We start from the raw sequence: 460,132 nt of genomic DNA on the forward strand, positions 1-460,132 counted from the left end.
AGCTCACCAATTAATATGTTACATCTCATTTGTTTAATTCATACAAAAAAGTATAAAAATGACAAATTGTATTTTTCGGGTGTTTGTGTCAGACTTTTTCTTGGCTGGGAGCTATAAGTCATGTTGGCAGTGGAGCCTTCAGTTGATGGTAGGTGGATTTTGTTACCTTCTGACATAGTCAGGCTAGATGTTTCCTCCTGTTTCCTGCCTTTATGCTAAGCTAACGTCTGCTGGCAGTGCTTTATATTTAATGGACAGACATGAGAGTTGTATTCATATCCCCACATAACTCTTGGCAAATAATAAGTGTATTTTCCAAAATGCTATTGCCTTAAATTGTTGATTTGAGTTCCTAGCATATGTGATAATAAAAAGCTTTCATTATTTCACAAATCACAAAAAATGAGAGGATTGTGAGCCACACAGCAGTGGTGTCAACCTCCAGATTGACAGAGTGGCCTGATTTTCTTCTTCGGGTGTTTTGGAACTGGAGGCTCAGGGGGAGGCAGCAAGCCCTGACAGAGAACTGCCATTGCACACAGCAGAAACCTACCCACAAACCCTTGCCTGTGGCTTGCCCTTTGAAGGTGCATGTCTCTTCTTGACATTTCTTGTCAACTTGCCTTGGGAACATTGGATTCCATCCTCTTGGTCCAAAGTTTGTGTTCAAACTGTCTGGGATGATGCAGAAGATATAAACCACTTCAATGTCATTCAAGGTAGGTACAAAGTCTTTAATCCTCAAAGTCAATATTAAACCAATCCAAAAAAAATGAATCAGCCTGGTCTCCCCATATACTGGTTTGACGTCTTTAGGTGAGGATCAAAGTGCTATGATGCAATGTCTTTACAAGTCAGACTTGAAAATAAAGATGATTCAGTGCATAGCACTTTAAAGGTTTTTATTTACACCTGCCTTTTATACAATAGCATGCCATCCTAGATTCTCTCTCCATGCTGCACACCTGAGCAAATACATACACACCAGGGCTGACAGTGAACATGGCATATTTGTGTCACTGCAGCAATTGGAACAGAACAGCATTAATAGACCATGCGGCTTGTAATACAATTAAAACATAAATATGCAAAGTACACAGGGGTTCTTCTGCTATGCAGTATCTGCAGAGACAGGTGCCAGCCATCTTTAGTGTTTACGACAAAGATCCTCCAGCAAATGGCATCACGCTGATCATACTGGATTAATAGATGATGTCTGAGAACTTGAATTTCAGCACGACTTCAGCCTAAAACAATCTAAAACAGTAAATGATCTCAGCAGGAGGAGCCTTGTTCTAAAACAATAAACTAATCTGAGGGCAATGTGTAGAAATAACTCACATTTCTAGATCACCATGCATCTTGAGAAGGGTTCATACTGTAATGAATTATTTTTTTACACTGGGTGGCAAAATTAGATTTACAAATCTATAATATCTTCCTTCTCCGTCATCACACAAACCAAATTAGTTAATGATCATTGTCTGTCCTCTGCTCTACAGTATTGCTTTGATATGAAATGAGGTTGGAAAAGCATTCTGCATGTCTGAACAAAACGTTTTGTTTGCTCCGAGTCAAGTGCAACAGAAAGCCAGCATGTTCAAGGTAGTGAAAGCTGACAGAGTCCTGGCTGTTGAACTGATTCTGGCCTACTGACATGTCCTGTCTTCTTGTAAAGTATTTACTTTCTTCTTCATCAGTTTCAGTCTTGAGTTCAATCGGCTGATTGAGTGGATGGTTCCAGTTGCAGCCTGATGTACACAAATTGTCAGTCAAGAACTGACTGTTCAATAATATAGCCTTTACAGCCTATGCCCAAGGACCTGTAGGCCATTACAGGGCCATTACCAGTGAAAGCCTTGTCTGGACAAGTGGAGGGAAACTAATGTGTTGCTGAGACGAAAGGTTCTTATTGTGAGGATTGCGGCAGGAGCCAAACAAGGGAGATAGAATCAATTACAAATTTAAGCAAGTAGCTGTGGGTGTAGTCAGTATGTTGCCATGGCATATATTCTCATCATTAAAAAACAGAAAGCTGTTGGTCGGCATGGGTCCATTGGTTTAAATAGGGCTGAACATTCTCATATTAATTCCTCAGAAATGTTGCAATAGCTCCCTCAAACTACGCCAACAGCTGTATTTGTTCACATTTGTTACAAAAGGTTCAGATCTGCAAAAGCATTTACAATGCTAATGAACATATCATGGCACAGAGATTTGTTTACACACTTAAGGTTTTGCATTGACTGTGTGATGAATGTGTTTGAGAGTAAAGATTTACACAGTGGCTCATACACACTTAAGTTTGGTTAAGAAACACTCAGCCTTGTGTTGACAGCTGATGACAGCTGGCACTAACGGTAGACTTATGAATTACATCATTATAATTGATTTTTTAAAATTAAAATGACAACAAATCTTGTCGCAGATTCAGAAAACTATACAGTTTGTGAAATGTAACTCCTGAGTACTTCTATAGGTTTTACAAATTTGGTTTCAATCAATATGCCGCATTAATATCTAGTTTTTCATCATAAAAATTAGACGTCCAGACAACTTCATTGCTGCCGCTGTTTCTGACAAACTTAATTCTAGACTTCCACATCTGTCTTCATTTTCCTATGGGTTTTGACTGTCTATCACAATGTGGTTTCCAAAATTTGCTGGGTGTTTCTCAATGCACCCACACAAACCTTTCCAACTCTTATAATAAATTTATTTTCATTTTTTTTTCTGCGGTTAACCATATATACTTTAGTCTTTCTTTCAGATATTTTTTTAAATAAACACAAAAACAAATGTTTCAGTTCTTTTTGTCCTTTTTTTGTTTGTTTGTTTGTATAAAACTATAAATTCCACTAACAAGCAACCATTGATGAATTTATGATCAATTCATGATCAATCAATTAAATCAATTTATGAGCTGATTTGAAGCTTTAAAACTCAGCCTGCTTCAAATTAGGCCTGATCAAATTTAATCAAAATGTACAACATAGCCAAAAAATGTCTACAAGCTAAGTGACCATGACCATTAAAGTGTGTTAGCATTCGCTGCTCTGTGGAGTGAAGCACAAATCTTTGTTTGGGTGTGTGGGGGGGTCTTGTGTCTTGGATTAATTAAGCTGAGGAACTCCCAGTTTGGGGAGCTTAGCATGTGCAGGGTGATGTTTTCTTCTGAGTCTTTTCCACAGGGATAGGTTTGCACTCATCTTTGATAGTTAACCCCATGTGACCCTTCCCTAGAGCCAGTCCCCACTCCCACCTCACTGCTCCTGCTTCTCATTAGAGCCTGTCCACTGCTCTGCCTGAGTCTAAGTAGGCCGCCACCCAAGCCACTGACTCACTGGTTCCACCAAAAAAACATGAAATGCTGTGTGACTGCATACTCGCTGTATGACTGTATGAGATTCCAAGGAAGTTTATCTGTGATATAGACATCGCTGTTTAATTCAGATATGAAAGAAATCTTAATTTAAAATCAGATTAATATGCATGTGTGCATATTTCACTGAAATTACCATTCCCCTAATTAAACTGTTTATTGTGGCATGTGGCAGCATTAGAGAGTCGAGTAAATATTTTCCAGCTTTTCAGAAAAAATGTACATAAAAAATAATCATTTGTCAAATCAATGGATCGAACAGAACAGCAGCAAATTGATTTGTTTCTTACATAAACATGCACAACCACTATCTTTGTAATATTTGTACACGTTACTTAAAATTAATGAAATGAAAAATTGCTGTTGTTTGATTTTTTCCAAATGAGGTCATAGTTAATTTATAATTTATTTCACCTATAACAAATCTATATTAGCTGATTGAGCTGCAAGAGATAAGCTGTTTTGATGAACATTTCTTACAGCGGAGGATTGAAATTGCAGCTGAGTCATTACCCTGTATCATTGCTATCTCAGTGTATGATGAGACGTGAATTTGTCTGACCTCCCCAGGGCAGCACAAAGGGCTGAATTCAAAGCAGGGCACCCAGGGGCCAAGCTGGCGGCGGGCCCAGCTGAGGAGCACCAGCCAGCCACCACCTGCATACTGCTGCTCGCCCAGTCTCCCTGGATATGAAACCACCCCCTCCCTCCCTCAACCACTACCATGCCCCCCCCCGCCCATCCAATCCCCTCCCCTCCCCTGCCCTGACAAGCCTTATCTGCATCCCAGTCATATCCTACTCCCACTCCTAATATCTGCCCAGTCCATCTCATCTGTCCATCACACGGCCCAAATTCTATGTGACGGCAACACTGTGGCCTCAGCTGTGAACACTCCTTTCATTCTGTCGCTGTGCTGTTGCCGAGCTGATTGTTCAGATCAAGCGGTGACAAAGATTTGTGCAATCTCTTTTTTTTTTTTCTCCTCCCAGATTGTGAATGCCAAATTGTTCCCAAGATATAGATTACGATTTGGTGTTGGTGGCTTGTTTTATCTTTGTTTATACAATAAATCATGGTTGCTTTTGTGGACAAAATCTCCTGCACCACCCTTGCCCTTTCCTTTACCCTGCTAAATCTTCAAAGAGAAGAAATGTCAAAGTGCTTTTAACTGTTCCAAAAAATTCATCTTCAGAGATTTTGTCATGCATGTCAAAATAGCAATTATCTTATTAAGCCCTGAGAGTAACATTTGGCGTCACTTCACTGTGAAATGAATGCGGTTCATCTGATCCCTCTGCCCAGAAATATACAATCTCACCCAGACGTTTTACCTCACAAACAAAAGGTGCTGTATGAAAACAAGCCAGGTTTCTATTTCACCAAAAGTTGTTTCAGTCAAATGGTGGCTGCTATCTGGTGACAAAATTAACTTTGACACTTATTTCAGCTGCCGGATCAATTTAAATGTTTACAAAAATATCCAAGGTTGGGGGTCTGAGTTATCAATACCAGTTGGATTATTTGCGTTTAACTTCCATGTGTTCAAACTACACCGAGCTCAAGTGTTTCTCTCTGGCTCAGCAGTTGCAAACTTGTATTTCTCTATTTTAGTTCAATAGTGCCCCCTGGAAAATAGTCTCTTGTACTGCAGTCAACAAAGCTGCATCAGAGTGGAAAAAGATGGCAGCCCCCTGGACTGATCATTTAGTCCTCTCATGTCTCTACTGAAGCTCTAAACTGGCAACATTAACATCAAAAACACTCAAAAGTGTTGTTTTTTTTGTGGGACTCAATGATGGTAAACTTCTCATATATATCTAGAAAACTAATCATGTACTTATAATGACTCATTGTGAGGATCGTTGCTAATAACTGCGGGGGTGATATCGTTATGATTAGCTGACCACAAAAAGCTCTCTATCTACTCTGTTTTTCTGTTTGAGTCACCCAAAGTTTAAATTTTCACCTTTCATTATGATCACTGTTTGCAATTCATTTCCCGTCAAACTCAGATGTCACAACCCACATGACCCTTGCCCTTGAGCAAAAACAATATCAAAACACTGAGCTGGGAAGACAACAGAGCCAGACAGGGAGCACTGGGGATGCCAGCCCCAGACAATAAGAGGGTGAAACGGAGGATGGTCGAAATTCTCCTCCCAGCTGTAGACCTTGTCGGATCCCTATCCTGAATTCCTGAGCTGTCTGGAGGAGCCCTCGGGGCTGGCAGAATGGCAGGGTGCGTTGTGGGAGTCTGTCCTGTTTCTGTAAGCCCAGGTGGGGGGTCTGGGGCAGGAGGGGCTGCTTTCTGGGGATTGTTTGATAACGCTGCATTTTTGACCCCCTCACGCTCCTTCTGTCTCTGCTGCAGCGTCTGATTCAAGTGGAGGCACCGGCAGCCCTTTAGACCTGTCTCTTAGATTCATGCCAAGACTAATTCATCGGCTTGTTGCGGGCGACAGTGTTTGACACCGTGCATCAGCTTCCAAGGTGGACTATAATGGGAGAGTTCACAGAAGGTTAAAGGGTTAGTGTGCTTTACTACTGCTCTAACCTTGATCACCAAAGTAATTATGAGGAGGGAGGAACCAAGAACATGCCTGAGGGGATGGACGTGGCAGAGTAGAAGAGCACATGCGTGCATAAACATTTATGTGTGTGTGAATGGTGTGGGTGTGTGCACATATTTATATATTTGTTAGAGCACAAGTAACACCCAAACACCGTTTAAATATTTCACACATTAACCAGGATCATACATGACGGCAAAATGCTGTAATGTAAGGTTATGTAATGTCATGACTTATCCAAGTGCAACGTTTAAAGAACTACTTAGAAAACTTTTTTTTTTTCAAAGTTGACAATGACACCACATTTGGCTTTAGAATAATCCGTGGCTCTAAATAAAATAAAGCAGAATTTAAAGCACTGAGCGGTCACAGATGTGGAGTGAAAAAATAGCTCTGATGGAAACCAAATCCTGTGCATTGCTGCTTCAGCAGAAATATCAAACAACTGGAAGGAACTCTCTCAGAACTCACCAAAACTTGGCGATTGTTCTTTTGCTTTGAAGTTCAACGCAGTCCTGCATTACAATAAATACATAGTTGTGGAAAACGAGTAGATTAGAATGGATGGTGAAGGTATACTACTATGGAATCAAATTCACATACATAGACAGATCTAACAGTCACATTCTTGCAAGGAGACACTGATTAAAAAAAAAAAAAAAAAGCTTCACATTGCTCCTAATCTGTTTGAGGCTGTCACACTGCATGAAAGTTGACATGTCATATCATGTGTGTTCATCAACATGCCGAAGCTCTCCTCTGAGCGCAGACCGCAACTCTGTGTGTAGGACCAGTTCGGCCTCTGAGGGGGCGGTTCTGGAGGCGATCCATTATCAGTAATGGGTCAGGGTCACACAATGGGGGCACTTTGTCAGATCTGTTGGGGATGCACTGCGGTAGGCAAAGGGGTCGCTTTGATCTCTGTGCATATGTTCACCGGAGTGTGCCATGTCTGAAAACTGATCCTCTCTCTGACATTTCCCTCCCATAACCATCTGAGGATCTATATCTCTTCTCTGCAAAAAAAAAAAAATCACATTGGAAAAAAAGATGAATATTGCGGAGAATTGACTATGACTTTCAGGGGCGAAATTACAGACCCGTGCTACTAACAACTGATGCAGATAATATCTTTGTCTTTACTATTGTCTCTCCATTGTATCAAAGATAAATGGACTGTTAACAGTTGGTGTGTGTGTGTGCCTGTGCGTGAATGTGTGCATCAGTGTGTCTCAGATAGGAGCCTGGACAGCCCAGTGTTTGTAGTTTTTGTAGTCCTGAGGGCCTCTGGTGGGTGTGCTCACTTTAAAGGGCCCAGTGAACTGTGAGGACTTGAGACATGAGACCGTGCCGCCCAACTGGCCCCAGGACACGGGTTCACCCAGAGAATGTGAGCTGAGCAGGGGAACTGGGCCGAGACGGGCTCCCACAAACCTCCACTCCATTCCACAAGACAGCAATCCCATCTGAGAGACTCCGTTCATGCTGAGGGAAACTAAACCTTTGCTGTGGTTACTTGTTGATATCTGATTTACATCTAAATCTACCTTTCTGGTCACAATTGCTATGTGTGTTATGTGTTTCTTCACATTTGAAGTGCACAGTTAAAATGGGCTAAATCAGTCATGACTTGGGAGCTGCTACATATTTCATCTAACTGTTAACAATATTTTGGGAAAAAAATGAGCAGCGAATTTACAAAGTTGTATCAGCTCTTATGTCATTGAAGATTCACAGTCACCCATGTCATCAAATATTAAGAAATCTGACTGTTTGGTCTTAACAGGATAATGAGGGAGATATCCTATATTTTTATTATTGTCAACAAATTCCATGAAAGGACCAAAACCAACAATGAATTGATCCTGCTAATGAGTGTTGTCTGTGTTGCTAGAGCTTAATCTAGCTTATTACTCCACTGTTGCCCAAAAACTATAAAAAAACACATCAGTGAGCCACACTGTTGTACTGGGTGATGGTGGTTTTTCGTTACAATGAACAGGGCCACTGTAGTTTATTTTCAGACAATTTTGTATACTGTACACCTTCCTACTGCTGTAAATACTTGCTAGCAGCACATCAGATCTGTGGCCAAAAATAGTGTAAAAAAAAAAAGCTCTATTTATTCCTGTTTGAGTAACATTTGCCAAACACTACAGTAACCAGCTGTTTTTGTGAAATGATTTAGTACATCTTTAAAAATGTATTTGTGACCTGTTGTAAAGATTTTCATCTTCAAACCAGACCTGGAGAGAGAAGTTGTGAAAGAAGTTGTACAAAGCCTTTTGGGGCTCCAGAGGAAGCTACGTGAAGATAAATTGCCCCAAGTGACGTAACTTAAGGCAAAGTTAGTTGGTGCTGATGACAACAGGTTTGAAGATGAAAAATGTTAGTGCAGTTCGAAAGAGGTGGGTTTACCAGCTCTGTAGCCCGCTCCTCATCTCTGCTTGAGGCTAGCACCTCAAGGCTCCATTAGCCGCTACTAGCATAACACACTTGAATCTACAACTGAATTGCCAGCAGTTGGGTTGCACTGTGAGCAGTGTCGGTGCCAGGTTTCAACAAGGAGGAAGAATACATGGTTTTGTTTTGTTTTTTTACTGTCAATTGTGAGTCTGACAATGTTTTAGGAGTGCGATGCTAAATTGGTCGTGCAGACTTTTAAGACTGATGGGGAAATTAGTGGCAAACTTCAAAGACCAAACAGCAATTCTAGTTAAAACTGACTTAATAATTGGATAAAACCGTTAAACCAACCATAAAATTTAAAAGCTGCCACTGTTTTATTATCAGCTTTTGTTGACCAAAATGTATTATTTCATCTGAGGATAAAAGAAAAGAATGCACTTTCCAGTCCACTGTAGCAATTAATGGTTAAAACACAGCCAGTATTATGTGGGATAGACATTTTACAAACATTTAATGTACTAGGCCATAACTGACTGAACCAACTGGCTAATTGTGCAAAGCCTAAATTTAAAATGAAATAAATGACTTACAATCACAATTTATTACTGATTTTTTTAAAAGATACTTTCACAGCATACATATGCAACAGTGAAGTTTTTTATGCCATGAAAAAAATACTTATGATAGAAACAGGGCTAATAATCCACTTAATGGCATCAGAATAATGTCTTTATTTCCGCCAGATCAGTTTTTAAACTCCTGACACCAGCGTACTGTATGTGTGATTTATTTTTAGCCATGGAGATAGTATGAGGAAGCCCTTATAGATTGCACCCTCCCAGGAGAGAAAAACAGAGACTGCAGAAGTAAAGCGAACCCCAGCTGAGTGTCGATATCAGGTTATGATGTTTGCTGTTTTAACATGAGCCTCTTTTCTCTTTTCTCCTGTTGTTTCTTCTCCTCTTCAAGGGTAGACAGGCAGACAGAGCCTGGGGGCTGTATCTCCCCAGCTGGGATCTTAGGTTAAGCTCCGAAGAGAAAAATACCACAGTTGTTGTCTTTTTTGGTGCATTTCCTTCGATTCAACTCTATTTTACATTATCCACTGACAAGTCCCATCACATAGCTTTGTTGTTGTAATTTGGATTGAGGTCCCTTTAATTAAACCTTTTCTCTCTTTTTTTTAAAAACGCCAGTTCATTCTAAGGTCAGAGGTTATGAAAACAATGTCAGTGCAAGCTGCTGCGCTGTGTACGTATGATACACAGTTTGTGTCAGTCAAGAAACAAACTTTTTTCCTCCTGCATGTTACCAGTCAAAAGCTATTTCCTGTTACAAAGTATATTGACTTTAAAGAAGCACTACAAAGAAAATACAGATCGTTTTGCAGTGATGAATTGTGGCTTTGGATATTTAATCTATGACCAGTAAACTGCTGATCTATTACAGGCTTGGAAAAAAATGAGCACTCTTTAATCTAATCTCTGCAAGACTAGGAGACATTAAGTGAAAAAAAAGAAGAAGAAGAAAACAAAAAACACTGCCACCATTTTGTTTTTGTTCACAGAGCAGCATTCAGGTTGTGCTCTGGGTGAGGTCTGACGGATGTCAATTAAAGGGCTATTTAAATATTTAAGCAACAAAGTTTGCCACTCGTCCCCTGGGTGCAGTTATATGGGGTGGGGTGGGGGGGGGGTTATGCAGCCTCAGCTCTCCAAGGAGCAGCTGAAAGTCAGGCAGGCGGCGTGGATAGTTGGGAGGCATCACGGCTAGGGTTACAGTGTGAATTAAAGCTGACACTAAGAAGCGCTCCTCACAATGACCTGCAGAAAACAGCAGACAAAAGAGCCTATTTTAAAGCAGGACAAAGGGGAGGTTAGTGGAGATACCTGAGCCTGGCCTGGCCTAGTCAGCGTGTCTGTGGACGAATGGCTGGTGCCGCAGGACCACCGCAGCCAGACCCGGCAGGAGAAGAAACACATTGAAAAGCACATTCCTGCACAGCCATAACACCAGGACAGACATATGACACACACACACACACACATGCATGCATGCACACACAGGAATACCCTGAGCACAAGCTACAATTTGTAAGACATCATTTTCATCGTATTAATATCAGTGTTGTCAGTAGCTCGACTGGTGGTGTACTGGGTTTCTGGTCTCACACACACACAGACACACACACAGACACACACACACACACGGTACATGATTTCATGACAGTTCAAAACAGAGAGAGATTGTCAGCAATCTGTTATGCTCCCCAGAGGACTTTGTCATCTGAAAAGCATATTTAACCTTTCAGATCTTTCCAGAAATATAATTTTCTCTGCGGCGGAACTCACTCAATCATCACTATAGACATTTTGTGATGAAATTTACATTACCAAAAATACTTCTGGGTGCACTTCAGTGCTCTCGTAGCAACGCTCCAACCCACCCCTCTCTGCCTGAATGCTTGTGAATTCCACAAGAGTTTGCGCTATCTCCCTTCATCTGCTGTCACCATGGTCCTCAGCATGCTTTCACCTCTATCCTAATCCCCCACTTCATCTGAAAGTCAGGATGACAGCTCTGGCTCTTGTCCTCTCTCGCTGTGTGTTTGTTTGCATCCACCTGTTCTTGAAGTGGGGAGGCTGCAGGTAGGTGCCTGATTGAAGTAACCAGCATCTCCATGCAGTTTATCCCATGCTGAAACATTTTATTAATTTGTGGTTACGCATTTCAAAAGGAATTACCAATATCCTCCCCTACTACTTCCAATCTGAGTTGTCTAAATAATTGATATACTAACTTTTTTTGTTTTCAGACAAAAGATCATTTGCTTCTAGCCAAGCTGACAGCATTCTGGTTGAAGTAATTACTTTCTGCAGACATCTCCCAGGGTGTAAAATGTCCAGACGACAGCCGCATTCTTAAATTGGCACTCTGAGGGTCACAGCTCACTCTGGTACCAAACTGGACTTGTTCAGAATACCATTTGAAACGCTATTTCTATATTCACATGTGTCGCTCTCTTTCTCTTGAAGCATTCAGTATCAACACTTTATGGAAAATAGAGGAGGAGCTGCTGTCTTTAAGATCCTTTACAATGATTGCCACATGCTATCACGCTAACCACATAGGCTTGGTAGGAAAGTTTGCTGTCAGATTGTGAAAATAACAAGACCATGACACAACTTGTCACAACGTGGAAGGGTAAGGAAATGTGCGCTAACGTCAAAAGAAACTAAAGGAGCTTCTTCATTTAAATTTACAATTAAATTGGATATAAGGCAGCAACACAAACAACAATTTTAAGCTTAAATGATGCATAAGTGAGTGTTGCATAATGGATTGTCAGTATGGACTAAATGATGTCATGACCACCTGACTCATTAAAAGAAATGCTTAAAATAAAAGTGATGTATTTTGCCACTTTACGTGGGGTAATAAAAAATGTGATTTATTAATTTATTGGGATAAGGCTATTTTATCCTATACTCAACCTTCAGAAAAAAAATATATTTTATAATATAGTAATTGATAATACTTACTTTATGATATGGTAAGTAAAGATTCATGGATCACTGACTCACTCTGAATGGCATGGCAAATAATCCATTAATTTATTAAATACATAAACATTTATGTAATACATTTTATAGAATCTGTCCAGAGTGCATAATTACACATATTTTATTGTTAGTAAATCTTACTTACGATTGCATTGGATGATTATGTTATATTGATAACAAAAGAACTTTATATATAATTTGACAATTTCCAATTTATTTATATACAATATCTAACATTTGCTCCATATCAATAATAATTAAATAAATCAGTAAAAAAAAACTCTCAACATATTGAAACTGCATTTTAAAGAAACAAAAGGTCTGCCAATAATTTATAAATCAATACTGATGAAATCATGAATGCCTTACATGAGTAATAGTTAATATTTTAAAACTTAGGTTTAAATAATCATTCCTAAATGACATGCATGTATAATGGTGAGTTTGTATTGACACAACTTTTCATATTAAATGCAAACCGTGGTAACACACTGCACAGTCAGACAGAGGAGCCCCAGCAGGAAACCAGCAGCTTATATGTCTCCGGTCTCTACTGATTAACATGGATAACTTTGACCCACAGAACGGGTGAGGATTCCTGTCTAATTGAATTACTGTCAGTCTCCTAGCCTCCAAATATTGTCTTGAACTTATACCCCTCTCTGTTGCCAGAAACTATTTACATTATATATATGTATATATATAGCTATATGGAGCTTTTTTGTTTTAGACTCTGGTACAGAAAATGATTGTTTTATTTTGTCAACAATCAACAATTAGACAACTGGGCTGCAAGTTCTTGCACCATAAACATGAACCATAAAATATCCTGTTGTTTAATAGTTTTCATGAAATAAAGGCCAAATGACAGAGCCCTCTTATGATGCATACTATAAAAGTACTGTGCATGCTGTTTTTTGGGAAAGAAAATCAAAGCGTCTGAAGATGCAGTCAGTTTGGACATGCACAGTAGGCTTTCTTCTTGATTATACAGGACTAAGCACCTGCTGTGTTTTGGCCCCGAAATATACTGCTTTAAAGGGCAGACAATATGTATTCAATAAAGCTTAACTCATAAGGGCATACAGTACTGTAACGCAGACCTCTGATCTAGAGGAGAGGGAGGACAGAGGTTGAAGGGAGAGAGCTCGTCTTTGAGTGCAAGTCTCATTCTTACGTTAAGACCAGAGTTATGTCACTTATTGCATTGCTCTGGAATGAGGTGCAAAAACATGGCTGCCAGCTCTCTTTCCCCCCAGGCCTTTCGAAACCCAAAGGCAGGACTTATGTGCCGTTTTACGCATGTTATCCATTTTGCATCACAGGAAAACACAAGATAAGGATCCCTCAGCAATAAGGATCCCCTGCGGATATGCAGCTTTGTTCTCACTTGTTAGCATCTAGCAACAGTTCTCTTCATATAAAATGCATTTCACTTGGACATTCAAGTCACACTGACATGAATGTTCTATTAAATATGCATATCTCAAGTGTCCATGTCAGATTCCAAAGTTGACAGTCTAAGATTTATGGCGCCATTGACCCTCATTGCTTTGCTGCTTCCTCAAGAGAAACCTGCCACAGGCTGCGTGCCAAATGCTTTAAAATTTAAAGAGGTGATGAAGAAACTATCCAGAGGAGACAAAAACACATCAGTTTTGCCACAATAAGACTTTTCTCTTCCTGCCTTCCTTCACTTCCTTCCGTCCTTCCTTCCTTCCTCCTTTCCTTCCTTCTTTCCTTCCTTCAGTTCCTTCCGTCCTTCCTTTCTTCTTTCCTTCCTTCCAGCCACTTCTTTCCAGTTGATCGGTTTTACCCTGAATGCTCATTGCCAGCCGTTTGAACTAGTTTTGAAATTAAGACAACTGGCCATTCAAACTTACAGCCAAGGTTATAAGAAGCCTGGGAAAATCAGATAAACCATTCTCTGTAAAATCCCTACAGAACCTCCTGCATACAGTTTTGGATGAAATGAAGAAATCCTTGGCTTAGCTTCCAATAGATTTTTCTTTGATATAATGATGTGTAAATGACCAATAAGTTTTACATGCCAAGATTGCAAAGCAGAGATATTGGAAAATTCATCATAGCGATTGCCATGTGAACAGCTTTGCCTGTGCACAGGCTGCAGGATAAACAAGGCTCAGGGATGGTGAAGGGAGACTGTTTTTTTTTTCCTTTCTCCGGGCCGTTTGCTGCAGGCAGAACACCTGCATTCTTTCCAGGCTCTCTGGAGGATTCAGAACTTGACCTTAGTGTATAGTAACAGGGTATCCAACTTTTTCAAAATGTCAGAATGCTACATAACTCTATTGTTTCTGACATGCTCTCTCCACAGAGGCTCAGATAAAGAAACACCTTTCTAAAAGTGGCAGGGCTGACATACTTTTCTAAGAGCAATGGAGGAAACGAGAACTCCCATATTCTCACAGCGACTCTCTGATTTGTCCACACTTACTGGTAAACTGATAAAGTACTGTGACAATACCTCTGGAGTGTCTCATAAATGTTTTGTATTGACCTTAAAGCATTTGCTGACCACAAACAGAACCGCGAACAGGAGAGCATTTCTCCTGTGGGTAGGAGATGATTTTCTCTGGCAGGCACACAGGATCACTGTCTGCTACTCTGAGCCGGCCTTCCACAGCAGCACCTTCCATTGCTCTAGGCCCTCAGCCTGAAAATCTCTCCTCTGCAGGATGGATTGGGTTCCAGGACCCTCTCCTCTCCTGGGACTGACCCAACCCGGGGAACAGGGGGCTTTCATGGGAGATCACAGGTGCTTATATACAAAATGGCAATTTTCTTCTTCCATAATTCCATGTTACTGCATTACCAGATCTTATCGTGAGGCCAGTATCTCATTCCTGAGGTTTTAGATGTTAATGAAAGATGCTTTGCCTCCGGCCACTGGGGGCTAAATCAACAAGCCTAGGATTCCTGTTGGCCTTTGTTGGGAAATACCAAGGCTGAGCTGAGGTCAGAGACAAAGCATAGAGCTGAAGATGGAAATGCTGGGCCCAAAACAAGCTTGTATGCAATCTAGTACACTTGCAAGCTGACTTAAATATATTACCTTTTTTATCTTTCCTGGGCCAAACATGGTAATCCTCTGATGCTGTCATACCTTACAATTATATAAAACAGCTAAATATTAAAATGAATGCGCTGGATCCTTGTACACTTCGGTATAATAATACAAAATGAATGGCATATTATTCTTTTCATTGGAGAGTTGAAACATTTCGATAATTACTTTTTATGCCCTTAGTGTGCCCTGGAATAAAACTGAAACAAGCTCAACAATATGTGTTGAGGATATGTAATTTCAGCCACTTAGGATCATTAAAAAGAGATCATATTGAATATCACTTCTAGAGAGGGAAAGAGAAAGCGAGAAAGAAATAAAGAAGAGATTTGTTTGTCAGTCAATTCCGACCCACTCAATCTCCTTAGCCTTGTGAAAGAGGGGGAGAGAAAGGGTCGGGGTCAGCTTTCTGTAAATCTTCTGATGAAATGTTGACAAAACAGCCAATTTTCTGTAATTTTCCTGCAGCCCTCTTTCAGCAGCTTACTCACTCAGAACCCCTTCATTTCAAACAGCAGCACACTGCGACCTCTGACATGTATCTCGTCCCCGACTTCTTTGGCCTGGCAGAAAGACGTAACAGTTGTGCCTTTTAGGTCAGGTGGATGCCGTTTAAGAAGCCAGTCTCATAAAGGATGCCTTTGTCTCTCTAACAGGCTCTCTTGGGCCCCAGTAAAAGGATAAGAAATGTAGTTAATAGCTCAGGAGTGGCCTAATCATCAGCTGCCATTACTGCTCCAATATCAGCAGAGATGACAGACTTATCAATAACAAAGGCCCAGCTGAAGCCTCCACCGCTCTGTCATTTTGATCTTTGCTCCACTAATCAGAGCTTTCATTTGAGCTAAGCACCGGGCAGCACACCTCTCATTCTCTTCATGCTGTGCCAGATATCACTCATCTTTACAAGCCACTCTGTATTCCCTCAACCCCAGGCCACCATTTCCACAAATTGGCTTAATTTCTCAGGCAAATATATGACACATCTGAGAGCTCATTATCCTTGCAATGCAAGCGCTTATTGTACTTACTGGTAAAACTCTCTTTTGCTTTTGACGTTTTGTCTTGATTGGCTACGGTTGGAGCCCAGCTGATTTCAAAATGAAATGAAGATATGTCAAACTGACTATGATTGTAGAATATAAAAATTTCATAAGCTTGCGTTTGTGCTTGCTTTTATAGTTTTATAGCAGGTTGTTTCGACTCTCTGTCCAATACCAAGCACGGACTGAAAAGCGAAACTGTCACTTACATGGTTACCTACACATGTCACTCCTAATGATAATTGTCATTAGCTTCAGAGAGCAGATAGCCCTCGTCATATTTAGAAGTGAATGATGCATATGCTTTTTAATGGTAATACACATAGTTTAATGTCAATATTTCTCTTGTTCATTCTTCTACAAAAAGCTCAAGGAGAAACCTGAGAGGGCCAAAGAGGTGCTCCCGCACCTGGACGAGCTGGCCCTTTCATTTACAGTCACGGTGAGGATCAGGCACTGACTGACTCAGACACCTGCTATTGGGAAATATGTTCTCCATCAGTGAACTATAGACTATTTCTGGACGGGAGCACTGGGAGACCATTGTTCTCCCTGGCACTGACAGCCAAGGTATTCTGGGACTCTTGGCACACGTAGAAGACAATGTGTTATTCATGTTAAGCTTAAAAATTGGGCTACTTATTCTACATTACCAAACAAACCACAGTTAGGATGGTATTTGTTGACTGCAGTGGACTTTTTCTATGTTTAATATTGCAATAAAACTGCAAAAACTACATACTCCATAGAAGATGCTATTATGTGATTTAAAAAAAAAGAAAAAAGAATTTTAGTTAATGGAAAAAAATCAGAGAAACTGTGATTCACAATACAAAATCTGAATTTACAATAAACAAATTATTATAGAATATGACCAGAATCAAATAAATCTCCTTTGCAGACAATGGACAAATTCATATCAAATATAACCTATGGTCTCAGGCTTAGCATTAAACAGTGGAGCTCCTTATTCCCTCAGTTTGATACATGATATGTGCTCTTTAAACAAATCATCTGGTCTCTGCTCCTATACAGTCTTATACAGGAGCAGGGGGTTTGGGGATTTTGCAATGTCATCTGGGATTAAAAAGGAGCAGCACATCAGAGCCCCAGGCCACACCACCTGGAGCCCCTATACGATCCCTGGCGCTGCACCACTCAGAACCAGCCCCATTAGCTTACCACCAAATAATTCCTGGTCAACCAAATGACACTGAGGTAACAAAGCCCCATTTGAGGAAAGATTACAACTTCAACAGGAAACCCTTTGATTATGAGTTTGTTTGAAATGTTATCAATACCATGATCATTCTCGCGGATCAACAAAACCATCTCTAATCACCATACCTTGGCTGCACCTTCAGTTGTGCATCAATCTCCTGAAAAAAAAAAAAAGCAAAAAAAAAAAAAAAAGCGAATCACGGTCGAGAATACAGGGGTGACTTGTTTAACAAGAAGCACGTGCAATGACAAAGCGATTCCTTTCTCTATGCTGATCACCCACCTGCACACAGATTAGGTCAGATATTCACCTGAGCTGCCAACCTGTCACTCACACTCGATAAAAAAAAGAAACACACACAGCACACATTCATTCCTCTCCACTACAAGTATTGCTGATAAAGTGCCCATAACAGTAGACAGCAGACAAGAGTTTACCTGTTCCTTCTACCAACAGAAAAACACACACCCTAAAATATATAAAAACAATGCTCGGTCAAATAAAACATTACATATACAATTTTTTTTAAAAGAGCTATTATACTGTAAGAGTAAAAATAAAATGAAATGTGGACATGAACTATAGTTACTGGTTGAGGTCAAAATAAAAAACAAGCCTGCACACTGGTTTAAAACATTATGAAATGTACAATATTATTATTATTATTATTATTATTATTATTATTATTATTATTATTATTATTATTATTATTATTATTATTATATTAATATGTGTAAGTCTAACTTTTGCTAAAGTGCAAAGTGCTTATAAATAATGATATTTACAGTGCTCTATATTTTTATTCAGAGCTTTAAGGTTTACATAAAAGAGATTACTACAGCAAACAAGCATCTTTGCCTACATGGAGTGATGGTCAAACATGACCATGAAGCTAAATTTAGGTCCTGTTTTTTCTCAAGATCCTGCATGCAGCTTACACTTACAGTATTTCCATTGTGTTATTTTTTGTAGTTTTATTGGATTAAGGGAACAACTATGCAGATGATCAGATTAGAATATTTTTCCCACTGTCTGGAGGAAACACTTCCTCATAAAGTCCTGCATTTAATCCTGCAAAATGTTACTTATTTTCCAGTGCTCAGTCAATTGTTGTGCACAAAGTTAATATACAAATCGTAACCAACGTTTTAAAGACCTGACAACCAAAGACCACACAAACAGGTGGCTCATTGTGTTGAAAAAATAAATAAATAAATACATATGTTTTTCTTCACCACTTAAATTTATTTTTCACTTTATTGTGTGATGACATCTGATTGGTTGAATAGCATATTTTCTGTGTGACTCTCAACCTTTTGAGAGCTGTTAATTTTAATGAAAGGGTGGAATCTGATGCAAAGTTTATGTTTTTATCATCAGTTTAGTCTCTGGCGCCCCTTTGTGGTGTCTTTGCAGAAGTGAGAGACAGAATGTGTCCATAAAAACAGCTTATACAACTCCTTTCCAAAAAAGTTTTATCAACCACAGCACATGACTGAAAAACCAAACTAATATGTGACTATCAAAGCTGCTCATGAGGTCATACTTAACCAACGCCTTTGAAAGTGTAACAGTGACTTAACTCAACTCAATTTTTTTTATGGGGTGCAACAGCACAGTTCTGGTTGTCTCGTGTTGATAACCAAATGCTGCCCTCAGGCCCTTGCAGGGTGTATTGCTTTGAAATTAAGGCTGCAAGTAACAATTATTTTCATTATTGGTTAATGTCAGTTATTTTTTCAATTAACCAATTAATTGTTTGGTCATTAAAATAGTAAAAAGTGCCTGTCAATTTCATAAAGCCTGAGGTGACTTCTTCAAATGACTTGTTATTCAGTTTACTATCATATATGACAAAGAAAAACAGAAAATATTCAATATAAAGAAGCTGGAAACAGACAATGTTCAGCATTTTTGCTAGAAAAAATGAATTGAATGATTAATTGGTTATCAGAATAGTTGCAAATATCTTTCAATCGACTAATCGATTAGCTGTAATAAATAAAAACAGTTCCTATTAGAAAGATAAATGTGTGTGTGTGGTTGTTGTGGGGGTCATGGTGCACAAGCTGGCAATAAGGATTTATGTCAACCCAGATTTCAATGAAGAATAGTCCATTTTATTTGTATAGCACCTTTCATGGTGCTAACATCAGCATGAAAGCATTTTATCAACATGATAAAAATCGTTTTAAAGCAAAGTTTAAAGATACAGAAATACAACAACCGAAAATGAACATCAAATCAAGCACACACATATACACGCACACGCACGCGCGCGCGCACACAACGAAAATAGTGTTACAGTAAGTAGAACATTAACAAAACAGGAGAACAAATATATTTGATAACCCGCACTAGTTTTAGTGCTTTCTCCCGCCATCAGTGTTGTAAAGTGAAAGCAGACGTATACTAGGATGGGTGTAGTCAGGAGATAAGACTGTAACCACGTTATTTGTTGAAACAATTTGGAGACCGGCTACTTCACATTTAAGTCCTCCCATCACGTCGTGCATTAAGAACATTATGTCTCAGTACATTACACTGACATGAGCATGGGAGGGGCTGCTGCAAAACACATTGATAGAATGAATGCAAAGAGCCAAAAGAACACTTCCTGTTGATGCAAAAAATTGCAGCAGCAACTGTCTGACACATCTGGACTGGAGAGGGGGGGAGGCCTGGCTGTAGTGTTAGCGAGCTACTGAGGGGAATGGACAACGTTTAATGCTAATCTGCAAGACGGTGAGTTTGGTGGACTTCAACCTTGACTTGGACTGGTGACCATAATGTGTTTGTAATGTCAGTGTATTCTTCTCTTATTGTTAGTAATTGGGAAATGACTACCAGCGGTCGTACGCTAGCAACTAATTGCTAGCTAATGTTAGCCGCTAGCGCTAGCCTGGACCACTGGTTAACACGGGATGGTTGATAGCTAAGATAGCGCTAACTGTTAGCATAAGCTAGCTAGCGTTAGCATCGTAGCAATTTCATAGTTTGTACCTGCGTTCGACGTTGTAACTTCTCTACCAAACGATAAAATATTGTCAAGCTTTGGTATATTTAGAAGAACACGAACAAAGTGTAAACAAACTAATCCAGCATGCGTGAAAACAGCGAAGTCTGTGTGAAAGTTTGCGGTTTTTTTCTGAAATGCTTACTCGATTTCAGGCTAGCTGATATAGTTAGCCAATGCTTGTGCTGCTTGATAGTGGGGCGGTTCGGCCCTGTGAGCCGATGCAGTTTTCTAAATTTAATATAAATGTACACGTTGCCACAGAAAAGATAAACAGTGGAGATAAGAGACAAAGGGCAGGTGGATGTACTGGTCAAGCTAACGCTAACGCTTAGCTGCTCCATTAAACATAAATAGCTAACGTAGCTAGCTAACTAACTTACCAACAGAATGGTTTGCAATAAAGTTTGAGAGACTGCACATTTGTTCCTCAATATATCTGCAGTGTACGATGGGTATAACAGTAGGTGCAAATGTCCTCCAGGGTCCATGCATAATGAACTATCAGTGAATAAGTTCAGACACTAAATGTGTAACAAATACTTTTAATAATTTTAATAATAATAAATCCTATTTCATTTCTGCTGTTCATGTATGAGGTGGCAGCAGGCCTGTCTCTATTCAGTCTATAAACCTGTAATGTTACCCACAGGGTTTCGCAGGACATCTGTTTACCTGAAAAATGGATTAAGATACTAGTGTTAGCAACACTCTTGGTAACTACTGTACTTGTAAACTAATTGGATACAATGTTATGGCAGGAAAGGACAAAGTGCAGGGACATGGCAGGTTATTCAATACACCTGGGTTCACCTAGGACCCAAGCTTTGTGTTTACTAGCATCACTGTGACATCCATTTACATAGCGTTTAACTGTGTGGTGTTTAAAAGCCCAGTGTGAAAACAACAGAATTGGTCCCCCCCCCCACCTAGACTATTGCATTTGAAGCCTGGCTGAATATTTTAACTACAAGGCATGTCAGAACAGAGTGGAGCCAAACCAATTACGACCTTTGCATGAGTAGGCTTATGGCTTTGCACCCATCCAACCTTCTTTTTTATAGTCCTGGTTCTGTTTGGGATAAGCTGTAAAACTACATTGGTGTGAACCGCCTGTTGAAATCCGTAGTGATTGTGAAAGACAAAGCCTTTGAATACTAGATGCATAAAGTGATGTTTTGTGTGGTCTGTTGTGTTTATCTGGTAATTCTTGGGAGTTTTAGGACAGTGTCAGAGGTTATTGTTTGTACTCATTTTGTCTGAGGCAGTTACCAGGCCATACTATAAATTTGGAGAGGGTCATTTTCCCTGATATTTGTGGCAACTGTTGAAAATAAAATTTTGGTTTTAGCTCATGATATTGTGATAATAATCACTTTGAATATTGATAAACGGTAGATTTGACTATATTTTCTAATGTATTGTTGATCACATGGTAAAAGGTGTTCTCAAGTATTTACTTGCTAGCTGTGGGATATGTTTCATAGTTTTAGGAAATGTAGGAAGCTGTTACCCGAAGTAAAGAGAGAAAAACTGATAATACATGTAGGCATTTACTGTTGAAATGCAGGGTTCCTCTTCATTTCAACAGCAACAGCAGCTGCCTTGCTTGATTTCTATGCCACCTTTTGCAAAAACCTAACCATTTGGCGATAATAAAACTTGTTTTAAGAGCACTGTGTCAAATGTGTCACTGCCAACTGTAACTGAAATAGTGGAATAACTGCAATGTGGCTCTTGGGGAAAAGACAATGTAGTGGGATAATATCCAAGCTAATTAGTGCTGGTCATCAAAAGCACTGTAAACGCTGCGAACAAGATACGTCAAATTTGTCAAGGTTGACAGCAGACAGAACATCTGGTGCAGGAGGAAAGGAACAGTTATGGAGGGAAGAGTCAGAGTGCTGGTATTGTCAGTCACCTAGGTTCCCTATCAACTACTTACTTTCATCTGAATGGAAATCAGTTGTTGCCTGTCGTGACTACAGATACTTGAAACAGAGAAGATATCATCTGGCTGTTCTTGTGGATGCCTTAGTGCTACCTTTTTGTGTCATTAAAATTCCTAGACGCACCAATCAGATTCCCTCTCAGCCTTGAGTGACACCATGTCACCAAGAAGAACTTGATTGTTTGACCATGGCAAATTTACTTCACTTACGATTTACTGTATGAAACACTTTATAATTCTGTCTGTAATGATTTCTGTTCAGCCTTTTTCTAGCTGGATGTTATTCTTCTATAACCGCAAGTTTTAGAGTGAATATGTTGTTGAAAGAGGGACTCAAGTCTTTAAGACTTCCGCTTGGGTTCATCTGATAAGCACATGGGTCAGCTGAAATGAAAGGTGAGCATTTTCTGGTTTTCCAGTTGTTTACTCTTAAGAAATCAAATAAGAGAAAACACCCAAGGGCTACAGATACAGACAGTGCTTAGCTCTGCATACTGAGCTCCCACCAAGCTTAACAATTTCAGTAACCCATGTTATTCTCAGTTCTTCACATCATACCTACCCTGTAATGTATCAAAATCAAATCTATTTTTATCTTCTTTTTTACCATCTGTCTAAACTGCTCTCCCAACCTTTGCTTGTTAAGCAACTCTGTGCTGGGTCTGGTCTGCCCCACAAGCTGTTTTTTCAAAGTAGGTTAAATGCTGCTGATGTTGAAGAAAGCATACAATGCACGCCTGCTGACTTAGATTTTTCTTCTAATGGTTGTTTTTTTTTTTTTTTTGGGTTTGTTTGTTTAGGTTTTTTGCGTGACATGCTAAAGTTATTGACTTGAAAGCTCTAAGTGATGCGTGTCCACCAGAGTTGTGCTGACCTTATGGTCAGACAAACAATCACAATATATGTAGCATCTTTCATACTTACCCAAATGAAGCAGCTGTATCAAATAGGTTTATTACCAGGCGAGGAACTTGAGCCACAGATGGAATTTTTGAGCTGAGTTTAAACATTTTGGGTTTTCTCACGTGAGTTAAGCATGTGACCCTCACCCAGCATGTGCATCTCAACCACTGAGCATGCATTCTTTGGCTGCCCTTCAGCTTGGCTCCAGTATGCATGCTGTTGGCAGCCATCACTGAAATGTTTTAGTGTATGAACATGCTGTATTTTAAGGCTGGTAAAGAGGGAGTGAAAGTAATGTACACCTTAAGATTCTCCCTGTTTTGCTACATCTCTTGTCTCTTCTGTGCCAGGATGAGAACATATGGTTTGTTGGACAGGTGTCTTGGCAAGCCTTGGCAACTGGAGAAAGTGTTTACGTTCCCAAAGTGCTGACAGGGACTCAGTATGCAGAAGATCATGCTGAATTGCCAGTGAGGGGCAGGGAGGGAGGTGCAGTGGGAGAGATGGAATAAGGGCAGATGGAGTGGGGGGAGAGGAAGGTTAAGCTGGAGAACTGAAACATGCTCTGTTTTTAGCAACAGAAATATTTGCCTTTACAATCAGAATTGTAGTAGGTACAGTAAAATTTGATTTCGATGTCGTGGTGTTCCAAAATGTGGTTTAACCAGTTTTGCTGAGAAAGCAGGGCCTTATATCTGTAAATATTTTATCAACCAGCTCAAGTCAGTATATTATTGTGAAAAGGTGGTATGTGAGTACTTGTGCGGCAGTTCCCTGTATGGGGTGTTTTGATCTATTATTTTGCCAAAATGTGTTTCAATGCTGGGAGAGGCAATCATCAGGTATGCTCATCAGCAGGAATGAGAAGGTCAACAAACCTTATCAACAATTAAGTAGTTACAGAAACGGTTACCTCAGTGTCATTACTGACACTCATTTATTCAGATATATCCATAAAGCCTCAAATGGCTTCATGCAAGACTTTTTAGGAACATTTGGTGCATGCTCACTTTCCAAGCAGAACCAGATTTTCTTCTTTCCCTGCCAAATGTAGTGTAGGCTATACCCTCATATGTTATGCTTCACCACAGCCAGTCTATGTAGGGTACTGGTACATTATGTTATCAGTTGCAATCAGTTAATCTACTTTCCTTTCAGTTTCCTGCTTAACAATAATGGTAATGAATGAACAAAGAATAACAAATTCAATGAATAAATGACAATGAAATGAAGGATGAAATAGTGTGGAATTGAATTTTCAGATTCTGAATTTCATCATCGACCTTGTCTTTTTTTGTTCTCACACTCTTGTAATACTTGCCCTTGATCCTGTTTATGTTGTGGTACCCCAAGAAAACAACCAGATTGCATACTTTACTTGCACAATATATGCATATATGCATATATATATATATATATATATATACACACACACATACATACATTTGTGTTTGGTAGATTATTTCTTTGTTGTAACAATGCTTCTTGGCAATAAATCTTATACCGTTGGAAAGCCTGTTTATTCCCCTTTTACATGGTGCCACATTTGTAAGGAACATGCATTTGTGGGATGAGCAGCAGAGCTGAGTATGTGGGTTGTGCCCATGAAAAATATGCCAAATCTTCTCTGCCAATGCCAAACAGCTTATTCTGCCATTGACTCCTGTTTGGTGGATTGGATGATTGAAGTTTGAAGAAACAAGACATATTGGCAATTTAACAATTTATTCATTTAACAAACAGGAGCCTCAGTAGCGTGTGGAAGACCGATACACAGCCACAACAGCTTGGCACCTCCTCCACATGCTGGTCACCAGCCTGGTCACACACTGCTGTGGGATGGCATCCCATTCTTCAACCAGCATTTGTCGGTTTGTGGGGTTAATCAGAGACCACCTCCAGAATTTGGGAGTGGAGAGGATGGAATGGCCTGCGAGCAGTCCCGACCTCAACCCCATTGAACACTTGTGGGATCAGCTTGGGCATGCTGTTCGTGCCAGAGTGACCAACACAACCACGTTGACTGACTTGCGACAAATGCTGGTTGAAGAATGGGATGCCATCCCACAGCAGTGTGTGACCAGGCTGGTGACCAGCATGAGGAGGAGGTGCTAGGCTGTTGTAGCTGTGTATGGTCCTTCCACACACTACTGAGGCTCCTGTTTGTTAAATGAATAAATTGTTAAAAGTGCCAAAATGTCTTGTTTCTTCAAACTTCAATCATCCAATCCACCAAACAGGAGTCAATGGCAGAATAAGCTGTTTGGCATTGGCAGAGAAGATTTGGCATATTTTTCATGGGTGAAACCCACATACTCAGCTCTGCTGCTCATCCCACAAATGCGTGTTCCTTACAAATGTGGCACCATTTAAAAGGGGAATAAACAGGCTTTCTAAGGGTATAAGATTTATTGCCAAGAAGCATTGTTACAACAAAGAAATAATCTACCAAACACAAATTTCCTTACTTTTTGTGCCAAATTTATACATATATATATATATATGTGTGTGTGTGTGTCTGTGTGTGTGTGTGTGTGTGTGTGTGTGTGTGTGTGTGTGTGTGTCAGAATGTATGTTTGTGCATGAGTATGCACAGGCGGGTGACAAATAAAAGGAAAAACTGGTACAGGTCTGAATGCTTGACCCCTACAGTGAGGGGATCTGGTGGCTCTGTTAAGCTTTGGAGGATTTTGTTGGCACAGTTTGAGTCCACTTGTCCCTTTAGAGGGAAGGGTCACTGCAAATCAATACAAAGTTGTTCTGAGTCATCACCTTTATCCTATGATGAAACATTTCTATCCTGATGGAAGTGGTCTCTTCCAGGATGACAATACCTCCATCCATGGGGCACAAGGGGTCACTGAATGGTTTGATTAGCATGAAAATGATGTGAATCATATGCTATGGCCCTCACAGTCACCAGATCTCAACCCAGTTGGACACTTATGGGTGATTTTGGACTGATGTATTAGACAGCACTCTCCACCACCATCATCAAAACACCAAATGAGGGAATATCTTTTGGAAGAAATGTGTTCATTCCTCCAGTACAGTTCAGAGACTTGTTGAATCAATACCAAGGCACATTGAAGCTGTTCTGGTGGCCCAACACCTTATCAAGACATTTTATGATTGTTTTTCCTTTTATTTGTCACCTGTCTGTATATATGCTTTTGCCTGGTATGTATGTGTGTTTGCATAAGTATGCATGTATGTGTGTGGTAGGGCTGTGCAGTATGATGATATAAATCATGTGATGATAGAAAAAGTCTGTCGTTTCATATTATGCTCTATTGTTTATTTCGTTGTGTCACAAATCACACACTATAGCAATATTTTTCATCATTGGAATTACTCTTCTTGGTTGTTTTTTTTACTTGCAAAGCTTTTATTGCACTTACAGTAACGTAATGAGTGTAGTTGTTGTCAGCTCTCCAACTCTCCACCGCTGTCATGGACCAACTATTTATTCATTGAATTAAAATGTGCTTTATCGGGATAGGTATCGTTATCGGGATATGAAATGACCTATATCAGGATATAAGATTTTGGTCATATCGCCCAGCCCTAGTGTGTGGTTGAGTATGAATGTATGTATCTGGAAGGCAATGTACTTTAAACGGAAGTTGCTATCACAAGGTGGCACACCAACCACCAGCAGCAGCTTCAGAATCTGCTTACATCTCCTTCTGTGATCAATGCCATTGCAACAGTTGTGGAAAACAACAGAAGTCAAGAATCAAGCACTATTTATCCAAATGCGGAAAGAGAGCTAACTGGGTTATTTCAACTATTGGGATCACACAGCATCATGCAACCCAGCAGCTCCAAACTCAGCAGGGAATTCTCAAATTCTGTCATCCAGTCTGCTCAACACAACACGTGCCTGTATTTCGGGGCATGGAAGCCCAGAAGAAGACAAAGGTGAGTTTTTTTCTACAATGTTCAAAGGTTATGTTCTTTGATGCTTCAGAAAAGTGTCCCCCTTCAAACCCTGTTAGTATTAAAATAGCCAAGGAATGTAATATAGCCTACATTAGCCTGCTAAAAACCCAATGTTAGTAAGTAGCTAGCTAGCCAAGTATTAGCCTTCTACAATAACAAAAACGATGGTAATGTTACAGGGTCAGATTTTGTTTTATTGTTATTATACAACACATGCAGCATGAATTAAATCTTTGAGTACAGCAATCAGTTATACATAGCAAAATATGGCCTTGTGATCACCCTTTTTGAAGAATGTTATTTTGCCATCCTCTCACTATTTTTGCTGTACTGGATACTATCTTGATGGCCCCTTTCATTACTGTTAGCCTCTCAGACTTCTGCCATTGGGTTGCATCCTAACCTGGTTAGCTGTGTTTAAAAATAACTGCCTAAATCCACTCAAATAAGGTTTAAGTAAACAATAGAAAATGAGAAGCCATGTAATATAGTATATGACAGTGTTTATGTTTTTGAACTAAATATTTAAAAAAAAAAAAAAAAAAAACAACTCGATTTTAATGATTCATAACAAAATGTTTTCTTTTTCTTACCTCTGTCATCAAAGATGGGTGGATGTTGTTATGTTTTTGCCTCTGTTTTTTTTTTTTTTGTCAGCAAGGTAACTAAAAACTAATGGAGGAATTTGGGATGAAACTTCATGGAGGGACTGTTAATGAGTGAAGAATGAGCTGATTAAATTTTGGAGTATGAAGGTCAAGGTCACTCAAAGTTCAAAAATCACATTTTGGCCAATATCTCCAAAATGAAGCATTGTAGAAAGATACAGCAATGTGAGCTATGTTGATGTGGGGGACTGTGTAGTGTGGTGGAGGCTGCGGTCTCTGTTTTTACTTGGCTTGCTCTCAACCCTCTCACTGTCTTGCCTAAAACTCTGTAGGTGGACATACCAGTGAGTTGCACTTGAACTGGAATCACAAAAACATGACTCAGATTTCAGTTAACATTTGCAAACAACTTGCTGGTAGCAAGTGTTTTATTTGGGCTAGTATTCATTGTTACGCAGTACTGGCACTTATGAGTCAATACCCACACCAACATGCAAATCGCAAATAAGGGGAGTATTGGCACTTTTTTCACTTAAACCACTGCTTACTACTTGGTTACAATAATTTTGTTAACTTTCTGACTCTGACCTGGGTGTTTTCCTGGAGAAAGCTGTTCTGCATTATTTGTAACCTGATGGAAAACAACAGAATCTGTCTGTGTTCTACTACCTAGCCAAATTTGTATCTGAAGACACCACTTAAAGACTAAAATGTTTTAGATATATTTTATTCATTTTGAACTTGGTGGTCAGAAAAAAACAAACACTTAGGGGACCCACCTTATAGAATTACAAAGGCAAGGAAAACCATGCATAAGCTGGAGTGCCCTCATGCTACATTCACACTCTGACCAGGACCTACAAATATCTAATTCTAACAGATTATCATAAAGGTTAAGTTCGTTCATGTACTCAGTGGTACCAATGTATTTAATTGTTTTGTAGACTTTCTTGCATCCACTGCTAGATAGCAAAACAATGATACCGATTTCTGCATGAAGCTGTGCATCATCATCAATATTTGAAATGAGACATTTTTTTCACAGCTTGTGGGGCGAGCTCCTTAAACATAGAAAGTAGGCTACTGATAAGTTGTATGTGTTTTTCACAAATACCCCCACGATAGCATAATGGACTTTGGCTTGAAAATTGATATTTGCATTTATGTTACTCCTACTTATCTTTTTATTACAATTGCATTTTCAGAAAAGCCAATTCATCTGAAGAGATTCCTGTTGAATAAATTTTGTCTGAGATTGCTGCAAAGATCAACACTGAGATGCATGCAGGCTTAACATAAACTGCATCTGTATTGGATGGAGCTCTCTGGAGATTTAAATTAACGACTTACAACCCCTACCACAGGATGTCTGTGAAGATTTCAAATGACAAAGGCATGAGTGAAGAGGCTGTGGACCTTGGTGGGCCTAAAAGAGAATTTCTCCATCTGGCAATGGAAGCACTTGTACAGTCTGAAATGTTTGAACGAAGAGAGGGAAGCCTCAAATTGGCACTGAATTGAACAGGTATGTTTTCAAATACATGATACATGTGAGTCGTAATTTTTGCATAACTTCCGAATATTATGCACACATGAACTTCCCTATTTTTGGCATGGATGTTGCAGTCTGAGATGTTATTTACATGGTGATACTCCTGACTATTCAGTTAGGTTCTCTATGGCCATTAATGTCACCAGAAAAACTTTCTTTTTTTTCACAACTGGGCCTCATCAAAAATCAAGCGAACACCTAGAATCACAAATTTGCATAGCCCACCCCTGCTTTGGCAGGCTTGTGGGGCAGCAGCCGTTATTGATGCCAGGAAAGATGGAAGGGCTCCTAATACTACAAGCCATTTAAAAGCCAGTGGCTCATTTAATGATGAATAATGAATGAATTCCTTCAAAATGGCGTCTTAGATTATAGTTACAAGATGAGCCATGTAAAAAAAAAAAAAGTAACTTTCATCACTTTTTTTTTCATTTGAATGTCATATTTGTGTTTTATAGACCATGGTTCAAACAGATAAACATTAAGTGAACACCCAACTGTTAATGGTGTACCATTAACAGCTTAAAATGATCATTTACCTGAAAATCTCTCTACACCGACAGCACAAACCCCAGTCAAGTGCACAAAGGCCAAAGGTTGTATTCATGTTTGGTGCAAATTTACATGGTTTTAAAAATGGAAGCAACAGTCTGTGTAAAAAGTATCTTCTGTGTTAAGGCCAAAAATCACCCAAGAACTAATAGAAATTCAAACTAAGAAGAAATAATTATGTGCTAGACTTCCGGATAAAATGTGGAGATGCTGCAAATTATGTAGTCTGTCTCACCCTTAATACAGAAAATATTAGCAAAAACCTTACAAAAATGAAAAGAATGTTGTTTTCTTCTGCTGTGACAAGTACTGGCAGCTAGTATTACTCCTGTGATGTTTCCCACTTCCTTTTGGGGCACAACTGTGTGTAAGTGTCCAACTGTACGTAGGAAAGTGGGATAGTTCATTACCCTGCTTTTCACCATTAGATGAAAATATTGAAAGCAAACCTATTTGGATTTGGGATTTAGTTGCTTTTTAATGTGATTTTGCAGAAACACCTCTGCTGACTGTAATTTTTAAGGTCTCGGATTGTCAATGTATTCAGTGTTCTGTTTGGGTGCAAGCTGTTACATGCTCTAATGTATTCTTTTGCTTTATTTTCTTTTTCCAGCTATTAAAGAAGACAAATACTTTATTGCTGGGAGGGCTGTTGCTGTTTGCCTGGTTCATGGTGGAACCAAATTTCCTGTCCAAAACCCTGTTTGGCAGCATAGTGGAAGGGCCAGACAGGTCCTCCAAAACCTGTTTTGGAGGACATAGCAGATTTTAAGATTCATGAAAAATTGAAATAAGTTAGTTTGATTGTAATGTCTCAATTTTTGGATTAAATCACTTTTATTTATCTTGTTTTGATGGTAAATTCAGGAACATTGTGATTTTGAATAATTTCACCATGTGGGCCATCATTTCTCTTTCTCAGTTCTTAAATAATGATATACTTATTGTCTAATTGAACATTAAGCTATTTTCTTGTTTTAAACAACCTTATTTCTATGCCTCTAGAGGAAGAACGAAAGAAGCTGGGAGACATCTTAGCATTTGTAACGGGCTCAAATGATGTCCCCCCAGTTGGATTCTCTCCCTGTCCCTCCATTGAGTTTCTACATGACAGTGACACAGATAGGAGGTTCCCAATAGATAATACCTGCATTGCCTCTGACTCCCCATCTACAACTCCTACAGTGGTTTTAAGATTAACATGGACTTCGCAATTCAAAACACCCAAGGGTTTGGCATGGAGTAGCTGGAATGAACTGAAAATGTTGATTGTAGGTTACTTGATACAGGCTTCCAACAAACACACTATCAAAGCATACTCTTGCCATTATTCTTATTTGGACATACAGAATATTGTCATTGAGAAGAGAATTTTTTCATACCTCAAAGAAACAGAAGGTTAATAGTCATACACAGTGTTAGTCTGATTAAGACACACTTGCACCACCACAAAACTTTTACATCACCAGACATCAAAACTTCAAAAAGTTCATTTGATACAGGGAATGCAAGTGACACTGCAATTCCGAATAGCTCCACAAGTAACTTTTGGGGCTGCTGGCAGGGCTTAAAGGCCAACCTCAAGCATGTCAAACATGCATTAAGCTAGTGAGGCACCAGTGGTAGAAGCCCAGTTCTAGTTATAGGTTATGTTTTAAAATGCACTTAAGCTGTTAAGGTAATCAGCAATGTTATTGTGTTTAATGTTTGTATAACTTTAAAATGGAATATATTTCAAAAAAGTAAATAAGTACTGTGTTGTGTATACATTTACATGTATATTTCACTCAACTACAGCACTGTTCAGCTTTTTTGGTCATTTGTTTTTCTGTTCTAAGGCAGATGCAAGGGCACATTTGTTATGTTTCTATATAAATGTGTCACATCTTAACTGACAGCTTTCATTTATCTCAATGCGTTGAATTTAAACCTGAAGCAATGTTATTAAATATAATCTGTTTGACCATTTCTTGTGTTATTGAGTCAGACTGAATTCATAAGGTGAAGTAAATGAGTGAAAAGCAATAGTCTCTAGTCCATATTAATGGCAATAGATTGGTGATTGCTCTTGAAGCATTTTGGACAGTGAAGGTGCCATTTATTGGTGTATTCACTTGGCTTTCTAATGCATATTGATAAAGCTCAAATATGATCACAAAACTGCTTGCTTTGAAAGAATTTTTTGATTTCTTGTAGCATTTGAATTTGACTTGGAGTTTGACAGTATAAGATCAAAACTGTGAATTCTGTGTCAAGGGACAGTGATGGAGGTGGTGTATGTGGGGACACAGGCATGTTTAGCTCAAAATGAAAAAAAGGATCTAAACCTGCTATTTTGGGATCCAGGATGCTGACATCAAATTAAATGTTTATAGGCATGGAGCTGGCACTTTGATTGTGTATAACATACTAAAATTGGTTTAGGCCAGAGTGAAAGAACCATCTAAAAGTCCATGTCTTTGATAGTGTAATAGGTTGCACAAGATGGTTTACCCCATTAAAATCTTGCCTGAATTGTTGACACCCATTTTGAGAATGGCACAGGCAAAATAATGTTAGGGGATGGTGACATGGTTTAAAGTTAGCAGCAACCATGCTTGACACAGAGCCGTTTAATTTCAACTAACTCCATGGCAAACAAACTCGATATCAAGCTCGATATCTAATATCAAGCTCATTTGTTTCCATCAAAGGGGTAAACGTCCCTATCAAGCCCACATACCATGTAAGCCCACTTGCAACTTCTGAGTCAAATTTTTAAAAAAAAACATAATTTTTTGCTGTTTGATGTTTCTTCCAATGAAGCTGCTTGTTACACTTTTTCAATGACACTTTTCATTGTAAGTCAATCAGATTTGTCAATATTGAGTTATCGAAGCATATGTATGACATGTGCCTGCTGATCCCAAAGGAAGTTGCAAAAAACCTTTGGTGATTTTGGTACCCTCAGAAAATAACATTTTTGCATATTTCTACTCCTATTTTTGGTAAATACTCAATTGTTGTCAAAATTTTAAGAGATTAGTGACTTGAATAAGACATATGTTAAAATATTACTTGAATTAGAAATATTGTGTCTTTTGAAATCAAAATATGAGTTTTAGCATGCTAGCAAACAGACCACATGCTGCATCAATACAGTAGCTGCATAGTATGGTTCATTGCAAAGACATAAAGCATGATAAGTATGTATAGTTTACATTTTTGTATGCAGTTTATATTATTGTACTGTTAAATAGATAATAAACGTGATGTTTATCTTTATTTATTTTTTAATTAACATTTTTATCTGGGTGGTTTAAAGGGGACGCTACCAAAAAACATTACACTGTTTGGGGTGGATATAAATGAGTATAACTAATTATTTCTCTGCATGATCAATTAATACTGTTGATGTTATATTAGCACACCATGTATAGATTTATTGCATATAGTTGTTTTTTTTTAATATCATGTGCGTAGAATAAAATATTGTCTTTTAACCATAGATTCAGTGAATCTATGGTTAAAAGACTGATGACAACACAGCAAAATGGCTGGTCACGCCCATTTCAAATGCCATTTACAGGCCATAAAATTGAAGTGGAGACAAATTGAAAATAGCTATTGAGAGCTAAGAGATTACAGATTTAAATAGAACAGATTTTTTCATATATATTTATTTATCAACAAGTCATGAAGTGGGCTTATTTGGAACACCCATGGGCTTAAAGGTTACAATAGGTACCCATTAAGCCCATGCCATACTTTTGACATATTTTGACAAATTACACAACAAAAACATTAGAAATTGTTATAAATAAATTAGAGATTAGACTTTCATTTTAATGAAAATGTTCACACTTAAATTGGAGCATTATATATTAAAAATGTCTGAAAAGCGGATTTGGTGGGCTTAATAGGGATGTTTACCCTACATAGCAATGAAAAAAACTAGTCTCTAAATTGAAAAAACATAAATACATAACATAACATATACTAATACATAATTTTCAGATGTGTCAGCACTATACTGTACTAAAGAAAACTGTGGCAGGTTTCTCAGGCCATGTTGTAAAAACAAATTTTTGTATAGCCTATAAAGCTTTCATGGTTTTTACTTGATACTCAAACCGATTGCTTGTCAGCATGGTGGTCATTTGGTGGTGCCATATTTCTATCAAAATTTCTTCAAGCAATAACGTTCTAGACTGCATTTTGTCGGTGTCATTATGGAGTCTAACATTGCTTCTATCATGTCTATACCTAAATCTCTACACCTGTTCTCATCCTCCCTTCAGGTTACACCATTATAACCCACTTCTCTTTAATTTCTTGAACTAAAATATGCTGACTGTCTACTTAATACAAATTTACAAGGGCCAAAAAGGGCCCATGATTTCCTTCATCCATTAATGGATCAACAAAGTGTTGAATCGCTTCTATAGCTGTGTCATTTGCACTGAAAGTATTTTCAGGAACAACAACATTATTAGTCTGTTGTTCAGGCAAAGGTCCATCATCATCAATTCCAAAGTTTTCATCAACTTGAAATATGCTTTGTATAACTATGTTAAATCCGGTGTGACTAACAATATCCCAGAGCCAGAACTGTAAAGGACTGCAACCTCCTTGGGTAGATAACCCATGGTTATTCCACTGGTTTCTGAATTCTTGGATTGATCTTTGAACATGTGGTAGGTAAATGTAGTGTAAACAAAAAAAGTTCACAAAGGGAGTTGAGTATGCCACCTTGTTCCATGAAGCTGAACAAATCACTGTAGTAGCATGCCATGACCCTATTAAGATCTGCCCCCAACCTTTCAATTCTCTGAATGTGTACACTTTGACCAGTGATGATGGTCCCTGTTCAGTCCTCTTCTGTTCAGCATAAATTGGGCAACCTCTATATTTTCCATGCCATGGTCACACCTCACTCTAGATGGCAAGCCAAAGCTCTGCACTCCTTGTTGGAACAGGCACGCTATACTGGAGGCTCTGTTGTTATCAAGACATTCCAGATAAACAATGGTGCGACTGTAGCCATCGATGCAGCCATGGAATACCATTCTCTGTCTCACAAGCTTGTGATTACTGTCGATGTGCCTGTCAAGAAGATGACATTTTACACAGAATTGTGTGGATCAATTTTCTTGTGGGCCTACCTTTTAAATAACACGGCTACTGGTATCACTCTGTGTGCTCTCGATGCATCTTAATAAACTTTGGAAAAATTTAATAACAAAGTCTCTATTGCTGTTTCAGAGATGGACTTGGAAGCTAATCAAAACAATTAAAATAACATGCTCATTCTTCATGTTTGTGCCTGTCTGCACCTTCACGAGTAGTCATCATCACCGTAGCGCCATGTTGTGGTAGCAACTTCCTGTTAAAGTATAGTGTCTTCCGGACACATACATACTCAACCACACACATGCATACATACGTATGCACAAACACATACTAAACACAAGCATATATACATACTCAAGCACAAATATAAATACAGTGACACACATACATACATACATTCTCATGCTCGTATACATACTTACATGAACACGTTCTCACATTCATACATACTGAAATGCACACATACATACTCACACACCCTCATACTCATACACACATATTCTCATGTTATGCATGCATGCATGTGTATGTATCGGTTTATGTGTTATATGCATGCATGTATATGTATGTATGTGCATGCCTGTATTTATGTACATATGTATATGCACGTATATATGTATATATATTCATGAGAGTATTCATATATGTGGAAGTGCTTAGTACCAGTATATATGTATGTGCAAGTGAAGAATTCAGTTATGGCTTAGGCGCCTTCTCATACTTTTGCACTTTTTGTATGTTACACTGAAAGAAATTTGTCTGCCAAATGGTGGCTATTATGAAAGCATATCTGAATGCCATATGCATGTTAGTATGATTATAAATCACCAACATGAGTTTTGGGTTTCCAGTTGTGGGTTAACAGATGTCTGTTGTTTTTTAGCTTGTGAAGAACATCTCAATACTTTAATGAGGCAGTTGACAGTCATTCCACCAGAAAACTGCTGCGAAATTGCTGCTGGGTCTTATTCCAGATCCACATTCCCCACACAAGACCATTTTTTACTCATGTATATTATAGGCCAGTGTGTGAAATTGTGAATGTGTAATTGAATTTGGTCACATGAGCTATGCACGACAGGACAGTCTATAGCCTAAACTTTATGCCATTATAATCAGGGTACCTAAGCAATTCTTTAAAGATTTCTGTATTGTTTCCTTTTCCCTCCTCAACAATAGAGCCTGGCTGGTACCGGATTATTGAGGCTGAGGTCAATATCAACATATGAGAGTTCATGGCAATTATGGCAAGTTACTTTTGGACACATTATCATGAATAATTAATAGGACTGAGCAATACGGACAAAATTATCTATTATGTTTGCAACATAATGTACAATGGCTGAATACAAAAAGATATTGAAGGGATAGCTACCATGGAATAAACTGAAATCTTGAAGGTTGATGTATGTATATTGTCACACAATGTCATCATATCACCCAACCCTATATCTAAAGATAAAAATACGAGTATATATTAAACATAAGAAAAATATACACTACCTGTAATTCATTTATGTTCTGAACAGGTAACAATTAAATAATGGCTTTTAATTTGTATATTTTTTTAATTTGCTAACATTAATGTAAATACCATTATATCTGTTATCTGCTGATAATATTGGAGTTATACTGAATGTATAATGTTTACAGTTTGCCTAGTCTGGATATGAAATGCTGTTTTTGCTGCATTTCATGTTTCTTTTGGCCTATATTTTCTTACAAACTGTACAAAGTAACCCTTGTGTTTTTGTCAATTTTATTCAAAAAACAAATGAATTGGGTGTATTTGGGGATTGCTTAGATGAAGCTGAGTTGTTTAAAATGTTGCAATTTTAATCAACCATTTAATTAATATTATTATTATTATTTTTTTGTCTTTTATCATTAGGCTGTCGACAAACTGGAGAAACATATCCAAGACATGGACGACGGCAGCTACATCGAGTTTGATGTGCCGGAGTTCAGCAACACGGTTCTGACCCAGCTCAATGAGCTGCGGCTGCAAGGGAAGTTGTGTGACATCATCGTTCACATTCAGGGCCAGCCATTTCGAGCCCACAAGGCTGTGCTGGCAGCCAGCTCACCCTACTTTCGTGATCACTCAGCTCTCAGCACAATGAGTGGCCTTTCCATCTCGGTCATCAAGAGCCCTGAGGTTTTTGAGCAGCTTCTTGCATTCTGCTATACAGGTCATATGTCCCTGCAGCTCAAGGATATTATCAGTTTCCTCACTGCTGCCAGCTTTCTGCAGATGCAGGCCATCATTGATAAATGTACCCAAATCCTTGAGAGCATCCACTCCAAAATCAGCCTCCCAGTTAGTGTCTGCAGCCCAGACAAGGACGACTCGCAGACCAGCCGCAATGGGGTCAATGACAGCAACCTCTTTGTAAACCCTACCCAGATCTCCCCCCCTTACTACTCCCGGCAGAGTCAGGCAGGACACGAAGCACGCTTGGAGCTCGCAGGAAAAGGCCTGGGTCGGGGGCGACAGCATCAAGAGGAAGGCCAGTCGGACCGTGGCAGTAGTGATAGCGTGTCAGAGCATGATGCTCCCATGGAGGGAGAAACGGAGCAAGTGGAACTTATTGGCAAAGATGGGCAAGTAACAGATGTGCATGTGAAGATAGAGAAGATCGACAGGCCCACTTACTCAGATAGTTCCTCAGCTGGTGATGATGGCTACCACACAGAGTTGGTAGATGGAGAACAGATATTGGCTGTTAGTGTGGGTTCTTATGGTCCTGTCATCCAGCCTGCTGCCTATTCTTACTCAGGGCTGTCTTCCCCATGCTTTGTCAACCTTAGCAGCTCCAGTCCATCCCGCTCCATGCTCAGTGGGTTCAGAGGTGGGCGAACCAGGGCAAAGCGCCCCCTGGGCATCCCAGCAGGAGTGCTGAGTCATATCAAACAAGGCTCAGATGACGGCGAATCAGCTGTGGGACCCACAGGGTTGGAAAACGATGTGCGAGAGCGTAGTCTTCGGAGTCAGTGGTACCCCTACAATGAAAGACTCATTTGCATCTACTGTGGAAAGACCTTCAATCAGAAAGGGAGCCTGGACCGCCACATGCGCCTGCACATGGGAATTACCCCATTTGTTTGTAAATTCTGTGGCAAGAAGTACACAAGGAAAGACCAGCTGGAGTACCATATCCGTGGCCACACAGACAACAAGCCCTTCCACTGTCAGATCTGTGGCAAATGCTTCCCATTTCAGGGCACCCTTAACCAGCACCTGAGGAAGAAGCACATAGGAGCATCAGAGGGCAGCAATCACATGGACTCTCCAGAGACGACGGAGGGAAGCTCGGGTCAGAAGGACCAAGAGGATACATCTGAGGGGATGGCCTTTGAGGCACAATATGCAGAAGAGGCGCCAGCCAGTGAAATGGAGGAGAGTTCAAAATGCAGTCCAGAGGAGGCTCAAGCATCGAGATGTGATTTTTAGGTCCTGCTTCAGGTTAAGGAAGCTTTAAGAAATGTTTATTTCAACTCAACTTAAAGGACTTTTTTTCTTTTTAATCGGCTCCCTCTACTAAGGACATTTCTTCCTTCAAGGGTTTCTGTCCATTTTGTGAAAGTTAGGTGTTGAATGCAGAGAGCAAATGGGTGCTTTGTAGAAATTTGATTCTTTCAAGCAAAGGGAGTTACTTAGGGAGCTACAACTTACTATTTTTGAGGAGGTCCCAATAATCAAGACCCCCTAAATGATTTCTCTTTTTATCTTTCCATGTTTTTTTTTAAACATATTTACAGAGTTATATAGGCATGTTGCAATAATTGATAATGTGAAAGCTCTGGTAAGATGCTTGTCATATCACCTTTTTACCTGACCTGTTTTTGCACATGTGGCCACAGGAGGTCACTTACTCACAAGGAATGATTTTTCTGCCAGTGCAAAGCTTCGTGTGACATATCCGTTCAATACCTCATGATGCAACTACATACTCATAACAGACAGTATTTTAACTTAAATGAAACTCACCAGGTTCTACCTCATAGCCAAGAACCTACCAGGCACAGACGCGTTCACCGTTTGAAATCCATTTTCAGTTGTATGTACAGTATCTTATTGCCAAACCCTGTAAAGAATATTCTCTCAACACAAAGCCTTGATACTTAGGGGAAATATTCCTTGCTGATTGTATGGATTAGGGACAAAGTCCATGTCAAATGTTTCATGATCAGCCAGGTTAAAATGATGATTAAGAAGGTGCTATGTTAGGAGTGCATTAAATTTGCTAGCTTACTTATGTGTTTGTTTTTGGCAAATGCAGAGATTAGAGAAAAAGAATGGCCCTGTATACTTTAATGATTTTGCTGTCTTATAATGTTTGTTCCACAAAACACTTAAGGATTTTATATTTAATCACTACTCTCACTCTGTTGGCCAAGGTGCGGTTTTAGATGCTGTCATCCATGAAATGGGTGAATTACGTCCATACAGTGAAGTCATTTGTATTCCTCTATACTCTGATGGCAGATTTATATTGAACTATTATATGTGTAACATGTTTTGTCCTGAGGTAGGCTTCTATGTTCAAACTCAGTGTCTAACAGAAACAAGAGTACTCATTGTCAACTCAGCACATTAGGAACAGCTCTAGATCTGTTCACATAAATCAATATAGTATGCTAGTCTCAATAATATGCAAACAGAAAGAACAAAGGAATCTCAGCCATTCTGAAATGGTTTTTCTTCCATTATTTGAAAGAGCTATTGTTTTTTTTTTTTTTCCTTTTTTTTCATTCTGTCCTGCATTTTATGATGGGACGAATGATCTGTGATCTTTGTTCTCTGCATTGGTTGGGGTCAAATGCAGAATTGGAACATGTTTTCCTCATTTGTCAATCCTACTTTATGGTGTTGGCATAGATGTGGCTAGATTAAGGCTAAGAGGTAAATGTTGTTAGAGATAGCTGGTGATCCAAAGTATTGATGCACTTTGCAGAGTTAGTGGGCGGGATGGGAGTTGTCCCAGTGATAAAATTTGCTAATCTCTGTCTTAAATCTGATGCGGCAGTGTCAGAGTAGTACTTGCCTCACAGAAGTGATTTTTCCTCTGGGTAAAAAGTCAGTACTACATGATGTGAACTCAAATGAGACTCTGCAACCACATTAATACTATTGGCTACAAGTCATGCGTATGACAACATTGTATTTTATCAATACTATTTGAACCATAGGGGATGGGGAAGCTGTTAGTATATAAAGACTTGGTTTTATTTCCATTGTGATTTAAAAGAATCTGCATTCACAGTAAATGCATAAAAAGGCACTTATAAGGCCTGATTGATTATCCTATCATAGCATTTTGCAAATTTAAAGCTCAGCTGGGTGGTCCCTTTCGTGCTATCCTGCTTTCTTATTTGCCATCCAGCTGTTTATTGACTTTTTTGAAGAGCACCTCCTATATGCTTCTATTTTGCTCCATCTGGTCCATGCTGAATTTGTGTCAATGAATTGAGTTTGATTATTTTCCAGTCTTCATATAATTTTCTACTTTGTGTGCATTTTGTGGGAGAATATTGTCTTTTGTCAATTATGTCTTACGTCAAGATTGCAGTCCTTTTTATTCCACTGAATGTGCCGTCATTGTCGTCTTCACTCATTGACAGTTAAGATAGCAAACCAAATTTTAGGGAATTTTGCAAGAATCGGTATAGCTAGCTTTTCATTATCTTTTTTTGTACGGATTTATCACTAACACTTTTGGTCATCGTCACCCACAGTCTGTCAAGCTATACAGTACTTTTTAGATGAATGTTTACTTACGTCAAGTTTATTTCTGCCAGCTGCTGATGTGATGTGCAGATTTGACAGCTGATCTGACCTCACCAAAATCAGCCGCTGACTAATTATAATCTGCCTATGATGACTCTTGCCCTTCATATACAGTAGAGGAAAGGAGGAAATGCGTACCCTCTGGTGATATTGTCAGTACTGTTTTGTGAGTAAAAGGTACAAACTGCTAAAACAATTTTGTGCCAAGAGTTCACACCAAAGACTAATAGGTGATTTTTAGCAGTACATTTTTGAGTGTATTTCATAATTTAATGCTTATTAAGGAAAATGGGTTCTTAATTTTAATGTAGGCCTAGTTCATTGCTATTTGCAAGGAATGTACGTTCCCAGCTTAAAACAATCACTTGTGTAAAATTTGAACAATTTGCTAAGAAGGCATTAAGCAGCTAAGTCATAATTAGCATAATCTATTAAGCCATAAACAGTGGACAATATAAAAGTTGTGCAATAGGTATTGTAATTGTCTAAAGCCAATGTAAACAAAAGAGAGAATACTTCACAAAAAGTGGCATCTTAAACTTAGTGCCTTGCCACAAGCTTTACATTTTAGATCCTGGCACTTCGATTTCTGTGCCTCTTTACTTTTTAAATTGATTGAATAGAGAGATTATAATCAAATATGGCCACATCAGTTATTGTTAAGTGGTACTAGGAATGAATAGAAATTATACAAAGTCATTCTCGTCCATTTTGTACTTTCTCAGCTTCAGTCCTGCTCCCCGCTTTTATCGCTTTTTATCATTTGATTAGTTTTTGTTTTTGTCATGGGGCGGACAACTGATTATAAAGTAGCAATTGATTACAGTCAAATGAGGCAGACTTGTTCCCTGCAAGCTGTTGCCACATGTTCAGAGACTATACTGTATCCCTCCTCTCTAACCACTGAGGACAATTTTTGCAATGTACTGTAGTTTTAGACATTTCAATGAAGGAAGGAGATGCATGAGAAACATAAATCTACTTCCTCTCTGTTCTCTCAGAGCATCTGGCAAGGTAACAGCTGCTTTGGTTTTTAGCAGATAATAAACAGAATATTTGTGGAGAAAAAAAAAAAAAAACAAGCTTACCCTCATATACTGTAGCTGAATTGCACGTTGCTCAACCACAAAATTGTATAAAATTGCCAATGGATAAATTTAAAACTTGAGTTCTTGTCATCAGTTGTGCACTTAGTTTTTCGTTGATTATACATAAGAATTCCATCCGGGCAGTCTAGTTAATCTCTGTAGTTACCCTTAAGGAACTCAGCTATAATGGCCTCAATCACTCGGTTAGGGACCTTTTCCCCTTAAATGGTGCTTTTAGACTAGTCAGGTTATTTTTTTCTTATCAAATGAGTATACAAGTCCGTGTATTCATCATAGATGAATGGAGGGGAAATTGTTGAAATGCTTTTCATGAACTATAGTTAGTTATGTCATAGTACACACACATACAGATCCAACTGAACTTGACACACACACTCGAAATGACTCTTTGTCAACTCTTTGTTCCACACTTCTGAGAGGAACAGGAGATGCATTATGGGCCACAAGTAATCAAAAGGAAGTGTTTACAGGGAAGGCTGTCAGACTACTTTTTGAAATTGCAGCTCGTCCTTATTCCTTTTATAATAAACTCACTTCAGGTAGTTTACGAACACTGATACAGGCTTAGAAAAAAATCTTAAGTCTTCCATAGCTTTTCTGTCAGTTTCTGTCCACTGTGTATTATTTTAAAAAAAGCAATAACCTTTTTAAAAGTGGTGTATTGGGATCATCAAGTATATTAAATATTGGCCTGTCATATATCAAACAAACTGAATGTCAGGGAGCTGTTGAATTGAAGTTGGACCAGGACAATTTGATATTGATTTATTTTTTATATATTTTCTGAAACTTTGGACAGGTTGACTTCCTCTTCCGAAAAAAAAATCTATATATAAATGAACAACGGGTGTTGCTTGCTGGTGATCTAAAAAGCTCATCAAAATCCAGTGGTAGTCAGTGAACTGCAACACAAGAACTGAGCGTGTGGTTCAGTCATCAACTCAGTGGCACTGTTCAGAGTTGCACCTCCAGCTGTGTCAAATAATGAAAGGGATTTTGGGCTGTATAGCCACTGTTTTGGGAGTGGGTTATCTGTTGTCATGTTGAGGTTCAGTGGTCTTCTTTGGCTCCTCAGGCACTGAGACTGTAGTTGTAGTTGTTCAGGATCAGATGGGAAGTTTTCAGTCTAGCTATTGTTCCTTTTTTCCTTTTACAACTCCCTAAACTCTGCACTATAATGTCTCTGGCTCATATGTATTGGTGACAAGGCAAAAAAAAAACTTAGTACTCAGGGTATATAGTGTTAAAAGTGGTCTCATTGGACATGCATTTTATGTCCATAGTATAATTGTGCACTTCTTTTCAGGTGGGGAAACAAGTCCTCAGTCAGTGGTTCCCATTCCCAAACATTCTGCCTCAAGGTCTCAATGAGCCCATATTTTCCACAGAGCTGAAGCTCGAGGACCAGTGGAGACCATGAACTGAACCATGACAACAGATCTGCTCTAACTCCTGTTTTGTCCACTCTACATACAACCTCACAACCCAACTGTGAACCTCAGAACTCTACTGTTTTGTACAACTATGAAGTAAATGAAGCTAGCTAGAGCTGATGTTGTATCTATTGCCATTTATGAATTTATTTTATAGCATGAAATAAAATATATTTATTCAAATTATATATTTTACTCATAATCATTCTGTGCTGCTTCATTTTGGTTCTTAAGCTTGTAAATTGCTTTTTTATTATATAAAAAATGTCAATAGAATAATGCGTTTGTTTGTAAAATAAAGACGCTGATTTGGCTCTGATTTGTCTTTTGTGTGTCTCACAAGTGGATTGATTTTATTCATGTTAATGTGCATGAAAACTCAGATTATCCAGATGGGGGGGGGGGGGTGTAATGCACTATTCAGCCACCCTTTAAACAGGAAGATTACAGTATGTTATGTGAATAAGATTTAGTGAAATATATATTTATGCGTTATTAACATTCAAGTATGTTCAAACTGTGTTGCCGGCATGCATGAAATTCACGTCAACTGGAGTGATGTATGAATTCCATCTGGAGAAGTGTGATGTATGTGCGACTTTACCCTCCAGAGGGAGCTAGAGAATAACAAATACATCTTCAAAGGTCACCCATCTCCAGTCCCATAACCTCTGCTATTTTATGTCTAAATGAGAAGCATATTTATTTCAGAGTTAAAAGGCCATTTTGGCCTAAAACTCAGGGCTGTCTAACTTCACTCGAAAAACATTTCCGAAATAAACAGCCTAGGCAACTGGTGTGAAAATTAAAACACATTTTGATAGATGACTATGAGATAACCAGATGTCGGAAGACATCTCTTCCTCTTTTATGTTCTTTTGACATGAATGATCTTTGTCTTGTTTGGAGCTGTTACACTGCTTGCAGTGCTTGTGGAAAATAGGCCATTCATAAAGTCACAGAGGCCAAGTAGTAGAATATAAAATAATAAAGTGCTTTAGTCTCAAATGGCTGGTAATAAAATTAATTTATCACATAACAGGCCCCTTTTCCTGCTGGATCTCCACTCAAATTCTCTGCCTAATCCTCAGCAGTGTTATTGCTCCTGTCCCCACTGTGTTAAAAAATGCATCCAAAGGGAGAAATCTATTCATTGAGTGGCACAGCTGCGCAACAGCCTCCTAAATTACCACTGCATGTGGGTTTTACAAAAGTAAGACCACAAGGGAGCCAAATGACTAATAAACCACTGAATTGGCTCTGCAGACATTTTCTTGAATTAGTTTACAACTTTACTTTCAGGCTGCTCATTGCAGATTGCCACCAACTTTCAATGAAGAGAATTCAACAGTGTTTCCTACCTAATTCCACCTCTCTGAAATATATTCTTAGTTACTGATAACCTACATGATATTTGGCAATATGTGATTTGGAAGAAGTATCACTCGTCACTGAATATTCTAATAAACTGGGTGGATTGTTTAAGTGACAGCATTATAAGACTGCACAGACATCTGATCCTAAAATAATATGCTAAATTGCTTTGTACAGTGGAATATGAGAATAAAAAGAACCACAGAATACAAGGCCAGGAAACCCGAGGTAGTTGTGTTTCCACAAGGGGTCTTTAACTGCATTCTAAAGGGATGATGTATTGTGGCTTTGTAACACAGATTCTACCAGTTGGATCGGTGTAAATGACTGATAGGTATAGCTGTTTCACACATTTGTTAATATGTACTTTCAGAATGTTCATTAGTTTTGTTGTAAACTTGTTGTAACAGTTCTGCAACTATAACATGACCAGTGGTGCTTAAACTCCCTTCAAACTTGTGCTGGTCTTTGGCTGAGTCTGTCTCATGCAGTAATGCACCCGCAGTCCTGAAACTACAAACCTTTTATCACCTAACAGTTTAATTCATGCCCTAGTAAGCAGAAACTCTTGTCACATTAGTGCTGCTGGAGCACAGAGAAGTTACCGTACCTTCAGGCTTGTAGTTTGATACTGTAACCCATTAAGTAATTAAATGGGAAGTAGATGTTAGAAAATATGTGTTCTGAAATTTAAATTTAACTATCCCTCATTTTAAATAGTTCTAATGAGAAACATGTAATTGTAACAAGCTTTTTTTTTTTTTTTTTAGAAAGTTTAAATGCCACCTTCTTATGTGGCATCGTTGTAAAAGTCGACATGTTGGGCTGATGTGGAAGTGATTAAAGCCATTTCCTCATTTTGACTCTAACTACAGATGATCTCAATGTTAGGCCTGCTACGATACAAGTATCCATTATACATGACTGCTTTTTTAAAAAGCTCAATGCTGCCTGCTAACCTGGACAGTAATCTACAGAGAAGACTGTAATTGAATCAGAATGGACCGGCCCTCACATACTATATTGTTGTATAATGTTGTTATCGTTCTGCTTTGTTAATGGAATAATTCAAGCACCTCACAGGAATTTGAGAGAAAGGAGTATTGCTTAGGGAAGAAGAGGAAAACCGGTGAGAGTTTCCCACCTACACAAGATGAAAATACAGTCATGTGGTTAAAAGGCTCATTCTTTGTTCCAGGAGGAATTTCTACTCAAGGAAAAAAGGAACTGGAAACTTACTTTAACAGAGTAGGGAAGGCCTGTCCTCACCATAAGAGTGCTAAATCAATACAGGAAATATTTAAAGTGACAATTTGGGAAAGTTAGCCTATGACCTTTAGCTTGTCACACAATCCTCCACATGCGGAGCACAGGTGTGCTCCACATGTGCTCCACGTGTGAAGGCTCCCAACGTCCTGACAGAATGGAAAAAAAAAAGAGAAGGAAAATGAAGCAAGCGAAGCATAGCAGGCAAGGAAATGTAATCTTTCTCTCACAATAGCTAAATGTTGTCATTCTGTTCCTATGACTGACCAACTGTTATAAAGAAAGGTAAGTTCAAGAATGATTTCACTGCTGAACTTTACTAATGTTAAAATAAGTAGTTTCCTCCACTAACTGACATAAGGAACATTTTCACTGTTGTGTTGCAGCTCATTTTTGTTTTTACCGTAAGCAGACATCGTCATTTCACTGCTTGCGGTTTAAATAGTCTGTGAACACTTGTTGGTTGATATGTGATAAATTGTGTGACTAAAACATCCTAAACATGTAAGTATGTTTACAACAGGCCTTTGACATGACACTATTGTGCCTGTTGGCTCAATGGGACACTTGAATAGAGCATTGTTAATGTTATCAGTAACACTTGTGCTTTTCCTACCTGACAAGTCAAAATGTCTGCTGTGAAAAAGACAAGATGGCTGGACACTGCATGTTTGCCTGATAGCCATTGTTATCTCCAGCAGTGAAAAATCAGGTAAGCTTACACTTGTGAAAAAATAAATAATTACCATATGACTTTATGCTGGTGTCTTAGGGCATTTATGGCTTTAGTAGAAAGGGATAGAAGATCAGGGAGCACATAAAATGCCTCAAAGCTTTAATATCATGTCAGTATTTTCAGAGATGGTGGTGTTGGTACTGTAATTTTTCACCTTTTTACTATTCTTTTTTACAGTATGACAAATTAACCAAAAAGTAACTAAAACACATACAGAATACATCTGTTAAACATTGAATAATTTGTGTGTATCTAAGTGCAGTACATGTTTCTATTCCACCTAGTAGTACAGCAAATGAATACACTTACTGTAGCCGAAGTGACTTTCTATGTGTAGCCACTAAAGCTAAATCTGAAATGTGTCACATATGTTGCTTAAAAGATCTGTACAATTTACTCACACATCTATAAGTCTGAATATTATATTTGTTGGTTCCAGAAATGAACCTCTCTATCATTAGGCACACATCTACAGCTAGTTACAGCCAAAACCTTTCTAATGCTAGTGACCCACAAACTCAACCAAGTGTATGGTAAAGTAAAATCTGTATTCTTGAGTGAATTGTGCATCTCTCCATAACGTAACACCTACAGTTAAGTGAACTTAGGTCTGGCAAAGGCTCAGTTGGGTTCGGGTAAGTATTTTGGCATGACAAACTAACCGATGCTCCTGAGAAACTGGAACATCTGTCAGATTCTGAGAAAACACTTCTTTTTCCCAACATAAACCCTTTCATGTAGTTCATATTTTCCTTTATAGAAACTGGGTCAGTCTGTTGTACTGGAGTTGATCCATGCTCCAGTAATTTTGACTCACAGATGAGTAACAGTTTAGAGGCCCTCAGTGTACTGCTGTTTCTGTGTTGAGCTGTTAGATGACAGTTTGTTTCCTGTATGGCACGCATTAACAGTAACTGATAAAAATTCATTAGCAGCAAGAGGTGAATGATTTTTGTTTCTTGCCATGCTGCTATCCGTTGTACTCAGAACTGGGAAAAAAAACAACCTCTGACACACAAAAGTGCAACGAGACAGTCATTCAAGTCAGGAATCCAAGTCGGAAACTCGGGCAAGATCCATCTAACCGAATTCGCTGACAGAAACAAACCTGACATCACAGCAATATGGCAGCACACACAGTGAACAATAAGCAGAATTAGCTTTTCATCAATTTTTACTTTATGTAGTGTTTGTGAAACGTGCTGTAACAACTTTGTAGTCGCCATTTCCATCCAGTTGATTTGTGCTTGATAGAAGTCTCTGTGTGTCTTGATGCTTGTGAAGTTCAGAGACTTGCCATACAAACATCAATTGCTGGAGGAGTCCATGTTTTCCCAATGGGACACATTTAAATTGGAAGTTGGAAATATCGGGAATACAGGCTCAGACTTCCAACTTCCAATGGATTACAGCACCAGTCCTGAGTCATGGGGTATACCCGCCCAAGACAGCTGCCTAGGAGAGGACAGGCCTCACGTTTCTCATCTAGATGATGAGGAATCCATTATTATCTATTATTATCTATTATCTCAATAGATGTTATGTCAGAGGAACTGGGATTAGGTTATATATTGAGTTTATTTCATCATCAAGAAAGGAATTATACTTTCTTCTTTCACCCACATTCTACTTACTCCAGAATAGATCATTTTCTCGTTCTCTGGTGAACCAGATTCTTTGTGCTACAATTGGTAACATAGTTTTAACTGACCACAACTCAGCGGACATAACTATATTAGCTAAAGGAAGCACAAAATGTTCACTGAGGTGGTGCTTAAATAATTCATTACTAAATAATGAATGCTGCTGTGAATATATCAGAGCAGTAATAAAGGAATTTTGGGAATTAATGAGGGTTCTATTGATGACGTTGAAATAACTTGGGATGTCTTTAAAGCTTTTGTACGGGGGCGTCTTATCCAATATAGCTCTCTGATTAAAAAAGCTGAGAGGGATAAATTATTGACGTTTGAACAAGACATCAAAGAACTTGAGAAACCGCACGTACGTCACCCTGAGCAAGAAATATGGAATAAGCTAAATAAATTAAAACATGAGATAAACATCATTTTACAAAAAGTTGAACTTGCATTATTCTGTACTAATAAAAAATGTTATGATTATGGTAAAGTTTTAGCACATAGGGTGAAACAGATGCAAACTTGAAATATCATTCTCTCTATATTTGATAGAAATAAACTAATTACAAATAAAAGTGATATTAATGAAGTATTTAAGACATTTTATCAGGAACTATACACATCTCAAGGAAATGTGGTGGAATAAAAACTGACAATCTTTTTTTCTTCTTTTAAAATTCCTCCTCTAACTGAGGAACAAAGAAACTCATTAGGAGAGATTACATTAGCAGAAGTTAAACAGGCAATTCATAGTCTTAGGTTAGGTCAGTCTCCAGGAAATGATGGATTTCCATTAGATTTCTATAAAAAATGTGTGGAAGATGTTGCTCCAAGGCTATTAGGACGCCTACTACCAGGACGCCTGACAGGAAGGTAGATTGCCAGCAAGTATGAGATCAGCTGTTATTACCTAACTGAATAAAAAGGGAAGAGACATATTGTGGAAACTACTGGCCAATTTCGTTAATTAATGTAGATGGAAAAGATCATTTCCAAGGTACTTGCAGCTGGATTAGAGAGGGTACTTCCTACTCTGGTACACGCAGACCAAATTGGATTTGTCAGGAATAGGTATTCAGCTGACAATCTATGCAGGTTATTACATATTATGTGGAAGAGTAGGAATAATGTTGATTTCTCTCTAAGATATGTCCCCCATTAGAGAGTCATGGCAATTCAAGTGGATGCTGTCAGGTTTGACATATTTAGGGATTAAATTAACATTGGGTTTCGAAATGATAATGCAAACTGATATCTCTCCAGTTATTCAAGCTATTCAGCCTGTCCTATATACCTGGGCTAAAATGAATATATCTTTATTAGATAGGATTCATTTGGTTGAAATGATCATCTCTCCCAAGATTAATTATATTTTATATATGCTACCTTAAACTTTTCCACCTAACCTTTTGAAATTGTATAACACTATTATAGATAGTTATATGTGGGAAAGCAAAAAACCAAGCTTTAGACGTACTAAATTATATGTGGCTAAAGAAAGTGGAGGTCTACCGCTGTCTAAAATAGACTTGTATCACTACACATTTTCACTTTCCCAGTTATGTAAGATGAATAATCCCCTCAATCGGGTGCTGACCTGAGTAAGGTAAAGATTGAAGAATTAGTAGCCTCAGCTTCTTTGGAGGCTTTCCTGACTCAAATGGGAAGGCTAGTACCTTTTAAGAATCCAGTATGTTTGTCAAAGAAACTTGGACTCACCAGATGAGAGAAGCTAGTCCATATCTTACCCCTAAAGCCTCTGTCTGGTATAACAATAAAACATTGATAGGCAAGAAAACTATCATGTGGGATAAATGGGCCAGATCTGGAATCAATCTTCTTGGTGACTTGGTGAGGGAAGCTGGAATGAGGTCATTTGATGAAACCGAGAGTGAATATAATCTTAGTCAAGAGGATTTTTTGGAAATTTGCACAGATCAGGCACTGTGTTCTGACCAATAGAAAAAATAATTGTGACCCTCCAACTAGGATTCAGGAGTTGTTCCACATAACTTGGCATAAATAAGGTGGAGCTTCCAAGTTTTATGTGCTTACTGGAGATGTACATTCATCCTGACTGGAAGGGTTGAGAACGAGTTGGGAAAAATATGTGGGTGAAAAAACTGCAGAGGACAGATGGAAAAAGTTTGTTGCCTCTTGGCATACTTGTTCATGTGAAGCACAATCTTAATTTATTCAGTATAAACTGCTTAATAGAAGCTACTGGACCCCAAATAAATTAGCCAAACTAAAACTAAGGAACAGTGACACCTGCTGGAGATGTGAGAAAGAAGCTGATACTCTTGTACAGATGTTGTATTTCAGTAAAAAAAAAAAGAAAAAGAAGAAAAAAAAAGAGCACCTATGGGAGGATAGGATGTTATTACTCTCCTGAATAAATTGTTTCAATTACTGTTGATTAAATCTCCAGCTTTATGTATTCTGGATCTGTTACCAGACAACATCATTGTGAATGAACGAAAGAGGTTATGAGTTCGTCTGGCACAACAACAGGATGTAGAATAATATTGAGACACTGGAAATCATTTAGCCTATGTTGTTTTAAGGAATGGATTGAGCTGATGACAAATGTGGCTACATTTGAACGAGTAACATACAGAGTAATGGAGAAAGAAGATATTTTTGACCAAGTGTGGGGCTCCTTTCTGGCCTTGATTGAGGGAATATCTGACTAAATTTGTACTGGCACCTGGTTTAATGAATCAGTAGATTCAGATGTAACTGGCATACTCAAGGCTTTTTTTTTGTCTTTACTGGAGTGTTCGTTTTGTGTTGTCCACAGTTGTGTCTCATGTTGAACCTGTATTGAATGGCTGTGTTCAGTTGCCAGTCCTGCATGACAGTACATGTCTTTTTAATGCTTTTAGTGCTGAACATAGCGTTTCCATGATTTCTTTGGGGATGACCTCTGCTTTCTTTCCTCAAAAGACAGTTTTACACATTGATGTTGTTGTAATGCTCATCTGCTGTGTGATAAGAGAATTTGCCAAACTTGTGTATATATTTTTTGCTGAAATAGGCTGTTATTATTTATCTAATAGATCCATTAAACAAATGGTTTGTACATGTGTCTTTCTGTCACGTTTGTTGGAAAGCAACTGTGTCTGTGTGCAATTATTGATACAGAGAGCTGTGGGATGAAAACACAGAATGAACCAAGTTTGGCTCTTTAAGATCACAAGGTCCACATGGAGGAAAAAGTAAATGTACCAGTAATAGTAAAGATATCTTCCTAATAAAGTTTTTGTTGAAGCGGTGGGATGCTGCAACAGTAGAATAGACACACTAATACCATACAAAATACAATTTCCATTGTGCTAAGGAAAATTCCATTTGTCCATCCCAAAGAGATTTCCTGTAAGTTCCCTGCAGAAGACTCACAAACGTATTTGGAAGAACATGAAACAGTGTTCATGGCAAGTAGCTGTAAATCTATAAGCGAAGCTGCACATCTTCACAGTTGGAAATTGGGTCAAATGCAGATTAGAAAATGGAAAAAAACCTGAATTCAATAGTTCCACTTTGTAAGTAATAAACATGAAGTGACTATTCTCCCATAGACAAGCTTCACCACATTATTATGTGTTCCTATTTTTAAGCATCTCTAATAACTCCCATATGCATCACAATAATTTTACAGCAGCAATGGGGAGTGGTTTGAATAAATGACTTGGAAAAAAGGTGATTGTTACTTTTTTATTGCGTAGCTTTTTCATTTGTTATAGTGTTCAGAGTTGTATTTTGCTGACTTGCAGCATGACAATGGCAATGATAGGTTGTGTCACCTCAGTGGAATGCTCCATTACATAAATGTGACCGAGACAAAGAAGTGATCCAGACACTGAAATTATAGCATGTTACCTCAGTATGTCTTTACAGGCCGACAGATGACAGAGCGATCACACTGAAGAAGAGAATGGAGCGAGTACAAGGACATGACATATCTTGAAAGATGAAAGATTGATGGGATTTCTTTGCAGATCTGATGACTGCCTCTTTACAGGAGGGAGAATTCTGTTTAAATGTAGAAGTTAGTCTCAGTGGATCCTAATAATTGCACTTCACTGATCATTATCTTATTTAATTTTATTTCCCAGTTTTACTGACTTCTTGCAGGAAAATATTTTAAAATGAGCCTGGTTCATTAACCACTGGAAAATGGGAAAAAGATATAGAGAAAAAGTCCCCTCCTCCCCAACCCTACACAGTCCTTTCTTAGTGCTAGATGTCAAAATACTAACCATATCCTGAACACAAGTGCTGACATCTCAAATTCAAGGATGTTGTAAGCTCTGAATGCTTTTTAAATAGGAGTTGTAGTAGTTATCCAAGAGTCACATATTGTTTTTTTTAATCCTTAATGTCTACCCTAATTAATTCATCATATTATAATAGGTAACAGTAATTTATACGTTATGTGGTATGTCATTTTGTTGTTTTTAAGCATGAAATGTGGGTGGTTAAAGCTCCCAGTGAAAAATTTGTATGGTGGTTTCTGCTGGTACGACTAAATTTACCAAAAAATTGGAGTGAAAGGGGATTTGATAGAGTACAGGAAAGGTAAAATGGTTCTATTAAAAGTACAAAGACATGGACTTTTACAGATGTGAAACAACAATACGGGGCAGTTTGAAGGTTCAGGTTTGAAGGCTCAGGAAATGCGGTTCTCTTTGTGCTGAGTTAGCACTATGTCAGATCATGGTTTTCCACGTTGGTTGAAGAGTGGGGGCTGCACAGGCCACCCTTACTGAAGGTTTTCCATCGTGGTGAGTCCTCAGACATACACGGCATCCAAAGAGTCTGTCGTCTTTGTTTATGGAGACGATGAAACATCGTCCTCTGTTTTACCACGATTAGGTGAATTGACAAAGCAGACATAAACTGCTTTTAAGAAGAAATTGCTATAAAAAATATTTTGACCGATCTGGGAAGGCAGGAGATTTTGGAGCAAAGTGCATTTTACTGTCCCATCAGTCTTTAGTAAAAAACAAAGCTGACAAGAGTAACAGTTTAAGTGATGAATGTCTTCCTTTGTCCTGTCCAGAGCCTCTTTGTCATAGAGAAGAATGCTTTTTAGCTTTTGAATTATGAGCCGGTTTGAGAAGCCAATGTTTGTCAGTATAATGTAGGACAAGTGTTTTGGCTACTGTCACATAAGCATCCATCTTTACTTTGGCAGTGCAAAATGCTAACATGGTAAGTTGACTTTTATATGGAGCAAGGGATTTTAAATAGCACACGTCATGTTTTGCTCTGTTGATAATTGGTCTCTTTAGACAATCCCAGATTGTCTTTAAAGTTGTCAGTCACAGGAATTCAAACATACATTCATTTCAAATGCAAAACTGTCTAAACCTTCTCCAACTCAAGCCAGGTCAGAAAATAGGACATTAATAGAGCTTTGTTCATTGCACTGTGAAGTCATTTTTGCTTCATTTTCCAGCTGTCTTTGGAAATCTCATTGACACAAAGTGAAGTAAAGGTGGTTTCTGCTGTCACTGGATGGGACTGCTGGATGCATTAGTTTAACAAGCCTGTCACATTTCATTCATCATTCCCTGGTGTGCTAAATCTATACATGGAGCTTGATAGTTTTCTGCAATGAGTTGTCATAACTTGCGGTCATTATGATAAGGGGTAACACTTACCGTAATATAACTTTTCATGAGGCATGTCATTATTTTCTGCACTTAAAACTTTTCATTGTGTCACTTTTGTTTTCCAGTCAAATTCTTACATTTTTAGCTACTTTAGTTAAAGGACCAGTGTGTAAGATTTAGTAGCATCTAGCAGTGAGGTTGCAGTTTGCAACCAAATGAAGCATTTAGGAAAACCTACGATGGCCACGAAATGCGAAAGGCCCTCTCTAGAGCCAGTGTTTGGTTTGTCTTTCTCGGCTACTGTAGAAACATGGCGGTGCAACATGGTAGCGTCCGTGGAAGAGGACCCACTCCCTATGTAGATATAAATAGCTCATTCTAAGGTAACAGAAACACAACACACACACAACAATTCTTATTTTCAGGTGAATGTACACTAATTAAAACATACATGAATATTATATTCCATTTCTGCCAAGTTTGTTCCGCTAGATGCCACTAAATTCTACACACTGGTCCTTTAAAGCGAAAAACCAAGGTATTGCACTACATGACATCATTGACCCCTCCCCCACACTCCTCCCACCCTCAACCATGATGTAAAGCAATGACTCTGAAGTGTGTTTAATTCGGTGACACCCCAACTGTACTAACAGCCATGCCAATTATCTACACCACCTTGCCAGTGGAGACACAGAAGGCCCAACAGTAGCTACATACAGCTGATTAGCTCTGACAACTGGCACCGTGGCCACACACGTTATGTCCATGCTACACTCTGCTCTGTACTCTACAAGTGTCATTTGGTTAATATTGTCACTTTCAATACAATGTTGACACTGTTTTAGAGTCATGACAATATAACATTAGCCAAAAGTCATCAACATTTCATGGCAGTTGTTATTAAAGTGTAATTGTACTGTCAAATGAGTTTACTACCATGAGTAATGTCCTCACAGTAAATTGGTAGAGTTGGCACAATATTTACACAGTTTATACCGTCATATGTAAAAGAACTGAAATACTGAAATACTTATAATATTTCCATCAGCCTCAGCTATACTTTGTGTTTAGTGCTAATTAATTGTGAGCACATTGCCATGCTGACGGCAGCATTTAGCGTATCTAAGTACAGTGTCACAGAGCTGCTAATGGATCTGTAGACTTGTTTTAATAAAACACTGCTATAAACCTGATATGTTTATTACAGGCTATGTCCACATGGCCAATGTCAAGATGTCTTGACAGAGATCTGTGTAAACTTTTTATTGAAATCCAAACATGACATGCAGTCATAAACACTCTTAAGGTTGATTCATTTCAGTTTCCTTGATATATTTATATCAATGTTGTGTCAGTGTAGAAAATAGTTCAGTTACCTTAGAGTCGGTTGTTGTGACTGCTTGTTAACTAGAGGCACATAAGAAAGAGACATTAGCTGTACATGTTTTATTGCAACTTAATAATGACATAATAGGTTTTAATACATTATATTACAAATATCTTATGTACAAACGCAATGTGTTGGCTCTATTGACATCAACAAACCACTAAATTTATACAGTAAATACAGTGCTTGATTCATACAAGCAAATTGGTTGATACCTGTTCAAGCAATGGATGATTTCAAAACAAGTACTTAAAAAAAACAACAAAAACAGGACTTTGAAGAGAGAGTATCTCTTCAAACTTTTGGTAGATCTTAAATGTTGCATAAACAAACAGTTCATAAAGTCAAGTATTGGTATTGACAGTTACGATTTGTATTTGCAAAACTGTGGGTTTTATGTTAGAAAAGAAAATGTCAATATTTTGTATAGTATATTTTATTATAATTGACCAGAATATCAGCCCTGTAGAAAGCCTGCAAATGTTCCTATAAATTACACATTTTGAAAAAAAATGTATTTAGAATGAAATTAAAAGACAGTCACTTTGGATACGTTTCCTGTGTCATCGTCATTTGCTTGTAACTGCAAAGTACTATACATACAGTATATACTAAATACATATTGTAGGGTTCCTACCTCAAAGCTACATAATTGAATGATTGTAATCTGTCATTTTCATGTCAAATTAAAATGTCATTTTCTATCTCACACAGATCAAAATAAGGCACTATCAGTATCCAGAGACAGTGTACACAACTCCTGAGCAATGAGCACATCTTTACTGAGTCATATGTAAAAGGGAAAATGGTACAGACAGCTAGATAACAGTGCACAAATTCTTTGTCAGGAGGTACCAAAATATTGGCCTGATGTTTTGATATTGCACTTTCAACATCGTCTTCCTTTTAGTCACCTGGCTTGGTATGGTGGTGATGACATGGATTTTAGAACCTGTAAAGTTTTTTGTTTTGTGAGAGATATGGCATTTGTTGTTTTGATGCCTAGTGGAAGGTGTTTGGGTTTGGACGGATCATCATGACCACTTTCTTTAAAGAATAGGCTCCTCCTCTGAACTCAGCCCAGTAGACTCCATCTTGGTAGCGGCTACGATAGTGTCCTCCTCTGTACCAAACTCCATTCAAGTTAGAATGGGCACAAGAGTTGTACCACCAGCCTCCCTTCTGGTAGTGGGCACAATTACCTAGAAAGATTTAAAAAAAAAACACAAAAAGACAGTCACAGTGTGTACACAACCATAAATTGCTTTTGGATTGCAGACATTTCATTTGAGCACTTTGTAACGTTATGATTTCTACCTGTATAGGCATCATGGTCTCTGTCCAGTGTTGTGAACTGTTTGCCGTTATGCCAGGTGAGGGAGTCACCAGCGTTGCCATGGTAACGACCCACCCGTAGCTTGTAGAAGTCAGCTTCAGGCTCCACTCTGAAGCTGGCATACTCAGCAAACACCTTCCTGCCGGACCAGTCTTCTAGCGTGACCAGCAGTTTGTAGTTTGCCTGGTTAGTCAGCCAGTAGATGTTCTCCAGACCTAGCCAGTACTCGCCGTCAATATTGCCAAAACCTTGCTGTGAAGTGCAACGATAAGAAAGAAAACATTATTGGTTTAATTAGAAAATCCTCTCTGAATGCTCTTTGAACATTTAGTTTGGATGTCTGGTGGATGATTCAGGGTCACTGGTTATGCTCTGGAGGTAATTATGACTTTAGCTCTTCTGTGGGGTTGTTTATCGCCAAGGAACATTATAATAAATGGACCCTCTGAGTCAAGTTTATGGCTAGCATCGGGTGTCCAGATTTCCACTATTATTTTCTTATTGAAACACAGCAGGATACCATGCATATAGAAATCCGACATACTGGATGCTGTCTTACTGCTTTGTTATGGCTCTGGTCATACTTTGAGTTGGTTTGTGGTATTCCCTAACATACACATGCTTTGAATCATGGAAACACCCCTTCTGATGAGCATACAAATGTAATTTCAGATCTCGTGTGGTTTAAAGGCTTTCGCAAAAGTCTTGGAAAGATCTCTATTGTTGCACTTAGCTAAGATTTAATCAGGGCCTCTGTGAATTGTTGGCAAACAGTCAACTTTTGACGTAGTATTTAGAAAATAAGGTTTTTCCTGAGCATCAGAAATGTTTACACAAACAACTCTTGTGACATTTAAGTCCAGTATTACAACATTCTTTTTTTCATGTGAAATCACCTCACAAAGACCAACAGATGTAGCTGGAATTAATGAGTCATAAGGCTGTGGCAGTGATTCAAACAGGTACTACTTTAAACACTCTGAAAGCTTAACAATTACCTATTCATTACTTGTTCACATCTGGTCAGTGTCATAACAACCTACATAAGCCACCAGTTTCCCTCTAAACTATGAGGTCCTTGATTTGGTGTGAGGTTGTTGCACCTTGTATGTCTCCCAGTTCCTGAAAAAGTTGACAGAGCCGTCCACCCTCCTCTGGATCACGGTCCAGCCACCTGGGTCGTGTCTCTGGTCACACCACACCTGCATAAGTCGGTTGGCATTCTCTGGCTTCACCAGGTACATGCCACTGTTAGTGTGGCCATCTTCCAGAGCCTGCAGACAATCCTTAAATGGACCTGAGTAGAAAATAAGGCAACTTGTAAAGCATGTAAAATTCTGTCCATTAAACCCCTGCTATACCCTTTAGTACAACAGTGTCTCAAAAATTAACAAAAGGAAATGGTACCACAGAGAGTTTTTATACTCTTGACATAGGGAATCCCATTTTTCAACAGGAGCGCTTCTCATTTTAACAGTAAAATTGACTTTGGCTGCTCCTCTCAGAAGGGAAATGGCTACAGGCTGTGCAGCCAAAAGAAACACTGGCATGAGGGCAAAGGGAATCCTGACTATTGAATGATGAAACAGTAGCAAAAACTTTCGATCATCTGTAATGCTTTACAGTGCAGGGCTATTATTTTACTTACTTTCACTTAGGTTTCTGTGTTTTATATTAGACAGACACATCATTTTCAGTGGAGGCATACCCATCTAGGCCTTAGATCATGTGGATTGTCGGAACTAAATTAGTTTAAGAACAGCTTGTAAAACCTTGTCATAAGCTGCACTCCGTTGCCAAGAAGTCTGCTAGATTTTTTTTCCAGTATTATAATAAGTTATGTGAAGTAACATGATAGCCTCTACTGTATGCTTATAAACATGTGTTATCTGTTTGCAGCTGAAAAAAAGGCCTAATTTGACAGTTTGTCTAAGAAGAGCGACCATAAAGTAATGCAGTATCAACCCTACTGTATTCAGCAGTAGCAGAATTCATGCTTCAAAGGCTTTGTAGGTTCTGTGCACGCTCAGGTTATTTTATTAGATTTTATGGTGCAAATCGGTGAAAACTAATGTTCCTCTGTGCCATTATGATTGCGCCCTAAATTTCTGACCCCAGTAGATATGGAAAAACACTAATGGGTCAACTGTCTCCCCTGTTTCAATTGGCTGTGAAAGTGTTTAAATTCTCAAGATTTCACACTTGTATGGTTTTCCAACTGGCCCAGTCTACAAAGTGCTCGGACACAACGAAGACAAATGCAAAAAGAATACATTAGGGGGTCACACAGAGACGTAGAGGTGGGGAGCGTCAACAGTTTGCAAGATAAATTCTGAAAATTACAGAAGAAGTATATGGAAGACAAAACAAAGCACCTTAGTTATTGTACATATGTTAAAAGGTCTTGCTCAGCTGACAATCCAAGCATATAACAGTAAAATGTTTTAATTATGTGATCAGCAAGAAGTTCTTCCGTTGGTAAAAAGGTTGTTTTTGGTTTTGTTTAATTATTCTGTGGTGATATCTCTCTCTACCCACTCTGTGCCATCCATTTACTCTCAGGAATGTCTCTGTTGAGCAGATACAAGCCAGAGAGCTGCCCTGCCCTGCCCTGTTCTGCCTGATAAAGTCTGCTGCTTTGGTGGAACATATGACTGATTCTTGCCTGGTGCAGATGGAACAAATGACATCATTGACTCTCAGTATCTCTTTCTGTTCGTATTTCAACCCCTCCGCCCCCCTTTTTTAAAACTCCATCCCTTTGTCTCTCTCCGTTGCTCATTCCTGTCAAGATTCTCTCTTCTTCCCTCTATTCCTGCATTGTGTGGAGTTCTCTCTTCGTGTTAAGGGTTTATGTAACTTTTAGGGTGTTAGTTGCGTGGCTGTGGGCAGGAAATTACTTGCCTCCTTTCAAACATTCCATACAAAGGCTACTGTTCACATGTAGCTTAGTGAAAATGGCAAGCAATCACACAAAATATCAATGGAAAAACCTCCAAGTAGTCATGTTGGGAATGATTTGTTCTTTTTTCCACCATTTTAAAACAGACGTCTTCTAATGAAAGGGAATGGCAATAGATTATTCACTGGAACTGATACCACAAAAACAGCCTTCACATCAATTTTAAAGCTTTATCCTCAACTAACATGTGTTCAAGAGAACATTGGGCTCGGATCCAACTATCCATTTAGGCACATGTATTTACCTCGCTAATATACTTTGTGTTGTTGTGTGGGTTGAATCATGGCAATTACATGATATGCATCTCCAAAAGGCTGTAGACAACAGCGTTTCTGTGCTCACCGAGAGCCATTTGGGAATGTGTGGGACTTGAATAGAACTTATTTAAATTTGCTATGACTGGAAGAATGCATGCTTGGTGTTGTTATATGATTAATGATTCAGAAGTTAAAATATACAGTAGCTACGTCAAACACACAATACTTTGTTTGTGACCAGGATTAGTGATGGCAACTGGTGTGTTTGGAAAGAATGCGTCAAAAATAGAAAAATAGAAATGGACTTTGTTAGACTCACCAGAGGGCTTATCAGTGGTGGACGGGCTGTGTGTGCCAGCAGGCATCGTTGGAAGGACAGGTGGTAGAGACTTCTGGTCGCTCTGGATCTCGTTGCTGATTGGGTTGTTAGCACGTGGAAGGACTGGTGGCTGGTAAGGCTTGTTGAGAGGTGGTGATGGTGGAGGTGGCTGAGGCCGCGGCTGGGGGACAGGGACATGACGGGGGGGAGGACGACTCTGGCACTGCTCTTCCAACAGGACAATAAGAGCTGATTGGTTAGTGGCCAGAGAGGCCAGGTGCTGGTACTTGTGCTCTAGGTCTTTGTATCGACTGGTTAGCTGTTGCATCTCAGAGGTTTGGTTCAGGATCTTGTTCTCCATCTGAGCCAACTCTAGGGCATTGTCTCTCTTCCTGATGATCTCATGGAGCAACTGCATGTACAACTGGGTGACTCTGGAGTTCATGTTTCGGCTCTCCTTCCTCAGAAGCTTGACCTCATTGACGATGCCTCCATCCACCTCTACCAATTGCTGAAGGGTCTCAATCTGCCTCTTCTGTTTCTGTAGCTCCACATTTAGCAGCTCTAGCTCCTGCTTGTTGACCCGATTCTCCAGCATGGCCTCTGGCTCCTTGGAGTTGACACATATAGCTCCTGTCACTTTTTGTTGGGGCACAATGAAAGTGTAAGAGCACTTGTCCTGTGGTTGGTCAGCTGGAGCACGTTTGCTCCTTCTTGTATAGAGAAACTCTTTCTCTAGTCCATCATCACTACTCTGAAATTCTTGGGCCCTTTCCCTGCCACGGCTGTTGTCGGACGGACTCCCCTGAGTCTGGTGGACACCACAGACTAGTCCATAAACTAGAAGGAGCCCCAGCAGGACCATTGAACGGGGCTCCATGACTTTTTTCAACTCACCAAAGCCTGAGGAGAAGAAAATAGAGAACATGATCGTATTGTAGAGAAATGTTATCACTGACTCACTTTTGACTCGCTTCTGTCTGTAGCCAGTGAGCATGCTTTAACTTATTTTTTCCCTTACTATTGTAGTTACAAGCCCTCAGGATCGGGCTCCATGCTCATTTTGACAGGACATCAATGGAGTCCTTCACATCTATACTGATTGAGACCAGAAGCACGCTGCCCATCAGGGTACACTAGTCCTATCCTCCATTACCTGTCACGATCAGGCAGGCAGCCTCGAGCACACACATCTCAACCTAGGCACGTCTGCAGGCCATTAAAGCTCCGAAAATATGGGCTACTGTATAAGATTAGATCTGCAGGGAAATTGCCCACTTGCCCCGCTGAGCACCCCAATGGCTGCTGTGACTTTCCATGATAGGAAACGCATATATTCATGTATATAAATCAAGAATCTCACGGTTTGTACATTGTTCATACTGCATCAATACTGGCATGAACACACACTGCTGTTTTTCCCAGTGGCTTTTATGTGTAACTCACTAAATACATCTGGCTATCCCAGTTTGTTTAAATCCATTTTCTGCTATCAAATGTACACAGTACATGCTGTTTGGATGTTACTAATCCCCTCTCTGCCCCGAAGAAAAATATTTCTTTTGTCTAATGATGTGCTGATCTCTGTAGTCAGATAGATTGGTGTTAGGGGAGTGTGTTTAGCTTAGTTTGCAGTCCTGGCTCCGGTTCTCTTTGGGTGACTGCCACTGTTAGTCCTTGACAGACAGAAACACTCCTATCTGCTCCTCTCTGCAGGCCTGGACATCTTTGCTTATGGAAAATTTGATACACTACCGGATGATGCTATTCATGAAACTGTTTTAAATATTGATTTTGTTGCATCAGTCCTTTCCAATAACCCTTACCAAAAGAGGGAAATAAGTTACATTCAGACACTGAAAGAGCATTGTCATAGTCATAATTTATTATTATATCCTTTTTTTTATGTCTGTTTCTGTTTTGACTGTTTGACTAAATGCTCTCTTTAGCCATCTAGCATGCTAAATATGATAACATCTGAGGTATTACCTCTTTAGTTCAGTCTCAAGTTCAAATTCTGCTTTCTCCATAAATGGCCCATCATGCACAGCTTATTACTTTCCTTAGAAGAAAATGAAAATTAGATGCCTAGCTGTTTGCCCTACAATCCAAAGTGTAGACATTTATTAGAAAAATAAGTGCAGGCAGTTTTTGGAGATGATGTGCTGTTATTAAAAGCGGAGCAGATGCCACTGAGGAGAGTGTGAGGAGAATGTAACTCCTGTGTAAGGATAACAAGGCCTTGAACTCCCGGGGCACCTTAATTGAAAGCTGCTGCATATTGGATTACAGAGGGGTCCTGTGTAACACCTCCCAAGAGTCAGAAGGGGCCTGTCTAATCAGAAAGCATTATGGAGAGGCCTATATTGGCTTGAGTTTGAAGAGCCCTGTAAGGGTCGCCCGTGTACTCCCCTCCCACAATTGTTTTAGCTCATCACTGTGTGAAAGATAACCTACCAAATAATGTTCAGCAAAGATTGGGAAGAGAGCAGAACTGTTTTTGTCTTGTTAATCTGGGCGTGCTGCCAGCACATTAGGTTGGAGACATGGAGAAGAGAAATGCAGCGCTCTCCAAGAACATGACCCTTGGCACATTCGACCCTTCTGGTTTTATCTGTCTAGAATAGAATGTGTAAACACCTTCTAACTGAAAAAAAAAAAAAAAAATGTACATAGAAAAGACACTTGTGTAACAAGTCAGTCTTATTGATATTATAGTTTACCTTTACAAGAAAAAAATCACCTACAGTAAAGAAGAACGTAAGATCTGTTATGAATTAAAAAAAACCCTCAAAGAGGAGTGTTGTTTCTGTTTCATTTACCATGAAACTGTCTTCTGACAGCACAGTATGAGGTCTTTCATAGTACTAATCCTGCTAACAAAGCCTGGCTGTATGACGTCACTTTGGCAAATGCTGATTGATGTGAATGTAGGGTCATAAATATTCTTTACACTATGCAAAGAAAAACTTATTTTCAATTATCACTGAAAATAATCTTATAGTCAAATAGATCGAGTCCTGAATGAATCAGGAATAGCTTACAAGTAAGCTCATACCAAGATAGTAAAGCAGCCCAGAGCCTGTCCCTTGTAATGTGCTGATGACTGTATTTGGCTAGTGGCTCCTGCGGTTTCTCCCCCTGGAACATGAGCTCTGTCTCTGAGAAATGCTGTGTGATTTGCCCCTGCTGCGGAGGAGTCCCATGTTGGACATCGTTAGCCCGGAATCTCCTGCTCTAGGCTTCACTACACTTCAAAGCTGAGGGGAAAAATGTCTGCAGCTTGTGATGAAATGTGTGTTTGTGTGAGTGTATGCGGTATGTGCGTGTCTGTGAGTATTTTTTCCGTTAATGCGTGTTTTCAAATAACAACACTTGCTGGGCTCGGCTCAGTCCCAGGGACCGGAGAGAGTCCCATCTGCCCCGCCAGAGACAGCCTGTTATTAACCCATCCGCAGTCTGCCAGAGGGAACAACAGAGAACCTCCTCCTCCTTCTTCACTGTTAACAGCCGCCACAGCTCATTATTGTACTAACATCAGTTCACTTTAACAGGCTGCTATTGACTGGCCAATAGCTGCAATGATTAACTGGTGTTGAGAAGTGTCATATATGTCTACACTGCTCAGGGCCTAAAGACGAATGACAGAGGTGCAGTGAATAACCACTCTATCCTAATTTGATTGGCAGCTCCCCTTGAGTAATTCCTTCAAGTCTGCTTCACACTAAAATGTTTTGGTTTTACTGTCTTCAGGTGGTAAGTCTGTGTTTACACGACTCCTTTACTCAATGTTAAATCAAGTGTGATAGGTGGGTGCAGCGGTTAGGTCAGTGTGCCTCTGACCAGTGCTGCGCTCCAGCCTTTTGGTAATGCTCAGCACATATTAATTAGAAGGTGGGCAGCCTCTCTCAGACTGGTTGATGTCTCTCACCCCAGCCCCTCTCATTTCAGCATGAGCATGGCATTCCTCACATTCTTCGTCACCTCATTAGAGTGAGCTGCCATACACACATGGAGAGTCAATGGCAGTGGCAGAAGGGAGAAAGCTAGACCTTCAAGATGCAGGACCACTACATCCCTTATGCCCGCCGCACCTACAAACCATACTGCATCTACTGAGTACTGACCCATTTCATTTGCGGTGTCCTACTTTCTATGTGAATGCTTCATAATCACATCATCATCATCATCTGCAACAGGAGATCACAACACAACTACACAACACCTCATTTGTCAGTAGCTGAAAAGAAGTGGGCACTTTGCAGGACGGCTTTGTACTGCATGTTCAAATTAGCGTCAACTCTACTGAGAACTGGCAGAGTCTCCTGCATGATACCCAATATGTGTTGGATCAGAGTCAAATTCAATTTGCTCATGGTAATCTTCACTATTACATTACCTTGAGAGTGACCTAATTTTTTCCTCAAGCATGTTATCCTTGTAAGCGCGTAACATGACATTTAGAACATGATTAGCCTCAACTACCGGCTCAGTTTGATGTTAAAGGACAGTATTTGTTTTGACTCTCCATGGAGCAGGAGAGTTCAGGTTTTAGTTCAATTCTAGGTTTCGTTCTGTGTCTCTTGCCTCTTGGTGCGTTCTTCCGTACCTCACTTGTGATCTGAATCTGACAGGGAGGCAGGGGGTCTCACGAATTGTTTCGATAAGTTCCAGCATTCTACCTCAAAGCCCCCTTATCCAAACACTACCCTGGCAACAGAAACAAAGACAGGATTCAAGTGCCTGCTTCACTGTCCTCTTGAGCCCAGGGGAACATCCTGAAGCTGCAGACTGCTTGACATAGTCAGGTTGTCTTATTTCCTTTTTAGAAGTGAATAGTGCTTTTTAGATGCTAGAAAAGAAATATCTTATGACAGCATGTATACAAGGCTCTTGTTGTTATCATCTTCTACGCACCATCTTCACCGCCCACGTGCCTTCTTTTTACATCTTTAGGGTCTTGTGTTTTGACAAGCTGAGTGTTTTTTTATCAGTAGTGAAGAAGCACTTAGTGTAGAGAGCCCGCTCTCCAGCATCACCCTGCGCTGAATTAACCCCCCTCGACCGAGTCTATCAGAGTCATCTGTCTGGTTAGTCATCAGCGAGTAGAGTAACCCTTCGGTAACAAACAGAGAGTCGGACAATAGATGCTGCATGACGCCTGCTGAATTTAAGATAAGACATTATGTGAAGTGCAGGAGATTGAAAGGAGAAATATCACTGGGCTGACTCGTTCTGAGCTCACTCGCTTTGTATGTGTTACAAATGATTTAACAACGCAAAAGTGCATTAACGTGCACTGTCCTTGTTAATGAACCAATAAATAAAACAGATAAGTCAAAAGTTGCACAATTCTTACGAGATAATTGTAGAGTATTGATGAGGCTCCCTCAGTTGCCTTGCCCTCCTACAGCAGAGTTGATTGAAGTTTCTCCAGGTAGAAAGTCATCCCAAGTGTGACGGCTGCACCCCTGCGTCCTCCTCTCCCCCTTCAACGCTCTGCCCGTCTAGTTACTCACTCTTTGTCACCTTAGTCCATTCCAGCAGTGGAGAGGTAGACGTGTTTTAAAGCCTATGATTTAAAAGACTGTCATTAGCCCAACAGAGGTTCAACTTGTCAGAAACTCTTCAGTAAACATTTAGGAGATTGTTCCAAAAATCCAATTAGAAAAAGTTTAAACACTGTCAAGAGACAATAATTGTAACTCTAGTTAGATGTTGGAGGTAGTTTCCTGATAAATGGTGAGAGTCCAGGGCAGGTTGTGTACTGCCTGTGGCCCGTTAGGAAAAGACTGTCACTTTTTTGTGGGCTGAATCCATCACTTCTGCCTCACAGCTCTAAGAGGCTGTCTCTCTCAACTGCACCTCTCTCTCTCTCTCTCTCTCTCTCTCTCTCTCTCCCCCTCCTTGGTGCTTTTAAATGATGAAAAATCCTCTAGCAGTGTTTCAGTAGGCCGACAAATTGAGCTCAGGGCCTCCCCCTCTCCCTTAAAATGAACACATTCTTGTTTAAAGCAACAGCCTTCTTTCTCCACCCCTCCTCCCTATGGCACAAAAGAGATCCACAAGCATACACAACACAAGCCCAACACACACACACACACACACACATACACACATACACACACACACACACACACACACACACACACACACACACACACAAACTACTCAAATTTCCAACCCCCTGCCCCCTGGCCACTGGTTCACCACCACTACCACTATTTCTGGCTGGGACTGGATGGTTTTACTGATGTTACACTGATCAGATCCTAATTAGGCATGAATGAACACTTGGCCCGAGAGAGACGGAAAGAGGCTGACAGATAGGAAGCAGATTCAGGTGTTTGACTTAGACCAGGTCTTGGTGAGCAACTGCTGACCCTGGTTTATATCCTGAAGGTGAGATGTCTAAATCTTGCTGGATCTCTCTGTGTAGAGCAGCACACTTGAACTACATCTTGCTAGGCGATAATTACGTAATAACTTCAAAGGCAGATGTGTACTCACTTGAGTCCATGTGCTTATTAGACAAGTGGATATGAAACACATTGTCATGTTAGAGTGTGGACAGTCCTGCTAATGCTCTATAAATTTCTCAAGCTAAGACTTGGCTTTGGATACTGTTGCCTTGGCTGTTGGCTGTTGTTTTTGTGTTGTCTTTCTGTTTTCAATGAGCGTAATATAGTTTTTGCCCAGCCAATAATGTTGTCATTTGGTTTCATTTTTCCACTGAGGTTACTTAATATTTAATAGTTTACTCGAAAGTACCCGCACTGACTGCTGATATGCTAGAAAAGCATACTGGACACTTGTTTCGTGTGTTGTATGTTTATAATGTATTCCCCTTCCTTGGTCCTATTCTCATTAAGCTGTCACACACAATTTTCTTCTTACAACTTTTTTTTGTTGTTCAGCCAGATACACCAAACTCTTCCTCTTGCTGTTATGAGGTCACCACCTTGTTTTCTAGTGCACATGTGTGGAATGTGTCTGCAGTTGCAGACCCACGATTATAGTATGTATAGAAGCGTGTGCATGTCTGCTGTCTGTGTGCAAGTCTCCAGCTGTCCGCGTACACAGATGTGTCAACCTTGAATTGGGCTTGAGTGCCTGCAGCCATGCTAGCAGCTCTGTGACATTGTAATTAGGTACAGTGGTGCTTTGAGCTAAATGCTAACGTCAGGATGCTCACATGACAATGACAATTCTAAGCTGATGTGTTTACCATCTTCACCATCTTAGTTTAGCATGTTAACATGCTAACATTTACTACACAAAACACAAAGTACAGTGGGGGCTGATGGTAAAGTTATTAGTTTTGTAGTGGTGGTAGTAGTAGTAGTAGTAGTTTTGCAGGTATTTGGTCACAATCTCTTGTAATCAAGATTATACATGTCGAGGGCATTATCACGATATAATAAATTAGCATCATAAACCAAAGTATTGGTCAAAGTGAAATTTTGACCTGATGGTGGCACTAGATCAAAAGTCAGTGGATCACTACAGTGATTACAATTTATACTGATGGGGTAAAGAATGTCTGTACCAATTCATCCAACAGTTGTTGAGACATTTCACTTGAAACCACATGCCAACCTCATGTAGAGGAAAAATCAGGTGATCACCAAAGTCACTAGGATTCATCCTCTGGGCATCATGAATGTCTTTGCAACATTTTATGGCAATCCATCCAGTAGTTGATGAGAAATTGCAGTCTGGAAGTGGTGGACCTGACCAAGTGACAGACCAACTGACTTCTATCACTAGAGCCAAGATACTAGCCAGACTAAAAATTAGGCAGCTTGTCGAGCTACAGTTTCTCATAGGCTACAGTATATCCCAAAAGACTGTGCAAACAATCACCTCAATGTTTTATTGTGGCTTTGTGTGTAATAAATGTCTATGTTTGGCTATAGAGTTTGTTTTACAGTGAACAGGATTTGTGATTCTCCCCTGTGCTGTATAAACAATAAATATGTTACAGATGGTGACTAACTTTTATGTGTGTTAACAATAAACTCTAAAAATGTTGGGATGTATATAAAATAGTAAAAGGAAAGAATGAGTGAATGAGAATGAGTTGCATGTCTCTATTTACTGCACCACTTATTTACTTTGTACCAATATTTCAGCTTTATCACTTTAATGAAGGTGTGAAATACTATGCAATTACACGATTAGCCATTTATTAAGCTGTTAAAAGGCAACTTAAAATTTCCAAATGTTCACGAGTCAATAGTTGAAGTCATACAGTGTGCAACTATTTATATATACAAACAGTATTTTCCATGGTATTGTTTTAAAGTGTTCTCTAAAATCCAGACTGCTATACAGTTTGCATTCATGTGTTTTTTATCAAGGAATCCTCCAATCATGAAACAATCATACTTCCACTTAGTTCCCATGCACTATTAACCAAAGATTTGAAAAGCTATTTGCAATGGGTAGAATTTAACCTTTCTAATGGCAGTTGCTGGAACATCCTCAGGGCATAACATAATAACGTAACTGAAAGAAAATATTGTAAATTACAAAGTGCTGAAGATTCAACCAGCTGCAGTGAAAACAACAGCTGGCTGCAGTTTCCAAGAATTAAACATGTATAATGAAGAGCCTCATCACTACAGTAAACATAGTCCTTGTGGATATTACATGAAGGAATATATTTGTTTCATGTATCAATGTATGATTTCTTTGTTCAGACCATGTGTGGTTTGATATTTGAAGGCAGCCAGCCATCGATTTCTTCCACGTTGATTCCATTTCTTCCTAAAATGAATAGAACTGTCTAAATGTTTCCCCTGATCACACAGCGAAAATGTGCAACCAGGTTTATGAGACAAAGTTCCTGGCAGAAGGTCCTTGAGCAGAAAGAACTGGACAAATTTATTTCATAACATCTAAGATTAAGCCAGACTGAAGGACCGGTCACATATTTGACAAGTTAATCCCTTAAAGAGACTTTTGATCAAAGCAACACTAACTCCCATGCATCACATGTTATACAGAACTGGCACAGTATTTTTCAATTGTTCTTGCTATTCTTATGCTCTTTCCTCTATTAAATGACAACTGCAGCTGACTTTGTGGCTAACTGATGAATGGCGCTCTTACTCAGCGGCCGGGAAGTCGAGCTGCTTTTGAATCTTGTTGAGTGTTTGAGTGACTCATTGGGTCTCATCCAAAACCACGGTGTTGGTGCAATGATTAGTTCTCTTTCCATCTCTAATCCTCAGCAGGTGGAGGAACATAGGATCATAAAAATGTCAGGGGGAAAATGTTCCTCCCATATTGAAATAGTAACCAATCAATGCATTTTAAAGCTGCTTGCACCACGGGGGAGCTCATGGAAAGTGGATTCATGTTGGAAATGTTTCACAGATGGGTTTCTATGTCGGTGAATGAATGAGCATGTTGAGAAAGGTGTCTGGTCGTTTACCAGTTCATCTGGTATTAAAAGGAGTAAAGCTTCTGTTTTGAGTACAATTTGTTACCAGTTGAATAAGAACATAACGTACTGTTGGACAAATTTCAACTTCACTATGACGAACAGGGTTCACCTGAGTGGTAAGAAAATATCATAAAATCATAAAAGCCTGATCAGAATTGGGTAGATAGTACAAAATGATAAAATGAATAAAGATATTCAGTAAATCATAGTTTGCCATCCCTGACCTTAATAATATCTAGGCTAGCTACTATTACTCACCAAAACGCATTGTGAGTATCCTTGAGGTCTAACAAACGTGTTGAATGCATTTCTATCCTCCCTTCCTCCCTCTGCATTTCCAAAGCCAATTTGTTGAAAAGTTTGAAATGTTTGCTGGCAGTGTTGTTCCTCTCTGCCTTTTACTGGCTATGAAGACTGTTCATACTACTAAAGCTATAATTCACTTTTGAGATATATGTCCCACAATATTCAACTCACTCCGTGTGACCATTACAACAAGATTGTGTTTTGGTTGTCAGTGGGTACCTAATATGAGTGCCTAACTGTGTGAGACCACCATAGTGACCTTTGTTTAAACACGGGTATGTACAAGGCCAGCATGTCTCCCTGTCTGCCAGCCATGATGGATGGTTCTCTGGTGACCTATATTGACCTTGCCACCCCTGGCCTACTGTTGCTTGCTGTTTGTTTTGCATGTTTGATTGACAAGCCTCTTCAAAATGTGAAATCACTTTTGTAAATCATTGCTGTAATTGGCCTTTTTTTCCCACATTTATTCTGTGTGGCTATACTGTAACAAATAATCAATATATTATTATATTCTTCTGTGATGTGGCATGGAAAGAGTTAGCTTAATTATTCCATGGCCTTGCTGTGTAGGACGCACTGTGCCTGGTGGCTAGACCTACAAGGACTGTTCTGTTGGGAGGAAAATTTTGAGTTTTATGATCTGAGTGGAAAGAATGGGACTGGCTCAGGATTTTGTCAAGCTCACCCCAACTGTTGCAGAAACCACCAAATGAGACCAGTAAATATGGAACGTGTGAGAATTCAGAGGAAAAGGATTTCATTCAGACTCCATTAGTCTGATGCTGAAAGCATGAGCAGCCTGTGTGGCCTCCTCTGAAATTCACACAACGTAAATCACACAGTGATTTTAACAATTTATTGCTAATAGTGCTGGATCTGCAAACAGCATTAAGCAGATTTGGCCATATGCAGTATGTGACTAACCGGTATTTGTGGAGATACTACAGATTCAGAGTATTTTCCTGTTCATCCTTTTGCAGCTTGTTTGTTAACAAGCATTAAATCAGCTCAGTGTCCTACATATATTACATTTGACATCATGCCTTGTACCATGGAATTTAAAGATCAAGGTTACAGTACCTATTTGTCAGGAATGCCAAAGATTTACCGTATGGTTTCCAGACATGTTTTACAAGACAGCCTTCTTTACATCATTTGGAAAGAATCCAAAGGAACATACTTGCTAGGTAAAGGCTTCTTAACAGGTGCTGTGATTTGGGATCCATGGAAGCAGGATAGAAAAACAAATAAAGGCCTGTTTTATATAGGAAACACTTGAAAATATTATCGTTCTATATGGGTATTATACATGACTGAATTTCAAGGGTGGCAGCCTTATGGCCTGTCATAGACTCGGGAGGAAAGAGTAGTAATACAGGAGAGTCCCGGAGTTTTCATGGAAAACATGTATGGCTCAATCATCGGCAGGGCTGTCAGTAGTAGAGTTCAGGTTTCAAAAAACTCAGCTTTCAGCAAAGTTTGTGACTCTCTGTGTGGATTATGTCAGCAGCATATTTGACCTACTTTTTCTGCTCAATGACCATCGCTTGTGCAAATACAAAGAAGTCCCTACAAAACTGTTGAACTGTAGAGACTACTGCGTATGACAAATTCAATGCAATATGTACTGCCCACTAGGTGCCTAATGTTCTTGGTACACTATGTTCTGAAATTGTGATACAAATACATTAAATTACGATGCCAACAGGGCATCCTTAGCAGAGAAAGTTTGAATCTGCGTGTCACACTTGGAGCTAATGGCTCCGTTATGTGAATATGGTCATCCCACATGTTTATGTGACAGGTTTGTTTTTATAGCAGAAGGAGTCATTCTTATAATGTCATCTTTTTGGCACCATCAAATCTTCATGGACATTTATTAGGCAAAAATATAATTTTTGAACAAGTCATCCTCCAAGTAAGGTATGAAATGGAGTAAAGTCAGGTCAGTGCAGGAACTGGAGCCTCTTTCTCTCTGTTGTCAGCCACTGGCCTGTGGAGAACAAGGTGCATTCTGTAGCTGTATATTTAGGTTTAGGTCTGCTAGCTTTAATGACTGATGTCCTGGGGAAAGGACAACCTAGGGAATGATTGTCACGGCACCCCGGCTCAGGGTAGACCATAGCTCATTTCCCTGCTGTTTTATGGAATTACTGATGGCAGCAGGGACACCCCCAAGCCCACAGCTCAGCCCAACTTTTAACACTCTTACTATAGTGCTATACCAGACTGCCTGAAACTGACCCAAGTAGCATTAGAGAGGCATTGTTTGGAAGACACCATAAATTTCTGGACATCATAAATAGTCTGCAAAATTTGAATAGTGTAAGTGTTGAAAACCTAAACTGAGAAATTTTGGTGCAAATAATCTCATCAGAGAATACAGTATGTCTTTGTTCTTAATGGGACTCTATAGACTCTCAGGCCTGTGTGAGCAGTTCTGTTTGATAATTTCCTGTGTGAGGAAACCAATAGGAAGTACAGCAGTGCAAAAATAATACTTCCATTATGTATGAGGACTGGTCTTGGACTAGTATAGGTATCACTTAACATTTTCCGAAATGATTTTTGTGCAGTGATTACATTTTGCTTTATCACCTTATTGTAAATAGTATACATGACAGATGTAAACGCAAGACTGTACATCCAAACTTCACTTTCAGTAAGGATCTACAACACTAAGTATAAAACTTTAGTTTCAAGCACACCTGTATTCAATATTCCATAGATAAAAGGCATATAAAAAGCATCCACTGCGCATAATAGAATCATTCTCTTTGCCAATTAGCATCAAATAGAATAGGTCACTCTTGACTTGAAATTTTAGCACCCCAATCAGTATGATTCTAAAAGAACAGCATGGTGGGATGAATCTTTTGTCTTGCTTTCATCAAAAATCTGATTCCTGGCATCTTTGAGTACTTTATGTAATGAACAAGGGAAATACACTAATCAAAACTGATCCGTGAATTGTGTCTTTTGTTCTCAATTTTATCCATCTTTGCTTTTTATTTTTAAAAAATCTCACTTAATGAGCAGGTTTCCAAGTGAAAGCCATTGACCTGAAACTCCCAGGGAGTACTCGCTCCAGTTTATGTGACCAAATTCAGTCAAGTGTGGCCTTTTCCATCTCCGTGTTACAACAAACCATGTGTTTGTGTGACCGTGCCATAAATATTGAATCTGCTGCATGTGAACAATAAATCTTAACTGTTTTGCAAAGACTTTAAATATATTAGGCTAATCAGTTACTCTGTTAATTGGCTCAGGATTACAACACACCTTTTAATATATTCCTTTTAGCCCCTGGCTTTTTAGTGTACTGGTATTGGGTGGAAAAAAAACATCACTAAGGGTGTTGAGCCAACATAAGCCTCCAGAATAGCTTCAGTGTTCCTCTGCATAGATTATGCAGGTGTTTTGATGAAGGTGTGGAGTGCTGTCTAACACGGTGGTCCAAAATCAACCATAAGCGTTCAGTAGGGTTGAGACTGTGATTTTACACACATTATTCAGGTTTTCCCTTCAATTTGTTACCCACGGAGACAAATAAATAAAATAAAACCAACAAAGGCCATTGCTGTGTGGCATTTAACAAACTATTTTTGTGAAGCTTTTGGGGACTGAATGCTGGCAGGCTGAGCCAATGCCTTCTTCCCAAATACCCACTACCATGAGTTCCTGCCACCATACAGACCAAGACTGATGTGCATTTGATAGGCTTTGACAACTTGTGAAATCAGACATTTTCAAGTTGTCAACTGGATCATTGACCTCGAACAGCTGACAAAACACTTAATCCCAGCGGCAAATGTTGGCAAATTCCTCAATACCTCAACTTAATGTAATACTATGAAAATAACTGTATAAGAAAAATAATCATCTATTATACAGTGGAAAATATCACAGATTAATATTAAGAAAGCAGAAGTATAACTGTTTAAATGATGTAACATCCTGTGTAGTGATTAACAACATATTCAGGCCTCCAACAATAACAGTGGATTTTATGCCTTTTTTAATTGGTCTCTTTCATCTAATATATTTACCAGTGATTGCTGACCACCTGAATACAAACACCTGGCAAATACAACATGCTCACATGATATTTCCACATTTAACAAGTTGATGGGGATCATATAAACACACCATTAAACAAGTGACTGGCATGCAGTGGATTTTGGGTTCGATGCACAATCTGAACAAAAGGGGCCAGCATTTCTAGGCTGCGTCTCTCTGAGCATGGGGAATTGGACAAGTTTGTTCTGTAACGATATATTAGTTCATGAAATTCAGATTTCAAATGAAGCATGATGCACAAGTAAAGTTTTGAGCCATGCTAGCAGCATGGTTTTATGGATAGTAGTTGGCCTATTTGAATTGAATGGATTGCCATGAAATTTTGTATAGACATTCATGGTTGCCAGAGGATGAATCCTAATGATTTTATCACAGTTTTTCTGCTGCGTCACTATGAGGTTGGCTTAACAACTATGGATTTGTTAGGCTACAGATATTCATGTCCCCCTTAGGATGAGGGGGGACTTTTGCAATCACCTGACTTTTCACCTAGCATTATCATCAGGTCAAAGTTTAATTTTGTACACAACTTTGGTTTAAGACTAAATATTTGCTAAACTAATCACATTCCCATTGGAAGAAGGCTCTGGGACGAAACGCGTAAGCGTTTTTCTATTGTAATGTGAGCTAAATAAACAAGTGAAATGTTATTATTTTGTCCTCCTTGAAAAGAAAATTTGAGATGTGCTACCTTTTTATATTTTTGGAACATGCTCACTGGATCTTGGGTTTAGCACTCCACTGATAATCTCATTGTTGAAGCGCAACCTCCTTCTCCAATTCAGACATTCCCATTAGCTTTGGCTGTACTAGTGCTAATTAGCAATATTAGCATGCTAACATCCTAAACTAAGATGGTAAACATCAGCATGTTAGCATTGTCATTGTGAGCTTGTTAGCATGCTCGTTAGCGACATTAGCATTGAGCTCAAGTCACTCTCTCTACAGGCACATAGAGCCACTAGCATGGCTGTAGACTCTCATTGTAATTCACATCTACAATATGGTAATTTGACCTCAAATGATAGACAAATAGTTGATTTAGTCCTAGCACTGTCAGTTCTGTATGAATGTAATTCATTGGTAAGAGCAATGGAATCCCTCCCGGATGAAATTTGTTGTAAAATGCTCAATGCTCAATAAATTCCTTTGATCCTGAAATCCTAAAACTGGCAGTTGGTCATACACCAGTTAAGGTTAAGTTGTTAATATGAGACTCTATGACTGAGTATACCTGTTTCTATGACTAAGCTAATGTTCATAACATTCTTGTTCCAAGTATGGTATCCCTCTCAGACTGAATGAGCAACCTGTATCAATTTACAGAAGGCTCAGCTGCCAGCTACCTTCACTGCATGTGCAAATGGTCCTTTTGATATAGTAGAGGGAAAACAAACTCAATACTGGCACTAAAAAATAGCCATTTTTGCTGACATCAAAATGCAATCTTAACTATGCATTTAATTTTGGAATAAGTGATGTCTTAATTAAGTTTTGAGGTAGACTTCAAGTTTATCCAAGTTATTCTAACCAGGTTATAATATTGACATGCATCAACATGCTTCTTGCAGTAACCGTCCAAGAATTATTCATGCATGGACACCCGGCCAGCATTTTTGTTCAGTATTATTTGTGAATCAAGTGACCTAAATGTTCAGTGTACTTTAGAAGGCCGTATGTAAGAGATTTTATGAGTATAATATGGTTACATAGGGAGAAACAGACCACACAGCCAGTAGAGCTATACTTTGAAGCTTCAGACTGTTTGTCTTGGATCCTTCTTGCTCAAATAAGCAAAGTTTTGTTTTAGTACTTTTCTGCCACCTTAGTGCACAGTAGCTTCCTAAAATAGGCCTACCAGAACCAGACTTCCCTCATATGCAGATTTGCAGCACAAATCACCTCTGTTAAACTTGTAAGGACCTTCGTGACTGTGCCACATCCACAAATATGCAAACAATCAACTGGCATTCAATAATTTCCATGAAGACATTAAAGACGGGACTGTTTTGAATTGTTTTGTAGTACAACTTTCCACCGTCAGTAGCCTCACCTTTTTTATGAGGTGTTTTACATAATTCATCTCAGTAGGAAGAGAATGCAGATTAGATGTTCCATTTACTGTCCCTGAGGTGATCTTTGTTAGACAACAGCTTACAAATCATTTGTTATGGTTTCCTCTGTGAAAACAGTAGTTAATCAGTCGCCGGAGGGCTTTGGCTGTTTCAATGTCAAAAACAGAAGGGAATCATTCTGCTTTGAAGGAAGACCTACTTGCTCCATTTGCCTCTGTGTTTTGATTACTTCTCCATGTGTGAAGAGGAAGTCCTTGACTGACCACGGGGCTTTCCATGCAGGACGGCAAAACCTCATAACACATCAGTGTCATCTATTACAACTCTGCTGGTAGAAGGATGGTAGAATCACCTGAAGGCTCAAAGCCGAATGAACATTCATCTTTGAAACGACTGCAAAGCCAAGTTATTGTAGTGCTGAATTCCCAAACCGTTACCTGATGGATTAGCCCTTTTCCTGTGCCGCTTTCCAGTCATTCTACTTCATGGGTCACCCCCAGACAAAAACCCCACTTTACAGGGAGGTGGAAAAAGAGTAGCAGAAAATGGGGGCCAAGCGGGTAGTTGTGGTGAGCTAAAATTGCAGACTAAAGCATATCTCCCAATAACAGAGCCCAGAGGATGGAAGAGGATTCCTCCTTGTGTTATTGTTTCCCATGTTCTTCCACCCCCAGTAATATTTTCCAGATTAAAGCATGCTCCCTGCCCTTACTCCAAAGACAGACCCCCAATTTCACAGGAGAAAACCAAAGGAACCACAGAATGGGAGTTGTATTTTCCACTGCACGAGATAATGTGTTGCAAATTGTGTTGCGCCTGCATTCAGCTGCCAAAGTAGAGAATTATTTCGATCTTTCACGGATCATTCATTAAAAGAATCAATGTCTGCTGGAGACTGAAACAATAATTAAATATCATCAGACTTTCAGAAATGATCTATTGATGGAGAACTGACGATATCTTCCTTAGTTTATTAGATTCTACAGCTTACAGTGACGTTATATGATTTCAAGTTATATAGTTAATGAGTAGATGCCTTCGGAAAGATTTTTATAAGGGTCTTATACCATCTGGCTGCAAAATGTTTACAGCTATAACCTAAACATGGCTTAAGTGGAGCAGTGAGGCATTTCCTGGACCACATCAGAAAACTAGACAAGCTTAATAGTCCCACACTTCTGAACAAACACATGTGTACAGTTAGTATCCTCTCAGCGCAAGCTGCTCACAGAGGCCAGTGTTGAGCTCATAATTTGGCAGAGTGTCTGCAGGCTCTTTGTACTGTAAGGTCAGACTACAACAGAAGACCAGCTCTGCACTCCCACTTTGAACACCAGCAATCTTTGTCTGTTTAGTTTGGAAATGTACCTTGGAAACTTTCTGTACACGTAAGCTGGTCTTTCAGTTCCACCTCTTCGGTTCCAGCCATGATTATGAAAGAGATGACCCTTGGATTTTATTTACCTGGTTAGATCATTGAGCTGAATAGAGAAGATGCATGGACAAAACTACAGCAGTAATTGATTGTTTGGGTTCCACTTGAATGAAGGCCTGGGAAAGTTATCCTGATTCCCCCCAACTTTCCTGGTTGGAGCCCCTGGCAAATGCATGTTCATCTGTGTAAGACATAATGTGAAACTGGGGTCAAATCTGAAGCGTGCACTGTTCACTACTGAAACCTCTGTGCCACTGGCTCCCTGCAGATGGGTGTGTGCAGCGCCCATTTGAGAGTGTCAATTGTTTAATTTCCTCCACGTGGCAGAGCACTTAGTCATAATTATTGTCCATTTGACAGATCGTTAATGTCACATGTCATTGGTGAGGACTCGACGATGGGACATAAAATGCCTGCTGAAACTATTCAAAAGTTACATTCATCCGGTAACACCATTCAAATGAAACATTTTATTGGTTTCCCTTCGTAAAACTGGCAGCCAGTTTCACTTTGGAACAATAGGGTGCCTGTCGATTGAATTGTCTCATCAGTAAAACTTTATAACATTAGCTGTTCCTCCAGCGCAATCAGGCAGATTTCTTTTCCAAAAGCCCCGTTCCTGTACCCCTGCCTGGATGATCTTAAGGTAGTGGTTTGCTAAATATTCACTCAAAAGCTTTTTTGTTCTGCACATTGCTGTAGTCAGACACTTAATCAAGCCTTAGCTCTCATTTGTGTGGCTATTTATGGTAGATGCCATACTTGATTATAGCCCCATTTGTAGAGAAGAAGAACACAGTCTGTTAATTACCGAGTTACTCAATTACAGAGAAAACAACTGGAGACCCTTTACCTTGAAGATTATGTTAAGTTCTGAGCATTATGCTCATTTTAAATTACCTCTCTGTCTAAATACCTCAAATAAAAAGAGAATAACAACAGTTACCTAATGTTTGTCTGTCATAACGTCCATGTACCTCAAGCAAATATTTAGTCTTGACAGTTTTGCCAGTATTTAGTCAGCTATTTCCACTGGCCGGGCTAAGCATTACATATTAAAAGGCCAAAGCCCCAGACAGACATTATTACACTAGTCTGTCTGTCCAGTCTGCCCAGATGATGTAAATGGTGTTGAGTGTTATATCAACATACAACCTTAAATGTTTACAGCAGATTTATCTTTAATGTGATTAGGCACAAGGCCAGATTGGCTAATTTACTGACTCTAGATTCAGTCCAAAGTTTGCATCCTCTCTGCTTATGTCTATATATTACGCAGATAATGTTGGACCTCTGCCATCAAACCTTACACAATCCTCTACACTGGCTGAATATCCCTATTGTGATATAAATGAATTATTATCTACTGTATGTTTTACAGCTACTTCACAAACCACAGTCAGTGTATTCCCAGGCACTTAAATAACCTGTTATTGCCAACTCTCTGTAGCAACCTGATTTATTAAGCATTCTTAAACCCAGCTTCCTCTTTTCCTTTGAGGTAAGGATTCTTACACATCAAGCTGACAGTCAGTTTGGCCACATTTGACTGACAATCACTTGTAGTTTTTGTAGTCTGTCCAACATTGTTGGCTTTAGATGGTCCCTATCAGTAGCTGTTTGACATATTCAGCATGCTGAGTTAGAGTCAGAGGAAATCGCTGAGAATGAGCTGTCTGACTGGCTGTTCCTTTTCCTTTGCATGTGCCTTTTCTTCTTCCACATGCAAAACACCATGGACTGACACACCAGTCCAAAGCAAAGCAAACCTCGGTGAGGAAGCGTTTCAGACACTACCCAGAGCAGAAGAAAAACACTGTTCAGTGTGGAAAAAACTACTTTTCCCTCCACCACATGTGTCTGGTTTAAAAAAAATTGTTTGACTTATGACATTGTGATCTTACATCAGATTCCTAAAATAATGCTAGAATTTAACTTTCAGTGAAAGCAAGAGAAGTAAACAACAGTGCTCCTAGTGATATTCAGTAGAGTTAGTGCATTTATAATATAGAATTTACACAGCCTGAAAGTCAACATTAGTATAAAGGCAAACATAAATGTAAATACATACAGTAAACAGCAATCACATGTTTTTTTCTTTCTTTTTTCCTGTGGTAAAAGAACCCCTGACTTCACTGTGTTCCCCCCACATTTGAAACCAGACCTACACTCATGCATTGTAAACATGTCAGTGGCAGTTGTTAATGTCAATGTATTTTGTGAATAAGCAAACATGCAAAAAAATATGTCTCAAGTTCTACTTTCTGTTTGTTTAAAGGTAGGCAAGAAAAAATACATGTGGTCCATGCACACTATGCTGTGATATATCAGTTTTGGTCATAACAGTGGCAGTAGGTTGCAGGGATAATATAGACATTTTTGTAGATAAAAAAATTTAAAATGCCTAAAAATTCTCAAGAACAGAATGTTCTTGCCGGTCTGTGTAAAGTTAACAAAGGCTAGTACTAGAAATATGCTATGTCTGTGCCATGAGATTTTGATTTGAAGCCTGACGTTTTTTGTGCCTGCTTTTAATACTTCTTGCTCACAAAAGTTAACAAAAAACACTTAATACACTTTATAGGAATTGTTGTTTTTGAGAGTGATTCTTGCATTCCCATTCTCAATATTCTTTTGACAGATAACAGCCTCACTGCTTTGTAATCTTCTCTCTTTTCCTGTGCATCTAAACTGTTGGCATGTGGTAGCTAATCTTTAACCTGTAGAGTGCTATAAAGTTAGCCCGCAATGACTATAATGTTATGAGTATAAAATGTGAGAGTTTATACCTACAGTAAGTAGTGTAAGTTGTTACGACCTATTGCCCCTATCCTTGGAGTTGCCATAGGGGTCACAGACAGCACGTTTGAACCTCGGCCCTGAACAATGAAGCCGGAGAGCTGATGGAAAAGTCATCTCCAGTGAGACAGATTTTATTGCTTTCCAGGCTTGCTGTCCTCTATGAGGTCATTTTAGTGGAATGTACCAGAGTGTAAAGTAAAAGTCAGGTCAGAGTACTTGACCTGTTTGTTTTTAGTCTTACACTTAAAACTTTCCGTTTCTTTAAACATGCAGAAAATCAGCTTGAATTTCTTTACTCTCAGCCTTACTGGAGCTGGAACTCTGTACTAACCAGCATGGAGCTTGTAAAAGAACAAGGCTTGTGTCAGCATCCGTGGTGTATATTAAAAGAATGCAGAAGACTCTGCTTCAGGAAAGCCTTCATTGCAAAATGAAAACCAATTAGGGTAGTAAAGTTGTCGGAGATGGTACAGCGAGCTTTGGCAAAAACAGTTCTGTATCAGGTTTTACAGACTGATCAAAGTCTGCCAGTTTTCTGTGTGAAATATGACAATTTGGACTTGTGGCAATCTACTTCGCTGTAAATTCCGTACAGTTTACAGTTTTGTTTTGTTCTCAGTAATGAGTAAAACGGGGAACAATGTCTCTCTGGACCTTTTAAAAGTCTCCTGATAAGAATCATAGTCTGCTTTTGCTGCTTGAGCAAAGGTGAGATTTGCGGCAGACTGGCTTAACTAGTGCTCACAACTCTGCCAAAGTTTCTGATCCAGTGATTTTCAAACTAAGCCAGTGATATGGGAGGAAAAGTGCTTACAATATAATTTACCAAGTTGGGATGTACTGACTAACTCTGGAATATATTATAATAACATAAACTGTTTGTCCCCAAGATGCATCTGTGGTAACTTGATTTTCTGACCAATCCAGAAGATCCAAGAATCCAGATTAGGTAACTCCAAATATTAGACTAATATTTTATTGATTTTGCCTTTTTATAAGGGACAAAAACATTACTTTTACTTTTGAGGCTTGTCTCACAGCAGAGGCTGAATATTTTATGTGGAATTCATATTTTAAGTCACATTTTGTGCCACAGCACCTGTTATACGGCAACGAGTCAACCCTCTGAAAATTATGCCTACTTCTCTGATTTTCTGAAATTAGGACAAATCATCTGAAACTACATGAAAACAGTGTTGAAGGTTTTCGGTTTCTGACAAAAAAAATTTTTTCCCTTCAGTCCCTGTATGGTGTGTGGTTGTACAAGGCTTGCCATGTCTCAACCACGGTGGCAAAGCCAAGCCTAGACTTTGTTCCCCTAAATGACTGACTGTATGTCCTAAACCTACACTGCAGCTCATTTGTGGTAATTTCTGTTTTGGAAGGATGCTGCTCATCCAAGTTTTGATCAAAACTTTAGATTTCACCAACAGATGTGAATAGTTTGCCAGATAACATATTGCACATGCCAAATGTTCCACAATTATTGAGGTGTAATTCACTCAAGCGCTTGCTCCTCAGCTGCTCTGGTGGCTGCAAATATGATCAAACAAATGGCTTTACCTGGAGTGTGCAGTGTCTTGACATGTATAAAGGGGACACAGTAAATACATTGTGTGCAGCTGTAAAAAGGACTTGCTTACACACTTTGTGCAATAGAGTGTGTCTCCCTTTTCAAATGATCCTCTGGTGCTTACAATTGATGGGCTGACCCTGATAGATGATAGAGTTGATGAAAGCTTCTCGGCACTAGCCATAGCTATTCGCTGGTCTTTTTAAAATATAAAATTCCAACATCATTTCCTGAGTGTCTTGATTTATTATCCACAGCTGACTTCCATTTATGATTACTTTTTTTTGCAGCTCATGTCTGTGGTCACTTATCTCCAAGGGTTATTTGCAACAACAAAGAAACAGCAAAGCAGTTACAGTTTGTTGCCTGGGACAGTACAGCCATGAATTGTTATGTCTCATTCTAAAGTCATGGGCATTTGTTGGCTCAGTCTGTGTTGTAGAATGTAGAGAGGACAAGCTAAATATAAGTATGTATTGGATTTCAAGAAGCATGAAATGGTCAGTGCTGAGAGGAAAGCACACTGTAGCAGTGCTCCACAGGATGTCGCAGGGCACTACTGGTTGTGATGGATGGCATTCAGCCCCCCACCCCCAGTACCACCCCATTTCCTGGGGTCACACCACTGGAGGTCACGTCTCTCTGGAAGCCAGCCACCAGCGTTCTCAATTCCAGGAAGAAAAACTCTGATCTAATACATCCTAGACACTCATAAACTGTCAAACGGAGCCAAAGCAGAAAATGTGAATGTTGGACTGACGATAACTTAATGATGATTCTGCCAAGACAAACAGCGTTCATAGCGTGGGATGCTGTCTTTTGGTTTCCTCCAAAATTTCTGCTAAAAAATATACCACACTGACTAAGTCTTAGAAGTGGTAAAACATGTCTTTATTGGACTCCTTTTTAGTTTTACCATAAAGGCTCATTCTTTTGTTGTGAGGTAATTCTGTGTTTGTAGTTATATAGACGGTATATCCTGATGTCAGCCTGCAATTCGCTCTATGTTCCCTTCACAGATATGTGGATCTGTTTAGTGTCTGACTTCTTATCAGAAGCTGGAAATAACCGGTTGCAGCTACAGCTGTTATGGTGCATAAATAGAATCTTTGAAGATTATTACTGTATCTAATCCTTAAGCATAAATACGTATACAATATTATGAACAATACCTTCTATAATTGATTTAAAATCTTTGTTAATATCTGAAATGCAGCCTCCTGTTGATGAGATTTGACATCTCCTCTTGAGTCGAATCATTACTCAACAGGTCATTCAAAGTCATGACCACAGTTACTCCATAGCCACTGTGTGGGAGGATCAAGACACTGCCAGGGCCGTTTTTGGCTTTCCCTTTACCTCTGTGTCTCTCTGCTATTTATGACTATGATATTTCCATCTCTACTCTGCTGCCTGTGCCATTCCAGAGCTGTGAATGAGGTGTTGGGAGTGTTGTACTAAGCCAGTTTCAACTTGCTGGTGTTGATGTATTGAAGGTATTTGTGTATTAAATCTTATCTTGAAAATGAGAAACACTAGTGTCACAAACGTCTGCAGATCCTAGAACAGCTGTCAACAACACTTAAAGGGAACAACTTGAACTTTAAAAAGTCATTTTACTGCTCTGTGATTACAGACGTAGGCTAGCAAGGCATCTGGTTGAAAACAGGGAACACAAGTGTGGTTCATGTTTTTTCAAGTTTAGAGCATGGGTTCTGTCTTTTCTCTGTTTTACATACAGTGCATGGTCTATTCTTTTAAAGCAGCATAAATCTGTTGGATATCTGTGAAATATCTACGAAAGGTCTTTTGCCATTTACCCAGATAGCGATCCTTGATTTTCACTGCTATTCTCAGACGCTGCATCTCTATAACAAAGACCCCACCCGAGAGTTTAAATCTGAAAAATGATATTCATGGAACAGTTTATCTTCTACATAACATGGTCTTATTTTATCTTGCGGTGTAGCATGTGGCTCGTCGCCACAGTGGTATTTTTGTAGATAGCCTACGGTGCTCACCTTGCTGTAACTGCCTCTAGCTTTGGCGTGAGAAAGTACTTCTTTACTACCAGTTCTACACAGCATGGGTTGTGTCTGAGAGTAATCACTGGAGCAAGATTGACAATTACCTGTCCACCAGGGCAGTAAATCTCAGCAGAGTGATTAGTGAACAACTGCAGGTCTGGCAAATGGAGGCTTTGGACCCACTAATGGAGGAGGCACGAAATATCCTGAGGGGGCAGCAAACTTGCTTGCTCTGCCAAATGTTTAGCACGGTGGTGGAGGGGGAAGTTGCAGAGCTGCTGATGCAATGATCATATTATCAGGAGCTTATTCATTTACTCGAACCTGCTGTAACTGATTTTTTGGTCACATGGAGGCGTCAGAAACAAGCTGTAAAAGCAACATGACATATTTTCACCCTGTTCAATTTGTGTCCACCTAATGAAATATTCCCTCTCCTTTTACTTCTGTTTTACTCACCACCAACATCAAGGGGAAATATCTGACTCTTCGCTGCTAAATGCTTCATTATGCTCACCAGCTAGTCGCTAACTTTGACTGTCTGCTGTTGTGCACTGGACAAGTAGCTGACAGATGGCTTTTAGAGCTATTTTGATGAAAACAGCTGGCGTCTGAAAACTGTGCTGACTAAATTTGGTGAGAGCAAACCAAAACATTAAAGTTGCTGGCCAGAAAACCAAAACTGTGAGCTCAAATTCTATATAAAACTCTGTAAAGCTGAGGGGAACTGCAGAGACGGGTGATAATTATGTGTGGGTTCGTCACTATGAGCAACCCTTTACTTATTACACATAGAATTTTGAGCCATTGTCAATATAAAAGTATGTATTATAGCAGCTTTAGATTGTTTTTGTTTATAGTTTTATTCAGTTTCAGGTTTTAATGTAATTCAGTTTGCACACTAGTTATGTATGCTTAATTTTCTCAATGTACTTCAGTATTTGCAACTACTGCTACCAGTATATTGTCATTAACTTTCTTGAACCTTTTTATATAATAGATTTTATGCATTTAAGCCTGCAAAGTCATTTTGCTTGGAATAAAAAGTGAGAGTGTGAGGAAAAAGAAAATCTGGCATCAGTGGGTCTGCCGTAATTCCTGGGCCGATGTGAATGATATTAACTGTAAAACCGAACCCAAAACAGTAGCTTTGAGACTTTATGGAATGCAACCAAAAAGCTGTGTGGGTTCTCTCTCTTTTTTCAGTAGTGGTAGTCTTTTTACCTCTTTCCATCCGTTGCTACAAAATGTTAGGATTTGATACTAGTCTCTTTTTTCCCCCCATCTGCAGTCCCAGGGAGTAATGGAAGGAAGCAGGGCTTGGCTGGCGGACTGGGAAGCAGGATGGATGGAACTACTGTGGTAAGCGTTGTGGTGATGAAGTCAGTGTCTGGCTCACATTAAAACTCAACCAGGCGCATGTACTCGCACAACAGCTACATCTCAGCCAACATGTTTAGAACACATGAAAGTCTTACCATGCATATCGACAAGCTGGTTTAGTTCTGCATCTCCTGTCTGCAGGTATTTATAATGAGGGAGAATTGAGGATGGTTGGCAGAGCGAGATTGTCCCAGTAACAGTCAGTGATGATATCACTGGCTGCACATTCTACAGACAGTCATATTAAGTCTTCTACAGGGCTGTAAAAGGTTAACACCGGTCCAAAACTCATTGATGTTTTTGGCAAGCTATTCCCTTACGTGTGCAGGAAATATTGTCAAGCTGGCTGAAAAGAATGATGTCAAGGAATATACCACACAGTGTGATTGTTTTTTATTACCCCACTGAGAGGGGCGATAGCTTGGAGGGGAGTTCTTCATTTAAGCAGTATTTCATGTTGGTACAGGCGTTTGTGCATATTGCCATGAGCTCATGCACACTCTGACACCTCTGACCCAGATATGAGCCTCTACCAATTTTCAGACCAAATATTCAAATATTTGGTCAAACAAAAAAAATACAGTAGTGCAATCGAGAACACAAAGGTAAAAAGTCAGGGAACATGCATTACAAATGATCTTTCTGTTTTTAACACACAAATTAACCCAGATGAACATTTGCGTGCCATTTCTGAATGGTCCAAACTTCTGTGGGTTTTCACTTACTTTTTAAGATTTTTATATATGTATATTTCACCGCTGCTATGGCGACAAGTAAATATTACCATCTCATCCTTTTTCATCTGTGCACAAGTAATTTCCAGTGGGGCATAGGGTAATGCTCTGGGTAAGAACATGCTGCATACGTTGATTATCACATTTATTGGCAGTACAGCCATATGGGGAGAGAAACTTAATATGTCATCTGGAAAATACGCTACACTTTCATAAATTTCTCTCCACACTTGAGTGTAATGTTGACAAAGTGTGTGCTAGCAAATTCTATTAATGGTTTTTAAACTTGTTGCCAACATCATCAACTGCAGTGTGCAGCCTGATTACATTTACATTTTTGGCATTAAGCGGGCCTCATCCTGTGCGAATTAATAAGGAGGCATGGCTCGAGCACAAGCACACGCAGAGGGGACGTAGTACTGTTGAAGGGAATAGACCAGTCTAACTAGTACTCAAAACTCCGCTTTACCTTCAGTAACTGATTCTATGCAAGAGAAATGATTCAAAACTCGACATTTTTAACAATCCGGCAATAAAATAAAACTGTCCTGTATGACCTTGCTTGTGGAGTCTTGTCAAGCTGTCCACATCCTCCCCTACTGCTTCACCATTAACTTTAGTCACCACATCATAATTACTCATCCTTCCCACACAAAGTTACAGACAGTATAAGCCTCTGTCGTTGAAGCATTACTCATGTTCATTACTGGTTCCAGCTGAAAAAAAGAGTTTGTGTTCTTTTTCAGTCTTTGTGCTGTGTCAAAGAAAAATATTTGGGAAATTTAATTCAACTTCTTGGTTGAACAAAAACTGACCTCATGTAATGATTTTATGACGTAAGTTAATAAAATCATGTTAGTATTGTTGTAACTTGGCCTATCTGTGGCTGTTGCATGACAACAGATAATTAACGATGCTTAAAAGACACCCACCATCCAAATTCAAAACACTCGAGTGTAGCATGCTGCAGTATCACTTATAAACTGATGGACTGATCTTCTAATATGTTTACCAGCATTAGACTATAAACTGTTGGATTACCTGGATTAATTGATTGTTTTGGCCCAATTGTTGGCAGCACACAAAATTGATAAATTATCACCTCATAAAGTTGTTAATGTCAAAAGTGTTCGCAAACAGCTGCATATTTATGCATCCAGCAGATACGGAACACATTATCACCCGACCAAGTCCAACATTACTTCTCCTTTTAGCTCAGTTTTGGATTTTCACCAACTCCTGATGGGAATATCTGACTCTTCAGCTGCCAAACGCTCCACGTTACCTTGTCGCTCACTTTATGTGTCTCTCCTGCCTGGTGCAAAGCAGGTAGTGTACAATAGGTTTAGCAGAACATTTTTGCTACAAAGAGCTGCCTGCTGTGTTTGGGAACAATGTGAGACTGAACCAAAACAGTAAAGTTGTGGGCCATAAAGCCAAAACAATGCGCTGAAAGATGCCAAATAGCTCCATAAACAGAATTACGTGGTATTTCTCTGTGGGTTAGTCGGCACGAGTGACACCTTTCCCATCATGCATACGAATTTGAGTCATTGTTCATAATAAAAATATTGATTAGTGCTGTTTTACGTCTTTAGTGTTTTGTGATGCTGGGAAACAATGACTGATTTGGCCTCTAAAGGCGCATTAGATCAGGCAGAATCTAGGACATTGTGAAATGTTTGACAAAACTTTGACTTGAAGCATTCTTTTGTTTGCAGGTTTAATTTGTTCATGATGGTTATGGTCTGAGCTCCATTGCTTATACCTACTAACAGGCAGTGGTGTTGTGCTCATTAGTGAGCGGAGCACAGCGAGTCCCCATTTCTCCTGACATCCTGACTGTGTAAAGCAGTAGGGGAGATGGTACTGGTAGCCATCGCTCAGCCTTAAGCATTCATTTCCACTAATGCTTTGTGTTTTATAGTAAAGGGGAAAAGGCCTCAAGTCTGCCTTACACTATATTGCACATGTTGCTGGGAATTGTGAAAGTTTACGAAACCTTAATGAATGACTCGCTTCCAGTTTGGTGTGCAGTCCTGCTGTTTTTCTCAGAAAGTGATGTTGTTTCTTTTTCTTTTTTTTTTTCTTTTTTTTGTTGTTTTAATGTTATATGCTACCACTACTCGTTCTATTTACATGTATCTGTTGAAGTCTTAATGGTACTGCTGCTTTATTTATTCTCATGGTTCAGAAATATTAAAGATGCAGCACAGATTGCTTTAATTAGCTTCACATGTACCATAGTTGAAAAGAATTACGTTTAATAGCTGTTTGTTTAGAAACAGGCCTTTCAGGAAGTTGTTCTTGGGGTCATTACTTCCATGGAAAAAATGATGTTAAACTGTTTATGGTCTATATTACAAAAAAGATTTAAATATTTAGTAAATTAATTTTGTTATGTGATGATAGCATCATATGATGGAGGTTTTTACATTTGTACAGCTGGTCAAAACTATGGTAGCTGACCAGTATTTGATAAATTACTAACAATGAGTACCATGTAAACATCCACTCACTAATGTCAACTGTCCATTCACAGTGACCAGTAACTTCTGTCTTCCAAGATGACCACATCACCAAAACAGCAAAAAGCAAAACAACCCCAGGCAGCCTCCCACACACACACACACAACACCGGTGTCAACAATCACAAACACTCAGCTCAGCTCAGCTCAGGCCGCCTTGACCCTCTCTATTACTCATATCCAGGAAATGAACTGCAAAAAAATGTATTACAGATGAGATGCATCAACTTTTCAACCTTGTCAGTTACATGGCAACAGTGCCAAACGTAAACTAATCCCATATAAAGGTGTTTACGTAGGTCAGTTTTGTAGTCACTTCTCTGCCAACAGCCACGTGTCTGTTTATAAGTGGGGTAATGTTGAAGCAGTAGATTGAACTGCTCTGCTTTATTTTTGTTTTTCTCCTTAAGTCTAACTTAGTTATTACAACCAGCAGCATAATGTATGACAGTGATGACAGCTAAGAGACCAGCAATACCCAGCACTGAAAGCAAAGCAGTTCTGAAAGTCAGTCTAAAAATTAAGAGAACAATCTAAAACCTGCTCCATCTGCTGAGCAGCTGAGGTATTACTTGAGCTAACTACCATAGATTTACTCCAGATTACATGTACCCAAAGTGAACAAAAAACATCATTTTAAAAGACTGTTGATTTGAGGCACTTTATAACATCAGATTTCAGTCTTATTTTTAGGCTTAACAGTGATGGTACCTATTCATGTTGTGCCAAATTTATCAACGTTCATGGATTTTGTGATACTTTTCATAAGGTAGTAGATATCCCCCTTTTAGATTTCTAGTTGTAGTGCATTGTGGCAGTGTTGTAAATCACTGAGCAGTGCTGTGTTATAGTATTCCCTCCTGATGATTTTGTCTATAAACAATTTCTCAGTTGAATTTCCAGATAATTACTATATCATGATACACAACATATCAATATTATGATATACAATATACATAATCCACAACAGATTTTATCCATCCGTCCATTTTTATCACCCACTTCTACTACCTGTGTTCGCTGCAGTTTCAAGTCTTCAAGATTCAAGTTCTTGGAAACAGTAATGTATTTTTTCCCCCTTAAGTATCAGTTTTCCTTCTTTTTATTGTTCCTTGCTTTTCTGAGTATAAATCCTTGCACTGGAGATGATGGATCTGGTGTGGAGTTTCATATAACCCCCACCTCCCTTCAGTGATGACCAGCCAGTAGAAGTTACGAGTGCAGCAGCAAGGACTAGGTCAGAGACGCGACCGATTTCTACTTGATTGAAGGCAAATGTTTTGTGTTTGTGCACTCATGCTTTTGTTGTTATTAGATTGGACTGCTGCAATGTTTCCTCACCTTCCTTCCTCGACCTTTTACCAAAGCATATCAAATGTTTTCAGATTGATTTCTTACCTTTAGATACAGCTATTAGTTTTACATTAATTCAGCTTCATTCTCCTGTTACTGATATGACTAAAATCACTGTTACTGTTTACTGTTAAGTATGGTTCAATCAGAGTAAATCTATGGTAATCTTTAAACTACTGTAGTTACTGTAGTGCATTTACATATCCATGAACAGGGTCATGGTTTTTCACTTGTTGACTCACTCATACCAGAAAAAAAAGTATTAATGGAGTATTAATGGTAGGAGAACAAACAGTTGTTTTAGTAAGATGAAGATATTTTGAAGATGAAGAAAGATGTGATTGTCAATATTAGAATAATTAAATGTAGTTGAACCAAACAAGTCTTAAAAGCATACAAATATGCAATGCTATATTTATCACGAGCAGCTGAGCTACTGTATTTATGTTATTGTTCACTCAACACACTGAAGAAACAGATAACAATAAGCGACACATATAAGTAGAGAAAATAGTCAGACAGAGTGAGAAAGATTATTTTGGGTTTCTGTTAAAGTAAGCTGCAGTAAAAATAATAAAAGCTTGTTCATACGATGCCATGAAGATTTTGCTTGCATACAGTTCATGTTCACTGTCAGATTGATATCTAATCTTAGGATTAATCTGTTATTTACTAATGTTGGGGCACATTTTTGTTAAAATATTATTGTCAGCTACAAAATGCTGTTTGACAAATGTTAGTTCAGGTTCTACAATATAATAAAGGTTAAATTAGAACTGCAGAAGGGTAATAACATAGACATTTACAAAAGTGTTGTCCATTTTATTTCTACAAATATGAGACACTCATTTACAGCAACAAGGATTTATTTGTTCAATCTGTAAGAGTAGGGCAAACATTTTACTGCACTTCTGATGCAACTTCCTTCCTCAGGTTTGTATATTGACAGCACAAGATTGATTTTGTTAAATTATTCCAAAGGTGGAAATGAAAATATGACAATGTTGTGTATGTTGTCATGGAAAGGCAGGAAAGGCGTTTGTAGCTAACGCCTCACTGCACAAACTCTTAAGTGCAGTCAAACTCTGTGATCAGTGTCTCTTAACTGCCTGAAAACATTCTTGTTTTTACTTGTAACAGCAGCACCAGTTGTATCACTGCCTCAGTGAAGGCAATGGTATCCACTTAGACACTCGAGTACATTCAGAAAGGCACCTTTAAACTTTTTTACATGATAAAAAAAAATATATAAAAGAGTACAAAAACACTTTAGATAAAACACTGTCACACTTATGTTTTCACAACATAAATAGCTACAAGCCACTGTTACAGGTTCGTCATTACAAACATGACAGAAGGTTGTTTGAATCAGTGACGTGTTGAAGTGGCTTAAATAAATTAAAATAAGGGGGGAAACCGAAATCCTGCAATTGTTTGTCAAAACATACAATTTCATTGCTGTTGAAAAAACTGGCTTATACCTCCAAATGAGGGCTGCAAACACATTTTCATATGAGAATACATATGACCCAGAATTAGATATTCATCATCTGAAACTAACACACACACATACTAAATGATACTAGAACATTAACATTTCTGATAGTTTCTGATGGATAGTAAATAACTTCAGTGCTTGGTTGACAAATTAATTACACTTTTCCAGACTGCATTTTCTGTATACGACATATTGATTAAAAAGAGGCACTCTAGGCATTTTCCCCAGATAAGGTTTCTGGTCAAAAGATGAACAAGATAATTAGTTCATCCAGCATGTGTCAGTCACTTCTCATCCTGGATATTTTCAGTCACAGATTAGGGTACACATCTTCATGAAATCCACTGATTGACCATGTCCTCTTTATCTTGTATTTTAGAGCTTCTTTGCAGGATCTAATGTGTCCAAGGCACAGGGTTTTGGTGTAATTGCCTTGTGGTTAAGAAGCACCCAGAGGCCACTGGGAGGCAGAGTCATCTGTAAAGCAGCACAGCAGCTCAGTAGGGGTACGTTGAGATGGAGATGTAGATGATGAAGATGCTCTGGTAGGTAATGCGGCCCTGCAGCGAGATGGTGGTGGCCTGCACCTTGAGTCGCACTAGTCCTGGTCTGTCAAGCACCCGCAGTGTGAAGATTATTCCCCTGCCTGCTTCATCTCTGATGCCAAACACACGGCCCACCATACCCACCTCCGATTCTTGCTCGAGTATGGTAAAGGATGTACGATCTTGTAGGACACCTGACTCTGAGAAAGCTGACAGTCGTACTACGTTGTGATTGGCTGGTATGCCTGAGGGAAGAGTGAGCAGCTTGTACTGCAGGAGCAGAGGAGAGCCTCCTGTGGCGCAGTCCAGAGAACAAGGCCTATAGCATGTCCTTTAAAAGATCAACATGAAGGAGGAAAGTGTCACCATCACATCAGCATTAAAATATCTTCTAGCGGCTAATATTTGCATGCCTGCAGTATCTTAAGCCTAATATTTGTGTTTAAACAATGTAGAACATGCAGTTTACCCTGGACTTCTGCCACTCTGGTAGGATGCAGGGCAGGGCGTATCCAGGCACTGGTATCCTCCTCTGGTGTTAAAACACATCTGATTGTGTCCACATTGAATGCCTTGTTCTACACACTCATCGATATCTAATGGTAGAGAAAAGGAATAAGAGGTTAGCTGTAATAACAGAAGCAAGTACGAAAGTTATGTAGTTAGGAACAGTTTAGTGAAACTCACCTTTACAGCTCCTGCCGTTGGGTAACAGCTGGTAACCTTGGGGACACGAGCATTGGAAACTGCCAATTGTGTTTCGACACTCATGTTGGCACGGCTTCCTGAGCAGACACTCATCCACATCTGTGCAGAGAATAACAAGATGGTAAATGTGAGACTCAGGAATCTTATTGAAATAAAGGCTGATGTTTTTGAATGCTGTATATGACTTATTTGTAAAACTACTGTTGATGCACACTCACCAACACATGTGCCGTCTCTGTTGGTGTATCCTACAGGGCAGCTCTGTCTGGTAATGCGGGATACTCCATGAGAACGAGACAGGATTGGCCTGCCTAGAGATGACACTAGTTGTGGACGAAGTCTTGCCCTCACTCTGGTCCCATTGGTGAAGGTTTGTCCTCTCTCCAACCCCGCACAAGAACGCCCATCCCCAAGCAGCACAGTACCAGGGGGACAAAGGCACCTGAAGCTGCCGGGCACATTGCGGCACTGGTAGGCACAAGGGTTTGGCATCTGAAGGCATTCATCAATGTCTGAAAGGTAAAACAAAACTCTAATTAATTCATTATAATGAGTCCCCATTAGTTCATTCATTCATTAGTCCCCATTAGATTCTCGTTAGTGCAGTGTATTATGAAACAGACACAGCAAATGTCCTACCCAGACATGGGAGGCCCACTCCCTGGGTTCGGTAACCCCTGGGACACACACAGCCATAACCTCCGATTGTGTTCTGACAGATCTGAGTGTAGCGACACATGTGACTTCCATCCTGACACTCGTCAATATCTGAAAAATACGCAGTCGACAAAAGCATATCAACTTAATCAAATTTTGGAAATGAGTTTCATTTTTAAAAATCAATATAACTGATACCATATTACCAAAACGCTTAATAGTAACAAATGAACCATGGTAAAGATGTTTTTAAGCCTCCATCGCATGCTTGTGGTGTTATTAGGACTAAAGAGTTTCTTAAAATTAAGACCACATTACTATAAACTTTGTTACATCCTGTTATAAAAAAGATCTCGGTTTCTTCAGTCAGAGGTGTTCTCTTTGTTCTAATTAATAGTCTTTTTAAAAAAGCTTCCTTTGCTTCCTTTGTGAAGGAGAAGCAGTGACCTCTCGCTATTTAGTGCCTTTGAGCAATCCAGCAGGTTTCCTTTGAAATCTGACCTGGTGTTACACGTCAAATGCAGTGTAGACGGTTGGTGGAGGCTGCCAATGTTATCAACATTGGTGATATCGTCATTTCCCAAAAGGCAAAAAAACAAAAGAATCATTGTCGTCATCTTTGAAGTTCTCTCACTCCAATGTCATGCTAATGTCTCAAAATGAATGTAGTAATGATTTATGTCTCCTCATATGCTACCATTTAACACCTTCTAAATAAATAAAGAAAAGAAAAGTATAACAGTCACTAACCCATGCAGGCTCCATTCTCTGATTTGGTCATGCCAGCTGGACAGCTGTCAAAACACTGGTATCCTCCCTCTGTGTTACGGCATTGCTGGTGAGCTGGGCACACATTTCTCATGCACTCATTGATGTCTGTAAAAGTGCAACCATTACAGCAGAGCTGTTATTGATTGTCAATTATCCCCTGGCTGAAAAAGTGTTCCAGATGTGCTCATAAGGTTTATTAAACAATAAACAGAATTCAGTTATTTAGTTTCAAACAGTTTCATAAATCTAACAAGCCTTGATTTGAAAATTTGAATTTCCATGACTTTTGTATGCTCTTTCGGACCTGTGGAAGTCTAACTATGTTAGCTGACTGACCAATGCAGCGGTGTCCTGACAGCTGGTATCCAGGGTGGCAGATGCAACGGTACGAGCCCAGAGTGTTGAGACACTGATGCTGACATGGGGAGAGAGCGGACTCTTGGCACTCATCCACATCTGAAACACACGATTTGACACATCTGGTTTCATCAATCTACCATGGACATCAATTGTATAAATGTGTATAAGATAAGAAACAACATTTATCTTTATTGATTACTGCAGGAGTAAATAATTTGATTCAACAGGGAAAGGGAAAGAATAACTTAATCTCTGTTAAACTATCTGCTCAACATTTGGTTAACAGTGACTTGCCTTCACAGCTGGTTCCTGTGATGCTGGGCTTAAATCCTGGTCCACATTTGGCCTGGCAGCGATATGTGCCCAATGTGTTGACACATTGCTGGTTGTAGTGGCACATGTGGGAGCCCTGGGCACACTCATCAATATCTGCATGATATTAAAAATGTAGTTAGCCAAAGGCTGAGGTTACATGGGGGAACGGGGATAGAGGCTTAAAGAAAGATTAAGTTGTATATAGTACCTGCTACTTAATATTTTCCATCGGGACATTAACAGAGTTTGTCTGGTAATTAATCACACAAATTCCAGCGAGTGTGTTGTTTTTGTCTCACCTTGGCATGTGTTGGTGTCTGTGGAGATGGTAAAGCCAGAGGGACAGGTACAGGAAAATCCTCCCATGATGTTATTACACGAGTGAGAGCAGGGAGACTGCAGTGCACACTCGTCCTCATCTAATAACAACATATTTAATCACAATAATAAAACTGGTACAGTGACAACTGCCCAAATATAAATGTTGCCAAAAGATAAATGAGGCAGAAAAAGGGAAAGCAGCATACCAGCACAGTAGGAGGCCGTGTCAAGAATGAAACCTTTAGGGCATGTTTCTCCATAACCGTCTGCAAATAGAAAAGTTCAGTCAGTGTTACATGTTTCAACATTCAAGTCCAGCATGTGATGCTGAAGTTTTATTTCTTGTAGAAACCTGGTATATGAAGGCTGGCAGTGATATGGAAGTCCAAAGTGAGAGTGAACATGTTGTAAACGCTGTTCATCCCGGAGACATTCAGCAGCTGGAGCAGAGGGCCCTGGCGCTCCTCCTGGCCCTCATAAATAATGGTGTGATTGCAGCGCAGCACCATGGGGTTTCCTCCTCTCTGGTGGGTCTGCGATGACCACGAGTACAGCTGCCCTTGGCCCGTCTGCACATATGACTCGTCAAACTCCTACGGGAGGAGACAACAAATCAGGTCAGGGAGATTGAAGAAGAGCTCAAGTGTGTCAGTGACACATTCTCTGGAGAGATATGTTTGAGGTCTTTTAAATACACATTGTGATGACAGTAGTGAACAAACCTGTAGGCTCAGATGAGAAGTTGATAATGAAGGAGGAACAAATCCGTTAATTACGATGTCAATTAGTAAAACTCCCTCAGAATCCACACCTCTGGCGACATGGGTCAAACGAAGAATCTCCCCTGGTTAAAAAGATTAAAAAAGGTAAGATCATCATTCATTTACAAGCACAAGATAACATGCTGACATTGTTAAGAAATAATAGCTTTCATGAATGTCAGTGGTAGTAAGTGATGCCATCTGCTGGTTGTTTTGAAAACTACAAAAAGTGAAAGTAGTCATGGAGGGAATCACTGGTCACATAAAAACTTCTAAACTAAAGCCTTTCTTTTTAGTTTGTCTGTATGTCTGTATATTTTCTCTGCAGTCACTCAACATTGTTTATACAAAACTTGGTATGAATGCATCAATAAAGTATCTACCTGCCTGCATGATTTTATTATCAGTATTTTAATCTCCTAACAGGTGAGCAACAGGCCTGTCTCCCAACCACTTTCTTAAGATTTGCATCACCATAAAATAAAAGACATTCACATATGAATGATGTGCACACATGTATAAAACTGATCTTACCAGACTCAAACTCCAGCTGAGACTCTTGTCTGAATTGGCCCTGAGTGAAGGAGTAACCGTTCTTGGCTCCTCCGTTCTGCAGCACAGTGGTCCAGTAGATGGGAGCAAACACAGACACCAGCACCCGGAGCAAGGGACCTACAACAGAACAGCATCAATAAGCTCCTGACCTGTTACAGCACAATAGAAATACAGTATGTGCAGGTTACAAGATTAAAAGCGTATTCCACAAAAAATGTCATAAAAGAAACCAAAAACTGAATTCACTCTACCTGAATTCACCTTCATCACTTACAGTGTTTAGTGACTTTGTTGTAAATAAACAGGCAAATAAGACATTAACCTGGGTGATGTAATGTGCGACAACTCACCCACACTGGGAGGGATGTTGTCTAGGCGGGCCTGCAGAGTGCTGCTGCCCTCTTCCATATTATCTGTAATGTTGGCCTCCAGGAAGGACACTCCAAACTCTCTCTCATTCACCATTCCTATCAGGCTGCCTCTGGTCTTGCGAGGAGTTTCACCTTTCACCAACAACCACACCACATGAGTCGATACATTTACATTTAATGCCATATCCCTGTACATACCAAAAAGCATGCGTTGTATTTATGGGAGATGTCCTTTTCAAATCATATCTACAAATTAAATGAGAAAGTCAGTCCTACCTGGACAGAGACCGGCTTGACATTTCCTAGAGTCGATACTGGGGCCGCTGCATGATCGGCCACCATTGACTGGTTCTGGGTTGTTGCATAGTCTGATCCGTTCTTGGAAACCTTGTCCACAGGTACTACTACAGGGGCCCCACTCCTCCCAGTTAGAGTAGCCTCCATTGACTGAGTCACAGAGAAAAGAAGAGAAGTTTTGGTTCTTAGTAGCTCATTTGCAGAAATAGTGTGTATATAACCAAGACAACCCTCAATGACCTTACGATAATGTCTTCTCTAAGGGAGAAGGAAAAGGAGAAAATCAAAGAAGAGACACAGAGAAATCAAAACTTCCATCAAATGAAAGAAATATGCTAAATTAGTTATTTGAAATAGTTCTTAGACAGGGAAGCCAGGCTGTGTGAGAGGTCCAATGTGTTACTAATGTGTTATTAATTTCATTCCCTATTACAATGTGTGTAATTATAAAGACAGAACTCACTCTGAACCTTGAGAGTAATGGTCCTCTCAGCTGTTCCAGCTTCACTCTCAGCCACACACTGGTATTCCCCTTCATCTGCAGCCTGTAGATCAAACAGGTAGACGAGGAGAGTTTGATTTAATTGGCACTCTGAGGAACAATTATCCTCTCTGCCAAAAACCTTCAGGACAAAACTGCGTCTTAGATCACATATAATTTTTATGATAAAAGAATGCTGACTTTATAGTAGAAAAACTGACAATTTCCACTGGGCAGTCAAGAGTTTATCCCATTGAATTCTTTGTCATAATAGATATTGTTGGGCTAGAGAAAGGAAATTTCACATTAGAGCGCTCTGTGGGAAGGACAGTCATCTGTCTGTGAGAAAGTCTCAGCTGCAGGCTGTGCAATTACAGCAGCAGTTAGATACATAACAAGGTTATGGGCAAAGGAAAGGAGGGCAGAGTCTGGGAACATCCAGCTCTCTCTGTTCGTCTCCTCCCTCTGTTGCTAATGCTGTTAGCCTCTCCGACTGAAGCGCTTCCAATCTGATTTAGGTGGGAGCAGGACGCTGCAGGACAGTCACACACTGTTCCTCCACCCAAGGGGACTGCAGATGAAGCTTGGTTTGGCTGAATACTGTTCCATTGTTCTCCAAAACAAGAAACATTTGTTGATATAAGTAGTTTGCTCAAGGGGGCTAAATAATTCAAACTTGAGTGACTTAGTATAACAAAACTTGTCTAGAGAGAGGGTAACTGCTGCAACATGAAAGAACTAAAGGGGTAAAGTGAAATTTGTATTTACAGTGATGCTGTAAATGACCAAGGATCCGTTGTGAAGTGTTTGCATCCGGAGGGAGCGGAGAACTGGTTTCCCATTTCGGAGCCAGCGAAGGGCTGGGCTGGGGTCTCCATGGACTGGACAGTCGAGCACAGCAGAGCCACCCTGGATGACTGTCTGAGACATGTGGGCTTCACCTTTCAACACTGGAGGCTCTGAAGAAACAGCACATATTTATAAAATGGCAAACATCAAGTTGATGTCACTATCTGTAGAAAGTTACATTTATGGTCCCCTGTCAAGAAGCTCACCTCTGATGCGGACAAATGAGAGCGCTCGGATGGAGCCCACACTGTTTTCTGCTATACACACGTATGTCCCGGCATCAGTCATAGTAATGTTCTCAATGATGACTGAGCTCCTGCCGGCATCATCTACAGTTGCACCTGGAGCATATTTGATAAATCAGTGCCAACTGAATCAACATGGTTGCATCAGGAAGAACATGGTTCAATTTTAACTCACAATATATTAGATTGAATATCACAAAACTAAAGTTGTTTACTATTTCATATCATTGTGATCAGCAGAAGCTGCCATCCTGAATAACATGTGAATTTAGTAACAATGTCACTGTGATACTTAGATAGTACTGAGGTGCTGTGATGCCCTGGGCAATACCTGGGTAGGGACTGTTGTTGACAGTCCAGGAGATGACAGGAGAAGGTGTTCCCTGAGCGTGGCAGGACAAGGCCAGGCTCTGCCCTTTGTTCAGAGTGACATCACCTGGCAGCTCCTTGAAGACAGGCCTCATGTTGATGGACAGGTGGATGTCTTGTCTCACAGAGCCTGCTGCATTGGTGGCCACACATGTGAACACACCAGCATCTCCCGGCTGTGTGAAGAAATCAATTAGAACTCATTCTTAGACCCAATCCTGCACAGAGATTGTAGCTCATAATGCAGAGGAAACCATGGACTTTATTTAGGCTCACCTCAGCCCTCTCGATAATCAGCTCTCCTGATCGCAGGACAGTGAATTTGCCTGGAAAGTTGGGCACAATGGCACCATCCTTCTCCCATGATACTCTGGGTTCTGGTGAACCCTGAGCAGCACAGGGCAGCAACGCCTGAAATCCTTGAATGACTGATAGTTCTGTCTGCGTAGGAGGAATCATGGGTGGGACTGAAATGCAACAACATCATTATTTTAATTGAACATGTTATAGTCTGTCTTTAAAAAACTGTAAAAGAGCCATAACTCACCTTGAATAACCAGTCTCATGTCGTGGCTGGCTCTGCCGGCAAGATTTTTGGCAGTACATGTGTACAGGCCTGCGTCACTGCGCTGGGTAGATGTAATTGCCAAGGTTCCATTGGCAAAGACGTGTATATGAGCACCGTCGACCAGAGGCCTCCTCTCCTTGTGCCAGTTAACTTCAGGTTGGGGCTGCCCATCAGCGACACACTCCAGGCTGACTGGCTGGCCCAGCACAGCAGTGTACTCCACACGAGGCACACTCAGCACCGGTGGAACTGGAGAAACAGGAGGTGAACAGGTATTCATTGTCATAAATGTCAAAAATGGATAGCAGGGATCAATTAAGACCAGTTAAAATATTAGCATGACACACAATTTGATCACAAGGAGTAAACATGGAGAATCAGCCAATTCCTGGGCAACTGGTGCAATATGGAGCATCTCTCTAAATGTGTGTTCATCAATTCAATTCAATTTTATTTATATAGCGCCAAATCACAACAACAATCATCTCAGGGCACTTTTCACATGGAGCAGGTCTAGACCATAATCTTTAATTTACAAAGAGAGAGACCCAACAATTCCCCCATGAGCAAGCAATTGGCGACAGCGGTAAGGAAAAACTCCCCTTTAACGGGAAGAAACCTCAAGCAGAACCTGGCTCTAGGTGGGCAGCCATCTGCTTTGACCGGTTGGGTTGAGACAGAGAAGGGGGGGGGGGGGGGGGGACACAGAGAAGCAGAACAGCAACAGCTACAACAACAACAACACAAATATATACATGACTAGCAGCAACAAACAGCAACAACAGCAAGAACAGCTGGTGAAGGACAGAAGGACAAGATAAGGGTGAAGATATTGGTTGTTAGGTTAATTAAATCTGCAGCAGCCTGATTATGCAGTGCTTTCTCTAACCACCAACACGCTCTGAGAGCAAAAGTCCATATTACCTTGAAGGACTAGTTTGGTTCTGCCCACAGCCACACCAGCTTCATTTTTTGCCAGGCACTGGTAGGTCCCCGCATCACCAAGCGTGACACGAGAAAACTTCAGGGCTCCATTTGAGAGCACAGCCAACCTGTGACCTGTAAAACAAGTCACATTCACATGAGAATGAAAATTTGCAGTTTGACAGTTTGATAAAGCTGACTGCATGGCAATATTGCTATTCAGTCATTGATGAAAAATTAACTAAATACTTTTTTTTTTTTTTTACAGAGCACAGTCATCTACTATTGGATGTTGTCAAAGTGATTGTGAATGTTAGGAGAAAAAACACACAATACAGGGTGTCCAAGTCTGTGGCAGCATCTACAGTACAGTATTTGTCTGATACAGCATTTATGATTGATGTTAAAACTTGTGCTTGTATTTATATATTGTTACCTGCTGCTATGGGAACCCCCTCTCTTTGCCAGGTGATGGAAGGTCTCGGGAATCCTTGAACCTCACAGGGCAGAACCGTCCCATGATGCAACACCACTTGTACTTCCTCAGCCATTGGCCTGATCTCTGGGGGCTCTAAGTTCACAGGAGAACAAATACTTTGTTATATGTGTTGTTATGTTTTACCAGAAGTTTTCTAAAAGATAACGTTAACACAGTGACTTGCAGCTACTCCATGAGAGTTCACCTTGCACAGTGAGAGTGATATGTTTGTGAGCAACTCCAGCTGGGTTTCGGGCTGAGCAAGTGTACCTGCCAGCATGACTTGGCACAGCAGCAGTTATCTCCAACACTCCTGGATACACATAAGTAGAAACATAAATAATTTAATGTCACATATGATGAATTATATTCCTTGCCTTGTGGCATTATTATTTCAGTAGACCATGATGTATGATAATATGAAAAGGCCACAACACTTCCTTTGACACCTTGTCTTACCAGTAGGAAGCACACGATAACTTCCTCCTCTGGAGCCCAGTTTGGCTCCACCTTTTGTCCAGGTGACAGTGGGCTGAGGGCGCCCTTGTACATGACAAGGCAACACCACCGGAGACATTTTCACAGCCGTGATTGTCGTGACATCATCTTCAATAGATGGTGGGACTACAAGAGCAAAGAGAAAATTCATCAATTAAATTATTTGAAATCATTCTTTAAAGTCAATAACCTCAATATAAATTAATACCTTGCAGGTTGACCTCAATGACCCTGCGCTCCTCTCCAACTTCATTAACGGCTGTACACTCAAAGTAACCTTCATCCTCATTGGATGGTGACAAAAGAACCAGGGACCCAGAGGACAGTAACCTGGACAGAAGAGCACGACTGTGTCAGGCTTTAAGTTCTTATGGCTATGGGATTTGTGATGCGTGCTTATTGTGTATTCAAGGAAGCAATAGCCATATACATGTAGCTCTGTCTTTACCTGTACACAGCAGGCTGATGGCTGATATCTAATGGAGTCCCATTCCTTTTCCAGGATACTTTAGGTGGGGGAATACCTGTAGTCTCACAGCTCAGCACGGCTCTAATCCCTGTGGTTACTGTCACATTGAATGAGCCTGGACTGATTGAAGGACCCACTAATAGAAGACAGAAGAGATTCAGAAATGTTGACTACAGTCACTGTATCTCTGTGTTTAAGCATAGCAAATTTAGCTGAAATCAGAACAGGGACTATGCGTAATAAAAACAAAAATCTCTTTAACTCTTAAGTTCTTTTGCTATATTTACCAAACACCCGAAGATCCATCCCTCGGTGATCTGATCCAGCCTGGTTTGACACAGTGCAGTAGTAGCGACCAGCATCGCTCAGCTGAACCTCATGTATACGCAAGGAGCCCTCTGCTAACATAGTGTACCTGAAAGAAATACACAGCATGCTGACTTTAGAGTAGTTAAACTTCATGGTCCCTTATTGTGATCCATAAATTCACTTTTCACAAGTGAAACCAACTTCATAGCTGCAGCACAGTGTGTAGCTGTGTTTGTGTTTGAACAATTGAAAATAAAAAAGGACAGATCACCCTTTAGATGTGTTGAAGCAAAACCAAAAAAATTAGGACCTACTTCTTGTTATCCTGATTTATGGGGAAGCCGTCTTTTCTCCACATGATTGTAGGAGACGAATCACCCTCAACTTCACATGGTAAAACTGCATCCTGGCCGACATGTGCTGTCACCATTGAGCTGCTCTCCTTTATTATTGGTGGTACTAGAGAAGTATAAAAGTATATCCATGTTGTCATTTGCGTTAAACATGTAGAACTATTTTTAACAATCAGTGTATTGTTGTACTGACAGGCTGACTTACAGAGAATCTCCACTGTGAAAAAGAGACTGTTGCTTCCAGCCATGTTGGTGACCACACAGCTGTACTGGCCGCTGTCCTCAGGCCTGACTTCCTGTATCTCCAGGTACTGTCCCCCTGCCAGCCGCTGAATACGACCACCCAGCTGATGAATGGAAGGAAAAGAAACAACGTGTTTGAGTCAGAGGAGATGGTTTTTAGTTCATCTGTTTTTTGAATTTTTGCTGACCCTGTACCTGAATTTTGACCTCATCCTTGTACCACTCTATATCAGGAGGGGGGTCACTGTCAGCCAGGCACTCCAGGGTCAGGTGTCCACTAACTGGCACTGTCAGTGTCCTCACATCACCAGAGCCAAGGAGGGTCGGTGGGACTAAAACACAACCATATATTATTAGGTGATGGATATAAGTATGTGATACAAAGTATGTGGTGATTCTCATGTGAATAAATAGATTTATACAGTATAATCACCCAAACAATGGGAATAAGAATGTTGCACAGTATATAATAAACCTATCTGTGAAATCCATCAATAGACTATATAACTCACTATATGTACATTATGTCACATTGCGTGCAAGATACCACAGCTGGAAAATGCTATTGCCAGACCAAGTCTGTTTTTACTTTTGTGCATACACAGACATGATATATTTCCTCTTGAACAATACACAAGAACAGCTTGTGTCACCTTGGACTCGGACCCAGTGGTTTTTTCCATCCTCTCCTGCTGGGCTGCTGGCCAAGCAGGTATACAGACCTGCATCCTCGACCTTTAAAGACACAACATTAATCAGCTTGAGTGCTTCTTACATAACACTGGTGTATCTGAAAGGACTGATGCTGTTAAAACTTCAGTTTTCCATTCTTATGCTTTTTTTGCATCTTTTACTTTATATCTATGATGAAGATAAGGTTAAATTAGAGGTAAACCCAATTCTTGAGCTTCATATCATGTACTTTTGGTTCTTGTATGAAAAGAGTTGACATGTTAAAGTTGCAACAGGCAACTTTGCACTTAATACTCCCTGTCATTCAGGGACTGGAATGGATTTCCAAAAAATGACAATTGAGTCAACAGAATCCACCTTTTTGTTTATAAAGCAAAGATGCATTTTGAGTTTCCCTCTTTTGAGGTGCATCTCCTTGGACTTTAGTTTTCTCTTCACAGAAAGGTTCACCATTACTTATTATGAATGGAGCACAGGCTTACAGCTAGTTTATGCAGTCTTTTACAATAAAATCTACTGTAGCTTCAACTTTGCAAAATTATCAGACTATTGTTGGTTTGCAATTTACCTGAATTTTGCTAATCCTGACAAAGTGTCCATCCTCCTGAACAATGTCACTCCGTTCCAAAGGGCGACCATCCTTGAGCCAGCTAAGGGTGGGAGGTGGGACTCCTACAGCGGAGCACTCCAGCTCCAGTGGGCTGTTTACTGCTATGGTCCGCTCCTCTGGAGAGCTGGAGCTGGATATCTTTGGAGGCTCTGGATTAGAAAGAAAGAGTGTTTTGGCTAAATTGTTCAAGGAGTTTACACCGACTTTAATTTAGAGATTAATTAAATATATAGATGGTTTTGGGATTACCGAGAATGGTGAGATTAAAACTCTTTGTGCTGCTTCCAGCCTGGTTACTGGCCACACAGCTGTAGAGGCCTGCATCTGAAGGTGCCACGTCAGGCAGCTGCAGCCGTGTCTCCTGTCCATCCAGCAGCAGGTTGCGATGAAGTGACAGCGGCTGGCTGTCCTTCATCCAAGTCAGTGTCGGAGGTGGAACGCCACGAGCCTCACAGGTTAACGTCACCAAGGACCCCTGGACCACTGTAACCGGCTCCACTGGTTCAACATGATCCACACCCGGGGGCACTACAGAGCGTACACACACACACACACACACACATCTTTGTGAAACCCTGTAAAATGCTACATATAAACTCTAGGAAAATTCTTGTAACCAAAGACCCATGTTATGTTAGGTAGTGCTATAATTTGTTTGAGTTTTGTGAGACTGGAGGCAACTACTCCAGCAAAGCAAACAGTTTATCAGGTTTACTCAGCTGTTAGGGATTAGATTTATGCTATAACTACAGTAGGTGGTGTGTTATGATGGTACCTTGGACCTGGACATCATAGTTGAGCTCAGCAAGACCAGCTCGACTGCGTGCTACACATGTGTACACTCCAGAATCAGACAGCTGCACGGGAGAAATCCTAAATCATGAAAAAAGGGGAAACTCAGCATTAACTCACCTGTAAATATATAACATCTTTATGAATAATCATGATTCTATTCAGCTTTCTCTATGTATTTTAAACTGACCTCAGCACAGAGTTGCCAGAGAGGAGGCGTGTACGGGGAGAGAGAAGCAGGGCTTGTCCATTCTTCAGCCAGCTGATCTGAGGCGGAGGGTTTCCTGTTGCGTGACACTCCAGAGTCACAGCGCTGTCCTGCGTGACCTGGACCTCTCTGGGGACGGTGGTCTCACCAGAGATAGATGGTGGGACTGTGATGAAGCAAATTAAACCACTATTATGATAATCAAATAGTTGTTTTAGTCATTTTTCAATCAAAAGTGTAAAAGGTTATCTGGTTCCAGCTTCTCACATGTGAAGATCTGTATTTGCACAATTTGGTACAGTAAACTGAATGTCTTTGTGTTTTGAATCAAAAAATCAAAAATCATTAGTTGCATTAGTTTTGACCATCAACAAAAAAAGAAAAAGAAATGGAACTTGGGCAGTAGCACAGATACACAATTAAATGTTGAAACTGACCTAGCACAAAGAGTGTGTAGATCTTGCTCTCCTGGCCAGCAGGGCTGACAGCCAAACAGGTGTATGTCCCAGAATCCTCAGGACTCAGTCTCAGTAAGGTTAACGTGCTGCCATCAGGGGTCACACTGCCAAATTACAAATACACAGCATGTTTTCACATTAATACAGTGTATTTCAGCATCAAATTTTCCATATAAACTGATTTCCATTATTTGTCTGCCCTACCTCTGAACCTCAAAATTACTTTCCCATCATCATTATCATCACCGTCCCACGTCTTTCTCACAGTCACACACATAGAAACACACACACACACACAGACAGACAGACAGACATTTGTCTCCTGCTTTCTCTGGCTGGTGCAGTTTCAGTGACCATATAAACTGCTGAGCAGCTGTAAAACAGCTGTTCTTACTGTTCCCCATGATGAAATTAGGCAAGGGACTGTAAATGACTTCATTTGTCTGTCAACAGATCGCTCTGTCATGCTCATAAGCTTGATTGCTGATGCTTAGTATTTAATTTCCCAAACATTTAGGGAATGACAAGTATTGATTATTGCTTGTAAAACAAACTGAGCTGCTTTCATTGAGCAAAAGGTGCGAAATGAAGTTATACATTATATACACAATTGTAATAACATTATTATTACTATTACTTCATACAGTTCTGTCTGCATTTAAACCCTGGCATTAAATGAGGACTGTGAATGACTTACGCAATGTGACGAGTGTCTGATCCCTCTAAAGTCACTCCATCTTTCAGCCAGCTGAGGAGGGGTGTGGGGATTCCAGTTGCTCTGCACTCCAAGGTCAGCTCCTCTCCCATGGGTGCACTCACATCAGATGGGTGGTCAGAGTCCAGGATGGTAGGCGATACTGAGTAGGGTAAAAATTACTGTTAAATGCAAATAAAAATAATTCCTTTTCTTGATGATATGTATAATTTTCTAAGGTGACTGTCCCTCATTTTGCTCAAATTTCAAATAACTCTTTACCCTGCACTGTGAGTGTGTAGTCTTTCTGTGTTTGTCCCTCGCTGTTCTTGGCCACACAGGTGTACATCCCAGCATGAGACAGGGTGAGAGGTCCCAGCTCAAGCCGGTTCCCTCGAATGGACCACTGCCACTGTAGACTGCTCTCTGGAAAGCAAACATGTTCACTTATACCAACTGTCACACATGACAGGTTTATACTATTCAAATTACTCCTATCATTGCATTCTTCTTACCGATAGGAGTTCCATCTTTGAGCCAGGTGATGCTGGGCACAGGGACCCCTGAGGCCTCACACAGCAGGGCCACATGGGAGCCCAGGGTGTAGTTTAGAGACTCCTGGAGAGGCCCATCCAGGACAGGTGGAACTGTGAAAAAATATTTGTATTATAATTTGAAAAATTATTACCACTCTCTTTTGAAGACAAAGTGTTACTTTGAGAACACTGCAGAGGTATTCTCACCATAAACTGTCAGCCTGAATGTCCTGTCGATCTGACCAGCCACATTGGATACTTTGCAGGTGTAGGTGCCACCATCGGCCATCTAGGAACCAAAAAGGGAAGGCAGTGTGGTGAGGGTGGGCATGTAAGTGAAAAGGGGACTTGGATCCTTCCTGCATTGCCAGCTGACGCATGAATTAAGAGTTAAGTGGAATAACTTGGAATAGGGTTAAAACACTCCCTCAAAGCAAGGGTGAGCTGGCGCCTTGACATGTATGCAACTGTCTCCAATTTTCTGAGTTGTTTCCAGTCGGTGTATTTTATGGGATGAGTATGTGAACACTGAATAACGCACAAAGGGCTTTGGACATTTAATAAGTTAAGTGTGTATAAAACTGGAAAGTGAAGTCAATGTGGGCCCTGTAAAAAAACAGTTTGAGTCATCAAAAGACTTTTATGCTTTGTTTGCAGCCTCAAGCATGTATGACGTAAGGACATTTTTCCTGACCTGAACTCCTATGATCTCCAGCTGGTGACGATCCATCTTCAGTCCATTCCCTGCAACCAGTTGCAGCCCATTTTTATACCATGTGACCTCAGGCTCAGGGACACCGTGGGCCTCGCATCGTAGGGTGACAGAGGAGCCAACCTGCGGGGTCACCAGGTCTGACTCAGCATCAAGACGGGGCTTGAGGGTGGGCAGTACTGTTGGTTTGTACATATAAAGAGGGCATGATCTCAGTGTGATTATTCCAAATTGGTATGATTCACTTCTAAACCATACTCGGTCACAGCTGGCTTGCAGAAAACTAATTTTTTTTGTTGAGACACTGTGTTGAGATTTGATCATCTGTATATCTAGCTGAATTGTGCAGATGGGTCACCATGTGTTCCCTCACCATAAACCCTGAGGAGGATACTCTTTTGGTCCTGGCCAGCTGAGTTGGTGGCTGTGCATACGTATTGTCCTGCATCTTCCAGCCTCGCCTGGGGCAACTGCAGCATCTGGCTACCTAAAGTATTAAAAAATAAAAGAATAATATAAAATTTGAAATGTACAACAGCATCTGTGCCATAATTAGATTCAAACAAAAGCAATTCTTCTAATTAAATCGGGTCAAAGTTGAGAAACAAGAATTATTTGAGTATTGCTGGTTCCTGAGGTCTGACCTGGCAGAATGTGGATACCAGTGCTGAACTGGAGAACCTGTCCGTCTCTGGTCCAGGTGATCTCTGGTGGAGGGTATGCTTGGACATCACAGAGCAATGACACCATGTGGCCCTCGATCACACTAACCTCCTCCTCCTTCTGGCCTGTTATCCTAGGAGGCACTGAAAGACAAACCGACAGTTGCATTGTGCATGTGGAGGGCACGTCATCATAAAAGTGTTTGGATTTTGGGCTTTTCATCTCACCTTGCACTTTCAGACTGAAGAGCTTCTCAACTGTTCCAACCTTGTTTTCAGCTACACACAGGTACCCCGCCATGTCTGAAACCTGGACACTGAGGAACTGAATGATAGGATAGGATTGTTATTCCTCAATACAGCATGTCACAGTTGGATCTATTGGTATGCTGGTATTTGTCTAGATGTCATCACTGGCTCACCTGGAGTTGTGTCCCATCCTCACTAATGAAGTGCTGTGAGTCTGTGTGCATTGGCTGCCTGTCTCTCAGCCAGGATATGACTGGAGCTGGGTGCCCAGTCACATCACAGTGGAGGACCACAGTGCTGTTGACCACTGCTCCTATTTCCTCCATAAACTCCTCTGATGCCCCCATGATCACAGGAGGTACTGAGGAGGTGAAACAACAGACGTCAGAAATTATTTTGTATCATTTCCAAATACATACCTTTAATTTAAAACTAAAATATGCACATGTGCTTGCTTACCCAGGACCTCCAGTCCAAAGTGCATGCGGTCCTCTCCTGCCTCATTGACAGCCTGACATGTATACTTTCCAGCATCTTCTTTCTGCACTCGGGCAATTTGTAGCACCTGTCCACCTGAGGGGACAAACCCACAAAACAGAAGATTTACTCATGAATATGAAGTCTCAGTCACATGTCTGGTTTAAATGAGATCACACAGGAAGGAGTTTCTGAAGACCTGGAAGTAGTATCACTCCATCAGCAGTGGTGAGCTTTCGGCCATCCTTATACCAGCTGAGCTTGGGTGGGGGTATGGCGTTACTCTCACAGGACAGGCTGATGGGATGACCCAGGACCACTTCCCGCTTTTCTACCATGTCATCGTTGTTATCATCATCCTCATGTCCCAGACCCCAGGCTGCTTCCCTGTTAGTCACGCGGTGGAAGACTGGAGGAACTAGAGAGGGGAGCATGTTTTTGTCAGTGCAGTTTATATTATTTCAAAATTTTCAATTCCTAAAATATAAATCATAATTATACTATGAAAGAAGTCTTGTATCACATCTGCAACTAACAGAAAATTAAGACAAGTTTTTTATTAGATGTTTTCTTTTAAAGTAAAATTTCTTGAAGCACAATTCTGAGGATAAATACACATATTTAACTGAACACACCATGAATGGTGACATGAAAGTCTCTCTTGTCCTCCCCTGCAGAGTTAGTGACCACACAGGTGTACTGCCCTTCATGGGAGAGCATGGCGTTCTCTATGTGGAGGAAGTGGCCACTTTCCTGAATGCCGGCATGGGAGTTTCCGGTGAGCAACTAAAGGATAAATAAATGAATAAAACATCAGATGATATCATCTAGGTGAAATATTGCGCCTAGTGTCTGTGAGTTTCTAAGAGGCATTTAGATTTAAATGTTGTAATGTTACTACATGAATGGACATTCAATATCATGGTGGGTTTGACAGGTCAGACAATCATAATGCCTTTAGCAGGTGCTCAAATGTCTGGCTTTTAAAACTTCCAGCCTGTATTGTGTTTTGAAAAAAAAATAACACCTCCAACCCCATTTTAAAAATTCAAACATGAATCTAAATGTTATAAAACATGTAATCCCTTCACCTAATCCTCCCTAATGGAGGCCCTGCAGAACATACATATACAACACACACACACACACTGAACGATGGATGTGGCAAAATATTTCAGCTGCACATGAAAATACTGTAGGTCAAGCCAAAAACAAACAAAGCACTATTATTACAGTGTTTTACGTCATCACATTCCTTCACTTTATGCTTCTTTTAGTCATTTGCTATAATTAACCGGCTTACTCATGGCTCAAAATCTGGAGTGGAGGTGGCTTGTGCAAGCGGATGTAAGTCCTATTGAGGTTGTTGTAATTCGTACTGGTTGCCAGTAGAGGCTGATAGAGGCTGGAACATGCACGTGAAAGCCACTTGAGAAAGAAACGTTTGCGGTTTTAAGAGATGCAGAGCTTGTAAGGATGATACACCAACCTGTCCATCTTTGAACCATGCAACCTTGGGCTCAGGGAAACCTTTAGTGAGGCAGGAAAGAGTTAAACTGCCATTGATCCGTACTTTCTCTTCCTGACCACCAAAGGTCAAGGATGTAGAGTCACCTTCTATCTGTGGTGGGACTGATTAAGAACAACAGACATATCATTACAAGTTTGGTTTAAGCCATTTCAACTTGTAAGTGTGTGAATGTGTCTTACCCAGAACACTGAGAGAATAGTGCTTGACAGCAGTGCCGGCTGGATTAGTGGCCCGACAGGTGTAGAGGCCAGTGCTGTCTCCCTGTGCTGATCCCAGTCGTAGAGCCTGCCCACCACGGGTGTATGTCAGCTGGGGACTGGACACAATGGGCTGGTTGTCCTTCAACCAGGTGATACTGGGTGTGGGTGAGCCCTCAACATCACAGGGCAGGACGGTGGGGAAACCCAGAACCACTGACACCTCTGAGGTCTCACTGGGGCCCTTGATGGTAGGGGGGGCTGGAGAGAAAGACCGACAATACATCAATGTGTAACAGCCAGTAAGATTTATACTGAGGGACCCTAAATACCCTAAAAAAGCCTCCAAAAAATTAAAAATATATTATGTTCAATACAGCTCTTTCCTAAAACAACTCTGCTACCACGGCACTTCTGGAACAGTAATCAACTCAAAAACCCACTAACTTTAGTTAGTGGGTTATTGGGTTATTACTAAGAGATTTTTTATTTTCTTGGTATTTTTCTTTCTTTTGATTTTCTATATAGAAAGAAAATACAAATGCTGAATTCAGGTCAATGTTGTTACTGTACAGTTTGTCATTAGGCTGTCTACACTTTATTGTAGTCAAATAGAATCAGGGGAAAGGTAGACACCTTGCACTGTGAGTCTGAACTGGCGCATCTGAGTTCCTGCATTGTTACTGGCCAGACACTGGTATAGCCCCTGGTCCCTCAGCCGTACTGATTTGACTTTCAACACTTGGCCATCTTCCAGAAACTCCACATGTGGGTCTCCGTCACGGGACAGAACCCTAGAGAGAGGAAGGAACGACAGATCAGATCAATACAACGGGTACTACATCCTGTGTGTAGTGCTGAATGTCACATCAATAAACAGTGATGCTTACTCTCCATCGCGGCTCCATTCCACCCTGGGTGCTGGTTTCCCGCTTACTCTGCACTGAAACTCCACTTCCTGGCCCAGCACTACAGTTAACTCCTGCAGCCGGGATGTTCCTGAGATCACTGGCGGAGCTGTGACAGTACACACACAACAAGGACAATGAAAAGTGAACAGATTACATTGTTAACAGTGTTCATTCCAGATAGTTAAGCTGTTAATGAGGTAATTGTCATTGACAAAATGCAAGTTTCATTAATTAAACTGCTAAAAGTTCCTTGGAGCTTTTATGTTTGCTTATGGTAAGTACTTTCCTGAGCAGTTATATGTTTTGTTACACTCAATACATGTACTCTATTATTATATATCTTAAATATAAGTGTGCTTGCTGGTTAATAACCTCACCTTGCACCACTATGTGATATTCTCTTCGGGCTTCTCCGGCTGAGTTTTGAGCTGTACAGGCAAACTGCCCTGCATGTTCTTGCTGGACTCTATAGATTCTGAGCAGCCTATTCCCATTCTGCAGATACACCCCAGGACTGTCCACCTGGACATACAGAAATCAGCACAATGATTGCATAGTGTTACATTGTAATTACAGTGATGACCACTTGGTGGCATTGTACAGCTAGATATAGTCAAGATACTGTATGTTAACAAGTTTTACATGTACTGTTAATGTGAAGACAAAACTCACAGGATGACCATCTTTACTCCAGGTAATTATTGGTGAGGGGATCCCAAAGGCATCGCAGCCAAGAGTGAGAGGCTGCTTCAAGGTGACAGTGAGGTTCAGTGACTCGCCATCATCTTGGATCTCTGGGGGAACTGAAACAGCACGGGGAGAGAAGGAACATTTGTGTTTTCAGTGTTTCACAGTGACATTTATCAACTGTGGGTATTTCGTTAAATCTCACCATTCACTTTCAGCCTGGTCTTTCTCTCCACAGAGCCTGCCTCATTGGTCGCCACACACTTGAAGTCCCCACTGTGACTGGCAGATGCTTTGCTAATTACAAGAGCGCCATCCCTCGCCACAGAAAATTCTGATTGTTCAGGGTGTATCTCCAGGCCATTCTTAAACCAGCGTACCTTGGGATGAGGTGAACCTGCAGGTGCAGGAACAAGAAGAGATTTTGGAGTGAGTTAAAAGTTAGCTTTATTGATTACTGACAGAGAGAAAAGTTACTTCCACCTCTCTGCTCCTCTATAAGAGAACTTAATGGGCAAGCGTCCCAGACTAGAAAAAGTCAGGGCAGCAGGGGAGACCATGCCAAAATGGTTAGAGTCCTCTCTGCATGCAAGCTTGAGAGTCACATAAAAAAGTAAGATATGGTATTTGGAATTAATGTACGATGAAAGATTTAAAATGCTAGCATCAAGATTTATTACCAAACAGAGTCTTGAGCAGTAAGAATAGGGGTGGTTCAAAAAGCAGTTCAAAGGCACTGATGCGTACACCCAGGAGCCTGAAACAGATGTGTTCTGTGGATTACTGGGTGAAAAAGAGCCGGAAATGGTCAAGAGGCGAATGGTGGAACTGGGAAAAGGTGGAGGGGCGGATCTTGCACCCAACACAGTTGACTCCCAGGTCAAGGACAGAACAGCAATCAAAGAGAACACAGTGGAGTGAACCAAATGCCATGGCTCTGTCTATTTACAGAGGTGTTACATATAGAAACACCACAGACGAGGAAGGGACATCAAACACAGCACCCTTCCCCAATCCAGAAAATAATAATAACCACAGCAGATGTAGCACAACCAAAGGTGATGTTATCGTCTGTTGCCTCTCTGAACACATGTTTATAGTTAAGAAGCTCTGAAGTAAATTCATTATCTCATTGCTGGGAGGAAATGCATACAGATGTTCTGTTTTATATGTTAACAGATCTCATTAGTAGACTTTGAATTTATTTGCCGGGGCTGACGAAGTCTGAGATTATCTCTTCCATGTGTTTCTCAAATAATTACCTTTATCAAATGCAATGCGCTTGTTGGTGAATTAATAATATCTTTCTGGTAGAGAGTGCGTTTTATCTCTCTCATACAGATAAATCTCTTGAGAACAATGAGGGGATCCTTGTTTCCTGCTGCCGGCTGCCTCTCTTGAGTGTCAAGAGCATCAAGCATTTCTGTGTGAGCCCTCTGAGGCTTGGTACAGTCTCCCTGCCTGCCTGTCAGGAGGTATGACTTGGATGGATTGAGGGCTAGTGTGGCTTCTCCTTCCTCTTCCTGTGCTTCACGGTGCACCTCAGACATCTCTGTCCTTTATCTGCCAGCAGCAGCCTGTAATTAGGATTCCTCTCCCAGCAGGCCCTGACGCAGAGGAAAGCAGATGTGGCTCACTGAGGCAGCAGGCAGACTGATGTTCCAGCTGTTGCTCCACATTAGACGCAGTCCTCACCTTCTCTCACCAAGCTGGTTACCATGGCACAGCCCCACACAAACAATACCTGTTTGCATGGGCTGTCAGAGGGTAAGTATCCATCAGTGCATCTGCAGACATTCACCAACACTCACTGTCTTTTTGAGAAACAGCAAGCTCTCCACAGCCCTCCCGGATGCTACCTTGTTCGCACAGAGATGTTAAAATATGTAGACAAGAACTTGTCTCTGGGTGCCAGGATGAAAAGAAGCTGTACCTTTTATGATGGCAGGAATTGTTTTTTTTTCCCCAATGTGACAACTAAAAGTCTATGGTGACAGTGAAACATTCCTTTGATGGTGCACAAATACACATATCTGTCCTACATTTAAAGTGGAGTTTTCTTTTGCTACATCATAAAGACAATCCTAAATAAAAGACAACACTGCATCAATTTTAGGGTTTCAGTCACACTGTGAATTGTGTTTCATCTGAACACCAAACCTTTCACTGCCCAGTTCTTTTCTGTCAGTCCAAGGCTGACTCATGTGTGAATCATTTTGTACCTTCAGCTGGGCAAGGGATGATGACCTTGCTGTTTGCTACTTTCTCCATGATGGCATCTCCAGGTTCTGCAAAGGATGGGGCCTCTGTGAAGATAAAAAAACATGTGAACTACTGGTTCAAAGTGGAAGGGCAGTTGATATAGTGAACTTGAAGTGAAAGGTGTAATGAGAATTAGTCAGACAGGTTGTGTTATCAATAGCAGTTCCATTGTCAGTAAAGAAGTGAGTGAAGAGAAGCCTTTTAGTGCATCTAAGCGTCTGCTGTAGGTGTATGATTTTAGACTTCTCACATGCATACTACAAATCAGCTAATACCAACCTCAGGCTAAGTGTTAGTGAAAATGGATCATCTTTTCGTTACGGGGAAATTATGCTCATAAAGTGACTCTTGGGGTTCTGACTTGTGTGTCCCCAAATTCCTAATTAACACGTTAATTAATCCATTGAAAAAACAGGCAGACCTCTTATACAAGTTAATAGAGGCTTACATGACTGCTTATCCTCTTGCAGCATGGAGCTGCTGTACTGTACCTCAAGGGAATGAACCTCTAAAGACGAAGAGAGTCTAAAACTGGGGCACTGTCAGCGTATATAAATGTTCAAATCACCAGTGCTAAGAAATCTTACAATGCAAGCATGATTTAAAATATATTGTATATATTGCAGGGTTTTGTTAATTTCTGATTACTCTTAAGGTGAAAATCAGAGCTGCAATGGAAGAGAAGAACTGAGGTGCAGGTATTCACCGAGAACTTCCAGCTTGATCTCCAAGGTCTCCTGTCCAGCACTGTTCCTGGCTACACATCGGTAGGTGCCCTGGTCAGCAAGACTGACCTGCTGGATCCTGAGGGGCAAAGTGTTCTTGACCCCAACAGGAAGTCCATTGTGAAACCAACTGACCTCAGGGCTTGGTTCTCCCTGGACCACACATGGCAGAGTCACTGTTTGGCCGATCAGGGCTTTCAGGAGGGAAGGTGCCGGCTGAATCCTGGGTTTAGCTGAGGACAAACAAACAAAGCAAATACATATCTTACCACATCTGTTAAGCTATTTAGATATTTTACATATCTGACATAGTTTACATACTGTAAGTTAGAAGTGATGTATTCACATGACAGTGTTTTGAAAAGGGAAGTTTTAAGGTTTCTGACTTTCTAATGAAACCCCACAGACTTACCTTGAATGTGTAAATTGTAGCTTAGGGATATGTTGCCTGCTGGGTTTTCTGCAGTGCAGGTGTACAGTTTACTATCAATCAGGCGCACATCAGTGATCTTCAGAGAGCCTGAAGGCAAAACAGTGAACCTGGGAAGTGGTTAGGGGTCAAGGGCAAAGAGATGGAGAAAACACAACACTTTGAGTCACTGAAGATCTACAGCCTGTTTTGGGACAATAGGCGTTCCTGTTTTGAAGTAATATTTTCCTCTACTGTCCCATTTTCACCTCAGAACATGCATACATCTGTAAGACCACAAATATCACAAAATATTTACACTGGTTGTCCAGTGTCAATAGTATTGGGCAGCCAGTATTATGTACTATATGACACTAATATATATTTTGATATCAACCTTGAGAGTTGTGTATGTCTGTGAGGACACATTTCCAGATGCAATTTTGCATCTGTTACTATTTTTAGTAGAGGAGGATGAGTTGATGAACAGATTGAGACAGTGAATTCCCAGTGCGGCTTCTGCCAGAGGCTGACTGATTAAGTGGTACAGTAGTATGTAAAATGGTAAGTTAATATGTACAATTGTTTAAGTATGGAGGAAGGAATAGGGCCTAATGATACTGTAAATTTGCCAGGGTGTTTTTGATTTTAAATTAGGATATTTTCTTCACTTTAAGAATGAGTCAGTAAGCTCTAAATACAAAACAAAAGTTGCAATACATTGTAAAGCTGTTGATGGTGTCTTTGCATTTGCTTTGTTTGGTTGCATTGAAGAAAAATGGTAAATTGTCAATGTTAAATGGATCTGTGATGGATGAAAGCTAGGAACTAGAAAGCATTCAGTGTCAGAGTCAAGACTTCTGCCAGGGTCTAGTAATCTCCCCAATGAGTTGTTAGTTTCACAATTACCATTGTCTGGGGTAATTACAGTATGAAAGGGTAGCTGAAGTTTGACCTGATGATGTCACTGTAGGAAAGGTCAGAAGCTTGCCAAAATCAATGGATTTCTTCCTGTTGGGAACAATAATGTTGCACAGCAACTACTGTTTGTTATATCTAAACAGATCATTTCAAAATCAAAAGGTTAGCCTGATGGTGGTGCTAGATGAAAGGTCATGCAGGTCACTGTGTATGTTTCATCCTCTTGGAAACAACAATGTGGACAGCAAAGTTTATCCCAATCCAGCCATTAGTTTTTAAGATGTTTGTCACAGACAAACAAGTGGACAGATGGAGGCGATCACATTCACTAACCTCCACTCCAAAAATATGCTTTGTATGAAAAACAACAGCAGTTAAATGTAGGTAAAAATTAGTTAAATGTAGGTCAGCAACTTTAAAAGGGTGTGTGGTAACTTGAATTGCACCAGAAGCTATCCAGCTGTATAAATGCATACTTATTATTTACACAAATGTGAACACACCTCTGTGATTTATCTGAGATAAGTATGTCTCCTAAGCAACTGAATTATAACAATAACATGTTCATGTAAGTGGAAATGAGCTGGAAGCACAAAGGGCTCTCTATTTCAGCTGCACATATGGTGTAATACGGCTCCCCCACCTCCTCAAACAGCCTTAGGAGAGGCAGCAACATTCAACATCAGAACCAAATGACTGTCTCTGCAGTGGTCAATCTGTGGTCAGACTGCAGTGTTGTTGCTCGGCAGTGCTGTGCTGACGACTGACACAAGCTAAAGCACACAAGACATGAAACACCCCTCTCGCCTATCCATCAGTCCCCACATTGGTGTCAAGTCATCTGTTTACACAGTCTGACATAAGGACTAACTGGGACAAATTGGCCTCATCAGGATTAGAGTGAGTCTGGAGTGAACAAATCCACTGACCCAGTGAAGAACAGCTCTTTTGTCTTAACCCTCTTCTGTCTTTTTGCTAGTAACCTAAATGCATGGTTATAGCAGAAATCTGGCCGCCCACTGATTCAAGTTATTTCAACAATCAGCACCCCCTGGTCATTTCTTCTGACCCACAGAGTGTAGCGGGAGAGAATGAGTCTCCCTTTACACAGCTTGCTTGTTTCCGCAGGTCCCACATATGTAAAGCATGGGCTGATGTGGGGGTTGTTCACAGAGATGTGTTATTCTCATCAGTAAAGAGTCAGCATGTTGTTTTACTGCTGAAGCACCCCAGGGAATCCAAACATCAGGCAGACAAGGCTTGTATCTTCCTCTGTCAGTTAGTTTTCCTCCCCTCTTCCTGGCATCCCCTACGCCAACCCCACCTTTTCCTTCTTCCTGGCCCCCACGCAAGTCATGCTATATCTGAGTCAGTCACCACCACAGCTTTCAACTCCCTCCGTCATTCTTCTCTCTACCCAAAACCAATTCGGTCTGGTGTCTGGCCCAAAGAGTCTGTCTGTCATCTATCCAGTCTGTGTCCCGAGACAGCCCGCCTGTCTGCACCCAGAGTGACCACACATGAACATCTGGGACCAGATGTTCTTCTTCAGTTTAGCCGACAAGTGAAGCCCGCACACAGCTCTCTGGCAGATTGTTGCTGTTGCTGCTTCTGCCTAGCTGCCCTTCAAAAGGAATCACTAAATGAACTCCAAACTTTAGCAGCAGCTTTGAATGGCAGCCAGTCCCTCATTAAAGCTGAGTCACATGTTAAATCAGGGGTAAGGTATGGTGAGAACTTTTGCCTTTAGTTACATGTTTAACTAATTTTACTACATCATTGCCAGAGTGAGGTAAGACTTCCTCTTACCCAGCTGTGACGGGGGGTATGGGATGCCCATTTCTGCTCCATGTGACGAGTGGAGAGGGACTCCCCTGGGCCTCACAAGGTAGAACAACCTCTGTCCCCACCTCTGCAGCCATTTTCACTGTGTTGTCATGGCCACTCACTCCCATTATCTTGGGCATGGCTGTAAAAGAGGGAAAACCAGAGGGAATATCATCTAGGCTCTTGTTCAACTAATACAGACATTTTGACTCAGAACATGATCTGCAGACATCAAACACTGGAAAACACTGCTCTGTTTGGGTGACTGTGGTCAAACATTTATTTGCCTTACTGTTAACACTGAGCTTGATTTCTCGGCTAGCATAGCCCACAGAGCTGGTGGCAGTGCATATGTAAATGCCTGCATCATCGGCGGTGGGGTGGGGGATGTGGAGGTATCCATCAGGGTCAGACTGGAGAGAGGCGCGGTTCCCGGGCAGAGGCTGCCTCCCCTGGAGGAACGGCAGGCATTAGACCAGAATATACTGTAGATAAAAGCTGTCCACACAAGAGCGTAGGGACTCTAAGCTTAGTTTAAGGTTTACAGCCCAACCTTTGATGTCTGATATAATTACAGAGCTCCCCTTTAGCTCACTCTCTATCTCAAATAGGCGCACACAAGAATGCAGCCTGCTGCACACGCACTTGCTTTGAACATAAAATTGCTTTTACAGATTCACTTTTATCTGACAAGAAAATAAATTTACTTGACTAGAGCACTACTCTGAAAATGTTTGGGGAAAAAGCAAAGAAGAAAAATTTGGCTCACATCAACAATATGTACGAAACAACAGCATGTTGACCCAACTTAGCAATGCTGACTATGTAATGTGTTTATTTTGCTGTGTTTATTTTTTCATGAGCAAAGTTTGTGCTCTTCTATAAATGACTATTAGGGATGACAACAGTTTATAGAAAAGGCATTTGATTGTGCCTGACAGGATCATATTGTGTCATAACATCCTCTGACTACCTCTGCATTATTTATAGCATTTCTGCTGTAATTTTAACACAATGTCTGTGAAAACTAGGCAGATGTGTAGTATGACACATGCAGTCTGAAGATAAGGTTCCTGGGTGGGTAAATGATGTTGTCTTTGGCCTGGTGCAACAAGCTTGAAGGTTTTCTCCTCAAGATATGATTACTGAAGTTTTGTATTAGAAGGTGCTGTGAGAAAGGTTTTAAATAGCTTCCTGGGGTATAATAAAAAACGAGTGATTTCTCACAGTCAAGCCGCAGTATGGTAAAGTTGCCATGGTTACATCCTTCCTGGTCAGGTTAATCAAATCTTGATTGCAATGCAAAATGTTATTGTTGGTGGTGTTTTTAGAGTGTTCTAATAATATTCTTACAAATCAGAGAAAAATAAGGCCAAACTGGACTGAGGAAGAGAAACTTTAATTAGATAATTATTAGAAGATAATGTATCCATAAAAATAATCGTATTTAATTATATCAATAAGGAAGGAATCTTAAGGAATATTAAGTAATTCATTAGAGCCTTAAAATTCACATTAAGTTGATTACCTTTTTTTATTTATGAATATTTCTTAAGGACATGACTGACGAGAATGCATTATTAGATGAAGATGAATACTCTTTTACAGTCAAGCACCATTATGCTAGTGTTGATTACATTGAGAGCGTGCTGACAACTTGTTTGGCTCAAAGTTGCACTGAGCACCATATGAAAAATCTAGATCCCATCACCATTGCAGGACTGTATACTGATCTTTGCTTAATGTCTTAATGATGATTCATTTTCAGAGGAATGGACGCCAAGTGTGATCTTCTGTGTAGGATGTCGTGGGAATCAGAACTAACCCATTAGTCACGCATGGATTCATGAGATACAGCCAAATAATCATAGAGAAAAGTAAATTTGGTCTGCGATTGTGACATCCTTACCTTGGACCAGGCAATAGCTGGCTTGGGAACTCCGCTAGCCTCACATGATAGTGTGATGGCTACACCCTCGTTGGCTATGTAGTGGTAAGGACCAGCGTTGATCTCAGGGGGCACTGTGAAGGAAGTAGGTCACAAAACACAGCTGTCTGACTGGCCGTGAAGAAGCGGGCCCACAGCATTATCGCTGGCCTTAGCTAGCCAGCAGTATCAGCGCTCCAGGCATTTCTTCATTACAAACTGATGATGAACCATAATCTGGCCTGTCTGTCATTACTCTCCCATGAACAAAATGACCCCATTCATCAAAGCATGCAGTAAATTGAACCCTCTCACTATGATGACAGCAGGTGGTCAAGTCATTGACGAATTATTGTTTTCCACGCTTAGTCAGCACATTGTTTTCCTGACTGTCTAAACCTGCCAGTGTTGGACAGTGTGGACTTACCATGGACCTCCAGGCTGACTGTGATGTTCGTGGAGCCTGCTACATTCACCGCGGTGCAGACATATGTCCCAGCATCTTCTGGGACGGTTCTTTCAATGTACAAACTACCATCACTCCTCAGGAACATTCGCCCATTCAGCTGAACCTGTGCAAAGGGAAAAAAAGGACTGCTGTCACACAGAAACGTGGAGATTATTGATAAAATGATCCATATTCAAGAGTTAATTACCAGCCAGGCTTACAGGTTTTCCATTTTGGGACCAGTGTCTTTCTGGAAGAGGTATTCCATCCAACAGCATGCAAGGAATACTCAGGGACTGGCCGATACCAGTGGTGATGATCGGGGGACCTTGGGCCAAGAGAGGGGGCTCTGCAGAAACATGCAAAGTAAAGACAGAAATACTAACAGCAGGAACGCATGAAAGAATTTAAAGGCCAAACTCAGCTTTGAAGTTGCTGCCATTGTTTCTAAACTATGTGCTAGTGCAGAGATATAAAAGAGCCTAAACAAGCCTACCCAGTCCAGTGACACTAACTCTGGCTTCAGTTTTGATGGTTCCAAACGGGTTCTTTGCCTCGCAGATGTACAGCCCTTCATCATCCAGCCAGACACCTGAAGTCAAACACACAGTAAAACATCAATGAGGACACTTCATCTACAGACATCCAACACACTCTATACCGCTGAGATGAGCAATATCTCTACACATTGAGAAACAGACCAGTTTATCTAGAAGAATTAGTCCACACTAGCAGCAGTTAAGTCCTCTGCTCAATAACAAGTGGTATTATTGGTTTGACTGCGCTGTAATTAGGAGTTAAAAATAGAAAATAACGGGATTAATAGGTTTGGCCCAGCTGCTAGCCTGCTGACACACATGTCCTGCTCAGTAAATTCTCTGAACATCACATGTTGCAAGATCAACATATGATTCAATTCTTGTGTTTAGATAGTTAGGCTGATGTTTAAGTGGGTGATGACAAGACATTAAGCATTAAAGCAAAAAGTGAGGAGCAGGAGGGTGAGGGAAGATGGAAGTTTGTGAGTGACACACTATGGACAGACATGTTTGGTAAGACAAAAACAAAAAATAAAGCCCTCTGCAACAGATTGAGCTAATTAGGTCAGACGGCATTCATAAATGGAAACAGTGACAGAAGCAGCCCATGCAAATATGTCTGTTCCTCTCCAATATAATATTAGGCACACTATAAACATTTAGTCATTTAGAAGGAGCACAAAGGATCTCCTTCAGTGGCTAAGATTAAACATATTGCAGGCGGGAAGGCCTCCAGAGTTCACAACTTAAATTCCCTTCAGCCTGATGAAAACACAGTGAAAGAGAAATGAATGAACAATGGATACTTAGTGTCTTAGTGAGAGCTATCTAACTTAGTAATGGCAATGATATCTTGTTGCAACTCTCTCAAGAAAATGTTTTGAATTTGATATGAAAGGCTGCACCTGTTCTATGTATAATCACTGAGAAAATTTCAGTCATGCCAGTCAGTGAAAGGCAACCATGAAGTTGTATTAGCCAGCAGTGCAGACCAAAGCTCAGTGTTGTTATAGTGCTCCGTGAATAACTCACTCTGGATTAGAAGGAGTCCGTTCTCTAGCTGCATTGTTCGACTGTGGCTGTCTGTCCTTGTAAGAATCTGCCTGCCGTCCTGTCTACGCCAGGTCACTGTTGGCTGCGGGAAGCCTCGGGCAACGCAGGGGAGGGTGATGTTCTCCCCTACGTTGGCCGTTACATCAACTGGTGCCTCAGAGAACAATGGGCCCGCTGTGGAGGGGAGAGTGGTAAAAGATGAATTTTCCTTTGTTTAAATGGAAGAGAAAAGAGAAAAAATAAGCTCTGTCTAACATCTTAGTATGCAGACGCTCTCACCTCCAACCTCCACACTGACAGTGCCAGACGAGGTTCCGGCAGGGCTGCTGGCTACACAGTTGTACTGACCAGCATCCACTTCCTGCACCCCTCGAATGTGCAGAGTCCCGCGGTGTACATCCTGCTCAACAAAAGGAGCAGAGCCCACCTCAAGCTCACCTGCAAACACAAACAAAATAAGCCTGCTGGTCTCTGACATGTCATATTCATGTACGCACTGTGTTTGACCTTAACTTACCTTTGAACCAGTGGACAAGAGGCGAGGGAATGCCCTCGGCTTGGCACTCCAGAGTAGCATCACCCCCAACAGCTACAAGCACAACCTGCTGTACCACTGTTATTCTAGGCACCTCTGAAGGAAAAAATGGAAATCTTAAGATGCAGATCAACTTTGAATTTTTTAAAGGATTCTTATCTTACAGAACATTTGTATGCAATTCTACTATATGTTGAAATAATGGTAAAGTATTATTGGCCAGCAAAAGCTGCAGAAAAATCTGCAGTAATTATAAAAACTACGTTTACATTTCACACACATTCTGTTTCAAGAGAGCAGGGATAGATGCTTTTAGAGCAGGCAGACAGCTGAGCTGACAGGATTAGATGATCTACAGTATCTTACAAGGCTCTCGCTGCCTTGACAGATCAATGTTGTTAAAAATGACATTCAGAGACAAAAGTGTGTATAATACCAGCACGCCCCAGGAAGAGGCTGCCACAGTCCATCAGTGTTGAGGTTTGTGTCAACCACTAACTGACAGCCGTGACTGAAACTTCAGGCCTACAACTGTCAGCACTCACAAAACAATGAGAGAAATATCCTATTGTGTGAGACAGGCCAACATGTGGCCACACTCACTCAAAGCAAGTGCACAACTCATGCTGGATATTATTCACAGATTTATTCAAATTGAAAGAAATAGAAGCAACACAGACAAGCAAAATGTGTTGCCTTATTTGAAGTCTGAAAATTAATGCTTGCATAAATTATTACTCTGAACAGAAATTTTAAAAAATGTAAATGAGATGTGGTAAGAAGAACAGTTTGGGCAAATGTCAGCCTGAAATCTGCAGCAATATGTTGACTTACCTGCATAAGTGAGTGACACAGACTGAGAGGCAGTCCCAGCCTCATTGGTTGCTAGACATGTGTAGCTCCCAGCATCCTCTGGGAGAGCCCCTCTAATGGTCAGAACTCCAGGTTGGTGTAGACTAAACCTGTATCACGCAATCAACAGAATTCATGTTTGTTGGCTCTTCATGATTGCATGTGCAGATGTAAAAATTAAATTCATCTCTAAACCTTTCTGCTGTTCTTGGGCATCATGAGACAGATGTTTCTTTGAATATGCATTTACACAGACACATAAAGTCCTTGTGGCCTGAGAAAAAAAGATTTTACATCAATAGATGTAAATCTCCAAAATGAAGCAAACAAGATGTGGCATTCGCGCATGTAGTTAAAGTGGAAAGTAATGATTCTCAGAGTCCTCTGTGCCAGAGGTGTTGAGTGGGCTGAGAGTTCCCTTACCTCGGCTGATTAGTGAGGAACATGTTTCCATGGCTCCAGAAAAGTTGGGGAGGGGGGGAGCCGGACGCTGAGCAGACGAGGCGGATCTCATCCCCTCGGGAGAAAGCCTGGCGCTGGGGGTGAACTACCACAGACGGAGCCTCTACAGTTGGAGTGAAGCACAGGCAAAAGGCTGACGATGACTCAGGGTTTTGTCACTGCTGCATGATGTCATTTATAACTTCCCATAACAAGTTTAACAACAGTAAACATCACTGACGTGGGCTACAAAGCAGTTAGCAGTACTCCATGTGTGAGATTACAACTGGCGGACCATAGTGAGGACAAGTTTCACATTTGCTATTTTTGAAATTCATCACAATCATCTGACGCCATGCCCACAATAGAGGCCTCAATTTTCTACAAGCATCAACTCTGGCTGATGAGAAACATTTTCTGACAAGGAAGTGGCTCAATCCGACTGTGGGGAGGTTAAGCCAATAATGGAAACCAGATGACGGGGGCCTGAGAGGAGCCATGAGGCCCCGGTGAGTTAAGTGTTTAAGCAGATGACCAGTGGGGTTTCATCCTACTGTACCTGGGACGAGAAGCCACACGGTGATTCTGGTGTCTCCGTGGGTGTTGGTGGCCACACAGTGGTACTCTCCAGCATCTTGAGTCCGCACCCCGCTGATCTGCAGGGATGAGTCGGACAGCAGCTTCACCCTCCCTGTGCGGGCTCGGATGGTATGACCCGCTCGATGCCAGGTCAGGTTGTGGCGCATGGAGCCCTCCACCTGACAGGACAGCACAGCCATGCCTCCCACTGAGGAAGTCACATTCACTGCTGGCTTTAGAACCGGAGGAGGCTCTGTTTTAGTGGAGAAACAACCAAAACATAAAACTGGTGTTATCAGCGGTGAACAAACATTGCAGAAATAGTTTACTTTTAATACAAATGTTTATGCTGGCATACTTTGAAGCAAGTTGATGTTTTAGCCATGAATCTGTGATAAAAAATGTCTGGAACTGATTTCAAAGCTTTGCCATGACTGTGATATATATGCATATACAATGACTGAGGAAGTGTATGCGCTCGCATGTTGTTTGTGTGTGTATGACAAACCTCTGACAGTCAACTGGGTTAAGGCATGTCCCTGTCCCGCACTGCTCTGTGCTATGCACTCATATAGGCCTTCATCCTCAGCTGAAGTGTGGGCAATCTCCCATGATGCCTTGGCAGAAGTCCTGATACAAAGACACACTTGTTTCATTTGTTGAGCATGACAATAGCCACACAATAATATTTTATGTCAAATTCAACACGTATCTCTGGCACATACACACTGGGAATAGTTTTCACCACAAGTCAGCTCCATTTCATGAATGTAATTCAAAGCAGAGCGTCAACACCAAGAAAGAATAGGTGCTTTGTTAATTTTTCAACATGACACAATCGAATATGTAATGTTGTTAAAATTGACTGTGTATACCTGTTTCCTGACAGATGAGACAATAAAATACAAGCATCAACCAGCACTAATGCTTTACAGACATGCTTACTGCTAAGAGTGCACAACATGTAGTGAGTGACCTAATTAGTGTTTTTTACAGCAGGTAATGGGCACATGAAGCTGCAGCATTTGAAGGTGGGAGAGCCAAATGTTACATAGTGTAAACAGAGGAAAGACTCACTGAAAGAACTTTTCCTCTCCCAGGGTAATCCCACCTCTGATGAATCTTAGCCTGAAGGGAATGTCACTCTCCACCGAGCAGCCAATTGCAGCGGGCTGCATGTAGAAGCCCTTCACCACATCAGGCATGCTCACAGCTGGGGGATCTACACAAGGGAGGAAACAGGTTACAGGTCACGAGAGAGATTGATGAGGTGCAAGAGACATGGCAGAGTGGCTTTGGAGATGTGTCTGAGGGGAGAAGTTGTCTTGCCTGGAACAATGTTGGTGTACGAGACACTGGATAGCCTCTGGAAGCGGTAGCCCTCCTCGTCTTTGCCGGTCACCTTGATGAAGAAGCTCTGGGAGGGGGTGCGGAACTCCGGGAGACTCCACAGCCCTTGCTGGCCGAGGTCAGAGGGCAGAGGCACCGTGATCGTGCGCAGAGAGCGCCCTGAGCCAGACATCAGCTCCACATGACTCAGCTGTCCTGGAGGCTTCAGGCCTGTGCATTTCAGCAAAACATGGGCTGGAAGTCCTGAAAGACAAAGAAAAGCCATCATGAAGTCTTCATCTGCATGTGGTCTCAGTCAAATGACATTCAAGACACTGACAGAGACATGAAAAGCACCTTTTATTGGCCTCTCCCTGGTGTGGTTGAACTCTGAAACAGGTACACTTGAAAAGCCAGCCCGGAAGTCTAGATTGCTGACTCCTGTGACCCTCAGAGTATGGCGTCCACTGCAGCTCACCTTTAGGAAGGAAGCAAAAGTATGAGCCCACTGCAATAAAATAGTGAGAAAGCTATAATTATGAATTATTCACCAGAGCAGTACCTTCAGTTTCCAGGCTCCAGGTCTGGGAAACTTCAGGTTGACAACACGAGCAGAGTTGGGAATGTTCAACAGCTCTTTAAGGCCCTGATCCACACCAACTACACGACCTAAAAGAAGTAAATGAGGGAGTAACTTTTTAATGTGAAATACATGTCATCCCCTGTGTGGGGGACTAATAGTATTGTTAGGTAATATGGAAGAAAGAAAACAGAATTAATGTGTTGTCTACCGAGGGGATCGCTGAGCTCGATTTGTGGTGCCGGTCCACTGAGCGACACGGTGACCTCTCGGAGGCTGGGGTCAAAGGGCACTTCCCATTGGTTTTCCTGGGCACTGTCATGGTTGGACGACAGCAGGTGGACCTTTAGGGCCTGAACTGTCTCTTCTACCCACTTTAAAACCTAGCAGGAGCAGACAAAACGCCATCAATGAACTGTAACGGAGCGACATCTCACACTAGGGGAGACACATTCGCTGGTAGATGAGGCTGGAAACCATCAAACTGTCAGAGATCCCCTCTTAACTTAGAAAGACAGGACGAGGACAGGAAGGACGTGACTGTGACCTTTCTCCAAAAGCACCCCCCCCCCTTTCCCAAGCAGCGAGCTGGTCTTTATCTTTGGACTATTCTTTCATTGCAAAAGTATTCCTCAGAGGGATTTTGCCTAAACAAAGGAAAAGTGAAACAGCTCAACTGTCAAACTGATAACATGCAGTTTTCTGCACTCTCAAGCATGTATTCCCAGAAGAGTGTCTCTCACAGTGGAAGTCTGTCATGCAGCAGTCTCCCTCCTGCAACACAGCTTTCATGAATCATAAGACTTTCTTCAGAATAGAAAGCAGTGGTGGATGTGGGGGGATGTGCCTTTGTTTCAGAAATACACTTTAATTGTATATTACACAGTATCAACCTGACTCATGTGCGGGATCAGTAATGGACAGAGATACTGTTTCTCACTTTTCTGTTGAACTGTTTAAGCTTAAGAGGCCAGATGAAGAGGCTCACTTCTTAAATGAGACATTCCACCACTCAGAGCAAAGATTACCCAAAGTCTGAAATAATAGTAGACAGTTTGATTATATTTAATGGCAAAAACAGTCATCACTTAGACTATAATATCCCTTGGTGGCTCTCCAGAGATATATCTGATGATATAGAATTTCAGTTTAGACAGGTGCTTGACCCTTTGGTTATAATCATTATCATGTTATTGACTAAGAATACAGTTTTCCTTTTGTTTTCACTAAAATGAAAACAGAAGCAGCAAAACCCACTGACATTTCACAGAGTTTCATTTCAGTGGCCACAATGGACCAAATGTCTTCCATCTTCCAAATGCTTAACAAGCAACTGCTGTCTACTATTTGTTTTGACCTCAGAGAGGCATTATGGCTGAGCTGCTCGTGTAATGAAAAAAACTGAAAAACTGTAGTTATCTGCATGTCAGTCCAGTTCTATGAGTATGTCCATAGCCCTCTAACAGGCTTCACTATTGGTTTGCCCTGTGAGGCTCTACCCTGGCACCTGAGAAAGATCTTTGCACTCACTGCCCAATCGAGGGTTACCAACCATACAGCACCCTCCCCCTATAAAGCGCAGCACACTCGCTGTTCATCTCCCTTTGGAATTCAGCAACAACAACTGGGACCAGCTGGGCTTGTAGTTAGAGGGCTACACACATACTCATTGAACTGGAGTTACTTTCAGGCAACTACTATTTCTATGTCATACGTGCTCGGCCCTCTAACAGGATTTACTATTGGTTAAAACCTAAGGCAAAGGCAATTAGGGATGAGATGTATTCCCAGCTGGGCCCTAACCGACACTAGTCCAAACCCAGTCATAACCAAGAAACAGCAGCAGCCCAGCAGTCAAGCACCACCTGCCTGAGGGTCTTGCACCGGACTACGGAAAGCCAGCAACAACCTGGATGCTTGTCAAGACACCTCAGTCTGCTCCAAACAAGGTCCCCCCCAGACAGTGCAACAAGCACTGAATGAGACACCAAACAGACACCCCTGAACAGCACTGTAGAGGACCCAGTACCCCTGGTGGAGTGTGCCCTCAAACCCCCTGGTGGAGGGCAACCCACTGCCTCATAACTTCAGTGGATCACATCACAGATTCAGTGAGCGAGCCATTGCACAGACAAAGGGGCCCCCTGAGCCTGACCCCTGTGGCAAAAGAACAACCCATCAGACTTCCTGAAAATCACCTTATGTTCCACATAACAGCAGAGTGCGTAGACAGGGAACAGGGTGTGAAGACACTCCTCCTCCTCATCAGTGTGAGGAGGGGGGAAAAAAGCCCTCAGGTGATTGACCCTCAACCTGAACAAGGAGGTGATGACCTTGGGCCATAAGGACAGATATGGATGTAGTTCCACCAACCCCTTATCACCACTGATCACTCGTAGAGGCCACCGCGGCTGGGAGACCCAAGCCACTCAGTCTCACCCTCCCTCTCATCCTCCAGACCATGAGGCGTTGTCCCAGAATTGGATGCGAGAGGATCCACAGACCAACACCGCTATTCTAACCAGGTCTGGGAACCTGGACGGACACCACCATGATGTGCTTCCCACTCAGCTATGAGGCGAAGAGGTGCAACAACAGGTTGATGTGGCAGGGGGAGCTCTACCACATGCCTCCCACACTAGTCTGGCCGAGGGTCCTGCCCCAACTGGCCAGGGAGGTGTCCGTGAAGACCTAGACATAATGAGGATGCATCCCAGCCACAACCCTCAAAGAGGTGGCTGGGTGAGTCCCAGAACACCATGTCTCTCCATGCCAGTGCGAGGATACGGAGCTTGCACTGCTTTTTTCTGGTTTGTGTGCAGTTGGAGCTGTGCAAACCAGCGTTGGCGATTTCTCATGTGGAGCAGCCCCAGGCACACCACCGGGTGGGCTGCTGACATCATCCTGAGGAGGGACATGACGCTTCCCACCGGCACCAAGGCTGCGGACCTCACACATCAGGTCAGCCTCTGACAGTTGTGCAGTCATAGCGTGGGAGTCGAAGTGCAACCCGAGGTAGGGCATCTGCTGGCTCAGGCTGCAGGGCACCCTTGCTGGGGTTGATGGTGAAGCCCAGCTGCGTAATATGCTGGATGAACAGCTGTATGAGCTTCCACCTCCTGCCTGGATATGGCGAGAATCAGCCAGTCGTCTATTTAGGTCAAGATTCTCACGCCCCTCTCCCTGAGCGGGGCCAGCACCATCTTCACACATTTAGAGAATGTGCACGGGGCCAGAGAGTATCCGAATGGGAGGTGGCAGTATTGGAAGATCTGTCCTCCCACCATGAAGTGCAGGTACTTCCTGTGGCACGGCATTAGTTAGCGTGTTGGTACGTGGTCATCTGGCTCGATGCATTTCAGAAGCTGTCTGACCATCAGCATGCAAAATGGTCTCTGTGTTATGTGGCCATTCAGGACGCACCAGTATTGGTCTCATGTCCCCTGATTTCTTGGGCACCAAGAAATACGGGGAGAAGAAGCTTGTGCGTGCCTCTAAGTGGAGAACTGCAGATATGCAGCTATTTCCTCCTCCAAGGCTGCCCTCTTGGTGGGGAAGGAGAGCGAGGTCTGAAGTATGCCACTGAATGGAGGGTGTTGGTGGCAGAATGGCAGTGTGTAGCCCCACCGCAGAGTTCTGTCCAGCCAGGTGAAGAGAGGGCCGCAGAGCTGCACCCACATCAGGTGACAGTCTGTGAGTGGCAGGGCAATGGGTTTGGCGGGGAGAACTAGAACAGGCCCGCCCATCCTGACTCTCCTGCCCCAGGATGGAGTGGGTCCCCTGCAGAAAGTGCTGAAAGGCAGCCAAGGTTAACAGTGATGCTGCCGCATCCCTCACTTCATCCCCAATGAGCTGTATGATGGCGGAGAAAACTTCTTTTTGGGGCTAGGTTAAGCCCTCACCTCTCACTTAGGCCTACCGCACACACTCGGTGAAGAGAAAACACTCATCTTCACTAGCTGCGGGCTATTTTGCCTGGAAAGTTGCTCTGCTGCCATCATGTTTTGGCCACCATCTTCCTTCAGAGCCACAAGACTAGTTGGGATAGCCTGTAGTCCGCTCCCACCTCTGATGTCACATGTAAACACAGAGGTGGCCAGGCCATCATGGCAGTGTTGTTATGGATGCCACGACTTTTCTTGGCAAGACACACCCTGCATAGCATTCAAGCACTAGGATTGGCCAGGCGTCCATGCTCGTGCCGCTAACCTGCTATTGCCTACCTGTATGCCTAACTGTACAGTCTCTATGCTTGACTCAAACTGTTAAATAATGGTCCTTCAGATTTAAAGAGTTAATAGCTGGGAAAAGAGTTAATAGCAGACTAGCAGCGTGAGCATGGACGCCTGGCCAATCCTAGTGCTTGAATGCTACGCAGGGCATGTCTTGCCAAGAAAAGCAATGGGATCCATAATAACTTATCATGGCTGTAATTATCAGTGGGTTTGGGAGGGAACAGCTGTTCATCCTGGGGCTGCTTCACTAGGGCGACCTGAGGGGGAACCAGAGGGTGGGAGCTACATTCCCACAACAAAGTGAAGCTGTAATGGTGGCAGCTACCAGTGCTTACAGTGGGTTCTGGAGAGGATAGCGGCTCAACCTTGAGCCACTTACTCACCCACCACCGTGGGTCAGGACAGCGTGATTAGCGGTAAATGCTGTATGAGCAGCACCGCTCATGAGGAATGGTGGCAATTAGCTAGCCAATGAGACATGAATAGCCAATTAGCTGCTATCACAGGGTGTGGGAGCCCTGCTCATGGTGTGGAGGCTGAGGAAGAGTGAGCGTCACGTAGCGTCTTCCCTTTATTCACCTCACCTGTGGAGGACAAGGGAACATCCCGTCTGGTCCAGGTGGGACGCCTCTGATGTCTATCAGTGCTAATGTCTGAAACAACCTGTGTGTCAGAGTGTGTAGTGCTAGAATAATTTCTCTTTAGAGCTATGTAATGAGTGGAGAAATGCCCTTTATTGTAAAATGGTTGCTGCCTCTGGCTGGAGGCAGCAGTACGGACAGGTCCGACACCCCCGCCGTGGCCAGGTTCGCAATGGGAGGTGGGAATGGCTGGGCAGACCCAGGATGGCTTGCACTGGCGGTGGACCTGATGCTGGACCTCTCCCCATGGTGATGACGTTGGTGATTCTGCTGCTGGTGCTGGTGCTGCTGGTGCTGGTGACAGAGATGCAAGCCCAGCTCCTCTGATGCTTTCCGGGCTGTCTCCAGCCGGTCAATCATGGTCTGGATGTCCGGGCAGAGCAAGAGTCAACCTCAGCCTGATGTCACTAACCCAGGCAGCAGAAACAGGATTCGTGCACATCTGCCGGGAGCATAGCAGAGGCACATGAGACGCAGGGTTTGCTAGTAGACATGACTTCTTCTGCAACACCAGATGGTGAAACACGTTCATAGGTGATGATCCGTTCTCAAGGTGGCTGAGTGAAAAAGGGAGATGAGCAGCGAATGCGCTGGCGCTTTATAGGGTGAGGGTGCTGCATGGTTGCTACCCCCCGATTGAGTGGTGAGTGCAAAGAGCTTTCTCGGGTGCCAAGGTGGAGCCTCATAGGGTAAACCAATGGTGAAGCCCATTAGAAGGAAGAGCATGTACAAACATAGAGCATTTCTTCAGCGGGCTCTTAGAGACATCGGCAACATGTTTTAAGACATTTACAAAAATGGGCAAAGACTAAAACAAGGAAAGCCTTTGATAATTTAATTATCAGGCCTCCACTTTTTGTCTTTTGGGTCCGCTGGGTGCTGACAGCAGCTGGTTCCTCTTGCCATTTTACAACTGGAAACAGCTGTAATGTCTGCCACATGTGCAGCCATCACCAGCAGAGCAGGAAACTGCTAAGAAGTGACCTATATCTGCCCCAGGATAGTGTCTATTGCTTATGCAAGAGAGCAGAGAGGAGTGGGCATTAGTCTGGCTTCAGACCTCAGATAAAAGGAAGTGGAGCACAGAGATGGGATGACTGCTGCTGTCCAGAAAATAGTGGGTCTTGGGGAGCATGCTGAGCTCTGCAGCCACTCCCTGTCTCAGCCACAGGGAATGCAGAGGATCTAAAGTCCTGTGAAACATCATCCGGCGTGTCTCAGTTGAACGGGCTTACAGGGCTGTTACAGGAAGGACCCCCCTCTGCTATTCATAGACGCGTGACAGATGGGCCAAAGAAGAAGGGTTAGCTAAGGCCTGGGGCGATACTGTATTGCTCTCACTTTGCCAGGTACATTACCTGCTTCCTTTTAGACGATCTGAGCAGCAAAAGAAATAGGTGCTTGTGCTGTGGTTTAAGCAGAACAGCATGACTCCAGACCTCCCAGTGGGCAGGGGTCAGCTTAGTCCTTACCCAGGTTTAAACACCATAACCGCCAACATTTGCAGGAAGATGTCCCACTACAAATCAAGGTTATTAGAGCGAATCAGTCCCAGATGGACCCCCTACTCCTTCTCAGTGGGAGTTTTGACACACCTGCTGAGTCCACCTGTATTTGAGAGAAGCAGTTTTACCATAGATGGAGCCTTTGTTTAGCACACTGAGGAAGATGACTAAAGATAAATGTTACTTTGGTTTTATTTTATGTCTAACAACTGTTACCAGCCCACTACTGCATCCATCTAATGAGAAAACCACAAGGACAATTTTATAAATGACTCTTCAAGGACCTTAAGTGTATGAACAGAATGCTGAGTGAAAACACACAACAACTGGCCAGATCCTGTGCAGAAAAAACTACATCTTAATTACATGATTCTTTAAAGCCCGGAAAGCTGACATCACAGCAGACATTATCTGGAGGCTAAAGCTTCACAGCCCTCATTTTTGATCAGTGCTCCAGGCTACTGATGACTAAGGATGGCATCATCGCCATGAAGAGCACAGATCATGGTCCAAGTTCGACAGAACATTAGTAGGGTTCTCTTGTAAACGGTCTTGTTAGCAGATCCTCTCGTCGATTGTAACCAGTCAAATTTAAAGTGTGTAAAGAATGTGATACGTAGAGCTGACAATGAGCTGTTGTGTGAGGAGTTGGAGCCAACTCCACTGGGCAGCTGTGTTGGAAGGAGGGAAGCCATGACAGATCATATCCTGGGATTAGAGAGTAAAATAAGCAGTCTGTTTTCCCTCCACTCCCCTCCCCACCCCTCCTCGCCGGAGACCACAAAAAGACCCTGTATATTTGATTTGGCTGCACTTTATTAAACTGCTATTAAGAGGGAATATTTTGGTTAGATTTGTAGTACTTCTGAGGTTTTTAAGGATTAAAGGATTTGCATTAATTTGGTAAAAGCATGCCATCCAAGAGCTATAATCACATAGGTCTAAAAAGGACTGACATACATTCAATGTGGATCCAAGAAAAAGTAGTCCTGAGTATGCAGATGTTTACATGTAACAGTACACTAAGAACATGTCAAGATACTACAGGCTAGTTTAGCAAAAGCCATCTGGGGTTGAATGTGAGGGCTAGAGTAAATTTAGTCTCCTATTCCTTTATACTACTGCAACACAAAAATGACATTCAAACACTCCTTAAACAGCTGGCAGGATTATTGAGTGATAATGAACTGAGCTGCCCCACACACAGGCATTGTATGTTTAGCTACATGCAAGCATGACTTGACAGGAAACAGACCTACACACACACAAACACATTAGAGTTCAGAGGTTCAGTGGGCCACCAGTGCACAGAGCTGCTGGCTCCAGCTCCACGCTGCCCAGCCATCTCCTGTGTTGACATGCAGGATACCAGTGTCTCTTCCAGAGGAAACTCTGGCTTCTTTTACGTCTGCCTGGGAAGTGAGTCCCGCTGTCTTTGGCTTCTTAGACAGGGCTTGTGTTACATGCTGCTTCCGATATAAAAGAGTCACTCATCCGTATCATATGACCAGGAAGTTTAATATCAGCTTTGGAATCATTTGACTGCACTGAATGAAATTGCTATTATTACATCAATGAGTCAAACATGGTTTGTTGTTTTTTTGCTCCTGCTTATCTTGAGATATGACTCTTTTCATATTTATATAAACCACTAAATTCTACTTAAGGAAATAATTTATTGTGGATATAAGGTTTTGAGGAAAGTAACAGTCACTGCAGTGATCTCATTTAAATTGCAATGTCCTACTGTCATTCTCTCACCTCATTAACCTGCTGCTTGTCCAGGTGAAAGATTTGCCCAGAGGAGGTGGCAGCGATCTCCTCATAGGCTCTGTAGCCAGGCTGAGAGCGGTCCCCACAGTCTCCAGTCAACACAAATACCACCTGAGAACGAAGAGGGCAGGAAAGTTAAGAGGATTAATAGTGTTCAGTGTTTGCTTTCTACAGACTCCCTTTCAGTTGGCTCCAGAGTGACGCTAATGCTCATTGTCACGTAGAGCCTGAGACTGAGCAACTTTGAAGAAACTTTCCCCCAGTTCAGCTGAGCACTGGGGAACTTCATTGGAATGTAGATTTTTCACAGCATGCCATTGTATTTCTTTTGTTACATCATGTGATGAGATAAATGAGAGATACTCAAAAACACTGCAGACCTATTGTGACTTGTAATTAAAAGTTGGCTGAACAACTTCTTTGAGCAACGCCTACAGTATTCAGTAGTAATATCGACTTTCAAAGGCATTTCAAGGAATGATCAATTCCAAAAGTTTTTATAAATCTAAATAGATTGTATGTTTTTATACGTTATGTATCATATGATCATATAGGCAATGGATGACACTGATATTTTACATTTAGTAAAAGGCCAACATGAGATATACTATAAAGTATATACAGTATAATATCAGTCAGTATATACAGTATACAGTATATGAGTCTAGCCGTGATCTGTGACATCCACACAACCCTGTACAGTTTTTGGGACTTCACCTGTGATTGGCGAAGCTGTATCAGCTGGAGAACATCTCTTTTGAGGCGGTAGTCTTTGGCCCTGGCATCGGTAAAGACATAGATGAAGGATCCAGGCAGGGAAACCTCCAAGGCTTTCTTTATGGCTCCTATACTCATCTCAGGGCAGTCGCCCCCACCCTGGGTGACAGAATCACACATGTGCCTCATCAAATACTGCTGGAAGAAATCAACTCTAAACTTCATTCAGACTTATTTTATACTTGAATAACTGTTATGGTTCAGCTTTTGGGATTGAGTTTCCATTTAGGGCAAACATTACATATAAATATTTAAAACATGGTACTCATTAAAGCAACACTATGTAATTTTTGAACGAAGCAATACAACAATATATCTTTTAAATTTGAAAAAAACACACCATTGCCTCCCCTCTAATTGCACTACTGTTACACAATGTTATAGCATTTACCATTATCAAATAAAGTCCCTTGTGACCTTGTCTGTTAAAAGTTACATAATTAATAGTCTGGATTAGTGTGGAACAAAACAGTGGTCCCAGTTCTATAGAATAATTCATTAATATGTTCTGTTTCCCACCTGGACAAACAGTTCTTGCAGATCCTGCTGGAACTTTTTGGGGTCAGTGGTGACGGACACAGGGCCAATATCTGCAAGGTTGGAAATGTATGTCATCAAAGATGCCAAACAGAAAGTAAAGTGAACAAAATTGAATTAGCTAACCTGAGCATTTCTGGTTGCTATACAGAGGTGTACACCTAAGAATATTACTCACATCCTAATAAGGGCTTAGGTCTAACTTCAAACAAAACAAAACAAATAAATCAGAACAAAGGATTTAGCTGTCCCCCCTCAGGGAGTCCAGAATCTGTGAAGAGAAAAGTCATCTACAGTATCAAAATTCCTAACAAGCAACAGCCTAATCTATGAGGACCACAGTGATGCCCTGCAGTTGTTGTGTTGGACATGAATATCAATCACACACGCCATAAAACAATAGAGGTTAGATTCACGTACTGACAAAATTACAGTGTACAGGTTTTGTTTTACACAAATCCTTGAAATTTTGCCAAAGTTTGGATGATGGCAGAATAATCATTTTCTGCAGCTGTAGTCAGCATGTTCTACTCGGCAACTTCCTCTGCTCTCAAGCCGCAGCAGACCCCAGCATGATGGATAAGAGTCTGTCAGAGCTTGGCACTTACTTGGACGCCTTCTGGGGCCAATCGATGGAACAGTAAACATTGTACAAAAGACAGAGAACACACTGTTTTTGCTAGAAAACATTGCTGGCCATAAAACAAGCTTTTCATTATAGTTATTATAGAGAAGACGCGCATCAGGTAGGGTGGAGCCTTGTGACTTATGTGTCTGTTTGTTATTCAGACTGTCAAATACCATTTCAAAGTATCTTTGTGAGACTAATGACACAGACCTTGCAGACATGTGTCAAGCTGATGACATTTCTAACTCATTCTCAATCTATTTTCCAACAGAGAACAGCTTTCAAGTCCTCGTCTCATGAGTGCCTGTAAAACACTGACAGCCCTGTCACGCCTCTTTGTCAGCCACCACAGCTTCTTTGCAATCTTGGAAGTTTACAAGGTCCCCAAGGGCAGGGCACATTAAACACAGACAAAATGTGTGGTGTTAGTGAAGCCCACCATCCCCCCTGGCTGGCTAAACTGGGGGCTGTGAGGGTTTTCCGGAGGGTAGGATGGAGGAGAGGGAGGGGTGGGGAGGGTGAGTGGGGTAGGGTGGGGTGGGGGGGTGATTGGGGTAATTACACACAAGCAGACAGCATATGCTTCTCATCAGTGCTCAAACACCCTCCCCCATTAGAGCACTCTTATTTTCAAGCTCCAGTTTTCCCATATAGGAGGGCAGATGCAGGGGGCGAGGAGCCTTACCTGTCCCCCTACCTCCTCACTTTGAAAGTTCATACAGTGCGTCTGTCTGCTTGAGTAGTCTTCTATCAGTTAGAGTTCTTGTGCTGCTCCACAAACCTCTTTAAGAAGCAGCTATGGGCTACAACATGTATAACAAGATGTGACATTTGCTGCAACTTGTTTCAGTGATCTTTTCAAGTTAAATAGTGTAAATGACAGCCACAGGGAACACTATCATATCAGGGGCAATGTAACCCACAATGTTGTCATGTGAAGTTTGTGATAATGCAAAAAAAAACAGAAGCCTGTAGGATGCTGTGTTGCACAGGCATGGTCACATAGTGGCAACTTTGGCTGATTTGTTAAATATCCAATAAATATTAATTATGTGCATTAATTGGCAAAGAACATTCAACATGTAAGACTAACAGAGTAACAAAAATGTGGCTGATTGTTTCAAGAACATAGTGTGTTTGATCAAAAAGTACCTGGGTCATGAAACGGCACCAGAACAAAGTTTTTGATGGGTCTTGTCCTCCGGTTGAGGGTCTTCTCCAGGATCCGTGAGGCGCCCTCTATCACCTGTTTCAGATCGTCGTACATGGAGCCGGTAACATCGAACACAAAGGCCAGGGTCGAGGCGCTGTCACCGGATCCATCATCCTCCTCAACACGGGGGACTGCCAAGAGCCTGTGCGCGCTGATACAGAGCGCCAAAACTAGGCACTTTAATAAGACACCGTTCATTTTTTTTTTTAAATTTACTGCATCTGTCTGCTGGAATGAGGCGAATCAAATAAAAGAGAAAACTTGAAATTTAAGTTTGAAAAAGTTTTGATTTCAGAGCAACTCAAACAAGTCTGGGATTGTTTCCAAACGGCAAGAAAGAAATCTGGAACAATACGCCTCAACTGGAACACATCAAAATCCAGTGTAAAATACTTCCACAGCAGTACATCCGTGCGTAAAGTTTGGAGGAACGTGTGGACTGGCTCTGTGTTGGAGAGCCCCTGGAGAGCTGGTGCTCTGACGCTTCAAACGGGGGCGGAGATGGGTATTAAAAGGTTCCCGAGACCCAACCTGATTTTTTTTTGTGTGTGTGTGTGTGTGCGTGTGAGAGAGTGTGTAACTCGACCCCACTGTGATTTCCAAGCTTTAACCCTATCCAACTTTCCCCTCCGATTCGATTTTCTCCGTAATCGCGGTGGGCCCCTAGAGACGCGGTTTTTAACAGCTTTACGCACATTACCAACAGAGTCTGGAGCCTGTATTTTGGACATGGCCAGAACATTGTCTCAGCAACAGCCTCGTTTTTATAAATAGCCATCGTTTATATTCAGCTGACACCAATCTAATTTTATACATAGCCCACCCTGAGAAATATCCCCTTGCCATATGAATGGGAGGAATAGCTTTACATGCCACACAGAAATGTCCTCTTTTACTTTATGGCTGATCTAGATAGAAACACTGTGTGTAATTTATCATTAAACATTATTCATATGCACTTGTCTGGCCATGATAAATCAAATCTAGTCCAGGGAGATCAGACCTCCCGAAAGAAGGCAGCCGTGATCTTCTGAATGTAAATAATTCAGTGTCTTCTTCCAAAGGTTTTAGAGGCCCAGAATAATTCTCTGACAAGAACCACTTATCTTTTACTGCACTTAGTTTCTACATTTGAAAACATCTAAGAATAAATAAATCAAGGATGTACCCAAAAGACAGAACAGTCTCCGGGCAAAGCTCTGGCCTTTCTGACCTTCTCCGCTTGATATTACTTGTTCTTGATGAGAAGAGAACAGAGAGCAGGTCTGAGCAGGCCCGGCGAACAGACAGACCCAGCCGCTTCCACACAAAAGCCACCGAGCCTCATTAACCCACCCATCAATGCCTAGACATCACCATTTTATGCAGTTCATTGTACATTATACATCCATACAGTGCAAGCTTACACCACAGAGCAAGTTGGCAAGTAAGATTCTGTGTTTTAAAACATAACAGGCACTAAAGCTCAACATAACAGTGCTTCTTCATAGTGGAGTATCTCAGTGCAATACTGGATTGATAATGTAGTAAATTTGACATACAATGCAAGAGGATGTGTGCAGTCTTGGATTATTTTCTTGAAACTTGAAAGTCATTGTGAAGGATCAACATTTTACAAATAGACATTCGAGCAACAGTCCACTTATGCATTAAAAAAGCAGCTTCTTAAAATGATCCAAAACTAGTATGTAAAAAAAAAAAAAAAATCAAACACATATATTCTATCCATTTCTTATACAAAGACTAAGAATACAAGCAATAGAAAAGTTAGTCACTTAAATGCATTTTATTCTGTGCTCTTATACTGTTAATCAACAGGTAAATGACATTTATCATTTAGTAAATTATCATTTGCATAAGGCCTAAAATCAGTGAAGCAGATAAAACATCTTAATGCTCTAACTAAAATAATCAAGAATGATAAAAAGGTATCATCACATGCTCTGGCCTCACACAGGACAAATACAAAGTGGACAATTGCAACCACAGAGCTCGCAAAAGCTTTACAACCAGAATTGATGTCTGTTTGTGCCTCTCAATGACCAGGGCTTTGTGTGTGCTGAGGGTGGAGTACGATGCTCTCAAAAGAAATAATGAGCCTCAATTCAGATGTAAGCTGGGAGAATTGGCTGTGTTGCTTGGTCATGTCATTCAGGATGTGGCAGTGCAACACCGCAGACACTAGACGCTCGTGCTAACGAGGAAGTGAAAACACAATAGGATGCACAGACTGCAAACATAGTAAAATAATCCATAGAAAACTTCCGGCTCCTTTGACACTCTTCTTCAAATAAAAACCCTGTTTTCTCAGGAAAGGAAACCTCCGAACGTGAGAAAAAAACAAAAACAATCCCACAATAATAATGAAAAATACAGTGCAATACATTTCAACAACTTTGATAAAAATAAAACTTCATTCCATATTTATGAGGAAATTCCCATAAACGCAGCAAAGCAGAAAATAAATTACCATTATATTTACATTATACAATATACACTATACTGCTTTGTAATTAAGTTAGTGTTCATGTAACACATTTTTCCAGATTCTTCCGGGTTTAGTCTCTCCATGTGGTGATGAAGCAGCAGCACAGTTCCTCTGAGCAGTTCATGTGCATCCCCTGGATTACAGTATGTGAACAACACACACACTAACACTCTGAGGGAATTCGGTTCCTTTGTCTGTCCATGGTGAAACCACAACACTGCGCTTGCAGAGATGCTACACAGTCCACAACACTAAACAGTGTACGCGGTGCCACATAGCTGCAGAAGCACGGATAAATGACTGAGGGTTTGAATTCTCCATCACATCAGAAGATATAGATTTGTTCACAATCCTTAGTGGAAATGTAGACAAACAGCTACTGACACAAATGTCGTGCGACAAAAGTTGGCAGTCCACTTCTGAGTGAGCAAGTTAAATGGGAGACCGTGTGGCCTCCTTCCGTTACAGGTGTGATGGTGCTGGATTGGCGTGTTACGCGCAGGAGGATGCTCCGTTGGATCCATCTGAGAAGGTTTGAGAATGATCACCATTGAATAGACGACAGTGAGTGGTGTCATGATACCTGGGTGTTTTCAGAGCATGTGGAATAATCGCTAAACAGTGCTACTGCATGATCAAAATATGTATTCACAAGCTCACTTCACAGTTGACAAAACACTGAGCAGGATGTCAGCAACAATTGGCAGCGGCCGGTGCATTACAGTAGGCAGTGAGAGGAGAGGGCTGTCTCGCTCTTCACTCAGCACTGCAAGACTATTTGATTGCCAGCAAACAAGTGGGCCATTTGAATAATTCATAAGAACAAACTGAGAGCAGAAAGAAGGTTCTTCACTTTGGTTTCAGCCCACAGACTGAATTTCCTTTCTTTTATTCTTTGCTTGGATGAAATGAGAATTACACAATATTATCTTTGAGTCAAACCTGGGACTGAAAATCATGCAAGCTTAGGAATATGCAGGGACATGCTCATTAATAACCCACTCACCTTACATTCCTACACAAGTCCATCATAGAGTGACAATGCTTGAACAATAGAGGGGTCTGCCTTTGAGCCCTCCTGAAACTCCTGCAGAGTCAGCTTCCCATCTGCATTCTGGAAGAAGAATATGAGACAGAATGAAACTGAAGCCCATTAATGCTTTCACACAGAGGCACCAGCAGGGGGCAAAAGAGGCTCTTCCAGCAAAATCATGTTACTTCTGTTCAGTGCTGTTGGACTGATCTTGGTTCGGTGCACTTGGATGGTGGCCACTCTTTGCCAACACAAGTCACTAAGTGCTGCTGTGCTGCACAGCTAGTTCAGCGGGCTGATCTGGCAGTAGTGGGCTGACAAAAAAGCCCATGCAGGCTGCATCTTATCTTTCAGTAAAGCAGAGTAGATTCCTGGAGCTGAGGGAATGGGCATTAGTACCAAGGACTAGTGGTGGAGGAGACTATATATGATGTTTATAGACTGCAGGCAGTGTTAGTGATGCTGCGATGGCTACAGCTAACAGCCCTAAACTTAACAATGTCCATGTCAAAGCCTCAAGGGTGGCAACAAAGGCACATTCAGTTCAATGATAAACTAGCAATCATTTTGGCTCTTATACCAGCGTCTGGAAAAGTTAACTGATACACTGTAGAAAGTAACATCAATACTGCATCATCTTTATGTATTAAGATATTTAAATACTAACCTTGTCCATCATCGCAAAGATACGGTCCACTCGCTTTTCTGGGGTGTTTTCTTCTTCAGGCAGCTCCACAGTGTTCCCCTAAAATATCAAATCATTACACTTTGCACCATTCAAACAATTCAGGTTCAAGTGTCTGATGAAAACTTACCACCATCTGATATATGGCATCTACAATGTTCAACATCTCATCGCGGGTGATGTAGCCATCATTATCAAGGTCGTATAATTTAAAAGCCCCTGTATAGAGAGAGATGTTAAAATATATGGGTTTTACTACAGCTCTTAGTAAGATCAGAAAGTTACTGTGACCTCAAAAGGTAAAAACAAATGATTATATTCAATTATATATTTACACGGATTACAAAGCACAGTGTTTTGTTTCTGTGGATCTGATTCAAACGGTGAAAGTAGTGATTCTGGATTTAAATAATGACCTCACTTTGTCAAAAGTTTAGAACTATGGATAAAGCTAAAAGTTAAAGTTACAAGTTTTTCTAAGGTGTTCTATTTTGAAAAAAGGTTGGCAACATGTTGGGTCATGACCCCCAGCACGCAGGAACCTGCTGTATCTTGCAAATAATCTTTTATTTGCTGTTCTCTAGGAGCCAACCAGTCCTCTTTCATATGCAATGCATAGCAGTCAATCCTGAATCCTGTCATTTGAATGTCAAAAATAGGGGTGGAGGGTGCATCTTCTTACATCTCAGCTTCTCATCCAGAGTCCCCCGAGAAGTCACTGACAAGGCCTGGATGAACTCAGAGAACTCGATGCGTCCATCCTACAGAGAGGCAAAGGGAGAGAAAGAGAGAGGAAATGGCCCAGAGACAAGATGAGCATCGAACTTCGCACTTGCTGTAGCTTTACTTTCATGAACTCCTTGCTTTTCTTTCAAGATGTCCTTGCTTCATTCTGCTGAAAATGGGGCCAGACATTTGCTCCAAGTCAGCTGCTATTTTTGCCCTGCACCTGGCTCTCTCCTGAGGCAGAAATATGTCACCTCTGGTCATTAGGAAGATGGATGCTACTGGCTCATAGTCTAAAAGTTAAAGCACACAAACATTCAACCACTGTATATTCTATAAATCATTTTTCCAATGATTCAACATCAAGAATAGGCTTGGCAGACAATTCTGTCCAACAAGGTAGAAAATACTATTTTTTGACATTTATTTCTTCTCAGCTTTGTTAGAATGCAAAATCTCACCATAGCAGCTCAAAATTTCCAATTATCCTCCCAAAGTTGTGGCCTTCAGCGCTGTACTGTGCAGCCATGCATTGTGCAGTGGATAAAAACATCTGCTAACATGGATAACAATCAAATTTAAATCGAAAGCACAAAGTGGCTCAAACGCTGCTAATTCAGACTAACTCATCAAGTTATGGCCTCCAGCTTCAAGTGACTTCATGAGACTTACTCACATCAAACTTTAGCACTGCAGGCAAGAAATAACATTCATATGACAAGTGAAAACAACAGCTTGTGGACAACAAGCAATGCATATAAATGAGCGTCCTGGTAGTGGAGCCATCAGCCTCTTGTTAGTTCATATTCTCACCAGGTTTTTCCGACATTCTGCTACAACACTTCCCTTAATGTAAGCGCTATGAGTCCAGCCACAGCTCTTCTATCAGATGAAAAGTCAAGCACTCTTCGTTGGCCTTAGGGTCGGGTGACTTTATCTCAACCAGACATCTGACCAGCCAGACAAAGCTGAAGTCATGCATTGCTGATTACATAAGTCATAAAAACTGTTAAGATCAATGCATTCTCTAACTACGGGGTGCCTAACGCTAATGAAGGTCATAGATAAACATCAGACAGAGGGGTTGTCTGATCTTCCTGACACAAAGCCTCTTAACCAAAGTCAATAAACCTCCAGGGGCTCATCAGCATCCCAGGAGCTGCTCATCTACAGTTGGTCTTCCAAAACACAATTTGAATTATCTTGTACAACTGCAATGTGGTGAATTATTTTTGACATATCCCGCTTGTACAGTTTGGCCTTGTTAAAACTTGCTTTATGTTCATATCCTCAAGTCCTTTGAGGATGCGCCCACATAGCAGATACAAGGAAGAGCTTCATTCTAAAAAATACATGTGGACCTTTTGAAAAAATTGGCAACCACACTAAAAGCTCATTTCTGGCATGAAAGCGAGGGTTACAATTAAGCTACGACTCTGTTCTTTGTTTACAAAGTACCAATTTTTGAGGACAGAATAATCTGTGCTGTGGAAATACCGACTGACAATTTTCAGGCAGAGATTGATTTTAAAGTCCTCCAAAATGTGCAAAACATAGAAGAATTCTGTTATACAAAGAACAAAAATAGAGCAATAATTACACATAGAATCATTTGTAGGGTACAGAAATGTATATAGCATGTCCTTATTACATATTTTGATTATACAGAACTGCAGTTCTAAAAAAAGTAAAAAGGGCTCTGGAATAATAACAGCAGCAAAATTAATATGATTTTTATACCATGTTGCCCTTTTATTCTGTGCAAAGCTCTGACTGAAAGAAGGAGCTGTTGTTTTCACACACTGGCTTGAACTGAATAAGACTGAAAAAGATCTTCAGAGGAAGCTGCAGCCTCAAAAGCTTTACAGACAGTCATTTTTAACATAACTTTCCAAATCTGGTTCCAGACAACCAACCAGTCTCAAACTATTCTTTTTGAAGTAACAAAGGTAGATTATATTGTGCCTAATAATAATAATAAGATAACAGAGCATATTCATTTCATTACAAACCTTATTTTCATCAAATACATTGAAGACAAAAGAGGCAAACTTCGTTGGATCTCCAAAAGGAAAGAACTGCTTATATATCTTCTGAAAGCCCACGGCATCGAGCTGCCCACTTGGACAATCTTTAATGAAGCCTTTGTACCTGACAAGAAAAAAAAAACACAGATATAGAGAATCATTTAAAGAGTTAACAAATATACAAATGTAAAGACAAACTAGGGAGCAATGATGATAAACTGGAGTCACCTCTTCACTTCTACAGTAGGCATTACTGATTCAGTTTGAAAGAGAGGGCTAGATCAAAAAGGTAAAGTGCAAAGCTATTTGTCTCATTCACAGATAAGACGATCGACCTAATCCAATAGCAAGCCCAGAGTGGTTAACTCTAATCAAATTACTCTCTAGTCCTCTTTTGATAATATGCGTGGCTGATAGATAAGTCTGAGAGTTTCCTCTCGCCCCTGGAAATGGCATATCAAGAGAGCGACTTAACATCTCTATTAGCCTAAATATAGAAGCATTTCATAAGCAATTTCAAGTGCAGTCACTCAAAGGTAGGCAGTTTCCTTGTATATATCCATAAAGGAACACATCAGCCTCAGAGTCTAACTAAACTGTAATAGGTCAAGGAGCAAGTAAGAGAGTGCTAGCCTTTACAAAAATAAAGGAGGAAATAGCAGGGAAATAATAACACTGTAGTTATAAAAGGCATTGCAAAAAGCTTTTGCTCTTGATCAACAGCAAAAATGATGCAAGTTCACACAAGGGAGCACTGCGTGTTCATCTGTGATTCAGTTAAGGCTGCTCGAAATAAGGCTGGGCTGTAATTAAGGCCAGAGAGAGTGTTCTGATGAAGAATGAAGGCCAGGACAGATATTTTCCACTCACACGCTGGCTCCTCACTCCTCTTAAACTCTTTACTTTTAATCTGCCTCGGAGATAATGAAGCAAGCCCCATATAGTCAAAGAGAAAGAGAATCTGTTTGAGGAGCAGCTGGGAAAAGTTCAGCAAGAAGAGAAGCGAGAAGGGAGTAGAAGCATGTAATTCTCACATTTGAATTATCTGCATATGCAGGGGAATGAAAGCCTCACGCGCTATAATGCAGAATTGGTATTCAAAGTGCAGAACACACAATGTGTATCATAATCCAAAGCCAACCCATTTCACCTGAATTCTTTAGTCGTTTTTTAATGTGCAACTATATCATATCCAGCAATATAAAAAGGTTCAGTTGTATTGTAACATACCGTATAGCTCTATGCATATTTAAGAATACAGTATAAAATTGCATACATTGTATCTATCTATACAGTATATGTGCACTAGAGTTCCCAATAAAGAGACCTTTCTCTTGGTGCCACAGGTTCAGCCAAAGCACATGAAAGGCTGCTGTCACTGAAAAATCCTATCATCCACAATAAATACTTTCATCTGTTAAGTAAGTGGTGTCTCCTTTGCTCGTATTCAATAATTTCATAATCAGACAATTTTAGTTTATCACAGAAAAACTAGAATTAAAATGATACTCCAATACTCACGTACAGTTTCTACTTACAGATATATTTCAATGAGAGTATATGTTTAGAGGGCAGAATTGAACCATTATGAACCAGAAACCATTACGTCTGACTAAATAAAAGCTTTTAATATAGCTTTTCCCTTTGACTACTTCTCTGTGACCATTCTTTTCCACTTAGAGAGCACCTTAAGAGTCCCTGGACTTACCGCATGTGAAACTGATTAAGCAGTTGGTCTCTGCATTTATTTTGTGTAAAGTTTTTAGTGACAGGTTATTTCAACTATCAAATAATTGTTTCCTGTTCATAATACAGGCTTGGCCACAACATACACTACTTCACCTAATGTTCATAATAGTTCAGCAGAGTTTAGGCCTATTACATATTTGTGTCATTTGTTGTAATTGTTTACAGCTGTTATTTTACAGTTTTCAACCAAATTTATGGGAATCTTGTCAAAACCATTTCTTTGTTATGTGCTTAAGTTAAAAAACAAATAGCTGCTAGATTGTTATTGGATTTTTATAAATTCTCAAGTTAAAAAAATCTAGTATTGGTTAGGCTCTAGTCAAAGTCTTCAATATGTACTTTAAGTTTTGATTTACTAAATTATGTCACTGAAATGTTATTATTCCTCTAGCCAGTCAATAGTCACATGAATTTGCTTTATTGGACAACTAAGGCCGACTACTGCATTTAACAGAGTATCAGCAGAGTTACATAAGCAGAACACATATATATGTACAGTACATTGGTACAGTACAAAGGCAGTGTACCAGTGTCAAGTTCGCCCAGTGTCAGCAAATCATAAGAGCCATGATCAGAATCACCTTCATTTGCCAAGAACACATCATGTACAAGAAATCTGACTTGATGACACTGGTGCTAAGACACATACACAGTCAGATAGTACTTGAAATAGTGTAACAATGCAACTACATGCAGTACTTGTAGGGACATAGCAGACGTGACATTGTGCATCAGACCACACTGGGGAGCCAGCATGAAGATAAAGTATTCATTACTGGCACTGGCTCCTTCTCCTTGGCATCTACCATGGTGGCTTGCTAAGGATGTTTCTCTTGCTCCTGCCTAGCTGGCAGGAACATCACTGCGCTATGGCATTTTGTTATTGATTTCAGGTGAGCCTCGAGCATACTAATGATGTTCCCTTAGAGGAGAATTAGAAAGGGGAACAAATTTAATGCACAACACAGGCATTTATCTAACCCTGCTAATTCTTCTGTGTCTGTGCCTTTGCTCTAATTACACGCCATCTGGCATTTCCCCTGGTAAAATTCCCTCTCATCCCTCACACTCAGCCGTGTTGATTGCTGCTGATCTTCAAGTGAGGAATCATGCAAAGTTTCCTGTGAAAGACAGTGAGAGTGATGGTGAGCAGCCGGGGCAGCGGGGGGGTATTCCACCCCAGTGCACTCAGGCAGCCCCAGAGACAGGCCAGCTCCGAGGCACCGGACCTGCCGATGCCCAATGATATCTAATGCTGCTGCTGTTACTGTGTGGCTGTGAATGTGCCCTGGCCCCTTAGCCCCCCCCCCGGTAAACCCCCTAACTGGAGACATGAGCAGCGACTAGCTCCCGAGGCGGAGCTCTTTTCATGCATGCAGAATTAGGTTGTGAAATGCAAAACCAAAGCAGGAGAACTGAAGTGCACATGAACATGGAAGAGTGATCACTTTATTACAGTGCTCTCCTTTTTCGATATACACTACTCTTTGTTTTTCATTTCCAAAGAAACAATAGCCCAGCAGCACCATGCAGCGAACAAAAGCAATGACTACGCTCATGCTTGAATCATCTCTGTAATGAAGATGCATCGTTTCTTATCCTCATGCCCTTGGCTGTCAAACTGTGACTTCAGAAAAACACTCAAAAATTCACACCTTAACGGCGATGATCACTCTCACCGTGTAGTGTGACTTATCCTGGCCTGAGGTATCTCTGCTTCATGAATGTGTTTCATTTTGATATGTGTAAGTACATGTTACAACACTCTAAGTACAGGCTGAGATCAGACAAAAGATAGACCTCTGCAAGATGATGCAGGTGTGGGTCACACTGACTAATAGGTAGAGAATATGACAGGGAGGATTACTAATCGCCAGCTTTGTGGAGGCTCTGTGGCCATGTAGTCATTAAGTGCTTGGAAGTGAAACAACCTTATACCCCCGCATTCTTCTGTTATCATACATCCCTTTTACAAATAGAGCAAAAATGTTGTTGAGGAATGCATCATGGAAATGTTTGTATCAGTGTTATCAGGTTTGAAAGCCATTCAGTCTCAGTAAGGCTTCAAAGTCGTTCTATTTTCAGAACTCATCTGTCTTCAGGGTTGTGTGAAGGAGATGGCTTCAAATTAACTATCAAACCAATTGTAAATACACCATTCATGGATTTCTGAAACTAAATCCTGGGCGAAACACATCAAAGTGGCTTTTGCAAGTGGGTCAAGATAAGGCCCCCTGTTTCTTACGAGCGTCGCCGGTAAAATCACAAATGCTCGTCTTTTGACTAGCCTCACATCAAGAATGGAAAAATTTTCATTAAAAATGAATGCACACACTTACCACTGCTGCACCTCTTTCTCTGTAACTGTAAGAGAAAAAAAAAAAAAAAGTGGCATTAGCTTAGATGAAAACTTTGGTTGCCCTAGAAAAAAGTAGCTTACTTTTGGATACACAGAGGAGCCAAGTAGTGGCATCATTTATCATCCTGGCTCAATCCTTTCTAACACATATCTTCTCACTTGACCAAAACTGTTCAACAATATCAACATGCAATTAAAAGAAATTAGCCATGTTTAGTTTAGTGTACAATGCATCGATTCTAGTATATTATCAAAGGGGGTGAAGAGCAATGATTTATCCAGGCCAGTAAGTACAGAACAAGTGGGAGTAAACCCCAGGGAACTGCAAAAAGACAAGAAAGGCTGAGGGAATGAAGGTCAGCCACCGATTTAAGAAAGAGAATAGTTTAGAAGACAGGATGTGTTATCAAGCCCACACAAGCACCATCATCTACCAGTATCTAATCAACCAATCCCTCATGGCTCTGCTCTTTACTTTCTCTCAAGTAACCGAAGCAATTTTCAGCCTCTGGGATTACTAATGAAAACAGGGGGTGAAATCAATAGCATTAGTTTAACCAGGTAGTCCTTTGAGAGAGACTTTCTGAATTCCTGCTGCTCCGTCTACTACCACCTCTGTTGGGCCTGCGGCAAAGCAAAACCACAAACAGCTGGTTAGTTAATCGATAACTTCTTCTACTGTAATGTTTACCTGTTGAGCAGCTCGCAGTCATACTACAAAGGCATAGTCTACATCCGGAGAAAACGAACTAAAGCTAAACATTTACTTGCCACAACTAAGAATTCAATTACTATTAACCAACACCCTCACATTGCAGGAGAGAATCATACAGAGGCTATCAATAAGGAGGCCAAGTCAGGTAGACCTCGCCCGCATTCATCTCGGCCTCAATTTGTACTGCTCGGCGTTTCACAGAGAAACCCATCATGTGACCCGTTGCCTGGCACTAAATGTCAGGGTCAATCTCACGACTGTCAGCCAAGCCAAGCTACCATTAAATTGGCCTCGAAAGTCAATGAAGTCAAAAATTGAGGCAATTTACCATGGCTACGATTTAATAAAAAATTATGACATAACTCAGTCAAGAGGCAATGGGCAATAATGCAATCAGCCCATGCAGGAGAGTGCAGGATCCACTCAGCCGGTTGGCCCTGCAGGCTTTGCTAGAACACATCCAGCTTGCGCTCTGTCACTGCAAGCCTTTTCATGGCTTTAACAACTTACAAATTGTCATACTACTACCCAGGCCTAGCCTTCACCTACAGAGATTTTAATACGACTGCTGGTCTTTCCATGTGATACCAGAGCACTCATTTGGAAAACCATTTCTGGGTTGAAATGGGATTTTTTCAAGCATAGGTGAGGCAAGTCTTTTCCACTGTTTTCACTTAGAGAAGGGAAAACACTGGCTAGTTACCGAGTCTTTGCACAGCTTCATATTGTCTTTGGCCAGGAAAAGTGTTTTATTGAGCGTACAATGTCATAATGATTTACTTATGAAGACGTCTCTGCATTTTCAAACCTGCTACAAAGCAGAAGACAGACATATAAAGATATTCTGTTGAACTAACAGGCCTTATTTCTGGCCTGGCCTTGTTAGTTGTCGACACAGTGGGCATTATCTGCGAGGAAAAAAAGAAACCTACTTCTTTTACCACTGAAACAAATAGACACATAGGCAGAGAAATTTACTAAGTCCCCAATCTGTCAAGAACTAAAAGAAAGCGACGATTAAAATGGCAGACAAAGCTTCTCATGGGAGGGCAAGAGTGAGAGAGAGAGAGAGAGAGAGGCAACAAGATGAAGGAAAGCAGAAATGATAGTGTCTCAGTCAAAAAAATAACAACGAGGGAGAATGATCATACTGAGAGAGAAAGCTTGGTACCCCTCTCAGTGATGCTAACCAGATAAGATCCTAATTATACTATTCCATTCCCTGCTCAAAGAGGGCAATTAGGGGATGAAGCGAGAGAGACAGGGTGAAAGGGTAAGAGAGAGAGAGACACCGAGAGAGAGAGACACAGAGAGAGAGACAGAGAGAGAGAGAGAGAGAGAGAGTGAGTGTAAAGGACAGCAGCAAGCAGCCCAGCCCAGCACGAAGCCCAATCTTCCTCCACAGCAATTTCCTGCCACAACAGCCTTCCTTGGTTCTGCTGTGGAGAAACCCACCACACAAATAACACTGTCATTAAGCAGCCAATGGATGTCAACTCCCACCCACACCTGCACACTGTACTGCTCAAATAATAATAATGCTGGGCTCCAGAAATAACACACAAATGATTAATATAGTGTTTTTCAAGCAGACATTGTTCTGGTAATTATCCATGTGATCTCTGTTCAAATTTGATTGAAAACTGTGGGGGAACAAATCTTTTTTTTTTTGTTCAGCAGGAGATTATTATTAATAAGCTTGCACTGGCAGGGTGAGAAGACTGAATGCTTTCAATCTGTGATGTCCTGATAACAGGACAACAGGAGCAAGATGAATGCGTGCACTTGCAATGTTGTGAACGGACAGACTCAATAGCTTTCGACTTTGGTCGTTTCCTCCCATGATCCCCTCATTTCTGTCAGTCTCTGTGCAGGAGTGCCATTTATAATTGTGGCATGTAAAGCCTAGCATGTATTAATTTAGACTCTCTTTATATTCTATATCCATCTATCTCTGTATTCATATAAACATATTTACACATACAGGGGGTCCATGAATTGCACGTCTATCTATAAAACCTGCAGCTTGATAGCTGATACAAACTCAGCATCTCCATATTCATAAATCCCTTCAGCGTGACTTAAAGATGCTGATTACAACTTTTGCCAGACCTTAACCAATTGCAATTTGCCACACAACATTTAAATGTAAATTAAGATCAAACGGGGAGCTGATTCCCAGCTGACATTTAGTTGTAGCTCTGTTCCGTCGATAATGAGAAACTGGTGTGGAATCCCAATATACATATAGTACCAGCAGGCAGGACCATTTACTGTACAGCCTGTATGGAACACAGTGGGTGGAAAATATGATTTGAAAACCACAGCAGTAAAACTAATATTAGGCATTCCTGTCACATACTGTTTATAATTCACATGATGATGACTTTTAACTTTGGCCAGGATGTTCCCGAATTGGCATACAGGCTAGCTGCAAAGAGTTTCTGCACAATTCCTTTCTAAAGACGAGCAAAAAGAAAAAGATCTGAAGACACTCACAGTAGGTTTTCCTTGTCAACTCCTCCACCACCTCTGGCTTGAGCTTGCTGTTTGATTTACCCATGATCTTCAGCTCTCCTCCACACCTTCAAATCCACCTTGGCACGCAGCACCTGTCACTACCCCCTCTCCAGTCTGCTCCTCTGCCAAAAACACACATAAACGTAGGCCGGTTTAAGAGCAATGACACCGGTGAAATTGGTAGAAACACGCTTTTGTTTTGTTTTGGTTTGGTTTGGAGAAAAAAGAAAATGCAGCTCCCATTCAAGCTAAGTGAGTCTATCGTTCTGTGTAGTTCACTCTAGCTGTGGTCATGATCTGTTCACTCATCAGCCCTGGCGCTCCAGACAGACGAGTCAAACTCCAGGGGCCCTGAGATGAAAGGCCGGCAGGTTGTTGAGTCTATAAGAGCGCTGAGTGCCTATGTGTCCGCCTCATTTCTTCACAGCAGTCCGTGGGCGAAGAGTGGCGTTTGGATGCGTTGCTACCTTCGTCCTTGGATACAAGAGTCACTCAGTGGCTGGGTTAAGCACGCTCACTCCCTCACAGTCATCCTCTGTTCTTCTCACTCCTCCCACCCCTCCTTTCCCACCACTATCTCTATTGCTCTGGGTAAGTTACTGTAGAAAAGAATCCTCCCTCTTGACAGCTGAGATAAGGAGGTGTGTAAACTAAAATACAATGAACAGAGCTCGCCTTGGATGCACCCTCATGCACTCTGTTCTCACTCAAAGTGTTAAGTCTAATCCCTGGAATTTAGATAGATATAACAGTTCAAGAAAAAGTAAAAAAGGTTCCAGTAATAATTTATGGAAAGCAAAAAGAAACCGGGTTTCTACATAGTTGTACAATTATAGATGCCAAATGAACAGCGAAAAAGGAGATCTGGTCTTGCTCTTAAAATAAGCATGTGAGTTGTCTACCAAGCTTATAGGCGGATTTGAAGAGTGACAGTTTTCTTTTCTCCTCCATTCTGACTCATAATTCTCCCTCCTTCCTGTCCTCACGACAGCATGCTATGGTGATTTCCTCCTCTCTGTCGCAGCAGACAGGAGATGAAGGATAATGGAATTTCTTTGTATCATGGGCCTGGTGCTGGCATGCACTGATGCCTAACCACAGCAGCTGTTTGAGCCACAGAATAGGGGAAGATACAATGTGTAATAGGCACCTTCACTGCAAACATCTGGTCTCTGTGTCCATGGCCAGTGATGTCCTTCTGAGGGATGCCACGCTGGTAATCATCATCTTCTGTACACTCAAGCCTTGTGGTCCTGGGTATGACTATGAAAATAAACAGAATACAGACAGACAACATTACAAAGGGAATGACAAGCATGTGCTGTGTTTTAGTAGAAACTGACTGTGTTGTCACCTAGGGCCACACACTCTTGACTGGAAAAATACTCAAAAACACACAACGACCTTTCTAGAGTCTGCCAAAGCTGCTGAGAGTAGCCAACAAGCATAGCAGAATGTGGAGCAAGAGGGAAGAAAAAAACAGCACAACTTCAAGCTAAATTAATATTAAATGAATGGCTGAATTAACGCACGTGAAAAAGCGCTTTGTTTCATGTAGTCATAGCTGTTATGGGAGAAACGCATGCAGTCGCGGCGGCAGCAGGTGGGATGTTGCCTGGCAATGCCATAGCAACACACAGTTTATGGCTACAGTACAACGGCTACAGTGCGAGAAGCTTGCTAGTCATTGTACGCGCAACATTTGGTACCCATGCTGTTCCTTGTAGCTAGTTGACTTTAAAAAAAAAAAAACTAAACCGAAAATACACATGAAAATGAATAAAAGCTCTTCCTTGTAAAGCGACTGAAAGGTTTACCAGAGCAGGAGAAGTGGAAAGCACAGCCGTCCAGTCAGCCCCCCAAACAAAGCACAGAAGCCGCTGTCCAACGTTGTCTTCCTCCTCCTCCTCCGCCGCCGAGTTCCGGAGCGACTCGCTGCTGCGCGGATGGCCGTCCGTGCTGCTCTGATGCCGCCGTCAGGGAGTGACGTTGCTGCTGGCTCCGACCAGCTCAGCTCAGTCAGTGCTTGAGAGGAGAGACACTGACGTCGCGGCAGCGTTGGTCATACACTAACTCTTTGTATGCTTGAACGGCCTTTATACGTGTCATCTCGGACACAAACTTGACTGCCTAATTCATATAAACTCACTTTTTCACCCGCACTGCATTTTCGGGAGAGAGTTTAGAGGAAGATATGTCGCCAATGTTACTGGCTGAGATAGTGTTTTAAAGATTGCTTAAATGAGGTTCAAGCATGGGCGTAGATTTGGGTATAGACAGTAGGGACATGACCCAACCAATATCAAGGTGTTGTTGGAATGTCCCTACCATTATTTTAACCGATCTCAAACAATCTAACGTGTAACTACACGTAATGTTCTGCAGAGTTGCCAGATGTGTGTGTTTTCCGCAAAAAAGTGCGCCATTATTATAAGGAGTGAAAGAGCAGGGTATGGGGGATACTCGACCTGATGATCTGGCAACCTTCAACTTCAAGCTGTGCATTGTTGACTAGTAGCAGCCCGACAGCAGCAGTAGCAGTGGAGTCAGTGAGGTGGAGAATCTGAAGCAGTTAGTATTTATAGTTTAAACGTTTCAAATGTCACAGGACTGAAAACGACTTCACTGGATCAAACTAAGATCATTTGATAATATATTTAATTAGGTGTTGTAAGCTAATGTGTGATTGTTGCTCAGACATGCTGTTTAATTAAACAACTTTATTACTATTGGTAAAAAAAAATTCCTCCCAAAAGCAAATTAAGACAGCTGGTCCTTTTTTAAAGAAGAACCAATGTGTCAGTAATAGTTAAGCTTAGTTAATAAGAAGGTTCTGTAATCAATCTTTGAAATTAGTGGGAGAAATATTTACAATTTAATGCCATCTCTCCTTTTCACCTTGAGTGGATCAAGAGTAGAGTTATTATTGCATGTGTGTCATTAAGATATGAAGACATTATTTATAAGCTACATTAGCCACAGCTTGTCCAACTGATTTATGACTGTCAGGCATCATTTCGTTATGAAAATCCTGTCAGCAGCAGCCTGAGCAGCACAGAGATACACAGACAGGTGAGCTGCAGCCTCTCAGGTGAGCTCTGGGGTCATAGTGAGAGATCTAGCCAAAAGTTCAGGACCTGAATGAAATACAAATAGAAGTTTTTGAGATGATTTAAAAGAAGGACAGAATCTCAGGTGAGATTTGAAAACCTTACAGCAGCTAGTTACAGAGCAGCACATTACCTACAGGTTTCTATACATTTATTTTATTGTAACATTTATTGTGACAGTCTATGATATGTTATTTTAAAATATTACTTTTGGTCTCTGATTTATACTTAAGTAGTCTATCAATAAAATAAAATGCAAAAATCAGAGAAAAAATCATGATACAATGGTTCAGGCAAGTCAGCAAATGCATATTCAGCAAAGTAAACATTTAGCAGAGTCAGGCTGTTAATGTATGTGTGTGTGCACATGTGCCTATGAAAGAGAAAAGAGTGATAGAGAGCAACTACGCATACACAATTATCTTGGCCGTCCGACAAAAAAGGTCCCTACCAAGGTTAAAACCAAACCTATGCCCTTGAAGGTCTTATAAATAGCTGCTTTTTGTTTGTTATATTATGAGTGGGCATTCTTTGTAATAAGGCAATCACTGTACCACTGTGTGTAATTAATTTTATGATGCATTTGAAGCCTTGTTTTACAGGCTCATTATACAGCAATATTTTTATGGATATTAATGGCTTCATGTCAAAACTCCAGTAATTAATCGCTAGATTATTGTAGGGCATTGAGTATGTCCACTTAATGTGTTTTATCTCTAATGATTGGGGTAGTTAGCAATTTACTGTTATTTTTTATGACATGTTATTAAAATTCAAAGCAATTTAGCAATACACTTTTCATAAGTTATGTGGACTCAGATGAGACCAATTTTCCAAAACTGACCAAAACTGATGCAGCAGAGGCCAATATAGTGTATCTTGACTTTTAGTCCTTGGTAAGGGTCAAGCTCCAAAAATCCATCCTAGCATTCCCATGATGCAACAGTAGCATGTTTTGTTACACCCTGTCTGTTAAATGTCTTTCAACACACAGGGTGTAACACAGTTTGTGAAACAGACTTGATGTTAAAAAAAATGAAGTCTCCAGCCCAGTTTTGAGATTTTGGCAGAATTTTAAAAAGCTCCCTGAAGAGCCACAGAAGAGACACCACAGTCTTCATGACAATTAGACTGATATTCTCTGGAAAACTGAAGAGTGCCTTTCAGTAATTTTCTGTTATTTCAAAGTTTTGCTTTGAAATATTGCTGTAATAGTTATTTACGCATAGGCTATATCATTTTACAATGCATTTGCGACAATACAGAATTTGTTGAACGTCTTGTAAGTCCTAGAAAATAAGTCTAAAAGGTTCAAAGTAGGATGTCAAATGGAGAGAGTATAGCAGGAAAATTCAGGTTGAGTCCATCCAAACATCCAAACATAGCCCACTATAATTACTGATCTGGAGAGCACAGGGTCAAGTGAGAAACAGTGCAACATGGCAATGCAGAAAAGTGATTTCAGATATACAACTTGCTAGAGGAGAAGGGAGGTAAGGAGCTGAATGGTTTAAAGCAAATGATTAATGTTCTTCAATCTTCACATGTATTGATTGCTTATTAGGCTACAAGCAGGAGGCAAGGACGAGTCATTTTCCCACGAGTCTCAATTTATCACATTTGTTACTCATGCTCGTTACTCATGTTGCTCGTGGTCGGTTGCAAACTTTGCAGTAAGACCTTTTCATGTGCAGCTTATTAAAATTCTGGTCCTTTCAGCAGCCTGCCAACAGATGTTCAGTCATAGGATTTGTTCATTAACAACCGCCACATCATCAATCTATAGCCCAATAGGAGTTTTCTGCCCATTCATGAGAGGGTTGGATCTAAATGTAGGCTGTGACTTGGCCAGTTTAGTATTCAGTGCCCTTCCCCGCAGTCCCTTATTGCAGTCAGCTGCAGTTACAGTAGTCTCATAGGAATAGGGGCAACAAGGCTGAGCACAGGAGAAACAGGCCATGTTAAAATGGGCTAAATTAATGCAAGATTTACTAATCTTTTCATGCTGTAGATCTGAGAGCAGGTGGAGCTTGAGTAAAAGCTTGATTCTATTTAGAAACAGAAGTTAAGTTCGACTCTGGCTGTGTGAATTGATTACTCGTGTTATTTGCGGAACACAGTTTACCACAAACCACTTAGTCCAATATAGAGCTTGACTACATAAATTCTTACTTAACTTTAGACATTAACCTTTCACTACACACAAATTTGGGTGTTTTGAATAGCAAGGGCATCAATTAAGGCATTTTTCTAAGTATGATTGACTTTTATTTTAGTGTGTTTTAAATAATAATCACCTTAGGACATAGTTTATATTCTTTTTTTAGCTGTGTCACTGATGAAAGAAAGAAAATGCAACACATTTTAGGTCAACTCATTCTTATAGATCACAAAACAGTGTTTCTAGAAACAGAGACATCAAGAATGAAACATTTCATGGTTGCTACTAACTCCCATTTGTTTTATGCTTAGCATCTAAAAGTCTTTTAAATTAGAAAGTGTGGACTTTCATTTGCAGACTAATGCAGAGCATCATCATTGACACAATCATCTCTCTCCTTCCCATCAAAATGCACATTACAAAAGCACTTCCCTTGAAAACGATTATGTGTAATTACTTACACAGATATTTGTACATTTATCAGAAACCACACACCATGATCATTAAGTCATCATCAGTGCAGGGGCATCATTAAATGCCCCTGCAGCGTCTTTGCATCACTGTGATATGCTGACATATGCTAAAACAGCTGGAAGAAAACCACTGCCTGGAAAATGTGTGTGTATTTTGTTGTGCCACTGAGTGTCAGCTACCACAGTATTGCACTACAGGCTGGAAAGTCATCATCTCAGGGCTGACAATATACCATCAACACAGTATTTGTCTTAATTAGCAGAAAAAAACCCACAAGAAAGTCCATCACCAGGAGGAAATATTGTTGAGTTTCTTAGGATACAACTTGCAGAGAGAGTCACTCATATATAAACAAAGCACATAATGATTTAGAGAAACATCCATATATTTGAAAAACTGATGTTACGAGGCCATTTAGTGGTGATATTTTTATGTATGGCTGTAACTTTGATTCAACATCTGATCCATCACAATGACAGTTTTATAAATAGTCACATACCTAACTTCGAACAAAAAGCTTCCATGAGTCAGACATGGAAAGTGTGCTGGATTTAAGCAATGTCCTCTGGTTATAATAAGTGATTACTGCCAAGATTAAAAATAGCACGGTCAAGCCAATAAGAGATTTGGTTATTTTACTGGTTGTGACTCAGCCTGACACATCTGTGCCTAGTAAGCAAGATTTCCATGCCACCTATTGAAATGAATATCCTCGTAAATAAAAATTCATAAAAATTATCCAAGCATCAACGCTTATCATCCATACAGTTAAAGATAAAGAGTTCAGATGATGGGCTGTCATAAACAAGAAGGTGAACATTTATAGTTTTTGCACACATGAATCTTTTAACAACAGTGTGACAGATGGAGAGAGCTACAAAGAGCAGCAGATGAACAAGATACAAGCCAGAGCCACTCTACATATATGCATCTCAAAATGAAACACTGAGAGGTTGGTCTTCACAATACAAAATCTAGTTAGCCACATGTCTATCTAAGATGGTAACAAGTAACATATTATTTGGCATATTTGAAATGATATTCCTAATAGATTTTCACATTTATATGAGAAGCAATTCCCAAAATCATTGCAGGGACAACAAAACTTCTTTCCATCTAACAGAGCAACAAAGATAATCAGTTTTCTGTGATGAACTTAATTCCATAAAGAACTTCCTCCTTCTTGCAACCAAACATTTTCCCGAGGCATCATCTGTTGTGCCCACTCGAATATCCCATATGGCTAGATATATATAATTTAAGACATCATAAATATACAATGCCTAACCTCCTCTGAACAGACATGGGTATGAGGATCCAACAGTGCTTATCACAGTCTGTTGTGCTCAGTAAATCCAGCAGGGCAGTGAGGTTTTAGTGGAGCAGCGATGCTGGTGGAATGCCTGTGACACCCAGCTGTTAATTCAGACTGACAACAGACAGATATCTGGCAGACTAATAGCAGATGGGGCTTGAATCCTAGCTTTATGGAGATAAACTATACCCCCTCAGGAAGGAAGGGAATGAACAGGAGGAGAGGAAATCACTTTTTCCCAGTATGGTGAAACAACATTTTATCTGAAAGGTTTAAAAAAAAAAAAATCTGCCTGTTGCTGGGTGCTGATATGATATATCATTATCATACTGAGGTTTGATTGGGAACAGGGGGGAAATGTTGCCTATTAAGCAATAAAACTAGACTAACAGAGCCAGCCAGCATTGTTGTAGAAGTAGGACACAATCTGTAGAGCCCAGTTTTACTCTATTTGTATCATCAAATGCACAGAAAGTAGAAAAGCTTGGATAAATCATAAGACAATGTTTAAAATCACTACTAAAAATTGGATCGGGGGGGTCCCTAGGAAGAAAAAGAAAACTTTTCAGTTCACACTTTAATTTTGTTATTGTTAGCCCCATTTCCACTGTGTATCCCCTGCACTACATACAACTGTAAGAAACTTAGCATTAGATGAAGTTTTATGTCTGTGTGGACACAAGGGATGTGATTTTGTTACACTCTTGTGAAAGGTGTGTGCTGATTATTTCTCCAGTGTCTTTATGTAAGTCCATCTACAGGATCGTGTCTGCCCTCTAATGGTTACAAAAGGCAACAACACACTAGTTTTTTTTATGATAATAAGGATTAATTCATCAGTGATTGCAGCTGTGAAAGGACTAAATATAAATATGGGATCCAAAAGGTGGATTTTGGTTACTAATTCAAGCATGCAGCTGCAATCACTGATTCTCTCTCATCATCAAAGTATTTCAAATACAAAAAGTCTTTTAATAGTTTGCTCAGTGATGAAAGGCAAGAAATTACACAAACTAGTCATAGTACACACAAACACACACACACGAAAAAGTCAACCAATGAGAGCTGGCCTCTTGGTCCCACAGCAAATGACGTGTATCACTCATCAACTTTGTCCCTACTGTTTACCTAAACACATGTTACTCTTACCCTCTCGGCTGGGTCCCGTCCTGCTGAGTAGGAGTATCATATATTGTCCTAGTGCTAAAGCAGATCAGGTAGACGCACAGGAAGAGGGGAAACATGGGTTTTATGACTCTCTTCTGTCTGCTGCTGCTGCGGCCTGGCTTCGCCGCTCTAATGAGATCTCCATTGGACGAAGTAGGAGGAAAGCTGCGGGTGAACAGGAGCACTGCGGTTAGTGATTTCACTGCTCGGGACTTCTGCAAAGTACATTGAACTCTCCAGCTCTAAACTGTTTATCATCTTGTGAAAACACACTAACCTGCAGAGAGTCATAACCATGTTTTACTGGATTTACATGATGACTACTAAAAAACAAAAGCCTTAAAATATGTTTGTATTTTCATCCAGTGTTTGGGCCACATAAATTTAGTTACAAGTCCAACACAGTTGTTTATAAAGGACCTAAAAATGGTGTAATTGTGTCATTCCACAGCTTTTTCATCACTCTTACAGTCAAATGGACATAGTTTCTTATCCGGGTTCTTCTCCTGATGCCTCAGGTATGAGTGTCTATGGCTGAGCTGTAAAAATAGTTGAGGTACATTTTTAACTACAAAACAATATATACATAAGCAGCTGCTCTGCTCTCTGCTCTGCTCTGTACTGTGTCTTCTCTTTGTTCACAGAGAGTGGTCGGCAGCGTCGGTCAGCTCTGTTACCTGATATCACCCATCTGGAAATGCTGGTGGTGGTAGGACCTGATGTCCAGCAGGTCCACAAGCAGGACACAGAACGATACATCCTCACCAACCTCAACATTGTAAGTGTGAGCACAGACATTACAGTAAATAGTCAATGATGGTTTTCTGGATTGATTGCCATGAGTGTGTATGAAAACCTCAAACATACTGGGTAGTAAATTGAAGTATAGATAGAAACTATTAACAGCATTGTAAGGCTGCAATGAGGAGTAATCAATAAATAATGAGGGCAAGTAAAAAGCAACACAAGTGAGAGGGCAAAATCTGATGTATGTTGAAATGTTTACATAACCAGCCATAGAGAGTGCGCTGTCATACTATAGCCCTCTTACACACTGAACATCCTGAAATGTATTAATCTTACTTGTATTCCAATTTCCACCCAGGCCTCAGAGCTGTTGAGAGACATGACGCTGGGCGCCAACATGAGGGTGCACCTGGTCCGCATGATCATCCTGTCAGAGCCAGAGGTCAGCAGCTCCTTGTTACAGTGAATGTTCAGTTGACAAGAACCTGATTGTGTGGGATTTAAGCTTACTCTTCAAATGGATGAGATAAAAATGGTGGATAGAAGATTAGAGAGGAGTCCATTTGGATTTATTTGCAGCCCCTGTGTTCCCTTTTCTAGCCAGAGATCCAAATGTCTACCAACATCACCTCTTCTCTTAGAAGTGTGTGCGACTGGGGCAGAAGGATAAACCCCTCTAACGATACAGACCCACTACATGCTGATCTTCTTTTGTACATTACAAGGTTTGCTGCATGTAGCTTCTGTACTATAATTACATCTTTCAAATTTTACGGATAAGCAAAAAGTGTTTTATAATAAATGTGTCTTCCATCACACACAGGTATGACCTGGTGTTGCCTAATGGGAACAAGCAGGTCAGAGGAGTAGCACAGCTGGGTGGGGCTTGCTCCAGTGAATGGAGCTGTGTGATCACAGAGGACACAGGGTTTGACCTGGGGATCACTATCGCTCATGAAATTGGCCACAGGTAAAGTAAAGTCAAACAAGTGTGACCACAGAAACACCTATATCTGTTTTACGCTTTACAGTATGGGAAAATATAAACATTATTTATTTGTTTTTGCCTTCTGCTCAGGACATTAATAAGAAATGCATAAGATTGCATGACATTTTTCAGTTAGATATAGTATACTGAATTACTATAGTAGTATATTGAGTCTTTAGAGTTGCAATACTAAACCCTAATTGACAGAAAACACCAGGTCTTCAAATTTAAATGGGCAAGTGAGTGGAAATTCTGTAATCTGCAAATGTATTTATTATTTAGTCATTTATTCATCAATTAGAGAAAGAACAAGTATAGTGCATACTCTAAAACAGACTGCAAAACAAGATAAAGATTGAGAAATAAGAAATAGCAAACCTTCATAATCCTAAATATCACCAATCAAGCAAAAATCACTGCATAAAATCTCGATTATGAATGCTTTATATGTGTCTGAATAGAAGAAACTTTAAATGTTTATAATAAGTGAGGTTCAACTTATTTTTTACTTAATTTTACCCAGTTTTGGAATAAACCATGACGGAGTGGGAAACACCTGCAGCAGGAGTGGGTTCATGATGGCCTCTGATGGGGGCTACAACAGTGTGGATCTGACCTGGTCGCCGTGCAGCAGACAACAGCTGCTCACATTCTTCAGGTGGGCCAACCTGTTCAGAGCAGCTGGGCTTGAAAATGTCTCTCATTCATCATGCAGATCGGGCACTGTTGAAAGGGCATTTCATCTATAAGTCATATCTTAATGTTTTCCTCTTAGGGTGATGGAACTGATTCCTGTTTTACATGAGAATGAGAGAATGTCCAATGTAATATTTGGTTTTGGATTTGAAATTCTTTAAAACTGCATTACATGTTAAAATACACATTGGACTGGACTATTTTCCTTTTTTCTCCCTGAGCTGCTGTTGACACAAAGGCTCAGTGTCTTCAGTATGACATCACTTACCTCACTGGTTAACTTGCATCACTGGCTAATTTAGTCACTCTCAAACTCCAACACCGTCTATACTTTTCAAAGCTTATGAGAAACAAAGAAATGCATTATATTATGTGGTGCACCAGTTGAATATAGTATTTCTTGCTGTTACTTTTGAGACAAAGAATTGTCCTTTTATTTGTGCATCATCTGTAATAACCATCAAAGAATCATTCTGTAAATCTATCAGTGTGTAATATTATAGGTATAATGTTATGTGTTTAATGTCTGTGGAATTGGGAATGAGATATTACATGCACTTGTGTTCCCAGTGAAGGGAAAGCTGAATGTGTTAAAGACCTTCCTGCCCTGGGAGGCACCCTACAGGACTGGAAGCCTGGTCTGTACTATGGAGTTGATGACCAGTGTCGAATAGCTTTTGGAAGCACTGCAAGAGCCTGCTCTTTCACCAATCCGGACTTGGTAAATCACCTGTTATTACAGCTTGATACCACAAGGTGGCAATACATACAGCATGTTATTACATCTGTAGTCATGTTTAAAACATTTGTTTCCTTCTCCATCAGCCGGCTTGTCGTGTTCTGTCCTGTCACATTAACCCTAATGATGACAGCTCCTGCAAACGCCTCCTGGTTCCACTGCTGGATGGGACAGAGTGTGCACCAAATCAAGTACTGCTCTATGACTATTGAGCAATTTTGGTGCAATCATTGACATTGTCATTATTTACTAGGCCCAAGCATGTTTCTCACAAGGTGCAATCCCCTCTTTTGCAGTGGTGTTTAAAAGGGCGCTGTGTGTCCCCAGACGAGCTCAGCTCCTCTGCGGTGGTGGTGCATGGCTCGTGGTCAAGCTGGTCTGAATTCTCCCCCTGCTCACGGACATGTGGTGGGGGAGTCACTCACCGCACACGCCAATGCACCAACCCAAGGTAACAGATGTCATGCAAACATCCGTCATAGTCAGACACAATGCTGAAGATGATGCATGATGACACAATATGCTTAAAGTTTTACCACAAAACTATTTGTCATGTCTAATTTTTCAGACCTGCTTTTGGAGGGAATGATTGCGAGGGTCCGGATATTGGGGCTGAACTTTGTCACCAACAAGTGAGTTCTCACTGGCTATGTTTACAGTGAGCCTCCATACAGTAGGTCAATACTATTTACTCAGTGGCTGATTTTGTTCGTAGTTCCAAACGTGACGCTCCCATAAAAACCCTCAACACATATTAGCTTTGATCGGATGACTTGCAATATACAGAAAAGGAAGTTTAAAGTAAAACTATGATCAATTTTAGGTGAAGAGAAATACAAAACCCTGAAAGTCATAACAGCCGTTTGCGGCTGTGGGTGCAAACCTGTGAGTTTTTAAAAATCTGTGTTTTTACCATCTGTGTTGTTGTAGCCATGTGAGAACACCCAGTTGGATTTCATGTCAGAGCAGTGTTCTCAAACAGACCGCCACCCTCTCTACCTGATACCAAACACTGCCTCCTTCTACACCTGGATCCCTGCCATAGGCTTTGTACAAGGTGGGCCTACAGAAAAAACAAAACATTTTCCATCTGAAAACCTATATTTCTGAAAACATTCTTTCCTGTGAACTGCTCTTGTCATAACCAGGGGATGAGCAATGCAGGTATATGTGCCAGTCGGATGGAGAAAACTTCATAGTGAGCCGCGGCTCTCAGTTTGTGGATGGAACTCGTTGTGAGTCAGACAGCCCGCCTCCCTTTGGCTCTACAGCTGCTTGTCTCAGAGGGAAATGCCAGGTAGAGATGACTAAACTAGATGAAACACACACCAGAGAACAGATGAAATGTTACTGTTATATAGTTCATGTTTTAAAACAAACCGGTTGTCTCTGATCAGCTGTTTGGCTGCGATGGTGTGCTGCACTCTGGGAAAGTGAGGGATGTGTGTGGGGTGTGTGGCGGAGATGGATCATCCTGCAGTTTGACTTCTGACTCCTACACTGGTGGTCAGGCCAAAGGTAGTAAACAACAGCATATTTTTATTGTACACATTCAATGGCGGAAAATTCATTCACTTTTATCAAGCAAAAATATGGACACTTCACTATTTTTAATACATGTACATGTACTGTCCTCTATTCATTCTGTGATAACTCCATGCTTTCTGTTTCAGAGTACACCACCTTTCTCACTCTGCCAGTGAATGCCACACAGGTTCATATTGTGAACAGGGCACCTCTGTTCACTCATATGGGTGAGTGGCATCACTTCAGGTTTAGGTTTTACAACAGAATTAACAGGGCCAAAACTCTGAATTGTTTTTGCCATTTGCGTCCACAGCTGTAACAACTGGGGATCGGTACATTGTGTCTGGAATGGAAAGCATGGCACTCAATATGACCCACCCATCCCTACTGGATGATAACCGGCTAGAGTACCACCTGCACCTGACCCCTGACCTTTTGCCTGAGATGGAGGAGTTGCTGCTGCCTGGACCGGTGCAACAGGAGATAAATATACAGGTCAGGAATTTTGAATAGAAAAAATACAAATTGTACAAATATAATAAAATAAATAATATAATAAAAATATTTCACATATAACTTTTGAGAAAAAATAGTCAGAAATTTAATGTGGAAGACTTTATGTGCAATATCTGACATTTAGAACTAGTTTTCTCTTGCCAGGTTTATCGCAAATATGGAAAAGAATATGGAGAGAAAACAAATCCAAACATTAGCTACCAGTTCCATGTTCCTACCAGAAATTACATGAAAGACATCACACCTAAAGGCAAATGGGTTGTCTTCACAACACCCTGCTCTGTCTCATGTGGATCGGGTATGTAATTGTTATTCACATCAAGTCATACAGAAAAGCACAAAAAAGAAAGAAGCGGTGTTCCTAAACCGAGCTGTGGTTTCTGCTCATATTACCTTTTCTTACAGGTGTACAGAAGCACATATATGTCTGTGTAGACAGAGACACCAATGACCATTTGGAGGAACATAATTGTGATGCATCTCCTCCAGCCGTACCACTTCAAATAACCTGTCAGCTCCCACCCTGTCCACCTAGGTTAGGTTCTGTAGCACTGACATACACATACACCTCTGCACAAAGGGACATACAAAAATATTTTACTGTTTTACAGGTGGGAGACAGGCATGTTTGGCCCCTGTAGTGCCTCCTGTGGTGGAGGAGAGAGAGTGCGTCCTGTAGGATGTGTTCAGAAACAGGGAGCCGATGTTCTGAAGGTTCCAGATTCTGAATGCCCTCCTGATTCAGCTCCAAATGCTGTTGAAAAATGTAATCTTCAACTCTGTCCAGCCAGGTATAAAATCTAGTTTATTAATTAGTATTTATTGATCACCAAGACTGCATTTGTGAGGATCAAATAACCTCCTGTCCTGCTGCCTCAATTTCAACACTAACATTATTTGCATTTTGGAAAAAGGTTTTTATGTGAAAACCCACTTATGTTTGCTCACAGATGGCGTGTGTCAGAGCCAGGGGAATGTTCAGCAGTGTGCGGGCCAGGAGAGGCCAAACGCGTTGTGTCATGTGTCCGGTCAGAGGAGGGTCAGGATGTTGAAGTGGATCAAGGCTTCTGTTCAAATCAAATAAAACCACCCGATTCTGTGCGCTGTGTGGTAGACGTTTGTCCAATTGGATGGGAGTCGAAGGGAGAGGTAAAGTGGAAAAAGACTAAAATCTCACTCTTATTTCAAAATGTGATGTCTAAACATTGTTTTTCTTCAGCAGGACCAGCCTGGTCCAAAGTCTGGTTTGTTGCCACGCTCTAGACAAGCTCCCGTGTATGTCTGGAGTCCCGTTATCAGCCAGTGCTCAAAGACCTGTGGCAATGGTAAGTGAAGACATACACCCACCTTCAGTCAGAAACAGCATGTCTTCATCAGATAAGGTCACCCAAAGTCTGATGCTTGTTTAGGAACCCTGCAGGTGTGGTTTTCCTGTGTGGACCACCAGACCAGACTGGGGGTGCCTGACTTCCACTGTGATGCTTCTACCAAACCTCCCCCTCAGTCTGAGACCTGCAACACGTCTCCCTGCCCTCTCATGTGAGACACACCGTAAAAAATTAACATACAGTATTTGTGTATAATGTAATGCAGTAGATATGATATTTGCCTGTAGTCTACAATATATCCATTTTGAGAAAGAAGTTATGTTGTTGAATATAATAAGCATCTGAAAAATGACACACCGTAAAAAATTAACATACAGTATTTGTGTATAATGTAATGCAGTAGATATGATATTTGCCTGTAGTCTACAATATATCCATTTTGAGAAAGAAGTTATGTTGTTGAATATAATAAGCATCTGAAAAATGATGGCAGAATGATATTTTTGACAACCAGGTGGCGCTCTAAGCTAGGAGTCTGCAGTGTAACGTGTGGAGGAGGGGTTGCCAAGCGGGTGCTGTACTGCGCTGGAGAGACAGAAGAGGGGGAGGAGGAGGTGGTGGAGGATGCACAGTGCAGTGACTTTCCCAAACCCACAGCAGTAGTGTCATGTAACACCCACAGTTGCCCAGCAAGGTAACTCAAACAGAAAGACACATTTCAGTTTTTGCAAAGGCAAAAATCCTCTCACCATCACTGTCCTTTGTCCAGGTGGAAGGTTCTGAGGACATCGCCCTGCTCTGTGTCTTGTGACCTGGGTGTAGCTCAGAGGACTGTGTCTTGTGTCCAGTTCGTCCACAGCAAGGAGAGCGTGGTGCCAGAGGAAACCTGCCATGCAGCTGTCAAACCGGCCACCACAGTGCCTTGCCTGGTGCAGGTCTGCACCTTCAGATGGGAGGTGAAGCCGTGGATCCAGGTACATTTCACAAAATGGATTGGAATATGAAGAACTGATTAGATTAGTTAACAAACAGCAGAACACACGGACAAAGACAAATGAGTAGAAAATGTGGAATGAAAATACAAGCAAATATAAAATTGTTAAAACATTGCTGCATCATTACTAGTGATAGTACAAGTAATATTCTTTACATTTGTGTGGATTATTAGTGTTAATTACTAATTCAAGATCCCACTTTAAAGGCCATATCTGTGATTTTACACGTTTTAGCCCTTTTACTGTACTTCAGGTCATGTCTACTTTATATCACAGGCAATTATTTTGTAAACCATGCTACCATGTTTTAAAATTTTGAATGTACTTCTCTACCATGCCAGGTTGGTGTCCATTCATGTTTGTAAAGTATAAAAATTAATTTGCAGACTCTTCTTCTTTGAGTTATATAATCCGTCATAGCAAAGATCACGTTTGCAAAATTGTGTTCAAAGCTTTATTATTGTTGTGAGGTAATGTAGAGCAGACTTTTCAAATCAGATGCAAACAAATGTCGGAAAAATAACATTATATATATATATATATATATATATATATATATATATATATATATATATATATATATATATATGTGTGTGTGTGTGTTTATGTATAAAAGAAATGAATCAAGGAGCTAAAACTTGTAACATACTGGTCAGTCATTTAGGAGCAGTATCTTTCAAACCACATTACTACCAACTTCCTTCCTTGACCCCAGACATACACCTCTTTACTTAAAGATCACCGCAAGACTTGTTTTAAGATGGTTATAAAATACTTAACTTTGAATATGGTTTTTCCACATAAAAGTGTAATTACCACGTTAAAATCCTTAAAATTACATCAACTCCTATTCATTAACAATTCCAGAATCTATGAATATGCAAGTATCTCTCATTTCAAAAGTTTAACAGCTGGACACAAGATGTCTCCTACTTCACCAAAAAGTCAATTTCTCAGTGTATATGTACTGGAGGTTTCAAGTTTCCACATCAGATTTGTTCTAGTTGAATACTGGCCCATGATTGGCTCCAAACTACTTTTCTCCTTCAGCAGACTCATGTAAAAACAGTTTTAGTGTCAAACTCTGTACATACATCATTCTGCACAGAGAAGCTAAAACAGGCAAAAGAGATTTTTGAGTGGATGGGGACTTTAAATAATGTATTACTTGAACATTCAGTTATTTGACGTGTGTGTGAATACTGTTTACGCATATTGTCGCTGATATCACTGTTTTTTTCTTGCTCTCCAGTGCTCCGTACCCTGCGGATACGGGATCCAGTCCAGAGCTGTGTCCTGCATGGGCCCCTCTAAGCCTGAACCCCTCAGCCCTCTGCTTTGTATGCACATGCCTAAGCCCATCACCATCCAGGGTTGCTACATGGGCAGCTGCAGAGACATACCTTCTACCTCAGATGTCACCCCTGCTGTACGTACAGAGAGACCTCTCCCGTCTCCCACCCCGAGCCACAAAGATACACCACAGCACCGCGCAGGCCATATTACTCCAAGTCCAACAGAGACAATCACATATCCGCAGACCACAACAACAAACACTGTGACACCCAAACCCAGTTAGTAGGCACAAACATTCTGACTCTTTACCCATTCTCATTAAGAGCTGAAGGCAGCTACAGTATAATCATTACAGTGTGTATGCTCTTTATCAGGCGCATGTGGAAGGCTACTCCTGGAACAATCAGGCACAGTGGACTTGAAAGACGTAACTGGCCGCTGCACAGTATCCATAGGTCGACCCCTGGATGAGGTCATTCACATCAAAGTAGAGTCCAGCTCCTTGAACTGCAGAAAGAGTGAGCATTATCCAATATGTAAAGGATTTCCTGTTCCATGAGTATTAAAGCAAAATGAATGCCTGCAACAGTGTGAATGTGTTCCCTACAGAGGAGTATGTGGCATTTTATGACCGACTGGCATTAGTGAGAAGGTGCGAGCAGGTAGCAGGTAGTGAGTTGACCACCAGAACCAACGTCCTGCTCGTGCGTCAGCATCTGCTCACACCCGGAGACGGGGTTGTACTCACCTACAACTCTCAAAAAAACACGAAGAAGACTCATCATCAGGGTAAGACATCTGATGGTGTATATCCAAAATGTATTCCATAATATCTCAAGATAGGATGGTGACTAATGATAATAAAATAATAAAATAATCACTTGCTATTTAAAATGAGTGCAACTATAAGGGAATTGTGCCCAATGTCAGAGCATATTACAACATAAAGACTGAAGTTTGAATCTAGGGAGGATGTACACAATATTGTGAATACTTGCACAGTATAATGCGATCCAATACAAACACATACAACAATTACATTGGAGGCAAAAATAATGTGAAGCATAAAAGGTTCTTATTTTGTGGAGATTGCCACTGATTCTGCTCAATTGTATGTTTTTTTTTTTTGGTTGTACAGTTGTGTTGGATTTTGTTGTATTGTGCTGTTATTTTGTTTCCCTTCATTTCCCTTATGAATTTGCAGGGGACAATAGTTTATCTACACCTTACACTAAAATGCAAACCAACAAACTAAAGCCTAAAAACTTACTAGAGTTGACTCCACAGCTGACACAAACTCAACAGTTTCAGTATCACAACTGTAGTATCCGTTTCTGGACTATCAAATTGGATTGCATTTGACTGTACAGGTGTTCATGATATTGTGTCTACCTCTGTATTTACCAAGACTTTATGTCTTTGCCCCACAGATTGTGACATACAGCTGTTTTCTCCCAGCGGTGAATTCGAGAATCCGACAACATCCAGCACAAACCACACCTGTCGAGTCCTCATCAACGCCCCGCCTTCAGTGAAGATCAGAATCCAAGCACTACACATAGGATTAGTATTCAACACCACCAACTTCCAGTCTACATACATTATGGTGCCAACAAGCTTTTTTAGCATATGCTGTTGTTCCAATAATCTTGTGGGATGAAAAAAAGGTGCAAGTGTATTAATTACTGCAACATCTTGTCTTGTGTGTCTTGTTCAGATCCGGGACATAGATGTCTTGAAGACCAACGTGTTTAAAGGCCAGCAGCTGTTTCAGTGGCACTCCTCTGGAAATATGGCGGAGATTGAATTTCATGGAGATTACCTATATTCCAAAGGGAGCTTCAGAGCTGAATATTCCTTTATACGTCCTTGATGCTAAATATGAACAATGTCGAGGTGGTTTGGATGCAAACTTTTGAAGTTTCTTTACCTGAAACATACTTGAGTTTTTTAACATAAAATAAATACCATGAAGCCATTCGCTTCTATTCTGTTGAATAGAAAAGTAGAAAAAGAGACTTCGTTTTCATACCTGTATGTACTAATTATGTTGACCCGAAATAAATGATAAACAAATTAAAGCACTCTTAACTCAATCTTTAAGTCAAGAATGACATTATCATTCTGAAAACTGCACAATGACCTGCAAGGGTATAAACAAACAAACAAACAAAACATACAATTAGCAGATTATGTTCATGTAGTGGTTTTTATATATATATATATATAACACAATATATTAAAATATAGAATTACCATCATAGAGAATTGTTTTTCATCTCAAAGGCAGTGCATTCACAGTCACACATTTCACTCCTTAGAACCTTTCCATAACAGGTTTTCCCTCAGTTCAAACACACTCAGTACATTGTGCGTCTATGCCAGCGTGGCATTCTGCCACAACTCCGGCACCAGTTCAGTTCCAGCTCAAATACATCCCGGTGGGACACAAACACCATACCATGCTACTGTGTAGGATCACTGCTTGGCTGTAGCTGTGTCTTCCAGGAGAGCTCTCATGTCCAACAGAGCATCCTCTACAGCTTGGGCAAACTTGGCAGCATTAGTCTCCTCACAGCTGTTGAAGGCCGTGATGGCGATGTTGATGTGCTCATCCATGGGATTGTAACACACTCCATAGCCATCTGGCACCATTGGACCAAAGCACATCACACAGTCTGTCTTGGAGCCAACCTGGACACAGAGACGGGAGAGATGAGGGCAAATACGCAAGCAAACAAATATGATGAAAAAAGAATCATTTGCTCAGTAATAACAGAATGTTGATTTTTGTATATAAATATACCTGGCTGGTGGAGAGATTGTAGTGGTGAGCCACAGCAAAAGAGGTATCCATGAATATCTCAGGCAGAGAGGTCAGGTCTTCAATACCCTGCATCCTCAGCCCGAGAAGGTGTCTGTCTATGGCTTGTCCATGGATGGCCTAAAAAAGGGAAGTTGAATGTGTCAAACTGAGATGAATCAGATGATGTAAAAAAAGGATTTATATGTTGATGAACACCAGTCCTCACATCGTATGTGTTGTCCTTATGTGTCTGAACAGCGTTCTGCAGCAGTTCCAGCCTCTCTGTGTTCTGTTGGTGACATTAAGTGTTCAGTCAGACAGCTTACATGCTGTATACTTTACATTTACTGTCAACTCCTAATGGTTTAACAGTACCTGTTTAGCTGGGTCTTGCATTGCGTGGACGAATTTAGATGACTGTACAGTAGTTACACGGATTGCATCTGTTCGCCCATATTTGAACATTCGTAATGATGCACTCTCATAGGTAGAGCAGCACATATTATACATCCTACAATGCAAAAACAGTATACACAATATATGAATGAAAGTACACTCGATGGCTATGTGCACCATCATTTCTGACTATAAAAGGGATTTCTTACCTGAAGTAGGCAAGTTGAAGAGCCATTTGCACAAAGGCATCCGGACTCAGCTTGTGTTGTTTTGGCACATTTTTTCCAAAATGAGAGAACATAAGCACCTTCACGTCCAAGTCATGTACCATTCTAATGAAACAAAGAAAGGAGTTAGTTACTCCAAATGTCTGACATCAAAGCAGAAACAATAATAATAATGATGATAATAATAATAACTACACTTGACATACATGTTCATATTTTGTTTGGCTTTCTCAATGTCTCTCTTGACCTCAGGTGTAATGTTAAAACGAAGTTTCTGAGGCATGGACAGAGGAATCATGGGGGAGCGGACTATTTCAGTCCTTTGCCTGTTGAGAAAATGTTAAAAACTCAACTCCAGTTCATTTAAAAAATTGAGAAAACAAGCATCTAAAAATGGATAGTAAACTTACATGAATTTGACAACATAATCAATGAGAAACACAATGGGTGGTCCCTCAGCAGGCGCATGTTCATACACCAGTCCACATGTACCGTCTTCACCGACAATGAACTGAGGACCATTTACAAATACATTCAAATTCTCAACCATTACCACAGTCCTGTTTATTATTTTAAATGTAAAGTTTGTTTGACTCAAACTTACCTGTATAGTCTTATCAAACCAGCGGTTGCCGCTGTTCCAGCGAGCCCCTCCTCCGTGCAGCATCTGGGCAGCCACACGACTCTGGTACAGCTCATCTGACACCCGTGGCATTGGAGCATCCAAACACACTGTGAAGATGCTTTTCTGGATGGCACGGACTGACTCTTTATTCGTCTTATCTGAGGGGAAAAAATGCAAAATGAACTATTCACCGAGGCCTTTATGATGATTTTTGATACTGATATACCATTTCGAGTTAGAGAATAAATCTAGCTGGGCTCTCTGCTCCATTTTTGTGTCTCGTCTCCTCACCCTTGATCAGATTGTTATAGGCTTTTCCCCAAGTGTTGCGGTGCTGTGATGTTAGGATGCCAATAGGCTCCTTGTTGGTCTGCAAAGAAGAGTTCCAGATCTTCTCCAGCTGCATGTAAATCTGATCCACTGTCAGCGGAGTGCCATCGCTGTTGTACACATCCAAGACAAAGAACTGGGAGAGAAAAGCCAGACAGGATCATTTAGCATAGGTCCACTGTTCTTTTCTCGCCATTGCACCAATAATGACGTTGTAAAATGAGTTTCTGTTAAAATATTTAACTGAAATATTGAGAAGTAAAAGAAGGGGAAGAACAGCAGTGCCACCTAGAGTACCTGGAAGTTGTGGACCACAGTGATGTGGGTGGGAGGTGTTTTCCCGATGGACTGATTTACAACAATATCTCTCTTTGGTCCAGGGATACGACAGGAGGACAGGATTTGGTAATACTGGTCCATACACAGCGGCTTCTTACTCAAATACTCTACAGGCAGAGTCTCACTGTGACACAGTTTCATAAATTAAATGCAAATCATGATGATGACAAGCTTTTTGTTATAACAGTATGATATTTGGTTTATTCTTAGTCAAACTCACGTGTCAATCATTTTTTTAAATTCCAAAACTCCAGCGATCAGTTTGGCAGCAAACCTGCAGAAGAGACATTGCTGTGTTACAGACAAACATGATCATTCTCTGCTTTACTGATGTCACTGAGAAGAGAAAAAAAAAATTCAGTAATCAGCTCTGACTGGAGACACTTTCAAGCAAATGTCGTCCCACATTACCTAAAAGTGCTACTGGCTGACACATTATAACATTATAACAGCCCACTGTACCCGCACACTTAAAACTGGCTTTGCTGGAGTATTTCTCCATGGGGCCACTATGTTGACGGCATATCCCATAGGTCGCAGTAGTCAAAAACAGCTGAGCAATGCTATGAGCCGCCACAGTGCTTTAAATAGCCAGCATGCAGAGGGAAGCCTGTGCAAGGGTCGGCTTGAAACTCCAGCTTCATATGAGCTTGTTTATACTGTACTTCAACAGAAACGAATCACTTCTGGGAACAACTTTATTAATGTGCTTATTAAGTGACTATTCAGGTTTAGCAGATATTGTGGGAACAACATAACACTACAGGTACTTTAAAGCATACATTAAAAGTACCGACTCTTCTTTTTCATGAATGTAGAAATGTGTTTAATAGGAACAGCTTAGTAACTGTGGCAGTTTCTAGATGTGCTTCCTGGTTTCTCACCTCATCTGTCCTTGGCGATCGTGGAAGTGCATGCGTGGCAGGACAACACCGGGGCTGGTGTAGACTGCCACCGGCATGCGGCAATCTAGATAAGCTGTTTGCATCCACCATTCTGATAGCTACATAAACACAGTAGAAAACAGTAGTAGTGAGAGATTTGCATTGCAAACAAATACTACAAATACATACAATACACCGAAAGATCCAGACTACTTCCTGAAATGAACTTCACATTAAGTCACCATGCAAATATTTCTATTATTTCTATAAGTGTGAATTCATGCTTTAGTTGAGTTTGAAGTGTCAGGCAAATACTCAAATAACTTCCTCCACTGGTATAAAGAAATTGAAATTGAAACCTTCCATGGTGCATTTAATTATGGAGGACCTTGATTCATACCTGACCTTTACGCTGAGTGTGTCCACCCTGCTACATAAAAGCTAAATAAAACCAAATATCTACCCAGTTGTCTGTCTTTCGGGCCCGACGCTCCAGGCCTCTCTGCAGCCTTTCCCCAACACCACCCTTGAGGAACTCTTCCACCAGTTGCCGTGTGTGTTCCAGCTCCTCCTCGCTTACGATAGGCTCCAGCATGGCCAGGTAGCGCTCAAAGGTCTGCTTCAAGGGTGGCACAGGCAGCTTAGGTAAACCCTCCTGATGAACCAGGGACCTCTCTGGGATCTGTGTTACCGGTCTGAGCAGGCGACATGGCTTCACCATGCCTGGCCGCAGCTGGAAAACATGTTGGTCAGATTAGGACATCTGTGATATTCAGCACTATGATTGAATATCACATAAACAAAATATTACTAAAGGAAGCCTAACATTTACAACTATGATTTATAACTTTGATCAAATATTGCAACTGACTAGGTGGCAATACTGCAAGCTCACTGCTGTGATATGATAGTGTAATGACTGACATTTAATCTCAATATCTCACTAGTTGAATCAGAAGATGAATTGAACTACAGAGTTGAATGATGCTGACTCATAAATCCAGTGTCAACATGTTGTTAAATATGAAGTGTGTGCAACAGAAGCCTTGGATAGTAAATGATTAAGTGTACATGGGTTCAAGTAAGAAGTGGATTTAGTGCTGTAAACAACATTTCAAATTATTCACAAAGACAGTAAGATGACTTGGTCAGTGTAACTGACACCAAAACAACTAAGTGAAGGAGTCATACTATTTGTTTGTACCCGCTGGTGTAACCTCTGCCAGCTTATAAATAGAAGGTTGACACAGTTGAACCTTTGGAATGAAAGCTAAAACAAACAGACATGAAAGCAAGAAATCTATCTGTGTGGTTATCAATTAAATAGTTGATCTGATACGATGGTAAAATTTCAAAAAAAAAATTGGAAGAACTTTAATCAAATTTTAGATTATTATTTATGAACTCAGCAGCAGCAGGAATGTGCATAAATTCTGCAGCAGTAATATAAGTCATTCTCACTTACGGTCATATAAATTTAATTAATGTCAAGAAAGTGTGAATGCAATACAGAACTTCTAGTAGACGTTTTTAAAGTAAAACTGTTATGAACATTAGTATAAAAACATTGTTGTGTGTTGTTTTTAGCAACACATGACACAGCAGTGAATATAAAGAGAATGATCTCTATTTCCTCTATATCTTTCACACAGAAAACCCACCCACACAAACACACACACACACCTACCTTAACACATGCGTGCTACAATAATAAAATCTAAGCCAAACATGATGCCTTTTTCATTTGTTTGTTTGCCCTTTCGTCATTCTTGTTATTGTTGCTGCTGTTTTGTCTTTTTTCTCTCTTTTTAGTTCGGTTTGTTTGAGTCTAGTTTTCCCTATAGTCTTGTGCTCTGTCATATGTTGCTCATTTTCCTATCAGTTACTTGTATTGCACTATAAACAATGCATTTTTAAAAAAAGAAGAGAGAATGATCAACCTAAAGGGGCTTTGAAGCGAATAAAACTACTAGTGTCGTGCTGTTTCCTGGGTCCTTTTTGTAGCATGCACATTAACCCTCGTCCTACTAACATATTAACCCTCATCCTACAGGCTCAAGGGGTAGAGTGGGTCGTCCACTAATCGTAAGATCGTCGGTTCAATCCCCAGATCCTCCAGTCTGCATGTCGAAGTGTCCTTGGGCAAGATACTGAATCCCAAATTGTTTGAGTGTTTGTGTGTGAATGATTAGACTCCTCCTGTTGAGCATGTTGGCACCTTGCATGGCAGCCTCTGCCATCAGCATGTGAATATGTGTGTTAATGGGTGAATGTGGCATGTAGTATTAAAGTGCTTTGAGTAGTAAGAAGACTAAAGAGGCGCTATATAAATGCAGCCCATATACCATTTACCAACATATTAACCCTCATCCTACCAACATATTTAACATACAGGGACTACCGACTTGGGCCCCCGTGGACCCCAAGAATAAATTGTTGTAAGAAACAACCAACATAGCAAAATGTTGACTTATTTCTTCTCAAAACATTATCAGTTATGTAATTAATGTCATCTGATAAAACAGATTATTATTATTTTATGAAAGTTACAGTTAATTTGTATATTGTGTAAAATGAAAATATATACTTTTCTTTGATACAAATTGCAGCATTTATCCGAAGTACAATCTTTCCACAAAGCCTTTTAACAGAGTGCCCCAGCCTCCGTACCCCGATAGTGTGTGGCACTTTAAATTAGGTCCCATGGCAAACATGAACTCAATAAATAGTTCCATCTATTAAAATTGCAGAGGCGGAATTAGGTGCTTTTGACTGGGGTCCCCGCGACCCCAATACATTGTTATTTATAAAAAGCGTTAATTGAGTCAGACAGAAAAAATGATATGACGTTATTAGGAACAAACTGACTGACACCGTGATGAAAAGTTGCCGGAATAGAATAAAGCACCTGTGAGATAAAGTTTACCTCTGGGGTCTGCGGGTGCCCCAGTCAGTAGCATTAAGGTTAAGCTAACGTCAACGTTATGCTATCGGCTAAAGCTAGCTAACGCTATGCAAACTAGCACAACGACACGCTGCTAAACGCTGAAAACGAATAGTTTGCCATAACAAATAACGTGCAGGACATTTTGCCAGCCAACAGCGTTGAGGCATGAGTTACATTTTAACCTAATATTGTCACATTGTTGCTGTCCTGCACAAGCGCCCCACCCCCTTCACACAGCCTGATCTGACGCTGTAAAACCAAACGTGGCGACTGTTATTACGCACTTAAAAACACATTTAGACTGAAAAACAACACACTCACCACGGCTCTGACAAAAACACTCAACATCTTGTCAGATAGACGCGCATAAGTCTTTATAGATGGAAAACCTTCGGGCAGTCATGTCTCAAGGACAAGCGCACTGTCTATTCTCAGCTGCCCGCCCCCCCTCGGACCCACCGAGACAAGACAACTGCGAGCTCTTTAAAGTCTTGTTTTTCCAAGCAGAGTTTGGTCCTGTACATGCGTGCATGCTGTTTCACAAGTATTTCACAAACATTTTGTAGAAATAAAGGCTGCCTCATATCATTACCCTATTTATTTTATTAGCTAGAGGAAAATGGATTCCAGTGATCCATAACAACTATTAATAACTAGGTTATGTTTTAGTTTTAGTTATAGTAGAGTCATACATTAGGTTAAGTCTATATGATATTCATAATCTTAAAATTATAGTCTACCTATGGAATAAAAAACACGGCAAGGTCATTATAAACCCTATATGTAAATATATGATATACTCACTATTACACACTTCACTATAGTGTTATAAGTCACCAGGAGAGATTCAGTTTAAAGCCAATACATCAGTGATGTTTAATTATTTCAGTTTTATTGATAAATGAAAGCAGGCCCTGATATAAATAATACATTTACAAAATAACATTCTGCGTTGATCTGGTGCATGAGGCTGTACAGATCTGTACGAGCCACATGATGGAGCTCGTCCAACATCTTTCCAGAGAAACAGCGTTAACTTATTTCTTAAGGAAATACAAACCAAAGACAGACTCCAGCAGCCCAAGCGAATCACCAGAAAATAAGATCTAAAGAACAATTAATTCATACTGTGTGAAGAAATGATATCAATTGGCACTACACATGTGAGTGTGCAAATGTGAAGTGGACATGATTTCTCTATATAATCACATTTCATCAACATGTTTCAATAACAGAGCATAGAGAGAACTGCAGTCGTGTCGAGGTTTATTTGAAAGCAATAAAATAAAACGATACAAAGAAAAACAATCATACAAATCAAAATGCTTCGATTGCTCTGGTCCAACCGCTGCCTGTTAACAGTGTATGTTTTAAACAAATTGTTTGAACGGCGAATATTTGCTCAAGGTCCGTCTGCTGCCAACCCACAAACTCAGATAGTCCACCTGAACCCAGCACCGAGATCAGGTTGGAGATGTTTGTGGTGTCCAACTGGTCTGAGTCTGAGTGTGTGTCATCATCAGTCCTCATCCTTTTACATGGCACTGGCCCAAAGTCTGGCAAATAAAACTCTGGATCAACAATATGATAACTTGTGTCCATCTTTCGCTTTTTAGTGTAGCACTGCGCGCCCTGCGGCTGTTTTGGCTGCGCGCAACAGTCTGAGTGGAAGTATCCATTCGTGACAGTAGTCACCACATGCGTGTCCAGGTCCAGGACAGTCTTTTGGTTGGCTTGTGTGTTTGGGATAGGTAACTCCCAGGAGGATTTGTCTGCACAACTCCAACAGGCTGCCGAAACCATGAGCTCAGAGTCACTTGGAGAAACCATTGCGCAGGCAGATGCGTCTTGGTGCGCCAGCTCTGCAGGCTGGCCGTTGGGCTGGTGCGCTCCGCAGTGCCAAGTGTCCGACTCAACCCCAGTAAAGTTGCAGTAGAAGTCATCGGCCAACTCCGTAAAGCTCCCAGTCAATTCAAGGTATTCTTGCTTTTCACGGACTGCAGCTACATCCTCATACTGATGCGTCCTCTGCGTTTGCGACAAGTTTTTGCTCATATAAAACTGCCTGGCGTTTCTCAGAACGTACGTTACCAGCAAGTTCTTGTGGAGCTTGATGCCTCCTCTCTGCGTCCTGGAGCTTTGGATTTTCCTCAAAGAAATGGAGATCAGATTCTGTGCGTCAAATGCACACTCCATCCTCAACCGGGCCACCCTTTCTTTCCTTTCAGTCTCTCAAATCGTTTGTTTCCTAACTGAAGAAATATGTATGTCTTTAGTTGAGATTCCTACTTGATTCGTGTAGACTGTGTCCATAGCGCTCCATGTCTTCCCAGTAAGGGCATGGATTTGCAACTCTCATCTTTCCTTGCCACGCCCTCACATAGACATTGTCCAATGGGAGGGAGGCGGTGCTTCTGTTATACGCAAATATCACTACTAGCCTCATTCAGAATGCACGTAGGAGCAGGCATGCTGCATTTCACTAAATGTGTTCTGGGCTTTTTAAATCTCAGTGCGGACAAAAATCAGCAGACTTTACTGTCCATATAGAATAGAACAGAATAGAATATAGTGGAGAGGAATAGAATATAATGGATTGAGTGGAGACTAGTAAAGTAGAATAGAATGGAGCAGAACAGAACAGGATATAGTGGAGAGCAAGAAAAGAAAAGAAAAACAGAATAGAATCTATGGAAAGCAATAGAATAGAACAGAATAAAAAATAGTGGGATAGAACAGAGTGTAATACAATAGAATAGAACAGAGTATAATAGATGGAATAGAATAGAATAGAATGTAGTGGAGACTGGTATATAATAGAATGGAGTAGAACAGGATATAACAGGATATATAGGAGATATATATAAGATATCAAACTTATTAATGGAGCTACAATTCAAATTCAACTTCAAACAGCTTTCTAGAGCGATAAATGACAGACGTATTCTAAAAGCCAAAATAAAATAAGTCAGCACCACAATGTAAAACTAGACAGGAAAAGTAGAATATAAGTAATGGAGAATAAACAAGTTAATAGGGTGAAAACCAGACAACTTTGGCACTTGCATTTGAAAATGTCAACATTTTCCACTTTCCTCAGATCCTCTGGATGGCTGTTCCATGAAGCACACAGCGTCTGAGGCTTCTCAGCTTCAGTGCTTCTATCCAAGAGGCATAAACCCCAACCCTAACCCCAAAGTCAAACAGAGGGGAAGAGAAAGGGAATCTAGTTCTATTCACTGCTATACAATACTATAACACACTATATACTATGCTACACTATACTTTAAGTATACTATAATTACAGTATATCCTGTGTTCACTAACATATTTCCTCAAAAGCCAATTTAGTTACACTCACAAGCACATACTGCACACACACATACATATACAGTAAATTATGAATGTACTGTCTGAAGCTGACAATGATGTCATTATGACTGCCTCTGATAATAGAAATATTGTCACGAGGTAAAAGCTCTTTGCAGAGAGATTATCTGTCATCCGTGCCCCACATCTGTTTGTGTGTACACACACAGATGGCTGACATCATACTGAACACCTGGATATGACTTTGATTTCCTGCCAAATAGGTAAATCAGGAGGACAGCCACTATTATGGTTATCATGCTTTGATAATAGTGTAAATTGGAGCCTGACATATGTGCACTCTCAGGAATTTAGTTTAAAGGGCAAAGAACAGATTGATATCATGTTTTATGGTACAGAATGGTATGGCATAGCTTTGTAGTTTATGGTATGGTTCAGCACTTTGTAGTATAGTATAGTACGGTATAGCACTAATGAATAAATTAGCTTAATTTTACAAAGTAGGCTTAATTATATTAAGTAAGGAAGATGTTGAACTTTTGGTGTAAATTTTTGTGTCTAAAGTAATAAAAACAGGTATAGGAAAGCTGATAGCAACTAAATGTAATGATGTTCTTATGACTTAACAGTGGCTTGATCTGATGGATAGATGCTTTTCTCCATGCTGTTTACAGTATTCCTATATTACAATCACTTGACCTAAGTAATAATTAAATAATGTTCTTGATTATTAACACTGCCTTAATGCCAGCAGTGTAAAGGGTAGAGATTTGGTAAAGAATATAGTGTTGTAAGATCCGATGCTGTTTAGTATAGTTTAGTGTATATTACAGTATATTGTATAATGTAGTAGTATAGAGTGAAAGTGATGTTTGGCACAAAACTACATATTTGGAAACCCATCGCTGTGTTTTTTCTAATAATCATAAATATATTTCTAATTATTATAACAACATACATAAAAAACCTAAATATTCAAGTGGGGATTACATTTCACCTTTAGAGCAAAAAGGATAAAAGTGTACAGTTTTGTATATTATGTTTTGAATTAAGTGATGAATTAGAGGTATCTGGCTAAAGAGCAATACTAGAGGGAAAATGTTAACACAAAAAAGTAAGGGGAAGGTGCCAAAATGTCACAATGAAAAAAACAATACAACAACAACTGTAGAGCAGGTTTTATTGAGCATCACTGGAGAGAAACCACAACCTACAATCTGTGAGAAGAGGAAGAACCAAAGGTCAGACAGAATGTCAAATGGACCTACCAGTTTTGAAAGCATTGCTACACTTGCAGTCACTCGTGTTGACTTGTGGAATATGAAAGTGAAAGCTTTGCTGGTTAAAAGACATGATATTAATGGAGAGATTAAGGGTATTCATTTGACCAGTCTTTTACTACTATTAATACAGATCACTTGCAATACAAAATATCAATTAAGGTTAAACTGTGTTGAAAATTGCTCTATGTTAATATCATAAATACAGTCAACAAATCATAAGCATGATTATTGTGTGGCTATTTACAACAAAACTGCATATGTCATGTACTGTTCATCAACTAAAACACACAAACCTATGAGAGCTTCCTTGTTTTTAATATATCTCTGTCTGACATGGCCACTTGACTTAAGTAAACAGTAACAAGTTGACCAGGATTGTTAAGACAACAGAGAAGACAGTAGACCGCCAACAGAAGTCATTAGATGACCTTTACAGCACAGTTGTACACATGAAAGCTCTGTCAATCATCAATGACAAAACACATCCCCTCCACTCTGAGTTTGAGTTGCTCCCCTAAGGGTGATGCTATAGAAAAACTCCCGGCAAAGAAAAAGATCTGCAAGGGTTCTTTTATCCCAAATGCAATTAATGTGGTCAAAAAACTACAGTAAACTTAAATATGGGAGTGTAGCTCTTCACTATGGGTACGAATGCACTGATGAGAGATCTTTGCTCCGTTAATGCTCCGTTAATGTGACGTCTTTATCTTGTGGACATGTTTGGGTGAGACCAAGGACAATTTTTCTGCTCCTCCTCGGCTGGACAATAAAGTTTATTCTATTCTATTCTAATCTATGATTAATTTACACCTCTAGCCTAAAAATATGCAATGCCCAAACCTATAAACTGCAAAAACTGCAAAAAAGGTACACCTACATTTTCAGATAACTGTAATTGTTGATCTTTTAACTCTCATTGAACATTAAATATTCATGAAACTTTGTAAACTCAAATTAATAATATTTATCTTTACAACATACATGTACTGGTTACTCTTATTTATATAGTATAGTATATGTAGTATACTAAAGTATATTGCCATTGTTGGGAAGGTAAGTATCAAGTTGAATGTTGTGTATAAAATTGAACGTTTGCACATAAAAACTGAGGGAAGATAACACCACCGACACCATTATTATTAATATTATTATTATTAATCTTTTCCAGTGGTTTGTTCTTTTTTATTTACTTTCTCTCCATACTGCTACATTGTAACCCTGTTATTACTGACACCAAATGAAATTGAAACTATGACTATGACTGCAACTTGGATTTAGTAGTAATAGAATAGTATAGTATAGTATAGTATAGTATAGTATAGTATAGTATAGTATAGTATAGAATAGTATAGTATGATATAGTATAGTATGGTAGTGTACTGTTACAGAAGTGACCAGAAGTGTTGTAATATAAAGCAATCCAATAAAACAGTTCTGTAATAATTCCTACTTTTCTGAAAGTTATAATTGTGGATTGTTGATGACATGGTATTAAAGAGGTACTGATTCATACAAATATATGGTGATCTATGAGGCTATTGGATTACGTTATATTGTAAGGTGTTTCTGATATGTTTACTGCTCCATACATCTAAATAAGGTGAAACAAAAATGTAGAAACATCTTTGAACCTCCCCCATTACAGCCTCAGCAGGATCGAGTTAACAAACAACTAAAACTTCACAAAACCTGAAAATTTAAGAGTGTAAGTTCAGAGTATATTTTAGGTGGTATAACTGTGCTGGAATCATCTCTATCTGAATTTGAACCAAACAAATCCTTGTTTTAGGACATCCCTGCTGAAAGTTACCATGAAATTCTTGCAGTATTTTTTCAGAGAAAAAAAAGAAACTAAGTGCTCTAGTGAATGAGGACTTGGGATATTTACACATATTGTTTAAGAAGAGAACACTCTTACACATACATATACACTGTATATAAAGTAGCAGTCAAAAGTTTGGACACACCTTCCCATTCACTTGAATGAGAAAGTGTGTCCAAACTTTTGACTGTTACTGTACATTTGTTTCACCATAGAAGAAATAATAAATAATAAAAGTATAAAGAGAGAGTTAACATTATACAGCTTTAAATTTCATAGTTTGAGATATTAGCAGGTGTAATGTTGCAAAACAAAAATTGAAATATTTTAACACTTACCTGAACCACAGACCTCATTTTCTGCATAAGTTGAAACGCCTGCAGGCGAAAACTTTTCTATTTTTTAAGGACAACAAAGTGAACACATTGAAATGAGGCAGTAGTCACAAAACTCAAGTGGTGGAAATACTTTTTATTTGTTTGTTTGAGATCAGAAATATATCTTAGCAATTCCAACAAAAACAATAAATGATTATATAATGATAATGATAATGATATAATAATGATTTCATATTTCCCTGTTAAATTACTAATTAGTTAAGTAATACATGTGTTCTTAGCTGAAATGAACAAAAAAAATTGGTAACAGAAGATGCTAGTGTGATAATCCAACTCATCCTCATCTAACCTTTTTTTTTTTTACACTTAAACTATGTTTCTAAACATCCTAAGTATTATAAGTCAGTCAATTCAAACTCTTTGTGTTAATAAATTACTTTAAGTGCAAGATTAACTGACTGAAATCCTGGATAAGGGACTCAGCCCCGCCCATAACCCACTCCTCCCTAACTCTAAAACGGAGAGTTGTAAAAATTACACTTATGGTGCTTTGCTTATTAAGAAATGTATTGTTTTTGAGTTGGTGGATGAGTCCTTAAAGAAAAAAAATCTCTACAAACAAAGAGAATTCAGTCTTTCCATAATGTGTCCTCTTAAACACAGAGCTGAGATATGCAGCTCCGTAGAAGATGCACACAATTACTTCAGAGGCGGGGTGCTTTATTTACATATGCAATATGCATAAGCAAGGTTACTGTGAGGGTGAAATAACCGCGAGATAGAGGGAGAGAAAGAAGGAGGGGTTTGGTATGTGTGTGTGTGATGTGTGTGTGTACGTGTTTGTGTGTGTGGTGGTGATGGAGAGAGAGGGTGCGTGGGGTGGGTGGAAGGGGGGTGGGGGGTTGCAGAAAATTGGTGTTATCAATATTTAACCAACCCTTCCAGCATATTTATGGCAGACAATAGAGCAGACATGCAGCTGTCTCATGTGAGTGGAAGTGTATTTATTACAGACTGAAATCGAGGCTGTAAATAGGATGTTCATTGATATATCCCTGCCACACTTGCGTGGAATCAGGGATGAGCCCACCACTTGGTATGCCACTCTAATAGTTGATTCCTGTTAAAACAAACTATTAACATACTGTATCTACTAATTGCTCGTCACAACCCCGAGTGCATCACAAATATTCATTAGGGGGCTATTTCTACATATGGCAAGCAGATGTATGTAATTCAATCAGTTACAAAAAAAAAGAACCCAAAAAGCTATGAAAAGAGGGAGAAAGAAATAAAATGTCTGGAGCTTTTTTTTTTTTCTTTTTTTTTTTTCACAGACCCATGGCCTCTCAGAAAATGTTTCCATGTGTTGTGTCTGAGCACACTGAGAGCAAAGAAGGAAAACATTCTCTCCTCCAAACCACATGCAACAGATTCTTTCTGAAGCCAAATAAATCAACACTGTGTTTCAGATCATGTGACACTTTTTGTGCTTTGTGTTATTCCCAACATATCCTGTTTCAACCCCCAACCCCCCACCCCTCTCCCCCCACCCCCCCTCATATTCCAGCACTCTCTCACACGCACGCACAAACAAGGCACACACATACGCAAGACAACACATGCACATTCAGAGTTTCCATTTCCTGTGCGTAAGATCACCTGTACAGACAGAATGGCGTGCTCCAATGCGACATGCTCAGGCAGGAAAACAGGAAAGGGAGTTCAAGGGTGTCCAACATGAAATACTCACAGAGTTAGGGGAAACCCAGAGCTCATGGCAGTGCTCCAGTTTTTCTGAAGACAGTAAGTAAAGTTTCACTAGTGCACTTTTTTTTCCCTTCTTGCTTTAGCACTGCCATCATGCGCTCTACTTTTGCTTGTGCAAAAATGTTTTAGAAATGTTCTGCTGGTTTGAGGACTGTACACACTTTTCAGTACAAGTTGATGGGATCATGCCGCATACATACAGTATACTTTTGGAACGCATGTTGTCTTTTTCAAGTAAAAGTTTGACATTTTGGGATGTGTCTGATTATTCCCTTTCTTCTTGAGAGAGAGATGAGAAGATTGATACGACTTTTATGTACGCGTGTATGGTAAATGTGACGCTGCAGCTAGCAGCTAGTTAGCTTAGCATAGCATTAAGAATGGAAACAGAGGGAAATAGCTAGCCTGGCTCTGTCCAAAGGTAACAAAATCCACCTGCCAGCTAAAACTCGCTAATTAACACATTATATCTTTCATCATTCATCAAAATTTAACTCTTGGCAAGAAACCAAATAACTGTATTTTTCAAAATGTCTGACTACTCCTTTATGTATTCCATATTTCCCAACTATTCCTAACATACTCTCCTCTATGCATCCTCTTTTCCCTCTAATTTTATCCATAGGTTTTACTTAGCATGTGCTATTGTTACCATGTAGTTCTTGCTATATGTGACATGACATACTGATCAATGGCCCTGTTCTCTGTGGGGTAACACAGTATTCTCCTGTGCATCTGACAGCAATCCCTAGCCCATTTACTGTCAAATGGGCTCCACTCTCTTTGCCTGAGCTCAGATGCAGATTTATGCCAGAGCAATGCCGGTTCTTGCATATTAGATGAAAGCCTTGTTTGCATATACCCGCTCTCTCTCTCCCCCCCTCCTCCTCCTCCTCCTCCTCCCCTCCTCCCCTCTTTCTCTCTCTTCCTTTTTTCTGAGGCGTCACTTTAATATGTATGCAAATGGGCTGCGCTCCACGGGCAGATATGTGTGGAGTCCTGTCCTGCAGTCAGGAGGTGTAGGAGAGATTGTGTTTGTATTTATGAGGCATGGGCCCTGCCGCTCTTGGGAGAAAAACGCTGCGAGTAGTGTGGTGGAGGCTCTGCAGTGCAGGCAGAATGCAGATATGCCAATAACAGAGGTCATGGTTGTCACTAATGATAAGAGGAGACAATTAGACAATAGCATAGCTGTAATATAACCCCCCCACACCCTCTTATACACACACACAAACAAACACACAACAAGCCCTCATATCCCTGCTCTGGCATGAAGAGCAGAACAAGCCAACAAGCTGAGGAGGAGACGCTTCTTCTGGAATGTTCTATTTATTGCAGCGACTCCTCTCCTCAGCTCTCGACTCGGATGGGGAGTCCTGGGTGATTGGTGCGGGTAAAAGACCGATCTATTGATCCCATGCATCCCTCAGGGGTTGAGGATCACTGTCAGGGGCTGAGGCAGAGGAGACAAGGTCAGGTCACTTATGAGAGAGGTACCCTTAACCCATTTCATCAGTCTGATGCTTCCCAGACAGGCCTCAAAAGCCTGAGATCAATAACGTCCCTGTAACAGCAGAAACAGAAATAAATGAACAACATACAGTATCAGTCAAAAGTTTGGACACTCTTTCTCATTGAAGTGAATGGGAAGGTGTGTCCAAACTTTGACAGGTACTGTATGTGGCAAATTTCTCCTGTTCTGTGGATAGTATTGTCTTTATGTTACCATGTGTGCTGGAAAATTTACTGTTATGTATGTATTACAAAATCACGGGGAAGATCTAGTTTCAAATAAAAGGAATTCATTTCAGATGTGTATTGTAAAATTATAAGAAAAAAGCTCACATCAAAATAACAATGAATGCCCAGTGTTATGTTCAAGACATAATAATATCTTGGCTTGGTGCCAATCAGTGATCTACTAAGGCAACACATGCACGCACACACACACACACACACACACACACACACACACACACACACATCCCCTTCCTCCATCATGAATAAACCATACTGTGTCTATGAGTCATATACCACCCCCACATCCCTCTAACCCACTCCCCCTATTCAGCGCTGCTAGAGTAAAAACGCTAATTAACGTGATGGCTAGCTCCAGCTCCTGTCAGCAGCTTGTGGGGGCCTCTCAACCAGCCAGGCTCCACTGGTCTCTGGTTTTAGCAGCTCTCTCCCCAGCCGCCATCTCTGGAGAACCGGGGCCCCTCATTCATATTCAGCCCCAGTCACAGGCACCTGGAAGCAGCCAGCACCACCATCACCACCACCACCACAGCCTCACAACCCCCATAGTGTCTATCACCAGCCCCCCAGTCGAGCCCACCTCCTGTCAATGCTGGATCCCCCCACTTCTAGTAAAAAAAAAACAAAAAAAAAACCCACAACACCCACCCATTTACCCCACCCATCCACACACACGTATACACAATTATTCCATTTTTTCAAGCTACAACCCAATTGGAATACAAGCCCAAGCTGAAAAACTCCATTTAGAAGATGTGAGAGCTAGAAACTCCATCTAGGAGATGACACAACCCAACTGATGGGTTGAATCACCCAACGGTGGAGAGAGAGGGAGACAGAGAGAGAGAGAGAGAGAGAGAGAGTGTGTGTGTGTGTGTGTGAGAGAGAGAGAGAGAGAGAGAGAGAGAGAGAGGAGCTGCGTGCCTTGGTGGACTAGCTCGGTAACCATGACAACGCAGCCGGGAGAGCAAGAAACAGGAACATACAGAATCTGTTTCTGCTGAGACTTGCACATGTGGCACAGTGCTGCTTTTCCTCCGAGAAGAAATGAAGGGGAGGTGTGTGAGTGTGTGTGTGTGTGTGTGTGTGTGTGTGTGTGTGTGTGGAGGCCCTTATGAAACATACATGCCTGCTGCCTCTCCAACCAAACTCACTCGCCTGTTCCAGTCACTGAGTGAGTCACAAAAGATATTATGGTGTAACTGAGGCACACAACCCAGTGTTTAGTGGCAGGCCTTTGTCTTTTTTTCTCCAAATGCTGCATATGGTGAGGCGCAGGCGTTCCATACGAAGAGAGAGACTTAAAATATAAAATATGAAGGCAAAGCACAACTATATTTTCCCTCTGCAGCCGTTGTTTTTGCCTATTTTCTTTCCCTGTGCCTCTACGCCGCTCCCCTTCTGCCTGTCTTTTCTCTTTCCTCTTGCTCCCTCTTTCTACAGGCTCAGTCTAACCTCCCCCTCCCCTTTCCTCAAGGGAATAAAGGTCGTAACGCAAATGATTACTCAAACCCGAGTTGCCATAGAAACGCAGTCATGTGACTAGAGCAGGCATGCATAGACCACAACAAAGAGGTGGATCAGGAACCAGCGCTGGAAAGAGCTGTAGCTCGCCTTACTGGTGCCTCAGTGCATTTCACTCAAATTCAGGCTTTAAAAATAGGCGAGCAGCATGAAGCGCAGGAGAGAAATGCAGAGAAAACGACACTGAAAAGAGCTAGAAGCTAGGACGAGAGAGTGTAATGAATCTAGGCTATAACACTGCAGTGTGCCATATATTCTACCATTCACTAGCATACCAAGGGTGTGTCCTATTCATCATGTCCTTCTTGGAGGCAGAGCTCAGGCGCCAGTTGTCTGGAATTTCTGTGAAATGGCGTCAGTTGTAGAAGTGTAGAGGGTGGTGGATTTGTGTGCTTCTAAAATAGGAGCTGGAGTATGGAACTGTAACTTTTTGGTGCGCTACACTTTCAAATCATCCCCCTCTCAAAGGGCAAAAACAGATTTGTGTTAATACTTGTACGTAGCAATATGCTTACTTGTTGGAGATATTTTCTTTTCAGAGAGATTTAGAAAAAAAGGCACTTAAATGTAACAAAAAACTACCAGCATGTGGTAAAACACATTCGGGCTTGGTATGTGACCAATATAACATCTAAGAGATATCATTGCTAAGACAGTGATAAAAAACAGGAAAAAAGTAGAAAAATAAAGTGATTAAATCCTTAAATGTCAACATATTTCCCCCTTAGTGAATAAGAGAACACACATAAATATGATCTTACAGCTTAAAGCTGAATGAAACTGTACAGGCTATGCACAAGAGTCAGTTTGTATCAATCTAAAGTAGGAACCAACACCTGGAGTAGAGGGTGAAGGTGGCCTGTCCCAACAGGATTCAGTTATCCTGCATCCAATCCACCCCCACTGAGATTAGTCCTATGCCCTGGGTGAACCCGGCGACCTGTGACCATCTCTCAGAGCTCAGAGACCAACCAACACCCCCCACAACACACACACACACCCCCAGTCAAAGCTCCACATTCAGTAATCAACAATAATCTTATGGGAGATAAAATATGCTGTCTGTAAACCAACATAAGTACAAATTGTATTGATATCCAGCAAAAATGTCCTTTTATTCGTCTTAGCATTAGCAGCCATTAATTTTGGTGCACTCCATCAACACTAGCAGAGCAAAAGGACGGGGTACATTTTTTTCTGATGAAGTCACCACATCTGCGGTTATGAACACTTGGTACTGTGTGTTTCAACGTCTATGCTCCCTTTCCCTCTTGCTTTCCCTCTCTCCCACACACGCTCAATTCCACGCTTGCCTTCACACCAGCGAACACATACTGTAGAGTTCGTAGATGTATACGACACAAGCGCATAAACACAATATCTAAAAGGGGTGTGAGCGGCATGACCCCCTTCACTGACTGCTGGCCATTTCTCTCAAAGTCCACCTCAACTCCCATGAGGTTTCAGGCAGCAGCTGAGTGTTCAGTGATGTCTGCAATTATCCTGTGTCTAGACAATGTCTAGTGAAAGACAAGGAGATAGACATTCTGCACGGGCTGCGCTCTAGAAGAAAAGGCCTGGAATAGACTACAATGTCTCTCAGTTGGTGACGTGGTGGTGAATGAAAAGGTTACGGCCAGGCTAGGAACTCAGCTAACAAGCATCAACATAAACAAACAAAAAACAGTATTCATTTGTAATTCTAGTTCATTTCAAATTAGCATTTATTAACTAAAGAAGAAATAAGAAAAAAAAGATTAAAAAAAAGAAGATTTATTCTCTGGGTTTATACTCATGGTACACAGGCAGGAAAAATGCAGTTCAGTATTTCTTGAAAGAAGTTCATTTCTATGTTGCTCATGAGACTGGTACCTCTAACTTTTCTGAGTTTATATCAATAAAATGAATTTCTAGTTAGAATCAATCAAATTAAATGAAAGTTTTGTGGGCGTATCACTCAAAACATTTAATCTACTATGTGCTGTTAAATGCGCATGTACTGCATGTTATTATTAAGTACATGAACCAGGCTTCCATATTCTTTAGTCTGTGGTGCTGAAGATGATCAGATGAAAACAGAGAAGATGGAGCCGGGGTGAAGAAGACTGGTGAATGGAAAATAACATGCACATGGTTTAATGTGGGAAGAGTTTACATAAAACTAATTCAAAGAATTAATCTTAAATAAAGAGGACAACATAGCATGCATGAGGGTTTGTTTCATATCAAATTGCTAAAGGTGAATTTGGGAATGATTGCGATTACTTTGTAGACCATAAAGCATTAAAAAGTGTTTGCTGCCCCTCCAAAAAACATTTAGATTTTTGAATATAAAACTTTCAAATTGATGTCACATTATTAGTAGGATCTCATTTTGGAATCAACTCTCCTGTATGAAAAAAAAGATGATTTGAAGAAACTAAAAGAACTACAAAACAAGCAAAAACACGTCGAAGCTCGAAGCGAAGGTTGAAAGAAACAACGGGTTGCAGTGAAAGAAAAGGCTATGAGAGAATGAGCAGGTGTGGTGGGAAAGACCCATGGGCTTCAGGGAGAGAATAGATCAATAACTAATTTCAGTACCAAGCTTCACTCGCACTGTTTTCCAATAAATGCTGGATGGAGAGTACTGGCTTAGCCCTCCCCCCACTATCTCTATTCTATCAGCTTCTACAAGCAGGGATTGGAGTCTATGGAAGAAGGCTGCTTTTTTTTCTACATCATTGTGTGATTGTTGGTTGGGTGGATTCTGTTCCTACAGCATGTGTATTGTATAAATGTAATCCAACATTGCCATTTCCATTTCCATGTGTCCTCCATGAGTGCTCCCACAACCAGTCCACATATGTTGTCTCTGTATCTTTAAAGTGGAGGCTTTTTTTCCCTCCACTGTTCTGCCTCCTGCAACCCCCTCCCTCCCTCCCTCCCTCATTCGACCAGGGCCAGTGTTGAGGTTTTGTCAAGAGTATGCAGGGAGATTCAGACAGACAGGAGAGTGAAGCGTGTGTCATGCAGGGCTGCTGCTGCTGCTGCTGAGGCTCTTCTCCTCAGAGGCTGTGACCTAGATAACCAAGAGGAGCTGGAGCGCCTGCAAGCCTTGGAGCCACTCCAGCTTCAGCAATGTCAGGAAGGGGTTAGTTGTATAACACAATGTCCTATTTAGTTTGCTTGTCACACACACATGGACGCAAACACATATGTACCCTATGGTGTTCCCATACGATCACAGTACGTTTCCTGTAAGCATCGTTTGTTTATTAGTGATTATTTGTGAAGACGGGATGCACAGAATGGGGTTTTTGAAAATGTGAGGGAGTGAAAGACGGGGAAGAAAGGGGCCCTAAATTCATCTGAATTTAAACATAAGCATTAAGAATGCTTGGTAAAACTTTCCACGCCAGCAGCCACTGCAGCTACATTATGTCACAGTAAAAAACATGTCAAAACGTCTACAGGCACACTCTTTCTGCAGTGTTGTAGTCTACAAATTTGAACATTTTATTCTTTATTTTAGCATAGACTCCACTGATGTTTGATGTATGAACACAACCTAGGGGTAAATGTATAGCACCATTTACATTATTCCCCTATAACAGGTAGCCAGTGAGTGTAACAAAGTGATATGAAGCGCTGCACTGCCACTACCTGGTCAGCTATAAAACAGAAATCTGTTGACAAACAGAAAATAATGTCAAGCTATCAGGACACTGTTGGCAACACACGCATGTTTTATTTGTCCACCTTCATGCAAAGCAAGATGATACACAAATTCCACTATATATCACCATCACATCATGTTGAGGAGATAAAATATAAATGGGTTCTACTGCGCTTGAAACAAATTCAATGGGCTGCACTGTGAATAACTAAATCTTTGACCCTGACATCTGAGCTGCTTCTAATATGCAAGAGCAACACTGCCATCTGGTGGCTTTCAGTTTGTACTGCAACTTTCTTTTACACAATATGGTTCAGCCAGCTGTGCAGCTGTTTAATCACAACAGTGATGACTCAAAGGCTGATTGCACAGACACAACTTTGAATCTTGTAGTAAACATACACACACGTGTCTGTAAATTTGGCACAGACAACACAGGATAAGGATTTAACAAAGGCCTCAGTGGTTTGTTCAGTTGAAGTTGCATTTAAGGATAAGTGCACAGATGTTTTACAAAAATTATTAGAGGCCTGTTCAGTCTTTCATTTCAAATCGAAGGTACAACAGCAACAAAAATGACAGTAGTGTGTATCATCAGCGCTGGCTATGCTGGGGCTTGAAGCAGTCCCAGCCAGGCTTTGGGGTGTATGTGTGTTCAGGAAGAAGAAAGTCTTTCAGTCTGTCTGGTAATGGCAAAGCTTTGACTCTGTCTTCCAATGGCCAGGGCTGTAGGTGGCTCCTTATGAATGCCCTGCAAAGGCATCGCAGAGCAGGAGGACTTGTGTCACGCTCTACTACCCGGCTGTGCAGGTCAAGCAGAGCCTGAGCATACGGGTGAGGGTCCTGCCCTGCCGCAGGGAGCTCCAGTCTGGAAGGCAAGTTCAATGTGGGGACGTTGACCCTCGCTAAGTCAAGCAACACCTCAGCCTGCTCCAGGAGCTCAGAGGCGTGACTTTGATCAGAGCACTGCGGCAGGGCTGTTTGGAGCCGCTGGAAAAGGAGGCTGTCACCCGACCAACAGGAGTCGCCGTGATAGGTGCAAACCAAAGAGGCTCCACTCTGGATCAAGAGCACAGCCAGAGGGAAGAGAAGGTCAAAGTGCTCCAGGCTCGTCTGGGTCAGGGAGGGTTCGCCATCATCATTCAGACAGCAGCTGGGGTCCACACCGTGGGCTAGCAGGAGCTGTGTGGTTTTCAAGCAGAAGTTGCCGATCTCAGCAGCATCCTCCGCATTGGCCTCAAGAGCCTCCTTAACCAGAAACACCAGTGAGGACTCAACAGTTTCACCATCTACAGTGGCAGCATTCACGTCAGCACCTGTACAGAGGAGGGAATCACTCAGAACCACATCTGTGACCAATAGTCAATAGATCACATTTGTCAATTACTCTTTTGACACTAGAGTAATCATTTATCATTTATGAAATTAACAAAACTAAGGAGCATTTGCTGGTTGCAGTTTTTAAAATTAGCCTCCACTGCTTTCCTGTGTCTCATGTCATTGTAAACGGAACGCTTTCTGGTTTTTGACTGGTGGTCAGACAAAATAAGCACTTGAGCTAAACATTCAAAGGGTACTCCAGTGATTTAATAGTTCTTTTTTTAAATCTGTCTCTCCCTACTGTCCCCAACTTTATGGAGGTACAATGTCAAATTCAAAGCAGCAGGCAATGAGATATCCTGACTTTTAGTTCCCAGTCCCTATAAAAAAACCTGGTTCCTACTTTTCCCATAATGCAACTCGAAAGCATCTTTTATTAGACCCTATGTGCCTGGTAAACGTCCATGTCTTTCAGCTACACACCTCTGCTTTATTACCCCGGCTTTTTCTTCAAAATGTGTTTCCAAGTCAAAGCTGTGATACCCTGATGACATCACTATGACATCATCAAGGTCATTTTCTCACTTGACAAACCTCCAGACCAACAGAAGACTACTAATTTGTGTCTTTTTTCAAAGATTTTTCCACAGTCACTACTGACCTACTTAAACTAACATACTCAAAGTTGAGTTAAATAAAGTCTTAGTTTAACTACAGAAAACATTATGACTGTGACATGCTCATCTTTTTATTTACTGTAGTCCATTATTTCTTAAATACTGGGGGGGTACATCTTCCATTGGGTTTCTTATATTTATGGCAGAAAGATGTATGAGTATGGCAATTTGGTTCTTTTGACTGTTTGGAAGCTGCCTTTTAATGTACAGAAATGTGTTGGGATCCTGAAGAAATGGAAATCTGTCTTTCCACCTATTTTGGAAAGACATTTTATTCAACACTTGGCTGAATAAAATATCTCCCTCATTACACCCGGAGAAAGTTCACTATGACAAAACTGGTTCTGGTGGAAAAAAGCAGTAAAAAAAAAGTGTCTTTCTTGTAATGAGGAATATTATATATATTTAAATATTTGGACTGAGGAGATTGCTGATACTGTAGTACTGTGCTAGAAGACAGACTTTCTGTCTTTAACATCCTGAAGTTAAAAATTAGTTTCTTCATGCCTCGATCACAGGATTGGTTCTGCTCCATTTCCAGTTGAGTTATAAACTTTACATGCATATTTTATCCTAACAGCCGACAGTTTACTTTGATCTCAAAACGCGTACGGGTGAGCAGGTAGGATAGCAACACTACGTTTCTGAATGTAGCGGGATAGCTGTGATGCTGCTTGAAAAAGTTTTTGAACGACCGAAAGTGGACAAGAAGGCAAAGTGAAGATGACGGCTGTTTCACAGTCGGTACCTCTCTCAAGTAGTAGCTGGATGTTTCCTGTGTTGTGTACAGTGAGTCCATCGCTGCTTGCCAAGGCATGGAGCAAAGGTGTTTTTCCTTTGGAGACAAGACCAAAACAGTCACTTTCCTAAACAAATGAATCAAATCAACATTTTTATATTAGGCTGGCAAACATAAATTTACCATGTTTATCCCTTGCATTCACGTCAGCACCCAGGTCCAGCAGGGTGAGCAGGCAGGGCAGTCTCTCTGACTCCTCACTGGAAAGATCCAAAGGACTGCTCTCATGGATCTACCAAGTAATAGATACAATATATTCATCTCCACAAACTCGTAAGAAAGCAAGAAGGACAAGGTGTGAACAAGTGAGTGCATACATATTTCTTCATTCTGTTTCATTTTCATTGCCTCACCCTGTCCCTCTTTTCAATGTCTGCTCCGTGCCCGACCAGCAACCTCACCATGTTCGGCCTGTTCCTCAAAACTGCTATATGTAGTGGATTGTAGTAAGACACTGGGTCTGGGGGGTGAAAACAAACATCCACATAGAAATGAAATATTAATGAGATAGATGAGGTTTTCTTGCTAATGCTACATCTTCTTTAAGTGTGTGAGCAAAGGTTTATAACTTTGTAAAAGTGGCATAAAGTGTACACAGTGTATTCTGGCATGTTGGCACTGATGGCTTGAAAGAGCACAATGCAAAGCAAATGGAGAAAAAACCTTCACCAGGTGCATTTAAGTAGTTTTCACACCTGATGTGAACCGTACCCGAGTACACCTTTTCAAGTAGACCAGTGTTCACACTAATCAAACGAACTGGACTTTGGGCTCAAGTGTACTCGGATCCGGGCCCGGGTCCCTAATGTGAAAACGTCCTTAGAAACATACTGAAACTACAAATATTACAGAGAGGACACTCAATAACAAAAACACTGCTATTTGCAGACATCAAAAGGATCGAGTTACATCATGACAGACAAACTGATGCAAGTGACAAATGTGAAGCAATACTTTAGTTTCCTAGCAGGGAGCATCTGAGATAAAGGTGTCTGCACATTAGGGAGGCAAAGAGATGAAAAATGAGCGCTGCTTCACTGGCAGAAAAAAATTATATTTGTGACATTTTTATTAGAGATTGATTGCAGGTATTAGTTTTTTGTATGTTTAAGTAATTTATGTCCCTATAAAATATGTATGTTGTGTTGTAGCTCAGTTCGGATGTGTGCGTGTTTTATAGTGTTTCTGTTCTGTTCTCTATTTGCGGAGTGTATGCATTGACAGTTAGAGGCCGCAACTAATGATTATCTTCATTATCGATTAATCTGTTGATTATTTTCTCAACTAATTTGTTGTTTGGTCCATAAAATGTCATAAAAATAGTGAAAAATGTTTCTCAAAGCCCAAGATGCATCCTAAACTTGTTTTGTCCCAACTAACAGTTCACAACCCAAACATATTCAGTTTAATAAGCCCAGAAAATAATCACATTTAAGAAGCTGGAACCAGAGAAATTGGGCATGCTTCCTTAAAAAATGAGTGACAATGATTAATTAATTATCAAAATAATTGGCGATTAATTTTCTGTCAATCAACTAATCAATTAATTGTTGCAGCTCTACTGACAATTAAATACATATCTATTGAATTTGCTTGTGTTTTTCAAATTTCTGTGTGTTGAGCTTTCTTAAAAGCAGATACTTAACATTAGATGATATCTTAGTTTGACATAACGCCTATACCAGACTATGGTTTTCAAGTGGCACACAAACTGATTTTCACTTACAGCATACATCCATGTATTACTGACACATTCACTCAAAGTTAAAGAATATAAACTGCAAAGACTATTGTGTGCACTGCCCCATTTACAGAATCACAACTATATATTCTCATGCTTCAGCACAGGGCTCGTCTGATCGCTGGCACATCATTTTAAATGTGAAGGCAAAGGATGACAAATACTTGGGGAATAATGGAGAAACCCGAACATTACTGCATGCTATGTGGGAGCATTTGTCAGTGTTGACTTTCTGGAAAGAGGCATTTAAGAAATGTGAAAGATTGACAAATCAGTTTCTACCAGGTCCCCAAATTATGTCCCTGGGGAGAGAAATTTTCGCAACCACCAGAGGTCACCACAGCTGGGTTTGGCTGAGCCCTGGCAGGTTATATCGCAGCAGCAAGACATGCTGCACTTTCCACTGCAGTTCGCTAAAAGGGAGACCTATTCCTTCAAGTGTATATGAATGACAACTTCCTGTGTGTGAGAAAAGCGGTTCAACTACTGTTTCGTAATGCAATCTGTCATTATGTGCTCTTTGTAAATTTAAAGTACATTTCCAAGTAATTCACCTGCTGACACAGGAGCAGGTGCTAAATATAGTGGATTTCAGGTTTTCACAGACAATTTCACTAAAAGATCGTGGGGTAGGGAAAAAAACAAAACACTTAACTAATAGTATTTGAATCTCCCTTTTTATTTCTCACCTTCAAAGTTTAGATCAGCTCCGAAGCGTAGAAGGATTTCAGCTGCGTACACCAGTCCCCGTTCTGCCACCTTGAACAGAGCGTAGCTGATTCCTTCCAAAAACACTTCTGACTGGGACTCTCGCTCCAGAAGCTCCACCAGAGATCTAGACAGACCGCTCTCATCCTCAGGACTTCTGACTCTGGACACAAGAGCAGAAAGTAGCCATGTTTCATTCAAACTGTACAAAATGACACCAGTGTTTCTATCATTTATCTCATTGTTTGTGCATTCTGCAGTGGAGGTGGTTATAATTCTGTAGTGCAACAAACAACTGACCGTTAACTGAGCTAAATTTTCCAGTTGTGAATTATTAGGAAAAGTTAGTTTTGTCACAGTCAATTATAAAATAAAAATTACCTCAGCAAAACTTAATTATTATGCTCCCTGGTACAAAAACTGCTTACTAAAGCGACTCAGTTATATTAAACAATTGATTCCGGCTTCAGTATTACCTGTCATCGTGACTACCTTGTCCTTCCTTCAGCCCAATAACAGACATTACAGCATCCACCAGCGGCTGATACTCATAGATGATTCTTCGAAACCCATGGAGGAAAGGCATGGCTCCTCCGATCTTCACAGCACTCTTAAGTTAATACCCTAAAACCCGAAAAACAAATGAACAAAGTAAGAACTGAGGGCGTGTTAATGTCTGAGAGACTGCGGGTCATATCAGGAGTTTCATCTCAGCTCAACTTGTTTAAAACGTAATCTGTAGCGTTCAGCTGACAAATGTCCTCAGAAAAAGGGCGTCACTTCTCGCCAACTTGTTAACATAGACGCTTTGCAACGCTTAAAATAATATCTTATTATCCTAATCAATGTATTTAGCGTTAAATCAGTTCTGCGAGTTCGACTTTGCTCGTTAAGTTTTTTTAAAAAAGTTACATTTTTAGCTAGCAGGCAAACGTTCAACGTGTCAGTCCAAGCTAGCATTAGTGGCTAACATTTTCACTCATTTACTTGCTTTTTTTATAATCCGTTAATGAAAGTATTTGGGAAAAGCGACAGGCAAAGCATGTTGGTTAAAATTCACTCAGATACTCACGCCAGTCGTTTTCTTCAAAACAGGAAGTGTCTGTCACGCCGACAGTGTTTTCATTCCCCTTAAGAACACAATGAGCTAACAAAGGTTCCTCTTTACGCGCTGTCCTTCAACAGTTGAAACTTCCTGCACTAAGCGAGATGTGTCCAGTTTACAACTTTAAAAAAGAATCGCTGATAAATGAGTAGGCAAATAAACATCTATGGTATTTCTCTAGTTTTTAATGTACTATGATAGTCGTTACATATTGGGATGCTGGATGCAGAAGTGTTTTGTTTTTTCTTTTTTCCAAGTGACCAGCAGTTTTCTATTGAACTTTGGGAACACCAGGGTGTGCCAGTTTTTCTTTTCAAAATGTGTAAATTATTTGTATCTAAAATAAAATATGTAGTGGAAAAATATTGTAACTCCCATTACTTTATAATTGTACCTATAAGTCATAATAATGTGAATATTTACTCAGCTGTCTACTACTTCCTGTCGGTAGTTGAACCCTAACCCCTGTGAGGAAGTGACAAAGTGTCTATGGCACATGAAAAATTCAACGCCATCTGGCAGTGCAGCACAAAGTATAGGACCCTAAACTACACAGCTGAAATCGTGATGATGATCTTTGATAATTGGAGGTCACTCACAAACAGGTGAGTAACAGGTGTCCTTTTAAATAGAAATCCCAATTGTAAACTATGAACATGCATCTGACAATGAATGTCAGTAATTAATTTGTATTCTTTTTTTCTCCCAATTTTATAGATTATAATTTCAATAAACTCTTTGTAACTGACATGTTTTGTCATGTATTTGGCAAACTGCACTAACAGACTGACATTTTCATAATGTCCGTTTCTTCCAGATTGGAAGTTATTGATTAGCATTTGGCATTGTGATTTCAGTTAAATGTTCTTACTGGAAAAATGTGACCAACAAAATATTTCACCACCAACACAGTGTTTAAAAAATTACTTTTGTCCATATGGCGCATTAGTCTGAGACAGCAGCTTTTGACAACTACTCCATTATGCTGACAGCATCTGGCTGCCAACAGTCGCCTTTGTCCTGTTTAGCAAAAAAAAAAAAAAAAAACCCTGCCGTGTCTGGGTGTGGTGACAGATGGCTCACTTTGAGAACCGTTGAGGAGAACACACTTACAAAAGATGTCACTTTAACACATCTGTGTGTCTGATTTTGAACATAACACAAGACATTGACAGTGCATTTTAACACAGCATATGTTGTGACTGACACACTGTATCATGAAAGTAATGCAAATGTCTTACTAAGAAAGACAAACAAGTTAAAATGACACATCATTTCCAAGAATGCAAGACTACCAGTCAAATACATAAAATTCATCTTGTTTAAATGGTGAATTGTATGAAAATAAAGAGGATGTGTTTAATATGGGATGTTTGGACAGTGAGGTTTGAGGGTGGAGATAAAAGTTGCCAAACCAAGTAGGCATTTGTGAAATTGCTTCAAATAATTGACATTTAATAACAAGAAAATCTGAAACATGCCCATTGTTTTTGCAGCTGTTTTGGTTACTATAGCAATAGCACTTCATATGATGCTCATACAATGTACAACAATGTAACAATGTACCGATAAGACATGCAAACCAGAGATTCTCTTGAGTAAGATGTATTCAAATTATATAAGTCACTAAATAGTAAATAAGATTGGATGGCTTCATAATTTGAAAACTGAGTGTATTATGGAGGAAAATTAAGCTAACATTGTTGTGCCATGTTTATAGTATTATGTATGGATGCCGATTCCAACTCTGTCTTTAGGTGGCAGCAGTGCTGCACAGGCCTACAGACCAGCTCTCTGAGCTTGGAATCAGTAGTACACATCTGTTATTATACAGCACCTGCATGAGTGCAGTTTTACACATGCATGAAAGCATACATAATCCATCATGTAAATGTAGATATGGGCAGAAACACAAACAAACAACACTGAGAGAATACTGAGTTCTCCTCTGCTGAAGTGGAAAACAGAATGCAGTAATTTAATAAAGGTTTGATTGATTCTAATTTTGTGACTTTAGAAACAATTATTGTTTTCACATCCAAGTCACCCGATCAATAAAGCATTCTGCTCAGAATCCCTCTAAAGTAACTGAGGTCTCTTTCGCCATTTTCCAACGACACTCAATTTACCCTCGATTTTCGAGCCATGTGCTCATGAATAATCTAGTTTACTTCTCCTGTTAATAATCTGCCAGTGATTAGTTCTTAAGTCTTTGTGCACACCTGTCAAGGTTCCTCGGTGAAGCAGGCGATCTCTTTTGATTTTAGTTAATTTGTACCTTTTCCACCATGTGGTCACAAGAGCATATTGTTTCTTGTCAGACAACAGTAACAGCAGGTTGCACGGCGCATCCGATGTTTGGCCATGAAAAAAGAAAAAAAGAAACTGCTCATTTTAGCTGCCGGGTCCCCTCCCAGGCTGAAAGCTCAGCATTAATGCAGGTTCTTGAGGAAGTTTATGAACATCACTGTGGCACAGAGTGTCAACGTTGTTCACAAAGCGTTGCAGTTCAAGTGCCTGTGGTCATCAAAACATGTTTGCCTCTGTTTTTGCAAAAATCCTCTAAGCCACTGTGATATCTTGTCCCTCTGAAGAAATAGAGGAAAGTTCAAATAACTTGATCTACCAAGCTGGTTTACTGTTTTCTACTCTTCTGTTAAGCTTAAAATTCAACACCACTAACAAAAAACAAACCCACAATGTCACACACATTTCACATTGATACAGTAATTTGTGTGAGGAAACAACTCACTGGGATTATAGCTATCAAAGAGTAATGGTGGTAGGTAAGGACAAAGCTTTGTCAAAAATATCAGCCTTTGCACTGTATGTTCTTTTCTTGCCATCTAATTTTGAGCTGGATTGGAGGATGGAGGCAAAAAGGGGAAAAAAGAGGGAAGATAACTGTAGTTCCATTCCTATACCCCTATACCCCTTACGAGTAAATAGGCTCTTTATTAAATTTAGGCCCCATCTATCAATACAAAGAATGGTATCGAAATTACTTTGTTGGCCACAAATCGTTGGCAATAGATTGAGCCTCTTTTGAAACAAGGCCATCATTTATCTGGTTCGCATTTCCTCTTGAGGTGAAAGAAAGCAGGACACAATAAGACTTTTATTTGTTCCCTGAGTGATAGATGTGACCCTCTGAACCTCTGATTACGAGATTACCACAAGTAAAATAAGAATCTATTAAACATTTAGACCTGTTGGTCCCCTTTGGATTCCCTCTATTTTTATCAAATAGTGCTGTCAGGGGAGCTGGAGGCATGGGAGTCTCCCAACACCAAGGAGATTTACACAGCTGCAAAGCATTCTGGGCTATGCAAAGCTGCGTAATTTGTCCCGGGAGGGTGATGCATAAAGGAGAAGTTAATTACCGTGGATACGAAGTACTTTTAAGATGTGATAAAAAACAGAACACACACACAGAACTCTTCGGCTCTAGAAAAAGCTGCACACTCTGAGGTGAAAGGTGATAGAATACCAATGGTGAGGTGAAGGTGAAGGCAGAGAAATGATAATAGAGTGGCAGAGCATTGTGGTTTGGGTTCCCTCAGTTCCATACCGAGAGCTGGAATTATCAGACCAGCAGGTCTGGGCCTAATATCCTTTTGTGCTGGCAGCGTATTGCTGAGTGAAGATTGTGGGTGGAAATAATCAGCCCCTTTAAAGGTCAGGGGAAGTTAAGCACACCCAAAGTAGACCATGACACATTCCAGCTGATAAGAAATAACTGTCTGTGTAAGGAAGAATGAGGAGAGTTCACCTTGTCCCATTTATTCAACTGTCAGTCTAAAATAATGACACATTTCTAGTCAACCCAACCACAACTATAGGAAACTCTTTGCTTCAGCTAACATACTCTTAAGCAAGTAATGCATTAAAAAACTTGTGTGGTCACTTTATAACTTGGCAGCACTAGGACATTTGCCTTATATAAGCATTTCAGCATGATAATATATCTGTAGCTGTAGTAACAGTCAGCATATCAATGGCTTACTAAATTAAAGCTGCAATAACAGTTTTTTGGCCTCTTGGGGGCAGTTTTAAGTTAATATGGTGAACTTGTTAGCATACAGTTGTTCGCCAATTTACACATCGAACAGACAGGGAGCAACATTAGCATTCATTTGGAGTCGTGTTGCTGGTCACTTGGCAAATGTAAGTCCAATATTCACTCTTCTTTTAGCTCTATGTTTGGTCTCCACCAACTCGTGAGGGAAATATCTGGCTCTTAAGATGCAAAATTAACTGCTGCAAGCTAGTAACTAATTTTGCTTGTTTGTCGTTTGGAGCTGGACAAGTAGTGAACAGTTGGTTTATAGAGCTTTAGTGCTGGAAACAGCTGCCTGCTGTGACTGAAAACGACACTGTGGGAGCGGTGAGGGTGAACCAAAAGTTTTTAAAAAAAGTTCATTTGTGGACCCTTAAACCAAAACAATGGGCTGAAAGACACTGTAACATTCTGTAGAGCTGAGGGGAAAATTGATAATCGTCTGTGGGCTCATCACTATGAGTGACTCCATTTACATAAAAGTACTCATATGATCCATTGTTAATATAAAGATGTTACTCATAGCTGCTTTAAGGAAATATCCTTTTTTGACATGTTCTATTTACAGAGTTGTTAAACTCTTTATGTCTTGTCATTGAAAGGCACAAACATTGCTTTCAGTAGAGTTTAGGGTGCAAAATAAAAGAGAAATCATGTGGGACCAGTGACTTACTGCACTGTAGGCTATAGGAAGGTCACTCTTTGCCTTCCCTCTGGGCATCAGTCTTAAAAACAGAGTGACGGCCCCAGAGAGGCCGATAAGTAAATACAGTTTTAATGGGCTGTGAATAGCTGGTGGTAATCTGCACAGACCGGGAGTGGGCAAGGCACAGAGGGCGACAGGGCATTCTGCAGCGGTTATTATTAATGCTATCATAGATCAGATAGGCCAGGGGAGGAGAATGAAAGGTGGTGATGAATTTGGGCCTCCTGTCTACCAACTGACTGGAGGACAAGCTACTGAGGCTGGTTAAGGTCATGGATGAAGGATACCACCCAAAAGAAGACACAAGGGACAATTCATTATGTATAATATAGAGGGTAGGATAGTATATACCCCAGAGACTTCCTGAAGGTCATAGGGTGACAAAGGGAAACTTCAAAAAGGCAGCCTCTATTGTGCTTGCACCTATTCATTTGGTATTCTTAATGTCTGAATATCCAACAGATGCTACAGACATTGACAAAAATAAAAATCTGCAGGAAACTAAACTACTGAACGTTCCAAAGTGAACATGCAAAAATACCTTAATAGTTGCCTGAAAGTGGAAATACAGTTTGTTGTATCTTCATGAGTCTGGCATTTCAGTCTTCGGTCTATTTTCAAGGCATGAAAGCTTCCAGATCTTTTTCAACACATCAAAGACTTGAGACCTTTCTCCAGACATCAAAGTCTCAAGATCTGTCCTTGGAGAGGTCTGCAGATCTAAACGCCACATCTGTCAAGACACAATCACCTGTATTTTTCACCCCTCAATATCTCTTTAAATATCGCCTGGAATTGCTCTGCCTGTTTTGTTTAACTCTGGTATTTTGGAATGTATATATGTGTCTATCATCCATGGGAGGGAGATGGATGGTGTGTGTGTTTTTACAGCAGCCAATGTCTCAGTAATTTGGCCTGGAAAATGGACTTCCCATGTGCAGAAGTGAAAGGAGTTCAGCTACTTTTTTTTAATGACTTGCAGCCACAGACGATGTAACCTAAGCCACTTGGACTGTGTCTGGTGCTCTCTCTGATTTCCAGCAGTTGAATGGACTTCAGTGTAGCATGGGCTTCAAGGGATTTGTCTGCCTGTCGGGCTCTAGAGGGGCTACTTTTGGACGGCTACCAGCCTTTGTGTGAGTGATGTTCCAGTCTTCCATTACAGCTCGGGAAGTGACTGCTCTACATCAACACTTTTGTCCCCCCACCTCTAATGCTTTTTCCAGCTGTACAAGAGTGAATTTGTTTCCAGGATCAAATTGCACACATTGGGGAGGAAGCAAAAGGCTTCGCTTCTTGAGGCAAAAAATGGAATTTAAAGTCAACCAGAAAAGACGTGTTAAAATTAGGACAAATGCAGTAGCTGTATGATTTAGTGGTCAAGCCAATTTCAGACTCCTTGCAATCTTCACAACAAGCAACTAAAGTAGCACCTGAATACTCTAGTGTAGGTGATTTCCTTTGTCTTTGTCCTTTTCAGATATACCTGCTGCACACACCTCATAAAGAGTAAAAGTACAGGTTGTGATACCATATGTAGTTTACAGCTTCCTGTGCTTAAAGCGATATTTGACATATATTATTAACTCACTGACAGCATGTGGCATGAATTTCATACATAAAACTGCTTTTGCTGTAAGCAGCGTGTAGTGTTCTTGTTGTCAGAAAACACATTTAATCTCCACATAAAGTATTATTGTATTGTGTACACATACAACTTCAGTTCTACAAAATTAAAACGATTATATTAGTATTTGGCAGCTTACTGTGTAATTCACTTTTCATTAATAAACATTGCCTTCCTTAGAAAAATCTTATCAAGTATTAATTACATTAATTTCATCTCAAAACGGCATGACTATCTCTTCTGTGAACTGAACTACCGGGAGGTCCTTACTTTACACTGATCACAGCACAGGAACCCAAGCAGAGCGATGAAGCAGATCATCGGGAAAAGAATGATTAGGCCGTGGGTGACTCATCTGATATTTCTGTATTTAGTGTTCATGGATCCTCCTTTATCTTTCCTTCACAACACCATCTGGACCGCACAGGGGGGAAAAATCAGTTTGGCTCACAGTTTAATCAGTTATCAGATTACAGTAATTATTTCATTTCATTTCCTGTTTCAGTTTTAAATAATTCATCAGCAGCAACACTTTTGTTTTTATGAATGATTTCAAGCAAACTGCAAACATAACCAAGGTCACTATATATGGTCAGGTATGAAATAAGCCATAGTTTTTCGATGGCAGTATTAACCATGTAATCTTACAATGAAGTCTGCTAGAACATATTGGAAATGTTGGAAATAGACCTTTGTCCCTCAAGGCCCTGTATAGGAATATGTATGGAGAGTAAGACGAATTGATGAGTGAATGAATGAATGAAGATGTCCCCGTGGAAACTGTGTGAAAATGCAATAAGAGCTCAGTGTTGAGCCCTACAAATACACCTGACCATACTGCATATTGCATCTCCCTCAGGGTAACCTGGCACAATCAAGATATCCATTGACATGCTTTCATCAAACTGGTGATATTTCTGAAGTCAGTTCTCTTAATCATCATTTTCTAATGGTGTTAAATGTCTATTACCTTTTATCCATCACCTCCACACCTGAGCAGGACAGTTCTTTTCAGTTCAATTGCGATGCCACACGGGGTCGCTAGTGCCTTCCAAGTGGCTCAATCACGCAATCAGATGGACGGATGGATGTCCTAACAACTATATAAACAACTTTTAAAGTTATTCTGTAAAGAGTGATAGAGTCGATAGTAAACTATGACATTCAGTAAAGATGTGAATGTATTACTTTGGTAAAAAGACGCTCTGACAATCCTATCTGGAGATATAGGCTACAGTATTTAGAAGTATATGTTTCGAGTTGAGTGTGAATTCAACTCATAAGTTGTTTGATCAAATGTTTATGTTGTCCGTCTCACCACCTATGTATGTGTTGCTGGAGCGTCACACGCCTCCCGATGTGTGCCAGTGCCAGTTATTGTCACAGCTGTAGGCTTTCTTCTCTCTCTCGACGCGCATTGGACGGGCTGACAATGCGTAAGCTTCACTGAAACTGTAGCCTGTGGTCTACCTACATAAACATGGAAAGATAAAGGGCTGAAATCGGACTTTCGCAGAGTATTTGAACCACCTGGTACCAAAGCCTAATTGGAGGTGGCAGCTGAACATTTGGCTCCGGAGGCAGAGCACTGCGCGTTCCTCGGCTGCCGGGTGTTGCTGGAGTTGCGCTCATCAGGACTTCACAAAACGTCAAGGTTGCCTGGGTGTGGATTTATGCTGACCTATATTGCGACTTGAACTTCTCTACTTTCACGTCTTTTCCATACACGATGCCGGGCGGGAACTGCTCATTCGTCCCGAAGTGCAGGACTTTACGCACTACACAGCAGCCAACTTCAGGAGCTTGGTGATGCGAAGGATACAGAGTTGACAAACTGATCTGAGGAGGAGGGATTAAATACGCTTTTAATTTGGCTGTTATTTGGATAAATTGCTTTTGGAATTCGTTCATGAGCTTAGTGAAAATGTATCACGACAAAAAAATCACCGAGATCTTAAACATTTTACCAGGCGCCTGAATCGTTTTCGCTTCCAAAAATGCTGGAAAGAGTGATAAAGCTGCGCGCAAGTTCCTTCTCTTCAATTCCTGAATTTTCCAGACAAAACACCGACAAGCAAGTAGATGGGACACTAGTTAAAAGGCTTGCAAAACATTTTTCACACACACTATGATTTTTTTTTAGCGTTTGTATATAACTGGATGGGGCTGACATTTTACCAGAAAAGATGCTTTTCCCGTTTGTGTGTGTGTTTTTTTTTTTTTTTTTTTGTACTAAAGATGCATCAAGTAGGATTTTTTCTTTGATTTAAGCCATTTCGGCTTCCATACAATTTTTTGGGAGATTCTTGTTTTCCTGACGGCTCAAAGAAACATGTTGCATATCCTTGCGCTTCAGTCGGTGGTGTTACTTTTGGGAGGTAAGCACAATTTCAGCCTATTTGCTTGTGTGTCTTCTGGTCCACTCTTTCAACTAAGGACATGGTCTTACAAAGAACAGGGGAACAAATCCTACCCGACAAACACTGAGATGAAGGGCAGTAACATCCTGTGAGGGTGCTATAATTCATACAATAGCCTATATGAATACAATGTCATCTGGTAACACTGTCTGACCATAATTAGAGTTCCTGTCTGTTCAGTCATGCGTTATATGTTATGTGGAACTCAGTGCAGTCAGTGCTCTGTGGCTTTGCACCTGTACAACATAACCAGAGCAGCTCTGGCCTTAAAAAACATTTATTTCATGAATATTTCAATATGACAGGGATTCTCGTGTGCAACAGAAGCTTTGGGGTTTTATTACCTCTTGGCTTGTCAAGTTGTTTCATCAAAATTCATTGCAAAGCCCATAATTATTTTATGGGAAAAATTACTGAGACGTGCAGTGGTGAGAGATCTTCATATAGCTCAAATCACTACGTGTCAGTAACACAATAATAGCATCACTGCATGTCATGGGAGAAAACATGATTCTTGCTGAAACAATGACAATGTTCATTTCAGTTTCTGTGTTCATGACTTTGCTTCAGTCATTTGGAGCCACAAGGAGGAGAGTAGCATTTAGTCTGGCTGACATACAGTACAGCCGTGCAGCCAGAATGTACAGATCTGAGGGCAGCTGGTGGTCTGGCTAATGATTCCCTTCTTCTGTCTTGTGGGAAAAAGGTTTAAACTAAAGATTTGTCTTGTTCACTATAACCAATATTTTCACCAGACAATATCTGGATTTAGCAGCTTTCGAGGGAACTTTTCATGTTGCATCTATAAATAAAATGATCAGTTTAGCTGTGCAGTTGCAAATAATCAATTTGATGTCAACTACAGTTGAACGACATCGTTGCTATTCGGTCACTACCGTCACTTCTCTTGCCCTTTTTACTTTAGGAGGAGACCAAGAATCATCTTTTTGTATTCTAATGAAAGCCTTCAGCCAATCATGTATAATTTATGGTCAAAATAAACGAAACACCTGCACTGATTCCCTACGGATCAAAAGGTCATCGGTTTTCCAGATGTTCACTCACAATGCTGAACACTCAGACTGCATCTTACGGGTTGATTGTGCATGTACACCTTGATGACGCATCTTTCTTGGAGCTCAGAGGAAGCTTTATTTGACAGCGCCTCTATTACGAGTGCTGACTCACTGGCTTGAAGTGTTCAGTAATGATGTTTGCCATATGCCAAGGCCTTCTCAGTAACCATACACAGTATGATCCTAATTGAGCATTGTGTGCCATAAAGCTGCAGGACACAGATTCTCACTGTGAATAGTGATGAAAATTGATAACACACTCCAGGAAATGAGAGGATCAAATCCATGCTAGAAAAATGCCTGCACAGCATAATGAAGCCGTAATTAGGGAGGGAAAATTTCTGGTGCGATTCTGACTATAACCTTTGTTTTGAAAAGCAAAAATATTATCAGGCCAGTGAGTTTGCAGACATATATATGTTATAAAGTGATAGACTGAAGTTCTTTTTCCCGTTTTCAGAGAACTGGCCTTATTTCCTATATTTTAAAACCTTCTGTCCTCTCTTCTATTAATTGAAGCCCCTAGGTGCGTTCCAGTGAGATGCCTCAGTGGGATTCCTGAGAGGAATATCCAATCTTCCCTCCCTTCATCTTATCCATGAGCTTAACAAGATCCAAAAGGGGATCAAGCAAGGATAGCCCTCAGTCTACATCTTTAAGTACTAAGCACACAGCCCATGCTGTCTCTTGTCTCAGCCATGTGTCTGTCCTTATGTGACTATATCCCTGTCAAGGAATGCAGCTCGTCCTGTTGGATGTTTTATGAGATTCTTAGACTCTCACTTAGTGGAGAGTTTTTATCTGTATTTGTCTTCAGAAAGATCCACTGCTGTGGTCCTGTAGCCTACCCCCTGTGATGTGGCACATATCCAGCTTCTCTTCTTTGTCCCTGGCAGTCCTTTAAGCCTTGCAACTCATGTCCTTGAGTGAGCAAGGACTGAGAAATGAGAGGGAGAGGTGATATACTGCATGTGCAGAAAATGGTGTGTTTTTAAAACTTACTGCACAGGGAAACATGTCTCAAATCAATTAACTAAAAGACAGCTGTATAAGTTGATCTGTATGAGGACAACTGTGCCTTCAGTTCAACATCTCAACTGTGCAAAAACATCCATCTGATATTGGTAGACTGATCATTTTTGTCGTCATGCTTTGCCACATATATTGTGTAGAATGTGTTTGTTTACACCCTGACATACGTCAGTGTCTCATTTATTTAGGTTGTACAATGTCAAATCAAAATTAACAATAGCATTACTCAACCAAAAGGCCTGTGGATATTTCAATTTGGACTCTACTCCTCATCATATTTTTTCATTCCACTGGAAGATTTTTAATCAAGTCTAGGAAGTCTCATTGACAACCCCTATCCTAAATTCTTTTTCAAATCATTGACAGCTCATCAATTATGCTTGTATCAGGAGTCTATGGCTGTTAGGATTTAAATTAGTCTCTTAGTCTTAACTGAGCTTAATTGGACAAAGACTTGTAATGTCATTTTGCTTGTTTCTAGGCTTTAACTCAGTTATGGTGTTTATTTACGGATCAGAAAACATGAAAAGAGCAGAAGAAATCCCCGGCTTGGTGGTATTTTTTATCAAGGCTATCTTACAGCTGTGCTTTGAGCACACTGTGGTGCACTTCTGAGATTTGTGACCGAGGACACTGATAAAAAGAGGCAGATTTTTCACTTCTCCTAAATCCAATTTGGCCGGGCTTTTCCATAGTTTCTCCTTGTCGAAAGAGAGAGGAAAAGAGAATTGCTGAAGCTCAGTAGTAGCATGGTATAAGCTGGGGTTTGAACTTCCTCGCTGCTTAATTACTAACCATCACAAATGTTTAATACTATAGGTTTATATGTCAATCTGTGTGTCTTTGTTTGTTTAATGACCATTTTATGAAACACACTGAGTAGGTGGAATCTCATCTAAATCCCTTGTACTGCTCGTTCATGCTCATTATACTTAAAGTGCATGTGGGAGGCATACATTCTAGCTCTCCAATCACTGAGTCAAAAGAGAGTTTTTGCCCTCATAAATTCATATATCATCAGTATAATGTCCTGTAATATTTCCACAAAGCACATCTGCCCTATGTTAATTGGCTCTTTATAACAGCCGTAATCTTACACTCAATTTAATCAAATTTCATGATCAGGGAAGGTGAATGAATGAAATCTGTGTAAAAGCTTTAAAGGGAGAGCTGGTGAAGGTGTGTGTCAGCCTGGGAAGGGGAGGGTGGGTCATTGTAATAATTGACAAGCATGCTGATGCAGTATTTGTGCACTCTCTCATCAGTTGATAGTTGTGTCTGTACAGAAGACCTCCTCCTCATAAATCTGTCGGGGAGTTCACAGCCAGACCGTATGCTCCAGCCACGCTGCGTCGACTAGGTGTGGTGCAGCAGAGGGAAAGCAGCATCTCGCATCAGGCTGCACAATGTTCAGAATCATATTGTAATGTAAAGAAATCAATTAATCAAAAACACATGGTAGAATAAAGTTTTAAAAAGGTGACTAAACAGATTATATGAAAGTTTCTAGAGAAATATTTTTATCAGAATTAAGAGGCACTTATTTTACTTTGAATACAGAAAAAAATGAACAGCTATGCTATGTGAGATTGTACTTAGAGCTAAATGCTAATGTCAGCATGCTAACATGCTCAAAATTACAATGACAACATGCTGATGTTTAGCAGGCATAATGTTTACCATGTTCATCACTGTAGTTCATCATGTTAGTATGCTAACATTTACTCAATAGCACTAAACATAGGGTACAGCTGAGGCTGATGGGAATGTCATTATTTTTACCGGTATTTGGTCATAAACCAAAGTATTGGACAAGTTAAAATTTTCACTTGATGTTGCCGCTAAATGAAAAGTCGGGAGATCAGCAAAATTAACACATTTCAATAAAAACCCAAAAGTGTCGTGGTGTCAGTAGAGTCAGAGTAGAGTCAGTCAGTAAAATCAGGGATTTGAATTAGAGCAACAGTTCTCTGGTTGACATGACTACATCTTGATGTGACCTCCTCTTAATGCAGAATCAAGTGCAATCTTTATGCCACATGATGTAATATTTTTGTGACACAAAAACTGACACTACTAGACTCCTGCTCACTCAGGAGAGAGTAAAAACACTGTAATGCTGTTCATTAGTAACAATTTCAGCTCTTAAACATATGCCTTCATGTTTTCTTCTGTTTTCTCAATTTGCTTAGTGATCTGTAATACACCAGGACTAATGCAACTACATCCCAACGATACAGAACAATTTTAACCAACTTATGATTTTAAGGGTGCAAAGAAACTCATCCCAAGTTCTCCTGTGCACACAGTCCATCTTAACAGTGTTGAGATATGACGCAGTATTTCTTGCAAATAACATGCATTTACTCTCATTATATTGTAACCAATTTCTTTACTGTAAATTTTTGTTTCTCGTTTTATTACAGCTGAACATTTTTACTCGGCGTTAAAGGAGGATGGATAAAAATAGATATGCACTGTTTACTGTGATGTGAAAGCTACTGAATTATGGGATATTAAAAAAAAGCCACCAGACTAAGAAGTGGATTATGTTTTTATTACTTCAATACATTAATAAAATGTCATTAGCCTGGGAGCTTTCTCTGGAAACAAAAACTGCTAAGACTGCATCCCACAATATTAGATATTTATGTAATATAAGCTGCATTAAGGCTTAAACAATATGAATACACTGAAGAACTTTATTTGCCTGTAACTATTGTGACTTCCCTGCAAGTACTAACATGAGGACAAAAATAAGATGAGTATTTTTTCAAAAACTTTAACAAGAAATTAAAATCTCAACACAGTAAACGTAGTTTACACAGTCTATAAAGAATCATTTTGTATTGCAAATGTCTATTTTCTGTTTTCAGCCTGTTACACTATAGCTTTTTATATGCAGTTTCTTAGCTATTGCTTCCTTCCTGTCAGTGGAGATGCATCTATAAATCCAATTCGTTATGCATTTTTGATTTGAGTAATCATAGACAGGTGGCTGGACAAAAGGCTGTCACTGCATCTGAGAGAGTGGAGCACTTGGTTGTGTGCGGAGCTGTTTCTGTCTATCAGACACATTAGAGCCTAATGCATTAGAGGCAATGATCTGACAGGTACATATTGTCAAGGCCCATTGACTTCTTTGTGGTGTGGCTGATTGATTGTCGAGATTATGTTAAAATGGGAGTCGTGCGCCTCTTTGTGATTCAGAGTGGTGTGCTCATGCAGTAGAATGCTGAACAGCAGCCTTAAAACTACCATTGAATTTTAATTTTGAAATATATTAGTTCTTTCCCTTGAGCAGTCTGTTCTGTTTGTGAATAATCACTATTGTCTGCTGTAGCCGGAACAAGACCGAAGAGTTTGTTGTGTCCTCTCAGCTGTGACAGCAAACTGATGTACAGTTGCATAAAGAATGAATTATGGCAGATGGAAAGGTGCCTCTGACACAGCACATTTTATCATTTGAAACAAAAAGCGTTACCCTAATATAAAACTTTTGGATATAAAAAGGAAACACTATTAAATCAACATATTTATTGTTAGTGAGGCAGCTCTGGGATTTACATCAGCATGACACAGATTAAAATTTTAGCTCTGTGGGGGCTAACTTTTGACTGAGGTTTGTTTTCTGTTCAAACTAATGGCAGTGTTTTTATTAATATACAGTGTTTTTATTAATATTCATTCTAATAAGGCTTTAATGGGTAGTCGAGAGCAACATTGTAAGTATTGCTTTGATTTTAGAGCCGATACTCAACAGAAATACCTCTGTAGAATAATCATTTGTTCATTCACTATAACTCAGTTAATTATAAATGGCCTGAATTACACTTTGACCATTGGCTAGATGGTATTTGGTGTTATTGGAATGCCAGTGTATGCGTATCAACAATCAGTCTTGACACAATCACCAGCTTCTAATCATCAGCGTGAGAGTAATGGCCACCTCAGAGTACAATCAGGGTACAAGTTAGTCTGGCAGGAGTGCTTCTAACTTAATGAACTCCCTTGAGTGAACTCACTGAGTCGGCGTGACTGTGTTCATAGACAAAGAGCACAAAAGTATGTGAAAGCACTGTAACACCCTGGATCTAAAAAACATTGTCCTGATATTTATTCAGTTTCTGCGCAGTTCAATGCGCACATACATGTGTGCTTAGCAGTGAGATGTTTTCACGCTGTCATCTTGCCCTTGCTGTCCAGCAGCCTCCAGTCCTCAGCTTTTGGCAGCCTGGAGCGTTCATGCTGCTTTGTTTCTCTTACACTAGGGGACACTGAGCTGATGATGAGGGAGGATTAGATTTGTCCAGTCACAACATAGACAGCGTGGCAATAGTGAGTCATTGGCCATGTGGTGCTCAGTGGTGTCACCCAGGCCAGGAGGGCCAGCCCTGGCAGTTAACACATTCCTACTACAGCTCTCTCTGAACCACTATCTGCTCCTGCAGATTCTCCTCTTAACCCTGAGGCCCTCAATTTCACACAAATTGGAAGGAGCCACACTAAGCTGAGCGGAATGACCCCAATGATAACGAAGGATTATCCTAAAAAAATATTACAGTTTAATTCAAATTGGGAATAAAACTGTATAAGGATGTTAATGCTGTCTGTTAGTGCTGTCTTTTACACCTGCTCAGATTTATAATTTGGATTAGCTAGGCTATATCAGTCATTTTATTCATGTAGCACTTTTTCTAAGAATCAAACAAACAAAAAGAAGGTTATAAAGCGCCATAAAAATGCACCACCATGCAAGATGACATGAGAAAATGATTTAAGAGAAACAAGGAAAAAGTAACAATTAACACAATAAATAAATAAAAAACAGCAATAACTTACAGTATACCAGCTGCCAGACCCAAGGGTGCAGGCTAGTATCACCAAAAAGGCGTATGAATAACACGCCAATTTTTTAAGTCATTTCACATGTTATGACAATGTATTTTTTGCTTTTCCTGTGGCATTTCACACCATTTAGGTTGTAAATTCAGTTGCTAAAAATGACCTGTAGTTACATTTGATTGACGGGGAAGTGACGCATTTCCAACCAACGGCATTACATGACATGTGAAAAGCTAAAAATGCGTAGACCTGACATGTGAAATGTCCTTAAAAGTAGTGTGCTATTTATATGCCATCCCATTAGATCAAGTTAAAGGGTGCTTACTGACATGGGTTAAATGTTATAATTGTTGTCTGGAAGCAGGCGTTTGAATGCATTGAAGGTGATGAGTAAAACTAAGGTTATCTCAGCATTAATTAAAAGCCCAACAGCATTTCTTTTCCTACAGCAGTATAGTATAGATAGTATAGAGCTGTATGTATTTGAATAATGATATATGCATTTTGTCAGCATATAATTCATATGGTGCTTTGTATGCGGCAAGTACCACGTGTCAAAACCCACACAATATTAAAATTTGATTTGAGTCTTTTTTGGCTCAGAATTATTTTTAGCAGAGTGATACACAGAAGTACTTTACCCCAGTGTGACACAACTACCTCCGCTCCATCGCGTGTTTTTGATTCACAGTAATCCCAGTGATGTGCTGAAATTATTTTTTGTGTTGAAACAGTAGCAAGCAGTTGCCCTCTCACATTTCACTCTAGCCTCCTCCACTTCTGGCACAGATCCACTGACAATGATGGGGGCCTTGATATGATTTGCTCAGAGGACATGCTAACTATTCTCATGCACAAGCCTGAGATAAGTGCAAACAAGCACTTGGCACGTGGTTCTTTGCCCTGCTGGGCTGCATTTTTTACTATTGCTGTCTTGTTTCATGTTGTTTTTGTGCATTCTCAGAGAACCTTGAAGATTGTTGTGTGAAGGCCCTGTAATTAGATGTTCTGGGACTGTGGCAATCGCTGAAATCCAGAGTGATGTAATCTGTCCTCCATCCTTAATTGCACATGCCATGTGTAGGATGGCTAATTTAGCCGGCGAGAGTGAAGAAACAGCAAGCCTTTTTGCCAGTTGGTACTTTCCAAAATCAGCCCATACATTGGATTTCTCTGTTGGGTTGCACTTTTTACAGCCTATCTGGAACTAACACAAGAGTATATTGCTTTGACAGAGGAGTAACAGTGCTACCCGGCATTCTTGAGGTAAGCATGACCGGTTCAACAATATCTGCGCCAAAGGACATGGAAAAGCAGTGAGAAAAAGTACAGTGTGATAAGGATGAGGGACCTATAAAACAACTCAGCATTTCAGGTGTTGTACTTATCTGGTCTTTTCAGAGATGGAAGCCAGTGTGATTCAGCCAAAGAAACGTGCATGGTCTGACCTGCATGTCAAGAAGGTAACTTTTGTCCGAATGAGAAATTTGTCTCGAAATATATTGTGAGCTGACCAGCAGAGAGAGGTGGAGTTGATCTCTGAGACAGCAGGTTCCTGTGAATGATGACAGATGAGAAGTGAGGAAGAATTTTCTGTTCCCACGATATGGTACAGTAAACATGGACTCACCTCTGAGACAAATACTGCAAAACTAAAAACATAAGTACAGATACTCTCTCACACAAAAGCATACAAAGTACATAAAACCTGAAAGCATATTATATAGGGGCATTCTATCAATTATTTGATAAGAGATCTGGAGTCGCACACAATTTCACAGAGGGAAAGGGGAAGTGAACTTGTGATTCATTTTTGGTATATCTCTTGTAGAAATAGAGCAATGCTATAACAACTTGGCATTGGTGATACCATGAAAACCAGGATCCCGGTGATAAAGTGGGGTTTAATCATATTAATGGTATAGTACTATGACTGAGCCGGTGCAGCACGTTTTTCCATAAACTCAACATAAGATCTTCTGTCTCCTTTTTGCTTCTTCCCAAACACTGGTACAAATGATGCCTTTACCTGAATAAAAGCTGCACAAATCAGAAACAAGACTAACCTTTTTGGTACTGTTTGAGCAAAATCATGTGCCTTTTCCAATTTAATCTGGTTCATTTAGGCTGAATGGTGCTAATTTCAACCCCGATGCTGGCCAAATAACCCACATTAAAACCACCAGAAAAGGTTGGGCTTTATCCATTTTCATACACACCCCGGTGTAGTGTGTTTTTAGAAGGCGGCATTGACCAACGACCAAGGATTTATTGATATTAAATATTAAAGAGGACATATAATGCACATAATGCAGCCCCTCAGTTCAGCCTTTGTCTCACACGGGCTGTTTAGCTCCTGTCTCTTTAAGGTCTCCCTCCTGTTTAGCCCACTCCGTTCTGATTGGCTTGTTCCCTGAAGCTGCTCCTTAGCAGACTTCCACCAGATCTGGAGGCAACGTAAACAAGAAATAGTAATCGGACTTTGCTTCTTTTTCTCATTCTTTACTTGAAATACAAAACTTCTCAAATACATCTGTACATGTTGGAGCCCAAATCTGATCTAAAATATGTCAGTGGACAACGTGAACAATCCGTAGAACAACCTTAGCAACAAAGGCTACAGAACAGACAGCTGTTTGTGGGCATGAGAGAATAATCTGATGTAAATTTGATGGGGCAGTAGAGTTAACTTTGTGAATGGAGCGGGTAGAGCAGGCTGAAGCAGTGGCTTTTGACTTGAAGGCGGCATCTTTACATACAATCATGTTTTCGAAGTTTGACCATGTTTACATAGACGATCAACATTTTAACAGTATATAAATGACAGAAAATCACAAAAAGCAGGATATGTTCCCTTTAATATGCGACATCTTTGAAAGCTAATCCAGACAAATTCACCTGATTTACTCTGATCACAGCAACAATTTCCTTTATCATATCATTCTTTAAATTTATGATGCATGATGTCCAGTTGCTCGTTCAACTAAAGCTCATATCAAACTTTTTCTTCATTAGCTCATTGTTGAAATCCCCAGAGAAAATAAAGCCTTCTAGCACTTTAGTAAAGTGTCGAATGACTTTCTGTCAGTCTCTTGAATAAGGTTTGTTTTGTTTTTTCCCAATGGGTTTTTGTAGCGCTGCTTACAAAGAATGACAAGTCACCAGAATCATCCAATAAGCAGGTTACCTGTCAGTCCATGTGATTTCATGCTTGGCTTGTTTATGAAAATGGCAGTGTGAACCCTCAATGCACTTACCTGAAATGCTGCATTCTTTGGTTTGGAGCAAGGGAACCAAATTACAAATTCTGCCGACAGCCCCAAAAGGCCACTAAATGTAAAAAGGAAATATTCTTGGAGGTCAAGTTGATACACCTTTTACTCAAATATTAACAGCTGTCTTCCCTTGTGCACGGTAGGCATACAGTATTTTTTTTTTAATATGATTGTGTTTTATAGTATATTTTCATTGCACAACCTAATTTATGAAGGGAAGCAGCTGTGTCAAAGTTATACAGTCAGACATATTTTACACCTGTAACCTCAGCTGTCTTTTGAAGGCTGAGGCACTCCACTGGAGCAATAAAAAGTTCATCAGCAATAGATGATACCATACTGTCCCAGCTGAGTATTTACTGTCTTCCAGAGTATTGACAGAGCATGTGAAAGATGTGTGGAGACAGCTAAAAAGGCCAGAGGTCTTTGCTCTCAGCAGTAACACTGCTACACATCACAAATTGCTATGAAGTTTATTTTTGGACATCTATTTTGGATGTGTAGAAAATATCACTGATTGAGTTTAATCTACATGGGCGGAGTCAATTAAATTTAAGGACGCAGCCAATGGACAGCGTATTAGCTAATTGACGCCTCCTTTGCTAAGCCCCATCTCCTTCAGTTACTGTTGATACGCCTGTCAAGTTTTCCAATCTAGCATGGCACACATGCAGTTTAACAGTGGCAGATTTACCACTTGAAACTCATTGTACATTTTTGAAACAATTGGTCCTTGATGTAGGTAATAAAGATTAAGTTTGGGAAATATATACTGTCTCAGGTTATGGGTTTGGCTGGAGCTGACAGAGTGTAAAGGTCTCCGAACCAAATAAAGAGCAGAACAGAGCTGCTAACAGTGAGTTGCTACTAAACTCTATCATAGTAGCATCTTGGCTCCCACACAATGGATGTGTCGGTCATGATTGGGGCTTTTTTGTAAAGTAATCTGTAACCCGACATAATAATGTAGTTAGCTGATAATATACTCCTTGGCTTTGTAAGTAATGTTAGTTACTAGTTGCAGGTAATAGTTACGGTTGCTAAAGCTATGATTAGGCAATTACTGTGAGGAGGGGTTTAGCGAATGCTACAATGATAAATATTGCTGAGACAATGACATTATACTGTGCAATGACATTGAAGGATCTCAGGTAAGAAAGAGTGACCTTTCTTTCTTGTGCGTAACAACAGCATTTATTATCTTTAAATAATAGCTAGCAACCAGCTGCACATCACAGCTAAGATGATAGTTAAACTAGGTGTACCAGCTAACATAGATAATTTAATATGGCTAGACTGCATTCCCTTTTCTCTTTTTCACAGTAAGAGTATTCATAATAAGGTTTCATAATGTTGGCTGCCCCCTCCCTTCTCTGCTTTTCACTAGGGTTCAGTCTAACATTAGTCAGCCTGTAAAAAATGTGGTTCGTTAGCTTGGCCTATTGAGGATTAACTCAGTGAGAGATTTTTTTTTCTGCCTGCAGAGCAGCTCTGCATCCAAGAAATGTTTGTAGAACTAAAATTATAATTAGCTTCTGTTTTCTTGCCTATTTTTTGAACACATTAAAAAGCTTGTATAGCTGGCCCAAGAGGAATTGTGTAGTCTTCTAGGATTCCTACAGACGAATTTGCCTGAGCGCGGAGTGAGATGTTGTCAATCACCGGAAGAAAGTCCATCTTGGAAGCCGGACGGGAATGCCTTGAAAAAAAATGTGCCCTGTGTTGCTAGTTGGAAATATTTCTTTAAAACTAACATATTTTGTCAGTGGTGTGAAAGCAGACCGCCTTCCGCTCTAATCTAGTCTGAAATAACAGCATTTCTCTCCCCCCTGCTTTAATAGCTTTCTTTCCCTGGCTCAAAATAGAGCTACTTGTTCATGGAGTTATTTCCTACTCTCACCAGTTTTAGGTTAAACTGCAAATTTAAAGCCAGTCCATCTGGAGCCACAATAAAATCTCTCCTCAGAAAGGAACAAGGCAATGTGGGGCTACAGAGGGAAAGAAACATTGTATTTTTATAGGCCCAAAGGATTAACAATTTCAAATTATACATTACCAGTGACTATCACTGACCTTGCCGTATGTATTGATGTACACAACCCGTTGGGATATTTGTTCTGCATTTAGAAGCTACGGATTACCTACCTCGATATGTCAGTGTCAAATTAATTTAGTGTTTCTTTGTGCTGTACGTGTTTATTTATTTTGTCCCCCGGTACAGTTTAGTACAGAATGTGCAGCACTGAGTAAGGAAGGACCTTGACCTGTTTTCAAAGATGAGAAGGCAAGTACAGAGTCAACATTATCTGTGCTATCTCTTTCTATTGTTGTACAAAATACTAAAAATAATGAGGATAAGCATAATATTTACCAAAGTATTTTCAAAAGCAATATAATAAAACTGTATTGTTTATTCTACTACTATATACTTCTATATATTGATATGCTCTGGTAGGTTAACTGTCTGTTTTATATTCTACTTCATGGAATTTATATATATAGATTTGTTAAGACAGTTGAAAATAGTGTAAAAATAAAAAACCCACTGGAAGCATGGAAGCATGACTTAACCTGAGGTGACACCAATCTGATGAATTTCCAACCTGTACCATGCCAATCATGCCAATCATGCCAAAAACATATAGACACCAGAGACTACAGTGTTGGTTGCTGGACAGAGAACTTTATGATGCCACTAAACTGACATTTGTACGATGTCTGTGTTTGGTTTAATTGGTTAAATTTTCTGTTGACACACAGTAGCTTGTGCCTTCATAGCTGTATCCCACTTTATCTAAGTATACACTACGTACCAACCTTCAGAATATACCATTTTAGCAGAGAACAAACCATTTTATACGGACAGGAAATGATACAAGATGTGCACTGATGTAATTTGATGTCTGACTATTGCAATACCAATTTCTAATTATAAACTTACCAAAGAGAAAGCAAAATGTCATTCGAGATTTAATATTTTATGCTCCTGGAGTCTTCTGACCAACATCTAAAATTAGTTGGGTTTTTTTTTCAGTTATAAGCATCTCCTCCATTTCTGCTGTGCATTGCCTTGTTGGACAATTAAGTCCACAATACCAGTCAAAATTCAAGCAGATTTAGTATGCATACTGTCATCTTGGACTTAATCTTGTTACTCTTTCAGTGTGAATGTACAGTGTGGACTTGAATGTACCAACAAGAAAAATGGTCCAAAGCAATCCATTGTTTTCAAGTGCAACCATTCAGATACAAACACATTTTGTCTGTATTCGTGTGGATTTAACCACTCAAATGCTTTGGCAGTCCATGTTTATTCACCAAAAACAGCCATTTTTCCATTAGCATGACAGTTCAAAAACAGTACAGCCATATCAGTAACAACCTACCAAATCTGTCTGTGTATTTGTTTGACTGACAGCTGAGACTGATTTTATAACTTACAAGGAACTCATCAGTTGTTTCATTTATTCTCCACCAGACCCTTTCCTTTTGGCTGCTGTCTTTGTGCATTAATGAAGTGGTATGGTGTAACCTGGGAAAACGATGAATTTCTTGCTCAACTTGAAACAGTTGCAATTTAAGCAGACGGATCTTTACCTCAGTTTGCACAGCCTAGAGTGAATGTGCACCTGTGTCTCTCCATTCACATATTTCTAATGATTCTGAATGCGTTTGTACCGCCTCCAAATTTTGCTTTTCAATTTGTCTGCATCATTAATTTTCAAATGAAGACATCCATATTAAGCATTTATAGTCTACAAGTACTGCAAGGTATTAGCCAGTCAAGGTCAATTATCAGCATAATTATCGTTCACTCATTGCCAATCACCCTATGGTCAGATGCTGTAGAACATAGAAAAGAAAGCTTAGAAAAGAACTATAATAGATTCATAAACATAGCATAGCCATGATTCATTGCATTGTGGCTGCATGTATAGGAATACAGTCTTGTCAGGAGAGCTTCAGGCAGAATTTATCATCCTATATGTGTGTGACCTTGGGGAGAGGTTTACCAGTAGATTTGGGGAGGGTGCAGGGTTGGATAAGGAGGCACTTAAGAATGCACAGACACTGTGCTACAGAAGTCTTTCATTTACTACAGTAGCTCTGTTTTTCACACCTTGCTATAAATAAAGGGATTTGGGGGAAAATCTTCCCTCCGTACCGACTATATAAACTGATTTAATTAACTTAAGGATTTCACTGCTATCATCCCCTGGCTCCTCAGCATCCCTCGAGAAGCCTCGCAATTTTGGCTTAAACATATTCTAGGTAAGAAAAGTTTACTGTGAGACTGTTTTTAGTTGATGCATACTTGAACTGCAAAGTTGCATTTGCTTGGTTTGGGAGAGTTTTTATTAATGCATCCTGACCCCAAGAGGAGAAAAACATGTTATGGCTTGATTCACACCCATTTCCATTATCAGCCTTGTACTCCTCACACTCAGTCAGACAGGGACAACACTTCATTTTTGAGCAGCAAAATCACAGACAGGCGTTACCATTCTTAATCAATCTTCCTTGCTTGTGTTGAACATTTGGTTAATTTGATTTTCTTCGGTTCCTTGATTTGGTGTAGTGTTAACGTGATTTCCTGGTGATCAACTATGAACTATGATAGAGTATTAGAACATAGAAATTACAGTAACATGTCACAATAAGAAATTACAGATATGAATGTCTACTTTTTCTGTGATACACTGATTATTATCAATAGTGATGTAATCCTACCCTTAATCCTATTTGCTGTGTAATTGTAATATAATTTCTAACCAATCTGAGCTCTCTTCTGTAGTGCCAATAAGTCTTGTTGGATTTGTGTCCACTTGTTCCCGTGTCCTAACAGAGCTCACTCACCATTAAATATCCTTGCACTATCACACAGAGGCCAACTGACTCTGCCTTGCGAATGCCTGTGTATTGAGCCTGATTTACGATATCGTTTTGCCATAAAGGCCAGTGTGAGGGGAAGAGATTCGTTAAGAAACCCAGTTTATGTTTTAGCAAAGTCCGGAGGGGCCATGGGAATACTGATTGGCACACAGATATGTGCTTGTCTCATCCCACCCAGCCCAAGCCAAAAGCTCTCAGCCCCTTTCCCCTCCAGCCATGTGCACTGGAAGGCACAAAGGATGTGTTGTTCTCTGCCCGCAGGATACCCAGAATGCCCAGGGTTCTTGCCACTCACTCTGCAGTCCCCTGCTGTGATAACACTGTTCCAGACATATCAGGCCTCCTCACAGCACCTGGAGGCCCTTCTCAGCATCCCTTAATGACTTCCCCACTGACCCGCCCAGCCACTAACAGTGACGCCTATTTGGGTTCGTCTTCTCTATCCGCAGATTTACCAAATAGGCCAGCGGCAAGGCATTGCAGTGTTTACTCTTCATCGGTCGATACTCTTTAATCCCCGAGATGATGCTTTCTCTCATGAACTCAAAATAGCTCTTCCTCCTCCCCAGTGAAGCCACAGGCCCATTACTCTTTATTAGCTCTTAGCGTCTTAAATGTGGCCATCCATTAGAGGCAAAGCAACAAACATCCCCAGCAGGTCCCTCAGTCGCCCGCCAGCACTCACACACACACGCACACACACGCACAGATTAATTTAAACTGACCCTTAATCAAGAGCAATAATTGCACATTGAATTCAACACATGTCAGAGATAAAGAAGAGTCACCTGCGTAGCATATTCCCCTTTAAAAAGTTTTCATTTATGGCGGCACCCTCCTCCTTCATGACTCTTACTTATCAGCCAGGCGGACTCCACAGACCTCTATCTGCCTGAATGATTCCTTTTCTATGGAGGATGGCATGAAGTAATACCATACTGTGTCATGTATTGATTCTTTTTCCAGTCCCTCTTTCTTGAATTTCTTGGTGACTCAAAAGCATAAATCATCCACAAATGATCCTTGAAGGAAATATTGTATTTATTATTCTTGACGCATGGTCACAAATTCAATAGCCCCTATTAATTGAACATGGTGAGAAATATGATGTGGGTAATTCAATGGGACTAGAGAGCTTTCTCTCATCCCTCATGTTTAAGACTGTCCTGTTTGGCATTCATGGCAAAGCTGAGAATGATTCAGAGTCAGGATGAGGGTCAAAGGGAGTGTAATCGTAGACCTTGACAAAGAGCGTTTCTCTGTCAGCTTTGCAATATGATCTGCATGTTCCTAGAAAAACACATCCAGACTGCCAGTGTTTCATATGTAAACCTTGCATGAGTGATCATTAAAAAAAATCTGAATCCCCAGGAATTACAGAAACACCACGCAACCTTTTCTCTATTACTTCTCTATTGCATTGTTGCTTCTCATTTACCTCTGCTACTTCCTATTGAGCTTTCTGCCCTTGTTCCTTATTTCTTGTCTGTCTTGACATGTGTGATGAAGCAGAAACACGGGCAACCGACCAGCCAGCCACCTAGACAGCCATTCACTTCTGTGTCCACCCATATTATTACAAGAGTGGACAGCAGGAACGTGGTCGCTCCTTCCCTGGTGTCCTCTATTGTGGCTGTTCATTTACTCGGCCTCTGTGAGTGTGAAGGCTGATCTTCGCTCTGCCAATCCTATTCCAGCTCTACATAACCTTGCGTGGAGCCCCAGTGGTAGGATGAGTGAGCCTGTATGAGGCTTGGTATAGGAGGGGTGTTGCTTGGCTAGTTAGCACTCATCTGGGACATGCCTTTCTCCCTGAACACCTCTGCCTAGCCTTGCCTGACAGAAAACTTCTGAATGGCCACCTCAGAAACTGGAAATCTTAAATTGACTGTATGTGCAAGAGTGGCATCAGATATTTTTAAGTGACAACCAAACTAATTGGAACTAAAATATTTTGCAAGGCTATTACATGCTGTATGCATATTGCTTTAGAATCTAGATTAAATTTACAATAGACCAGTGCTAACAGAGATTACACATTTACTCCAAAAGATTTTAAGATTGTGTGAAATCTTGCTGGGAAAATCTGGTCACAGCAAGTAAATGTGAAGTAGACACCCTGCCCGTCCCTCATTTAATACTGCCAGTGTGCCTTTGACCTCAGTGATTAACCTGTAACTTCCTTAGCAGAGCTGTGTTCTGGCCGGCACTAAAGTCTCTGCATGTTAAGTCCTAGTGGGACTATATTTACAGAATGTGTGAAGTCCTTACACGTCATCCAAATACAACATATCTTAGTTATAGGTTTTATAGGTTATAGGTAGGTTTAAGGCACAGTGGTGGTTTGAGCTATGTGTAGAGTGTTAGCATGCTAACATTTGTTAATTAGCAGTAAACACAAAGTACAGCTGAGGCTGATGGGAATATCATTAGTTTTGCAGGTATTTGGTCATAAACCAAAGTATTGTACACATTATTTTAACTAATACTGGCACCAGAGATAAAATTAGGAGATCACCAAAGTGATTACAATTCATGTTGTGGGGAACATGAATATCGGTACTATATTTCAAGGCTATCCATCCAATAATTGTTAAAATACACAGATTACACAGATTGACTGACTGACATTATAATCCCTAGTGCAACCCAGCTAGTGTGGCTAAAACCTTACAATAATCACTTATGTGCCGACATACACTCTCAGTATTTGTGGTGTGCTGCAATCACTGAGGTCTCATCAGCGAGAGGTCCTGACAGCTGTTCCATGAGGAAAACACAGCCTCGGCAGCATTTCCATATAGAGAGGGGAAAAATCCTTTTTATTAAAACTTGGAAATGAAGAGATTTAAACATTTGAATTTATCTGGCTCAGCATAATGCTGGCTATCCTTTTACAATTTAATGCCACACAATAGGGAAATTTAATTATACATGATGTGCATCATGAAGTGTATGCTGAAATAGACATTTTTCTCAGTTGAATTATCATTATTTTTCTTTTGTCTCTGCATTTCTCTGCCAGTTGGAAGTAATGTGTATTCCTTAATCCCTCATCTTCCCCCTTTTGTTAAAGAAATATGATAAGCAAATGTGGTATACTTTAACATTCCTTATTAATACATCAACTACTACAGTACAACTGCAGTTATTAATACACTTATTGTTGCTAAGACAATTGACATTTGATACTATCACACAACTCATTGTGACAGGTTTTTGTAATTGACAAAGGTTGACTTGAGAGTGGATCTGATATGGTGGTGACTGCTGATGAAAACTAAAGGTATTAAATACTGTAAATTCTAATAGTAGACTACCAATTTTAGGCAAGTTACCTTGAAAAAATGATCAATTTCTCAACAGTAAAAGTAATTGCATACATTACTGGTTACTTTACTTTTGTTACTCAGCACAGCTCCATCACATGTGTCTTTAAACAACTCCAAATCTTCCACACCAAAATATTCACACATCTTATGTATTAACGTTTAGAAATGGAGCTCACACACTCCCACTCTGAAGCAAACCAAGAGATTCCTGAATGTAGGCTTACCAGTCAATTGGCAATTGCATTGTCAAAACAACAGAGTGGTACTGGGATCAGTAACTGTAATGTAATTACTGAATTTCAAATTCTAATCCCTTTTTATGCTAAACCAGCCTCCCGCTGGATATACTGTAGCTTTATATCTACTGCACAGAAATGAGAGCAATATCAATCCTCTCATCTAACTCTCATGGAGGGAAAGCAAACAAGCATATTTCCCAAAATGTTTAACTCCCTTAACAAAGATAATTTTGCTGTACACCATTATTATAGTACGCTGCTTATATACAGTGATAACTGGCCTAAGGGACACTATAACCAGAGGAAATTCTGTATAGTTTTGAATAAGGTTTTGTAATATGGATGCTTATACGCCCCACTGAATCTACCTGAAAGGTTGTAATAGTGTCATCCAAATATCTAGTCGCATCATGTCTGGTTTCTGATGCATAGCTGTAAAATTGCTGGTGGTCAGAATGTTGGGGACAGTAATAGGGGTCACAGCTGCAGATAGCCCACACAAATTCCAGAAGAATGATTTTATTAAACAGGAGCGCCTTGCATTGTAATTGCAAACAGTTGGAAACTCATTCATTTTGTCTGTATTCATGTTTTCTTTTTTTAGTTTGTTGTTATAAAATATGATCAGAGCAGCCTTGCAGAGTTTTAACAAAATCATCCAACCTTTAAGAATTTCATTACAGTTGTAATACAATTTTTCGGGGGTCACATCCTGAATAGTGGATATTCTGGTTCACACAGATAAAAGAGTTTTTGCCCTCAAAATGTAATTGTTTTATTTCTTTGTAACCAAAAATATTAAAATTGCCTCTTGTTGCTGCACAATGTAATGCATTTATTTCATTATTTACTGATAAGGAGTGAGCAGTAGTCTAAGCCTGCAATCTTATTTTCCAGCTTGTGTGTATAAGCACAAATATGAGCACATTTTAATCCTTTATGTCAGCTGTGAAGACAATAAATCACATTACAACACAGAGAGTGAGGTGCTCAAGCCTGTGGAGAGAGCACTTGCTTTGGCTTTACTTGATACATGACAGTGGTAACATTACTACCCAGAGACCAGAGGATGACTTTGTTCCTGACTGTTCTGTCTTGCTTTGCTCTTGCTGGACTATCAAGCTTTTCATTTGTCAGCAGCGTAACACTGCGTACACAACAATGCCTCGTCCCAACAAACAGCACAGAACTCCTGCTTGTTCAGGAAAAATACAAATTGCTCTGTGGTACTCTGTTGCTCACAAGTCTATGTTCCCTGTCGAATAAAGCCAGAGTCTGAATCAGGGTGTTTACTCTGAATCAGCTAACTGATGCTCTGAGTAGCAGTGATGCTGCACCTGTGGGTTGAGGGTTGCAGCTCGCCTGCACCCTTGCATCCTTCAGTGGGACAGCAATGAGGTCAAGAGGGGCACCATGACTCACAAAGCCCTGTATGATTTGTAAACCGTCAGGACATTGATTTACACAGGTGATGAGAGGAAAGAAATCCTCTGGCAGCTAGCATGAAGATGGAAGTGTGGTGTGGGAGTATAATCACACAGCAGACTGCTCTTGAGAAGAAGGTCAAAGCCCACTCTCATTGTGATTAAAATCTTTTTTTGTGTGTGTGTGCTGTGCAGTTCCTCAACCAGTGGGGCCATAGGTGATAACAAAGGAACTGCCAGTCTGTTGTATCAGCACATGATTTTTTTTGCTCTTGAACATTGGAGGGCAAAAATGCACAGTGGGCTGTATTGTAATTGGGCTAAATGGGCTAATTTTGGCTAAATTTTTAATTATGATAACATATTTAGTTGATTTAATAGTCATACCAGTTGTCTATACATCTAAACATGATTGAAAACTCCTGCTTGCAGCAGAAATATTGTCTTTTGTCCCAGCCTACCTCACTATTCTTAGTCCACTCACTGCTATAATACACATGTTGAAGTGGCTGTAAACCTTCAGTATGCAACACTGGGATACCAGGGTATCAGAACTTATACAAATGTAAATGTGATACAAAAACCAACCAACCACTTTTTTTAATACCTTATTTTGAGAAATATAGACATGTTTTTCCCCCTCAAAAGCAAAAATTCTCAAATGTTGCACAAAAAGACATGCAAGAACTTTGCCTAAATACAATAAAATTGCCAAAGTTGTGATTAGAATCAGGAATTATTTGATCAAAGAATAAGTAAACAGGATTACAAATGCTAAGGATTCAGTGCCAACATTTAATGGTTGACCATTTTTGACATTTGGTGCGGACACATTTCAGTCAGTTCCAGTATTAATTTGAATACAAATACTCAGAAACCTTGCGGCTATGTAGTATTATTCCATCATAGAAGTATTGGTTGGTACATAAACAATGCACAGAGTGGGTGGTCAAAAGGGGTCCCACTGCAAATTTTTTCCCCTGGGGCCCTGTAACAAATTGATCCAGCAATGGCTTTTGATACCCAGCCATAACTGATACTATATGATGATATTACACCACAACACCCTCAAAATTAAATTCATGATGTGGAGCAATTTCTAATTTGAGAAGCTGGAAGCAGTGAACATACTTGGTTCCAGCTTCAACATTTTGGTTTGGGTTTTGGTTAATGTTAATTGTTTCAACTCTAATTAGAATGCAATGTCTTGGAGGACCAGGCAATGGAAAATATATTAGTCACAATCATCATTCCAGATGTGTGGGCCTTCTGTTTGATGTGTTTTATACTTTTCACAGTTACACTAGATAAACACTCAGGGAACTAACCTGCAACATTCTCACAACCTAATGTCCATTGCCAACAACAATACATAGTGTATGGACAAAGTCAAAGATGATTAAGGGCATGAAAACATATGTGACGAATGAATGTAACGCAATACGATCAGTATAGAGCACCAGAGCTCAACATAGAGGGATTTTACTGCTTCAAATGGCTGTCACTGGCTACTAGCTTCTAGTTTCACTGAAAGCTTGTCCTGATTCAACTCTTCTCTTCTCTTTTGCAGTAGCCAACTGTCGAGTCTTAGAGGGATTACCGAGATATTCCTCCATCCCCACATACCTGCCTGTCAACTACCAGGTGCTCAACGCTGACTTGTCGTTCTTCCTGAAGGAAACCAACCAGGACTTCATGAGGAACTCTAGCCTATTGTCGCGGACTGAGCCCTTCTTCATCTACCAGGCCAGAAGTTTGCCCTCACTGAACGCTAGCTATGGGCCTCTGTCTGTGGAGCAGCCTGTCCCTTTGGAGCTCCTACAGAGCCCAGGCACCTTTCCTGCTTCCTCTGTTTTTACCTTCAACTGGAAGGTGCAGACCTTTATCATGAATAACAGGATTCACCTGGCTAAGCCAAAAGTCCAGGTTCTGTTCTATGTTGCAGGCAGAGACTGGGACGATTACAGTGCCATCGACAAGCTGCCCTGCGTGCACATGTTTGCTTTCCATGAGACCCAGGAGGTGCGTGGCACTTGCCAGCTGAAGGGGGAGCTGGGGCTGTGTGTGGCTGAGCTGGAGCCGTTGGCTAGCTGGTTCAGCCCACCCAGCGTAGTGCCAGGACGCCAGAGGAACCTCGAAGTGTCTGAGGGCACCCCAGTGGAGCTCTACTATATGCTACAGTCCATGGAAGCAGGGGAGTGCCATTCAGAGGAGGCCAGGAAGGAAAGCTTCATCCGCTCAAGCCAGGAAGGGCTGTTTGGGTCCTATACCTCCACACCTCTGAAGAGGATCGGCGGTGTGAGGCTCTACCAGAACCCCACTCCTCCCCCCCTCGCTGAACACAGGCTGGATAATAACTTTATGGTCATGGTGCCAGCCACACCCATGAGACAGAGGGAAACCGTCTCTGCTTTTATCACAGTGTCAGCCTACTCTCCTGTGGAGATGTTTACTCTCAGGTAAGAACGCATTACTTTTTATTCTTCCATGTCATGTCTGGCTGTAGACTTTCTCTGCCAGGGTCAGACAGTAGAAGTCTGTAGCCAGTGTCTGACAGCTGTATATTATTTCATATTCTGTATTTGTCCTTAAAGATTTATGTACACACCACGTTTTTTTTTTTTTTAAATTTCCGTTAGCACACACTAAACATCTGTTCTATCCCTTCCTGTTCTCCATGGTCACTTATATTCTGTTTCATTATGAACAGACATTTTTTTCTCATTGACGTAATTTTTCTTATTGCAGTCAGATAACTGAGTGGTTATAAAATATTGATTTGCTCAGAAATGCTCTCTGTTAAACAAGGTGAACAGTAATTCTTGCAATGCTGCATTGAGACCATTGATCAAAACATTATCAATTGTGAAGTCTCTTGACTAAAATAAAACACAGGTGAATGATAACACCTTTATTGTTTGATGGACTTTATAGACATTCAAAAAGACTGATCAAAAAGAAAGTTGGAAAAGTGATCTTTATCATCAGTTGTATTCAGACAGGTGCGTAGGAGAATAAGTGATGAGTCATTGTCATGAAATCAGCCCTGCAACACTTAAATGTTTTCAATAGCTGCGCAAAGTTCACGGAAGCGTCCTTCGTCAAGCATTTCATATAAAATCATATAAAAAGAAGCCTTCACATACAGTATATGTACTTGTACATTCTCACAGGGAACAACAACCAGTCCTCCACAAATATTCTTAACGTGTATTGTTAACATGTAGCACCATCACATCCTTGACTTGAGAATATCATGCTTTGTGACTTTATATCAACATATCAACAGAACAACAATACCAAACTTGTGGTGTATATTATATACGAGTTCTTTGTGCTTTGTAAAAATTTAGAGCCATTTCCATAGTAACCTGATTATAAAGTTCTTTGTTTGTTTTTATCTTGCTACCTTAAACATCATAACTTCAGTCATATAACCAAGCATGTCTTCCATGGCGCGATAGAGGGAGAGAAGGGTTATCTCATGGAAATGGCTTGATTCAGTGAAGCTGCTGATAGGTAGTAATTACAGTGAACAGATGAGACAAAATGATTTAGATAATTAACATGCAATGCAAATGAGGATGTCATTAATTAAAATGCATGTCCATTAGTGTAATGACTGAAGCCGATCTTAATCACACTGGTTCAGAACATTTATAAACCTTACGAGATGCTGCAATAAGGGGTCAAACCAATTTGTCAACCCGCGTAAGGGAAAACAAGCTGTATGCTGAATAGGAGAGTTTCCTGCTTGGGCAAGGTGAAAAGCACAGACGCAATTTCAAAATGAGACATATTAACGTTTATGTAAAGCCCTTCCACTCCTGTTTTCTTTTTCCAGTTGTGTACTAATGAAGATCATTTTCCTAGCTAACAATAAAGACACACAGTGTGTGTGCTTTAGGCTGAAAATTGGAGGCAAGGTAAACAAGTTCACAAAAGCTGTGAAGTTTTAACAAGCCAAACAAATTTGCCAGATTTCTATCCTCCCTGTGCTTCATTTAATTAGGACTAGTTGTCCTGAAGTGATAAGACATTCAAAACTTTTTCTTTTTCTAAATTGAGCAACTCTGAATGGTTTCTTTCATCAGTCAAATGAGCAGGCCAGGCTGGCCACAGAGGCAATGCCTGTGGTGCTTTTATTTGGCAGCGTAGCACATGGCAGGCGCAGGTTGGCCATCTGAGAGCGACAGATATGGAAAGGCCTCTGTGTGGTCCTAGGTGATAAGGCTGTCCTCATACATGCATTTGTTAGGACGCTTAATCACCAGAGCGAGAAGACTTTGATCTCTATATTCACAACATCATTATCATCTGTGTACTACACACTTCTGTGTCAGCCATTGTTGGCTGTGTAGCCCTGAATGCAGGATGAGCTTATGATCCTGTGAAATCTGTCAAACAGACCTTTCACTACTTTAGTTTTAAATGTTTATTAGATCCCCAGTTTGGTTTAATAACAAAATCCAAGGCCGAATTCCTCATTTTCCATTTCGTAGTTTTTCACTGTATTCAGCGTGTAAACAACATATCTGTTAAAATCCTCACTTTCTTTATACAAGTGGATGAAAAACAGTACATTTAAAAAGAAATTAAAATGGCCAGTGAGCCTTTCAGTAATTTTTCCCTCTTCTACAAGTCAGTTTTCACCTTCGTCTCATCCATTATACTGAAAGGCTCATGCTGTGATAGATGTTATGCAATGAAAGCTAATTTCACATATTTTTAATAGCCAATCATCCGACCAATTTATTGCTTTGTGGATGCCCAGCGTGGTACGCATTGCTGGGGTATATTCTGTCTTGACATGTTACTTTTAATTTGATGGGCTCTGATTTGATTTGACCTCCTCTGCGTTAATAGGCTGTGTCACTCAGAAACAGAAAAGTTTTTCTTATTTTAGTTTACTTTCCTCATATTTAAGAGGGATTTTGGTGTGGGGCATTAAATAGATGCTGCTTTTAGTCACTATCATGAGTCATCCTAACATATGAGTACATTTCCATTTCCTGTCTCCTCTGCCTTTGATATGCCATCATTCACTGGAGAGACATGATTTAGATGTGAGTTGAAGGAGAAATCTGTATAAATTAAATTATATAACAGAGATTATTAGGTTTGTGGTTAAGAATGTTTATTTTTACATTTTTAAAGATGCATCATCACCACAACCTGCATGACACTAAGGTGAAAATTGGAGGTGGAGGGATCACCAATGTTCAAAAACATGTCCCTGATAGTGTAAGGTACTTTGGAATAAGAGTGACAATGTTCAGCAAATGTTTATAAGTCAAACTTATTTTAATTCGATGATACAAGCTATCTCTTATTTCTCTTTTTTTTTCTTTTTAATGAACTGTGACAGCATTTGTTATTATCCTGTTACCTTGCCCTAGCTGCGGTTGCCCATTGGATGACAATCCATTTCAGGAAGTCATATGTCCTTGGACCTTGGTATGATCTAATGTCTGTGTGTTTGTTACCTTTCATCTTATTTCTCTGTGAAGAGCGGTGCCTCAGTGTGACACGGTGATTATGGGAGACAGTAGCAGAAATTCACATAGACAGAGAGGGGCTATCTCTGAATAACATACACTAATAACATATTTTAAACCAGTTTGGTTGCATTCTAGTGAGTTTTGTTTAATTGTTTTCTACAGCTGCCTGCAGTGAGCACATTCTGAGAGTGCTACTTTATTTGCATACAGCAGACCATATCTATAAAGGCTGGACATCACTTACACCTGTTTTCATCATACAGTGCACATGTGCAACAGCTGATAATGATGTAGTAGCGGCTTGATTATAGTCAATTTGGCTAATTAATTATTACCTCAAAAGGAAAGTTGTAGCATTTTCAAGTGATAATGGACAAATCCTGCAGGGCTTAACACTGGATTTTAAAGCAGATGTGGGACACATTGCTTGACATAAAACACACATCCTAAACATCATAAAAAATGTTTTATTAAATAAAAAATGATGTGTCAGGATCTGTGTGTCTGACCCAACCTTGTTTTCTAGAAGTTATGTTTGCGTTCTGAGAGAGATGCTTCATCAACACAGTGAGGAAAGGTTTTTAATGAATATACGATATCTGCCAAGTGTCATACTATTCATACTGAGCATATCTCTGCAAAATGCTCACTCACTTACACAGTATGTTTAATTTGTTTTCCCTAAAATATCTTCTCTTGCAATAAAATATCCACTCTATCAACTATAGCATTATTAATGTTTTTTTATAGTTGTGTTTAGGAACTCAAAGCACTTGGTTAAGGTTAGAGAAAAATTATTGTCTTAGATATTAAAAAGTCAAGAGGTACTTGAAGCATGACACTCAACGTGTTCACTTTATTATCATTTACCTCCAACTAAAACCTTTCCCAAACCTTTAAACAACATGTTTTTTTTGGGGGGGTTTTGGGGTTTTTTTTTTTGCCTCAACCTGACCTGACCCCAGTCTATGGTATCAGAGTCCTCCTGAGCTTTGTACATCCAGCATCCACTCTGACCACCTCCATATGACTCATATGACTTGATGCATAAATATAACGCTTTATTTACTCAAAAAAAACCATCTCATGTGAACATAATGGAGACAGTTTGTCATGTACGTAACTGGGAAAACAAATTGTTACTATATAAATGTAATTTCTAGGAAACAGGGTTGTTACAGATTAGCCTCTGATTCATCTCAACAATGCACACTTCTTTCCCTATTTTCCTCCTTCTTATCTCTGTATGTCCGTTAATTGGAGTCATAATACACATTTTCACTAAAGCTGAAAAACCTTGAACTCATGCCGACATGTCTACGCCTAAATTGGCGCCGCCTACGGTGCATTTGCCTCCACTTGCATTATACTTTATGCAATTTTTATTTGTCTCAAACTGTCATTACATTATCAAGCAGTTTATCACATACATACAACAGATGTTTCATTTTTATATACAATCCTTTAGACATTTAATTACAAGGTGATGTGAATTTAGAGAGTTTCCGTGGAGATACTAAAGACACTGGAAATCATAAAATATATAACATCTAGATGATGATTTAGAAATGTGTTTTCAATATCAAACGACATCATCTTGATGTAATTTATTTTGAACAAAACTGGATTAGGCAAGATTAACTCTTTGATTGCAGTGTGTTCTGTGGTGCAATTCTACATGTAGTCCTTTGCTGTACTCCTGCTTTGATATTTCTCTGCTTTGTTGTGCTGGATGAGAAACAGTATCAAATCATAGTCTACTGTAGGGCTGTTTTATCATGAGCAGGAGTTACTCCTTGTAATAGCTTCAAAGAATAAAGACATTTCTGCACACCAGCAGATTCTGCAGTGTTGCAAGGGAGTCGAATGAAGGGGAAGACATCGAAAAGGCACTTAGGACTTTAATGCCATTAAATTTAATATGCAAGTAATGTATATGCTGGAGTCATTATTATAATATGTTTTCTGGTATCACTGTGTGAGCAATTTAGATTGTTATATGTCATTGATAATTCATTATTATCTCTCAGCATTAGATGGTTCATATGCAAATCAAATGCAATGAAGGAAATGATTTTTAAAAGATATTTTCCTCTTGCAGTCTCCAGTGGCATAAAAAATGAAAACCCAGAGCACAAAAGGAAATTGCTCTATTTTCTGTCTTGGTGCAGTGCTGCCATACAGCAGGACTCACTGTACAGTGAGGGTCATTACATGTACATTATCCTCTCTGACTGTGCTCAGCCACACACACACACACACACACACACACACACACACACACACACACACACACACACACACACACACACACAAAACAAAACACTGAAAACCTTTGTTGCACATATAGTGCTGATTTAAAGATTTGCAGAAAGTTAAAATTCCTGCTACTTTATGCCTTACAGTAAGAGCTTTGCATCTTCATCACAGTATTACATCTGTGCAGCACTTTTATTTTGCAATATCAAGTGTGTCATGATCAATGATCATTTCCAGCTTGAGGCCATATATTTAGTTCTTACAATTGCCCCCTAAGAATTCTTTGTTTGATCTTGCTCCCTTGGGTGTCATTTGCCTTGCCTTTAAAAGGCGCTCAAATGGGAAAGATTGGACTAAAATTGGTTGCAATTACACAAAATTCAGTGTTGTCATCAGTGCAGCTGTTATTGCTGTGGTTGTACTTTCATCTACTTTTTATACATCTGTGTGTAATAAAAGGATGTGGATGGGTTAACATGCTCTTTGTGTGTCCTTGTGTGTGATGCAGATGTGTGGCAGATGCAAGTGTGTTGTGTGTATGCTTCCATGACTGTCCGTGTGTTTCAACACTGCTGGTCCTCTGCATGCAGTTTGTTTAATCGTTTGCCTCCCGTGGAGAACATTCTACCAAACGTTTGTTTGCAAACAGATTTCAGTAAAACTGTCAGCCTTTTGCAATCTCATTGTGTATGCATGTGTGTGTCCGTGTGTGTTTGTTTGTATGTGCGCAGAATAGTTTGTGCACATGTGTTTGCATGTGTGTACAGGAGTGCTGAGCTCACACTGTGAATACCAAAAGCACTGTATGAGCTACTGTGATGGAATCATCTTTAAAAGGCAGTGCATCAGTGAACAAATTATCCACCATTACGCTTCATTATGTGTGCTGATGGACAACAGCGACTAATGTATGCAAGAAGCAAAGGCCTAAAATATCAGCAGGGCTGGGATAGAATAGAAATGTTTTGTCCTCAGAAGGTTCAAATGTGTTTCCACTTTGATCTAACTTTACAGGCATTTCAACACAGACATTTATACCAACAAAGATGCTGTTTTTACAGCTGGGATTTTAAATATTTAAACCAGAGGGATATTTTTATTTACTTTTGGTTGCATGCTGTTTGGAAAGAATTGCACAGAATATCATTGCTCCTACTGTACTACACTAACTGTGGTGACACATATGGGACAAGTGACCATTTTCACACAAACACATTTCTCTGAATTGCTCTTCATTTCTGACCTGGCACAGCAACAGAATCACCAAGCAAACAAGTGTGTTCTCTAAACCAGGGCTTTCCGACCATTTCAGCAGTGCTGACCATTTCAGAGGGTTTGTAATTCCAGAGTTTAAGTCTTCTTGACACCACTTTAGTACGAACACTGGAAGATGACATTAGGACACATATTCTGGTTGCACGAGGCTACATGCTTGTCAGCAAATCGTGTATGTTTTTTTTTTGGCTGAGGTATGATCTTGCTCTGTTTATTCTCCCAAAACACAAGTAAGCTTTGATATGAGAGGATTCTCTGGATTTTATGAGTTTCTAAACAGAAACCAAAACTTAACTTTATGTGCTCTGTATTTCCTTTTAGTTTTTTACTAAATAAAAAATACAAACATTTAGTGGCCTACCTTGATAACCTATTTTTATTAAAAATCTGGTAAGTCATATCCATAAATATTTTGGGGAATTATGAGGTATAATGCAACACAGAATGTGCTTAGTTCAAGATAATTACTGCAGATTAGTCTATGATAACTTATAAAGTTATATAAGTATCATTCAGCCTTTTTTTTTGCAGAATCATATTGTTTCCTTGCAGCCAGTAGGAAATGCTCTGTGTCCCAGTACCGGTCTGCAGCAAGGAAGTTTGGGAAACTCTGCTTTAAACTTACGGGTAGTCATATAAACAAGTGAGGGGTGAACATGATGTCTCAGCTCCAAGCTTGTAGCTGCTGGCCACTCATGGCTGGAGGCATGTCAACTGTGGTAAAAAGTCCCAATAAACTAATACTTTGTGGAAATTAATGAATAACAACAACCCAGGTTGAGAAACTGACAAGAACATGTGTATTGTGGTCTTCTCATAAGACCACAATACACAGATCAACTCAGTGGTCACACTCGTATCTGATTCATTATAATATTGTATAGTATTATATTGTAATCTCATTTGAGAGCTGCCATCGCTGGCTATAAACAGGCACAGAATCAGCTGCCACTGGGGTGCTTCTGCAGGGGAGAATATGCGATGAAAGACTAAGAAAATGCCTTGTTGTTTCATTGGCATTGAAGCCATAAGCTATTTTCCTAAAACAGCTCCTACATTTGAAAGTGGGAGAAAGAAGCACTCCAGGGAGCAGATATAGATGATTAAGAAACATATCTGAGAAAGCAGATTTGAACATGTATTAAATAAATCTTGTCAGATGTCTCCTAGTCATTATGAATAATGTCTTTGTAGTTTGTTTATATTTATTTATATGTGAGAAGTTTCAGTTTGATTTGGCATCCTGCAGAAGATTACTTGTGAATTTCAAAAGCAAACTGTCTTTCCCTGTTAAAGTGGCTAATAGTGTCAACAGCAAGAGACTTTCTGGAGCCCTCCTGGATGTCATGATACACATTCCTGCAAAAAAAAAAAAACACCAACACAGCACTTGTGAATGTTGCAGAGCTATTTTGTTTTTAGGAGTCTCCTCACGTTTTCATTAAGGCAGTGCGGGGGGTGCTACAAGGTGTCAAACCTTGATGTCTCTTATGTTGAGCTTGCTGATTTAAATTTTCCCCATTATGTTTGTTACATTTTTATTAGCTGGTAGATGTGTGGCCCTGCCAGTAGCTGACTGAGGTCCCGTTAACAAACACTGCTGCCAAAAGCTGAGCACACAGAGCTGCAGCAGCGCTGTAATAGAGCAGAGCAAGGCTCCCACATCTAGTTCCCACTCAGCTCCATGGGGGGGGGTCCTATCATAAGCCTAGGCTCCTGCTCAGTGAAAATACACTATTGCACACCCAGGAATAGCATTCATATGCAATTAGACTGTAACACAGATATTATACTGCTTGTTTACTCATCAGGAGGGTTTTATTTCTCCCTTGCAGCTCAATGTTTTCATTCAGACATATGAGATTTATATTTGTGTCTCAATTCTGAACAATTGATGAGACGTTTTCAAAGTCTTAGTTTGGTGTTTTTGAATATGCACATAATTCAGTAGTTTTCACATCCCAGTAAACAATGCAAATCTAAATTTCTTTTATGCAGAATAAAATATGTCCATCTGGTATAAAAAAAGAGGGACAAAATTGAACACAGAAGAAATAAGATACAATGTCAAGACAGTAAATGCACGAGAGGCCATTAAATGTAGGAAATACTGAATCATACTGATATAAGATGTCAGTGTTCATGGGAGAGTTGCGAGAACATGCATCAGTTTGAATTTAATGACAAGCTTCAAAACGTCCCTGGCTGCTCTCTAAGAACATTTTTTGTGAAGACTTTTTTTGCAGCCTTACAATCATAAACTGACTGAAATTGTTCCGTGTAGTTGCAGATGTGGTTACATTTCTCCTAATTTAAAGCTCACTGAACAAACTGAGTGAACAGAGGAAAACATTGAGGGATACAGTATGTTTAAGACCTAGAACCATTACTAATTAATTTCATCCCAGTGTTTGTATGGAATTATATTCGTGCCTCAATCCTGAGCATGCAGTGTGGCATTTTGGGCACAGAAGAAATATTTTTTGCAGGCACATAAATTATACTTTAAGGAGAAAGTATATGCTCAGTAAATTTATTTGCGTGTTTACTGCTAAAATATCTGCTCAAAATATCCCATCGCTCGCTCAGAACTGAAACGTGGCTTTTAAAAAGGTAGGTGAATAATCATTGCTCTTTGATTTTAACATCTGTTTGAGCATCTGCGGTCACCAGTTGTATCACATTTACTTTATAGATAGTTTATCTTTCTGTTTCATCCATTCATTAGATTTCCAACCACCGTGGTCTACTGTTACAGGTAAGATTAGCATGCTAATTGAATGTTGACGAATATTAAATACATTGAACCTCACAATCAAATACCCTGTTTGAAGGCTAATAGAGGCCAAGCCCTCACCACTGATGAATATATTGACAAGATCAGTGCCTCGGAGATCACAATACATTTCCCCCTCTCTACATTATACATGCAACAGTAATTATTTCTTTGTAGGATGACTGAATTAAATTACAATAATTCATCTGTTATTCAGTGCTAATTAATGGGTCATCTTATTCAATCCCCAGTCTTTTACTTACACTATCTTTTGCCCCCCACACTATTATTCCCTTCTAAGCATAAACATGATCAAAGAGTTTTTCTTCTAATTAATTACAGTCCCTAAGCTAGACCCTTACTGTTTCATGTTTAATTTAGGGTCAGTATTTTATGGATTCTTCCGGGCTAATAATAATAGTTGTCCATCTCCTTATACATTTGCCCTCTCTTATGAAGGGCTTCTTATTACAGATGAGCATTCTTAAATAAAAAACAAATGATAGTTTGACGTATCTAGATTTTTGTACACTTATCTTTGTTTTTATCAATTATGTACCACAGTAAAGCAGATATAGATCAGAAAGGCAGAAGTAGAGTTTTTTTTTAAAAATATTAAAAGAACCATCCATCCAAATCGCTCCTGATTCTCGTAGAAATATAGACGACTCTTAAACATGGACTCTTTGGCTCAGTTTGAATATGTCGTCCATTAGACCTTGAATGATGCTCACTTTATTAGCACTCGGGAAGTACGGAGATATGATTTAATGCTGTTTCTTGGACGGAGCACAATAAGACTAAATTGAATGGTTTCCTTATTCATTTTCATTGACTTTAATGTGCCCTTAAAACTCTGTAACTGGCACTACAACTGGTTGTATTATATCTTCTCTGACACATGTAGCCACTTGTTCACTGACACTGGCTAATTATATCAGTTAGTTGCATTCTTGCTGTTATGGCAAATGAATAAAAAGTAGTCAGCAGTTAGAAACATGAGTCTGAAGGGCTCTCTCACTCCTCAATTTTTATGACATCCAGATGAGAAGAGACTCAAATAAAAAGATCTTTCCACCACACATAAATTATCACATGATGAGTGGATCTGTTTTTTTTTATTATATTAACAACACAGAAAATAAAACGTAACAACAAAAAACGTAATTGTTGAAGAACAGCTGCTTGTAAAACTGCCTGCTACAGTTTCTCAAATCAAAACAAAACAATTTGTACACTTGTTTATTACCCATCTGCTCATTAAGAATATGAACTACATTTTACATGGTGTTGTCAGTCCTGTCTAGGGAAAAAATCTGCAGGTGGCCTGTAGTTCTTTTTTATGTGTAATGAAATCTGACAGGACAAGATGTTATCTCTAGTGAAGATTGATGCAAGAATGTCTATATTTGTGCATTCTGTCATTGTCCTTTATCTGTGAACCAAAACAAGACTAAAGAGCCATACTCGCTACCCTGTGAGGCTGTAGGCACAGTGGGGTTTTAAGCTAAATGCTAACATACTGACAATGATAATGCCAACATGCTGGCACAGGTATAATGTTAACCATATTCACCATTTTAGTTTAGCGTGTTAGCATGCTAACATTTGCTAATTAGCACTTATCACAAAGTGCAGGTCTTGCTGATGGGAATGTCATTAGGTTTGCAGATGTTCAGTCATAAACCAAAGCATAGAACATATTTAAATTTTGACCTAAGGATGGCACTAGATGAAAAGTTAAGGGATCACTTAAGTGATTAACATTCATCCTGAGGGGGACATGAATGTCTGCAAAAAATGTAATGGTAATCCATCCAGTGGACATTTCTGTGAATCCACAAATGTCAGCCTCATGGTGGCGCTGGAGGAAAAGTCAGGGGATCACTAAAGTCATTAGGATACATCGCTTGGGAACCATTAATGTCTGTACAAAATTTTATGCCAATCTGTGAATCCAAGAGAACATTTTGACTCGCTGGTGGTACTAGAGTAAAGTCAAGGGATCTCTAAAGTCATTAGGATTCATCCTCTGGGCACCATAATGTCCCTACAAAATTCCACAGCAGTCCATCTAATAGTTGAAATATTTCAGTCTGGAAAAAAGTGGTTGACTGACAAACCACCAACTCAGGAGCCTTGTTGCTAGCTTCGCTAAAAACATCATGACACTGTAAACAGATTTATTTACTTTAATCCTTTCTTAAGTCTTTAAGCTACATCCGAGCGATTATGTGCATTTGAATATAGATTATACATATACAGATGAGAGTGCTATACATTTGAAATTCCCTCCTCACAAGTTTTTCAACCTACTAGTTCCCAAATAATGCAAATACTTTTAGAGCTACATTCTCGCCACCAGACAGCTTAAAAAGACAAATGTCTGCAATTCCAAGTTCTAATTTTCCTTGCCATGGCTGTCCTGTTATTTAAATTTGACTTAGTGATTTGGCCTTTCAGGATGCATAATGGCGTGCAATGTGTGAAAAGCCCAAAGACACAAGCTCAACTGGGACCAGTGTAATCAGTGTTTCTCTATTAATTTTAAATTCTCAAAAGCACTGGAAGCCTAGCCAAAAGGCAAAGAGGGACATATTACATTTATTTTTGCCTATTTTAACCTCAATATAATAGGTTATATTTTTGTGACTGTAAAATCAGCATAGTTTTGCACAGTTTTGTTCACCATTACATTTTGTTGTATAAGTTTGTATGACTCATCTATTTTTATCTTGCTCAGGCAGGAGCGCTTTAGTATTTAGAGATGATGTGCCTCTCTTACCCTTTCATGATCCTCAGGTTGGATTTCTTTGGCCTACAGGTTGCCTTGCCAATCTAACACTTTACACATAATCTCTGTCCTGATTCTGATGACCTCTGTGAAAAACCCTGTTGGAAACCACTTCAAATGTAGGATTTACTCTGTTTATCCCTACCTTGTGTGTCATCTAGTGCATCTCTAGCTGGCTGCATTCAGGGATCAGGACAGTAAAATGTGTACCTAGCAACAGCTCTGCTCTCCACAGACAGTGCTACTGTTGTACAGCCCCCTGTGATCACAGTCCCCCAGTGCAGCCCAGCCCCCTCAGACCTGCAACAAATCAATGGTTTCAGGCAGAGCGCCATTATACCTCTATACAATAGGCAGAATTTTCCCTCCCTTTAGTCCTCCCTAGCTACTGTGTAATGGTGGTTACAAGCATATCATGATTTAAGTATTATACTATGCAACAGAAATACATCAATTTCTACTGTATATGTATAGATCTACTGTACAACATCATGTAGTGGCCCTGAAACAATGTGCCCATATCCACATTCATATGTTAATTAGGGTGCAGTAAACCCTTTGTGTTAATTCAAACCTTTTAATTAAAAACAAATGCCAAATACTTGTAAATCCAAACATACTGGGTATTTTTTTTTTCCTGTTTCCATAGCTACCGACTCATCTCCTTGCCACAGGTGAAACGGGTCATTGTTCTGAGAACTATTCTTTCACCTGTGACTGACCATCAATCATGACCAGTGTTTCTACGCTGTCTGATGATGTTGCACTGGTACTGAAAGCTTAGGCAAGGGAGTGCAACTTTCCAGATTTCAAACTCAACACTGCACAACTCTATGGAATGAATAAATAAGTATTCAAGTAACCACAACATAAACAACACAAAATGTTGAAGAAAAAGAAACTCTCACTATTAATTGTAATAATTCAGATCCTTTACTTACAGTAAACGTAAAAGTGGCAATACCACAGTAAAACAAGTGCTCAATTACATGTAAAAGCCAACATTGAAAACATTACTTAAAGCAGCTATAATCACTATTTCAATGGGTCACGTGACTCAACTCTTTGTTTTGAATTTCTAGTTCCCAAAACTGCTCTCATACCAACGTTTCCAGTTGCAGCAGGCAGCTGTGTTCTGTGTTACCTTGCAGAAACTACTTGAACTTTATCCTTCACTACTGGGCTCAAAGATCACATAATTTTAAGTCATATTACAGCTGAACATGAAGCTTAAGCACAGAAGAATAGCCTCTCTGAGTTTTCAGAGATGTATTATCAATCTATTTTTAAAATACATCTCTGTATCAGCTTTTGTTCATATTGATATTAACAGTTCTTGTGTATGAAACAATTATGGTTCTTGTTTATAAAATTATATGTGAAATACATGATGACATATTGGCACTGAGCTAAACTCAGCCCTGACCCAGTGGCAACCTCGACCTCCGATCATATATAGACAGCCTGACAATCTTAACCTGACTGCATAAAATGAGAAATGCTCCTTGACCTCCAAACCAGATCAGTGAGGGATAATCCTGCCTGCACTCTAATGCTAACAGAACACAATGAAGGCAAAGGAGGAGAAACACTTAAAACCTCTCTGAGAGAACTTCACATACCAGAGTGCATCTGAGGATTTCTATTAACAGATCCAAGAAAAATTGGGGGAGTCTCCACCTGAGTTTTACATCAACAATCCTCAAGACACCAACATCATTGCTCGGTTTTACTAAGTCATAACATTAGAAACAGCCACCTGAACAGAGGCTTGTTACACAATTAACAGTACAACAACTTCAATAATTGAATGTAACCTTTGCACACATTTGGGTTTGGTAGATAGTGAGATATTTCATTGGATAAGTGAAAAGTTTGACCTGCTGGTGGTGCTAGATGAAAAGTCTCGGGACAGCATGAATATCTGTAGCACATTTTACAGCAATCCATCCATCAATGATTGTTGAGATATTTCAGTCTGGACCTAAATGATTGACCAACATTGCCATCCACAGAGCCACACCTAAAAATAATTCCTGCCTCGTTATTAACGAAGGCAAGCGTTTGGACAAAGTTCAAATTCACACAAGTCAGGTGTATAGGAGAATGAAAAATATGTGTAAACCTGCACACTGTGAAATTAATGGATTTTGTATTTTTCTTTTAGGATTCATACTATATGCAGCTTTTCTATCTTCAGGCTTTTATTACAGAGCTGTGTGCTAACACAATATAGATTTACATTACTCATTACAAACCACTCCAGTGCAGTACATCCTCTCCTCTATTGCTGTATTGATGCAACTTACCCATAAGCCCCTCTCTCTGTTGGGACATGTCGTTCTTGTGATGTTTTTCTTGTGTCAATATCTCTATATTCTGTTGTGTTTACCTCTGTTAAATCACCTATCGTGAAAAAAGAGAGTTCTTTTTGGCTTTCAGACATAGGTCTCCATTATGGAAAGCTCCATGCTGACTCTGTAAAAACATGACAGGGCCGCTGCTGATAGAGCCACAACGCTTGCAAATCTATAACCTTTTTCCTCCTCAAAACAGTGGCAGCCCCGCTGGAGAGCAGCAGTGACTTGAGAAATAATGTCATCAAGGAAGAAGAGCGTTCACACTCGTCTGCCTCTGTGATTAAAATGACAAACTGTTTATTCTCACAGCTTGATTGCTGACCATCTACAGCACTAGGGAAGTCTTTCCCAGGCGTCAGTAACCCCACTAGTAGTTGTTGAAGGACTATATAACCCTCCAAGTAAATTTTCTTGAAAAGTATGTCTTTAATTATATTTGGAGTATAGTTTTCTGCTGCCTGTTTTACATAGTCTGACAGCATCCAAGCCACTACCATTGCAGCAAAGGGCTTTTGATTTCTCATTTTATTCCTCTTTTCCTCACATGCTGTTGAATTAGTGGGTAATGATGGATTTTCATCCTCTCCTTGCATTGCAAGTAAAAACACGGACTGTCTGTTTTAAATATGACTTGCACATTTCCGGAGGGAAGTACTTGTCTGGAAAGGCCTACAGATAGCACCGTCCTGGGCATATGTTTGTTTCCAGTAGCAACGTACAGTACTGTGTACTTATGGAATTGATATGGAAAAGAACTGAAACACATTGAATGAGAAAAAAAGCAGGGTATTCCACTTTTAAGGAGCGAAATTGCACATTTTCTTAATGTGTTTGTGTGAAATTTAATCAAGGAGGGTTTACGGTATCTGTATGAATGTGTGGAAAACATATCCATTTCTTTTTTTGTCAAGTGTACGATTTTGATAAACCCCTTTCACATTCAGCCATGTAGCCCTAGATGGAAATGGAGCAGAGCTCTGCATTATCAAAATGCAGCTCGCTTCTTTACATTTCATCCTCTTCCTCCTGTAATAATCTTAGGAAGAAACTGTTATTAACCTGAGGAGACCCTGTTCTCGTAAAAGGAAAACGTGAAAAGACTTATAGATTAGATTTTATGCCAGGAAGTTGCGGTGGGATAATGTAATATTTGGCTTGCACTTACAGTATGGAGCTTGGGGTTCTTGTTTCAATGACTGATTTGATGGAGATGTTGTACTTCACGACTAAATCATATCTCGATAATGCTAACATATGCTCTGACTGCAAATCAAACAATGTTATGCTTTTAGTTTGTCAGTCTACAGGAGGTATTCTGCTCAACATTTACTGCCCATCTCACTCTCATTCAAACACCTAGGGATTTGACCACTCAGATGCCGTACTCTGGCATTTCACATGCACTTCCAAATTTGGTTATGTTATTCAACTGTCTGGCATTTCCAAAGGTCACAACCTTTACTTGTTCATTTGGCGCCTTCGATGTCAATGTTTCTGTGTTCAACATGAGTTTTTCCTGGGCAGATGTCAGAGGTCTGGGCCTTGTTAGGGCTGCAGAAGGGGCTGATCGGCACAACCAATCAATTCTCTGCAGGTCCTCAGTGATCTTTTCTGCCTGCCTCTCCCTCCTTGATCTCCCAGACCTAATCAATGCACCTACGGTTTACCCAACAGGCTGCAGAATTACAGTTCCAGCAGGACTGTTAAGAGATGTGCTGCTCCGCTGCAAGGACTCTTTGACAAGCCCATTGGCACCAAAGCAAGAGAAAATAACACAGTAAAAGAGCTGACCCCAACTTTCTCACTGTCACATTAAAAATTCAAATCGCTCTCTTGTTTCACTGCGGTTTAGCTCTTTACAGTGCACTCTACAGTATGTGTTCTCCCGCAGAGAGCAGGCATGTCCTCTGCAGTATGTATTTAGCTTAGACAGACATTGAGAATATGACAACTCCTCTTGGAGCATTAGGCACTATCTAACAGTGGGGAAGGGGAAGCAGAGCAAAGAGGTTGGTCTGAGTGGCTAAAGACTGAGAGACATGAACCATGGTGGCCTCTTTCTCTCCTGTGAGAGGAGCTTGCAGGCCCATCCTGCAGCAGGAAGGTTAGGGATTCATCATTGACCAGAAAATTAAAGTGTGTGTGTGATCAGGGTGGCTGGCCCAGCGCTGGGCTAAATGGAAGACTAATGGGTAGTGGGAGCAGGCCTGACGGGCTCTGAGGAGCCCTGTTCTCTCTCCCTCCACCTGTCATCCATCACATTTCCAGCTGATACTGGGAGATAGCTGTGGCACACTGGTGGGAGGGGGGCCAAAGGAACAGGCAGGGAGGGGGGCACCAGCTGGCTTCGGGATGGGGACAGGGATGCGGCGACTGTATGCCATTCGGAGCAGTCAGTGTTTAGCGGCCATTCTTATCCACAGATTGAGGCAAAGAGGAGCCTGTCTGTTCAGGTCACAATGATACCAGAGGCTGCGCTCAGACTAAAAGTAGTACCAACAATTCAGAGCATTCTGTGCACATCTTCTGAGCTAATTAGAATTTTCAAAATGTTAATGAAGTATTTTGATTTTATTATGAAACACCAAAGGGATGAAAGAGGGATAAAGTGACTGACAGTACCAGAGAAGGCAAAGAATGGCTTAGTGACCATCGTGATTAGCATTGCAGCTTACGTAAGTATTGTAGATTAGAGCATTTTGTGTCATTGTCAGTATAAAAGACATAATGATATTCATAAAACAGGGTGAAGGTTCAGCTGTGGAGGCTTCAGAGGAACCTTTTCACATAATCATTGGCTCTGCTTTTTTCTCTATGGGACAGAGGACACCAGAGGAAGTTCAACAAAAGCCAGTGAAATGGCTTTTGAAAGTCTTTTTATATCAGCCCAGATTAGGGTTCTTTTAAAACAGATGTCACCTTGAGGGCAAAGAAAAGAGATTATGGATTTTTTTGATCACCTTTCTACTAGTGAGTCCTTCACCGCAGCAAAGCATCGAGACTCCCCATGCAGGCACAATGGTCCTTAGATTGAATAACAATAATCTAAAAAGGTATCCTTTTACTGTACCAGTGTGAATAGAATAGGGAACAAATCATCAAAAAATAAAGAACAGAGCAATATGAGTAGAATATAAAATGATGTTATGTGGATTTAATGGATGGCAAGCCGAAGCATCAGTATCAACACAGAAGAAGCTGGTAACTTGCCAAAATTTTGTTGTGTAATTGTCTTGGCAAAAGTTATTGCTAATTATTTCACAGTACATGTTGGTGCCATTACGGTTGAGGTGCCTTTGTATCAGCATGTCAGAATAACACATAACTATGATGACAGATTATTGTTCCTCCTACTGCTGGGATAAATGTGAATTTAAATGGCACCCTGCTGTGCCAAGTTCACAGCTGTATGTAGCGTAACAGGGGCTCTATTTGTGTTTCTTGTCAGAAGTGATACTCCCCTGTATATTACATTGTAATGCAGGTCTACAGTCCTATAAATGTATAATTTTAGATTGTTGATTGGACTCTATGGTAATCATTGAGGCTGCTTTTTGTGATTTTTTGGATTGTAGTTTTTAAAATGATCACTTTCCCATTTACAGTATGCCAATGTAAAGTAATAGATGCTTAACACAAGCAACTATAGAGGTATTCTCAGCAAGAACTGATTATGATTTCATTTATTTGGCTCCGCCAACACAAATGGTTCCGTGACTGGACTGTTGCCAAGCAACACATAAACATTTTCCTGCACACTAGCTTGCTACTTTGTGTAGATCTACCATGGATGTATAATAAGAACTGGGTAGGGCGCTGCTGCTCAGCCTTGCAGCCAATTTTTCCCAGTGGCCACTCATGGTATTGCAGTGAAAAATCCCCACCAAAAACCATTTTCCCCATAGACCACCATTATAAATGAGACGTCTGTAAAACTGTTGATCCATTTTTGAGCCATGGAGGTTTTATATTCATAAAATTTTCCTCGAGCTGAAAAAAGCGATTTGAAAATCTGTGATGTCATCACAACGTAAAATCTGTGGGCCAAGCGGGAACTCGAGGGCGGGGCCAGCGGGGGGAAACACTGCTGCGCATATTCAGTGGGCCACACAACATGGAAACTAACCCAGAAGCTAGAAACTTTTTTTGTTGTATGCACCAGCTGAGCAATTCTTATAGGACTGAATGGGCGCCATTTTTAGTTTGGTATCCAGCTCTTATAATACATCCATGAGGTCTACACATTACTGCAGGCCAGATACTTTGTATTGTGTACATTTATCTGTCTATTTCCATTTATTGTGCAACCAGTGAAATAAGAGTCTGTTGACAGTCACTTTGGTGGCATGTGTGATTCTGATGAGTTAACAGCTTGATCAGACAGTGCGTCGCTCCATCATCTCCTGCTCTCCATGGATGGTGTCCTGTAACTTTTTAGCAAGCTTTTCAGACCTGCAAGACAAACAAGTTTTTTGTTTATCTGTATATTTTTTATGCTCAGTGACTCATTATATATCACAATTCACATTGTAGTCTCTGTATGTTTATATAAAGCATCTCACCTTCTGTATACCCACTCACTGACATGATCTCCCTTGCCTCAAGTCCCGCATTAGACAGTTTCTGTATGGTAGTGACTCTCAGGCTGCGGTTGTTGTAAGACGTGTGTGTCCCTACCTCTTTGCACATCCTGGGTAACATCTGTGACAGCAGGTTTACTCCCAGGGGAATGGCGGTATACCAGAAGCTGTCTGTCGGAGCTGTTACCCTCCTGGGCTGCAGATAGAGGGCTTTTGCACCAGGCGGAATTTTTCTCAGGAATTTTTCAAAAGATGCTACCCAGCAGAGGGGATTTCCTCGCCCCTCAAACATAGCGGCCCTCCGATTTTCTCTGTCTCTCTCCAGTAGGTCTTTATGATTTCGGTTTCGTCGTTGAATGTCATGGTGAAATGCTTTGCTGCATTCTCGTCACGTTTTATGATGAATAAGTCAGGGTTGAGATCCCGATTCCCCTTTTTACCCCTGCGTCCAAAGTCCAATTGAATATTGTACCAGACCTTGTTCATTAAACTTTTCGGATTGTCTGGACTTAGTGTTGCAGAATAGAGTCTTCAGGTGAAATTGGGGGATGGTGTGTTGTTTCGTCTTTCCCTACCCTTCTAATCTCTTTTACAACACCTTTGAAAGCATTATTAGCTGATATGAATCCTGAGTCCTGCATTAAATTCCATGAACGGCTAACCGGAGGCTCATTGATATAACGATTTAAACCAGCCCGAAGTCCAAGGTAGCTGCTGATGCTGTAGAACTCCACTTTAGTTGTCCAGATGGATCCATAAAACTGCCTCAAGACTGTATTCAGCTCAGTCTTCTTAACAGACTGAATGTCGATGTTTATATTTTTGAGATTTAGCCAAGTCTGAAAGCAGTTCAAAGCCCATGTTGTTTGCCTTACAGTGTTAGCCTCACTTTTGCTCTTTAACTTATCTATGTCAGCTGATGCCATATGAGCACATCTGGAGGTTTGCATTGAAGCATCCAGACTTCTTTCCTTTCCTTCGTCCTCTTCTGACGACCATTCATAATTTGACTCAAATGTTATTTGTGGAAATATGTTCATCTGTATAGTACAAAGTTTGTTACAATCTTAGCTAGGTAACAACCGTTAATGTAATTAACAGTCATTAGAACACCTGTAAAGCAGAGGGATACATGTTTAATTAAAAGTTTATTTAAAAGTCCCAGTACTGTTATATTCTACATCAGCTCTCATGGAAAGCCTCTTATCCAATCAAATTACTTGGCCTGAACTAACTGTTGTATAAAACTGCAATAATAGCTAATGGATAGTTCTGCTCTAGTTCTAGTTCTCAATGAAGGCAAATGTTTCAAGTCCCCCTCCACTCCAAAATATGTTTTTCTCCTTGTTCCTACTGTTGGATGTTTGAGCGTCACTGTGCAGAATGATGTATGTGCAGAGTTTGATGCTAGAGGGCTGTTCTCACATTCGTCTGCTGGAAGTAGAAAGTTTCTCTGTGTTCGTTTAAAGTCTGATGTTAAAGGGTGGGCCAATAAACACAATTTGTGACATTATAACTAGTTAGGAGCCAATTGTGATCCAGTACACAACTTACACAAACGTGATGTGGAAACTTGAAGCCTCCAGTGCACATACACTGAGAATGGACTTTTCAGTGAAATAGGAGACATATTGTGTCCCACAATTAAACTTTTAAAATGAAAAATATTTGCATATTCATGGGTTCTGGAATTTTTAATGAGGGAGAAGGAGTAGATGCCATTTTAAGGATTTTAACAGGATAATTATACTTAAATGCGTGAAAATCATATCTAACACACATTATTTTTCCCAGCAAAGCATTTTTATATATCATAATACATGTCAGGAGGGGATCCTTAAGTATATATATGATGGTCACCAAGCCATGTATGTTCTCCACAGCATATTGATGCTTGTGAGGAACACTGTAACGTTTACATCACAGTTCCACTGGGTTTTCATAAGTGATGTATTGGTTTTCACAAATGGCACACCCACCAAATTAAAGCAAATGGATCTCAAAGGCTGTTGCAACCATTGCACACCCCTGGGAGGGAACATACAGTTAACTGGCAAAATATTTTCACATTCATTGATTGTACAGCAGCTTTTCTTGCTCTTATATCTCACCCACTGCAGGAGGACGGAAGACAAATGAAATGCCTGCTCCATTCAGTCTCGTTGGTTATTTTACCAGCTGCTCAGCAGGGCAGTAATGAGTAGTAAGGGGCATCCATATACCAGAATTAGTCAGTGTGGGCCCCATTCCTGATTTCATTCACCTGTGCAAACAATTTAGATTATCTTTGGTTATGCCAAAATTTGTCCAGATGTGAACCTAATATCAAACTGTGTGCTAGCTTCAAAGAGGAATGTTATGCTAGAGGAAGATATAGAACAGGGCTAACAGCTGCTTCTCCATCCAATCAGATAATCAAAATATTTTTACATTTGACAGTGGCACAGAATGACATGTCTTAACACTAGCACCTAGTGCTAGTGTTAAAAGTTTGTGACTGACAAAGGAAAACAATGGTTGCCTCAGGTTGCCTTTCAATTCCTCAGAGCCCACTACTTCCTTAGTCCACTGAAAATAATTGGATCAAGAGGTTAATTATTCATCTCACCTTTGATGCCTTGAATAGGTGACTCAAGGGGGCTGAATTTTGAATCACCAAAATAAAAACACTTAATGTTGACAGCCTTGAATACGTTAATTGATTAGATCTTGATTAAATTTTCATAACACACCTTTATGTGTATTTGTAATTTTGGTGAAAGGGCATTGAAATTTTCTAGGGACTGGCAAGGGAGGGGAAAAATAACCTCCCTAAGCCAGGCCTAAAACAGTATTGTGATGAGAGGAGCAGAACACGCTGCAAATTAACTTAGATGAGATGAGTGAGTAAGATACGATACGATACCTTATTCAAAAAGAAGCTCTAATTTTCTCTGCATTAATTTTTGACTTACTAATGAGTAAAAATTTATTCAAGTACCTGACAATTAATTTCCTCGTATAATTCATGTACATCATGATATGGAGCCTTGTAGGGTCCTATATGACAGATCAACTTCAGTGATTATAGCACCCGGTTGATTTAATGACTGTTATGAGAAGTTAACATGGGACAGTTTGGCGTGTAAAAGTGTAAAATTGCCAACATTGCCATACAGTAAAAAGTTCTTCGATATGTTTCTTTATGTGATTTCTGCTGTCCTCTCCTCACATATTCCCTCCCTCATCTCTTCCTGGTTTTCAGTGTATCATCTTGTACGGCAGTGGCTCTTGACACTTTTGTGTACTGTAGCTGTTAAAATGCAAATTTCACAGGATTCAGCTTTCCCGTTCTGTTGGCAATTTACTGTCTGACGTCCCCATCTCCTTGCTGCTGAGCAGAAGACGCGAGTGTCAGCTACATCCATCCTCCTGAGCCTTGGTAAAATGCCACAATATCTTTTTGCACAAACTGCAGCACTCCACTCCCGCTGCAAAGCACGGAGACCCGTATGGTTACAAGCAGCTCGTTTCAGGTCTCTCATATGCTGAGGCCTCGACATTGTTTGTCTGTTGTATGTGTTTTAAGCTGATGGCAGCTCAGGGAAAACCTTGAACTGTGCTGTTTCCTCGCTGCAGACAGACAGCAGAGAAGGTATCGCGTATAAATATTGTGGGGAGGTGATTTCAAGCTCCTTTTATAACGGGAATGAGGCGAGAATGAAATTCAAACAAAGCAAGTCTCTAAAAGGCAGACGGTTGATAGTGTATTCATGTCACACATGAGCATTACGCAGGGCACCTTGCCATCTTTAGATATCATACAAGAAGGGCAGGTCGGTATCTTGCTGCTAGTTTGTAATGTGAATCTACTGCAGTCATTAGACAAACAGAGGCGTGTTTGCTCTTTGCAAATTTTCTGATAGAATCTGATCTGTTCACAAAAAAAAATCTCTTCTGTGGCCTTTCCTTTAACTGTGGTGTGGTGTGTTATTTGCAGACATGTGTGCGCAGATCTACACACATACAAGCTATAAGCTATAATACCTCTCTTTCATAGTTCAAGGTTGTCACTGTATGGAAGAATTTCAGCACAGACATTTCAGCAGTGACAGCATTGGCACTTTGTAAACAAGTAGTATTAATTGTCACAGTCTCATTAACTCACAGTGTATGCCGAGTAAACAGCCTTAGTTAAGGTGAAATGAAGCATACCGCAAATAATGTGCACTTAGCAGTGAGTGGAGAGAGAGTGTGGGTGTGTATGTGTGTGTTTGTGGGTGTTCTACCTCAAATGGATTGACTCACAGATGCTTACAGACAACAAGTGGAAATGACAATTGAATGTCAGAGAGCAAGAGAAGGGGATGAACAAAGAAGATGAAAGAGAATGGATAAATAACCTAAAAAAGAAAGAGGCAGAAGGAAGTAGAAACTCAACACTTTGAACACTATTCCTCTTTCATTTCCTTCCCTTTCTCTTTTTCTGCTCAGCCCTATTCTGACATTGAGACAATTGAGACAAATGGTTATAAATCACCTCCTTTACTATCACAATTCATTTTACAGCCATTTTGTGCCCCCTTAATCCACATAGTACATGACATCCACTTACTAACAGACATGTATGGTGCATGGGTGCATCACCAAGCTTCTAGCACGACATATTTAGCTTGGACACATGGATAAACTATGCTGTGCCACTGCCAGGGCTCTAATTTTTAGTTGAATAAACATATTGTTATTTTCTGCCCCTTCAGGACAGTGGAAACATGCTATAAACACAACATTGATATATAATCACCTTTAAAAGTTGATATGTCAACACTGTTAGCAAACATTTTACACATTCGGCAGATATGAAGCAACATTAGCATTTATTTTGAATCATGTTTCTTGCCTCAGGATGAATGCAAGCCCGCTTTTGGCTCTGTTTTGGTCTCCACCAACTCTAGAAGGAAATATTTGGTCCTTTAGCTGCTAAATACTTCAGCTAGTTGCTAACATTGCTAACTTTGAAATACTGATTATAGCAGCTTTAGTAATATGTATGGTACTGTGACGTACTATGCCTTAGTCAAGATAATTTGTCTACTGTCACCTCAGTCAGTGTTTTCTACATTTCCCAAAATGCCTTGCAACTACCATCTGATCTTGTAGTGAACGAGAAACCCATGTACCTTCTTGAAAATTCGATGTGTGTCAGGCTGCTGCCGTTGGAGGAGAAATTGGTCGAATGCCTCTTTCATGGTGGAATTCTCTGTGTACGGGCCTACAAAGACGCCCTCATTCTTTGATTCTGCAGAGCTTTTATGCAAGATGTGTAAGATTTTAAATGCTTTAGGGCAGATGTTTCTTTTAAAGATATTCAGAAACCTGGTGGTGGTGATTACCTTTGTTTCAGCTGTGTTTTTTTTTTTATGACCCACTGTATGTTGTCATACTTCAGTCAATTTTAACAAAGCAAGAGTTGATTCATATCTGCAACACTGATTATAAAAAATCAAATGCAAGTGAAACACACACACGAACACATGTGAGTCCAGATGGAGCTTTCTCCTTTTATGATGGCACTGCAGTATCAATGTGTGTGTGAGGGTGTATGTTAGAGTGAGAAACCTGAAGGACACTTGTCCCTGGTGGGATGGTACAAGAGCCTTGAGCCTTAAGACCTCTAGGGTTGCTGCTCTGACAGCTGAGTCTATCAGCTATCCTCAGCTCTCTGACTACATACACATACACAGACAAGAATACAACTTCCACTGCCCACTTCAATACAGTGTCACCTGGCCTGTCATGGGCTCTGTCACCTGTCATTCACAGCTGAGTAATGTATTGTCAAGTGCACAGGCCAAGGGCACCGGCAGCTGTGGTGATAATTAACTCTGCGGATGACCTTTGAGACATATAATAGGGGTCAGCACACCCCACTGTAATTCTGGCATTAGGAAAGAATTGGAACAATGTGATTAAAATAACATACTATAGGTTTCCAGGCAGTTTAACAAATGTTATTTTTGTGATGTAGAAAAATATCAAAATCACAACTAATACAATTTGAAATGTCAAATTTAAAGAGCTCAGTTTTTGTGGTATCATGTTGGCCCAACAAGTCAATGGTTATCATTACCTACTTGACCAGTGCACGTTGTGACTGTGAATTGCAGTCTTTCATACGTAGCTGGCATTACTGACATTTTATCACGTTAGAGAACATTACTCATTGTTTACACAACAGGTGTAGGTCAACTGTGTTTTGGCAGCGCTCAGCCTTACGAACATGAAAAGGAAGAAAAAAGACTTGAAGTGTAAAAATACCCTACTGTGTAGACAAGCCTTTAGCCTTTATGACGGACACATTTGATGATAGCCAATCACAGTCTAGTATTGTATGCTGTAGCACTCTCACATCACCACGAGGATTGGGACAAGAGTCTAAAACAGCAATAACATGATACTGGTGCTTCTGATGTAGCAGTAGTGCTGTTAGCAATGCAGTCACAGACATCATCATCACCGAGGAAGGTGACAGAATCAAGACCAATTATTTCACTCATCTCAAGATCACTTATGGTATTTCTTTTGCAACAACTTACAGACCAAATTAGCAACTAACTGGTGAAAATAATAGAGCATTTAGAAGCTGAATATATAGCATATATACTTATACAGTATATATGTTTCCTTCAGTAGTTGTCAGAGACCAAAACCAGAGCTAAAAGGAGGAGAAATATTGGACAACTGTGCAGCTATAAGCTAATGTTGCTTTGTGTCTGCTGGATGTGTAAATAACAGACATGTGTGCCACAACAATCTCATATGTTGATTACATGTCAGTGTTGTGTTTTCAGCTTGGTCTGCTCCCCCCAAGCATCCAAAAAAATGTTTTTTTTCAATTGTAAAGAGTGAAGATCATTTATGTGTAGCAGTAACAAGAAGTCTCGTGTTCACATAGTTAATTTCTAGGTGAAGAAAAATGTCCTTAACCCAACTAATTCTCTACTTGAACAAGTACCAGTTGGATGACAGAGTTGCAGCAGTTTAGGTGCCAATTCTGCAGATACGAATTGAGTCTTTAATAGACTGCACTACTACTTTCTCTCTTTGCTATATTTGGGTGTTAGTGGCTCTCTGTGGTTTTGCATGATTTGAAAAGTTGTGTCGTTACATTAGCGGCCCTTGTCTCCTTCTAATCCTATTTGCCTTGTGGTTGCAAACAAGGTGTCAGCATAGCCACTCAGCTGAAAGAGCAGGGAATCCATGCTTTATAAGAAGCAGCCTTAATTCAATTGATGTTACTGGCTGGCTTCAATGGATTTTACCTGGTGAGTGTAAATTAAATATTTTAAGGCATATCAACTGGCTGCAGCCAAAGGAGCAGGTGCAATTTTCATTTTGTGAGCATTTGGTAACGAGACGGTGACCTACAGGAAATTATAATTTATTTCTTGAGTTCGATTTGTCCCTCTTGCCTGTAGTTTGGGCTGTAGTGGTTCTTAACCACTGCTGTTCATTGCAAGAACACAGACTCACACACACTACATACACATAACAGCATCCTTTTCTACGCCTCAGCCCTCTCGGCTCCAGTCTCGTCTTTCTCATAGAGAGGTAGAACTCTTTGCTGTGTCATCTCATTGAGCCTCTGAGGTTGTTATTGTTCTATCTCTCAGTGTGTCGATCTCTGTGCAAGGTGGGTGGGCTGTCCTTCCCCTGCTTTCTCTGCAAAGGTCAGTGAGCCATGAATGAAGTTGTGTCGATCAGATGACTGACAGCTACTTTTCATCAAAGCAGCTGTGGGCGAGTGGGGCGAGTCCTGGGGCACCCGAGAGCCTCCTGTTTCTCTGAGGATTCTCCAATACTTATCAGACTTACTGACTCATTGTGTGGAGATATGACCCTGCAGCCTGCACTGATCTAGACTCTACTAGTCTTGTGATGAGATGCAATATACTTGTAACAGTAGTTTATTAGGCCTTGGAGAGAGGGGAAACAAAAACAAAAAAAAGTTGTCAACACAACAGTGTTCTAGAGCAGCCTCGTCTGATGATCCACACACTCCAGCCTTTGTTCCTCTCTGTTCATTTTTTGCCCTCTCTCCTCTCCTCTTCCCCTTTGCCAGTTTTATAAACATGGTTTGCATTGATTTATTCTCTTCCACCAATTAAAAGCAATTTTGTGAGCATTAGAGTAAGCCATGCCGGGGGCCGTTTACTGCGGCAGGCTGTTCATTACCTCATAGTGTATGTGTGTGTGTGTGTGTGTGTGTGTGTGTGTGTGCGTGTGCATCTCTTTGCGGGTGTAAGCGTGCCAGCTTGTCTCTGTGTGAACTCCTGGGTGCCTCTGTTATGCTTATTCCACTCTGTGAATATGTCTGCACAAGCATGCGTGCGTGTGCAAACGTGTGCCTTTCCATTCATGTTTGGGTATCCATAAGCAGATGGATGCGGGTGTGTTTAAGAGATTCCCTGCACGTGCAGGGCATTAGTTCTCTGTTTGCAGGCTAAATCCTCATGTTGTTGAAGCGGTGTCAGTTGCCTCTGCTATGACACAAAGCATATCTTTTACCAACTCCCGTACCCCCTTGGGAAGGGGAGATATGGGGACGGGGCGGGGGATGAGGGGATGTGTGAAAGAAGGCAGGAAGCTACTGGCTGGTGTAAATAACCCTGGGCTCAGGGGGAAGGTTAAGAATCCAATGCCATGCTGAATACTAAGTGCTATCCCTGAAGGACCCAGTGCCCCAGCACCCACCCTGTCCTCCCCACTCTGGCAGAGCTCTGTGCCACCATGCCAGTCATCACATCGACGTGTCAGTGCTTACAGGTCACTATTTGTCAGGCTGTATGACCGCCATCCACCCTGTTGATGGACACTTGCTGTGTTAATATTGCATTGGTGTACCACAGGTTGCAGACTGAATGTTTTTTGGTTTCAGTCGGAGAACATTTTTAATCTGAAGTAAAAAAACAGGCAAAACCTGGTCATTGAAATCACATTTTTCTGTATTTTTTCCCTTAAGTGTGACATTAAATGGAAATAACAAATCACCTTGGTGGTTGGAATCCGTCAATTCAGTTTAAAGATTCGTAGTCACTGATTGTGTCATGTGTTCACTTTATTCTAAGCTAGGCATCGCAGTTCAAATGCACTTCAATAAATACAACAGTAAGTGAACACATCGGCTTTCATATCGCTGTGACATTCAGTGCTGATTCTGTTCAGTAATTTGTTCAGTCTGTTGCTGGTTCAAGCTGTTATGTTCAGTTCAGTACAAATCATCATGATTGTTTCTGGGGCTTTTGCAGTCTTTTAATAAGCTTTTAACGAGGGAGTAATGTACTGTGTACCATGGCTGAGCTGACAATGGTTCTCTCAGCCATCGGGAAGTGGAGCTCTTCTGCTAAAAGCTACATTCAGTGACAATGGTGACAGTCAGTTGAGATGGAAGATTCAGTGTTTAAGATCTGTTTGTACATGCACTGTACACCTGTAGTGTGAGAATAAAGACAAAACAGATGTCAAAAACTCAGCACTTTTCAGGCTTCAGTCTACTGTTGAATTGAGGACGAATAAGGTGTGTCACCAAATTGTGTGTCAGCTATCGGCAGTCACTGTGTAGCCACCCATTCATAATAATTTATAATAATCAGTAAAATATAATAAAAATAACACAACCTTTCACTGCATCAAAGTATATCAAATGATAATATGGAAATGTTTCAAAACCCAATAAATACATTTGAATTTTTAAAAAAGTACATTGAATAATTACACCTTATTTTTGTCAAATTAATCATTGCAGTGTACTAGTTTGCTGTTGCGGTTATGTGCAAATAGAGTATGCTTGTTTACAAACTATTTTTTATCACGTGATGTAACTATGGTAACACATTGTAGCTCTGAAAGCATTTAGACAACTTAGATAGATAGATATTCTTTTGAAAATGCCTTTCAAGGCTTCCACCTTTCACTTAACACTGACACGGAGTATAGTACTACTATGGGAACAGGTCTGTATGGGGGCATTTGTCCATACAGAGCCATTTTAAAAAGTATGGTCTTTCACTAAATCAGCTGAAGTAACCTTATTATTCAGGATCCTCACCTTGGTCACCTTCATGTACACACCACATGAAGCCAGAGATGAGACATCCATGTGTGAGCAACAGAGACAGAGCCTTCAATATAGCGTCCCGTTTACCATTCCTCCGGGCTTGCAACTATTTATTCCTCCCATTTTCTCAAAACTGGGAATGAAATGAAAAGGAGCAAAAGAGGGAGAAAAAAGGGAAAACAAGTGCACGGGTAAATCTCTTTTGCCAAAGGCAACATTGTGACATTATCTCTTCGTCTCAGCTTAACAAAGGCCTGTTCCTATGAGTACGTGTTTCGATGTTTTTTCGGATGTGTGTACATACATGTGCGAGCATGCGTGACAACACGTGTGCATGTGGAAGATGGTGTACATGTGTGTGTGCATATTTGCCTGTGCTTGTGTGAATTTTTTGAGAGTGTTTGCTGTTGTGCTCAGAATGAAAGGCGTCGCGTTTACCTATATACATGTGTTCATCTGCAGATTAGCCTGCAGCTGCCTGCCTGCCCCCGGTGCAGGAATCAGTGAAAATACACACTTTCCAGCAGTCTTTGTTGAGCTGCACTACCTGCTCACTCTGAATCAGCTCCTCTCAAATGCAGTTTAATATTCTCCAACAAGGGATAATACTGCAATTCAAGGGTTAGAAGAACAACTTCACAAACCCAGAATTTGAGCCTGGTTTGACTGCAAACCCCATTTAAGTAATGAAACAAGAGAGGAACGGTTGTGCAAATATTTTATAAATCTTAAAATATCTTAGAAAACTCCCATTTTAGTATTACTGACTGCCTCTATTTCTCCCTGCTTCCTTTTTTCATCCTGCATGTTTTCCCTCTCTTGCTGTGCTCTTGAATGTCGTGAAAATCCAATTAGGTGAACACATTCTGTGAGAACACCACAAAACCTCACTCCACGATAGCAATCATATGAATTCTTCATATGGGATTTTCAATGCTTCCTCTCATTGCTCACACCGTGTCTACACAAAAGATAGAGTAATTGGCAAACAGATCTCCATACAAAATGCCTCTCCCCCCTCTTTTATGGCCACTCAGCATAACAATGGGTACTTCTGTAATCTCTGCTGTGTGATTCAGAAATGAAAAGCCAATGAAATGTTCCTCCTGGCATGTAGGGAACACTGTACTGTAGGTAGAGCATGTTACCAGCACTTTAGTGGCTCCCCAATTGACACATGAGCAAAAGGTACATTGCAATTTCTTGCATTGTTTTAGACTCCTTTGGCAGGCTGTAGCACTTCCTTGTTGTTGTAATAGCTAAAATAGGCCTGTCTACTGTAATAAATGCTAATATTTACATGGATACAGGTGGGGAATCCTAAATGCTTTCTTATCATTCATGTTGACATTGTGTTGCTTAAAGAAAGTGAGCAAATGAATAATTCATACTGAAAGAAAGGGCTGATGTGAACTGATAGCGAGGATATTATGTTTACCTGACCACGCTGACAGACAGCAGTGAAGGTCTGTCCCAGATGCATACTTCTATCACAGCTTTCATAAAGCTGCACTCAAAAGTGCTCTGTCAGTGCATTACATTTCAATCAATTTAGCTGTTGTAATTCAATTAACATTTTATGATGATTTTAACTGTTCAAAACCTCTGAGCTGAGTTATTTTGGTCTCTTGTAGCATTTAGTATCGCAGCATCTGCTTTCCTTCTCTGCTGGATGGTCGAGATGAGCAGCACAACAGATTGATTTAAGTAAGTGCAGGTTGCACAGTCACGCTCTGTGCCTGCAAGACACCGACTCAGTTACTCAGTCTTTTCCCCAACCTTCTTCTCTTACTCATTTTCTTTGTTACTGTTTTTATGTCTATCTTCTTTCCAACATAACTATGGGCTTACATGCAGTATTTATTTTCTTTCTCTTATCTTTTAAAACAAGACGTCTACTGCCACACCGCCAGCTCTGCGAGCTAATGCTAACATCAGCATGCTAACATGCTCACAATAACAATGTTTACATGCCAAAACTAAACAGGTCAAATGTTTACCATGTTCTCCATCTTAGTTTAGTGTGTTAACATTTACTAATTAGCATTAAACACACAGCACAGCTGAGGCTGATGGGAATGTCATCAGTTTTGCAGGTATTTAGTCATAAACCAAAGTATTGGATCAACTGAAGTTCTGATGATGTTGCTAGATGACTAGTCAGTTTTCATCAATTTTGTTGCAATTCATTGTGAGGGGGAACATGAATATCTGACAATCATGTCAGGCATTTTACTCAAAACAACAAAAGTCAATCTCAAGGTGGCACCACAGGAAAAGTCAGAGTCACCAAAGTCATCAGGATTATCTGGGAAATATAAATGTCTCAAAATTCTGTGCCAATCCATAGTAGATATTTCACTGGATAACTAAAACCTTTTGACCAGCTGGTGGCGCTTGATGAAAAGTCAGAAGATCACCAAAGCCATCAGGAATCACCCTCTGGGGATCATGAATTTATGTACAAAATTTTATAGCAATCTATTTAAATGTTGTTGAGATATTTCAGGCTTAACCAAAGTGGTGGACCAACTGACTGACCATGCCATCACTTGAGCCTCACCACAAGCATGGTTAAAAATCTCTTTACACACTCATATACACTCATAAGCAAACAAGCACAGACTGCCACTCAATGGTGTGATAGCTAAGAGGGGGGGTTGATGGGGTAAATCCATCAATAATACCACAGTGTATTAAAGGTAAAGGTAAATATAAGACATTCAACCCCACTAGATGTCAGCAAACAACTATTGCTATGTAAAGATATGGTGAAGTAATGGCGTCCTGAGCAGAGAATGAAGTCACGCTCCCTCTGTGTGTCATAACCCCAGCTTCTCTCTTCTTTGTTATGATAGCTGGTTTGGCGGCGCATACAAGTTAGTGCATGTGAGTCCCTCACTGTCCTCCTCGCATCAACATGGCGACTGGGTCACAAAATTTCTCACATTACAGCTAAACAGTACACTAAAATATGTTCCTGAAAACATTTAAGACAAGAAATAGGCAATGCAGTAACAGAATCTTGATCCATATTTGATCAGCACTGCCTGGTTTGACAGTTTGATCTGAGTTTTCTTTTTTTTCAACTTTATTGATTAAAGGACGTACGCATTTGTTTAGATCTGAGATGCTGGTGCTAGTGCGACATCTAGTGAGGCTGTATGTCATATAGTGCACCTTTAAAGAAACATTACCACCTGCATTCACTTACAGACACACATACTGACTCACACAGTAAAAAGCAGTAAAAATCCTTTTATCCTTTTTTGGATTTTGTAAGACTTTGCAAAAGTTTTGTGTCCTATTGTACAATGCCGAAATAAAGTAAGTCTGTTTTTATTTGACACTTTGAGATTGGAGTGTAGGCGTTTGGCCTGATTTATTTTTTTGTTTGCCACTCTGTATGTGTGTGTGTTCTTTCCAGTGTCTGCTCTTGCATCAGTTATAATCTACGAAGCAGCAGACTCATAGTTGAGTGCAATGGTTTTTAGACTCTTCCATTAGCCGCCAACCACAAACCATCACAAAGTACTCCTCCCGCTGTCTCTCTGCCATTCTGCCACACTGTAGCTTCTCTTTTTCCTTGTTCCCCACTGAGCTCTTGCATTCCCTGCACACTGTTTATGTAGGCGGGATGGCACAATAAAATAGGAAACGCATCCACAGGGAGCTTCTGATTGTGGATGCATATGGTCCTCGGAGGAGTCACTGGAGAGAAATGGTCAGAATAGGTCACCAACCCTGTGATGCGTGCGAGGCGGGAGCAGCCCGACAGAGCCAGATGGAAGCAGGTCACTGAGGTAACTGGAGTTATGCCCGGGTCGCGGAACATAGACCACTGGCTGGGGACTCCCATTATCATCCAGCCTCGACCTTATTGGATTTCTCCTGGAAATGTTTATTTCTTTCACTGCCCCGCTGAGAAGTAGCTCTCCTACTTATCTCATCACTATTTATTAAGGGAGCCCCTGAGGAGTCCAAGCAAACAATCAGGTTTGAGGGAGGATGGGTGGTAGAGAGACAGAGTCGAGAGAGAGAGAGAGAGAGAGAGAGAGAGAGAGAAAGAATGAGATGTTAGAATATACACCAGTTGCAGCATGATTTTCCTCCCTTTTTATCCACGAAAAGGGTCGTGATGACATGAAATGGCATTAGAACTGGGAATGGACTGCTCTGTGTTCCCTGATTATCACTGCACTACCTGCACCCCCTTCTCTTTGTTCAGCTCAGTTCAGCTCAGACCTACTACAGTGCCAATGAAGACTCGTCAGGTTCTCTTATGACTGCTGACAGTGTTGAGGAGTTGGATCTAGTGTAACTTTAAACTGTCAGCTAAACACTGTTACCTTTTTACACTGTTCCCCTTCTTCCCTCCGTGGGCCGTTGTCTCTTTACTTCCCCTTTAGTTGTGTTTTACTTGGTATTCCGAACATTCAGCCTCGATTGTAGCTGTGTGGCTTTGCAAGAGACTTATTCAGAGACTGAGGAGAGCACAGGTGCATTGGTATAGAGTGTTTGCTTCTCCTCCTTCATTTTCAGCTTGTCAAACTTTAAGAAGAGTTCCACCCAATTTTTGTCTGGCTTGCCCTTGACTTCCCTCCAGTCCTGCAACGCCATACAACAGAGTTTGGCTTTAGTGAATGTGTACATAAGACAGCAAGGTTAAGACACTTTAAAGCAAAATAAATAGTACTGTGCTGAACAATTAACCCCCGTATACATGGACCTCTTCAACAACTCACTGCAACTCTGCACGGTTCCTGATTATTTATTGCATGTCACATTTAATTTTTGCACTCACCATTTCTTGGTCCATATCTCAGTCCATATTTCCTTTGTACAGTCAATATTTCATCATCATTTTATATCCCATTTCAAAACTATTATTATTCCATTCTGTAAATAGATTTAAAATTTTTCATTTAATTTTGGTACTTCTTTGTTTATTTCATTATTATTATTATCTTGCTCTTGTTATGTTTTTATTATTCTAGGTTTGTGCGAGCAAACGTTCAAGACACATTTTTTGTATGCTTGCATACTTGACTGATAAACAGATTCTGATTCTGATTCCCCTAAAGCATAAATCACACATTTTTTCACAGTGCACAATGTATTTTAATAAATGGTCTCAGCTAAACATTAGTCTTGATAAATATGAGGATTGCTTAGCTGGCTATATCTTAAAAACTGCACTTTTTGGAGGCATATATTCCCCAGTTGAGGTTACATCATGAATCTAATACATGAATCTTGTCACTTGTATTAGATGACTGCTATTTAACTTGCAGGACACTCCTATGCCGACTGGTTACAAGGCCAAATTGACCATTAAGTCAATAAAAGACACTTCAACCATACTCCAACAACTGCTCTGTGAGCTTGGATATGGTCAGTGGAGTAATGACTGGTTCCCCTCCGAGACTCAACTGTGTTTAAAAAGCCTGAAGCCTCACTGGAAGCCACTGATAGACATCCTGATCACTGAAGTGTAAAGAAACCAGATACAAGACCCGGGTGCTCCCGTCGGGACCGAGGAGGACTGTGCATGAGCTTTTTTTGTTACAGTTGTATGCTCACTGCCAGTAAGTTCTCCTCAGCACTTCCTTTCACTCTGGCTGGAAGTGTGGATCTACCATTTAGTTGAAAAAATTCAACCTTGGACTGATACTGTTAGCTTTTCTTTGTGATGTTCTGTGTATTCCAGGACTAGGTTAAGGTGAAGTGTTATAATTTATTTTTTGGTGTAGCCACTTTTCCTCTGCCTGCCTTGTCTAAAGTAGACAAGTTGAGGTGAGCTGCTGTTCAAATATGTTAAACTCTAGCAAGCAGGTTCCTGTTGCTTTCAGTCAAAGTAAAATGAATATAAATACAGCATATTAACCAATTAGACTGTGAACACTAGGTATCTTAAAGGTTGCACATATATAATATATTATGGCTGCTTTGTATTATGAGCTTTTGATCCCACTGTTGTAGGGAAAATATTTATATTTTATTCTTCTATCAAATATCCAATGAATAATATATGATAAAATAAGAATACTAATAATACACCACTAAATAACAAAGTTGATGCAGTAATTCAATGTGCAATACAGTTTTTTGTTTATTTATTTATTTTCACTTATGTTATAATAACCAATGGAAATAATGCTCAAAACTAAAATACAATACTATAATACTGTATACTGTATACTGTAAAGCACTCATAATGTAACCAAGAGCATATTCTCATTAGATTGTCCCTCTATGGTAAAACCCCCGCTCCTCTCACCTTCCACATCCTCAGCTGTAACACAGGCTTTCTGTTACATGCTGTAGTTTTTAAGCCTAAACTGAGATAAGCCTGATGACATCATCAGGGTTATTTTCTCACATGTGGGGCGTCAGGAACAAAAATGTGTGTCAGGTGCAACAACAGCTTGTCTGATCCCATGTAGTGTGTCATAGTGGAAGTCAACCACATCTGGGAAGTATCTGGGATTCGCATGTCAGAATTCTTTTGTCTTCTCGCTCCTAGTTTGACAACTTCTACAACATGTTCTGGGACGTTGAGCCATAGTAGCGCAGATCACTCTTCCGTATACAACTGCAAACACGGTAAAGGGTCTGGCTTTCACGCTTATAGGTCAGGAGCAGCAAACCAAATCAATCACACCTGTGGATGCGACATCACCCCCTGCACACATACGTATTCTGCACACCTACAACCTAGTATTTGTTGATACTGACAGATGGAACAGTAACCTTATTGATCAACTACTGTATGTCACACAAGTCGTGAAAGACGGCATGCAATAATAATTGGTCAGGGTCTAATGTGTAGTCTGCCATGTCTCTCATGTCATGGCAAGAATTTGTAACTCTGTGATCGCCCAAACCGACACAGGTCTCATCTCAATAGACAAAAATATTTTGTATTCTGATCTCGGCATGAGACTCATTGTGGCAAAATGTATAAATGTCTATAAGGCATCATTTATACACACATGCTAGATAGGGAGGCAGCTGGCAAAAGCACATCAAATCATCCTGGAAGCACTGCAACACAAAAATACAATTACATGGACACATACACACATAGAATACACACATGCACACGTGCATTCGGAGTGACCCTTATGTGTAGTGTTTATCTTCATTCTTATAGAGAGGGAAAGCATACCATCTGTCACATTACCCATTTTCACTCCGAATATAACCCCCTTCACAACACGATAAGACATCACATCAAAGAAAGAGACTTGACTGGAGAGGGCAGATATATTCATTGGCATACAGACAGAAAATCACATAGTGCATGTTTAAGTGCAGCAACAAATTCAAGATGAAAGCAAAGTCCTATCTTTGGTCTCATCTGTCAACCTGGTATGGATTGGATAGGGAAAGTGATTGGCCCTTCTGTTGTAATTTAGTCTTCTCTTCAATCCTGGAACTTTGCTGTCACCTTCAGACAAAATCACACAGGCCTTTGACCATGTTATGTTATGGAACATTAGTCTAAATCTATTTTATGTCAACACTTTCACCCGAGATCAGTCTTTTTACAGTGAATATACTTTACAATATGTTTTACCTTTGAGGGAAATTTTTTTTTTTTTTCTTCGACAGACTTTCTCCTCCTTTGTAGTCCACCGAGCCAAGGATATTTATGCTATAATTTTGTCGTAGTCAAAGAAATCCTTTCATAATGTCCTTTTCAGACTGCGAGAGAATGAATCTATTACTGAGGAAGGTAAAGGAGAGTGCCATAATGGGATGGTCATATCCCACTTATACCCTTATTTTATGACAAATAGTACATTCACTGTGAATGACAGGTCCCAAAGTGTCAGAGAAAAGTTATTTTTGAATTTTTTTTACATGACTGTGTACTACTTGGAATTAAAAAATAATTCAGTTTTAGCAAAAATTGTACATCAATACTTGTTGTATCAGACTATTTAGGATGCACAAACTGCTTATTAAAATAGCAGCTGGTTTGATTATTTGATTGACCAGTGGAACACATAAGATAACACACATGTTTAAAAAAGTCAGTTGTCCTCTGGAGAAACAAAAACAGTGTGATCAAAACCAAGATAACAGCTGGGACATCTTTTGAAGTCAACACAGTGCAGTGAACCATCTGGATAATGTATTGCTAGACAGAATGAGGGAGGGAAAAAATCACTGTCTTTCTGGACGCAGCTGCCATACATGGATCAGCTGGGTACATCCAATGACTCTCTGAAATGAGGATCTTCTTGATAACAGAAGAGAATCATTCTCCCTCGTACACTCACACACATGTCTTTCTTTCTCCACAGAGTGAAGTTGAAAGAGGGAGTGACGTTTCTTGGGGCTCGTCCCAGCAACCCCACTCAATGGATAGTCAGCCAAGATGTTAGGAGCGAAGGCCACCGCGTGGTGACTCTCCACTGCCGCCGGAAGGAGTCCAGCTATGATCAGCAAAGGTCAGCAGATAAATTACTTCACTTTAAAGGAGTCCATCAAGTCACCTGGTTACCTTTGTAAAATATACGAAGATATGAATGTGTCTCAAGCAGACCTGTCACGTTTCCACACTGTGTTCCCTGTTTTTTGTAAAAAACAAAACACTTACTACTACATCTATGTGATCTCCCCTCCATTCCCTACAAGCTAACTGATGTATTACAGTACCTGCAATAATCACCTTATAAAGTTTATACAGCAAACATGCTATCGAACAGTCACCTATTTACACATTAGGAATTATTTTGAGGCTGTGTTTCTGGCCACCAAATATAAGTCCAATATTCACTGTCTTTTTAGCTTGGTTTTGCTCTCCAACAACTCCTGAGGGAAATATCTGGCTCTTTAGCTGCTAGATGCTACCATATACTCACCAGCTATTTGCTAACTTTGTATAACTAGCTAGCTTTGACTGTCTGCCATTTACTGCTGGGCAGATAGCATACAGTGGGTTTATCAGTACTTTTACACAGAAAATAAGCAAGCAAGGTTGTTGAGAGTGGAAGGGAAAGTCTGTTAAACCAAAAAAAATGAGCTGAAAGATGCTAACATGCTCTGTTTTAGCATCGTTTTAGCATCAAGCAAAACACTAGAGATGAGGAGAACTGCAGAGTTTGATGATAATTATGACTTTCTTCCATTGTTAATATGAAAATAAACTGTTTCAAGTGAATAAAATGAATAATCATATATTGATTGATAATAAATAAAAACATATAAAAACAAACTGTTCAGTGATTTAGGTTGGCTAAAGCCTCCCACTGTCTTCATATTAAGTTTAAGCTTCAAAAGTAGTCCTGTTGTTAAAAACAATCTACTTTTTTAGTGTATTTTTGTTTCAGTTTTATGCAAAACCAACTTTACTAATTTACCTAATTTAATTAAGAGCTGCTACACATTCTTGTTTTGTCACTTTTCGATGCTAAGCCATTGAGTTATGACCATCATTTACTGTCCGATATAGGTTTTGTAATAGCTCAATCTCCTGAAACTTCTTGTATTTCTGTAGAGACCATTACCAAGTGCTGCGGCTGTTCGATCATATTTTGCAAGAGATACACAGGCACTGAAACACTATGAATGGTTATCTAAGTGATATCCCCCCTACTGAAATGACACACTTGACTTGACATAAAGGCCATGGGATCTGTCTGTTGAGACCACTGTGTGGAAGGAAAAGTTAATAGACTATTTCTATATCTCCTCCTCTTCCTCCCTTTCCTTCAGCCCCCGCCCTATACACCCCCCCACTCACTCTCTCTTTCTATTTGCATATTTATTTTCTCCACTGCCATAGCCTCAAAGTTGTTTTGGTCATTTCCTATCTGTATTCATGTCCTTTAAACTAATCTGGCAGATAGGGAAGTGATTGCCAGCGCTGGGAAAAAGGTTGCTGTGATAATTATGTGCTGATTGAAGGCCTTTGTGTGTTTTAATGGTTTTTCCTTCTCAGATCAGGAAGTAGTTTTAATAAATCTAACTTTCTAGTGACAGGTGTAATTTAATGGATTAGAGGCAGATTTGGGGTTGGGAAAGCTCTGCTTATTTGCTCTTTAGCTTTCGTTCTACTTAGCAAATTCTAAACCACTGCCTTAAGAAAACAGGACACTTGACATCGTAACTTCAACTTTATAATCAAAGTTGTGCAGGGGTTATATAAGTGTAGAGGAGTGTATGAAACACATGCAGTTTCATTCTGGTTGTCCTGTGATTTGTGTAGACATGCTGCTATTAGTGCATCACTACCAGGAATGATTATAGTGTAACTACAGTGCTACAGCACATAAAACAAAGATAACTGCGCCTGCCATTGAATGGTTGTGGCTGTAAAATCAGAAGCAGCTAATAAAGATTTTCTTTAATAGACATCTCATACAGCAATTTGTTATGTGATACTGCAGTGCTACATACAGACCAGCAGCTGAGATGTGTCATGCCGGTTGCTGATGGTTACACTCAGATGTCAGTGGCAGACTTTTACGTGGGCTCAATATTTTCACTTCTTAGAACATACAGTAAGACTTTATTTGACTTTATGAGCAGTCAGTTTCAAACATGAGCTGCCCTGGGAACTCAAAGTCGCCTCCGCACTGAAACTTCTTTCCAGACCTTTCATTCACTCGTGTAATAACTTTTGACAGCTCAGTCTTATAAATAGAAAGGTTTTGGGAGCCTGCAAATAAACGGCAATGCAAACTCTGCTGCTGATAATCATTACGTCTGTATCTGCCTCATCCAACCTCTTTCATATTGACCACAATATCTGTACTCTCACCTGGGAATGATTTCTGTTATGAGATTCATTGTCAGTAAGGTATATGTATGAAGCCTGAACTCCACATTGCCTCTTTTTGTCAACCGTTTACTGAATTCTCATGGAAATAAGCGTGTTTAAAGGTAGAATAAAATGTTCTAAAATCCAACAAAACTACTTGCCAACCAGAGTTTGTGAGGATGCTGGCCAAGTTCATCCATGTTGAATTCCTGGCCTTCAAAAAGTAATGTTCTCACAGATCGAATATACCATGCTTGTGCGTGGCTCTAAGCAGAGCTGCAGCATCTTGAACAACATAAAAAGGAGCTTTCAGCAAACTGCAGCAGTGAGCAGCAACACTTGGCAGCTGGCTCCTCCCTCCCTCCGGAGCCATTCTCCTCCTTCATGCAGGTATTATTCTCTCTGCTCTGTCACCTCACCTTCTCTCCCACACACACACACACACACACACGACTGTAATAAAACCATGTTTTATTGATTTACTAAGTGAAGGAGCCAGAGACAAGAGTGAGCATATTTAGTCTAATCCGTGCTGTTTGGGCCATGTACGATGGACTGCTCCTTAATCCCCACAGCTGTCAAAGTCACTTCAGAGAGAAGACCAAAGACACCCCGTGATGGCTATACAATACACAATGCTCCAATTTTTCTTTCGTCTTGTCCTCCCCGGTCTCAGTCATTTCAATGTAGCTCTTTTAGAAGGGGATTAGACATAGCTATCTCATCTGTTGAGCTGTCATTCAGTCTGCTTTCTTCTGTCTCCTCCTTCCCTGAGGATAGGAGGATGACGAGGTGTGTGAATGCTGTATAGGTCAAACACATGTGGATCCTGTTTGCTGCATTATTTTTATTTTTAACAACAGGGTGAATGTGATTTTCCATTTATGTTAGCTGACACTGGATGTGCTATCTCTGCACTAAAACTCAGACAATGCAGCGTTTGTTGCTTCCCTTTTTGAGCAACTCTTTCTAAAAGTACAATTTATTTAACCCCCTCGATGTTAGAGTCATTTTTACATCTCTTCTTCTTATCTTTAACAGAATTTGCATCTCACCCTACTCTCACGAGCCATTCACTGCCAGTCTGAGCTGAAAAACCTGAAAGTTGATCACTCTACATGGATTTTCTACCTCAGCTCACTCAAAGTTAAGCATTTATATTATATCATTTGGCCTTGTAGTGTTCCCAGCTTTTTATTATTGTAAGTACTCCCTTTATCTTAGCATCTTCAGTCATACCTAGTCAGAAAAAATGGAAAGCTGAAGGAATTATAAAATGAAACATCAAGAACATCAAGTGTTCTGAATGGTTTTCCCACACCAACATGACATGGTTATAACTGCCACTTAGCGTACACCTCTTTGCACTAATGTTTTTTTCTCAGTCCCAATCTTTGCCAATACTAAGAAGTCAGAAACAGGCTCAAGGTTAAGTGCTCTTGAAGGTTTTTGTCTGCCGACTGTTATTGTGGTTTCTTTACCAGTTGAAATGGAATTCCTAAATATATATATATATAAAGTTTCCTTTTTAAAATGGCTATCTCGGCTGGTATGTGAATCATTTTCACATCAAAAGCAAACAGTATGTGTCCATCGATGGAAGGGCAGCAGTGGCTCAGCTGCCCAGGGTGCACAGCTGTTAGTAACTGAGTTAATGACACCAGCAAACATATATGTCATCAGTAACAGCTCTCATGATTGCAGCGCGGTTGGATTTTCATCTTGTCACACACACATACACACACTCTAGGACTGAAAATTGGAATCAGAGCTCAGTCTGTCAGCCGTTGTACAAATGGCCCGTTGGCACTGCCACTGGACCTTGGATTGCGGAATGGACGTAAGTGTTATTGAATGTCTCTGGGACTGCTAATAGAAGCCTGTGTATGTGTGCCATGATTGGAGCCCAGAGCCATCGCAAGCATGAAAGCACAGCGTTACTGATGGGTCAGGTGTACTGTATGTGCAGGTTCAGTCAGTCACTTGAAGCTGCTCAGCCTGGCCAGCTGAGTCTCTCCTTTCCTCCAATTCACAGCTGATGTCCCGGCCACACCCTCCTCTCTGTGAGTACGCATTTCAAAAATGAATAAAATAGACATTGCTGTTGTGCACTTGCACTCGCACTCACCCTTCAAGCTGACATATCATCTGCTTTACAACTTAAAATAACAATATACAACATTTTCTCCAGTATTGATCAAACACCGCATTGGTTTGCAGCTTTGACATATTTTGAATCTCTCTCTCAGCCCTGCAGACATTGAAATTTTTCTGTGGTATTGCAAACCTGCACACTTTGCCTTTCCCTGACTGGCGGCATTGAGCCTAATACCGAGGTGACAGTTTTTCATCAAGGGGTGCTATACAGTGTAAAGACGGGTTTGGCTTTTGACTGAAAAATACAGAGCTGGATTCACCCTACAGGGAATGCCACCAAACAGCTGATGTCAGTTCTTTTTAATTCAGTGAAAGAAATCTATTGAGCATGCAATAATGAGTTATAGCTGTCCAGGATTTTGTTGTGAGATGTTTTAATGAATAGTGGGATCTGTTCCAGTTGTACTGTATCACAACTTAAAGCTGCAGTCAGTTAAACTAGTTAAGCTTTTATCGCCAAATCACACTGAATAATAAAGGACTTTAGACAAAACACTTTGGATTGAGTCTAAAATAATCATAGCAGATCTGTCCTGCTCTGTATTTGATGTGGGGAAGTTTATACTCCAGCAACCTCAGCTAAACTTGCATTAGATATTATAGATCAGAAACGACTGTACTTCTTAAGGAAACTTAAGAAGGCAAAACTCCCATCCCAAGTTCTTGTTAACTTGTTAACAGAGGAGCAATAGAAAGCATCCTGACTGGAAACTTCACAAATTGGTATGAGATGTGCACGGCACAAGACAGGAAGGCTCTGTAGCGGGTGATTAAAACCACCCAGAACATCATCGGTACCCATCTACTGAGCATCAGTGATATCAGTGAGGTGAGGAGCCTTCACAGAGCCCAAAGGATACTAAAAAGACAGTACCCAGCCCAACCACAGCCTGTTCACCCTGCTGCCGTCTGGCAAGAGACACAGAAGTATCCACTGTCGAACCACCAGACTGCAGAGCAGCTTTTTTCCTCAGGCTGTGAGACTCCTTAATTCATCCACTGCACTCCAATATAAGAAATAATTTTATTTTTATGACTTATTATTTATTAATCCATTTATATAATTTCTGTTTTGTGAGTAGCATAAAAGGACTACAAACTACATTTTGTTATACAATCTTGTGTTGTAAAATGATAATAAATGAATCTTGAATCTTGAATCTTAAATTCAACTATGCTTTACTTTGAAATGTCAAAGTAAAGCATAGTGTTGGAAATACAACATAAAAGCATACAGTTAACCACTGTGTTACATGTCCAAGTGTTGTTTTCCTATGTTAAGCATCTAAGGGTTATGTTAGAACAAATAGGCCAACATTTGAATTGCATTTACTACAATAGTAGCGATAGGCTAACTAGCTTTATCTTGCAATACATGAAAAATGCTGCCAGTTTTATTATTTCTATGTCTACATGGATCATCAGCTGTTGAGGTTGAGGACTTTTTTTTTCTTTTGCTTGTGAAATATAACTTTATCCTAGCATTACATTACAAATTGCACATTTGCCATGCAAGGAAATCATGACAGACGTAGCAACAGTAATTAAGGGGGAAGGACTTAGTAAACAGACAATTTTTTGAAATGTATTTTCTTGTCATTATGGAAATAGGCTACTTAACTGAATAACGGATTTACTGTAAATTACTAAGATTTTTTGCCTTATTTATACACCTGACTTCCTGTGATTTATATGAGCCTGCATGAAGATAGATGACAGCATTACGGTAAGCATGCACTTAAAGCCACATATATATGTAGATTATTTTTTAATATCCCATTATATTCAGAGGGGAACATGGCACCCTTTCTTTGACAGCTTCAGATTCTCAGTGACGGTGCTTCAGTAAATCAAAAAAATCAAAACGAGTCTCTATAGGAAGGGACAAAATTGCTATGTGCAGTATACATAATATTGGCTGAAGTGCACTCTAGTAGATTGAAAAGTTCACTTTGTCACCATTAATGGCAACCCCATTCAAAACAAAAGCAGTCCTGCTTCCTCAGCATGTCATAAGCCATAAGTGGAGGCCTCAGTAAAAGTGCCATGTCTGGGCCTTGGTAGTTCATTAAGACTGTCTGGGTGCAGATGGATCTCCCCAGTGAGCCACCACTTCATTAATCCCCCACACCACACCCAGAGGGGGGACAGCCGGCAGTCCACTCATTATAGCCACTCCACAAGAGAGCCAGTCCAAGTGGGAGAAGGTGGGGTGGGAGTGGCATACGCGCTGTATTTTTAAATATCTTCTTTAATAATTTTTTTTTTCAAACTTCAAACAGCCTCATTTTGACCTGTTTTATATTGTCTAGAACAAATCTGCATAGAATTAGGATTAATGTAATTAATCAGTCCATTCAACATTCATTTCACTCTAAAGACACATGACTTTTCCTTAAAAGCAGGCTTGTAAATCGCATCAGTGTGAATGGTTAGGATCCCAGAGGGGAGGGAAATCATACAGCTATGTAACAACGAGTGAGATTTGGCAGGGACCTCACAATTCATCTCAATTTCAAAGTCCAGAGAGACTTTAAGAACATAATTATTTATAGTTTGTGACATTCACAGCAAAACTGCAATGAAACACAGGGCCCGAGATTGCTTTGCAGTCCTCAAGGCCCCTGAAAAAATGTTAACCATACGTTCTTGTATCATTCTTTGCCTGATATCCCACAGGGTCTGAGTTAAAAATTTGTGTTCACTTTGCTCTGTTAAAGTGAAAATATGTACTTACATCAAAAACTAGATCAAGCATTTGAAACAGGGTCACTGTTAAGATAAATGTATGTTTTTACAATCAGTACATTGGCAGAACAGTGCTACTTCTGTGATGTCAAACTTGATTGGAAATTAGGTGCTAGACCATCTTGACTTTTTTTGTTTTTTGAGGTGCAGCAGCCCTGCAAACAGGCCACACACACCGAAGGCTTTAATGCTGTATAATGCTGCATAAATCAAGGCTGAAATGAAATAGCCCAATTACATTAGGGGCAAACAGGAATGTTAACTTGACAGTCTTAATGCTAACACCCTTAATAATGAATCAGCCCTATTCCCTGTGGCCTCCATTTACTGTAAACACTCACCGGAGCCTCATTGGCAGTATTTACCAATGCACAACTGTCTCCACTGCTCTATTTATTTTTTGTTCATCTCTTAATAATAGAAATGATGTGCGATCAGTGTTCGTGTATGACAGCCTAGACATGTCACAGCTTTTTCCGACACTCATTTTTTTATCAAGATGGAGTGAATGCTGGGAGTGTTATTAGGTGCTATAATGTAAGGTTGATGAGAAAAGAACATTCAAATTGCATTTAATGGAAAAGATGTGGCTTGGTTTCCTTTATCATGACCAGAGCAGAGATGTGGCATATTCTTTGCCTTCCCAGGACAGCCAGCTGATTACAGCAGTCAGCCCCGATTACATCTGACTGTTCAGGCTGCTCCTCTGTTCCATTGCCAAGGAAACAATATGGGGAAATAATGTCCCAATGTGCCTCATTGCACTTTTCCCCCAGTTCACCAATCAGACAGTAATAACACTCTTTGGGGAAGATCTGATATGTACTGTGGGCTATATATGTGCACCAGGTGAGCATGAAGTTGCTAAGATAACCCTTTAAAACATATTCATACATCACATTGCATATACATTGCGCTTTCAATAGCTTGTCAGTGATGATGGATTGCATGGTATCAGGCATTCGCTTCAGTCACGCCATGGCGGATGCTGTCCATCAGAATATTTTTGTGGCCAGCACCATGTGGTTTATGGTGTATGTGTAGAGGAGAGACAGATTGAGGTTTGCATGTGTTCCTGCCAGTTCATGTGTTTCAGATTTGTGAAGGTTTATGAGTGAATATCCTGCTCTTAGAGGTTAATCCTCTGGAGGATTAGACTGTAGCCACCACTGTTTGGACGGTTGCATTACTGGAGTTTTTTTTTTTTTTTTGTACTTATAGTAAACCTGTTTTTGTACTTAATAGAACAAATCAGTGCTTTTTTATGGTCATTACATTTACATTATTATTATTTTATTTTCCACTTTTCTTGTGCAACAGTTTTTGAAAAAAAACAAAACTGAGTAGTCACACCACACATTTACATTTACATTTATATCTACAATTAGTCCTTTTTTTTTTTTTTTTTTTTGGTGTGATGTTTCTTTTCGGTGTTTAGCGTTCACTAACTTCCAAAATAACAACCTGACATGTTCTTTTGATTAGTTGCTGTTGCCGGATGTAAATAGTATTCATACTTATATGCAACTATTTTTAAATCATGTTTTTGGTAACACTTTAGATTACAGACTGCAAATTACATAATGTCATTTTGAAAAAAACAGGGTAACAGTAAATTATTCACTGGGTAAATACACCAGACCAAAAGACACAAGGCAAAAAGACAACTTTATGGTCTTGTTTATTTTATAATTATGATATCCTTTTAAAAAACAAAAAGTTGTACAAAAGTATAACGTGTACAGTATTAGGCAACAAAACATAAGGCTAAACCAGGAAGGAGGGTGTATCCAGACTGCTATAGCCATAATTTAAGCAGCATAAGCAGCCAGATACACATACAGTCACTCAGGGAAAAAGATTATTTGAATTTATTGGACAATGTATAGCATAAAAAATATTGGAAAAAGTACATGAGTAATTCCATCTCTGCTACTGGCCTTTACCTTTTGGTGACAGTACAAAAACATCAGGGCAAAAATTTGAAAATGTGGGAAAGCTTTCTTGTCACAGTGTAAGTACAAGATATGCAGACTGTGAAATAAAGCAATCACTCATTCACCCTTTTTCCAGTGTAATTACAAAGTCTGTTCCAGCTCCTAAATGCAAATTTGTTAGCCCTTATTCCTTGTACTTCTTTCTTTACGTGCTGGTAGGTACCCAGTTAGTATTTAATTGATACACCATATGTATATAATATTTACACAGTCATTTGTGAGCTGTAATGTAAAACGCTTCCCTCCTTTTTTTTTCCTTTAGGCACCTGAAAGAGAAGTAATGACTTTGGCTCTTTTATCAACCATATCTGTGATTTTAAAATTAAGTTTAACCAATGACTAATTAAATAGACTGTTTAGGGTGTTTTCCTCCTTAATATATTGCTCATATTCATTAGAAACAAAGCTCTTGCTAGCTACACAGTTGGATGGGACAAACCAACTCCTCTCAGAGTTTCCATCCTCCCTCTGTGAAGAATCAGGAGCCTTTGGGTTTGTTTTGAAATCCTTCAGTGTGAAACAAAGGCCACCAATAAGCACAGCATGGACGCAGCACAGACAGATGCAGTTTTGGTGAAATTAGACCTGTGGTTGGATCAAAACAGTTGCTGTGCTCGCTGCAGGTAGCACTCAGCCAGGGAAGCAAAGTGGGTTGAGATGTAAACATGCAATTGTCTACAGGCATTCTGACAAACATAGTGGTTGTTTCTCTTCTAATTACATCTGTAGAGTCTATTGAACTCAGTCTGGATTGCATTGCAGTGAGGTTTCCCTCATTCATCACTCTGGCTCTGATAAACAACAACACAGCAGTGAGAATAAGCTCCACTTGTCTTTAATATCGCCATTCAGATTTCACTCAGAAACTCTTTCCCCACAGATTTATCTAACTGGATAGGCTACAGAAACCTTGGCCTGCAGTTGGCTCCAATTAACCTCAGTTTAGCTTGGCCTTCAAGATGATTGGCTTTTATACCAAAGCCTATTCCTCTCAAAGAGATGCCTGGTCTGGCACCCTGGCTGTCTCATTCCTCCAACCTGCATAGGAGAAATATTTAAATGAGCCTATTAAAAGAGACCCTAGGCTGTTGAGAAAGGTGTAGATGCAGTATTTGGAGAAAAAAACCACAAGAATGGGTTGCAAATGCAAATGATGATAAACTCAGCGCACGGAACACAAATGGACAGTTCTGCTTTAAGTCAAAAGCAGATTCAATCAACCAGAAGACAAACAGAAAAGGTACGATGCACATCCTCCACCTGTGCATGCTAACACTGACAAGCAATCTTTGGCTGTCCTCTGTTATCATTCCTAGACTAACAAGTTGAAAGCAGAACTCTGCCCAGCTGATAACATGCAGCGAAAAGTAGGATGCCACACCTCTGCTGCAGCCCAGCGCCTGTTCAGCAGGACTTACCAGCCCTGACATGTAATCAGGCTGTGTGTAAACCTTGGTGGGCCACAGGGGTATCAGAAGCTAGACCCTGAGCGCTTCAACACAGCGGGACCAGCGGACATGTTCATGCCTCCAGATGAGATGCCACACTTTGTACATGTCACCTCTTCCACCTTGAACCTGCACACATAAACACTCAGCACAGTTTCGTGCTCATCCACACATGTACAATAACCTTAAGTGTTACTGAGGCACCAGAATCTTGTGGAGGTCACACTAAAAATACATCCAGCATCTCCGGAGTTAAACAATGACCTTTCTACCTCTGCTGCTGTTTGTGCCAAGACCATATTCATGATTTATCGTCATTAAAAGACCTTGATGCATAATGTAGCTGCATGTTTTTCACAGCTGATGTGTTTGTCAGTGACGGCAAAGTCACAATCGCATTTTAGTCATGTTGTGAGAGCGGCTCACGCTGATGCAGTCAGACATTTCACACACTTGTCGTTAGTCTATCACAGTGTGATCTAACTCAACCCTTCACCGCTCCAGGATCAGCCCTCCATCTCTCACAGGCCGTAGTCGGTGAGCAGCATTGAATCACTGCGCTGAATATGTAAATGAAAACCATTAAAGCTCTCTTTCTTTAATTAGTCTTTAGATTTCATGACTGAGTGCTTCCAATTATGGATCAATGTCTCATTTCTGCACACAGACCCCTGGGTGTGTGGAGGCAGTTTTTCCGTTAACAAAATGCTTTATAATTTCTCCTCTGCCAAGACAGCCGCTCACATCACACTCCTTAACTGCTGATCAATGAGAAATTCTGCTGCTGTAAGCCAACCGATATATGTATTATGTGCACTGGTAAGATTTCTTTTAATATTAACATGTATTTTAACCAGTATACAGTTTTATTTATAAAATGCCCCGTCTGAATTAGTGCTGTTGTTGTGTGTATAGTGGATGCAGTATGTCGGGGAGTATGATGTGTGTGTAATTGCTTTGGTAGTAATTTAGCACTGAGCTCATTAAGTAGTGCATGAGAGGGGGCTAAATTCTAGTTAATACCTAAATGCACTCCTGACTGGGAGCCGGGTGTGTACTGGGAGAAGGTGCTGATATAGTGCTTTGAGACTGTAAAATGCTACTCTTGTGTTTTAAAGATGGCTATTCGGGTCCTTGAGTTCAACTCTTAGAGCCCATGATAACTGCTCAGGGGTTTTATGAATCCAAAATGTTAACTAATCTTACCGTTAATTGGCTTGTGACTGTCAATGTGTTCACATGCATAACTGATGTTTGTGCACAGTGGGATTTCAAAGATGTTTACAGATGTGAAAAGCTTCTAAATTTTAGTTTTTTTTAACTTTATTGCTGAGGCAGATTGATTGTGACTCCTGAGATCAGTCAAGTAACTTTCTGAGATTAAGTAAATTGTTTCCCCACAATCTAAAGACTGTAATATAGACTATTATTTATATTCTCAATTTATGTTGTCAAGTCATTCATAATATCGTTTTACGTTCAAGATTAATCCAATAAGTAATGAGAGAATCTGTGATGTAATTACTGTGTTTTCGTAGTAAATGAGCAGTCAAATCCTCACTACATCATTCAAAGTGGATGCAAATTGGCCATTTGTGATTACTAGGCAGCCTTTCAACAGGCTGCTGATGCACTGCACTCTTATTGTTTGATGAGTAGAACATGAAATCGATAATTTTCACAATCGCTGATGAATTTGTTGTAACCATTTTAGGAAAGAGAATTTCTTTGAAACTCTCAACACATTTGGAAGCCTTTTGAGATTTCTCTTAATGTGAATCCAGCGTGTGGGTGTCACATACATTTATTATGAGGCTCTGAGATAAAATGGACCTCTTAAGGACAGCTGAGAAGGTAGGAGTTGTACCTCTCACCCTTCTGATCCATGGGACACTGCATTAAGGCAGAGGCACAAGGCAATCATGCCCATGCAGCCTCCGCATCACTTCCTCACGAACACTGTAATTATCACAAACAAAACAGTTCTGTTTACACATATAGTACATTATGGTTGTAAAACACTGGGAGAGAGACTTGTACATTCGTGTTCTCGTGTGTGCATGAGCTTACATGTGAGACTGTGAGGGGTTTGCATTTAGTTTTAAAAGTCTCTGCTGTTGCAATGTAAGGTAAATAGTCTCCCACTTCTTTCATAAGATGCTGGCAAAGATCTCGCTCTCTCTCTCTGCTGTTAAAGCACATTAGACATCTGCTTCCTTATTTACTGTTGACGTGTCTGCAAAACACATGCTGCAATATTGAACTGATCTTTCTGTGACTTTTTCACCCCTTTTGTGTCTCACAGAGCCAGAGTTTAACCTTTCACATCCCACCAGTGAAGGGGGTTAAAACCTAGGTTGCAATAGAGTAGCATTGATCTGATAGTCTGGACCCCTTTGGTCAATGACTCTTGTGTGTTCTGCAGGTTCTGTTGCCATGCCAACGGTGGTAGAGCTGAAAGGACCCAGGTTTTGCGGGTCTTAAAGGACTTTTCCGAGGAGGACAGGCGCTTCCAGTGTCACAGCACCTGCAGGTGCAAGGACAGGCCCTGACGGTCACATGATGTCACCCACAGATCAACCAGGGGGAGCTTGTAAAAGGGGGGGGTCACTTTATCTGCACATAAATTTGCATCACTGCCCCAGGGCTCAGTGTCTGCTGCCCCCTAGTGTGTGTGTGTGTGTCTGTGTGTGGATGAGTTATCAGCAGCTTTGCTGGCTGTTCCTAGTGGTTAATGTCTGTTATCCAGGCTTGAGATGAGTGCTTTGATGTGGGGAAAATTGAGTGTAACTGTCGGGACAAGTAGCAATTTATTATATTGCAATTTACTATTTAGATAGCTTTCCTATGAATGAGACAGATATAGAGTGCAACTGACTGGGAAGCGATGTCTGATGCAAAAAGGTCTGAGGTCACCGGTGATGATAACTACCGTCATTAGGGATCCATTACACCATGGAGCCTACTTCAGCTGATGGACTCTAATGATGTTGCGCTGCAGAAAAGCATTTAGTTTTGATTAGACAATTGTTGCTATGGTGCATTTCATTAACTCCAGGATGAGATTTTGTTGTCTGGGAATTGATATGCCACTGTTTGAGCCAGGGCTAACACACCGACTGTGCCCTGTTTCCCTCAAGGCAATCAAGAGCAAGTTAAGAAACAAATGTAATAATGGAATATTCCCCTCTCGACACTCATCTACCTTTTACATTCCTCCTTTTACCCCCTCAGATAAATTGACTTTTAACTAATTTGACTGTCTGGAGATATAGTGTCTCTACTTTCTTGCCACAGAGTATTTTTGCATGATAAAATGTGTAAAATACTCTCTGTTACTGTGTGTGTAGAAGCTGACTAACCTGTCAACTTAACATTTAAATTATAAAAGTGGCATTACATGCTTGTAGGAAATGACAAAAACTCCCTGTGTCCAAACCAAAACCATTTTTTTCTTTTTCCATGTACACTTAGTTGTGTGTAACAGTTTGCATGACTTAGGCAGTGAGCCAGAGCAGCCGAGGAGAGAGTGAGAGCAGTGAGTGTGTGTGGGAGTTGAATATTTTAGCTGATGAATGCTGCAGAACACTGTTAAGCTAATCGGAAATTTGATCCCCTTATTGGGTTTGATGCACACAAGCCAGAAGCCCTCGGTTTGTGCCCATGGTTCATTATAATTGTATAATTAATAGTACTCAGCCTTTTTCTCTGTGTGCACGTTAGAAAGAGGGTAAAGAATAAATGATTAAATTAAAGGGAATCTGATGCTTATTAAAAGTGGGTTTTAATTCAGGCACTGTAGGTTATTTGAAATGTACCAGCCTTTATGCACTCCTGAAAAATAAGATATACACTCTGGAAATTACATTTCCAGAGTGTATTTCTTGTCTGTTGGGAAGAGTTTGTTGTAGAACACCTTTTATTAACTATATGTGTCTTACTTAAAGGAGAAGCCTGCTTATTTTCTATATTTTTCTTACCGTCAACAAATCCCATGAAAAGACCAAAACCATTAATGAATTGATCCTAACAACAAGTATTGTCTGTGTAGCCAGAGCCTGATATATCTTATTCCTGTGTGCTGTAGAGCTTCATTGTTGTCCAAAAAACTGTTAAAAACACATCAGTGAGCCACATCATCGCACTTGCTGACATGTACCTTCTTTACACTTCTTACACACTTTGATTGAATCCCACATACGCTGTCTTACTGCCGGAAATACTCACTTGCCCACCAAATCTGTGGCAGAAAATAGTCCCCAACAAATGCTCTGTTTACTCCTGTTTGCTCAAAACTACAGTGCCCAGCTGTTAAATTATTAAAATATATTTTTTTAAAAAGTGACTCAGTAGGAATTAATGGGATTGGGGATTGGGGCTGAGTCTGCATTTTTATAGTATTTGTGGACAAAAAACAACAAAACAAAAAGTATTATATTGCCAGACTAATTATTTTGTGTAGGTAGCAAACAATAATCATCCCCAAAAACACCTGCACAACAAAGCCATTTTTTCTACTGTGTGCTTGTGGTTGGTTATGATTACAAAATATCGATTTGGAAGAAATAATTAAATAATTTCATTAGTGAAGTGGCAGAAACATGCTGGACTTACCTCAAGGTTAACTTTCAGGAGAAAATGCTTTAAAATGAATGTCAAAGCACTTAAATCTAAGTCAACCACTTCACCATAAAAAGACACAAATTCCTCTGTAGAATGTTTCTTTCTGTTTTGTTTTTCTGTTTAACATCAGCGGCTACTGTGCTAACTGTACTTGACATTTTCAGGAAATTATTTTATGGCATGAAATTGCAGAATGTACTTGAGGTGGTTTAGTGTGCCAAAACAGATATGAGTTAAAGGATTTGTGCTTCCTGTAGTCAGTAAAGGAATATGTTTTGTTTCCATCACGCTGCATGCCCAACACAACCTTAAAAACAGAGACCTTCTTTTAACAGCCTGCTTTAGTATCTCTTCTATTTCTGTTCTGCCAGTCTAGAGAGGTGTAAATGAATGTCACTTGACGCACCATAAATCACAGGTATTGGTTTAGTATCTTGGAGGAAATGATAGCAACATGAGGGATGCTCCGGCTCGCTTGATTGTATCAGCAGTGTTTCACTGCAGCCTTCATGTAGGAAACACTTCAACATGTTTGAAATACAGGAATCCTGCACATGGATCCATACACACACACGCACGTGCATGCACACCTATATGCCCAACACAAACCCATACTTTCACAGGCAGTATGGTATTAAAGTTTAATCAAATCTAAAATTGACGTTTTGAATGTCATATCGACAAGTTAATGTTGGTTGCTGGTGGCTCCTGTCTGCAGGAGTTTTGTACAGAAGGATCTTTATAGCTTACATTCTGCATGGAAGGAGGATGGAAACAGCTCTCACAGACTGCAGGGACGTATTGTTGCTGTCAGATAAAAGAAGATGCTTTAAATTTGGTGTCTTTCTTAATTTCTGTCTTACTTAGAAGGAAGTTTTATGTCGTCACTTTATGACCAAAACACCGTTGAAATCTGTTAGAAACATCGCAGTCCAGTAAAAGCTGTGTAACTCCAAATTTAGTGATTGTTTTTCCAAATTTGTTGATTTTTCAGCTTTGCACATATCTTTAAAGGTGCAGTGTGTAGAATTTAGTGTTATCTAGTGGAACAGACTTGGCAGAAATGGAATATAATATTCATAAATATGTTTTAATTAGTATTTAATCCAATGAAAATAAGAATTGTGTTTTTGTTACCTTAGAATGAGCCCTTTATATCTACAGAGGGAACAGGTCACCTTCCATGGAGACCACCATGTTGCACCGCCATGTTTCTACAGTGGCCCAGAACGGACAAACCAAACACTGGCTCTAGAGAGGGCCTTTCTTGTTTTTCATGAGTTTCGCGGCTACCACAGGTTCTTCTACATGCCTGGAAGGGGAGGAGGGGGGGAGGGGTGTTCATTGGGTTGCGATATGCAACCTCACCGCTAGATGCCAGTAAATCTTACAGACTGGTCCTTTAAACCATCATGTAAAACAAGTCTCTCTTACTTTTGGATCATTTTAAATTGTCTTGTACAAATTCTCTTCTATCCAGCTCCAACCCTCCTGTGGCCACTACATGCACTATATCTCTGCATAACCATGAACCTCCAAAGCCACAGAGGCAGCTACACCGTGCTGACATTTATCACTATTATTCTCATTCCTGTCTTCCCTTTATTTGACAGTGTTTCAGGGGGAGTTTACACCTTTTTTCTCCTCCTGTCACTATCTCTTTCTATTCTGGACAGGCTGAATTGAAAAGGTCCGCTGGGTATCTGGCGTCTGAGGGTGCTTTTCCACCTCCACTCCCACCCACCACCCCCTCAACTCCGCAACCCCCGCTTCCCACCCTTTGGCTTTGCTCCTTCTCATTCCTCCGTTTCCTGTTCTGTACTTTCACAGAAACATACTGTATTTGACTGGAAACTTCTCTTTGGAATATAAAATACTAATCGACTTACCATAAGTGAATTTATGCTTACGTTTTCTCTTGTAGAGATTTGATATTTCAGTACAGCTCTCTACCTCCACACTCGAAATCCTTTGTGATATTAGCTTAATAATACATATTAGCGTAATCATAAGTATCCATGGAAAGTCCAGTCCATATGCATTTATCCTTCTCTTTGCTTTTCAAATCAATACCTTATAGTTTTCACTCTTGTCCATGCTGACGTTTTGGCTTTTAAATGTACCCATGACTACAGTACATGGCGGTGCTGAGTGATTTGCTTTGATTGCGAGACGGCTCATCAGAGGGCCCTGAAAATGTGACTTAAGCACTCTGGTCTCTGGTCAGGGCTCCCTCAGCAGAGAGGTTGTGCTTCATGCTGTGACCATTGGGATACTTCCTCAAAAATCAGGCCTAAAAAGAGGTTCTGACCTCTGAGGTGGATGCTTGTTAGAAGTGGCCCAGTGTAATTCGCATCTAATGGGCTCCCCTCAGGCAGCGAAATGAAATTCACCCACAGCTTGGAGAAATTTGAGACGGATTTCACAAGCTATTTCTCCTGATGGCCCAGGCTGTTCTGTATCAAATATCTTATCAATATACAACTTTATTAGCATTGATTCTATCCTATTCATGTGATATTCTATGTTATTGTTGTCACACTTACCAACTATTTATCAGTCTTTCCATCTGTCCATCTTCATGTTTACCTTTCATATTTAATGTAATGGATAAAACAGTGGGTTGGGTTAGTAATAGTCAGGGCTGTACTTAAAACTGACGCCCCTACATCATGTCCTCAGTATTTTTCAGGAAATTTCAAGAGTTTACATTCTACATTTATGTTCCAAACTCTTGACCATTTTAGGCCAAAACCATGCCCTTCATATTTTTCCAGTATTATATTCATGGCATAGTGTGGAAGGCCTTCAAATAGCATTTAGACAATCATGTAGAGAGATAAAAATTTGCAGAACAATTTACTTAATATTTAAAAATGTAGAGAATTTTTTTTGTGGCTTGTCAAAAGTGGGACTCTTGGCCTCAGTATTTCTAAAATCCATGGCTATGGCCATTGTAATAGTGTAGTAGTAGCAACAGTTTTGCTTGCAGTTGTTTTAAAAATAATAGCAGCAGAAGCCTATTTGAAAGTTTTGAAAATATATTCACATACAGCACCACACTTTGGCAAGATGTTATTATTATAAGACCCATATTATCTATCATCTACTATGTTAATAACAATGCTGCATGATAATACAGAAATGTAGTGTCACATTTGCACCATTGATCTCTTGAACACAAAACTAGGGTTGTTTCATTGTAGAAAGTTTTATATAAAATGTTTTTTCTGTTGTTTAAAGAGACCCATTGTTGCACAACTCCATTTTCCAAGAGGGGTTTGTGGTGCATTTATGATTTCTGAAAAGATTTTGTGGAGTTGTAAATACGTAGCGGCCAATATTACTTATACAGTATATAGCAGAACAGGTGACAGTAGTCAAGACTGACTGTTGCATATTGATGTTTGTATTAGATTCAGAAAACCTAATCTGTCATGAATGATTAGGTCCAACGTGTTTGTCAGTGTGTGTGTGCGGGCACAGATTCATGCTTGGATGCTCCGGTGTACAGTATATATGGAGTATGCACATACATGTATGTGTAGCTGTGTGTGTGTGTATGTGTGTGTCTTGGCTTCATTGTGCTGACTGGTTTATTGCTGTTCCAGGTGACGGAGCATGAGAACAGCAGAGTTTCAGGGTGCTGTTTTCAAGCACCACTGAAGCCACAAATTTGATTATTTTTTTTCCCTCCACAAGTAGTTTAAAGTTTGCATGAAGCACCCGCCACACATGCACACACTGACACACATACACACACACACACACACCATCGCCTCTGACTGTCGTGGACAGCTTCTCTTCTGGTTCCACCAGCTTGCATTATGCATCTTCATCTGCCATTCTGTTTCCATTCAACATCTCTTGTTATGGTGAATCAGTAGCGTTACGTGCTGCTCTGCTGAGGTTTGTCGTAGCCCTTCGTGGTATGTTCTCCACATCTTACTTTGTGTATCTCATACATAAAACATACTCAGGGGGAAAAAAAAAGAGCAAGGCTTGAGCTTCAAATGTTTTGCCAGACACGGGACCACATCATTCCATTCTAATTATGACAATAATAGCAGAGGAAGTCTAGAAATACTTGATCTACAAGTTGAAAGATGAAAAAATGGACCTGAAAATGTCACCTTATTTATCCCACAAAGGTTCTCTGTCTGTCTCTCTCTTATTCTCTGGCAAGGCAGTGGACACATGGATCCTATCACATCAGGGGAAGATTAAACAAAGAGTGTCATGATGACACAGTGAGTTTGATAATGGGACAATAGAAGCTCTTTCAATTATAGCTCTTTCTCTAGAGAAATCAGCTAGAAAGGAAACTCTTCCAATAACTCTGTCCAGTGTCTGTTTATTCTTGACATTTAAATCTATTTTTATTTAACCTTCTTGCAGCCTGAATTCAATAGCTATCTGACATGCTGCAATCAAGGCAAAATGAAGCTGAATCACCTCTAAGAGGAGCTTTTAGATTGTGTAATTAGTGAGGACAGAAGTTGAACATTAGAAGTTTGGACTTGTTGGCAGCACATTTTGAAAGGACGTGGAAAACAAAGTGTTGTGTAAACCTGAAAGCCACAGAACCGAGCTCAAAACAACCATTTTAAAGATGTCACTTTAACAATTAAATTGAGAAAATAATCAGACGATTATTTTGACTGCTTAAAGGGGCATTCTGGAGATTTAGTGTTGCTCTTCCATAAAGCCGGAGAGAGACAGAATGGTGACTATTATGGGTCAGACTCCAGAAACACTGGATCCTACGTTTCCCATAATGCAACTCAAATTTGTCTTCCATTAATGCCATATGGGAAGGATTGTAGAAATGGGAAAGATTCCTATGTTGACTTGTGAGCTTTCACCCCATTAGACAACTCAAGATGTATGATTACAGAGTTGGTCATGTAAGAGTTAAAAACACTGTACAGTGGACTTTAGCTGACATAAGACATTCATATTTGTTCAGTTTTCAGGCACTATTCAGGCGATTTGCCAAGTTATATATATCAGTCTGAGCTTCCCAGTCATAATTATGACTTACATGTTGACATGAACGCCATTTAAAAGTCAGAAAATCATTATTATGACAACTCAGATATGACATGAATGAGACGCCCTCTGTCTCCTAAATGCCTACTTCTCTCAAACTTCATACCTCCAGCTTGTAACAAAGCTTGTCTGTTATACATTTTACATCTCAAGCCCAAACCGAGGTAACCTTGATGACAGCATCACAGTACACCACTTTTTTTTACAGGCGTTGTAGGCTCCTAATAACGAGTAAACTGAACTTCATGTGTAAAATCAGTGTAGTGTATATTGACAGCCTGTATCTATGTACTGTTGAATTTGGCGGGAAATTGTTTTGTTACTTTCTCTTTGTGACATGTAGCAAACAGGGTTTACAGTATAGCAATGTCATAGCACTAACAAATACTATTGTTGTGAGAGGCTGTTGATGTCAATGATCACAGCTCCCTCAGTTATTTGATTGGTTTTACATCGATATTTTGATGTATATAAATGTTACATAGAGCATCTTAAATAAATGCATGATGACACCAAGCTCCAAAACAAAAACAATAAATCCACACTGAGTGCTTTTTACTTATATTTCATTGTGTCACCGCATGTCCTACAGTTCTGTTGGTGTCATCGTGATTAATGGGCATCCTGAATGTGCCTAAACAGCTTCCTCTCAGCCATCTCCGTGCTATTCTCAGTGAATCAGTAGTCGGCCGTCTCTGGCACCACCTTGTCAAGTCTGATTTCCTCTCCAGTCCAGTCCCTAAAGCAGGAGGGCCAGCTGCTTCCAACTTTAAGGCCTGTTATCTGCAGAGCCCTTCTCTATTGCCTTTGGCTGCCCTCCGGTTGTCCGCCTGGCCTCAGATTTAGTCAAACCACAGCTAGTTTACAGATAATTATCAGGCTGAGGCCAGCTGTGTGGCATACATCCACAGGCCCTTGGTTGCTAATTGAATTAGACCCCATGCTGGAAGTGACAGAGAAATGAACAGTTTCCCCCAGCGAGCCATGTGATTAGCAGACTTGGAGAGGAGAGGTCGGCTCAGGATGGCATACTGGTGTATATGGTTGATGTCTGTGAGTCACATTCACCCTGACAACGATGTTTCTGTCAGGTTTCATTTTATGACGTGTCAATGGGGGTCAAGTACAGCAGACAACCAAAAACGGACTGCTGCCAGGCTCTGTATGTGAGGTAAAAAGCCCAAAATGTTCCCTCTTTTTTGCCAAACTAGCTAGATATACAACCATCAACAGCTTTGTGTTTTAAGAGTCATCATAAAAAATGCTGTAAATAAACCATTTTCACCGTGCACATTGAATTTATTATAGTCACAGATTTGTGCATGGAAAATCTTAACAATTTTCTTACTTAAATCATGGAGAAAATGGAGAAAAAGACATTCTCTTTACTGCCACGGTTTCCATTCATTCCCTTGCAAGAGTGTCATCCATCTACGTCTTTGTATGTTTTCAGTCTTCTCCTTGATCTCAGCTTTGCATTACCACCAGATTTTATTTCTTTGCCTCCTTTCACTCTGCCTCATTTTTATATTGCTGTCATCCAACACAGGTCTTCTTTTGAAATTGGACATTTCTGTCACAAAAATGCTAAATTATCAGCATGTCCGGATTTTAAAATGAATTAGTAAGCCTTTTGTGACCCTATACTGTACATTCTCATAACCTCAATATTTTGTTGGCACTTTTATTGTTGGAAGAAATATGAAAACCTCATAAAAATCACAGCATTCGCAGCTGCTATTAAACTCTTCCAACTGCAAGGAGGGAAATAATTGACATCTTTGAAGAAAGAGAAAAAAAACTAATAACAGTCAACTTTTATGCCTTTTCTGGAGGCCCTTTAACTTTCTGAAGGTTTGAGTTGAGCTCCTGTACTTGTGTACTTAGAGTATAATCAAACCTTTCTGCTGTATTGTCACTTTCATTCTTCTGCCTGTCTGTCTCGCTGCCTTTAGTGTTTGCCAGAGCAACCTTTCTGTGGTAAAAGTCTGCCTGCGCTGTAGAAAGTAGGCCACTTGGGCTGATGGCTGACACGGGTCCTGCGTGACACACAGTGATTGTGGAGCGCTCAAAGGTTTATTTCTGGACATTCAGTGCATCATCTGTTAACTTTGTTTGCTTGATGAACCTCCTGGCTTTTACTGGTTTGCGAGCAGAGATTAGCATCTGTCTCATTCGCAGTATTGTGGAGCAGTTATGTAAGTCTGCGATGTCGCACTATGCCTTCAACGCCTCGGTACTCCGATCGGTATGCTGTTATGATGTAACAGCAATGTGACACAAGTTATTTGGTTGTCATCTTAATTATTTATACACACCTCTGTTAGATGTGAAAATTGGGTTGTTGTGCTCTGCTGCGCAACAAATCTTTCATTCTCTCAGAATAAACCTGAATAATATGAGAATAATGTGAAAATAGTGTCAGACCTATGTGAATATGAGAGAACACAACATTTTCTATTATTTATCATTTTCCTGTTTTTAGTCCCCTATTCATTATTTAGGATGTCACACAGTACACTTGCGCCGTTGTCTTTCCCAGACTTACAGTTACCATGTATGTATTATCTCTCTTCATGGCAATGTTTTGCTTGCTTGACATTGCTTTAAAAGTACTTTTTTTTCCTTCTGTGTGCTTTACAGTATTTTCCACATGTTACATGGACAGGCGCCCTCTTATCCCAACAAGTACCATGTGGATTTATTCAGAGTTCATCTCTCTTCCTCTCTCCACCTCACCACGCTCAAATTACAGGATGCTGTTTTGTGCCGGTGTGCCACAGAGACCATGCATGAAATTTATTGGCCTCGAGTCCCTACATTTGACACGCAAGACGTGGCTAACAGATCTTGTGCCATTTCCCAACTCCTCTGGCTGCTGTGTAAAGCTGACCTTTCCTGCCTCCAGGCTATATTTAAACCCTGAGCACCAGAGACTTATGGCGCCATGGGAAATTTTATTATCAACGCTCTCCATTCGTCTGACTTAATTCAGGCCTGCCGTAGATCGTGCCGAAGCATGCTGTATATTTACACTCTGCTATGGCAAACAAGGGCAGCAGTGACAAGCCCAACCATCAACACCTTAGCGGGGGGTGACGACTGGTGAAGCATCCCTTTGAACTGCTCTGAGGAGCAGCCACAAGATTATAGGTTCTATTTACAGTGCACATCACCTGCGGTAAAGTGTGAGAGGAATAAAGAAAAGGGGGATGATATTCACCATGAAGCAGAGGATTGACCAGAGAGTCAAACACAAAGGGACTTGACATTTTGGAGAATCTCAGTTGGTAAAATGTCATAGATTTCAGCCACAGACACATTCATCAGCCTTTACCGTTTGTAGTCATTAGAGCAGACAGTAGGTTGAATGAGCTCAGGTTAGCACTCACAGCCACACACACACTTTTCCAACCTCTCACACACACACTCGCCCAGCCATCTGCTTAACCATTAACTGACACACTCTTTTTTTTTTCTGTACTCTGGCAGGTCTGAGATGGGAGTTCAGAGGGTGCTCCAGGTGGATCTGAAAATGGAAAGCTTCCCAGAGCCACTGGGCAGCCGCTGGATGGCCTGGCAGGTGGAATACCCGGAGAGTCGTGCCGCCACACAAGAGGCTGAGACGGAGATCCGACTGGCGCAAGAGGACCTAGTGGGCATCGTGCCCCTGGCTATGGTGAGTGATGCCACGTCCAGCTTGGTGAAACACCCAAATATACGGTTGCACACTCTTTGTTTTGAATGTGAATTAGTGTTTCCTGATAACGTGGGGCACCATAATTTCTTAATTTTACATTTTAAATCATTGAATCAGCATTAGCATATGTTTTCGTTCACCACATGAATGAATGAAATATTATTTTGCATTGGAAATAACCGAGAACTGCTGCACTTTTAATCATGACTGGTGACAGCCTGAAGGAGGAAAATAAATGTATTCATGCTCTAGTCACATGTTTTGTACAGCTTTATAGTGACGTATTTAGTAAAAAAAAAAAAAATCAAGAAACATGGGAATAGCAAGCATTATATTCACTCTTACATCTTTGGAGTAAATGTTGCTGAGTTCCCTGACATTGAAGTACTTCAAATAATAGATTTTTACTGACATGGCCACAAACAGTTGCTGCTTAGATAGAGAAGGCAGAGCTGTAACGCTGGTCTGTGTGCGCTGAGTGTGTTTAGGATCAGGGCAGGAAGAGAGCATCTGTAGCTCCCAGCAGGCCTCAGATAGGGTCTGGAGGCTGGCTCTGGCCTGAAGGTAAGCCTGGAGCTATGTGTCTCCCTCAGCGAGGCACAGGTATTTGGTTGTGTAGATTAACCAAAGCTCCCCTATAGAACTTCACATAGAAAGCCTTTCACACATCTCTTGCAGCTTTGTTCAGCGACCCTTAGAGCACCGCTTCTGATTCAGATAAACAACATTCAGGTGAAAAATGAGCGGCATCAATTGTGTCGACTAAAGAGAAAAACATGCCGCCACATCAGCGCTGATTACTAAAACAAAGATTGCGTTCATTTCTATTTCGGTGCTTCTGATCTGCATGATACAGACCTGACTGTTGTGTCAGTGTTATTCTCTAAGTATTGCCTGTAGCTGTGTGGATGATAGATGCCTGTGGGTGGCTGTTTCTGGATTCAGAGGAATGCGGCGCATCCTCACCCACTGATCCATTCTCAGGATAATTGAAGCTATGTGTTTAATGCTGCAGTATTGTTCGAGTTCCTTCTCTCACATCCTTTTCATGTCACTGATGTATCAACAGCTGGCTTGCTGTGCTCTAGGAAAATATAGTTTGCTCCCACACCTTCCTCTGACAAAAACAGCAAAGATGATTTGCATGATTATCTCGCAAAGACTCTGCTTGAGGTCGTAAAGAGAATCAACCAAGGAATTTGCTATTTCCTGCTCAATGACAAAAAAATAGAAATGGGCTACAATAATCTTTATTTGACTGATTTTATTGTATTTCGCTGTTGTGTAAGACCGTATCAGACGCACTGCCTCCACCATTGTTTTTGTAAAATGTGATTGAGTGCACAGCCCCTCCAAAATCTCAAACACGCAGTCATCAATCAATCCTAACTGTCTGCTTTCTCACTCTGATTACTTTGCTAATTTTACATAGAAGAGGTATTTTATGGCCCACTATAAATCATGTAACTTCTTTTTTTCACAGTGGAGAAAATCCATCTCAATTAACCTGATATTACAATTATTTGCTAAACTTGGCTAAGTCAATTAGGGACAGGATAATTTAGGCAGCAGCCTCACAGGAGATAAAGATGAATAGTGTTTTATGTGTACTGTAACAGATGATATACTTGTACATGTGTGTGCACATGAACAGAAAGGCGTCCTTTCTTACCTTGATTTGCTATTCAGTACAGAGGGCCCGTCAGTGAGTCAGTGAAGCAGGCTCCATCATGTTAGAGAGAGCGTGTATTGAAAAGGATCAGCTTAGACCTTTGATGCGAACATTTCAGACATTTTCATCATCGGAAATTCATTGAAAAGACGTTGATTGGGACGATTTTATCTCATTTTGTTTTGCCCCACCATGCGGCTGCACACATTCTCTTCTCATTTTTCAATCCTATTTTGCTCCAAGTGCTTCTCCCCGCACAGACAGCTTGCCAATGTGCACAGCATCTCCAGCCACCCCACGGTACTTAACACAGAACACAAATACTTATACATGCAGACACATTCAGAACTCATTAACTCTGTCCGTCTCCCTCTGTCCCCTTTTCTCTCCACTGGCATGCACACACACACACACACATACACACACACACACATACACGCACACAAGCACATAAGGCTTTTGCAATCTGCATGCACCAATATGAGAGAAGCAAACAAGCGAGAAAGAGGAAGGCTGAATTAGATTACTTGGGATCACTGTGGCATGAAAAGCCCACCGATAAGTTCCTCCCCCTCCCCCTGCTACACTCCTTGCTGATAGAAAAGAGGAAGTAAGGTAATGTAAGAGCAGTGTCGTCAACCCCCCCACCTCCCCTTCCCACATTACACATACACACACAAACATGCACACCGACACATTACCCATCTCCACCTTCACTCCACCAAATGGAGAACAATCTCAGTGATTCCAATAGAAAACAGGTCTCTGCACACAAAACTGAAGATGTAGTGATGGAGATGTAGCAGAGGCTTGGTATATGAAATCAGGGTGGAAGGAATATGATGAATATATGATGAATCAGATGCCCAGTAATGATGAGGTGCATTGATGGTAGGATGTAGTGACTGGAGGGTGGTAACTTTATCCAAGTGCAATCGTTCAGCATGGGAATATCATAAGGGAACCACATGGAGTCAGGCCTAATAGCTCCAAGTTGTCTGTCCACACCAGTGCACATCCAACATCATGTTTTTATCATTACATGCAGACTGTTGGCTGAAATCATCATGTAGTTTTATCCAGATGTACTTTAAGACAAAGAATAGCATGAATGACAAAATTACATTTTTCCACCAGGTTCAGATTTGGTCTTGGATACAAGCTAGAAGGCAGCCCTCTACAGATTGTCACACAGTTGGTGAGCAAATCATCTCAACTGTGTCTGTCGTTTTTGTCAAACTTTAAACATTGTTTAGACATCGAGCAGAAACAGAGCAACCTTCACATCCCATCAGAGTCTTCTCTTTCACCACTGGTTGAAGTCAAGTCCGATATTCAGTTGTGATTTAGCCTCTTGTTTCATCCCTTGACTCCTGAAAAAAGATCTGGGTCTCTGAAAGCCAAAATAATGAGCTGAACATGACTGAAAGTTGGCCAAAACTGCAGATTGGGGTGTTGATCCTCAGTGAGACCAGCAGTATTAGCGACATTACATCACATGATATTACAGGCAGGCCTTTGATTCAGTGTTTATGTCAAAAAATGTAATCTTTGACAGAAATGTGACTGCATAACTGCCTGTGTAATTAGTCACTATAACCCAACTAAAAGCCATTTTTAATATGATCTATTTGATGTCATTGCCATGGTTATCAAATTATTTTTTGCAACAGTAGAACATTGTTGATGCTGACAGTTAATCAAGGTTACAGATGAATGAAAGGGAAAGTAAAGAGCTTAGAAGAGAATAGGAGACGCAGGGGGTGTTTTCAGAGATAGTGGAGAGGGAGAAACAACAAATTCTCCAATCTTTTTTAATCAAGTTGAGAGGGTAGACTTCACAGAGCATGCTGAAGGCATCTGTTGACACAACAGTTCTGGGTTTTTTTTTTTGCTCTAGAAGGTCCTTTCATCTGTAATTAGCACTAATTAGCCTAATAAGCTGTATTTTGTCATAACAGAAAAGCCGCTTTAATTGTGTTTTGACCAGAAATCTCATAAACTGAATGAGAATCAATAACTGACCATGTCTCAAAAGGTTGTAATGTAATAAAGCTAATGACTATTAGTAATGGGAAACTTATTTTGGGTTTGATCACATTTATGGCCTATTACTTCAATGGCTCCTCAGACCCGTTTTCCTGCCCATTTATGGAGCGTTCTAAATTACTGCGCCCTTGCTGAAATTGATTATTATAAAAAGGTTTTTTTTTTTATTGCATTTCCCCAGCCAAGTGATGGGCTCTGCCATGGGTGACACCTCTGGGAAAGCAGCGACATGGTTTTGAAAGATGAGCTCTCTTTTTTCCCGTTTCCCTTTGAAGAGGGCTCCTCCTGCGTGTTGTCACAGACCTACCTGCATTGGGAGGGCTCAGAGCGCCGCTCACCACTTTGTCACCAATTTCACACCGTGAAGCAGGAGTTCTGCAAATGCAGCAATTATTTCAAAAGCAGAAAATGAAAAGAGTACTCAAAAGTTTTAGTCAGTTTAGAGCGAGGAAATGCCTCAGAACTCTTTCTGTCGACTGTAATACTGCTTGCCTGTCCCTGCTTGTCTTCCTTTCACCTGCTTTTTCAGATCTTTTCCTCTTTTTTCTCCACATTTTTTCTCTCCTCATTTTTTTCTGCTTGCTCCAGACAAACATAAATTAATATATTAACAATGTAGATTAATTGCCTCCCTTGTCACCCTCCGCCTCCTTGTGTTGGCATCTTCCATTTCACTTTAAGTGTGAAAGAACTGTGTGTTTTTTTGGGTCATCTTGAGATGGATCTTAAAGGCAGTAATTGGATGTCTGAGCAGATTCCTCTGCACAGTAGGAGGCTGGTCCATTATCTTTTACCATCGTGAAGTAATACGCTCCTGTCCAGGCTGCCCTCATCATCATTACCCATGCTGTGGAAGCCTGGTGATGGAGAGGGAGCAGGAGGACAGGACATACATCATATCTGGACCCATCCGTCTTCCTGTTCCAGCCAAGACACCAAACTGTGCTCACTCACACAAGCATTCGCGGGCATAGAGATGAGGAGAAATGAAAGCAGCCGTTTGTATTCACGGACCGCTCCAATGTATCGTTAAACAATATATCATCACCCCGGCCTTCTCTGGCCACTTCTGCTCTCACATGATAAAGTCATCTATCAACATCCTCCAATGAATGTTTCATTTTACTCCTTTCGATTCCATTCCCTCTGTTGCAATGCACATCTTCTCTGCCAGGCAAGTGAAATCTGCAGAACCATTCATCAAACGCATAGTTAGACATACAGACAGAAGCACTTATATGCCAGCTAATCCTGCAGCAGAAATGCAGCATGTGCGCAGCTAATATCATGCAAGCTGTTTATCAGAAAAGCTTGGACTGTATGCCTTGCTTGAAAATACCTGATCTCAGTCATCTTATTAACCTCGATCAGCCACTAGTGTTGAGTCTGTGTTGCGTGCACCTGCTGTTTTAGTGGATTGAGATAAAACATTGCTTTTTTTTTCATATTGCGTGAGTTGTACAATTTACAATAAGGGGCTGATGAATGGACCCCTAGCAAACAATCCATTAGCATCTACTACAGCTTAGAGATGATGATGAAGTGGAAGCACTAATTGAGGCTGCTACAGTATGCACATGTGTCATACTACATGTAATGCTAATAAGGACAATATATGATGACAAATGGTTGTTCCTTAACTCCTCTCTCATCATAGGATGGTCAAGGTATTTGGAAGGACTGACTCTCGTTTCCACTGTGAGGAAGTGAGGGGATGAAGTACTTTACCTTTACATGAGACTACTGCACACTGAGTTACTTTCAAAAAGATCTGACATACTTTAATGGCAAATTCTTTCAATGTCACTCATATACTCTGACATCCTTTTGTAATCGAAAAGGTAAAAGTGAGTGGGATGGGTTTGTTACCTTTTAAAACACATTCACACAACCTCTCTTTGTGTTTGTGGCATTTGATTAGAGCCTTGGATGAATACAATCTGCTGCTGCAGAACCTATTTTTGCAAAACCTGCTCATTACAGTGGCATCAGAAAATTATCAGTTACCTTCAAGAAAGCTAACCTTTCTGCATTGCTTTTGAAAGCTCCTCCAGCAGTGAGGTCAAATTACTTGTTCGCTGTGCCGTCTCAATTCTCTATAGATGACCTGCAATGCATTGCATGATTCATGCATAAAACACTGTGTTTGTGTAAAATTCTATTTTGCTATGTCTACAGAAAATGGTTAAGACCTGTGCCCTGTGGAACCACTTATATTCTAGTTTCTCTAATTGTCATGGTAGCCCTCTCTGTTCTTCTTACCCTGTCAGTTACGATGAAAAAAAGTTTGAACAGCAAGGCAAAAAGCAGGGATGAAGTCAAGGGCAGGATCCAGACTGACAGATCAATCTCAGAGTGACAGGGTCTGCACATGCCCATATCTCACATCTGCCCATAATTGTTAACATCCCACTTCACATTCTGGCCCAGTTCTATTCATTCTGCCTTTAATCCTGGCCCACTGAGGTTTGAGAGGAATGTCTGTATTTTTTTAGCGGTAATGGACTCTACAGTAGAGATGACCTTTATGCCTGCTGAGAGAGGTCTGTGTCCAGAGGGCAGCTAAGCCAAGCTAAGCTGGCAGTATGGATCTCGATCAGAGCCGGGTGAAGAAATCAGACAAAGATCAGGAGGTCATCCCCCACAGGCACGGTTGGCTGTTGGTGAAGAACTCTTCATCGATCGGCTGAATGAGATAGATATTGGACTGAAATTGAGCAGACTGGCACAGGCAGGGTTGTTTCCCTGCTTTCTGGCCTCCAGGCCCCAGCTCAATGGGCAAACAGCAGGGGCACCAGAGAAGCATTGCTTTACCAGAGCCAGCATCAGTCAAAACTCCCAGCAGCTCCCTCCACTGAGCCCCCGCAGATCTCTCACTCATCAGGTGAACAGAGAGCTGGGTGTGTCCCTGGTGCCTGACCTTGATTCTTCCAGAGCTGTTTCTGACTGTCGTTGAAATTCACCAGGGACTCCCGCTCCTCCCTCCTGACCCATTGATCTAGATGTATTACAGGTATGGTAATACCATGAGAATTGCAGGGGATTTGTCCTATAAACTTAAAATATAGTACTTCCATGTACAGCCATGTTTTATTCATGAGCTCATTTTCACAGCATGAGGTGCAATTCATGGCCACTTGGCTTCAGAGGGTGGCTTCGTCCCTCCAGCACTAACCCTCAATAATTTACTTTATTTTAAAAGTAGACACTAATACTCATTCTGTTAATGTACTTTTATAGCACTTTTATATCGCAAGACAGACATGTTTGCAAGAAATTTCCTGAAGATGAATGGATGCAGCACAGGCTACTATAACTGCATTTGATAAACCTACACTATCTCTGTCACACATACAGTAAGACCCTTAAAATACCCTTAACATGGTAGATTATTTTGTCTACAAGCCATGTACTGCAGATTAAGGAATCAGGCACAATTCATAATGTAATTAAAATTTGTGCGGGGATTTGTTCCGTCAGCAGCATGTCACTTTGACACTTCACTGCAGTCAAAGTTTCCCCATAAATCATTTGCACTCATAAATTATTTACAGATGGGAGCACTTTAGTGTGACTAAAACATCAATACCATCCATGAACTGTTGTGTGACTCCTCTTGTATATCTGACCACTCACCCAAGAAGCTCTGATGGGAAAGAGTGAGCTCGTGATACGTCATTGGTTGCCCTTATTTCGAAGTTTATGAGGGCAACAATACAACATAAATCATCCCACCACATGAGTCCATTAAGCCTGGGAGTTTCTGTTCAGCATTTTCTCCTCCAGGTAGTGTGAGAAGTTTCAGGAAAGCAAACTGTTTTGTCTGGCGATGGTCTTTTTCTTACCATGTTGCTCTCACACTGTAGCACTGGCTTGGTCATTTAAAATCAAGTTAAAGTCAGATATCCAGAGGGAAGATGCTTTATTCTTTTATTTCAGTCAGAGACACTTGTGTCAAGGAATGGACCATTCATAGCAAATGGCTTTAAAGTTAGATTTGAATTGGAATTGGCTCTGCTCTTTGAGAGATCTCCCAAAGAATTTGAGCAGCAGTGAGGATTGTGCTGGAGGAACTAATCTCCTTTTAACCAAAAAAAAAAACATGTCCTGAATCTTAAATCAACAATGTCACAAATATAGCACATAAGGAGGTGGTGAGCAGCATGCGAGGAGTGTTATGTTATATAAGACCACACTATACACCTGCATAAATATGATTGGACATTACTAGTCAGCTGGTAGCCAAGCATCTGATGAAGGAGCCAGTGATTGTGAAGCATTAAAGAAGCAGCTGATGCCAATTAGCTAATGAAGGAACGACTTCAGTGCGCAGAGTTTTGCCAAAAGTTTCACTAGGAATTCTTCCAAAATATATGCAAATCCCACAAACCTATTCTCTAATTCAAAAAGAAATGCAGTGTGTTTTAGAAGTTACACCTACAAATGTGCCATGGGCCATGATCTACAGGGCTCTGTAACAGCAGCCAGCCTAACAATTAAGCTCATTCACATATTGCCACTTTTGTGTGCTTGAATTCTACTCTGTACTTTGGCAGGAAATAAAGTGCCCTTTCTATTATATCTCATAATTATTGACTTGTGGCACCTAGTAAAGTGGCCCTCGACATGCCTGTTAATTTGGTCCTGTCCATGTGATCCTCAGCATAATCTCTCATTACCTCTTCTTTTCAAGTGACACTTTGTGGAGTGAATCCACTATAAAGACAACCATTGAGTCAATCTTCTCCCTACCAGTCATGGTCAACAGTAATGAGCAGATCAGATCTCTGACCGGCGTGTACCTCAGACATCACACAGCTACCGAAAAGCATTTAAAGATGCTTTAGGAGGCAGTGAGGGATGACCGTCCAGTGGAGACGGGTCTTTGTGTGCCACGTACCACAGCCACCCTCATCCTGTCAGCCAGGAGGAGACAAGGAGAGGAGAAGGGGAAGACTGGTTGAGGAACTGGTTCATTCTTGGAGGAGCAAGAGTGGGAAGAGAAAAGAAGGGAACAAGAGAGAGACCCTCATTAAAAGGCAGTGTGTTGGCTTCACAACCATCCCACCACTTCAGTGCGCTGTCATGCAGTGATGTATCGCTCTGCATGGTTCTTCCAAGGCCTTTATTCCCACTCTCTTCCATGTTTCTCACTTCTAGCCAATTAAACGCCCACTGGAATAGAGGGGAGGAAGTGCCACATTGAGCATTGCACAATGTGGAGAGAAGAGCTGATGAAAGGACATGTCTCTTTTAGTCCCTTTAATAGCTCCAGGACACTGTCTGATTGGCGTTCAGTGTCTACAGTGTGTAATTCACTATCCCCCTACTCCCATTTCACTTTCTTCACACATAGCTTACTTTAGCACCAAGGGATGAAAATGTTTATCAGAACTATGAATATTTCATTTACTGTAGGTTAGTTGACTATTGGCATGCTTCATGGCCCTTTTTAATGTTTTTGCTCTTGAAATGACATGAAAGATCATAAAGAGGCTCATGTCCAATGACAAGTCATCAATCATGGTAGTAAAAGCAGCAGATTAGGTGTTTTGGCTCACTGGGTTTTTTACTGTCCTGAGAAGTGCTTCCTGGGTTTATCTGCCAGCCTGTTAGCTGTAGGGTGGCCATAACAATGAGAAGTTTACTTAAATAGTTGTACACACCAGACATATACACTATGTCTACCGACCTCTCTTCTTTCTGCTGTGCCATGAATAATGCAGGCATTAAAATCCTTTGACTACACACTGCGCTTGACCTGTTCATTTGTAACCAGGGTGGTTGGGTCAGAATGTGGATGTGTTAGTGCAGGGTAGAAGCAGAGGCTAATCGTAACACCAGGACGGGTAGCTTCACTACTTCTCATGCTGCCTGTGTCACTCAGTCTGACACCATAAATCTCACTTATTTTCAGATCCAACCGAGACACAGGCAGAAATTACGGCCCAGACCACATTACCAGCCACAGCAGCGTGCTGAATGCTAACAGGGAGATCCTTGATAAAGCAGACAGGCAGTTCTCCTACAGATTATTGAACAAAAAGACCTATCTGTGAGACTTGAGGGGGCAGACTAGCTAATAAGTAAAGCACAAACACCAGCATCATATCAACAGTCGAGAATCAAAAGAACTATTGTGCAAAGCATGTTTCATGGATAGAAAATTATTTTATATTTTAATTAGGGTATCTGACAAAAAGGATGTTATTTCATGTAACTCCTCTTATTCATAGGCTAAATATGTGTACAGTCTTATTGAAACTTTGAATATGTCCTCCAGTAATATCATTGAAGGACACAGTATCCATGTGTTGAGTTAGCACAATAAGCTTGACTAAAATACATAAAAAATGATCCATGCTGTTTAAAGCCTCAGCAGTAGTAGGACATAGAATTTATGAGTTTATTTGCAAACATATTTAGTGGAGTGGGAAGTATGAAAAATGATGACACATGGGGAGGCACAGAGAGCTGAGGGACAGCAAGTTGAACCTGATTCACATAAAAGCCTCTATGCTCAATCTTACCTCTGCTTACTACGGATGTCACAGAGAATACTTAATACTGATTGTCTGGAGGTGTACAATATCTTCAGATAACTGCACACTGAGGCATCATCATCGTTCTAAACTAATATTTTTAGATGGTAGGTTAAGACAGTAAATGAATTAGCAATATACTGTATTGTACTAACATTTATACTCATATACAGTATGATTATCTATCCAGACCAGTGTGCTTATTAAAATAAATGCACTCTGCATGGTGTGTTATTGTACAATAACCTCACGGTTTGTCACTGCCACATTAATCTTAAGACAATAGGCAACAATTGTAAGCAAATGAGGGCATTACCAATAGGCTCAGGCTTCATTGTAATTTATACCTTTTGTCATTTTGTCAGATTTGTCAAGAAATGTGTTGCATTATTATTTGAAACAAAAGGAAATGGCTCTGACAGGACACAGAAACATTTACAAGAAATATCTACATCCCTAATCTCCTGTTCAGGCAGTATAATTTCCATTTCACATTAACCTCATCTGAATGTACATATTGGCTGCTATACTACCACTGGCTCTTATCCTTCTGGTTCTTCAAAACAAATGCATATTAAACTGATGTGAAGAGGGTAATATCGGTACGTCCTGCAAGCAATGGAGCTTATTACATCCAAGAAATAAAGATTGCTACATGTAGCACATTTCAGTGTTCCAAAATAAAGGGTCAAAGTAGATTTTATTGAAATTCCCCTTTAGGATATCTTGCATCAAATATAAGAAAGCCATACATCTCTGACAATGATAAAAACTCTCATCAGCTAATAGACTTTTTTTTCCAGTTCCATAGGCCCATATTTCATTGGGTCTTCATTCAGACTAAGCTAACTGAGAACGCTGCTGATGTGCACCACTGGTCTCCATTTTGTGTTTAATTGCCCTGTCTATGTCTGAGTGTGTGGACCATTGATGCATTACTGTGAGATCCCACTGTGGCTTATTACTGCCAGGCCCTGCTCTCTGCTGCTCTCAACCTGCTGGGTCATCTCCAGCTGCTGTAATCTAACATTAGCCTCCGCTTTCACCAGGTCTCAACCATTTACCCCATCATGTATTATAGACGACCCTCTGGAAATGGAGGAATCCCAGCAGACACAGAATTAATTTACAGCAATCCTCAATTTTAAGGGGAATTGAATCAAAGTCAGCGGCACAGAGAGAGGGGCATGCATATTTCTGTATAACACAAAATTGTAATGAAAAGCCATTTGAAGATTAAGTGTTTTTTTGTGATTCATTGGTATCTCTTGGCTCAACTAATAATCATTTCACTCCAAAGCTGAATGAACTCAGTAATTGATGCTTACAAACGGCCAGGCTCCTTTCAACCAAACTTAATCCGCCTTTTCTCTTTTTCTGAATGACTCTGATTCACAAGCTCACAAACACTAAGGAGAAGTCTTTAGAAACCGAGTTAACAGAGCAGTGTACAAATCCTGTGTACTTCCCTGGTGACTCTGGAGTGCATATGACTGTGGTGACAGCAAGTAAGACACTGTAGATTGGTCCTGTCTGAGCTTCTCAGTTTTAGCAATATTACTGTAAACGAATGTGACATTTCATTCAACAGGCATCACTCAGGAGTTAGATTTCTCTGTTAAAAGAAAAATAATAGCTACCTCAGTGGAATAGAACCGAAATGTCTTGAGTTCTGGCACATCTTCAATACAGAGGAGAAAAAATAGAGTGTCTTGGGGTTCTTGCCCCATTGAGATTAAGGAAATCAGTGCAGGGCTTTTGTGTTAGACCATCCCAATAGCAGAATGAAAACAGCTTACAATGAGAGACTTTTGTCATGCTGTACAATTAACTAAAGTCATTTCAGTTCCCCAGTAGGAAAGAGGCTACGTTCACTGTACAGCGCAAGTATTGAGAGGTACACTTTGACCTCAATGGTAGCTATCTAATGTGGTACAGAGTGGTCCATAGCAATCTGTGTAATTGAAGTGCAATTTCTTTCTTTGGGCTGAATAGGCAGAGGAGACAATCCAATGAGCATGGGTGACTTTAGAGAGCAAAAGTTACCTCAAACTTATCTTAATTGGCCCCAATTATCTTCTGTGACAATAGTGGTGTGTGAGTGTGTGTATGTATAATGAAAGGTTAAGATTTATGTTCGGAGTAATGAAGCTATGCCATTGAACTTAAAGAATCAGGGCTGTCTAGACTGTTGAGGTCACTCACTAAGTGTACCTCTACTACAGGGGCAAATTGCAGCATTGGGGTTTTTTACATAAAGCCAAAGCTGATAGGCCAGTAAGAATTAATTTACATTAAGATGTTCCTTAAGTTATAATCCTTTAGATTTTTATGAAACCGAAACTTCATTTTTAAAATCATTTTTCTGGCGTTTTTGCCGTTATTGGATAGTTGAATATTAAGAGGAGACAGGAAATGAGGGAAGTGGGAGAGGGTAAAACACCATCAAAACAATTTTTTGATATTTTCCTGCAACAATTGCTCAGTGTATTTACATTCTGTAATTACTTCTCCATATAGAAGTTTTCCCACCATTATGAAATACATTGAATATATTTTTGTTCTTAGCTTATTTGTACTTTCTTTTGGTGGTAGTTCTTATTGTATTGTTCTTGCTTTGCATTTAAATACCATATTTTTCCTGGTACCAGCTGTGTTATTGTTGTTTACTGCACTTTGAATGCCTGTCAAAAACAACCCCTTATCAATAAATTGTATTGTTATTATTATAACTCAGTCAATCTATGAAGTCCCCCTCAGCCCATCCAACCTCCCCTGCAGGGATAAGACAAAGCCATTGTCATGCCCCCTGTGGCTTATAGGAGATAAATGCTTTAGGGCACTGAGTTTGCTGGAAGTGTTTCAATACTGAAAAGGCCAACGAAAAAAGAGGCCAAGCATACAGTAAAGACTGAAGGTAGAAGTGGCATGCACTGTGTATTCTGGACAAGGCAGGGCTTAAGGCGAAGATGGTAATCACAAACACCACAGAGACAGCAAAGAGAGGCCTCAAATTTCTGTGAACCAACATGAATAAAAGCTGGATTAACCCTGGTAACTGAAACATTGAGTGATTTCATGTAATGTAACTGATGATGTGTCTGAGCAGAGAAGTAAATGATTCATAGAAAAATGTTCATGCAATAGGGCACAGATAATTTCCCCACATGAAATATAATTCATTTAATTCACAAATTTAATTTGTCCCCTGTCAATAATCAACTCAAATCTACAGTAAATTTTATCTGCCAATCTGTAATTATGGTGACTAGCCAACCACAATGTTATGCTAATGACTTTCAGCAATTAGCGGGCTGAAGAGCATGGTAGTGAGGGGAATGTTCTCTTATTCAGTCTAATAATTGCATTCACAATAATTAGAATAACACCCAAATAATTATGGTTAATTTCATATCTTACTTCTCAGCTTACAATCTCCACAGTAGCTACTCAAAAAATCTATTAAAATAAAATGCTGCATGTTTCACCTTTTTACCAAATACAACAAAGGAAGTTCAGTGTACTGGACAATGTGCTCACCAGCAGGCATCAGTCATTAGCTGTCCACCCAACTGTGGTTCAGATTTCACAGTGGTTCACCTAATTGAGTGGCTAATTGAGCTACGCCAAGCCTCTTTGGGTCATTTTCAGTAGTACTTGTTACTTGCACTTTTCTTTTTCTTTCTTAGCTAGTAATTACTGCTAGTCTGTTATTGGGTGGATTGTAGACCTGCCAGGCCTTTGACAAGTGTTGTGCTGATCTCTTTTTCTCTCTCACTCTCTGTAGGATTCTGAGATTTTGAACACCGCTGTGCTGACTGGGAAAACAGTGGCTGTCCCAGTAAAGGTGGTAACCATTGGAATAGATGCCTCTGTTACAGATGTCTCTGAAGCAGTCAAGTGTCGCTCCACAGACGAAGACGTGGTTAAGGTCAGTAAAATGAACCGTTGAAAGAGAAATGAGCCCCCGCATCTCTTCTCTTATGAAAACATAACTTGCCTGGCTTCAAATAGATTTTTGTTGACATTTTTCCAGCATAGATTCATGAGGCTTTTATATAACGTACATAAGCATCTAAATATGCAAATATGATCATGTAAATATAGATAGGCACATTGTTACTTTAAATTTATGGGGTACAAAATTGCTGCTCCTTATCTACAGCTGGAAGCCTTTTTATTTGTTCATAATTTAAAGAGATTTTCTCATCAGACCCATGTGGAAGGACCCATAGTGTACACATGTATTTGCCTGCATTCAAATGTAATTAATCAAAATGCGAATAAATTAATTATTTAATATCTGCACAGTCCGTTTAAAGTAACTGACTGTTGACAGTTATCAAGTCCATCCTGGTTATAATTGGGCAACTCAAATGCAATACCTAGTTAATATCAAATCAAACTGAAAATATGTGCATTTGAGGACTGGCACTATCCAAGTATTGTGAAGCATTACAGACAGTACATTAAAGCTTATGTGAAAACAATAAATATTAAAAAATGCTACAGATGAGAAGGTTTTCTATGTTTAGCACATCTATATAAATCCTTCAGAAAGGATAAACAAACAAACACCAGCAAACAACATGAAAGTGTATGTTTGATATGCAGCAACTGCTGACAGGTTGCTCGAGTTCTTTTATTTTTAGATCCCCTTTCAAACCTGGGACACAAGGCACAACTGAATAGAAAGTCCCTTAGAGTGATACAAAGTTGAGCCCTGGCATCAGTGGCTTAACATAATACAAAAACTCTCCAGTAGAATCCAAATAACACCATAATCATCTATAGAAAGGCTCGACAAAAAATACTGATAAATTAAAGACACAATCTGGTTGTGGTCTGTTTCTGATAAGTGGCTGGGATGTTGCATGGTGTCTAGAAACGGCCCCCTGCTGTACAAAGGGCTCCCTCCAATAGTGTTTCCTTGTTTGAACCTGTCAAGATCAGAGAGGATGGTAAGATGAAGCAAATCAAACTCAAGTAATGTACACTAAAAAGCTCTAATGAAACAAAATCAAAAACTGAAGTCGAGGAGGATATTTTGCCACTTCAGTCCACTTTATCATGTCTGATATGTGAGTTAGAGATGGTTAAGTGAATTCCAGAGGGAAATTAAATTGCAGTCAAAGACATTTGTAAAAAAAAAAAAAAAAAAAAAAAAAAGCCACAGCTCTGCCTTTGGGATCTCTAGTTCCGAGCATTCATCCTGCTTGCTCAATGCTCAGTCGGAGAAGGCAACTCAGTTCTTTTTCTAAACATAGTCTCCTGCGATCATGTATGTAAACATTACTAATTTATCTAATTCTGACCTGGGGAATTAGCGATAAATAAACACAGAGTGACATTAAACCTGAATAATGAATCACTGTGCACATAAAATGATGCTTCTACTCACTTGTGGCTTTGTAATTGCAGTGAGTTTGAAAAAAAAAAACCCTAGGTCACATGCTTTTTCTTTCAACCTCTTTGGAGATTTATCTTGCTTAAGCAAATTATGTCTGACGTGTGTAGACAGAAATAAGGCTCTGTCTGCATTATTTTGCATGCACATGTTGCTCTTTCTGGATTTATAGTTTTGACAGTTCAGTTTAGGACTAATGCATATAGCCTGGTTCACTGTATGGAATGAGTTGGCAATAGGAGTTTTACACTTGATCTGGGAGGATGGTACAATCAAGTGCTTCATCTACTGTACATCTACACTCATTACACAGCTTCACATGTTGCAGCTGCATGTAGTGATTACATTTTCAAAGACTTAAGGTGGCTATAATCAATATTTGTATATTAACAATGGATCCCATGACTACTTGTATGTGAAGGGGGTCGATCCTAGTGATGAACCTACAAAGAATTGTCACCCAACTCTTCAGTTCCCCTCAGTTCGATGGAGTGTTTTAGTGTCTTTCAGTTCATTGTTTCAGTTTAACAGCCCACATTTTTACTGTTTTGGTTCATTTTCACTGCTCACAGTAATGTCATTTTCACACACAGCAGGCAGCTGTTTTCAGAGAAGAAGCTTAAACTGTATGGTAACTTTATAGCACAAAACAAAAGACAGACAAAGTGAACGACTAACTGGTAAACACAGAGGAGTGCTTAGCAACCTACAACAGCTGTTGTACGTTTAAAATATATATCCATATTCTAACATAAAACATATGCTTTTTCAGAATTTACCTCCATTTTTTTATTTAAACAAAAAAAACACATTTCACTCAAAGAAGTATAATTGGAATAGCAATATCAGCAGCACAAACATGTTGCACAGCTGTATATTCCTGAGTTTCCACAGCAAGTCTTCTGTCTCCATGTTAGCCATGAACTGTAGCTACTCACAGTCATGCTATGAATGGGCTTTTATAACTGCTGCAACCGTGGAGCAGGGCTATCAGAATATGTACAGACCTTCCCCTTGCACTGAAGTGAGTGGTGTAGCTTAGGCAGATGAGTCTGAGTGGCTTAATTGCTTCTGTCAAGCCAACTCTGTGTACAAGCCAGAGACGGGCTCACCCCACCTTCATGCTTCCTACTCCCATCGCTCATATCTGCCATGGATTGTATCTGTCTGGTGAGTTGTTAATTTCCTGGGCTCGATCCAGAGACAACCTTAATGTCCTCTGTAAGTATTCTCCCGTTAGCTGCCTAATGTGTCTGATGAATGTGGCAGTAGATCCTCCTGGACGTTTATGATACTTTGTGAATCAGACTGACAGAGAGTGTTTAATTCACAGAGACAGTCACATTCTGAGTCTGCCACAACACACATCCTGCTGCGAGGGTGTATGAGGGGTTAAGGGGGCCGCTTATTAAGTAGTTGCATCTTTCTATGTTAAAAAAATTGATTTGGAGCTACGTCAGCCAATGATACACAACAGTAGGAGGGTGTAAGCACGTCAGCGTAATGTATTGGGATGGCTGGATGTCAGCTGCCATGTTTTCCATAATTGTTTCTGCTTAGAATGTTGTAGGGAATAGATCGAAGAAATGCCAGCAGGCAGTTCATTTCTCTGTCATGAGAGATACGGTAGCAGAGCTGTATGCTAATAACCCACACTCATTTACACATTCTTCTCTTCTCAGAAATAAGGGTAAACTATAACTTCATGGAGCTTTGGCAAGAAAAATAATGCTGATAGGATAAACATATTGTCATATGTTATATTGATAACATAGTGTCACCTGCATTTTATTTATCATTCATATCACTATTAGATAGGATCAATGAGCCTCACATGGAGTCCAGTCTAGTGTTATCTAGCCGGCAACCTAATGCTTGTGCGGGCAGGTTGCAGAGCCCCAACTTGTGAGAAAAGTCGAAAACGAAGGGGCTGTCAAAGGCACTTCAGTCTCAGCAGACTGAGTGTAGTGAGAGAGAAAGAGCCGAACAATGAGGGCTGATAAGGAGCAGGGACTCCTCTGACATCTTTATCAGTTTAAACACACTCTCACACTGGGAGCCCTGACAGCACCCAATCTGCTCCATGACTGACTGTAGCCAGGGGAGCGACACCGCCCTTGTAGAAATGTTCAAAAGCTTCATTAAGCAACTCTGTCAGTCCACATTACTTTGCAGTGTTGTGTGGCACTAGTGCGTGAGCAAGGTGCTACCATGTTCTGCACTAATAACATAGAGCAAATATCCATTGATCCTGCACACATCTACTTGAGAATGCAGGGCTTGTGCAGCCCCTAACACAAGTTCTCTGATGGTTGGCTGTAGCCTTAAAGGATGCCCTGCAGCATGTTTTTCAGCTTTCTCACAGGGGTTTTCGAGAGATCCTTGTCTAGGGCTCAGGCCAGTGTAGAAACATAAAGTCCACTGCTTTTGTCAGCTCGATGTTAGATGAAAGACCTTTTGTTCCAATGTACCATTTAAAAATGGTCACCTCTACCCAAGAAAAGGCTTATTGAAAACATGTTGCTTTTTAAACAGAAAGAGGGCAACTGAAATTATTAATAATGGTGGTATGTACAGAATTGTGGTAGATCCTTCATATTTCAGTTATAGTGAAAGAGGAGCTAAAAGAATTAATGGTTGACCATATTGTCTCAAGGGTCTGTAATTTTTCCACTACTGGTTGGGGAAAGACCATGGTTGTGGCAAATAAACTATGGTTAAGGTATGGTTAGGGTTTGGCAACTAAAACACGTGATTAATGTTCAAGAAAGATCACGGTTACAGTTTATAATAAGGTGAATCTTAATAACAGATCTGTGGCAGGGTACAAACTCTATATGGACATAATTCCTGGGGATACTGGACTGAAAAGAGGTGCACCATATGTCCATGTGGACGATAACAAGGGGGATTAACTAAGAGGTGTTTGATGACTGATTTGATTAAATTTTTCCCTTATGGCAACACCATTGTATTTTCTGCAAGTTAAACACTGGTTTCAAGGAACTCCACTGCAGAGCCAGTGCTAGAAATCTGCAAATATCTGCTTTTATTTATACAAAACCAGCCAAGTTTAATTTCCACAAAAAGTCTCCTGCTGGCTTCACTCTAGAGGTGATGTTGAAGTGGTGGCAGCTTGCACAAAGCTATAGAATCTGTCACACACAAAGTTTTCTTCCTGGTCACAGAGGATATCCTGCCACAGCTCCATGATGAATGGCTGTTTATGGTTTTATCTCGCTGTAGAGAAATAACTTGGGAGTAGAAAAAAAAATATTTCCCCAGACCATCTAATTCCATCTTGTTCCAGCCATGGTAGTCTGCTACATGATGGGATCAATAGGATTGACAAAGTGCCCAAGAAAGAAAAAAACAGGGTATCTCTGTTTAATGCTGCGTTCACATGGATTCAGGCAGATGGTAGATGGCAGACGGACAACATCTTCTGGATAGCATGGGAAAAATAAACAGTCCAACAGCCCAACGCAATGGCAGGACAGCAAAACGATACACGCATGATGATATGGTGATGTCGTATTGCTTACAAAGAATGGAATAAAATATATTAAATTAAATTATTCCATGTCCGTTATTTTATGTAATTATTCTAGTAATGCATGTAACTATAAAATGCAGCTTTCTCTTAATATACTATTGCAAACTTAAAATTAATTAATGAATTAAATTCCTTACAAAATTCCCCAAAAACCTTGGTAGGATTTCAAGCTCTGATCATATAATTCCGGGTGTTGTTGCAATAAAATTATTAGCTTCTTGTTGTCCAAATCACCCATGTTTTCTCCTTGTGTGAGGGAACTACGTAACATTCAGTTGTAAATTCTGTCACTGAGGATGGCAAAAATTTAAAATATTTTAATCTTATATCTTTTGACAGCAATGCTGTCTACTGCTACTGTTGCTGGTATTCTCTGCCAACCTCACCTAATTTTACCATCCTGCTCTCGTCCACTAAAATGATATCCAGTTTGCCGTCTACCATCTGCCTGAATCCATGTGAATGCAGCATAAGACATACTGATTAATTACCTCTGTGAGTGGTTCACTGGTTCAAAAACTCCTTATTTATCTTATACTGGCCCTTTATGCAGCCCCTCAGTTCAGCCTCTGTCTCTTAACAGGCAGTTTGAGCTCCTGTCTATTTAAGGCCCCCCTCCTGATGAGCCCACTCTGTTCTGATTGGCCAGCTTTTTGGAAGCCTGCTGAGGGGCAGCCATATCAGAGTTGTGTTAAGTTACTGCCAATGCAAACCCAACCAAATTTCTGTTTTACCGCTTCATATTAAAAGCTTTTAAATTACTAAATAATGGGAGACTTTTGTGGTGAAGAATTTACAGGAAATGAGGTGTTACTCATCGAATTAGCGGTGCTAAAAACCAGTAGACACAACAACGTATTGAGACATTTAGAGCTCTTTGTTCAAGGGATCAGTTAGAAATAATGCTGTGTGTGGAGCAGATGACTATAAAGAAATCTGTCACGACCTGACATCAGCTCAGGCTGAAAGTAGAAAAAACTGTTGGAAACCAAGCGTTAAGTGCAGTCTGATTATGATTATGCAGTCCCCTTTAAACACTCAATAACTACAGTAAAAGTGGAGGGCTGTTTTTGAAGGTTTACTGAATCAAAGGCACAAACAGCATGCAAAGACTGCAAAAAATAAGCCACACAGCCACAGTGACATCACCCATTGGTTCACGGACTTCCGTTCTGAAGTCTCAAGTTTGCATTTTGACTGTTACCATGTTGGATTTTTGGAGCCATGAGTGACCATATTTGGATGAGAAGGCCTAGCTGAAGCTAATGTCGCTGCTAGCTTGGTTAGCACCGTGCATTTACAGTCTATGGTTAACTGTGCTAATCCTAATGCTAAGGCTAATTTTTGCCAGCGAAAAACAGGCTTAAAACCATTGAAACAAAATGTACTTACCAGGAAAAAATGAACATCTGACTTTTTAGAGGGTCATTTAGTACATCCAAACACTGAACAAGACTTTTTTTAGGCAACTGAAATGTTACAATTAACCGGAAACACACTGACGTAGCGACGGCTACGGCTATGCCTACTGCTCAGCAACTTGTCTGTGACGGCAGCTGTCACTCAAAGTGCCAAAATGCCCTTAAATGTGCGGAATTTTAAGCCTTAATAAAATTTAAAAGGGTGAGCTATATAAAAATTCAAACTTGTACAGTTTTAATGAATGGGTAAATTAGCTATAGAGACAAAACTGTTTTTTGTACCAAGCTGTAAACATGTTTATTTCTGCTGTAAAGTTGGGCATTTTTAGAGCTCTTTGTTCTAAAATGGGGGTCTATGGGGATTGACTTGCTTTTGGAGCCGGCCTCATGTGGCCATTTGAAAAACTGCAGATTTTGGCACTTCTGCATTGGCTTCATTGTTTAGCCCCGGATTTTGCCGCTTGACAATATGTTTCAGATACAATGTAAATATAACAAAAAGGTAAATATGTCTGTAATACCAAATAAGTATACAATGAATTGAAAATAGCATTATCATAGTACTAATATTACCATACAAACAAGAATAAGAGTAATTTGCAAAGATACTACTTTCTGATATAATCAACGGATATTGTGCTCTTATTAATAATATATGCCTAATTAACAAATATATTCACAGAAATTGCGTCTTACAAAACGTGTGAAGAGGATGGCAAAAGATTACAATTCAAACTCAGTTAGATGCACATTAACAGCCATTCATCTCTTGCTGAATAACAAAATCCTGTCTAGACAAGAAAGGAGGTAAGTCTAACACTGCTGTATGCAAACTGTCAGTGGGGGGCTCCAAAACAACAAACACAGTCTACACAGTCTGGAACAGATCCTCTTTGGATTTTTGTGTATTTGTGTATGTTATGTGTTTGTAGTGTTTGAAAGGCCATATCATAAGGCTTTTAAAGGGGGAGGGAGGGAGAGGACTCTGGGCATTAATCAAATGCTGGAACAAGTAAAAAAAGAAGCACTCATTCTCTTCTTCAAAGAGAACGAGTCAGAGCTACAAAGAATTGTGTCTTTCGATAGCACAAAATTGGCCCAATCTTTCCTTTTGTAAAGCAATTTATGAAACAGATGACTTTGAGTTTGGTCATTTTATCAAGAGACAACTGCTCTCCTCTTACTAGGTTCCATCTGTTGGTTCTTCTTTTAGCCATAGGCAGGACTATAATAGAAGAGGCAGACCATGACCTGTTTTCCCTCAGGTTCAAAGATGTCCTTGCTGCCCTACTCCCTCTTTTCCTGAGTGTGGAGCTGATAGAGTACCTTTTATCTTGTTCAAAGTTGCTGTATCATTGGCGAGCTCAGGAGCATAAAGACTTATAATCAACTTGTAGGGCCTGGCCTACAGTGTACACTGTATAGTGTATTGCACCGTGTAATTCAGTGTGTAGTCATCTGGTGCAACCGTCTGGGGAGCTCAACCTAAATGCCATCTCTCTTAACCTTCCCTCTCCTCCTATGCAGGTGTCAGACCGGTGCGACTACGTTTTTGTGAACGGCAAGGAGATGAAGGGCAAGGTGAAGATGACGGTGAACTTCACCTACGGATACCTGAGTGCTCAGCTGGAGCTCAACGTGTGGATCCCTCGACTCCCCCTGCAGATTGAGGTGTCAGACACAGAGCTGAGCCAGATCAAAGGGTGGAGGGTGCCCATCATAGCAAGCAGTCAGAGGTACAGTACTGCATGGGTCTGTTAGTTACAGGGCTTTGTGTCTGTGTATCCTGCTCACTCACTTAATGAAAAGTTAAATAAATAAAATAAAGATTTTAATCCATTTGACCACATCAAACATCGCCCCTTTAATAGACTCAGTTATGAGGTGTCCCGTAGCTTATTCACTGGTTTCTTGTACATTTCTCGGGATTTGTTAGGATTAGCTATAGAAATTAACTTTCTCACCCTATAAAAAATATTGTGTGCTTCTACATTCTCCTATCATTGCTTCTTATAAATACTCATGGTCAGAGTATTTTGTCCACCTTTGCAGCAGCTTGGTTTAAGAGGGTAATGAATAGCCTTTATTCCAGGTGATGTACTCGATTTGAATCATGGCAGGCATAGATAAGATAATGATGAGACATGTGACTGAACACCACTCCACCTTTCTCTTTCCAGCTTCAGCCCTACTGATAGGTCAAGGCTGATAACAAAATGGCTGACCTGTGCAATACAGCTCGCCATTAAGACTGAGCCTGCCATTGCGCCTCTTAGTCGTCAGCAGGACAGAACATTATTAGAGCTGTCTGGAGGTTAGACCTCTCCCCTGAGGCCTCATCACTAACAGCACCTCTGCCAATGCCGCTGTGCAGTGCTACTCTGCAATTGTTGAAATCCATCAATTGGTGGCGCAGCTATCAGCCTACCTGCAGTAATTACTTCTGGAAAAGTGTTGAGGTTGGACTTGGACTTGGACTCACCCCACGCACCAGTGTGGTTACTCTAATTATCCCTGCTCCCTTCTTATTTTGAGTGACAGAGGTACAGCATCCGACTAATACCATGGCTTGACGAGAATGTTGCTCTCCCAGCTGCGCGCTGGTATGCCTTTATCAGCGGGGACAGCAGAGTTGTGTTGTGACTGTTGATGCCAGCACCACTGCTGATGAGCTGCACAGAGCTTTGTTTTTTTTTCTGTCTTCGGCCCGTCTGTGTTTATCAGGGGATAACAGGCGTGACCTTGCAAAGTAGCACTATGCCTGTTGGTGAGAGCAGGCATTGGTTCACTGTCCATAAGCCAGGACCTTCCTCTATGAGCCAGGCTGGCAAGTCATGGCCACACTGAGGGGTAGAGAGAGAAATAAAGAGACAACAGGCCTGTTAGTGGGATAGCTGCAGAAGTACTTCTCACACAGTGTTTGACTGATACTGCCTGTATGCCTCACCTCTTCCCTCCGTAAGCCCTGTCAAAACAGGGACAAGATAAGCCTTCGCAGACACCAAACTTCAGTGTAGGCGTAGCACTCAGGCATGCACCACTCCTTTAACACTTTTTTCAAGCCATGTAGCCTATATTGAGCTTCTTTTTCTGCTTTATTTTATAGTGTTTTATACATTTGCATCGTACAGTTATTTTTTATTTCTTTTCTTTATCCACGGTGCACTTTAAGACAGGCCGCGTGAGAGTTCTCTTTCTACTGTAAAACACACAGCTGTATTTGAATTCCCTGCAAGATTCAAACAGTAAACAACAATCAAGCGTTGTCAGATAGAGTTGCTTCTGTATATATAGAAGCAGCACTGCCTATTTCTGTCCAAATGACCTTCGTCATGTTATTGTAGCAGAAAATAAAATGCAAAAACAAAAATAAGCATGACACACACTTAAATATGCAGCATCTCCTCTGAAGTCAGAACTGGGCTTGAAAGTGAATGAAGCGGAAAGAAAAATTGCTTTGTGAAGCAGGTTGTTCTCGGCACTGAGTGTGATTTGTTTATTAGATTAACCTTAGATTAGATTTTGAGATGGCTGCACAAGCACTGGCGGAGCAGATTTATACCGGAGCTAAAAGGGTTGGACTTCACTATCAGCTTGTTTACTCCTGAATCCATTACATCTGACTAATACCTGCATGTATAAGTGTCTCCATAAATATACTGTTTAAACACTGAGTCAGTCAATATGTCAGTAGATACTCCGGTAACATCAGTGTCATTTGTCAATTATTGACTGTGAATGTCAAAAAACAAATTCTGTTTACACCCAAAACAATCACAATAAGGAGTTAACCAAGGCAAGCATCGGTGAGGAACTTTCAATTACTGTCACTGGAATAATTAGAAGATGGTGATCGGAATCACTGACAGACGTTTTCTCCTCTGCGTATAATATTTAAATGAGTGGAGAGAAAGTATCGAGAAAATGGAGAAAAGAAATGTATGAAAGGAAAGGAAAATTAATGTTTGATCACAAATTCATGAATCACAAACCTTGTTATTCTGTTTTGGAAAAAGAACAATGTATCTGAGCAAGGGCGATATTTTATGCAGCTGGTAGTTCTTTTGTTTTTTTATGTGAATTCAAAGATTGGCCTTTAATTAGCTGTGGTGGACTAAGGTAACCCAGTGGTGAGGTTTCATGCATTTGAAAAAAACTAATAGAAAGTAATGACTTGAATAAAACTCAAATAACATCCTTGCCTGTAAATTTGGCACAGTATTCCACCTCTGTGTGAAAATGATGTAAAAGTCATAAGTGGGGAAGTTAGCACTCATGAATATGCAATAAATGTGTCATGCAGGGCCTGTTTAGAGACAAGCGTTCTGCTATTTTAAGCTAATGTTTAAGCATTTGTAAACCAGTGTTAAAAAATGTATGTAATCACAAGACTGGAACCGAGACAAGACTAATATTTGATCATTTCTCCTTTCTGTGATCTGCTCCCACTTCTACTACATTTACACTCAATTTAGCCATGCTATGGTTCATAAACTGAATAAGGATTTATTTTTCTTAATAAGAAACCAGACCACATGGATACTTGGTCCCAAATTATATTTTGCAGCATGCAACAAACATGCAAAGTCTGTCATTATCTTGTTTCTCTTGGGGTAATAGTCAGTATTTTGCCGGACTTGGGCAAGCCAGCATTAGTACTAAGATCACAACATACAATAAAAAGTAAAATATATATTTATATTAGCGAGGACACCTCAGTTTAGCTGAAATTCAAAGCCACTTGATGTCAGTGTTCAAAACACATTTACAGTTTGAAATGAGTGTTGTCACTTGGCCTCTTGAACCTTGTTGAATGCTGAATCATTTGTCACAGTGACCCTCCATTTTCCACAGTGGAGTGATTTCTTCTGTGAATGGCTGACATTCAGTTGCATGTGAAATTGGTCCTGCCAGTGAGGTTTTAAGCCCTTAACTCCAAATCTCACTGTACTCTCGGCTTTTCTCCAGAGCGTGCAACATCTTTATTCCCACGGTTTCGCATGCAGTCGGATTTCTCAGGGGATTCAGACAGGAGACAAGCAGAGCGGATAATCGCAAGAAAAAACAGTTTAAAAGACTAATTCCTCCCCAACCCCCCTTTATCATGATCTCAACTTCTTCTTGCGTGTATGTGTTATTGAGACAGAAAGAGAGACAAAAGAACAAATGACAGTGACAGAGAGGTGGGTGTACACTACAATATATGATTAGTAATTTGCAAGTGTCCCAACTGTGCCGCAGTGTAAGACTGAAGAGCATTTATTCTCCCAGATCAACCGTTCAAACATTGCGTTCTCAACATCTCAGCACACTTTATCTGTTGTTTTTATAAAGTTGTTTGTCGAAGCAAAATACAAAAAACTCTTATGGACAAAATGTAATGATATTGCAGCTATATTGTAACCATTTAAATCTAGTTTGTCATACTCAAAGCAATTTTCCTGGTGAGAAGGAGCTGAGCCTCTGTTGGCTGATTTGTTGCCTAAAGTAATAAAATTAGATTTGCCTGCAACGGAGCAATCAGGGAAGCTATTAAGTAAAGCAGTAAGGAGGTGTATGCACATTCACAATCCAGACCGGGTGCTCCAGCATGGAGAGACACTGAGGAAGAAAAATGATAGCCATACACTGGATTGATCCTCTCTTAGTGGTTTAATAACAACATTGAGTCTTTATGGGTAAACATCCCTGTATGAGTTATGCTGCTGTGTGTGTACATTTGACAGAGATCGGTTAAAGTTAAAATGGTGCTGAAAATACCACAAACCACAAATCAATGCAGAGTGGAACAGATTTTTTTTCTTCTCATCTCTAACTATATTAGCATATACAGTATGTGTCACAATTATTTTAGTTTGCGACTGTCATATTTAGACTATACTGTAGCTATAACCATAAAGCACATGCAATAAGGCCCTTTACTTTCCACAGTAACTTGCTATTTGTGGGTTTGAGTTAACTGTCTCAACAACCATTGATCATGTTAGCATATCGGTTGTGAACATGTGTGCAAGTACAGTCCCAGAAAGCCGCCATAATGGCTGCAGACTCTCAGTCTTCTTTTGTAATCACCAGGTCCACACGGGACAGCGAGGACGAGGATGACGAAGACAGACGTGGACGAAGCTGCACTCTGCAGTACCAGCACGCCATGGTCAGAGTCCTGACCCATTTTGTAGCCGAGTCACCTGATCCTCGAGGCCAGACGAGCTTCATGTTGGGCACTGATTGGCAGGTGGACATCACAGAGCTGGTGTGGGATTTCTTGAAGGTAGAAGACCCACAGATTGCACAGCTGCTGGACAGAAAGATACTGGTGGGACTTGACATGGGAATGACCACTATCCAGGTAGGCCATGTGCTTTAATGGGGCGCTACTTAAAGGATCTGGGGCCTTATTCACAAGTATCTTTTCTTACCGCTATGAGTCTTCCCAAATGGTGCTAAAAGTTCCTTGCTAAGAGTTTCCTCTTCAGACCTTCTCACAACTTTTACTGAGGAACTGAAGGAACTCCTAAGCTGACAGAGGGGTCACGGTTGACCCTGTTGCTATGGATGACTTACTTACTCACTATGTCTACAATGACTGGCTGACAGTTGATCAGACTGTGTCAGTGAATGTGGAATAAAACATTAATCAATGGAGCAAGGAACAAATTAAATTATATTGATGAATCGATAGACTGCAGCAGCTGTCTTAGTGACTTACAATAGGAGTCCTCTAGACTTCTCACAGACTGAGCAGCTGTTTTTAGTGCTGAAATGTTTTGAAAAATAAAAACGTAGGAGTCTTAAAGTTAGGACTGACTGAGGAGATTTTCCTAACTCAGCCAGTCAGGAGCTACCTTTAGCTTTAAGATGTTTTGTGAATATGGCCCCTGATGTGTAACATTTAAAAATGTGAAAGAATTATTAAAGGATAATTCCATTTGATTATAACTTGGATCTTGCTTTCATACTTTTGACAATCATTTCTATTAGTGAGCCAGGAACTTGGCAAAATCACACATAAGAAGGTAACACAAAGAAAGAGCAGTCAGTCAGTTTGACAGATCTTACAAATAAATGCAGGTTAGCCAAAATTATTTCACAGAGAAAACAAAGGTCAGATGTAAAATTATTACTCAAACCGCACATTGTTCCTTATTCAACTTTGACCCATTGTACTTGTTTTCCTGTGCAATGTGGGACTATTGCAGACATCAGTGCTTTAGATTGACTTATTTGGCTTGTTTGTCTGTTTGTCTGACCTCTTGTATTTTTGCTCCGTCGAACTTCATTGTAGTGATGTTGTTATATTCACAATCTTAGCAACTACTTGGTGAGTAAAGTGGTATTACTAACGATGGTAGAAACCACAAAAACCAGTTGCAGTAAACCAGAACTATTCTTTCTTCAATAGGCAGGTGTAAAAAAAAAGACAATAGTTGGTAGCCTTTGTCCAATGCCAGTACATTTGTTAAGTAATCTGAATGTTCAATTGAGTTATAGTGGCTCTTCACATGTGGATGCTACTCGTTCCAGTGCTTCCCAAATTAACTTTATTTCCCATGAATCCTGTTGTTCCCTGTCTCAGTGATGGTCTTAGCTACTTGTCCTTCTTCCTTCCCCCGCTAGTGCTTTGTAAAAACATGGAGAAGGATCTGGAAACAGCTCTTCATAACAATGAATATGCATTCACTCATTCCACCATCTGCCATCATGAGAATCTTTTAATGCTTTAGTCATGTTTGTGCCAGAAGATCAGTGCCTGCTTCCGCTCTGGTGTTGCAAAGTTATCCTGCATATTTCCCCCCGAATCTGATGACACACAATGTAAAATGCAGTGCAGAGGGCAGTGGAGGTTGCCAATGATCTTGGCAAAGGTCTGTTTTGTGTAATTACTCTAGTTACTCAAAACTATTGTGGTAACGATTTTATTACTGTTATAGTATCATCAAATTGGAAACATTTCAATTACTTGAATATTGAAACCATATATTGTCTTGCATAAATAAAATCACCATGTAGTACACAATTCTGAACTTCACTGTTGTGCATCTTTTTGTCAACATAAATGCATGCTAGAACAAACCTGTGAAAGGTGAATAATACACGGTAGGAACATGAACATATTATGTATTCCAGGGACAATAACAGATGCCGCTGTCGATGCTACGGTTCGACTAGTACCTCCTTTTGTCTAGTACAGGCAGGTGCTTGCTGGTGTGTCACAGCCTGTATTGTGGGCTCTCAGCAGCTGGCGACAGTGAGTGGGTTCTCCCCCTCTGCCTTTTGTTTGTTGGGCTCTTTAGGCTAACTGGATGAATATCAGTCTCCTAATGACATCTGTGTGAGTGGGATCCGTTCCCTGGCATCTGAGGACTCATCTGTCTGTGTGCAGACGTGTCTTCACATTCGCAAAAAAAACCCAAGCTTTGATGAAACAAGCAAAAACCGGAAAACATGACAAGTGCAAAGGTCTGACGGCTGTGACTACCTGTGCCACGCACGATGCAGACTGATGCATGAGGAGACCTTTATAAGGATATGCATAAAGTCACTCTGTACTTTGGATGGCATTCATCATAAACACAGTATGACTTCCTGCCTCTGTTTTGGGGTTAAAGTGTGCTTCTCTTCTGGATTACCAGTATTAATCAAAGGGAATGGATTCTTACCTACAGGAGATATGGGGGTTGGATGGCAGCCAAGTAGAGCTGTTGTTTGATCTACACAGCCTGAGAAAACGGATAAAATAAAAAGTAGGTTTTGTGTATCGTTTTGCATATTGCGCAGGGGCTTGTGAGCCTTTTATGTTAGATGAAACACTTGCAAAGACATTTTCTTAAATCACCTATAACTTGTGGTAATCTGCTTTTTCAAGTCTGTGACATCTTCACTGCTAAGTGCTCATTGATGTGATGTTTTTGCATTCCACTTCACTTGTCAATCAAGCGGTGTGACCAGTGGTGACTTATTACTGCTTTCAGCTTTTCTGTTGATGAAGTTTGAGTTTCTATAGGTAGTGCTCCTTTCTCTGTTCAGCTTTAGTTGCTTTCGTTGCTGATTTCTCCTGGGAAAGACCTCTCCAACCCGGGGTGTCTAGAGCAGGAAATGAAAAGCTTTTATAAAGGCTATAGAATAGACTGAGACACTTTTATACAGAGTTGCATCTGTAATTTATCTTACCAGAATGTCACAGATTATTGTTCAACAATCATAAAATTTGAAACTAAATTAGTGCAAGCAAATTTAATTAATCATCTTTTCCTTTTAAAATTCCTTTAGTATTGCACTTGTAATCTGAAATGTGTTTCCTTCCCTGTCTTTTGCACCTCCTAGGTGTTGTCTCCTTTGTCAGACTCAATCCTGGCAGAGAAGACTATCACAGTGGTGGATGACAAAGTGACCATCACAGAGTTGGGGGTCCAGCTGGTCACGGGCCTCTCCATGAGTCTCCAGCTCAGTCCAGGAAGCAACAGAGCCATTCTGGCTACCACGACCACACAGGAGGTTCTGCAGAGCCCAAAACAGGTCGGGACACTGTAATATATATAATAGACCTGAAATAAAGTGTGAAGTGAGCCTTATTTTATTGCTCATCTCTCACTATGCCATCACAGTTATATGAAAATAGAATAAAACCACACCACCAATTATTTACAAACACTATTTAGCTAGGTGTGATTAAGACAGAGTGATGTCTATTCATTTAACACCATTAATTATTGCCTCAAAGCATTAGTCTGTTAAATTATTCTTCATTGATTTGATTGCAGTTTGATAAAAGACAGAATTTTATATATCTGCTGAAGCCAAAAATGTGCATTCTGCAGTCTTGATTATTGTGCTTTCCAAAACAAAAGACTTACTTCCAGATTCCATTTCACACTAACAGGGCCCTTGAATGAGCAATTTTACAATCAAAGAGAGCCGTGAGTGTGCATGTGCTCATGTACATGTGTCTATTTGTTTGTTCCACACCATCCCTAACCCTCTTAACTCCGAGGCTTGAAAGCCAGAGTGTGACAGAATGTGTTTCCTTGGGCAGCTAATAGAAACGGGAGCTTAATCTCAGAGCATGTAAAAGCAACACCACAGCTTCTGTACCAAAATTTGACTTACAGCCCAAACTTGGCCCTCCTATCATATTTTGCCTCCCTTTCTCATTTGCTGTAGCTACCCTCGTTGTGGCCTCTTTGATCTGCCTATCAAGCCCTGTCACTCGTTCTCCAAACTGCTCCTTTGCGTTACTCTTCACTCTCCTCCAACTGTGGAAAGAGGGGACGGCCATTTATCTGCCCTATCTCCACACGCAAAGTGTGAAGATAAGCAGGCAGCACTGCACTCTAAGTCCTCTGGAGTCAGTAATTAGGAAAGACCACATGGACAGACCACCGTGGGGATCTACTTGTACGCCTCTGGGGATTTGTCCTTCGGCGGCAAAAAAAGGCAAATTGTGAAACTGCAGTAGGAGCAGGCCTTAAGATGCCCATGTATGGCAAATCCTCAGTCACATGAACAATGTTTAATGTTATTGTTTGATCTTTTCTGCCTATCTTTTTAATCTGTATCCTCCTTAGCTTAGAGAGAATAGCTGCTGAGTTAGTGAAACCATGTGACTTAGTGAGCTTGTATTCAACTTACGTCCCACCATTCGAAAGCTCCAATATACTGTAAGTCTCTGTGGTGCATTGACAAAATAGACATTGAATGCAAACAATCAGTATCATTTTTACTAATTCACTATCATCCTGAAAGTAACAGCCAGTGACAACAGGAAAGAGGATTACCTGAGAGTACCTGAACATCTGGTTGATGCTCTAACTACCCAGCAAAGAAGCCTTTCATAATAATCTCAGCGCTAATACACTGAAAACAAAATTATCCGTTACAGTCTGTTTCTGCTAAATGAGGCTAGATGCAGTATTTTTATACTATAAGTTCAATTGCTTTGTAATACCAAAGCACAATATGTCTTTGTGTCCCTCACTATTTATTTTCTCTTATTCTTACTCTCTCTTCTTACATTTTGTTTTGTGTGTGTGTATTTTCGCAGGAGGCTTTGATCAGCGCCTGGCTACAGTTCAGCGACGGCTCTGTAGCTCCTCTAGACCTGTACAATCCCGACTTTTTTGTCCTGACAGCCACCTCCCTGGACGAGGATATAGTGACAGTGCAGCAGGACCCCTCGTGGAAATGGCCTGTCATTGTGACGGAGGCGGAGGGCCAAGGCTTGCTGGTCAGAGTGGAGATGACTGTTTGCGAGATCTGCCAGAAGTTCAAGCGCCGCAGCATCCTGGCAGCAGGGAACTGTAACATCAGGGTGAAGTTTGGTTATAGTGACAGCTCAAGGGGAGGGAGCAGCGATTACGGTCCCGATGGAGAGGATGTGGAGAACAGGGGTAGGCTATCCCCCTCCCAGGACAGGACCAACCTTGACACCCACTACTATGGCAGCTCCATCTCCGACATGGAGGACGGGGTGTTGAGGAGGGCCACCACCACTAGAAGTGCAATAATGCGCAGACCCAATGGGGATAAACTTTCAGACGATGGTAGCCAGAACATACCAATCGACTTTGCCGACTTTCCTGCCCAAGTGGACCTTCCCCGTGGCCGCAACATGGACGATGACCTCATTCAGACTGCTCGTGGACTCACAGACCTGGAGATCGGCATGTACGCCCTGCTGGGGGTCTTCTGCCTCGCTATCCTGGTGTTCCTCATAAACTGCATTTCCTATACCCTCAAATACCGCCACAAGGAGTTCTCCATTGAGGGCCAAGAGAACATGAACCATGCCCACGACTGGGTGTGGCTGGGGAATGAGGCAGAGCTGCTAGAGAGCCAAATCAGCTTGTCACCCCAGCAGGAGGAACAAACCTCCATGATGGACTCGAGCAGCGGGCTCGAGGAAGGCAGCCACTTGCTGAACGGAGGCTCGGCCCAGAAGAACGTGCAAGGCCAAGTGCACCGGGCAGCGGACACAAGCTGCATAACCAAGGAAAGCAAAGGAGACTCACCCACCACCAAGAGGAAGCGAGTCAAGTTCACCACATTCACCACCATCCCCTCAGACAATAGCTACCCCACTGTGAACACACTGACTGGAAGCCACAGCCAGGACATTAAGTGGGTGTGCCAAGACGTAGAGATGGGAGACTCCAAGGAGTTGCGCAATTACATGGAAAGATTAAATGACAGTGCTTTAAAAGAGGTGGCATAATATACTGTGTGCACTTGTAACAAACTCACCCTTATGCCTTTCAGAGGAAAGTGGGTCTGGATATAAACTTGACCCTAGGTCGGTGAAAGAGAAAGACATTTACTTCAGAATCACCCCAAACTGCCAAAGGGTCATAAAATTCAAGAGGACTGTCACAATGCCACAAGTGACTGACGGTGAATCACTAATGAAAAATATGTCAATGAATGAGGACATCAGGTGGTTCTTTTCGTTTCATTTGTTTATCAGATGATTACCTTTTTATCATCATTTTATTATTACAGGGTTTAGATAGAATCAAGTAATGATCCCTGAACTGATCAGCAGTAACTATGACCTGTGATATCCAGACAACATGTAAATTTTAAAACCAACAGTAACATGAGTAGATAGATGTTCCAAATGTTTGTGCACATTAAATGGTTTTGGAAGTTTTGTAACATTTTGGATATTAATTTCTTATGCCACATCCTCACTCTTTGGAAGAGTTCTGGAAAGGCCGAAGCAAGCCAAGAGAAACTCCTGCATGTAGTTGGGGAAAAAAAGGCACAACTTCCCGGTTCATTCTCATCCTCCTTAACACGGCAGAGGACCTGTTATGTATATACTGAACAGTCTCCTACATATTGTATTGCTCTGTATATTGTATTTTCATAACATTTAAGGAATACACAACAATGTCAAGAGCGTGTATCAGCTTTTATTGACCGCAGCATCATAAGGCCTTTCATTTCTCATATCCTAAGGGAGAATTGTGCCGCTTTGTTAAAGTTAACTGAGGAATGAGCAAGGTGAGCTAATTAAACACATGACAATACCCCTTTAATGATGACCAGTGGAAGAAACCAGTGGCCATTAATACTCTCATCTCATTTATTAGAATACGGTCCTTACATGGCAACTACTGTAGTGTATGGAAGGGCTTTTAAACTAAATGCCTGAACAACATGGTAATGTGACATTTCCTCTGCCACCCCCCAGTTTACAGTTTTGTGAGCTTTGAAGAAAATGCCAATTAAGGTCTCATTAACCTCTGTCCCATAGCCTCCAGGAGAGCATACTGATGGACTAACTGGGATGTAATGTGCTCGCCATCTCTCGGGGAGCATGTGGATACAAAGGGGGATAATTACAGGCAAGGTGGGAAATGTTTTCTTTTTGGAAATGGATCTTTTATTATTCAGATAATTGCACAAATAATAATCATCTCTGAAAACTTCCTAAACAAAGGCAGTCGGCTGAAAAATTGCATTTTGCTCGGTGAACATTATTATCATCACAGTGGTGTTGGCTGATTGTGTTTTTGTGTTATTATTTTCCATCAAGCAGAGAAATGTTCACATTATGTTAACTGTTGCTGCAGTGTGGATCAGATTGTTAATCAGCAACGCTCACAATATTAGCTTGGAAGAGGGGAGATGAAAGATACTTCAGCAAATGGTAGCACTACCTTGGGTGTAATTAGGAATGCCGTTTAGATCGGCTTGGTCATGTCAGCATTGAACGTCTAGACACCTGTACTAAAGTTTAGTGGCTTTTCTACTTTTATTTAATTAGTTCAAGCAGCTTGTTGACTGACTCCTTTTTATGCTTCTATGGTGCTGCTATTGATCCACTACATGCTGAGCCAGAACATTGAATTAACAACAAAAAAATCAATAAATGAGGTACTAATAGAGAGATGACAAGCCATATGAGGGTTAAAGATAAGTAAAGGAATGGTTCAAGATTTTGGGGAATACACGTATTTGCTGAGAGTTAGAGGAAGATTGATACCACTCACATGACTGTTAGCTTAGCTTAGCACACAGACTAGAAATAGAGGGTAACAGCTAGCCTAGCTCTGTCCAAGGGTGACAAAATCCACTTGCGAGCACCTCTAAAGCTTACAAATGAACACTTGCTATCTCGTTTGTCTAAACTGTACAAAAAACAAAGTGTCAAAATGTCACATTGTGGTTTTACTGTGGGTTATATGCTATTTCTTAGCTGGGCTCAAAAACTTCCTGAAGTCTCAAGATATAATGTGTTAATCAATGAGCAGTTCTGGTAGGTGAACTTTGTTACCTTTATACAGAGTCAGGATTTAGCGCCATATTTACCGTACAAACATAAGAGGAACAAATATTTTCTGGTGTTTTATTTTTTTTTATTTTTAAGAAACTGAGTTTCAAAGAATAGCCATTTTACTTTTGAAGTGTCTGTGAAAATGAGCTGTTGGTATTGCTTTCAGATACTTGCATGCACACACACTCACACTCACATTCACTTTCACACACACACACAGAAAACTCACCTCTTTGTCTCTGTTTCTTGTCTGTCCTGATTTCCTTTTTTTCCTGCGATGCAATACCGTCTCCTATGTGAATTTCCTGCTTCTGTGGCTCTATCGGTGGCTGCAGGGGATTGAAGCGGGATCCATGTGCAGCATGTGCTGTGCACTGGGACCGTGGCTGCTGCTGTGCTCAGCCTGTGGACTGTGAAGGGTGAGGAGAGCCGCTGTAGGTCTGGGAGGATTTAACTGTCAGCCACAAGGGGCATGATTGATGGGGGGCCCTGTTCAATTAAAACACCACTGTGACTTTCTTTCCATGACCATCGTTGTTGGCTTCAGCTTCCTCATGTTGGAACAGAACACCAGCCCATTAAAGACCCACCGTCTCTGCCCCCTTGGGCTCTGGTTTTAGACGCATGTTCACACCTGCTGGGACGTGGCACTGGAGATTTTAATGATTGTATTCACTTCCATTCTTGGAAGATGGAAACTCAACACTTATTTTTGTTGGCCTTGAAGTCTTGACTTCCCTGAAAGAAAAGAAAAAAACCTTCCCCAGGCCTCCATCTTAAATGGATTTTTAATTAAATTGATGATGTGAGACCAACAAACTCTCACTAATGGTTGGCTGTGCTCCCTGTGGTCCTAATGTGCCGGGTCTGTATTTGCAATTTCCAAATGATTATTCGCTGCTTGATTTATGTTGCTTCCTTTGAATTCATTTTTAAATCAGTTCACAGTAGTTTCACAGCTACTAAACACACTGTAGCAGAGGAACGAAGGAGCAGCTGACAAGGTCAGCTTGTCATTCCGGTCTGACCAATTTTTACAGATGGAGCCGCAGGGAACCAATGACAACATTGTTCATAAACGAAACCCTTGTGCCAAATCTGTGTCTTGTAAACAAAGTCTCCCACCTGACCAGTGCGCCACAGTGGGAAGACAAACACTAGAGTACACAAACACACACACAAATGTTCACACACACAATAACTTGTCTCACTATCTTTGTAAGGGCTCTATTTACTACTTTACAGCCTACAGTAGCCCCTTGCCCCAACCTTAACCTAATTTTAACCTTAAAGGAATGGTTCCACATTTTGGGGAGAGCACTTATTAATACATCCATGGCTTATTGACTCTTTTGCCAGTAGTTAGATGAGAAGATCAATACAGCACTTTCATATGTGTCTGTTAAATATGAAGCTACAGCAGCTGGTTAGCTAGCTCAGAAAAAAAGACTGAGAACAGGGGGAAACAGCTAGTCTAGCTCTGCTGAAAATTAGAAAAATATCCACTTACCAGTAGGGCTGCAATTAATGATTAATTTAATTGATTAATGTGTCGATTATTTTCTCTCCAAAATGACAAAAAAGACTGAAAATGGTGAAAATGGTGATCACTGTCTCCCAGAGCGCAAGATGATTGATTACGGATACGGATTCAACAAACAAGATATAACATCTTAATTAGTAAGCTGTAGAGGTGCTTATAGGCAGATTTAGTTACCTTTGGACAGAGCCTGGCTAGCTGTTTCCAGTCTTTATATTAACCTAAGCTAATCGGCTGCTGGCTGTAGCGCCATATTTAACAGACAGACAGAGACAATAGCACTGACCATGTCAACTAAGTGAATAAGCGTATTTCGCAAAATGTGGAACCACTGCTTTAGAATAAGGCTGGCTTGATTCTGTAGTCAACAAAACCCATGGATAGATTTTGAACAAATAGTCTTTAATAGTGTTTCGTAAAAGATAAGTGTAGTTTCCTTATTCATATCTTAAAACAGCTGGACACTGTAGTTTCTAGCAAATGTTTCTTAACAGTGTATTTCTTGGGGCATTTTCAGCTCTGAGGATTTGAACACATTTGGTGCTTTAGTTAGTATTTATGGCAGCAGCAGGACAGTGTATGTGGGACTGACTCGGTGCCTATGTTCATGGTAATGAAGGAACATGTCACCCAGTGCTACAGTGTGGCTCATTTATGTGTTGTTGTACGGACAACAATGGAGGTCTATGGAAAAGACAAAATGGCTATTAACTGTTTAACTTATATGGGCTATGTGGAGGTGTCCTACAGGTGGATCCTAACAGCTGATATAAACACACACACACACACTACAGTATAAACATATGCACTAAAAAGATATATCAGCCATGACTCAAAACCCAAAGGCAATAAACAACTACAGTAGCTAGTGAAGCCCTTCAGCAGCATGAGGTGAGTACCCAACCATGTCATTTAGATATATCGGCCCAGGAGGACCAGTGGGGCACGGTGCACAGGGAGCAACATATCACCCAGCGCTCTGAGACAAGCTGGGGCATTTTTCTGCTTGTTGAAAACAACAGAAGGTCAGAGGGCTACCAAGATACACCTGGCACAAATGGTATTTCTCAAAGTGGGTGAGAAAGATTTATCTTGATACATGTACTGTTTTATGGGAGTCAAGCCCCATTCTGCACAAATAAGATGCTTTAAACCACAGGGCCTGCACATAATAACCAAGGTTGATGCCGTAAATCCAAATGGATGTACGCTGTTAAAGCATTTTATGGTTGCTTATTTCACAGATCATCTATCTGAATGAACATCCTTAACCCGCCGTTGTGCTCAACCCCACAGACAGCACTCTTTCAAGCGACAAGACTAGCTCATTTTCCGGAACAGGAGATTGTGTGAGGCTCTACATGTTTTCTTTTCCATAGCTCACATCCACAGCATGACTTCACTTGGGGACAGCATGTTTGAAACAGATCAACCCTGAGTTAAACAACTTCTCTCTTGTTCATCGCTGTCCCATTTGGAATCTTGCACAGAAAAGGCTCCAGGATGTCGACCAACAAAGACAGCTCAGATAAGATAATTAGTTCTATGTAAACGCGGATGATTAGTGCTTAGAGATAGGCGGTGTGTCTGCTTGGCCGTTTTCTTAAACATTGTGTCTGCATTAGCTTATCTTAATTAACATGCGATGATACGTCCTAATCCTCCAATTACTGGAAGAACATCTTCGGGAGCATCTGACGGTCTCTCATTACACAGGTAAGAGTGCGTAATACAATTAAAAGCAGCTTAACATCGTGTAGACTATGCCCCACATGACCCCAAAAAGTCATTTAGAGAAGATGTAGACAAAGTTACATAGAGCATGGAAAATGGTATCTCTGTCCAATTAATATGGTGGACAGAGACATCAGCTAAATTCAAAAACAAAATCTTAATTTCACATTACGCATGTTGATACTGTACACGTTCAATCTTGGTATTCTTTCACTTGTACATCCTTTTAGCAACATTTCTGAGACTTCATGAACAGTTGTTGGAAAGTGATTGGGAGACAAAAAGGTTAAATCAGAACTTCAGAAGGTACATAAAAGGTATAAATGTATTCAGGAGGGGCTTTCTCTACACCACTGTTGTTTGCTTAAATCCTGGCCAATAAATCATCTTAAAATATTGGGAGGCCAGTGCTAAAACCATATTTTTTAGTGTTATTGCCTTTCAATTCTGCCTCCATAACCACTTCAATGTGTCAGGAATTCCTCTCAACATGAGAAACAAGCCGCCACAGTAGAATTATGACCTGGAGGCATTGTGTTGGTTTCAAACATCAAGCTGTCTGCTCAGTCACAGCTATGTAGGCTCTCGGACCAAATTAAAGAGGAAACGGCCCTCTCCGAGCCTTATGGCTTTGAGGTCTCAGCATTAAAAAATGATCTGTGATGACGTGTTGATTTCAATCTGTGTCTGATGAAACTGAGAAGAAATATGCTGCTGTCCCATTGGGAATGCGAGATGAGGGTTTACACCTCTGCGTTTGCAACCTTTTCCCCAACAGCCCACCACAGGGTGTGCTTTTTGTAATATAAATAATTTAGGCACTCCATTTTAAGTTTGCCTTAGGGCCAACAAACCCTAACCTCGATCATGAAAGCATCGCGGCAGGCTTTAAAGGCATAATCTGTGATTCAGATATAAACAACATGGTCGCCCCATTGCCTAAACTCAAAATACAGGACTAGAACACGCTATCACTCTAAGTTAATAATGCTTTCTGATGCTGTAAAATGTTCGTTTACATCAGTAATATATGTGAACACAGCAGTTAACTTTTAGATATACAGTATATGTGTAGAATAGTAGGCTACTATTTTAACATTTATACATGTAACTCTTAAGTCCAGTCAATATACCTGTGATTATATGGTCAGCAGTTTTGAATTTTAACACCCAGCACCTCTTTTTTTTCTGACAAATGCATCAATCAGTTCAAGAGTGGGTGACTACAAGTCCTGTGACAAAGCAGTGCTGGCCTGAAAGAAAATCTGATAAATAAGCATAATAAGCATAATCCTTTTTTACAACCACTTTGCTATGTGACAGCAGTTAAAGTGATGTGACAGACATCTGAGCTGGCTTTGAAAGCCATTAATACAATGACTGGAAGTGACCCAAAATCCCAATTCTCATTTTAATATACTTTAATGGCCACAAATATAACCACAAAACATATTCCAGTTCTGTAGCAATATGAAAAGAATATAATAAAAAATATATATGACGAATATAATTCCAAAATGAACTTAAAGAGGACATATCTTGTTAATTTCCAGCTCTACATTTATATTCTGGGGCTCTATTGGAATATCTTTACACGATTCATCGTTCAAAAAACTCCTTATTTATCTTATACTGGCCCTTTAAGCATCCCCTCAGTTAAGCCTCTGTCTGAAACAGGCTGTTTTATCTCCTGACTCTTTAAGGCCCCTCTCCTGATGAGCCCACTCTGTGCTGACTGGCCAGGTTCAGGAAGCCTAGCGAGGGGCAGCCATGTCTGTCATGTAAAGTTACTGCTGATGAGAACATTTCCTGCTTTTACTGCTACATATTAAAGCTTTTAAATTAGCGGAGCTTTGTTAGCAGCGCTATTCTTTAATACAAACAGTTCTACGCAAGAAGATTTGGAGATTCTTGGAGCTCTTTGTTCAGTGGATCAGTTAGAAATAATGCAGGGAAGAATAGTACAAGCAGAAACAGCCACAGTGATGATGATGTATGATGAAGAGCTGCAGATGACCAGCACACCTCCAACAGGTAAACAACTTACTTTATAACCGTGCTGTGTAATGGAAAAACACTCACAGCATGCCAGCTCGACTCGAGTCATGGCTCAGCGTGACTACCGCTAAAATAATGGAAAAACACGATAATGTTAGTGGAGCGGAGCAGTGAACTCCAGCACTAACAAACAAGAGCAGCTGACAAACAAACACTGCAGCAGTTGTGGGCACGCTGTGTGTGGAGCATATTAAGAAATCCGTCACCAGTTGACATCAGCTCAGTTTGAAAGTAGAAAAAAAAAAATGTTGGAAACCGAGCGTTCAGTGCAGTCTGAAGCTGGTGCTTTTTGCTCACAGGGATTACAACTACATACGTTTGACACTTTCACCAGTTTAATATGAACATCCAACATTGTAACACTGTATATGACAGAAAATAAGGAAAGGCATAATAGGTCCCCTTTAACAAATCTTTGTAAGAGGACTGAGATGACACAGCAAGTGTATATAAAATATGCAATAAAACAAGGAATATCCATTTATCCAAACAATTAAACACAAACTAAAATCAACCATCCCATACTGTCAGCAAGATAGCTTCTGGTTTTTATGTATTATGACAACAAATGTACCTTCATTTACACCACAGGGTAAACACTGATCTGAGTTCCCAAAGGCAGTTTTTTACTTTTCCTGGAGAGTTACACTTGACACTATTCCTCGAGCCCTGAGAGTTTTCTTGTTTTAATACCATTTTGTAGCTTGTGCTGTACCTTATTTGGAGGCTTGAAGAATCACACACACAGGCAGTATCTTTCTTCTTAAAAATATAAAGTTAAAACAAATGTATCACAGTCTAATAAATACAACAACAAAACAGATGCTTATTTTTTAAGATTTTCTGGCAAAGCTTCAAAACCATAACAACACTGCAAAAAGTTCCTGACAAGAAATACTGCGATTATGGCTAAATTTAAAGCTAAAGATGTAAATGTGAATGAGTTACATTTTTCATTCTTGTCATTTTATCAAGTCAAAAACTATTTTTTATCACGATCCAAGCACTAATGCCACAGATATTTTAAGAGCTACACTCAAGGTTTCCTATTAAGCTTAAGGTTAGGTTCTAATTAGTTGTGTCACACTGACTTGCAGCTTTGCAGCTTGACCAAAAAAAAAAAAAAAACTGCTCTGAAGCTTCAAAGGAGTCATGGAGTATTTTTAACATGAGGAGTTATCATTATTCATGTATGGTGCTGTCTGTGGATTTATACTGGATTTACTGGGTGGATTTATGTGGATTTACAATATGCAATCACAGGCAGTGGAAACAAACGTGGGATACTTATTTTTCTCCAAATATTAGATTTGAATATTAGATCTGATTAGTTGAATATAAATTGCAGTGTGTTCGTTTGGAATCTCCACAAACAAAAAAAGCCCAATTCTGTCTCAACAATAACAGCAATCACCTCTGGGAATCTGCACCAACACATAAACATAAAATTACCCTCTGTATTAATTTCCCATTCAATTTGTTCACAACTTGGATGTTGCTGCATAGGTATTTGAAGCTCTCCCGCAGCCCAAAGAGGATAAACATAAATAAAGAATAACGCTAACATTCAAGTACACTTAATGCATAGAACACCCCAATGTCAGGCTGTGGATGAATGTCCAGAAATACTGTAAATAATTTGACTAAATAGTGATCATTTGTCATACTAAGGTCAGCAAGAAAAGTGGTTAGCATAAAAGTTCCTGCAAAAATAAGACATTGCTAGAAAACAAAAGTAAAAATCTCACTTTAAAAACAACTAAACAAGACTAGAAATATCTAGATATTGTATTTTTTATGGCACCACTCCTCAAGTCAAGTGCAAATGATCAAAGAAAGGTAATAGGAGTAAACACACAGGAGTAACAGAGTACAGTAGAAATGAATTAAAAACATAACTCCTGTATTAATCTCTATATTTTCAGTGGTACCTGTACATCCAGCAGTGATGTAAAACCATTATTGTTATAAAAAAAGAGGATAAAGAATCCCTGATTACAAGCTAAAACAAACTTAAATAAGAAACATATATTTAAATGTAAAACGTTTTACAGTGGTGACGTCGTAGGATTTGATTAGTAAGTACCTATTCGACAGGCTCTTTGGGCACTGTGTGATTTGACCGGGAAAGGCAGGTACGGTGAGAGGGATACACTATGGGGCTTGTTGTTGGGGTCAAGAGGAGATGTGTCTCTGCCGTTGGCTTCCTGCTCTGGCCCTCTGTTTGTCATATTTGACAGAAACAATGAGGAAGACCAGCAAGGTGACGCCCTGGATCCCCGCCAGAAGAAAGAAGTAGTAGTGCAGAGAGCAGTCATTGATATTACCTAGGAAGAGAAAACAAAGGCATTATTATATCGAATATTTAGGTGACACTCTAAACAGCTGAGAAGTAAGACTGACCTTCAGATGACACTAATGACAAATATGGAAATTTGAGGAACAAAAGAATCAGTCATGACATATTCAGAGAGGGACATTATTCCATGTTAAAAGAAAACCAAAGGTAAATGGCCACAAGTGTTTGTGACTATGGCAGGTTCCTGTGTTCCTGCTAGACATAAAAGGCAGTCTTGAAGTGAGAATGGCAGGAAAACATGATTCTGTCAGGAATTAGGATTCAGCAGGGGGGCTTGTTACTTCTCATCTCACCACATTGAAGCCCTCTGAAAGTGAAGATGCTTGACCTCACACTTCAGTGTTGATATAGAAAGGCAGTATTGTTGACTGAAGTATCAGAAATAACAGCACAATGTGGGCCCTCAGCTGTGATTCGAGCCAGGGAGTCTTTCATCGGTATTAAAGGGACAGTTTGTTTCCTAGTGGGAATAGGATGCAATAAAAGGTAGCCAAAAAAAAAATAAAATAAAATAAACGGATGCTTCCTTTGTGATTTGCTGGGACTGAAGTATGAGTTGTGTACAGGAGGGAGGGGACGACACACAGAACTAGAACTAAGGGCATAGAGTAAGTTGCAAGCATCTAAAAATGGAATAACGCCACTTCTTGACATTCCACAACCACATTTTTTTTTCCATACTGGGTCTGGGGAATTCAACCGGCAGCCTTTAAACTCAGGCTCTAACTGTCTTAACATTTGCTGCACTGTTGATTGAAGAGCTCGTCCATATTCAGCGATTAACCTCAAGAGGAAAGCTCTAAACAAATCCTGTTTTCGCTTTGCTGGGGTTTTACATGAAGGGCAAAGCTGACAACAATACAATTGTCTCCACTGTTCAAGTACGGAGACAATTGGATTGGCATTAGAGCGGCTTTTTTCCTCTTGACCATGTCAGGCAGACCAATTGACTTTGCAGCCAACTGCGTGAGATGATGCTGTGTACTACTTTGCTAGAAGAGGAGATGTTTTTGGGTGAGCCAGCCTTTGAAGGGTGCCTTTTTCTTCTTCAGCATATTGAAGAAAATTCCTGTTTTATGTAACAGGTTCTGTGTGAGGCACCGTTTCAACGGTGGACAGAGATACCTATAGCTTACATCCTACATTATCGTCAAACGAGTAAATGTGAAGCCCCAGAGCAATCTGCTGTCTTCCTCAGAAAGCTCCTATTAGCTTCTCCATGTCGAGCTGTCACACTGAATAAAGAGCCGGAGAAAGAGAAGCAGGCTTGATTTTAATTAGATATGGGGGCAATTCTCAATTCAACTCCTGCCTATTCACATGGTGAGGAGAGTTTGTGTGTGGTGTGTGGGTGAATGTACTCGAGTGCAGTCTAATTACACCTGTCCGTTTAAAGTTAACAGACTGCTGGGTCGAGATGGTGCTTATGAACACAAAAAAAGGACAAAAAGATTTTAACATTTATTTCAGACCGGACTTCATTGGATATTTTATTGAATCATTTTGGAATGTGTTAAGTGTGATGCAGGTACTTGATCACAGCAGAAACGGTGGATTTTGTATTTTTTAAAGCCTCACTTTTGAAGAGAAGACAACACATTAAGGCAGAACAGGGCGGTTGAGGTCATCGCTTCTTATACTAACTAAACAGCTGAATGTGAACGAATCCTTATAGTCAGAATCCAGAAAGTGCGCTGTAGCAAAATAGGTTGTTTGTACAAATCTTCAATTTAATTCGCACGGAACCCACATAGCGTGATGCAGTCAGACGAGGTTGTACAGTTGACGCTGCTTGTTTGAGGCCTCCGCTTCTCACTTGGGTGGCAGGCTGGCGGGTGTTGTTGGCAAACAGCCTTTTCTTCGTTGATAATTTTGCTATCTGTGGCGTAGAACCCAAAATATTTCCATACACCACTTCTCAGATGCTTCGTGCTGTGATTGTCAGCACAGCTTTGGTCGCAAGTGTCCTCCATTTTAGCAAACAACATAACGTTACTAGCTTAGTTTACTGATATGTCAATGGGCCTTGCAATAGGTCAGGCTGATTGTGAGTTTTGGCTTGTAGTCCTCTGCTGGACCACAAGCCAAACTACGTCAAACAGTCTGTTGCACAAATAGACCATAGTGCAATGTTGAATTTGACAAGGTCATTACAGTTGGAATATTTAATTTTTTATCACATTTAAATGAAAATTTGAATTTTGAATAAAACCTAACAACCCTGCTATACAACAGATGTTGCAAGATGTCAAAACTTTATAGAAGTATTACATTAGTGATGTTAAAGGAATATGCCAACATTTTGGGGTATAATCTTATTCGCTTTCTAGCTGAGAGTTACACGAGGTGCTGGTTGCTGTATTTTGTTATCTTTGGACAGAGTCAGGCTAGCTGATTCCCGCTTCTTCCCAGTCTTTGTTCTACACTAAGCTAACTGGCTGCTAGCTTAATATTTACAGTACAGATATGAGAGTGGTAGCTATCCTCTCATCTAACTCTCGACTATAAAACAAATAAGTGTATTTCCCAGAATGTCAAACTATTACTTCAACACTTACTACAAATGCTAAAAGTCTATGAATCCGATAAGAAAACCATGTGGAACAGAGGGGCAAAACACTGGTTCTTCAAGAATAATGTAAAGTCAGATATATTCTGTTAATATGCACATAAATCTGGCCATATGCCAAAACACAATCTGTAAATTCATTGCAACAGTTGTTTAAAACATGAAACTTTTCCTCACCCAGGTCAGGTATAGTATCACTGCATTAAAGGCAGTGGTGTATCGTTAGGTATCCTTGGCTAACATAGAAGGCTTCATGCCCTTGTACATGATTTAACAGGGCATCCTTTGCTGCTGATCAAAGAGCAGGATTAAGTCATTTGAAACAAGTGATCCCAGAGCTTTGCATGATCACTTGTGATCAGTAGAGCAGATCACACTCTGTAATGTCATCGCGTGTATTGTGCTAATAGATAATTCTTTTCCCAGTCTCTCTGTTGTGTGCATGAGCTTGAGGATAATTAGAAATCGAGGGGAATAAAGGAACATCATGATGATAGGATGCACCGCACAGGACTGATTCTTTGTCAATTTTCTGTGCACTGGGCCATCTACACTATATAGCTTGAAACCTTTGATCTAGGAACAGAGAGCTGGCGGACGACTGTGAAGTTCTGCCAGAGCATTAATGAGATGAGTGGCAAATGGAAAACCCTGACAAACACTTTGACCCCCGTCACAGTTTTAACTTATTTTGCTGTCATCTAAATCTGGTCAAAGGTTTAAGTTGTGAGAAATAGATCAAAAACTAAAGTGCTCTTTGAATAATTCATGAAGTGCAAAACAATGTTGTTAACAGGAGAGCACAGGAGGAAAAGGGTAGAGCATCTGGAACGAGGGCGCTTGCATGTTCAATCGATAACTCACTTTAACAGATAGTAAACCAAGAGTCTCCCGCTGCAGTCTTAATTAACAGAGTAGTGGAGCTTACCAAAGCAAGGTGTGCAGAATGTTCTTATTAATACAAATAATGAAGAGAGAGGACATATTTGTACTGGTAAAGGTTTTAGTACAACATGATCAGTGACAGTATGAAAATAAGTGCAGAATTTACTGCAACATATTCAACACTTTCTGAGTTCGCTCATGGGTAGGAACTAGATGTCCCCAGGCACCTAACAAATCCTGATTTTGTGAAGTTTTTATGATGAAAAACTGTTGCTACTGCAGCTTTAAGATTATTCCGACAGATGACTGAATCTCAAACTTTGTTCTAGATTTCAAAACTTCTCTCTTAACAAGGTCCCAAGGAATGAAAAAAGGACTGGCAAAAAAAAAAACATCCAATTTTTGGAACAGTCCTGAAAATTGTGCAAGGTTTCAATTTTGTAACGGCTCTTGCTCTAATTTCATTATACATTAAGTTAGGTTCTACCTCCTCCTTTTAAGCCTCCACCCCCCAGGGCCCACTTGGCTGCTAAGCACTTTCGAAAATATGGAGGGCTAATTACGGCAGCAAAAGACTAAACAAGGACTGGCTGCGAAAAAAAAAAAAACATTAACAAAGCCCATAAATATTTGACATTTATTTTAAAGGCAAATTCTGAGCAAGGGAGGGAAATAGTACAGACCAATCAGAGTGGATTATTATGGTACAAGCCTTATTGTTACACCATTTTTCACTTCTTAGAGGTCCTGTTTTTCAGCACTGAGTCTTTAAATGATCGGGTTGTGATTACACCGAATGCCCATACATAAGAGGTCAGCTATCTAATATCTGAGTGGTATAACTTGTGGGACAGTTTACCTGCGAATGTGTGAGAGCATATCATGTGGGTCCAGATGAAACGGGTCAATATCAATTTAATGTTTGAAAATGGATCAATTGATCCAGACCTTCAGTGCAATGACCCAATATTTTAGTGCTTCAAGGCATTCAAGGTCTCAGAATGAAATCAGAGAGGGAATCAATGCATGTTTGTTTCGGCAATAAATATAGTCATTTTCTGCAGCTCTCCACTCGCTCATGAAACTTTATGATTCCTTCTAATCTGTGCTGAAACCCACGTTCTTACCTCTGACATGTCTAACATGCCCACCAAAAGTTACATTTTCAAACAGAATAAGAGTTCCATGTTAAATTTGCCAGATCTGACATTAAAGGCTTACATTAAAACATTGACATTTCACTGACTGTGATCCAACGCTACATGAGCAGGATATGCGAATGTCAGCTCACTCTGAATGTCTTAACACGTTCCAGACGTGTGATATAAGATCAGTCCAGGACTTGAGCACTGGTCAAAGAAAAGGCCATTTCCTGTCACGTGTCTCTGGCAGCTCACAAAAACCATTTAATTTGAGTTAAAGATACTGAACAGATACATAAAAGGGTTGTAAATTGAATGCAGCAAAAGACATTTTCTAGAAACAAAACCCCTCTTCTGTATAAAGGATATGCCTGTGAAAAGAATAAAGGTTGATCTTTGATTGACTTGGCTTATGATAAAACACCACCAGGCTGCCTTTGACAGGAGAGATGGTGTTTGGCCAGGCCTACAGTAGCCTATATGAAATACCAATATTAAAGGGTTGAAGGATCAATAATTTCCACACATAATCATACTACGTTTAAAGTTTGAGAACAGACGTGGCTCTGCTCAGCTCTACAGACTTATGCCATGGGCGGTCAGTTACATACAGTATGTGGTCATTCACTCCCATATGCTAAATGGTAAAGTTATTCACTTGCAGACATTCAAGAATCAAAGAACCAGAGGCTGGCATGAAATGACTTAGAGGAATCTTTTTCTTCAGAAAAAGTAATGCTATATGTGTTGACTTGAACTTGAAAGGATTTTTTTATAGCATTTATTTTACAGATGGTTTCATATTGTTGGTAAAACACATTTAGAACCTCAATACTGCAAAAAAGAATTCCTGTACAACCGTTTTTGTCCATGAGGGTGGGTTGAATAATTACAGCAACAATTTCAAATAAAGAATTCTTTTCAGCCACCCACTGGGTTCAGTAAGGTCCCAGAATTGTTGAGCTTACACCAAACACTGTGGGACTAAACAGTTAACTTCTTATTAGGATCATTAGATTCGCTTAGTTGTTCAAAGTAGGGATGTCAATGGTTAACCGTTAATTGGTTAACAAACAAGAATATGTTCGACCGGCTATGCATGACGGTCTGTAAGGTTCATTTGCATACACACACCACTAACGGCTAGACAATTACATGTTCACAACATCAGATATTCTTTTTGAATGGATAAAGCTCACTAATTAAAACTTTATGTACATTACGTTAACTGGCTGCTGGCTGTAGCCTTATATTTAACATACAAATATGGGAGTGGTATCTCTCTTCTCATCTAACTCTCTACAAGACGAATAAGCTTATTTCACAAAATATCAAACTATTCTTTTATAGGACAGGTTCACAATTTTTCAAGTCTGTCTTAAAACAATGTTCAGGTGCTCATATGAACATTGAAGGACATTTTGCTCGCTGTAATCATCCCTCCTGCTGGTAACGGCTATTAAAGGGTCAACCTTCTAATGCACTTGGCGGACAAAATCCACAATCCTTGTTTTGTGCAAAAATGTATTTAGAAGTTTATCTGAAAATTTTATGAGGCTTCAGCGGTTTGAGTTTTTTCAATGCTTTTCAGTAGACTTCAATACAAAATTCCCTCTGTGTGTTTCCTCAGACTGTTTCCCTGTTGAGCTGAGGTGAGAGGTTAGTAGCAAAACAAGGGAATTTGGTACCAAAAAGACTAACTTTGTAAGATATTGACTATTCTGGATGCTAAAGCCTCATATATACATTTTTGCACAAAACCAGGACAGTGGATTTTGTCCCCCATCACTTACATTGAAAGGACATTGGGAAGTTCTTGATGTCTATTATGAACAAGAGGAACGATTACAGCAGAAAAATTACATTTCAGTGTAGGCCTACATATGGGCACCTGACTGTAGTTATAAGACAGACTTGAAACTTTCCATTAATATTGGATGAAAGGAATTTCTACATTAAAAACAAGCATGCCACAAAACAACACACTTAATACATAAAAAACACATTTTAAAACACTGGCCTGACTACAACACAACCACACTGTTCACAAATTGTGTTAATTGTTAAAATTACAAGCTTTTTAAAACATACAAGTACATTTCATTTGCACGGCTACAGCCAAACACACAATAGTGAGAACTATCCCACGGTTCTCTGACTGCCTTTTACCTCCATTAGTTCCTTCCTACACAATGGGACCCTATGCCTCTCAGCAGAATCCATTATCACATAGTTCACCACATGAGAAGTGTCAGTAAAATCCTAATGGGCTGCCGAATAGTCGACTGCTCACAAATGGCTTGAGTGGTTGGGGTATGGTGTGTGGGCATCATATGACCTTCTCTGTCAACTTTACTAAACTAAGAATTTCAGCTTTGAGCTTGACCACTTTCCAAACCAGCTGGGAACACCATAACGAAGAAAAGACTCTACGGACTCTATGAAACACTCTACCTATGCTGACTAACATTACTTTGTGCAGAATGGGGGGGGTAGGGGGGGGGAGTGACAGCATGACAGAAAAGCTGAGCATCCACCAGTATGATGCCAGACTAGCAGTGCCATCTCCATGTCAACGCTACAGGGACAGCTTTACTTAAGAGGAGCAGGGCTACGTAATCAGACCCCCAGTCTGTGATTAATGTTGCTCATCTGTCTTCAGGCCCGTACAGCTCAGTACAACTCAGCACAGCTCACCCAAGATGCTGTTTATTGCACACCATTTTGCCTGCAGCCATGGAAATAAGTTGAAACCATTCCACCTAGAGAGCCATGAGATCTGGAAGACGCTAACATCCAACAAACTGTGAAAAACAGCCACAAAAAAACTAACTGCACAATTCCTGACTGTACTTAATGCCTAAGCTTTGTGCAATGTGTCTTTTATCAGTGGCCAGGAGGATGTTTTGTTCCATTTCTTCAGCACACCTTTTAAATGACTTGTTTTGGAAAGCAAAAGAAGTCTTACAGGCAATCCGACTCCGGTTTAACTGCCCCTCAATTGAAGCAAGGCTGAGCAAAGGATAGATTTATGAAGCGTGCCAAGCGTCTTCCAGTGCTAACATCATCAAAAGTACCTCCCTACCTGTCGGCACACTGTATTAATGAGCTATTAGGTGTTTGTGTGTAAACAATTTACAGTGTTGGCTTATTTACCGCATGCTCAGGGAAAAGTGCATCTGGGTTGGGAGCCTCCTCTCGCTAGGGAACCCATCCATCTGCTGCCACCACCGCGCTATTCATTCCACCACTTGGACAGATTTACACAAACCTTTTGTCGTTAGTCTGACATGTCTATTTATTATGGGAAACACTTTTAAAACAAGAGAACTGCACAGGATGTTGTCCCCACCCTCTCTGCGTCTAATTTACAAAGTCTTTAAGTGGATTTTAAATCAGCACGAGCTATGTACATTCTTTCGGTATGTCCCTAGAAAATAAATTTCTGTATCCTGAATCGATACCAACAATTCTATTACCAGTCCACATGTACGGTCGATGTGCAAAGTCAATAATGCACTCTACATGCAATGGACATGTAACAGCAGGTTTGACAACTGTGATGCTCAGTTGAGGTGGTGTTTGGACAGCCCAGAGAGAATTGTATGAGCAAAGATCAGTCATCCCCCTGCTGAAGATGTTTTGACAAGAGCAGCATCATTCTTCAAATTCAACCGCAGACAAAGTAATCTCACGTAGGCATCCCATGACTCTGCATGCATGTCAAATGGCTATGAGGCCAATAACAAGCACAACAGGAGTCTCACACCAATTAGAGCAATTGCTTGTTTCTGAGCAACTCTGTCAGCACTCATATGTACAACTCCATTAACATCCAGCCTTCACAGCTCCTTATTCAAGATTATGTCAGATATTGTTATGGAACTGGTACAGACTAATGACTGACTTATTAGAAAACATGTTAAGCTTTCAGTTGTTAAGTTGAGTGTATAAGTTTTTTCATCTCTTACCAAAGTCTCTGTGTGATGACATCCAGCCAATCTCCTTGATGGACACAATAGCCAACAAACCAGAGCCCACAAAGGAGCCAATCCCAGAGAAAAAGAAGAAGAGCCCCATAATGGCACTCTGCATGGACTTGGGGGCAGCAGAATAGGCAAACTCCAGACCTGCAACAAAGAGAGTCAACAGATATTTGCTGAATTCTTTGTGGAATGTGTCAGGCATGAAACCTGTAACGACAGCTTACGTGTTGTGAACTGTAGCAAATAGAAGAGAAAGCTGGTGTAATGTAGCTCGTTTTATCATGCTTCTTAGACATATACTTTACCTGAACATATACTGTCTGTAATAGTGGAGAAAACACCATTCATCTGTTCAATATATGTATGAAACATGGTGGGTTTTGTTGTCAGCGACTATTTTGCTTTTAATATACTGTATGTGAGACCACAAGGCTTATTCAGCAGCTGCTTGGCAGCAAATTTTCCATGGTGGCACTGTTCTGTTGTGCCATTGTTGGGTATCAAGTCTGCTATGCACTGGTCTCAAAAACAGTTATTTCTGGAAAAGACATCACTTGGTATTTACTGTGTTATGAAAGAAAAGAAAAGAACTGAGAAAATGGGCAAGAGACCTAAAAGAAAGAGATGTGGGGGATGAGGGGAATAAAATACATAGAATCTGTGTCTTTTTTTTGCCTAGTGATCTGTCTGCCTGCAAGCGGACATTGATAATTTCATGGCACCTCAAACGTGATTTTTCAAATGAGGCCCTATAGCTACATCTGTCAGGAGAGATTAGAAGGCTGCGGTTAAATACGTTTGCCTTTTAAGACCTTCCTTAGAGAGGGACATAGAACAAATTAATGTGACGAACAGTTTCCTTACAGATACCTGCGCTACTTCTGCTTAAAAAAAAAAAAAGCTTCATAAGAAAAGGCATGAGGTAAGAGCATGGCAAACATAAGGTTATTACTCAGTGGAAAACATGAATGACCTTTCTAGAAGTTCACAGCGATATATTTGTTTATATCCTAAGCTAACCTTTTGATAACAACAAACACTGGTCAATAGCTGTGCATATCACAGGGGATTGCAAAGGTTGCTGAGGCTTCTAAGATACAACTCTGCACAGCACAGGGAACAACACGGACCAACGTTGCAACATTATGTTAAATCAAGCCCTTGTCTATCTGTGAAAACAATAATTCAAGATACAGTCAAAGTGACGTTCATGTCTCCACCACACGCAGAACAAACAGCTTGACCTTTCTCGACCAAAAGGCAGAATTATTAAAGAAAAAAAGGAAAATTTAGAATTTTTGAATTTCAAATGTGTATATAATTTTTCATCTCCCAAGGGCGCTGTTGGAGGGGTGATTTTTCTTTCTTAGAAAATAACATTAGCCTTTAACATTTTCAAAAGAGCAATACATAATTAAAAATACTGTAGGGGATAATTTTGCTAAGTTTTTGCAAATTCTTATTGCCTGAGAGCAGACACTGCTGGGTTCTGCGGGAGCAAAGAATTACTCATTGTCCTACAAGACTGGGGATTGCAGCGAAGAAGCTTGATGGCACCAGAGGTTTTAAACAGATTTATTCAAACAGTGGAAGACTAAGGGGAAATATTCCTCTTTACCAGATATATGTCACAATTCTGTCAGCCAGATTTCCTTGACATGAGCCCTGTGGGATAGCATGGAGTACGTTTATTTTAGGGATCCCTATAGCTTTGTTATGTCTGGATTTGACTTTCATAGGGACCTGCATAGTTTTGTGCGAATTCCAGTGTTTTATAGGAGTCTTCTGTTAAAATCCTTTATTATACCTGAACTTATTAAACAAATTTCAGTACCCATGGATTTTAAACTTAAAGAAGACAAATGTACATTCATTTCAAAAACCCTGGAGTGACTGGATGGGCTAGACAATTCTTCCACTAAAGCGAGAAAAAAAAGTCTTAAATATTAATGGTTCAATCTTCACTCTTGATATAGAAATAAAGCAAGTGCTATATAGAAGAGCCTACCACAACATAACCCGTAGTAATAGGAGAATGACTCAATCATAGCCAGAGGCCTTAACAAACTCAAATCACTAAGATAATTGAGGCTTTAAGCTGTGACCCTGATGCAGAGGAAAAGACATCAAGTAAGACAGAAAAAAATAAGACAGACACAAAACAGACAGATAAACACAATATAAGGCAGATTTTTTGTTGTGCACAGTTCTAGCATCTCTCACAGACCCCTCTTTTAATAAAAGAGAATATTGTTGCTGTTGTTTCTATTCTTGTCAGATATTTTGCAGCAAGGATTTGATACAACATTAGAGCAATTTCTCATTTTGTCACATTATTGTATTACTAGAGCAATGCGCCCTTATTTCTCATAGCTTTTAATGAAATGGCATTTCCTCTTTAGGTCAGGGCTCACAAGAAATGAGAGCTGGCTTGCTGAGCAGTTTCTGTAAAGTATCAGAGAGGAAGTTTGCAGCTGTCAGTTCCAGCATGAACTATTCTGACCTGCTTCTGCTTTGATTCAATGCTTTTCTTTTAAATCATTTTTCTGGAGAAAAACAAGGAATCTATTTCTCCAGGGAAAGCAAACACTGCTAATTTTCCAGTGAAGGACTACGGGTGGCTTCATATTGATGAGCGTGTGTCTAAGAGTGGTTTGGTATGGTATTTACTGGAGTGAATCATCTGAGCAGCAACAATAAGACCACTCTGAATTTAAATCAGACCTGGAGATATATTCACAAACATTCCTAATGTGAAGAAGTAATCCAAGTGCTGTATTGTGTATTTCTAAGAAGTTTTAATGTTTTCTTCTTCTCTAACTTCTGTTAGTAGTTCGAAGATAAAATCTATTCACAAAAGATCTCAGCAACAGCTTCTAAGGTGACTAATGAATTGGGAGGATGGTTAATATAAAGCTTAGGACTGTCTTAAAGTGCGATGTGTTGGTTTTATGTGTTGAGGATTTGAGATATCTGCCTTTGGAACTTTGGCCGTCACCCCAAATACAATGGAGATAAATCAAATTTTGTTTGTGCTGTACAGTGAGAGATTTTTTTTATACCCTTTATACCAGAGTAGCAACATCTCCAGTTGTATTAGGCCAGTGGGGGCAATGTCTCAAATCAATAAACAGGGCCACTTCATGGCAATATTGGATCCTACAAGATTCTTGCATTCTTACAAGGTTTTATATTTTTCAGGTATTTAGTTCACCAGATTAGCCAAAGGTAATATTCTCAACTGTTATTTTACCTATAAACGGTTTCATAATAGGCTCAGTAGTCATCAAACATATTGAAAAAAGCTTGTAAGTGGACCTTGTTTTAAGATTATTTTGTCTTTACTCGTTTTTCAATTTAATTTCCTGAAAAAAAAAAAACTCTTTGATGATAAATATCACTATTGCAATATGAAAAACATTTTATATCATCATGCAAAACATCTGACAAGTTCTTCCTGGAGGTTTGCATTCCCTGCAGTGATTAAAGCCCAATGCAAGGCTTTTTTGGTCATTAACTCGTTATATTGTCTGTGGGAATATGACAGTTTCAGTTTGTATTGTAAAACGTTGCCGGCTTTACAGTGAACCAAGGACTGTTCTTTTGTTTCTACAGTCATTAGGCTGTACAGTGCAGCATAAACAAGATGCATAGCATTCTTATAAAGATGTTTAAGAATCATTATCTGCCTCTTTACATGTGACTGTAACTGTAAGCACCCTGATAATTAACTGATGATTAAACATACCGTCACTGTCTGTGTATTCAAGTGTAATATGTCCTAATGAACAGTGCGTCACCTGGGGAAGTATGCTAATTGGATAATTAACAGTAAGACTTGCAATACAGTGTATGTCAGTACAGTTTGTGCATTATCTTTCTTGAGTGTGAGAATGTGTGATGGTGAGGGCAAGACATACATTGTAACAGCCATTTCATATGCTGGGAAATATTTTTCATAGAGTTCATGGTGGTAAATGTCAAAATATCAGGTGATAGAACATTGAGGTGAGAAGTTGAGGTCATGATGGTAATTGTGTTGCCGCGGTTGCTACACCCTCAGGGTTACACGACACAGTATAAAGTATATATCTATGTATTTATCCATCTTATTATCTATCTGTTTGGACGACAAGCAGAGGAAGAGCGCTAATGTGATCTCGGTCACTGGCTGGAGCGAGGTCACAGCTTCCATCATCGTTTCAATCCTAAAAGGTTACTTTATCCACACCTTATTTATAAAATGTCCCATTACTGGACTATGTCTTGCAGTGCTGTGAGAAAATCGGGATAATCAATTATCGATCGACGTCTTGGGCTATTTACTTTAGACTACAACCCACAAACAGATTACGCTGGTGCAGTCTGGCAATGAATCAAGTAAACTGTTCAAAAAGGGTTTACACATTAGTCTTCATTGCATTCTGCTGAAAAGAATGAGCACTACAGTTTAAAGCCTGCAATCCATTCAGAGTGGCTCAGTGTGAAGGTAATTGAGACCAGCTCGAACCATGCAACCACTCAGGCTCGTCACTGGAGGATATAGTATTTTAGTCTGAATCATATGAATATTAATGTCTACTTGACTGCAGAGCTTCTAATAGCTCCAAATTCCACAGGAGATGTCAAACAACTGTACCTGCAATGCTGGCAAAGATTTCACTGATTCCTATCAGCACGTATTGAGGCACTTGCCACCATATGGGTAAATCTGCTGCGTAGTAGACAACGTTGCCAAGCACCTGGTCAATAGTACCATTTGATTTGACAATCTCCAGGCGTTTGGTCTCCAAAATACCTGAGGGAACAGACACAAAAACAGTGTGGAATAGCACAGTTAGCTGAGGGTATTGTAAAAAAAATGGAAAAACAACACAAACACACACATATATAAACTATAATTCTGCAAACAGGGCAAGGGTGAATCTATAGACTCTTAATACACACTTAAGATGAAGACACTCAAAGTAAATATCACTCTGAAATCCATGTCACCAACAAACAGCCAAACACTGCAAGAGTTATAGGACTCAGTGACAGTCCATTAAGGATTTAGCTAGTTTTAAGGCTACGCTTACACTTCATTAAGATCGCATCTGCACGCTTCTATATTGTGGCAGTTAGTAATGGACCAGTGCAGATGGTTCAATAATAACAGCCAAGCAGTTGTCATCAACTGCTGCCGACTCCTTAAAGCTTTATTCGATAGCTATTATCATGTAACCAGCGGCTATTTCCAGATAACTCCCAGAGACAGCATCCAACTACACTTAATGCTGTATTTGAGAGGAGTTCTAGCCTTGTAATCCGACTATCCTATAATACCAGCCGTCCATCTCAGGCAGTGTGGCCACTGGGCTGCCCAGAGCAAGTCTCTCACTATAAACACCCAACCCTGCTCGCCCCCCCCCCCCTTCTCACTAAACATCACACATCAGACAACCCAGTGTGATCCCTGGCAACTCTGCTCCAGTCTTTATGAAAAAGAGACACCTAAAAGCCATTGAGCTTTAACCAAAGGAGATTAGCATATAAAGTTAAGAGAATGTGATAAAACATGCTAAAAAAAACATCACATCAAAAGCAGTGTCAGCACAGCTTTTCAGAGCTGGCCCCAGTGTGTGGTTGAAGTCTGGGATCATTGTACATAAATGAAAAGGGGATCAGAAACAGTGAGAGTGTCCACATGACAGCGTGTCTTCGTCTGTCCCTTTGCACTGCATAGGAGGTCCAGCCGTCCTTGTGCCTTGCGTCAAACCCTGTGAAATATAACTGCACCAATGTCATCATGACAAATTCCTGCACATTGCTTGCACATGGTGATGAAAGTGATTCTAACTCTGAACAGCAGTGGTGCAGCCGATGTTGTGGACACAGAGTGGCAGGTTGACAGCGCGACGTGTTGGATTGACTATTCTCTGGGCAAAAGATGCCACACTTGGTCATTCACAACTATCCATCTGTCAGTCTCTGGACAACATGATTTCAGTTAGTGGACAGATGTAGATAAGCACTAAGGACATGCAGAAAGCCAGCCAAGGGAAATGCAGTTTGAAACATAATAACAGTGTAAGGCAGCTCCCAGGAGTCAGTGAGTATGTAACTGAATGAATGTGAAGCAAGGCAATGCTGCGGATAAACAGCACACAGTCTCAGCAAATCATTCTTGGATGAATAAATGTTGAAATATCTATGATGCATGACAGAAACAGTTCTAATATCATTATTACTCAATAGCACAAAGCACATTATTGTACAGATTTGATCCAGTCGTCCCATTTGTCTTTTAAAATCCAGGTCAGGACTGTGTTGCACACTAGTTGTGTATTCACCTACTGTTCTGTGACCAATGCCCACACCACTGCACCATCGTAAACCCTTTCTCTCCACTCCCAGGACTTCAAATTGCTTTCTGCAATATTCAGAATTTATTTTGCCTGAATTCAAATGCAAGGATTGCACTTTCTTTCAAGTAGCCAAATGGAAAAGTAGATACCTGAGTAGCTTTCCAAAATCAGAAATTAACATGTTAAAGCACCTTTCCGTCTAGAAATGCTCAAGTGCGCTGAAAAGAAAATATTACTTTGGACTGAAAAGTAGACACATTAGATTTGCTTAATAGACCTTTTACTACATCACACTGATTGAAAAGGATGTTTTTGATGGGCTAAGTCAGGCTTTGTTAACTCTCAAAGTAGACCATCAAAATATTCTCCCCCAAACTTTCTCAGCTCCCCGTCAACATGTCAATACCCTGTAAAGTAAGGCATAGAGTCATTCCAGTACCACTTTCTCTCTCTCTCATGTATAAAAACACAAACAAAAACTGCAGATATTTAGACGGGTACTATTTCCTTTAACCTTTAGCTCATGCATTTAGTCTATGGATTGTACTCACCACTTACATACAGCTGCTTGAATCACGGAGTGCAGCAGCTCTTCATGAACCACAAATACTATGTTTTGCAATTAATGGCCTGTTGATCATGCAGCCTTTTACACATTGATCTGGTTCTTCTGTCAGACGACTGCAGAGGCAATAATTAGTGGTAGTATAGTATATAAAATACTCTACTTTGCATAATAATTCGTGTCTGACATGTTTTTTCTACAAAAAAGGTTAAATTATCTTGTTAAAATCCTTCAAACTAAATCTACTCTGTGTCCCTCATTAAAAATGCTAGAATCTATAAATATGAAATTTTTTGTTTCAAAAGTTTAACTAGGATGTTGCTTCACTATGAAGTCCATCCTCAGTGTTTGAGCACTGGAGGCTTCACATTTCCACATCATACTACTAACAAACTCTTTGTGATGTCACAAATCCTGCTCGTAGGCCCACCCCTTAAAATTGGATTTTCAATGAGCACAGAGAAACTTTCCACTTTCAGCAGATGAAAGTGAAAACAGCCTTCTAGTGTCAAACTCTACACATACATCATTCTACAGAGTGAAGCTCAAACATTTAACTGTATAAAAAAGAAAAAATATTTAGAGTGGAGGGGGACTTTAAAAATTATTAGGTGAAACTATTCGAAACAATGAACAGGCCTGCCCAGACCTCTAATTGGCATTTTAGAAGTTAATTTAATTATGAAAAAGTAAATCTGTATTTTTCAGGTTTTTCTAATTAGTCTTTGTTTTAATTTTTATGAAAACAATATTAATATACGCTCTAAAAATGTAATTATGCCTCACAATTGTTGTCAAATTTGAGTCAGTGCATGTTTAACAGTCAATTGGCAAACTGCTTGAAGCCCACCAGTCAATATCTAAAAGGTCATTAATGACAGAAAATGTTCATATTCTGTGTGGCAGATGTATTGTGCAACTGCGAAAGGAGAAAGGGCAGTGGTTTCTGAAAATATAATGTGCAGTGATTCTCAAGAGTGTTAGTGATTTGCTTTATTCTTGCCTCCAGGCTTGTCTCTCTCAAAACATTTTAGCCTGGATGTATCATTGCAGCAGCACCCGCTGACAGGCTGGGCTCAGACTTGATTTCCAAAATAATCCACAGGCTGGAACTGAATAGGACTGAGCAGAGCTGTGGCATGCGGGTGCAGTTATACAGGACCAAAAAGTGAGATGCCACAGCTCCCCCTGTGCTCTACAGGGTGAGGAAAAAAGGCAAAACTCTGGGGCTGTTTTTTTTTTTTCCCTTTGCCAGGTGAAAAGTGATGTTTTGATACAGGGAAAATTAACACATCTGTGACACACCATCTGCTGAGTCCCACAAAATAAATGACACAGTAAAGGCATAGACCATACTGAAAGATGTCTCGATATTCCACATATGTCATATTTATACCACTGATGGTGAGGCACTGACATATTGGTTCCATGTTTCAAAAGTCTGCCAGTGTTGAAAATTAAAATGAAGAAATAATGCAGATGTAGCACTACAGCTGCATCGCCTGTTGCCTTGGAAAAACTGATTTCATGTGGCATTTACCACAGAAAACAAGCACTAACTTTGCTTCCTTGGTGTCTGTCTGGCCTACTTACTGTATGTGACAGCACAGAGAGGACATGTCTGTTAGTGCACTCACCCGCTGCCACAGCCGACCACATAACAAAGAACATCCCCACTGCAATCCTCTTCAGAGAGGAGGGCAGCAGGCCGCGGCGTTTCAGGATGGGGTCCACCACTTTGTCCTTAAGGGGAATCAGCATAAGGATGAGCACTGCGTCAAACATGGTGAGCCAAGCTGCCGGGAAGCGGAACGTCATCTGGGGGGTCCAGAGGAGAAAGATGGGATAAAACTGTGCAAAAAGCGACAAAGCATGAAAACTACGGAGAATGTCAGCGCATTCCAACACAGTCCACCAAGTGTTTGTATGCATATGAGTGTGCATGTGTGTATGAGTGTGTGAACTTTGGGCTTGATATTGCTTTGGCACCCCCAGGTGGTCAAAACCAAACATAATGACATGAAAAATATTAATTCAATTACAGTAAAGAAGGCACATAAGCAAACCAATTAATTATTAGAGAATATATAGCAGAATTATACTATTACTATTATTATTAGTAGTAGTATTAGTAGTAGTGGTAGTAGTAGTAGTAGTATTAGAAGTAGCAACATTGTTTTAAAAATGTTTATCTATGAAATGTGCATTTAGTATATGAGACAAAATGCACTTATTTGGTTTAGAAATAAGTTTTTAGCATAGATCTAAATCTATTACCATAAAGTGTAATCTATGAAAGGAATAATTACACTGTGCAAATAGACTGGATGACATATCAGTCAGAAAGAAAAATCATTTTGAGCATATAAAGTATCTACAAGTTCAGGCAATATCTCATTGGGTGAGCAATGAAAGACTGCAAACAACTAGAGATGTTTTTTGCAATTCAAATTCAAAGTGCCATCTGAGCTCCTGATGTGTCTCTAGTTTAACACTTCTGATAGCATCATTTATTCTCAAATTGAATTTCCATTTCTTGGAGTAACCGCTGGCAATCTATACACAGCTCCTTAAAGAGCATTTTCCTTCCTTGTTTGCACATTATCATATTCAAAATGATAGAAAGTACTAAGTGAGATTTTTCCTTTGCCAAAGAAAGCCTGGCATGAACAAGAAGTGTTGGTATATGGTCTCTGCGGCAGGGTATGGTGTTCTGCTTTTTCCACTTCCACTTCCTATGTACATATATACTGTATGCATATATGCTCAATGTGATCTCAACTAGGGGTATGTGTACCCAAGGGCATACTTCTGCAATTACCAGGCAGTATGTTGAAGATTGTGGAGTAACTCAACTAAATCTGAAAAAAATAGCAAATTTACATTCACATACTTTTTGCATTTATGAGGAAAATTAACAGAAAAAGGGGATTATAAATTGGTATGAAGCTGATCTTCAGTATATTTATTGTCACAATAACCAATAAACTACCAGCTATGGCAGGCTGACTCCACAGAACACCTGAGCCATATATAAAATCAACACTACATGCCCTGATTGACAGTATATGTAAACTAGTTATGAAGTAAGCAGAGAAGCCAAAGTACACAGCTAAAAATAATGAAGAAATGGTTGAAACTTCCAGGTAGCAGTAGGAATGCAAACTTAATCGAACCCACTTATAAAAGAGAGACCAAGGTTGAACACTGTTTTGTATAATGGGTTGTGTTAGCAGATAATTAACAAGTTAGTATAAAATATATTTCTGTCTTTGCTTTGGTTTGGTTTTAAGAAAAAAAAAAAAGAAAGTGAATGAATGAAGGCAGTGTGCAGGAGTCAATTTTTTGTTTTGAACCTTTGTTTTCTTTTTGGTGAAATACTGTGAAATACCTCTTCAGGCATCTAAAAATACTCCAATTAAACAACATGAGACGGCAAACACATCACTCTGCTCTAAATGCTCACAAGCTTACAGAAATATGTAATCTTTGAAAAGGGGTTGTGAATTGATGTCACTTACAAGCTACTGCACTACGTGTGTCACTTGGTACCATACAGATAAATCAATCAGGTATTTTAATTGCGAAAGAAAACGAACACATTCCTTACAAAATGTAATGTAATGTTGTAGTCAAGCATTAAGACATGACATACACGCTACCACTGCATAGAAGTAATCTCAGAGCAAAATGTAATCATAAATAATTACAACACATTCACTCCTGCCTCCCGTTAATATTAGTATGGGCTCCGTTTCCTCGAAGAAACAGTATTCGTTCAGCTTAGCCATTAAAATGTGTCTGGTGAGGTGAGGAAGCAAATCACAGAGGTATCTAATCTCACTTCCCTTTTGATGTTGAGAGGTGTGAGAAAAGGCTTAGTTCCATTTTTGAGACTAGATGTATATGTGAAGAAAGAAAACAACCTGCCAATAAAGTTCTTAAACACAGTTAGACACAGTGAAATATGAGTAAACAAAACTATGTCAGATGGTTTCACAGGGTCATAAGTCTCACTCCATGTTATTGTGAAGTATATATATATAAATGCCATATATATATATATATAACACTAGATTGGATTGGGTGGTTAAAGGCAAGTGTTTCACTTCACATTTCCATGAAGTCAGTGCACTTCACTAACACCTCAAGCATGCCTGTTCAAAAAGCAGAACACCTGTGCTATATACATTCTGCACTTCCTAGTCTATTCCAATTTCATCACTTTTAAACCTTTGACTTCTAAGGAGTAGCGCTGCCATGCAGAGTAACTGAGGGGGTTTCAGCCATCAAAGCCCTCCAGAACTCAACATACAATCTTTCGAGACACAGCTATGCCAGCAACACTAGTCAGGAAGAATCAGGTGGAGGCGCTGCGGTGGAGAAATACAATCACAGCCAGGTTGCTAATCTGCGAGGTATTAGTCTGTGAAGTTAGCTTCTGACTTAATCCCCAAGGCATTACAAACCTATGCTGCTGCCTCCAGCTGTTGCCTACCATTGTGTGTCAGTGACCTAGTGACTCCTTTAGTTTCAGCTGTGAAAAATCTAGTTCAAACCTAGTTTTATTATACAGAGGCAGGTTAGAGCTCCACACTGGCGGTTTAAAGTCAACACGTTTGTGCTGAAATATACAATATTTGTTTAACATTTTTTGATAATAACAAATAATAATGTCAAGCCACATGTTGCTACACTGATGCTATTTTTTTATTAAACAAGAAACAGGTAATCTGACTGAATTTCTCCACTCAAGTGTACCTGGTGGGAGTCAGCAGTGCTGTTCGAGGCAGTATCAGGAATCTTCAGATGGAGGCTCTGCAGGATGTACGTTGTCTGCATCTGCAATACAATAAGGAGATTAGAGTCCCAGCATGAAGTAATTCTCCACTTTATGATCACCAGGATGTCTGGCACAAAAACCATTCTCCTCCAATATTGAAACGAAAAATAATCTTCTCTCATATTAACACATGGCTATGCATTTCCGCATCCAGAAAGCCGATGTTCCTATATTAAAATTCCTTCATGTTTTTCATCTTGTGTTTTTGTCTGCCCTCGTCTTTGCCTGCTCAGGTGCGGTTGTGTGAAATATGCCTCGTAAATTTTGATTTAACTTACCTGGAAGTACACAGTCCAGTATGGGATAAGGGCTAGGAAAACAGGGAGGATTTTCACCAGGGCTTTCAATTCATCTACTTTCTCTTCTGGAAATTTCCCTCCATAGGTCACTTTGGCACCATCTAATAGTGTTGGTTTGTTGCTTCAAAGGAATAAAAAGGAAACAAATTAAAGCACTAAAGCTACAGTGTGATCAACAGCATAAAATAAACAATCAATGAATATTAAATTAACTAGAATTATACTAAACTCTTGAAGTGAGAGCCTTAATCTGCCTTTTTTATGAACATCTTACCCTTAAAGAACAGCACTTCTAGAGAAAGGAAAGAAATTTTATTCTAAAGCCTATAATCCCCATCTCTGGAGAAAATACCTTAATAAGGAATTCTTGAAAGGCTGCTCGACTGGCCAACTTAAAATATTTAATGTCAAGTTTTTGAACTGATTGCGCTACTTTGGTTCAAAGTCAAGTAACAGCTCTTGAGAATAACTTTCCACCACAGGGAAAGGAGATGAATGCCTGGACCAGTGGAGAAAAAAAATTATACAGGGGGATCAAAAGAGGCTTTAACATAAAGGTCTACCAACAACACCTAGCTGTGTTATTCCGCTGGATCAGTCACAATCCCGCTAAACTCAAAAATACTTGCTACACTGTTGGAAAGAGCCTTCCCGTTCAGATTTATGAATGCTTTGCTTCACTGCAGTTATTGTGAGCATGCTGTTAGTCATTCAGTGCATTTTTACCACTTTTTATTGCCTGACAATAGTGTTTTATGCTATGGTTTTCCATCACCACATAAAACGCCCTCAACGCAGGTGATAAGCTGCTCTTACCGGAGCAGATTAGGCTCCTTGGGTTTTTTGGAACAGCAAGCGAAGCTCAGAATCTTAAACATATCTGTGAAGGCACTGCCATCAGCAGGTTTGGTTATGAAGACAGTTCGGCCCAGGAGAAAGACCAGGAAGGAAACCCCAAGGCACACGGTGGGAATGATGTAGCCAAGCTCAAAGCTGATGTTTTGCTGGATGTAGGCCACGCCTCCCAGTGACAGGATGGCTCCTAAGTTGATGCACCAATAAAACCAGTTGAAGAATCTGCGTGTGGCCTCCGGTCCTCTGTCTTTGACCTGATATGACACAGTACAGACAACAACCAGTCATGTAACTGCCAGTTCATCCACCGTACATGGAGAACGTAACATCACTTTGATATGGAAGTTTTCAAAGCAACATGATGCAACTAATTCCAGAAAGACCAAACCGTAAGCATTCAAACTGCAGTTGCATCAGGCAACAAAGCTACAACATAATTATATAGTACATACTGTATCATTATATATTTTAAGGGAACAAGTTTTAAAAAATCCTGACTAACATAAGCTATAAAAAATAAGTTTCACTGACAAAGAGGAACAAAGATCACAAGCTGAAACTCACAGGAACATGACATAACATTTAATTCAACACAGAAAAATAAATGTCTAAAGCCATATGAAATTAGTTTAAGTTTAATACAACAAGTATAAAAATTGTTTAAGTGTGTAGAGGGTTTTTGTTTGACTTAAGGGAGGGATTACCAAAATAAACAGCATTTTTTTTTTGTTTATTCTTGATCTGCTTGCCATGGCTTTAAGCACTCTTACATGACTTGCTATGATAGCCTACACCATCGGCTTACCAAAACTGCAATAAATTCAGTTAAATGTCCATGCAAGCAAATAATATTATTCTCACAATGGCAGTGAGCCATTCCACATGCAGTTATCCCGGTGGCAGAAAAGATTTTATCGATGTGTGATGAAGTGGATATGTCTTTTATATATATGAGGGAAAAAATGCGGCGGTACAGCCACAATTAACTATTGGCGAGATAATGTCACGACATTACCGAGCTGATGATGAGCATAAATCTTCCTGGAGCTCCTCACTGCAGTTGTTCAGTGTCAGTTACAGAATACATCATAAGGCTCAAGCTGACCACCTGATTGTCATGTGTCTAAAATGATACAAACATCATGAGCAGGGTGTATTTTACACAGGAAATGAGTGGTAGTGTTCCCTTCAGCTGTTATTTATGTGATGACAATATCAGTATTTAATTTACTGTGCAGTGTTGACCCTCCATCATATACAAAATAGGGGCACAATTTGTTTTTCCTGGTGTATCACATAAATGACATATTTTCCTCCCTTCTGATTCCTGATTTGATTTCATATCTCAGCTTTACCAGCTGCCTACTACACAGGTGCATCTATCCTGGTCCGGTGTGCAGCTTGAGTAGATCTGTAACCTGACACAGTTATGCTCAAGTTGCACAATTTATCAGGAAACTGACAACATTGACACAATTTTCACTCTGTAATATTGTGTCATTAATTCTTAGATATCAAGCGGCACGTTTCAGAGTTTTGACCTCTACTTTTACTCAAACAGAGCAATTTTCAAGTTTTAACATCTCCCACTTCCTTTTATTCAGGACTTTCACTGAAACTTCACTATTGCCTTTATACAATAGCTATTATATATCAAATTCAGCACTCATTGAAAAAATTGCACATCATGTTTTGTAATGTCATAATATGTCATAATAATTTTGCCCTGATTTATTCCTTATATAGCTGTGATTTTAACTTTTCTAGGCTGCTGTAAGATGTATTCCTTTCTGTGTTTCTCTTTTGCTTCCCCCCAATGTATGGATCTTGCTCCATGTTGCGTATGTTGTGTTTGAACATGATCAAAAGACGCATTGATAGAATCGTGAAAAGCGTGTAATGAGCGTGGTAGGCTCAAGAACTAATCATATTCGCCCTGCCAGTCTCCATTGAAAGGTTTTACCCACTTCTTGTTTGACTATTCTGAAAAACAATGACCCTATTGATCAATGTCTTTCATTTCTATGGCTGCCTCTTGTTGAGGTGCTTCTGGGTAATTTTACAGTATTTTCTCAGCAAACTGGCAGATGTGTTGTGTTTCACTTCTTCTTCTTATTCACAGCATCATTCTTGGGGGTTTTTTTTTGTGTGTGTATGTCTGTGTGTGTGTGCTAATGTGAACTTTATAAGGGAAAATACATTTCGGTGGCCATGATGGTCATGGGAATGCATGTCTAAGTGAACTGTCATGCTAAAACAGAAATCTCATCACATGTCTGACTCAGTTATGTCACACTGCATACCCAATCTTATATAGGCCTATGTCAGGAGACAGATCTCATTCAAAGACTTTCTAACCTATAATGAACTCCATGTCAGTGTTTACAGTTTAATGCAGAGTTTGAAATGTGAATGTAATAATTTTCATACTCTACCTGATCTGCCCCAAACGGAGTGATGTTGGACTTCACAGTACCCACACCTAATGCGATTAAAAACAGTCCACTGTAGACTACTGGGCCACAATATGGTGCCCGAATGGGGCAAGTGACATTGCTTGGAGGGGTACTGTTGGTACTCAGACACTCAGCAGGTTGCACAGGAAACGCGACCTCTTCACCACATAGTCTGGTCCTGGTGTCATCATTAGAAATGAAAGGGAAAAATAGCATGCCAAGAAAATATAGGATCAAACTTGAAGCAATTGTCCAGAATTTCCCAAGGTATGCATCGGCCAACCAGCCTCCAAATGGTGAGATCAGGTAAGTGACTCCCATGAACATGAGAGGTGCCTGGCTTGCTTGTGTGCCCTCCCAATAAAAGGGGCTACTGTTGAGAAACAGGACAAGATTGGACGTGATGCCATAGAATGCAATCCTTTCCAATGATTCAGCCAGCAGGATGGCAGCACATGCTAGTCTTCTTCCCTGGAAAATTGATGGTGGTGGAGGACTGTCCCCAGAACTTGAGTCCAAAAGTGGGGTGCTCTCACCGGCATCCCTGTTGTTAGCCATCCTCAACCAACACACTGGCTTAGGTTGCTTCTTGATTAGTAAGAGTTCAAACCTGCCAAGAAAAGTAATTGAGGAGGTTAAACAGGTAAGTCAAACGTTGTCATCACTGTTTACGCAGAGAAAACAACTAGCGGTACCGAACTCACAACATTTGAAATGTCAAAGAAGAGCCCCCTTTCTTATCACATGTAATTCAAGCTAGTACAAACCACAAGTAAGTGAGCTAGCTTTAGCTTAACGATAGCTTGATAAGAGTTTGGTTATACATTACCTTTAATTATTTAAACACGTCCCTGTGTTCTTCGATTGATTCCATTAAACTAGATAATGTTTACCGCTCAAATGTTTACTTTGTCTCGCCTTAAATCAATACTTTGTACAAAGGAGAACTAGAAGTCAACATAAAAAAAACAACAGTGTCACAGTACTGTCGCGTGACACATCGCCCAGTCAACAAACTGTTTTTACGCTTGCGCGTTGCTCTGGAAACGATCTGTACACGAAACGTCCACAGCCTGCTATGCATCAGCCCATCCCTGTGATTTGGAAGTTTGTTCCGCCCGCCCTGACGTTGTACCATCGAGAGAGAGAAGCGATTGTGCGGTTGTTTTGTTGTTGTTTTATTTAGCTGTTACCGCTGGTCCTGGCATGGACAAACTGGGTCAGTTTTGGTTTTGTGACTCGGTTTAAAATGAAAGTCTTGACAGAAAATATCGAGTTGGACCTACAGTGTCAGTGCAGTATGTGCCTGCCGTCATGTGTTTCCAGGGGATCAAATAGGAGACGGACTTGTAAACATTTCAAGCGTGGTGCACTGCCAAGAAATCATGAGCTAATCATGTTGAGTTCAGGAAATGTGATAAGACTTGAGTTTAGCAATCCTACAAAGCAGCTCAAAGAGGCTCTGCCTGCTGCTGTCCTATCTGGTTTTCATTGACGTTAATGCGCACACGTTAAGTTGTTAGATCGACAGATGAAGATATGAAATTACTCTTTCTTGCATGTCTCAGTCCCAAAACTGGGAACCTCACCACAGCTGAGAGAATAAGGTAATTTACATTGTTGTTACAAGTGTAGCTAGCTAGTGTAACAGCTGCTGCTAATTGTTACTGTGAGACTGAATTAAGCCGTAAAGTGGAGTGTAACTGTGTAGTTAACTGTCAGCCAGGGTAATACTTAAAGGTGATAAAAGTAAAACGGCATACCTTACTGCACAATGGCTTTAGTAAATGAGCTAACGTTATAAAACATGTATGTTTTAATAACATAAAGCTCCAGGCAGCAAGTAGTGACTGCAAACTTCACTTAATTGTTCATGAATAAAATATAACGTTAGAGCATTAAAGTACGGTTTCACAGTTTTTCAAGTCAGGCACAACAGTCAGGTGCCCAAACGAACACTGAAATAGGTTTTTCTTACTGTAATCATTCCTCCTATTAATACTGATCATTAAAAGATGCCTTCATAATGCACTTACAACGTAGGCCTAAGTGATGGGGGCTATAATCCACAAGCCTTCTCCTGTGCAAAATATACTTTTATATAATTTTGTAGATTTGTTGAAGCTAATTCAAAGTCTTTCGACATTTTTAGTTTCAAAGTTCTTCTTTTTGTCACTATACTTCAACCACAGCTCAACAGAGAAACACTGTCTGCGGAAACACAAAGAGGAAATTTGATGCTAAAAGCTGTAAACGTGGCAGATATTCACATGATATGACTAACTCAGAATATATAAGCTGCGTATAAACTTTTAAATGCATTTTTGCACAAAATGACTGTGTGGTCACACTGTGGATTTTGGTGCTCATCACTAAAAATGCATATGAAGGGGATCTTTTAATAGCCATTATGAAGAGGTGGGATGATTACAGCAAGGAAGACCTCTGTCAGTGTTCATATGGGCACCTGACTGTTGTTTTTCAGACTTGAAAAACTGTGAACCTGTCCTTTAATATTTGTGACAGTCACAGCATCTTTATTTAACCATCTTTCTGTCATGTCCTCATTGTATTCTAGGTCCCACATTGAATCAGCAGGACACAGCTGTGAGCTTAGGGATGCAGCAGAATTTCAGTCTCCTGCTGAAGTGGCAAAACTAGTATCCCAAAATCCTCCATTTGATGGTGCACTGGCCATTCATCTGTTCAGAGCAGGCAGACTTCTCTTAGGTAAACCCTCTTGCTGTTTTATGGACTATACTTTCAGTCATGTATCAACATAATGGTAGATTTAATAGTAAACTGTTTCTTGTCGCACAAATGTCAGGACCTTTCTGTTTCATGTCTTACCTTTACAACAGACATCCAAGTACCCTTTGGCGTTATCTTTGGTGGAACAGACATAAATGAGGATGTGAAAGTTGAGCAGAAGCTTGTGGTTATGGAGCAGGTGCTACAGAAAGCCAGGTGATGTTGCTGTGAACTACTATTTTAATCCATTTCGTTCCAAATTGTTCCAAACTGAGTACATGAATTTTACTCCCTGGCTCATCACATCACACAAACTGTACACCTTTTTTTTAAATACTCTTTGGAAAAATTTGCATAAATATACAGTACCAGTCAAATATGTGATCCAAACCTTTGACTGGAACTGTATATCTTGATCACAGTAGTTACAATTTGCATAATAACAACATTCACGGTGAAGAATATGTTTCATGTCTTTTTTTTGTGATCAAATTTTTATTGGTATCATATATAGATGTGTTTATGATATATTTTTCATGTCCTGTCAGTTTTTGTTTCTCTCTGCTGGCAGAAAATCTTAGTATATATAATACTAATATATATATCTAATATACTTGCTTTATGATACCGAAATGTGTTATAGGCTGTTTTCACAGCAGACTTTTAACATGTCATAACAGAAAAGGTACAGGTGTAATGAATAAATTAATTATGGCCTGTTAGCCCTGTTAGTGTGAAAATGTATTTAATGCAGAAAATATGTGTGAACGCTGACAACTGAAATAAATCGCAAAGCATTGCTGAAAATCCAGAAAACTTGTATCAACTTGTATCAAATGCTACAGACTAGTTCAGCATCCTCATCTGTACAACGTTGCTAAATTTGGTTACCATGGAATATTACATTAAAAGATATGGCAGTTAATAAGCAGTATGATGGTGTTCCATTAATGGCCACAAGGTGGGGCTATTGGTGTCACGCTTCAATAAGTTGTGCACATTCTCATGGAGAACCTGTGTCCCAAGTTTCATTTTATTAAAGAAAACAGAATTGTAGAAATATCATGTTATAATATTACAGTAGCGCCCCCTGTGGGTAGTATTGCATCAAATGTGACACACTTGTGCAGTGTGGCTGTATGTAAAACATTCCCAAATTTGGTTTAGCATTGAAGAGTTATGGCCCGTTAAGTGTATCAGGCCCCGCCTTCAAAGTTTTGGTAACCAATTACAGAAAAATGTTAAGTGACAGTCAAAAACAAACTCGTAAGGTTTGTTCGGGATCATCTAAATATGGTATATACAAAGTTTGGTGAAGATTATATGAAATATGTGCCAACAGAAGCAAGAAATGTGTTTACCAAAAATTCCAAAATGGCCCAAAAAAATTTCCAGGTGCAAATGGGTGTGGCCTATATCAGTCGCATTGGCATCGTCCAAGGAACACACTGTGCAAATATTGTTTTGCTGCACCTCACGGTTCATGAGTTTCTAGCCAAAATGTAAAACATGTAATAACTGACCACATGGCGGCGCTACTGGTACCATGTTTTAATATGTTAAGCTTTTCCACATGGGACACATGTCCATTTAATATGAATACTTTAGCACTTTCAGTTTTTGAGATATCAACTTTCAAACATTCCTCCCATAGACTTTCCATTATAAACTTTACTATTTTAAAAAACATATATAAAATCACTGGAATATACTAGAAAGAAGAAAGGTCATAACATCAATGTCCTTAAGGAGCTGAGCATTATGATATTTGAATGGTTTCTGTAGCCGAAAGAATGCAGAAGTAGTCAGCGACTGAAAAATGTACAGAAGAAGAATAAATAAAGTTTTGAAAGATGTTTTGTCAGCATTCACACTAATGAAACCAGCATTATTGTTATCAGTTACACCTGTGCTTGTCCTGCTGTTACCAGGTTAAACGTCCGCAACGAGACACATCTGTTTGAACTGGTTGTGTGATATAAATGTGCCAGTACTTCTTACAATGTCAATAATAGACATTGTATTGATGTACCAAATATGCTAGAAAGGTCTGTGTCACAAGATGTTTTACTTCCTTTTATAAAGGTTTGAAGCAGACATCCCGAGGTACAAGGAGGAAGTAAATGTGACCATTTTAAACTCTTAATTGAAATCGCTCATATAAAATCAGCACAAACTCCGATTTCATTAATCATGTTACTAATTAAATAATTAATATGCCATAAATCACTGCATGTGTAGCATATTTAAATTTAGGGATAGTATTAATCCTTTTAGTGTTGTCGTCGATGTTACTATAAGAATTGCATGACAACTCAAAATAATAAAGAATTCAATACATTTTCATCATATTGACTAGTGTATAAATTGTCTGTGGGGAAAAATAACTGGATCCTTACACTGACACGGAAGAACGAGGCTGAACACATGCGAGCTAGCCCCAGCTATGCAGGTCGTGTGTTTTCTCCTCCTCTAGTTTATCATTGAAAAGTCAAATGTGCACACAGGTACCTGTCCTGTGTCCTGAAATCAGATCCCAGTGTCTCTGTTTCCATTATGATGAAAATCGACAGGAGGGCATGTCTAGTAAATCTAAGGGGATAATTGCGTTGTGGGAGAACTGAGGAGATGCAGGTCTCATGACTTCAAACATCTGAATCCATGCACCTCCCGCTGTTAGCGCCTCCTCACTCAAACCTTGATCATGAAATCCAGTCACCATTCTGAGCCCGTTGGCCCATTTCATAATGCACGCTGACACACACACACACACACACACACACACGCACAAATTAATATCTCCCTACTGTTTTTTGCTCTACATTCCCTCTGTATTCCCCTCGGTATTCTAGGTGTATCTATCCTTAAGTCCTCCTTCAAACTGCAAGCAGTTTTTCCACTCTAACGTACTAAGTCTCAGCCTAGAGACATTTGTGTTTTACTGCTGCTGCTTTCTCCACTAGTGTTGTTAAAATTGTTATCTCTTGTAAATGGCTAAAACTTACTGTCAGCAATGAAAATTCTTGTCTGAAATGGCTTTTGCAAAGGTGATAATGTAGTGTTTTTTTTTTTTTTATCAGGTTCGCAGTTGCATTTACTAACAAACTGAAAGAAGCAGCTGAGTTGTTCTTGGTATGATTTTCCTGTTTTTCTTGTATTAGAACAACTGCAGTAGTTTGTATCTGATAAGCACTGATGGCCTGCATGGACAAGTCTGTGGCTCATGTGGCATGTGGTGTTTTTCTCGCAATTCTATTCATTTAAGTTTAGCCATAACGTTTCCGTATGTGCCTCATTCTTTGTCCACCAGTATGCGTATGACTGAACTAACAAGACTGTCATATGTAATATTTTAACATAAATACAATATTGACCCTCTGCTCAGTCAGATCATTTCCTTTATTGCAAAGCTGCAATAAAGGAAGTGAGAGCAAAAGTTTTTAGTTTGCATTTTATGTCACATCAACAAACAGCAAGAGCCTGACAGCTTCAATAAATACAACATAAAGGCTTTTACTATACAAACACAATATGCTGCCCTGTCCCGTAATAGTTTGGCATTAAAACAATATTACGGTGTTTTATTTTCAGATTAGATTTCAGCCGTGGGCTGCAGATTGAGGCAAGTGGCGTGCTTTATCTCTGCCATTTAGTGCTGACAGCAGGCAGACAGGACAGGCACTGAGAGGCATCGCCACGCTTTTTATTGTGACAGAAAACACACATAGGGGATGAATCTAGTGTGATAACATCCAGTCAATTTCCTTTCCATCGCCTCTGATTTATTTTGTAGCAGCCCCCATTATCTTAGCAACTACCTTGCTGACTATTTTTTTTTAAAGTCTGAATATGTTGGTTGCAACAAGAGCAGTAATTGGCTGTTTTCATTGTTTGATATAAAGATAAAGAAACACAGCAGCTAATAATCAAATCTAGTTAGACAAAAGCTGCCTGTAATTACTTATTGACATTTATGTATTTGAGGTTTTTTTTTAGACTTGTTTTAACCAAATTTCTCTTTTTTTTTCTCTGAAGCTGTCCCAGAGCAGTAAAATCTATGTCCAGCCTCAAGGTAAGCTCAACAGGATGAATATCCTTGCCTGATGCTGTGCATCCCTGACCCGCCATGGAAGTGTTGCATTAATCAGCTTTGACATTTTTTTCCTCCATTATCATGCTGTCTGCAGTACAGAGTTGTATTTGCTCTTGCTATTGGCCACCGTGTCATGTAGGACAACCCAAATCACTCTTCCATGTTGTTTCCCGCCAGTAGCCCTGTTTGGCAAATAATGTCCCTTCATAGATTAGAGGAGAGGCCTGGGCCAGCTGCACGGCTGTGCCCCGACCAGTACAAGCTTATATTTTATGCTGATCAGATAGTGATCGCTCTGAAGTGCTTTTTTACATGAACAGCACAAAACAATATTTTGATTACATTAAATTTATTTAAAATTAGAGGTTGAATTAATGTTGCATTTTTATATAGCTTACCTCATATTACTAAACGTTATGAAGAATATAGGATATGATTGATGTTTTTAGTTTGAGATGTCACATAATTACAAAAGGCCATGATCAGAAAAACAATTCTAGACTAACTTAGTTACCTCTGTACCTAAAAACCACTCTGATGATTTGATGAGTAATGGATGTTAGCACAGATGTTCAGTAAAAGCTGTTCTGGAGCACATTGACTTTCATTTGTCTTATTTTAAAGGTATCCAGACAGACGTGGCAGAGAAATTCTGCTGGACTGAATTCTTGAGGAGCTCAGGTACTGCTCAGTTGTTGTTGTTGTTTCTGTGTTTGGTAAAGAATATTTTCCAATGACAACTACTGTCTGTGGATCATTCAAAGTAAACAGTTTCTCAAAAGCTTAGCGAATAAAACTATGAAAAAAACATTTTTTTGGTCACTTTGGGTGTTGCATTGACCCATTGATAGCAGGATATTAATAGCAGGAGGTATGAAAGTGTCGTATATTGTAGTATTGGAAAGTAAAGGCACAGTCAGCCTGATATAAGCATTAAACATTAAGTTGACAGATATGTTTCATCTGATTATTAAAGCTAGTATGTCTAAACTATAACAAAGCTAGTTGTGTGCACCTCCCACAAACCTCAGCGGGACAATTGCTGCATACAATGAAGCAATAAAATAAAGAGCTACCTGCACCTTTCTTATAAAGTAGGTTATATTGTTGTCGTTTTGACCAGCTGTATATTGTACGTATTTGTAACTGGCTGCAATATGGTATATAAAAGCACTCTGTCATATTTCAGACCACATCCTTCTCTCCTTACATCCTCCTCGCTCACTGTTATAGATGTTATCACCACCAGGAGTACAATAGGGAATACATTCATGCACCTCCATCTTGGAGAATAGCAATCAGAGAGCGTAAATTAACTCTGTGCTATGTTAGATGCGTCACTGTGGTGATCACGGAGGCCAGAGCGTCCCCCTCTCTCTCTTCCACTCTTCCATCTCCCGTTCATATAGCTCAATAAATATGCACTGTTGCTCCAAGCGTCTTCTCCACAAACAACCTGGGCTATAATTTGGACATTGCAAGATGATGTCCATCCCAGAGAGGAACAGTTGATTAATAGCCCTCCAGCGCAGGGCCATTTTTCACCCTGCTCCACAGCCGTTAGTTGTGTGGTAATACTAATTGCCCACAGTCACTTCTCCATTTTTTATACTTGAGATGGGAGTCACCACTATTGCGCTTTTTTCCCCAAATGTGATAAAAAAAAACAACCTTGTAATCTGACTCATAGTTGTCTTTACAGCTGTAAACATTGTTCCAGTTTCAGTAGATGTGCTGTCTGACGGTGTTAATTTGTCTGAGTCCTTCTTTTTGAGAATGTGGGTCAGATGCATTCAGTAACATTAAGGTAAAAATTCTATCAATTTTGTATTTTTCTTGCCAGTGTTAGCTGTAACCAGGACAACACACACTCTGGATTTTTACTTGTGTTGATATGTACAGTAGTGAAAGCGACTCCTCAACTAAAGAGCTGAGACTACCAAATAAAATAAAATGATTAAATGATCCTGAGGTCTATATGTAATTGTTACAGATTTGCTTTTGGGGGAGATGACTGTGCGTAAATTGTCATAAAACTGAAAAACTCATTAGGTGGTCTCGGCTTACTGCTGTCTACAAGATGAGATGTTCTGTTTTTTCTTTCTTTTGATCTTTGATTACCTGAAGGTGCCAAACCCATGATCAGTCTCAATAATTTAAGTCATGTTTTTTTAGTTTTCCTCAAACACAACAATGCAGTCTGACAGAGGCGGCTTCCTGCAGCAACCTGTATTCTTTCCTGTCAAGTCTCATCCTCCTTTTGTCTTCACGCACTCTCCCAGCACAGCAGGGGGCACTATCCCATGTGTGCGTTTTCTCCTCCCAGATCTTGCTGCACATTGATTTAGTTTTTCATCCCTTCCTCTGGTGTGATATAAATGAATCATCACTAAATAGGATAATTTAGACTTTATAGTATATAGGCTCCGGTGTGTGTGGTAGTTTGCTGGGAATATATGTATTCTATGTGTTTCAGTGGTTCATTTTAGAAAGACCTCCACCGGGGGAACATAAAAGAGGCAAAGAAACCCTCCTACCTGATTGAAGATACATGACTGTGTGTCTGTGCTATCCTTCGGGTGTCATGTACTCTCTCCAAAGGCACAGATTTCAGTACCGGGATCCAGAAGCTGTCAGTCCATGAAAGCCACTCGGTGTATAATGTTTGTAACCCCCCGCTGTGCGCCTTGTGAGGTGGGGTTAAAGGGATACACAAGCTTCTGGGCTGAGAGGAACAACACTGTAGAGTGAGCAGCGATGCTTTGAATCACTGAAGGGTGTGAGGGAACAAGCAGGGGGGTCTGTTAACTTGTCCAGTTAACTTGGTCTTAGGATGATTGATAATGGAGAAACTATACAGTGAGGTTATATATGAATACTTTTATTAAAAGTGCAATTTTTTTTAGCCACAGATATTAGTGTGTAGTAAGCGGACAGTTGTCACGTCAGAGGGGAAAATGCATATATCAGCAATGGCTCACCCTGAAGTGGTCATAAACACAATTACTCTGCAGTCAACTGTTCATGTGATCAGTATAAGTTGTTTGTCTCTCCTTTTTGTAGAAAGCAAGCGTCTCACCCTAGCACTTTTTCTGCAAAAAACCCAATTTGTTATCTAAGTTTTTGTTCAGACCTCCGTCAGAGCTAAAACAAAACATCTCTCTCTCGCAAAGGGTCATCAATTAACAATCAACACGCCTGAAGAGACAGACACACACACAGACTGCAACACACTCAGGAAAACCAGAGCGTAATATGAAAACATGCCATCTAATAGTAAGCATGAATAACAGAGCAAAATTTCACCCGCAGACATGAAAGAGAGTAGTGTAAAAACTGCACAAATACAAACACAGATATACAGCACAAAAAAAACTGTGGTGATAGAAAGAGAATTCAACAAAAACAGTCAGTTCAAGAATGAAACTATGTGCAGAATTCTCGGCAAGTGCAACAAAACGCTACCATTCCTGTTCGTTTGTCCAGCTTGCTTGTTTACTGTCCTGAGCACAGGTTGTAATAATTACATTAACAATTACCCCGTTCTATTCAAGTGCTGCAGTAAGCTGTGACAGTGCACCATGCCAGAAGAAACCAAAGCAGCTAAATGGAATTCAGCCATCATTATTTGTATTAATTACACAGCTTTTCCTACTGCGACATGTCAAAATGTCCTCCATAAAAAGGCTTATGGTGTTGTCATTATTTTGTCCTTTCCCTGCAGACTCTATGCTCTGATGGAGAGAACAGTGAGTGAGATTAATAGGAGCTGTTCAGATAGATATGTGTTCCCCCCTACATTCATGCATGCATACACGCACGCACACACACACACACACACGCAAGTGCACATACTGATTAAAGCATAAGGGGATTGTTCAGAATGCCCTTCTGAAATCAAAGGCAAACGAACAAAAATGTTTTTTTGCATAGAACTCACTGCAAAGAGAGTGAGGGGAAAGATTGCTGCTGGCACAACAGATGATTTGTACAATTTGTTTTTCTCCCCTGAGGAAAGATGAATTGTGTCTTAGATCCAAAGAGTTTTTTTTTTTTTATTTCTTTGAATTTCTCGCTCATTTTGACAGGTCTGTGCGCTGGTATGATTCCGGCTCTCCTCAATTATTTTTCCTGCATCTTGTTCTGAGGTAGTGACATGGGTGTTTACCTTTAGCTGATGTGCTTTCTCATCCTACAAATCCATGCAAGGAAGTTCGATAGATCCAGCAGATGAAGAGCTTTTTTGACATTCGGCTCCTAGGATCAGGGTCAATGCCCAGACTCCACGCTGTCATTTTAAGATGCTCTTTAATAGCATTAAAAGAGCTGCCTCAGCCTCCTGATCTGGACTTATCTGGCAGCAGGGGATTTCACTTGACTGTCAGTGTGCTTTAAGCACGTGCTTGTGTCTGTCTGTGGTATTGTTTTCGAAATGATTTGTTTCTCAGTTTGTCACAGATACAAAGTAGTTTTATTCTGAGCTTTTTTTTTTTTTTGTACTTCGCTCACATTTTTGATTCAACACTGCTTTGCCAGCATATCCATTACTAACATTCCCATCTCAACATTTTATGATTTATACTTTTGGGTTATTGTCAAGCATAAAAGGTCAGGGTTCTGAAAATTAATTTTCTGACACTGAGGGTAACTCTGTAATGTTACAATATCTGCTTGTGTTGGTATAAATGAATGTTCTTCTTTTGAGCCAGCGGACTTATACCAAACTTGTTTGAAGTCCAAATAAAACTGAGACTGTATTCTCAGGCACTGAGAAGAATTGGACATAATGACTTTTAAATTAATGTAATGTCTAACTGTTCTCTTTAAATTAGGTTATTTATTTAACCTTTCTTTATACAGAGAAGGTTGTACCTCAGTTGTTCTTGTTTTAAGCTGTGCTGGAGGCTTGGCTCTAGGGATGGCGTTGACGGTCGACTGGTCCATCACTTTGGTCCAGACAGAAATATCTCAACAATTGTTGGATGGAATGCCATGAAATTTTGTACAGACATTCAGAGAATGAATCCCCCAGCTTTTCCTCTAACTCCAAAATGAAATGAACATTTTTGGTTTTGAGTGAAATATCCCCACAGCTATTGGATGCATTTAATGAAATTCAGACATTTTAGTGAATCCTCAACTTATCATCTAGTGCAATCATCAGGTCAAAATTTTAATTTGTTCATTACTTTAGTTTCTGACTAAATATGAAAGCTACCAAAAAAAAAGCTGGTATGGCTGTAGACTCTTAGTCTTGTTAATATACATTTTGGTGCAAGTTTACATTTTAGTTACTCCTCTTTGCTGAGGGGCCCATGGGAATAATGGATTGTGTCTGGCACCCTATAAATACAAAGTAGTCTCCCTTATGTATTCCCCTGTACATAAGGCAGCTGTGAAGTTAATTCCAGTCCACCTCTAATATAAATATAGAGGAAGTACAGTGTAATTATCTATATAAGGTTCAGGGTCTGTTTATCAGTGAGAAGCCTGAGGCTGGCAGTCTGCTGTGCGTGTTGCTATCATTATAGTGCAGGGTTGTGTTATTAGGGTTAGGACTTTTATCTGTTGCTTTTTGAAGGTCAGGTGCAGTAGAGTAGTCGTTGGCATCGTGCACAGTTGTATGCCCGCCAGTTTCTAACTAATCTCTGGATTGAACCCGAAAGTTGGATGATCTGGGGAAAAGAGCCGATTTAGTAGCGCTGCCTCTCAATTAATACAAGGTTCTCAAAACGATTGATGTTGTTAGCATGATGTTGGGTTAGCTAATTTCAATCTAGGGCTGTTCAGCGAGCAAATTGTCACCCCAAACGCTCTGGCTCTGTAGTTATGACGCCATATTACACACTGATTAAGCAGCAACCTTCTAATGTTTTCAGCCGACAATTTCCCCGCTGAGCATTACAACTCTGATCAGAGAATTGTGTGAGCACATTAGTCACTGCTGTCTTATTTTCCTCATGACCTTGGGTGATGTATTGCTTTCATTATCTGCTGATGTACTTGGGATGTTCATTATGCAGTGTTTTGATATTGTGGCGCCGTCTCTCTGTGTGTCTGGCTTCTCTCCAGGTGTAAGCACAGAGCGTGTGGATCAGCTGCATGTCTTCTTGTTGGTCTGTGGCCTCAGAAGAGTCAAGGACCCCCTCTATCTGGTGGAGGTGTTTTCAGGTATACCATGCATTTCCTGATGTAGACCATCCGTTTTACACAAGTAACAAAAAACATAGAACAGGCACTTGCAACAAATTTAGGCCTGCTAAAGGAAGTAGGTGTTTTTGGCATGGTTTCAGTCTGTTTTTAAAATGAACTGAATTACAAAGCCTTTCTGACTGTATTTCTGTCGTAGCATGTGGTAGAAACAATGGCAATGCCCTCATAAATTAGGCACGATGTTAGATCTCTGTGGTTGGGTTTCAGCTAATTGAAAATTTATGTGTAAGTGCAACAAGATTCTTCTGACAGCTCATGTGTGCCCTACAGAGATATTTTATCTTGTTATGAGTGTTTCCTTTGTGGCTTCCCATAGTGATAGTCATATTATATAAATCAGTGAGAATTACCACTGATTAGGCAAGTCAGTGAGGTTTTTATTAAATCCTCTTATTTTATGTGACTCTCTCATTGACAGCACACAGTTATGGTAATAAGACAGCACTAGAGGGTGTCAAATTGTCCATTAAAAAATTACTTGTACTTGTTTCATTCAGATAGGAGAACAAGACGTGTGGATTTTCATATGACATTTCTTAGTTAGAGCCACATGCTTAAAAACCACATGGTACTTCAAGTAAGTGTAGCAGAATTCTATTGAAAACAGCTTGTGAGAAAGCTGCTGCTGTTGGTCTTTTTCCTTAAACTGTTGTGGTTTTGTTTGCACTGCTGTTTGCAGAGTGGCATAACGAGAATCCCCAGAATGTGTTGGTTATTATTGGGCCAAAGGTAAGCACACAGTCATTATAAGTCAAGGTTTTTTGTTTTTTTTCATATGTGATATGTATGTGTCTCCCTGTACGCCATGGCTCTCTGTGCTGTTGAAACTACCTAGAAACCTTCCATGGGAATTCAGGCAGCCTCTAATTGGATGTAGCAGAGATACCAGCTTTAGCTGTTTAGCTGGAATTACAGCCAGCACTAAGAGGAAATGGTGATCATCTGCAAACAGGACGAGGGACAGCTGCAGTAGCGGTGGTCCCTATGTCACTTTGTGTCGAACTGAAAGTCTGTTTGATATAGTGATGCATTATCTACTTCAGATTAGCACTTGACTGACCGGTGACCTGTGTAAAGCAGTGTCATTTTTAATGCACATGGATGGCTCTGTATCTGGACATGTGCTGGTTTATATGAAAGCTAAAGCCGTTTGTAGCCCTGTCACACATCATCATGCTTCTGTCCTGTACATCATTCATGAAAACAAAACTACATATACATAGGTTATGTGAACTCATGTCAAGCAAGTCAAATAATTGGGGAAAAAAAACTTTTTAAAAATTGAACTGCCATGATTTATGATATTCATAAATCAACCAGTCAGCCAGACAGACAATCAAATCAGTGGAGGGAGTTCTCATACATTTACTGTTTTTTTTTTTAAACTGATTGCACTTTTATGTGAGGGTTCTGAATTTCTATCTGTGTAGTTCATCCCAGCCAGCAGCAGTCATCTCAGTGCTCTTACAACTGTTCTATTTTTCCCCCCATTTCATTTCCAGTCTCTCACTCATTGATTTCTCTGTGTTTGTCTTCATCGTCCCACTGTCGTGCTTTGATATGACATCAATGTACAGTATAGCGTCTGTTCTTTCTTTCAAACAGTGGTGTCAGGCAAAAGGTATGTTCTGCTTTAGTTTTGCTCAGAAACAACTCAATTAGACATGGCCAGGGGCTCATACTTACTTACATACTTACTGCTGCTTCTTGTTCGGCTTTGCTTTGTTGTCGTTTGATGAAATGGTTCAGTAGAAGCAGAGACGCACGAGTCATCACAGCGAAAGTGTGTGTGTGTGTGTTTGTTTGTTTGTTTGTCTGAGAAATGAAAAGCCATACATTATTATTATTATAATAAACATGTATTTGTTTGACCGTCAGGTTTCCCCTCGATAACTGTAGGATTCCACAGTTAATTGAACACAAACATTGTTGAATACATTTAATTAAGTAAGAGTGAAATCTAAAAATACAAATGAGACATGCCTTGTTCAAGCTGTCATGACGTATTGTAAATCCACAGCTACTTCATTCAAGTAATAAGCGCTCTGGCTGCACAGCATCTGTCATTACAAGGAAAATTCAGGTCAGTTTGTCAGAGATGACACATCTCACTCCTCCGCAACTGGGCTTTAGCAAGCACCACAATGCACAGCCTACTTTGTGTTATTACGGAATGAAATAGATCTAACGATTATTGTGAAAATGTAATGTTAGATATTTTCTTTGCTGTGTAAAAACAAGAAAATATCTGTCAGAAGACAAGATAATAAAACCACTAGCATAAAATAGAAATAGGCATGACACATTCACTTGGATGATCAAAAGCACTGAAGTTAAAGCAGGGTCTTCTTAATGTAGCGCCTGCCTTCATCTTCTCACTGGTCAAGTCCTTCCCGTCCGTTTCTGTGAATTCACCATGATACTGAGTAGAATATGGGCTTAAATAATTTGTGTTTGTTAATACAGCCTTTATCGTGGCGTGTGATCCATCCACCGCTGGTTCTACAATATCTACTAAATCCCAGATTACACCAGGAGACAAAAATGTTTCTCACTTTACATTCTTTGATTTTAATGCACACGTGCTGTAAAGCAGATTCGATTTAGAAATGCGATGAGCTCTGTTATGAAAGAGAAAAAGTAGCAGCTTGCTTGGCAGCATCTTTGACCTAAATTGCTATGCTTTGACTTTTCTGCGGGCAGGCTAATGCACGCAAATCCCACATTGCAATTAATCAGATTGGCCACCCACCCCACCCTGACCCCAATCTCTGAAAATACAGGATTTTCAGAAAATTATTTGCTCATGATAGAAATTATTAATTGTGTCATTGTTTATTTTATCCTCCCAGCATCCTTGATGAAAACAAAGCTTTTGACAGTCAGAAAAGGGGGTTTTACTTGTCTTTGTAATCTGTCTCTCTCAGATGGATCCTGTGCTTACAGCTGAGGTTGAAGCTGTTGTGAAGAGGTAAGCTCTCTGTTTTGTTTTGTCTGGTTTTCTTTCTGTATCAGTTATACATCTAATAAAAGCAAACTTAAGATTTGACAGTCTAGTTTCCAAGACTTTGCTCCTGTGGGAAATTTGTAGACTGCTTATCCTTCTATTTATCCCATGTGGCACAAAAAGTACCTTAACAAATGTAGCTTACATTTATCATAACATAATGTGAACAGAATGCAATTCTGCAGAGAGCGCCAAGTTCTTTTTTTTTTTATTTTTTTTATTTTTACTGTCCTCCCACTTTGAAGTCTAGATCTTTGCAGCAGGAAGCTGCCCTCTCTGGTTAGGACTTTACCTGGACTCTCAGTGCATGTCACACATAGTGCAGCCATGTTTCCTCCTCTGAGCTTGTCACTGCTGTTTAGCATCATTCACGCCTTTGTGAGCCCTGAGTCACGCAGAACTAAGCTTTGCCACTGCTTCTGCAGAACAGCAGGGGTCTTCTTGGCCCAAGAGAGGAGCCAACAGGAGCTTCATGCTGCCATGAAAAGGTGCTTTGCTCTGGTCAACAGTTCCATCTCAGAGGGCATGTCAGCAGCCATCTTGGAGGTAAACATCTTCAAGGCTCGTGGGTTATTGTACGATAGAGTCTTGACTTCAACAATTCAACTGCCAAACACAACTTTATCTTTTTATAGCTCATGCCTTGTGTTGCAGAATAAGTTTGGTAATGAGAGTTTGATTCATCAAAGAATACGCTCAGAATTTGCCATCCAACCTCTTGAACATTTTTAAACCATGTGAATATTTAAAGGAGTCTTTGTCTTACTGTTTCTTGCTCAGCTACAATATTATCTAACCACTTCAGGCAATCCACAGTAGGCTTAAGGTCTGATTAGTATGTTAGCATGTTTCATTCAACAACCTGCCGAAGGTATTAGCTGATAGAGATTGTTAATTCTGTAAGTGAACTATGGCACCGAAGAGCAGAAAAGCCGAGCTCTACAGTTTCAAAGGTGCTTAGGTGCCTTTTTTTTTTTAGAATGAATGAGTCTGTGAGTGAGTAACTTTTCTCTGTGACTTTGTGAATCTTAGTCTGTCACTTGAATTCTCTCTGCTCCCAACAGGCCATGGATCTTGGGATACCCGTAGTGGCCAGGGACATTCCAGGAAATGCAGCTGTGGTTCAGCATGAGGTCACTGGTGTGCTATACTCTTCTCCTCAGGTATATAGTGTCAAATACTGACCAGGTCACCACATGCGTTAAGCCCTGTTAAGCTTTTACATTGACTGAGTTGATGGACTACAGAGAGGATATACTGTATAGATGTTGTTGCAGACAGCCAACAGCTACTCCTGTCACCTGAACTGACCGATACTTACTGCTTATAAGTAGCGTGTGAGCCCTGTCTGTGGACAGCTGAAGATGTGTATTTCCCTTCCGTTGCATAGATTTATCTCAGTCAGTCAGCTTTAACTAATGAAAACTCTTCTTTCACCATTTTGTTAAACTTTGTACTTTAAATTCTTATCATTAGTCCAATCTAAGCAGGTAAAATATAACAAAAGGAGCTGATGTTTCCCTCAAGTGCTTAGATTAGAATCAGAAAGTGCAAGCCTTCAGGGACAAAGCAAAGATCCCACATTACCACATAGTGATGCAACACATAGCAGCAGACAGGAAAGTGCAAAATGGGGAGCCACCACGAAAACTATTCAGTCTGATATTTAATGAGATCTGAAGCAAATGTTAAGGCCGGTTGACAGAGGGCTATAGCATGGCTGAAGACACTGCTATAGCGTGATGTTGTTGAAAAGAAGGGAGATAAGTCCTCTCCGGGGGGGTCACGTGTGCTCAGCTGAGCTGCCAGGAGGAAACTCTCACAGATGGTTGCAGTGACTTGGGCCGGATAAACACCGGCATCAGCCAGTACTGATGGGCAGCGAGTGCTAGTGTTTGAGCCAGAACTTTTGTTGCAGTGGATCGCACTCAACTTTTTTTTTTCCATGTTTTAAACTCCTCGTACTTTTGATTGAACTTTACTTTAAGAACCAGAAACACTGTCAAAGTAATTACACAGGGAGTATAGAAATCAAAAAATGTGTCAAAAGAAACAAACATACAAGTACTTTAAAGATTTAAAGAGAAAAATGGCCTTCCCTGTCTGGCTCTGTAATTTGTGGTAACAGTGAAGTGATTATAAGCATGCTGCTCATAAGTTGAGCTTTAATCCTGTTGCTGAGGATTTATAGCTCTCATATGGCCATACAGAAGAGCTGTCTCCCTACCAAGAGCCTCTCCAGACATAATCACATCACTTGAATGAAGTGAAGTAAAGTGAAGTGGCCTGCTGACTGGCAGCGGCTAAAGGTTTGTGTGCCCATTGGCTCCCTGCTGCAATAGATGTTGGCTATCATTTTGCAGGAACACTTGAAGGCACTTTTACTTCATTTTGTTGGAGCCCTTACTGAGTCTGCTGGGCTAGCAGATGAGCCACTAGCATTGAGGATACTGGGTGGATACACCACATCTCAATCACTCAACGATGGCACCATTACTCATTTTTTAATTGTCTAATTTTTATCCTCATCTTCCCCTCCCCTCATCCCTGTGACAGCTGGCGGGGTAGTATTATTTAACTACAGTAGGGTTTTTTTTTTTCCTTTGTTCATAAGCAAATGAGAGGTGGCAGCTATTAGGATAGCCTGAAAAGGTCTATTGGACTGCCGTATTTGGATCTGGAGCCACAAATATCTCCATCCTTTGGCAATGTACAGACACTTTTGAAGTATTTACTAATCAGTGCACAGGCTTTTATCTGAGTTCTGTTCTCATGCCTTGGAATATCTTTTATGCTTTAAAAAACATATCTTCGAGCAACTTCAATGGCAAGCTTTAAGTGGCATTTGGCAGTGAGTAAGACTCGTTTTGCTTTTATCCCTGCCAGGAATTTGTGCATCAGTCTCGGAGGCTGTTGTCAGATCATGAGCTGAGAGAGAGAGTGGTGAGGAATGGAAAACTCTATGTGGAAGAGCATCACAGTCTGAAACAGGAGAGAGAAACCTACCAGAGGCTGGTGGACACTCTGCACTGAGCCTAAGATCACAGCATTCAACTTCACTCTGTATACTTTCTCAGGTATTTCAGCAACCAGGTATTTCAGAGAACTGGGAATTACACCCGTGTATTTAGCTTGCCAGATTGAAATTATGCTTGCAGTGCACTTTGATATAAAGACGAGGGATGATTAGGATGCAATAAAACAGAAAAATGCTTGTCATATTAATATATTTTATGTACTGTATTTGAAATCTATTATGTATTGTTATTTATTGTTCAAATATAGAAAAAACATGGTTTCTTCATTGTGCACAATAAAAAAGGAGAACAACTCCACTGGTTATTTTTGACTGGTTGGTGAACTGAAAATGTATGGCGAGTATAAAATTATTAGACAAAAAATGGCTGTTTGTCATTCTAAAATTCTTAAAGTGCCATTAAATCTTGATTTCCCCCAAATGCATTGCAAGCTCACCTAATCTTCCTTTGTCAAAAACAGCTAAAAATACATCTCCTTTTCCCACTCTGTATGCTACCACATTCATTTTTGATGAAGTGCAACGGTTGAGTTGCACACATTCAAGGGCCGAGCAAAAACTCAATTTATTTAAAGGGTATAGGGTCACAAAAGGTTCTTGTAATTTGCTGTCACAAAGGTTGATTTTGGCAACATGCTGGGGCATGGGCTGGTTAGAAAAACATGACCGTTCTCTCAAATGTTGTGCATGTGTGCCACATTTTTGACGCAACTGTAAAAATATACAAATACTGTAATATACAAAATGTAGATGTGTAGTTAAGAGCAAATCTGAAATAACTAGTGAATGTGCCAATGTTTTATTTCTACTTATTATGTCGAAAACATCCAGTATACGGGGCAACATAAATGGAGTGTAAATAGTAAGGGTTTGGACAATTTTCATTTTTTACAGAAACAAAGTATCTCACATAGGAATTGAAACACTTCCTTAATAATAAATGTTGTCTTTTCATACTTGCATACTTTTATCATCATATGGCTCTTCAAAAAACTGATGGTTAAATATGATAGGAAATCAAGTGAAAGGCAATATTCAAGATGATGGTCTATTTAATGAAAAAGAAATCTAAAGAAAAATATAGACGCAAGCAGCAATTTTCGGGTTCGAGCTTTTTTGCGCTCAATGGTAGGAAGGAGCTTAATCAGCCAAAATTAAAGCCAAGAGCAGCAACAAGCAGGTTTCAGGCTTCACAAAGCCCAGCAAAGTCACTTCAGCTAGTTGGATTCTGTTTAAAGAAGCAGCGAGACCAGTAACACACATGTTTCATCTTTACAATGTATGCAGGAAGAAAATTCTATATTCAACAAATTTAATTTATTTGTAATACCTTTTAGGGATTCAAAATCCATCATAAACAAAGCATATGAGGGTTTGGAGCCTTTCCACTTTGATGTATGAATATAGTATTTGCCCATAATTATTATTGGATTAACCAAATCAGATTAGATAGAGGAATGATTTTAAAAATCTAATGAATAAGTACAAAAGGCAGTTTTCGACTTAATATGACCTTCAGAAGAATTTGAAAATATGCCACGTGCATAAATTGCCACATAGTTGGCAAGTTTGAATTGGACACTCTGGGACTCAAACCCTTGACCTTTGTGTCCCAAGAGAAGATGACTTAGTGACTGTGCCACTGGGAAGATGTGATTCCCACACACCTTCTTACAACGTGAGGCAATGACATCACATGAGCCAGACTGGGGTATTTTTGTCTGTTTAAACTTAAAATGCTTACTGCAGTCAAAATGTTGGTGAGAAAATTCTGAAAAAAATCACACACCATTCTGCTGGTTTTGGGTGTATTGTCAAATATTTTGGTGACATTTGATCCAACACTGAGCAAAAAAGAAAATGTGCAAACAGTACAAATTACAGAAAGATATTGACTATCACTGTGGACTCACCGTTTGACCGATCTGAACACCATTTGAAACACCTGATATCTACCATCTAGAGAATGTCTGTGTCAGTTTTGGTACCATTTGAATGAAGACTTGTGGAGATATAGATGTTAATTGATTTTGCATATTTTGAATGATATAGAGTGATGGACTTCTGAATTGACCATAGGATGCAGTGAGGCAAACTTTGTCACATATAAGTGGATGTGCTGAAAAATATCAGCTCTGTAGGACATACGAGTGTTTTGTTTTGGTTTTTTTGAATGTTAAATGTTTCAAAATTTAGATTTGTTGTAATAAGCCACGCCCACTTTAATCAATCATTACCAAATTTTATGCATCGACTGAGTCATGACCCAAAATCGTGCAAACTGAATTTCATTTGAATCCATGCAGCCAATTATGAGATACAAACTTTTTGCATTTGTGGTGCCCCCGGTGTGCTCAATGAACACTTATGGCCAATTTCCTGCTAAACCTCGCCCCTTGCAAATGCAATGGTAGCCTTGTTTTTTGACTGATATTGCTCATTTATAGTGGAATTGTCTATCTCAGTCCCCCAAGGCAGTATGCCAAAATTGGTGACGATTTCTCAAAAATTGTAGGAGGAGTTTTGAAGAAACTGATTTGGACAAATCTATCCAGGCACAAATGTGCGTGGCTTATATGGATAGATTGGCCTCAACCCACAGAATCCAGGAAAAAAAGAATGTAAACTTTGTTGTTATAGCACCACCATCTGACTGACATAGGTGATTATTGGTGCCTGAGTAGTGGGGGGCCATAGGAACCCACCTACCAAATTTGGTTGGTTTTGAATTAATGATTGCTGAGCCTCAGACACTTTCAGCGGAGAAAACAATAATAATCAGAACAAAAACAATAGGGTTCTACCACTTTGGGGTTTGAACCCAATAAGACCAACTTGAATTTACAAAGAAAAGGTCTTGGATATTGCATAATAGAAAAACATACATTCTGGTTATTATCATCTTTAATTAAAGCTACATTTTGGTCAAACCCACATCTGTCAAATTGAGTTCTGTATTACAACTGGAAATTGTAATACTGTAATATGTATTTTTGGATACTTAAAAGGACCAGTGTGTAGGATTTAGTGGCATCTAGCAGTGAGGTTGCAGACTGTAACTAACTGTATACCCCTGTCCCTCGCCTTCCAAGCGTGTAGAAGAACCTACGGTGGCCGCAAAATTCACGAAAAATGCAAAAGGCCCTCTCTAGAACCAGTGTTTGGTTTGTCTGTTCTGGGCTACTGTAAAAACATGGTGGTGCAACATGGTGGGCTCCGTGGAAGAGGACCCGCTCCCTATGTAGATATAAAAGGCTTATTCTAAGGTAAAGAAAACACAATGATTCTTATTTTCAGGTGATTATACGCTAATTAAAACATATTTATGAATATTATATTCCATATCTGCCAAGTCCGTTCCGCTAGATGCCACTAAATTCTACACACTGCACCTTTAAAAGTGTATCTTATACTGTATATACCAGCATGTGAGTGCAAAAATTTAGAGAAATATCCACATGCAGCATTAGCATTTGGTGGCTTTAAATGTTGTGTAAAGAAGAGTCCATCTGATCAACCATCTGAAACATTTCCACACATGTTCACTCTCCAGTATTAACAATAATATACAGTACATTTACATGTAAAAGGCCTTGATAGGTAATGAAATGTGGAGGAGGGTGATTTTGAAAATCACATATTCTTGACAGTTATTGGAGTTAACAAAGGCATTGAGGTGATCAAAGCCACATTTACTGTAATGTGAGGTCTGATCAGGTTCTGTATTATAACTGGTCCCCAGGCTCTGTGATGGGCACTTGGGGTTCCTCCTCACAACTGTCCTCTTTCCCAACCCAGTGGATGCCATGGCCATTCTCCCTGGAAGGGAGATGTGGTGAATGCTGGCGTTCCAGTGTGGAAAAGGTGGTGAACTGGACTCTCTTTCTCTTACTGGTGGGCGAGTGGAGGGACTCGGTGTGCATAGTTTTGCTCCTAAGGGACCCCACGCAGCTGAGGGGAGAGTCTGTAACAGAGGCCAGGCAACTTGGCCTTCTGGACAGAGAGGCAGTTTTATCAGGCCCAATGTCAATCACAGTGGTTGTAGTCTGGGAGTCTTGCTGAACAGGGCTTCCTGGCACGCTCATCACCAGCTCAGCATCTGTGCCTAGCCACACCCAATCATGCCTGTGCCCTGTGGGCTCCTGGCCATGAGAGGGAGGCTTCTTATGTCTGAACTTAACAACATATGAGATACAGTTTACTAAAAACACGAGGATGGCCAGGCAGAAGACCCCCAACAGAGCATACATGCCAATCTCTAAGTCCGTGAGGGGTCTGTTGGCCAACATTTCCTCACCACCAATCTCTATCTCTGCTGTCTCCTGTCCAGGCACCTCAACCTTGGTGGGGAAGTTGTTGTAGTTTACCAGGTTACCAGGGGCTTTCACAGTACTCGTGAAGCTAACGCTGCTCATATCCTCCACTATCATATTATCAGAGCCGTATACTCTGTTGCTGTCACTCGGGCTGCTCATCACACTGATATTAACCACGCTGGTAGGACTGCTGGGATTTCCAGAATTGCTCGTCTTACCCACTCCCCCGAGGCTGCCGCTGGTTATGAAGGTTCGTTCTGTAGATTTGATTGTGGTTGTGATCTTCTGCATGGCACTGTCCTCTCTCCCTGAGGTTGAGCTGCGCGGTGGGGTATCCTGGGATGGCTTCCTCTGCTTCCTCTCGCTATCCACCTCTTCCCCGTCATTCCCGTAGTCACTGCCGTTGTCCTTGTTGCCTCCAGTGCTGCTAACAGTGCTGCTGTCGATACTGCTGGTACTGCTGTCTGAGCGTCGGCTGTTCGTCTGAAACTTGACCTTGAGGCTGCCATTGCCCACAGCCACAGTGCTTTTGCGTTTGGACTTCTGGCAGGCCTCACAGATGGACATCTCTACTCTGACCAAAACTCCCTCTCCCTCTCCCTCTGCCACCACAGTTGGAGGCGTGCCCTGCACTGACACCACCCCCGGATCCAGAGATGTCACTATCACACGGTAATATGCCGGATCATAAATATCAAGTGGCGTCTGGTTGCCGTCACTGAACTGGACCCAGGCACTGACCAGAGCTTCCTGATGGGACAGGAAATAGAAGAAATTGTAATTAAGTTTTGAACCTTAAATTTATATTTGGGACATGTCAGTAGATTAAGATTGTTACCTGTTTGGGGCTCTGCAGAACCTCCTGTGTGGTTGTGGTTGCCAGAATGGCTCTGTTGCTTCCTGTACTGAGCTGCAGGGTCATGGAGAGGCCCGTAACGAGCTGAACCCCCAACTCTGTGATGGTCACTTTGTCATCCACGACTTTGATAGTCGTCTTAGCCAAGATTGTGTCAGACAGTGGAGAAAACACCTGTCACAGAACAATATCAGAAACAATAAATTAACTGGGGTGCCTCAAATTGTATCTCTTGTCAGTTTTAGGTTCTAAATCAAACTACTCAAAGAGGAAACCATCCCTTCCAGTCCAGTCTCTAACTAGCTGCTTCTTGCCATCTTAGCAAGGTACTGAATGATCACAACTACTGGGGCAAAGGTTAAACAAAACAGTAATTTAGTTTGGTTACCTGGATGGTGGTGCTCCCAAGGTCTCGTCCTGATAGCACCCTTCCTGCCTGTAGCCTTGCCACCCGGGGGTCTTCCACCTTCATAAAGTATCGAACCAGCCTTGTGACATCCACCTGCCAATCAGAGCCCAGGAAATAGACTTTGGGGTCCCGAGGGTCCGCTTGCTCGGCCACAAAGTGTGTTAGAACCCGCACCAAGGCGTGCTGAAACTGCAGCATGCAGCCCTTCCCCTTCCTGTCATCTTCTTCACTGTTCCAGCCAGGTCTGGGACATGAGCAGAAAAACACACATGCAGGTCACACCTGTCACCCGGTAAATGCTTTGACCTGCTATACTCCAATCACTCAACCCTGTCTCTTTGTTTGATTGGATCACATTGAGATATTGCAGTACATTATGTAATGGCATCAAAACCCTAAACCCTTGGAGAGATATAATTTGGATTTGTACGGGCTAAAGGATGCTTCTCAAAATCCCATCTGTAAACCACATAAGGAGGGTTTTTATTTTAAACAAATGGTTTATTTGGGTGTCCCACCTTTTGGAGGTTAGTATAGGCACCCTCCAGCTTTTGATCTGGCTCAGCTCCGTGTCTGACACCTCAATCTGGAGGGGGAGTTGGGGCATCCACACGTTCAGTTCAAGCTGAGCACTCAGGTAGCTGTAGGTGAAGTTCACCATCATCTTCACTTTGCCTTTTGTCTCCTTGCCATTTAAGAAAACATAGTCGCACCTGTCCGACACCTGGATAGGAGGAAATAAAGAGAATAACAATAAATTAGAATGTGAATGTCTTATCATTTTAATTTCCCTGAAAATATCAAAGAGTTTATGTAAGTGCGCCTGTGTAAACAGTCTATATCAAAGTCAGAATGAGATTATTGTCAGTGAAGGAGATGTTACTCGTCTATGCAATGACAAAAAATGATCAAATATTCTCATAAAAGTCACTATTTTAACAAATAGGCCATTTTTACAACAACAAATGGCCTTGCAGCAGTTTTACACTGCATGTGTTACCATAGTAATGTCAGCTGGCTGTAATAAACTACTGCGATGATCACCGGTCCGAAGCTTTACGAAGAGGCAGCATTGCAATTTTATGTAAATCAAAATATCATGTGGTGCAGAGCTGAACATCAGTCCTTCACAGCCAAGTGCATTCATTACACTGTAATTTCAAAGGTGACCTTGGAAAGTTTAGGCGACTGCTGAAAGATCTCATGGACATTTTGAGACATGAGTCAGGAGGTTTCATTGTTCCTCTCAACAGCCACTGCTTTAAACAAATTGGATAATTAACACAGCATTGAAATTCAGTCACCAGCCCCTTAAAGTGCACAGGGGACTGGGAAAAAAATGTGACTTTGACAGATAGCCTAAGGAGGAATACAAATGGCAAACAGATTCCCGCTCTTATTTGCGTCAACTCAGCAGTTAACTAGAGGATGTGCTGTCACAGGGACATGCTATTTTTGAGAGGATCTTGTGTCATCATTGCATTTGAGCGTCAGTCATCCTGCACCCGTGACCAGAGCTTAAGCTTTTGATAAACCACATCACAATGTGTCATCCTTGCAGCTAACTGTGATGCACTGACCTCTTCTCCACGAATAATCTTATGCTTCATTTCCAAAAGCAGATTTACAATATGTGGCACTGGAACCCTTGAACAGTTGTTATGGAAAATTTCTAATGCAAGCATGGAACAATAGACAAGACCAGAGTTCTCAGATTTTAATTCAGTGTGGAGGCAGTCAACCAGTCATCCATGATCTAAGACACTTTGCTCATTTCTTCTTTTTTTAAAGAGAATGTCTTCCAAGAGCTCCATGCTTACATTGAACTTCCATGAGCAATGTTCAAATGATATTTTGAAGCATCAGTTAAAAGGGAATGCCATTTTAATGTGCCATCCACCCACTCTTCTTAGTCACAAATCTCATTCTGTAGCCAAGAATATCCCTGTGTTTTTGGTGTCAAAATAGATATTTATTTAAAATTGGATTTCACTTTGATCAGTGGGTGGAGTATTAAAGACAGACAGAAATTTTAAAATGCTGAAATGCAGACTTCATTGCCAGTTGTGGCTGTATTTTCCTTTGCAAATAAAACAAGTTCCATAAGAATTATAATGAGTATGCAGAAGGAATTTATCTATTGCAAAGGGGCAAATTAAGTTCAAGTGTTACACTGAGTTGAGGCTCGATATAAATCACTTAATCAAGTTATTCAAATTGCTGTGCCACACCAAAACGTCCTGATTAATCAACCAAGTAGACATCTATACGCAATATGTCCCGTTTTTGAAGTATTCAAGTGTCAATCCTTCAATGCTGAACTGACAAACAGCATGCCTGTGCACATTTTAAGTCTCTCCATCATTTATGCACATTGGAAAAACCTTTCCATCACGGCAGATTAGACTTTGTTTTGCTTTGTTTTGTCACATGAGCTGCCCATTCTAGATAAATCCTTCCCATCTATCACAAGCAGATTTGATACTCTTCAGGCACACCAGAAGAGAAAAGATATCTGAGTCAAGCTGTTAGACTAAGAAGATTAAAGGGAATATTTGTGACTGAAGCTGCTATCTGGTCAGCAAATACACTGAGAGCGACAGTAAGCTTAGAACAACAGCAAAGACGGCTACATTACGGGGTGAAAAGAATGATTTAGTCCACATCCGGCCTCTTGACATCTTCACATAATCCTGCTTTTCTTACAACTGACACCCATCTGCACTTAATACATGTGCACTTACTGTATATACTGTACTGTGAATCCCATCTGAATAAAACACTACATTTATCTATTAACTGAGACATCTGGGGCCCTAAAACTGTGTAGGCTCATGACTAAAACTGTACGGACAAAGACAGAAATATGCACACACATTCTTTTCGTCAGATTTATAAAGCCATGCGTATGCATGATTCTGTTTTATAAATCTCAGTCATGTAGGAACTGGGCGCATGTGCACAAGCCTCATTTCCACTTCCATTAATAGCCATAAATGGATGATGACACGCCCTTAGCCAGCCGTTTTCATATCAATTGGCCGCCTGCTTCAACAGACTGCACACTTGTCAATGAAACAAACGGGGAAGAAGAACTGCAGTTTCACTGACGGTGTTGCACTGGGGAGGTTGTCCAACAGCCAGAACAGACGTCATCATCGGCAATGGTATCTCAGAAAAGTAATCAATGATTAGTTTGTAGTGCTCATAAATCACACCGTCTCCACCTCATCACATCACCCTCACCGTCATCATTTATGCATGTGGCTCCTGTTGTTTGCTAAACCTGCTTTGGGACATATTTGACCAGCAAAAAAACGTATTAAGGGGCTGGAGTTCACTGCATGTCTTTATTCTTTGTTTACATCGCCACTTTACCCTTGAGTAAATACATTCACAGCCCCTGACCTCAGGGGCCAGGGGCCCGACTTTCAATTTCATCAGTAAACAAAGCCGGCTTTTGGCAGTCAGCCGTGCTCAGGTTCACAGGATAAAAGGGACAAGTCACGGGATGGGAGCACAGCGGTAGACTGTGAGGTCATTTGTGGTGAGCGATTTAGCTCAGTGGCTGTTCATTGTCAGCGTGATTGATGGGTAATGTTGTCGAGCCCAACTAATAGTTTGTTTTATCGCGTGGAAAAGAGACAGAGGTGACTTTGGTACAACTTATTTGTCCACTGCTGTCCTTCCCATCACATATGAAACCAACCTTGCCCTCTGGCCAATTATCGTCACAGCAGGCAAACATCTCGCATTCTTTTAATTTATTGCTGCTAAAGTTATGTTGTTCTCAGGTAACCACTCGTAATTGAACATTTTTTACACAGTACTTCTGCACTGAATGTGATTAAGGCTGAATAAAGAAAATACTTTGTGAGTATAAAAACAAGTTCAGAGCAATTTCACCTTTTAACTTTTCATTGCCATTGTGTCTTTAATGAAATAGTCTTTAAGATTCCATTAACATCACAGTGCAACCTTTGTACTTGGAATGTGAGAAACCAAAGAAACTAGAAGTGATGTTCCCTGTATAGTATGTGAGGAGGGGGACGAGGAGTAAATCCTACCTTTAGGACATCCTCATCAGTGGAGCTACAGTCTGTGTAGTCAGATACATCAGTCACTACCCCATCTTCTTCCACAGCGACTGTCCTCACAGGCATCACCACCTTCTTTCCAGTCAGTACAGCTGTGTTCAGGATCTCCGTGTCCTGCAGAGATGCCGGGAAAATCAGTCATAACATCCAAATAACAAACGGTTTAATTTTACATCTCAGACATTCAGCGGATATTTTCATGTGGGAGAAATGACCAGACAAGTTTTTGGGGGAGGATAGCTATCCCATAGCTAACACTATGGGATGCAAGTAGAGGAGGAAGGTAGGGAAGACGAGGGCGATGAAGTGTGACTCGGTGACTCATGTGACCCACCAGTCCTGATGAGGTAAGAAGGCTGTTCTCCCTTTGGGAAGCCCGGGGCAGGGTGGGAGGGGGGGCTGAGTCACCTGGATGAGACCAGGGCACCACATGGAAGGGAGAGCTAATCTTAGGCTTTCTGCACAGACCTGTCCCTCAGAGCAATTCCCTATCACTTCAAACATGGACAAATAACCAGAACCCTGCATAAAAACTAAGATTAACGTCTACAAATATACATTACAGCCTGTTCTTTAATACTCAGTGCATTATTAGATTGGTTTTCCTGTTTCCCTGTACATGTATCAATGTTATGTTGAGGGGTTTTGTTTAAATGAATCAATATTGAATACTATTATTATATTGAAGTACAAGTAGTCGTAAAAAATCTCTTTGTCACTCTGTGCATATGTGTGCATCCATGGATACTTAGAGCATGAAATTGAAGCAGATGGATATGTGTCCCTCTTCTGTGAAAATACACTGTTTTAAATGAAGTTGAAATAATTGAATAATGTGTGTATGTGTGTGCGAATTAGTATGAGAGCAGTGGAGCACAGCCGGGTCAAGTTCTGTGAAGGATCAGTTAAATCAAATTTAAAGAGACACTTGGCCACTCAGAGTATGAAAATGAAGCAGATGGATACGTGTCCCTCGGCTGTAAAACTGGTTTAAATGAGGCAGAAATAACTCAACATAATTTTTTTTCTTTTACTGTCATTACAATGTAGTTAAAAAACACAGATCTGAGGCCCATGTCAAGGAGGCTTTCAGCATTATATAGAAGTATTGAGCAGCAGCACTAGTAGAAGTTCACAGAGCAAGGCTAAGAGTGATCAGTCAACGCTAATGTCCCTTCGAGCCAACCATCAAATCTCCTCATGTTTGGCCCTCAGCCTGAGGTCAGCTTCTAATCCACAAGAGAGATGAACCATGTCAAATTCACAAATCAGGATAGCATATCCTCATGGCTTCACGCACTCCAGCACCATTATGATGGAAATTCAGGAGACAGCACTGTGAAATATGCCCACAAGTTTAACTAAAGAAGGTATGATATGATATAATTATTGTAAACTTTTCAAATGTATAAATTACATATTACTTCAATAATATGTGGGCAAACAAAAGCTGATAAATTACTCAAAAAGGCTGTTTCTACAAAAAAAAAAAAAAAGTCTGAGTATATTATGTGACAGGATATAAACCAATCATTCCTGCAAACAACGGTATCCTAAGAGGTCATTGGCCCAGGTGACAGATAAATCAGATTCAATATGGTGTAAACGCCTGTGTAATGTTCCGTATTTAGTGGTGGATATTATATCATGGATTAATTATAGCGGTAGCATGATAAAGAGGCACAGCACCAAAATAGAAGCACATAAAGCAGCTGTTGGGAGGAGAGGATGACCACATTATTACACGGCAGAACAGAGCAGAACAACACAGAAGAGAGACATCAGCTAGCTGACAGTCAACAACACAAGGTCACTCTCTTCTCAAAATAGAACCCATTTACTAAACAATCCAAAGCATATCCAGCCTTCTGTGTATGCAAACCAGACAGGAATGGATCAGAGCAAAGTGCATTTTATGATATTTTCATGCACCAACGCTCCAACGGATGCAGTGTTGTCATTATTGGAAACGGTGCTGTCGGTAACATTGGTGCTGGTTTTAATAATGATTAGGTGTGACGTGTAAGCTGTCAGTTGACTCACCATTACAAGTGGAGCCAAACCAACAAAGTCTCTCTGAGTGGTATAGATCCTCATAGCTCCTTCGGTCTTGGCAACATTTTTGGATCCTGACGGGAGCTCCAGCTTCCATATGATCACCTGGCTGTCAAGAGGACTGCTCAGCTCTTCAACCTCAAAATCCATCTGAAGCACCTCAAGCAGACTGCTTTCAAGCCTGGATGAGAAGCAAAGATCTGAGTTAGGTAGACAGATATGCATACAATAGCTACAGGCATGGGGGTTATTGAAAATACTCAACTGTGTACCAGCATTACAGCAAAATGAGACATACTGTAAAATTAATGTTACAGCAGCTTTCCAATGTCATGTTTTCTTTTTTCTTTCATTTGGTGCTTTTAGTGTGCAGACTATTTTGGAAGGATCTTACTCTTAAACCTTCATTATGTAAATTAGCAGCAGAAATATTTCTACCACAGCCACTGATATAGTTATTTCACAATTGGTGTCTGCAGTTCCCTCTCCACAGGTTATTCTAAATTCCTGTAGAGATAATGATGTCTGAATAAAGGTGCAATGATTGTACAGCAGTGCATCCTGCATTTTCAGTGTGTGGCTCAGTGTTCACAAGTCAATGTAGATCCAAATCGTTATGCACAAAGGAAACTGCAAAACATGGGCTTTTCTTTTATTGTGTCTTTGTTGGAGTCTGATGTTGAAACACATTGCAGTTGATAAATTGGTGTTTAAAAAAAAAAGTCTACTTTCCCTTGGGCTCATCTTGTCTTTATGTACACAAAATGTATCAAAAATATGCAAAAAAATCTTCATAGTGAGTGACTGATGTATAAAGAGAACTGTATACAGCATTGGAGGCAGGGCTCTGTTCATTCCTATCAAGGTTGCTCAGTGGTGCATTAAGCCAAAATCCACTCCCTGCTGTGAAGAAATTACCTGGATGAAAACATACTGCGCACGCTCTATGGGCCGCATGTGTCCATGGCATGGAGCATGCTCACTAGAGACTTCCGCTGGCTGAGACGGCTAACTTCCAGTTTAGCCCTCTGGCTAACTTGAATGGGGATAAAACAATTCAATTGTGCGGCTCTTCTAAACTTTCAAAATGTGATCGGACCAAATGGATCAAAATCTGATAGTGAAACGAACCATTTCGTGGGTGTTGTGACACTCACTGATTTATGTCTCTTTCACAGTGTAAATCTATGGGAAAAAAGTCTTTTTGGGCCAGTGTGCATCACGTGACGTTGTAATTACACAGTTTGGCAGCTATGTCAAATTTGCTTCGAAGCCTGGTGCTGTTCCTGTATCCAGCTCTCTTTATACATGTATTGTGTATTGCCGCCATGTATTTACAGTATTTAAAACCCCTTTTACAGGATTATCATTTTAAAATGACTGGAGTTGGAAACATAAAAAAGACAGCCAGTTGCAGCAATTTTAACACGCTGATGGAGCAAAAGGTAGTTTAAGTACCTAGCTAGTTACAGCCATAGACTGTATAGTTAGTTGCCACTGAAGTGGACAAAATCGATGCTGGAAAGAAATGTGAGATTTGCTTAAAAAATGTTGAATCACTTTGATTGACTTTGACTAATATCAAACTTTAAAATCTGCATCTTTAATCTCATATTTGAGAAATTGTTGGGGTTATTGAAAGAAAAGTAGAAAGTAGCTTCGGTGAGACTGGATTTCCAGTGAGATTGGATATCCTGCTGATAATTCATTGTGAGATACTATGACATTGGCCCTGTGGATAGAAAGTGTGGAGATGTTGTTGGAGAGGAATATGATCCCAGTAGTTGCGACAAGACCCCAATCCCCCTTTTTTAACTTTGAAGAGGGCTTTGCATCTCCGGGCATTTTCACAAACTAAACCAAAGAAAAGATGAGCTGAATTCCACTGTGCTACCCTGAAGTTGCTGGTACAGTGAAATGTGAACAGAATAAAAGGTGGTCTCAGGACAACAGCATCCTGCATACACAACAAAGTATAAGCCTTTGTAACTTATAATGACCTCAGTGTTGCCAGCTAGAACAGACTGTCCTAGCTATGGATTCAATTTTCTCCCATAGCTGAAGTTTTAGTATCCTGGGTTTTATTTCGTGGTATTGTATTGAACTATAGAAAAGATATATTGGTGAACAAAAACACAATAAGCATGCACACACCCACGTAGACATTATCAAACTCATTGCATTGCTGTGTGTACATGTTAAAAATATCTGTGTCAGAGCTGTGCAGACACACACTAAGTCCTGCTTACTGCATGAAAATGACCTCTGAAGAGATGCATACCAGCCGCCCTTCTGCATTAAAGCAACAACAACTGGAGAAACTGCAAATCATATTTAGTTAATCCTCCATTAAGTTCCAAACTCGACAACAAAGCATACAAAAGTCCTGCTCTGTATCCCCCTCTCACTCAATGCACCATTATATTTGCCCTTATCAAGGGGAAGACATGGATTTAGTGTAATTGAATAATCTGAACATATTGCACAGAGACCTGAGATTAAAAGATAATGTCATTCTGGTCAAGTATCAAAACAAGATATGCTTGACTCACATAAGCATGCCTATATCCCCTTAAGTATGCATTAGCACAGATATCCATAAGATAGGGGATGCTGTTGTGCTATTTACACCCTCGGTCATTCTTGAGAAGCTTGCAGTGGAATCATGCTTCAACAACTTGTTTATGGCCGGAAGCCTGTCTGTGAGTAGCAATACTTAAGATCCAAACCAAGCCTTTATCCTGTGACGGAGGATAAAAAAAGCTTTAATGTACAGATACAGCAAATACTTTTAGTGCTCACTAAAAGCAGGGAGACAAAAAGTCAAAGAAATCCCCACTGTGGTGTGACAGTAGACGGTCTCTGCAGGGGTTCTTTTAGTTTCATGACATTTTAGAGAGGATTAGCCAAAATGACTGAGTGAAAAAATGTGTTAACCCATAAAGAAATTGTGATAAACAATGTCATAATCCACGCCGAATGGGGAAAACATCTTAATGAGGTCAAACCAATAATGACAAGCACAGATAAGGTCAGTGTTCTGTCTCTGTTTAAAGCAAGCTGTGCCTATTGTTGTATGACCTCTGAGAGTCAGTGTTAGACAAACCTGCATGTTTAGCTTCAGGGAGTTTAAACTAATTGCTGTTTTAGAGCAAGTTGACCTTTTTAATATCATATTGAATAAAATTACTTCCTTTATTGCGACACATTTTTCTACTTCTAGTAGTATTTTTTCTCTGTTATTCATCCTGCGAAAGTTGGCTGCATACACTTGCTCTTTTCCAGCAATGCCAACCATTCTCACACAGATTAGAGCTTTAGTTTTACAAGCATTTCTTGGAGCTGCTCTAGAGGCAGAATTAATCTTACTGTTTGAGCACTGGCAAGCTTCAATGGCAAAAAGTATTAAAAGAAAGTGCACGAAAACAACAGATATGTCTTCTCCTGAATGTAGGTTGCATTTAAGATGGTTGGACGGCCAGCTAGAACAATAAGCTCACATTTCTAGATTACTCATTGTGCCTATGTTACATTTTTTAGTAAGCTAGACATACAATATGTACTATACAAGAATTGAAACAGAGGCTTAACTTAGCCAAAAGAAATCATTTCTGCCTCCAAGGAACCAACAAACACAATTTTCCATTTACACCTGGTAAGTGCATATTACAGTTTCCCAACCTGTCTGGAGATTCAAAGTAAAGACAGGCCAATGTTTTGACAGCATGATAAAAAGCAAATGTGCAAGAAAGAGAAGGATTTAATAGACATAGCTTGAACTCAGTGCCCTTTTTTTAAAAAAAAGAAAAGGTGTCCTGTAATCTCAGGGGACATGGGCCACGTGCATGTGGCCAAACATCTAAATGAACTCAACTCATCACAGTTCAATGAAAATAAAGCTGCACTCAACTGAACTTGAAAGGACAACTGAGATAAGCTGCTTGTTGGGGGAAGGGCGTAGCCCCATTTAATGAGGTTATGGGGCAAGTTAAGTACGTCTTAGAAGCCCAAAGGTCTGAGTTTGGACAACCTGTAAACATCTTGTAAATAGTTTACGTCTTAGGTTTTGAAATGGCTATTAGTCTGTATTTTTCAGTTTGGTATAACCCCTTGCATTGATTGAAGCTATGAAGTCATAGGTTAAAATATGTTTACTGCATGCTAGAAATGCATAGACATGCACATCTGGTAAATGTTTACAAATGATTAAAGCACAGAGGAGAAGTGTGCAATAAAGGGGGAAAAGCAATAGCTGTTTACAAGGAGCAGCTTTACAGGTGCACCTGCAGGCAACCCGTGCTCTGAGAGTATAAGAGATGTCCTCCCAGGACACGGCACAGTGTGCTTCTGCAGTAAGCCCTTGTCAGGCAGGCATGGTGCAGGTGGTTTGTCTTCTACTCCACAGGTGCAGAGACAAATACCGATATGCTTTGCAGGATATACATTACAAGAGTACCACTTTTAACAGCTAGAGACACTGGCATCCAACAACACATGAAAAATTCCCTTCAGGCTGTAGCAGTGCTGTTTGTCTATTCAAACAATAGCAATTGAAGCCAATTAAGATGCACATAGATAGTACACAGTGGTATAACATGATGCATAGAGAACAGACTTGCCTTTTTCCAGGTATGGGAGCCTTCCTCTGACAAATAACAGCGATGGCTCCATCTGCACCCATATCCAGAGTGATGTCCCACAGTAAAGAGTTACTGGGTGTTGCCGTTCGAAAGGTCACACCTTTCTTTACTGTCGCTCTGTGAAAAATCAGAAACCGAAAGGTCAAGTATGTACTAAATGTAAAATGAACCATATTAACAAAGCAATGGAATTCGGGGCGACAAATGGTTATTTTCCCAAAGTTTAAATGATATGTAATGTGATCAATAACCAAACACATTTCTATCTATCCCTTTTTCATGTCTTTTTGAATTTGTCTGTGATATACTAAGTTATAGATTTTTAGAATTGTCAGGAAATCCAGCCCCATTTATTAATTCAAACTACCTGTTCGGGTTATTACCATAAATTCAGGATTTCCAAAAAAAGATAGTCTCATATATTTGATATTATACATAAAACAATAATTAAGTAAACAATATTTTTACACTATAACTTGTAAATCAAATAAAAACAAAGTGGAGGAAACTGTGAAAGAAAATGTAGAAAATCTGTTATCTACTACAATTCCAAACCCCTTTCATTTGAAACAGGAAAGAAAACATCGGTCTTCCTATTTGTCTATTTGTGCGCATTATTTAACCTGCAATAATGAATCATTAGTTTTCTTGGCCTCTAATTTGTAAATGGTGTGCATTATGCAGCTGAACATGGAAACCTTCCCATGGGGTTTCCCATTATAAGCAGCTTGCTGTAGGTCAAATGTTAATGAGATATTCCTCTACAAGAATTGCGATCAAGTAAAGCCAGGAAAAGGATGCATACTCTACTCTTAATACTAAATACGCTCAACAAATATTGCTTTATTCTATATACTCAAAGCTCTGATAAGACTCCCTGAATAGCCAGTAACAGCTCAGACAAGTTGCCTCAAATAGTTCAGAACAACATCCTCATGTAATTCTTTGGTTTTCATCTGCATGCAAAGCTGTGTGGTTTATCTCTGAATCTTTGAGATAAACACAAAGTGTTGAGCGCATTACGAGTCTCTGAGGAGGTGTAATCTATGATAGGAGCAACAGCAATCTGATGCTGAGCACTCCTCCTGCTTTGAGTTGGGGGTTGGACTTGGAAAAGTCAGGCAAAAGGAGAGGAGACATTGCTCCCTGTGCAGCACAAAGAAGCAAAACAGACTAGCAACATGCATTATCTCTTAATTGAAGTATTTAAGATAACCTCTTAATTGTTTTGTGGTATATTTATGTGCACATGTTTGTGAGTGACTGGGTTGTAAAACCTTTCTTTGTGAAAACATCTGCACATGCAGCTTCTCTATCTGTAAGGGAGATCTCAAGTGGCCACTAATCCTGGCATGGAAGTTTCTGCTGTGTAGCCACACTGTCTGAATTGACCTTCTGTCTAAACCGCTGGAGCGCAAGATAGAAAGGTCTCCCTTTTTCTTTCTCAGGATGAATGAACTTGGCTCATTTTGCGGCATTTGTGACACTCTTAAAAGTTCAAGGGCTCACAGGTTAAAGGTGACGATTAAGAAGGAATGAGCAATGTCTTCTTCAATAATGGTTTTAATCTTGCGCCATGATGATCCGGGGGGAGACAGCAGGTTTCCATTCCAGCTGCACACTCCAACAGCTGCTGATTTATCTGATTACATAACAAAAGTTCAACCAGGGAGGGCTAAAAGGTGAACTCATCTGGTGCCATGAGTGGCTGGAAAACAAAAACCTCCAAGTCTTTTTGTCATGACTGCACATGGTTGAATACACAGTTTAATCACACTTCAGTGGAAACTGGGCAGTTGTGTTGAAGCCTCGGCCTGAATACATTGAATTTACAAATGGAAGATTTTCCCCTGCAGCAAACTCCGACTTGAACCAAATGCTGTAGGTGTTTTGTGGGTTCTGTGTTAGTATAGTAAATGAAGGTGACTAGCTTCTCTGTGTACTGTGCATTAGAGTGAGTGACAGTAGAGAGCAGAAAGAGGTAGCTAGTCCATCGTTATCAGTCAGAGGGTTCCCGGGAGGCAGCAGAGTAAACAACACAGGAGACAAACACTCAGTCTGGGCTAAATGAGCAAAGAGAAATCCATGAGGGTTTGATGTAAAGGGGCTACAGCTGTGTGATTTGGATGAAAGTTGAAGTGATAACCAGAAGGAAAGTGGCTGCACCCTGTAACCCCTGTTAACAACAATACAATCAAATGAAATATGGCACACGGTTGTACAACCATTTTGCAAATCAACTGTTTACATTTAAGTTACACAGAAAAAAAATATTCAGAATACTTAATGATTGTGCTTATTGCAACTTCCTAATGCAGACAGTTGTGTTTATTTCATTGGTGCCTTGCAGACTTGCATGTAAGATAACATTTTATTTTAACCAATATTCATAATTCATAATGTCTCTTTTTCTCCGTCTTCTCACATTTTGTTTAAACCCTTTAAGTGCTGAAAATATTTTTTTATAAAACACCATTGATATTTAATACATTACAAATTACACATGCAATATTTATCAAAAACTATTGCAAAAATGGCAATATTTTTTATTATACTAACATAACTATGTTTTAAAATAATGTTTTAATATTGTGCTGCCTATTTCAACTAACATTTCAGTTCCTATTTTTATGCATAATTGCACTACAGATGCTGACAGTAGAGAATTATAAGTGCAACGTGATAATTTGCTTCCAATGGGGAAAAACTTTAATCCGGCATAATCAATGAAGTAAGCAGGATGGCACGCTCAGTGTATTAATGAGAAAACCTAGGAGGACTGTTAATCTAGTAATGGCTGAACAACATGCCCTGCTGTGATGAAACACCTCTGTGTATTGAGCTGAGAGGAGCAGGGTCTAACTAATAAAAAGTGACAGTAACAAGAAGACTTATCTGAAGCCCTTCTCTTCCTCTTTTCTCTCCCTCTGTGCAAGAAAAAAAAAAAAAAAAAAAAGAAGAAGAAAAAAAGCCCTTGAGACTGGAGGAGGTTTTTCTTATGAGTGGTTGGGAGCAGGAACCAGTGTCTATGGCTTTGGTTAGCGGCCCCTGAGGAGGCAGCGGGCAGCGGGAAGCACCAGGGCAGGGAAGATGGATGGCTATGGAGACTGAGGCTGATAGTGTGTGAGAAAAGCAGCTCTCAGGTGCTGCACCTGCCATCCATCTCACTTCTGACCAGGCAAGGCATGAGTGGCACTATTGTTTCACTTTTTACATTCACTTACACACATGAAAATCCTACATATGCACACTAGCGAACTGGCGCACAAATACGTACATACTCACTCTTCCAAATATACTCAAAGCAGCCCATGGCCCTTGGCCTTCCCTTCCTTTATTTATTTGTGGAATGCAGTTTTCTTTATACACATTTAAAAGATCACAGAACCATGGCCAACAAAAGAAAGAAAAACAGTGAGACAATACAAAGCAGCAAATACGCAACAAAATGAAACCGAGACTGAGACTGATCAAAGACCTGCAAGATAGATTGTATTCTCTGTGTGAGCTAGACAGCCTGGCCCAGATGCATTTCATCACCAAGCCTGATATCAAGATGCTACATAGGGTTTGTAATTACTTCCCTGATATAATTTGTGTTCCCATCCTTGGATTTGTGAATGCATCACTGCAGGGCCACATGGACCACTGGTGAACCCCAGTGCAATCGGAAACAGATGCAATCGTTAATTATGCAGGCAAATGTCCACCGTTTAGCCAGTCTGATGGCCAGCCATCAGCAACGTGCTTATCGTACTTATGGAGCAGTTTAGGGAGTTGGGGAGAAGCTCATGCCAACACTCCTGCCAGATGGCAGGCACCACAGCAGTAAAATGGATGTAAAAGTCATATTTGACACACAGATGAATGATTAGGCTCCCTGGTTGAAGAGCTCACTGACACAGTGTCCTGTAGATACAGAAGTTTATTTATTGCGACAATGCTGTCTCTACTGTAACTAAAACCCATAGAACAAGACAAACTATTGCCTGTCATTGCTGACTTTTAATAGCTACTAAGAAGAGAACAAAACAAAAAAATCATACGTCATGCCATTCAACTTACTGAGCAAACACCAAAGGGATCATCTAATTGCCCTTCACGTGGATAGTGTGATAATGGAGGTACAATACTTTAACTATGACCTTTATCAAAGTCTCACTGAGAATGACAGGTTCATTTTGCTGGAATGAACAGGTGTGGCTTGTCTTTTTCTCAATCGACCTCAAATTTGAATGTCCCTTGACTCCAGCCATAGACATCAATAACAGGTTTATCATGCTGATGAGAGAGTATTAAGCAAAGCTTAATGGGACATTCAGACAGTGATAAAGCACACAGACAGCTGTTGAGGACTGGATGCACAGGGCCTGTTAATGTGCTGATAAGTTCGGGGAGGGTAGCACTGTGATACTTACTCTGTAAGTTAGAGGAACAGTGAGTGTATTATGTCATGTTTATGGGATGTAAAAAATGGAATTTTCTTTCAATATATATTGTATTGACATAACTGCACATCATGTGAGTTTAATTACTACGAAGCTTCCCAACAAGATTGCCAATCTTCCACCCAAGCGACAGTAGCTGAGAGGAAAGGAGAGGAGAGGAGAGGAGAGGAGAGGAGAGGAGAGGAGAGGAGAGGAGAGGAGAGGAGAGGAGAGACATTAAAGCTATCTGCTTTTTGTTCAGAAACATGTGGGACTGAGTAAAGGAATTAAAGCAGCAATGATTAAAAGTGACAGGATGAAGAGGGGAAATCAGGATTTCTCTTTTGGCTTCATTGCTTCAGAAAAAAATCTAAAGATAGAAAGAAAACGAAACCAACTAATTAATTCAAATACATGGTCTTACCCTATAAAATACATGAATGCACAGCTATTGGAATAGCACAATTTAATGTCCAAACCAGACAAGCATGAAGTGTCGGATAAGGCACACTCACCTTCATGTTTCTTCAGGGGGGGTTTCAGCACACCATAAAATAACAGCAAACCTGAGACAAATTTATAAAACCTACTGCTAACTCAAGTCTGAAACCTGAAGAGGAGGACAAGTTCATCCATGCACAGCTGTCCGCTCAATCAATATTTACCTATTCCAGCATTCACAATTGATTTGAGTAAGTGACTGTCTAAGTGAATGAATTCAGGAGCAGGTGGAAGAGGAATAAATAATCCATGACTCCCCTCTTGACTGTCTCCTCACCTGCTCACCTCCACTGGAGCATGCATGGGCACGTCAAGGCGGAAGTAACTCAGAAATGATTTATTTTTCAGGAAGTATTGATTGTGCACCACAGTGTTTCTCAAGCTACCTGGGAGGACTGTAACTACTGTCCAGAAACAAGAACACTTGGATTTCTGCCTTCGAGGACTTTGTTGTTGAGCCTGTGTCTTATGTCAGGTCACCTTACCAGACATCACCCAACATTACAACAAACACAGACCCTAGTTTATACACAAACTAGGGTCAAACTAAACCACACATGAAAGAAGGATTTATGACATGCTGTATTCATGATCCAAATCTACACACAAACCAAATAAACAATTGAAATATACAAGGAAAACGCATGTCACACCTCCCAATAGACCATTATTCATCAGCTTGGAGTAAAGCAGATAGTGTCTTGAATGATAACAGAAAAATCAGTCTCTAATCAAGTTAGCATAAATCCCTACTTGTCTGTTCTGACAGATAACCTAAACAACTGTAGCTATGCTGCAAAGTGGTTCACTTTGATCTCTGTCTGGATGATGATAACAAAAGGTATTATGCTGCAAATGACCACGAAAACCATCAGTGAAATGGTGGGAGCAAGATAGAGACATCTAATTCAAAAACAATTTTGAGGTGCCAGTCTCCCATGTGGCATCATTTCACCTTAAAAAAGGACTAAGACTAAGTCTTGTTTTTCTTTCTTTTGTTCATTTGTATTTTTTTTCCTTCAATGAATGACAAGTTAGAGATCAAGCCTAAAGATGAGTTTACTTCACGTGGTTAAGGCACTAATTTTAAGAAAATATTTATGTACATTTCATTAAAGGGGACACTACGTGCTTTTTGTGATTTTCTGTCATTTATTTGTTGTTATAATGTTGGATGTCTATGTTAAATGTCTATGTTAATGTTGTTCAAGTCAAAAGCCTGCTCTGAACGTTTGCAGTCACCTCTACTTCTCCATCGAACATCAGATTGTTCGCACATGACATGCCCACAAACAGCCATCTGTTCCATAGCCTTTGTTGCTAAGGTTGTTCCATGTACTGTTCGCCTTCGCCTTGTCCATGATTGGACTACTATTGTTAGTTTACGTTGCCTGGAAGTCTGCTGAGAGGTACCGGGAGCTAACTAGTCAGAACAGATTGGATTCATCAGGTGGGGGGGCCTTAAAGAGACAGGAGCTAAAACGGCTGAGGGGCTAAGGGGAGTTTTTTGAACTGTGAATCATGCAAAGATATTCCAGTGGAGTTCCAGAATAAAAACTATAGACCTGGAAATGTGCATGATAAAAATCTCTGTATGAAATTAGCCTCCATTATTAAAGATGTCATGGAGACCTCTAGAAAGATAACTGTATTGGTTTAGGCTGGTACTACCAATGCTCTCATCTCCAATCAAACAGGAACATTATGCATTGAAAAATGAGAACAGAGCCTTACACTAACTTTTGATGCTGGTAATCCCCATGATCATTATACATTTAGTAGCTTTGATGGTGCCGGATTTCTGCAAGAAGAGAACTGATACTTTTAGTCACAACTTTCACAACTTTTCGCAGCTGCAGTCTCTGTCCTTTCAGTGTATGAACTCGGCAAACAAAGTAATCATATCCAAAAATCTGAGTCGACAAAAACAATGTAATTATTGACAGTCTGATACAGGACAATGCCAATGAGTTTTGGTCAGATACTGAACAGAAGGTCAGAGAGTTTTCAAACAACAAACTGAAAATTGATCCAAAGTCTAGTGAAATTGAAAGAGCCCATCACACTGGAAATGTGAAACAAAGCAGAAAAGCAAGACCAATTGTAGTGAAATTCTTAAGGTAAAAAGACAAAGAACTCATACTTGCCAAGGTGAGAGTTCACCTCAAGAACATTAAAACATATGTAAATGAGGACTTCTCTGAATTGCTATGGAAGAAGAGAGCAGACCTCATTCCAGCAATGAAACAGGCCAGGGAATGAGGAAATTATGCTGTCATTAACTACAACAGACTGGTAGTTAAACCACAATAGCCTCAGCAGACGACGGAAACCACACAGCATGAGTGAATCTGTGCCAGCAGGACCCCCATACATATGGTGACTACTTTTTAATATGTTTTTTCTCCCCTACCAAACCATCATGACATCATCTCTACCCAAGTAATCTGACACCTTTACCAAAACTTCCCTACATCAGTGTCTGGCTTATTACATGCACTTTTCCAATATTTTAATAGCTTTTTATCAGAAGTTGGTCTCCTCTGTCCTCCAAGATTCCACCTAGCAACCATAGTCCTCCTCAGTTTATGAACTCTCCAATCAATGATAATTTTCATTTCTTACCAGTTACAGAGGATGAGGTACGGGAGATCTTAATCAATCTAAAAGATTCTTCTTCAGGTTCTGATAACGTTGACAGTAAACTACTGATATCCATACATGAGTACATTGTGAAACCTCTATCTCACATTTTCAATCTCTCATTGGAAAAGGGAATTGTTCCTCCTGAACTAAAAATAGTCAAGATTATTCCTATTTATAAAGAAGATGACCCAGCTGTCTTCAACTATTAGAGACCCGTATCCATCCTGCCTGCTATATCAAAAGTACTTGAAAGGTTTGTCTATCAAAGATTAATTGAACATCTTAATAAGTACAATATTATATATACACATCAATATGGATTTAGAAAGAGACATTCAACATATATATATCTAATTAATGAAAAATACAAAGCTAGAGATAGAAAGGAAAACACTATAGGTATTTTTTTAGACTTATCAAAGGCATTTTACACAGTCAATCACCATATTCTTCTTCAGAAGTTTTCACATCTTGGAGTAAAAAAACAATGCACTGCTCTGTTTCACCAGTTACCTTAAAGATAGACAGCAATTTGTATCCTATAATGGAACCAATTCTCCTTTTCTTGCCATACTCTGCGGCGTACCACAAGGCTCAATTCTTGGGCCCTTGTTATTTTTGATATATATTAATGGCCTCTATAATGTCTCAGACAAGCTGTCTAAAATTTTATTTGTAGATGAGACAAGTGTCTTCTATTCACATAAAAATCCTGACACCATCATTAATATGTTAAATGAAGAACATAGTAAGCTGTCTATTTGGTTTAAGTCCAAGAAACTATCAACATTAAAAAAAACAAGCTTCATCTTTTTTGGTCTTAACTCCTCATTTAAAATTGTAATCGATAACGTCCCCGTAACTAATGTGTGTTCTACCTGATTCCTTGGTGTTCTGCTTGATGAATTCTTATCTTGGAAACCTCATATCATGGCCATAACCATGAAAATGGCAAAGATATACTAGGCAAAACAGGTCCCTTAATCAAGACTGAGGTAGCCACTATGTTATTATTCTATGGTTTATCTGTATATTAATTATTGTAATATAACTTTGGCTAGTACTCATCAGACCAAACTTGAGCCCATATACCATATTCAGAAACAAGCTCTAAGAATAATAAGTTGTATACATCGAAGACAGTCCTTTCAGCCTCTATTTCTTCATTTAGGTGTCCTCAGTGTTTATTAAGTGATACATCTCCAGATTGGTTTATTTGTTCCTTAAAAAGAACCCTTCCCCCCTTTTTTATGACATATTTGCATACAATTATTAATTCCATAATTACTCCACACGTAGCTGTTGTCTCCTTAGAATGCCACTTTTCAAGCCACTGGAGGGTTTTTCTGCAATTCTCCTTCAAATTTCCTTGCAAATCATATATTGTATCTTTTTTAAAATTTTGATATGTGTAAATAAAGAAATGAAACAAATCAATTCCCCATTCTGAATTCTTACTGACCACTTAACTTGAACGTCATTGATTTGCAGAGCCCTCTGAAGTGATGACAGAATTGCACTTGCAACTTGGTAATATTGGCACCACCATGTTGCCAGTCACATCAGTGCTGACCACAGAAACCACAGTCTTACCTGAGAGTGAAGTTAGTAAGCTGAGCAGAGCTGGCCATGAGTATGTAGAAGGTGGCGATGTCAGTCTTCTTTAGTGGTTTGGAGGATGTCCGAATTACGATGGCATTGCCAAGCTTGAGTCGAGAAAGAGTCGCCATTCCTTTGGGCACCTGCAGGAGACGCACACTGCCAATCCTCTGCATGGGAGTGACAGGAACATACTCGGCCTGCTGTTGTGAGCTCCCCCAGCGGCTTCCATCCAGAGAATTACACTTCCCATTGACTTTGGGCTGAGCCTGGTAGTACAGCTCCACGGGGTTCCCAGTAGATGGGTCCTGCCTCTCCCTGCTGGTGCCCTCTGAACCAGGAGCAAACCAGCCAGGCGCAGGTGCCAGCTCAGCCATGCAGGTTCCCCTCTCGCCTCCCATGGCACAGGAACCCCTCACCTCCTGGGTTTGCCAGAAAGCATACACTGTCACACACGGTAGCTCATCCACACCTCCTTCCCCTCTGCCCCAGTCTCTCCCTGCTATATAGAAGAGCACCCGCACTTTGGGCTTGGAGGAGAAAACCCGAGGGGTCAGCACAAAGGCCTGGATTTTCCAGTTAAACGTGAAGACCTCTGGAGCACTGAAGAGCCGCACAGACTGGACCAGATCTAGAGGCACGAGCTGCTCTGTGGACATAGTGCCATAGCTGGCGTTGACAGCAGGCTGGCGGCTGGCTCTTAAGATAACAAAGGACTGCGTGTGACTCTGCATGCTGGAGTTCCTCATGAAGTCCTGCCCGGCCTCCTTTAGGAAGAGGTAGTCAGCATCCCGCACCTCATAGGTGACCGGCAAGAAGACGGGGAAAGGCACTGGGCTCTTACTGTCAGTCAGTTCTTTACTGCTCAGGTCTGTAAGAAAACAGAAAATTACACTTGGCTTGTTACAGACCATCAGAATATATCATAGTATCACATATCCTAGCAACTTAAAGCCAACTTAACACAGAAACAGAACTAAGGAATACAGTTCTCTGCTACATCTGAGACTAAAATACTGTGAAAAATACCAGCAGTGTTCCAGGAACTAACACTTGAGCACAAAAGTCAGCCGAGGTCAACTGATCAACTGAATGGGGCATCAAAGTATTAGACTAAAAGGCCTCTGAGCTTAATCTTAAAATTCCTGTAAGAGAGCACATAGGTGAAATAATGTAAATTACAACAAGAGAAGCTTGGGAGTGTTTTAGTTTGTGAGCCAGCAGTCAGAAATGAAAAACAGCAAGTACTTGCACGTAGCAGCAGTTTAACTCTGTGGCTTTGCTTAATAATATCCATGTCACAAAAAGAGAATATAACTTATTAATGATTACTTAATTTCATATAGAATTAACTTTAAAAAAAGAAAAACATGTTTACTTGGTTACTAAAATATAGCTGTCAAGAGATTTCAAAATGAGAAATTTCCCTTATAAATAGTGCCTGTCAGTGTGTATTTCCATAGTTCCTCTCTGCTGCCCCAGTTTCATCTCTCACATGGTTGATCTGCTTTCTCTATATAGGGAGAAAAGGTGGGATCTGATACATCTGGCACAAGGTTGAAATCAACCATCAAAAAGTAGGATTAAAATGGCTTTTCAGATTGTCAGCAGGCTGTGAATACCCAGCAGATCCTCCTTTAAAAAAAAAAAACAAGAACAGTGGAGCAGCATCACGTGAAGTAAAACACCAGATTTAACTGAGAATATTTAGCTAACTGAAACAGAAACATATCTGATGAACTGTATATTCAGTAAGATATGCATTTATGTATTAGTCGATTGTGGTGCAGTATACCACTACAATGATTGCAAGGATTACTGGCTGACTGTTAAATACTGATCACACACAGCAGAGAATGACCTTTTTATATGCGACCAAAGTGAGTAAAAACAAACTGACAGCATAAATATTCCCTGATCTGGTTTAAAAGCTTGATGGTGAGTGTTTGCCTCATTGGAAATGAGAGGCAGAGGTCACCCGGCCATCATGTGTCCTCATTAAACATCTATTTTGATAGAATTATAAAGATTATGGCAGCTGACCTGAGTATGCACTGTTCATCTCATGGCTAATTGCCCTCCTTGGTGAATTAAGGACAAAAAAACACTGGTGTTTACCCTGGAGATTATAACAAAATGGATGAAGCCGTACTAAACATGGCATTCATAGTGAAAAACAGCATTAGAGCAATTCAAACCTAAAGAAACCATCATCACGCTGCATAGTATATCAAATGAACAATGTTGTGTAAGATGCATTTGTGAAATTTTGACAAAAGATGCCAGATAGAGTGTCTGTCACTTAATTAATAATTATCATTTATCTAATAAGGACAGCTTAGAGCCTTTCTGTGTCAAAATCAGTCATCATGTCGGTCATGGTTGCTGGCATTTGATGGGTCGGTCTATCATGGTCTCTTCTGCTTTTCATCTCCACTCATACACCCCAGCAAAGAGCCTGTCATGATGGTCTGACAGTTCACACTGCAACGACTATACTGTATGTGTCACAGTCATGTCAACCCAGGAGCCCTTAGAGGAAGACAATGGCATTTCTCTCTTTCTCTCTCTCTCTTGAAGAAACAGACATGAGTGTCAGTCATGTTCGCTATGTGGGCGACAAACTGCATGAGGCTGAGACTGGAGCTGGGAATGGGGTTGTCCTGGCTTAGCCAACCAGTGGCCACAGTGACAGATGTGCTGTTTAATACCAGAGCTGGCAGCAGCTCCGGCTGGAGTGAATATAAACTGGCTCACTGTCTCCAGGAGGGAGAGTGCACCGCCAATGTAGCAACAAAGTACTTCACATGCGAGCTCATCCCTTTACAGTTGGGTTTGATGGGTCATCTGTGCTCTTCCCACTATTTTACATGTTTTCTTTTTCATGAAAGCCAAAGAAAACCATTACATTAGTCATACAGAGCACACAGCAGATTTGTATGTTGTGAATATAGTAGCAGGCCTTGTTTGTTTCTGATACATGACAGGCTAGCAATATAACGTAGAATCCCTCTTTGCCAATATTATGAATATTTAACAAGTAACCAATGTAGGCAAAACTCTACTGTACTTCTGTGGTCCTCTCATCATGATAAGAGTCCTGCCTTCAACTGATAAACATGAGAGCAAATCCGCTGCACCAGCTGTTCCAGCCTCTCAAATCACTTCTTTTGAAGACCCTGAGCTTCTCTTCCTCCTTGGCTGAGTCAGAAAGCATCAGTGTTGCCATGCAGATGTTACAACTGCCTTTAAAAGCCACATCTTCAAGACTGCTCTCCTGTAGACTTAACAAGTTCGATGCCTGGCATTGTTGCTTTATTCTTTTTTTCGTGTGTGCTTTAAAAAAAACCTGAATATTCCCTTTATGCCAGGCTTAAAACATGTGTTGTTGATTAAATCTTTGTTGATCCCTCTCTGTTTACAAATTAAAATGCTCTCTGTATGAAATTAGATTTATGAGTTGTTGGTTGTTTTTTTTTTAACAAACCATTTTAAACTAAAACTGAATTTGAGCAACCGCAACAGCAGAAAATTAATTTCAGGTCGGGATCTCCTTTCCAAAATGGATGTGTGACTTTTTGAAATAGAGCTTCTGATGTGTGCATTATCCCTCAGTCATGCTGTGTTTTTAGTTTGGCCACTTGTATGAAACAAATACAGTCCAGTAATAGCTTTGCTGTCTTGCAGTAAAACGAAAATAGAAAGTAATCGTGGCACTTTGAAGTATAGTTCTGTAACTGAGATCTGCTCTATGGTGTATGTAAGTACGTTTACTTACAGAGCTCAAAGTTGTACTATGCAGGATTTGTCGGTTGGTGTTTGTAAACACACAGCACTTTAAGTTGGGCCCTCCACCCCGAGCAAGAGAAAGAGAGAGCAGCGGTGGAAGAGCAAGATAGCGAGTGAATAAAGAGAGTGAGTAAGTAAAATGTTATTTTCTGATTGTTTCACAGTGGTTAGGTTCTAAAGCATAAATAAACACACCTACACCTCCGCACAACCCTGCGAGAAGATGCCACATTGCTGGATTTTGTGTGAATGCAGAGCTTCATCCTGTCCACTGTGGCCTCTCTGCTCTGCGTGTGTGTAGCTGAGCCCCGCCCTCAGTCGAGCAGACACACAGACCTCCAGCTCTTTATACATCCAAGACACAGAGACAGAGGGCAGAGCGGAGCAGAGGAGAGAGACGGAGACAGGGATGTAACCTTGTTGCTACGCTACAAGTCTCGACCTCAAACCTGCACACTGTTATTGGCTGAGGGCTACACACCCACTGCCCAAAGGTTGATGCCTAGAAGCACCCTGAACACAACAAAAATAGATAAACACACTGTCACGTACTTCTAGTGACACATAAGTGATGATTGAGAGGGATTATTTTTGTATATACATTGTTTTTTTTAGGAAAATCCTGCATAGTATACCTTTAAATATTACAGATTAATTTGAAAATAATGTTCTCCATCACCAGTTTTAATACAAATAACATTGCTATATCTAGATATAAAGCTATATTTTGCCCTGCAGTTTGTCCTACAGCCCTGCGTTAAATTATTTTCATAGGCATGTAAGATTACTTCTTTTCAGTCTGCTTGTCTTTTAGCAATATTTCAATTGCAATCAATCTTTGTATTATTCTATTAAAATGCACAAAGCTCGAGTAACCACTGTGAATTCTGATGTGCAGTAATGACTTTTACCATATGTGCAAAACAGCTTGCAGAAGTGAGTTGACTCCCAATAGCATCACAGAACACGACAATGAATGTCTGCATTTTAATCAGCAATTGAAAGATTACTGTGTCTCAAACAATCTCTTTTATGCTATCAAATGTTTTTGAACAAATGTATATGGAAACATTTTTGGTCGCACATGTAGCATATGGGTCACTGCCACAATTAGAAAGTGTTGGCAATTGCCCAGATGCTAATAACGCTAATTAAGCACCTGTGGGAGACATTTTCTGTGTGTTTTTATCTCATGGCTGGCTGACCTTTCCAATCATCTATCTTTAGTAGATGATTGGACAGGAACAGTAACAGTAAAGAGCCCCATTAGATCTGACAGCTTGCTGATGAATAGGTCCTTTAATGCAAAGATTTGAGTCTTTTGTGGGACACTTAGACACTGAACAGTCATCTTGGGAGGTAATCAACAGCTCTCAACAATGGAAAGACAAGATGTTGGTATGCTCAGGATTTTGAAAAAAGTGGCAAAAGGTTGGTTTTTTTATATATCTTTGAGTACTGTAGTTAATTATCAAAGGGCACTTAGAAAATGGGAAAAACTTGGATCCAAAATTGTCTGTCACGGGTGCCTAATTGGAATATTGTAGTTCCAATTAAATGAAAACTCACAAAAATGTCTTCCCTTATACCAATTTTAAATGTGTACTTTTTTAATACTAATTTTAGGTTAATTACCATGAGAACAATGCATGACATTTAACCATAAATGCTAAAACAATAGTTCAAAAACTTTTATCTGGCAGTGTATATATGCTCCGAGATCAAAACAATTTCACTGATTTATTGTTGTGCCATGTACTGTATAGTCATGACAGTGACTTATGTGCTGCCAAGCTGCAAAATAGGCCTGGTTATAAACACTTTCCAGGATAAAAAGTTAGACCACAAGAGTTCTTATCAGTAAAATCTCCTTGTGTAGTCAAAGTTCACTTGACAGCATTATACCCCCATCTGCTATAGGAAGTGCTTTATACAAACATACAGAGATGATGTAGTACTGATCATATAGCCTGTAATGCTCTGAGGGTCTGGGTATAGCGAGAGGGTGGAGAAGATAAGGAGAGAGAGTGAGAGGGGGGAGAGACTGAGAGAAGCTTAAGCTTGTGCAGTGATTGGTAGGGATTGCTATGTCCAATGAGACTCTAAAAGCTGCTTTAAAAAAATCTGTTTTATCACAATTTCTCCATTTTTTGTCATCTTCTTATCCGAATATATCAGCCAGATTGCATTCCCTGGAAATAGCCGCCTATGAGGCAATTATAGGCTTTACAATAAATGCCTTTGTGGTGTGATTTTTTTCTTTTTCATTATCAAAGTTGAAAATTTAGATTGCCTGTTTCTTGTTTGCTTTACTGTGTGCGGAAATGGGGTGCCCCAGCTTTCTGGCAGACATCTATAGAGGAAAGTAATACTTCCCAGAGAAAAGCAAAGTGCTAAGCATTAAAGCATGGCTCAAGTTGTAATATAAACCCATCAAGTCTTTCACTCTTCACCAATTTCTTCCTAAATGTTTAATATCCCACTCGTTGCTGTTACACCCCTTTGCCACAAGAAAGACACATATGCTCATGTTAGGCTCACTGGGATGCTGTATCACTGTGGAGCAAGATGTAAGTTTGTGGCACAAATGAGGACATTTATCTATTATTCAGACTTGTGGAGATGGCTGTTTTACTGCTGGCATGGCATTGCTGAGAGAAGACCCACCTTCCTTCAGTAGCATGTGCACACAATGGACATGCAGTTAATTCTAATTGCTAGTTTGTTTCCAACTGTTATCATTAAATACACTGGAGACACTGTATGTATACTCAAACGCTGACAGTGAGGCTTTAAGTTAATTCATTGCACTTTTGCACGCTGTAAGCTGGTCTCTGACTGGCATTCTTAATTTCAAATACATCAAAACAACCAAGCTATTACTCCAAGGCTACTTACCTTGTGTGAGAACTGCTATAATTGTAACAAATATTATCTGTAAGATCCTCCAGCTCTGGCAGTAAAGGCTCATGTTGGCACCCGGTGCGGCTCGTTGTTCCAGGCAAGTTCCCAGTGTCCGTGGTTTGCTCTTGTTTCAGCAGAGTATGGAGCGGATCGTTTCATCCATTTCTGCAGTTCGCACACTTAACATAATCACACCTGTTGGGGTACAAGTTGGAGTGTAGTCCGTGTTGCAGGTGACCAGGACAGCGCATCGATATCTGTTCATCGGCAGGTCCACGGTTGTGCGTAAAAGTTGTGCGTAACAAGCCTGGAGATGTCTCTCCTGAAGACTTTGTGTGCGGTTAGAAGATGTGGGAATCTTGAGCTCAAAAATACGCGACGGAGAGAGTTCAGTTTAGATCAATATTACCCCTCTAAGGGAATTATCTCAACAAGTCCTCCAGATTGAGTGAGTGACCCAGTCTGCCACCGCTGCTGGGAATCTGCGGTGTTAAACGGCTGTTAGCAGATCACTGACTGTCTTGTGCGCAATCCTCAGGGCACTAAACTCATCATCTGTCACTGTTCATCCGCTCAGGAAGCCACGTCCAGTACGCAGCTGGTACTGTAGGATTAACCCTGCGTTGGTTTGATGTCAGAAGAAATTATCAATCACGTTCATATCACGTTTTTAGTGTCTACTGATTTTTGATCACTTAATCTGTTAATGTGGGACTTCACTGTATATTGACATAGAAAAAAGCCACTTCTCGGTTTTATCTTCTCACGTGTCTTTGTGGTGTGGAAATGTTGGAATGGACCATTGAAAGAAGAATCAAACAAATGCAAATATCATGAGGATGATGTCTTGAATTAAAAAGATTCTAAAAGTAGAACACTTTTTTTTTTTCAAACTGATAATTTTCCTCTTGTGATGGTATTAATTTTCTATTCAGAAATGTATTCCTTATTGATTTTAATAACTTTTTTATTAGTGTCAGAGAAAATATAGGCAGACAAATACATAATGTATACGTTTATTATTCCTCACCAAAAATTATGGAATATTTATGGATAATATTCTGCACAGAGAGTCAATGTATTGCAACATTGTCAGACCTTGGATGGTGCAATGCTTGTACTGTAATAATCACAGTTTAAATTCAACCAGGGAAATTCAGACTAATTAGGACATTATTGCATCACACGTACCTCATTAGAACAGTTCATTCAAAATTTAGAGATTGATTAAAGTGGAATTAGTATTACCAAACCTGCGAACATTAAGTGTTTTGCATGTTGCCTGTCAAAACAATAAATCTGTTTTAGTTACAGTGACACTTAGATTCCAGTGGGCTCTGAATAGTTGAGAGCATCAGGTGGATTTTTAGTGCCCTCTGATGGTTAAGAGGAGTTTACATGTCAGTAAAGCAAAGGTGAGTGACTATTGTTGCTTGCAGCCAGTTGCATCAGAAATTTTCAGGTTTTCAACTCATTTTAGCTCATTTTATTAACCTGATGAACAGAAGAGTGGAATTGAAATTCATGCATGATAGTTTTCTGCGCAGGTGCTGCGTGAAAGGGATGCTAACACTTTTGTAAAGTCTGTACTTGCGTGTGTGGGGGAAAAGGGTAAAAAAAAAAAGCCTCATATTCTCCAGAAACAGAGTCATGTGTATATATTCACAACTCAATAGTAGATGGAAGATATTGACTCCTTTCACTCCAACAAAATAACTTGTTGGAAGACTTGTAGTGGTAAATTGGGCTTCATTGACTAATAAAGAGGATTAACCAACATATCAACACATAGACCAAACCTCACGTAATCACAAGGAACGAGGAAGTTGCCACTAGCTCACACTGTCAGCTTACTTGAGCTCCTCCCTGGCACTGCAGCACTGTGATAAACAGCAGCAGCAACAGCATCTGTGTGTTGTGGTTGCTTCAGTATGCTGTAGTTCTGCCGTAGGATAATTTAGATCCTTTCCTATTTACCTGCTCCTCACACACAGAGGAACTGCCAGCAACGCTACGTATTAAGAAAGGCTGAGAGGATTTACCCCCCAAAACTGGTGCTGAAGTTGTTATAGTAGTGCACATAGAGCCATAAATCAGTCAGTATTCACACACATGCATGCATATTCATACATACTCACAAACATAGAATTTGCGAGTGTATAAGGAGGACATGAATACTTGTAAAACATGCATACAAGCACAAATATTTAATGATATTCATAAGGACGTAATAGCTGAAAGTAAACATAACCACATTTTTTCCTCTGCTATGTAAATCAGACAGGTTTGACTCAAGGAATTGACAGCTGAATGGTTGAGTAATCTCTCAAACGAATCTTTATTAAAATATCACAGGTGTGCTCTTGTAAGGAAACAGCCTTTTTAGTCAGCTGATGTAGCACATAAGGTGAATCACTAGTCACCAGTGTCATGCATTCACCCATCATTTAACATGACATTACGCTGTCTAAAAAATAAAAAAAAAGCCTAAAATTTGTGACCTTCCTCCATCAATTCCTTATAAGAAGCACCCAGAGTAGCTCACAGACGCAGAGCAAACATATGGTGAAACCTGTCAAGAATATGTGATGAACACTTAAAGGACAGAGAAACAACACAGGCCTCCGGATATGCAAGTTGGGATGCTGACATAGATAGATGTCACAGCAGAGATGTGCTAGAGTGGGGAGAGTGGCCATAAACTGGTGATAGATGTGAGTGCCACGAGGAAAGGGAATGTGTTTCCAATGTACATCATCCTTCTGTTTGACAGATAGAGGTAGCTTCTGCTGAGGTGCATTTAGCCACACACAACACTCTAATGTTCCCATTCTCATTTTCATTGCAAACTCAGAAAGAGAGTGCACTAAAATTTACATATCTTTACAATAGCATTGTTACTAACCATTGAAGGTTGAATGTAATGGAGTTGCAGGTATTTATGTGTGTATAAGTGTTGACTTACCTGCATGCTCTTGTATGTCTTTCACTGTCTCTGCTGGTCGTATATGAGTTCCTGTTGTTCTGCAGTGTGTGTTAGTGTTCACTATAAAATGTTCCATTTAATTAAATAATAACATGGGTGCCATGTGTTTCTACTTGGTGACAATGCAGTCAAGTTGGTAGTCTCATGAGTTCCTTATTTTCCATTTTACAATCATGTCAGCAGTCAATGATAAAAAGATTATGATGTTTCCCTTTTAAATAAGCCATCAAGTCTGCAGTTGTAAATGTTGATAAGTTTTTTTTCATGGATGGGTTTCTGATGGTCTGCACCACTTTTCCAGAAAGGAAGTGATCAAACTGATGGAATAAAGAACTAAATAAACACATTTCAGTAGGATTGTCAGTCTTTTTCTTATTTACAGTTTATTACTAATATATAAAGCATTAGTAAATTATTTATTTACCATAAATAAAGCCATTAGTCACATCTATAAATGCTTTAGAAAGAATGCCTTATTAGAAAATAATGAATCTTAATGTCTCAGGGAAAGAGTTTAGTACACCTAAATATAAATATCTCCTATTGAAGACTAACTTGCAATTTAACTCTGAGAGTGTTAAAAGTCAACACTGTGCTAGTGTTTGCTGTGAAGCATGGATTTGGTCTGATCTCGTAAATGAATCATGAAGCTATCCTGGCCCTAACTAGCCTCAAAGTTGTGTTCACAGCAAGTTTCAAGTTTTTTTATTTAACTGATTGTTTAACTGAACTGACAGTTATTTTGAGTTAGCAAGTGTTATCATTTCTCACTGAATAAATAACACAACATCAACACCTCTACAAATATGGCTCAAATATTCAAATCTGCTGAAGGTGTTTAATTAACTCATAAGAACCCTGGCATCACGTTGATTTTTACTATTTATTATTTTTCTGAAGTGCTTTTCTACTGTTCTGCAGGCAATTGTCCAGAATAAACAGGACTTAAGAGCAAACTGTGCTCATCGATGGGGACATTTCAGAGAGAAAGTGCTTGATAATAAAGTGCAGATGAGGTGGAAGGCCTTGTGCATTTTGCAGGTGCATGGTGGTAGCTATGATCGCACACTGGGACAAACTGCACATAAAACTGCAATGCGAATAAGAATAGGAACGATACTTGACAAGTCAGACTACGCCCACTAAAGCTGCAGATCAAACACAGTCTTCTTAAAACCATGTCAGCTACATGCAATTACAGTTAGGGATGCTCCCACCTGCAGCAGGCTCGATCTGTACTTTCCCACCCGATAAACCTTCAAAGAGTGTACATTGTTCAAACTGCAATGAATAACGAGCCCTCTGCTTATAAGACTGAGGCACAGTTTTCCATTATGTTCTTCAGTGGATAAAACAGTGATAGGCAAATCTTTGATATTTGCTGGAAGCTTCTACCTATTAAATGACAAGAGAAAATGGTTTCTGTGTCCTTAATAGGAGGGAGGCGACTGGAGGCTTTTTCTATTACATGCCTGTACAGCATCCACTGCACTCCCACACAAGCTGCTCTCCAAACATTAATAGCGAGTCTGTAAAACTTGAAAGGTATAAAGCAGAGACCTGAACAAACAAAAACTCAGATGGCTAAAATACACCAAGTCTTATTATTCCCCAGGGTCCTAGAGGCACACAGGTTAGCTCTGCACCAATGTCACCAGGAGCTAGCTGCAAACAGTCATTATGACTGAGTATACAGGTGATTCTGACCATAAGCTGCCTGTGATAGATGATTTACAGGCTGTAGAGGTTCTGAGTGTGCACTGGGATCATTTCAAGAAGTGTTAGCCATGCAACTAGAGATGAAAGTCCTGCTAGCATTCTTACAAGCAAGAGTTTAAATAGTGATGCTTGCAACTGCAAACTTATTTTTTTAGCTCAATTCTTTATTTGAATAGCATACCAATGGTTGTTTATTCCAATTTCTTGTACAGAGAAATGCTGTCTACAGCTTCCTAATCCAGCCCAAACTGGGCCATGAGAAACAGCTCTCCATGTTTGGGCTGAATACCCCCAGGCAGCCGAAGAAGAGTTTGTTCAGCCTAATCTCCACTGTGTGATGTGTGACTTCTTCCCCTGCTGTTGTACTCATGTAATCTGCTGTTTGTGCCGCTTTAAGACCGGAGAGTAGTGAGGGGTTGAAGCGGGAGACTACATGATGGGAACTGTCATCTCTGTCCCATCGATGGGTGCTGCCAGTATCCTGCTAATCCCCAGAGTAATCCCACCACCACAACAGAGAAATCAGACACACCAAGGCAGGCAGGCCTGGGCTCTGCAGCCCTCTGCATAGCCAATGCACACTGTAGTGTATGCTTGCACACAACTGTTAACACAGCAACAACAGCCACTTTACATGAAAATTGGAGCACATACTTGATTGAGGATTGAATTGATGTTTACATGTCTTGACAAATGACAAAAATGCACGGGGCAACTGAGGATCGTTTGCATTTTGAATGAAACTGAGTAATCTCTTGAGTAAAAAAATTACACTATCCAATCTGAGATGCGTGTGACTGAGAGTTTTGGCATATGCCTACGTTGCCTCTCTTGAAATCCTTAAGCAATCCAAGAAGATATCTCACGTAAATACTATTAATCAAGTTCAAAAACTGTCTCTTGAAGTCAAATGCTCTTCAGAACCACTGCATAGGAGAAATGTTTTCACTCAGAGAAATCATCCAACTTTCTAAGTAAGTTTTCATTCTGTTTCCCCTCCTGTAATGACACTTCTGTGAAAAATGTAAGATCTTGAGGATCATTCAGCCGAGGCAAAACATTTCTGAAGACAAAAAAAAAAATCTGATGTCACCTCTACGTGTCTCCTTGCAGCTGTCTGAAAAAGCACAAACCAGATGGAATCTGACTGGGTGAAAACCACATGTTTGGTTGCCGTATAAAAGATGCAAACATTTCTTCCCTCTCACATTTTCTTTTTTGCCTAATGAGGAAGCTTTGATGTTTCTGTGAGACAAATAATTCTTACTGGAGGCTGCCATCTTGACAATTATCCTAGAAATATGTTACCAATAGTGACAATAAGATCTTGACATCTGGAGATGTGTTTCCTTTTAAAGTCAATAGAAGAAAAGAATACATTTCAGGCAATTATCAAATAGTTTTTCTCCTACAACGTCATTTGTTGCTCCTCATATTTTATTAATATTCTCATTAATCTCCTGTTTAGTTATCTTAAGGAGGTTTAGAGGAAATAAAATCAGTGATGCAGTATCCAGGCCTCAATTAAGTATAGATGCTTCATAGAATACTCATTATTATCCTCCCATTTTTCTCATTCATTTATCATTTATTTCTATATTAACATACAGTAATCCTTCAAAGAGAAGTTTCCCATTTGGGGGGGGTTAAAGGAATAGCTCCTTCTCCCCTCTATGTTTCCTTTTTTGTTGAAACTGTGTAGAGGTTAAGAGGTAAAATGAATAATAGAGGACTGGGTTTGTTTTTTATGAAAGCATCACTGGCTCTATGACAACTATGGTGGATTAAATCTCCACTACAATGCAGTTTGGGTGACAGCTCTAGAGGTCAGACAAGGAGACTAGACAGACTCTTATTTCAGCTGCTGGCAAGCTGAGAGGCCTTGACCCAATTTAATATGTTTGCCAAAAGGATATGTACATACTCAGTATGAGGAAGTTGTTGGCTGCGCACTTTAATAGTGAAAGAGAACCAAGAATAGATGATAAAGTGATGTCTAGCCTTGTCTGTAATCGGGCGAGTGAACTAAAGGGCAAAGATGACAGGTTATTTAAGTGCAAGGACAGTTAAGTACAATACAGGCAGGCAGCAAAGATATTAATCTACTTTGAGAGTGGCCCATAAATGCTACCCAAAGGACCTATGAGGCTGATGAGGTTGATGGACGGGTCATTGTGAGTGAATTGCAACACCCCATTGGTTGAACATTAAGGTCATGAGGTGGACCTTGGTGGAATCAGATTGTCAAGGATGAGAGGTGCCGGGGGCAACGTTCAATAAAACATGAGAGCAATCTTCTCACCGGGAGTAAAAGTGCTTGGCAGTCCAACTCCAGGCAGCCCAAAACAGATTTCCCCTGTGAGCCAAAAGCACTGCAGATGCTCATTCACCACGGCTGGCAATCCAAGCTGCCATCAAATCGACAGCCATTGCCGGAAATAGTGCTGGAAATTGGTCAAACTATCACACAGTATCTGACCTCTGACAAAGCTTATCTTGCACAAGAAAACGTATGGAGCTGAAATGATAGCGTCTGTCTGCACCGGCTCCTCTTTCTGCCTCATTAGTTACCGATATTGGATAGGTTATCTCAGCTTACAGCACATTTTAAAGTTGTAGCCAGCTCACCTTATCCTGAAAATGCTGCAGCGGAAAGGTTAAAATTTGAGAATATCACACCTGAAACTCCTTTTGAATATGATGATTAAATATGTGCCTGCCGCTTCCCCTATATGTCTCCTGTGTGGCAATAAAGGTGTGTCAATGGTGGCTACATTCAGAGTTTGTTCCATCGCTGAAGACTGTCTGCTACAGGGCATGAAATGAAGAGACAGATGATAAGCTTCTCTCTCACGCTCTGGGGAACACAGTCAGCCATGATGGAATGAATCATGACAGGCAGGCATTCCAGATACAGATTAGTATGTATACAACAACACCAGACGATGCATTCACAACCACAATATGGACAACCCATGATCTCTATTTGGATGTGGTCACTGGATTCTTGGAGTCTTGGATGCAGATAATTCCTTAAGCCTGATTATGTATGCATGATTATGCATGGTATGGGTGCAATTTGTTGTCTGTTGTTACTTACTACTCCTTGATTAAAGCTGAAACTTTTACAGAAAGTATGTGTTTCAGTTGAGGTGAAATTTCTGCACATGAGCAGAAACCGCAGCCTAAGCAGTAAGTAGTGTAGACTGTAAACATCAAACTTCCAAGTCTTCCCCCTCAGCATTCTTAAAGACACTTTGCAAGACCAGAGAGGCTCCACATCTTAAGCCCAATTTCCCTTTCACTGATAGAGTGCCAAGTTCCAGGAATTACCTGGCGAACTGCGATCAGGTCCAGAGGATTAACAGGAATATTCTCTTCCAGAAGTCAGACTTTTTTTTTTCCATCTCCAGAGAGTGGTTTAGGAAAAGGCCAATGAGTGGATGTCAGAGCTCAACTTTAATTTATGTATATTTCTTTCAAGCAAGCTCACAACAGCATGACATGCAGGCTGAGCAGTTAGCCAGCCATGTTATTAGATTTTTTTTTCTTACTGGGGATGATGGTGCGCACATGAGGAGTTTCCAGGCAGGCAACATGTCAATCTAACAGCACAGGTGAACGGACAGATATGACAACGTATGTAATCATATTATGTCATACAAGTGATCAGGGGAAATGTGTGAATGTCTAAATATTCAATCAGGGAGTGGTGCAACAGTGCAGTTGTGCTGCCATCTAGTGCTACGGTGCTGCACCTCACTGCATGTTGAGTTTGCAGTGGGATGTAAAATGAATTCAGTTCTGGACTGCATTCATTTTCTTTTCATTTATCTCCTGTGAAGCATACGTGTGTGTGTGTGTGCTTGTGTGTGTGTGTGTGTGTGTGTGTGTGTGTGCTTGTGTGTGTGTGTGTGTGTGTGTGTGTGTGTGTGTGTGTGTGTGTGTGTGTGTGTGTGTGTGTGTGTGTGTGTGTGTATGTGTCTCTGGGGATTGTGCCTTAGAGCACATTTTTATTCTGAGCATCTTAAAGTGCCAGGAGTGCACATGTCTCTAGTAATGGTAATCCCAGAGGGAATCAAAGCCACAGTCCTGGCAGTGTTATTGCCACGCTCTATCAATTTAACTTCACAGTGTGTATCTGTGTCCATGGTTCAGTGTCTGTGTCTTGTTGGACATTGATGTTTGGACTCTTGAAGAGTCAGTTCAGCCAAATTTTAAAAAGTGGTATCTAACCATGCAGATAGTTTGGGTTTGATTTGAACAGGTTTTGAGATGTTAGTCTCTGTATTTTTTTGCCAATGTCCCAATACATTTAAAGTGCAATTTTTAAAAAAATCTACTCTGGAACTACAATTTCTGACAATGAATAGTCCCTATGAAACGTTCCACAGTGTGTTTCACGGAGAGGAGTGAAAGGGGCAGTGAAGATGTTGCTGTTAGAGTAACAGCTTGATATTTTGAGAAACTGTTTTACTTTCTTGCACTTAGCTGAGAAGATAAATACTGCATTTGAGAGTGGTATCAATCTTCTCTTCTTACTCTTGGCAAGACAGTGAATACAAATGTAGAACTATTAGGCTACTTTAATTTTGTTTAATTATATTTCATTGCTTTGAACACCACAAATAACATTCTATTCACCTCCATTGTATTGAGCTTGTGAAGGAAATCTCAAAACCTCAAAAACTATCTGAATGGCTACATACATATATTCTTTTCTATTTTGGGTGAAAAAACTTTTTTGGTCACAAAACATCACAAAACATCTCTCTCTCTCCCCATAGTTTAACTGATTAATGCTCACATTTTAGCATTAACCATGAGGAATGATGGTATCCTTTGAGTTTTGTCTCAAAAGTGGGAACTTCTGAAGCAAAACCGTAAGAACATTTAACTGTGTTTTGCCAAGTCAGTTGCATGGAAACACAGTGGGTTGCAGCAATACATGTGAACTACTACAGACTATCTTCCTGATTGCTTAACATTAATGGTTGCCAGTTTCCATCACTAAACAGTGGGTATTCTTAAGTGCTGAGATGAAACACCTGAGCAAACAACCAACATGTCTGATGACATCCTCATAACATTTATCTCTTTCTATGTTCTCATTACTTATCATGCTGTTGAACAGATCTACAAAATGGCAGTAGTCAATTAACAGTTATGGTGGTGGCAGGAGAAGTAGTACAACTAGTCCTTTATTGGACCTACAGTGGAAAATTCCTTTGTCATTTCAGGTGATACAGATGTCACCTCAGGTTTTGTTATTGCTCTGCTGTCCTCCACAGGCTTCTGTTGTACTGTGGCTCTGGCTTGTGATTGACTGTGTATGCAGCAGGATGAGCCACACCAGGACAGAGCCACTTATCACTCCAGGAGCAATGGATGACCCAAGAACAGAGATGCAGCCTGGACCGCACACTGTGTCATCTGTCAGCCGGGCCGCGTAGGTGAACCGGAGGATGAGAGGAGATGAGCAGAGCTGAGATTTAAAGCCAGCCCTCCTCACATTATCTTCCCTCACACCATTGCTCATGTTGTGAAACTTCCCGGAGCCAAGAGCCACTGGGACAGGCTTTACAACCGGGGGAATACGGGGACAGCTGAAGGATGAGGGGAGGCATGCTACACCATCACGAGCATAGTGTTATGGTTATATTTCTAATGAGAATAAGACTCCAAATCGCTGTATTCATCAAGCACAATGAGTGTCAGGGAATTTGTCTTGTCAGCGCTGATGCAGGGACGTATCGACAACTCTGCACCAGTGCCAGCAAGACAAATGTAAGTATATTCATTTTCATTCAAGGAGAGGAAGTAACACTTTTACCACAAAACTTTCACTTCACCTCTGTCCTTAACCTCCTCTGTCCAGCTGTAGAAGGCTATCACAGCTGTGAACAAGCCAATGCTAATCCTAAAGGACTGGAGAATGCATTATAACATTAAAATGAGTAACTCCTTTATCCTTTATCTGTATAAAAATCAATAGAAAGCTGACCCAGGCGAAGACCATCATACATGGAAAACAAGCTCTTCTCATAATTGTCCTCATGTGCGGTGCAGTCATCTGTTCAATCTGCTGTGTGTGAGGCAGTGAGCCTCGCAGACAAACACATCTTTCCATCTGGGGCAAGCAGAGGGAGGGATGGTGCATTCAGTGGAGCTGACAGGTACCCACTTCTGATTCAATGTGATTTATTTCCACACTGAGCTTGGACGTGGCCAGTGCATCAGCAGGTCAATTTGGATTGGGTAGAAGGAGAGGTGTCTGATTGATAGAGTAGGGCCAGCCATGTTCTCTATACGCTCCGCTCCCCCTCCATCAGGGCCCCTATATGGCTGATTAATCCTCAGTACACAGAGCAGAGGCTCTGGCAGTGATTTTGTGTGTTTGTGTGAGCTTCCATCTCTGACCTAAGGCTGCCTCCTTTTGGAAGCAAGCTGCCATCTGGGTCATTTTGGCATGGGTGCATCTTGTTAGTTTGGACATTTGGAAATATTTCCATAAGATGAAGCGAAGAAAATTATCTGAAGTCCGGCACAAATTATGATTGACCAAATGCATTAGTGTCACCACTAGATGGCAATATCAGCTAAAATAAATGTGATAGTTCTTTTTTTTTTTTTTTGATCACTTAAGAACAGATTAAAGAACGTTCTGTCTACATAAATTGAATGTTGTTTGTACTTGTTGTGGACTTGTGTACATTTTGAGGACAACATTTTAGTAAAAACCTCACTTGTATTAAGTTGTACCCCCAACCTTTGTTTCTGTTTTCTCAGAGGGATCAAAAATATACTTCTCTTCATCTAAACCTGTGGTTCCCAACCTTTGTTGTCAGCCATCAATATGATAATGGATGTTTCAATATTTTTACATACAATTGAACTGTGGATATTTAGGTTGGTTTGGTTTGCATTCATTCTACTACCACTTGTAGTGGCTGAACCTGGATGTTTCAACCATTTATGCATTACTTTTACAAGTTTGAGCCATTATTCATTACTTTAAGCAAACTTTTAAATTCAATTCAAAATACTTCATTTGTCCCTCAAGAGGCAATTTAGGACAAGCACGTTTGCAAACAACTACACATGTGCAATTCATTTACACACATTAAGAACAATCTAAAACATTCAAATATGACAGTGTTATTTATTACTATCAGCTATTACAATCATTTATCCACCACTTCTAGCAATCTATTTTAACCATTTATCAATTTCTTTTAGCTATCTGTTTCAACTGCTTGCCCATTAGCTATGTATAGTAACCATTTATCCATTATTTTTCGCAATCTATATCAATTACTTTTAGCAACTTCAGTTATTTACCAAATACTTATCTTTGATTCTGTGTTCGCTTACAAGCTATTTTCACACATGTCCAGCTGTTATGGCTGACTGAATATTTTTTAATCAAATTTTTATTTCATCAAATTACCCATGCTACCCCACAATCTTTCCACATAACTCCTGGCAACGGTAGAAGTACCCCCTGGATTTCATAATCACTGATCCAAATGTCAGCTTCACTGTGGATTTAGTGTATACAATCAATAACACAGTGTTATTCCCTCTGCCACTGCTTCCACAAGACCACTCCATAGGCGCTAAAGCAGGCAAATGAAGGACAGCAAAGAGCTGCTGACTTGCTTCTTTATCAGTCACAACAGCACAGCCAGCCTGCTCCCTGTAGTTCACTTCAATCCCCCTCTCTTGGTGTTTTCTCTCACCCAGAGCCTAGTTGTGTTGGGTGAAACTTAACAGACCCTCGGCCCCTCACATCTTCAAGGCTCGGTGTGGTCAAAGTGCTGCCTGATGTCCAACTGACCCTGCCCACCTCTGAGTATCTGACCAAGGCCTCCCTTTTTTGCCTGAAACCCCTCAAAGGGGTTTTATACCTTTATCCAGGCATGAGATCAGAATTCTAGCTCAGGATTAGGGTCAGTATCTGGATCAGTTGTATCAGATATCTACTGAAGCATATCTCCCCATCTCTCTTTCTCTTCTCTGGCTTTGCTGGTCCACCAAAAGACGTTTTTATCTTGTGTTCCCCTTCTCCTCTCTCCTGGAGATGAGTGACACATCAGAGATAGCCTTCAACTAATCCTATCCTTTATGCTCTGTGAAAGTAAGTTGCGAGCCTGTAGCCCTTTCACACTTTATTTGTTGTCGTTTGAAATCATACTTAATGTCATGCTCGACGTCAGATGGAAGCTCGGTGCCTTTTCAAATTTCACTCAGCCAGTGATGTGCCTCTCAGAAACCGAAGAAACTTAAACATCAAAGAGAGACAAGAATTCTCCCAGTCAGAGTGTTGGTTATTGTTGGACTTGCTCCAGGAAATACTTGATGAATGCATTGGCAACGTGCCTTTCAAGCCGGCATTGTTTTTGGTTGGGGAGATTTTAAAGCTTCCCACACTGCTGTCATTATACTACAGACACTGAGGCACAATGTATGCTAGTCTGTGATGGATCGGATGAAACTTTCTCTTCCTCTAATTATAAACCCTTTCACAGGCTAATCTCAATGATGATACACTGCTTCAATTGAGTGTACATTTTTTTTTTTTCAAACTTTACTGTCATCGGAGCTGAAATTGCTGTCAGTCATCAGTTGTATGTGCTCATTTCTCCAGCAGGTGTTGCTAGTGAGCTGGTGTTCTCACAAACAGACACTGGAATGAACTTTGAGATGGTGAAAGTGTGTGAGTGTGTATGTGGGGGGCAGTCTATCCCCAGAGCTTTACCTGACCTCCCATTCCCCTCTGCTGCACACACCTTGTCAGCAGGTTGGGCCTTATCTCCCTCCGACTGAACTGAGCCATTGAGTGCACACTTGACCTTGTCATTATCTTGTACCTAGCTTTGTTTCCACTCTCCTTTCTCCCTTTTGTGTGTTTCCTGACTTTCCCTTTCCACACTATTTGAACAAAGATAAGAACAGAGTCTATTTACACTCTGCCATCAGACACACATACACTCCCACTCTCTCTCTTCTCCCTTTCTCCCCTTTGTTTATGAAAGAAGCCTTGTGTTTATTACAAAGAGAAGCCCTGACCGTGACCTTCCATGGCGGTTTGAGGTGTAGTCAACACCTCTAAGTCTTCTTTTTCTCATTTGCAATATAGAGGAAGGACACAGGATCAGACTTTTTATCTCAAGTACAAAGCATATTTAATGTTGTATATTGATGCTCTTCCTTTTAAACATTATACACAGACTTCATACAAACTAACTCAGACTACAAAGAAAGACAGGAAGAGGAGTTTGAAACATTAATCCTATCAATTCTGTGCAGCATAAATAAAAATGAAATAAAGATAGAAATGTTATTTTCAGAGAATAACATTCCTGAGAATGATAAGAATAAAATTGTGATGAGAACCAGGTTGTGTCTACTATTTCCACTGAGATAATAGTTTGACATTTTGGGAAATACACTTATTCACTTGCTTGTCAAGCGCTATATGAGAAGATTGATAAAACTCTCATATGTGTCCGTTCAATGTGAAACTAGAGCCAGCAGCCAGTTAGCTTAGCCTAGCATAAAGACTGGAAACAGGAGGAAACAGCTAGCCTACGTTAGCTCTACACATAGCCACTGTAAGACAACATTTTTGCCCTTTTTGCACAGATTACAAGTTTTACCGTGTTAATTAGTGAGCTTTAGAGGTGCTGGTGGAATAGCCAGATTTTGTTACCTTCAGAAAGAGCAAGGCTTACTGTCGCCCCATGTTTCCTATCCATGTGCTAAGCTAAGATAATCAGCTACTGCCTGTAGCCTCATATTTAACAGACAGAAATGCGTGGTGAGTGGTATTGATCAAACTCTTGGCAGGAATATGAAGAAAGGTATTTCCCAAAATGCTGAACTCTTCCTTTGGATAATATATAGTATTACTGTGGTCAGAATGCTCTGCAATTATTTAAGAAGCTAACCTGAACTGATACCTTGTAGGGAGCTCATTGATTATGAAAACAAGAACAGTAGGCCATAGGTCATATAACTTTAGTATGTAATATATGTGTTTGTGTTTAACATGTATATTAGACACATTTGTCCCAGTAGATATGACTCCCAGTGTATCTAGAGGGAAAATGTACTCTTTCCATGTTATTTTTAAAGTAGAGGATTAAAATATCAGATTTAGATGATAATGCAGCAAGGATCTGATGTATTGTATTGACAGTCTTGTAGTAAGAATGAACATTTTTCATTGTGCGCTAGTTTGATATGTTGTGCAGCAGACATTGCTCTAATTTTTGCCATATTGCATTTTCAACAGTATTCTTCTGACATTAAATGAATTCGGGATAACTGTAACAGTGGTTAAGGAGTTTATTCTCACTGTAACTGAGGGATATGGCCGAGTTTCAAAGTCACTTTTGGAATTACAATACACATATGCTACCCATAAAGCTACCCTCAATATATCTGTCCATCAAAAAGTTCACTGACAGTGTGAGGAGAGATGGCGCTTGCCTTTGATTCTAATGCTAAGAGCATAATTTATGTAAGATGTTTGAATGGCTTTTTGAGTAAGAATAGATTAAAGGAAGTTTCATGTTTGAGCAGCCAAAAAAGTGCCTGCGAAGCACTGTTTTTAAAACTCCTGGGGCTGCAAGAGAGTTGATGAACAGGGCGGGTGCAAATGGTGATTAGCTCAAGCCATTTACTGCGCTAACAAAACAGTGTGCCAATCATGGTCATCCCTTGAGTTTTCCTCTCTTTTCTGTAAATATGAAAGACCTTGTCCCCACAGTGACTTCAAACGTGGCAGCGGCAGACCCCATACCAGGCCATGGCGTCTTCCTGAGCCCTTCCCCTCCACACATCAAATCCCAGCTGACAAAAGCAGCTCTAGGTGGCATAATGAGACGCACCGCTCCTTTCAACTATCTGTGAAGTGTGACATTCACTGTCTTCTTGGGTCTTGTGTTGACACTGTGGCCCTTGTGTGAGGAGTTGACCGGACGGTCCAGACAGCCCCCCCTCTCCTTGGACACTAGCTGCTGAGGGCAGCATCAAAGCACCACAAGTTCCTTAGGTCAACAATCAGGGCTGTACACACACACACACACACACACACACACACACACAATTGACACAAAGAGAGAGGAGAGCAGTTTCGGTTCATCCCGTCTGCAGATCAAAACATCTACTGATAACTCAGTTTTCATGTCTCCTTCTTGGGAGGCTGTGCAGGTTAAGTGTAAAGCAGATTTAGGTCTAAGTTTCATGCACATGTGCACCCTATCAGATAGGAGATACTGGGAGCATGCTCCTGCCTTGTGACTGACTCTCTGGTATTTTTGGAGGTGATGAAGGCCATTATCAGTGGATTAGCAGAAACTAAGATGGTGGGGGCTCACAGAGTTGGAACATACTGCCCTAATTCTCCCTCATCTGTATCCCATGTATTACCCTTGTCCACTGGCCAGCAGATAAGATCCCTTGGAGAGACGGAAGCTATGTAACCACGCGCTGCACCTCTCATATGACCATAATGCCGGAGCCAAAAGTAAAAGGCAAGTTCAGTAAGCTGTGAGAGCCTAGCCATGATCCAATCCACAGACAGCTTTTCACAGAAATAGAGGAAACCTGGGCTCTGAATCCCACAGAGCCACATAAAGTAGCATTCAACATGTCACAACACAGCCATAAAAACAAAGACTGGTTTCTGCTCCCTGGAAGCACACACAAAACAGCTGCATTCATATCCATCCACCATTCATCCCGATTCATGGCATAATACAATTGGACAGGTGGATTGATAATCTAATATGGCTTAGTGTTTTTTTTATCCTATTCCTCTCACTTTTCAAATAGTTTACTTGGAGCCTGAGGGTGTGAGCCATCCTGTTTTCTATGGCCACCGAATTACCTCAGAGCGCGCAGTGCCTAGCTCGCTGCCAGAGAGGGAGGCGAGTATTGTTTTCAAGACAGAGATCAATGGGTGGGTGAATGTGCTTTAATTCTGCAGGAGCTCCTCTCCCAGGCTAATAAATGCAAGCCTCCCTGCTGACTGGGCTGTCGTGCTGAGCCCAGCGGGGGTCAGCCTTTTTGTGTTCCTGTGCCCAAATTATGGAACCATCAATACGCTCCCTGGAACCAGTCAATAGAAGCCCGCTTTGTGGCTGAGGGGAGACCAACTTCAAGGCTGATCAAAAAAAAAAAGAAAAAACCCTAAGCTCTGACACATTTACCAAATAAGATCAGGATCAGAATGTACAGACACATTATGCATTCAAAAGTTCACTAGTATTGCTTGCTTGCAGATACTGGGTGTGTCTTACCAAAGCGATGTTATCCAGCCTAACCTGTTTTTTAACAACTTGTTAATAATTATTTACATGTCGCAAATACTTAGGCAGTGTGAGGCAGGCAGTTAAATGTCACTGCACCATGACTGTGCTTTGAAAAGGAAGCTTTGCTGGTTTTCTCAGACTCTGAGGTGATAAAGTGGAGCTAACATTATTAGAAAATTTAGAAAATGTTGACTTTCAAAATTCTCCAAATTTTGTAAGCACTATAAATAAAACCTGTTTCCGAACATGGGTTTGCTTTTGAGGATCCCTGAAACACCCTTTTTCAACAAAATACTATATATCTGCTGCCTGAACCAGAGGTTTTGACACACTTTCTTTTGACAACACATAGGCGATGAAAACTGTTGTCATGCATGAGTATGTTTCCATACTGCCTTGCTGCTGCTTGTAGCATCAAGTGAATTATTAAGTATCCAGCTTCAAAAACCTTGTAAAACTCTGTCCTCCTCAAAATCTGAAACTTTTTTTATTCCCCTCTCCCCTTTTCTATCCCTCTTTTATTTTTGTTGGCTTCTCAAACATCAAGTTGTCTCCGGATTTTCAAACGGGTTGAAAAATAAGAGTTTCCCCAGCTTGCAAACGCATTCAAAGGGCGCGTTCTTCAGATGTGCCACCTTGCAGCGTGGTGGTGGCTGTGCAGGAACAGGATCATTCAGATATGCTAATGGATCAGCGGGGTAGCTCCAAGCGCGGCTTACCCCGCTTTAAAAGACAGCTGCCTTCTCCCTTTCTATTCATGCCCTACTCTCAGCCTGCCTCTCTCTTTCCCACTCTACATTGATAGCAGGTTGAAATTTAATAACCATTACATTTCTACTAATTAGACAGATAGAGCAATTAGCCGGGTGCATGTAAATCCACGTTGTGAAATATGTTGGACAAAGAGAGTTCAGAGGATGAGTTTGGGCAGTCGTTGAACGCAGCTGAGGTTAGAGTCGGCGCAGTGTAATGATATCATGCTCAATGCGGAGAGCTGTAGATAATAGAGCCAGTGCCCACTGGCCCTCCCCTTGGTAAAGTGGCCCTCTGTGTCAGTCCCTGTGTATGAGCTGTTGGCTCTGCCGCCGAAGCCCCAGTCCCACACTCTCCTGGGCTATCTATTCTCTCCAGCCAGAGTCATGCTGCGCAGGAATCCTGGGTGATTGGGTTTCTTTCAGGGGCCTTATAGTCAGTCATAAATCAGAGGGGATCCTGCCCGGCCCCTCGCTCTCGCCCCTAACCCTGGCTCCAGCTGGCAGGGGACGATTGTTGGAGAGCCGAGGTCATTGCAGGGTCGCTCTCTGTGGCGCTTCTTAACTCCCCTTTGCCTATTTTTCTTCTACCCCTCCTCTCCACTATTTCCCCCCTTTTTTTCTCTGTCTCCCGGCTGAGGTTGCTAGGGCTTGGTATTTGCTTTTTAAGACCATGTTGTAATTACAGAGGAGCTCTACTCCCCATGCCGCCTCTGGCTCACTCTAGTCTTTTTTTTTTATCACTGCTGATTGGTGGTAAGAAGCTATGCTGGGGCCATCTTGCCCCCCCACAACAGGCCTTTGTGCTGGCTCTCCTCTGGGCACACACAGAACTGATTCATTCACATCTCCTAACCTTTACAGACGTAGAAAAAAGAATAGGGTGGCCTCCTCACACCATCAGACAGCAACAAGCAGAGTGGAGGTAGGAGTCACCTACAGAGAGGAAATGGTCACAGGGTCCCCAACATCTTGTGTGAGGAAACAACAGTCCATGCAACACATACTGTAGAAAAACTGGTATTACTGAAGAAGCTGTAGCCTAATCAATTGTGGTATGTCATTGTAGTTGTTAAAGTATTATTGACATGGTTTAATGCATATTCTGTTGCGTCTCAGACTCATAGAATCAGAGTGAACAGTTGTGATTGCAAAACAATAAAATCTCTTTGGCTGTTTTGTTCAAAGTCAACAGAACAGGTTGCCACAGGCTCAGGCCACAACTCTCTCCTCTATAGGCCTATGGCTGCTTGGTGTTTTGGGAGGAAGAATCTGTGTTTGCTGTTTTAGCAGTACTACACCACAGAGAGCATCAGTTGCAGCCCTGAAATGTCTTTTCTGTGGGATTGCACCCCTCTGCCAACATCTGGGACCATAAACCAAGATCAAAAAGTGTCAGAGAAAACAATACCGCAATGACAACAAACAATCATGCCATGGGACAATAAGTGAAGGAGGAGGAGTCCCCTCCAGCCACAGTTTGGTCAGGGGGGTCCTTGCAAAGAAGAGAGCAGTCACTAAACTATGTGGCTGCTCTAGTGCTGGCTCTTTTGTAATTCTTGAATTTAGTCTTATTTATAATATAACAAAAACAAGCTGTAGGTGTAAACTACAAAATAATACTGGGAATTGTGAACATTTATAGCAGCTGCTGCTCAAACTGTCCAAAGCCCACTGGATAAAGGCCTGATATGAAGCAGCTAATCATATATATACTGTACGTATAACCCATTAAAAAGCAGACTGGAACTAAATGATTATATCCACATCACAAATCCTTTGGAGTGAACAAAATATTTGATGCTATGTAGAGGCTTGTGTTTCCCCTAACACACTTCAAAGCAAAAAAAACTAAAATATCACAAAAATGCATACAGTGTATAGCGCTATAGAAGCATTGCTTGTCTTTCATGTGTATGGAAAAGTGCCACAAACTAAGCATTGTTCTCTGTGAAATAGGATACAGGCTTGGAAGAGCCATTGTTCTATTTCAGTTTTGCTTGAATCTCCTCTGTTGCATGCTGGCTCGCTGCTTCACCATTCTGACTTCTGACAAACAGCATCTGCACCAGGGACGCCACTTCCTCCCACGAGGCAGATGGGAACAAACCCAGTATAATCACTTCAAATAAACAGGATGCCATTAATTGTTTGCCCCATCAATTGAAGTATGTCCCTTGGTATTTAATGAGAACTTGATTAATCATTTTAATGGTTTGACTTATTGGATGCCAATGAGGAGAGATGAATTGTCTGGCACAGAACAAATCACTGGTTGAAGCCCACATTACTCTGCAGAGGCCAGGCTTATTCATAACTATGAATGGCTTTCCCATGTATACTGTAGATCTACCATAACAACAAGTGACTGTGGTGAAACCAAAAAGTAAGAAAACCTCATTCAAAATCACTGACATTTGTAACATAACTTACTAAAAATCCAGTTTTGGAAGATACCTTACTCAAAAGTATGTTGTGTGGCACATCCAAATGTCTAGATAAGGATGGTACATTTTCACAATACAATCTAATATCATTGTCAATCTATCTGTTTTCAGCTGACTTTAACAAACATCATCTCCCATAGGCCCTAGCAGCAATGTTGGTAATGTTTGTGGCACCATAAACATTACCAGCTTGGCTAATGGCTAAGTCAAGTGCTATCATGGATTGCCTGCCTCCAACTGACTCCCATTCAAAAAGCATCAACTTCTCTCTAGAAATACTAAGTGAATAAGCATTTATGATTATGGTACCAGTCGATAAACTCTGGGCCTTTAAGTGTTCTGGTGGTCATTTTGGAAATGATTGCTCCATTAATAAGACTTGACAATATATAGTAGACTCTGATGTCTGCAGTCACCTGCTGCTCTCCCCAGCTCCGGGGCTCGCACTGAGTTGACCTACTGTCACAATATTTTAGTTTTATGTTATTTGATTATGATACCTGCCCTGTTAGCATAATTTAGCTAAAGTAGCTAATGTTAGCCCAAGTGCACACCACTCGGTGTTCCCAGTAAGCTAGCGTTAGCTTGGGTCCAATGTAGCAGGGTGTGTTTCCAGAGCGTGAGAGGTAACACCCCTGCACTTCATATATGGAAGGTCCTGGCTCCAAACGGAAAAGATGGTGTCAACAATACATTGACAATAAACTGCCTTCAGTGCAAATCAATGGATGACAACACCTCACTATATCCATATTTATATACAGTCTATGGTCCAGACACATAGATGACGTTAAAAGAGAGCTTGGGTGGATATCATATGAGCAAATTAATCCAATCATGATGATGTAAGTACCAGCATTCCTTAACTGGTTAAGTTTCATGGGCTGTAGTTTTTTTGTGTACTAAAAATGTGTTGTTGTTTAATTAAAAGGTTTTAACTTCTCTTAAAATGTGGATAGTAGACCCTAAGAACATTTATTTACAGAAAGACATGAAAGAAATGCTGAATGAGAGGTTGTATTGAGTTACAGAAGCAGGAACAGAGGCTAGCATGGACATGAAGACAGAACTTCAGCTCTCCATGCTCAAGTAAAATGATAAAACAAAATTCATGTTAGGATGCCAACAAGAAATGTTATCTCCATATTTCTGAGGTAAAACATTAGATTTTACCATGGACTGTGCCGCACTCAGGAATGACATTCATACAAAACAGATATCGCTAACACATATCAGACATTAACCCTGAGCCAAATGTCAACAGAGGTAAACAAACACCTCCAGACAGCGGAGCAAACAATTATTAGAGAAGGAGCAAACAGAAGGAGTCTTTGCTGAACTGAGGACTTCTCCCCAATGTGAGGTCTGTCTGCTTTGACGTCGTCACAGCGGCAGGTTAACAGCCCGGCCGTGGTCAGATCACAGGGACCGTGACAGCTGGATGAAAGGGCTTCACCAAAAGGTGCTAATGGAAACGTCCTGAACCTGAAACACCAGCCTCTCTGTCAAAACCACAGAGGGAGAGGAGGTGAGAGAGTGAGGAAGAGACAGACACTGAAACGTAGAGAGGCTACAGTTGTTTGCCCAGACTAAGAGGGTCATGGTGGTGACAGCATGTCCTATTCTTTTCAATGATAGCTAGAGGATAGGGGACAAGGGTGTCACTCGACACAAGGGAGAGGGGCTGGAGGGGGGCACCAACAAGGTTGTGTCAGCTCCCAGAGGACGGTGGGCCAGCCGAGCTGGTGTTGTCTTTCACTCCTGCTGACCTGTTTGAACTACAGTGGGCCGTCCGCTGTCACCCTGTTTAGACAGCTAACAGTCTGCTCACTCTGAACGCAGACTGTCAACAGTAGTTGACACTCAAGACGGCACTTAAGACACAGAAGTTTTGTTTACTCTCCTTTTGGTCTTACTCTTAGACGAATGAAGGCATGGATCTTCCTAATATCTCAGCATCTGTAACAGAGATGAAACAGAATGATAATTGGATGCAAACATGAAAAAGGCAGCTGTCCTTCACACAACTTCATCCTTTTGTATTAATGCTTAACACTTTATGCTACAAACTACAATGTACAGGATAATTTCATTGTATGAATCAGATACCAATAAAATACTTAATAGTTCTGGTACTTAAATGTAGGTACAGTGGAAGGAAACAAGCTGGGGAACAAGGGAATAAAAATTGGGCATTTTAGAGGAACAGAGAAATAAATTATACTTTTAATTATTTTTGTAAATACTGAGTTCCTATGGGATAAAATACTGGGAAACAAAACTGATGGAGTTTGGGGAAAACAAAACTGATATTGTATTTCAGTTATGATATGCTACCAAAACTGTGAGATAACAGTAAAGAAATGAAAGGGGCTTTGGCAGAATCTCTCTGAACTCAGATGGAGGGGTTACTGAAGAACATATACAATACTACATATGGGTTATGTTCCCAAAATGATTATGTTTCGGGGTAGGAAGCGTATTTAAGGGACTCACTTGCCCACCGCATAGGTGATTTAGCCCACCAGCTTATGTTCATTAGATTAACTATAGTGTTTGTACTGTTCTTTTTGGCAATAGACAAAGTGCAATAAAAACAAATGCTTTGACCCTTTGCTCATGTCAGTTAAGGTTGCCCCAGAATATTAATGTTGTTGACACCATTTTCCCCAGATATCAGTTTTTTTTTCCAGTGCTGTTCTATGTACCAAGTATTTAATATTAAATATTTAATTTAGCACAATTTCTTTCTTCTTTTTATTTCTGCTAAAATGCCCAGTTGTTACTCTCTTGTTCCACATAGTCATTTACCTGTACCTACATTTCACAGATTCATACGACTAAATTAACAGTCTACATGACATGAATTTTGACATCTGCCTATGCCCCTGAGTGCAGACCAGCAAGCATGTGTGGACATGTCTGCTTACGCAGACACTCAGTGAAGTTTAAACAGAGCCATGTGCGCATCCAGTGTCCATGATTGTTTTAGACTATATTCGGCTCTTAAAACATGAGCGGCTGCAAAGAGACTTGAATTTTCTCTGTGCATCATAAACTAAGGTGAAGATAGGTCTGTGCAAGTTGAAAATGTTTCAATTTGAGTGAAAAATTTGTTCCTATCAAGATGCTCAATGACCTCAGCTCATGAATGAACAAGAAGAAGAAGAAGATTTGAAGAAAAGAAGAGGGATCAGGAGTAACAGAAAGAACTGGATCCTAGTGAACTCTGAGATCAGTCAGAAGCTGACCTGTCACCCAGACACACACAGGCACGCTCCGCACACACTCTAATGATTCTGCAAAATACCGGATTGCGTACCATGACAATGTTTTATAACATCTAATGCCAACGATTTTCAAATTGTTATTTTCTACAATGTCTGTGCATGACAACAACAGTAAGGTTACTCTGTTTTTTTGAATTGGTCCAAATGAATAATAATGACTTAAGGAAGACAGAGAAGCTCTTTGCGCTAAGCTGCAAGCCATGAATGCTTTTAATAATGAGCTTAAGAGCTCAAACCTGGCCTGGGTCTGTCACACCTGATCTGCACCAGTCTATTGTAAATCGTAACAGCCATCTTTGAACATGTAGTTCTATGCTTAACTCACTGGCTTCTTAGCAGAGCCACCACCAATAAAACTGCTTTCAAATCCCTCTACGAAAGCCTCAACATCAACATCCTTTCTCATGACAAGAGGCAGCAATGGTCTCATCTGCAGGAACTATAAAAAAGCAGTGTGTATGTGTGTGTGTGTGTGTGTGTGTGTGTGTGTGTGTGTGTGTGTGTGTGTGTGTGTGTGTGTGTGTGTGAGATAGATAGAGAGGAATGCATATTGTTTCATGTGTTGTTTAATCAGAGGGAAAACAGCCATTCCCCAAAGATACCATCCCACATACTTTGTAGATAAAACTCAAGCGTATCAAACAGGATGTATTAAACTTGCATGTCAAACAGCTCCATTCAGGACAACTTTTGACTGACTGTCATTATGGCTTCTTATTTTGGATGTCACAGGTTCCCCATTCGATCACTCAGGAGGCACTAATGTAAAGTAGAAATCACTTGGTATTAAGTTTGATATCAGTGTCTGGGACACCTCTCTAACACCATGCGCGTAGAAATCAAACAGCCATTACACTTGCTGGGAGTGTAAGAGGGGAAAAAAAGGCCACGGGCACATTCCACAACTGGGTTACCAACAGCTGTCTCTCTGACACGGGTTGAAATTTGTAAGATACTTTTTACTGCTACCATTCATTATATGTCAGAAGCATTATACTTTATTCCAGACTAAAGTTTACTTGATAACAGCACTTCTTTTTTTCCACATCACGGCTTTCAGAAATTGTTGCACTGCTTTTGCTTTTACTTTGTCTAATATAGCATAACCTTTAAACTTTAGAGGTTATACCATTGTGAGATACTTTTTCCCTCAAAAAATGGACCACAAGCTTGATCACGCAGCAACTTCTATGTTTTGCGGAGGGAGAATGACAGGTTATTTAGTGCTGTTTTGATATTTGAGCCTGAGGAATGCTTACAGATACAGTGATCTCTCTGTCTGAGGAGGAAGCTTCATAGATGAGGTAAGACTGCTTACAGCTATGAAACAATATCTGAAACAGATTAAAAGACATTTTCAGCTTTATTCATGTTCCTTTCAGCTCGCCCAGGTGTTACACCTCACAACAGAGAGGTGAAGAGAGCAGGAGAGATGTACAAATGCACTCTTGCATGTGTTTGGGAGACACAGAAAACAAAGAGAGTTCATTTTTGTCAGTTGTTGGAGCCTCCAGTGCAGACTGACAGACATTTTAGATTTCAGCTTTCCGACATCTTTGCTACATTGCTCTACTGTAGATCAAGATTGATGTGCAAGACTGTGTAAAGATACGACATTACATCAGAAAGAGAAACACTGTTGGTCTGCGGCGTCTGCAGACACTGATTGTTCCAGCTTGTCTTCATACCTGTTCAGGTTTCACTGCAAGGCTTGTCAATCCCTCCCAGGACTTCAAACGCGGCACTGAATCCTTCACCTGCACCTTCACTCATCCCTTCACACCTTGCCGACAACCTGCAGCGCGAGTAGAGCGATGGTAAATTACCCATAATTACTCATATTTGAGCTCAACATAACAAAGACATTTTGTTTGCTGTTGTGCTATTACTGGAACATCACATTCAAGCTAGCTCTCTCTAATTAAAGCTGACATCTTTCCAATGTGCAGCTATCTGCTGTGCAGCGCTGAGAAAACTTGATCTGTGCCTGATTCTTTTCTGCTAGCACTGAACATAAAAGCAAATAAAAAAAAAATGGTCAGAGAAATGTCTGTGAAAGATGCTCTTCAGTATTCTTGCAAATGTAAATAAACTTCAGAGAGACAGACTCCACATGTGGTTCCTTAAAAAGGAGTGCCATGCACCGGATGGGAAGACAATGACAAAACTTGGCTCTACACGCCTCTTTCTATCCAGAGAATCACGGCTAATAACAGCACAAGACAATGCCGTTCCTATGCCTGCTCTTCATGCCACTCTCATGCTTGCCATTAGATGTTCTCATTATTCTTCCCTGTGTCTTAATGCAAAGTGAAAACAGATTTGGACGGCAATGAAAAGTTACCCAATCACTTGGATCTCAAGCGCTCTGTGAAATCCGTTTATCCCTGATCATTATGACAGTGTTTTTCTGTCTGTATCGATAGCCATTTCCCTTCTCCCTGCAGCAGCCTTACAGTCTCCAATGCTGGCGCTGAGCACAGCACATCCAGCACAGTCCCACGGAGTGCAAGCAAAGGAGGAAATCAATAGAGAAAATATCGCTGCAGGCTCACACATTTTTATCTTGCTTTGAACGAGTCAGCTTTAATTTTGCTTTGATCTCAATTTGCTGCTTTTGGGATAGCTTGGCTGCACATTGAACCAGGAGGAATAAGCTTCCACCAGGGCTTTCTTACAAAAGACCCTTTCAACTGAGGCCTTTATTTTGCCTATATGCGTCAGTGTCCATTACTGGTTTACAAGGAATAAAGATACAAGGAATCAAAACAACTAATACTACAGGACTCGGACACACTGGTGCACATCTCATGCAGACAGTTCGCCGACTGCACTTTATCTATTCTAGTCAGGGAGGATTTACGGCCAAGCAGAGCAAATGTTGGACAATGTTAGCGAGGGGCCACAATAAAGAGATCCTTAGTGTTGCTGTCAGAAACGGCTCAGTGTTGTTGTGGGGTAACAGGTTGACATTTTGCACAGCTGGCGTTGTTCTCACTGCTCTGCCAACCGCACCACGCCTCTCCCCCACATCCACACATCATTAGAGCTGACACACCAAAGGGATGGCGATATTATAGCATCACCTAAGGTCTGCTAAAGATGTCTGCCCTTCCCTCGTCCTTTTCCAAACCAGTGCATTCTTAGGAGGGGAGTTGTTTGGGAATTTGTTTCTCTTTTATAAAGCAGAGACAAAAGGGTGGGATAAATGACCGGGCAGAGAAAAGACCAGCGCCTTGCTGGGGAGAAAGGGAAGGGTCTAATCTAATTTGGTTAGAGGAGGATGTGTGTGTGGGGGGGCGTGCACATGTGTGTGTGCGCACATGCATGGCTGCGCCGCACAGTGTGAGGGGACTGTGGGAATGGGACAGAAGGGCTGCGCTATTGAATGGAGCCTCCAGAGCCAGAAGCAGTGGGGAGTCTCCCCAGACGCGCTGATTCCAGGCCGGCCACTCAAAGAGGGATTAGACCAGAGAAGGCCTTCCTGATTAGCAATTCACACTCAAGTGCCCCACAAGGACCTCGGGTAATAATATTGCCATCAGTGTCCTTCACCGATGCGGGCAATAAAATGTTTACCCGCTTTTTGACTTTTTTTCTTCCTCCTTCAAGTCCGTTAATCACTCTCAAGTTGTTAACAACTTTGCAGAAAAGTCACCCAACTCTTGAAAATGTCTCCGTTGGGTCTGATGTGACTTTCCAAAACAAAAAAATGCATTTTGCGAGCAGTCGACTGTAACTGCTTTGGTTCATTGCTTCATCTCAAGCTGCTGAACTCAACCGACCCGCCTCCTCCTCCACTCCTTCCTCTCTTCCTCTTCTCTTTGCTGTTAAATGACCACCACATGAAAGAGTATGATGTAAGAACAGCCCACTAAACTAATATTGCTGTTTCAAAGCAGCCTCAACCCAGATGTTATTGGGCTTCATAACAAACAAAATTCATTACAAGTGTTTATTGCAGATTGGCTGACAGCTTCTATAAAGGTCCACCATCCCTATAATTATACTAATCTACTCTATAAACACTTAAAGGGTCAGAGTAACTCTGTGACGTCCTCTTATCAGCCACAATGAATGAGGTCAGAGGGTTAACCTTCAGCTGATGGGACTGTACCCATATTAACAGCAGTATAACAGAGCTGAAACAAAGCCGATAATAGAGCAAAGTGAAAAGAAGAGCGAAACAAATTAGTCCTCATTAATAAGTTACTTTATTGAACTATTTAAGCCATATGAGCAAAGAATATTGCAGGCTTTGATGTTGACAGAGTTCTTCAATAATTAATTGCTTGATTCATATGCGTTTCCTCAAAACGTCTGACCCTTTACTAAAACTGGTGCTCTTATTAAAGCTCCAGCATTTCAAACGGGACAGAAAAATACCATGTATAATATTAAACAGAATTATCTTTGCCAGCAGTTTCTTAAAGAATCTTTCAAACTGGGATAGGAGAGAGTTCTGCTTTAGCATTCAAGCATCGTCCTTTAAAAAATAACCTTTTTTTAATATTTTTGGGGGGTATTTCATGTTTTTATTATAAGGGACAGTGGAGCAATGACAGGAATTGAAAGGAGAGAGTGATGGGAGGTGACATGCAACAAGGATCTGGATGTTGCGGTTATATGGCATGCCTCTTAACCAGTAGGCTACCAAGGTATACCAAAAAAAAAAAATTTTAAACATGTAATGTGATTCTTACTAGGTTGTTTATTGTGCATGTTCAGATGCCATAGCTTCCCTGTCAGTTTTTCATTTTCTGGCATCAACCTCTTCACAAACTGTTGAGTGGCAATAAGAGAGAAAATAACAGATTATGTTGATAAATAGGATCATCCTGAGCTAAACGCTGAATGCGTGCGATCAGGAGGGAGAACAGGATCTTTGGACAATGTGCAGGGCATGTGGACAAATAGTCTCACCTCCAACTGAGTGTGTTGTTTCTTCTCATTGTGCCCTCTGAAAGAGAAGAGGAGGGCCTTGGTTAAGAAGATTATAGCCCTACCCCACCCGTACGTTTAATCAACATGCCCTTTCAACGCCGGCAACAATGCCAAACATGTCTAAAACGTCCCCCATCTCTCCCATAGCATACCTCACATGTTGGAACAGCATGCATGTCCTCTAACCACTGCAATTAAGAGGAATACTATGATTACTCTTACTGATACAGAGTTGGTATAAGCAGATCATGTTTCCCAACAGACGACTGACAGCGTCATTTTTTAGAAATGTCACCATCATGGTGGCGTGTTTGATACCAATCCAATCTCAGACTACTCAAACAAAAATGTATTAGCTTCAATTCATTTTTACTGATCAAAATTCCCTGAAGAACCCAAGGAGCTTTGCTTCCTCACCCTTCATTTCTTTCATCCATGGTTAAATATGTAAATAAAATGTCTAAAGTCATTCTTCAAAGGGGAACAAAAGAAAAAAGGGGGCTGAGGGAAAAGACAGCCATAAAATTCCTCCGATTCTCCATAACATTAGCCAGAGGGGGGCCAGCTTCCAGCCAGAGCCTAGCAGCAGGGGAGCGAGCTCGCTCCATAGAATCACACATCTCAAATCCCACACACAAAAAAATAAAATATCTTTTCAGCTTCAGCCATCAAAGGGCCCCCCCCCCCCCCCCACCCCCCTTTCACTTTATTAGTTACAGAATTATCTCACAGTTGCTGATTTCTCAGAGATGGAGCTGCGCTGCTTTTCTTTGTCGCACTGTTGTGGTTGCAAAGATGAGATAAAGTTGCTGTGTGTGTGTGTGTGTGTGTGTGTGTGTGTGTGTGTGTGTGTGTGTGTGTGTGTTTGTGTGTGTGTGTGTGTGTGTGTGTGTGTGTGTGTGTGTGTGTGTGTGTGTGTGTGTGTGTTTGTGTGTGTGTGTGTGTGTGTGTGTGTGTGTGTGTGTGTGTGTGTGTCGTGCGCATGTGTGAGTTGGAGTGAGCTATAGGAGGGGGTTGTATATGAAAAAGAGGGTGGTAGACAGAAGGAAAAAAAAATCATAAAAGAGACAGTAGTAGCTGCTGAGGCTACAGATGCTAAAAAACTGAACAGGACTGATTCCTCCCCTTTTCTTCTCATTTTCAAAGAGATATCATCATGACCAGCAAAACAATCATGAAAGAGAGGGAGGCAGCAGGAAAGACAGGAGCGAGAACAGAACAAAGGCGATGAATTACAACAAACCAGCAGACTGTGTCTTCTTATTAGAATGTGTGACAATATTATCTTGTCAGTTTCATTACACCAAAGGCAGCGATAATAAGGGCAGATATTTGCTTTAAAATACGCCAGACAGGGTATCTGACAGCCGGATGATCAGTAAATGGAGAGCAGAACTGCCCTGGCTCTGGGACTGCATTGATATTACATTATTCTTCTTCACATTAAAGCTGTCATCTCTTTTTGTTCAACTTCTACACATCAGCTACATAATAAAAGTCTAGTGGAGAGGGAGGGACGGAGCAGGCATGTCAGCTGTTGTCCATGTCTTTGTGAAGGGTCAGAATATATATAATACATGCTGCTACTGCATCTGAGCTTTTCAAGGAAAATGGTTTGCATATGGTTATGAATTTCACACCAAAATGCTTTTACTCCCACATGTGCAACATGCAACACAAAATACTGCCTGTTTAAAAGAATGGTATCTCTCAGGAAATCAATGTAGTGTAGCAGCTAAAGACATTGATTACAACCTGGGAACATATTAGCAGAGAAACTTTTTTTTTTTTTATGAAGTGATGAAAATCAGGGTAATTTAAGTTCCGACCGAACCTCTTCAAACATTACCACCTGGATAAGTGATCTCTGAGCAGTACATGTGCTGCATAGGAGGAGGGTACTGTGTTCATAAGTGTATTCATACACTATATTTATGCTCATGCTCCACACGCTGAGCGCTAACAGCTGAAATGCCACCAGTGAGATATGCTGTGCTTAAACCATTTAGGCACGCTGGTGCCAGGTTTCTCATCTTGCCTGGACACATTTCTGAAATACTTCTTAAAGCACTTTAGTGACTCTTGTAAAAATGTACTAAAAGCACTCCTGTTTACTTGTGATCAACATTTCATGCATGATGAAGACCATAGCCGGTCTAGACTATAAATCTTTCACTGCCACAAACTTTTTACGAGGTAATGTGAGTGAGGTCTGGAGGAACTCACATACAGTAAACACATAAAAGGCAGAAGGCCTCATAACCCGTTCGTCTCTCACCCAGTCGTGCCCTCCTGCTCCGTCACAAGCACACTGACACAACATAAAACCAGCTCTTAGTCACTGTATCAACAATGCATCAACAGGTTTTACCTCTGCCTTTTATTATGGTCGTCTATGTGTTGATGTGTTGTTTTATAGCACCTGGTAGCTTTGGTGCTGTTGCATGTTATGTAGGTCTGCTCTCTACAGGAATTGTCTCGCTTTAACAGGGTTATAAAAGCCTTCCATCCATTCATTTTCTAAATCACTTATCCTGCTCAGGGTCACAGAAGGTTGGAGCCCTTCGCCATGGGAGGCAGGATGCACAACGGATGGTTGTTTATCACAGGGATAACACGTACAGTATAAAGTCAGACAAACACATTCATACATACTAGCGGGGAAATGATCAATTCACCTCACATCTCTGGTGAGCGTGAGACGGGACCAGAGCATCCACAGGAAACCCGAACAGACATGGGGAGAAGATACAAACTCTTCTCTTTCAAACACCACTGATTCAGTGTGCAATCATGCCAAATTATTTTTTTAAAAATGGAAAAGTTTGCTCCAGAGGAAACTGAAGAGTCAACCCCATTCAACAGCGGCTGACTTGTGAGTGCTTTTTTCTCTGTATGAGAACAGTAGCAGCTGTAGTTCTTTATGAATGCTGTTGAGTAATGAGTAATGAGTTTCTTAATTAGAAATATCTATCGCTGATTTTTGAGGTTGGTAAGCATATACTGTAGCTCATAATGTGGTAAATCTTCACACACAAAACTATTTTCAGCAGCACACCCACACAAACATGAAAAACGATGTTCTGAAATGTGTCTTTAAGGTCAGTCACTCTTCAAATATCATATTAGAATCAATTATTAAAACAAGGAGTTTGTAGAGGGAACATAAAAAGTTGTCCATGTTATAAAATGTTCCTTCCAGGATTATAGAATGAATCATATGGATACAGTCAAGGGGTATATTTCTGACATTGCTCCTCACAGATCAAACATCACAAACCCTGAAGATTTGGTGGACTGTTGTGACAGTTTGTTTATGGCTTTAATTGTAACACAGCAACAGAAATGGACATCACAGAAAAATTGCGAAACTATTGAAATTGTCCAAAGCGAATGTTGATATGTATTTGATGAGGAACTGGTGAGAATACAGACGTCACTGTGAGAAAGGCCAAGCAGCATCTGAATTATTGATGCAAGCTTAACTCCTCAGGGCTTCACAATAGAACAATGTCAACACTTTAGGCCCAGATTTTAAAAAGGAATTTAACCTTTTTATTTATTTGTTGGATTACTTCCTTCGGTGACAAAGACAGGAAATTACTGCAAGGTGTTGTTACCCTTAGTTCTAAGATTATTGACCAGAACATACAGACCTCTGCACAATTAAAGCCTAAATAGATCTGAAAATAGATTTCAACACATGTTATCCATGAGTGGTTTGATCTGGTGCTTTCAAGAATGCCTTTAGAAACCCCAATGTGTAAAAAATAAATAGAATTAAGTCAGTAACAAAGGTTAATTTCATACAGTATGCACTCATACATTCTCTTACATCTCTTTGTCAACCAAATGAGATACAGCCAGTGTTTTTAACTTTTTTTTGTATCTTTTCTTCTCTTTATGTGGATATCATCGTGTGCAAACTTGCCTTGAATTTTGCCCAAAGAGGAATGAAGAAGTGAAGTATATTCAACTGAACTGAAAGTGCACTAGATGTGGAAACCAAATCTGCATGTTTTACTCAAAACAGTAGATCTATCATCCCACGAATATATAAAATTATTTTGTATAAATGGGAAATCCACCCTTAAACATACCTCATACATGCAATTCTTTTTATTTTTAACTGTTTAGCATTCATTTTGCTGGTATGTTATTGAAGGATCTGGTCTGAGATCATCATATTTCAGTTATTCTACACCGTGACACCACTATGGGTGATTCTGGTCAGTCTGCAAGAAGTTGTGAGTGGAGTTGCTGAGTGTCTCTGCAGAGCAGCACCATCTCTGTTTTTAGACCCATGCATGTTCAGTCATGGCTTACTGTACAGTAGAGACAATATGAAATCACTTGCGGTATGGATTCCTTTAATATGCATGACGTATCCTTAGGCTAAGTTTAAATATGTATTATTTATGACCACTTAGTCTATATGAAACCCTCAATGCAAAATCAAAGGGTGCATTGGCTCGAAACATGCGTCAAAAAATGTTGAGAAAGATAATGCACAAGGAACATAAATACCAGTAATAAAAACTGCAGATATATTCTGTTTGTCAGTGATTTTACTTATTTCAAAGTGAAGAGTCATTTTAAAACTTAATTTACGAGGAAAATTATGCATGAAAAGAAACGTCCTGTCTCATAAAGTAAAATATCAGTTGTGACCAAAGCTCTGGTTTTGGTGCGCTTCTGAACCGGTGCGCCTTTGAGCCATATTGCGCAATCATTTTTGGGATTCTCATAAAAATGTGTCTGTGTTCTGTTGAAACCGAAGTTTGTGGCTGAGCACAAACAAACCGAGAGAAGGAAGTTTGCAGTGAGCCTTTGAAAATGCTGTAATGAACAAGCTGTTCCGCACGATTTGAAAATAATCCGCGTGTCAGTGTCATCTTTCTTATGCAAAGTAGCTGTCTTTGAAGGCGGATCTTTTGGCAGGTTAGACCGGGACGGAGGCTCCGACCAGCTCAGACGAGCGCTGCCACCAAACGCATCAACTGGCTGCTTATGAGAGGAGCATAATCCTGCTTCTGGGACACAATTAATATATTTATCACCGAGGATAATTATGTGATTTATTTTTGCCGGCTGATTAATTGTTTCGGGTGCCTTGCGAGCAACAATCCCCGCCGAAAAACGGAGTGGAGGCAAATTATTTTTTGTTGTTTTTGCAACTTCTCACACAAGGACTGAAATCGTAGCGCTGCTTCACAGTCAGATACTGTGGGGAAAAGTGACATGAAACGTGAGGACGGACAAGTGAGCATTTTGGAAACAAGTTTGGAACAAATCGGAGCACATAACCATTCTCAGTTACTCACAGTTATAGTAGATGTGCGGCGTGCAAGAGACTGAACGAGACTTCAACATTTCAGCCACAAACTGAGCGCCTGAAAGCATGGACCGGAGCGCACGCTGCCAGCAGGAAAACATTTCCGAACCATCTCGGGATCTATGTTTTTATTAAACTGTCCAAACCTAAAATGAGGAAACGATGGTCTTGCATCAGATAGTTCAGTAAGTTTTTTTTTTCACTCTGATCTGACACACAAACGCCATCCTGGTCACATCACAGACTTTTTAATGAAAGAAACTTGCGGTACTGGTGAACGTTTGGCCTAATTTTTCTTTAAATCAAGAGGGGAGAATGTGTTCAACTGCTAAACTGAGCCTCATCTCTGTGCTGCTGGTCCTGTGGAGCAATGGGGGTTCAGCCATTAGCTCAATAGACCCCGACTGGTCAGGAGAAGGGAGATGTCAACACATCAACATCCCACAGTGTAAAGATATCGGCTACAACATGACTCGCATGCCAAATCTCATGGGCCATGATGACCAAAAAGAGGCAGCCATAAAGCTGCAAGAGTTTGCCACGCTCATACAGTTTGGATGCCACAGCCATCTGAAATTTTTTCTGTGTTCACTGTATGCTCCCATGTGCACAGAGCAGGTGTCCAACCCCATCCCAGCATGCAGAGTAATGTGTGAGCAGGTCAAGCTGAAATGCTCACCCATCTTGGAACAGTTTAAATTCCCCTGGCCTGACTCTCTGGACTGCTCCCGGCTGCCGACCAAAAACGACCCCAACAACCTCTGCATGGAGGCGCCCAACAACGGCTCAGACGAGCCTCCCAAAGTCTCCCACACCCAGCCTCCAGATTTCAGGCCACAGCGGCCTCTGAGCGGGCAGGACCTGCACCTAAAAGACAGCAGCAGCAAGCAGACATGCAGCAACCCTGGCAAGTTCCACTACGTAGAGAAAAGTGAGTCCTGTGCCCCCAAGTGCTACCCCAAAGTGGATGTATACTGGAGTCAAGGAGACAAGCAGTTCTCCCTTGTGTGGATGGCCGTCTGGTCCATCCTCTGCTTTGTCTCCAGCGCCTTCACCGTGCTTACTTTCCTCATAGACCCGCAGCGTTTCAAATACCCGGAGAGGCCGATCATCTTCCTCTCTATGTCCTACTGTGTTTACTCTGTGGGCTACCTCATCCGACTTTTTGTGGGAGCTGACAGAATAGCCTGCGACAGAGACAATGGGGTCCAGTATATTATCCAGGAGGGTCTGGAGAGCACCGGCTGTACCATTGTGTTCCTCATCCTGTATTATTTTGGCATGGCCAGCTCCCTCTGGTGGGTTATCCTGACCCTCACATGGTTCCTGGCTGCAGGGAAGAAGTGGGGTCATGAAGCCATCGAGGCCAACAGCAGCTACTTCCACCTGGCGGCGTGGGCCATCCCTGCCGTGAAGACTATCATGATCCTGGTGATGAGGAAGGTGGCAGGGGATGAGCTGACGGGAGTCTGCTATGTGGGCAGCATGGATGTCAAAGCTCTCACAGGCTTTGTGCTTATTCCCCTCTCTTGCTACCTTATTATTGGCACTTCTTTCCTGCTGTCTGGCTTTGTGGCCCTCTTCCACATCCGGAAGATTATGAAGACAGAGGGGGAGAACACAGACAAGCTGGAGAAGCTGATGGTTCGCATCGGGGTCTTCTCCGTGCTCTACACTGTCCCCGCCACCTGCGTCATCGCCTGCTATTTCTACGAGCGGCTCAACATGGACTACTGGCGCATCCTGGCAGGGGAGCAGAAGTGTGTGGACAGCAGCGGGCCGGAGTCTGACGAGTGTGTCATGAAGACGTCCATCCCCGCTGTTGAGATCTTCATGGTGAAGATCTTCATGCTGTTGGTGGTGGGCATTACCAGTGGCATGTGGATCTGGACCTCAAAGACCCTGCAGTCGTGGCAGAATGTGTTCAGCAGGAAGCTAAAGAAGAGGACAAGGAGGAAGGCTGCCAGTGTGTTCACCAGCAGCAGGCCTTACATCAAACCTCACCCATCTCTCAAAGGGCACAGTACTAAGTATGAGCCTACACGGCCCCCTCCCACATGTGTATGAGCTGGCTCTCTTTGTATAAACCCAAAAATACTTGTAAAGCCCTTACCTAAACGAGACTTTGTAATCAGAGTGCCATCAAAAGAAACACGGTTCATGTTTTATTTATGCAAGCTGCATTGAAGATAATGCAACATGAGGTTTTTTTGTATCTTGAGCCATCTCATGCAACAAGAGCTGCCTTTGAGAAAAAAAAAATCTGCTACTCCTGGATTCACTTATCCTATTGAGGAACTTGGTAGAGAAAAAAAAACACATTGTTCCCAAGACAAAAAGAGTGGAATAAACCATTTGGATGTGCCATGGGGTTACTTGAATAATGTGCAATAGATGTTTTCCTTACAGGCAAAAAAGACACTTGTACTGTGACAGATTACAGACAATGAAAAGGACCCCACAGACAATGGAGGCAAATGGTCAGAGAGATGAGTGTTGTGTTTGGAGGCTTTTTAATGGAAATGGAGGCAGTGTCATATATATTTGAACTGGAGTGAGAGCAGCTGTTGAAACGTGCTCAAGACCTTATGAACTGCCCATTGTGAGGCAAATCCATGCCATAAATTAATCAAGCACTCGTTATTGAAAAGTTATTTGTACACGCAGTTGAGTTTTCCATTTTTTTTTTCTTTGCTGTTTTATAGCACAAGGGAACGTTTGTATATATTTCTAAAAGTTCAGATTTTATAGAAAAATTAATAAAACGTTCTAGTTTTAAATGTTTGTAAAGCCGGAAGTGTGTTTTGCAACCGTGTTGTTTTTCCCTCAGTTGGAGTGAGTCTCCATGTTCATACAGCCGCATAAAGCCTGTTTTTTTTTTTTCGTTTTTTTTTTTGCTATTGCAGCACTTGTGCCTCTCACCCTCGCTATTATAGGCTGACATTGTTTTGCAGTTAGTGTAATTCATCATAGAAATCATCCTCATTAATCTTAAATTGTGAGTGTGATGGTATGTCAGAGCTGGGTTTTAACGTTATGTTTGCTTTCCAGAATAGCTTTAAGAATAATTGATGGAAAGAATAATATCATTTACATGACCAAAAGACGAGATAAAGAGACACATTTTATTTACTATAATAATAACTGGTTTTATGAAACGTTCAGATCAGCTCATAATATGGGTAAATGATCATACATGTAGCACACATACTGTATATCTCCTGCTATGGAAAAAAAAAAACCCTGCACTTTTACATCTAAAAAAAAGGTGAATGTCTCACCATACACTGTAGAAATTAAGACATGTTGATACTTCAGAAGCATCTTTATTCTTTCAAATGTTCATATGGAAACAGTGGGATGTTTATGTGTGTCCCTCTGTGGCTGCATCAAAGACAACTAACAGCAAAAACAATCATAAAAGGATCGTCTTTGGCCTTCCGTTTGCTGTTTATATGCTGTGCAAAAAGGCAACAAAGTCACTTATGTGCATAATTCTAGATTAATTTAATGTATTTTTTTTAATCTAAAATGAAATGTGAAATCTTTCATTTTAATATGTTTGCCTTTCCAAAACAAAAACAGTTCATGCCTAAGAAATCACTAATATTTCTCATTCTCGTGTTTGGTGTAGTGGCTTTCATTTTTGCTTTTTAAGTGAAAATGTTATCATTTATTTACAGTGAAACCGAGTTAGTGTTTCAAAGTAGAATTTTATATAAACATGAAAGGGGAAAGTGATGATGTCATCAAGGGCAAAAATTAATGCCTAATGGTTTTGTTTTGTTGGCAAATATTTTCCAAAATGTTCACTGTGTTCCCTTTTGGTTTACATCCAAGTTTTGATATCCTAATAATAATTTTTTACATTCCTCAATGCTTTTATACCCTGTGCTTATATAACCCTTTATATAGTTCTTCACCTCAGCTCCAGTGAATGTACAACTTTTTTTTAGTCCTCTCTCTTCCTCTCCCTCACTGTGTTGCATGTGTCGGTGCGTATCAATGAAGGGGTTATACAATAATCCAGCTCTCATTCAGGACAGGATTAGACTGTTTGAAGGGTTTGACTTTGAAAAGAGGATCGCTGCAAACCAAAATACAGAATATCTGTCATCTCTTCTCGTCTTATCAGCAAAGCAGAGTGACATTTCTAAAGACACATCTGGCCTGGATTTGAAGTAGTTACATATTGACTGAAGCGCTTCTCTAAAGAGTGAGCAAACTGAATACATTCTGAGATGTTTGGTGTTAAACGATCCTTACATTGTCAACAAATTTAAGGTACATGCTGTGAGAACCACAAGTCTAGTCTTGAATCTAAGCAACAGCAATTGACTTTGGTCTTGACAGTGCTGCCAGAGCAACAGAGAAACATGGATACTTAAAATATGTCAACCATAAAACACAAACTTATGTAGGAAAATTAACAGATTGTCAAAAGTTAACTATAAATGTAACAAGTGTGCATGAAGGTATCCTATTGGATATTTGGGGGGAAAAAAACGTGCAGTTTTGGAGTACAAAACTTTTTCTACCTTTATCTTCCTCACTTTCATGTCTTTTTTGAGAGTTTAAAGCCTATGGTAGAGAGAGTCCTCTCTGGTCTAATAAAGTTTCAGAAGTGTAGTAATGCTTTATCCCCGCGGCCATTCAAGTTCCAGCGTCAACCCAACCTGTTTTAACAGTCAAAAGCACATGACTCACAACCTCTATGTGGCTGAATCAAAGTCAGGCAGTGTCTATTGATACTCAGAGTTGCGAAAAAGGTGTGAGTGGCTTCTGAGAGCTTCAACAGAGGCCACCTGGATAACAGCCCCCGAGGTGTCTGGGAAGGCTGTAAATATAAATGACAGTTACCACCCCCCTCCAGGGCTTCTTCAGCCAAACAGGCTTGACTTCTCCTCTTCTCCTCTCTTCAAAGGGAAAAAATCTGCTCAGAGCAAGGGCAAAGTATTGCTGGCAAGTAAGGGGTTTTTTTTTTGTTTTGTTTTTTTAAAAATCACACGCAACTGTATGTATCGCTGGATTTAGCCTTTTAAAAGTATAGATCTTATTTCATCAGATCACAGATTATCAAGCCTGTAGTTCTCACAGCTGTGTGAAAAATCCTGTCTGGTCATTAAATGTTGTTCCATGCGATGACATATTTTATTTGTTTAAGCGGGGAATCCCGCCGCAGCCATGTGACTAAGGCTGATGCATCTCAGACCCACATATCTCTCAACTCCACCAAGACGAATGCCGTCACCTCACACTCATGCACACATCTACTTCCTGCCTCTCCTTGTTTCAGCCATGCCATGCAGGGGATGGCAGTCAGTGTTGGCTTATGATATGTTGACAAAAAGCAGCTTCTGCTTGTGATCAGCGTTGTTGAAACAGCATCAAACCTTTGATAATTACTTGATTTAATTTAATCTGACTGGTTCACCAGTGAGCCAGGATTTTCGGCTTTTCACACTCTGTAATTGAGCTGATGTTAAGTGTCTTTATGGAACCGAGCGGTATCACAAACATAAAGTTGAAATGACAGAACAATTAAGCCTCCTCTGCATGTCAAAGGCCATCACCAGTCAAAACATGTGTGCTTCTCTATCAAAAAACGGCTACACCTTCTTCCCTATGCCATGTTATTGTATGCAAGGCTGTGGAGGAACCTGTGCATATTTACTTTGTCTGCTGCTGTTGCAAGCAGTCATAAAGTTCTCTGACACAGTGACATAAATCAAGTTGCTTGGATGACTGGCGGCTGAGGCAGCTTCTCTTTGATCAGGCTTTGTGGAGACGCCCCATGTCCTCATCCTCAGCTGCTCCAGCAGCACCTGTTTACTAGTTCAGGCCTGTCTCTTTGGAAAGAAGTGCTTAGCCTCTCAATGTCATAGACTCATACATGACGCACACACATACACAACATACACACAAAGGAATCTGGCTGGTGCTTGGGAATGGGTGGGTTCTTCCAACATGTATGCTCCTAATGCGCTAGACCCATACCGATTCTTGGCACTTGTTTGTCTTATTAGACAGCTGCTCTAAATGTAAATCTGTCACCTTTTGGAGAGTTCTGCCTCCTTTGGCTGTTACCAGAGAAGAAAAATAGTCGGTGCATCATGACAAATGAAAGAACTTTGTTTTTCTGCTGAAGAAGTATCTGTAACTTGGAGTAAAAGGGTTACCAAAGGAAAAAAAAAACTTTAGAGAGAAAGCTGCAAGTTTCATAGACCAAAGTGTTATCATAGAATGCAATGAAAGCACCCTCTCATCCCTCAAGTTCTTCTGGTACATACATCCAGAGTTCTGAGGATTATGGTTGAAGGAAGTGTGGGCGGGCTTTATGTTCTGAATTGATTTGTATAGCAAAGAATCTAGGGCAAAGTAAGAGTATAGTATATATGCCTAATCTGCAGCAACAAACCACGGTAATAGCTCACAGACACACACATGCACATACCCCAGTCTGCTGTGGAGGCAGTTGTTCCCAGCCACTGTTGAAGGTGAGAGTAATTACATAAAAACCTGGCAACAATGAGTTCTCTGCCTGCAAGGCGGGGGCAGGGCACTTTTTTCATATGCATAATGAACTGCCTCGCAGGCCCTCTGCTGATCAAACAAGTGTTTGATAGTGGCTTTGGTTTGAAAGAGGACTGAATATGTTTATTTGCATGTGGAGAAGTGAGTGACTTTGAGGTGGAGATCAGGCAGATTAGTGTTAACTGACAGAGACCTGTGCAAACAGACACTCCCCCTGCATACAAGCAGGGCAGCGGCACTTCCTCTGAGGACCAGTTAGGCTGAATACAACATCAGTCAGACCAGAGCATGGCAACCCCTGCTACTTTTCAGACATTGTTCTTTGTATGCCAGCCTCCTCCCCAAAGCCTGTCTCCTTTTTTTTTTCATACATTTTGGCTCAATTAGTTCGGTGCATGTAAAGGCATGCACAGTGATAGCTGGCAAACAACATAAGAGATGAGAAATCTGATAACTGGTGTCATATTCTTCAAAGATATTTTCTTCGAATTTATTCAAGAAATTCCTTCAAAACCACATTCACAGCTAGAATGACTTTTGCGAAGCATTTATGGGGAACTACTGAAACCCTGTGTGTACTGTAAAACATATGGAAACAGGTGTGAGGGGGTTTTCAACGGACTGTAAAACATATCAGGCAACAAAATCTCATCAAGAGATTCAATCTCAGTTCAGGCTGTGTTATGGTCTGTCACTGTAAACTGACTTTATAATGCCTTTTTTGTTGTTGTTTTTCTATTTCCAGTCTCCACCAGTCTGTGAAATAACTGTACTGAACAGAAGCTATAAGCGCCAGCTTGGTCCACTTCATTGGGAAATACACTTATTCACTTTCTTGCCAAGAATTAAATGCAAATATCAATATTACTCTCAAATCTGTAGCCAGTTGGCTTATCTTAGCATTTAGACTGGAAAAAGGGGGAAGCAGCTAGCCTGCCTGTCTCTGAAGGTAACAAAATCTTCAATTTGGAGGTGCTGGTAGGCAGATTTTGTTACCGTCAAATAGAGCAAGGAAAGCTGTTTCCAGTCTTCATGCTAAACTAAGCTACCCAACTGCAGGTTGTAGTCTTCTATTTAATGCACAGATCTGAGAATGTTATTGATCTTCTCACCTAACTCCTCAAGAAAGAGAATAAGCATAATCTCCAAAATGTTCAGCTATTATTTTAACAAGGGATCACCAATCAAATCTACCTAAATCTGCAAGTAGAACATGATGCACATGTTCTCTACCATCACAATTTGACAGATATGAAACACTGAGCACAACACTGTCAGATGTAAGGGAGAAGTAGTACAAGTAGCGGTGGCACCCATGGGCTGCAACGTGACTATAAAGGGAAGAGATTGTGTGGTTAAGAGGGATGTGAATAGTCTGGTGTCAGCTGGAAGCAAGGTTTTCGCCATGGTGACTTAGCAGCAGACTCTAATCTGCCACCTTCTTAATCCACACACTGCAAAGTGCTCTGATCATTTTAAAACACAGCAGAATTACAGAAGTGGGGGCGACTTTTCTTTCTGGACATTTTCAACCCACAAATGCGCAGACACACAAACAAATGTTTTCTGTTTATGTAGACAATATAGAAATTAAGAACTCAAGTAAGACTCAATTATTTGTTATATGTTATGTTAATATGACTCAATAAATTATTGACACCTTTTGATGTTAATGTATGTAATTGCATGTGTAAGTGAGTGCATGCAAACCTGTGTGCCTGTGTGCCTGTGTGCCTGTGTGTGTGTGTGTGTGTGTGTGTGTGTGTGTGTGTGTGTGTGTGTGTGTGTGTGTGTGTGCCTGTGTGTCTGTGTGTAACCATGCACACGTTTATCATGTTGGTGGCATTTTCAGGGATGTTATGAAGGCAGTGACAGGATTGATGGTGAAGTGGAGAGAGCAAGCACAACAGGAGACTGTCTACATGTGTATATATTTTTGTGTGTGAGAGTTTACAGACAGTATAGGAGCTATAGAAGGATAGACAGAGGGAGAGGGATGATGATGGATCTGGCAGGGCTCATGAACACCGCTGAGAGAAAATGCCTGTGGTTCAAAGACACTCTCAGCAAACTTAACAAAGAAAAAAGAAGAGGGGGAGCACATGAAAGGAAACTACACAATCGACTGTCACATAAAGTTGGAAAAACATCCCGGCACTGCTGGCAGAAGACACTGTATGCAGACATTTTATTGTTTTTACATAAACTCCATGCAATGGGCAGTGACAAAACAATAGCACGTCTACTGCCAAAGATAATAAATAATACAGGGTATCTATTTATGAATGAAATTGTCACACCTTACACACTCGCAAAAGACAACACAAACTATGATAGCAGACGATGTACACAAACCTTGTTTTCTATGCTTTATAACCATTTATTACTGATTAATAATAATTCTTTAACCATTAATAAAACCATCCATGACTTCTTATAAGCTATTTATTAAGTAGGGTGAAGTAGTGATAAATAATTATAATGCTAGCAGTCTAAATATCAGTAGCCAATAATCTGATGGGCATTTGCAAAACAACAAGTGGTGGAAGAAGTATTCAGATCTTTGACTTAAGTAAATGTAGCAATACCACAATCTATAAGTAATCCATTACAAGTATGTCCTGCATGCAAAATCTTACTTAAAATAAAAGTAAAATGTACCCAAAGTATGAAAAGTAAAAGTACTCATTATGCAGAAAAATGCACTTGTGAGTAGCATATTGTTGTATATTATTTGATTGGATTATTATTACTGGTATATTAATGTATTATAAACAATTATGTATTTGAATATGCAAAACTAGTAACTAATGCTGTCAAATAAATGTAGCAGAGTGACATACAGTATATAATATTTACCTCTGAAACGTAGTAGAGTGGACGTATTAATGCTGTTATGACGGCATAAAACTGAAACACTCAGGTAAAGATAAGTCTGTCAAAATTGTACACACACTGTTCACAAGACAACCTGTGTTAGATTTTAAATCCAATCTATGAACAGATGCTGACAGCAGAAAAAATAACATGATACAGTCTGTTTTTGCATTTGGCTCGCACATAGTATCCAATTACTTGGTATCAGCATTTGCAATTCAAACTCTTTACCTTTAATAGTTGTAAAATACAAAGTAGCACACTGGTACTGTTTGTCAGCCTGCTTGTGTTTTTGCTGCTCAGGGTTTGGACACATTCTCTTTGGTCTTGCAAACATCCTTGCAGTTTTGTTTTTTTTTTCCCCCCTTGCGGCATCAAGTTAATATGAAAGGACAGGGACAACACATAACATGTGTTAGTCTGCAGCGGTCCAAGTCAATGTCCCATTCTGCTCCCAGCTTGCTTTATGAAGTGACAGGACTGGAAGCAATTTGGGATAAGTACTGAGGAACAGTTGAGGGGATGATAAATGACTTTATTGTTGGGTTTTGCAACTGTATCTGATACCAGTGAGTGCATGTGTTCCTTTGAGTAATCAAGCTATAGCATGGCAAAAGAATCTTGTTTCGTGGACACTGGTGGCAGGCCAGATTGTCTGGTCCTGATAATAATAATGGGAGTGATGGCAGCAGCGCTTAATCTACACAGAGAAGGGGTCAGGACCCACTTATCTGGCCTGAGTGGAAAATAACGGACCGCTTAAAGGGCCAATCCGTGATTGCAGTATGACAAACCAGTTGAAACACTGTTGCTCCACCGCTGTCTTTGTTTACATACTGACTTACTGGCTTTGAGACATTTTCGCACACTGAAATGTATTTCTTGGGCTTTTGATGTAAGACTTGAGGCTTCTCGGGGTTTGTTTATATTCGTAAACTTGTCAACACTTAAAATAAAATGTATTTTTAGTTACGATAGGTTGGGAAAGTTTCCAAACAGAATTACTTCATTCTACATGTCAAAATGTGCAAGAACAGATGTGAGCAAAGCCAGGATTTACATGGCCACAAAAAACACTGTATTGTAGTCCATAAAACAGCTGTCAAAAGTGAGAGAGGCCAAAGCACCAGGCATGCCATTGCACTCTGTGGTAAAGGGTGTTCCACAAAAGCATGCAAACTATGTGTCCACATATTTACCGCACAACACCTGCAATGTATGTTTATGAATACTCAAAATACAGTGTATCATAAGCAACAATGGCTGACATGGAAATGAAGAACTAAATTTAGCTCTCTGTTTGATCATTGCCTTGGGTCACGAACAACACTTTGAAGCAACATGGCTAGATTCACAAAACAACATAAAGACAAGCCTCTGTTCTTCTGGTCTTCAAAGGAGAGAGAAAGGAGCAACGCAGCAAACAACAAAATGTTCTATTAAGCAGGAAACACATGACTTGATGTAGATGGGGATTGAAATGATGAGTGGCGCCGCTGTAGTGTGCTGTGTAGAGTGCTGCTCTGGTTGCAGCCAGTACCATGAGTTTGCTCATGTTCTTAAAGAAATGTTTTGTTTGTATGATTAACATAGTTTTATGTTTATGTCCAAAAGATTTCCTCTAGCGCTGTGGTTCCCAACCTTCAAGTATCCCTTCAACCCCACCCTTCATATTCCAAATGTGTTCATTCCAATTGATTTTAACTACATTAAAGTGGATATTGTCATGATATTTTTTTCATAAAGTGGAATTATTGGGTGACCTATAATTATTGGGTGAAATATGTTGTTTATCCATTACTTTCAGCTAATCATTTCAGTTGTCAGGTACTATAAGCTAACTATTTCAAGTCTTTATCTATACTTTTGGGTAATTAGTATTGTTTATCCATTAATTTTAGCTAAATTTATTTCAACTGTTAAGCTATTAGTCAAGCATTTATCCTTTTAGCTGATTATTTCAACTGTTTATCTGTTAGTTAAGCTGTTTGTTCATATTTAGCAAATTCAACTGTTTATTCATTATTTTCAGCTACTATGTTTATCCTCTCTTTAACTATTTAAGCTATTTGTGCATTGCTTTTAGCTATATATTTTGCCTTTTCTTCCTGCTTGTTAATTAGTTTTCATGCAGTCCCTATGGCAACTTATGGCTTTAATGTGTTACAACTGACTCAGGTCAGCAGGAGGTTTGTCCTGTGTAGTCAGCTTCTTGTAGCTGGTAGCTTACAGGTTATTGCGATTATAAATATACTAACAATCAGCATCACACCGATTTGTAATTCTGTTTGGATGTTTTCTGCTCAACACAAATAGGAGGATTTTTAAAATTATATCATCATTTCAATTTTTCAAATTAGTTGAGCTACTCTACAGCACTCTTCCCCATAACCCTGCCAACTGTAGAAGTAGCCCTGTTACAAGTACCCCTGGTTTGAAATCATGGCTCTAGCAGACAAGAAAATTAACTGAGCTGACTTTAAACTGGAAGCAGGAATGCATGTGCGCTGATTAAGTGTTGTTTAACCTTGTGGAATCAGTCTTCCTGGTCTGAAAGCGGCAAGAGGCTGGAAGCAGGTCAGGAGAGGTCAGAGAGGACAGCGAGAGCTTCTTATGTGAGTCGGACACTTTTGAGGACCACTGCAAGGGGCACTGAGTCAGTTCATTGATATTCAAGGATTTGACCCGCTGACAACAGGGATGTCACTGAGGTTAAGACAGCCGTGCCTCTCCGTATTGTGTCGGGCCGAAAAGCCAGGGGGTCCCCCGGGCCCCCTGCCCCCCCTCTGCACGGTTGTCATGGTGAGCAAATCAGTCCGGCAGCACTATGTCACACTCATGTGGGTACATTCTCCCTTTCTTCCTCTCTTTCTTTTCTTTCTCTGACTTTCTATCGTGCTGCTTCACCGAGGGGGCTGCCAAAGAGAGCTTTCTGTCCGCTGACAATGCCTGGTGTGTCATGGACATCCCCATACATATACAGTGCAAAGAAGAGCAGGCTCTGAAAGTCCAATGGCTTCTCTTCCCAAAACACATGGCAACAGATATATTTCCTGTCTGTTGTGGGATTTGAGTGGGTGGATTGTGTTTTGTATCCAAGGACATGTCAAATCAGGTGGTGAATCCACGCTGTAGGTCATCAAGTCCAAATAACGACCAATCAAATTTCATCCCACAGCTGCAACAGTGAAAGACTGTTGCACCAGTTACGCCTACTGCCAAACAAGCTGGTGTCATGTGCTACTATTGTATCTTTATACTAGTCTGTTTAGACAACAGTAAAATAACCAGTGAGTAAAGCTCACTGATAAAAGTAAAAATCAATCAACAGAAATTAATTTGATTCACTCTCAGAACATACATTCTTCATAACCTGTACTTACCTTACTGTGTCTTCTAATGGAAAACAATTGACTGATGTTTGGCAGTGGGCCTCTGCGGTGTCTTGTTGTCACACAAATATGTTCCTAGAGCCAATGTCAAGGAGATTAGGCTGAAGGGAAAATTGCAGCTGTATTTAGCAGTAGAGCTGGCGAGTTGCTGCTCTCAGGTGATGGGGCATGTCTGTGCCTCACCCCATCTGAACCTGACGGCTGCTGCGGTTGGCGCTGTAATTACAAAGGTTAGGCATAAATCACAGAGCAAGAGGTGGGAGAGGTAGAGTGAGAGGGGGAGAGAAACAGAGAAAGTAGAGAAAGAGAGAGAGCGAGAGGGGGATAGAGAGAGACTAGTAGGCCCTGTGGCCTCGGGGCCAGGGGAGGCCCTGACACTCAGAAACACACTGTTCCCTCCTGAATACTCTCCCCCCTCTGTCCCTTCTTTTTCTTTCTTGCTTTTTCTAGGCTCTCCCACACAGACAAACACACACTTGTAGTCTGTCTCTTAGGGTTCACATCCTTCCTGTGGCTGTGGCAGTTGGACTGTACTGGGTATTTTACTGGTCCTGTGGGTTCCTGATTACACCACTCTCCTTCAAGCTGTACACATTAAAGCAGTAGGCACCAGACCACAGGAAATAATGGTTGTGACTGCTGATGTGGAGCTATGCCACTCTTCTTGTTTCCATCTCCCTCTGAAGGGAAAAGGCAAAACTCTCAATGCTGCTTTTCAACAAAATATGTTACAGCCAGTGACTGGTTTATTTTGGGAATCTCTTCTTAACATATTTGGAAAAACATAGTATACTGTGTACTGCTATCAGTGGTATATGGTGTTAGTATTAGACATATTAGTGGTCAGCAAGGTGTTATTCAATGATGAAATACATAGATGAATGATAAAAATGATTCTTTATTTAAATTAGTGGTTGTTTGCCACCCTTAATCAAAACCAGGAATTGATCCCACTAATGAGTATTGTCTATTTAGCCAAAGCATGATGTAGCTTATTATTCTGAGCTATAGAGCTCCATTGTTGTCCAGAAATGATTAAAAAACATAAATGTACTCCAACATTGCACTGTATGTTCCTTCATCACCATGAATACACACACTGTAGATTATTTTGAGTCAAACACCGTCCTGCTCCTGGAAAAGTAGTCCCCAAGTAGTCCCCAATGAATGCACTATTTACTCCAGTCCTGTCACTTCATAAAGCACTCTCTTTTTGTTTAAAGCAACTTTATATTTGTGAACTGTTTTTATGATTTACGTCTTTAATGAAAGTGACTGGGGTTGAGACATATTGCTCTAGACAGGGGAGTGAAGTATTACAGTAATAGACAGATGAGCGCATTGTTGGCCAGACTCAAACTAGATCCATTGCTGTTCATGTTGGTGCCTTTAAACCGCTGTTCTAAGTATTCGAGCATACAAAACAATGTTAGATATGATTATCTTTAGCATGATAAAAAACAGATACATAGACAAAGACCTCTAATGAATACATCCCATAAAAGCAGCAAAAATGCTTGATCAGTCAATTACAGTGCATTAAAAATAATGTTTAGAGGAAGTCTTTGATCTTAAATGCTTCATTCTTTCCATAGGGGAAAAGGCTTTTCAAGATCCTTAAAAAATGAGGAAGAATGAAATACATCTTGATGTCATAGAAGCATACTGTACATAAACAATTACTGATGAAGTGAAGTAAGAAAATGTAATCTTCAGCCTGTCTGTGGTGTAAAATATCAATAAACATTGCTGTGATGTGTTTTTCCTCAAAGGGACTGCAATCAAACCCTAATATCCAGAGCTGTTATGTTTGGATATGGCTTTGTGGATAATTATAATATTTTAATTTGCTTGACATTAGATCTACAGTCTACAATAAAAAACATGCAGTCAGTTGTAACTGAGGGACATGATATCAACTCCACAGAGAAGCTTCAAATGGGAGAAGCAATCTTTTCAGATTTCTCAGGTAGCTGCACATTTCCTATATATCGTCAAATTGTATATTACAAGCAATATCTTATGCTTGAGGGAAAACCTATAGCCTGTCACTACAAAATCCACTGTGTCTGAATCATTTCATCCTTTGAGCTGTGAAACAGTGTGAAATGCAGAGTCTGCAGCCAGCCGAATTAGGACATATGGAAATGAACATATCTCCGACGCAGCAATAAGCTCCATCTGTATCAGACAAAGATGTAGGCAAAGCACTCAAGGTTAATGCTCTTCATGTAAAGATAATGTTGTTCAGAAGACAATCAACACTTCTCATTGCGTTTAGAGCCAGCGACCAATAATATGACTTCCACTGATCCATAAATCATTACCAAGAAGCTTTTAACAGGTTCCAAGGACCATGGCTTACTTTTTAAATAAAATATAAACAAGGGAAAATATCAAACCCATTAATCTTTCATTAAGCTCGCCGGATAAAAAAGAATCGCTTAAAGTATCATTCGTTACCATCACTGCGAGTGCAAAAGCCCCCTGCCAACATCAAAGGCTTCTCAAAGAAACAGAGCGGGAGAGAGTCAGTTAGCTGAATTTGGCTGAGAACCAGCTTGTGGTTGGGTTTTAATTTCGACTGACTCATAATGGCACTGAGGAGGAAATGGGGACCCGATTTATAATGGTTTTTGTGGCATCAAGGCCTTTTGAGCAAACACTCACATAAACAATGTGCCGCCATTATTAAAAGAGAGGAGAGAATCAGACTGGATGTTGACAAAGGTTGAGAGCTCATCCTCATCTTGCACAAGTCTTTTGTGTAAAGATCAGAGGCTTTTCGTGGCCAAAGAATGGGGAG

At 40.3% G+C, this 460,132-nt stretch overlaps 13 protein-coding genes and 1 long non-coding RNA gene across 24 annotated transcripts; 5 read left to right on the forward strand and 9 right to left on the reverse strand.

The window, feature by feature from the left end:
* The first annotated feature begins 19,590 nt into the window (after positions 1 to 19,590).
* zbtb34 (zinc finger and BTB domain containing 34) lies at positions 19,591 to 43,522 on the forward strand. 2 transcript variants are annotated; one of them, XM_042421133.1, is made up of 3 exons: positions 19,591 to 20,025; positions 36,099 to 36,166; positions 36,811 to 43,522. In XM_042421133.1, the coding sequence occupies exons 2-3, from the start codon at positions 36,155 to 36,157 to the stop codon at positions 38,371 to 38,373; spliced, it is 1,575 nt and encodes a 524-aa protein (XP_042277067.1). In that variant the 5' UTR covers positions 19,591 to 20,025; positions 36,099 to 36,154; the 3' UTR covers positions 38,374 to 43,522. The 2 variants fall into 2 exon arrangements, with proteins under 2 accessions (XP_042277067.1, XP_042277066.1); XM_042421132.1 differs by lacking the exon at positions 36,099 to 36,166.
* Positions 43,523 to 55,371: 11,849 nt separating this feature from the next.
* angptl2b (angiopoietin-like 2b) lies at positions 55,372 to 65,994 on the reverse strand. Its single transcript, XM_042421547.1, has 5 exons — positions 65,513 to 65,994; positions 60,154 to 61,056; positions 57,719 to 57,912; positions 56,597 to 56,867; positions 55,372 to 56,481 (listed from the first exon to the last, which is right to left on the reverse strand). The coding sequence occupies exons 2-5, from the start codon at positions 61,031 to 61,033 to the stop codon at positions 56,282 to 56,284; spliced, it is 1,545 nt and encodes a 514-aa protein (XP_042277481.1). The 5' UTR covers positions 61,034 to 61,056; positions 65,513 to 65,994; the 3' UTR covers positions 55,372 to 56,281.
* A 24,760-nt stretch (positions 65,995 to 90,754) lies between these two features.
* Positions 90,755 to 138,450, reverse strand: hmcn2 (hemicentin 2). Its single transcript, XM_042421574.1, has 81 exons — positions 137,944 to 138,450; positions 136,146 to 136,216; positions 135,567 to 135,725; positions 134,838 to 134,960; positions 126,907 to 127,078; positions 126,678 to 126,784; positions 126,473 to 126,593; positions 126,116 to 126,379; positions 125,864 to 126,008; positions 125,295 to 125,416; positions 124,767 to 125,039; positions 124,190 to 124,331; positions 123,749 to 123,876; positions 122,897 to 123,010; positions 122,659 to 122,817; positions 122,359 to 122,553; positions 121,284 to 121,379; positions 121,009 to 121,136; positions 120,767 to 120,911; positions 120,322 to 120,434; positions 118,705 to 118,864; positions 118,395 to 118,554; positions 115,668 to 115,795; positions 115,237 to 115,488; positions 114,491 to 114,574; positions 112,474 to 112,665; positions 112,254 to 112,384; positions 111,959 to 112,103; positions 111,561 to 111,687; positions 111,307 to 111,464; positions 110,653 to 110,931; positions 110,432 to 110,574; positions 109,578 to 109,728; positions 109,142 to 109,360; positions 108,925 to 109,038; positions 108,639 to 108,826; positions 108,445 to 108,541; positions 108,199 to 108,360; positions 107,928 to 108,041; positions 107,537 to 107,733; positions 107,050 to 107,131; positions 106,822 to 106,953; positions 106,589 to 106,732; positions 106,310 to 106,469; positions 105,592 to 105,716; positions 105,137 to 105,320; positions 104,930 to 105,027; positions 104,404 to 104,682; positions 104,113 to 104,303; positions 103,505 to 103,586; positions 103,047 to 103,183; positions 102,814 to 102,955; positions 102,570 to 102,714; positions 102,234 to 102,361; positions 101,926 to 102,082; positions 101,686 to 101,807; positions 101,439 to 101,603; positions 101,185 to 101,292; positions 100,938 to 101,072; positions 100,502 to 100,636; positions 99,557 to 99,826; positions 99,286 to 99,476; positions 98,972 to 99,185; positions 98,602 to 98,736; positions 98,315 to 98,505; positions 97,529 to 97,610; positions 97,045 to 97,215; positions 96,748 to 96,900; positions 96,377 to 96,514; positions 95,804 to 95,925; positions 95,434 to 95,674; positions 95,288 to 95,347; positions 95,060 to 95,179; positions 94,740 to 94,874; positions 94,422 to 94,541; positions 94,065 to 94,190; positions 93,297 to 93,425; positions 92,876 to 93,169; positions 92,637 to 92,756; positions 92,419 to 92,545; positions 90,755 to 92,280 (listed from the first exon to the last, which is right to left on the reverse strand). Exons 1-81 carry the CDS (start codon positions 138,200 to 138,202, stop codon positions 91,902 to 91,904), a joined length of 12,606 nt encoding a protein of 4,201 aa, XP_042277508.1. The 5' UTR covers positions 138,203 to 138,450; the 3' UTR covers positions 90,755 to 91,901.
* Positions 138,451 to 139,771: 1,321 nt separating this feature from the next.
* ncs1b (neuronal calcium sensor 1b) lies at positions 139,772 to 154,629 on the reverse strand. 2 transcript variants are annotated; one of them, XM_042421639.1, is made up of 10 exons: positions 154,124 to 154,629; positions 153,457 to 153,569; positions 152,286 to 152,428; positions 149,052 to 149,076; positions 144,949 to 145,087; positions 142,893 to 142,971; positions 142,341 to 142,429; positions 142,193 to 142,270; positions 141,499 to 141,606; positions 139,772 to 141,016 (listed from the first exon to the last, which is right to left on the reverse strand). In XM_042421639.1, exons 3-9 carry the CDS (start codon positions 152,347 to 152,349, stop codon positions 141,508 to 141,510), a joined length of 573 nt encoding a protein of 190 aa, XP_042277573.1. In that variant the 5' UTR covers positions 152,350 to 152,428; positions 153,457 to 153,569; positions 154,124 to 154,629; the 3' UTR covers positions 139,772 to 141,016; positions 141,499 to 141,507. The 2 variants fall into 2 exon arrangements, with proteins under 2 accessions (XP_042277573.1, XP_042277574.1); XM_042421640.1 differs by lacking the exon at positions 154,124 to 154,629 and adding an exon at positions 153,839 to 153,914.
* A 5,638-nt stretch (positions 154,630 to 160,267) lies between these two features.
* On the forward strand, positions 160,268 to 171,448 carry adamts13 (ADAM metallopeptidase with thrombospondin type 1 motif, 13). The gene is made up of 29 exons (XM_042422314.1): positions 160,268 to 160,722; positions 160,985 to 161,051; positions 161,178 to 161,311; positions 161,639 to 161,722; positions 161,881 to 162,005; positions 162,104 to 162,250; positions 162,792 to 162,926; positions 163,535 to 163,685; positions 163,790 to 163,894; positions 164,000 to 164,154; positions 164,272 to 164,335; positions 164,634 to 164,760; positions 164,852 to 165,000; positions 165,101 to 165,221; positions 165,377 to 165,457; positions 165,544 to 165,725; positions 165,891 to 166,044; positions 166,152 to 166,281; positions 166,358 to 166,537; positions 166,697 to 166,895; positions 166,966 to 167,071; positions 167,156 to 167,285; positions 167,589 to 167,768; positions 167,844 to 168,048; positions 169,322 to 169,643; positions 169,740 to 169,883; positions 169,975 to 170,154; positions 170,796 to 170,971; positions 171,083 to 171,448. Exons 1-29 carry the CDS (start codon positions 160,609 to 160,611, stop codon positions 171,236 to 171,238), a joined length of 4,203 nt encoding a protein of 1,400 aa, XP_042278248.1. The 5' UTR covers positions 160,268 to 160,608; the 3' UTR covers positions 171,239 to 171,448.
* Positions 171,449 to 171,608: 160 nt separating this feature from the next.
* Positions 171,609 to 178,384, reverse strand: zgc:154046 (Carnitine O-acetyltransferase-like). Of its 4 annotated transcripts, none has more exons than XM_042422316.1 (14): positions 177,013 to 177,075; positions 175,436 to 175,705; positions 174,973 to 175,091; positions 174,309 to 174,362; positions 174,047 to 174,212; positions 173,711 to 173,885; positions 173,399 to 173,577; positions 173,205 to 173,305; positions 173,001 to 173,120; positions 172,777 to 172,899; positions 172,547 to 172,682; positions 172,398 to 172,460; positions 172,172 to 172,309; positions 171,609 to 172,059 (listed from the first exon to the last, which is right to left on the reverse strand). In XM_042422316.1, exons 1-14 carry the CDS (start codon positions 177,016 to 177,018, stop codon positions 171,844 to 171,846), a joined length of 1,866 nt encoding a protein of 621 aa, XP_042278250.1. In that variant the 5' UTR covers positions 177,019 to 177,075; the 3' UTR covers positions 171,609 to 171,843. The 4 variants fall into 4 exon arrangements, with proteins under 4 accessions (XP_042278250.1, XP_042278249.1, XP_042278252.1 ...); XM_042422315.1 differs by lacking the exon at positions 177,013 to 177,075 and adding an exon at positions 178,241 to 178,384 and having other exon boundaries at positions 171,610 to 172,059; XM_042422318.1 differs by lacking the exon at positions 177,013 to 177,075 and adding an exon at positions 177,899 to 178,138 and having other exon boundaries at positions 171,610 to 172,059.
* A 784-nt stretch (positions 178,385 to 179,168) lies between these two features.
* Positions 179,169 to 180,359, reverse strand: LOC121904263 (immediate early response gene 5-like protein). The gene has a single exon (XM_042421918.1). It carries the CDS (start codon positions 180,113 to 180,115, stop codon positions 179,237 to 179,239), a length of 879 nt encoding a protein of 292 aa, XP_042277852.1. The 5' UTR covers positions 180,116 to 180,359; the 3' UTR covers positions 179,169 to 179,236.
* A 13,090-nt stretch (positions 180,360 to 193,449) lies between these two features.
* Positions 193,450 to 199,952, reverse strand: asb6 (ankyrin repeat and SOCS box containing 6). Of its 4 annotated transcripts, none has more exons than XM_042421346.1 (7): positions 199,720 to 199,952; positions 199,124 to 199,271; positions 198,629 to 198,810; positions 196,552 to 196,658; positions 196,322 to 196,430; positions 196,148 to 196,234; positions 193,450 to 194,718 (listed from the first exon to the last, which is right to left on the reverse strand). In XM_042421346.1, the coding sequence occupies exons 2-7, from the start codon at positions 199,231 to 199,233 to the stop codon at positions 193,997 to 193,999; spliced, it is 1,317 nt and encodes a 438-aa protein (XP_042277280.1). In that variant the 5' UTR covers positions 199,234 to 199,271; positions 199,720 to 199,952; the 3' UTR covers positions 193,450 to 193,996. The 4 variants fall into 4 exon arrangements, with proteins under 4 accessions (XP_042277280.1, XP_042277281.1, XP_042277283.1 ...); XM_042421347.1 differs by having other exon boundaries at positions 199,708 to 199,802; XM_042421349.1 differs by lacking the exon at positions 199,720 to 199,952 and adding an exon at positions 199,639 to 199,694.
* A 7,169-nt stretch (positions 199,953 to 207,121) lies between these two features.
* On the forward strand, positions 207,122 to 325,770 carry si:dkeyp-14d3.1 (transmembrane protein 132C). Its single transcript, XM_042421345.1, has 9 exons — positions 207,122 to 208,523; positions 230,252 to 231,140; positions 268,638 to 268,784; positions 292,617 to 292,803; positions 306,875 to 307,018; positions 314,999 to 315,207; positions 319,547 to 319,820; positions 322,796 to 322,987; positions 324,513 to 325,770. Exons 1-9 carry the CDS (start codon positions 208,478 to 208,480, stop codon positions 325,680 to 325,682), a joined length of 3,258 nt encoding a protein of 1,085 aa, XP_042277279.1. The 5' UTR covers positions 207,122 to 208,477; the 3' UTR covers positions 325,683 to 325,770.
* Positions 321,372 to 322,888, reverse strand: LOC121903930. 2 transcript variants are annotated; one of them, XR_006098137.1, is made up of 3 exons: positions 322,789 to 322,888; positions 322,308 to 322,555; positions 321,372 to 322,191 (listed from the first exon to the last, which is right to left on the reverse strand). It is a non-coding gene; the product is annotated as an uncharacterized LOC121903930 (long non-coding RNA). The 2 variants fall into 2 exon arrangements; XR_006098136.1 differs by having other exon boundaries at positions 321,372 to 322,555.
* A 7,624-nt stretch (positions 325,771 to 333,394) lies between the features above and the next one.
* On the reverse strand, positions 333,395 to 360,411 carry slc15a4 (solute carrier family 15 member 4). 2 transcript variants are annotated; one of them, XR_006098077.1, is made up of 10 exons: positions 360,217 to 360,411; positions 359,367 to 359,997; positions 356,893 to 357,185; positions 356,056 to 356,197; positions 355,696 to 355,776; positions 352,572 to 352,752; positions 348,662 to 348,820; positions 344,008 to 344,166; positions 343,193 to 343,286; positions 335,321 to 335,408 (listed from the first exon to the last, which is right to left on the reverse strand). XR_006098077.1 is itself a non-coding variant. In XM_042420789.1 (9 exons), the coding sequence occupies exons 2-9, from the start codon at positions 359,943 to 359,945 to the stop codon at positions 335,257 to 335,259; spliced, it is 1,746 nt and encodes a 581-aa protein (XP_042276723.1). In that variant the 5' UTR covers positions 359,946 to 359,997; positions 360,217 to 360,410; the 3' UTR covers positions 333,395 to 335,256. The 2 variants fall into 2 exon arrangements, 1 of the variants encoding a protein (XP_042276723.1); XM_042420789.1 differs by lacking the exon at positions 343,193 to 343,286 and having other exon boundaries at positions 333,395 to 335,408; positions 360,217 to 360,410.
* A 334-nt stretch (positions 360,412 to 360,745) lies between these two features.
* Positions 360,746 to 378,782, forward strand: glt1d1 (glycosyltransferase 1 domain containing 1). The gene is made up of 12 exons (XM_042420790.1): positions 360,746 to 360,994; positions 361,966 to 362,117; positions 362,249 to 362,354; positions 365,219 to 365,270; positions 366,174 to 366,210; positions 366,856 to 366,912; positions 372,304 to 372,402; positions 373,124 to 373,173; positions 375,372 to 375,415; positions 375,877 to 375,997; positions 376,516 to 376,614; positions 378,338 to 378,782. Exons 1-12 carry the CDS (start codon positions 360,927 to 360,929, stop codon positions 378,482 to 378,484), a joined length of 1,032 nt encoding a protein of 343 aa, XP_042276724.1. The 5' UTR covers positions 360,746 to 360,926; the 3' UTR covers positions 378,485 to 378,782.
* Positions 378,783 to 381,850: 3,068 nt separating this feature from the next.
* Positions 381,851 to 421,911, reverse strand: LOC121903841 (transmembrane protein 132D). Its single transcript, XM_042421234.1, has 11 exons — positions 421,853 to 421,911; positions 420,786 to 421,038; positions 410,722 to 410,851; positions 404,029 to 404,905; positions 394,841 to 394,978; positions 390,210 to 390,402; positions 388,137 to 388,280; positions 384,588 to 384,793; positions 384,049 to 384,313; positions 383,643 to 383,834; positions 381,851 to 383,554 (listed from the first exon to the last, which is right to left on the reverse strand). Exons 1-11 carry the CDS (start codon positions 421,909 to 421,911, stop codon positions 382,214 to 382,216), a joined length of 3,798 nt encoding a protein of 1,265 aa, XP_042277168.1. The 3' UTR covers positions 381,851 to 382,213.
* Positions 421,912 to 444,137: 22,226 nt separating this feature from the next.
* Positions 444,138 to 447,303, forward strand: fzd10 (frizzled class receptor 10). Its single transcript, XM_042422492.1, has one exon. It carries the CDS (start codon positions 444,839 to 444,841, stop codon positions 446,588 to 446,590), a length of 1,752 nt encoding a protein of 583 aa, XP_042278426.1. The 5' UTR covers positions 444,138 to 444,838; the 3' UTR covers positions 446,591 to 447,303.
* Positions 447,304 to 460,132: the final 12,829 nt, after the last annotated feature.

This window comes from Thunnus maccoyii, chromosome 9 (assembly GCF_910596095.1).
Source record: "Thunnus maccoyii chromosome 9, fThuMac1.1, whole genome shotgun sequence".
Classification (NCBI taxonomy): Eukaryota; Metazoa; Chordata; class Actinopteri; order Scombriformes; family Scombridae; genus Thunnus; species Thunnus maccoyii.

What these genes read in the sequence shown, in the direction of transcription:
- angptl2b (XM_042421547.1), bottom strand. Translation starts at nt 61,033, where the DNA reads ATGGAGCCCCGTTCAATGGTCCTGCTGGGGCTCCTTCTAGTTTATGGA. An exon ending in CACCACTGATAAGCCCTCTG is followed by an intron (nt 57,913 to 60,153) that starts GTGAGTCTAACA and finishes TTTTCTACTCAG; the next exon opens with GTCCATTTAAGGATTGTCTG. An exon ending in AGACCATGATGCCTATACAG is followed by an intron (nt 56,482 to 56,596) that starts GTAGAAATCATA and finishes AAATCTTTCTAG; the next exon opens with GTAATTGTGCCCACTACCAG.
- hmcn2 (XM_042421574.1), bottom strand. Translation starts at nt 138,202, where the DNA reads ATGAACGGTGTCTTATTAAAGTGCCTAGTTTTGGCGCTCTGTATCAGC. An exon ending in TGGAGATCATAGGAGTTCAG is followed by an intron (nt 107,132 to 107,536) that starts GTCAGGAAAAAT and finishes TTTGGTTCCTAG; the next exon opens with ATGGCCGATGGTGGCACCTA. An exon ending in ATTCAGGCTGACAGTTTATG is followed by an intron (nt 106,954 to 107,049) that starts GTGAGAATACCT and finishes ATTTTTTCACAG; the next exon opens with TTCCACCTGTCCTGGATGGG.
- ncs1b (XM_042421639.1), bottom strand. Translation starts at nt 152,349, where the DNA reads ATGGGTAAATCAAACAGCAAGCTCAAGCCAGAGGTGGTGGAGGAGTTG. An exon ending in GTTGACAAGGAAAACCTACT is followed by an intron (nt 149,077 to 152,285) that starts GTGAGTGTCTTC and finishes TTTCTCTTACAG; the next exon opens with TTACAGAGAAAGAGGTGCAG. An exon ending in GAGAAAGAGGTGCAGCAGTG is followed by an intron (nt 145,088 to 149,051) that starts GTAAGTGTGTGC and finishes TTTTCTTGTCAG; the next exon opens with GTACAAAGGCTTCATTAAAG.
- adamts13 (XM_042422314.1), top strand. Translation starts at nt 160,609, where the DNA reads ATGGGTTTTATGACTCTCTTCTGTCTGCTGCTGCTGCGGCCTGGCTTC. An exon ending in GTCTCAGAGGGAAATGCCAG is followed by an intron (nt 165,001 to 165,100) that starts GTAGAGATGACT and finishes GTCTCTGATCAG; the next exon opens with CTGTTTGGCTGCGATGGTGT. An exon ending in CTCCTTGAACTGCAGAAAGA is followed by an intron (nt 169,884 to 169,974) that starts GTGAGCATTATC and finishes TGTTCCCTACAG; the next exon opens with AGGAGTATGTGGCATTTTAT.
- zgc:154046 (XM_042422315.1), bottom strand. Translation starts at nt 178,267, where the DNA reads ATGTTGAGTGTTTTTGTCAGAGCCGTG. An exon ending in GATTATGTTGTCAAATTCAT is followed by an intron (nt 173,121 to 173,204) that starts GTAAGTTTACTA and finishes TTTTCTCAACAG; the next exon opens with GCAAAGGACTGAAATAGTCC. An exon ending in ATAAGGACAACACATACGAT is followed by an intron (nt 172,310 to 172,397) that starts GTGAGGACTGGT and finishes TCCCTTTTTTAG; the next exon opens with GCCATCCATGGACAAGCCAT.
- LOC121904263 (XM_042421918.1), bottom strand. Translation starts at nt 180,115, where the DNA reads ATGGAGTGTGCATTTGACGCACAGAATCTGATCTCCATTTCTTTGAGG.
- asb6 (XM_042421346.1), bottom strand. Translation starts at nt 199,233, where the DNA reads ATGCCTTTCCTCCATGGGTTTCGAAGAATCATCTATGAGTATCAGCCG. An exon ending in AGCTGATCTAAACTTTGAAG is followed by an intron (nt 196,659 to 198,628) that starts GTGAGAAATAAA and finishes TTCACCCCCCAG; the next exon opens with ACCCAGTGTCTTACTACAAT. An exon ending in ACATTGAAAAGAGGGACAGG is followed by an intron (nt 196,431 to 196,551) that starts GTGAGGCAATGA and finishes ATTACTTGGTAG; the next exon opens with ATCCATGAGAGCAGTCCTTT.
- si:dkeyp-14d3.1 (XM_042421345.1), top strand. Translation starts at nt 208,478, where the DNA reads ATGTTGCATATCCTTGCGCTTCAGTCGGTGGTGTTACTTTTGGGAG. An exon ending in GCATCGTGCCCCTGGCTATG is followed by an intron (nt 292,804 to 306,874) that starts GTGAGTGATGCC and finishes CACTCTCTGTAG; the next exon opens with GATTCTGAGATTTTGAACAC. An exon ending in ATCATAGCAAGCAGTCAGAG is followed by an intron (nt 315,208 to 319,546) that starts GTACAGTACTGC and finishes TGTAATCACCAG; the next exon opens with GTCCACACGGGACAGCGAGG.
- slc15a4 (XM_042420789.1), bottom strand. Translation starts at nt 359,945, where the DNA reads ATGGCTAACAACAGGGATGCCGGTGAGAGCACCCCACTTTTGGACTCA. An exon ending in AAGGAGCCTAATCTGCTCCG is followed by an intron (nt 356,198 to 356,892) that starts GTAAGAGCAGCT and finishes ATTCCTTTGAAG; the next exon opens with CAACAAACCAACACTATTAG. An exon ending in GTCATCACACAGAGACTTTG is followed by an intron (nt 335,409 to 344,007) that starts GTAAGAGATGAA and finishes TTCTCTTCCTAG; the next exon opens with GTAATATCAATGACTGCTCT.
- glt1d1 (XM_042420790.1), top strand. Translation starts at nt 360,927, where the DNA reads ATGAAATTACTCTTTCTTGCATGTCTCAGTCCCAAAACTGGGAACCTC. An exon ending in AATCTATGTCCAGCCTCAAG is followed by an intron (nt 366,211 to 366,855) that starts GTAAGCTCAACA and finishes CTTATTTTAAAG; the next exon opens with GTATCCAGACAGACGTGGCA. An exon ending in TGAATTCTTGAGGAGCTCAG is followed by an intron (nt 366,913 to 372,303) that starts GTACTGCTCAGT and finishes GCTTCTCTCCAG; the next exon opens with GTGTAAGCACAGAGCGTGTG.
- LOC121903841 (XM_042421234.1), bottom strand. Translation starts at nt 421,911, where the DNA reads ATGCACCCATGCCAAAATGACCCAGATGGCAGCTTGCTTCCAAAAGGA. An exon ending in TATAGCAGTTCTCACACAAG is followed by an intron (nt 404,906 to 410,721) that starts GTAAGTAGCCTT and finishes GTTTTCTTACAG; the next exon opens with ACCTGAGCAGTAAAGAACTG. An exon ending in CCTATACTAACCTCCAAAAG is followed by an intron (nt 384,314 to 384,587) that starts GTGGGACACCCA and finishes CTCATGTCCCAG; the next exon opens with ACCTGGCTGGAACAGTGAAG.
- fzd10 (XM_042422492.1), top strand. Translation starts at nt 444,839, where the DNA reads ATGTGTTCAACTGCTAAACTGAGCCTCATCTCTGTGCTGCTGGTCCTG.